The 576,716-nt window shown below is 39.5% G+C and overlaps 2 protein-coding genes across 15 annotated transcripts in view; both read right to left on the reverse strand.

Moving 5' to 3' along the window:
- The window catches only part of NAALADL2 (N-acetylated alpha-linked acidic dipeptidase like 2), a 421,951-nt gene extending 410,899 nt beyond the window's left edge, over positions 1-11,052 (reverse strand). For all 4 annotated transcript variants that reach the window (XM_042041852.1, XM_042041853.1, XM_042041850.1 and 1 more), the window contains exon 1: positions 10,962-11,052. The gene's annotated coding sequence lies outside the window, so the exon portion shown is untranslated. The remainder of the gene's footprint in view (positions 1-10,961) is intronic.
- Positions 11,053-44,678: 33,626 nt separating this feature from the next.
- NLGN1 (neuroligin 1) lies at positions 44,679-475,468 on the reverse strand. Of its 11 annotated transcripts, none has more exons than XM_042042158.1 (8): positions 475,286-475,468; positions 345,992-346,797; positions 345,482-345,541; positions 248,223-248,282; positions 238,491-238,643; positions 55,498-55,710; positions 49,895-50,684; positions 44,679-48,921 (listed from the first exon to the last, which is right to left on the reverse strand). In XM_042042158.1, the coding sequence occupies exons 2-8, from the start codon at positions 346,482-346,484 to the stop codon at positions 48,099-48,101; spliced, it is 2,592 nt and encodes an 863-aa protein (XP_041898092.1). In that variant the 5' UTR covers positions 346,485-346,797; positions 475,286-475,468; the 3' UTR covers positions 44,679-48,098. The 11 variants fall into 11 exon arrangements, with proteins under 11 accessions (XP_041898092.1, XP_041898090.1, XP_041898095.1 ...); XM_042042156.1 differs by lacking the exon at positions 475,286-475,468 and adding an exon at positions 425,893-426,278; XM_042042161.1 differs by lacking the exon at positions 475,286-475,468 and adding an exon at positions 358,224-358,768 and having other exon boundaries at positions 55,525-55,710.
- Positions 475,469-576,716: the final 101,248 nt, after the last annotated feature.

Genomic DNA, 576,716 nt, shown 5'->3' on the forward strand with positions numbered 1-576,716 from the left:
TACCCAAGTTCCCACTCCAATTCAGAAAAAAGGTCAGTGTGCATTTTAAGGCAGTTTGTGAGGCACATCTAATATCACTGCAAGGCAATTTCCTCTATACAGTTTCAAAGACAATTCTGTTCTTTTTCCACTTTTCCTCACAAACCACTATAACTTTGTGTCAATCAGCCGTCAATCATTCAAACAGAGGTACATTCACGTAACAGGTAAGAATACTTCACATTGCACAAGGTAATTGAATAAAAGTTTCTAGATGGAATTCCTCCAGGGCAAGAGATAAACAATAAATGGATTAATATTCCCTACAGAGCATTGTAATAATAATCCTTGAAGTTTTTCAACAGCTTTTAGTTAATTTATTCTAGAACTAACAGTGTAAACACAAGCCTCTAACAGAATAAAAATCAAATTCCCACTAAAGTAGTTTTAAAGATCTAAGTATCTTGACAGTTTCCCTTTAAATCACATTTATTTCAATTCTGAAAAACCAAATTACTTTGATGTATGTCTTACACTGACACTTTTATGCCTTCTCAGGACAGCAGTGATATTCAGACTTTTGAACCTGTACTTAAAAATAATATGCACTAAAGGGCAAGAAAATCTTTCCCTCTCTTTTTTTTTTTTAGTAACAGTTCTATCTCATCTTTCCAGGAAGTGTCATTACTTAACTCCTTTCAACCAAAACAAAGAAAAAGAAATGTCTCCATTAAACACAGAAGGAATTTGACTTCAAAACTGAATCACACAAAGTATCTGCTAGAAAAAGGAAAAAATTACTTGGGCTTCGCCACTTAAAAGAGATTATAGATCTAGAAAGATATTTTATTCTACAAAGGAAAAAAACAAATAAGAAAAACAAAGAGCAGAAAGTAGTCCTTATACATCAGTACTGTTTTTCAAAAACATACTCTTCTGTTTCTCACAAGATTAAGTTTTTTCAAGTCTCTCATCTACACTTGGATGAACAAAAAACAGTGAACAAAAAATTCTGCATTAGGAAGTAGCATCAAGAGCAAGTATTTTACTTACAACAATTCAACTAAAATTTGAGGTTTACTAATGCTTTTTCCATTCCTTTCAAGTATTGGAACACAAGTCTTTTACTGGAAGAAAGGCTGGACAACACCAGAGAATTTCACCCCACCCTTCCAAAGCCTGTCAATCCCTGTGCTCTGACACACAACACAGACAACTCCACCAAGCCCTGATCTATCAGCAGCTAGAAAACAAGCACATTTCAATCACAGAGTGTGTAAGAGAAAAATAAACCTATTTCAAAAGGGAGACCATCTCAGGTTACTTGCACATAACTTGAAACAAGTCCATAATTCTTCAAACTTGCTATTTCCAAAGAAATGCACACTTCCTGTAATACACCTCAGATCCTTCTTAGGACAGGCACTCAGAAAAATTCCTATAAATATTCTCTACAAACTTTCTGGAAACTATTTACAAACTCAGAGGCCACAAGCCTATCTGATCAAGACTGTACTTACATAAAAAAACCTCTTTATTGTCTACATAGATCAGTATATAACTGCTACATATATGAAATCGTGTATTTCATTTCAGTTCCCTGCACTCAGAAGTACAATGATAATTCTTATGTGCAAGCACCATCTGTACATTATCAAAAGAATATAACAGCAGAATGCTCCATTTTACAATCAAAAAGGAACAACAAAACAATAACTTTACCAAAAAAACCCCAACAAACAACACTCCACACTTGTGCCACAGACGTATCCCACCTTGGAACACACATTCCATTTTTTGCTCCTGGGAATTTCTGGTTCTGATACTGAACTGGTTAGATACTGAAACTCATGTAAAACACACACGCAAGTCAGTGAATTTACACCTTCAAAGTTAATCACCCACTCAACTTCACAATCTACACTTAACTGCTGGCATAAAAAACACACCAAGAATGAAGTGTGTATGCAGAATCACTTTTTGCTATGGTGCAGTATTAACAGTGCAGAAAAGTCAGCTAGACCACAGGGGAAATGAGTATATATCCACACTTTATAAAAAACAGCTGTTAGAAAGCATGAGGAAAAAAAAACCCTTTTTGACTAAGGATGAAAGCAAGAGAACATGTCCCAAAATAGTCCTTTTCAAAGCATTACAAGTAGGTGGATGAAGCAAGTGAAAAGAAGCCACAACTTGGCAATCAAGAAAAGCTCTTTATTAAAACTGCATAGTCTAGTAATTGATCAGGATAGAAAAGTAATTTTTATTTTTCCCTGGAAGCACCACGTTCTCCACAGCCTCTCTGCTCACTAGATGTATTTTTTCTACTCTTTCAACGAACACAACAATCAAACCATCTGGCTTGTGCCAGACATATTTGCCCATGTTGTATCTGTTTTTCAGACAGAAGACATTCAGCAAGCATCTAATACATGTGATTAGCTGGTAGGAAAACAAGAATTCAATTAGACTTAAAAATATCTTTGCATTTGTTCTCATTCCGTCCCGGGAGAACACTGGATACTTCTGCATACTTGTCTGCAACTGAGAGAGACTGAATAACCACTGGTGGAGCATGTTGAGCATATGCTCACACATCAGCCCTGGGCCAACACTTTGTCCTGAAAACAAAACCAGGCTTCTTAGAGTACTCCAGCATCTGCCTCTCTTGTGGAAGCACTTATATAAATAATACTGGATAGGCTTTATTCTCATTTGATACAGTAAAAATATGCAGTAATGCAACATCTCGCTACTGAAATAAAAATTCCAGAGGCATATTTCTGTCATCATGTAACTATCTTCTCTGTTTTTCCCCTTTAATGCATGGCTCCAGAATGGAGATGAGGGCACAACTGCCTCCTTTAACAGTTAAAGGAAGTACCAGCCTGATCAAGCCATTATTTTCTTCCACAGGTACTGTCAGAGACCTCTAAATGAGTAAATCCACCAATATTTTATTAGGCTTCCATAGTCCAGCCTCAGACAGAGGCTAGAGCCAGAGGCACAGGACATTCCATTTTTATACACAGGTGACCTCCAAGGTTCCAGTTTCCTCCTCAGGGGGAGTTCCTTCAGACAGCAAATATTTTGCAGTGGTTCCCACAACAACTGCAGTATCAACAGGAAGATTATAAAATTCTGTAAGTCCCCAACATAATACTTTATTTGTTGTAGATACCAGGTGTGTATCTACAGCACTTCAGTATTTTTTGCTGCTCTCTAATTATATTTCAAATATTCATGCAAGGAATTATTTCTGTGCCAGAGTTCATACGGATTTGTTCCTACCAAAACAGTACTAAAGCAAAGTTATTTGCAGCAAATCACCACGAGGAAAATACACTTTTTAACATGCCCAAATATTGTCATAAAAACCCCCAACAAACTAAGCAAGGGAATAGTGAAAAACAATTAACTAATGTGGACAGCAAAACAATGTAAATCCCTGCCTTTAGTCTCACCCAGCGTAATGTCTGTGATTCACAGATGTAAATGTCTTGGAACACACTTGTAAAAAGCCAGTTTTAATAACTTAATGTGTCAATGTAGCCTGCAGCACCCACCTAAAAGTTCCTCTGAGACTTAACTAACAAATCCATTTTCTCTCACGATTGGCATGACCAGTGAATTTCAAATTTCATATTAAAAGACAAATAGAAAAATTAATCATCTGCCTACTGTTTTTCCCAGGGGATTTTGTATGAAATTTAGTGCCCATGAACCATGTCAAATTGACTGCAGAGAACCAACTGTGATGTTGGTGAGCTGTCCAAAGGTGCTGAAGGAGCTGACTGGTGTCACCAGGAGACTGTTCCCCATCTGCTTCCCAAAGCTGTGGTGACCCATGGAAGTCTGAAGAGCGGAAGAGTCAAGTCTTAAAACAAGGCACGAATAAAGACGCAGAAACTTGAGATCATTCAGCATCACCTCGGGCCTGTCTTGCCGAAGTACTGCACAAAATAAACTTTAAGCAAGTAACTCTTGCCTGCACTTGGGAACCATCCCCATTATACAAAAGTGTAACTCCCCATCTCTGCTAGCCTTAGAACACAACGACATCAGGAGTGACACAACCTGGGATGCTCCACAAGAACTAAAACCACTAATTTCTCTCAGACAAAATGGAATAAAGCAGTAGTTTCAAAGTGTAAAACTTCCTCGAAGCCCCACATACAAACACCATCTGCTCTTTTGCAAAAGGTATAACATTTGAAACAACACTCTTTTCTCTTCCTCTTAGTGCATTCCATCATGGAGAGATAACTTTATTTATATAAAGAGCCCGCAAAATGAAGTTCCATAAAAACAGGAACATATGGCCAAATAATTCTGAATAGCACTTTGCATATTCATCCGTAAAATAAGAACTGTAATGGGTAGATAAATACACCCAAGTCTACTTGGAAATTGTCAGTATACACATGGTTTTTTGCAACTAATTAGTTTTTTTAAAAAATTTCTCACCCATCACTTTACACAGATACTTCTCATTACAGTTTTACCAAAGTTAACCTTTTTAAACCACAAACTTGGCCCATGACACCTTATATGCCATTTAATAACAGCTTAAGTCAGTGCATAAAGAAAGAAGAAAAAAAAAATCTTATGTTTTATGAAAGTTAAATTTTTACCACCATTGCAAAGACAAAGCTTGAAACAAATTTAGGCAATCTCTAACATGAATGGAAATAAAAACTAGAAAAGGTATAACCTTTATAGAACTACTTAGAACATAAAAATAAATGCCTAAATATAAAAACTTAAGAAAAAATAGTAACTTAAAAAATAAAAACAGTCCTGAAGGAAAGCATGAATTCACCTATGAATTACTTTCTGCTATTAGTAAGGAGAAAAACAATGCATGGTCAAACATCTCTATCCGGCACACTCCCTGCTGCAGGTTTTTCTGTAATTGCAGCATTTGGAATCACCCATCATCCAGCAGTTTCTAAGCCATTAAATATTCATAAGGAAGTGTGCAATCAAAGTAAGTTGCTTAGAATTTGTGGACTGAGCCCCAAAACCTCCACTTTTTCCGCCATCTCCAACACTTACATTGATCAATACAACAAATATCCAGCTTTCTCTTCAGCATGTATCACGAAACTTTCTGGATACTTGCACATTATCCCTTGAGACAAGCAGCACAATCACCTTCAGACTCTCAAAAATCCTTCCAGCTGCAGACTTTTCCTGCTCTAATTTGTAGCAGTTTTACAACCAGCTGGTCCTCATCATATACATGATTTGGTTCACCAAACCATGCTCCCTAATCAATCCCCTGGTCATTGCTTCAGTGTCCTCAGGGATTTAAGCAAAAAGACTGGTTTCACTGAGTGATGTGCACTTAGCTTGGTCTTTTCAATTTATTTTGATGATCTCTCATCATATTGAAGGCTGATTCCTGACATGTTCTCCAAAAAGCTGAAGAGTTTATACAAGACAGGCATATCTTATTTGACTTGTGCTTCAGCTTGACTTCTGCTCATCCTGTCAAACTGTTTCAAAGGGAGGGTTTGCTATTTTGATGTACCATTCTTTTATTTCTCCTCATGCTGCTGTCATGGTTTAACTCCCCAACAAGGGGGTTCAATCCAGCAACCTGGCCCCACACAGCCCTGCCCCCACAGTGAGAAGGGGAAGAGAATCAGAAAAGTGAGAAAACCCGTGGGCTGAGATAAAGCCAGTTTAACAGGTGAAGTAAAAGTTGTGCATGCAAACAAAACCAAACACACAATTCATTCCCCACTTCCCATGGGCAGGCAGGTGTTCAGCCAACCTCAGGCAAGCCTGGATCCATCACACCTAACAATGACTTGGGAAAAATAAGTGCCATTACTCCCAATGTCCCTCCTTTCCTTCTGCTTCCTCAGCTTTATGCTGAGCACACCACCATTTAGTCTGGAATATTCCCTGGGTCATTGGGATCAGCTATCCCAGCTCTGTCCCTTCCAACTCCCTGTGCGCCCCCAGCTCCCTCCCTGGAGGGCTGAGGAGCAGAAAAGGCCTTGGCTCTGTGCAAGCACTATTTAGTGATAAGCAAAACATCCCTTTATTATCAACACCATTTCCAGCACAAATCCAAAACACAGCCCCATGCCAGCTACTAGGAAGAAAATTAACTGTATCCCCAGCAAAACCAGCACAGCTGCCTACAATTCCACCAAGCCTAAGACCTAAAAGAATTGACTACTAAAGGCATGTAAAACTGAGCACACGAAAAACCTCAGAACATTCCTGCTGGCTCTTCACCACAGGAGATAATGCATTATAACACAGATTTCCCCCAAATCTCTGCAGGATCTACAAATCCCTCCTTGCAAACCCTCCAATAATTCCCACACACACAGAGTATGTTCTGTTACCACCCTGTTGTACTCAGCAGTTTTCTGCAGCAGCCCAAGTGCTCTCTTCTATGAAAGTAACTTAATGACAGTGAGAATTATTTAGTTTTTTTTTTAATTTCACCTTTCTTTCAGATTCTGGACTTCAACCACCTTAATTTCCACAGTACTTTCATGAAAACTTGTAAGGAATCTTAGCAACTGGCATATTAATTCAGTATTTAAAATGGCCAAGATCTCCAAATGCAGAAATTGAGTGTAATAACATCTTTGCATTGCTAAAGAATTACTCATCAACCCAACTTTTCAATCTTCAGTACGATTAAAACAAATTCTTGTTTTAGAGTTCTTTGTTTTGGGGGTTAGACCATACAATTTCCAGACATCCCTTCCAACCCTAACTATTCTGTGATTCATTGTTTCCAGGCATTTTAGACATTTAAAAGTCTTGAGTTATCTATCAGTTATGTTCTAATTTCAACAGTCTCCTGGACTAACTATATTTTATTATTATCTTTTTATGTAGATGCATGTATTTAGATACAGAAAAAATACTTTGATCATCTGCTATGACTTGTATAGCACACGGACACATGCCCTCAATTAAGTTTTACTTAGGTACATGTTAAAGGAAAAATACCGTATTTGAATTGAAGTTTTCCTTTGATGAATATCCTACCATAATGTGCAATAAATTACCCTCACTGCTGAAGATGCATTTCTTATTTCTACTGCAAATGTGTCTGGCTCATATTTTAGCCACAGGATCTTGATATCCCATCATTTTCTGCTTCATCACAGAATTTCTGTTCACAATGCACACACTTAAATGCTGCAATCAAGTCCCTCCCCTCCTTTTTCTTTGATAATATTTAACATATTGAGCTCTTGGAATTTCTCCCTCAGGAGCTATTTTCAACTCTTATTCATTCTTACAGTTCTTCTCTGAAGTTTCTTTGACTTTAACATTCTCCTTGAAGTACAAACACCCAAACTTGACAGAGGGTTCTTGGAGTGATCTCAGTGCCAAACGCAGTGATGTGGTACGTTTCCTGCCCAGTCATATATAGACTGGGTCATACTGCAGCTTTCCCTCAAGTTCTCTGAAATTAATCTGTATTTACATGGAAAACAGTTAACTGAGAAGCTACAACAAGCAATGTAGAGAAAACTAAAGGACAGACCCAACATTTCTACCAATTCAACTTCCCAGATGACCATTGCATATACCCCCCTCCCTATATATGTTTGGGAGACACATCCCTTTGATTTTCAAGCAGAAAGCCCAGAACAATTGTGCGATTGCTGAATCCTTTGGCTCTGTACAAAGGTGGAATGCTGTACTTAGTAGTGTAGAGAGTTTAGAGTTAACCAGTCTGAATTCCAAGTCAAGGCCTACTGAGGTCAATAATCAATGTCAATAGTGTCGTATCATCAATTTTCAACACAAATAACAGATCAAAAATATATAATTGCATATTCTCACTTTTATTCAGTTCCCGTACCTATTCTGTGCTTCAGGTATCCACAAGAAACTGCAAGAAACCAGAAAAAACAGCACTCCTAAACCTTCATTTCATTACTTCTTGACTATGTTTTCAGATACACAGGTCTCAATATTTTTTTTTTCCCCGCTAGATCCCAACTGACCAACAGATCCCATGGCAAGAAAATGGGTGAAAGAAAAACAACTGCTCTTCTGCACTTGGCCTGGGCTGTGACAGGTGTACTTGATTATAGCTTTTTTGGGACTATACAGGTACTGGAGGATGAACAGTGACCTTTCCTGTTTCCCTGCACAGCAGCTTTAACCAGGCACACTCAACTGACAGACCCAACAGATGCACACCTGAGGAGGAACAAAGTGCTTTAATGCACATGTTGCTAAGTCTTTGAGAACAGACTGCATTGTTTTCAGCTGATGACAGAATCACAGAACCTCCTAGGTTGAAAAAGGCTTCTAAGAGCATTGAGTCCAACCATTAACCCAGCACTGTCAAGCCCAGCACTCAGCTGTGTCTGCAAATGTCACATTTACACACCTTTAAAATCCCTCCAGGGATGGGAACTCCACCACTCTCCAGGGCAGACTGTTCCAGTGCTTAACAGCCTTTCTCTGAGAAGAACTTTATTCCAATATCCAATCTAAACCCCTCTAGGTGCAAGCAGTTTCCTCTTGTCCTTTTGCTCGTTACTCAGGAGAAGAGACTGACCACACCTGGCTACAAAATCCTTTCTCAGTCAGAACACTGAGTTACTTAATGGAGGCAATTTCCACATCAGCATCTGCTCTGTATCACACAGCTGGAGATAATGCCTATTTCATAGTTGGATTAATTGCAAACCAAAGCATGATCTGCACAAAAATGCAAAACAGGATCCCAGTTCTACTGAGTTTTAATTTAGAGCCATCTATCAACGACTTCCTCATATTACATTGCATGAACATCCTAATGAACTAATTTATAAATATATTCATAATACATGTGCTTGAACACCAAAGCAAACGTCACAGGGGAGGAGAGGGCTGGAAAAGAAGAAAAATAAAAGAAAAAGCATCACACTGCCCAAACAGTGTTTAAGTGATTCTACACTGCAGGAATGCTGGCCTGGCCACCAGAAATATGTTTAGAGCAGAAGCTCCAGAGCCACTGAAAAAGTCTGAGGATTTAGAAATGTCGATTTGACAATTACCATAATGAAGATCTACAGCACACGTTCCCTGGAGGATTACACGCGAATCACAAAAAAACTACACTTCTGAAATCAATCTGTTTATTAAGAGGGAGATAAAGCACTTTGAAGGTCTATTTTTGTCTAGTTTGTATTCATACCCTGAGGTTATTTAAAAAGGGGAAAAATTTAATGCAGGTATGTACCACAGCAGTGACAAGCAAAGACTTCAGCTATGAAGATTAACAGAGCGGGAAGTCATATGATGCAGCATGACTATGGGAGCTGCTACCAAAAAAATCTGCAGCTTGTGACATGCACGTGAACCACAAGCATCTTTCTACTAACTTAAACAATTCTGACTTTTTTCCCATTTAAGCCTTTTTTCTGCTTCAGATAAACGACCTGGACCCAACTCTTCAACGCCAACAAAGCAGCTTTGCATTAGCACAAATGAAAGAATTGCTTCATTAACAAGCAATGCTACCTGTTAGCCTCGTTTCAGCCAACATCTTTAGCAATGTCAAACTCTTATAATTTTAAGGACGTGAAAAAAAGCCCTGCTAAGTTTAAATAGACACTAAAACCAAGAAAAATCTGATGAAACTTGGAAAAAAGTGTTTCTGTGGGATTTTTTTTTTTTTTAATAAAACGTTGGATGTATAGCTCTAGAGTTTTTAATTAAAAAACTCGAGCTGAAAAAAAACCCAACTGCCAAAGGTAAGCTACAAAAGATCATTCTTTGGCTTGTTTCAGGTGATTAACTTTATAGTAGATTATCATACAGTTAAAACTTCTACTAGAGATGTGATCCATGACCAAAATTCAGAAGACACTCTTCAGTATTTTGATGATAACAGAGATAAATGCTGCATTATGGATGTACTGGGACTCATATAAGACCTCTTTAGATTAAAATTCTAAAAATACATACAGTATTGCTTGATATACAGGACTGGCATCGTTACAGTTTCAGTCATCTAATGCTTTCCATATGCTAACCACTGAACAAATAAATTTGCCTGTAAATGCCAGAAATATGTACCAAGTAATAAATAAACCAACATGAAACAGGCTGTTCATATCAGGGTTAAAAATCTAAATTCTTTATTTCTTCCCCGAATATTTCTGTCCTGATGACTCAGCAACAATGCTGCAGGCTTCAGCTGAACTCAGCGAGATGCTTCAGTGCTGTTTTGCAAGTGTCAACTCCACACTCGTTACGGAGTTTGTTCTAATTACAATTTTGAGGCTATCTCAGTTACAGGAGATGAATACCTGCTGAAGTCAAGAAGTATGGATGGAGAAACCAAGACACTGGGGATCACACAGGAGGACGACAATGACAATGTTGTCCTAGACGGAAACTTGCGAAATTACCCGGGTGCTTTTCTGGTACCCTGAGCACACCCCAAATCGCGGAGGGGAGCGCGTCCTGTCACCCTGCTCCCTGCGCTCATGGCTCGCAGCATGCTTTCAACACGTCACACAGATCCCTGCGTTTTGGAGGTTCTGTTTCAGTATTTAAAAGCTTTAAGGCGCTAACACACGGTTCAGTTTCTAAACGCAAGCGAGACCACGCTCGCGTCCCGTTTCTCAGCGAACAGAAAGCGAAGAGCAGAACACGGAGCTGCTCAACGCGGCCAGTGGGAACCAGGGATGGAAGGACAGCGGGAGCTCACCGTGCGGGACGATCCGTACGGCAGATTTACCTGTCCTTCCCCAAACCCAGCTCCAGCCCGGAGCCCCCAGAGGAGCCACCGCGGTCCCGGGAGCGACCAGCGGGGAGCAGCTGCGGATCCCTCTATTTCACTGAGTTCTGAGTTACTTTTAGGAAAAAAAAAAAAAAAACACGCACGGAGCTGACTGAGTTCGCCCCCGCGCTGCCAGCAGGGCTCCGCAGCGCCGCGGTGACGAGCCCGGGGGTCCCGCCCGCCCCTCGCCCGCCCGAGCCGGCGTTACCTGCGCTGCCCTGCGCGGTGCCCGGCGCCGCACGGCCCGGCCCGGCCCGCCCAGGGCGGTTTTCAGCAGCCGTAAAGCGGAGCGCGCCCGGCCCCGGCCGTGAGGGGCCACCCCGGGGAGCGGCCGCGCCCGAGCCGCAGAGCCCCGCGCAGGGAGCGCCGCCGGGACGGGAGCGGGTTCCGGGAACCGCGGGATGCTTGGGTTGTAAAGAGCATCTTGTTCCAACTCCTGTGCCACGGGCAGGGACGCATTTCACTAGACCAGGGTGCTCAAAGCTCTGTCCAGCCCAGCCTTGGGCACGGCCAGGGATGGGGCAGCCACGGCTTCCCTGGGCAACCTGTGCCAGGGTCTCGCTGACCTCACGGGGAAGAATTTCTGGCATAGATCTAATCTAAATCTACCCTCTCTGCACCGAAAGCCATTCGCCTTCATGCTATCCCTCCGTCCCTTACCCAAAGCCCCTCTCCAGCTCTCTTGTAGCCCCTTTAACTAGAGGGAGCTCTGAGGTCTCCTTGGAGCTTCCTCATCCCCAGGCTGAACAGCCCCAACGCTCCCAGCCTTTTGTACTTTTTGACAGATAACGGTGGTGTTCAAGCCTTGTTTTTCGTCTCTCTTGGGGGGATGATTTCTGATCTGCGGCGTTTTGTGCCTGTACAAGTTAACATCCGCACAGCCCCGGAGCTGGGAAGGGGAGATGAGGAGCTGGTTGCACCCAGGACCCACACCGAGGTTATCCCTGCAGATCTCTGAACATCCGAGCGCTGCGGGCACACCTGAAACTAAAACCAGAAGGGTCAAACCACACGAGAGCACAGTTTTGTAGGTGCGTGAACTGCTGCAACTACACTGCTTTCACAAAGCCTCTTAACAGCTAAACGTGGGTGTTGAAGGCACTGCCAATACAATACCATCTCTCCTTATTAAAACAAATTTCCTCGACCCAGATTCATGACTTAGTTCTGCTTGGAAGCGTTGTGCTGTTAATTCTGTCCTAAATCTACAATGTATCCTGTAATCCTGGATGCTACCACACAAGGTACAGGGCTCAGCTTTTCAACAAAGGCAGGAGAAGCATCAGCCTGATAAATTTCACTGTCTGAAGTCAGGGTTAGTATTGTTTACCCAAAGGGAATTACTGATAGAAATGTTCATTTTAAGAAGGAGAATTATGTCAAGCAGCATTTCCCAGAAAGACGTTTATGAAAGAAAGCAAAGGGGGGGGAAAAAAAAAAACATTTAAAATGTTTTCCCTAGTGAATTAAAAACTACAACTGAAATAAAGGCATCTTAACCCAGCAGCTGCTACAGAAAACAAAGTCTTTCAGAAGTCTTCTAGGCATATGGTGCACATATAAGCAGAGAGAAAAGCAAATTTCAAGCATTTATAACAGAACTTGCTTCTGCTAATAAAGTATTAATGGAAAAGTCTGGCTGGACTGCTGTAGCTCTGAAAGCAATTTTAAGAAAAAGACCAGAGCAATGTAGTCACTGAAGAGCAGGTGAACTAATTTACAATCCTCATTACTAAAGCATTTTTTCCAACATTACGCAGAAGTAAAACAGCTGAAAATGAAGGTGTACTTTTCTTGCCCAAAGAAAAGTATCAGGCTTGTAGGTATACAAATGCATTTACTCAAAGCATGATTCATCAGTTTTTATTCATAATTTTTTTGTGTCCTGCAATAACATAACTCTGCTCCTTCCTACATTCTTCTCTTGTCTAGGCCACCCCCAATTACAAGCCTTGGCTGTAGACTGGTTTTGTTAGTCACTCCAGACCTTAGGGTTTTCTGCTGTGTAGGTTAAGCCAGTCATGCCAATTCCATGAGAAAGGCTGAGGCTGAAGTTTAAAACAGATTTACCCTCACCAGAGTTTTGCATTTCCTTGCTTCAGCTGTGAACTACTTCCAGGTAGTCCCGAGCTTGGCACAAGTGTGAGCTGACACTGAAGGAGAGAAATCATCTCCAAAAGCAAAGTGCACCAGCCATGACTCCACATGCTTTCACTCACAGCTCCAAACTTCTTAGGGAACCAGAAAGCTGTTTGGAGTCTTGTGCCTCTGCTGCATCTTAGTCAAAATTCCTGGATAGCTCTCTTAATTACTAGGCAATAAGCAAAAGTTAGTCAAATACAAAATTCCAATAATTTTTTGGTAAAACCAGGCTAGCTTAGCTGCTTTAACCCATGTCTTCCTGCTGCTGTTTTGAGAGCTCCTCCCTTCCCCCAACATTTTTGCCAAAGATTGACCTCATCACCCATCACAGGCAGAGGGAAAAGCACTTGCTTACCACAGTACAGAGGTGGCAGCTAAAGGGGAAAGTTTGAGACAACTGGCAAGGTTGTTTTTTTTTATACTGAATCACGACCACATGCTCCAGAAGTAAGTCACCAACAAAAAAAAAAAAAAAAAAAAAAATCAAGTGACACCCCAACATTCAGGGAAACTGAGGTAGATTTACACTATGAAGAAAAAAAACCCACAAGCAATTACATTTTGCAAAAACTTAATGTGACATGACTAGAAAAGAACATGCAAGATATTCAAAAATAAACTTAAAACCTTCCCTACAACTTTTCTGAAAGGAAGTAGTGCATGAAAAGTGTATATCCATGGAACACTTCAGTATTGGGGCACCTCTTTCCTTATCAAAAAATATATCAGGTGATCTGGAAATGGGCACGGAAACATGGAAAAATTTGATATTAAGTTTAAAGATACTTTATTGACTTGAGATACTGGATAAGGCAGTTTCTAAGTTTCTGCTTTACAGAAAGTCTGGCACAGAATCATAGAATACCCTGAATTGGAAGAGACCCACAAGGATCATCGAGTCCAGCTCCTGGTTAGGTTAAAAGGAATCCGTGTGATGGTTTTAACTACTGACTTTATATGGCTGTTTACAAGAATAAGTTTACTTTCCTTCTGTAGGTGAAAGTTGGGTTGGTGTGTTTGTTTCTTTCATGTATTTTTACCAGCCTGCAAAGTGATTGAGCTTTAGCCATTCTGTGCAGCAGAAGTGCCACCTCGTGGCTCCGTTAATCCTTGCTGGGTTTGATGCTGCTTTTTTTGGGTCATATCAGCGTTACGAATATAAAAATCTGATTTTTAAGAGAGTTCAGTCTATGATCCACATAGAAAAGATCCTTCCTGGTTGCCACGCTGGTGGACTGACACTATGAAGGGTGATGTCCTCTCCCTTGCTGAAGGACGCTGATCTGATCGCTGTAGTTGGCAGGACTATTTATTCCAGTGCAGGAGAAGGAGAGCATTAAAGCTGTCATTTTAAAGGTCTGAAAGGGACCTACAGTCTTGCCCCGTATCGCCCATTCCCGCAGCATTTAATCAAGGAAGGTACAGAGACCAAGAGGACTGGTAGGCATGCCTGGAATGTCAAGTCCTGCTTCTTTACACAGGCTAAAGGCACCACACATTTAAATAACAGAAGCCCCACTTGAGGAAACAAGAAATTAAATACCTTTAAAACCATCTGCTAAATGTAGTTTGAAAGTCTAAAATTCCTTTTTATGAGCAGTCTCTGCCTTTTATACTGAAAAATTAATTGAATATATGTATTTTACAGAACAAATCCACGATTCAGCAAGAAAATTAATGAAATGAAGAGACAGTTGGAGCTGCTGCCAAGAACGGTCATTTCAGACCTAGCAACCTTGGAAAATGACCTTTTAAATAATGAATTTGGAAAAATAACACTACAAAGCCACAAAAATGAGTGCTACCTACCTATAAAGTCTCCTAATAGCAATAGCTTCCAAAGAATGAAGACATTAAATGGATCATGGAAACTCACTAGAGCTGATGTTCCTGTACCAGGCATCCTAAGGGTTGAACTGCCTCCATGCATCTCCTAAGGTAACTCCAGGTTAGCTCAGGGTGTTTCTACCCCCTGTACAAACAAGTACTCTTATCCAGACGACAGGAGTGCACAGTTGTACAGTGTTAAGAAAGTGAAAAGGTAACAAAATTAGGCCTAGAAGGGCTACCATGGTTTCCCCAAGTACTTAGGATAACTAAACAAGGAGGAATGTGACATACTTAGACAAGCCATTATTTATTCATCATCCCATAAGCAGTGAAATACCTGCCTAAAAAAGGCTTTTAAGCACACATGCTTTACACAATTGGAGGAATGTCTGATTCATGTTGAAGTACTGTTTAACTAGTGCATAGTGATGCAAAAGAACTTCTGTGGTTCTGCAGTGCATCTGCAGTTTTTCTATTCCTTGGTCCATGCCTCACAAAGTAGAATAACTAGCAAGAGCAGGAAATTCTAAGTTTTCTCCAAGCTTAAACTAGAACATGGGGTTTTTTTGTCTGTGAAGGAAATTACTCCCTACTTAATCACATTTTGTTTTTAACTTTGAAATCTATCACATTGAAATGAGATGGAAGTCCTGTTTCTTATCAAAGCATTCCTGCAGTGGATTCTCACCATCCTTCCCCTCCCACTCAGTAAAGCTGTATCCTTAAGCTGCAAAACATAGTTCCCCAAAGTCTGTGCAGCTCTCTTGGTACTGGAAGGGGCTATAATGTCTCCTAGAACTTTTTCAGGCTGAACAACCCCAACTCAGCCTGACTCCATAGGAGAGACGCTCCAATCCTCTGATGATCTTTGTGGGACTCACTCCAGCACATCCAAATCCTTCTTATATTGAGGACCCCAGAGCTGGATACAGCACTCAGAATTCCAGAGCAACTCATTCAAGAGATGTGAGTGGATGTAATCAACATACCTTATAAACAGGACTCCACAACACCCTAAGTTATTTCACAAGAGAAACAGTTTCTACGATAAAGATTATAGCCACAGACTATGGAGAACATGACATGCTTCTTGCTTTTTTCATTATTTAAAGAATAATCACTGGTGGATTTTAGGAGGTTTTTGTGAATCGAAACAGAAAATGAGAACAGGTACGGAAGCTGAGCCTTAATCTTCCAATTTAATTTCCTTTAATCTTGCTTATAGCATATATCCTCTTTTTAACTACCTTTTTTTTTTTTTTTTCACCAAAGCCTGGCACTTTCAGATCCTCTTACACTTTTTTACCATGAAATACATGCATTGCTATTCTCCAGCCAGACTTCCCTCCTCTCTCTCCAGGTTCCTCCACCTCGTGCCCGATGCCTTTTTAGGCTTCTAATCTAGGATGGCTAACACAGCAAAACTGGAACAAGAACAGAAGACAGAGCATTGCAAGTAGCCCTTTAGCAACCTGCAGGGCTCACACTTACAGCAAATACTCTGAGCACAGGTAGGGTGGTGAACACAACATTAAGACTAAATAAAAACCAATTTATATTCTCCCCCATTGAGGTCTGAAGCTGGAATAGGTAATTTGTTCCAAATGGAGGAGGAACAGTACAGACTACAGTGCTCCAGGCTTTTCTGGGTCTTGATCGTTTAACTCGTCGTGGGGTTTCTTCACATAACCTGACCTCCAGTTGTTTTTGAACAAAAGAGGTAACTGCTGAAGATTGTGGAAAAGATAGGAAGGACACAACCCCTAACTGGTTGATTTTCATTGTAGCCAGTACTTAGCAAGAAAAGAGACTTAAACAGAACAGCAATTCTTAATCTTACGCAACCATCAGCATTTTTCTTATTTATTAAATCAAAACGTTTTATTTAAAAGCAGCAGGCCTAGCAAAATAAGGAACAATCTAAAAAGAACCCCTGGTGACATAGACACATTTGATTTGCTGTGATAAAAGACAAAGACCCACAAATCTTGCAATGTATCATTTGCTTCCAAGGAAAGTAACTTATAGCCTATGATTTTAATGATTGTCCTGCAACTGATCATTTCTAGAAGCACAGGATAAAGTGCAGTTAAGCTAAATATTACCCTCTTACCCTTCCAGAGCACAGTATTTCATTTAAGGCATTCAGGTAGGTAGTTTTGAGGGTTAGTAGCAGATTTGAAAGCTTGTTTGTAGTTACTTGAGCTCCAAGACCCCACCGTAATTTAGACTAATTCACATTTCAAAAACTTCTCCGAAACTTTAAAATACCATATGTATTTTAAATGTTCAGCTTAAAATAAAGCTGCTACAGGGTCCAGTTCTGACTTTGCATATATCAGTACTTTTGAATCAACACAAATTTCTCCCAAGAGAGAATCTTCTTTCACCACTCAAAATAATTACATTGCCACCATTCATATTAAGAGAAAAAGATAGATGGCCTTTACCTAAAGATGCTCTGGTGTGCCCTTACAGAGTTAATTGGAGGACTGACATCTGAGAGAGCTCTCTGTCTCCCAGGACTCATTTTCTCTTTACTCATACTATACCAACCTAAAAGACAGAAACATTTAACAGACTGCTCCCCAGATATGCATTGTTTTTCCTAATATTTTCACGCTGTGGTATAGCAATCCTGCCCAAAACCTCGCCACAAGCAGCATCCTGAACATAAAATATCTGCTGCCAGCAGAGGAAGTTTTCTGTTTCCCTCTTACCTCAGAGAATTATCGGTGGATACCAGGAAACAGTGTCAGATATGCTCATCAGTCACAAGTAATTACAGATCCCTATCATCATTGTTTTTCCACACAATCACCTTATCTCTGACAAGACACAAAAAAAGCCTCCATGTTGTGGGAAGGATTCATCCCAAGTTTGTTGTCACAAAAGTAAGAAAATAATGTGTAAGAGCCCAAATGTTTTTACTCTTGTTTATCAACAGCAAGAAATTGTTTGGGTTTTTTTTAAAATTTCAATACATCAAATGTAAACCACACTAGTTTGTAGACACCTCTTTCCACTTGTTTTTTTAAGAAATATCTAACATTGCTTTCTCAGTGTAGCTTTTAACTACTTTTTGTAAATATCTAAATAATTAAAACCACATTCCAATGTAAGTCCTCATGAGTGAAGGCTTCACCCAGTGATCCATCAGGAGAGACACTAGAGCTTATGCCCAGTGCAGTGCTTCACTATAGAGGAATCTAATTAAAGTAACTGTGTGCATTGAGTGACCATATGGAACCATCAGTGATGGAGAGATACAATAACTTGGAAGCAAAATTATTGCAAGAGAGTCTAAAACAAGGAAAGAAGGTGCAAGTTATAAGAAGAAATCTGCTGAATAGTCAAAGTATTGGAGCAGAAGCTCGGTTTAGAAGGGGAGGATGTCAAGAGATAGTCCATAAAAAGAAACAATAACAAGTTATAATAATTCTAAGGCACTTAACAGAAAAACATCACAGAAACAGAAGAATTTAATTTCTTTCCATTTAATACCAACTGCAATGGCCACATGCTGTTCTGTGTTTGTATTTATTGTGTATTTTTGTTTGTGCCACCAGAATATAAGCTTTTCCAGGCAGAGCCCAGCTGTTTGTTTGGCACAAACTCCCCTATCATACAATGCTGGGTACACTTAAATAGGGGCTATACATGCTATGTTAATCCTCTCCCTGAAGCAGGCTAATTAAATCAAAACCCAATAAAAAGGTATTAAAATTTTCACAGAAATCAACAGAATCAAGGACACTTCAGTTTTAACTCTCCAGGGGGCCAGTGTGTAAAAGACTGAAATTTTCAAAACTATAATTAGAGCAAAACCATACTCTAGGAGTAGTGACAGAGTTAGACTCAAGCCTTGGTCTATCTGGTGGGAAGCTGCCACTCCTGTTGTGTCCTGTTGTTAGTGCAGTGCTGAGCACAGGCAGTGAAATCTGGCTTGTGGCTCACACTGCAAGTCCGTGATAGAGCCTGCTTTCAGCATAGATTCAAGTGAAGATTAATGGGCCATCACCTATTTCCATTCCAGGACATCACAGTTTTTACTGTTTCCCAGAGCAGCACTACCCACAGCAGGGATAGTCCATCCCACTGCACTGGGGTTGTTTCCTTACCCCTGCTTAACCTGCAGGAGTTTGCACATTGATGATTCCGTTGCTGTCAGGTGGCCTATGCCTGCCATAATTCAGACTAAAATATCCAAAAATCCTGGAGAGCACCCAAGGGCTGTACCCACTTTGCTGTTTCCATGGTATTTTTTGCCCTGTCATGTAGCTGTAGCCACAGCAGAGCAGGTTCTGCTCCACACAACTCCTCTATGGAAGAGCATTCATGGAACTTCCATTTAAATCTGCACCTGGTCTCATGATTCAACCTAACCTTCTTAAATAGTTGAAACCCAGTGTTAGAATGTATTTTATGTACTATGCATTGACATAAGAGACTACACAAGGTACAAGAATAGACGGCAGCTCGCTGCTGATTCAAAGGTAGCTTCAGAGGATGTGTGTTAATCCCTTGTCACACTACAGCTCTCCAGGAAAAGCGTTTACATGGGCTGCTATGAAATCCATACAGTAAAGTTTGTTCCCTGATTTGCTGGCTGTAATTCTTCACTGTTTTCCAGACACATACCCAAACAAACTCTAATAAAGGGAGTCAAATAGTGCAAACACTAAAAGATAATTGAAAACCTAAGAGGGCACCAGAATTTCATCAAAATCTTGCCTGCTCCTATCAGTGCTGCCCATTTGTTGCATACAGCAAAAGCAAACTCCAGCCAGTAAAACACCCAATATAGATTAAAGTAGATAAATTAGGGGGGGGTGTTTGTCCAGGGTTTACATTTTGTTTATGGCGCAGCTTGTACCTGATTTACTTGTCCTAATGCAGGCCACTGTAAAGAGTATGTTATTAAACCTGTTAATTTCAAACACACTTCTGCAATTGCAATTTAAATGAAAACACATGACTGAATCCTACTTGATCTCTTCACACTACTTCTGTCAGTACATGGGCTTTAATTCCAATCAGAATAAATAAATCCATAGCAGACTGGTACAGAGAAATACATGCCAATTTGATAGGAAAATCTTTCCTTTTTGTTTAAATTCTGGGCAGAAGGGGTCCAAAAAAGACCATGTGAGAGGCAGCACTGTATTTTCCTTTATTCTCATTTCAGCTGGTATCTTGAGATTGTTAAGAGTTTTAATTCCCATGGCCAGCAGTTTTAAAACTAAGGGTGATTAAATTACTTTTTAAGCAAAACGTAATTTGCAGACCGCTAGGGTACTAACTTAAGTAGAATGAAAGAACTTTTTCAGACTAACATAGGCCTGAAGATGCCATCATGTAATAAATAGCTTTTCACTGCTCTGGTTCACTTTCATACCATCAGTGCATGGAGCAAGACAACAGTTTGGCTCTGAACAGTTGGGGGTTTTTTTAAGTGTGATGGTGTAGCTGGATACTTCCAAGAGAAAAAATGCTGTCAAAGCAGCTTACAATTTAAAGTTCATAAGTGAAAGAAAATGGATGGCTCATCAACCAAAATGTCATTTCCAAGAATAAAGACAGATTTTTTTTTTTTTTCCTTAAACACTAGTCATGACTCCAAGGGAAAAATTAAGAGTCTTGCAGAGCTAGTAGGAGAAAGCAGCAAGGACAACAAATGTCAAGTTAAAGTAGATGTATTTGCTGGGGCATCATTTAAACAGTGCCTGAAGGATAATCCCAGCGAGATAGGTATTTCAACTTGGTTTAGCAGCATCCCTAGCTGGGATAAGAAAGTCTAATCACTTTATTAGAACAACAGTGTCATTAGAGGAGAATTTGGGAAGAAGTAGCTATCATTTGTGTTGGTTTTTTACTCTTTAAATTTTTGTATAAAGACTTAGCAGGATAACTTCAGCAACCAGCTTGAAGCTACGGATATTTATGATTTTAGCAATTAGTATGCCAAAAGGCTGACTGTGCAACAGACTAAGAAATGTACTGTTCTTGCCCATAAAAATACCACCTATATTTATGCATTTTACCTCTTCTGTTTTAAGGATGGCAGAGTACAGGCCATTTTCTTTTGCACTTTAAATGTTTTAGAGCAATACACTCTTTACCCCCAGACATCTTCATTCCTTTCCAAATAGTACCTGGAATTCAGATGACACATTAAGATTCATGCAGTTTGACCTTCCTTGCCTTTCATGCAGAGCTCCAGACCAGCAAAGTTTGGGACACAAATTGCAATTTTCATCACAACTTAGTTGCTTGCAGGGATAGCTCTAATGCTCAGTTAGAGGGTAAGTGTTGAAAACAGATAGTTATACTCATTAACTCACATTAAATTTATACTGGCTTTAGAATCTTCTCCTACCTAACCAGTAGAACACACAGCATCACCAGCTTCCTCTGTAGTGGCACATCTGATTTCCTTCTGTACAGTGAGGAAAAATTACTGATAAAGTGAATCCAGCACTGTTCTTTGGCATTACACTGATAAGTGGAGACTCTCCCTCAATTAAAAGCTGCTGAGTGATCAGAGCACCCTGAACCTGGAAGTGGAATGTCAAAAATCTGCCTTCATTTTCAGTTGTAAGCCACATGCCAATTTTCTTACTGAAGGCTCCATGTCATCATCTTGGAGCACACAGTGCTCAGAGCCCCACCCAGCCAAGGAACAAAATCCTTAGAAAATAAAGCTTAAAGAAAGTACAAAAACATGTATAAATTGGGAAAAGATAGCCGAGGGTATTCTGGCCTTTGCCTCTTCCTTGACAGTCTCATCCCATGTGTTCTTGGGGATTTCTTGACATCTTTTGCAAAAATCAGGACTCTATAAAGAATATACCCACAGAAGTGTTTTCCATAGCATGCAAAGAAAACAATTCAGCACCAGAGTGTTTGATATCTGTGGTAAAAGAAACTTCCCTGTCCAACCATCCAGGAGTCACTCTCACCACCTGAGCTGGAACTGAGGCCCTTCCTCAGCTACACTCACAGTCAGACCAAGTTTCCTCATCAGCTCAATTCCAGGTTTCCCATAGCAGAGTCTCAGACATGCAGATCCTTAAAATACTTTAGTCATGGTGCAATAACCAAATAACACTATAACAGCTTGGGCTGATTCCTCCAAGGAGGGATACCAAACAAAGGACTCCCTGGGCTTTTTTCCTCTTACAATCTCTGGGTGGGAAAATCCAGGGGTCCTCAGCTCCTGTGTCCCTGTCCCTCACCTGGCTGTACCACAGGTCCGCATGCCCTTAGTTCACAGCCTCTTGCCTCAGGGCCCTGCCCCTCAGCTCAAACTGCAGCTTGTACCCCAAGCTATCTGCACTAAATGCATTCCCCAACATCTACGGTATCCAGTTTTAAGCTGCTAGTACAATACTCTTTAGCAGCCAGGATGCTTAAAGTGAAGATGGCACATGGCCAGAGCTATTCTAAAGACTCTCTGGCTGCTCAAAACAAGATATTCTGCACTGAAAGCATCGTCATTGTTCTCCATGGTCTATCACTTCAAATAGAGTCACACCAGTAGACCACCATTAACAGCCAGCAGCTTCTCCTTTAGGCCCTCCTCCTCTTTTTATTCATAGACTTGAAAGAGAAATGGCCTTGGACAAACATTTTCATCTTGAAACACTTCCTACTCCAAAGTCATCTCCAGCATCAAAATGAACAACTGCAGCATGAATTAAACCTTGTAAGGATACGACTTTTGCCAAGTACCACCATCTGGATATTTAAATCCACGAAATCTCTGCTACAGGGGCAAGTGCAGCATTTACATTTCTAAGAGTGGGAAATCACCCACTCCTCAGATGTATCTACTTCTTGGTGCAGGCAAGGTGCAAATTACACCTAGATTCCAACTGAGGTAAATCCAGATCAAGGAGCCTGTTTACCTGGTCTCAGTACCCACCTAAGATGAGACTGACCACTTAAAGCTCTTGAGTACACTCTATTTGCAATGATGTGCACACACATCTGAAAAGGAAAGAAACAGGTCTTCATAACCCGCTGATTTTTGCCTCTTCACACTTCTCTGCCTGAAGCTAAAGGGTTAGAGGCAAACACGTACAGTAAGCAGCTGTTTTATAATTGCAGCATAACACGGGATGTGTATGTGTGGAGGGAGGAAGAGTCCAAGCCAGAGGCAATTGCCCTTTTTCCATTAACACTTTCCCTTATATTTACAACTTACCTTACAAGCTTTGAATTCACCCTCTAAACACCATCACTCACTGCTGATAGCAGGTACTACCTCTATAGTACATTACAAAATGTGCCATATTGGGACAGGGAAAAAAGGTGGTTTATTTGCCTTATTTCCAGCCTTTATTGCCAAGTTACCTGACTTACCATTCAACAGTCTAGTGACAACAGTATTTTGGAAATTCTCAAGTAATCTGGGTCTATTATTTAAGGAGTCAGGAAGTCACCCTGTTGCACTGTACCTACTACATTCTTACCACATATCTAATGTTAAGAACACTGTCTCTGCTGGAAAGTCAAGAGAAGAAATCCCCCAGGCTCATGGGGTATAATTTGCTTTGCCCTCTACTATCGGTGTAGGTCAAAAGGAAGTTTATACAGGTGCATCAGATTTTGACATAAAACCCCAACGAGATTATGATCCAAAACTGCTGTCTGCTGTAGCAGTCCAGAGGTTTATCCAACCAGGTTTTGAAAAATCTCCACAGTTGGAGGCTACACAACTTCTCTGGGCAAAGTCTGCTTGACTAGCCTAACGATGAGAAAGTTTTTCCCGTAAATTCAACATAAACCTCTGTGACTTCAGTTTATGTCCTTTGCCTCTCAGCTTCCTGCCATACGGTGCTGTAAAGAGCCTAGCTTGTTCAAACTCATAGAGAGGCTGCTGACAGGTCCCCCATAGAGCTACAGTTTCCCTGTACTCAGTCAACACAGGATACCATGGGACTATGGTTTATTTTATGAGATGCAGCTCTACATGTCCAAATTATGATTTCCAAGAGAAACTGCAGCAGTTTTATTGAGAAACCAAAGAGCTCACATTTTTGCCAGCAGCAAAATTAAAAAAAAAAAAAAAAAAACCAAAAAAACAAAACTGGTTAAAAAAAAATCGTTTTGCTTGCCAAAATACGTATTTAAAAAAAAAAGAAAAAAAAAAAAAAAAAGCTAGAAAACACAGTAACACAGAGCTAGAAGTAGGACACCCACCTCCTGGTTATCCCAGTATCTCAGGCATAAGACTGCTCTGCAAGAACAGCCACATTCACAAATAGAACAGTAAATCCCTAGCAGCATTTATCCAAATACAGAAAAGCATATTCCATACAGAAGTTTAGCAACAAAAACAGAGAAGGTCTGATTTAGTAAATCCATTTGCCTTACTTGTTATTTAGCAAACACCTTCTACTAAAATCCTACAGTTTGTTGACAGTAATCTGAAATGTGTTGAAGTAGGATACACATACAGAATGTCTTATTTACTAAAGCAGAATTATTTTTAGAAAAGCTGAATGTAGAACAAGCTACATCTTGCTCTAACTTACAGCTGAGCATCCTGTTTACATGCTGATGTCCGTGTTTACTTTTTTGGTTACAGGAAGCAATGTCAAAAGACTTGAAATAATTTTGCCTCCTGCTGCCTATCAAGTTATTCCACTCCTGTAGGAAACAATGGCTGGGGGTCAAGTTAACTCATGCAGAGAAACACAGAGTGCAGAGTTTCACTGCTCTAAGACAATGCCATTTTAACAACTTTGCTACAAGGATTTGCTTTGCCAGCCTTCTTTGCCCAATCTGTCTCTCTGAAATATGTACGATTTCCTTCTGGCACTTTTGCTCAGAATATTCTTCAAATTATTTTTCCTTCTCTCCAAACCTTGTTCTCTCTTTTACACTACTAACATTTTCACGTGGTTTGCCCTCTATCTTCAAGCTACAGTCTTAACACATCAGTCACATGCAACAGCAGCACAGCAGTTTCTACATTATATTCCTGCATTTTCATTTTATTTTATTAATTCATATCGTGAAAAATAGAGTGACTGGCCTTATAGAGGGTTAAGAGGAGGAAGCCAGGACAGTTCTCCATATGAATCTCTGTGCAAGTGCCAGCTGGATTTTGCAGCCCCACGCTCGGCAAAGCACAGAACAAGAACGCTGTTAGTATTCTTGGAGTGCTCTGAAGAGGAACAGGAAAAGGCAAGAAAATAATCTTACTCTGTACCAGAAAGAAGTGCTGGAAAGTCAAAGAGGAGAATTCAAACTCCATCCTCCCCACAGCACATCATCAACATCACTCACAGTCACTCTCATGCATCACAGTGACACTAAAGGTAATAAGCTGTGCGTGTAAGAAGGGAAATACTGAAGAGGTGTTGTTGCAGCACATCCCCCTTTCCTCCTGCTCTCCATGCCCTCCAAAGCTGAGCATCACTTCCAGGATACTGAAAATACTGCTTGCTGAAGCTCTGCCCAGGAGGGGACCCACCACTCACCCATTCCTGCCTCTTGGGGTATATTTATTAATGGCTTATAGCAATACACCCTTTCAGATAACCAGAGGTCACTTAATCTCTCAATTTTTGATGGCTTATTTACCCTACACTGGAATCACTCTTAAGGAGCATGAGGCAGCCCCAACCACAGACACAGCCCTAAAGCCCAGGCAATGTTGGGGTGATATGGAGGTGTTGATTACTCCCTAATACCTTAAACAGGTCATGCACAAAGCTCAGGGCCTCTGTGTTGCTCCTGTGCCTACAGACAGGTTAATTCAAACACCACTGAGTTTTATTAATTCTCTATCAAGAGCCATTAATATTCAAACAGGTCCAGATCAAAACCAAACAATAAAATCTCCATTCTGCCATTGTGAAGAGCAGTGGGGGGAAGCTGAACCAGGAACAGTCCTGTCTCTGTCCTCTCTACGTGCCTTACTCTGCAAGTAGACACATATTTGCCCCTGCCATTCCTAGCATATCCCAAATGTAAGTGTCAGAGGCACTACCAAGTGGTACAGTAATGCAAGGAAAATCCTCCAAATTCCAAGGTTGTATAGAAGGGGAAAAAAGCACCTGTTTCTTCACCTCAGGGGCAAAATTGTACTTCACATGTGTGATGGACTGAATAACACTTCATCACAAGAGCCAATTTTCCTCCAACTCCCCCGCAGCTCCTAAAACATAGATCTTAGTTTTGTACCTGATTTGCTAAATGGCTTTCCTTTCTATTATACCTTTAAAAAATAAAAAGGAATGATGAATACATAATTTCATGATTTACTGTGCTCACCAGAAAGTAGACATTAGGACTGTTCTCACTTAATAAATATATACTGGAATAAAAGTAATCAAAAAAAACCCCAAACAAACATGTCACTCTCCCTCTTCCACAAGGGAAGGGTGGATATTCCTCATGGAAAACAAAAGCCAGAAGAAAAAGCTAAGTAGCTATTAATATGGAAATAGTCTAAAAAAAAAAAAAAACAAAAACCCTATGACTTATAGCAACAAAAAGCCCTAGGACAGTTCCATCTCACATAGATTGAATTTTAGTGCTATGTATAGTTAAAACATGAGTGATAAAAATAGTTAGAACAAAACCTATATATAATGCAGGCATTGAATCAATAAAGTAATTAGGATCATAAGCATTCCAAGAAAATCAACATTTTGGCATTTTTCTACTGTGCAGGACCTTGTAAGAAAGATGTAGGACTTTTTTTTATAAGAAACCCCAAACATTCTTCCCAATTCTGAATTCCCACTTTGCACTTTTCATTGCTTTGCTGCATGAAGGGCATGGTGAGTGGGTACAGCTCCCTGACTGTACTCCCTCTAACTTACCTGGTTTGCCCTAATCTTAAAACACATCCATTCAGGAGCATCTGCTGATATATTATTATATTATATTCCCTTTAAGATACTCAAACACCCACCTCCACTCTGAGAAAGGCTCTTCTCTGGGGACTGAAGATATCCCGGATGTTCCACTCTTTTAATCCTTCCCTCCAAACCGAATTTGCAGCTGTAGGTCAGGGTCCCAGAGCTGCAGCCCTACCACCTCTTCCCTTCTCTGCTCTGCTTTTGCCTCTCTTTCTGGAAGCTTCTTTCCAGCGGAGACTTGTGGGAGTGCTGATATGTCCCAGCTGCAAACACTGATGCTCATGGGACTAAACCAAACCATTTCCCCTTTGACAACTGTCTGTAGTTCATGAACTCCCAAATGCAAAACTCCTGGCTGCTGTTACCTGAAGGAACCTGCACCACCTGGGCTCAGCCCGGATTTGGGATTCCAAATGAAAAACACCTGTCCAGGAGAGGATCCCCATCACTGGGACTGACCCAGGACTTGAACACACAAGGTGTCTTGGGGCGACCTTATGATGTGTATCCCATATTGCTGCCTATGCCCAGAAATTAATTCCTGTGCCTTTCTATGCCTCTAAACTGAGCCTGAGAGGGGGAAGGAAAAAACTGAGCAAAAGTTTTTCAAAGCAGTTTGCAGCTTGTTCAAGGTCACACACAGATGGCAATTTGTTTCCAGCTGCGGCAGGGAAGGGGGGAGCACCCGGCTTGCTGCTGCCAGGACAGGTTTTTTTTGGCCAGTGGTTCAGCTGCTTTGTTCTCCGGAGAGAGACTGAGAGTTGCATTTTTCCTTCCCTGGAATTTCGGATTTTCTCCCTTTTCTACTGGACTGCCTGATTGCTGTAACATCAGAGCACATCGGGAGGACTTTCCACCGGGCACAGAGGGCCTGGCCCTTGCCCAAGCCCCAGCTCCGAGGAGACCAAAGGGAGGACTCGAACACTTTCCCAGGTTTTTTTTCCACAGTGAGAGATTTTATTGTTTAGCATTATTTTCCTTTCCCGTGTGTTTGTTAAATAAATAGTTTTATCTTCTTCACTTTCCTTCGAGGAAAATCTATCTTTTCCCGAACCTGGTGGGGGAGGGATGGTTGTGCCTTCTCTCAGAGGATATATTTCCAAATTTGGCCAAACTGGAACAGGTGACTAAAGCATCAGCTGATGCTTGTTTGATGCTCGTCTTTAGCATCCTGATGGGCCTCAAGACTGAAAAAGAAACCTGAAACAGAGTTTAAGCAGCTGTTTTATTAATTCTTGTCACCATGTTCACCACCCCCTTTCATCAAACATGTAGGATTGCCTCTTTTGCAGAAAAAGGCTGTGTTTGATGGTACAGTAAAAGATGTGCAGTTACATCCAGTCCTCTCCAAAGCCACATCCAGAGTTCCTAATGCCACTTTCTCATTGCCTATGAAATGCAGGGTTAGAGTTTATGTTAGAAATTCCAAGAATCTTAGGTGCATCTCAACAAGGCTATGGAGAAAAGAAATTGCCCCACTGGTAAAGGGTAAAGCTCCTCCACTGGTTTCAATGTCACAAAATATATTATGCCTTTTATTATAAAGCAGCAAGAATAAATCAGCCTTTCATGATCAAGAAGAGACAGTATTACTTGTTCTGGTGCTCTCTGCCTTTCAGAGGGGAGTGTGCTCTGAAATATTGTCACTTTTGTTGCTTCCACTATGTCAGCTTGAAAGGAGATCACAGAAAGGAGACCAGGCCAAGACAAACATTTTACTGCCCTTTTTTCCCCCCGATTACGATTGCTTTTGGGTTGCTATCACTAAATTTTAGGATCTCATACCAGCCAGGTGAACTTTTTTACTGGGCTCAGTGTCTTTACAAGGTTCAGACTTTGATGAGATCATATTTCGTGTTCAGCTACTGCCCAACTGCAGTGTGTTTTAATTGAAAATTAGCTATTATTTACATATATCTTGTGTCACACTCTGTGTTTCACATCCTGGAAGAAGTTTTCAGGAGATCACTGCATCCCTAGCCACCTTCATAGACCCAAATCATAAGGTTTTTATTTATGTTCTCAGTGTGATGGGAAGAAACACATAAATCAGGCGTGGCTGTGCAGAGCTGGGGTTCAGCACCAGGGCTGGAAGCAGCCCTGTGTCCCTGTGTCCTCCTTGTGTCCCTGTGTCCTCCTTGTGTCCCTGTGTCCTCCCTGTGTCCCAGGCTCCAAGCCCCAGCCAGGCAGCCCTGGGTATGCCTAGTGCACCACGTTTTAAGTGCACCTCCCCCATGGAGAAACTGATTTACTTTTTACTTAGTGCTTGCCTACAAAGAGCCTCTCAATTTTTAGTCCATTAACAAATCTTTCCTGGGATCTATTAACATGTCACTACGGAATGCCTTTTCCTTCAAAGTTTAATACATCTTAACTCTCTCTTAATCACGTTGCTCTACTCCACTTCATAGCCTGTGGCTTCAGGGAACCTTTGCCTTTTATTAGTACCCATATACAATCATGTTGTCATTCCAAAATCCAGTGCTGCTTTGGGTTTCATAAATTCTTATCCCTTTGATTTACTTGGTGTGTCCGCAGCTCCCTGAGAAGGGAGATGTGCAGGCAGGGCAAGGAATGAAATGTTACATACCGACCTGTGCCAGTGCATTCTTTTGCAGGGAGGAGCTGTGCCTGACAGGAGACACAGTCCCTTCTTGCCTGCGGTGGTGGCAGGCAGTGTTAACACTAATATTGGTTTGGTCCAATCCTTGGTGCAAGCCCTGGAGGTATTGACATGGAAATGTGGCACTTGGTAACATGGTTTAGTGGTGGACTTGGCAGTGCTGGGGCAATGTTTGGACTTGATCATAAAGGTCTCTTCCCACCCGAGTGATTCTATGATGACTGTTCTGACAGTCGGTGAGAGCTGACAGACTTCCATGCTCACAGCTGTGAGCTTCCAAATGAAGAACTGACTGTTCCTACCTTGGTAGCGCCCCATAAAAGAAGATCTCTCATGCCACAGCCTTGTGAGGGTGACAGCGTTTCTGCCTTGGCCCATCTAGAAGCTCTGCTGACTGCCTGATGAGGGAGGGAAGGGACTGCCTGTCTGCCACCCATTTGGGGTCATTTGCACCTCCAGGTGAGGAAAAAGAATACTGAAAATCCTTCTTAGGAAAGCACATCCAGATACATGTTTTACCTGTTGTTTGAGGAGATGTTTTGCACTTTATAATGGTGTTTTTGAGTGGCATAAGAAAGTTTCAGTGTGGTAAAGCTGTGGTCTCTATTTGGTAAATCCCTTATTTATGTCACTGAATTCATTACTGGAAATGACAAAACTAAGATTATGAAATTGTATAAAAGCAACTCCTGACAATTCTGTTGGGTTTTTTTTTTTTTTAATTCAATTTCTACTGAGAAGCATATTATAATGCAGTTTAAGGTGCTATAGTACTAGGAGCATGAACAAGATGGATTCACTAATTAAATGGAAACAAGGTCCAGCCTGACATCTCTAAAATACAGCAGATCCCATCATAGCCACATGCTTGTCTTCCTGCTGTTAGAGATTTGTCATTTGCAAGGTACCTGGGTTTCGTCCCAGCATCATGTCAAAAAATTTGAAAAATATCTCATCTGTCTTCTAATAAGACACCATCTGCCTTTTTTTTAGAATAGCCTCCAAGTAGGCATTGTCTGGGTCTGTTTAAGCACTTTTTGTCTGTTCCCAGTTTCTTTACAAGAGTTTTTTGATTTTTTTTTAAATTTTTTTTCACAAGTCAGAGTTGCTGCAGTGTGCTCTGTGTGGTGAAAGTATTCAAAAGCATTGGGAGTGTGCAGCTTGTACAGAATGCAGCTGCCCACCTGTGAAATGGTATTAGACACAGAGAATACAGTGTATCGATTCTTTGGCATCTATATCAGCTTCCTGTTTATTTCTGAATATAATTTAAGTCCTAGTTTTTTACCTGGTTGGATCCTGACAGTCTATATGAATTGCCACAGCAACTGTGGTGCTGGAGCAAACAGTCATGAGCTTTAATAGCCTGGGGGTCTGCAGCAGAGCACTCTTAATTTAGAGACCTTCATCTTTCCAATCTGGGTTGTTTCACCAGCTTGATTGGGCCTATTTTCTGTACTTTAGCATGACTCACTTTGTGATCATTGGGCTACAGGGAGGGGAGAGATGTGAGTTTATGTTTGTTTACTTAGGAAGAATTACACTCTTTGAATAAACACCATCCTAGAATGAAACCCAAAATGTAGATTGGCTCACATGTATATTTTCATGCAAAGGTTATGTTCTGCTTTATTGCGAGACTAGGGTTCACATCTGAAGCCAAGATGAGACACTGAGAACTACAACATCTCATTTGCTTGTGCTGAAGCTGAATTTGTCCTGGATTGTGCTGTGCCTCAGGTGCCCCAGTGCCTCAGCTTTAGCAGTGCTGAGGGGCTGCTCTTTGCAGCTCTGGACTCTTTCACAGCAGCTGCCGAGGCAGCGTTACCACTGTTGTTCTCACAGCTTTGTTTATTGTTCCCATGGCCATGCACCTGCAAACCCCAATAATTTTATATGGCAGGTTCTCATGGGAAGCCATTACTGCTGGTGTGAAAATGAGCCCTTTCCCCCAACCTTTTCATACCTCGTTTTGTAGGTGCTAGGTTGTGTTGGAGACAACTGAAACAACAAAGCAGTGTTTGTATACTCTACGTTGTTAGTATTTTAAATACTGAAATATTAGCCAATAACACATGCACAGGAGGTGAATGGCCAATGTGCAGCAACTTCTCTAATTCCCATACTCAGCTGTAATCATGCCACGAAGAGGAGCATCCAAGAGGGAGTTCGGGTTGATCCCATCACAGAAAAAAGCATATAATAAATAGTGGGAAAGCATGCAAAAAAAATTGTCATCTTTCTCTTCATCCTCACCACTGCTGCACAGGAGAGACAGCACAGAGGTCACCTGGCTGGGGACCCCAGCCCTGCTCTTCCCAGCTGCCCACAGAGGAGTTCTCCCCTCTCCTTCTGTGCGTCCTCAGCTGCAGACCCTGCTCACACTGCTCTGTGCATGAGAGTGTGGCTCAACACCCTGCATGCAACAGCCCCAACAGCACGAATCTAACAATTATGTGAATTGTTGAAACCATGAGGGTAGGGGAAGTCACAAATGGTGCTATGGCAGATAAATCACATGGCATTTTTTTGTTTTTCACTGGGTCTGCCTCGCTCTTTTGGTGGAGCAGAGCAGTGGCTACTTGTACTTTATGCTATGCATATCTTGCCTTAAATAACACACAGTTTCAATGTAGATTTCAATATAGATAATAACAGGTATACAGTTGGTCATTTGATCAGTACTTACACCTATCTACCAGCCATACTGCACCTTTTTTAATCAAAATTGGTGCAGCTGGGGATTTTCTCAATTGGAACAGCTGAATGTCGAAAGTCAAACTGCCCAACCAGTCCATGTGAGCACCAGAACTAGACACCTGCCCGCTCACTTTTTGACAGGCATGGCTTTAGTGACAGTTTCTGTGAAACTAAATATTATTGGGGGGGGGGGGGGGGGTTTGGGGGTTTTTTTGTTGGGTTTTTTTTACCACTGAGACTGTTTTTAACAGTTGTGGACATTCCCATGTTCCTCAGATGAATGAGGGCTACCTATCTTCCTCCTAGAACAGCAAACATACCAAAGGGAGCTGAAATTACTCTGAAAAAGCAACTTTATGTGAATCTGAAATATCCAGAGGTGCACTGACCTGTTCATTCACATTACATCTCCTTGACTGCCACTGCTTGTAGAGAGATGAGTAAAGCCAAAAGAAGTCACTCAACTCTTGCCTTTTGAGCAATCCTATCCTGCACTTCTCCTTCCTCAGAAAGCTTAAAAAGCAGCTCTTTTCACAACAGATTTGGCTGCTGTGATGCAGTTACCAGGTGACTCTGTCAGACCCAAATCTTGGTCTCCTGTGCAAGCATGGAATGGGGGAAGAAAAAGAAGAAAAAGTGTAAGACAACTGTAGTTTTACAGTCTCCTTTCTCAGCTTGAAAACTGGAGATAGGAGCAGACAGGCTTTAGGATGGTGTAGAGAAATCAATACATTTTTATTGATTCTTGTAGCTTCAGAACTCTCTCCTAGTACAAGTATAGGGGTCAGAGGATGAATACATGACTGTCCTACCACACTACCTATGTGGTCCTCAGAAATCCTGCTCTTGGCTTCACCAGTGGTGGAGCCTGCTCCGTCACAGGACTACAACAACAGCAGCTGACCCAAGATCCCTCTCAGCAGGGGAAAGTAGGTCCTGCAGATTATCCACTGCACAGGCCAGAAACTCCAACAAAGCCAGCGGCAGCTGCAGCTGAAGGCACAGCTTCACTTAAGGAAAATACTTCCTTTACAAAAGACTATTTTCAAACAATTACACAAAGTCTATCGAAACAATGCATTGTATTCCAAAAGAAAGAGGTCCACAAAGTTACATATGAAGAATGACACAGAAATAGAAACATCAGAACAAAACAGCTTGGAAAACCAGCTAAGAAGTTGTACAGTCAGGACAGAATGTGATTAAAAACTTCGAACAAGCATATAGTTTTGAAACAAAAGAAATTGGAAATGAATTATAAAAACTTGAGTATAAAAAATAATTGAAGCAGACTTGTAAGGGTTACATTTAGTTTATATTTTTGCAAAACCTCCAAAAACATCAGTGAGAGTCTTTTAGAGTTGTTTTGATTTTGCAGAAACATTAATTTCCTTAATTGGCATTTTCAGCTTCTGTTAGAAAATTTCTGGCCTGGTCAACTCTACCGAGAATCTGTTCATTAGCAAAGTGTGAGGATCTGTCACCATTTTCAGTTGCTGCAAAGCTATCAAATGGTGTAAAACTTACTGGAAGCTCCTTTTACTGTTATGGCCCACCTTTGCAGGTGACATTTTGTAACAGATTTGATTGTGCCACGATGGACCTGACCTTTGTGTTGTGTCCTTTCTTCCCATTTCTTCAGCAGAGTCCATTATCTCTTGTTCCAAATTCCTTCAACTCTTCCCTTTGACTTTGTGTTACTTTCCACTTCATTCCCAGGCTGCACCGCCTAACACCCTACACCTGCTTTTGATGTCACCAAATAGGGACAATGACTATAAAGTTATTTCCCTTTACAAGTCAAACCTGGAAGGTCTCTCTGTTGTTGTTCATTCTATTTCCATTGCTGGTGTAAGTGTCCTTGTTGTTTTTCCCACTAGTGAAGAAAGGGCAAATGTCATATTCACTGAAGCAAAGACTTTGCTTTGAAGCTGTATTGATTTTTCCTTTTCCCTTCTGAAGCTTTGCCAGGCTCCATAAAAGGCTGTCTCTTGTTCAGAAACTCTTTGGACTGAGAGACAACAGGGGCAGCAGAGCCAGCGGGGCGCAGTGGGAAGTTAGGGCATCTGCTGGGGAATGACAATCATGACAGCAGCAAGGAAAAGAAAGAGGTCGTTTTATTTTTAACTGTTCTCTGAGAATGGTTGTGGATCAGAACAAAGCCAAATGGGACACGCAGCTTTAATTCCAACTTGTGATTCCTCCTTGTCCAAACCTGAATATGAACATTTTTCTAGGGTTCAGCTGCTGACAGCAAGACACTGAGACCACTTAAGTGACAGCTTGGCTAGAGGCTTAACACGAAGGTGGCAACAGCAGGACATTGTGGCACAATGCTGTTAAGGACATGAGCCTTACCCTGCACTAGACTGGAGCAGCAGCATCATATGGACTTGCAGAGAACTCCTGAATGAAGGTCCAGGGCTACCACAGGACTCCTGTTCAAGGGATCTGAAATATTCTGTTTAGACCTAGCTTATGCAAAGCAGAAATATCCTATAGCATTTATTCAGCTCACACGTACTGCAAAGACCCAAAATTATTCTTTCCTTCCACAAAATGCCTCTGTCTTTTGTAGATTCCTTGCAGTCTGTGGCCACATACACTTATTTATCATATGTGCACCAGAGAGTCTCTCGCTCTTGGCACAAAGATAGGTGCTGGCTTTAAGCCTTATTTAAAGGTGGTGTCTCCCAGTGCCTCCACCACTCTTCCAACACATTTCATTCATGCTGACTCATAGGAAAGAATGTCATTAATTGAAACATCAATGCCACTTCTTGCCATGCTTCTGAATTTCTTGGAGCTGTCAGGCTGGGAGAGCTGGTCTTCCAAAGCTCATTAGATAAACAGCTGCTGCTAGAGCTGCATGTAAAATTACAGCAGCTGTCTTTTGCAGAGTAGTTCAAGTAATAATTATAGTAGTTTTCTACTGTTCTTGGGGGTTTTTTTTGTAAAATTAGTACCTATGACCAGAAATTAAATAACAGCAATAAGAATTATTCCTACTGCTCAAGAGTGTGGTCTCACACTCCCCGTCAGAAAGTTCTTTAAAACCTAAAAACCCATAAAATAGCTTCCAAATGCTCAGCTATTTTGGGAATTGTGCATATGAGACAGCTGGAAATTAGACTTTTTGTAAAAAAAAACCTGCAAAAAAACCTGTTATCAACAGCAATGAGAGGGTTTTGTTGATTAAAGGATGTTTTCCACTATTCATTTGTAAGGGAAGTGAATCATTAAGTGCTGTCTGACAACCTTCTTCATATTAAATAATATTAAATAAAAAGAAAATTTTTGGTGATCATTAGGGCTTACAGGAATAGCCTGAACACCTCCCACCATCTATCTGTGCTGCAGATCAGCTCTGCTCCAGCTGCTGATGCCACTTGTCATAGACTGCAGGCTCCCCCCCTGCAAGAGCACCAATGCTGCTTTTCCTTCCCCCTCCAATCGACTCTACCTGCCAGGGCAATTCTGCAGCCTCTTCCTCCAAGGAGAGGAAGCATCTTAAAGCTGTGCCACCCTGCACAGGGCAAGAAAAGCATAACCGATGCTGTTTGCCCTGACAGGACCTAAGCACAGCAAGTAATTATAGAAGGAAGCTGTTTGGGTGTCCTGGGTCAGCTCTGACTTTGCAGTTTCCTGCGATACCTTTTGGGGCACATCACTCTGTTGACTTCTGCTCCGGTGTTACCCGTCCAGTTCTCAGTATACATTTGTTTTCATTATTCCTGCACCCTCCTGCTGTTTTTTCTCACAAGCTCAGGATCTGAAAGCTGCTTTCCCAGACCTTTAAGTAGCAACTCATCATCAGCTGTGCTGTGTACGGAAGGCTGCAGCTTGAATTTGTTTTCACAAAAGGCACATTACAAGACCTGCCTAATCAGCACTTACCTCAGTTTGCTCACGCCAGACAGAGTCAATTTACAGACCCTGCCTGCTGTTGACCCTGCTGTCTGCTCTGGGTTATTCTGGCCTGCCTCCACTTTCTGAAATTAAATGCTAGTATTTTTAATTGCGGGTTTTAACTCTTGCCTAATGGGGCACAAGCTCATGCTGTTACAGATCTGTCCAAGGTAAGTGAGAGGGACTGCATGGAAAGGAGCTGGAGTGGGGTTGCTGCTAGTAACAAAATGGGTCTGTGCCTTTCTGTCCCTCATCTTCCATTGAAGGGAGATGAAACACATCCAGTGCCACTGTCTTCTTGCCACTGCTGCCCAGTTCACAGGCACCACAGGGCAGAGAATCCAGCTCTTGGGATGTGATGCCTCACTTCCAGTTTAACCCAGAGCAGCTCTGAGGCTGCTACTTGCTCATGTTGCAGCTGAACAAGCTCGTAGAGGTTGGAGGATTTATCCTGTGGGTAGGCATCTCAGGCTTACATGTGGTAAACACTCAGTGCAGGTTAGAAATCATGATGGTTTCTTGCTATTCTTTCCTTTTTGTTGGTGAAAACATATGAAATAAAACTAGTTCATTCAGAATAATGATTTCAATGTAATTTTGCAAAAATTTTGAAAAATACGGGCTATTTTTCTGTATATTACTAAAAGGTGTTACTAATTTTGATCAAAGAAAATATGAACAATGATTTATTTTATTTTTGTTTCTAAACAAATAAATAAATGACTGGTAAAATTATTATAGCACTTCTTTCTCTTTGATTTTTACTAAGACTTTTCTTTCTTCTATGCAACTATCCACTGTTGATCCCATCTTAAAAATAGTTTCATATTATGTGAAAAATGCATTCTATCCTACATAGCTTGCTAGATGGGGTGTCAAAGATTTGCAGTCTGCAAATTCCATGTTCAGCCCCTTACAGTATGATCAGTTTCCACCACCCACAACCAGGTTCTGACCATAACAACACAGACCCAGGATGAACATCCATGGAAAAATAAACTCAGCACCTACCTGAGAGATTGTGGACAGATCACAGAAATTATGGAGCTGAAAAAGTAGCTGCAGATCTGCTCTAATTTGGAAAAAAGCAGCTGAAAAGTTTAGCCACTGTCACCTAGTATGCAGCAAAACCACAGAAAGTCTGCTGTGAGGTAACAGCTGTGAGAGTTAAGGTCACCAGCAAGCCGACAGTTCAAATTCAAATTTTAAGCTCGGAAAATGCTTGTTTTATTCTTAAGATTTTTTCCAAGATTTAATTTGCTGGTTTTGATTTCCTTCACACACCAGACCACAGATCTAGCTCAGTTACCATTATGACAGTGATAAAAACCTGAAATAAGCTCTCTGGTTGCTTCCTCCTGCTGCATTTCAGTCCAATGCCTGTAAATTCCCTGTGGAAGACTGCAACCCCCTATCCTTACCAGCCTGCACAGGAGTGCTTTCCAGTGCCAGTGCTGACTTTTGATAACCTTTCTTGGTTTTCCAGTGAGACTTTGGCACTGCCTAGACAGCTGGAGGAGCTATGGAAGCTGCAGTGTTTGTGATCTAAAGCTGGATTTTTTTTTACACTGTCACCATGCTTGTACAGAGCTGTTGCATTCCAATCACCAAGTTGGAGTGTACCTGTGCAACAGCCTCACAACACCCCAGGGCTGTGTGTTACTAACACCAGCCAGGCAAAGACATTTTTACACTCAAAAGTTGAACAAGAACGTTCAAGATCTCTTGTTTCATTAGCATGTACCTATAAGAATGAAGATGGAAAAGAGAGTAGATATTAATGCAAATCTAATTGCAGAAGCTGTCTGAATGCCAGTAGGGAAATTCCTGTTGTCAAGGATGAAAGACAAGACATCTCCCATTTCCCAGAAGTGCTCTTCATTAACTTTGTGAAAGTCAAACAGCTAATATCCAGGTAAGTATTCTGCACAAGCTCTTTGCTCTCCTCCTCAGAAAATGCCACACAGAATGCAGGACTGAAGGTAAGGACACATAGGTAATGGTCACAATATTTGCAAAGGTTATTTTTCTACTGGTCAGATGTGAACCACATGCAATCACACCAACCCAAACACCTCTACTGTAAACCAAAGCCTGCTATGCCCAGTATCTGTGTTAATGAGACAGCAACTTCTTGGCAAATTATTCCAATAAATGAAAGAGTTCCTTGAAGATCTTGGAATCAGTGAGTCCAAAGAATGCTCGCAGCTGTTACTGAAATTCATAATTTCTTAGCCTTGACTTCTAACCTGAGAAAGCAGCTTTACAGAAGCCTTACAGATCAACAGGATGGACATGCACTTGGTGCTGATTGTACCACAGGTAGTCCCCTTCAGCTGGTGCTTTTCCTATTGATCTCTCCTCCAAATGGATAATGTTTAGTAGCTTCATAAGCAATGAAGCCATCAATATGTCAGGATTTACACCTCTTTGACCTCAGCATGTGGCAAGTATTGCTATCAGCTTTATGTGTTTTGTTCTGTTTGTTTTTAGCTTTTCACTTAATCTGATTGCAATACACAGCATGAGGTTCAGAGGTTTGAACAAATGCAGGCAAGGCATTAATGTAGCTCCTCTCCAAGACATAAGTGATCATGTTCTGCATAGTTCTCTTAATAACACTAATGATTTACAGGACAATCAGTTCTATCTCCAGTAAAATAAGTTTTCAATGATTTATATGTAGTATTGCTCTGAAGTATGTTTTTTATAAATCTTGTGGTCTTAAGTGCTTGTCAAATAGGTGTCAGAGACCACACAGAAGCCTAAAAATACTCACATAAACCCTTCTGCAAAGTGCTTGACATCAATGCAGCTATTGTATACCTTCATGCTCAACACAGGTTAAAATAGTGCCACTCACTGTGACAGTGTAACTAGAGGCTGCTAAGCTGACAGAAATAATTTATTATGCTGCTTACAGCTAATAAAACCCCGTGTGCTTTGGGGCAGTTTTTGAAAATACAACTCTCATCCTTTTCACATGTGAACTCTTGCTGTTCCTATCATCTCTGGTAGTCCTTAGACAAAGGTTTGAAGCCTGCAAACATACTGAAAACTAGGAGAAAGTGGAATGTCTGACTGCATAAAATAAGGACTCCCTTGCACCAGAACAGGCAGCCAATCTTTTTTGTTAAGTACAGCTATTGTGTGTTAAATGTGTCTAAACCCACGCTAACTTCTGAGGAGAATCAGCCCATTTGATCAAAGAAGCTCAAACTGGCAAAACACAGCAGTCTCACCAAGTGCTACAAGAAGCTCCATTTGTGCTGGCATGCCAGACTTCTCAGTAGCGGTTTGATCTCCAAAATTCACTCCTCTGGGCTGCTGGTTTTCCTCCAGCTCCTCTTCCCTGCTTTCTCTCCCCTACAGCATTTCTCTGTTCTGCATTTCCACTTTGCTAACTCACTCCTAGTGGTACTTACCCCTCACAAAGCAGTATCACAGGGAATGAAGCATTGTGGAACTAGCAATTGCTGTAAATCTCATCACTGTGCCTTATCACGGATGTGTCTATCTAATTTTGGAGCTATTTATAAATATAGGAGAAATAAGAACGACTCCAGCCCATCTCATCATCCCAAAGTAGAATCCATTCCAAAATGCATTCTGTGCTATAGAAGCCATGTGCAGCCTCCTTCAATCTTAGCCATGCTTACTATCATTAAGTTTCTACACGATCAAGTTTTTAAAGTGAGAATATTTCATTACTTCATGCTGCCTATTCAGTTCTGATCACTGCTGGTCTTACTTCCTCAGCCTGAGGCACATTGTAACAAAATAAAAACTGGCTGTAAAAGTTGTCATTCTGATCTATGCAACTGAAAAAAAAAATTATCATCAATAACATATATATATACATATAAATAACTGCTTGTGTCAGGCTTTCCTAATTAAGTGTACCTGAAAGACAGAAAGGATAGTAAATTTGTTCACCCTCTTTTGGTTCACTCTTAGGCAACAAGGAAAAACAGATAACCAGGAGACTGTGATTTATCCAATACTAAAATTCCTACAGCAGGCAGCTAACAATTGCAGTTAAATTTAGGAAGGAAAAATTTCATGCTGATAACCTTCAACATTTAGTACAGACCTACAGCAGAAACACCTCCTACAATCATACCCAAACCTTCAACCCTCCTGCTCCCTTAAGAAGGGAAGCAAAGGGCTTTTTCAAGTTATAAACGAGTAGAAAATTGGGTTTGATGCTGCCCATCTGTATTTCATTCCTTCTGCAAGGGGAGGGGCTTGTCTTTCTCAGGTGCAGTCAGCAGAAGTTTGGCTGATTCCTGCAGGGGGTCAGCAGGAGCTCAGCTCCATGGGACAGCTGTAGCACAGAGACAGGCACTGAAACAAAACCCACTTCAGAACAAATGTCCGAGTGTCTGCACAGCCACAAAAATACAGCAACACTTGTCTGAAGCATGGCCATGACTTAATTTTTAAGCTTCTTAATCTAGCAAGCAGCAGAGTTTACGAGACTGCTCGTGTCTGGAGGCACGCACTTGCCTCGAAGTTCCCTGTGAATTGCACCTGTGGCATCTTTCAAAGGGAAAAATTCTGTGTGTGGTGGATAATTCAATGATGGCTGTGGACTCCCTGGCACATGGCTGTCATTATTGACTGAAGGGATTCTTGTACCTACCCACAAGAGTCCTTGCCTATGCTGGAGACACTAGAGCAGCCTGAATTTCCATTCCCACCCTGAATAGCAATTCTTGTAGCTGGGACTTCATAAATTAATATCCCTGGATAGATATCCAGCCACAAGAAAAATAATTTAAAGCAAAATTCCCACCCGAAGGAACAAGAACACTGATAAAATTAAGTGAAGAAAGCAGAGATTTAAATTATTTCAAATATTTGCATTTGTGTGAGACAGTAGCAATGATGTGAGGGCACGAAGAACAAAATTGCACATATCCCACAAGAAACAATTTTAAAAAAACCTAACGAAACCTGTAAGGAAGCAAGAAAAAATAAATTCATAAATGCAAGGATTATGACATTTGAGTAAATGATGAATGAATTAGAGATGACAAACTGCACCTAGCAATAGTCTATACTGAAACAACTCCATAAAAAAACAGAGAGTTTCTAGTTTTAAAATATAATCCCTAAATTGAATTGTAAAATGGAGCCAGGACAGCTATGAGACAAAGAGGAATTCACATGCAGCATTACAATACAGTCTAAATTCTAGTAACCAACTAGCCCTTTTAGATTTAAGATAAACTGTATTGTTGAAAAACGATTTTTTGTTTTAAAAAAAAATAATCTCAGATAGATAAGTATTACCAGTATTTTATTAAATTTTACAAGTGTTCCTTCTTCTGTCAAACACAGCAAAATTTATGAGTGTTTTCACACTTCTGTGGTGTATCTTAGAACTACAGTTGGGATTGTTTTTCCAGAGAAGTCTCTTTTTGTGAATTTAACCCTGCCCTTTCCTTCTGGACAGGGCAAAAGGAAAATGCCCCAAAAGTTTCCTGGCTGCAACAATTAAGCTTGCATCCTTTGCTTGCTTCTCGTCAGCCTTCAGAGAACCAAGATACTAAAAAAAGCCTATAGGAAAAAAAACCAAACCAAAACAAACCCAAAAACCAAATCCCAAACCTCAAACCCTGGCTTGTTATTTTTCTTCTATTACATTTCCTGATTTTGGACAGCGAAGTCACGATTTGTGGGAGGAAACCAATGGTTCCTGTTATCTTCATCTTCTGTGGAGAGCAGGGCACACTTATTCCAGTTAATAACTGGGGAGAGAAAAATATATTTATGACAAATGGATGGATGTTAAAGAGAAAATCAGCACATGATTGAACAAGGGAATCTCTACTAGCTGACCAAGAGTAATTGGTTTTGGCTGTTATTTACCGTAGTGTAGATCTAACTTTCCACTTCATAAAATTGCTCTAGACTTACCTCTATGCAAATAAGAGCATAATTTATTCATTAGTTCAGCCAAATATCACCACTACATAGGAGTAACCTGTTGAAAAGTAGAAAAACCAACAGTGTACCAACATATGTTTGTCATCAATCAGTGAAATATTGCATGGCTTTTTCTGAAAATGCATTTGGTGTCAGATGAACTATATATTACTTCTAGAACCTTTTGTATAGTCTTAATTGCTTAAAATTACTGCTGAAGTTGTTTCTACAAACCATTGGAGGAAATAGGTACACTGTACACCTCACCCTCCCAAACTGCCTCCTGCCACAAGGTTCTTCCCCACTCCTCATTTTATTCCAGGGAAAATTTATCAAGTGTATAAATCAAGTGGAGTGCACCGGGTCCAGCCACAACTGCTTTGCATTCCCAGGATTTCCTTTTCTATCCTTCACACCCAGGAGATCCAGTCAGGCTCCCTGACTTCCTCAGTAACTGAACAAAAGCACTAGATGAAAAATGTGTTCTTTTCTTTTTGTATTTTTAATAATGCAATTGAAGTGTCATCAGCTCATAGAGTCTTTCACTAACCTCTTGTTAACTGAGCTCTGGTATTATCACGCCTGAGTGCCAGTGGTATCAACTTCCATTTGAAAAAAGTTACTGGCTCTTGAAGCTGTAGAGCAATAAAACTGAGTAGCCCTATTGACTTAAAAACGCCACTTTTTTTTTTAATGGCGTCATTATAAAGCTCAGCTCACAGATGCTGTTGCCTGGCCTTGCTGACATCGAGAGGGGAAAATTCAGATGACAGAGAAAATCTGGCTATTTCTGTCCTGAATTTATAGCAACATGTGGCCCAGTTGTCTGTCTCTTCCCTTCCAGAATGGAGCAGAACAGAGCAGACTTCCAACTGCTGTAAAGTGTCATTGTGTCTTTGACATACAGGTCAACATATAGATTTGAAGATCAGGAAGAACTAAATGTTCCTTTCTATATAGATTTTAACATAAAAATTACTGCAGCATGCTAAGGCTGCAAACTCTGGTACAAATCTTTTCTTTGCATCCATGTAATTTCAGGGATTTTTCTTTTTAATATAGAAGACTTTCCCTGAATTTTGGCCTTACATGCAAATATCCATAAGCATATTGTAAAGCACGTTTTAAAGTCTGGTAGTGCTCATAAATCAGGATAGTTATACTTGTACTAATTTCTGTGAGTGGGTGTTCATGTGCATGAGAAGATATGCAAAATTGGACAGTGAGATGAGCCATGATGAACATTAAAGGTCCAGAAGCAGATCGATAGCTGGTGTAAATTGTCAGGGCTTCATTGATTCCAATGGTCCCACGATAAATGCTAATTCAGCTGGAGCTAAAAAAACTGTCATCATCTTATCAGCTGCTCAATGACAGTGGAGAATGCAGAATGAGGAGCAGGTCTTACCTCCACACCTCTGAATGGTGCAAAAAGGTAAAATTCCCTGGTTAGTCACATTTTTTGAAATCTCCTTTATTGGCCACAGTAGTGCACGTGGGTATGCATGTGGAGACAGAGATGCATATATAAACAAAAAGGCATTTTCTGAGACAAATACACGGCTTCTACTGCTGTGATGGTACTTTTATCTTCAAATGAGAAAAAAATAAATTTCAAGAGACTGTATAAAATTTTCTTGTACAAATTTGTTGCACTACTATGAGGTTTTTCATTCATCCCAGTAGCAAGGGACACGAAACCCAGGTTTTAATCCACAATTTGCATACAATACTTAAATTCTTTTCCGAAACTAAAGCTTCTTACAGAAACAATGGTTTCCCAGGTGTACAAATTACTGAGAATTATAGTATCAACAAAAAGGAACAAAACAAGGTTGCATATAAAAATCTGCACCTCCTAGGTGACTCTCAACAGTTTTTTTCCCAAACATTTTCCACCAGATAAAGTTTGTTACCTTGTTCTAACAATTTCCCATTTCACAAAGTTAAGATTTTACTGAACCTTGTATATAAGAAATTAATTATACAGTGTCATGAACAGAACCCAAGAGAAAAGGGACTTTGTGCATGGCTGGTGATGAGCTCATCAATTCTGCTGCAAAGTTCTCTTGAACACCTTATCAAATGCTGCCGATTTCTGGTCTGCATACAAATATATTGATATGCCAGAGTGCAATCAAATTAGAATGTTTAGAGTAAGAGCCCATTCGCCATGTTTCAAATTGTTCATATTTACTTGGAGGCCTCAGGAGGGCATCTTAATCCTATAGTGTTATTATTTCAAATAGAAAAAGAGATTTTTAATATCATTTGGAGAATGTCCCTTAGCTTGCAGACTGAAAAAAAAAAAAAGCAGAACTGCTGCAACAGATATTTTGACAAGAGCTTTGAATGAAAAATAACGAAACCTCTGAAGGGAATTTCCCATTAATCTAATTTATTTGGAAGCACATTTTCACAATAATAATTAAATTATCTAATGTTTGCTTACACTAAAAAGCGACCGTGTGTAACTGTTCATTACTAGAAAAAAAGGTGGGGGGAAAGGCCAATATTTTAAACTAACATCACAGGCAAAAAGCAACAACTTCCAAACATCAAAGGAATGCCATGATGTTTGACAGCTTCCTATGAAGTCAGCTGTTTCATCTCCTAGTGAAGTTGGCAACAGAAATTCCAGCATCCTCTGTGCAGTGGTGTCTTTAAAACTGTAACATGTTTATTTGTTAGACCTCTATTCATCTGGTTTTCAGGGTGTTTGAATAACAAAAACATCCGATAATTAAAGACTTGTGACACAGGAATCCATGTTTAGTACAGACAACAAATATAAAGACTACATTTTCCTATGGAAGGTTATATCCAGGAAGTTCATCCATGCCTCGCAAGTCTTCTGTGGGTGGAGAATACCAGGTATAACCAACTGAGATACCATTGAGCAAAATGCGTTTTTTATCGGTTTTATTTCTCCTAGAAATGTCAGCACAGCACATTATATTGCCTGTAATTTTCATAGATAAACGAGACAATGATTCCATTGTTATTTTTTTTTTCTCAAAATGGTAGAATACATTTTTTTAAAAAGGTCTGCAAACATATTTACAAAAGTGTGACGTCAATAAATGCAGGCTCTTTATATTTTTACTGAACTTCCAAAGACTGACTCATATCCTAATTTTATTGGAAATCTGGTTCAGGGATGATACAAGAAATTAAATATCACACTCAGTTTTGCTTTTGTGTAGGCTACCATGAAAAACAAATCAAACAGATAAAATATTTTGAAAAGAACAAACTTATATTCCATGAAGCACATGAAGATATTCCAAAACCACTTCTTATATTCTCATTTCAGCTTTAAAACATCTCTTGCTCTTTCTTAATGTTGTGTTAAAACGTGGGACACCATCTTACTTTTGGAAAGCCAGCTGCTGTAACGTCAGTATAAAGTAGCCACTTAAAATATCATTCACAGTATCTGCATCACAGGAATGGACTTTTTTTTTTTTTTTCCCAACAGAAGTGACAAAATTTGTGTTGTTGCCTTCATCTTTCACATTTTAAATACTATTGGCTGACAGAAATAAAGTGTAGTGTCATGCTCAGTTTACCTAAATCATTTATTTTGTAACTAATAAAAGTAAACAATTACCAGATACTGTATATATAGAGATATATAGATATATGGCCACAAATAAACTATAGTAGAAAGTTATTTTGGTTTTGATAAAGTTAAGAAAAGCACATAAAATCATATTTCATTAATATCTTGTTTTATGGCCATCAATATTTTTGTATTTTTTTTTGTTTTGTTTCATCAACATAGCAAAATACAATCTTCTTATTAAACAATAATTATCAGATGGCAGACAATTCTTTTTATTGGTTTACATTGGCAGGTCACAGTCTAAAAGCACAACCACATCAGGCAGAAATTGCACACAGACCGCCCTGGATTTTGAAGACTATTTTTTATGCTTCTACAAAAAGACCTTAATTTAAAACTGGGGACTGCAACAAGCACTAATTAAGTACACAATATTATTATTTTTTTAATAGGTAAATAAAATAACTGAAATTACAGTACTTTATTTTGGTTTCAGCTTAATTTTTAATGTCTGTGCTCGATGTTAGCAAACATGCTTTAAACTTCCGAGCAATTTTTATAATAAAAGTTCAATCACCCAATAAAACCCAAGTGATTTCTTTTCCCATCATGGAATACTGCAGATTTATTTCATTTAGGCCTGTTCCTCATCCTTTCTTTGGCGTCGATATTGCATTTTTAACTCATTCCTGAAATCTAGGGGAGATTTACGTGTGATGACAGTCACAATATCAATATTTCTGTAAGAAGTGGCTGCGGTGGGGCTGGCCCATAAATATGCAGTTTTATTAATTGTAGAAGGCATGCTCATGTCTTCAAAAACCAGAATGGTCTTAAGATATTACTCTTTATTTGAGACAGTTACCATTACTTCATTAAAAAATGACAAAACAGCAATAAACATTTTAGCTCTTTAATGAGCAAAGATCAGGTCTCTTAACATTGGAATAATATTCGTTATCCAGATTATCTTTATTTCACTCAGTGACCAGTAATATGGCCAAGAAATACAAAGTAATTTTCCATCAAGTAGTATACAATTTTTGTGTGTAATAAGCTTTCATTCTTGAAAAAGAGTAACTGAAAAGAAATGTTTCTGTTACTGCAGTTAGTTTGTCAGAGAAAGTTCTTCGCATTATCTTACAAACTATCAAAATTGCTAGTAATTTGAAAAAATGTAAAAAAAAATCACATAACTTTAGTCTAATAGAAATATAGTACAGGTAAGAGAGAAAGTATTTATCAGGGATGTGCTCTTAAGTCCATCTCAATTATTTCTTTTATATAAATGTACATCTGATTACATATACAAACGTTCTTGAAAGGACCGTGGTATAGAATTACTGGAAAGCAACAGGGGAATGAAAAACTTCTCGTGATTTTAGAACATTCACTTCAAATCACACAAACATACGTAGTATCCAGATTTTTAAATTTCCAGTTGTTGGCTCTCTCCCCATTCTTATATACCCTCTTTTTCTACACTCTTGCCATCTGGTCTAGAGAATTCATTGGAATGACAAAGATAATGTATAGCAAAAAGGGAATTAACATTATATTAAAGTATTATAAGTAAACTTTGTAACATGCAACATGAGTTGAAACAATAAACTGAAAGGTGTAATCAGAGCAGTAATATTGGGGCATTTTTAAATGGCAAAATGTCATTGCAATTAAATTTTTGGACACACCTTACCTTATCAATTTGAACTAAATATTTGGTAACTAAATCACAGCAAATTATAAATCCTTCAACAAAGGAGATTCCATTAAAGTTATAGTTATTTCAAAATTAGAAATTATTTAGGTGGAAAGGAAAAAGAACATTATTAATATACATTTTTTGTTGGGGATTCATATCAGTGAGGGTCCACCACCTAGAATGCCATATATACCTTTAAGAACTGTTGCAATCCCTTCTCTTTCAGAAGCTACCATGAAATATTTTACTGTAATTACTTTTGCCCCTTTAGAAAACTTCTTTAGGTTGTGCCAATTGATGGAAAAAGCTTCTATTAAAAACTCCAATGGGATGAGAAGAATTTTAATTACGGCTTAATCAGCAGCACAGCCACCAAGCATATAAATTATCATGCACATCGTGCTAAAAATATCCAGTTTCCTTTATTCCCGCAACTTTTATACTGACAGCACTTATGTGATAATGTTGTACCTGCCAGACTGTAAAACTTCTCTGACTGGCAGATTTCAGCATGAGCCCCTTTCTAAGGCCTTAACAGCATTGGTGCTTTGTGTACTTATTCAAATATGTAAATATGGTCTACACAAGAAAACAGGTCCAAATAAAAATTGGTGAAAATTATCTGACATTCCATTAGTGTGTCCCTTGTGCATATTTATAGGTTTTCAAAATTTTCAGTCATAGTTCTTTCCTGTTTGTGTTGCACATGCCTAATTCCATTATGTAACTTAAATCTTCAAAAAATTAATACTTGAATGTGAATGAAAAAGTATCATTCAGGACAACTGCTTCAAGCAATTGCAAACAGTTGGGTTTTTTGTTATTTTGTTTGTTTGTTTTTGTTTTTTTTTCTTTTGTTTTGTTGTTTCTTAAGTTCATTTGATATATGTACAATTCATTTTTTTCAAAACCCCAAATGTTCTTGATATGTATATTCACATAATATTCCTCCATATTTAAATAGTAAGAGTCTTGTAGGTTGAAAGCCAAGTAATCTTCAGTAATATCACCTACTGTAATCCATCAAAAAATAAAGTTTGTTTCATCTTGTCTGGCTATACCCTGGTTGTTGAGTGTGAATGGGGGTGGGGATGAGGATGGGGCAGAGTATTGTTCTGTCCTCCGGTAAATGTGTTGAATGTGTGTAGGGGCTGAATCCCTGGTATAGTGTTGGGGATCATTGTGATGGTGTTGGGCGTCATTAAGGGGATATCATCAGGAGACCTTCTCATAGCTAGCGTGTAGTCTGGGGGACAGGCGGTCCTAAGAACCACCTCATGTGGATGGATGGACTCACATTCATGATCCAAGTCAGTGTGCTTCATTTGGAGGGACATTATCTCCTCTTCTTGTGCATGGGTGAGATCATTGGTAGTGGTACGTTGTGGGCTACATCTCCTGTGAACATCGTGTCTCCGCTTGTCTTTTTTGTAGTACAACGCTGCAAAGGCCAAAATGTTCAGGAACAGCAAAGATGCGCCAACCGCAATAGTAACACTCAATTCTGTTGAGTAGTCCCTTTGATCCACTGAAAACGGGCTTGGTTGTTGTTTGGGGTCATCTTGTTTGGCTGTAGGAAAGGCTGAAGTAACTGAAACAGAATTTTTCCTTGTGGGTCTGAAAGTATTATCAGTCGATGGCACTTTAGTTGTGGTAGAGGTATACTGTGAAATGTCGTTAAGATTGTGCAGATGAGGTACCAGTTCCAACCAAAGGTTCACCTTATTGGCCCTATAGTGTTCTTTAACTCGTGGTTTTAATCCAATGTGAAGATACAGTTGGTCTTTCTGAGAATATCTGGTCCATGCTACTTCTTCAAAACGATTTGGTTTTGTGTGGATGAATTTTGTGTCTTGTGGCACTGGTTGATTTGGGTCACTAAAAGAAAAAGATATCTCCAATGTTACAAAGCATTTCAAACAGCATTATAAAATTAACATAATTAAGATTTTATACTAAATGTTTAAGTCTGCCTTTGGATGGAGCAGAGTGCTATTCCCTAAAATTAGAGGCCTTAATAATCTTGATTAGAAACAGCATTATGCAAATGAACCCTTCTTTTACACAGACTTCAGCAGCTTCCCTGGTTCTCCAAAATGTTGGTGTCGCTCTCACAGTGAAATCTTGCACTGCTGAGGGAAGATTGCCTGGGGTGTAGTGATGTGGACAAATGTCTATGAGAGACAAGTGTGAGAGAACATTAAGATTTTCTTGTCTTTTTTAGCAGCATAAAGTTCATACAGCTCTGCATTTCTGTTCCTGTGAATCATCTGTGGCCTTCCAGAGGGGAAGGATCATGGCAGAGCACAACTCAGTGCAATGCATAGTCAAAAATAACAGTGGTCAAAGGTAGCAAAGGTTTTTGAACTCCAGTGAAAAAAAATAATTAAAACTTTCCAAGTTTAAAGTCACATATTTTGTGGTCAAAAGGGTCAATTAAAGACCAAATGTACTACTAAAAGAAGCTGTATTATATTTGATGCAGTATTTATATAATTTTCTGTCTCATAGGATGAAAGCATTGGTGGGGTAAAAGCAGGTAATACTGTAGCTGGTTTTAACTATACACATACGTTAAATGCTTAGCTTTACACTTTTCTAGAGTTTCCTTAATTAGTTTTGTGTATATTTTAAAATTTCTTTGCAGAAAGTCTGCAAAGATATTTTCCCCTCTTTTTCCTAAAATATGTTAGTGAGCCAAGGGACATTACAGTAAACATAAATATCCAACTCAATTCTTAATCTCTTATTCATCCCACAAGTACACAGGCATTCCCAAGGGAGATAACCAATGGAAAGCACCATTCCATCCAAAGTTTGCATACAAGACCACTCATTATCTGGTACTCACCCAGTTTTTGCAAAGTTTGTCCAGTACGTCATCACCACTGCACTTAGCATGACATCATTTTTGGAGAAATTACAAGGAAATAACTCAGTAGGACCAATCATGGGAATTCCTAGTACGTAAGGAACCTCATCTCCATGGGCTGCATCTGCCCATGCAGGTACCTGATCTGTCTGGCAATGATGGTAGAAGGCATAGAAATATGTAGGCGATCCAAAATTCGAGTGAAGATCTGCTGTGGCCACTGCTGGTGCAACCCACTGGTGATCAGTAAACAAAGCCAGCAGTGTTTTCCTTCTGGTCTCGGGATTGTGTCGGTCTGCCCAGTCCGTGTACATAAATTTAATAGTTTCCCTCAATATATCTTTGCCTTCGGGATATCCGTATAAGTTATCGACGAAATTAGAAACTGCAAAGTCAAAATCACTGGCTGATATGCCATCTTCACTATCCACAATGTTTTCAACAAACTTCAACCCTTCTCCTTGGTTAACTCCCAGCATAATGTCATAGTTGAGGAATTCTCCTTGTTCCATCAAGATCTGAGGGTCATCTGGTATCACATCGCCGTCAATTACTGGTCCAAAGGCTATATGGTATCTTGCTGGTTGAATGTCCTGGTCGACAAGTTCTCTATAAGGCTTCTTCTGTAGACATTCCACCAGTTCTACAGTGTCTGACATGTTGCAACCAACTTTTGTAGCCAACATCCTGGCATATTTTGCAGGCTGAAAACTAACTGCCCAGCTGGAGAGAGCTGTTCCGCTTTGAGCTATTGCTCTTTGAAAAAGTCCTGTGGGGAGAAATATTTGAAAACTACTGAAGTGACCTTGAAACAGCCACAGACTTTGAAAGATTCAAAGGAGTTCTTTGAAACAATAGAAAACTTTAACAGAAGAGATACCTGAATCTTAATAGTACTTAAATACACGGGATGGTGAGATCTGACTGCTGTTGTACCTACAGGTAGCGTGCACAAAATAAATGCAGTACGTGCTGAAGCAAATGATTCTCCCTCAATATAGTCCAGCTGAGCAACAGATTTTCAAAAAAAGCTCAGGAAGAAAAAGGAGTACCATTACCTTATGTAGGATAACACTATGAGGTTAAAAAAAATTCTTAAAGCACCTTATAGGTTGGTGGAAAAGCCATCAGGTCTCTGAAATGGGTTGAAGTTTTAGGTATTGTTCAAGCCATCAGCAGCATGCATGCATACAACTGTGTCTTAAATAAATCTATTACACTTTTTAATGTTTTCTTTGGGATTAAACTCGGTTTGAAAAATGCAGTGCTTTTAAATTGTATATCACTGCAAAAGTTTATATTCTGGAGTAATAGATGAGAAGGTACCAGGCAGCTATTAAATTTGTAAGTGCCTAAGTCAAAATCCTTTCTTGTAAGGAGCTTTTTTAAGGTTTATATTGATCACACTTACATAAAAAGGGAAATGATATATTTTACACTGTTTAGCTTTGTAATTCAGAGTTTTAAACATATGTTCAGGTATTTAGTTAAGGGAGACAGAATGATCTGGCAGTGCATATAAACTTGCAGTAAATCCCAAAGACTTCAGTGCAATTAACCTAAATTTATGCTGATTTAATTAGCACTCTGGACCAGGAATTCTACCCAAAGAAATAACAAAATATGTCAAAATTGAAGTTTTCCTCTCTCTTCTGTAAGAATTTTTAAAACATGTCGTGAATGATAGCCTCACCCCCCTGTAGGCAGTGAATTAATGCAAATATTTTCCTATTGGCTTTAATGCAATCAAAACTCATCCTTGTTCTGATACTCCCTTTGCATTTTTCCACTCCATTTGAGGAGGGTACTTTGGGTTCTAAAAGAGATTATAGGTTTGAACCTTGTGTAAAATAATGCTCAGAAACTGTATTTAGGTAATTTAGACTGTATTTAATAGGTATTTAGACTATATTTAGGTAACTGTGGCCTTTCTGCTGTTTTGTGAGGGGTTTTTTTAAATTTTCATAGAAGTTCATTTCAGTGTCACACCTTTTGCACAGACTACTGGAAAATATTTTATACTGCACCCTACCTCCTATAAGTCACTCTGTGTAACACAAAATGGTCGCTAGTGTTCAAAAATTACGCTGGTTTAAGATATATGGGTAAAAATTTTGTTTTACTTGTGCTGGAGTCATTCCACTCACTCTGGTGGACTCACTTAGGGACGGAAAGTGACACCTGGCCTCACTCAATTCCACCAAGAATCTTTGGTCCAATGCTTGATGAATAGTTCAATACTCCCACTTGAGGAACTGGAATCAAGGCGATCAGCTTAGCTCAGAAATTTATTCCAATAATGCACAAGATGGCTTTTACTTTGCTAAGTAACATATTTCTATTGATAAAAAACCTCCCCAGCCTCTAAATCAAATCAGAGAAATGCTTTTACAGCCTGTACTGCAGCACCAGACCCTGTACACTCAAAAATAAGTTGGAATCTGTTGCTGGCAGGAAACGTTTTACAAGCTTCTCAGGAATTTTAAAATCATTCTAGATTGTATTAGGTCCTAATCCAAAAGTCTTCAAATTAGATAGGTGTAGAGACTGAAATGTGTAAACTCAAGCTTCCTCTTAAATTTATGAGAAGTCATATCCAAGATATTATTTCCTTGCAAGATATGAGTAAAAATAAGAATGAACTTGAGCTATAAACAGCTAAAAATATATTTGCATGTTTATAAGGTCAGATATTGAGCTAGCATAAATCAGCTCAAAGTCAGTGGAATTACCACACAGGATCCAGGCGTTGTAATAAATGTAACTAAATGACAAAGCTGAATTTTCACAAAGATGTATTTTATGATAATTCATGATGTGTGTGGGTTTTTGCATATTGTGTAAATCTATTTTTATTGCTTTATTAAATATGTCTGAACAAGGACAGGAAGTGTAAGCTATGTACAAGAAAATGCTGATACAAACACTGTGGCTTGCTAAGTGCTACATAAACATCAGATGCTGGATTAAGTAAAAGTGGTCAAGTCCTTTGGCCATAAAGTCATCTGAGGAAGTGAAACTAAACATCCCTCCTTGTGCTAAAGAATGCTGACAGAGCTATTCCTCCACTCAAATCGTTTGGTGAAAAATGAATGGTATGAAAAATTATTTTCATTCTGTCACATAATTCGTGGCAGAAATTTGTACGTCACAGGATGGAGAACTACATGTTTATCTGATAATGTGTATGATTATTATTGCTTGTGGGCTTCAAACTGATGGAAAGAAGATTTAAATGTTCAGTGGGCCATAGTGCTTTGTGACTCTTATTCAAAGTCTCACCACAGTAAATAATAATAATTTGCATATATTCATCTATATTTTCAGAGCGCTTTCTGAAGATGGGTGCTGCTTTGCCCACTCACAGGTGGGTGGCTGTGAACAGCTCCATCTTGAAATAGGCTGAATTCCTCCTCTCAAGTGCCAAGGGAATCTTTCAGAGGGAAACGACAGAATGGAAGAGAGCTTCTGAATTTAGAGCTTATGAAAGACACTGGTTGACAATCATAGAATCACAGAATCCTAGAATAGTTTGGGTTGGAAGGGACCTTGAAGCTCGTCCAGTTCCAACCCGCTGCCATGGACAGGGACACCTTCCACTGTCCCAGGTTGCTCCAAGCCCCATCCAACCTGGCCTTGGACACTTCCAGGGATGGGGCAGCCACAGCTTCTCTGGGCACCCTGTGCCAGGGCCTCACCACCCTCACAGGGAAGAATTTCTTCATAATATCTGAGCTATCCCTGCCCTCTGTCAACTTTAAGCCCTTCCCCCTTGTCCTATCACTACATGCTCTTGTAAAAAGTCCTCCTTCCAGCTTTCAGATGTGAATGTGAAGCAAAATAACATGAAACGAAAGGGGGTTTGGAAATGTTAGGAAATAACTTTCCTTATTTGAACCTGACCAATTTATATCATACATGGGAGTGTGGTGAGTTGTTCTTTTAAATCCAAATTTCATCAAAGCATGGGTTTGCTTTTTTCTAAAAGAAATCCTTAAAAACTTACTTTTACTGAATCTTCTTCACACCCCTCCAAAAGGCCTTGATCTGCTGTGTTGGAAACTTAGTGCCTCAGTTTCCCTGAACAAATTCTGCTCTTGGCAGAATTCTGGCCTTGTGTTGGGATATGACAGGGTATCATTTGCTGATAGGAGGCAACACATGACTGTCCAAATATTGTAAAGACGGCATTTTGCATTGATGTCACGTTATACCAAGAAGATTGATATTAACACCAAGTAAAGAGTTAGGGGAAGATATTGTCCTCATTGAAGTGGAGTTAATCCTTGATGATAAAGTTTGAGAGTTCTGCTAAAAAGAAGATGGTGCATTGTGACCTTCAGGTCACAGTGCAGTGAGGTAATGCTTACATCTTGTTCTTATAGGCTTGTTCTTTTAAATATCTCCTATTTAAGTGCAGGTAATTATGGAAGAAAAAAAGAGATTACATTAAAAATCAAATTGTGGAACTAGACTAAAATTGAGACCACGGTCTTATTTTCCACTTGACTTTTCTCATAGAAGTTATATTTTTCTCTCATTTAAAAACGCATAATGGCATGGTCTAAAGAATCTCTCACTTCTACTGACCTCAGTGGTCTTTGTAACATGACTTTGGGGAAATGCAGCTCTTTTAATGTCAGCAGAATTATGTTTTTATGACCAGCCAATTAGTCCCCCATGGAGATAACAGCAATAGAAATTAGTGGAGGATTATATGCACCGGGCACAGTGTGGTGTCTCTGGTAAAACTAATACAGATAAAAATATGTGAAAACAGTAACACAAAGGTAACATGATCAATAAGCAATAGCCATGCAAATGAGAGACACTGTGTGAAACTGTGGTGCAAAAATCATGGAAAAAATAAGCTGGGTGCCTCAAACAGCATGATTTTAATTTCCTGTTGTCTGCCTCAACTAAAGAGAAAAGGTGTTAGTTATGGAATAGGAAAAAAACATATAGAAGGAAATCCATTTGCAACTTGGATGCTTTGACAATTTTGGATCATGCATGCAAAACATTCAACCATTCTTTTATTAGATGACAGCAAGTGAAGTTCATGCAGTTTCAGACAAAAGATTTCTGAACTAGTTACTCATTTCCTTCACACAAAATAATAGTTTTAAGCAATTCAGCTGTTAGCCTGAAAAGAGAAACTGTGTCATTTTAGTTTTCCTTAAATTCTGCTCCTCGGGAGAAACTAAACACGCCTTTCACAACTGTCTGAATATAGATGACCTCATCTACTGTGAGCATGACTGACTGATTTTCCAAAAAGGACACCCTTAGGTAAGAAAGAAAAGAGACAAAAATGATGCACCAAGAAAATGCTGTTCAGAAGTCGGCTATAAAGTGTTTCTACAAAGCTCCATAGGAAAAAGAAGAAAGTGACCCAAAATTTAAACATGCAGAGAAGAGCTGAGGGAGAAGGAAGCTTGTACTGACTTTAAAAAGTTTCTTAATATTGAGCTGAACTCAACAGTTCATAGAAACAAAGAGAATATACAGAACATCACATAGTACTAATGGTGGTGGCATGCAGACACCAAAATTGTCAAAATTTGCAACCTGCATAATACCTTTGGTTGAATTGCTCCAACGGTTACCTTCAGAATAATGGGATAAAGTCAACAGATTGACGCATGAACCGCCTGCACCAGATCCAAAAACAGTTATTCTTAATGGGTCACCACCAAAGAACCCAATATTTTCACTAGTCCATCGCAAAGCTTGAATTAGATCAAGGAGGCCATAGTTTCCTTTTGCTGCTTGGTCCCCGGTGCTCAGAAATCCTGTTAAAGTAAATGAAAAGAGAAGGGGTTAGCAAGGGCTCTTCTGAGTGATCCTGTTAAAATCTTCCAAGTAAGATTTCAGAAGTATATGCCATTAAATATCGTGCAACTACATAATTTTCCATAGTTCCTGGGAACAATTTGCAATTTTGCACTCCTCCTGAAATAAAAATATTCGGTATCCTCTCTTTTGGCCATGATAAATATATGTAGCAAAGATACATCCGAGACAAAATACTCATCTAAATCTTAGGTCACAGTTTATTACTGCCAAGGACTTTGTGTTGATTGTACTGAGTTTAAGAGTAACGGTTTAGCAGACAGATAAGCTGCAGTTGTTTTGTACATGATTTGATCAACTCTGTGTTGTATTTCTGTACTTGGATGCAGCCATGGGCTTTGCATGTGCCCGAGAGGTGATGGTTACACTTCCTTGTAGATTCTGTTTGATCCTGTCCTGGCAGGACTCATTGTCTTTTCCTTTTTTCTCCACCCAAAAATGCAGCTTATGCCACAGGACAAGCCAGGCTGAACCATGAGAGCAGCTCTCAACTCCCTGAGCTCCATCCCATAGTCATTAACCTGAGTTAATTGAATCTACATTAAATAGATAAAGACAATTTAGGTTGTTTCCACAGCCCCTTAAAAGCAAAAAGGTAAGAGCTCAGGGGTAGTCTGGAGAGCACTACAATTGCTCCCTTTTATTCCTGCTGGAGGAAAAGCATCGGAATGTGTCAGGTGCAGGAATGACGGTTCCACACTTTACTCCCAGCAGTACCCTCACATCTGGCATTGCTGTTACTCTTGTCATTACAACCTACTGACTCTAAAAGGTGTACAGCAAAAACTCTGAAGAAAGTCTCTGCTGATAAAAGACATCGCTTTTGGACCCCATTTGTTAACATTTCCAATTTTCTCAACTTTATAAACAAATGTTTAAATTCTACCAGAATTATGAAGTAGTCCATACCTCCATTTGCATATCAAACTGATTTGATGCTCACTAAATCATGTAACTGCTTTTCAGTACATGCTTTGTAGAGAAATGCAATGATTACAACAATTATTTCCACATTAATTAGATATCAGTAGGTCTTCTAGTCTCGTCAAAGTTCTACTGATTTAACTCTCTTGAGTGCAGACAGCCTACTCAAAGGAAGTTTACAGTAGTTTTGCAGACAAATGGCTCTCAAAGGAGTCCTACTCTTTCATTATGACAATAAAAGCAGCTTTTAAGACATTTCTAAGAAGACACATGCATATGCATCTATATAGCACGGATTTAACAAGAATACAGATGGGGGGGTGTGTACCTATACTCATGGGTATAATGAACGTGTCATTTGTTACTTTATTATTACTCTGAATTGGCTTCAAATGGCAAGCTTGCACTTGATGTTCTGCCCTATGTACAGCCCTTCTTTGCTGTAAATGGCACTGAAAGCTCTTTGGCCTCACTGCCTCAGCAGCTGAGCTCTGCTCCGTTTAGGGCGAGCATCTTTCTTTGTGTAGGTCAATCCTGAATTTTGTAACCACAGAGAGGGAACAGGAAAGTGGCATAAGGTGCCAGGCCAGCAATGCTCCCACTTCCAGACCTAATGTGCCAAGCCTAATAGACCTACTTCATTCATTGCATCTGTAGTAAATTGTTACTCTACGCTAGACTTTAAAATAGCCACTCTTCTGCAACTGAAACCCGTCATATTTATTATTGAACTGCATAAAAAACAAAGTAGCATCACTACCATATAAAAAAATACCCCCTTGGTATTCAGGGGAAGCCCCGAAAGGAAGTCATAGTTATAATTAATTCATTCATTCTCACTTTACTATTACAGCTCAGCAATGAGTTGAGATTATTATGAGGTTATTTTACGCTGCTTCACACTCCTTCACTTTCCTCTGTGTGGCCAGAGGGTTGGTGTGCATGGCTACGTGAAAGCATGGCTCCAGCACAACCCTGCCTGCACAGGAGCCTTCATTCTTGCCTTCACGCTCCAGTAAAATGTTGTTCCCCATAAATAATTTTTAAGGGCACAGAGAGATGATGTCTTTGAATACAATGGCAAATCTAATGAAAGCTCCCTAACCAGTGTCACTGCCTTTGTCAGCCTGTTTGGAATTGAGGGATGGTAACAGGGACTGTAACAAAATTAAAACGTAGGTATTTATGGGAACTACAGGATCCTGTGGCTGTACATGCTGGGAAAGTCTTCCCCTTTCTTTGCATAAGTGTATGGCTGTAGAAATTCAGTGACAAATCAGTTCATCATATTAAGCACATAAGTGACGGCACTGATTCAGGGGATTAGAGGGACTGGCAGTCCTCGAAACACAGGCTGCAATGAGATGAGAGCAGTTACAGCAGTTACTAAAATTGTGACTTAAACATGTCCCTCTCTGCTTTTTTGTTTTCCCTGGCTTGCAGATTCCCTGAGTCTGGTCAGGGTCTGCTCTCAGCAGAGCTGCAGCATTGCTTCAGAGAGATCCGTTAGATTTCTCAAAATTATTCCAAGGCATTTATTAGGAAATTAGATGGTGGAGTTATAGCTGAGCTACACCGATCACTCTGAAGGAACACAAAGGTGAACACTCAAACTTTCTGAAAAAGTTGTTTTCTTTACTCTGCATAATATGCAGCAGAGTGGAAACCATAAGTCTTTGCCTGGAAAAACAACAAGATTAAAATTATAGAAAAAGCCCTAGGACAAAGCCCTGGTGTTAAATCAGTTCATATCAAGTCCCATAGATGGATGAGGAAATGAGAAATCCTTGGGAAACTATAATATACTACTTTTAAAGAATCTTTCTGAATGTCCTTGTTACTAAAAGTAGACGTCAGGAACCTGCATTCAGTTCAGGGAATGTGCCAGGAGGGGGAGCTTTCAGTTTAATGAAAATAAAAAAGAAAAGACGGCAGTGTTAGTAATATTCTCCTCATTCATCTATATTAAACAAATTATGACTTGTGTCCAGAGCAACAGCTCTGATGCAAAAGAATATCTCACGCCTCCTCAGCAAGAACCACACTGGCTGATTTCCATATCTGCACAAGATGGATGATGATTGATGTTGACTTTCATGACATGAAACATTTCTATCTCATTTTTTAGAACCATAAGAAGCCTGTTAATATCACCACCTGTTCATGCCTTTTTTTCTTGTACGCAGTGGTATCAGCACGGCTTAGGAGCATTCAGAATGTCATGAAATCAGAGATAGGACTGATAAAACAGATGAGTTTTTTCTTTCCAGTTTGTGTCAGGCTTTTTTTCCCTTTTCCTAGTGAGGAGTGCCTCAATACAGATAAACTCATGGAACTAAACACCTGGAGGGAAGTGCTTTAACACCAGCATCATCCCCAGCCTGTTGGTCTGTGGGTGCAGGTACTTATTCCTATTTATCACAGAGATAAAACAGAGACTGGAACAATAGGGTTTGTCTTTATCCCAAGAGCAGCTTTCAGTATGTAATGGATATGGATACCATACATTTTGGTGCCTTCCTATGACACAACCATTACACCACCTAGTTATTAAGCTCACAATTTCGTTTCACTGAGGGAAACCTGCTCTTGCTGAAAAGGTCTTGCATGTCTGAAAGCTTCTCTGTTTTTAAACTCTATCAGCTAGTCTATTAAAATACATTATCTCTTTCTGCACATACTGTCTTATCATCCTTGGATTGTCATCTCCCCAAGAACACTGCTATCATATTCTGCCACCTTTTGCTCTCGTAAAAAGAGGGAAGTAAATTATTCCTTATTTCAGTTATTCCAGGAAGACATTTGCAAAAAACTTAGTTTTGCATTATTCTCTAAAAAGGTCAGATTGAGCTAATTTTGTTCCATAATTAAGTCCTTCTGCTGGAAATATTCCAATCATCAGCTGAACAATTGCTATTTTATATTCTGAATGGAGAGGTTATCTCTTCTTTTATCTCCTCCAGAGGAGCAGACTCTAATAGAATTATGGAAGTGAGGATGTGGTCTTTTGTGAGTTTAAGAAAGAGATTTATTAAGCTCATTTGGACCATTTCTCTGTAACATGTCTGTTAGACAAATATGCAGAGAGTGCCACGACCAGGCCCTCTATTTTGTATTAAGATAAATTTTAATGCTTTATAGGCTTATCTGCCTGGGTAATGATTTCTGCTTGCCATTCAGATAAATCTTTTTCTAATATGAATCCAGCACTTTTGAAGAGTAAATAAAATAATGGACTTGGGAAACTTAAAATATTTAGTTGAAAAACCATAGGTAGTTTGAATTATTTTAAGCTCTAGCCTAATTCGAAGATTTAAATTAATGCAGAGAGGGAGGCCAAGACAGAATTTTTCCTAATGTATGGGACTGCTACAACCCAGTGGTGCAGTAAGAGACCAGGTGCTGGCTGGTGGGTATAAAAGTGCCATTTCACATCACAAGAGACCCAAACCATCCCTCTAACGAGTTCTGTCCATATGAGTGTTTCATAACCCAGTGACCTTTGTGGCTGGATGACAGTAAGGGGCAGAACCTCTTGTTGGACAAACAAAAAGAATATCTTCCTGTGAGAAAATACACAGCAACAAATGCTACTCTAAAAATAAAGCACAAGAGCATATAAAAACTGGTCTGACATGCTTAAAGGGTTTTTTCCAAGAGTTGTCTCTCTGAAAGCAGTAACACTTAAGACTTTAATATTACCCACCTGTTTAGGCATGTGTTATCATCATTTAGCTAGGTTCACAGTTACAATTCCCTGTGCAGCCAAGTGCCAGCTTTAATTTTGTTAAAAGCAAATTTTAGATTGTACAAGTATAAACGCACCAATGCATAGTGGGAGAATACAGAGTATTTTTTGAGGGAAGAATTTGCATTCCCTCTGGATTCCTTGCTTAGGACTTCAGTTCAACACCTTCTATTAATAATGAATGGTAATTGCCATGTACAGAAATTTTCCACTGCCCTTTAAACTATACCTATTCAGGCAGGAATGTGAGCAAGATAAGCAAATTTTAAGAGAGATGGTTAAATTTAAAGAGCACATTTGTTTTCATCTTAGCCATCTCTTTCGAATTCGCATCAGCTAACTAATCTGAATGATTTAGGTGGGCAGCAGCACCGTGAACATTAATGTACATGGGATATTCATGAAGCAGAGGATACTGCTCCTCGCTTTGCTGACCAGCACTTCCTAATTTTAACAGCATATTCTAGTCATGGTTAAGGGGTAAGGTGACTGAAAGGACTAGGAACTCCCATAAGAAAAATGTAGGAGAATATGAACTATTCAGTGCATGAAAAATATTCCTCTACAGACATCTGCAGTGTACCTCTGCTTGAGACAAGCAAGTCTTCTGAAAATGCTGCTCAAGCAGGAGTTTTGTATGACATTCACTTAATATACAGAAAAGTGATTGCAACATTAGCAAAATTCTCATCTGTTTCTGTAGCTTTCTGCCACATACGTATTACTGATGAGATTAATGATTTCAGAAGTGCAAGATTTTAGCTTAACTCCATGAAATGTGCATAGTACCATGCTGCATCAAGATGCACTCTTTCCTGGTTGTTTCAGATCAGAGAATCACAGAATCATGGAACCATTTAGGTTGGAAAAGATCTGTAAAACCATTAACCCAGCACTGCCAAGCCCACCACTTGTCCCCAGGTGCCACACCTACACATCTTTTAAATCCCTCCAGGGATGGTGACTTCCTTGGTCAGTGCTGCTGCCCCAGCCTTTGGAAATTCCCAATCATTTCACCAAAGTAAACAATTTACAGACTTGAATCAGTAAATACATGAGCTTGTCAATATATCATTTGGCATTTTGTGAGTATGCATGGAAAAAAGTGTGTAATGATGCATAAACTCTGATGCCGTATTTCAGCATCGGTCTTCTGCTGTTGCAGTTTTTAACACTCCTCCCAGGGTACTAAATCCTTTGAATTATTATTAGTGGAATGGCTGGAGCCTACAAAACGGGGTGGATATCTGAAGAAATTCTTGCCTGTGAGGGTGGTGAGGCCCTGGCACAGGGTGCCCAGAGAAGCTGTGGCTGCCCCATCCCAGGGAGTGTCCAAGGTCAGGTTGGACAGGGCTTGGAGCAGCCTGGGACAGTGGAAGGTGTCCCTGCCCATGGTAGGGAGTTGGACTAGATAATCTTTGAGATCCCTTCTAACACAATCCATTCTATGATTCTACAATTCTAAGCATCCTGTAGATGTTGAAACAGATTATAAATCCATCCTTCTTTGAAGGCTGTGAGAAGACAGTGACTCTCTTTGCCTTTAAAGTTTCAGTAAAGAGATGATAAAAGTCTGAGAGCGCTTTGAAAATCTGTTCACATTGTCAATACTTTAATCCCACTCTGCCTTTTCTGTCATGTCGGGATAGTTGGGAGGGTCTCAGATTCTGGATATTCTCTATGTCCATGATATTGATATTTCAGCCTTGTCCCTGTGACAATCCCATGGCTGCACAGAGGGTTGTGGTACAGGGCAGGCTTCAACAGGGGGAACAGGGATCAAAGGGGCTCTCTGCTTGCCAGCCCCTGCATGAAGCACAACACAGACCAAATGATCACACGAGAGATCAGCTCTATAGTAACATATTATAGATGATCTTCACTGAAGTCAAAGGAAAGTCTGATAACAATCTCAGAGACACTTTGAGAGCTCTGTAAGTAATGGGGCCAGTCCACTAGATGAGATCTTTAATACCGATTTCTGGATAGACAGTAAAAGGAAAAAAGAAGAGGAGGAGGAGAGTCCAGTTTCAGAAATACAGCTGGAGATACTCATTTTACAAGGTTTTAAGTGATATGTGCTGACATGTATTAGAAAGGAGAAGTGAGCCTTAAGAACTGATGAATGACATTATGGGTGGACACAAGAGGCAGCTGGAGTACCTTTGATTTGAATGTCTCCTCTTCTTCTTTGAAAAATATGAGAAAAAAAGATGGGGGTTGCTACAGAAAATAGCAGATACCTATGAACATCCTAATTTTTGAAAAAACAAGAAATTCTACTGCTATCAGAGAACATCTGCTGAAATGCCTTCCACAAGGTAACATTTGTAGTTATCAGTACATGGCTGAGTCATGCTCTAGGGCAACTCAAGTTTTAGTTTAAAGCATTTATAAGTTGAATACAAAGTTTTCACAGGAAAACATTCTGTTACTAAGTAATCCACTAGCAGTGCTCTTACGAAACACGTCTGAGGACTTTAATAAAAATACCAATAAAATCATCCCAAAAAGACAGTGTGGGCAAAACAAAATCTTACAGGATAATGTGTGGAATAACAAAAATCAAACACAGACTGATCCTTTCAAAAAACTCAGCCAAAGCCCAAAAGATAAGGAAAGGCTATATGAGAGAACAGAAAAGTCCACAGCCAAATCCAGCACCTGACTGTCCTACTTGGCAGAAGAGAGCACTGCCCTGAGGGAGAGATTCTTATCTTCACCAGGATTGAGTGCACAGCTGTTCCAGTCCTACTTACTTCAAGTAGAGCAATATGCAAAATTAAGCTGCCCACAGCACAATGCACCAAATATCTGCTCTTTACTAGGGTGTCTCAGCATCCCCATTTTCAGTAGCAAGCTCAGGAACCAGGCATTAAGATATGCTGGCCTTTCATGTGGTATTCCATAGCTTTTAATTTTAGGTGATACAACTCAAGGCAGCAGCTACAAACCCAGAAGAGATTTTATAGAGGAGAGTTAACAAATATCAATGTTCTTAATGTGCAAGTCTTTAAAGATCAAAACTGACCCCATAAAACTCTGCTTTCCATTTTCATTCAAGATTTGGGCAAAATGAGTTCATCATCTGAAGGTAGCCCAGATGGGACTTGAAGATCTTTTTACACAATATATCTGAGAAATTTTTGCTGTATAATAAGCTGTATAATATGTGCAGATACTCAGAACTACATGCAGTTCACATCTCTTAGGTAATATATTTTAATTGATTATTACATGCCAGAGAACATTTTTTCTGATTTTAGCCTGGAAATCATCTTTATAATGGTCACTCTGGCTCCATATTAATGCTTTTTTTTTTCCCAATAATCCTATGCAGTTTTTCAGAATTTTGACTATATAGTAAATGAGAGAAAGGATGGGTTTAATTTCACTAGAAGGGAAAATTCATACTTTAGAAATAAAAAAAAATCCTAATTAAGAGTTCCATTGAGAGGGACAGCGCCATAATTTTTAATTCTTCTTCCCAGTACTGAGATTTGCAATGAGGGTCCAATCAATGCTAATATATATTCTCTGAGCTGATGAAAAGGAAGTTGGAAGTCTTCATGTAAAACTGCATATGCAAATCACTAGTTAGAAGCCTAGCTTCTATTTGGAAGTGCAATCTTTCAGACAGAACACAGAAATTATGGTGCTAATTTACTGTGAACTCGAATCTCCTTATTTGAAAATAAATAGAAAATATTAACCATTGGACCAATTTACGAAGAACTCCATTCAGTATGTCATTGCTTGCATTCTTAAATCACAACTGGAGGCCTTCTGAATATGGCCCTGTTGAGATAAGATTCAATTTAGGAAACTTTTATAAACAGTAGAATACAGGTAGAGGTCACAAAAATCCTGCCTTACTTTTGGATGTGTGAGTTAAAGAACACATCAGATTTAAATAATCCAGATCTGACTTGTGTAGCTCGCTCAGTGAAGACAGTACTGGGAATTTAAGTAAGTTTTGAGAAAGCCTGGAAATAAAACTTATCTATCTTCCTTCTTTCTCTCTTCCTCTGCCTTTCCTCTTCCCTTTTCTTTTTGCAAAGCTTAATCCTATTTAATCAGCATCAGCATCATTCTTGTTCTGTTATTCGTGTGGATTTCTATCTATGTCCACTGTGCTCTTTGAAATACACTTAGGGCACAACCTCCATTTATTACTTAACAAATCCTCGGGAACATGTGGCAATATTTCTACTCCAGTGATAACAACCTGCCTCGCTCTCTCCAGACACTCTGCAGGTGACAAACTCCTTGTCCTACCTGTGGCATCACAGCCACACCTGCTGCCCTGCTGCAACACCACGTGCAGTGGTACCACAGTGAGCAGGAGGCTGGAAATACTCAGAGAAAAGGACTTGGCCGACAGTGAGAAAGCTAAGAAATACAGCAGGTTTTCCACTTTATACCTGTTGACCTCTCAAAGTCTGTGGGCTTTTTATCAGTGGCAAAAGATCACTCAGAAGAGCAACCCAGTTAAAAGCAAACACAAACATGCTTTCTGACCATCTGAGCCACGAGGGAAAACTTGAGGAGGTCTGTAACGAAAACATGTTGTAAACAACTATTTTAATCCACAGGCTTGTGCTAGTGGGATTCTTATGCTGTTTTCATTGCTATTAACTGAACACCAGAATCATTTGTAAGAGCATATATGCCCAGATAGAGGCATCAAATCTAATTTTCTGGTAAATATATATCAGTTCTGGTAAAATGTGAAGTAACTAAGAATTAGCTGCATCACCATATGCCTGTTCTCTTCCTACTCAGCATCCTGCCTCTCCTAGCACAATTTTTGCTTTCTGCTGTATCTGAATTTCCTGTTCCAGACAGCAAGGTGCTTTATTTCTTCACTGTGATTTTACTCTGCTGCAACATACATTTTGTGTCTTAAAGGCAGGGAGCTGAAGAAAAGTCAAGGATGAGATGAGGGTAGCTGTTACAGAGATAGTAACTGCCATCTACCCAAAAAATGATTGCTATTAAACTATTCCTCCCCAGGAGAATCCTGAGGGGTTTGGCTACTGCTGATGGTACAGCTGTTAAACAAAACAGTAGGACATAAAAGATATGTACTAATTTATAAATCATACACACAACTCCTGCCTATCTCTTCAGAGTGGTCTTACAGAATACCTCATCACATGCATATCCCTCTAACTTTTCTAGCAATAATTTAAATAAATACAAGATGTCAAAGAATTGTTCTTAGTCCAAGGGAAAGGAAGGAAAAAGGACTCAAATCCACACAAAGTTAATTGAGGCTAGAATTACTGAAGCTCCATCTATTGCAGTTTCACATTGGTGCACTTCAATTAAGGCATAATAGGAGTGAAAAGTAATTTATACTTATAGATTAGATGTCGTCTGTGAAAAATCGCCGATTAACTCACAGTTGGTTTCTGGAGTACCAGAAGAACAAGCCTCGTAGTACTCTGAGTTGCACTTTCCAGTTGGCACCTTGGTACCACAAAAGCAAAACTGGAATACCTTTATTTAGAGGCATTAGTAAAAAATGCTTTAACATGGGCACACACAGGCTCATACTATCAGCATGTTGATATCCAGGCTTAAAGTTCCATTTCCCAAAATAGTACCAGCACAAAAGCACCTGTACTGTTTGCAACAACAATCTAAAAATCTTTATTTGCTCATGTTTTTACTCTGTTTAATTATAATTAGAGAATTCTTTGAAAGGTTACATATTGCAACTTCAAGTAAATGCAGAGCTCCAGTTTTCTGTTCGATGTTGCATCCTTTCATTCTACTCTGCAATGAGTATCATGTGCATTACCCCTCCTTCATCTGAAAATTATGGACCAGGCTCATTGCTCTGCTAAATCTAATTCTATTCAAGTCAAGAAAACTTGCCAGTTCAAACCAAGGGTGTAATTCCAGGCCTTTCATCTTTTGAGATATGTAAAAGCATCACATTAGTAACTACATTCATAGATACAGCATCAAACATCAACAAAGTGTCTCAACTAAGTAATATTTAATGGGTAACATAAAATAATTGATGTTTTGTAGAATTAAGTATGTGAGATGACTGGAAGCTGAAGTAAGAGGCTGGAAATCTCTGAAAAGAAAACTGTGTGTACATATGCCATCCAGCTCCCAATAACTGAGACTGTCCTACATTTAAAGACTTCTGCAACAAATAGAGTGAAAGAAAAACTGAGTCCAGCTGAGGTAAATACACTGTCAAAGGTGCTAACTTTGCATTTACTGCCCCTATATTTGGTCCACAGCAGGAAGCCTGGTGTTCAATATTGCCTACTTGGAGAGTATCACAACAGTCTCATTCAGCAGGGCTAGTTCCACCTTTTGGCCATCAGAACACAGAAACCTGGTAAGTGGCAACAGTGGGGAAAACTAAAACCGGAAAACCTAAATTATTTCATGCTTCTGTCATGTATTTTAAAGCATAATTTTTTTTTCTTTTTTTGAAAGCTATCCTGTAATTATAATGTAATACTTTGATACAATACAATTACCCAGTCTTTTGAGTGTGAGTGTTATATTCTTCTGTTACTTTTGCATTAAATTAGATGTCTTTAAGCTTACAAAACCCCCTTGCAGCCAAACTGAGAGCAGGAACACCAGTCAGAGGTCACAGGGAGCAGATTCTCAGCCCCAAGCAATAACTGAATTTATACAAAATGGTCACATCTAACAAAACAGTGCTCAGAAGAGCACAGGAATGTCAAGCATTACCATAAAGCAGCTAAGAAACACGATGGCAAGGAGTGGCTGGCTGAGAGGCATCACTTTGCTATTCTGCTGTTACAATTCTTGTAGCTTACTCCAAAGGGAGCTGATATGCACAGGATTCACACAGTAAGTAAAATGGTGCTAATTTGTTTTTAATACTTAAGCAAATACTACAGGTTCTAAAGGCAGTTTCTTAGCCTCAGATGAGTCGGAAAATCTAATCTGTGCTAATTTTCCCAAAAACAGATGGTACATGAATTAAACTGTGTAGACCCTTTTAAGCTTCAATTCTCACTAGGTCCCTTTTGGGATAACTAATGTTCATTTCTTAGGGCTCTATTCTCCTCCACTTATTTCCCTTAAGTAACTGAAAACAGCCTCCTTAATTGCACAGGAAGAGACACTCAAGGGGAGAAAAGTCACAGAATTTGGGCCTTCAAGGGATTTTGTTACATATGCAAAGCTTGTCACTAAACCCAGTATTTTTTTGCACGGACAGCACAATGCTATCTGTTATTTACAATGGGAAAATATTTCATTCCCATCCAAGAATGTCAATTAGCTATGAAAAGCAGGACTATGACAGGAAACCTCATTCATGTGTATCAGTGAACTCATAGGACTAAAGAACATGTCATCTGAAAATAAAGATTGCAGACAGTAAGTATTAACAGGTGATTTTAGGTGTTTATTATTGTAAAAGGCTTAAAACCTCACCACAGCCCTGGACTAAACTGTGTTAGAGAGGTAACAAAGAGTGTTCTTAGGGCTTGTGCAAAGGAAATGAATCAACATGTGGAAAGGAAAAGTTGGGAAGAGGAAATAACATTAAAAGAGGGCTTATTAAACCAATTCAATTCACAGCTTTTCAGAAGACTAAGAGGAGCAGATTTCTGCTGATGCTGTCACAGCATCATAATCCTAGGGAAAAAAAAAAAAAGATTCAAAAATCCTGCAGTAGCCAGATAGAGGACACTGTGTTCTCCTGGAGCTGCTCCTTGCACACCACCTGCCACCTCTCCCTCCTCTAAGTCAGACATTTCCATATGGCACATAAGCAAGCCCAAGTCCCAAGGTCTTCTTTGATTTCTGTCATAATCTGGTCCTTAAGGGAGGGAACAAAATATAAATGGTCTATTACTGTTCTTTTTTTTATGACATTTAAACGCTGCCCTGAATTACTCTGAAAATTGGGATGGTTTACAGAATATTATGTTTTTATCCTTACCTCGAACAATAAGTTAATAGCAACACTCAAGTCATAGGAGCAAGGAGACAGCACAAAGAGGGGAGTGACAGGCCAAGATTATAGAGGAAAGCTGTGGTGGAAGCAGGAGTTGAACCTGGCTCTGAATTTTGAGGCCAGAAACAGGATCTGGTAGAACTCGGCCATGAAGAACAGAATTACTGTGCCATTGCATTTTGAAGGTTTTTTTCCAGCCTCATGGCCACCTTTAGAATTCCAGTGTGGATGCTCTTCGAACATACTGCATAATGTAAGCTGGGTGCTAACTGATGAAACAAATTGATTTTTAATGGACTTTGCTCAACAACACACCCCCAATGACACATCAGTAATTATCATCAATCTAAAGCAACATCCTGATGAAGTTACTGAATGTAAAGCGCATCTGCAAGGGATTGCGTTCTTGGACTGCTTGAGATTTGTCAGAAAATGTATTTATACTCAACAGTATTTCTGCTGACTCTGAGGATTGCTGCAGTTAACAAAGGCATCTCTGACGCTGCAATATTGAATCACGTCCCATTTCTGGCAGAGTACTTCTAGCAAAATACCAGCTGCTTTCAGTGGAGGATCAGTGGGATACAATGAGTTGATGTGCTGGCTTGATTAATCTTTATATGATTTCCCAGCTTCTAACATAACATGTGCCTTTGTAGTTGTAGTCACCAGTGTAGAACATCACTTGACCGTTAAAGTACTTGGGTTCTTGTGCTTTACTCAGGAGAGAGTTACTGAACAAGGCAAGTTCACCTCTTTTCATTTGTTAACTTCTGGAAACAGCAGTGATGGGTTGGCTGCAGACTGTAGAAAGGGAGTGGCTCAATCACTGGCAGTTTCATTTAGTGTTATTTTGTGTATCATTGTTGTTTTCCTCCATCAGAACAAAAGGTACTACATGTTTTTTGCTTTTCAATGATCCATCAGTCAAATGCAAAGAAAATACGAATAATTTTGCTAATTCTAATGGAAAAATCACGTGATTTAAGAAAAGAAATAGAAAAATTCTCTAAATATTTATCACTAGTCTCCGTAGTTATAAGACAATGTGTTTCTTTCTAGGATGGAAATTACAATGTGTTTCTTTCTAGGATGGAAATTAGAACTTCTGCTGTACCCTTCCTTCTTCCCCTCCTGAAAATTGCAATTATTTTCTGTAAGTTTGGAAGACTAACAGCATTATGGAAGACACGTAAAAGCATTTCAGTGGCTGGAATATTGTGCTCCAGTCACCCCAAGACACCTCTGAGAAGTCAATGCCCAGCTATGACAGTCTACATGAAGGTGGATCTAATCTAACCTTGAACTGATTTTTTTCCCAATCCTCTCCCTACTTTTTCAATTCTGTATTTGCTGCTTCATCCTAAACCCTTTCTAAATACTTCTGTGCACTGCCCCAGCTATTGTTTCCCAGTGTGTATTCATCACAGTCAACAATGTGTTATATCTCACACTAAAAGTGGCTAAACACAAACACTGCTGTGCAAGCTATGAAAAATATTTACTTTAATACTGTAAATCACTGCTTGATAGCTGCTGGGAACAGGCCATGTAGGAGAGTTTATGCTTCCTTCTACCTTTGTCCCTCTTCCCAGAGCTATGCCAAAATAGATACGGAAAATGGGGAAAAGGCTCTATGTACTAAAAACCTGTTGACTGAAAAAATGCTACGTCTGGACAGGCAAAAACTTGCTATTGCTTGGAACCTCCAGGCTTCTTAAATTTTAAATATGTGTAATTTGGATCCCTTCTCCTGTTCAAAGCATAGGAGTTGTGGAACTGGGAAGGTGTTCTCTGCTTTCAAAATGAAGTGGTGAGTTTAATTTATTTTTCTTTCTGTAACATATATATACTTATACATGGGGATTAATGAGTTTCATTGTTGACAAATAAAGATCAGAGAGCCTTCTGCACACCACAGTATCCATACAGACACTCTCTCCCCACACAGAGCAGGTACTGACCAGTGTACAAACCAGAGAGAATAAGGAGGCACAGTTATTGCATAAATGATGAGAGATCAGATAACAAAGTAACCGAGCTGGGGTGTAAGAATGAACACATCCAACACATCCAGGGAAAAGCCCTGCAAAATGGAAATCCTTACCTATGAATTTGCTCATGAGGATTTTGCAATGCTTTCCAGAACAAATGATTGTTGTTTTCTGAAGCAGCGAAGCCCGTGAATTTAATGAAGATATTTCCATTAATTCCATAGACTCTGCATTCCTCATTTAAAACAGGGACTGCACATTGGGACACTCCCTATTGTTTGTTGCTGTTTCAACAAAATCTCACATACAGGTTCTGAAATCAAAACCTGAAGCTCTTTATTCCAAAGTGACTAATTGATTGGGGAAGATGCTTATTATAAAATAATGAAAAATTTGCTTCACAGCTCAATTATTGCATCTATTTACTGTTTCCAATAACACAAGGGGCAGAAATGGAAGTAGCAGTTATTTCATCACTATATTGGTTCCTTTCATCTGTTTTCAAATTAGTAATCAGATTCCTTTTGTCTGTACTCTCCCTATGGAGGGGTGAACTGAATGAACTTTTCACCCCTAGAATCTTTTATATTCAAAGCATTTGGTTTCCCACAAGCTAAAGAAAAAATAATTACGCAATCTTTGTTCCCACTGCAGGTACCTAGCAGGTTTTAAATATAATAAATGCATTCTGGCAAAGTTAATGTACCATAAAATCAAGCAGACTGTATCACTCTTTGATACATATACCTGGTAAGCCACCACTGAAAATAACAGTAATTTATGCTAACGGATTATTCATCCGTAGCAAACCCACCCTCTCTGTCAGGAAAGGTATTTTAAGATACAAAAACATAATCCCCTCCTCCTATATGTTTTCCCTGAGTCTATTTTTTACCCAGGATGCAGTGCCTGGTTTAAGTCCTGCTTTTAGTCAATTTTATAGCACAACTGAAACACTGGAAGTCAAGTGACTCAATGCAAGGTCACACAATGAATCTGCACCTCCGTGCAAGCCAGGGCTCGAATGCAGCCAGCACCTGCTCCCTCATCCTAGATCATCCTGCCTCTCCTTTGGAAAACATCAGCCTCAAAAAGAGGTTGGTCTTACAAATTCTGTCATTTGTGAGAGCAGGTGAGGCTCTCAAGACTGGGGGGCAGAGCAAACTGCAGTGGTGGAACCAGCTTTAATCCTTGCCGGGCTCCTCTGTGTTGTCACAGTTGTACTTATCTTTCATGAGACAAAACAGTGCAGATGCCAAGGTCATAAAAAGTTTTAGATGGCTGTGCCTGCCATCTCTTCAAGGTGGGCTGGCGGGGAGAAGGGCTACAGACAGAAAAATGGAGTAATAAAGTTTAAGTAGTGGGCAATAATATCCATCTGCAGTGCTGCAATGCCGATTAAGAGATTGAAAAACTCCCCGTGGCTCTAATTGGATTTTCCTGTGTTGTGCACAACCCTTGGGGGCTGAATGCTGATAAAGGCTCCTTGTGCTGCCTGTTCATCCCACATATGTGATTCCATGTAATGGACTTATCCATAAAACACAGATTCTTGTGGTGCTGTGGAGCTGGGCTGTTGCAGTGACCTTTAGACACCACTGTAGATTAGAAAATCACAATCTCATCACTTATTATGATAAAATACAACACTAATGGCCACCTAATACTGTCACATTAGCACTATATTAAAGAATAACAAAAGAGCCAGAATGCAGAAATCTATGCGTGGTTAAATAACTTAAATAAAACCCTCTGAGATCTTATCAATTGCTAAACATAAATGTAGGTACATTTGAGGAAAAGTGTAAGTAAATTTGAGGAACAAATTTAAAAAAACACCTGATAAAAACTAAGTTTTGAAAAATAATAGTCTGGGAAAAAAAGCTTTTAGCATTTGAACAGCATTGCCTTCTGCTGAAGTGAATCTGTTTTCATTTACTAAGCTCTTTACATGTACTCTAAATAAAATTAAAAAAGCAAAATGAAGACCATTCCTGAGTCTGCAGACAACCTTTGCAAGTGTTTCCTTTCCTTCTCACAGATTTCCTGAACTACAGACCAAAGCCATGGACTATTCTCATTCAATGCTAATTTTCCAACTCATTAAACAGGAGAGAAAGCTGAAACCATTTCATTAAATGGAAAGAATAGTGCAACTATTTAGTGAAAAGAATAAACCAAAACAAGAAATATGAGAAAATTGGGAATGTATTCATATTTTTGTTAGGGACAGAAGGAAGCTGGAAGGATAAAGTAACAACCTTCTCACTCTCCCAAATAATTAGAGTGCTGAGAGTCAGGAAGGGGAAATCAAGAAGCTGGGAAAATGTCTGTGATTCATCAACACAGAGCTGACAGTTGTATTTGTCTGAGATTACTGGATGCTGTTTATCGAATTTTGTTCCTTGCTTATGATTGTCTGCTTCTCTCGTCAGATAATTCCTTCATGACCTGAAGATTCCATAAGTTCACAACAAATGAGCTCTTGATTTCAGGGACCACGTTGCTCGTACAGGGTATTGAAGTGAATGTCACAAAAAATGGTGTCAGCACCTCATTTAAAACCCTGACAAATAATGGGGAAGATGATCAGTTAAATTAACCAATAAGACTACAAAAGGACAGGGGCTTGTGACCACAGCAGCAATAAAATAGAGGCAGAGAGTATAAAAACATGATGAGAAAGATTAGCTTCAGAAGGAAATGAAGACTGCTAAACCTGGGGAGAAATGGGAGAAGATGGGATAACAACATCAAAGATTTCTCCCCTTCCACCCCAGTTAAGTCCATCACAGGTTTGCATTGCCATAGAGCAGCCAAAAGTGATCCTTCTGCAAATGAGCTCAGCACTTGCTTAGCATCTGAAAGGTGCTAAACAACACAGGTGTCACAGTGTGTCTTTCTTATCTGGAATACAAAGGAAAAACAAATGGGAATAAGCTCACAAAAGAGAAGTAAAAATGATAAGATGCTCAAAGGGAGAGTGTTCGGAAAAGATTAAAAAGTGGGTAAACAACACAAGGTAAAATGAATATAGTTTGGTCAAAGCCACCCAGGGACAGCAGGTACGTTTCAGTATAAATTATTCAGGTTACCACATAAGGTTTATCACTGGACATGATAGCACCAAAATAAGGACAAGAAACAAATACACTTCTTGGTCATGACAACTGCTGAAAATGAGGGGACATGGTGGCATACTTCATTGATTTGAAATGTGGAAAGTAAGAGACACAAAACACTAGAAATCTTTTGTGTTGGTGAAAATGGAGAGATGAAAGAGAGCTTTTCCCTAATTTCTCCAGTTCTGTGTTTCTGCAGCTTTGTTGATAGCATGATTGATAAATGATCCCTACAGTACTTTACCATCACTGTGCTCCTGCTTTCCAGTAATGAGAAGACTTTCCTTAAAAGGGCAGCATATGGGAGACTTTCTCTGCTTTATAAATTTTATCTTGAAGCAGGCTAGCTGCCAATTACTGCAGAAGGTTAGAGAACCTGGAACGTGAGTGCACAATATGCTTCAGATCCTCTGAATGGCTCTCTAGAAAAAGGCATTTTTTATAAAGGATGTCGATGTGATTTCAGTAAAGCTTTAGAAGCAAGGGTCAGGCTTTTCTGAAGAACTTTGTATTTTCTGTCATGAACTGCTCTCTAGGAAAACTCCCTTTCATGCCTACCTTTTTTCCCAGGGACAGCAAAACTGACTTAACCCATTACACAACCAGACCAGGTTATCAGATTTAACTCTGATTAGTAGCTCTTGTCCATTCCTACTGACATTTATGTATCTACTGTTCTTCATTCACTGAAAGAAAAATAACAGATGTCCTCCAGGGGTCACATAACCATTAGAGCAGGGATCAGTCCTGCAAGTTTTCCCAAACCAGGAGAGGAAATGGCTCCCAACCTTTTCAGAAAGCAAGCAAACATCCAAACAAGCTTCAGGCTGAAACAGTATCTGACCTGATTGATTTTCCTTTTTCAGTGCAAACTTTGATGCATTATGTACTTTGGCACAATCTTTTGAAAGTGGCTACAGAAGCATATGAAGCATTCGTGCTGTTTACCAGTCAGAATTTGGCAAAGAACTCCTATTTGCAGGCATTTAGGATTAAAAGTACATTCTTGAAAATACCTCTAATGAAACTTTTTTTTTTTTTTTTTTTGGATGGTGAGGTAAAATCCATGACAGATTAAAACTCCAATCATGATAGTTATGCTTATAATGCTCCAAAAATAATAAAAGAGCTGTATTTGTAATACAATTGAATAGTTCTGCAGTCATTTAAAGAGCTCTAGAAAATTAAGAGCTGAAGGAAAAAGGGTAGTTTTTCAGCACCTGCTGTTCAACCCCCAGTTGCCATGTTCATCAATCCTGTGCAGCCATGAATGCCTGCAAGTATACTTCAACACAACTGACACCTGCACACACACATCAGCAACGCCGTTAGAGCCTGAAAAGAGCATTTATGAAAGCTCAAGGGGATAAACTCTAAAACCCACATGCACTTTACTATTGTGGTTGTTAACCTGCACTAGTGTAGCTGCAAAAACATCTGTTTGCAGCAGTGAAGGAGCACATTTTAGAGGGAAACATGGTAGGAAATTTGGTTTCGAGCACACAGAGACTGAAAACAAAACTGCTGAAGCAGGTGTGAGGGTCAGCACTAGTCAGAAGAACAAGCTGCTGTCACTCTTTAACACACTAAATTTTCATCACTGAAGACCAGGGTTCAATATCTGAACCGTATCTGTTAGACTACAGCCAGCTCATGCACAAGTCAGTCCAAGGGGCTGAACACTTCTCAGTGCTTGGCAGCTTTTTCTGGCAAATCCTTGTCAATGGAGCACATTGCTTCAGCTTGGAAATAGATGGAATTTTCAAACTGTTTTCTGTACCTGCTGAAGTCAAAGTGAATTGGATCAGGATGCTATGAGGAGTATTTGGACTGTGTGCTTGACACTATCAAAACACTCTTAAGTTTTTCATTTGCAATAATGAATAAGACATTTAGAGATCTGAAGTGGAAAGTGGTTTCAAACAACTTAGGAGAACTATATTTAGCCTGTGTAAGTACAGAATAAAATCTAGAGGCAAGACTGCCATTTGAGTGGCACAAGCAGGGAGGTACATGAGATCAAGAGAGACCCTGGCTTCTGCTGCTCCAGTGGTACTGCCAGACACATCCAGGGCCCCAATTTAGTGCAAAATACTTTCAAAATTATGCCTGCTCACAGGGCTGCACTTCCACTTTCTTTAAAAACCTGAGGCAACCAAGAATTCAGCATTTAGTCCTCAGCCCCATTTCAGTGAGGAGCTGGAGAACCCAAGTGCTTAGATTCAAGTGCTTTGCCCAATCAGGGGCTAAATGTTGAAAGTGATTAAAAACCCCTCATAGTCTGAAGGAGAAGTCATTACAGTGCTCCTGCATAAATTTAGATTAACTACCTCTCTGGAAAAAAAAACAAACCACCAAACAGCTTCAGAGCTTTGGAGCCAATTTGTAAGAACCAAATGGCAGCACAATTAGCGAATCATGTAAGTCTAAACGTTGCTTTTTTTTTTTTTTTTTTTTAATAACCCCCAGGCTAATTTTATTTTGAAATGGGTTAGATGACAGAAACAAAGTGAAATGCTTCATGGCTATGTTTGGAATCTGAAGGCTCTGCTCAGAGGGAAATTGAGTTGCTGCAGCTGAGAACTGCGAGTGACATGCACTGCGGCTGTTGTCTTTGCTCTTTGCACTCTCAGCACGGGTGACTTTCTTTGCCACAAATAACTCAGAGGTTATGAAATGCACTCCTAAACAATGCCATGATCCACGAGGCATGCTTGCATGTCTTCTTCATTACAGCAAATGAGAAACTGAAAACATTCCTAAAAGGTAAACCTATATCGCTAGATCAAGCATAATAATATGAATAATTTTCAACATACTCTTCCTGCTGGCCTTTTCCCAGCTAACTCATTTAAATCTGTCCTTAATGAACCCCTACAGACTAGGAAATGATGTCCGGAGGCAGGTAATCTGAAAGGATTTTGCAGGAGCCATCTGCAATAAATCTGTTTGAAGTTTAGTTAATCTGCATTTTAATAGTTCACCAGCCAGGAAATTCAAGATCTGGAAAGTTGGAGGCTGGTAATGCACTGAGCTCTATCATCTGAAGTCTGTAAACATGAACAACTTGGAAGTCTTATTCACTGTAAATAATCTTTCTATGGACTTACAGCTGAGGAGATGGTGCTGAGCATGGATAACTCTGCATCCACAGACCCTGATTAGAGTGACTGAATTATTCCCGTGCTGCAAGTGCAGTTTATCACTTTGGGCCTTCTGCCTTCATCTGCTGGACCATCAGGTCCCATTTACTGTCCCTGTGCATTAATCTACAGCAGCAGTTGGTAGAACTTTGCTGGCTCTGTAGGAGAATCATTTGTTGCTGAAGGTGGAGAGGCACTTTCTGTGTCTGGCTGGCACTGAGCCATCTGCAGCAGCTGTGGTGCTCCAAACAGGCACTGGCCCTGGAGGTTATAGACTGCTAATCCAGTTTCTGGACATTTTAGCTACAAGCTACCTTCTTGTCTTAAAAAAAACAAAACAAAAACAAAACCAAAAACCAACAACCTATTTTGTTGTTAAGTAAGCTGATATTTGCTAGTTTTCATATGTGAAGTATCTGAAGAGTCATTTTGTCTAAGCCTGCCTTCATATTGGCAGGGTAAAGCACCAAGGACAGCACATTAATTGTATGTACATGTAATGATGCCAAAGCACAATGAAACCAAGGGTTTGGTGTGTTCTTTTATCCCCTTATTTTCCTGGCTTGGTAAACCTTAAGAGAAGGACTGTTAAAAACTCTTCTGAAGAATCCAGCACAGACTTCAGTGTTTGGATCCAGTTAGATGAAGGACAAAAATGTTACCAGAGGCACCTCCAGGCTGTGTTTTAGTTGTGTTCTAACCAGTGACTTCTTCACTGTATTATAACTTGGTTGCTCCTGCTTGGTCTTCGGTCCTTTGTGCCTTGTTTTGCAACAGACACAACACATGGACTGTATTTTTGTGCAGACCAATTCAGACTTTGTGTGACTAAACAATTATCCCTGGAGTTAAAGGCAGCTTTAACTGCTTTAACATAACGTGACCACACAAGCAACTTCAACAACACAGTGCAAAGAACCCCCCAAAAATCTGGCATATATATTAATCCCCTTACTAGAAGGTAAGAAAAATCATCCAAAAGAGGAAGCAAATAAGTATTTCTGAGTTTGAGCTATGTTTTTATCAATAGTCAAACCAGAGCTAAATTCCTCCCTAGTGCAAGCTGTCTGCATACCTGTACATGGATTGAATTTGGATTTTCCTCTTGTCTGCTGTTTCAATTAGTCCATGACTGAGAAATAACTAACTGTTCCAGAGCCCTGCCTGAGCATGTTTGGATACTCAGCATCTCTCCAGCAGCAGGTGGAAAACCTCTCCTGGTTTGTCAGCTGCATCCTCTCCCCTGAGCCTCAGACAGATCATAGCTCCAAGTCTCATCTTTCCCACATAAGAGATGAGGATTACAATTCTCTCTTCTGAGTATTATTTTGTTGTCTACTGGTATAAAATGATGTACATATCATTAACAATATGTGTTTGTAAAAATCTTTGAGGTTGCTGTAAGACACTTACATCGAGGTCCTTTGAAAGGAAGAAAAAACAACCTTACACCTCCAGAAGTTCCAAAATGACAGTAACAAGAGATAATGCAGACTCCAAAATTGCCTTTAAGAAACATTACAGGTTATAATAACTAAAAACCCTGTCATTAGCATGGCTGTCCTAGGGCTTCTGTAAATCCGCACCTGATAGCTGCTGTCACTCATTAGCAGATTGCTGATGAATGACTCATTACCTCTCAAACAGGTATTTATGAGGCTAGATTTTAATATTTCAGTACTGTATTAACCCAGAGATAAATACTGCTTCAGTCTCATCACTGCATGATCTGTGCCTGCTCATCAGCTGCACTTGTAACACTTCTTGTTTGCTCACCAAAGCAGCACAGCAGCCTGTCAGCAGAGATGATGCTTTGAAAAGAGTGTCACTAGATTGCATCTGTTCTCAACTGCCTGGGTTTTAAACTACCTTAGAAATGGCAGGTTATTTCTCATGTATCAGGTATTTTCATGTCACATTCTCACAATATTGGAAACTTCCTACTCTGTCAATTACTATACCATTAAAATGGGCTGCATCAAATTACAATTTTTCCCTGGGTTTAGAGATTGGCTGGGCAGGCACATCTCTCCCATCATGAGAGTAGAGGTTGGAAAAACAGACTTGAGCTGGAGGATTCCCTTCCTCATGCACAGACAGGTAATATTCCCCTCTTATAAGAAAGAATGATAGCCTCATTTAAATTCATTCTGTAGGTGTTCCATAAGGAAAGGAAATTATTGTTGCTAGAGAGAAAATGAAAGGGCCATATTTTGGCTACCATCTGCCAGCCAATGAAATACTGTTGATTCACATTGGGGGGTTACTTCCGTGGTTGTGTAAAATAATAATAGTTTAAAAAAATCTAATCCTGGGTCATTTTGTGCTGTGAAAACACAATGAAGAGAGCTGATCTATCCTAAAGGGGTGGCTGCATAACCAGGCACATCCTGCGCTGCCAGCTGCCCTGTGCCCTCCTCTTGGTAATGTGCAAGGGGCAGAGTGGGTGTCACTCCGTGGCTCCTGCTATCCACATGTTCCACGGAAGGGGCTGGTTTGCACCACAGCTCCTTCATGGGAACAAGTGTCAGACCCCAGGGTCACAGGTGCACATGTATTGGCTACTTTCCACAACGAGCCCAGTGTTTACATCTCTTATCACAGCTGCACTTTGAGGTGGTGAAGGTAATTTGTGGTGTGGTCAGAATAAGTGTCTCAAATACCACTGTGGAACTATTACCTTCTGAATGTTACAAAATGACCAGTGACATGTCAATTAATTGTCATCCACATCATGCTCTGAAAGAACAATCTCTTTTTTTCCTTTTCTTCAAAAACTAGCTTCAGTTTTAAGCTCATCTTTACTTCACAATAGTATTATGCTTATCACATTCAGGTTTTTGTCTTTAAAAAATCTTTTCTATACAAAGCCAACGTAGTGTTTCATTAAAGAAATGTAAATAGGCTCTGTAGATAATTTTTTTCATCTGAGTTGGTTCAGACCTTGCTGTAATCTAAATAACCCGATTTAGCTGTGAAAGATGGAAATGAGGATGCTGAATATAAAACAGAAAGCATTATAAGAAGGTTTTATTCTAATTCTCATTCAAAAGCAACTGTGTAGCTCTTGGTATTTTTGGAAAAGCCATAGATGGTTAATCTTAGACTTGATGAATGGAGGTTACAGTGCTTTTGGGATGAAAAATAACAGGGGAACAGAATATTGAATTAAATGAACAGATACATCCTCATGAATAAGCCTGGCAATAGAGGCCTGGATCAAGCATACAGCAAATCCACTTCTCAGTACCTAGGAAACTACCTATCTGGCTCACTTACTTTCAGGTCAAAAACCAAATTAAAAGTAACATGCACAAATCCCATCTCAAAACCAATGGATTGTTTTAGAATATACCCATTTCTTTTCAATACAATGATGGGAGCCAGAACAACTAAAGAGTAGAAGAGCACTCACTCCACCAGTGCTGTTCTCTGACCTGAGATGAACATTATGGAGAAATACAGACAGAGTCACAAAATCTGCTGCTGGCATTGTCAGAGAGGAAAGTGCAGCTCTGCCTAGTACGGTATTTAAAGGCCACACAGCATCCTTCAAACTCTTTACGTAAAAGAGATTCATATTCAAGCAACCCTTATGGTGGTGATGAGAGACAAGGTGCTTCCAGATAATTTGAAGTCCCTTGTAAATACCTTTTATAACTGGGCCAGCAAAAGTTCTGTACCTCTACAAACAGGTAATGCAAACCAGTGTTAACAGAGACCCACACATGTGAGAACGAAAGAAATTACTAATTTGAGAAGAAGCAGAACACCATGCAAGAAGCTGAGAATTACACATGCCTGATGCCTGTGCAGGAAAGCTAACATCAAATTGTGGAGCTGGTATTTTATCCAGCTTGCCCACAAGTTGACAAACCACACCTGGATGTATCTATGCAGTGATGGAATTTTAAAGTGAATGGAAGAAGTACCATAATTTAGGTCATATATGCATGTTCTTCTTTCTTGTCTCAAAAGGTAAGAGATTTCAAGAGCAAATCTTCCAATATTTAAACATGTTGAAAGTTAAGGTTTATATCATTCAATAATTTAATTGCAAAACTGAGTTACAATGCCACAGTTGGCAGTGTGACACCTTTTCACCCTGACTCTGTCCCAAGTGTTGTTATGTTCCCATTTATTGAACCCCCTGGATATTGATGTCACAGTTGCAAATTGGCTTCCCTCCCAACCTAATAACTTGGAGACTCTCTCTAAAACAGATGTAATATTAAAATGCAGACAAGTGACCTAAAATTGGCCCTTGAGGGCAGGCCTGCAATTTCCTGAATCACACTTTCCTTATTCCCTCATTTGTTAAGTTTCGCAACATCAATTTTTATACTGTTGCTGTTTTATTCTGTCCAAATGATTGCTGAATACTAATGAACTGTCTCTCTTTGACAAATGAGTTATTGTTTGATATATTACATTAGGGACATTGAGACTAAACTACTTACAGATACTAGACATTTATAGAAAATACATTTACATAATAGTATACTATTAGCGTAATGAGGTCCCATATATGGAAATAAATAGGGGTTTCAATAAACACAAATGTTGACAGTTATATCGTAGTAGTATTTCGTAAAATAAATGTAGGGAAACCACAGAAAATTACTTTCTTTCCAAATACTTTTTCATTTTGATTTTTTTATCCTACACAAGTCAGCTGTGCAAAGCCGGTGGCCATGGCAAGTACAGTACTACATTTTATCATGGTTCACCACTACAGCTTTCATTTATAATGTAAAGATATAACTTTAGGGCCTGAAAACAAATGTATCCAAATTATTCACCAGAGGCATATTTAGTTTGGACACTCTTAACCACCCTCTATAGGAAAACAGAGGGAACCTGTACAAAAGCATCTCGAGTGGACAAGCCTCATCTATATAATGCTGTACAGAGCACCTGCTCAATACTAGAACTTCTGCATTGCTCATGATTAATTGCATTTTCACAGAAAATAACAAAATTCTGCAGAGAAATCCTGTCTTCCTCATTAATTGTCAGAGGCTGAATACTCTCAGACCTCACAGAGGGAGCCACTGACCCCCCTTGAAGACTAACTTCAGTTGTAACTACATTTTCTTTTGGCAAATAAAGTATTTTCTCCTTTTTTCCAAAGTTTGGGGGCTTTTTTCCAGATGGAACACCTAGAATATTTTACATTTCCACTGATTAAAGAATTTTATCTGCGAAGCCTTTCTGTAATCAAAGTGTCTTTTTCCTACAGTTTGCTCTGACCACATATAAAAAACCCCATTGTAAAATATTGCAGTCCATCCTGGCTTCAGTGTTTTGTGGCAGGATTTCCCAGTTCTAGTTGCTGTGGAAGAGCACGCAGTCCTGAGCTGTCAGGGGCTGCTGTAACAGAGCTGGTCACAAAGCTTCCTCTTCAACGTAAGTAGAAGATTGAGATCATATAAACACATTAGGCTGTCTTTTCTTTGATTTTTGAGCTTCTTGCTCTTACACTGAGGCATCAATATTTTTCTTTTATTCAGTATGGCTTGCTGTAGGTGGTTTGGTTTTCCTTTCATAATCCACTTCTGCACAAAACCTATCTTTCCTTAGATTTACTTCACTAATATTGGCTGGCATTTCCATTTGAACCTCTCAGCTAAATAAATGTATTTCTATTTTGTGGTCTGTGGAGAACAAGGCACCTCCTGAAAGCATGAATGGAGCTGTGTGCAGCAGTATTTACTTTTCCCTGGCTGGGATCACAGACTATAATGCAAAAAAAGTGGAAAGAGGTCTTTCATTTTTTAAATCTTTCAGATTAAAAAGAGGGGAAGGAGATAGATGTGATTCTTCCCTGCTTGCCTCACTATTTGTAGTCATCAGTACTTGTTTACAAGATTAAATTTTCAGAATTTGTTTCTACTCAGTGACTACACATACAACATGAGAACTAACATCATAAATGAATTTATACACTTGATTCCTGTTTAATTACATATTCTTTGTTATTTTTGCATTTTATCTATGGTCATTAAGCTGGAGGAACACTTCAATTCAGTAATGTAAATATTTTTCTTCATTTGACACTTCCCTTTGACAAAATGCTGAGCTCAAGCTTTTTTTCTTTATGTTTCTTCCACCCAGTTGAGTCAAGCAGCACTGCAGATCCTGAATTAAGCCATCAGCAGAATGTTATGGCGCTCACTGGGACCTAAACATTTGGCCTAGAAATTTTGCAAAGTGGTAAAGACCAGGATGGCTCAGGAAATATTCTAATCATTATCAAAGTCAGAGACTCTTCTAAGAACATGATACTGTTTTTCAAGTTCTGGGCTACCTCAGCAGTGAATGGAGGCATTTAAATGTAAAATAATTTATAATTTATAAGAAATTTATAAAGAAATCTCCCAAAGAACCAATTAAAACCAACACCTTGTAGAAATTATCCTTCACTTTAAAGCCACAGAAGTTGCTTAGGATAGTGTGTTTACTTTGAAGTGATTGCTGTCTTTTATGTCAGTTTTATTTCATTTGTTACAATTAAGTACTATCCCCCCACAGAGTTCACTGAAGCAATTTACAGAGATTATCTACCATTTATTATGAGCAAGCAGGTTTATCTGATTGAATGGATAAATCCACATACAGAGAAATAAAGAGGGGAAAAAATTGATCCATAAATAAACATTTAGTATAGTGCACCTCAGCAACTGAACAAGAACTCTGTAAAACTACATTTTGATTCCTTCCCAATTCTCTTGTCAGATGTGCTGATCTCAAGCTCTCATTTATCAAATCCCTCAGTCGTCAGCATTTCTCTTCCTTTCGCTATTTCATCTTTGTCACTGCTCTGCTCCCAAATGTTAAATGCTCTTCTCTTCCTCATTCAATGTCTTCATTAAATCTCATTAAGAAGTACTCACCTAGGAAGCCCATTTGTGAAAGTAATATGTACTTTATGCCCAAATCACTATGAGATATGAATATTATCTGGCAAATAAACCAGGCTTCTGCACTGGTTTCTCAAAAAAAAGAGTAAAAATCCCCAGATAATGGTGTTTCTAAGGAAATTTCCTGTTCATAAAGGATGGCCATGATATTGGCAAAGTACCATAAGGCTTATAAACTACATCTCTGCCTGCCCTAGTAAATACAGTACCAACAATAAACCACTGCATTTGATATTTTCAACACATTCACCAATTCCTGCATTTGTAAGTTAGGAAAGTGCAAACATTACTGCAAAAGATGCAGCATGTCTGGGTAGCTATAGCAAGAATTATTAGCATTACTGTGAGCATTCAAGATGTTGCTACCAGCAAGGAAACATTATCTGTCTCCTTCATTTCTATTCTTATTTTGACCACACAATATTTCTAATTAAGCATCCTGTTACAATGGTACTTTATGAACAACATTTATTAAAGGCATTGCTGCTTTCTCATTTATTTTTTAAAGGTTATTAAGTTAATGCAAATGTCACTTTTAAGTTGTGAGGAAATAAGCCCAAGGAGTATTATAATTAAAATCAAACAGAAATTACAGGTTGATATACTATGTATGAATTAATACTGAATGAATGAGGCATTTATTGAGTGCAATTAAGAGGCTTGTGGATTTTTTTTTGAAGTTCCTTCTAAAGCCTTAACTAAAATAAACAACTAAAATAAATTCCTTTTTTAAAAAAAGAACATGAAACCAATACACACAACTTTGAGCTTGCAGATATGATGCAATTTGCTGCTGCTACTCTAAAAATGCTGAGTATCATTCTGAAAGACTCTGCTACATCCCACAGATATTAAACCAGCCAGGTCATTGCATGCCCAGTATAGAGATGGTACTTTGATTTCCATCTGCTTTCTTTTAGATCTAGAATATTGTCTTCCATTTTTCTACACTTTTAAGACAACTGAGAACAACTATGTGAAAAATATAACGGGGAAAAAAATGCACATTTATACCCTGCTTCAGTTTTTAATTTGGAAGTGTATAATAATAATTATAAACACTTGGATTATGAAACCTTGATCCAAGATCTGAATGAAATCTATGTCCAAATTTATTGTCAGAAAAGAAAAATACCATTCCAGCTAAAAGATCAAAACCACCCGAACTGATGTTGTACATGATGAAAAACATTATCTTTAAAACCTCTGATCCAGGTCAAAGTATTGAAAGGAGACAACATGTGAAGAGATGGCAACTACATGTGAACTTCTTCATTAAAAGCATTTTCAAGAGGGTCACTTAGTGATTTGTTGTGACAGACAGAATGTTCCATGAGCTCCATGCACTGGTGTTTTGGGCATCAATAATGGAATTGGGTTTCAAAGCAAGTGCTTTGAATGAACCTTTGGCAGGCAGCTATAAAATTAATAGCTGTTTAGTGGACAGTACAATCAGGAAATGTCAATTGAGGAACTCTTCTTTTATGTTTATACTTCAAAAGAGTAGCAGGTATTATGGAACCTGCTCTTCTATGAACCCTGGTAACAGGTTTAAATTCACATGGCAATTTTCCCCTCAGTTGGGGCGTTAAACTTTATCTTCCTGTTCTATCTGGCTTCTCACTTTCATAAGGGACATGCAGATACTCAACACATTTTTAGAGCTTTACCTCCAGTCATATTTATTTGAAACTGCCCATCAGAGTAACAAGCTACTGGCATGGGAAACCAGACAGGAGGCAGCACAATAAAAGCAGCAGACAGCATAATCACTTAAGCCCTGTTTCTTTAGCAACCCAAACTAAAAGTTTTCTTTGGTACAATTTTCAACTCAAGTTTGACAGAAAAAACACTCTAATACTGTAGCTGCAAATATAAAAAGCACTCTGTCTTTTTTTTTTTCCTCTCTGTCGCTTGTAAGACTCGGCTGAAAAAATAAAATAGAATAGTAGGACTAAATAAATAAAAGCAACAAAATTATATGGGTAAAATGGAATAGCTTTCAACAACTTGGGCTGGAACCTGAATTATTGTGTCTTAGATTACAATAAATGACATCACCCTGTATTAATAATGATTTCAATGATATACAGAGAACTCACCATGAATATTTTCCATTGCATCACTGCAATCTCCTTTTAACAGTGTGTATGATAGAAAGCTGCTTAAAGAACATTGTTTCTTACCTGGCACTGTTGTGATTATGCATTACATCAACTAAGCAATGAGGCTGCAGTGATATAATACTGCAGGACGTTGTGAGAGTGGTCCTTTATGACAGATGATTATTTGATACCTCAGGAGAGCACTTTTGGAAGCACAGTCTGGGATACAGATCTGCTTTAGTAAGGTTTGAACTTTGTGAAAATTTGCCAAGAAGTAATTTGAGGCACAGATCTGGAAAAAAGCCTATTGTGAGCCCACATTTCCTGTTCCTAGGGTGCAGTGGGCGCAAGAGAAAGCTTGCCATTCTAAAGGAAGCGTGGACAGAAGACCCTCATGTTATGGGGCTGTGCCGAAATGTCTCCTCAGAGTAGGAAGGAAAGTGTTTGAGAAGCAACTCAGGCTTATGAGGGACTTGAGAAGAAAAAAGATGGCAGAAACAGGGAACTGGTGTGGTGACTGTTGGATTAATGGGAATGAGGTGTAACAGAGATGACGGGAAGATGATAAAAAGGTGATCCTATAGTCTTAAATACTTGATGATACACCTGCAACCGATATAACCAGGCATATAAAAAGGAAATCAAGCAAAATAATACAGTTTGTAGAGATACTAAAAACACAGAAAAACATTGAAGTGTTCAGGAACACACATGAGAAAAATAACGTGTGGGTTTTGCTGTTAGAGACTGATTTCACATGGTGGAAAAGCTGCACAAGCAGATGAACTCTAACAAAATGAAAGGCCCCATCCTTACAAAAAACATCTTGAGTAATTAGACACCAGGGATTGATATGGCACAAAACACAATGTGGGTGGGATATTTTCTAACTCACTTTTCCTAAATGTAAAGAAAGCTCATATTTGAGTCTAAATAAGCAAATTCCAAGTTTCTGAAAGTCTCCTATTAGTCTCAGCAGTCTGTCTGAAACAAACGGGAGCAGGGAAGTTCAGCAGGAACACATCAAACAAAATTCAAGAGCAGCTGACGAGTTTTGATTTCAGTTTTATCAACAAAGCTGTGGGAGAAACATTCAGTCCCTTCCTCTTCCACACGAACATAGTAAAAGGACCTCAAGGAGCCTCAGTTGTTCTCACTTCCACATCATGAGCAGATTGCAGGGCACACTGAAAATTTATCCATCAGAATGTACAAAGGGTGCAGGTCTTTATAAACACTGGCCCTCACTTTTCACAGATTACTAGGTCATTTCTCTCCAGCTGCTATTGCTTTTTGGTGAAAACAAAAACACACACACTGAGCTTTCATATGACTCGAGCAGGGTCAGCAAGCATACCTGGCAGATTTTTAGGATTTCAGCAGCAAAATAATAACAGAAAGCTGAAAACTTATTTCAAAAATGAAACCGGACAGACTATTTAATTTATTTTTATATGTCTAATTTTAAAAAGTTGTACTTGCCTTGAATCTTTTGATTTCCATTTGTCCATCATAAAGAGTTCTGTTAGATCTGGTCTAGTGGAAGGTGAATATACTGGAATTAAAATAGCCCAAGACAGTCTAAACACTGCAGTGATGTGTATATAGAGCCCTTACAACAGGATGTTCTGCAACACAAGAATAAGCTGGGCTGCCTGGACAGCTTTAAGATCCAAAAACATACTTGTGCATTTCCTCTACTTCCAGAGTAAGCTGGAGGAATCCTATCACTGCTCTTGCAACAGCTTACTTTTAAAAATACTTATCTGTAAGCAAAGTGAATTCCCTTCTCCAGTAATTTCTTTTTCAGAACTTCACCTCAGCCTTAAGAAATTTCTTAGTCCACATCTTTGAAGTGAGCAGCTGGTAATGACAGAGAGCACTGGGGAAAGACTGGGGCAGATGGATGCTGAAACTTTCAGTCCCCAGCACCAGGCACTGTCACTGTGTCATTTGGGTCTGAGCAAAGACACAAAGTAGATAAAGAAATTGTGGATCCTGGTACCTGAAATTCCCCTGCAGCTGTGGCAGCAAGGGGGAGAACAGTTGCTTTGGTGCAGAGATGAATGAGGAAGCCATTATTATGAGGTGCATTAACCTGGTGGTTTTGCCTTTATTGGCACTATATTTACCACTACAGATCTTCCCTGAAGAAGGGAAAGACACTGCTGCTAACTTTATTTTCCACTCTTTCATCTGCAGTCTGTGCTGATGCTGCACCATACAGTGTTTTACTTCAGCAGTGAACCAAATGAGAACACAAAGCAATTTAAACTTCTTTTTTTCCCACGAATCCAAATATCATCATTTGCAGAATTTTAGAACAGAATAAAATGGAATAGAATAGAATAGATCTGGATGTCATTTACATCATCAAAACACTCATTATAGCTTAGACATTGAAAATCATGGTGAACAAATGTGTGTCACTGGAATATAAATTAAGCATTGTGATTGTTATGAAGCATCTGCATAGTATATGTCAATCAGTAAACCACCAAAAAAATCTCAAATTTTAGAAGAATCTATTGGGCTCTTTTGCACTGAAGCTCTCCCAACCTGGATGTTTTTTTCTACTGTGTACTTATGTTCACATATAAATCCCTATTTAGTAAAAGATGTTTTGGTCAGTCTGATAAATTCCAGCAGGTTTCCCTGCAGTACAGGCAGTTTACAATAAATTTAGCTTGGATTATTTCTTCCCTCCAGTTTTTGTTCTTTTTCATACAGACTTTACACTGAAAATTTACCTTAAAAAGTGATCTTAGCAACAGACTCTGACCTTATGGAAAACACTGAAAAGACACTAAATGCCAGTGTTTGTATACCAGGTGGGTTAGAACAAATTCCTCTAAGCAGTCCAGAATTGAGCCTGGCTTTCAGCTACACACGAGCTTACAAAGTCAGAGAAAAAAAAATTGTGAGTGATATTTCTAAATGGCTTTATTTTCTTTTTCTAGCTTGACCTGAAATTGACATTTATATTTGAAAAATTGACTTTATAGCCTTGGAGGTTGCCTGAGCTATTTTAAGTACCATGTAAACCACATAGACATAACAGTGTTTCTTCCAAAGTTGCTGTATGAAAGAAATTGAAGCTTATTCCTGCCATATATTGCTCACCAATGCCTCATTGTCTCTTTGAAAAATGGTCTGTGGCAGATTGCTGAAATAATCTCTTGCACCACTGCAGCTTAAAAGATTCATGCTATTGAATACTCTTCCTCAAAGGCTAAAATCCAGCCTCAAAATTCTAAATATTGCAGCTTAATAAAACGGTAAAGATTGAGAGACCCTCTCTCAGGATCAGCTGTCAAACAACTTTCGAAAAAAAGAGATGTGAACAGCCTCTACCCTAGAGTCTGAATGCCTTAGTCTTTTGGAAAAGAAAAAAAAAAGGAAAAAAACTGCACACAGCAAGGGGTGTTTTTCACTGAAAAGAAAAAGAAAAAAAAAAAAGGAAAAAGCCGAATGTGCCTTTTGATGTTAAAATGATGGTGGTTTTGATCTTCTGCTGAGAACTATGGCAGGGATAGTTATTTTAAATGTTAGAATCCTGTTTATAATGGAAATGCACAAGTGCACCTCTCTCTCTTCTGACATTTTAAAATATCCATTGCTTTTGGGGACCTTGCTTGGGAATTGCTTCTATGTTCTCATCACACAGAGAGCCTTCCCCTGATGGATGCACTCGGCCTTGTCAGCCCAGCCACCAACCCGGCTCCATCCGGGCTGTCCTCCCTGCCCCTGAGAAACAGCAAAGTTCAGGGGGTCCATGACACTTTGGATTTTGTTTATTTCCTTCCAGTCGAGCCTTATCACAGATTTTTTTAGGAAGTTTCGGTAAGGCTCTTTGTCACTGTATGCTTGTAAAACTAATCCCCCTGTAGCCTCTTCCAGGAGGGAAAACTGCCTCACGTCTGGTGAAGGGAACGCATGGCAGCGCTTGCAGGGACGGCAGCTGGCTGAGGCACAGCCTCTGCCCCAGTACAGCTCACTGGTGGGTTAAGGTCACCCACGAGCTTGGGAAGTGGAGCAACACATGGGGACAAACATCTTGTTCTGCTGCTTCAGTGAAGGAAAGGAGCAGTGGACTTACCTTTCAAGAGCAACGTCGATAATTGTCACCACTGGAGCTCATCAGTCAGAGAACAAATGGGATCATTTAGTCCCAACCCACAAAGGATATTCTCTTTCATCCCCCAAATCCACATCTTTCATTATGGATCTCATTTATATTCACGTCTAACTTACTCTAGATAAAGATACCTCTTTTATCATGCCTATCAAACTTATTTTTGAATGTGAAATCTGGGAAATCTGTTGCAATCACTTTAGATCCCAGAAGAGAAGAAGGTGGGGAGCTATTTAATGAGAATTAATGGGAGGTGCACTGTAACCTGAGATCTGAGCATTTTCACATGCCCAGACTTGCACTGGGTGGATATTCAGAGACAGTTTTAAAACTTTCAAATTCCAGCCTATTAATCAATACCAAAACACTTAATAGTGAAACTCTTGTGTGATTAATGCTTAGCTGAAGTTCTAAAGCAAAGGGTTGTTTATGCTGTTTTAAGCACACCAGCAAGAGTCCATGTTCGAACTACAAAGTGGTACTTAGGGAATAATCAATAATTTCTACCAAGTTAGTAAAGATTATTTATTTTGAGTACTAACTGCAGAAAATAGTTCAAACTACTCCAGTTTCAAATACTTTTTCTGTGCATTTTGACAGGAAGTAGAGAACTCACACCCACATCCTACTAAGATGAGAAGACTCAAAACTCCACTAACACACCTATGGCCTCATTATGTATTTTATAACACAAGGTTTCTCTGTGGCAGTTTTGCAATCATTGCATTCAAGCCTTTTGGTTCACTGCCCACAAAAATTAAGGAAGGTGCTCTTACAGCTTCCAGAATCCATCGAGCGAGAACCCTGCTCTTGTCCTTCATCTCACAGAACTGCCATGCGCATATCCTGTAGGAAATGTAAATGCAAACGGAGAAGCCTCCTCTGCCTGAACAAAATTAGGGCTGCAGAACTAAATGAACTGCTGCTTAACCCCAGTTGCACTGCACTGGTGATTTGGGCTTTGAACGACACCATTGCTCAGTGACATTTCAGCCACATTGGCACAAGCACGATTTTTTTTGTTTTCATTTTTAGCTGAATTGTAGCATATTAGTTTATATTACAAGAGATTATATAATAATCTGATGCATCTATGAGAAATGTAGAAAAAATTATAAATCCATTTGCTTTAAGTATTAAACTACATTTTCTGCAGTACAGACTTTTTTCTGTAGCTAGCACACCTGCCTCTAACACGCTTCTAAAAAGTAGAGCTAAGATAATAGAAATGACCCTTCACAATTCCTGAAAAGTCCAGCTTTTTGAGACCATCAGAAGAAATCAATTCCCAAATCTGTGATTGCAGCTAGAACGCAGCTTTATGAAATTTATAGCTACATTATCTCAGGCCAGTCGCCACATACGAGGTCAGCATTGAAGAGAGGAGGTCTCTAAACCAGAAGCCTTCTACAATGTTATTACATAAAAATAACTGCAGATACAGGTCAGGGGGTGACAGGAGAACTCAGCCATGCATTCCAGATGGATGGCAGCAACGGGTCAGGAAAGCTCCTGTGGCACCCAGTGAAAGCAGCTGCAGTGCAGCTTTTCCATCTGCATGCAGGGCACACACAGCTGGCTCAGCTGGAGGAGCACATCCTTTGCTGGTCCCAGCGTGGAAGTGGCTTCCCATCCCAGGCACACAGCACTGAAGCACCACAGCAAACTGCTGCTGAGGAGTCACTAGGAAGGCTTCCAGAGCCCTCTACTCCCATTCATTACACTGAGAAATCTGACCTAAGGCTGTCATGGAATTATAGGATTAGAGAACCACAGAATGGTTTGGATTGGAAGGGACCTCACAGCTCATCCAGTCCCAGCCCCTGCCATGGGCTCCACATCTTCCACCCGACCAGGCTGCTCCAAGCCCCATCCAGCCTGGCCTTGAACACTTCCAGGGCTGGTGGATGGTGTCAGTGGCACTGCAGCAGGGCAGTGTTTCTTCAGCTCTTGCCTGAATTACAGGTGACACAAACCTTTCTTCTTTTAAACTACAGCTCAGAGCAGTCTTTATTTCCACGTTCAGGTACCCTGGCATATACAATAATGGTTTAAATATGGATCAGACAGAGTGACAGAAGTAAAAAGAACTAACTTTAAAAATGGAATAATTTTGTAATAAATTGGTTGAAGAGTTTAAGGGACACATTGAAGTTCTGAACGTGACAAGTCCATGAATGGTATTGCCTTTTAAAGAAACATTTAAAGCCTAAATGATCACTGCCAAATACTCTCTGTAAGTAATGGAGGAATGCTACCATTTATGGGTAATTACTCATTTCCACCTGTTTCTAAAAGCACTGGCAGGAGGTGAGACATGAATTGTGCAGTGTTTCATTACATAAGGACGCACTGGGTCTTTTTTTGGAATGTAACCTGCCAAAATCTAAAAGAATATATCTTATTAATAAATTATGCTTTCTCAAAGGCACTTTGCATTTCATAGAGGACAACAGCTCAAAAGGGTAAGAAGAGCTCTAAAGCTGGAATGATGAATGTGATGGTTCCCTTCCTGCCAGATCTGCATTACTCCACAGCCCCGTGGTGCAAATACCTGAACTTCAGAGCTGTGTACGATGTCATCTGAAACTTGAAAGGGATACAGACTTCACTGCTAGCACCTGCTGAGGACCAAGAAGAGGTTTCTGACTCCTGGAGTGCCAAGAGACTTGCTGAATCCTAGACTGATGTCCCAAAGAAACACTACCACTTCTTAGTGGGCAATCAGAGTGAGACAGCAGAGATTTGAAAGATGTTTAGTCTGTTTTTGTTAGGCTGCCTTTCATGCTTTGAAGTTATGGGTGAATAAAATATTAATATTGATGCTTCATAATGAACAGACAAGTTAATTGTGGCTACTAAGGCTTGTGACAGCTTTTCTTGCTCTCACACTCTGTAATTCATCGGTAAAACTTTCTGCTTTGTTTAAAACTTGAATACCAGAGGCAGAGCTCTGCTCTTCTCGACTACCAGCTCAAAGATCCAGAGGAGAAACCTCCACACTTTGCCACTTGGCCGTAACAATAGGTGGGACGAGGAATCTGAGCAGAAGTGGGATCCAATCACTGCAGCAGGAATGCAATGAAGCAGGACATTTGTGATGGAGTTATTGTGCTGCTGAAAGGGCCAGGGATACACAGGAAACTCTGAGCAGTGTCACAAGAAGGACTCCACACAAAACGTAGCAATTAATTAAATGTTGGAATAAACAGCAGGAAAACTGCATATTTTAAATACTGCTAATGTGCAAGGAGCTGCATGGGATGGACACAAATGTAGCAGTCCCAAAACCAGAGAAGCTGTAGGGCTTTAATGACCTGCCCACCCTGACAGGGCCTAGACCCAGCACAGCCAGGGAATGGGCAATTCCCAGCAGCGCCACAGCCAGGGATGCCTGAGTGACTAACAGTGCCTCTGGCAAAGGGAGAGGAAGGGAAAAAGCTCTGGATCACCTCGGTGGGTAAAGGCTGAGCTGGGATCCCCACTGCAGTTTTCTCCATCCCCAGAGCTGAGCTCTGCAGAGATCGGCCTACGAACGAGTCATGGGAGCAGCTGTGACAAGAACTCCGGTGCTGGGGGACTTGTCACGAGACACAAAGATGGGGTGGGCACGGAGAACAGCTTTGACAGGGCTCTCTGCTGAGGGTCTGCCTACATAATGCCAGAATAACTGCCTTTCTCTTGAATACAGATCTCTGCTGTTAACCCTGGCCTCCCTGGTTGCAAGCAGGCATCCCCTGACCCCAGCTAGGGGTCAGGGAGTGCCAAAACAGTGCCAAAACAGCATTGTCCAGGGGCTGTTTACTTACATGGGAAGCTTTAGGAGCTGAACCTGCTCCTTCCCTCCCAAGCTTTTTTATCAGCTAGAGGGTTTTTAATTGGAAGGATGGTAATTTTTAAAGTACCCAAAGTGAATGATGGCTGTTGCCCGAGTTTTCACAGATCCCTCTGAGATTCGTGCCTCACATGGATATTTCAGTTTATTCTACAACTCTGTCAGGTAGGGAAAGACAGGACCAGAGATAACTCCAACAGTATAATGTGTGCCACTATTGGAAGTATACTTGGTATACCAAGTATATCTTGGTATCCTGATAAACAAAATGAGGGTGGTTATTTTTTGGAACTGCAGCATGTAGGGCAAAGGCAACATAGAGGCTTTGATGCCTCAGTAATATTCACTATATAATTTAAGTTTTATTTGTGTACTGGAGAGCCTTGCTTTAGAAAACCACACAAAAGCATCCTTAATTTTAACCCTTTATTAAAGTATTGCACTATTCTGTGGCATAAATATTTAAGGATATTAAGTAATTAGTAATGTAACCGTTTTTGAAAAAGGAATGCTGCAAGTTAAAACTGTAATAGAATAAGAATGTTATTTTTAACCTGCCAAGTCTCTCAATACTGACTGTCACAACATGAACTGAAAATATGCATAGCAGCCTTCTCTCTTCTTCATATTTTATACCCCTCCTCATTTTATATCTTATGTTGCTGCAAGCAAGTCCTGCCTATTCTCACATTAGCAGCCACATCTTTCCAGGTCAAACGCCAAAGCCTCTATGGTTTTTAGTTAATTAGTGCCCCCCCCCTTTTAAATCCACTTTTTTTTTTTTTTTTTTTTTTTTTTAATAGGTCATAGGCTTTGGTAGGGGTTTTTCAGTCCCTGTGTTTAGGCAGATGTTTTTGTCCCAATGAATCCCCTCAGCAAGCTCCCTGTAGTCCAGGGGACTGGGAAAGAGTCAATTGTCAGGATTTTCACCGAATTCTAACTCATGATTCTGAAGCCTTGGTGAAATCATTGGTTTGTTCTGTCCTGCACAAGTGGTTGGGAATGCAACTGTGCTTCAATTGAAACTTTTAAAAAGTAAATAGCACCCCCTATTAACCTCCTGAAAAATAATTTCATGCCAAGGGACTTTTTTACCCATGCTTTTTCCTTTCTTATTAGAGAAGTTTACTGTATCGCTACATCAACAGAGGAGAAAAACAAATCAATCCCCCCAACCCTGGAGTATTTTTAGGAGATCTAGAAAGCAATGTCACAGATGGAAAAATAATTTTGCAGTAATAGTTACTTGCCTACATTCTGTCTTTCTGCTGTCATGAGTTGGGCTGCACCAGTACAATTCAGGGTAGAATTTGGCCTGTTTTATTTAACTTGTTTACAGCCTTTTTTTTTGCAAAATTCTCACATGTCCCTGGTACTTAGTTCTCAAATCTAAATACTGAATAACAGCACGTTGCAGAAATTAGAAGGAAAAAAAAAATAAACTAGTTGTCAACATCATACTGAGTAATTCAATAGTACTAGAATATCCCGAGGGTGGATATGAATAAACAATTCATGAAGAGCTGGTAAATTACATTTCAGCTTCTGTTTATTGCAAAACTAGTCAAATACTTAGCTCTATTGAATAAAGATAGCCCATTGGGCTTAGAACAGAGAACATTTCTTAAGAGTTTTCCTCCTATATTTATTTTGTGCAGGATAGGTTTAGGCTTTTAAGCAGCCAAACACAACAGATGAGATGATATCAGACAAGGTCAAAGAGGAAATCTGATAACCTGCAGCAAGCTGGGTTAGCTCTTAATTCTTTTACAGTGTACACATAATAATAATGAACCAAAAAGAATATGTCTTTACAATTTTCGACCAGATTTTAAGATAACATGAAAAATTAATATGATTCTGAATATCTTGATGGTACATTTAGGAGTGTTCATAACAGTAGATATGTAGTGGGTGAGCCAATAGCACGTGATTCTTCTGTGTCTGCAGCTCACATTCATCCACTATCCCTAAATAAAATGCATTTAACCCTTTGAAGTCAGTCTTTGTAGCAAATCAGAGAGGAAGAGAAGGTCACCAAATGCTACTCAGTGTGAAACTGCTGGCTGAGAATCACAGAAAAATTTAGGGTAGAAGGGTCTTTTGCAGACTATCAGGGAAAGATGACCTTGCACAGCAGAGAGCACTTGGAAGCTGAATCCAACTCAAGTTGGGTCACTTTGCTCAGGGCTTTATCTGGTCATGTTTTTTATATCTCTAAGGATGAAAACTAAAAAACATCTCTGGGCAACTTGTTCCAATGTTTGATCATCCTCATTTTGAATATTTTCCCTAATATCTGCTCGGAACTTCCCTTGCTGCAGCTTGTGCTCCATTGTATGTGCTTTTGAACAACACAAAAGTCTCCACTAACCCGTCTCAGGTCACATCACTGGTTTATTAGGACAGCATCCCTTAGAAAGCTGAGAGCTGTGCGAATTTTCTCTGCCTATTTGTGCTTTTGAAAAATTCCTTAAATTGGGAAAAACCCCAAATCCCCTGTCACTGTATCAGGTTTCAAGGTTCACCTGTTTGTTGCTGAATATTCTCCACTGAAATCATCTTTTTTTTCAGTGGGGAGATTATTAGAAGAAATTCAACAGAAAGGTCACACGAAAGAGAAATCCCTAATATGCTGCAGCTTTTACCAGTGTCAGTGGAAAAATCGCTTTTATTATGCTAGTGCTTATTCATATACGTTAAGAACAGTGTGATCAAGAGCTACTTGCTGCATAACATACACCAAAGAACCTCATTGTAACACTGGAATTTTTATTTCCATGCATGAATTCAAAAAACCTCCTTTGTTCTGTAAAATTGCAGTTTGATAAAGTTGTCAGGACAAGCCTGAAATCCATAGTTAATTGCCTTAAACATTATTTATGTCCAAACCGCCAGATTCGATGAATCTGCTACTTGATTCCTCAGCAGTAATGCTGGTGAATCAGTCTCTACCCTCTTAAATTGGTTGTCCAGTTTAATTCCACAGTGTCCTATAAAGTTCATGAGAAGTGCACTGCTTTTGCTTTTTGGATATAATTTGGCATCTAGTGCAAGATCCGTTTGCAGGAGAGGCCCTAGGACTGCCGAAATGTCAGGGCCATAAAAGCTGGATGCTGTTAGTCTTCAGGGAAGTGTAGTAAAGGAGAGCTAGGAAAAGCCTTGCTAGCCTTCTCATCCCAACAGGAATGTGTTTTGGGGCACTTTAGGAGGAGGAAAACTTGAGAGTAGGGGGAGCAAAAGTACCGCAAGGTGAGCTGGCGAACGAGCTTCTGGAATGCTTAATCAGCCCACTGATACTCACTCCTTTTGACCTGGGAAGGGAGGTGAGCTGGGCCTGTGGGGTTGTTACTCAAGAAAATTACCAAGACAAAACTCATCTTGTTTACTTAACCATGATGCTGTGTGAGGTGCTGATAAATTACACTGAAGTGACAATCTCTGTAATGAGATTCACAATCACTCTCGTCACAAATCCGCATGATTTCTTGGTGTGAATTGATACCTCAGCCAGAGATGTCCTGACAGTCAGATATTAACTGAAGGCTGTAGGTAATTTTAACAATATTTTCCCGTTCAGATGTTATGTTTGATTTGTTTCTACCTGCTCCCATGGTTTATACTGACAGCATTAAAAATGGGTTACTGCACTGTGGCATTTTACAAAGGTTCATGTCACTTCTCGTTACTTCATCTCACGTTGCAACATGACAGAGCACGGTCTGATATAATGTGGTGTGGCCTCCTGTATTAGAAAGGGTCAAACATTTTCTAAACAGTAATATTTACATTGCAATGGATATTGATGCAGAGGCATTAAATGTTATATCAAGCCCTGGCAGCACATTATTTTCCTTTTCTGTTAATTTGTATGGCTCACACACACTGGGTTACATCGGTCACAGCTCTGCACCAGAAAATTAGTTCTGTAGTAAAGAGAGAGTCTGAGGAGAAAAAAATGAATAAAAATAAAATAAACTGTCTTTCCTCCTCAAAAAATGCACCAAAAAAAAAAAATTTACACTGGAAATTGCTAAGTTTATAGATGTGCACACCACTTTATGGTCTTAGTAAAGCACCCAGATGAGCTGGCCCTGCACCGTCCTGTCAAACACCTGCCTGGTTGTGTACAGGGTAAGAACTATGTTTTCTCACCTCTGCAGCTATTTTACACCTCAGTTTTAGCCCTACTCCTCTCTGTAGGTAATAAGCAGAAGGGGAGACCAGCTTTTTCTCTTCTAGAAACAAACCCATCACAGCTACAACATGGATATGGGAAAACCCCAAGTTAATCTTTCTATTTCACTTGATCTCTTCCAATTTATAGTGATGGGAGCAGAGAATTAGCTCCAATATTTCCCTACACACTTAGTGAACTTACAATCAAATTAGCAAAACTCTCCTCCTGGTCCCAAATACAGCTTTACTTGCCTTTCTCCTAATAACATTTTTAAGGGCCACAAGGGAAAGTTCAGATGAAGCCTAGTGGCAGTTTCTCCTTGTGTTTGAAAGCTCTGGAATTAGGGACAAAATTTCAGCAAATGGAGGATAATACCTTTACTGCTGCCTTTCCTCACCACACAGAATCCTCCTCCTTTTCTGCTTTGAGTTTAGCCTATTTTGCATTAATTTGGTATTTCTCATTAAAATTATGTAAAGAAAGGAAATCATGTCAGAATACTAAAGCAGATGAGTGTGAGCTCTAGTACAAATCACAATAAAAGCTGGTGTATAGAAAGCACATAATATATAAATTACCATTTATTTGACTGGATAAAATATAGGAAAATTAGTGCTGAAGGATGGAAGCTCCAAGACGTGGTACTGATAAGTTTCTCAGAAGCTTATACTAATTGTTTTTTACTCTACAAATGATACCATTGAGAGATGAGTGCACGTAAGTAATCTCGGATTATTTCTCTACTTGCTACTGCATAGCAGCCCAGAAGTGGGAGCTTTCTGTGTGCTGGCTGCCACTGATGGGTGGCAGCAGTAGAGCTGTTGGTATAAAATTAAACCAATTTAACTTAAAACAGGTGCAAAAGATTCTGTTACTTGGGCTCAAGCCAAACTCATTTAAGGTAATTTCAATCAATATGAATTGACTTATGTTAAATTTAATTAAACCAGTCCTTAAAAAAAAAAAAAAATTAAATGGAAAGTGTCTTGATGAGAAGCCATACAGAATTAACTTAAATTAGGTTTAAAAATTACATATGGTAAATTGTGCAACCATCTTTCACAGAAAAGTGTCTGAAGTTAAAGATGTAAGTCAGTGATGTGAGAGAGTTTGTGTTCCTAAATGCTCCCTGAATCAGTGGTGGAGTGGTGGAGCCTGAGCCAGAGCTCCTGCAGACCAGGATAGGAGCAGAAGTCTTCTCCAGCCAGCCTCTTCTCCCAGGAGTAGTCTCACTACAGAGCACAGTAAACAATGGCAAGACATTTCTTGGAAATTATCCACCAACTTTTTTTCAAAATGAAAAATGGCAATTTCTCATAATCTTAATGTTTTCAAAAAAAAAAGCTTTACAAAAATTCCAGGTCTAAACGTGCTTTGACTAAACAATTCTTTGTTTTTTTTGAAAATTTTAGAATTCAAAGTAATTTCCTTTAAAAATGTATTTTGACGTTGTCTTTTCTTTCTTTGTGTTATTGCGCTCTATACCAGCAGTAGTGAACCACAACGAGAGATAAAGTCATCTATAGCGTAAGAGTTGTGGATGCCCCATCCCTGAAAGTCTTCAAAGCCATGTTGGATGGGGCTTGGAGCAACCTGGTCTAGTGGAACGTGTCCTTGCCCATGGCAGAGAGTTGGAACTTGATGATTTTTAAGGCTTGTTCCAACCCAAACCATTCCATAATTCTGTGATGTTTTACTTTTGAGCCATCAAGGACATATCTGCCACCCAGCATTGGTTAAAACACATCATTTTTTCTGGACTGAAACACATCCTGCTTTAGTTTTCAATGGAACTAAATGGAAACAATTTGTTATAAATAACAGCTGTCTTTAAAATTGCTCTAGAAGGAGACCCAAGTATTTCAGTTATACTCTTGGATATTATGCCATATCAAGAGCAGCACAGAGAAGTGTGGCCTACTGCCTCCTCCAACATCACAGCCATTTGGCTAAAGTTTATAATGAAACCTCAAAGAATTTCCATGAAACATCTAAGTTTCCTTGAAACACCATTTTCCAGGAAAAAGCTTTCTGCTGAAAAATTCCTGACTAGCTCTTCTCTCTCATTTCTTTCCATTATATGTACTTAGCAACTCAAAATGTCCCTACAACTGGTAAGTGCATTACAAACCAGACACCTAGCTTAGCCTCTAACAATAAGAAAAAGTTCCACTGAACTTGGAAATATAAAATCTCTGCAACTATATCTTCCATTAAAATACATGGGAAAAAGAAAACTAATTTTGCCTTCAGAAAGTTGATAAAATTTCTGGATAATCTGATATATCACACTTTGGATTATTTATCATATCCTCAGAATACCCAGTGTCGTGCAAACTTTGATGGGTTGTTATGTAAAAAACTGTTAGATGTGGGAGGTTTTTGTAATCAGTGATTTCACAGAGTCCTCTTGGGCTTGGTGTTGAGTGGGAACCTTCCACCTCGTGGTTCCCACCTGTGGGTGAAAGATCCCAGCTCCAGAGGGCCCAGGGAGACCACAGAAGAACCAACCCCACTGTTGTTACTCACTTTGACAACTGCCTTTGGGGATAAAACTACCAACAGAAGCAAAATAAGAATATTCTGTGGCAGAGAAAGGGAGGTAAACAAACTAAAATCACCTATCCAAATGCCCAGAGCCAGAGACCAGGGAAGCAGAGGGACACCAGGATGCAGCCAGATAACTGATCTGGGTCATCAGGCAGAAATGACTGAACTCCACCTTCATCAGAGGAAGAGGTGATAGGGAAAGGTGGGAGAAAACGGCAGCAGATGGGAGGAGGAAGAGGAGGAGGAGGCGTGGAAGAGCCAAAATGCAATTAACAGTTTTCCGAGTGGTTTAAATGGTCATGAATTGAGAACTGCTAAAATTCACAGATAACAACAATGAACATTTTCCACCTGGAGGTGCCAAGTGCTCCGAGATGCCATTAACTCCATCTGCAGAGAACAAAGCTGAGGCAAACAAAGGGAAAATAAAAGGTGTCCCACAAGTTGGCTCCAGAGACAGCAACAGTGTCAGGAGGGCAGCTCAGGCTTCATCCCTCACCCAGCTACACATCCCTGGGTCTATTTTTCCTCAGCTTGTAACTGATTCTGTAATTATAAATATTCTGGGGAAAGCAATGCAGGAATGGGGGGAATCAGTCAATATGAGAAGCAAGCAGAGCAACATGCATCAGGGTTGTGCAGGGCCTGAGAGTGCCAGATTAAGGAACTAAGTTTTCAGAAACATTTATTCTTAAATGGTCTTCCAGAAAAACTTACTGACCTTATCCATTTGAATTAATAGAAATTTATTAACATGGGAGAAAGACATTTTTCAAAGATCTCAAACTCATATTTTGCATACGTTACAGGGAACGGAAGGTTCTCAAAACTTCAAGACAGCCATTAGAATTTCACAATATTTTAGCATTTAGTATGTAGCCAGGTCATTTTTAATTACAAAAGGAAGAACTCTTCAGACAGAATGTAGTCGAAAGATGTGTGCTAGAAGTGCTACAAAATCTTGCCATAATTGGTGATAAAAATGTTAGCCAATGTAATGACATTTGGGAAGAAAATGTGGACAACATTCAAATTCCAGCAGAAAAGTAGACTGACCTTTCATAATGAAAACGACTAACCACACATTGAAAAAAAAGAAGAAAAAGACAAAAGATCAGACCCAGTAAAGTGCCTAAAAGGGAGGGGAGAGGCAGCAGCATGTCCAGCACTGACTCCTCCAGCAGTAACAAAGAGTCAAAGGACTGTTGTGGGTTGAAGCTCTCTCTCTTTTTTCCTCCGTTCCTCAGTTACTCATTTTCTTGCCTTATTAAAGAATCCTAATGGTGAAAGCTTTAGGGTCAGGCCTTGATGTGCCAGTGTTCTACTCTGGGATGGAAGAAAAATTCTTTCATTCTCCACTTTTGTTTCCAGTTTTAATTTGACTTGATAGCTTGTTGCACTTTGACTTGCAGCAAGTGCTTCCTGCGTGAAGAAGTCACATCCAAAAGTTAAAACACTGTAAAAATCAAAGTTTCTATACTGAGCTGCACAGCCTGCCTGACCATGCAGGGAGCATCTTGCCCTGGATGTAAAGAACAGACGCCCACAGAAAACCCTCTCTGGAAGAGCTCTTCTAGGAATGCTTTATTCTAAAATTAATCAACCAGAGGCATCAGTGAGTCCAGAGAGAAGAAAGAAAAAGGTACTCATTGAACTACCAAACCTGTTGTATGGAATGGCTAAATGGAAAAATCTGTGCCATCCACTAAAGCTAGGATGCTGCAAAGATATGAAGGAAGAAAAGCTTTTTTAAAGTGCTTCATAGTTTCATATTATGGATCAAAAAAGACAAAAAACCCAAAGAGTAACCTTTATGTGTACAAGATTTTCAAATCCCACAATGAAAACATTCCCTTCCTCCCACTAAGACCTATTCCACACACATTAATTTTAGCAAAAAGAAAAAAAAAAAAAAAAAGTCATTACTCTATGCATCAACCTCTAAAATAATGAAGTCTCCAGTGGTGTCCTGTGACTCAGAGCTTTACACAGCACAACAAAGGCCAAGAATTGATAGGTAACACTGATGCCTGCAAACGTTATTAAGTACAATAAGCTTTCTTTCATCTCTTCACTGGTTGAAGGTGATACCTGAACTATAGAAATTCCATTTAGCAACTCATGTCAGGGATCACATGGTATGCTGGTGGCATCTCTTACCTGATACCTGTGTGCAACATTTCATTTGTGCTAAAGCATGTGTAAGCTTGGCCCTTACTTTCCTGAGAAAGCCTTTTAATCCTTTATTCTCCATTGTGCCAGACATCTCTGCCTGCATTTATCTTGAAAACAAAGGTCTTGCACTTACTGAGCTGCTGAAAAATTACTGGAGAAAGGAATCAATGACCTTTTCAGGGGAAAATACTTCATTGTTCTGTATACTAGGGAAGTTTCCAAATGCTAGTATTGTTTAATTTAATCTCATAGTATCATGAAACAACAGAATTATTACTGTATATGCCCCAATGAATTTAGCTTCCTTTCTATGCAAAAATTCTGCAGGTCATTTCTGTTTGAATGGCCAGTTCTTCATGTGGAAAGAAAGCTCAGACAATGTCTTACTGAATAAAACAGGCTTGTTTCATGATTCATTACACCTCTTTTTGTCCTTATGTGTAAGCCAGCTCCTCTCAGGTCTACACCAAGAGTGTACAATGGAGGTTGTGCAGAGCCATAAAAATAATGCTGGGAATTCTCATGCATACAGTGAAATGCTCAATAAAAATAAGTACATTTTGCAAAAGGTACTGATAGTCTCCATTTTAGGACTGATTTTTCATTCCATATAAGCTCATTTTTCTTTATACTTAAACAAATGACAGATGTTCATAAAAATGATATTAAGGATTCCTTTTGGCACTTCTGTTCAGTGTTCTCATTTATTACTCTTCTGGTAATAGAGTATGCAATGTTATTCTATTGAAAACAGGATCATCAAAATTGCCAGGTGTCTGATGTGTGATCATTCCCTCTATATGCAAAGCAAAGTGTTTCCAAATGCATTAGGCTGGTGAATTCTGTGCTTACGGCTCAATTCTTCAGAGTGTTGTGTACTTTGATTATACAAACCCCTAACTCCATGAGTTTAATGTCAATAATGTTCAGCCTCCTGTAAGATTGAGCCCTTGCAGAAAAAGAAACTCTAATTGTGATTCTTATAGCGGAGAGATTAGTGTTCTTGAGCAAATCTATAAACTCAGGTTCCAAACTGTAAACTACATCCCCACTTTCAAGCTCTAAGGAACAGTCTTTTCTTCACAGAAATTCTGGTCTTCAGATCAACTTTGCAGTAAAGTCAGTGGGAATAATAGCTGTCTAAATATGAGGCCAGGCACTTAAATTAATATGCCTGGAATTGGTGCTGTTTGTGTAATATTTTGCCTAAACGATTTATACAGTTCCTCTTCCTCCCACTCTACCCCTCCTCCCTCCAGAAAAAAAAAAGTTTAAAAAAAAAAAAGAAAGCTCAGTGCCATTCATTTCCCAATCTGTATGGATCTTTCAGGTACTGGTGTGCAAGACAGCAGCAGCAAAGCAGGATAAAAAAGTTGATAAACATGTTCAAGGAGGCATCTGATAGCTGAAACACACTCTGTGTATACACCACATTTGCACTGTACATACCCATGAAATACCTACTTTATGGAGCCAGCAAGGAAATTTTCAGGGTTGGTAGAGGAACAGGACAATCTGACAGAAGCTTTGCAGATATTCAGTGGCAGTGAAAGAAAGGGGGCTCTCCAGAGGCTCCTTCCAGCCTTCAAAACACCATTTACTATACTAGGGAAACTCTTTCTGCCTCCCTGCATTTTCTGCCTTCCCCTGCAGTCAATCAAACTAGTTCCTCTCCTCTTTCTCTCATCCCTTTGTCACCTACACAGTCCACCTTCTTACTCACTTCCCTATTTCCCTTTCCCTCATTTGTACCTTCAAATGTACCCTCATTTTTGTCATCTTGTGGAAGCATCTCCAAATTCCCCTCAGCTCCTGACCTTCAGGGTCTTTAAATCACCATTTAAATTCCCCCTTCTCATCATAGCTTCAGATCATCTCTGTTCCCAGCTCTCTGTTCTCTGGGCATCTCATATTCCCCATTTCTACTGTCTCCAACTCAACAAAAACCACCAGCAATAAAATACTGTATAAACTAATGCATCTTTTAAGTGTTTATGTGTACAAGGGAATGTTATTTTACTTGAACTGAGCCTGTATCTTTCCAAATAATCCAAGTGCTATTGTATATTAATAGGATTTTTAGCTCAGCTACATTCTCCCATCTTATAGAAAAAAAATCCTAATGACTTCAGTGTCACTATGAGGATCATGTTTATTGGCATATTTCTGGTTTGGGATAAGCTGTAATTTTATTACCTTAGCCAGAGGGTAGTTAAATGGTGAGGGATTTACTAATCGCTACTTTAAGAGGGATAAATCTGTTTACCACCCAAATAATAGAGAGATCTTGACTCTGGATACTTCCTTCTGCTTCTTCTAAAAGTTTTTACCCCTTCAGTAAGAACTGTGCAAGAATTAGTTAAAGGGTTTGTGAGATGTAGCCTAGCAATAAGGAGTAGTGAGAAGTCTGGGAGCTCAGAGAGAAATCTCCTAATGTGCATCAGAAAAACCTCCATTTATGGCAAAAAAATTAGAAAATCGTAACCTTCCTACATTTGTTCCTGCCATCTTCATGAAGGTTTACATCCCTTCCTTTAAGCCGCTCACTCTAGAAATCAATTAATTATGTGACCACATTCTGAGCTAGAAAGCATGAAATGAGGCAGAGGAGCAAAAACGGCCAAAAAAATAGATTAAAAAAATTTATATTTGATTTTTAGAAGATGATTACTGTTGTAATATAAGTCAAAATTTAGAAAACTACTTTAATAGACTAGCATGGCTTCTCCATCCTCCCCAGTGATCACATACAAAACTAGAAGACACAAAACTAAATTTCTCACAGGTATCTATCAGACTTGTTTGAAAAGTGAAGTAAGAGGGATTCATACAAGAAACAGATGCTACTGAAGCAAACCTCTCTATAGTTCAGTATTTCAAATCCATGTGCCAAAATATGTGGGTGACATTGTGTTTTTACAGACAGAATTTTTAAGACAATATAAGCAAAACCTCTTTTCTCCTCTGGATTAATATTTTGATTAAAAGTCAGTCCAATTTCCCACTTAATTTGGCCCGAGAAAGATCTGATGGGGGTTCTGTCACATACAAAGCATAAAAATTTTATAAAAGCAACTCCAAAATGCATTTTTCCATCAGAAGTATCAAAAAAAGGGAATTATGATTTCTCTGTCTATACTTTACATAGAAACAGCAATCTTACAGGAATCTGTGAGTACTCTCCCAAATCAATACCTCATATAATATTAAAACTAAAGAAACCAATCTAGTTAAATGCTGCCAACTTTCACACTGTAGTTGCTTAAAAGCAGAAATGAAAAACCATTACTACAGTACTTTGAAAACTTCACCTGAAGAGAAACCAGATGGGAAAAGGGTGTTGTGTACCAGAATGCCCTGCATTAATCCTACAAATTTACTTGTGATTCATATGACCAAGATTCTGCAATTATGCTATAGCACATCCAAGGTTACATTATTACTTTTTCAGTATGAACCTTGAAAAGTCAGAGTCCCTGTAAATGAGCAGAATATTTGGATGGTTATAGAAGACCTGAGCAGGACGTGCAAAGCAAAATCAGTCATCCAAAGGTGCATGACTCATCTTTGCACTGATAAAAATGCCTCCAAGACCTACAGATGGGAAATACTTCTTTCTCTTGATATTATTAGTACATCTTAGGGCAAAATTGACACCCAAATTTGTGTATACCTAAGGATTTAAGCTCAGGCCAAATCTCTATTTTATAGGTAGTCTATATTTTGCCACCACTGAAGGCATGGAAGATATGTTTCCTCATTCAAAAGAGATAAAATTGTACAATTAAAAATGACTCCAACATTTCCTGCACTTTAATCTCTACATCATCCATCATCTGTCTCGTTCATTTATTATCAAAGTATGTTCTTCCTTCGTTGTTTATACATAATCTTGTTGTTCCCACTTTTAGCCCAGCAGAGCCATACAGCTTTTCGTCACTCCATGGCAGATAACACTGTGTAATCAAGCCTTGGGTTTGACAAGCAATGAGTGTTTTCTTATAAGGTTACAAGTCAAGGGTAGCTGTTGCAGTGTTGCCCTTGCCTCTGGTTTATGAGCATCAATTATCATCAGTATGGGTGAGGGAAGGGTTCCCTTGCTTTGAGAGATCTATCCCCCTTTAATGACTTAAAACTAAACTCACTTCAAGCTTGAAGGGCAAATTGATCACATAACAGTCATGGAGAAATATTACAAATTGTTCCCCACTTTACAGCCTGTCTCCCTGATGAGGCTATTGCAGTGTAACACTGAAAAATCAGAGGTTAAAATAAAACCTAAAACCTTTCCGTCTTTGGACCAAAACCAACTTAGGACAAATATAATTTTTTTTTCTTTTTTTTTTTTTTCTCATTCCATATGAAAGAGCTTCCTTTCTTTCCAGTTTTATCCTCCTCTAGTTCATTACTAGGCATAATGCAGGTTTCAGTGTCAATCTCCCAGTTTCACAAGCTGACAGATGCCAAACCTTGTGCCAACTGCTACCCAGGGAGTCACAGTTTACTCCTTCTCAGTAGCAATGTGTGAACTGAAGGGCTGTGGCACCATGTCAGCAGTGGGGCAGGAGCCTTCCAAGCTTCCCAAAGCACACACAGTGGGAAAAATACAAGATGACATCGAGGGTGAAGAGCAAGAAAGGTGTGTAAATCTCTTGGGTATATGCTGTGTAGGATGGAGGTTAAACTGGAGGGCTCTAGATCTTTTTGTGGCTGGATTTCCACAACAAAACTGATTATTTTGTGAGGATTAGATACACTTAGGTCAGTCATTTCTCAGGTTTAACATCTGTTTCTAGATTTTGCACCAACACATAAGCTTCACCTCCCAGCAAGTATCATCATTCAGATGCTTTTGGGAGTGGTTGGGTCCTTCCTCCCTGTTTCTGAGGGAGAAAGGAGGATATAGCAATTAATTACCCTGCAAACACAACATCACCCCTGGTCATCTATCACCCGTGCAGTGTCTCTGCTGTACCGTGGTTTGTGCAAGGCAGCAGGCACACAGGCCTGACATCCATCTCTGTAACACATCTCCAGAGCAAGAGCCCTGGGGGAGAAGATGCACACAGAGCAGAGTTTTTGTCTGGTGTTCAAATCAGTCATAAAGCCTGGCTTTTTTACTCATGAGCTGTGCTGATTCCTGCCCACTCCAGCCCTCCCAGTGAACAAAACCGTAAGGGTGAGGGCGGAGTTCAGCACGAAGTTCATAGCCCACAGCGTCTGCACATAAATAACAGGCCATAGTGGTTGAAGGCAAACTGCGTCCATTTGGGAATTTCAGAGCAAATTGCATCCTGGGACAGGCACTCGTTGCACTCAGGATTTGAGGACAAAAATCTCAGGACCTTGGGCACAGGAGAAGGTCACCCAGCCTGCAGCTTGAACTCTGAAGCGTTTTCATTCTCCTGCACATTAAAAGCAGCCCTTGCTGTACCAGGGGTACATTCTGGCATGTTGACCTTCATTCTTTTATTTTCCAAGCTCTACAACACATCAGTAGAGGAAAGCTAATGCAATTGGCATCAAAGAATTTACATGCTGTCTGATGGGCTGGCGAGCTGCCAAGCCTCTAATCCACCATGTGACGGACAGGACCACAGTCCCCAAGAGAAAGTGATTTTTAACACAGTTTTCTATTTCTCTGAAGTTATCAGCAGTTGCATTCAGATCATACAGATCAAATGCCTTCAAGGTAAGTGATTATTTAAGGAATTATTTTCAGTAAGAGCCTTTGCTCCTAGTGTTCATTCCGATAGTAGTTGGAAGAAAAAAAAAATACACTTTGGTTCCCTGATGTTGAGCTTTTTTGTACCAACTAGTGCCAGATGAGGCTTATGCTACCACAAAAAAAAAAAAAAAAAAAAAATCAGAATAGTTGGACTTCTTTATATTAAAAAAAGAAGCAAAAGGCAAAGTTCACAGCTAAATATGATATTCATGCCAGGGGTCACCTAAGCAGATGAATCCAAATCAATATTTTAGAATCTTATATCCTTATACTGCAGTTTAAAATACCAGTTTAAAATACACATTAGAGCTGCATCCATGGTGTTTGCCTACCAAGGGCTCAGATAGGGCTGAAGAAGAAGGATGCCCAGACTCAGCAAAGCACTGCAGCATGTACTAACTTTCCTCAGAAAAAGTGTCCTCAGGTAATAAAATTAAATCACTTCAATGGCTTGTAATAGGACTTTAACTCAGCTAAGGCTTTGAGGTAAATCTGCCTAGATCTTTGCCTTACAGTGGGTTCACAGAGAAGACAGGCAGTCTCTTAAAATTAAAAAGGCAAAATATCATTAAAATAAGAACCAGAATAATTGACTCCTTAGGACAGAGAAAATTCAAAGGGATTAGAAGAAAACACATGGAAAGTGGCTTTAGGAAATAATTCCCCCCTCCTTCTCTGCCCTTCCAGGCTGTTCCTCTCTCCAAACTTGGTGTAGCTTTTTGGACTGTAGCAAACACTGCTTGCCCCCTGAGCTGCTGAAAATATCTCCCTTCTGATTTCCAGAGCTCTGGAGGTGTTTATTGCAGGGCAGCTGCCATAGTTTACCCCCTCTGTTTTTCCTGTGCTGTAGGTACTCTCCTTGCTCATGGTCTTCACCCACAGCCACCTTGGGCACTGCTGGGACATCCCTGCCTTGTCTTGTCTGCAGATGAGTGGATTGCATAAACTGGAGAGATAAGATGGAGAAGCTGCCATGGGGCCTTAATCCAGGGATCCCCATGTGATTTGGTGGCCCAGGTTTCCCAGGGAAGTACATGCTGTGCATCCATAAATCTCTCTTGAGGGCCTGTGAGGAGCAAGGCTCCCGGTGAAATCTATGCCCCTCAGAAGTGCCATTGATTTCAGGAGGATGACTTAGGCATAGGAAGTAAAGCCCATACATTCTGAGGGCTGGAGCTTTAGCTTTCATAGGAAGTGATAAAGGAGATTTACAGCATTGCTTTTTCACCTGGGTTTTTACCCCATTTTTCCACTGGGTAGAAAAATGACCAAAGCTGGACAGTAACTCCGGTGAGTGAGAGAGCAGACTTTCACTGTGCAGGAATGTGAGCAAGAGAGAAATTATTTGAAATTCTCACATTTATAGAAGTTATATGCTCCTTTCTTTTCCTTTAAAGTCCCAACAGAGAGGACTGGCTTCCCAATCAAGACAATGCTCCCCATAGACCAAGCACTGAAGAAATGCCTAATAAATGATGAACCCTGCCAAAAATACCTTGAAACTTATACATGAGATGCAAATTAATGCACATATGCACCCTCTGCTCCCACTTATATAAAAACAATCATTCAAAATCCTATATTTTCATGGAGTCAGTTTTGCTCATTTTTACTACACAGTAGAGAATAAATAATTAGGCAAAATCTGGTTAAAATTCTCTACGCAATGTTCATTTATCTACACTGCAGTTATCTTGTCTTCTAATTTACTAGTTAAGCTCTTTAATATATACTTTACAAAGTCTAAAATCCAGTGCAAGAGAATCAATTTTGGTATGAGAGATTCAGCCAAGGTATTTGCTAGGATTGGGGTTTTCTGCAGTGATTAAATACTTAGCGTAATCTGCCATCAAATTATTTTTGGAGTTTAACACAATTTCTAATTTCAAAGTGCTATGCACTGTGAAGCATAGAAAGATGTTGTACAAATCAATATATGATCATATCGATTTTATTCGTGCTTTAAATATTTAGGGCAAGGGGGAGGGACAGACAAAAAGGTGGACTGATATCTACTTCTTCATGCCAGAAAATAGCACAGGTTCAAAAATGATTGGAAATAAATAAAAGCTAGCCTCAGGTGCACATTTTGTATTCCCTGAGATGGTTTTGAAACATAATAAATTATTGGAAACAGAGGCTTTGCATCCAGCAAATTAAGTCAAAAAGCCCTCCAAGGCCAATACCACTTATGCTCTGCACATCACTGACAAAGATAAAGCATTTATTAAGGCTACACTCTAAAGATAACATGAGCATGTGCAATATCAAAAGAAGCTTGGCCTTTGGGAAAGCAATGAAATCAACTATTTCCATTTCTTTAGCATATCTGGCAAAATGCTTTCAGATATTGCTTTCACAACCTATACAAATCTATATTCTATGTTTAAAAGGTACAGACAGCACAAACACATTTAAAAGACTGGGGAGAATGGACTGTCTGAACCCAAATCCAAGGTCAGTCAATCTCAACTGAATGCAGCTGGAAAAATTCCAGCCCCTATGATTGCAGTGCTAATAAATTGCAATGCAGAACGTCCTGTGTAAAGGGAATGTTAAACTTCTTTCTTCCTTAAAGACAAATTGGATCCATTTTACACAGAGTATGTTCACTGAAGGTTTAGCTCCATTATGCTGCAACATGTCTAATATTCCATAAAGTATATTCAGAAAAGAACAATTTGTTTTCTAATATGCCTAATGGAATGTGATTTATGATCCTAAACACAAACTGGTCAGCATGCTCAGGATGTCTCTCTCTGCAGACAGTGGGAACTTGTATTATAAAGACTGTTTTGGTTGAATTGAACCAAAAATTTAGCTGAGTAAGTCCTTCCCATGAAGTGCATAAAACCATGTATCCAGATGGCAATGGACTCAACATTAAATGAATTTAAAATTTAAGGGGAAAATAACACATTTTATATGTCTAATAATTTATAAAGAAAAGGACATGGGTTTAAATTTTCCTTTTTGTGACAAACTGTAATCGTTCCTTTGACACAGTCTAGTTTAAATTTATAGTTGCAATGAATGTAGCATCAGAAAAATAGGCCTGAACAGCTCAGTCAAGTATTTATAGAGCTACTGGAATTATCTATATCCTGTTTTAAAATTTTGGAGTATATACACATTAAATTGTAACTTTATAACCTTTTCAGTCTAGTGAGTAAGGTTTTAAGTTTTCACTCACAGCCTGATCTTCTTTATTACTTCAATTCTTCCAAGTACTGGCAGTGGAATTTCTTGGCATTATTTACAACCACAACTGACTTGCAGTCATCAGTACTCCTGAGGTCTAAATCTAAAACGGGGACTTTAAAAATGTCAATAGATACTAATGATCTAGGAGTTTGGGGAAAAAAGAAATACAAGCACATAACAAAACACATTCCTGGGCATCAGAAGAACAGATATAGAAACGAAAAGCTGTGGACATTGTCTGAAATGCAGTTAAGAAACAGACTTTCGTTCTTGCCTGCTTAAACAGCCTCTGCTTTGGACTGTGCTTCAAGTGGTGCTGCTCAGCCTTAGTGATGGTTTAGCAAGGACTGAGGTAAAAAACAATTCTAAAGGGACCAGCATTTGAAATGAAAATCTTTTAGTTTATATTTGTTCTCTTTTGTAAAATTGTGGAATGATCACATAGAGCTGCATTGTGTTTACAATATAATTTGAACAAAAATGTCACCATTTTTGAATGGTGAATGTCAGAATTTAAAAACCATGTGCCTTCTTAAATTTGTTCACATTTATCACTTTTATGAAGTTAGTTGCAAGTGAAGACAAAATCAAAACCACCTTACGAAGATTGCCAAGGACTTTCTGGTTAATAAAATCAAACTAGTTTTAACATTCTTTTAAAAGCCAAAGCTAGAAGTTCTGCAATATTATCTTAATTCTTACTAATTTTAAAGGTGTATCCTAAATAAATAGTAAGTATTAGCTACTTTATCAGTGCAATGGAAGAGCTGCTTTCCTGAATTCCTCTTAAGCACTAACACAGCTCCTCCTCCTCAGCAGTATTTAATTCTGAACAGCACAGACTGAAAATTGGAATGTTAAGAAGTATCACTGACACACCAGTAAGTCAAAAGAATGATTTGCAAGGCCACATTTGCACTAGCCCACTATCATATGTGTATTGCAATGGATCAGATTTCAGCCAGACTGCCAAAAACCTCAGTATTCCATTTGGAATGGATGTGTTCGACAAGAGCGCATTTTGCCAACATCAATACAAATGCATCAGGGAGCTTCTCTCTCCTCCAAAGTTCTAAAGCGCCAAACTGAGATAAGCAGAAAGACCAAGGCTGCAGTATAAATAAGGGGCAGCTGCTGCCAGGCTCTCAGTTTTGCTGTCCATGAGGGTCTCTGGCTTCTGTATTAACTCTACCCTTTAAAAAGAGATCCTGAGTCTTGCTGCCTCCAGGGAAAGCTCGTCTGTTTGGGTCTTACAGTGTGTGTTTATTTATTTCGTATAAATACACTGTAGTAGCTTCAATGTGATAATTTCAGGGAACTGTTGGACTTTACTGGTAAAGTCCTTTCTTCATTTTCACTTTCTGCCTATTTGAGACTGAAGAATATGTAACTGTGTGGTAGCCCTATGCCTTCTAAGGGAAGTCATCTTTGCTGTTGTACTGTGCACCGTTTTGATTGAAAGTTGTTAATTTTTTGCACAGTCAGAGACCACAGAGTCTCTTATCAAGATGTGTTGATGCCACTGCGGGCTCAAAAATCTTTCTCTTTAGAGGAGGCATCAGACTCAGACTGATGATGAACCTTGACTTTGTAACAATAAAATCTAATCCCACGCTACACCAAATTCTTATTTTATATTCCAAATGACGTGGCAACAACACATTGATCAGCTTCTGCAAAGAGAGGAGATGAGTCAGCAGTATCCAAAATACATTACAGCTCCCTGCAGTAGGACCTGAACTTAAATCTGTGCTCCTTTAAACCTTGGCTTAATGAAATGCTGACCAGTGCCAAAAAGCGTCTCAGAGCACTGGATTCCCAGCAGATCCAGCCCCCTCAGTGAGACATTCTCAACACACCAGGAAATATCAAACACTTTCAGACTCGGGCCCTTGTGCTTTATCCTCCTATGAGTCGATTGGCTCCTCTTCATGACAAGTCGTGAACTTCTAATGCTCTACAAACATTCTCCAAGTATTAAATCAAAGGTCATTGTACTGACACCTGTTTCTATTCTACTCTGGTTTTATTCACAGCAGATGTGAAGGAAGGCTGTACAAGGGATTCATTTTAAACCACTCTGTCACCTGTCATTTATTTAACCTACTAATAGAAACAAACTGATGGAATAGTGCAAGAAACCTCCTCAATATACATTTCAAAATCAGATGGTTTTCTTCCTATATAATACGGACCTATGTAATACATTTTAAAGCAAAATCACCACGATCTATAATAAAATCCTGATGAAAAGGAGATCAAATGACAAGGCATTTTCTTGTGAAGAAAATGTGAATATCTTTCAGCTAACCCCTCTTTGAACCTGTGCTGAGTCCACACTGAAGGGAGCTATGTCTTAATTTCTCAATATTAAGCCTAATATAACCAATGGAGTAGTAGAAGTAAATTAAAAAATAATTATCAAAGCAAAATGCATTTTGAGATGAAGAGCAACCAGTTGATCTTAAATGGATGTAAAGTAAAATAAGGTATGGTAAATAGCAGAAATTAATTTGATAAATCTGAATTCAGCTGAATCCAAAGGGAAGGGAATCCAATCAAATGAGCATTCAGCTACAAAGAACACATATATGTGTGAAAGAAACTAATGGCTCATGTGTATAGCTCTATACCTGCCAAAAAGCTTCCTGTACCTCTTTAGATACACAGATTTATCTAAATTAATATTCTAATAAATATTACACTATAGACATAATAACAAACATAGAACAAGGTAAAAAAAATTACCTTTCATTTTGAAAGGCTTACAAATACAACAACAATAAAAAAGGCTGTAATGACCTTCTTTCTAGATAGCTTTCGTAGTTCTGTTTGAAATATCTACTCACAGAAACACAACAGAGTGCAATAAACAGCATGGTCCTGCCCCTGAGCCTACTTGGGAATTTAGTGGATCTTACCACTTAGAAGAGTTTTGACAAAGCAATCACTCAGTGTAAAACCTTGATTGAAGAAGTTTTGTAAAGTGTTGGAAAATCCTTTCACAAGTGACTGCAAAAGTCTGAGGTAAATCCCTGGTTCCAGAGGTGTGCCCATAGAACCCTTGATTGGACATTTGGAGCCCTCAGCAACTGATAGCACTTAATCAAAATGGCAGGCCAAAAGTATTAAGAACCCAAATTATATATTTTCAATTTCCAGTTGCAATTAACTATGTATAATACCCACTGAGTTCTTACTTATAAAGCAGCAGTTTGACTTTAATTTGCTACAGCGAATAGCAGCTACCGAGCAAGGAGGAGGGGCAAGGTAAAGGAGTTTGCTTCTCTATAACCCTGCCTGCAAAAAAGCAATGCAAAGCAAGGCCCATCAGTCTCTGAGCACTCACATGATCCTCCAGCAGTGGCCAGTTTAAATGCTGCAAGAAGAACAGCAAACACGGGCAGAAAAAAGGCTGCCATTACTTACTGTAAAATAAAATGTTCTCCCACAAGAAATATTGAGACTAAAACCCTTCATCTGCTCAACCTCACTGATTAGGAAAGAGATAACAGAAATAATAACACTATACATTTGCACGTGTGTGAATCATCTGAAGCCTTGGAGAAATTCAGGTTTAATCGAAATCAGCAATTTCCTGGAGCACTGAATTCTGGTGAATGTGAGCACATTCCTAACACTCCCAATGTCAGAAGCATTATGTTTGCTCTCAGGTTTGAAGGAGATATGCACATGCCAATTGAAAGAGCCAGATTAGTTCCCTCCTGGATGGCAAGAAGGAAAAAGGGAAGGGAACTGAGAGTTGCCCTGTGCCACTGAACTGGCTGGCATGTCCCCAGATACGCCGTGCTATCAGCAAGCCAGCAGTGTCAGGGTGGGTATCAGCTGTAATAGTGGAAGAGTGCAGGTCTGATGCAGAGTCATTCTAAGGAAGATACACACTCACAGGAGCAGAAACTTTAATTTAGAAAGCTCATCACTGGCCAATGCATCTACAATTTTTGTGACACCAACACCAAACCAACATGAACGATAGGGCACACAACCATGAGCTGATGCAAGATTTATGATCATACCAGGCTCAGCCTTACATTATAGCTGCCATATGAGATTTTATTTCTGGAAAGAAGCAGCATTGATAAAGAGATTTAATTGTCTGTCACCATGCCTTACATTGCAGTTACTTCATTTACTTCAAGCCTGAATCTCATTACTACTTCAATTCCACAGGTTCCCCTCTGTCTCAAGGTGGGTGCTTAATTAGAGCAGCCCCCATAATGCAAGCAAATACAGCAGACTTTCACTCTTTTCTCTCCCTGTCAGCCTGACAAATCTAATAGACTATTGATTTTCCATCCTCAAAGAGATCAGGCTCCACTTTTGCCATTCAATCATGATATTAGCTGTCCATTAACTCCAATTCCCTGGCCTGACAGCTTGTGAACACCTCCAAGGCTGTTCAATCAGCCAGTCAACACCCAGACAACAACGCAATTACAAACCTCTTCTAGACCGTAGCCCAGGTCTTAACCTTCAGCTTCCTCTCACTTCCTCAGAAGTTTATGTTCCTTTTTTCCTATTTCTTTTTTGTCAACTTAATAATACTATTGCTTATTTATTTACTGTGCTTGAAAGAAAATATATTTCTGATTGACAGTATGATTGTGTTATTCCCTGGAAAAATCATAATTTTTAAGTGAAGTTATTCCTACATCTCTGCTGCACCTGTAATTGCTCAAAACCAAACCAAGCACTACAAACATTTGCTATTTGTCAGAGGAAATAAATTTGTCAAATCTCACAGTTCTTCATTAACTTCAGCAGTGCAATCTGTTCTGCCATTTCAAAAATCTCAGGCATGATTAGCCCACTGAAGAGACCACTCAGGATTTGGTGAAAAGAGAAAAGGCGTGATGATTTTATAGTTTCCACTTGCTTATTAGCTGGTCTGTTTTGTGAAGCTACAAGGAATGGCCGAGAATTGTCTGACAACTGTTCTTCCCTCCAATATTTTGGCATTAAAATGTACACTTAGCCAAATTAACTCCACATTATTGGTACACCTGTTCTTTATTTTTTTAAGTGCTGACAATCACCAGTACTTATCAGCCCACGGCATTCCTTCCAATTGCAAAATGAACGCTCTAAGTATTTCATTCTGAGTTTTAATAGCTTGTAATAACAATGGCATGAATGACCTCAGTTTGTTAAGCACAGCCATGCAATTTGGCATGGACACAAAGAAAACACTTGTAGCTCATAGAAATTCCTTATATAAATAAATTATATATGGAAAAGTAAGTGCTTGTGATAATCTGATCTATTGGAAGCAGCTTAAATGCTGGTTTATTTTTCTCTTAGAGACTGATTTTGACTTGAAATTGATATTCTTTAAAGCTTTTTGTTTGCAGGGTTTCATGAGAAATGGGGCATTTGGTGTTCACTGAAGTTCTGTCTTCCACACTACATTTGACTCAAATATTTCACAGCTGAAATTTCAACAGATACCTAATTCTGTATAATGCCACCTTTAATTACTTTCTGATTCCATTGCCTGGCATCCTCCCTGCAGATACCACCTACATTGAGCACCTTGGATAACGTACATAACACACATGGAAATATTTTAGTTCTTTGTTGAGAGGATGTGCAGCTGTTTCAGCATTAAATATAATTTATCTTTAATGAACAAATGACTGGTTTTACATACCCCATGCTGAATGCAGACTAATTTTTTTAAAAAATAGATATGTTTTCTTTTCTTATTGGTAATATTGTTAATGAGAAATCTGTAAAGGTTTTAGAGTGCATATTCAATTAACTAGTTCTGTAAACAGATTTTCTGTTCCATTCCAGAGATCAAGGATGCAACAAATTCTGTACTACACTTTATGCATTCTACAATCAAATACTTACGAGTTTTCTAGTTTGGCCAAATGAATGCACCTCAATGAACAGAGTTCATGTCCTCTATTAATTTCTCCCTAGGATTCTTCAAAAAGGAACTCTTAACCTAGTGAAGCACATTTCTCTGCTGTGATGCAGAAAAAGATGAACTGGGAAGAATGAGACTGTCACAATCAGCCCATTTGTATTCTACTAAGTCTATTTTATGAAGGCATAGAATACTATTTACACAATACCTGTCCCCTATGGTAAATATTTGACCAACTGCAAAATTACTCTCATCCCTAAATTGCACATCAAATCCAGTAAGATATCAACAGTAGTTTAGCAGCTCCCTTAAACAGCCCTCAGAGTAGCCTGAATTTAAGATAATCATGTGGTTGTACTTCATATAGTTGGCAAAATTCAAAGACTGTATGCAGGATGATAGAAATAAGACCTATTTACCCTCAAATTTCGACACATTGTTCACACCTCACAGCCTAACTGAGAGTAAACAGAGGCTTTTAATTTTTGTAACAACTTCATCCGCTTCCATTCCTCAAAGGATCCACTATAAGTAGGTCTGCAGAAAATATATTCTTAAATTAAAAGCCAGTGTTTACAGATATTATCCAGCATTCTTTCTTCATTTGTGGACTTCATTATAGAAGGGTAGGTTTTGTGTGAAATGAAATTTTCCTCTCATAAAGCAAACAGGCAAGAAACAGTCATGAATTCTAACTGGATTGCTGAATGTAAAGAGCCCAAGCTCACATGGTTTTTCTTAGAGGACTTATCTTGAGACCAGAGATGGGCTGTCTTGGCCAACCAAAGAAAATCTGTTGATCAGATCTTTGATTAATCCCTCTTTAGTAACCCTGCAGCCTTTAGATCACTGACATTATCTTTGCCCAGTCTACAATGGGGACAGAGCATGGTGCCACCAAAGAACTACTTCACCTGAGCCAAAATAAACAGGACCATACAAAACTAATTTCATTGAATTTGCTATGATGACCTACATAGATGAGAACAGGTTTTGTAATGGAGGTGTAATTTAAAGCAGTAATGATATAGCTTGCCAGCAAATCTACTCAATATGCAAATAATTCAAATAATTTTAAAATCCACTGTTCTTTGATTTATGTAAAAATACCCGTTATGTCACAATAGTTTTTATATCTATTTATTTAAGTTTTAATACACACTTATAGTCTGCTTTCATCCAGATTCAGTCATCTTTATGAAGATTCAATAGCATGTACTTAAGTAGGCACAAAGTCAACCTGGCTACGGGGGTGCTTAAAGACTACCAAAATGAGCTAAGGTAAAAAAAAAAAAAGAGCCCAGAGAGAAGTCTTCCCCGAAAGAAGCAAATGTGTAATTACAGTTCCAATCTCATTCAGAGACTGAAAAATTAAAGGGAGGGACTGATCTAAATAATACATTCTATTTCTAAAAACTTTGAACATAGTCCTTTTTCATCTCCTGACCTTACCATAGGGAAAATTGCTGTGTTTCTTTTAATAAAAATTACGTCTCTCATTTGCAGCCTCCCAATCTGTTTCATGTGGAAGCTGTTTCATCTATTCCCTATAGGTGGAACTCTGTCTTTAGACCTTTAATTAGGTGGTGTTGCCTTGACCACTGTAGCTTAAATTCCGTTTAGTATTCTGATTCTAAAATGGCCACTTGTGTATTTGTGCTCCTGTACTGACCCTACAAATTTGTGTCAGAATTTGTAAGAGTTTTAAAGTGCTGGGGTTTTTTTATTCACCTTGCTCCTTTTCACTGTGTTTTCTCCTAAGAAGACCAATATCATTCTTTGATGAACTTTGATTTTATTGTTTCAGAACTCACCGCTGTCTCTTTTGAAGAACACTGAAAAAACTGGCTTATGGGAAGCACAGAGATTTCACTTCCATCTTCTGCAAAGTGCTGTTTCCCACACCTCAGTAAACATTTCTGATTAGCATTGCTACAGGTTACAACCATGACTTGTTGATGTGATTTATCTACTGAATATTTCATGTATTTTTGATACTATCAATGATAAGATTTTAATGAATTGTTTACAAGTGTTATGTCAAAGACCAGTGAATAATTTCATCTTTCTGTGAATGTGTTCAGAGCTAAAACAACAAACAAACCAAAACCCCAACAACAAGTGCACAGAAGATATTTCCCAATAGAAGATCCTGTCTGATTTCTGCTTTACTTCAGGGTGGAAACTTGGGTTCATATTTTAATGTTGATCCCTAACTGTTAGGGCACTGTTACTTCTTACTGCACTTTGGTTTGAATTTTCATTTGTATGCAAATAAGTCTCTGATTTATGGCACCAGTAAAGATATTACTCAATGACTCCTATTTTTCAAACTTGCTTTTAGGGTATGTAGAATTAGATAAGCAACAATTTTCTCTGAGCCTGCATGCTGACAAAATCCAGTAGAGTATTAAAGCATCACCTTGCTTTTTGCTAAAAATCACATTTTCAAAAGAGCTTATTTCTTTAAAATATGAAGAAATAGATCTATACTTCAAAAAGCTCAATATCTTTGATTATCTGGTTCTCTGGTATAGCAGAAGCTAGCCAGGCTCTTCATTTACACTTTGCTTCCAAGAGACTATGGGATTTGTCATAATACTTGAAAGTCACACCTGAGTTTTATTGAAGTTCAGTCACTGGTGACAAAACTGCACCTACAAACTAAAGGAATTAAATGAAAACAATAAGTAGAAATAATGATATATCCTTCAAAAAATTCACATTTCCAAATTCTTCTTTCAATATAATCAACCAAATTTGGATTGATACAGTTTTATTTTAAAACAACCATGACATAGTTGTCACGGTACGTCTGCTGAAGAAACTGGAGAGCAAATTTTTATCCATGTAAATCACCACTTTCTAACACCTTCTGCACCTTTACAGAGTGTTTGAAAAATGTGCTAACAATCAATGTCTCAACGCTCTTTTGCAATATTTAACTTCTTACTGCACCCATTCTATCACAATTAAGCTTCTGGCTGCTTACTTATTAAGTCCAGAGGAAATGGGAAGAAAAAAGGGACAGTGGGAAGGGCAGCACACGAGGATTTGCTAAGGAATTCTCTTCTATTGTCCTTCTGTACTGGATGTAGCTGGAAGCAGTCTCAGGTCTGATGGTCTGACGTACTTGCTAAATTAGAAATTAAATGAATCTCTTCGTGCGCGTCCCCGGTGAGATTCACAGAGCCCCATTTCCTCCGTCACGTTACCTCCAGCTGAAGGAACCCTGGCATTAGTTAGATAACTGAGCTGCTGCTGGAATGAATGGGCAATGGATAATTGCAGCTCAAGGCTGACTGTTCTCACGGCCACCCTGCCATGGGAGGGAGAAGTCACCACTGCCCCAGTTCTGGTGATTTGTCTGCCCATGGAAGTGCCACAGAGAGGAGAGGTGGGAAGGGGCAGCAGGAAAACAGAACCTCTGTCCATCAGGAAATGGGAAATGCAGAGTGATGCTCTGTAAGTGGGCATCGCTTTTGTTCATTGTTCCTACTACCCACAGATTTTACCACATCACTTCACAGACTGATAGGCCAGATGCTCAAACTATGTGATCTAATTATGCAGAACATTATGTTTTGAAATGAGCAATTTATATTGGAAATGCAGACTGAAAATCCTTTGATTTCACCACTCTTCTAAACGCAAGCCTGTCATTTATTGTGTACATGGCATTCCTTTTTATGAAAAAGCATTCTTGTAGTTAATTTTTTTTGGGTGTTTTTGTTTAGATTTCCCCAGGGCAATAACCAAATTAATATGTTCCTCATGGGAAAACACATGTTGGTAATAACACTGTAGACAAATTAGGTAGATAACCTGGAATCACAGTCAAAAGTAATCAGATCAGTGCTGAGCTCTAAAAGAGAAAATGGGAAGTTTTGCCTTCTGTAATAATTCTAAATTAGGTTTCCTTGTATGACCTAAAGAAAGTATTGTAGAAGATTTTATACAGGGCATCTGTACTAGTGAAAAGAGATATTCTTTGCTAAATAAAGAATAAACTTTTAGGTTTAACTTCAAAATCCACCATTTGAAGTGTGAAGTCTCAGGAGGAGGAGATTTTTCTGAGCTACAAACTGAGTCTAGCACTAGAAGAGCACAGAACTAGGAATGCATAAATGGTACATCTTCACCTCCACCTGTTTCTTTTAACTACAGTCACCAATGTGTCTCTGTTAACCAGAACTTTCACCTTGAGACACAGATGGCTGAGCCACAGAACAGTAAACCCTGTTCTTCCCTAAATTTCCTGTGCTCTGTTATAGCCTATTATGCTGCCTACAATCCCTGAGCCACTCCAGATAAATCTTCCTCTACTTTGTACTTAGAGTCTCTGGACATCCAGGACAGTTATCCTTTCCCTCCCTTCTATGCTTCAGCTTGATTCTCCTTTCTTTACAACAGTGTAAATCAGGGGCCACACCAATGAAATCAACACATTTGTGCTGATGTAAAATAGGCACTAGAAATATATCAGACCCATTGTTCAGATTATGCTAAAAAAAAAAAAAAAAAAGAAAAATCAGTTATGGTCAGACATCAGATGAGTCCAAAACACGTCCTTCAATGTTAGATATGACAAGTAATTCAAATTTTCCTGATTATTCCTCATTTACATGTTCTTCTGAGCTACCTATGTAATATATACTTCATTTCCTATCCCTCTGAAGAGACTGGAAAAGATTTGTTCACATGAATGTATGTGCCAAGACAGACATAGAGGAGTGACTGCACAAAACATGAATTAACTCACTGTCTTATTTTATACTTAAGCACCATTTAATACGATCCATTTCCAAAGAGAAAATAGTTTCTTAGTATGAGTGGGTGCTATGAAGATTATGAGGCTTTGAATATGTATATTTATAGAGAGAAGACAATTTCTTCTATTGTTTCAAGTCCAAAAAAACATGGTGGAAGAAAAAGATAAGTTTCAAATTTCAAGAGAGGCAATTCTCTAAATGACGGAAAATTTTCTGGCCTCTACTTGGCAGCTCTTCATGATCACCAAGAACCCCTGAGAAACGGAGGAGCCTCAAGCCACGTTTTACAACTCACCACACCATCCCACCATCATACTGCCATTATACTACTTCTAAAATCAGCAAAAAGTGCCCCATGATCAATTTTATTATGTGTGAAATAAAGAAAATGTATTTTATAAAATCTTTATAACATGCCTGTCTTGGTATATGACACCTTCCAGAGCACCTCTAAATAAGCATTTGGGAAAAGCAATCTGAGTAAATGGTTTTAAAGACAGGTTATTTATTTATTACACAAGACACAACTTCTCACATTATTGCCTCAAGTAAAATGAATGCTGATAATGCTCCCACCTCTGAAACTGAACACATTTATATTAAAAATGTAGAAAGTACAGTATACACTGAGGTGCAATCTATTGACTGTGTCAGTAATAGCAGCTTTTTCATTTTCCCCCTTGTAATAGAAGTCATTGCTTGCATTCAGAATGTATTGTCAAGCTTTATTAATCTCAGCACAGAGGCCATCCTGGGCCTTGAAAGCTATTGGTTTTTTTTAAAGAGATGGTATTCTTTTTCTATGGCCTACTCGAGATCTTTTTCAGATCTGTCACAACAAGAAACCTCAAATTACAGGACAACTTAAACAACACTTAATGATCACTGATTTGTTTAAAGTCTTCCTTGAAAAGCTTGAAAGTGAATTATAATATTTTCAATTTTAAATAAGGAGTTTTTCTGCAGGTTGGCAATCAACATTGTAAGGTGCTTCTTTGCCTCATTATTCTCAAAAGAAACTCGATTATTAGACACTGAAGGTGATATTCTGAGCAGAACTGAATGCATGATCTCGAGGAAGGGTTGAGGAACATTCCCCTTCAAGCAGAACAGTCACTTTGGTGTCTTAATTCCAGAGCTGGAACTCTGACCCTAGCGAGGTCATTGGCATTTTTCTATTTACAGGGTTGTTTGGTTAGGTTTTTATTTCTAAATCTATGAGTGCACAGATGAAGTATTTACACCACAAGCAGCTCTAGCATTATTTGGACTGCTCCAGTGTGAAGCTGAAATGCCAGGTAAGCCTGTAGGACTGAGGAAGGGGGAGATTTTATAAGGTATAATATCTGCATTGTATTTGCACTCGGGTTTTCTCTAAAGAGGAAGAATGCAATGGTATAGAATCCACCAGTAACCCTTCAACAGTCATCATTTATACTCAGACTTGTTACAAACATAAATCCTCTCCCTATTTTGTAGCCCTAACAGTGTAATATTCTTACAGTGGATATCTGTGTCCAATAACCACAGAGGGACCAGAGACAAAGGATCTCACAACCATTTCAAACGCTGCTGCTCTTCTGACATGCCCCTGACCTACCCACATCCTTTTTCCTGCATCTGTTCCAAAAATTACTTTGTCAAATGATTTGCATGAAAGATCCTACACAATTCTTATGGCCCTGAACAAGGACCAAATTTCAAACTATATTACTAAAATACAGGATTTTCTACTACGTGTGATAGTTGAATTCAAACCCATTAATAGCAATATAGAGTGGTAAAGACCCTGAAATATGAAAACACCAGTTTAATTGTTTTATCAATAGTCTGAATTACTTGTCTTTGGCATGACTCTGTGCTTCCAGCTCCTGCTGTCTCTGGAGAAATGGTATAAGTATTTTCTAGCTTTTAGTAAGACTGAAAAAATTTATGTCAGGGCTTGCAGTTTTCTGGCTTTACATGCAGGTGGCATAGGCAGGGTTATCAACTTGTTCTTGCTACTTGAACATAAAATAAAATCACTCCACACAACCTGGTACCTGCTCCTGAAACCCAGTCCCTGTAAAAGCATAATGGTTTGTGTGTAGCAAGTTAATAGCAGCACCAAGCAAGATGTCATTCGGCATCTTTCAGTTATTAGGTCATCTTGGAAATTAAAAAAAAAGCAACTCCAATAGCAAAGTACAGAGATTTAAACTTGCAAGGGATGTGCACAAAATGAAATGGAAAATCAGATGCAACCAATGAAATAAAAGCCAACTCTAACGCCCTGAGATTTACAATTGAAGTTTGATAAGTCAACAAGCACTTATACAACAACTGTTGTGATTTTTTTTTAAGCTTGATTTTAAAATTTTCTTTTAAAAAGTTGAAGGTAGTTTCAAAAGCTTAATACAAGGACTCAAGATTCAAAGCAATATGATAAAAAGCTACTGTTGTGTCTTGGTGTAAAACTGGCTAATTGGAAGTGCTCTTCACCAGGGAAAATAACTTTGCCATTACACTAGAAGACCAATAACTCATTACTAAGTTGGCACCTTCCCATTTAATAAATTTATTTGCTATTACTTTGGGGGTGAATGTTACTGACATTCAATCAAGACACTTTCCAGGAATGGGCTGCAACTTCCTTGCACCATTCCTTGCATATAGGTGGCACTAAAGGTATGCAATGAGTTATTACAGCCTATTTATTATATTCCAATTTTTAACCTATTTTATTTAAGATACACACTAACCATAGCTCAAATATTGCCACCATTTACTATATTTTATTTTACACATTTTGCAAACATGAGAGATTATAAATTCCAGAAATCAGTTCTCCTTCAAGCAGGAATTCTCAAGAAGTACATAGGAGTTTGGTATACTGTTTTCTTCTTGAAAATAAAAGATAACCCTTACTAAACCTTTGGTCTATGAAAATCAGAGTAATTTTCTTCTGTATGAATTGCAAAATCACACCTTAAATAAATGTGTTGAGCAGCCTTTAAGAATAATTTATACTTTTTTCAAAATGGACTCACATACAAAAAAAGAACCTTTGCTGCAGTTACAGAGTAAGGACACTTTGTTTAATACAGGGAATTGCTGTTGAAATCAGCAAGAAATTTTTATGCCAAAGAACTGTAGAACCGAATAAATTTTGGGTAATTTGACAATTCAAGTAATCAAAGCACTACCATCTACTCGGTTCCTTCCGGACTGAGTACATGATGACAATATCCTGTTTTTACTGCATTATGAGATGCTGAGAAAAATTAAGATTCTAGGAAGAACTTGTAGCATTAAATACCACTAACAGCATTTAACACTATGTATTGATGGAATGACATTTTGATGTCTTAACTTTGGCTACAGCAACTCTTTTTATATTTTAAAATGTCTCTTAATTAATAATTTATTTTACCTTTCAATTTTCAGTCTCAGTATTAGTAAATATGGCAGATGTTGGTTACATGTACTCTGAAAGTATCTTTAATTGAAAAAATACTCCTATATATATTCTATATTTTATGTACAAATGAGTGTATCTATATATGCAAGAATATGTCTTTTAAACTGAAAAGACAACTTCCTCAAGAAATAGGTGGCTAAGACAAGTGAACAGATAATAATTGAACCACTTATTTGCCACTTGAGCTTTGCAACAGGTTTAATCAACTCAAAGAGGGCTCTTCAAAAGCACTCGACACTACAGGGGTATCTATAAACGTCATTCCATGGGCTAAAGGTAGAGCTGATGATAAAGGCATTGTCTTCTGCTGGATGCTGTACGGATTAAACTGCACCTATTCACTAGGAGAAGCAGTGAGACTTCACCATCTGTGAATCCTGCTGAGAATAAAAGTAATTTGCAAAGAGAATAGGGTCAGAAACTGCTATCAGACAGTGCTGTGGAGAGCAATTGTGCCACACAAACTATTTCCTGTATACAAAGCGAAAGAAGGGAATTAAAAACTCCAGATCACTTTCCAAATTACTGGAACATTTGCTGAGGGTGGTGGGGAAGGTGCTTAGCTGATGTTAGGTTTTATTAGGTGCAGAAGTAGGATGTAGAATAGGAAAGAATGTGTTAATTTTAACACAAAGATCCTTACAATAACATATGAATTAATTGATCCAAAAGAAACAAAAGAAGGATCAATAGCAGTTAAAAATTTTAAATGTTTTTCTATTGTTTGAAAAGCAGCTTAGTCCACTGTGTTTGTCATAGGATCAGGTATTCTGATCATAATTACTGTCCTCCATAGGTAGCAACAACTGCTATCACAGAATTTTTTGACAGTCAAGCAGTCCCTGCCCAGTGTGGAGGGTCCTGTGTCTGAGGGCTTGTGCCAGCAGATGTCCAAACCCAATCTTTGGCTGGCAACCTCTGTTCTGGCACTATATTATCATGGTGGCAGAAATAAAATGAAAATAAGAAAGGAGAAATAGTTACCACCCAATAGTGGGGCATAAACTATTCATCCTGTGATATTTATTAAATGCAAACTGCATTTTTTTTCATATAGCTAAGGTTTTAGTAAGGCCTATGAGTTAAATATTCCCTTTCTTAAAAAAAAAAAAAAAAAAAAGCAACAAACCCAAGAGCTAGGAATACAGTTCTTCCTCCTTTTCCTCCAGCAAGGTAAAAGATGCTAATGTAAAAAGGCAGAACAAATGGGCTCTTTATTTTTGCAGGACAAAGAGCATTTGAACTCCATCAGTGGCTCTTTGACTGCCTTCAAAGCTTGTCTCTGACTAAATTAAAGCCTCTGCTCGGTTCTGATTTGTAGCACACTGTAGGCTTTCCATTGCACTAGCAGCTAGATGCATGTAATAGCTATCTTACAATAATACAGCTAATGAAAAAACTCAGAATTGAGATTTAGGAAGGGCTATGTCCTCACTCGATGCAAAGTAGCGTAAGCTCCCCTCAGATCAATTTTTATGATGCCACTTTACAGTGGCTCAGAATCTGCCCCCTAATTCAATGAGCTAGCACAGAGAGAAAAGTCTTAACCTTACCCTGTATAACCAGGGTAGCACATTTTGAGGTCACTAATAACATGAAATAGTTTAACTGGAATTAAAGTGATTTTGTGAAGTTAGGAAAGCACAATTTAGCAGATGAACCAGCAAAATTGGCCCCAAAGTAGGAGACCACTGATCCTCATCTCACTTAATTTAAAAGGCACTCCTGTGAAATGTGTGAGGTTATCTGGGTACAAAAAAACCTCAATCACAACAATAAAGAGGAGAGCAGAAAAGCACACAGAAACCATTTACAGGGCCATGCTCCTGATGCATTGGCATTTCTACATCATAACACGACAGTAACTGGGTAACACCTAAAAATTTACGCATGGGGGGTTAAGGTGTTAACCTGTGCCATCAAAGTAAAAATTTACATTTCCCCTTTTCTCACTACAAGGCTGCCACTGCACTCCTGAATGAGGAAGAGTTGTAGCTGTTGGAAGATTTTGCTGCAGGAAGATAAAAAAGTGACCTCTGATCTTCTTTTAGATTTGAGGAGGGCATAAACAGCACTAGTTTGCCTCATATTCTTCCTGCCCATGAGCATAAACTGACAGGAATAGATTGGCATTGTTGAATTAAAGCAAATAAATTTGCAATTTACACCTGAATTGCATTTAGTCGACTCATACCAGCATCATCCCAGTTTTCAACCAGGTTACACTACAGCTAATAAGTTTTGAAAATGCTTTAAAATCACTCATTGATTTTCATTAAAGAAATCCAAATACCAACTCGCGAGAAACTCCCTAATGATAACTAGAACAATAACCTTGAAATGCTGTAGTGTTTTCTTTCAGGCAGTGTAGTTTACCTTGCCTTCAGTATTCAGAAAATGAGAAAATATTTCAAGGAGATGAGCCTCAATGGGGATAATATCTCTATAGTAATACCAAGTGCTCTTATGGTGAGAATATCCATGAAAAGAATTCACTCACAAATGCAAGGCTGGTCCCAAAAATTTGAAGTTTCAAGATAGTGAAGAGAGAAAGCAGAGGTGAACTTTCTTTTGGACTCATTGGAAATAAAGCTAAATTGCTGGAATTGGAACAATAAAAATCATAAAAGATCTACACAGGAGTCATGTGCAAGGTTATTTACCATAGGTACTTGTTGAAATCATGAACACAGGACCAAAGTAAGCAAAGATGCACTGAAGGCTGTAAATCAGGAATGGAAAACCTCTACATTCACTTTATAGAGAGGAAGAACAATATGTAGTCAGACCCATTTAAAGCTATATTTTATCATGTGTTTTATTCATTCATTATATTATCATTCAAATGATGAGTTCTTAAGCAACTGATTATTTCCTTCCTATCATTTAGAACTGTGCAGTTTGAAAGAGACCTTAGGACAGCAGTAAGCTGGGAGACAGACGAATGTATGAATCATAAATAAAAGAGAAAACATACATGCTTAGTGTGTGTCACAAATTTGAAATAAGTTGCTTTGGCACAGCCATGAGACAAATCCTTCCTGGAGGAAGCAGAAGGGATTAGTAATTACGTCAAAATATTAATGTCCCAGCTGACCTCAGTGCCCAGCAGGCAGATGCTTTTCCAAAAGTTTCGAGAACTCACGTGCTACCATGTAAAATCCATGAGCTGAGTATTAAGGGGTAGGAGGAACTGGACTGCTTTTCTCCACTTCCTACTCAATTACTTTGCACACAGTAGAGGACCTGTATAGACTTCATGGCTCAGTTAGGGCATGAAATTAGCAGAAACACCGGCAGGATAAGGTCCTTCTACATTTACCATACACCTGGATACTGGGCTAGTTATTTAATGAAAAGGAAATTCGATACCTTCAGCTGCCCAAATCCATGGTTTGGCTAGCAAATAAGGTTTATCGTAATTTTACCCTTTTCAGAAATCAGGACATTGACTTATTAAAGCATAAATCTTAATTTAAAACATAAATCCCATTAATCCTGTGGGATTGGGATTTCATCTGAGGGGCACAGTTTGGATGTTCAGCATTTTCTCAGGCTGTGCACTGCTGTGCCTGCAGCTGGAACCTGTTGCAGAGCTCTGCACATTGGGGTCTGGACACATTGCAGACAGGGAACAAACTGGGAGGAGGCATTTCTGCAGGCTGCCTGCCCCCAGAGCTTGATAGAACACAGACAAGCTATTGCCTCCAGCCACGTGTCCCTACAGCACAGCAGACAAATCCTCCCAGACCTCTCTGCCATGCTCCTCATCTGCCCCATTCGTTTAATAGTACTTTCAAAACGTTCCACGTTTCGTGCCTTGCTACTCATAAAGCACAATAAAAGAAGTAGTGTCTATTACCCAGCAAACACAGCAGAATCCTGTTTGTTCCTGCAAAGTACCTATCAATTTGCTTTTTAAAGGGAATGTTTTGCTCCTAATGATACCAGGCTAATAATCCTGAAGGTTATTTTTCAGGTAAAGCACTAGAAGTGTAACCGAAATGTTTTTATGAAGGCCTTTATGTTGTGATCTTAAAAAGAAAAACCCGAGTATTTCTATTCTGGAAAGACCAATACACCCACAAGCCTTAAGCAGTCTGCAGTTCTCTGAACTAGTAATAAGCAAATAAATAGGTTGGGGTTTTTTCAGCATTCACTTCAATATATGCAAATCCATGAAAAGCCATCAAACAGAAGTTTCTTTGGCTTCTACAAACTCTGTACTCAAAACATTTCAAATTAACAGGCTCTACCTCAGCTCACATCACCCTATGAATGCAAGTAAATAAAATCTGTATTTTGATTGAGATGCCAGTCTTTGCTCTAATCACTCACATTTCCTGCTGTCTAATTTGATTAATAGTTTATTTACTGGGAAATTTGCTGCCTAAAAGTTGCAACTGATAGCATAGAGTTTTCTGAAGGCTGCTGGTTGCTAGTTCTAGAACTTCTGACTGTTACAGGTCATTGCACCAACATGTTGGTACATTCTTATGACATTTTGCTGCACAGCACTAAAAAAAGCAGTGGTATGTATGTGAACAGGCATATAATCTTGTGTTTCTAAGACTTTAAAACACAGTTTTATCTTCTTGAGCTCTGTCAGTCACAGAAGAGAACACAATTTATACCCGAGTGCCTCAAGCATTGCAAATTACTTCCCCCCCTCCCATTTTCTCAGCAGATTCTGTGAAATATTGAAGTTTGGCCGTAACCACGACTCTGTGTGTGATTGCTGCAGGCTCCTGAGTGCTGTGCATTGAGGGTGCACACGAACAATGTAAACCCAGTCAAAAAATGCATCATCTGTCAGGATGGGAACTTATGTCTGTAGACTCCCTGGCTCTTTGCCTTGAACGCTCCACAAGCAATTTTGTGAAATATTTTCTCTGAAACCACCGAGGCCACAATTTCTCAGCGATCTTACTCAAACCTAGAAAAGAACGTGCCAAAACCAAGCTCTCCAAGGATGCAATCCCTGTTAGTTCAAGTTCAGCCCACACTGAAGAGCATTACCAGGTCTGGGAGCAAGCTTCACGCCACCCTGCAGGATCCAGCTGAAGGTTTTTCCATGCAATAAGGAGGAATTATGTGGTGTCTCTCTGTCTTACAGCAAGCACACACACACTCTCAGATAAAATCTGTGGACAACTGAAAATTAAAGGAACATATTTCACTTGCAGCTTCAGTTTGTCACTGAAATCCTATGCAATAAGGCTTTAGTTTCAATAGCCCTCCAATGATTAATCATTTTCTATAGTTTCATGTTGTCTGTCATTAGTATATTCTGACTTTCTCTACATTGTTTAGAAGTCCCAGACAGATTAGCTCAAAAGCTGGTGCTGTGCAGCCAGATTTTCCCCAAAGAATTTGAAATCTTGACTATAATCAACATGGGAATAAAACCAAGGAGAACAAGAGAGACACCAAAAAATTACTCTAGAAACCTTTCCATAGAGTTAAATGCTGATCTCATACCTGTAGGATTACTATTTACAAGTACTATAAGTAATTTTAAATGAGCTTTTAGAGGCAGAATACAGTGCTATTCATCTTCACCAGAAAAGAACAGAAACGGGTGAGGGGATTCTCTTTTAGATATGATGAATTTAGCTTAAAACTGAACAGTCATGTAAGATCTCTGGCATTGCTTGGGTGTTAGCTTGGACAGATGACAGGATGATGGACAAGGTTTTGATTCAGCAGCACAGAACAGTTTTTTTTAAGCTTGTTGCAAATAAAACCAACCAAAGATGACTCATGGTGGGAAAAGAGAAAGCAAACAGGACATATCACAGTAAAAAACCCTCACAGAAAGCAGGATAGCTTCAAAGACTGGTTTCCTGAAAAGGAGTCTAAAAGAAGAGGAGGAAGATGAAGAGAAGGAAAGAATCAGCTGTCTCGACAACTGTCGAGTGGTCCAGGCTAAGAACTCATCCTGAGGTTTGCCTAGGAAATGAACATGTTTTCATTAACATAAAGGAAATACAGAATGGACATTTCGTTCAGAGCTCCAGAAGAGAAGTCCAAGACAACTTTTGGATATACACTGTTCATGAGCTGAAGATGAAAAGAAGAGGGAGGTGGAGAAGCTGTGAGAAGTAACTTAGCACACAACCATGGAGCCCTGCAAATTCCACTTGGTCTGTCTTTTCTTGGTGTTCACGTGCCTTCTCCAATCAGCAAGACTGTCAGAAGTACACAACTCTGAGAAAAGCACCCTCTTACTTAACTATTTTTACTGTAAATTCAGCAAGAAAATAAGTGCCAAATGATTCCCCCATAACAGCTTCAAGGAAAAGAATGCAATTTATCAGATGTCACTGTGGGGTTTTGCAAATATTGCTATTTACAGACTGGGCTGCACTTGAAACTCTAAGAGAAATCACAATTTGGGTCTAGGATTCTTGAAATGATATTTTAGAAATGTCCTTCCCACCTCTCAGAATGCTCTTCTCAGAGACAGCATTAACTGCATGCACATAATGTGGCATGTAGGTGCCTTGTCTGTTAGCAACAAAGTAACCACGTAAAAAATATTCTAGCCGGGTTTGATAAATTAGAAAACAAAGTAAACTAGACAGGTAATTAAAAGTAATAAACCACGTTTAATTGGTTGAGTAACCACGTAGAAATTCAGGGCCAACAGTAAAGGTATAAAACACAGCAACTTGGGTTTTGATGTCATAAGTATCCCTGATGCTGTGGAGCCACAGTAATTTCAGATACTGTGGGGAAGCTACTACTTCATTACTATGAATGTAGAAATCATTATCACACCTCATTCTGTACACTTCGATAAAATATGCAGTGCAGATAACTGACATCCCAGACATATCAGGAAGGTGATTAAATAGCAGGTACTCAAAAATATTGCCAATGGGGCCCAAAAGGCATTTTTATTTTCCTGCTGGGCAAGTTAATAAGTGGCCTGATGACCCCATCTCACAGCAATACACCATTAAATTTCAATAGGAGTGATGACAAGCTGCCATAAATAAAAACATCCATCTGCAATAGCCCCCCACTAAACAGGGGTTAGGTGAGGCACTTGGCTGGCGTGAGTACTTGCAGCTAAGAGTTTTATCCTTCAATGCCATGACAAAGCTCCGGGACACTTGCACAGGCACAGACAGTCAGGACTGCCCAGAAGAAGTGGATGATCTTAAAGCTCAGTGATCTCCTGAAGGCCACAGCTAGAGATAGCAAAGTTAAAGCTGTCAAATTACATTAAATGTAACACCATTCCCTTTTGACTCTCTCAGCAGAAACGCGGTCGGAACAGCGGCATGGATGGGCCGGGCACGGAAGGTGGGTAACCTAAGGAGCACCAGTGTGATGGGAAAGATAATGAGTAACTCCAGAAGTTATTGGCTCATTAACAATGCCCTACAGGACGGAATTTTCTGTCTAATAATAGAAGGAGAACAAGCACAGATTCTCAGTATGATCTGAAGCCTGTTTAATTCCACTGCTTTGGGACTAGGGCTCTTGATTTCTCCCTTTCTCTGTCACTTACATAATTTGGGCACTGAAGTGCTAACTCTATTATATGGTTCAACATGAAAACGGAGACTTTTCTTCAAGCTTCATTAACACACCATCGCAAAAATTGGCCTCAACTGAAGCTCAGTCATTTTCCAAGACTCACAATCCCTAGCACATTTTGTTGCTGAAAATAATGATGCATTTTTGAAAAGTAAAAACAGGATTGCAAAATATCGTGTGTGATTCAAAATTGAGAACTCAGAAGAGATAAAAACTCTACAATGTAATTCATCTGAATAGTATTCCTTTTGGGCCACTCTGCTAAATTTAATCCTAGCCATAGCACTACTATGCCAAAAATGGCCTGAGAAAACAGTCCATATTTTGGCCAGTCAGGTCAGTAACACCTTCCACAGATTCAAATTGTCTATCCCAAAATATTTACCTAAATTTAAAAGTATAAAGTTACTGTTTCACAGGGAACAAAGAAGACTACATTTTCTAAACCAAAGGTATTGCAAATCTCAATCTAATAAAAAAATGTAGGAAAATAAATCAACTGCAGTTTCAAACTCAATGTCTACTGATTACTGAACTCAAGCAAATATTTCTGTCTTAGAAACAAACTTATACTTCAGGTTTCCCTGAATATACATGCCAAGTAGTTTTATTTGGGTACAAGTCACATTTTTAATAAGAGAAAAAAAAGGAATCAAAGAGCAGTTTTTATTTGTCAGTGATTGTAGGAAAACAGATTATATGTATTCTACACAATTCAAGGCACATGTATTCATTATTCATTTTTATTCTGAAGGTGCTATTTTTGATAACTTATCTTGTTTTTTATACATGTTTGCACTCTCCAGCAGTGAAATAATTGCACTGTCAATAGCAGAGATAACTCACTGAAAGAATGATGCTGTAATAGGAATAATGACATAATGTCTCATGTATCTTAACTGATTGTAATTAGCAAAACATTCACAACAGACTAGCAAAAGAGAATTGATACATAGAACTGAAAGCCTTATTACCTGATGCAATGTACATCTTGAGAAGTGAATATAAATAGAAAACATTACCACAGTGCCATATACATTCCTCAACACAAGTGAGTTTTCAAAACAACCTGCCTTAACTATGCATAATTCTGGTTTAGAAAGAAAATGAGACAAGAAGGTGCTACTTACTCGACAGAACTTTGTCTTATGTGAACGCACAGAGAGGCAGACGATTCGTAACTCCTTCGTTTTTACTTCTTCACAGCCTTGTGCTCCTTTCGTGCTTTACAGATCCTAAACAGTGAAGTCAGAGCAAGCGGGGTAGAACTAATGAAGCCCCTACCTGGATATGCTGGTTTTGTTGGCATAGTCCAGATTCTTAACCCTTGGCAGCCCAACTGGATGCTAAAATGCCATACTGGGAGTTTCGAAGAAAGACTTTGTAGATAATTAAGACTCTTTGCACCAGATTTGGGTTAAAATGCAAAAAAAGAATCAATGCATTTTAACTGCGAGACAGAGTTTGAGCCTGCAGCTTTTGAACCAAACAGATTTGGAGTGGCAATGACAGGGGAACAGCGGGCAAAAGGTGACAGTGACATCAGTGCCCTCCCTGCCCTGAATGAATCTGCAGCTTGGTCTTTATCCAACACTCACGTGGTTCCACAGAAGCCTTTTCAGAAAGCAAGATGCACAAACAGAAGTAGCACCTCTAGGACAATCAGAATGATCCTTTGTGCTCCAATAAGCATTGGAAAGGCTTCGTCTAGAGGGCTGCTTCTGCTTTTGAGCACAACCTTCCCAGACAGGAACTAAAAGGACAGTGAATTGTTCAGGGAACAGCAGCAGCGACAAGAAACAAAGAATGTGAAATGTTTAAGCTTTAATGTCAAGGAAGATGATGTAAAAAGAGACTTGATAGTATGTGAATTACTCCTTCATTTAATCTCTCCTTCATGGACAGCAGTATCAGGAATAAGTGAAGCAAGAGAGATTATAGCTAATAAATAGGAAAAAAGAAATCTAAAGATAGGGATAGTTATATACAGTCATCTCCTCTCTAGAAGTGCCCAAAGATGGATGTTGACACCTATCAGGAATGACAGCAGTATGGTTGATCCTGTTTGGTACAACTGAGTGAATTAGACAACCTCAGGGAGCCTGACTCTTGAGACTGCACTTGAAATACCTACAAACTGTGTGTCTTTGAAATAGCATCCACATGCATACATATCTCAATAGCACTGCAACAGACTTCAGGGATTTGATTTTGTAATATAGTTAAGGAAGAGGGGCCATGTAGATACAAAAATGCTGCTAGCAGGGATTTTATTGCTATTTTCTAAGTCCATGAGAGACTTTTCTCTCTCACAGAAGAGGTAGCAGAGTATGTAAACAACCAAGCCACCTGCAACCTTGAGAAGTCTTGTTTATGGTACAGTAGAAAAATATTTTGACAATGGATGTTTTAGGATTTTAGCCAATCACCCCAAGGGGTGGCTGGCCCTTTGTCCAATTAGACTATGAAGAAAAAGTCTATAAAAGAGTTTGTAAAATAATTAAATAAATCAATCTTGCTGCACAATTCCTGCCTGCTGGATCTTCTCTCCTCCTCCTCCCTACGGCTGTGGGACACAATGATATACCCTAGGGCCCAGGCCTGCAGTAATAGGGCCATACCAAGATATGAGCTTTTTCCATTTTTGAGAGAAACAATGGATAAATCTGGGGGTTGAAATTCTCAGTTGTAGAAATCTCTACTTATGATGGAGCTTGAGACCAAACACATAAAAACTGTCCAAAAAAACTCTCCAAAAGGGACAGTTTTGGATTAGCAGGACTGTTTCAAGTTCATAGGATTGGTGGGCAAGCGTTAAAAGAAATCTTCGAGCTGGTGTCAAAAAAGAATTCTGTAATTTTCCATTATCGCTTCTTCAGTAATGTTTTCTCTATTAGAATAACATCTGTTGATTAATTAAACACCTTAGCATAATAATCAATGCACAAAAGAATAAGCCTCCAATATTGATTAAAGCCTCCTTTGAAAACCCCTCTGAGCTCTTTAATCACAGTTTGTAGAGAGATGGCATTTTCTAGAACAAAACAGAGCTGCATAGCAAGTGTGAAAGTGTGACAGAAGAAAGGTACAAGATATGTAACTGTTTAACTGAGGATGTTGAAACAAAGCATGTTCAGCAATGGAATAATGTGACAGGTAATTTACAGTGATCTGATGGAAGCTGACTGAATGCCAAATAACCTGGTTTAGTCACTTTTTTTTTTTTCTTCCAGATACTTTGGGTATCTTTTCTCAAAGCTGGCTGTAATTGATACATTAGATTAGTTACAAGATCACCTGCCAGGAACAGAAAATGATGAACTTTGATGTTTATGTTCTTAGGGCTATTCAGGAGTTCTCTACCTTCCTCTACCTTCCTCTACCATCCAAGTACAGTGGATGTACAGAAGTACAAGAAGATTATGAGCCTCCATGTGGATAACAGTGAGGATTATATCAGCTTTTGCACACGTTTCCTCTTTTGGGAACTATTCCCTAAATAACATATATGCATTAATAAACATTCAGATGACATGCAAAGACTTTGGAGGACAAGTTGGGAATATTGCAGGCTCTGGTCACCAAAAGCCACAGAAAGACTCTTGATGACTTCCATAGATATTAGATTAGAATTAGAGATATTTGGTTTTTTAATTCCCCCGAGAACCTCTAAGTAATTAACACAAAATTTCTTACATTGGTCACGCCAGGTTGGTGCCTCATGTTAAGGAAACCACTTCCCAGAAAAATCAAACTGGTAACATGGCAAACTATTAAAAGTTACCATTTTTTTCCATATGTATCAAAAAATATCTAATTTTATAGAGCAATTGAAGAAAGTCCTGTATGCAAGACTATAAAAGTACAACAAACCCACGTCTTTTCATATATGTTTTTGTCTATGGCCAGATTGTGACAAATTATGCCAGAACATAATTCAGCATATCCAGAGAACTGGAAAGCAAAGTTGTTCCATACATTTTAGTTACTCCCAATTTTTGTAAAAGCATGGCAATTACAGTTTCGATTTATTCTTCCACATTATTAATTTCAAGTAAATTATAATGCAAGGAAGTTACATGGTCTGTTTAATGTTGCTCTGACAAGCACCTCTACTCAGGGCTGTTTTTCTGAGAAACAGGGAATGATGAAGTCTATGGGACTGAAGGATATCTCCCCATGTAAATACGACTGTGAAGGGCCCCTGCCCCTTTCATGCTACAAACTAGAAAGGCAACATTTATAGTTATTACCACAGCATTCTACATAGATATGACACAACTGCCAAGCAAAACCTGCAAACCTACAATTACCGGGTGCAGCAACTCCAATTATTTGCATAAACATTTCTGTTTGGTACAATCCTTCTCTTTCTGTCACCAATACCCTGTTTGTACAGATGAGCCACATCCAGTTCTGTTTAGCTTCTGTCTTTTTACCTACAATGCATTAACTAGTTCCAGTGGCTTTCCTGAAAGCATAATGACTTTTCCTGTACTCTAGTAAAAATATATCCCCACAAATCAAGAAGAAGCAGGCTCAGACTAAGTGGTTGAGAAGATTTACATTCTATTGCTAACTCAGTTATTACTCTGCTGAAAACCCCATAGCATCAATATAATGAATCCCTCAACCTCTGCTGCTAGCACAATTTTTCTTCCCAACCTCATTGGCTCCCAACTTTCTGCTTGACCTTTTACAATCTGTGTGTGGCAGAGCTTCATTACAACCTTTTAATGATGCACAAATGGCACACAACACCAAGGTCACAGCATGTCCCCAGTGAGAACTTCTCCAACACCTCCTGAGCAGGCAAAGAGTTTTCATTTAAAGAGACAGTTCAGTGGGGAAACAAAACCTTAGGATTTCGCATGAGTCTCAACAGCTACTAATATGCACGAGAAATGGCCGTGTCATAAAATGAGTATCTGGTGCCCCAAAAAGATTTTTTTTTATAAAGCCACCAGTGACCAAATGCATAAAATGTCTCATTAAGGAAACTCACAAAAATTACAGTGCTTTTCTTTATAAAATGATTATTCAAATCTTAAAAATATTAAAAAATATACTAAGGGATTAACAACGTTCATCCATCTAGAATATCGGATTTTTTTCTAATGTCCCAGCAGTCAAATGACTATCAGATGATGGATTCTATCCCAAATAATCACCAGCTTTTTGTTAACACAGTTCAATCTCTGTTCTGCAATTGTCCAACCGAGATGTAGGGATACCAGTGCTTAAGCCTGTTTCAAAAGTATGTCAGGTTTTTTGTATTGAGAGTCCTATATAAATGCAAAGCATCTTGCTATTGAAGCATGTAGACTGTAAAGCACATTATTCAGTATTGGTTAATGCAAAATCACTGCATACATGCATATATTGCACCTCAGTTACTGCTGAAGCAGAGTACAATGTTTCAAATGAATATTTAATATTACCTTATATGCTTTTCGTATATGAGGCAATTAATGCTCAAACCCATAGAATTACATCTAAAGTTAGATGTAGGCAACGGTGTGCTCCTTTACTGATGGCATTTTGAGCTTCACTTTGTAACACACATATATGTATATATAATAAATATTTCCATTCACTGTGTGCAGGTACCTGCATACGAAGATACACTCAATGCACTTTCCTTGCTCAGTTCTTTCCTCTTACAATGGGGGAAATTAGAAATAACAAGAAATTCAGTGCAGGCAGACATTCCACTGTGCAGCTAATCCATGAGGAGATTTAGGACCAAACCTGTATCTCATGACATGCCGCTGAAATTACAGCGTTCATAGAACCATAGAACACTTCCAATGATGAGGACCCACAGCTTCTCTGGGCAACTTGTTCCACCACCATCATTGTAAAAAAGGTCTTCCTAATGCCCAATACAAATCTTGCCTCATTCAGTTTGAAACCATTGCCCCTTGTCCCGTCTGTACTTGGCAAAGTGCTCTCTCCATGCTTCTTACAAGCTCCTGTTATATATCAAAAGGCCACAATAAGGTCTCCCTCTTGTCCAAGCAGAACAATCCCAATTCTCTCAGCCTCTGTCCACAGCAGAGTTGCTCCAGCCCTCAGAGCATTTTTGTATCCCTCATCTTACCCCACTTTAATGAGTCCACACCTTTCTTGCACTGGGGGCCCCAGAACTGGATGCAGCACTGCAGATGGGGTCTCACCAGAGCAGAGGGGCAGGATCACCTCACTCAACCTTATGATCAATTAATTTAATTAAATAGATGGCATTCTACTCCCTGAATTGTCACTGACACTTTCTACTCTCTCACTGTACTTCCATTTGCCTATTTGGAAACATTGCATTAAATTTACTTCTCACCCATGGAAGAGCATAATGATTGCTGAAGTCATGAAGATCTCTGAAATCCTTCGACACTCAGCAATCTAAAAATGCAAGGCCATGTTTATGATTTTAGATATTTGGCTATTATTGAAAAGGAAATGTCAGGAATCAAACACAATCCCTGATACTAGAGCAGTTTTACTACTGGCACATTGCCCTGGATCTGAAACAGTGTGGAAAAAAACCCAAACCAACAGAAAACATTCACCATGGACACTTGAACTCTGCTTCCTTTGGACAAAGGCTGCCAGGGTCAACCTCTCCTTTCATGACTTTCAAAGAAGTAACTAATAAATTGTTCTGGATTTGCAACAACATAAATAAAAGCAGATACTGGCAGTGATCCTTTAAACAGTTTGTACAAATACATAGATGTGGTGCAAGAATACAATGAAAGTTTTATTACCCATGAAATAGTCTGGAAAAGCAACCCATCTTAAATGTTCACTCTTATACCCTTAAAAAACCCCAAAACAAACAAAACCAAAGACACAGAAACAACCAAACCACTCTGTGGGTCAAACCAAAAATCTGGTCTCCAAGTCAGGCCAGAGACAAACCCCCAAAGGCCCATTTGTCACATTGCCCAAAAATCCTCACCCAGCCTCTAGCAAGTCAAAGCTCACCAACATCGTGAGCCAGACTGATGTTTACAAGTCATTAATGGATCGCTAATCATTAATTTATCTGCTCACCTCCCTCTTTGGTCCTATGTTCCACAGACTTGGCTCGTTTGGTATTTACACCAGAGAATTAATTTGAAGTAGTAGGACTGGAATATGTATGTGAAATATTTTAAAAAGAAGTCAAGCTCAATATAATGCCTGACATAGCCACTAATAAAATTTCAAGTTCAAGGCTTGGTTTTGATCTTGCATTTCTATTACTGGAGTTACATCTGCACAAGATAATACACGACATGGAGACAGAAAAACAGTAGAGGACATCATTCCTTCCAAAACTAGAAAAAACCCACAACCTACCAAAAAAACCTCCAACAGACTAAGAAAGTTCACTGTGAGTTACCACTCCTTTGCAAAATGTTCTACAAGTTTCTTGCTAGAATGACTACTATGGCTATGGCTTCTAAGGGAGAAATCCAGGATTTTATTTTAGGGACTACAGCTAGACTTTCCATATGCCACTTAGACAGTAGGAGGTTCATACACACTGTACAAAGCAGCCATAGGCAGATGCCTCTATTCACTTTTTGAAACTTTTTGTCATATTTTTCATATTTAGAAAATTGCATTTCACTTTCCTCACATTTTAAAAATATGCTTAGTAGCCCCCAGCTGTGCATCCCTATCCAAGGTGGGGACTGGAGACATTTTACAGCATACTGCCTGGTCTGCATCTGCAGATCTCAAAACCAAAGAGCTCAAAGAGCTTCTCAGTTTTCTCATAATGGAAGAACCAGGACTTCTCTTTTAATTAATTAAATATAAATTAGTCTTAAATTGCAAGTTCTTGAAGGTTTTTTTTTTTCCCCCCTCATTGTTAACAGCCCCTAAATGACAAAAAGATAAGACTCCATGGAAATCAATCCATAGTCCCAATACTTTCATTAGCATGGTCATGAAATTATAGCAGAATAACAAAGAGACTGCATGTAATTAAGCAGGAGGAGAATAAAAACAACTCAAACTGTCAATCAGCAAATAATGAAGCATAATGTATGAAAACAGAAAGCAGTAAGTGGGGTTTAATGCAATTGTTATTAAAAAACCTAACACCATCAAAACACTCCCTTAAGGACCTGGAATTTCTGAAGTATGTTGGAAGCTCATTTCTTATTAATTTTATCAGATTCACATACAGAAGGACAATTAAAAAGATTCTCATTTCAGGAAGCTGAGACTTCCCTATGTGTGCAGCATATTGCTGTTCACAATGGTAAGATTTTAATGCATTAACATGCTGGGAGAGGCTTTTTATAAAGAAAAAAATATATCTTTAAGTGATATGTATTAATATATACACCCACAGAGAATATAAGGACTTAAGTTCAGTTTGTGGCTTGATTACAGAAAATTCGGGGCTAAATATTGTTACTTATTTTTTAAGAGTGGAGGAGGATGTGCTCTGAGGGAACAGAAAGGCTGGAGGAAAGGGCTCTGGAGAGAATAGAGAATGGAGATTTATTCATGTGTGTGGAGAAGTAAGGTCCAAACCTTCATGGAGAACAAAGCTCAAATTCAGTCTAAAGCACTGAGAACAAATTGGAAACCTGCATCTGCTGCATATGCTATCAAGTAATGTGACTTATTTTATCTTTTCTTCTTTGTACATTAATTAGCAATGAAAATCACTAACATTAAAAACTGTATAAAATTATACTATGGAAAGACGTGGTTAATTGACCTAATTGTTCAATTTACTGAGAACTGTGTATGCATCACATAACATAACTTCTGTAAAGTTTGATGTCAAAGGTACCCCAAGGGATCTTGAAGAAAACCCACTCTTGGATGTTTTCACAAACACCCAGACAAGAACCTGAGTAGTCCCAAACTTCGATGGTAGCCCCCTATTTTGGCATGACACTGCAAAAAAAGACCTTTGCAGGTCCCTTCTGTCTTAAATAATTCTATGGCTAGTGGCTTCCTCCTAACAATACACTCAGATCAAAGCAGTGATAATATTTTTAAATTATTTTTAACCAGAATCTGACTTAATTAGTGTGGAGCAATTATTAAATTTTGGTTTAAGCTGGTGGGTTTGTTTCTTGGTTTGTTTTTCTTTAGGCTGGTGGTTTTAGCCATGTCTTTTGAAGAAGTGAAAATAATACTCTTCAGTCTTGTAAAGACATGGTTGGTATTGAATACCAGTAAACATGAGGAAATGCCTTTTCCTGCAAGTCTTGCTCTTGCAAATTCACTCTGCCATCTCACAGGAGCAAACCTTAACAAAAAATTACTTCAGAAGATCTTGCACAAGCAGCAAACATTTACTGGCATGGCCATGTTCTCAAATTCAGTACCTTCTGTCTCTTTGCTCCCATCCAGAGAGTAACTGTGCATTGCCAGAAGCATCTGTATTCCTCTACCTCTTGCACTAAAATTGCTTTTCATCTGTTCAAGAGGCTTCTACAGGATTAAAACCTTTTGAAAAAGTACAGCTAATATACACATGGATGCAGTCAAACCAATTTACTGAATTAGAAAATAGTTTAGTCTGAATTTCACTATTAGTATATATAGTAATGGAGAAAAAACCACAATAATTAGTACATTGATTTTTACATTACCTTAATTACCAGGATGTGCTTACTGTTTTTCAGATACAGAAATAGGAAGGCCTTTCCTAAATAAAAGACAAAGATTTTTCCAGAAAAGGGAGTCACTCACATGCAGGATGATGCCTAATCTTTACCTGGGATATTTTATTTTATTATGCTGTTGGTCCTCCTGAATGTGAAAGAGACTTTTGTAACAAGTATAATATATACTTGACTCCATACTTGCCATAACAGTCAGTTTAAGGTCATCAAGACAATGTATGAGTACCTATGCAAATATATAAGACGAAACTTATTATTTTATATCCACACCAGATCCGTAACACCCTAATAAATCAGATTTTTTTATTAATACAAATACTGCAATAACCACTCAGCCATATCTTGCACGAGGCAGTGCACCACGTTGAAAAGCTATGCTGTCACATGGCTCTCCAATTTTTTGTTATTCAAACTTATCCCTTACTTTTTCATATTAAAAATTGGTAATGAGTTTCCCGTTCTTGCTGAAGAACTGGCGGAAAGAATCCTGTTACTCCCCTAATGAAGTCCCCAGACAGAACCGACAATTTTCTAAGGAACAAAAGAAAAAATGTTGCTCTAAGCTTCAGAACTGACCCTATTGACTGAAAGCTGTGTCTTACCTTGTTGCAAATTAGTGCACTGAGCAAATTATCTCATGCCAAAAAGACAAGAGAAAAGGCTTGACAGCATTCATGCCCCACTTTTCCCAGCTGGTATTGTCAGCAGTTGTTTTGTGGCAAAACCAAGTAACATCTTAATAAGAGCATACAGCTGGAAATAAGAGACAAAATTGCCATCTTATGGCAGGGCTGCCTGGGATCATTTTGAAGAACTGTCTAGCACAGGTGGTGCTCTCCAGAAAGGGAAGGAAACCATTTTGTAGAGATGTGGGGAAATTAAAATTGTAAATCTGGGCTTTCTTAGTGTCTGTTCCTTTTAAATTGTCTCTGTTCCAGCCCCATACCAAGAGGGTTAAATTTTCTTACTCAAAGGCAGAACTGATTTCAATAATAGAAACTCCTCTCATGAATTAATGGTGAGGTCTGTTTTCACATTTTATTCTTCTAATTCACGTTACCTTTTCATTCCTCGGCTCCTTAGCATCAATAGTGCAGTGCTCTCTCTGCTACCTTGCCCATCGGCAGTTCTGCTATTCCTCCTTTCTCTGAGGAGTGCAATATAATCTGGCCTCCCAGCTTTTGAATCCTACTCCATTTAATAACTTCATTTTTTCAGTTGTTGCTTTGTTGCAACTCTACCTCTTAACTGTGTCCTGTTTCCACCTTGAACTCTCACTAAGAGAATCCACTAACATGATGTCTCAATGTTATGGTCATCTATTTTTATATTGCAATTGTTTCAGACTTTTAGCACAATAAACACTTCAAAAACTGAAGCACAGAAAAAATTATTGAGTATGTTGGCCAAAAAGAATTCTTCAAATGCAACTGGTTGGCATGGATTAAACAGAAGTGGTCTTGGTTACAGAAGACATCCAAACTATACTAGTACCTTTAATTTCATGAGTTAAATTTGTTTAATTATGAGTCTCAGATTCACCTTGTAATCATCCCTCTATGTCACATTTACTTGGGGGTTGGTTTTTGCACACATTGTGGAAGCAGAATCAGCTGGGATTTAGGAGCACAACCTGAGCTCAACCTTACTTAGAATCACAGCCTACTTGTGTCATAAAAATTATTCAGCATTTTTCTTATATTTATTATTAAAGAGCCAGAAGTTTATCTAGGTATTGAATTTCGAGAGTCAAAACAGGATTTCTGCTTGTTTCATTTGTTAAAATCGATTTGAAATCAGCATTTTATATTGCAGGACCAAGCCAATCTCATAGTATTGCCACAGTATAATAACAAACTGTTGAAAATTTCTATTGCAGTTCCTTCCTTGTAGTAATTAGTAACTAGTGTTTTGCAATATAGCATTACTTAAATTCAATTGCTTGACACACTTGCTGCATTATTAAACTTTTTGCTCTTGGGGCTTCTATTTCAATTTCTGATTGTGGGGGTAGAATGTCAAGTGGCAATTTTCTGAAGTTCATTCTTTCTTTTAAGGTCCAGAACACCCTCACTGACAACAAGTTCATTTACTTCCAGGAAAGAAGCAAATGATTATGGTTAATTCCCGCTGGCCTTCATTAGGGAACAGATAGGAGGTATCAAGTTGATAACTTCCATTATTTAAACATATTTAACTTCAGCAATAGAAGGCAAACAGCTTAAAAAGCACAATGATCATTTGTGTCCCTGTTGCATGTGTTGTCTAGAACTGGGCTTTCAAAGGGGAGTGGAAGAGTACTTTAAAGAACTGCTCTTTATTCATCTGCAGTGAGGCAGCTGGAAATGAAAGTCTGAGTCAATCAGTGGTGAGATCCCCAATGTGGTGCTAATAAAGGACTTCCAGGCCTACTGACAACAAACAGGACACAAATCCAGCCTTCATATATAGAAAACCCAGTGTGTGCTGAGCACAGAGACACCACCAGGCTTCTGCTAAGAAAAATAACACCTTACTGCTAGCATTTATAGTATGAAATAAAAAATTATAAATATAATAACATGTAGTATAAAAATTAAGTTGTAATATATAATACACTAACTATTTGCCCATACATTATACTAATTTTATACAAAACACATATGCATTCTCACACCAACACACTGCTGAAAGACACACTAATTATTCCTAGGGAATAGTCACAGCAACGGCACAGGCCAGGATATGTCTGGGATGACATGGCAGCTGGGAATGCCAACGAGCCTCCAGTGTGATATGAGCCATCTCATCGTTTTAGGGATAGGAAGGGACAAAGAGAAGATGCAGTTTCATTAAATACAGTAAATCATTTAAGGGGAATAAAATTGTTCATCCCAGAATAGTTTCCTTTAAAATATCTGTATGGCTGTGAAGCAAACTGCAAATCCTAGCTCGTCTTATAAGAAGGAGGCCAACAAGACTAAAAACTGATTTCCAGAAGATCTTTATCATGTAATGATTCATTATTCTCTATTCCTTTCATTAGGGAAAAAAGGAAAAAGCTCAAACTGTACTTTGACATTTTATCTTTTTGTCTGTTGTTTTGTCTGTTCCTGGAGTAATCCAGGTACAAGAAGAGTACTGACTCCACCACAAAACCAGAGACAAATTCCAAAAAATGTGGTTTAAAGAGCATCTCTCAAGTTGTGACTGTGCAGGGACACATGTACAGGAGAACAAAACCAGCAGATATTCTGGGTAAAAGAAAAGCAAAGAGAATGCTTTGATCCTTCAACCATAAGCTTCTAAGATGAAGCTTTTTGTTAAAATAAGCAAGTAATTTTCAGCTTTTATGGTAAATATCTATGATAAACTTTGAGATATCCCCAGGTATCTTCTCTCAACACCCTGCAGTTACGTGGTGCTGCAGAGGATGAGACACATGCAGCTTTCCCCTGTTCAGTTCCCCTTGTTACTATTTAAGGATATTTCTACTCTTCACAAACTTGCCTGCATTTTTTTTTTTTTCCAAATGCTTGAAGGGGTTTGGTTTTTTTTCCCAAAGGTGATATATTACAGATAATTTTATTATGTAAAATCTTCCTTTTACTTATCCCTGACTACTTATACTACTCCCTGCTTTCTCCCAGGGAATCCCCTGGATATTTGAGACTTTGCTACACCAGGAAACCAGGAACAGAAACACTGAAAGCAGGAGATTCAGAGGGGATAATCCTTAACCCAGCCTCTTCACAGGTTCATTGGGAAATAAGCACCATCTCCAAAATAAATAATTCTATTGTTACACTGTTACAGAGAAGAAAGACACCTTTGAACGTGAAGCATAGAATACCACTAATTTTATGGTCAATGAAGAAGAATTGCCCATTCAGGTGCAGCAGATATTGTCACCAAATATCACCAAAATTCCAGATGAAACTGATACAGACATCCAGACCCCTTCACCAGCAAGGATTGATGCTTCTTGAAACACCTGTCAGAACAGTTTACAAATCAACTTCAAAAAGATGTAAATAGAGTCATAATAAAAGGAGAACAACCAACATAAGTAGTGTTCATATTTAACATAAGCCAAAATGAAGATATTTTTATTAACATTTTGGTTTTGAGGAATATAATTTTTCTTGAATATAGGGATGGCCAGATGTGAAATGCTGAGATTTTGCTCCTAATCACATTTTTACCCTGTGTGTTTTAATTTGAAAGAAACCCATGATGATATTTCCTATCTCTCTGCTCTTAAACTGATCATATCCTCCCACATGCCACTTTCAGGAGAGCCAGTTTCAATTACACTGATTGGACATAGGCAGGATGAGAAAATACATACAGAAAAAGGTAGTTCAAGCAATTTTAATAACTATTGAGCAATACAAGTGATGACATTATTAGCTATGTCTTCCAAACTTCAAACTTCGAAGCCCCAAGGTTACCCCCAGCACTGGTGCCTTTTCCTGGTCTTAAAATCAAGAGTCAGACACAGTTAGAAGGGAAAAAGGGATTTTACTTTGGTATTTATTTTAAGGATCCTTAGGTGCACCACGTCCAGGTGAAATGCACCTCAGTGCCCACTGCAATGCCCCCAGCCAAAAGATCTGGTGTAACATTATAGGTGTTACTAATTAGCAGATCTATCAAAGATTCCCCAGTGAGAGGCTTGAATGAGCCCCCTCCCCAAGGAACCTTCCCCTGGCTGGCTCTATCTTAGTTTACAGAATGTGTTCTGGAGAGGACCTTGGGCTCTGGGGCACACTGATCCCTGGCTACGAAGCTTCTAAAATGTTGAGTCTCCCAGCTGAACAAACAAGTCCAAGAATGCAGGCAAAAAGCACTAAGAATACAGAAGTTGTAAAAAGGTATAAAAGGGGTATAAAAGAAAAGGCAAAAAATCATCATGGCATCAGCCTGGGCAAAGGTGTGACACTCACGCAGTTTAGGAAGAGGAAGGTTTTAGAGTTGGGAAACACACAAATTACTGAGAGAACTTGAGAGTTCACAGATACAAGACTGCTCTCTGTGGGTTATGCCAGGGAAACTTGTTATTCAAAAGCCATAAAGGAAACTATTCCCTCATCTGAGACCTTCTGCAGAATTTAAAAGAAAATTGTTTTTCTTGAACAAATCAAAGAAAATATAAAACCAAGAAGCTTTTCTGCAAGAAAACAAAGAAATGAGGAAAAAGCTTCAGCATTGACACGGTTCCCTGTCAAGCTATAGATCTGAAGCAGGAGGGTTCTTGCTAGGATATGTGCCACAGAGGAATTAGAGCATATCTAGACCTTGCAGTGTGGTGCATCACTGTTTCCTGCATAATGTCATGGTAAATTTGTAGTTAGAAGCTTCACTAAGACTTTATAATATTAATTGTGTTGCTGGTTCTGTTTTCCAGAGTGAAATAACCAAATATTCAATTACTGCAAGGGAAACTTTCCCTGTTTGGAAAGTGTGCTGTTATTGCAATTTGCAGTTTATCAATCTGTTCCATAATCTATACAGGACATTTTCTTAAAAATTGCCAGTGACCTATTTTATAAATATAACACACTGTGGGTTGAAGACAGGAAGAAAGGAATAAATACGAGCAGAGGAAGTGAAAAACTAAAGCACAAGAATAAGTAGTCTTTAATAAACACCAGCTGGCAATAAAATCAGGGGTCTGAGTGAGGTTCTAAGAGCTTTTCTGTAAGTGATGGAGTTAAGAAAGGTAAGTCATTTTAAAACTTGGTTGGCTGCACCACTGCAGACCATAAACCTCATGAGTCATGGTGCCACCTTCTCAGCATTTATCCTAAAATCAAGTATTTCACTGGAAAAATAACCTTTACACTTGATGTAACATGAAGTGTGTTTCTTATTGGTTTGAGTGTTGCTAGAAATTTATACACGTTGGTACCTGCTAAATAATGGAATAATTTGTCCTAGGCTTCAGTTCTTAAAAAAATAAGAAGACAAAAAAAAAAAAAAAAAAGAAAAAAAAAAGGACAGAAAAATAAAAACAAAGCAAAACAAAAGGAAAGAAACTCAACCCCAAACCTCTCCAACTCTTGCAACGTTATCTTGCTGAGAGCTTACAGCAAAATTTAAAAACACAGCAGCTGTCATTTACCAGATTCTCCAGCACTCTTCTAAAGCCAGATAAGATGAATACCAAAATCTCTAAGGACAGTATATAAACTGCAGTATAAATGGGAAAATGTGAAACAGAATTCATTAAAATACATCAGTAGCTCTACTACCAGCTTAGAATGGATTGATTCAGGAGAAAATCCTGTGCAGAACTTACTGAAGTGCTGCTGGCAGGCAGCAGAGGCTGAACATGTGCAGAAGTGATAACTGGGGAGACTGCAGAAGGCCTCGTGGCAATTTAAATGCAAAGGCTGCAGACAGCCCAGGCAGATTCTCCACAACCATTTTTACTGTTTTATTTCATTGCTTTCCAGAGCAAATGGCTGGGAACAGAAGGGTAGCTACATTTTTTAAAAAAGTATCAGTGCCATTGCTGCCTGCTCAAAAATTTGACTATGTCAACTCATCACTCAAGTTGTGTCCTTGCAAGAGGGAAAACCTCTGTGATCGTGATGTGCTCTGCCAAGGTTGCTGGTGGCAAGAGAGACCCTCAGGTGAGGGACACAAATACAAAAATGCTGAGGATCTATTTACCTTTGCATACAAGGAACTTTTCAGTCTTTAAATTCTCAGGCATAATGAGGCAAAATTAAACTATGAGTTATTCAACCAAATACCATTCAGGGAACTAATGGTAAAACCAGATTTAATGCCCTGAAACATTATCCCATGCCCTTGAAACCTGTGCCTTCACAACAATATTGGACTCTGGTACTTTTCCTTGACATATTAATACCAAGACACTGAGTTAAATATAGAGGTACTTGCAAAACACATTCAACGTTGTATTTTATCCCGGTCATCTAAACATATTAAGCTACCCTGGAAAATTTACTTGGAGGAGGGGAGGGGAGTTGGGCTCTGGGCTGTGTAAATTGTATCCAATCTATCTGGATTTGCTCATTTTAAGGTCTTGCCAATAAGCAAACAGATAAATAAATCATATCCACAGCTGATCCAAATGGCCACATCATCAAAAGTCCTTAGGGAAGAGCAGAAGAACAACAGATGTTTTGTAAATAAAGCTATGTTAGCATAGATGTATCAACAGAACTTTCAAATGAAGGCTATGAGCTTAAATTACACACCATCATACAGGAGAAGATTCTGAATAAGGCAAAAATAGATTCAGATATCATCCAACCTTACTCCAAGGTAGTTTGTTCAGGTATCCAGACAAGAACATACAACTCACAATTGCCACTGGCAGCAACGTTCCTGAAACTTTTTAACTAAGGAACATTAACTCTGACAAAATCCAGGCTACCTTCTGGATTTTCTTTTCCAACCAACTAGGAATTATACTGTATTTTGGAACATAATTCATTACTGTTGCTTCCCTTAGCCATGCTGGTTTTGCTTGCCTGATCTTTTGATATTTATTCTTTACGTTTTATTTGCTTAGATTCTTCCACTAGTTATCTTAAGATATTTTCATCCATCATGGACTCATTAGAATTGTCACAAGACCAGTCCTCCCATGTAAAAGTAGATATTTTTGTTAATTAGACATGAAAATGTCCTATTTAATAGTTCCTAGTTCTTCATGCACAGAAGTAATGCAGAGACAGCCAACTAAAGCCATCAGCGCTTTGCTTCATGGTGTTTTTCCTGTAACAAAAGCACAAAATATGAGCAAGGGCTGAAATGAAGGGAACAGAGCTATGCTTTAGCTAATTATGGTTAGGAAAAAAATATAAATTCATGGCTGCCATTTGTCACAGCCTTAACTTTGAATTATGGGAGGGGTAGCAAAACATCAGCATGACTTAGCCATATACCAACACACACCAGGTTGTCAGTCCCTTCTCGGAAATTCTTCCAGAGATAATACTTCTGGGAATGACACTAATTAGTCACCAATCAACATCACCAGCTCTGTAACCCTGTTCCCAGAAACAGCATCTTTATATAGTGGTTTTTCCAGGAACAGTCCATGGTATGTCTATACTGGCAGGCAAAAGAGGCAACAGATACTTAAATATACACACAGCCAACAAGACCCAGGCTCTTAAAAGCTAGAAACTTTGCTAAGGCCTGTTCTTTCAAAACAACACTTATGAGCATGTTTTAGTCAGAGAAAACATTACTATTGATTAAACTGATACAATTTTTATCGAACTGGGCTCCTTTGCAGCATGAAGTGCACACCATCCTTTGTGTTGTGTAGCATATAAAAATCAGGAAACTGTGACTGATCTCTTTGCTTTGGCACAGTGGAGGCTTTTGCAGCTGATCTGGAAAAACAATCCAAGTCCTTTACCAACATGAACAGACACCTTCCACAGTCTCCTTAACTGCATTACAGGATTTGGACCCCAACAGCAGCTTCAAAGGTAAACAGGAAGGAATTGGGATGCTTAAAAGGCAGCTGAACAGGTTACAGACATTGATTTTATAGGAATTAGGTCCCTAACTTGGTTATGTGCCTTATGAAAACCCAAGCTCCTGCACTGTTAGATGCTCAGGCAGCAGTGAATCTGGCTCTTGTTTTCAATAATTAAAGCTATTGCATAAATTACCAATCCTTTTATCATTTCAATGGAACTCCAACTCCCTGCACAAACTAAGATGCTACTTCCAAGTCACCACATCTGAATCCATTTTCCTACCCAGATTTCTGCAGCTGGTTTTTTTGCCCCATGGAATCAGGCTCAAGCAGTGATTGGATGGGGGAGCAGAGTTTAAATAGCAATGAATTTAATTTGACCACTAAAATTAAGGTGAAAGTCACTCTACTGTGTAGCATATTCATGGCCACTTAAAATCAGCTCAAGCATTCCAATTAGCATTTATGTCAGAATATGGCATGGATGCTAATGAAAAATAAATCCTTTAAAAGTTTGTATGGATTTCCTCAGATAGATACTGTAATAGATTTCCTTGTTAAAGCAGATCTAATTGCAACGTTGGGAAGTAGAACATACTATGAAATAAATATCTACATTGAAAGAATTAATCAGAATTATAGTACTACCTCATCAGACAGACTGAAGGGGAGGAGCTGTTTTTAAGCAGTCAGCAAAGGTAAAAATTGATTTATACAATCTATCATCCTTTAAAAGAGATACAAAAAAATCTGTTTGGTCTACTTTTCTTTTATAGCAGATACTAGAAGTGCTTTCAACAAAATGGAGCCAACCTTCTTTTTTTTTTGTTTCCTCACTAAAATCCTTAAAGTTTGGTACAAATATAAAAATACGTACATTTTTCTTCATCCACGATTTTTTTTACAGAGAGAATCAGAAATAAAGACAATTTTGAATGATAAAATTGACAATTTACTTGATCAGTAAAAAAAGGGTACCTTAAAACCTTTACTTGGTTCCAAGCGTAGATTGTACCAGGGATAACTTCAGGAGCTCTGTGCCAGAAGAATGCCGAGGAAATCGCTTGGAATGAAACCTGCAGAATGCATGTGCTAATTTTCCTGAAGGCAATGCGAATTTACTCATTTGAATCTTGGCTTTAGTTTAAGGCTTATTGGAAGATCAAAATATTTTGGGTAATGTGCCTGGCTGAGGTTCAGAAGGCATCCTTTCCCCATCATCACTTCCCTTACTGACCAGACTCCAACAGAAACCACAGCAACAAAAAGAAAGTGGAAGCAATCAAAGCTATGAGGATTTTATTTCTTAGCCCAATTAAAGAACGTGAAGAATATTTGATTGAACTTCTGTTGTTTTTATTGGCAGTGACCATGAAGAGGCCAAAACAGTTTGGCAGCCATGAGACAATAAAATATTGCCAAAATATTACATCTAGAAGACCCATCAAATGGTGGAGTTAATATAATATGTGCTCAATGCTCTTTTTTTTCCTGCCATTTGGAATTTCTGCTGTCTTTTCCCTTTGTGCTCGTTAGGGGAAAAAGGAAGGACCAAATTGCTCTAAAGACTACTGGCTCAGACAACTATAAAAGAGGGTTTTTTTCATACAGGTAGACAGCAATGACTGCTCATGTTTCAAAATTTTATTCCTGCCTCATCATGGAGACCTTTAAATAGGAACACAGACCTATGGAAAGTCCCTTGGCTCATTTGCTGAGAGCAAACTGACCACACTTAGCAAAATAACCCCACAAACAAAGGAACAAAACCCCACAAACTGTAAATCTTTGGTCAAAGATATTACGGCCCTTGTGCATCAAGAAACCTCACCACAGTTTTACCTTTACAAATGCTCTCAAGTGTCCTCCAATCAGTGAAAATAAACATGGCTTAAAGTCAACCTGGTGGCTATTTTGTGACAGAGGATAGGAAATACTGAAAATGATAAATGCATTGAGGATTGTGAGTGTCTGTTCTTCTGGTTATTTTAGTTTTCTTCCTAGTGATGATCTTTGTTTTCCTAGTACCATTCCTCCCATGCTCTACAAGGAAATATAATGTGAGGAAAAGCACATATGCCAATTTTCTGATCCTTCAAAAGGGCTTATTCATTGAAATAGTCTTTAAAATGTAAAGTAATATATGTATCAACTACTAGTAGAATTTTTTAAAAAACTGTAAATGTAAAAAGAAATCTATTCATATCAAATTCTATTATCTATGCAAGATGGCTCAAGAACATATATATTCAGATGTGGCATATACAGCATCAGAAACTAGTAAAATACCAGATAATTATGAAGAAACAGCCTGCAGATTTGATTATAGATATGAAGCCTCTCAAGATTTTTACACTTATTTTAAGCAATGTTGGATTATGTGTCTACACTGTTATTTCCAGAGCTGAAGGAGAATGAACACGATTTTTTTTTTTTTAGTACTGCTCTCTGTGAGAATGCTACTTCACATTTCCAGCCTGAGCTCTGCTAAAATGCTAATGAGGAATTGTTACTAGATGTCGAGAAGGGGGGGATACATCTGCCAGGCAACCCTCACGTCTGCTAGACCTGGACCAGCATCAGGATCTGGTGTGAGGCCAGGAACTGCAATTCAGCCAAGGCCAGAGGAGAGGTTTCTGCCTGAAACTTCCCACACAAAACCAGCAAAACCCGGAGAAGGAGCATGAGCAGTAAGGGGAGGATGCTTGAGCAAAGCTGCGTGGTGATGACCTGTGCCAGCTCTCTGTGCCTCCACTGGTTAGTGCCAATTCTTACCCACAGTACACCTACAGTCTCGAGAACACAGCATTGCTGGTTTTGAAAACCAGTATTTTGTTTGATTATTCTAACCTTCTGCTAGGAATTTGAACGTATTTTCAAGTGGGCAAGACCATTCCGAAAACTGCATTCATTACAATATATTCCCATGCTTTTCTTCAAGCGAACGAAAACACAGTAATTTATGTCAGGAGCCTGAGATGACAATGACAACAAAACAAGATTAATAACTGCTGCAAACACCTTGCCAAAGAAAGTCATTCAGTTAATGCTACAGAGAATTCTCCTGCCAACCCACTGAAGAAAAAAAGCACAATTCAGAGATTGTTTCATTTACTCAGTGTAAGTATATTTAGCAAAGGCCCTGGATCAGAAACAGAGATGACAAATGTTGATGTAAATTATAGAGTATGAAATGGGACAAAGGCAGAGTAAATGGGAATAAACTGAAAAAATGCAATTTAGAACTTTTACTTCTAAAATGGGGTGCAACATGGAATTGTGAGACCAGTGATGACCCTCTGGCATTTTGTTGAGAAAATTTTAAACTGGTGCTACAATTCTTATTCATACATCCCTCTCTACTTGGAAACGGACACATTTCCACAATTTCTAAGTGCACATTTAGAGAGTTGTGAAAATACTTACCAGAGACTCGTATGCCTCAACCGCCACACAATTCATTAGCTCAAAATTGCAAACACACAAACTGCTCAGCAGAATGCAAACATACAGAGTATGTGCAAGAGGAAAAAGAAATTAAATGGCTAAAATTGAACTAATAGCACTACGAACTTCACAGCACATTTTTATCATTATAGATTCAACTTTTAAGGAAACAGACATGTCACATTGACAACATAACTAGGCCCATTTTAACCTAAACTTAATAAAAAAATAAAAGCTATTCAGTGAATAATAATGGGAAAGTAATACATTTATTTGATCCCTCACACAATGGAGCCAACGTGCCTACCAATTGGGCTATTCACACATAAATTGTATTTAATGGCTTCCTGTTAATATGCTGTAGTTATATAATGAAACCCCAGCAATTTTGCAGCTCAGGTATCTGCGTTCCTCTACTGCCATCAAACTGAGCAGTAACTGAGTCACTCAGGAAAGGACATTTGACCTTCGAGTTTTAAATTTTGATTATTCCCCAATGTCACAAAAAGAGATGTAAAGTCACCTGTAATTTTCTTTTTCTTAAAAAGGGGGGAGGCAGTAATCGACCTCACATTTTAGTAGTTTAGAACTGATGCAATTTCACAGGAGTCAAATAGAAAATTGAGGTTTCATTTCAATACAAACTGGATCTGGTGATTTCTGCAACAGTCTTCTGGGACAAAATTGATTAGGTGAAGGGAAAAGAAAATAAATCATCAATAAGTTCATAAATTTTCATTCAGAAAACTAGAAAAATTGATGAAGCAAAGCTTTATCTCACACAGATTCAATTTTTTAATTGTGTGTTTCACTAACCATAAGCCATTTAACTAATAAGCAATTCAGAAATATGTCAGAGGAGAATTTGTAACTGTATTGTATTACAGGAAAAATATTGGTTCAGAAACACATGCAGCATACAACAGGCAGGTTTACTGATACACACCTTACTCCTACAGTATTTAAAGAAAACAAGTCTGGGCCACATGACACTTTCAGGGGATCTGCAAAGCTTTGTGCTTTACATTGACTACATGGAATATGCAGCACGTGGCACAATGAATTCTTGGCTTGATTGTATCAACTGGTATTTTAGATGTTACACAGAAACAATTATTTTTCTTGGCCTAAAGGTCTGTCATGCAAATTGGTCTAGCAAAAAAAAGCTTCATCTGAGCCAAAACTATTACAAAAAATAATGTCCCCTGCCAAAGTCGTGTTTCCATCTCCCTGTCTACCTCTCTGCAGAGAGAAAACAAATGCCTCCACATCCTACAGTGGTGTCTACAGCTGAAGCTGTTCTGGTGTCACATCACAGCCTGTGACAGCTCAAAGAAAATTTTAACTCTGCTGACTACCTCACACATCTTACAGGCAGCACTGCTCCCCTGCACTCGAGGAGATGAAAAGCTGGCTCAGTACAGATGTGGCTGATGGAGAACAAAGCTTTAATTAACGAGGCAGAGACACTGAACTTCAGCAGATTCTAAATGATGTGTTTGATTCTTAAATAGCAAACTGACTTGCAAGTTCTTGAGTTCATGCTTGAGTACACCATAAGGGCCTTTTTATGTAATTTAAGATTCAATCAAGCAGCAGCATCTCACTACAGTGCTCTTGAACACAGAAGCATAGGATGGCTTGGGTTGATCTTATCTAACACATTAACTAACTTCCTTTTCTTTCAAGGCTCACTATGTGACTGACAGTGCTGTGCATAGGAGGAAATAAACTGGAGTCATTTTGGTACCGCTCCCTGCAGAGCTTGATACAATTCATGCCAGTAGCAATGGTTTCTAATCCAAGTTTCTTTTAGAAGAATGGCTCTCCAGAGAAACTCAACAAATCCATTGTCTGTATATCAATAAAGTTTTATCTAGCCACTTTATTGAACATTCTCATTCACTTTATCCATGTTTTCTTATGATACTGTGTATTTGCTAAGTTGTATCCAATGCCACTCTTGGACATTATTTATGAAATTTAGAAATACATCATCATACTTAAAGCCTAATGAGTTTTATCTGAATTTACTAATATAAATTAAACATGTCCTAACAATAACTTTACATTATTGACCCAAGTACTGGTCAAAATTATGTCATATAGGAAAATCAACATGTTTGTAACCTGCTGCACCATCTACTGACCAAAAGATACTACAACAGACATCAGAAAAATACACACGAGTCAAAAAACATACTTAAAAGAAAAATAGGTGTATATATGATAGACTGGCTTCTTTAAGGGGCAGTGCTGGTGACCCTGATACTCTGGACTTTGTTGCAGTGGTACTATAGACAGTACATATATGTAGGGCATAATTACTTGAAGTTCTATATGGCAATAAGTATAGTTTTGGGGGCCTTTTTGTTGTTCTAATATTTGACTGAGTTTCACAATGGCTAACTACCCATAAACACTTTTTATGGGAATTATTCATTGGATCTTTAAGGTATAGCTGTCACACAACTCAAACTTTCCAGGCAGAAGAGCTGAAATGTCACCTTTTCACTGTATATAGGTCACATATTATAAAAATGTTATATTTCCTTGGTGACACCAAAAGCTATGAAAAACAGCTGCAGGATGTCTCCTACGTGTTCACATATTAAAAAAACCAAAAACGAAACTCAAGAAACAAGAAAAGGTCTATTTGCCCATTGAGCCTGGAGATCCTCTTACTCTCTTAAGCTTTACAATTATTCATTGTAATTGCCTCACTTTTTTTAAACAAGCATAGAAAAATAAGTAAAGATACTTTTCCCACTCGGGAGGAAGATACATACTGCAAGTCCAAACTGTCCATAATGATCTTCTGTAACTACAGATGAGCATCTTTCCTTTCCAAATGATTGCTGCAAAGATGCAGCAGCGCATGACACATTAAAAGTACTATTCCCTCTTTACAGAGCAGCAGCATAATTGCAGCACAAAGAATACACTTATTTCTAGCCATGTATATACAAGGAAGAGACTAGAAAACTGTAAGGCAAAAGGAGAACTGCAAAAGAAGTAATTATGAAAATGGAAGAAACAGTTTATGAAGTAAGAGTAGAAGAAATAATGTGCATAGCTGGGCTATTCAATTACTAAAGGGACTCATTGTACTGTGTACAAGTTTTTCAAGGATGGAAACATGAATGAATTTCAAGGGGACTTTGCTAACATTAATGTGTTGAAGGAAAGAAGAAAAAAGTTTAACTGTAACACTTCATATTCTTCATTTGTAAGCAATCCTAGGCCCTTTAATTCCATTCTACATTCACCAGTCTTGCTGGTGACTTTTCATAGAGATTATCAAATACCAGAACTAAGCACACTTTTTCTTTTAAAACACCTCCTTGCAATACTACAGGTGGAATGTTATGACTATAGGTTTGTTAGGTATTTCAATTAAAATTCAGGGGGTAAAATCCCACTTAACTTTATTCAGTTTCCAATCTTTTAAATAGGAAAATGACAGCCAAAGAGGAGAGCAATGCTATAAATTACTGAAAAAGCTATAATGTGAAGGATCTTGACTTGTAACTTTTCCATCCAATCCCAAATTCATAACACTTCCATCAGTAAAGTGAAAAGGAAAAGCTTTTTAAGCACTTGACAAGGGCATGCACCCTTCCTAGAGCTGATGGAAGCCCCTGTGTGTACAGCTGCACAAGAGCTACAGGAGAGGTTAACCAAACTGAGCAAAACAAATCCTGCACCAACAAACCATCAGCTAATGCTTAAATGTGTTGGTTAATAATTAGATGAGAACAATTCATTTGTTCCACAACACAGAGACACTACCAAAAACTGGACAGATGTCACCAAATACATTTTCCCTCTCTACACGGTAGGGATAAAATCCTGCTCTTTACAGCTGGAATAAGTGACAAGAGACCAACATTTAAGTCACACAAGCCACAAACAAATTGGGGACTTACAGACAGGCTGCTCTGGATAGCAAAATTATTACACCAAAAAAATTACTGAAAAATTCTACAAGAGTGCCACGAGGAACTGTTATGAATCAACACAAGATATCCTTGGAGCATAAAGTAAGTCACGAAAGTCATGAAGTCAAATTCAAATCTTGTTCAGATTTGAATTTGTGCCAGACTGCAAACCCAAATCAATAAACATAGCTAGCTGGGTAGGGATTTGCCTTATGCTACTCAGAGGTACAGGATGTACAGTCCATATGGTGACCTAACTTGACAGCTCATGGTGCCCAACAACATCTCAAAAAGCCTAAATGATGCTCCAATTTATGCATATTACTCCTCCTTTCTGCTTACTTCCCTCTTTTTGGGGCTATATAGCCTAATTATTCAAGCTGAAGTTCCTTTTCTTCTATACCCACTGAAAATTTACAGGATTTTATAGACTTCAGTGAAGCCCGACCTCCATCTTCAGCATGAAATGCAAAATTCCTCTATCAAATTATTGTGATTTAAAAAAAAAAAAAAAATCAATCTGATTTCTTCCAGGACAGGATCCCTAGTTCTGCTAGTTAAATGAGCATTAAGCAGAAGCATCTTAAGGAAAAGCTTTATTCCTTCTAAATTTCATTGGAGTTGTCCTAAATGTAATTAGTACCAAAACTAGTATTAAAGAAGCCCTCATTATAACAGCTTCTGCTTATTGACCACCTCACAAAATCTAGTTATACCTACATTAAATTTGTTTGTAAAATGGTCCTGTTCCCTTCAAGGCCGATACAGCGCTGAAAAAAATCTTAAAGGTGCTGGTGTTCACATCCAGCTCCCTTGGAAAAATAAAATAAAACCTATGGTCTCAGCTGTATAACTTTATACCAGATCAACAATTCATTTAAATCAAGGGTTCTAAATGTTTTTCAGCTGCCACTTGAGAGACAACACACTGTGAGAACCTAATTGGATCCACATCCTCTGGGAGCTTGGGGAAGAAAGGCAAAGTTACTAAACACTAAGTGTTCAGTAAACCTAAACTTTCTCAAGAAAGGGCAGAACCGTGAACCACTGACTTTAGGCTGCTTCAGTTTATTGATTTTCAATGAATCAAAATTATAAAACTACCTACAAGCACTTGAAAGATGACATTGAGCAAGGCTATTTCAATTCAAAATCAATCATATCTTGCAGGTGAGAAGGGAAGTTTTAATTTCATATTCAGACTCCAGAAATTATTTCCACACAATCACACTTTCCACTTTCAGAACCAAGACAAAGAAATGCAGTTGAAGTCTCAGAAGGAAGCAACAGAACATAATTCCAGGACAAGCCATAAATTTGTACACTTTCAGCAAAAAAAACCACCTGCACATATAAAAGATGCCAAAGGCTTGGTTGGGCCTCCATTGCTTCAAGAAAGTCCCCAAATGTCAGAACTACAACGAATCATGAGTGCAATATACCTCAGGTGTATCAGACAAAACAGACATCATAATGGGTTATGTTGCTAAGGCTGTAGGAAAAACAAGCCAAGCTTTCCATCCCATTAATTCCACTGCTGTGATACAGCCCACACAACCCAATCCGAGTACTCCACAAAAGGCACAATTGAACCACAGCTCTGGAAAACATCCTCTAAACCAACAGACTCCAAGAAGATATTTATAATTAAAATGGGATCAGACCAAGAGGAACCAGAGCAGCAACATTTAAATATGCAAGAAGTGGCTAAAAAGATGAAAGGGGGAAAAAAATATTTTCCATATCTTACACGTACATGAGGCAAATAACAGACAGCTTAAATAGCAGAGATGAAATTCTGGTACAAAAGAATGATTTAGATTTGCATGTCCTGGAATCATCCTCCTCAAAAGAGGACAGATCAGGTTATATCTGTAAATTTATACATTAGGAAGGAAAATCTGTTTCATGGCACCGCTCTAAGAATAGACTGCTTCCAACTACTGGTATCTGCACTGTCTGAAACCAAGAACAGATCCCATGGGAAGAATCAAGGAACTTTTGCTATGTTTGGGAAGAGAAATGAACCCCTTGGGGTCCTATTCTACAGTTTGTGGCCTTGGTTCTTTAGCCCCTTCAGACCAAGCACACACATGAAAAAACATTTGCCTCAATGATATTTAAAAATTCTGCAAAGCAGCTTTTTGTGATGTTTAGTGACAAAGTACATGAAGGGCAATTCATACATCACTGACACCAGCCATGAAAAACAAACTGCATTATTTGCCAAACATCAAGTTATAAAGTATCATTTAGTTGTTTCTCTGCAAAAATCAGATTAATAAGCATTATTGTATGAAATATTCATGAATATGCATTACTATACAAACATTTTGTACAACAGCTGTGAGTTGTTTACTAATTCCTGGTTTAAATCATAATGACATTATTTTGAAGAGGTGAATATCGCTGATATGATTAAAATGAGGATTAATCAAGTAGCCAATGGAGTAAACAACCACATTATAACCACCAGTATCACATGATCTGGAAAGCCACAAAAATCGCCATTAAAGGATTAATTCAAATTTCTATAGAAGCAAAAATTTTCCTTTTTTTTTTTTGGTGTGGATATTACAACAGGTAGAAACAAAAAAGGGTTGTCAAATATCTCAAGAAATATATTTTTCCAGACACGTTTCAGTGCAGACTCAGAGAACAGAAGAATGAAATTTACAGCAGGAAGATATGATGGGAGCATGAAAAATGAAGGACTTGTGTTTTTCACCTTGTTGAGATCTTTCACTTAAAAATAAAAGATACTATGCTTTTAACGCAAGGCAGTGGACAGTTCTAAATAGCACATTTGTTTAGTAAAATCTATTATTATTTAATTTTTTTGATCCCTGTACTAGAACACAATTGCCTCTGCCAAATGAGATCCACTACCAGCATTTGTGCATACCCTTACATGAAAACAAGGCTGTTCCTGTGTTGAATTACAGGAAGAGCATGAGTTCAGTGTGATTTTTAAATTCTAAGTTTCCCCTTCTCTTCTTCTTCTTTTTCCCCATGAATTTTCACTTGTGCTTGAACATTTAGGAGATTTCATAAAGGAACTATTCCTGTACCATTGATTCTGTTTAGAGATCCTTGAATTCTGCATCTTTCTACTCAATCACTTCAGGACAAATAAAACCTCAGTAACTGCTACAGGATAGTCCTGTGATGGGACAGTGACATTGCCATGCCACAGAACATCCAGAGCCTGGTACAGGAAGATTCAAGCTTTAGGACATGGTCCTGATAAAGAGTCCTAAGAAGAAGTTACAAACCAATGAGATACCAGTCTTGCAGAACTGAATTCTGGGTCTTACATTCCCAGAATTTTTGCATATAATTAAAGGCTAAGACATATTTGGAAGCTAAAGACTCATATTCCTTAAGACTGTGGGAATCTAAATGATGCTGAAGGTAGGCTTAGGATCATTTGCATCTCTTTCTGAAAGCTGCAGGAGTCCAGTTCCAGTCCCAGCTGCATTACAGTAATGACATTAAAGCCTTTATTATTCACTTCAGCAAAAGAATTTATCAGGAGTTTAGCTACAGTATTTTGCTCAACACCTGAGTCTACATACACGGCAAACTACTGGTAAACTCAAACAAGACCCCAGTCCTAGACTTTCTTATGGATCAGCCCTGCACAAACCCTCAACACCATGTCTTTGCACAAGGATACACAAGACAAGTTCTTTTTTTGTTTTCCAGGAACAGAAACTTCAAAAGAAGACAAATAACCTATCCTTTTTCTAAATAAATTTGGAGAATAACTAACAGCAATTCATCTGCTGTTAAAATGGGTACTCTCTAGTCATTGCCATTTCCTCCCTTTTCCCTACATTTTCTCTCTCACCATTCCATGGAAAAGCTGGCTGTACATGCAGATATATATAAATATATAGATATATATACACACACAAATCTGTATATATTCCACTCTACTCCTGAATGGGTTGTGAGCCTCTACTTTAACCTGGAGGAATGGGTATATCAGAGGCAGAAAGAACTGAATTTCCCAAAACATTGGCTCTTCAGAACCACTTGTCCTCAGGAACTGCCTTTTTAATTTTATGTGGTAGGTATTTCCTATTTTGTCACATGCAGCTTTTTTTAATCTGTTACAAAATGCAGAAGTTTTCATAGCTATAAAGGTTTTTTTTCTTCTTCTATTATTAACATACATCTTTTTGCCAGCTGTTTCAGGAATATTCATTAGTAACTCACATATTAGGGAAACCGATTAATACAACACAATAAAGGGCATGAAATTAATCTTTTATGGAATATTAATGACAAGCATACATAAACTTTGATCTTCTGCCACGAAGCATTCTGCAGGAATTGATTTGATTTTTTGTTATCACAAACAATGTGTTTACATGTCACGCATATTTTAGGCAGGAAACTTCCAATAAATCTTTCATTTAACACACATCTGTAACTATGCACAGCAATCCTATACATACCAGATGATTTTTATCAACTCTAATTATTCATTGATAACACATCCGATTATGTGCCCCAAGGCAACATTATAAATTCTAAGTTGTTTTTTCACAGTTGTAATTACCATATGTTCCCATTAATCCAATTCTATTAGCTCAATCTTTGCCTACTGATCTTGGTGTCAATCAATTCTCTTCCGGCTCGTGCATCAAACCAATTAGAATGGCTTTTGGAAACTGGAAATGTAATTTTTTGGTTCAAAGGAATTGTTCCAACAATGTGAGTCACAAAACCTGATTTTTAAACAAAAGTGACAATACAACCCCTGTGTTTCCAAAGGGGCTGTAATTTATTCATCTGTACAACATCCAGCATTTCTGCATCCATTCCTTTAAAAAAACCCAATAAGGACACAGACACCTATTAAAAATCTTGGTAAAACCCAGAATCTTCTTTTATATTTTGAAGATGTCAGGAAGGGTAAAGGAGGAGCTGCTCAAGAGCAGCTGCACACTTCATGGTGTTACTTAGCAACAACTTCTCAGGCAAAGTTTGCAAGGAGCTGGAAATAGGATTCTGGCAGTACTTTTTATTTCAGAAACTCAGTTCCTTATTCCTAACTCAAATGACCCTCAGTCTCCCCTGTTTATGAATAGCATATTTAATATAGAATCTAGGCACCAAAGATAAATTTATAGTTAATAAATGTGTGCTAAATAATTCCTGTAACTTTGGTTGTGTAAGAGGATCCCAGCAAAACTGAACAAGTTCTGCACTTGGTATCTGAAGCAATTTAAATAACACGGACTGTCATTGAAAAGCAATTTTTAATTCACTTTAAAGAATGCCTGTGCATCATTTTTGCTAAAATGTGTTAGAATAAATTGGACATGACCTTTGTTTACTGTAATTAGTTAAAAATAAAATTTTAAAAGAGCCCTTTTAGTTTTTGGCTTTTATTATAAAAACTTACCCATGGAGCCAACTTTAGTCTACAGAGTCTAAAGTACTGGCTATAAAATAGATCCTACATGCAACTCACTTAAACTATTTCATTTCTGTTAATCTACTGCATCTAAGAAATCAAACGTTTTAAAAAGGAGCCTCCTAAAGGCATCTGCTGTGATCCAGAGACGACAAACTCACATACTGCCAAAGCAGAGTTGATACAGAACAAGATAGTAGGCATCAATGCTAAAAATAAAAATCAATAGACAAATAGTGTCACTATTTGCTCATTTCATCAAATTTAACTCAAGGGAAACATTTTTCATTGGAAAATTGTCTTATCTTGACAGTATTAATTAGAAATGATACGGAATGATCTGTCTTCAGTGAAAGGACATTAATGAGATGATTATGAGGGAAGACAAAGAACTTGGATTGCAAAAGTTTTGGTGAATATCTTAGTTCTTGGTATCCTTCTGGATCATGACCAGAACCATCCGCACTCTTACTTCTCCAGTAACTAAAAGATGCACTTTTCAAATCTATACAGCCTTGGGGTATTTCTGAAGCCTCTGGAGTAGCTAAAGGGCTGCTCCAGTCTAGTAAATCCCTTGAATAATGCCAGCAAAACAAGTGGCTGATGCACCTGCACACCTTCCTTTGGGGCAGCATCACAGTACAGCTGCTCCTTTGGGCAGGTGGCAGATGAGACAACTTAGAGCATCTCACCATCTCCTACAGCCACCCAAGTGCCTCTGTATTTTGGTGGGTGAGAAGCATTTAAGTATTTCTTTTCCAAGTGAACATAAACTGAACAGAAATCCAGTGCCTTCCTGCCAGCAAACAGCAACTTTTGATCAGCTCAAAAACTGCTTCATGTTTTGAGAGCAACAGAATCTTTCCTAAACTATGAGTTCATCCAAAGATGATAAATAAAAAGAAAAATTGAGGATACAGCTCTAAGGAGGTGCAGACACCTCTCAAATTGTCTTCATTAACCTTAAATCTTAAATTAACTGGTTAATTCTGACACTTTTTTGTCATTTCATAAATGGATACACAAATCTTGCCAAACTTTATATGATCACCAACTGCAAAATACTAAATATTAGAAATCCAGCCTCCTCATTTTTTAAAAATCCAAAATGTATCTCAAATGATCTGAAATATAATTTCTATGCTAAACAGTGAACATTAGTAACCATTATTTATATTTCTACATTAGCAAACGCTCTTCTTTGCATTCCTGACTTCAGCACAGACCATAAGTACATTTATAATTACAGCTTCTGCTCATGCAAATGACAGTTATGCCTCAGCATTTATCAGTGGAAACACTGGAGAATTCTAAGTGGAGCATGACACATCCAAAATCATTAAAAAAACTCTCTATCAACAATTGACATATAGTAACACATTGAACAGAGTTAAATGCTTGTCTTTGGAGATTCTGGCATTAGCTGAAGAGTGATTGATAATGCCAGAATTCATGATAGATTTGTCTGTGGCTTGCTGTCACCTGCTTATCTGAGGTGCATTACTGGAAATAATCTCTCAATATAAAACCAAGCTTAATTAGAAACGAAATGCAAGCAAGCCACTTATGAAATCCAAAACAAAAATGGGAAATTTTTGGGTTTTGTAAAAAAAAAAAAAAAAAAAAAAAATCCTGCCAGTGTCTTGTACAGAGATAAACACTTGTGTGTCAGACCATGCAGGCTGTTACCCCAACAGGTATTTTTCCACACAAACATTAACACAGAAAAGACACATAGTCACTGCCCTTAAAAAAACAGTTTAAGCCAGGAAAAAACATGTCCAAAGCCTGAGATAAAAAACCTAAAATCAAAGTTCACATGGGGTATCACTTTGTTTTAGACAGCAAGAGCCTTCTTGCATGCCACGTGTGCATGCCTCTGAGATGTTCAATGCAATAAATTCTTTAAACTATTCTTATAAAATAATTCATGCCAAGTGTTCAAAGGTTTAAAGCTACAGCACAGCCTGTTTGGGACAGCGTGCCAGAGGTTGAAAACCTCTGTCAGAGCTCTCTCTGAACCCCTCAGGGGGTGGATATCTTCAGCTACAGCCCATGTGTGGGAAGGGCAAGTGGCTCAGGCATCCTCAGAGGAGCAGAGATGGACCTGCCACCCCCAGGCAGAAGTGCTGGGGTGTAATTGGTGTTTTTACAGCAGCTGCTACTGTAAATTAAACAGCAAAGTGATTAAACAACAATAAATATTAAAATACAACAATGACTTAGTCCATTGCTTGTCCTAGCTCTGGTTGCCCTCCTGCCAGGCTGATCCCCCTTCAGTGGCTCTTTGGAGGTGTCTCTGCCCGGCTCCTCAGGGTTGTCTCCTCAGCCACTTCTATGGTTATATTCAGATAATCTCATACACAAATGAAATTTTATCTTACCAAGATTTTGAATTCTCCTCAAAACCTCTTTCTGTGAAGGACACATGGGCTAAGGCAGACATACCTGAACCCTTAATATAGCTCCCTTAGGTGGCAATTCAGGGATGATGATGTAGCACAGATTGGCCAAATAACTCACAAATTGCAAAATTTTTTCCCACAACCTTACACGAAACTTCAGTTGTTCCATCATTAGTCCCATCACTCACACATAATGCAGAATTATGTCTAAATATGCTACAGTCACATCTCCCGTGATATTCAAGTATGTCCTGGCACACCTGCTTGTCTTAGACCTTAGGTTCTTTCTGATAGTGGGGTTTTGATGCATATTTAGGTCTCAATGTTTTGATGAGTGAAATCATGGGGCATTACACAAAATATGTAGAAATTTCAATTTAACCTAGTCCTCTTTGCTCCATTTCTACATTTAAATTCTTTTAAGCAATGCTGTGCCCTGCAAAATTTTAAGATTTATGTAAAAGGAGAAGTATTTTTCTTTTTTTAACAACATTTTGGGAAATTTCAGTGTTTAAGTAGCTTCCTAAGTGGGGTGGGGGAGAGATTATGGCTTTTTTTTCCACCCCAGAAACTACAGAAGAGATGACTGAGAATTCCAAAATCCTCTAACAAATATACATAAGCACAGCATTACACAAAAGGCGTAACAGCATCTCTGTGGAGCAAACAAAGTTAACCTGGGTCTTCCACACAATACTGCAGAAAAAAGCAAGGTATTTAAATATTTCAGAGGCAAAGAGACCCATGGTAGTTTCAAATATGCAGACAGAGACTAGCTCAGCTGAGCAGATCACCTGCACTGAAACAGAAAAAATGTGAAATTAATTTGGTTTGCACCTATCACACTAAAAGACCTAATTTCAATACTAAAAAGACTCAATAGTTTTTCTAAAAATTTTAAAGTTCATAACATTCAAATTTTGTACCATATTTATAAATTACTATCTTTTACTTGTACAGTAGTGGAATAAATACATAGAAACTAAACCCTGAAATGTATGTATTAGACTTCATTTCCATATCTTTTGAGAAAGATATTTAGAAAAACACGTTATCCTCTCTTTATTAGCATCATCATCATCTAGAGTCACATCTACAGGCTAGCAATAGCTTTTTATGATGCTCTCATTTTAGAGTTGCTCTCAATTGTTCCTCCCATTAAAATGAGAGTTAAAAATATTAATTTACGCAGTCTGAGCCATGGAATGACTTCAACCAGACTAATTAGCATAACCTTCTCAGATGTCATCCATATTCATTTTGCAGACTGGGGCAATGCTTAATGGCAGAACTAGAACTGATGGAGCCTTAAGCTGTTTCAGCGCTACACTCCAAAAACCTGTGAGTTCAGCAAATCCTACAGTTGCCACCTACAGCAAGCCCTGTGTATAATGTTAAGTAACTGCCATAACTTCATTAAAGCCATCACAGGATTTCTGCAATTAGTCACAGCAAAGAGCAGGAATAACACCAGGGTGTCCATGCACCACCTCTCCTCAGCGTGGGAGCCCCTGGGCTGGTGGAAGTGGGGTGGTTGTGTCCTCGAGGAGCTGATGGATCATGGCCAGCAAGGACAGCTCTGCATCTTTGGTCACACAGAACATGCTATAGCAATCACCAAGAAGCAGCAGGTCCAGACCCCCATGACCTGTTCCAAATTTAAGTGCCACCACCTGAAGCAGCTTCCTGGGCTCGCACTCCTAATGATGTGACTCCCAAGCCATGCTGGGCTTTGGGAGGTTTGGTAGTTGCCAAAGTTGCAAAATTAGCTTTTATTAACATTTCCATCCAGTCTTGCGACCAGCAAATAAGGGGTCAATCAGAACTGCTACAAGCAAGTAGATTTGTGGGAAAACAGATCATATAATCACAGAATGGCCTGGGTTGGAAGGGACATTAAAGATTGTCTAGCTCCCAGTCCCCACCATGGGCAGGGACACGTTTTACTAGACCAGGTTGCTCCAACTTGTCATTACACACTTCCAGGGATGGGGCATCCACATCTTCTCTGGGCAACCTGTGTCACTGCCTCGCCACCCTCACAGGGAAGAAATTTTTCCTAATATCTGATCTCAGCTTGCCCCCTTTCAGTTTGAACCCACTCCCCCTTGTCCTGTCAATCAATTCTCCTGTAAAGAGCCCCTCTGCAATGGGGAAGAAGATATTTTATTCTTGTCATAAGGTGCATCTTCCTGAGTGGTGCTACACAACAATTTGAGTTTCCATGTGAAATGCTGTATCCTCATTAAATATAAACCAGGAGTACGAGTTTAATATTCCTTATCATTAATACCATACAAACATTCTGATGAGCAAATTCCACAGGGCTGCAAGCCTATTCCTCATCCCTTTGACTTTGAGGACACTTGACTGGAAACAAATGCCTGATATTACCACCTAGGATCAGAGTTTTTCTCTGAGCAGCCTCTCCTACACTTCTCTCCAGCCAGCCTTGGACAGACCTTTATCAGCCAGATCCACTGGCTAAAAACCTTATACGATATTTACACCTTTAAAAATTACAGCCGCACTGCTTCTCCATGACAGTACTTCACACTCAGCTTCCTCAAATATTAACTTTGCATGAATCTCAAGAAAATACAGCCTGGCTTCATTAATGTTTATAGGGTCATTCAAAGTGAGAATATATTTTACAAAGAATTCAAATACACGCAAAGTGGTCACCAATGTACAATGTTTACTCCTATTTTAATCCTTTCTCATACCAAAGGGCAAAAATTCCTATTAAATATGTTAACCTACCCTTGTATACACATAGTGCAAACACCATTATAGAAACCAACAATTTATCCAGAAGCCCCCAAGCCCTAATCCTGCTTCTATACCTTTCTATACATTACAAAATGTGAATACAATTAACAAGCAAAAAAACATTTCTACTAGACAGAGATGCCTGTGGCTCCCAGGACAAGTGGCACAAACAGCAGCCTTCCTCTTGGTGAATTTTAATTGGAATTTTAATAAAGGCTTTACCACACTGGAGAAAACTGCCTTTAGCACAGCTCTGACTCTTTTAATCAAATTCTTTGGTGATGGTTCCTGGTACTGAATGGAATTCGGGAAGTTATTTTAGCAATATTTGTATTTTTCTCTGATTTATAATTAAAATTTTTACTCAAGTAAAAAGATCAAGAAATTGTAACATTCTTGCATATATTATATTGAATGGCTCAAGCTAGGGGGTCAGGTAAAGTTTTTGTAATATTTCCATTCCAGCACCCAGATACACTAACAACTGGATTTCCCAGACAAGTGCAAAGAGGCTCATTCTGAGCCATTCTTCAACATGCATTTTACTCTTCTTATGGAGCTACAAATCCCTACAGAACTTCTGCGCATTAATATCTTTCCATAAAAATGTGTCCCTTATCATAGAAATGATTCTATGATAACAATATGTTACAGCAAATTCAACTAACTAAACTCCACTCTTCTTTGAAAGTCTCCTCCCCAATTTACCAATTCCATTTTATTTTTAAAAAGACATGCACTGGCCACCACACTCATATTTTAAAGGGCAAACTTTGTATTTCCTGTCTCAAAATAAATCCAAGAGGCAGAGAAAAGAAAGTCTTAGCTGCTTAGTTGAAGATTTTAGAATGTGAATATAGATTTCTTACATACTGTGAATCAAACTAGAGACATCAAATGATTTCACTGAATGTTTTTTCTGAAAATATTTTTGTAAATTGCAGTTAGATTACACATATATATTTGTCATTGGTTTGTATTCAACAACACTTGGGTCAAACAGCATTTCATCTCTCTGCAAATTAAAACCCCTCAGCAAATGGATAGCTAATATGCTTCAACAGGAAGAGATGGAAGTTATTAGATCCCGTTCTTCACTGGCACAGTGAATCAGGTAATTGATGCAGTAATGCAAAACATTATTAATGCCATCACCTCTCCTATTTGTAAACCTCTCATACAGTCTTTGACATCCACTGTGGCAATTTCTGTCACTTCCACCACCCACTCTTGTTGCTCTGCTTCAGATTTCTCCATCAGAAACTTCCTTACAGAATTTTCTGACTGTTATTTCAATGAAGACAAAATTCTGAAATACACCAGTCAAAGGTTTTCAAAACTAAGGAATGAGATGGAAACTTAACTCCAAGTTATATATCCTTAGTCCATTATCTACTTAAAATTATAACTTAGTGAAAATTCTTATTTTTGCATCTAACATTTCTATAATATAATTCAGATATATAGCTTACAAGTCCAGGCTAACTGCCCAAGGACAGTTCTTCAAAACAATTTTCTTAAAAAAGGTAAGCATCTTAAAGGCTTTGTATCAGGCAAATATTGCTTAACCAGTATCACTTTGCTAGCAAAATATTTTGACACAGTTGTTCTTTTAAAAAAAAAAGTTTAATATCCATTTTCTGTTTCTGATTATCTGAATCCAAGAATTATCTGAATTCAAAGGTGCCACCAAATGGACACAGTTCAGCAGAGTGATGCTTGGCAGCAGGAAGGTGGGCACGGCTGGGGGACAGCAGTGCCCCTTCTGCAGCAGCAGCAGCCTCTGGCTGGGCACACGTTGATTCTGCAGCAATTTTCCTTTCCTGTTTTGTAAGGAGAGATGAAGCAGGAGATGTGCTGCATGGTTTAAAGGAGGCACTGAGCAGCTCATTGGAGGGGAAGCAGGTTCAGAAGAACATTGTGTGTTTGGTTTTCAGGATGGCAATTGTGAAACTGGTCTCAGCTTTGCTTCCCACGGAGCACTCAAACACGTCCCAGCTTCATCACTCCGACATCATTGCAGCAAGGGAGGTTAAAAATAACACACCACACCAAAATAACATGCACAGAAAGACTTGATTTATAAAACCTGTGTTCAGAGCTGATGAGAAAGAACTTCAGGACATTGTGACTTGGATAGGTGCTTGAACTGTCTCAAACTCCAGAATAATAAATTAATAAATAACTGCCTTCAGTTCCCCTGTATTTTCTCTTTGTACAAGACAAATGGCCACTTAAACCAGCAACATCTCTGGCAGATTGTGCTGACTTTGGGATCGCAAGTGCCACAGTTTCAAGATTTAGCCACTTTAGGCTTGATAATCTGAGCATCTGCTGGTCTTATTCTTTTACTGATTTCCAGTCCTCTCTCAGAGGTCTGCATCTGTTCTCCCTCTGAGGTGCAAATAATACAAATAAGAAGTGTGTGACTTGCCCAGCACTTTGGTAGATGCTCAATCAGAAGTGATTTAGTTCTTCACCACACTCTGAAAATGAAATAACCTTCCCTAAGAACTAACTGGCACATTGAGAGCAATGTAAGAGTGAAGGTTAGAAACAAAAATCCCCAGAATCAACATCTGATTAACTACTTTAAATAATACTTTATTCGTGGTTTCAATCTTTGAATATTTCTTACCCTTAACAATTCACAAAGCTGTCCTTTCATTTTTTCAAGATCCATTATTTATGGATAAAAGGACAAGGAGGAATCGCATTGCTTCAATTGAGCTTTGCTCTGGAGTAAATGGCTTTTATTTTTAAGAAAAGACTGTTTGATTTTGTAATATTAATATTTTAACACCTGAACAGTTGTTATCACATATACTCAGTTCTATATATGAAAATTCTGTGAGAACTGGTGTTGAAAATGAAGAACAAGCAACGAAAACAGTTTTCACGATCATTAAAGATGCATGCGCCGTTATTATGGGAAACATTTTAATTAAATGCTGTTAAATAACTTCATTTTTTCCCCTTAGCTTGCTACAGTGCATCACATCCTTCAGACCTTGTTTAACTGGCCCTGGTAGTAGCAGGGGGTTTGCTCCTGATGGGACTTCTCAGGGGCTGATGTAACATTAACTCTGAGGTTCCCATTCTCATCTTCATGCCTGACATTCACTTAACCAGCCTGGGTGGTGAAAAGTAACCCAGAGAATCCATTTCAGAGAGGCCACAGGCTAAACCATGAGCATGTTAAACATCTTCCTGATGATCTTTATGACCTTTTCCAGTCATGTAAGCAGAAGAGAGGAGCTGTCTTGCAGTCACAAACAGATCCTACAGCCCTGCCCCTGCAACATACACAACCTGGGGTTGTGCATTTACATGTCCCTGTCACACACTTGCATCAAAACAATAACCAGAATCTGCTGGTTACATAAAGAACCCACCTAACCTGAGGGGCAGCAGATAATTTGTAAGTGTGTTTACCATACTCCATCAATAACAACTAGAAATGATAATTTACTTTCATCTCTTTAATTACATTTAAAAAACCCCAAAGTTATTAAAACACCGACTACATGTCACAAGGAAGTCTCAAAGCCAATACTGCAGGAATAACACCTCTAAGCAACTCTGAGCTAAGAAACAAGGCACTTTTCTCATCACTGACAACAACAGCTGAATTAAAGATGCATTGATGCAGCTCACTAATGCCTGTATTACACACACGAACCACATCTCTAACACACAAGAAAGCATGGCTTCAAACAGAACCAGAATCTCCATTGCAGAGAAATTCTGGCTAAGGGATGATGGGAAAGCAAAACAAAATAAACCCCAAGCTACTGTACCCCATTCTGTTTCATCTCTATCCATGAAACTCTACCAAATCATTTGGAAGATGTTCAAATGTGGTTTGGAATAGCAAAAAGCACAGCTTCATTTCAAAGCCAGTGTTGACCATTATTTTCCACAGGTCAGCACATCCTCTCAAAGCTTGAAAAAGCTTGAGCAGAATGTAACTTCCTTCCTTTTGTTTTTTCTTTTTTTTTTTTTTTTTTTGACAAAATTAAGAAGTATCCATCCCACAATACTGCCACCTCCATTTACTTTCTCACGTGGGATTCTGGATCAGCCTGTGAAGTCAGAAAGGGAGAAAATGCTCTTTGTGGAGAAAAGAACAGAAGGCAGGCAGGATGGGGACTGCAGAGCAAGTTCCTCTGCTGGCAAAAATGCTCCCTCTTCCAGATGGTGGAAGAAGGGAGCTGATTACATTCCTGTGGGAAGAACTGCACAGCCAAATATTTCCCAGGTGCTTCAAGTCTCCTGCTCTGTACAATTGTCCTGCCCTCTACTACTCCCTGTTGTTTAGCACAGAAGCTCCACTTCCAGGACAAATTGACAATTTAGAGATTGGAAGAAAACGTTCCCCCTGAGGCCAAGACTGGCAGACATTTTTAGGAGTGTGACTTTAGTACACTTAGGTGTGTACAACTCAGAAACCTGAGTAAATAGTCTGAGGGAAGGTTTAGATTAGCACACCTGTCTGACATCCAAGAGTGTTAAAAGGCAAAAAGGAAACTCAAGGCAACACAGGAGATGCCAGTTTTCATAGCTGGACATGAAGTTGTCATTAAATTCTTTATTTTCCCTTAAAAAGTTGAACTGCATATAGCACTAGGTAGAAGGAAAAGGGCTCTTCATTAGAGGTTTGCTTTACTGGGGGCATAAAGAACCACTCCACGACTCCTCCACTAGTACCACTTGAAAAATGACAAGTGCATTAACAGAGCCGCAGTGTGAAATTCGAAATCATCCCTTTAATCACATGCCACTCAAGATGATATAAAAATCCTAATAAACATCAGGCTGACCACTTCGGAGTGCCCACCACTGCTCTGAAGCATGTCATTTACACTGCTGACATGCAGCAAAAACAAACCACTTTAACAGAGTATTTCTAGTGAATAAAGGAAAGCTACAAATACAGTCAAATCCAATCTTTTCCTGCCTAAAAAAAGAAACATCTCCACCAAGTTCAGAGAGTGGAGCTTGTGTAAGCACGTATGAAATTTTCCATGATGCAAGAAGTATTCCATAATGATATTGGTGCAAATTTCAACTTCTTTGTTCCATAGGCCTGAGAGAAATAAAAAAGTTAGTGCTAACATATGATCCTAGCAGTTTTTCATGTACAAAGGCAAAAAAAAAAAAAAACCAAAGCCCCAAAACTTGCAGAGCAGCAAATTTTCAAGGATTCAGGGTATGAGAACACACTCATGACCCATCCCTGCACTGCTGCTGGAAATCAAAGGCACAGGATGAGGACAACTCTTCACCAGTGAGCAGCACATGGACTGAACTAGCACTTAACTACTGATTTGCCAAGTTGTGCCTCATTAGCTGCATTTCTGGTAATTTCATCTCAAAAAAGATTTTTAAAAAGCAGTATTGTCATTACCAACAATATATGTACGAAAGGCTCCATGTGCTGGTAGCTGCATAATGAGTAAATGCTTTTAGTAGCTATTAAATTTGAAATGTAAGTAAAAAAACATTTTTCTCCTGACACAAACAGGTCTCTTAGCATACCAAGGCTCTCTAAGCTATATGATATAAAAAGAAAAGGCTTTGTCTTAATCTGCAATGATATTTCAGAAATTACTTTTACAGTACAGTAATTCTGGAAATGATGAGAAATGAAGACTAGCAGTGACAACTGAGTTTAGAGTTAAGCCAACGTTCCTCTGGGGAGAGCACAGCTAGCAGCATAAAAATATTATCAGCCTGAAAGAAGGCAGCCTTCTTGAAATAGGTTGTTTTCCTCAGTTCACAACATTTTCACTGTAAGAGGGAAACTAGATTCGGCCCAGAATGGTCAAAACATATGAAGGAAGATGGAAGTTCAACCTGGAATGCAGAAAAGGTGCTTATTTGACATGTATTAAAGCCCTGGCAGGGTGGTAAAGACCACAGGAGGAGCAACAGGAATAGCCAAAGTTCACACAAAAGAAACACATTATGAAAGTCATAGAAAGGTTTATGGAAAGCTCAGGATTGTAGAACAAATTTTGAGAGATCTCCTTAACATAATCCTAAGCATGATCACACTGTTTGTTCAAAGTCCAGGCTCCTGCAGGTGTATAAACCATATCCATTTCTACCAGTGCAATATGAACTTAAGGCAGCCAGACTCTGAGAGGCAGAAGACTCTTGGAGGAATAAAATGAAATGGGAAAAAAAAAAAAAATCATTTTGCAGAGCAGAGGAGAAAAAAAAAGATTACCTTATTTCTTCTTTGAGATACTTGAGGGCAATTTCATTCTTTCTCCCTCTCTTTGCACATAAAAAAGAAATACATGACATAGGTCTAAACTTGTCCTCCTTCCTCAGGAAATTATCCCAGTAACTCCAATGGGAATTAGATGCCAGTAGGAGAAAAGAACATGAAGCATAGCTGAGCCTGACTGAAAGTCCAGAAAATATCAACAAAGAATTGAAAAGTCTTTATTGAAAGATTCAAAATGTATCACAGAGCAAGGGTTCACCACTGTGATTATCTGATCAATATCCAAAAATCAAGTATAGTTTGACTGCCACATAGTTAGACTTAAGATTTTACAGTCCAAATTCAACTCAGCTTTAATAGCTCTTCCATGAGCACAACTTTATGCAATATTTTCTGGACACCCAACTTTTTCTCTAGATGTTAAAAATATGCAGGGATAGGAGAAATTGAAAGATTCCAAACTTATTCTACCATTCTATAGGTCTAGCAATACTCCTGTTACATCACCACAGTCCAGGAATTACCTTGAGGAAATTGGTGTAATTAATTACAAGGCTTCACTTCAGTGAGAGAACAGGAGAACCTAGACAATTATTTTTATCATCCCTAATTATTATTATTCTACTCTTTCTCCCCTTTCTCTAGGAGACAAATTATATCTGTTCATATCTCTTAGATAAATATTTGGGACTCAAATCCTTATTTTCACACTAGGGACACCCCTACCTCAGCATAATCCAGGAAGATAATTATTTGAAGAATACCTGGATAAGGTACATACTGCTTTCAAATCTCACTGACAGGAGGCAGAATTTTTTAATAAAACACTCCAATTTTTATCATCTCCAAAGTCCTTATTGGAGATATCCAGCAACCTATTTGATTTCTTGTGTCAGATGGGTTACTTTTTCCAAGTGCTAACCAAAAACATTACATTCACATTAAAAACAAAGTATATTGCCATTACAAGACATTAATCTCAAATCTAAAGAGACTCCACAGCAGGAAATGTCTTTATTTAATTTTGATTTGGTGGGTTGTGCCAGTCTTTGGGATTGCTGTTGCAGATGAAGCATTGTCATGTGTTTAATTTGATGTAAAGGTGTGAAAGTTATGTTAGCCAGCTTCCCTAAAGAAAACTGTTACATTTCAAACTGCAATTCATAGGGAGGTTGGGGGAGGACACAAAATGATCTAACCTGCCAGTCACAGACATTTTGAGATGCTTGATACTAATTAAGCGTATCAGCCCTGATGCCAGACTTCTCTAAAGACAAAAGGTTCCATCAAATTGATAAGACTGTGCTAAGCAGGGTTTAAAATTAATTCATAATTTCTTTTATGTTTGTCATGTTTTGTGAAAATGAACTGCCACTCAATTTTTCATAAGCTCTGCACAAGCAGAAGCTTAATTTCAGGCACTGTGCTGACAGGCCTGGGTAGTTTTATGAACAGATTATGATTACACACAGTGATCAAGCTTCAGATAATTGAAGCAGCAAACCAAACTATCCAGCATGCAAATATTAATGGCTGTCCCCAAAGTCTCACTGAATTTGCATAATATAAGAACTTTTAGCTTCCTGTTGCACTTGCAATATTTTCAGCGTAAATAATTAAAAAGAAGTAACTAAAGGGTCTTCCGATGAAGATCATTCCATCTTAGATTTCTTACTGTTTGGAGGTGGAACAGAGCAAGCTGCAGCCTGACATTCAGAGCACATGCCTGGGGAAGGCTATTTCTGCATCCCATTTCTGATTGCAAAAATGAATGTTCTCTGAAGCCAAAACTTCACCCATCTATTTTTAGGGGTGCTGAATGCACTGTTCTCTAATAAATCAGCAGATCTTTGAGAACACAGCACCTCCAAAAATACCAGAATGAGTGTTTCTGAAGCTTTAAGGCACAGCCATGGCATGATTAAACTAGAAAAAAAATGTAGGCCAATGACATTAACTTTGCCTAAATGCCTAATATCTGACATGTGTTTATATTAAGGTACATTGCAGTTCTAGAGTTAAGGTATGTCTCAGTGCAAAACATTGGTGTTGTCAAGAATAATCCAAAGGCTATTGTGAAGATTTAGTTTACTTCTACATCTCATCTACTTCTACATCTCATATCAAGCTTGTGAATTAACCAATCACTGTGAAAACCAGTAAAGAAACCTGTCTTTAATATTAAAGTCTAAAGCCACAATCTGTTTCAGCCTGGCAAAGAAAATGGTGAGACTCCTTGCTTTAGGCATTGGGAAAAAAAATAGCGTTAATATTGTCAAGGCAACAATGAAAATACTTTACTATTATTAGGTGGAAAATTGAAGGTGCAGAAATCCTTCACTTGCTTTGTAATAGCTTGTTTAATAAAGGGGGACCGGAATAATCGTTTTTCAACTTTAATATTATTAGAGAGAAACAGAAAAATGGTGCCTGAGATCTAATGCTGCAAACCAGTTTCCTGCTGGATGCAAAGAGCTCTGTCTGGTTTGAAAAAGCTATTGCTGTGGTAAACAAAAAAAGCCCCTTTCACTATCACCTCATTAAGAGAGTCACAAGTGGTTTTCATTGATTAGCTCCCATTATAGCAATAATCCTCAATATGCTGCATGCTGCATACAAGCACTGTTTTGTGTAAACAACTGCCAGTGATTAGTGATCAATGAATAATTTTAGCCAAATGTAATTGGATGAGAACACATTAAGAACTACTTCATTTCATTCTCTTGATACTAAAAGGAGGAGGAGAGGTGCAGAGAGTTATCCCACCTTGCTAATTAGTATTTCCTTTTGAGCACAAACATTAGATTTAGATTTATATTAGGCATCACATCTGAGCTGCATCCCCACAAATAAATTTAACATAATCAAAACTAAGTCCTGCATTGCTCGTTTTTTGCCCAGATTTCTAAAAGATTTCTAGTTATTAGTGCTGTATATTTTTCTACTTTTCAGACTAATTTCACAGAGAATGGCTGTAAGAGGTGCAGTCAATAGTTGCAACAGCTCCAGCTTTCACATTTGGTGAATGGCAACATTAGAAATGAAAGGGGGCTGCAAATACAGCATCTCCTGGTCAGGCTGTTCCCCCAGAGCCCTCCCACACCAGCATCAGACAGTCCCACATGGGGACTGACTTCAGGTAAACATCATTTTTGATCCAGGGTTTGATAGCTTTGGCAGGCACCTTCCTAAAGACGCACAAACACTTCTAGAATCAGTGAGAGGCACAAGGTCTTTTCTTCCCACATCTGGTTTCCAAACAAAATGCAAGTGGAACAATATTGAGCAAAACACAAATATTTTACACTTTTGTGAGAAACCACAGAGAACTAAGTTCAGCCTTCTTTTAGCCAAAAGAGTTTCCAATCCCTTGTAAGAGCTGGTCCAACTTTTGAATGGTGTTCTTATTCTCTTGTGGAAATAAAAGTATAATATTACCGTCAGTGGCCCCCCTAAACTTTGTCTATTGCTAGAGATACTTGTCCACATTTTTCCACTCTCACTCTCCTGTCTTTAAGGTGACTCACTCTTTCTTTGTTCATTTTTCCTTTTGCTTGAAAGCAAATCACAATGCTGCTGATGCCCACACAGTCACACACAGTGTGTTCTCAAACTAAGGAATAGCTACATTTCAGATTCAAGTAAACACACCAGGAACGTCACCAGCAGTATAACTGTCCTCAAATTAGCTTTAAATGTAAATAAGACTGTTCTTTGATGTTTGACTGCTTTTGACTGCTCAGTCTCTATGATGAATCCATAGGTGTACTTTATTCTTAGTCTCTCTCTTCCTTCAGGCTCAAAGATTACATAAATTTTTGAGGGGGGAAAAAAAAATCGCTGCAAAGTAAAGCAACTTTTCCCTTTCAGAAACACAAGAGCTCAAATCCTGTGATATACAAGTAGTGAGCTACGAAATTTGATGGAAACTCACTGAAATGCCTCACAAGTTTTGATTAGAGACTCCAGAAAGTCAGCTGTGGGGATGGTCATGGAGGCGACTGGTACAACAGGGATCGCTAAGAGGAAGTGAGTTTTGGAAACCTACTTAACTGGAGCTATAACAACTCCTGCAGCACACCCAAGAGTGCAGAAGCACAGTTATTACAAAGATAAAGATTATACTCAAGAATATGTATAAACTGGGCTGTGCAACTGCAGTGGGAAAACAACAGAGGGCAAGGGAATGGTTGGCCTAGCCACGCGTGGCTTTCTCCCTGAAGACAATGAGATGGGCACCCTGCAGGTACTGACAGAGCAGCTCTCCTTATTTTCTGGGACATTTTTACCACTCCTCTTCACAAAGCCCAGCAACAGCCTCTGTCTTCAAAAGTGTGATCTCACCCTTTTGTGCTGCCCTTAGTGACAGAGGATGTGCTGTCACCATCTGAACTAACTCCCAGAATGGATCAGGTCCTTCAAATTTGTAACAGCTGGTCATTTATGACAAACAGCAATGCAGTATTTCTGGTTTCTCTTCCCGATGGCCAGACCTTGTAGTATTCTCTTGCTTCCTCTCAAAATTACTCCCAATTTTAATGGTGCTTCCCCAGGTGAGGCCTAAGTGAGAACTTCTGCCAACACCCATTTCAGTCTTCCTTGCCAGGATCACACCTCTACTAAGGAACAACTGACAATCATAAGGCTTGCCAATATCATCCCGGGGCTGTGTACCTCAATTAATTTACAAGATTAATCTACACAAACAAACATTTTCATTTGTGAATGCTAAATCCTCTTGACTTGAAAGTTAGAAGCCTAAATCAGACACTTTAAAGTTTTCATTGTGAATCATCATTTTCTGTTACTGTACATGTTGTAAATTGTCTTTCATTTACAAGTACTTAGTAAACTAAGTTCCATTTTATTAGCTACAGCATGTAAAGTTTTGCGAGTGCATTATTAAAAACACCTAATTGTTCTTTGAAGCAATGAGTACATATTTCTCTTTCCAATTGAGAGTTAAGTTTCTAGAGCACCAAAATATCCTGTTGTGTACAACAGGTTATAGAGTGTTTCAATTATTTGTGCAAAGCCTCAGAGTAAGTTTTCTCTCTCTCAAGGCTTTAGCTATCTTGCTTAATCTAAGCAAAAGATTATTCACAGGATAACGACCAGGGTAAGAATGAACTTTGGTGAAAAAAACCAGTAAAAAATAGGTCAATAATAGTTCAAAAATACATTTTGTTATTTTATCACCTCCATAACACATGGTGGTAATAGTAATGCTGAAACAAGAGTACCAATTCCAGTGGTAGCTACACTGAAGGGAGAAGTGTCTGTCTCCAGGCTGTGACATTATTACAGGAATGGCACTGCAGAACCAGGCACACACCTCAAGGCCTGCAGGAGTGATAGATGCAACACACTAATTCCACAGCTAAAGGATGTTATTACACTGTAAAGGTCATTTGTTCAATTTTGTGATACATCTTCAGCTGAGAATAGCAATTTAGAAAGTTTAGTTAGGATGCTACAGTCAAGTTGAAATGGCAGCTCTGCAGGTAAACAGATCACTGAAGGGGACTTCAAAATTCAGTAATAGTCTCAAATGAAGACTTCAAAAATCAATAATAGTCTCATTTTGATGGACAGGTAAAAGATGAAGACTACTACCTGCATTAATTTATTCTCATAATTACAACATCTGTGATTGTTTCAAAATGATGGCATCAAAATTCTAAAGGGATGTAGAAACTGTCTGACAGAGCACAGACTAATAATGAAGGATTCAAAATAACTGCATCTGTTATTCTTCGTGTCTCAAGAGTATATATCCTCATGAGCTCCCCCTGCCCCCCTTTGTATTTGTTGCAGGAGGCATATACAGAGAGAAAAAGAGGATTTGGCACAGCCTGTGTAACATTCAAAGGAAAAGGAATTTTTTCTGACTATTTAGCAATGTTAGATTTCACAGAATACTGAGAGACTGAAACAGAACAAAAAACTTTGAGAAACTTTACAAACATTAAAGTTCAGTTCTATTATGGTGTGGAATAAGAGGGCCAACACATCAATGCACAGTGTCTCTGTGTGACACTGCCAAGCCAGCTGCCATCAGGTCTCAAGAAAGATATTTTGTTAATCCGTACCAGGAGCAACCTCACCACCACCTCAGGTCTTCTCCTACCCTTTCCATACTGCTTGTGAGAGCTACTGCAGACAGGAGGTCTCTGCCTGGGCTGAGCAATAGCAAAGCCATCAAGAGCTGCCATCAGGGATGTGCTGTGTCTGCCCCCAATTTGCAGCCCTCCCCTAGCTGTGCCTGGGCAGCAAAAAATCAATGAGATTTAAAGAGGGGGTGTATCTCCTTTTTTTAAAAAAAAAAATCGTCTTCTCTGGCAATTATTTTAAAAATAACAGAGCAAATTCAGTAAGAAAACTTTTACTGAAATATAGTCTATAATAATTGTTTTTATTGAATTATTTTTTCTTTTAAATGAAGAATACAAATCACTTTGCCTTGCAACATTTAATTAGATTTACCAACAGTTTTTAGCCAAGGCAGCATCTTAAATAATTAAATAGTTACATGGTATGCAAATATATATTATTTGCTTGTAGTTTGTGTCAAAGATGAGCAGCAATGGTTTAATATATACAAAATCCTGTATGTTTCACTACATGGAAGATAAGCACTTCCTTTCCTATTTCCAGACAGCATGACACAATATGTGCATCGTTTATGTGAACACAGACTAAACGAGCCATGAAGGCATCAGGAAAGGATTAAATGCAACACTACAGCAATGCCAACTCTATGGGATGTTGAGGGAAAAACTGACTCCACCTGTTCTTTCAACAAACAGCTTTTCATTTGAGACAAGCAGGGGAAAATTTCTCAGTTAACCATGGAGACACCACGCATCTGCCCAAAAATACTTCCTTCAGGATTCAGCTCCCTCACACTATCCTTTCGCAGGCAGGGTGAGAGTATCCATGAAGTTGATTTGGCAGCAGAAGACCCTCTGAATCCCAATCAGCCCTGGCTTTTCCAAGTGTCCATGTTTATTTGAGGAGCTGCTCTGACACCTATTCTGTCTGCTTCTCAAGAGGCACTGGCTGCAATTTAGAGGAGTCACATCTGAGAAAGTTCAATGTCAAATTGTGTTAAAAACCTGCCCTTTCCATCTTCTTTCAGGTTATTGCACTCAAATGAATAGGGGATTTCTCAGCTTGGAGACCTTCTGGAGCACAAAATGCAGGAAAAGCACAGGAGGCACCAATAGCCTGAGGCACCAGTAACTCAAGGCACTGGGATTCCCAAGACAAGCAGGGAGCAGAACCAGTGTCAGCTCTTGGGGGACAAAGAGGAGTAAATTCACCTGGGAACCCAAACTTTGCACAGGTTCTCCAACACATGGAGCCACTGAAAACTGCTGGATGTGAGAAAGACAAACTGGAAGGAAAAATCTCCTCATTCTAGGGCACAAGGAAAAAACTTGCTTTTCTCATCTTTTATTTGAATTTCTCTCAACCTGCAAAGTTCTCCCTATTCCAAAAGCCACCCCTTTCTGAGAAAGCCCGTCTCTAGAGATCAGCAGCCCAGCAGTACCTGACAGCCTATTTATTTTGAGAAAACAGAGCTGGCACTTACAATTCAAAGTCATGGCTATCTCAGGATCCTGTCAAAACTTCCAGAAATGCCATCTGGTTAAATATGCAGCACACCCTGAGGCACAAAAACAAAAATTATACTCTTTCTGGGGGTCTTAATAAAAAAAAAAAAAAAAAAAAAAGAGAAAAAAGAAAAGTAAACAAAACCTTGCTGGTTTTAGTGTGGACAACCTTGCTGATGACCTTCACAATGATCATGTATTGCACACAATCACATGTATTGTATTCTAGATGTAAAGAAGCAAAAATCCTGACACAATAATGCCACGGAAGGATATAACTGAACACAGGTCCAAGGAGGCAGAAATTTTACAGTATTTCCATCAAAAGCTAATGGAGCTTCACTAACAGCAGGACAAGGCATTTCACTGCCATTAACCATATAGTGCTTTTAACATCTTTCAACACCAAAAAGCAAGTCAGACTTCATGCTACTTAACTTTTCTCTTTCCTATCCTGTTTTTGAACATGCCTAAAAGAGCTTCTCAACTACTTTCATTCCATTACCTTAAGTACTTAAGTTTCATTTTCAGCAAGGCCCTGTTTAATGAATATTTATGAGCAAATCCTGCAGTGTTCATTGAAATTGTAGAACTTCCCTTCACAGCAGGCTACAGATTTACATTTTGGGTTTTATTACTAAAATGCTAGCCACACAAATCGATGTCACTCAGAAAATGCGATGACAGCTCTTCCTCCAACCCCTGCCCCTTCATCCAAATAATGTTATGTATCATATTATTCTTTGGCTCTAGAGAAATATAGTTTATATTTTTGATATGCAATATTTAATTAAAAATGCATAATTAGAAAACATCCAGCAGCCATAATTTACACACGGCAGCCTCAAGCCGGCAAACCACTGAGAGCAGTCTCCCTGAAGTCACGGAGGAGTGACTGGTGTGAATGAAATTACTCACTTGCATAAGTGATCACAAGACAAGATCTTCATTACAGCTGTACACAACCTGATAAACAGCATTAACTCAGGTTTTTCCTTCTCTAGGCACTGGTTAGAGGCTGTGGAGCTGAACAATGGTGATGCAGGGCAGCGGCACAGCAAGGCCATCTCGCCAAGTGTTTGCGAGGTCCAGAAATGCCAAACCTTTCTCCCAGCTGGCAATGGCCACTTAAAGAAGTTGCTCCATTGCAACAAACAGGGACAACTAAAATTGGCTAAATCACTCTTTATTAACTTCACCTTTGCACTTCTAAAAGCAGGGGTAAGCTGATCTAATTTTATTTAAAAGTATACCCACATTCAGAGAACAGAGTCCATTTATTCTAAGACAGATAAGTGACCCAAACATTTCACACAAACCTAGGCAGGTAACAGCAAATAAGCAACAAGTTCTTCTCTGTAATCAGCTGCAATCCAAGATGAACTTAAAACAAGATCAATTGAAATAAAGCAGCTCAGGAAGTGGGGAGAAGAAAAAAAGACAAAACATCATAAAACCAGACTCTGTAGCATTCCCCAATTTCTTTATTATTGTTAAATTGAGTTTATTTCTTTAGAGTAGTAAAAGGTGTGAATAACATAACCAAACTTCTGTGGTGTCAAACATATACATACTTCATAGCGTTTGCTTAGGAGTGCTTGTTTCCTCTGACTAAAGCCATCCCTATGGGCTATAAACAGGTTGCAGCTGCCTGTAATGCAGAATTTCGATGGAAGATGTTAAAAACATGCTTTTGTTTATTTATTTAGACAAGCTTAGCTGTCTTAAGCTATATACATATATACGAACATCATTTCTGAAGGGCGAACTACACGTGGGGTTTCAGTAGGGAAGAGGCAGCATTTCCATTGCATAACCTCCTGGGTAGAAATTTCACAGAAATGAGAGTAAAAAACATTCACATGAAATAAAAAACAACTGGGCATTGTCATTTGCCAGTTCTAGAAATACTGCAGATGCAAATGACACAACGTAATCTGGCTTTCAAATTGCAATCAGTGTTTGATTTGTAAGCTCACCACAGTAGTTTAACTCTTGCTACCCCAGTATTTTCTATCATATGGGGAAGGCTTTCTTTTTTTCTTAAAGCTGAGACTGAGAAGAAATCTTTTATCCAAGTTCAGCAATTGAAGCCTGTAGACAAAATTTTTCCCTTGACAGTGTGTGTTACAATAGGGCTTCAAAATAACCTGTGCATTGCAGTTATTCGTGGAAGAATTATAAATGTTTATCATACAACTGGAACTGTACAGTCAAAGCCAACTACCCATAATTGCTCTTGGAATTGCTATTAAAATGCATCCTTCCTTTCTAACGTGGGATAATGTTTTTGAACATGAACATGGCTTTGGATGACAAACATCAGACAGGAGTTCCAGATGCCACTTGAGCCAGAGAGTAACTGGCTATGGGCCCACTCTTAGCCTATTGCTACTGCAGAGTAAAATGAACAAAAATGAGAACCAGGAGATGAAATTCATTGAAGTCATTAAAAAATTAGTCAACATGAGACCCCAGATAAGCTCGACACTTGTGTAATAGACAAGGGAATTGCAGGTCATTGAAACTGATAAAACTGGGAGTACATTTTGATCTTAAGGTCTACATTAAAAAAGACCAAACAAACAAACAAACAACAAACACACAAAAAAAACCCCAAACAAACCAACCAACCACAAAAAACTCCCTAAAACAACAAAAAAACCCACCCCCCAAAAAACCAAAAACCCCCCAAACAAACAAAACCAAAAAAAACCCCAAAAGATAAATTCAACAAAGACAACCAACTCCTGTATTTCTATTTAAATCATCCTCATGGCCTCATGTGCTTTCCTGTTACTGGGTTACCTCTACAAAAGTGGGTCTCAAAACTGTGAGCACAGTGCAGTGGGAATGCCATGGCTACCAATCTAGTTATAAAATGTTGGTTCTTAATATACAAACTCTTTAAGATACAGTCTAGTTTCCAAGTAACCAAGGAGGGATTTTCTCCAGAATAAAACATCCTTTCTATACATAACAATAATATCTAAGCAGCCAATGTGCTTTCCCCATGTGCACTCTAATTTGTTACAGAGCTAGGAGACATCTAGTTCCCAAACTCAGTGGTATTTCCCTAACCCTTAACACAAGGTACAGCTATAATATCTTGCTGATCAAGGCTGTGGGATGCTGCAGACCGAACAAGACTCTAAAATTACTTACAGGTATAACCAGATCCTAAGGCAGATTCCCTTTTCATAATCAGAAAGATAGAAATAATGCAAATGCCAAACAAAACACACCAGAGGTTTATATTAACACACAATTTTACAGCATTGATCTTCTGCCATCAACAGATGGAGAGATTAAACTGGTACTGTTACACCTCAGATTTGAAAGAAGCACAGTATGAGATACCAAAGGATTTTCCAGGGAACATTGTAACAGGAGAGTCTCAATGGGAATTCTGCAGATAAACACAGAGGAAAAAGCTAAACATAAAGCATGGTACACGTAAGGTTTCTCCTTGTTGAAATTCAAACAGCTGAATTGCCTACATAGAACAAAACCAGATTTTCAAACAGAATCAACCTCACCTGGAGATACACAGCTGTCATCTGCACTTGCATTTTAGCAGCCTGCCTGGAAGAGCCTGGTAAAATGTTTGAACAATTACTACAGTCACGTTTCACTTTGTCCTTCTGCCAGGTTTGCACTTTTTTCATATATGAGCCTTCTACAAGAACAACTAATTTCTTGCCAAATTGCTTACTTCCATTCAAAGGTCCATGAAAACCAGGCACCCTAACAAAGACTGAAAGCTCTCAAAACATCCAGGGCATTTATCTGCATCAGATAAAATCAGACAGCACATGCCCAAGATTCTTGCTTGGTTGTAAGTCACTTTTTCTGCATTATATTAAAATTAGCATGGGATAGAAAGTCAATAAAAAGTCTATCCAGCATTAATTTCTATAAAACCTATGTATCACAAGTATATAAGTAATACTTTGGGCATTATGCTGTTTCATTAACATCCATCTTCACCAAAATCTGCTTTGAGGTAACCAAAATATAAATCAGAATTGCCTACAGAGTACAACAGTATGGAAATGACTACACGTTACACTTGCTAAGGACCCAAAAATTTCAAGTAAATTTCTCCAGGTAAACTTTCATGGATCCTTCTGTTATGAAGGTGAATGTCACCTTTACTGATTTTTTTGTATCTTTTATACAGAGAAGCAAAACCAGGGCTGATGGAAGAGTACGATCACATAAAACTCTCCCACAACACAAACCAAACAAAAATCAGGCCAGGGAATCAGCTGAAAACAAACAAGATTTTGCATTAAATCCAAAGAAGCACTTGTTGATATTGCAATTATTAGATATGAGACTTGGATGTGGCACTGTAGGTATTGATGTCAAAAACCATGACTGAGAGCAAATAGTTTTCAAACAACCATGATAGCCCCTGGGCTGTCAGGGACAATAATTACTTTTCCCCCCTTCCAGATCAACGATGTAAGGACCAGATTTTCCCTCCTTACTCGCGTTCAGCAATGTATTAACTCAGAGCAAACCTCATTGCAGTAAACAGATGCAAGTAATAAGGGTATCAGACTTCATCTGACAGAGATAAATTCGAGTTATTATGTTTGTTAACAGAATTGGTTTGGTCCTATAAATAAATAATTTCCCCCCAAATACACAATATGAAAGCAAAAAGTAGCCAAAGATATGATAATGTTTTCATTCCTTAATCAGGATCACTTCAACATCGTAAAGATAACCAGAGAGAGGGGAAAAAAAGAGAGAAGCCAGTTTGAAGCACTTACTGTCAGCAAGCCTGTGTTAAGCACCTTGTTGTATAAGGCATAAAGAATTTTTTAAAAGTTTTTAAAAAAAACTTTTTTCACCACTCTCTAGACACTTGATTTAGTGGATTCCACCGTTAAGTGTTGTTACTAAAGAGGGACCTTCCAGCCTGCTGCTGCTTCTCCCACTACAAACACAGAGTGTGATTGCACAGAGGTGTGCTTCCTCTTGTGACAACTCCTCATGAAATATCTTGAAGTCCTCTTCTGCCTTTCACTGTACCTTTTACACCAAAACATGTCCGAGGAGCTTGAATACGGCTCTAACAACTCTGCTGGGGCTCCTGGTGCCTTGTTAAAACTGGAACAGAATCATGTTTCTCCCTCAGGCACTGCCTTAAAAAAACTTTAGGCCATACGTTCTTGAATTATTTATCAGAAGTTATTATGCAAACAAGGATTAAATAATTCTCTTTGAGCTGCTGGTGGTAAGCACAGCAGCTAGAGGCACAGTGGCTGTGTGATATCTACATTTTATCCAGCCTTCCTGGCAAACAAACTGCATTTTGCTAGGTAGATCCAAGACCTGCTTTTCCTTTTTACTCACACTGGTGTAAATGAGAGAACCTCCTCAAAATTTGATGCAATTATATCATCATAATACTGCGTAAGTAAATCAGGCCACTATTTATTTCCAAATGCATTTGATTAATGACTGTTGGCAAAAATAGTAAAGACTTCAACTTTACTCTGCCCTCTTGCTCAGCTCATCTGGCCTTGCTTTATAAAACCAGCTACTCTATTAATGAACATAGGAAATAAACAATTACCACAGAAAAACTTCAACTTTTAAAAAAAAGCTAGCTGTGACATCCACCCTATGCAGTAGATAAAGTGCTCAGTGTTCTCCAAAATAGGCATCACTTTCTAAACACAGTCATAAAAAATATTTGCAATCTATATACACGTAAGCAACTCCTGTTACTGCTGTATGATCTCAATTCAAGAAAGTTACACGCCTGTTTATAAATGTGGATTTGCCCAGTTATGCAATAAAAGTAATTAAAAAATAATAGAAACTATGAACTTTATTCAAGTGTGTTACGTGGCAGAAAAGAGCTAAGCAAAGAGATAAAACAATCGTTGCTGCTGCCTAGGATAAATACTAGTTTATTAGGGGTTTTTTTCCCCCTACAGGCAAAATTCAGAGCGTATTTGAAATGCCCATTCCCTTTATTAAACTCCCTAAGAGGGCAGATTTCTTGGCTCATTTCTCAAAATTGACTCATTTACACACACACACAAATACGCACATCAGGTTTTCTGCTTCTTAGCACGGCAAGGCAAACATTCCCTCTGCCCCTATTAACAGGAGGGATACTCAAAAACTAACCACAGACCTCCAAGGAAACGCTGTGCCCATGCCAGTAGTCTCTGAAGGCTGCACCTTTCTAAATGCTGAAGCAAGAAAGAACACCGAAAATGCAGCACACATTAATGTGGAGTCAGAGCTACGAAAGGCTTAGCTGAACTTCCACCACCTCCACAAAAAAAAAAAAAAAAAAAAAAAAAAAAAAATCAATGATGAAAAAACCCTGGTTACTTACCCTGGAGGCAGAAACTCCAGTTCTTCTGTACCAAACTGCTCCATCTCCACCAGTGATTCACTAGCTCTGCTCTCCATTGCCAGGTTTACCTGTTTTATTTAGTCCAAAGGCTTTTTAGCCCACAATAACAACAATAAGCTCAGAGTGAAACTTAGTCTGATCTTCCTAAGGCCTTAACTGTTAAACCAGGCTCCTCTTCCACACCTTCTGCCTGGCTCACATGAGACATTTCCTACCTGTTAACAGGCCCTGAGTGCCCCACCCCTGCAGCCAGGAGAGCTCAGGAGAGCATAACACATCCCTGCAATGTCAGAGGGTAACTGAGAGAAGAGAAGCAGCTGGGGTACAGCCAGCAAATATTTATGGTGCAGCTCCCAAAGTGAACCCCTCAGACTGAAAGGGCTGAGCAGCTATAGCCCTAAACCTCCTAAGCAGCCTCTGCTTGCCACCACCTTTTAAAAGGTGTTTCTCATCAGATCAGGCTCAGGTGCTGCAGAGGAAGAGCCCTCCTGGCAGCCCTGCATCAAACAGCTGCGTTTGCAAGGCAGGTGGACATTCAGACTCTCCTTCCTGGCTTCAGCTATTTCAGTGGGTAATTCTGAACACTTCCCCTGGGTGAATCTGGCCCCAAGCAAATGCAGTGACTGATAGCTAAAAGCCAATGGAACTTCTTAATTAATGTCAGTGGGTACAGAATGAAGTCCTTAAAGAAGTTAATTAAAATTGAGGGTTTGGTACAATGTAAGGATGAATAATGTGCTTCATGTATTAATACACAGCTAAAAAGAAACACCAAAACAGTAGCTTTGGTTCAGGAGTATTACAAAGCTCCAGAGCTGAAAAAATAAAAATCCAGAATGCTCTTTACTGCATTTTAACAATAAATAATGAAAAATAGTATCTCTGAAAAGAGAGTTTTTCACCATTTGGAGAGGAACACTAAGAAAATTCAAAGACCTTTTACAGTTCAGACCAACATATACAGCTGTTTGCTGATTCAGGTTTAACCCTTAATCTGTAGCAGCAAATCAAACCAGATTCAACTGAAACACAAACCAGAGCAAACAGCTCCAATGTCAGGCTCCCCACATGCTGCCAGCACTTGAATCTCAGGCCATGGAACCTGTCCCTGGTTGCCACCCTACTCCACTGCATCTGCCTTCTGCTGCAACTTTCAAAGAAACATTAGTAGCAACATTTCTTTTTGATTTTGTCCTTGAAAATTAATGCTCTGTGAGCTGCTGCGACACACGGGCTGGTCTTGCCAGGTATTAAGTGCTCTCTTTTTCCATGCACTAAGTGCCTCTCAGAACCAAGATAGGAATCAAAATAAAGCACACAATCAGATGCTATTCAAGTAGATTATTTTCTTTTCCCATGTTTAAGTTGTTGATAGACAGACGCAAAAGACTGTATCTCTTCACACCTCATTAATTTTTATCTTTGGCACCTTAAATTTAAAAAGTCCCCAGAAGATTAACACTGTTGTTACACTTTCTGTCTTAGAAGGGGAAAAAAAAAAAGTGTCATGTGCTTTGGAGTTTTTTAAGTCCTGGATGAATAATGATTCAAAAAAAAAAAAAAAAAAAAAAAAGATGTGGTACAAGTACCAAATACACCAGATATGCGACTAAGTAAGTGATCTCAGTGCTCTCTGGGCATTACTGCTTCCCCACAACCTGTTGTTACCGAGCACTGAGGGGAGATAAATTCCTCCAGCTGCTGAATTACAGGTGATCAAAGTATGGGGAGGGCTGTTTGCCTTGTAAGCAGGTTTTGGTGTGGTCTGAGGAGCTGCGGGTCCGTGTTGGAAGGCGCATTACAGGAGAGGTTAATGGGGATTTGGTTTAGGTCTAGTCAATTCTCTGTTGGCTGATAATTAAGATAAACTGCTCGATTTAAAGCTGGGCAGGGGCAGGAGGGAGTTTGGTGGTTATAATGGCCCAAACAATTATGTCTTGTAGACTAATGCCTTCCTGCTGTGTTATCTAAGATAACTTTCATATGAGTCACAGAATTTGATCTTAATTTGGGCTTGTTTTTGTAAGTGAAGCCTTTTCCATTTTTCTATCTGAAGCTTTTTTTTAGGTAAACACCTCTACATTAATCCAGAGATAGCATGAGATAACCTTGCTGTTGCAGTTACAAGTTTCCCAGAAGACAAATGTTTCCACCATAAAAGAAACTAATCTAATTATTCCACTCACATTGCTTCTTGCATGTTAACTAATGCTCGTTCCATTTGATCCTGCAGTGTACCCAGTAATTTATACACCCACCACCTCATTAGACCTTTGGAGCATCCCATACAGTCTACCTTCAAGACCTGCAGTGCACCTAGGAATTGTTACTGCTTTCATGGACCAAATTTGTCAGACCAGCTATCCCCTTGCAGGGGATAAATTCTGGGATAAAAAACAAGTTCTCCTTATCAGGTAAGTTATGCAAGCTCTGAGGAAGATAGCAGGTTCTCTGGACCCAGTGGTTTAATCTTCTCCAAAGTAAATGGTTCATCAGTTTTAAGTCCAAATCCAGTACACACTTGTGGGAGCAATTTCCAAAGGTAGGGAAGCCTCCCTGTATGGATGCTTTTCCCCTCATTCATAAATAGGTATGTGGTCATTTGGTTTGGTGAGTTGGATGCAGGAGAATGCAATATTAGCCATAAAATCAAAGGAATTCTACTCTAAATTGGTTTGAATTGAATTGAAAAGAATTGGTTTTTCCCTCATGTGGAGTTAAACTTGTCACTACTGCTGTTTCATCCAGGAGAAAATACAGGTAGATGCTATCTCTCTTCAAGACAGACCATTTTAAAAAGAGATCTTAATTAATACTTATGAGATTTGTTTGGAAATCCTAAGGCTTGCAACACTTCCTCATGTGAGTCTCACTACATTTTAAGTAGCACACATTTTAAACAAAAAATTGTCCTAGCAGGTAACATGGGCACCATTTAGTTTCTCAGTACCCACCATAAAATATCAAAGATTAAATACTAAAAGGTAGTTATTAAATAGCTACACAGCTTTAAAGACTCATGTTCTGAACTTGTACTGCACTTATCACTTTTTAAAGTAGAGTTGAAACTTGTAAGTGAAAGCTTATTTCCTTCCATACACAGTATATGGTACACAGAATTAAGAAGCTTTGGCTTACATGAATCCACAGGGACTCATTACTTCTCCAGTCAGTCCATGTTTCTATTACAAAGCCATTTGCCACAGCTTGCAAAATATTCAGATCTGGATTGTGTTTGATTATGTGGCGTAATTCTAATTTTATTCAACCCTTTCTTTAAAATCACATTCATGTAAAATCCATGTTCATATTTTACATAAACCACTTGCACCACAAACTCAAATTATTTTCCAGACTAGTTGTGTTCGCATTCTTTAGAAAAGCTCCTCTGATATTAAAGCAGTTCTGACTCTCTAATTAAAATTTGGGAATTTAGGAATGCACATGATCATGTTAGCATCCAATCTGAGCCACTCTTTTGATAATAATATAATCTCATCTCCTCATGTCCTAAGGGGATCCCATTCTTTCTCTTTCCTATCCCTTCCACATAATCTCTCATTTCATCTTCTTGTCTCTTTAGAGAAAAAAATTTTCAAAGTATAAAAGCCCATCACTTTGGAACAAATGTGATATTGAATCTTTTTCAAGTTTTGTGTCTTAAAAACAAGACACCCTCTTTGAGAAGAACCTCTTTAGTACTATGTCCACACAACAAAGGCTCCATAAGATAAGTACAAAATCTTTATAGCAGTTAATGTCTTAATAAACATTTTTCTAACTGTTCTGTAATAACTTGAAGGAATCAAGTTGTCTGATAGCACTTTGCTTTCATTTAACGGACTGGTGAGTACATAACTTTGTAGAAAAGCAAACCCAAAATATTATCTAAGTTATATATGTATCTGCTTTTGAAAAGGAAGTACTGTTGAAGATTCAAAATGAAGAATTCATTTGTCTCAGAGCAGGCTCCTGAACACATCTCAGCCAATATGAGAGAAGCAGGCTGGTCAGAGAAGGGGAAGCTTAACCCAAAAAATTGGAATCTGTTGGAATCTCCAGCACACTGGACACAATGGACATTGTGCAGGGATGAGAGAGGCACATCCTCCTAAACTACTGGATAGACAACCCCAGAGCCAACATCTGCACAGGAGCTGAGGGCTGGTTTCCTTCTGCCTGAGAAGGAAACTGCTGAAATCTGCTCCTGAAAACACTGCCCCAGCTCTGGCAGATGCAGCTCAGGCCAACGACACACAACACAACCCGTGCAGGCAACAGATGTAAAGACCATTTTGAATCCTGGGAGAGCGAGACAAGATTTTTTTCACAGTTTCCTTTTTGTGTCAGGAACCGTGTTGCGTTCAACTCCACTCAGTTTGTTGTGTTGTTGAACTTGATATAATTGACAAACTGTCCTATAAATCTTCTTGCCAACATCTCAGTGCTTTATAGGTCATCAATCTCAGCCTCCTTGGATGTTTCTATTCCATAAATGCAAGCCAGTACAACAAAAAAGGACCAAGGGAGTGGAAATTCAAGTCTCATCTACTCCATTTTAGCTTTGCCAGGGCTGGTAACTACAGGATCTGGCTGCCCCAGAAAGAAGCCCCAAATCTCAGCATGACAGGGTAGTTTAATTCATGGTGAGACAGGTGTGGTTGTAGACAGTTGTGAAGATCTTTGCCAGACATCATTATGCTCTCTAGGTAAATTGGGAGCTTTCTAGCACAGATGAAAAATGAGCAACAAAGCAATGCATACTCCTGAAAAATCAGCTGTGCCTGTGCCAAACCAGGGTTGAGGTGAACAGGGCAAAGGTATCTGTGAGATTGCAGGAATGCCTTTGGAAAAGTAGCTTCCCTGGACTCTCCAGAGCAGCAAGCTCAGCTCACCAGCCTTTGCTATGAGAGAAGATGGTGATGGTGTGGGGATTCTCACCCTCAGACAAGCAAAAATAACCCCCACCTATTCTGCAGTGAGTGAATTCACCCAGAGATTACAGATCAAATCCTGCTCTGCTTCACTGCACGTGTATAAAGCCCTCACCTTCCATTTCTTTATGGAACTGGATATTCCAAGGAGTGAGGCTACAGCTGTGGACTACTGTGGACATTTAATGGCATAATTGAGAGTTATAAGACCAGTTCTCAAAAATGACTTGCTCCTTGAGCAATCTATTTAGTGGGAATATGACTCACACCTTGCTCTGTCTGACAGAATCCAGCCCTTGGCTCCCTGGTAATGGAGATGGATATGCAAATCCACCAGTGGCTCCTGTACTGCTCAGTGCCTTGGGGCTCTCAAGTTTCCAATTTGTGCACTTAGAATAAGAGCTCTTGCTGCAAACATCGCGTGTAGTCGGCTGGAACGTGAGCGATCACTCCATTGCAGAGAAATGTGCAGTCCCCTGTATTTTTCACTACACCACAGAACAAGAACTTTTATGAACATAAATCTGGTAACCTGGGATGGCTCAGACCAGTACATGCCAGAGTGCCACACTGCCCCGCTTGTATTGATTCTGAGTTTGAGTGGTACATGCACCACAAAACAAATCTATTGCCACACTTGGAGAATGAAATCCCTGAAACTTATACAGGTCAGTAAACACAACTTCCCTGCTGTAAAATTTTTATCACATATCCTGCCTTCCTCATCCTTTATAGGGCTGAGATACACCTGATACATTTACCAGTGTATTATAGTGTGGTAACATATTTACTCTATTAAGCAGTGTTGTCTGATTCCCTTCCTGAGCAAAGGAAACATAAATAATGTAAACACCAGTGAGAACAACAGAGAATGGGGATTAAAAAGCTCAAGTCAACAGAGGAAAATTTCTGGATAGCCCAAAGATATGTAGAATCATAGAATTATTTGGGTGTGAAAGATGTTTAGGATCACTGAGTCCCACAACTAAACTATGTCCCCAAGTGCCACCTTTACACACCTATTCAATACCTCCAAGGCTGGTGATGTCACCACTTCCCTGGGAAGCCTGTTCCTCTGCTTAACATTTTTGGTGAAGAAATTTTTCCTAATACCCCATCTAAACCTCCCCTGGTGCAACTGGAGGCCGTTTCCTCTTATCCTGTCACTTGTTACTTGGGAGCAGAGCCTGACCCCCACCTGGTGACAACCTCCTGTCAGGGAGTTACAGAGAGCAGTAAGGTCCCTCCTGAGCCTCCTTTCCTCCAGGCTGAGCCCCCCAAGTCCCTCAGCTGCTCCTGATTAGACTTGTGCTCCACACCCTTCACCAGCTTCATTGCTCTTGTAAGTAGAAGCAGATTGAAGTAGAAAACAGGTGCTGAAGTTAAAAAAAACAAAACAAAACAAAAAAACCCCAGTAAAAACATACTGTAAAAACAATTTATCTAACTGACAGCCAGCATGATTGTCCTGGAAAAGCTCTGTCTATATGTTATTCTTCTTCCTTTGCTCTTTCTTACCCCAAACTTAGTGCAAGGGTTTCATATCTACGTGCTGCCACTGCAAACCCCCAATTACAGCTTTTTTTCTATAGAATATTTTCAGTGATAACTCCTATGTTGAAAGAGATTTTCTCTCCCTCCTCAAATAACTTTATAGAGGAGCACTTCTGGGGGAGAAAGAGGCACATCCATAGCTTGGTAGTGGAAATCCTATATCATCACAGCAATTAGCAGAGGGAGCTCTGTGCCAGACCCTGTTGTGCTGAAGAAGTAATTTTAACCAGTGAGGCATATGGACAGCATTTCTGCATGGCTATCAATATTAGCATTTTGATATCATTTTTATCATCATCATCAATATTTCCATTAAAACTCCATCCACAAATGCTTTAAAATAGAAAAGTCCCTTTAAGTGTAGGCATTCATAAAAGGTCAGCCTTTGAGCACTTCTTTAAAGCACAGAAGTTTTTGAAAAGCACACTCTCTTAAGTCAATGCAGCTAATTTCAGAATTAGAAAGGAATTGACCAGTGTTTGTTTCTCTCGTGTACCATCCTGATTTTTTAAACACTGAAATACAGAAGTGAAAAACATTTTCTAGTGCCACAGAGCACAAAAAGAATCCAAACAAAAAGCTGAAACATTATGAAGTCTCTTTTAAATTTTTACATTTTATGCCAGGCAGAACAGCAAACTTGCAATTAATAGCAGAAATTCAGAAAATAGAAGAATAACCCTTCCCAGACCACAACCCAACATCAGAGCACCTGTGATTCAACTCATGGGAAGGGTGAGAATCGGGATTTCTCCTGTGCTGAGCCCACTTCAAAACAGCTGGGGCTGTAAATTTCCTCAAGCATAAGCATTTATATCAGCATTTCATGTTGGTAAACTGGATTGCCTGCATGCAGTTTGATGGAGGTTTTTCCCATTTTCAGAAGTTATCCCATAAATTGTGTGACCTTCCCCAGTTTACCCACCAATTACTGCCTATAAGATATTTTATTACAATCCAAACTATAAAACACTCAAGCAGAAAGGATCTACCATTTTATATTGGAGCACAAGGGCAAGAAGTGCTACTAATTTGCAGCTAAAGATGAAACTACTGCAGGTCCCAATTGAAGCTGAATTAAACGTAATCCTTTAACCGTTTAACACATGTAGCCCAAGCTTACATAAAAATCAGCAAAGAGGCCTTGTCTCACACAACATTCCCACACCAGCTTTACATTTCCTTGGGAGATGCATTTTACAGATAATGCTCAGGTAGCTTGCAGCACCAGCGAGTGCCCTTGTAAGGACTGAGCTAGAGGTGCTCTCCTTAACAGACCCCAGTCCTCCCCTTTCTCTCTCTGTGCTAATCCCATACCTGCTGTAGCTGTAGTGATAAATCACCCCTTTTCCAGGATCTTTTCCACCCCTTTTTCTGGGATGCTTTTTGGCCTTTAACTCTGCCACCTGAGTCTATGTCAAAGAACTGTACAGAGTTCAATTAAATCTTTCTGAGGTCCTCGTAACTGCAGTTTGTGAACAGAAGTTTTTAATCATTTAGCTTTGACCCGTGGTGTTTCACTGTAAGCATATGCACATTATATCAATACCTTGCACAAGGGTGCTCAGTTAAAATGGAATTATGTCTTTAGCTGTTTAGATGGACTGTGGTGAAAAAGAAAGCACCATTTTTTCATGTCACCAGCAACTGCACTCCTGAAACCAGCATTATACTGAGAAAATAAAAATGTGTTTTCCCACACTAAGAGATCATTTCAGTAATCACCATGCTGCTACTACAAATTTCTTTCTGCTTTTCCTGTTTGTGCTGCTGGTTTGCCCTAGAATTCCTCAGCTCTCTCTAAAGAAGGCTGAAGCCAGAATATCTATAGAAATTGAAATGTAAATTGTGGAATATGCTCTATACAAACAGCTGAGGTCAGAAAGGAAAGAAGGCTGCTAAGGTACGTTGGCACATCTTGTCATATTGCACCAACACAGATCTCCTGGCTGCTGTTCTGGCCTCTAAATTATGCCAAATGTAAATTAACTCTTATTACTGCCACATTCCATGATCTCCCCAGTGCCACCCATTAGAAAGGAACTATTTTATAGAGAATATCTTTAATGCCTTTTCTTGATCTATTGTTGCCATGCATCTGTTATTCAGCTGTGTAAAGTAATTAAGGAATAATCTCATGGAAAGAAGAGCAGAGTTATCTCTTAGGGACGTGTGTGAGCATACAAAAAATCACTATCAAAAAGTACTTTAGTAAAAAAAGTTAGACCTGCTACCACCTTATGTCAATTCTGCAGTTAATTGCAAATGCAGATTTTGAGAGGGGAACTACTGTGCACAGTAGACTTGTCTATTCAGAAGAATAAGTAGGTCTCAGTTGTGAGATGATAGCAAGAATTCTAATTTCAGAATAAACCTCTGCTTGATTTTTCACCGAAAGCTTTTACTTTCAGCTTGCTTGCCACTACCCTCTGCCATGTAAAAAAATCTCACCACATCTGAAGAGTTCTGCAACACAGCACAGGACAGTGAGCTATAAATAAAAACTATTTTATTGTTATTGTTGTTTTTTCAAGTATGTTTTTTAAAAACAAGCAAGGCACGTGAATGAGACGAGCGTGCACATACCAGTGCTGGTTCATGTACGTGTGTGTGCAACACCACAGACTCAGGAGAGACTCTGCAATTACTAAAACCTTCCTTTTGAAGCCAACAATTCTCCACTTTAACCATCTGTAACAAAGTAACTATAGTTCTGTTTAGCTTTTTCCTCCTTTCAAGCTTTACTTCACATTTATTAAAAGATCCTTTGAAGCAAAGGCTTGCTTGGGTGAAGCCTGTTATTAAACAAGCCGAAATTGCTGCTTTCATTGTGGCACTTAATTGGGATGTTGTGCGTCAGGAGCCATTAGAGCTCTCCCGTGGTGCACTTGGTAATGCCCTGTGGTGCCATATGGGAAGGCTAAAGCTTGGAAACGATTTTTGGGATGTTTGATTTTTGTGTCAATGGAAACTGAGAAGAAAAATAAGGTGAATCTGAGCTCCAGGGACTGAATGCACAGGTTGAGAAACTCTTCGATGTCCCCTGGTGGCTGACAGAATCTGTGGGGTTTAAAAAGTGTCTCCTGTTAGTCACAGACTTAATTGTGTGATGGGCAGGTGCAACCAGGTAATTAATATTGCTTCTCCCTAGGTGATTATCTTAGATTATTGTTTTAGCCACAAGAACTTTCCTGTGGCAGAAAGTGATAGAAAAACTGGAAGGGACCTGCAAAAATTGCTGGAAGGAAGATTTAAATTTAACATTTCCATGATGCAACAGCAATGGGAGTAGTTTTGCAACTGCTGTAGATATTAGGAGGATGTTTAAAAGCCAGGGATATATGATTTATGTATGTTTTTATCATTAATGTTACTATAAATATTCAGCATAGTCTTTTAAAAAAGTAATGCCATCCTTGCTTTCTGAATAGAGCCCCAAATTTATGGGGGGGTTGACAATGGAAGATTTTTAATACTTTTTATGACTAATTAAAATGAATTCTGTTTCCAGGCATACTGGGCTATAAGGATCATGGATTGGAAGCTCATTCTATCTTTCAAATTAAATTTCATTAATTGGAAATAAATAGAGTGTTCAGAACTTGTTTATATTGCTACTTTAATTTCCTGCAGAAAATATCTTCATTTTTTCCCCCTCAGTTATTTCTGACTTAATTAATAAACTGCCTCAAAAATAAACTAGTTTTGCTAGGTGTAATAGTCTGGATGTCAGGGCTGGGTTACGTCTCCCTCTTTAAGAATAATAGCTGCAGGCTGGATTGCATTTTTAGTGCAGCTCTTCGATGGATCCCTCCATCTCTGCCTCTGACTCCTGCAGCAGATTTTTACAACTGAAGCTCCATTACATTCATAAAGCATTGCCTGACCTTCTAGTTGATAGATTTTAGGCCAGAGCTTGCTCGAACTCACAGCAGAGCATCTAAAAATAATTTTACCTTCAACATTGTTGCGCTATTTGTAAATCCCCTTATGCAGCGAGAAACAACAATTACTGGAATGTTGACTATATTTTTCTCCTTCTGCATGAAGATTTACCAGTTCTAAAAAGTGATTGCTATGAAATAGTGAGCAGCCAGACTGGCATGGAACGAGGTGCAGAACTTTATTGTAAAATACGCTGTCAGTGTCAGTGCAGAGACTCATGAAACATTCAGTCTACTTTATTGAACTGATACAGCAAGTTGCGCTCAAAATTAAAACTAATTGTTGCAGTAAAAAGGCTAGAAAAAGCACCTAGGGTAAACACTGCCTCTGCCCAAGGAAAATCCTTGGGATTCAGCTCTAGTAAAAGCAATTCAAAGTACATTCATGGGGTCATGGTGTTGCTGCCTCTTCTGGATACCTCTCTCATCATGGCTGTACAGATTTGTAGGCAGACCACAAGAAAGTATAGCAGGGCAGGTATGCAAAAATAACAATGCTGAGGCTTCTTAGAGATCCCAGAAATGCATAAAGTCAGGCTGGAACTCAAACTTCAGTGCTGGCAAGATTATAATATTTACAATATGAGTAATTTATAGCATGGTCAGTTTAGGGTCACATACTACAAGGTCAGAGTTTGCAGTAGAGAAAACCCCTATAATTAATTATTTTTTTCTTCCAACTTTATGATCATGCTCATGCTTTTTTTTTCTTTTTGTTTTTTTTTTTTGAGACTGAATTGTGAAATCAAATGTTTTTGATTGAGGTTATTTTTAATTGGCAACTTTTTAAACCACCCCACAGAAAAAAGCAGGCATCACTTCAGAGTCTCTGGAACTTCCCATCTGCAATGGCAATGCACAAATCATCAAAGGCCCAACCAGAACAGCAGAAAAAAGTGAAGCTGTGGGAGGTGTTCAAAAAGTAAAAAAACCAAAAACCTAGAGGTTGCCCAAGGCTTTAGCACGAGCCACCAGTAAATACAGGGAAAACACAGCAGAAGAAGATTATTTTTGCAAGGTAGATGCTTTTGCTAGGGGCATCTTGGAAAAACTAAAGACAAGTCTTTCCTCAGCTGGAAATTTACTCTAGGCTCCTGTCTGCTACATGAAGCCAAACTCCAGGAGCAGCAAGCAGAAAAGGCAATCCTCCTAACTAAAGGCGTTTATTTGTCTGTTTGCTTATTTAATGGACATTCTTTTGAAGGAATTAAGGGCTTCTGCAATTCTCATGTTGAGTGGGGTACGTCCTGAAATTTTTCTGACACCACTGCCTCCATCAGTTAGGGGAAGTAGAAGGCATAGTTATGCAAATGAACCATCAGCTTCCCAGGTGAAATCACTCGAGTGGGAGGAGGGGAAACATCTCTTTCTTCTTTTCTGAAAGAGCTATAAAGGTACTGCCATTTCTTTTAATAGGTTTGCCCTTTGAATCTTGTATTTGTAGCCAAGAGCTCAAAAGGTAGAGTAAGTGGGGGGGAGAGAATGGAGGAAAAAAGTAGAGTTGACTAAATAATAGGGAGAAAAAGATGAAAGAATAAAAGTAAGAAGGGAAAGAATGAAGGGAATCTAGACAGCTAATAACAAAAGCAGTTCAAAACATCCAGGAAATACTGTTACAAGAAAAAAACCAGATACATTTACCAACCTTATGGATAAAATTGAGATAAAAAGAAGAGATGTAGGAGGAAATGGTATTGCTTTAGTTCTCTGACTGTTAGCAGATTGTTTGGTGTGTTTTTTATTTATATGCGTGTACATGTATGAGTAAATACATTTAAGAATAGAGGCTTCACTCGGTTTTAATTCAAACTCGAGCACCTTCCTAAGGGAAGTGCATCCCTGCACCATCCCCAAGGAATGCATTGAGCAGATCTTCACAAAGTAATCATTCAATATTTTCCTGCCTTTAACGCTCTCAAAGCATTATCCTGTGTATTCGTCATTAAATCTGTCTCCATGTCTGCAGAATTGTTCCAGTATAATTTATTTTTTTTAAACTTAATCTTCCAAATGTACCTTCAAGAATTACTCCTGCAGCAGCACTGCTCAGTAATAGCTGCTGTGCCCTTAGCAAACCACCCCCAGAATAATTTTCAAAGTTACATCTGTGCTGCTGAAGCTGGGGGAAACAAAAGCAGGCAAGTATTCTGTGGTTTGTGCAAGCTTGGCAGTGACATGCTATAAAGTAAGTAAATAGTTTAGAAGACTTGTTTTGTTTTATTATCTCGATCATTAAAAAATCCCACAAGCTCTGGCACTGCAGGAATAAGAGTGGCAGGACTGCAAGACACACAACTGTTATCATCATCTGCTTCAGTGAAACCACTATCAATTAATTTAGTTAATTAGTTCTTAAAGGCCCTCCAAATTGAATTTTGTTAAAGAAAGTAAGTTTCCTCTGTTTGACTCTATTCACATCAAATCACAAGTTTTTGAAAGCTTTCTAAGCTGTTAAGAATTTGGAATATTTTGCTTTCCACAGTGAACATCCTACTTAATTAAGCAATCAAGAAAAATAAATTCCTTTGCTTATGTGGGATTCAGAAAGTGAAAATTGAAAGCAATCTGATTTTCATCCGTTAAAACATTAAAAACACACATGCAGAGAACCAAACACAAATCCAGGCCATGATCACCTGCATTTGGGATTTGAACAGACGCTGCAGTAAGAACCATTCCTCCCTCAAAATGAACACTGTTCATTGGAAGATCTCTCATACTGAGGGTGAAACATAAAGGCTTCAACACTTTCCCAAGTGTACAAAAAAGGACTGTACAGGAGAAAATATAGAAAAAGAAAATAATTGAGAAACATTTTGAATAGCTTTCATAACCACAGATTATCTAGATCCATGGAGCTATCTGTGCCCTCCTGCCACGTGAGCAGTTGTTCTGGAATATGGAGGAGAAAATAGTCCAGGCAAAAATAAAAGCCACCATTCTGCTCTGAAATGTATGCACACAACTCTCAAAAAATTGTAACAGACTGCAAATGAGCACAAATGAAAGGATGCTTAAAAGCATAGGATAAAGATATGTTCTTTTTGGATTCAGAAAATGAAGTCAGGCTCCTATTCATGTATTTCTGGGCTAAGAAAAATGTAGATTAGAAGCCTCTAAAAGCCTGTCATTGCATTATACATACCTTCACACATATACATACATAATAGACATCAGCTAAAAGTGGTGCCCTTGGGCCTGGGTTCATCACTTTGTATTTTATTCTGTACAATGCTATCTGGATGCTTTAGCTGGGGAAAAAAAATGTGGTTTCATCCATGAATGGGTCACTGACCTTAGAATTGAACGATTTATCAGGGTATGTTTGCATGACAAAATACAGCACTACACAGAAATATACGAGCTCTAAATGTGACATTTCCAAAATGGAAAAGGATTTAACTGAATTAGCACAGTCCTCTGATCAGCCTCCTCTGCCCTGCTGTTCCGCAAAGCTACTTAACCCAGACAGAGCTGTAGTAACACAGTTATACTTGTCCTGGTTTCTGTGCCAGCCCAGCATGACTCTCACTGAATTTAACTCTAAAGGAATTTACATGATGCCTTCCCAAAAGGACCCCTAAAGCTCCCAAAACCTCCTAATTTCAACTTAAATAAGACCTGTAGCAGGTCTTATTTAAAAAAGTAAAAAAAAACACAAACAAAAAAAAACCAAAACCAAAGCAAAACAGCAAAGTCAAAATATTTTACTTATTACCATGACTTCTGAGAAGGAGTTGGGGCCAATAAGGTTTTCAGAGCCTTTCTGTGGAAGCAGTGGAAATGTGTAGAACACATGCACAGCACCAGCACATCCTAAAAACACCTGGACTCCCAGATGGCAGCAACAGAGCAGTTAGTGGGACACACAAGGACAACTACTCAGGGGAAAGTTAGGGGGTTCACTGCAGCCAGAAGCTTCTCTGAAAACAAATGGGAAAACGAAAAATAATCTTAAAAAAAGAGCAAGAGGAGCATTAATTTTGGTCTAAATGAGATCTTGAGAACAGAATATGTCCAGGACGCTGGAATGTGGAAAGCCAATCTCCCCATGAGATGCCTGAGAAATGACGGAGCACCACTGGAAGTGCCTCTTTGTGAACACAACTGAAACCTGGCTGACAGCACTGAAACTCAGTGGGAAGAACATAATTGCAAACGTGGTGTTAAAATAAGTCTTCAGAGAGGTCTGTGGGACAACAGGGAGGCATAATAATATTCTGTGTCAAGTAACTCTGTGATTATAATAACTAATGAAGCTTGAGCTCTTAGAGATCTTCGTGTAAATGACTGATGTCACCTAAGATAACGTCAGCTAGGCTGAAAGGTTTTTCACAGATCACCATTTATAAAAACTCCTCCATGAGGATTCTTTGGCATCCCATAAAATAGGCACTCCTAGACTCCTTTTTGGCCAACTGTTTTCCTAGCTAATATGAGCCCCAATTAGAGAACACCAATTGTTTTGAGGCTGCCACTTCAGTGCCAAATCTGTTTGGAAAGAGTTCAGAGAAGGAGACAGTAAGAAGCTCCCAGTGTATGATTACACTGTATTTTTCCATGGGAGAACTGTCTTTAAAAAAGGTTCTATTTGACTAATGGACCCTGAATAATAGAGACAGGAGATCTGGAATGCTCATGGATACATACTGCAGCTGACCAAAAGATAAGGTCCCTGTTATCATCTGCTACACAGCATCAAAACCCCCAGGAGAGGATGAAGGGACACATCAACACCTGACTATGACATGCAGAGGGGCAATTGTGTAATCATGGGAGAGTTACATCTGAGAGGTCAAGGTCTGGAAATCCCCCACTGCTGGAAATAACGTGGAACTATGGAAATTACAGGAGAAGGACTCCTACCTCAAAAATATGTATTAGGGCTAGAGTAGAGTCCTGAGGAAGGCACATCTGATTGGAAAGGTTACCATCTCCTTCCTTCATTTGCTTTCTCTTTCTCAACCTGAACTACATTCAGACCTTTGTGGAAAAGGTTACTGCTCCTGAGTAAGGGCAATTCATCTGGTCTTTTTCATTAAAATGACTAATTCCTTAAAGATGAAAAATATTATGAATCAAATCACTAAGAGGAAGAACTAAGCAGGGAAAAAATAAAGATAATATCTTAGTAGATGCTCAATTCAAATGGAAAATTATGAATTTTAATTGGGAACTGCTTAAGAGCATTTTCCTTGATGCTCAAAATAAGACATCAAGAATGGCAAAACTCAACTTTCTAAAAACTGATGACAAAACCAAAACAATGTGTTTCAAAGCAAAAGTGAATGCAGCTATTTAGGCAATGTAAAAGGATATTATTACAGCAAATATGGGGAAAAGGGATAAATAGCAATAGATATAAAATATAAGTAGGGCCTCAAAGAAACTAGCAATAGAAACTAAAGAATATAAAATCAAGGGCTGGCAGATTTGATTAAGATGGGAGAAAATTATGAAGCATATAAAGGAGGAAGAGATTCTTAAAATTGATCTAAATATTTAGAGCAGTTACCATAATAAAGATGAAAATGCAGAACTCAAGGATTTTTTTTTCCCACATTTTGAACCTACTCATCATTGCCATATAGGAGCATGATAGAAAAATATCTATTCCAGCATGAACAAGCAGAAATTCAGTGGGACAGCTTTCATACAGTAGGTCTGAAACCATTGCCCCAGAACCTCATTGGGCCATTTATATCAAATATATTATCTAAACGTATTAAATGTATTTTGGATACTGAGAAAATTCAAGAAAACTAGTAAAAAGTTTAAATTGTTCTAATGCTACTGTAGAGAGAGATACAGAGAAGCATTTGTACTTAACTTCTCTTGACAACTTTTAGAGAAATTAAGTGTGGCTTCTGAAGTACTGACATATTATACAGCTAGAGTACCACATGAGATTTTTATTAATAAAGTGGAATGATTCAAAACTCAATGTAATAAATATTTTACATTAGTTGCAAGCTGATTGCCTTCATGAAACTGTAATTAAAAAAGGAACACCAAGCATCATTAACCCTGCAATTGCACTGGGTTATGGCAATCCATTGACATCAGCAATAAAAATGCTGACACCCCAATAGCCAGCGTGAGCACCCACACTGGGACATTTGCACAGAGTCCTCAGTTGTGAAGTGGAAGGTCTTAAAAACCCAGTCAGGGCTTCCTTCAGGTTTGCTTCTGGTTTTCCATTCAAACCATAATCTGCTGGCAGGAGAGTAGATCATTTTTCATGAACTATTATTAGTAGTGTCATTTCCTGAAAGCTCTTTGCTATATTTCAATTCAGTCAAGAAAGTATAAAAAAATCTCTGTGAAACAGCAGGATGAACCTGCAACCAGAGACCAGAATTTACTTTAATACTATGCTGTAGAGTACCATAATGTAATAAAGGTTACAAAGGAAGCCCAGGTGTCACAAAGCAGTTCCACTGACTTGGGCAAAATATTACACCTGCTGATTTTTCTATTTTCTCCACATTTAGACTACATCTATATTTATGAGGGGGGGAAATGATGAACTATTTAAACAGTAAGCAGCTTGAAGACCTTCTATTTGTTTGCTAAAATTTAACACATGCTGCAGTAAAAGACCAAAGTCCTGGAAGCAAGCTGCAGGGCTGTCAGGTGGATGAGGAGCTGTCTTGGTACATGCCCTGCAGCCACATCAGCTCACCCCGAGCGTTTGGGAGCTCTGCACCAAGGGCCACCACCACTGAGCCTCAGGGAACTCATGGGCTCTGGGTACATTTTAGAGAAGGACAAAAATAGGATGTAATACCAAAGCAACATTCCTGAATTATCTGTAATAGGATGTAAAGATGAACAGTTGTGTTTCTGTTTGGAAGAGTGGTTCTCCACTTTGTGTGAACAGAACTAGGAATGACCCACGCTTTTTCTTTTTTTCTTTTGCTCTTGCTTTAGATTTCATCTTGACAATTACCGTAAGTATTTTATACTGGCATCCAAGCCTACCTTAGGAGAAAAAACCCCAAAGGTCAGAAATTCTAAAAAGTTTTAAAACTCTTGCTTCTGGGTAAGGCCATTACATGAGATATATTTGTGGCAAGAGCAAAGTAAATGAGACAGAAATGAACTCCAATCTTCTGTAGTTACTCTGTGGCCTCAGTCACTATCTAACTGTGGGTAAATGGACTGTACCAGTGAATCTTCCCTTCAAAATATGAATGTCTCAGGTACCAGGGATTTTAAAACTGAAATACTCTTAACCCTCCAAAAATTGCTAGATCTTTTCCACCAAATCTTCCAGGCTGTAAACGAGGAGTAATAATCAGTTCCAAATATAACCAATCAATTAATCTGGATATTAAATATAATATTAATCTGGATATAGTTAAATTAATTAACTACAATTTACCTAAGCGTTTCTAGGCAGGGAGATGCAGGCAGGAACCTGTTCTCCTTCAACAGAGAAAGCACACAAAGCCTTTGAAGCTATATTCTCAAATTGCTCCTACAATCCATCATTGCAAGAGATTTCTTTGACTGGGGGATACTAATTTACACTGAAAAGTGCAAATAGGCACATAAACACTGGAAATATCAAGTAGTGATTTACAAAGTTTTGTAGAAATAAAAACCTCAGCAAAAGAGATGATAAGACTGGATTTAAAGGCTTACTCTGGACCTCTGTCTGTGAAATGACCCCAAGAAGATACCTGGGCCTTCCTCTGCAAATAAATTTGGGCTTTGTGAACTATTAATAAAATCAGAAAGATCATGTTAGGATACTGGCAAAGTGAGACAAATATCTTAGTTTGAAAAAGGTGAACAAGTTAGAGTTTATCCTTACCCAGTGCTGTAAGATATGGGCAGTTTCTTCACTAACTTAATAAAAGGATGAACTATTTAAAGGAAATATCCAAGCAAAGGGAGAGCAAACCCATCAGGAAATATTAGAACAACAAACCACCTAATAAAGAACATATAGAAATAGAAACAAATCCAACAGTTAATTTCTCAATTGATTTGCTTTGGATTTTCTAGAATGAATTTTTATTTACACATTTAAAGGCATGCATACAGAGATGACATAGTGAAAGGAGGAAGTAATTAAAATAGAACTTTGTGTTATGAATATTAATATCAAGAAATAGTAGCATAAAAGGTTAAAAAATGGAAAACTTAAAAAGACTAAGAAAGCACTAATTCTCAATCTTAATTAAAATGCATGTCTTAATTCAGAAACTCACGAAAAGAATCCCTTTTTTCATAAAAAAATCTGATAAAAATTGTGAAATACAACAAATTTCCTATTCTGGTGGATTGTTTGAGGAGATGGAAACAACCATTTAGGACAGAATGGAGCAGGGAAATTTGTAAGAAAGATTACAATTTCTGTTTCAAATGGCCACATGCTCCATAGTAGAATTTGGGGACCCAAATGATTTTTAACTTCTTTGAAAGGCATGGTGCCAAATACCCAACAAGAACAAACTCTCACAATTAAATTGTCAGAAATGTGAAGCCTTTCTCTAGGGAATATTCTTAATTTGGCAATGTCACCTTGTTCACACCAAGTCCCAGCTCACCTCTACCCTGTGTTCAAACCTCACTGGAGCAGTCGGTGGCTTGATGCAGGAACAAAGTTGAATATTCCCACGTACACAGTGACAACACTAAGCAGAAGAGGGGGAGTAAAATAATTAAAACATTAACTAGATTGAAAATTAAATGGCATGGATCGTTGGGTAGCTCTGCATTGCCTTATTGGGTGTTGATAGGTTACCTCAATTATTTGCAATTTCTCCTGCAGAGGCATTAAGGGCCCCGATGAGCCCGTACTGTGTGTACAGACCTGCTCTTAATGACTCAAGACTAAAAGGACAACACATGGGAAATGACGCAGAGCCATAAAGAGGTTAATGGACTTAACCAAGGTTACAAGACGAGATAATAGGAGAAATGAGAATAAAATAAAACAAGCAAAGACTACAAGCCGTTCCTCCTCTCCCGCTGTCATGCTTAGAGAAACTCCTTCATTTAGATAAATGAGCTTCACAGCAGTGGGCTTGCAGAGCCTCAATGCACTGCATCCCAAAGTCACCTGAGGACTTTCTGGTGGTGTTAGTGGCAAGATGTGTCTGTTGGAAGAGTTGTGAGGTGCAATTTTGGTTGAACTCTGCCAAATTTTTGTGTAGTCACGGGCAATCTGCGTAAAGCTTTTATAGAATGTCCTGCCTCTCCAAGTGCTGTGAAGATATGTTAATGTGACAGCAGTAAGGCCAAGGAAAGGTATTTAGACCCAAAAAGCTCTTTGATTCTGAGAATTTTCTATATAAAAGCAGACCTCAATCATAGTGGACTAAAAGTCAGAATTTAAACTGTTGTCCCCAGTTTGGACTTCCCAGTTTCTTCTGTCTTAAGTCCTAGCAGCAGTAACAGCTGATTTCCAACACTGATTCAGTTACAATGGCTACATGATTTCATAATGTTAGTATAATTAAATTAGGCACATTTATGAAAATATAATAATGCTTATCAAAACAAGGCTTTGGCATGTTTAAACATGCTGATAAACCTCAGCTCATGTTCTTAGAAGAAGCCAAAACATCAGTTTGTGTCCACTTCTTATGAGTTCCCCTTGGCTATTAATGAGTCTAGTTCCTATAGATTTTGAAACACTGAATATAGTGCTACTAATAAAAAAATAACTTTTAGACTAAGCCTCAACAGATGCACCAACATGTTGAATTAAGTGGTATTGTTGAAATTTATCATTATGTGTGTTAAAATCTGAAAGTTCTATTATTAATACGTATATGAATGTGAAAAATGAGTACAGAAGAAATAGTTTTTTGTTCCTGTTCTCTGATTCTGCAATATGTCCACAGTTACTAGAAACAAATTCTCTGAGACAGCACATATCCCTGTTATGGGACAAGGAGTTCCTTAAGCTTATATATTTCATACTTTCCACTTTTAGAATGATTTTACTGTGTTCTATAACGTTGCATTAGGTATGATTTTGCCAAAATATTTAGCATTTGCAGGACTTTGTTGTTAAAGAAGAGGCAAATATTTCGTATCAAATAAAAAACCTTTTTGAGATGCTATTTGGTACTCAGAGTTCGTTCACATAAAAGCAGGAAGAAATCAGGCCAGTGGAGGAAAATTTAAGAAAAGAACTGCCCTTTTCATTAAGAAAATATTTTCTTTTGCTTTCTGTGACCTTTGGGTACAGCTCTGCTTCCCCTTTCACATCATAGAAAACATCTCTAGGAAGGAAACAGAAGCTTGTGGCATAGCTTTTTCTTCTACATTGAAGTCGCAGATGACATTTCTTCAAATGATTTTATCTTCTCTAATACACTGTCTTCACAAAGCACATCCCTTCCAGCCTATTCAAACTAGAGTCCAAGTCAAACACAAAGTGAGAATATTATTTCTTTTCCATTTGTTTTCTAAATGCTTTCTTTGTGAAGAAGCTATTTCTTTCCATAGCTTAGAGCATCCTGTTGGAAGTAAAACATACTCTGGTTCATGCCATTATAAAGCTGGTGGTGTCATCTGAGCTAATAAGGGCAAACTGACCATTCATCTTGTGAGAGCCAGGTACTTTATGGTAAAACACTGACATGAAATCAGTTTTTGTTTACTTCCCAGTGGGCACCTGCTATGCCAGCAGGTCCAGATAAGGTGTGTTGCCTGTGTACCATGCTGTGCAGACAAGCAGAAGATGCTGTTTTCCCATACAAACTACTTCCCTATTGCTCTCATTGCTGCACTTGTAAGTGCTTGCAGAACTTAGATTTTTAGTTTTCAGCTAGGAAGACTCTATTTTCTATTTTTAACTTATTTTTTGCAGCAGCAAAGCTCCCAGCCTGAAATATCCATGTGTTGCAAGAAGAAGTTATCTGAAGCAAGAAAAGTGAGATTTAGCCACTTCCCCCTCTGTTGACTTCAGCTGAAAGAATGGTAAGGTAACATCTCCAAGAACCTCCACTGTTTTTTCAAGCTGAACATGCAAAATCAGCAGTCACTCTTGTGTGATGTGAATGTTGTAAACTCTTCCCTGCCAGGGCAATTCCTGACGCTTCAAAAAACAAGCTGCACTGTATTTCCGAGCAATATTATTTTGACAAGTAAAAGAAATAATTTCCCATGTTATAAATCATGTTAGGAGAGCTCTGAAGAGTCAAAGCAGTTAGGGAGTCCATTCTGCATTTGGAGTGAAATATGATGAGTTAAAAAAGTATATTTTTCTAAGAATGACAATAAATAAATAGTCAAATTTCAGAATTTTAAATTCTTACAGTTTTGGGTGTTCTCTTCATGTCAGAGTTCAGGTAAAAGTATTTTATGGTAATAAGGAATTGCCCTTAAGCGAAGAAATCTGTCATCCATGATGCAAATAGATTAAATACAATGGAAGACCACATCCTAAATTTAAAAAGTGATAGTAAATGCTAATCTGCTAAGCAGATTTCCAACGTGTGCATCTATTAGCTGTCAGACCAATGAACTGCAACAAATTTCACAGAATCAATTAAGTTGGAAAAAACCTCAAAGACCATTAAATCTGACTGTTGACCAAACAGCTCCATGTCAACTAAACCCCAGCACTGAGTGCCACATCCAGTCATTAATTTAGTAACTAATGCTTGTATTTCCACAACTGAGAGACAAAGATGTTTTTCTTCATGTAGATTCACAGCTAAAAGCAGGGGTTTATGGGAATTCTTGACCAACACTCAATGCTCTTTTTCCATTTAAAAATGAAATTTGGCAGTCTACTCTTCCTACTAACAAAGAATCTTATAGATTAACCTATATTTTATGTTCTCACTTCTTTTGTTTTAAATACTATGTATTAGTAATTTAGTATAATTGTACTGTGTTAAAGATGATACCAGCTATTATAATACTCACCTTCTGTTATTTTCTCCATCTATTCTTCCTTTTGGCTCTTCTCCACGAGAGCTTCTCTTTGATTTAGGCTGAGATATGGAGTCCACAGACAAAGGCAGAGCTAAGGTGATTGTTTAAAACACCACAATAGCCCCAGTCATGCCGGTATCAAACATAAAAATCCCAGGAAAAAACCTCCCACAAGTGACCACAGCAACAAATAAAATTGCTATTGGTGCAAGTTGTTCCCTTTCAATACCAGCTGCATAGAACAGAACTTGGGAGGGTTCAAAACTTTTTTTTTTGATAGATAGATTAGTGCATTAAATTATAAAAAAATGATTAAAACTACTCTGATCCAGACACAAGAGCCAACTGGCTCCACAGTACCAGTCCTTTCATCTCCAAATTCCAGCCCACAGCACAGCTAAATACTGCACTTGTGTTAGCATCTTCTAATCTCTGACAAGAAAACTTCAGATTATCTTATTTCTAAATGCAACAACTGGGGATTTATTTCCCTGTTATGCACTTCTAGTAGTGTATTGACAACAGATCTCCAATGATTGAAGAATAATTTGAATTTTCAGGGACATTATTAAAATAAAATCTGTACTAAACCTTAGCTTGTGGGAAGCACAGAAAGGTGTTTCCTCAGGACACTGAGGAAACCTTTGTTTTCTCTAGAAAGCAAGCTTTAAAGCCAATAAATATTTGTGCCTTACTAGAGTCAATCTTCCTTAATTTTCAAGTTTAATTGTGAAGTGTTGATATCAATACTAATCAGAACAAAACCTTCCACATCTCTTAATTATGCTGCACAAGTCCTGGCTGGGTGTGTGAATGCATGACCCACTGCCTGTGGCATTCACCTAGTTGTGTAAACTGCTTTCATGATCTTTTCTATTTCCAACTGCCCAAGTGTCCCTACTAAAACAGAATGGATGGACAAACATTTGGCTGTTGATTTCTTTTTTTTTGGTCATAATTACATTTTCCCTTTAAACACAGTCACTCAAAATCAGTTTACTTCCATGAGAGAAAATGCTTCATGAGAAATTTTACTGTGATTTCTTGATCAGGAACCAGACTTAGTACAAATAACCCTTAACCAGGGTTCATAACTCAAGACCTTTCATCAGCAATGTATTCAAACCGATAGAGAAAAAGCATGAAGTCAATGTAATCTCTAATAATTATTATTTCACAGACCATGCGTGTCTGTCCCCAAAGTGCCAGCCAAAGTTTTGTCAGAGGGCCTTCCTTTATCTTACCTTAACCATTTCTAAGTTACTATTACAGCAGCAGCAAGCAAGATGGGAGAAGTTTCTTTCAGAGCTATTGTTGTAGAGAAATGTCCAGCACTTCATAAATGACCTGTTACTCCATGCAATGAATAAGGATCCCATATAAAATATTAATTTGGACTCAATACTTAAGGGTTTAAAATTGACATTTAAAAGGAAATGAAAACCAGTAGTGTGTGGGTTGAGGATTACCATAGGAATCAGGAAGGAAGATGCCCTTGGAAATTAAAGTTGTGTGTTTACAGTAGGATAACCCATGATAAAAATCATAGCCTATTTTAAAAAACAGCAAGAAGGAAAAAGGAAAGTGGAATATGCTGAACACTTGTCTAAATGGCAGTATTTGATAAAACAAATCTGTGTATAACAGAGGCTAAGTTTTTGTACTAGCTAGAGTAGTTAAATCCAAGAGTATTCTTACTTGGTATAATAGAGATCCCAGAAGGAGAAATAATTTTTTTTTGACTTTCTGAATTTGTGGATATACCCTGGAATGAGAAATTGCAAGCACTGTTGCTTTAGACAGCTTTTAGAATCCAAAGATGAAACCTAGGGTTCTTTAAAATGAAAAATAGTATATACTATTCCAATTTAAGTGATCAAGCAAACTTTAAAATAGTAATAATTATTAATATTATTTTGGTTGTAGCGGGAGTGAAAATTCACTTACAGGATATAGCTCTCTGGGGATCTCAAACCACTTTATAAATATTAATGAATTATGAAAGCTTTATAAAAAATATTATAAGTAGCAATTTTCTATTCTGCAGAAGAAGAAACTATGTCACAATCTTTTTTAAACAAGAAGTGGATAGGAAACAAAAGAAACCAGCTCTTATTCCCTTCTCCTGCATTACAAAGAAAGTTCTTCCTTTTGTGTTTGATGTGGAACAGTTTATTGCCTCCACAGTGAGGGTCTTGTGCCTGTGTCATTCCTAGAAATCATTCTGAAGGAAGTGAAGAAAAAAATTTCAGAGTTTTTTTTTTTTTTTAACTATATTCTATGTCTTGTATTCAAGACCCCTTGTTGGAGATGTTTCGTGATGCATAGATGGAAAAAAAGGAAAGCGGCCTTGGCTGCTCAAAAGTTCCTCAAACTTTAGTGTGTTCCTGTAACCTATATTTTTGTAATAAAGACATATGCATAGAAAATAATGAAATCACCTTGTTGACAAGTCATCTTCATGCCAATTTATATTTCACGTTTACCCATTCTCGAGTGCTACTTACATCACATTTCATTCAGAAATTATGAGTTTTAGATGTAATTTTGGGACAGTATATTCATTTGACCAAAAAAAAAAGCAGCTTAGATTGAGCTATTCACAAACCATGATTGAGCATCTAAGGTTTGATTTTGGGAGTTCATGAGGGAGCAGTACTGATCTGTAAGGGGAAAAATAGGTGTCCATGATCTTAATGTGCTTTAAGGAAGTGAATAATACCTTTTTGATTTTTAGCACAATTTCTGTGATCTTTCCTAGCTATATATATCTAACTAGGAAAGTCCATTTTTGCTTTAGGCCTTTCATAACCCATAGTAATTTGAGACAGTAAGTGCAGCAAAACTTTCTGATCAGGAAAAGGGTGAAGAGCTGTGCAACATCTTGAAAAAGCCCAGTCTGCTATGAGAAAATTTTTGTACCCCCTTCAGTTAAAACAGAGATAGATCTCTCAAAATAATGAAAACTGGATGTGGGAACACATTATCAGGCTGGGAGAGGGGGATGAATGTACAATTAGATAGTCCTACAGGTGAAGAAAGTGAGGCTTACGACCAGGTCGTTTAGTTTGACAGGTCTGAATATGAAAGATTTGACTTTTTTTGGAGGAAAGATGGGGAGAGAATGTATAAGCAGTTGGGGTGTGAAGCATTTGTACCAGCTCACTCTTGGTAAGACAAAGTTCCAAGTCAGGTGCCTGCAACTGCTTATGAAGGATCATCTTTTCAAGACCAGAAGGGACTGTTAAAAAAGTTTTCTTTTTCTCTTGGGATACTGCAAACCAGAGAATTAAGCACTGTTATTACAGTGATTTTTAGAGAAATAACAATGGAGTAAGGTAATAAATTTCCTTGTCATTGTGATGGAAAGTAGGAGCCCAACTCATTCACTCAACAGTTACCTAAGGATTGCCTGTTCTCTGTGAAGCCAGAGAAATCCCACACAGAACCAGGGCAGGGAGCAGCCGTAAGTGAAGTGGGCTGGAAGAGTTTTCAGGTCTAAGCAGATACCTGCAAACACAAACGTGCCAAAAGCAGGCTGTGGGGGAGTGGGAACGTGAGGGTTGCCATGGCTCCTGAGCAATCAGCCAGGCACATCCAGCAGCAGGGAGAGGTCTGGGGACAGTCCTGGGATGCTGTGCAGGGAAGTGCTGGGACAGGAGCTGGGCTGGCACAGGCTCTGCCCCTCTGACAGGAACTGTCCAGACAACTGCACCTACATTTCCTCCCAGAAAAATGAGCTTCCTCACTCAGAAAGCAAATCTGGGAGGGAAATAAAAAGCACAAGATGTGGCTACTTCAGCATAAAATAGGAGATACAATTCTTAAATGTATGCTAAGGGGGCTGGAGAACAACAGCTTTCCCAAACACAACACTCTTCTTTGCAGCTCAGCCTCTCTTGAAGACTCTGCTGTACAAAAAGGGGAATCCTTCTCATCAAGGTCATGACTCAAGCAGACTTGTCTCTTTTTGAACTCTTAATAATGTCAAGGAGCCTGAGATCTGCCCTCCAATCATCTGCCAGTCACTTTTTCAGGTGACTCCAGTGACCAGCACTCACAATGTCATGATACAAATTGGCAGATGCCTGTTGCCAGAAAACTTTATTCTTGTCAGCTCAGCCATGTGAGTAGCAGTAGGTGGTAGTAACTCACTGTCATGCACAATTATATTTCAGTGGTAATAACACTGCAGTGAAGGTTTCGCTGCTGGAGACCCTTAATATGGCTCAAGAGAGAGGGTAAGTGGCGAGACAGAGTCAAAAACTCAAAAAAGAAGTTTGGAGTCTGACTAGGGCATGTACAGAGTTCATATCCCCAAAGGTAATCAGTCAGCAGTGCACCAGAAAATTGCCCAAGCTGTTGTGAATGACATACACAAGGAAATCTATTCCTACTTTTTTCTTAATTATAAGCAAGGAATGGCATTAAAATTCTTTCTACCATTCTTCATATGCTATTCTTTTACAAATTACTAAAAACTAACATCAAAGAGAAACAAATGAAGAAGGGAAGTGAGAAAAAAGAAGTCTATTAGGAATTTCCCCTCAGGAAAAAAACAACCAACAACCACAAAGAAAAACTACAAACAAACCCCCCTCCAAAACACTGCAAAAAAACAAATAAACAAAATGCCCAACAAATCCCAACGAAAAAAATATTGCCACTTGGTATATTCTGTACCATCCTAAAACCTAAAAGAGTAATTTACTCAAGGATTTTTATGAGTCAGAGGAAAGTTATCCTTTTAGCCTGCATAGCTGAGCACTGTCATGGGACACAAGAAAAGCCAGAGGCAAAACCAACACAAAACAAACACAAACCCAAAACCAACACTCTTTCGCCCCAAATCCTCCTAGTTTGTAAAAACAAATTACAAACAAGAATTGTTTTTTGTCTCACAATAAAGAGGGTCAGTACAATTTCTTTTCCTGTCAAATCTGTCTTTAATGGAATCCCTAATTTACTCCTTTTTGCTTCAGGAAGGTGAATAAAAGTAATAGGAGAAGAAATCAAAAAGTATCTGCAAAAGTTGATAGGACCAAAGATAAGATCTTAAAATGGCCAACTGTGTACCAGCTTTGCTTTCTTAAAAGGCTGTTGCTCACACTTATTTTTAAAGTCTGACTCATCCTGGTTTGAATTTGATTTCTGCATCACCTGGATTACAGAGCACCCTGCTTTGCAGCTGACTCCATTCAATATTTTATTTTGTATTTTTTAATTTCCTTTCTATTTAAAAGCAAAATCTTGCCCAGAATTGGAAGTTTTCCACTCAGGTAAGCAAGAAACATCTATAGAAAGGATTTTCTAGCTGATTCACCAAGACTTTTTCATGGTGATTCATAGGCCAAGTGATATTATTAGATTTGGTGTTGCCAGGACATTCCTACAGTACAATTTAATATTAATTGGAAGTCTGGTTTCTCCCTTAAGTTCCTGGGGAAAGCAGCCAGACCTGATAATGGAAAATGAGAAGGTACCAGAGAATTATCTGTCTAAACTGAAATCACAGGACAAGTGCTTAACTCATAAAGTAGTACAATGAAGAGGAGAAAGAAAGAAGAAAAATGTTACTAAGTCTCTAACTTGTATCCTCACAAGCTCACTATCTCTGGTGCTCCTTCCCAAAAAATGTGTTATATCTGCAGTGTTCCACTGCCTTTGTACTGGTCCCTGTGGTAATTACTTCAAGAGCTCTCCTTAGCAGGTTCCCTTGATTTATCCAAATATCCCAGTTAATACACTTTAAAGGCAGAAGGAACCACTATTAGCATGTAGGCAGAAAGGCAAAGAATACTCTCTGTGGTGATGTCTGCAGAGACTTATGATTTTTCATAGGATGGCCAGGGTTGACAGGGACCTAAACATCAACTAGTTACAGCTGCCCTATTGTGGATATAAATTTATGTGACTTACACGTGGTTTACAACAGGTAGAAGGTGAAAACATAGTATTTTACATTTCAGATCTATATATTCTATTTATGACCTAGAGATGAAGAGAAGTCTGATCTGGACATTACTAAGCTAAGAATTCTAGGCAAAAATCAAAAACCTCAGACTGCTGGGAATTTCTTGCCTATTGACACTTGTCCATTGGCAATGACATGTAAATAAGTGGTATTTCAAAGACTGGTCGCTGGCTACTGTAGGATATATTTTTTACATTTCAAGTAATCATTTAAAGGCACAAAACAGAACTTGGTTTCAGCTGTGAATCCAGTTCAGTCATTTTTACCAATCCCTTAAAACCCTTTTCACTTTTATGCATTCCTAGTCCATGTATGCTTCAGAAATAGGACACTATTATAAGAAATCCTTTCCTGGTCAGAATCAAGATGTGTGAGAAACTGCTCTGAAGCAGATGGCTACTTGTGAAGGGGTTAGAAAAAAAGTCATATAAAACATTTTGATCCTCTAAGTATAGATTATTTCACTTAAAGCACCTTATTTATATTATGGATGAACCTATACTTATTTTAAAAATGATAAGTTTAATTATAAATTAAATACAATTCTAAAAGACATCGCTCTCCGACTGACTGACAGACTAAAAATATTTTTTCTTAAATAGTCCCCATTTCCTGAAAATTATGTTTTATCTTCTCATCGGCTGAGGGATTTGCAAAGCAGCCCATGAGATATCTGGACTAGTGGAACGCTGATCAGCCTGGCAGATGGCTCTTTTGGGCCGATGTTTTCAGAGGGTTTGATCATTAACTGGGATTGACCTGTTGGAATGAATCCAGAGGAAAGCCACTCAGCTGATCACAGAGCTGGAACACCTCGCCTGTAAAGACAAATTGAGTTGGGGTTATTCAGCCTGGAGAAGGCTCCAGGGAGACCTTGGAGCCCCTTCCAGTGCCTAAAGTGGCTACAAGAGAGGTGGAGAGGGGCTTTGGGCAAGGGTATGGAGTGACACGACAAGGGGCAATGGCCTCAAGCTGGAGAAGAGCTGGTTTACATTGGATGTTAGGAAGAAATTCATTCCTGTGAGGGTGGGGAGGCAGCGGCACAGGTTGCCCAGGAAAGCTGTGGATTCCCATCCCTGGAAGTGTTCAAAATCAGGCTGGATGGGGGTCTGAGTAACCTGGGATAGTGGAAGGTGTCCCTGCCCATGGCAGGGGAGTAGGAACCAGATAATATTTAAGATTCTTTTTAACCCAAACCTTCTGTCATTCCATGATTGCTGTTTTTGCTTCTCGTGGACTCAGGGCTGGACATTTGGACATTTTCTTGTATCTCACCTGGGATGGAAGTGTCATATCTATTTTATAAGGAAATCGTGCAGATTAAATGTGTTTCATAAAATGGTGTGACACATCAAGTACATCCCAAGTGTTGCTACATAGTAACTGTAACAGATACGTGTGCCTGAATGTACATATGCACATATAAAACATATAAAACCCTATATTCAAGTACAGAGACATTTTCTGTGGTCAGCACAGAGGAGTCACACTGTCTTCCTTACAGGACTGTTTCTCTGACTGATCTAATTAAGTATAACATTGCATGTACAGTGATTATTCTATAGAAAATAATTCTCCATATTCAGAGAACTTTCTGTCTTAGCATTTAGAGAAGTTTCCGATTTCTTCTTTTACATACTACCTAAACAAACAAAAAAAAGTTTATGAGATCAGCCATCATTTTTCCCATTACAGGGACAATAGGCTGGCATTCCTTGAAAAAGTCTCCAGCTACACAAGTTTCATGAAAGATATTTTCCAAAGCCAGTGCAGTCTGTTGCTGTGCTCAGGGTGTATTTAGCTGACTGTATTTAGTACCACATCACAGCGATGCTGCTGTTTAGGAGAGTATGACATTTGGGCTCACTTTTCTTGCTGATCAGTAAAGCAACAATGGTTTATAGTTCCTTATATTTCCTTTTGTTTCTTTGTTGTTTGATAAATATTGATACTCTTAGGCTCTCAGGCCCTGACATGGCAAACGTATCCACATGACTGCAACTAACTGAGGTGAAGCAAACTGGACCACTTACTGAGAAAAATATGCATGCACTTAAAAACTTTATGAGTACTTCAGCTAAAGAACATTGCATCAATTTTAGGCAACAGCCTTATTTCAGTAACATCTCTGATGCCCAAAATCTGCTTGAAGATACACTTGATAACACATCCCATTGTTTCCTACAGTTTCTCTCACTGTTTATCATGGGACTGAAACCTGGGTACTTGATTTTTTTTTTTATAGTCTCATATATAAATTTTCACACATAAAGATTACAATAGAATGGATCAAAATATAGCTGAATTTTTACAGAGGTTTAAAAGACCATTTTACAAGAAAATAGTGCTACTGTTACTATTTCCTGCACAGAGAATCAGCCAGTATCTAGGGAAGCACAATGATAGCTGTAACAGTTAAATTTTCTGGGTAAATGTAGAAATATTTTCCTGTGATGCATCAGCAAAATCAAGCAAAAAAAAAAAAAAAAACCAACCAAAAAGCCAACAACAACAAAAAAAATCATACAAAATGTCAGAATATTCCCAGAGGCCTAAAATATGAGAATTGCAATATCAACAAACTTTTGTGTGAGATAAATCAAGTAAATTAATTTGGGACATCTGTAGCTGCAAACACTAGTGGGAATGGCATACAGTCTACCTGATTGCTGTTACTCCCTATGTGCTGTAGACATAAAGTCAACAGATAATATTTTGGGTCACATCTTACCTTAAATACCCCAGCTGCTCTCACAAAATTTGGTCCTACCTTTACCAGAAACCAACTGGGTGTCCTGGCCTGTGCCCAGTGTGAGATCTGCACTGTGGTTTTGCCCTGATGAAAAGAACTTGTCCTTCAGCTTTGGTTAGAAACTGAAGCACCTGTTTTGTTTCAAAATCCTCTGAGAAATCTAACTCTATCATGAATATAATGTCAAAAAATGTCAACAAAAGCTGTCTCCCTCTAGAAATGTTTTTTTGGAACAACCTGTGGTTGCACTGCAGTTCAGTAGTTCACAGCTATCTGCAGGAGCACTTTGTACCTCCACTTTGAGGAGGCTGGAGTCCCACAGGGAACTATTATTTTTTTCCTGTATATTTGACATGTTCAGCTGTTAGTGCTCATTATGGTCATTATGAGTTATTACTCTTCATTATGCTGTTAGGCAGATGACACCTAGATTTACTGAACTGATGCTGATGGGGGTGGAAGAACCTTTCTTCTCAGATACAGATCTTCTTCTATGATCAAAAATGAGAACTAAAAATGGTTGAGATGAGAGGAAGAAAAAGAGGTATTGGAAGAAACACCACACTTTGAAACCAAAACCAGTGACATCAAACCACATCTGCCATTCAGTGTCGTGTGTACACAGCCCTGTTACATTCACCTCCCTCTGTTTGTTTCTCTAACAGGCTCTAGGAACCATATAGCTCAGCAACAGCAATGACTCTAAGCTAATTTAAAGAATAATTCCAATATTACTGTTCTATTTCCTCTGCTCCATCACGCATGCAATGACACCTGTCACTTTGGCCACTTACTTTACTGATAAAATTCCAGATAGCCTTATGCACTACAATTTAATTGTTCTCTAAAACAAAAATAGAAATATTGGCATAGACAGTTTCTGAAAATTTTACCAAAAGCTGTACAGCAACAGGACTCCTTGGAAAAACTACTGAACTGCAGATTTACTTTTTCCATTTTCTGTTAATACAAATCAGATGCAAATCTAGAGTCTGAAAAGTAGCAAAAATAGTCAGTCCCATAAAAACTTAAAACAGGTTAAATTCCTTAAATTAGTTATCAAGTTACTTTTTTCAGCCACCATTATTTACTTTTTTAAAGACTTTGATGAGCTATTCAGCAAAGGGGGGAGAATACACGACCAGCTGTGATACTTGATTTAGTTTTTTATGTGAAGAACAAGAGATTAAGCTTCCTAAAAACCAAATGGATCACGATGCCAGATTTTTGGTCTCTCTTCTGTTACTACTCAAGATGTAAGGATACAGTAAACTCTGGCTTTCAGATCGACACAGGTCCTTTATTAACTTCCCTGCATGTCACACAATTCAACAGAGCACTTGAGCTCCTTGACAAGAAGCCCTGGAATGGAGTCTCTGAGGGTGTGTGGTACTACAACAGCTTTAAGTGTTATGCACTCATGGGTGTAAAGTGCCTTGTACTGGATGGAGGATCAAGGGAAGGGAAATGCCACCACTACCTGCTCTTTGTTGTAAAACAAGAGAGAAGTGAATAATAATCGTTCCCCTCCTGGGTTCCACTCAGCTGTGCACAGGCAGCAGCCAGGCCAATGTTCCCTGGCTGAGAGACAAAGCAAATGCCATCGAGATGAAAGTCTGGGATAAGTTATCTTAATCTCCCTGTTACATCTCAGAAACCAAATATTTGCACTGTACATAGCTACAGTATTGGAAGTCTTGGAGTTGTAAGCCCCATCAATCTCTCTGTAATGAATCAAAGAGAAAGCCATTAATTAATTAGTCAGGTATAATTAACAAACAGATAAATAGCATGCAGTGGCATTTGTGTAATCCAGAGAAGTTTTAGCACTCTGGGTATTTCCAGTATTGTCTCTTCTGCTGGGAAATAATTGTAAAGGACACTAAAAATCTTTTTTTTTAACCAGACAAATCAAGCCAGAAAGGCATATCCCAGCACTGTGATACAAAATGCCAGCTCAAACTTATGGCATGTCAATTCTTTCCTGCTAGCCAAATTTTCAGTGGTGGAAATCTCTGGAGAGGAAAAAAAAAAAGAATAAATATGTATATCCTTCAACCTCTAACAGACTGAAATGGAATTTTTCTGTCAGAGACAACAGCTTGAATCTACTTTATGTTGATATCATTGTGACAGGAGCAATATCACTTTTAAATAAATATAAATAAATATATATTCTGACTTGATTTCCTAATCATTGATGAAAGAATTCTCTGAATAGCTTTTTGTTCCTGACTAACCATTGCCTGATGGCTAATCCTGCTCCAATAAATATAATCTAGTGCTTTCTTTATGATCCAGACTTTTATTGCCAGATGTCAGGAATGCAGTGGACAATTACATCACATTATAAATACAGGGCTTGATCCAACACAGTTAAAATTAATGAGTTTTTTATTGCCTGAAATTTGCTAGAATCAAGGACATAATTAAAAGATATGGTCTCACTTTTAAGCACAATCTATACATTTGTGATAACCCTATTCACAGTATGTAATAATAGTGTGACTATCTTGTACATTAAAAGGTCAGTATGGGTGTAGTTTTCACTGGGAAAAAAAGTTGTTTTCAATAGTTGGGTTATGTTTATTTAAAACCAGACAATTTTTATTATTGTGATCCAGTAAAATGCTAAAATGGCTTTATTAGGATAATCAAGAGCAATAAGTGTCTTTAGAATTACTAATATTTATTTTAAAATTGATACGTAAACCAAATATTGGTCAAGTGGAAATCACACTTTTTCCTGCACTGAGACTCCAAGGGGAAAATATTTATTTTTCCAGTTTCCTTAAGAGTAAACCTTCACTATTTTCTTTACTGTGTTCTCCAAGACTCAGACTCAATAAAAATCTATTCCACGTTAATTTTATCCATGTAAGCAACCTAACTGCAATCAGCAGAACTACTCATACTTATAGTTAATCAGGACCAACAGAAATCATAATGGTTATAAACCCACAAAAACTATTTTAGCAACAAAGAGCAGGCACACCAAAAGGAAGGAAATATCAAACCCATGTTTTTTTAAAGGGTCTAGACTTCCTCCTGTACTCTTTCTGTCTGTCATGCTCCTGAGATAGCCTTTCTTTTATCTCAGACTGCCCTCTTCTTCAGGCTGATGTGAAACAATGTGCAAATCACAGAATCATTAAGGTTGGAAAAAACCTCCAGGGTCATAAGGTCCAACCATAAACCCAGCCCTGCCATGTTCACCACTCAACCACATCCCCAAGTGCCACAGTTCCACCTCTTTTTGAACAATTCCAGGGACAGGAATGGCACAGCTTCAGATCTGAGAGCACAGTAAATTATGCTTGAAAAATACCAGTGAAACCAAGAAGCTTAAAAAGAAGTAGACGTCTTTCTCAGGGAATGAGTGAGTAGAAAAAAATGGAAAATAGGACTGTCCTCAGCAGGACCAGGAGTTGGAGCTTGATGATCCTTGTGGGTCCCTTCCAACTCAGGATATTCTATGTTTCTGTGGAATCATAAGGCAGAACAGTTTGGTGCAGTAGGAAATACAATCTTGTCTAACTGAAATAAAAGCAGCAGTTCTTTTTTAAGATATCACACAACCTACAATTTCATTCCTGGTTTTAAGCAATTTCATATATTATTAGTATTTTCAAGATCTTTAAAGTTGCTCAGTATTTGCTGCAAATCCATTCCTATAGTGTTATTTGTTAAAGATCAGAGAACTTTAAGGAAAACTTTAGCACATGTTTAAAGTTGCTTTAAATTACACAAATTGCTAAAACTTCTACACTCTCCCTTTCCTGCCTTTAGTGACACAGAATGTTTGCTAGCATGGCACAGAAAAAGGAATTGTGAACTTTATAGCGCAGCGAACAAGTGATTGTTTGTCCTGCTGAGTGTTAGTTCTGACCCAGGTAGCAGTGTTTTATAGTCTGAAGATCAAAGTGCAGCTTACCCATCAACATCACATTCCAGCTTTGTTTATTACTCTCTTAACCTTTCATCTGTGCTTTACACAGTGCTGAGAAATATATATATATATATATATATAATGTTCAGAAAGCCCTGTTTTGGTGAGTCATCTTTACTTCTTTACTTATCAGAGTATAACAAGCTCTTTACTCTTCTTGAAACTCTTCCATCTTTAAAACTACTATAATATTCCTTCTGAAAAATGAGTGACTTAATATACAAAATACATTTTCAGCTTTCAGAAAAAGTACTTCAACTTGTTTGATTCACCTTAGAAATATTGATGTTAAAGGGTTGCTAATATTGAAAACACTTAATGAAATAATATTTATCACTAGCATTGAGTTATATTTTTTTGTTGTCTTTTTAAACTAAAATTTTTGGGTTGTAAATTTCTTTTTTAAGGAGATGCAGCAAATAATATAAGATATATGTAAACACTCTCAAGGGAAAACACACCCATTTATCAGTTGTATTCTTACAGAGAAATCCCCAAAGATGTCTCTAAAACAGATCTCTAGGTTCTGCAAGTTGTTAAGCACAGGATATTTAACCTCCTTTTTGCAACTGCTTCATTTCAAAACATTTCACTACTTGGATTTACTGAGAAGCTGCTTTTAAAAGTACTTTCAATCTGCTTTATTCATGTCAATTGCAGAAAGCTATTAGCTGTAATTGGCAATTTAATTTTTTTTTCCTTTTTGCTGCTTTTAGTGTATGATCAGCTTCCAAAAAGTAAGGTTTTAGAATTTCACTAATGTACCCTAAGTGATGTATTCATCTGTAGCACAGGCAGATTTTAGTTAAGAAATTGGTCTTTATCAACTTGTGATTTTTCAATACGTGTCAAGAGATGTGAAAAAATATGTCCTCAGAAATTGCCAAATTGTCTGGAAAAGGAACAGTGAGATGAGTGACAGCACAGAGGAAACACTCTGGCATGACAAAAACAAAGAAAAAAACCCCCAGGATGCCAGTGTTGGAGGCTGAACCTAAGTAAATGTCACCAAATTAGAACAATTCAACACCCAGCTTACACTGGATCCTTTCCTAAGACGAAAAACAGGCAAAGAAGGGAGAGAAATAGTAGTCTTCCACTATCTTAAAACTTGCAGGCAGTCTTTAGGATTCCTTAAAATCAGGAGCTCCATTCCCAAAAACCCAAATTCCAGCTGAGAAAGCTACAGCATAAGACTTCACTTGATCTAACCTGTGACCATTTGATTCTCACCCACCTCCACCCCCCTGTTCAATTCTTGGGCAGTGCTACAGTAAATGCAGGGTTTACCAAAAGACCTGGAAAGGCTTAGGTGTGAAAATGGTTCTGCATCTCTGCTCTGGACATAAGCCTGGTTAAATTTTCAGGAGACAGATCATTATCTCTCACTGCCAGGCTGTCAAAACAGAGCCAGTTTACTCCACTGGAATGGCAGAACGAGCAATCCCTTCTGTGCCCATGAGCCACAGGCTGAAACCATAGCACATGTGAGTAGCTGATACATCTACTGGTGTCAAAAAAAGGTAGTAGTGCTTTGCAGAAAAGCGTATTTGTTGCCTAAGACAACTATAATGGGCTAATTCGTTTTCAGGAGAGCCCAGACTATGCAGAGAGAAGGTTTACAAAGAAAAGCAGGAGTTAAAAGAACAGGTAGATGTCTAGAGAATAATTAATCTGCCCTCTCACAGTACTCAGGACCCACTGCTCTGCCTTAAGATCACAGAATCACAGCCTTGAGGTAACTGGGACCTCTGGAGATTTCAGGTCACCATCTCCCCTGCTGGACCAGGGTCAACTACAACAGGTTACTCAGGCCTGTGTCCAGGTGGGGTTTGGATAACTCTGTGCCCTGGAGACTCCCCAGCCTCTCTGGGCAACCTGATCCAGCATCTGACCACCCTCAGAATAAACAAGGATTTTATTTCTGGACTTTCCTCTATACTTGGTGCCCACTGCCACTTGTCCTTTTGCTAGATGCCACCAAGAGTCTGATTTTGTTTTGTTAAATCTTCTTCATTCTCTATAAACTCACATTGAAGCTAGTGAAAGCCAGACTCGTCACAAGTTTGTTTTAATTTTCTTTGGCTTTTTGCATATTGTTCGCTTGGCAGAGAGAAGAACCACGTTCTGAATATGTTTCTGCTGTGTTCTGCAACTTTGCAGGATGACTTTAACAACAAGTAACTGTTAGCACACATTGATCGTCACAAGTAATTTTGTTTCTTTCAGTGAGATCGATTATCTTTACCTAAATCATACAGATCTCCTGGGAGGAAACACTGAGAAGATACAGAGAATGTGATGGGAAAAGCTTTTAAAGGACTAAAAAAGTTTTAGCAGCAGAGGAATAAGAGCTCGTGTAAATGAAAAGCACAATCTCATGACAAAAGCTCTCAGCTGTACAGTCACACAAAGGAACTTACCTATTTCCATCATCCAAATGCCAGCATTCAGTTGTTAATGGGAAATAAACCCTCTTGGGCTCATTTTTCAAAATTATTTTGTTGGAGTATTGTAAGGGAACAATATAAAAGCAGAGCAAGACTCACATACTCTGAATGCAATATCCAGAATTCGTTCAGAGTCATTCTGGAACACTGCAGACTGCAGGAGTGAGCCACAGAGGTGCTTAGAAGAATGGGAGTAAGAGAGAGAGAAACAAACACATGGACCCGGTTTTCTTTGGTGCTCAAGGCAGCAGAAACTAAACCTGCACCTCTTTCAGAGACACTGCACCAGGCTGTTCTACAGATGCAAAACCTTGTTGATACAAACACCTAATATTTCCTGTTTGTGCTTAGTCCTGGTAAAAATAGATCCGGTTCTAGCAAAGTTGATGATTCCTAATGACAGCTGCTCGCCACCACCTTGCAAGAAGAGCTGCTCTGTGATAGCCTGGAACTGGATCTGGTTGCAAGACAACATTGTTTGCAAGAGAAGGGCTTTTTTCAACATTTTTAAGATGATCCAGACTTTTTTCTAACTCTCAGCTGCATCTCTGATACACTATAGCCAAGCAATGATAGTTTTTGTTCATATTTTTTATGTCTCAGGGAAACAAAAGAAGCTTAAAACTGTGAATTTATTCTTCATAATACTTTTTCAATATTATCAGTTCCACTACACCTACTGAATATACTCCTGTTTGTAAATTTGTTTGTACACGGTACTTGCAAAAGAAACCTATCAAGAACATCTGCTGCCATGACTGAATTTGAACCAGAGATCAAAACACTACTTATGAAATATTTATAAAAAGAAACCAGCCAACAACTATATAGAACTTTCAAAGGATAAAAAAGCAACATTATGTGCTTATGAGGGGTAGAGGAAAAGAAATGTGTGCATTGTTTTAAATCCATTTAAAAATAGAACCTTAAATTTGAAATTGTGATCATTACTTCTATAGCATCTACCTTAGAAAAAACTGCAAAGATGAAATTCAGGCACTACCATAGGTGTTGAATTTTGTGATTGCTGGAAAATGCAGGTAATATCTTGTATTTATCAATAACATTTTTAAAGCACATATTCAGCTGGAGGGAACCCACATTAGAAAAGCTCTATGCTAGCAAGGTAGTTATCAAGTGATTTCTTTGTTATCAGAAAGAAAATAAATGAAATAGTGAGTACATTTCCACTTTAGGTTATCTTTAATAGTAATTCAAGAACCTAATGATAACCAAAATCCAAGCAAATGAGCTATCAGTTACAACAACAGGAGAAACCCAGTGATGAAAAGGACTTTAAGCTTTGAACACACAGGATGGGCAAGCCCATGAAGTATCAAAAGAGAAAATTTTAAGTAATAGAACCATAGAATGGTTTGGGTTGGAAGGAACCATAAAGATCACCCAGTTCCATCCCCTGCCATGGGCAGGGACACCTTCTACTATCCCAGGTTGCTCCAAGCCCTTTCCAGTCTGGCCTTGGACTCTTCCAGGCATGAGGCAACCACAGCTCCTCTGGGCACCCTGTGCCAGGGCCTCCCCACCCTCACAGGGGAGAATTATTTTCTGATATCTAATATAAACCTACTCTCTGTTTGAAGCCATTGCCCCTTGTTCTCTCATTCCAGGCCCTTGTAAAAAGTCTCTCTCCAGTTTTGTAGCTCCTTCAGGTGCTGGGAGGCCACAATTAGGTCACTCTGAAGCCTTTTCTTTTCTAGGCTGAACAAACCCAATTGTCCCAGTCTTTCCCCATAGGAGACGTAAATGATCAGAAAAAAATGGTGGAAAGAAAGTTAATATTCCTTTTAATGTGAACATTTCCCTTTCACTCCACCATAATTTAGCCATCCTAGTTAAGGACTGTATAATGGCAAAAGGAAAATATTTAGAGAACGTTTTTCAAGAGGCACGTAATAATAAAGTGAGTGATTCTATCACCAGGGTGCTCAGGAGTGCATTTTACAGGGTCATTAATATGGCTCATGGGTAGCTGAAAGCTCATGGCCTTTGGCCCCTCAGCACACAGGGCTCGGTGAAGGACACCCCCCTGTGTGACTGCTTCAGTAAAGCCTCACAGATGAAATGCAAACCCACCTCCAGTGGAGACACAGCATTTACCTGGAGCTGAAAGGAAAATTCCAGTCATTGAAGCAAATCAATTAATGTGCAATAAATTATACCGAAGAGTAGGGATGGAAACAAACATTTTGGGAAGAAATTCAGTACCCTGTGTGTTTCCTGTTGGAATGAGTAATAGGATACAAATAACTGCTTAGCAAACTCATGGGATATTAGAACCTAAGTAAGCAAAACAGCTTGGGGGTATGTTTGCCTTATCTTTTTGAAATTATATGGAGTTATATGGTTCTCTGCCTCCTTTCTTTTAATATTTTGTGCTTCTGTACTGAACACTTCATTCTTCAATAATAAAATAAATAGTAAAGAAATTTGTCAGCATACCTATGGAAATTTAAGACCCCTCAACCAAAATCCTGGTGGAAAGCCTTGAGAAAATGAACAAATTATAATGAATAAGGGAGATTTCATAAAAACAAACATCCAAGAACCGACAAAAAAAACCACAGCAAAAATGATTTTTAAAATGAGTAGAATTCTTGGATCTGTACAGAGTCACCCAGACAAAGACTTCTCAACTCTCTTTCATTCTATTTCATAAGGATCTTGAAAAAATAGTGAAAAATTACTGCAGAACAAAGAAAAATGCCAGTAAGATTTATTTCTGAAGTAATAACCACCCTAAAACATGGAGGATAGATTTCAAATTCTTAATTAAAGTGCGTAAGTCATCTTTCTTTTCTCAAAAATATTTTTAGCTTGCAACATGTAAAACACAAGATATATTCAAAATACTTTTGCAAATACATAAGTATCTAGTATTTATATTTGCTGGAAGGCAGTTTTCATACTTTGCTCAACAAAGGATATTAACCAATATACATAATTTCCTCTGGCCTTTCATAGACCTTCATGTAGCAGTTTTTCATGTAATAATGTATTCAAATGCAGTTTTTGCCAAAATAATATTTATTTGCCAGTACATCTTGGGATATAAGAAATCGGTGTATCAATCAATGCAGTCTTCTATATATTCTCCATTAGAAGGTAATGCAAATTGCAACATTTTTACTGTAGCATTTTCTAGGTTGGCTGAGGCAGCCATTTACACATGGATCACACATTAAATAGAAGAAAAAATTTAGGACTCTCTCTTGCAGTACTGCTGCCAAGAGAGTTTTTTTCCTCTAGATCTATTGTTCACATTACTCTTTTTGACCATTAAAAAGTGCTTTTACAACCTTAAAATACAGATCTTGTTCATCTGACTCAAAAATATCGTGGGGTACTACATCAAGGAAGGATCAGAATAATATTTGAGCTAGTACCCATATATGTAAACTAATATGCACACGAAAAACCCATAAAATGAGGAATTTTATGCAATTGAAATGTGTGAAAAATGAGAGCAATATTTGCAATGGAAATCCCTGTCAAAATATCTATTGCTTCCAAAGCCCCACAGTACACAGAAGTGCTTAATTTAAGCTTCAGAAAACTATTTCAATATATGTAATTAAATGCCGTGAACTGGGAATTTAGAAATATTCTACCTACTTGTCCTGCTACTTCTATCATAAATGTTGAAAGAATTTTCATTCACCTTTTTTTCTGGGCTTGAATTACAGCTGCATAAAACTCAGGAATGCAGAGTTCCCGACCCACCAAGGCTGGGCACAGACCTGACTTAGATGCTGAGCTGCAGCGTATTTCTTGATGTCTTTCTGCTTGGGTTGAAAAACAGAATGTTGGGAACTCAGAGGATTATTTCTGTGTGAGAATGATCTGCAGTGAGATACAAATTGCATAAAAATCCCAATTTATCCCCAGCTCTTGGCTTACAGTCAGACAGATCCTTTCCTGGGAAGTTTGGCATTCTGGCAAAGACAGAGCAGCCTAAATTCTCTTTGCTTCTAAGGATGGGGCCAAATGTGGCTCCCAACAAAGTCTCCCATCACAAGACAACCAAAGGCTTAGGATAGTGTATAGTGTAAAATACAGGTACTATTGTACAGCTGAAACATTAAAAATACAGCAGATTAAAGGTTTTGAAAGGAGATCAGTGATGGTGCAAAAATAATTCAGTCAGATATTACTTACAGCAAAGTGAAGGTAGCTACACATAGCTAGATGATAAAAATTACAAATAACATCACGTAGGACAATAAGGTCAAAGATTTTGGGGGGTTTTTTTGAGGCAGGAAGGTATTTATAACTTGTCCTCAGTGAGCGCTTTTTCTTTCCTATTTTGCAAATATTATCATGCTGAAGTTTATTATGCACTCAAAGATAAATCTGCTATTTAGAAAAACTGGGATACTTTTATTATATGATTAAATATTGATGAAGGAAATTTATCCTACCAAAAAGTAATATGTCTTGACAGAAGTGACACAAACTGCTCTTGTGCCAAAATGAATAAAGTGTGTTACTTGTTATTTTTCTGTTTACCAGAAAAGAAGTCTAGTGAAAAACATCAGAATAAACATGTTATTTAAAAGGTACCTGTACCAAGATAGAAACCTATTCAATGGCAAATAAAATGATGCCTTTGTGCCCTAAAAAATAGAGAAGCGGGTGTGTGTATGCATCTATCCAAGCAGGTGGATAATGTCAATTGGCTGTGCTAGAAAAAGCACAAATAGAAAAGAAATGGTTCATTTTAAGAGTGCACTGTTTATTCAGGGTTCCCATTTCATAAATATCTTGCCTGCTGTGCTCTGCAGTTGACCCTTGAAACATCTCTAGTCAATAACCCATTGTTTACCACACACCCATTTTGTCATTGTGGTGGTACAGACTCAAGTGTGGCAATCTTCCTTTCTCTGCATACCCCACCTCCCTCTGGCTGGCACCAACTCAAAAAAAAAACCAAACAAACCACTAAAATATCATTAATTACAGCAGGTCTGAGATTTGAATGCTAATTCTATTAATGGACCTATGAAATTAGGACACTGCAAATCTAGATGAGCCATGCTTGGGCCTCCTGCAAACTGGGCTGCCCCGAGGTTACCTGCTGTATTAAATAAGAATTGTCTAATACATTTTTAGAATTCTGTGTAAATCAGCCCTTGTTAAGTACAGCACCAGGGGGAATAGATAACTGCAGCACTCCTTCTATCTTAACTCCTTCTATTTATCTAGAATCAAATTCATTTGGAGGCCTTCAAACCAAGACTCTGTGATGCCCTAGGCTAAGGGGGGATCAGATCAGGCCTTCTGGACACCCTCTCTACCGCGTAATCCTAAAATATTAAAATTTCATTTATATCTAAAGGAAAACTGTTATGAAGCTGCCAGGGGTCCCTAAAAGTATTTATAGATTAACATTCCCTGCATGTTCTTCCATTTCAGAAACTTTGAATGATTTTTGACTGCACATTTTGATGTGTTTTGCTATTAATTTTCCATCTTTACTTTCAATGTAATGTACTTTTAATTAGGCAATAATATATAATCTTCTGCTCATCTATCACTTTTACTCAAACACGTTAGGAAATGGAAAATAGAAGTAAGGCTCATCAGAGACCCTTTAGAGGTGCAGCAAAGCTGGAATAAAATTCCATCTCCTGACAGTACCTTTAAGGTTTCATAAAAAGATAATGGATGTGCTTGTCACCAAAGCTAATGATCAAACATTTTCCCACTTTTACTGGATATTAAATTGTGAACTATAAAAGAAAACCCCACAGTCTAAGCAATGTAGGAAAAAGAGTCTTTTGTACATTTTTTATCTCCTTTGATATCTAACTAACATAAACCTTCTTATTGCACTGTTACTTTCACTGAATGGCCACTATGCCATGAGATGCTTACTTTTACTGAAGTGAAAAGGCTTCTTTTCAGGAGAGACAACTCTCCAGGTTGCAGAATAAGAACATAATAGGTTGTATTTGCAAAAATACTTAAGTGGAACAGAACACTAGTTCATCACAATATCTTTATGAAGTTGACCAAAGCTTTTTCATCTGATATGAAGCAATTTTTGAAAGGGTTATATCTAAATTTTATACATTATTTTGAATCATATTTTACAGACATTCTTCTTTTTAATATTTTCAGTAGTGTTACCATGCTGTCAAAATAGAGAGATGAGCAAGGCAGTATAAAAACCCATCCAAACTATGGAAACAATACAAAGTAAATAATTACCAAAATTAGGGTAAATCGGTTTGAGAAATCAGATTAACAGTGAAAGAAGTAGATCTAATTTGAAAGCAATGGGAAAAATTATGGTATGTTCTTCTATTTGAAAAGAGAAAAGTATTAAAACAAAACAAGAAAGTACCTTCTAGTCAATCCCAATGGAATTAGACTCCAGAAATAGGCAGGTACTTCCATGTTGCTCTGAAGCAGCTTTCATTACAATATTTTCTCATCTCTGTGACCTGCAAATGGTCAGCTGATAATTCTTCATCCCGTGAAAAGTTTCACCTGGCTGCATTCTGGAATTACCACGGCACTGATGCACATAAACTTGATCATAAAGGAAAGGCTGTGCTTTGTTTTTTTTGGCCTGTTGGGAATGTGCAGCTCCTTGCTGAGAGCAGGATGGATGAGGGCAGAAATTCTGGGCATGGCACAGGTGGCCCAACACTTACTACAGGGCTGGGTCCTTATATTCCATGTACCTCTTTGGCCAATAAGAGGTTGCAGGTTGGCATCATTCTGCACAGCAGCAAATGCATGTTCGAACCAGAGGTATTTTTCTCATGTACCCAGACACACAGCAACAAAACATTTTATGGCCTAATAAGACTCATCCTCTGTCACTACATTACCCATGAAGTTCCAACAGGAACTAAAAAAGTTAAGAAAAGGCTTTTGTGAAGGTATTTTTCACTTTTTCTGTTTTCTGTCACTAATCTGGGTTATATTTGGCATGAATGCTGCAGCCCAGCACAGCTGGCTCACACAACACACTGCTGAAAAAGGGACTTTTGGGCTGCAAAACACAACAAACTTCTAAGAACAGCTCTTCTCAGAAGCAGTTCTGTGCAAGAGGAGCAAATGCCTTTCCACTACCCTCGTTCCTCGTCACATCACTTCAAATTACAGGCAACCAGGCTCTGTCACAAGGGGATGCCCTGCACTGAAGAGCCCCATTGATTTCAGCGCAGTTATTTGGGAAATAGTGTACTGAATAATGTTAGCAGAGCTTTCAGTCTGCTGCAGTGACTTTACTTGTAACATTAAAAGTACTAACTGGCAAAAAAAAACCCCAAAATTCGAAGTGGTGGAACACCTGGATAAGTGTTTTCTATTCGGTAATCCCAGTCAACATTCTCAAACTAGAGCGTGACAGTGTAAATGCAAGACTTAATGACAGTAATAGTTCCTATACCTCCCTCTAAAGGGAAAATTTCATATAATTAAAGAAGGCATAAAGAAGACAATCTCACTCATGGGTGTGCTTCCATTGTAACATGAATTTTGATCTAAAAGTTTAGAATGTTTGCCTTCCTAATGCAGACATTATTCAGAATGCCTAACAGAAAATACAAAATACAGACCATTTTTTCTTTTTATTTATTAACACCTTTTAACCCAGATCCCTTGGAATAACAATTTACTGTTTCTGTAGGGACAACCACTGCCTCTTCAAGAGGTAAAAATTGGAAATTTAAAGCAGTGCTCAACACAGAGTTTCCTCTGAGTCATTATTCCTTCTCCCAATTCAGTTTGTGACCTTCAATAAAAATAGAGTTATTTTCTATTAAAGTTTTATTAAAGTCCTGTGTATTAAAGATAATCAAGAGCAAAGAGTATAAATTAATAAAATGAAGAAACAAATTCCCAGTTAGCATAAACCAGCTCTCTTCTTTCTCTCTGCTACTGAAATCAAAAGCAGTAGTAGCCAATGGTGACCAAAAGCAATCTCCTTCTCTAAATAAACCTTTCATAAGAAAGATCACAGAAAACAGCACTGGCAAATCTGTCGATCATGATCTTTTCTGGACATTGAATAGACTCCTTTTATAAATCTTTTTCATTTTCTTAATGAAAATTAAATAAAATGCTCCTGCTTTTTACCAAGTGAATATATTTTGAGTAAACATTTGACATCACAAATCAGCTGAGTTTAAAATCCAAACTTCATATTTGTCCTTTCCCAAAGAGAAGCCATAAAAATATATCTGCACTGTCCTTCAAGGCTATTAGACTGCTTCTGCAGTATTTCTTCTTGGTGAAATTGCTTGCACAAGACTTGCATTGAAAAAGAATCTAAAGAAGACATAAATAGTCTGTTTCAAATGGCTTCTTATTCAGTAGTCCCCAGTTTCCCAGGGCAAACAGTTCTCTTTTCCATCATCTTTATCTAAGGACAGTTTCTAACAGACTTTCGTTCTCAGACTTGTTTCAAAGACAAAATTGGCCCAGGGAACTCACCAGGGCTTTGGGGTTTTTCTGGATTGTGTGTTTGGTTTATTCTGTTGGTGCTTTTTTTGGTTTTGGTTTGGTTTTGGTTTTTTTGTAATTTAAATGCACTTGCTCCGTCCTTCTTTAGTTTTTGTTGTTGTTTTCTCTTTACCGAATGGATTTCACTATTAAGCATTTTCTAATGATTTATTTAGAAGTAAATCTTGCATCTCCACAAAATGCAACTCCTCGAGCAGATTAGTCCATAAAACGAAGGATCTTTCAACTCGGAATAAACAGAAAAATAATCTGAACTGCATCAAAATCTGTCTACTGTGTACTTAACAGCAGTACTGTGAGGAACCTAATGTCAAAATCCCCAGTCCCATCACGACTGATCTGGAAAAAAATGTTGCTATTGCAGCTCTAAACATTTATTGAATGATAGTGATTTATCAGGTTATTCATTTAAGAAAAGTCAACATCTTGGTGAAACAATGGCAGATAATTCACGGAGATCACCTAAATAAAGACATATATCCACAAAAGACTGATACAAGAAACCAGACCAATAAAGGTCACATGAAAGGGAGAAGACAGACCTTATTTTATCCCTACATCTTCTCCTATGATAAATAATTCTTTAAATATTCCTTCTGCCTGCAAAGCCAGGCATTTTACACAGTGGCAAAGTGAGATCCAAGCATCCCACAGACGCCAGTCAGTGGAGCTGGACCTCTCACCTCGTGGGATATGATCAGGTAAGGGAAGTTGAGAATTTTCCACCTACGTTTTCATAAAACCATATCTCAATGTGACTGCAAAGGGTAACATCCTCCTGGAACAAGGAGGAACAAGGGTTTCAAAACATCAAACTTAAAAGCTGATATCTACTACAATTGTGCAAAGTCCTACCCTGATGGTATCTGTAGATCAGAAAAGAAAGAAAGGCAGGAAAAACTTAAACTTTTCGAACTTTCTTTTCTGATTTTCTTTTTTTTTTTGCTGCTGTGTTTCTCCACTACCTATTTAATGATACATCATCATTATTTGTTTAATGCACAACCGATAGGCGTTGCACCAAATACAACAGATGTGTATGAGTTCTACATAAACAGCATTGGTTTTACTAAGAAAACCCTGCAAACCTGACATAGGGTTATTTTAGTTGGTTTGAAAGTAATATCAAGCATTCATACCAATCACTGGATTCTGCTGTGAATTTTAGAGGTTTTACTGTAATAGGTCCCACTTAAAACAAAATTAGCTCTTTGACCCTTGAGGCTCAGTAAAGACCACAAAGCCCAAAGAATCACAAAAGCATGAACAAAAATTAAATCCTCCTAAGCTCAGTGAGATGTTAGCTGTGGGTTACCTCAGGGATCAGTGTTAATTTAGAAGTGGAAAAACCATTATCATCAACAAAAGTGTATTAATTTTCGTCTTTCAAGCAACTAGCCCTTTTAAACACTGCAATTACTAATGACTGAGGAATAAAACTAAATAATATACAAAAATAAACAGCCCTTTCAGATAATAGATACTTTCTTTTATACTGGCATATAATACAGAGAAATGTTGTTTGAGACATCAAAGACAGGCACTGGTGTCAAATTGAAATGTTGATTAGAGGCACAGGTAACAGATTATTTATTAACTGCTGTACTAATATGTGTCCAGGACTTGAAGTCATCATGTAATTGGAAAACAGGAGGAAGAAAACCATACAAAATACCAGAGCTTCCATACTTAAAGTGGTACATCATGACTGAAGTTTCCTGTACCAAGGAAATAAGCCCAGACAATAATAGTTATGATCTTTCTGGAAGTCATTCAATTCCTTGTAAAACAGTTGTGGTAGAATAAGTTTCAAAATCTAAAGTCAAAATCCATTCCGTCCCCCTGAAATTAGTATGTCAAATTTTTAACAAAAATGAAAATGTTGGAAGAAAATTACCCAGATGAGCAAAGCAGAACCAAGGCTTTTGGGGACTGTGCTAACTGAATTCAAAACACCAAGAACAGAGCAACAACAAACAAAGAACGACAACCCAAAAGTAAACCAGAGCAGGTGATATTTGAAAATAAAGTTGACTGGTCTTCAGAACAAACTCTCTGCTGTGAATGACACTTGGTCTGTCACACCCCTTCAGATGTTACAGGGAACACTCTTACACCTATTCTTATACCTATATAAGTCTTCTGAAGTTACTGTACTGATGTCCATAATATCCCAGGATCCAACTCCTGCTCTCAGGAGTCTTAGCATGCAATATTTTGGTAAAATATGCAGAAACACCCACCCTACAGTCAATGCAGAAAAACCCCCCAAAAATCACATTGTCTCAAGAGCTGGTGGACTTTATCATGCATGTGACTACACTGAGCAAATAAGGGAGGAATTTTTTTTCCATAAATAAAAGGTCCCAGAGGGAGACCATACACCTCTACCAACAGCACGAGCACATCCTATTGAATGTATTTGAAACAATCAAAGGTTACTCTTTCATTCTGTAATTCATTATCTAGAAAAGAAATACTAGAGGTATTTGAATGACACCCATGACACTTCTCAAAACCACAATGAAGCTCAAAACAAACAGGTAAAAAGATGTTTTCAAAACATCCTTTTTCAAAGCATGAAAAAAGCATGGTACCCTAAAGTTAGTCTTTTTCATTCCAATACGAAACCCTACCCTCTATGACTTAACATTTTAAAAAAATTCATTTAGCTGTCCATGAATTAAAGCATTAGTGTTATTCATAGAAATAAAACAAAAAAAAAAAAAAAGAAAAGAGAAACTCTTCTGTCTGGACAGCTCAGCAATGGGAATAGCTGTTTCATGTAGCATGACTGCAGGCTCTTCCAGAAAATACCTGCCATGTCTTTATATCTCATCCCCAGAATACAAACCTTATATTTGACAAAGAAAATTTAAAAATACTTGTTTGCTCTTCTGCCTTTTTTTTTTTTTTTTTAAAGTACATTCTCACATGTAATATGAATTGCATTGCAGATAGCAGGGATTAGTGGAAAGCTGAAAGCTTCTTACCAAGTACCCCAAGGCGATAGTTGACTGTGATGACTATCACATTCCCATAACTTGCTAGGACACTGCCATCATATAAATTTCCAGTGCCTTCCATGTAGGACCCTCCATGAATATACACCATCACAGGCTTAGGTCCCCCACTGTCCCGAATGTCTGGAAAAAATATTAAGACACATTTTATCTCAAGAAAGCACCAAAGAAGATACATGCAATATGCAATATTTTATATATATATATTTTTTTTTAATTTAGTGAGGTTATTTTTTTCTCGAAGTGTTTCTCAAGCAACATCTTTTACATAAGGAAATGGGCAGGTGGGCATAAGTGTTTCTTTGTGGCTTGCTCATAACTAAAACTATTTTTGAAACACTATGCAAAGCAAGAAGGAATTGAAAATGGTAACACATTTGCTCAAATGCAGTGAGACATTGCTCTGATTCTGATCCTGCTGAATTGGGTGTCTTCTACATAATGTCTACTAACATAAGTGTGAACTCGTTTTGGCAGAACACTTCTGAAAGCTCAGAGCAGCTTTCTGTTCACTTAGCTAAGGGAAATCCAACATATTAAGATAAACAAGATTTCTGCTCATACATAAAAGTGTTGATTTCTTCCAGTCCACTGATTTGTAAAAATGGTGTACAAACAGCTGTCTTTGGATGGGTCTGAAATTTGAGTTCTCAAAAAGTACTTGAAAGTTGTTTAACACTTAGACCTTGAATAAAGACTATTGATAACTTGGGTAGCCTGAAGGTTAAGATGCATGGGTACTTCTTAGTTTCCTAAATCATGGAAAGGGCTGAATATTTGAAAAAATAACTACCTGGAAAAATACTGATAAATGCCCTCCCTGTATTCAAAAAAATTGTAAGATTCTCAAAAGTGACATCAAAGGCAGGGAACAGTTTTAAAATGTTAGATGCTCTGCCATTCTCTCCGACAACAAAATTAGATATTGTCACACTGTTTTGAGTTTTGATTTAGGTATCCCTCCACCCCCAAACAGTCCTATTTGCAAATGAATGCATCTACTCAGAACAAAATTTTGAATACATGAACAGTGCTGCTCCTCATGAGGAGAATTGTTCCTGAGTACCAATTCAAAACAGTTAGTGATTTGTTTTTAAAAGTTGGGGGTTTTCTGTTGGACGGGAAATAAATCAGCTTAGTTGTAAATTTAAACTGTAACATCTGACTGAATTGCATTTTGATCTCATTTACTGGGTTCCTGCATCTCTTCCACCACCCAAATCATAACATGCCATAATAGTCCCTCAAAATCAAGAAAGACAATAGCAAGAGAGCATAGGAAAATTTCCCAGTGAGCAACTGTTCTGAATATTCCGATTCAAAGGCACTTTTTTTGTCATCATAACAGTATTCAAGTGACTTCCCTGATTGCTCCCTTCAGCGTTTGAAGAAACCTCAGATGTATTGTTTATTCCTTTGATTTGGAAGGATCTTAGTTATGAAACTTTCAAGCAAGCTCTCTGTGAGAATTGTTTCTGAAGCACTGCAAGGAGTAGTGAGGGCAGTTACAGTAAGAGCCCTGCTTTTGGGATTCGCTGAAAAACATCCGCACAAATGTGTCTGTTTGTAGAAAGCCAACTGCTGCTATTATTTTGATATTGATTCTAATTTGAAGAAAATGCCAGAACAGTCAAGATCAGAAATTGGATCTTCAATATTGGAAGTACTAGAACAATCACTTATTGAGGACCAAAAAGACAATGAAAGGTTGTGCATGAAATTGCTTGTATTGCTCTCCTTGATTGAGCTTTTAGTGAGGGCTTTCCAACATGCGACTTTCAGAGTGTAAAGCTACAGATATTATTTATCTTCATTGTCCATAGGATGGAGTTATGTCCTTCTCAGGTTTAAAATCCACACTGAGGAAAAAGTCTTTCCAAATTCATGTACTGTTTTCAGTAGATGCTTTGTTTTTAATCTATGCTGCCTTTTTTTTTTTTTTGGATACAAATATGGAAGCAATAATAAATTATTAATCTGAAATCACTGTGTGACTGTACCCGGCAGAAATTGTACACAGTTAATTGTATGCTTGATGGTAACACAGGGGGAGACTGTCTCAGAATTCTTCTTTAATTAAAATTACATAGAATTACAGAGCACCAACCGTGAACAGCAATGAAATGTTGGTAGCACTGGCCTGTATATCTGGAAAATAATGCTGGGATATTTAGAAAAGAACGGGTGTCCTTTATCTGAGAAAGGAAGCACATATTCATGAATAAAATCTCATATATAAAGAAGTTATTCTTTGAGTAATTTCTGTCTCTACAGTACTGTTATTTTCTACTACTAATATCCTTATAAAGATTACAGATAATATAGATAAAGGAAGGCCAGTTTTCAGCTCTGCCTCTGTGCCATGTCAAAGCAAATGATGTGCAGAATGAATTTTCCTCATGCTACTTTGCCAAAGTCATCAGTCTTAAGAGGAATCCCTCCTACAAAAGAAAAATTATGTCTCTGTGTGTCTTGGGCAGTAATCTAGTGCTGGAGACATCAGTCAGGGTATGCAGCATTCAGCTGAGGCTGGTGGGACTTTGGGCTATGGATTGTACAAAAGCTATGGAACTCTTCATGGGAAGAAGAAAGATCACTGCATTTTGGTCAGTGGTTTCATATCAGTTGCAGCCTACAGCCAGGAATATTTGAAAGGTGCAAATATTTAGCTGGGAGAGTGTTGTTTAAGTGCATATGTTATTAGCAATGGAGCTTATGAAATTATAAGACCAAAGGCAGAGAGCAAAAATATCAGACTGTAATCAAGAATTGATTCCTACCTTAAAACGTTCCTCCATGAAAACTCTCATCCTTTAAAACTAAACTGGAGGAAGAATTAAGGTGATACTCTGTGAGGATAAAAATCTGTATTGGTATAAAAGTGGCAGGAAGATGCACTTTTCAAAAGTGACTATCAAAGTTAAGTGTCCAACTCAATGAAGTAAATAATTGCCATTTTTGGTACTCAGATACTTTTCAAAACCTGACCATAAATGATACATCTTTCATTTTTTCCTACAGGCTGATGTCAATCCTTTTTGTGCATGTGCTGGAGGGGTCTCAGGACACTGTAGTTACACTTTCATATGAAGATTAATAGTTATTGGTGTTTGTAGCTCATTCTGAACCTGAAGATTTTAGGTATAAATATGGCATTTCTGCCAAGTGTGGATTTATAGGCTGATTTAAATTAGTTGTGTTCTGCACTTTCTTTTTGCTTTTTATTAAGTGTTGCTTTAATTAAAAATGGACACATCTTTTCAAAGACATATGCAAGGATAGCACTGTTAAAACTCCTTCTCAATTTCAACTCAGTTCTGGTTTCAGCCACACAGAAAATCATTTTTGATCTTGTGCTGTGATTTGTTTGGCTTTAAATTGCTAGTTCATAAAACATCTAAGTAGACCTTACTGTACAGCAGAGAATAACCCTATTTATATTACATATACATTAACTTTCATGTAATTATTTCTATTATCTCCTCTGTACCTTTCTAACATTTGTTGCATCTACTTTTTATGTCTCATCTTAATTGCGTTACAGACAATTTAGGAATAGGGCTTTTATTCTAGGTTTGTGACATCACACAACAGGGAACTGGCTCTGGCTGTGAATATCAGTCACAATTGTCATATATAACAAAACATAATTATAGCTTCAGTCATTGGAAGCTGATGTTAATTGGCCACGTGACTTAACAAGCATAATTTGCAGGGAACAACCAAAATGGGAAAGGAAGAAAGCCTACCTGAAGACAACGTCACACAAAAAGATAATTAGTTTAGCACCCATGTCACAAGCATTGCTTTTCTAGATGTGGCATAAAAAATTGTGGCAGCCTGATGCAGATTGTTAAGTAAATCTTGGGTTTTGAACATGAAACAGCACTTCCACTAAAACAGTGGAAAACTTTTAGGCTGGTTAGTGCAAAATCTGTGTGTGCCCTCCATAGAATGTTACGTGGGTGTGTGCGTAACTCTTCCTTAAGCTTTTGTTGAAAAGATTTAAGTAGAGCATGGTACCAATCATTGCTACTCTTAATCATTTTAAAGCCTTTTAACATCATTTGACCTTTCAGTTCAAATCCATCAGGTGCCTTGTAAAGTAGTGCACTTACTCCTAATATGCAAACATCCATTATGGGCACGTTTTTAAAATGAGATATAAAACTAGATGTACTGAGACTATTTAAGGAACTATTGAGCTTGTGTTAGGAGTTTCAGATATTTTCTGTTTTAAAATACAGCCTGCATCCATCAGGCTTCAAACAAATAGAATTCTCTCTGTTTGTTTTCCTATCTGTCAAACCAGGGGATCATTCTGTGCACTCTCAAACCCTTAACTACTTTTACCTGAATATTATTTGAGATCCTGATGGAAGGCTATATGAATGTATATCCTAGCATGGAAAATGCCAAAGCTTTTACAGGTAAATATCTGGAGCAGATTCCCATTAGAGTAGGTCCTCAATAGCCAGGTAGGCAGTCATTTTAAATTATTAAAGGATGATGGTTAGAAATGCAAGAGCTGACAGACTCTTCACTGTAATGCTTGGCAGTGCTGAAAGTAAAATGAAGCCCTAAAGAGGTACTTAAATTCAAGGTCTGTCAGAATTTTATTATGCATGTTTTCAAGTATTAATAACATCACCACAAAAATTTGACACAATTTGAACTGAGGGTCTGTGTGTAAAGGGAAAATATAATCAGCACAATTTAATGTGCAAGTGGGATTGGAAGCTGTACTTTGGAGTGAAAATCATGGAACTAACATGAATGGGTGACAGCAGGAGCAGGAATCATGAATTTGGGTACACGCATCAGTCAACAAGCTCACCCAAAGTGGACAGATCTGTGCTACCCCAGCCTGGCTGGCACCCATTAAAGGCTATAATTAAGGCTGGAGCATGTGGTTGCATTTCAGGGTAGACAAATGTGTTCTGCTGTTTGCTGATCTCCGAAGTCCGAAAACATGCAACCAGTGCCAGATGGAAAGAGCCTTGCTCCCCCTCTTTCTTCCCATGACAGCTGAAGGCAGATGAAATGCTAAACTTGGCAACCCAGGGTGTTTTATTACCAATGGAGGGACAGAGGGGTTTGGAGAGCCTCAATTCTGTGATGTGCTTCTTTGCGCCAATGGTGCTACAGTCTGTTTAGCATAGGAAGGGATTTGCAGATGAATCCTGCATCACTAGCAACTTCAAATTTGAGTGGATTTTTGGCTTTTTTGAAATAAAACATGCTCTGGACCAAGAACTTCCTTCAGTCAATGAAGTCCAATAGCCCACACAAGACAGAGCACCAGACTAAATTATCAGAATCATCACAGTCACAGCCTGTGAGCAAACAGCAACATCTGCTCCTAATCTGTCTCCTTTTCCACAGGAGAAATTGGAAGGGAGGAGGAAAGAGCAGAAGCATCTATCAACTACAGTGCAGACCCCATTTCTGAGGCATGTACTCTCAGCACCAGACATGGTGTCTGCATTCCTCAGATTTAGCATCTGTATTCTTCCTTTCTAAAAATGGAATAGCAGCATTCCTGTATTGCAGAGGGATGCTGTGAGGCTGAATACATTAAAAACTGAGAGATGCTCAAATGGCACTGGGGACTAAAGGAGGATTTAAGATTGGCAGATTGATGTGCCAGGCAAGGTGTGTATGATAGAGCAGTGGACGGGAATTCATTTGTGAGCAATCCTTCACGGATATTTCATGCAACACTAACTACTTAGAAGTCCAGTTCTGATCCCAGAGTACATTGGCTGGTTAATGATTTGTGTTGCCATATTTTAAGTCATGCTTAGGATTTTAGTGGATAGGAACTAAGGATGCATAAGAGTCACTGATTTTTGTTATGGCCAAATTAAATTATTACCTGACCAAAATTAAGACTAAGGATACTAAGATTAAAATATTTTACTTTTTAAAACTAAGCCTTGTTTCCAGACTGGGGAAGGTGCACTTTGTGTAACTGCTGAGCAATATGAAGCTAAATCTTGCATCTCTACTGGATATTGCATACCTGCAGGTCAGCAAATAGGCAAATCCACCACTGCTATAAAAAGAAAAAGCCCCAGTGCTCAGTGGTTGCAAGTGCTTTTGCCACTCTTGTTTTTGGTGTCTGCTCAAGTTGTTCAATACTTACTGAAAACAGGTAAGCAATAGAAGTGTAGGCATGAAAGGGTTAAACAGAAACAAGAATGCATTCAGACTGGGGAAAAAAGGCATTTATATTGTTTCTGACTTTTCACACATTTCACACTCATAGAATTTGAAAACACCTTCATTTTTTAAACAGCAAATTTGGAGATCATTAGCTGGTAATGTGCACTACTGCCTTTGGGTCTTTTGAAAACAAAAATGAAAAATGATCTAATTAAGCCTGGTCTATTGGTTGCAGCACACACCATAGATCCAAGTTTGATTACTGATTCCAGTGCTTGTGCTGGCAAGGTTTGGACCACAATACTGTGGCAGCGGCATGCAGCAGCTGATGGGAGTAGGATTATTGAAAAGTGTTTTAAAATGAAATCTTCTAATCAAACTCAGATATTTGAATGGCACAACAAAAAATGCTCTCCAGACATTTGCTACAAGAAGCTGTTATGGAAGATCTTTCTTCAGAAAGATACAATACAATGGACATGAGATCTCTGAATTTTTAATATAGAGACTGTCCTGGGCATTTTAGAAATCACTGGACAATATTTAGATATCATGGATTCTATGGTTATATGATACAGTTGTTTTGCACTATGTATAGCCCAGTCTCCCTAATATTCCAATTTCATCATTCATTCAGTTTAGCACTTATTTTATTTTTTCCACAGCTATACATTTGTAGGATTTTACAGTGCCTAAACTCTACCACACTACAAAAAGTGAAGGCTTTGATGGACAGGTTAGCAGAAAACTAGACAGCTAAGGTGACCCTTTGCTTGACCTCTTTCCTGGTACTCATACCCAAATATATAAGGCTAAGTTTGTGAATTCCAGTTCTTCATATGCAACAAGTGCTAGAGTTTCAATACAGAAGAGCAGGTTCACAAAAATGCAGGACATCTGATCCTGCTCCTCCACTGGGAAATGCAGGGTCTCAGCAGAGAGGGCTTCTATCAACCCAGCAGACATCCCAGCAGTATTGAGTGTCTAGTGATCATAAAAATTTAAATTTTCCCTGTCTCTCTGTGCCTCTCGGAAGCAGTAAAACTCTAATTACTGCCTGCACTCTCCTATTGGCATGGAAAGGAGAACAAAACTGTCACTTGTATGCCAGAGAAAATTAATCCCAGTCCTATAAATTACAGAGATTTATTAGTGCAGTAAATGTGCTTCTTCCCCTCTAGTTTGACTGCTGTGTTCTTACAGTCCTTCTTCTCTCTCCTGCAATTGTCAGAGAGGGAGACAGGTTTTTCCTGACATGGACACTTGTTCTCAGCAGACTGAGATCCCTCTTCTCATCTGATCCTACCTACTAAAGCATTTTGTGACAGCAACCACTCTCTGCTGAATTTCAGCAAACTGAGGAGTCTCTTTTAAGTCTGTCTAAGCAGAGAAGGATTCAACAAACCTAATGTCATTAGCATCTGTCTTGGCAATTATACAGCAATTTAGGAGAGGTATTAAGGCCCACTGGGTGAATAGCCCAAATTTCAGATGGTTTCTTAAAACATATTGTTAACACAAGACAGAGTAGCTTTTGCAATGGCTAATTCACTATCACAGATCTTTGACAATTCACAGGAATGTCCCTTGCAATATTCTGTCACGGACTCATGTAAAAATGCCCTGCCTTCATAAAGCTAGGAGGATCTGAATTGTCAAAATTAGCTCTGAATAATTTGTGCCCTGATTTCAGCTGGGATAGAGTTAATTTTTGCACTTAAGGTGAGAATAATGTTGATAACACACTGATATTTTTTAGTTGTTGCTGAGCAATGCTCACACAAAGGCAAGGACTTTTCAGCTCCTCACTCCACCAGCAGGTAGGCTGGGGGGGGCATAAGAGGTTAGGAGGGGACAGAGCCAGGACATCTGAGCCCAACAAGCCAAAGGGATATTCCAGATATTCCAAACCCTATGGCATCATGCTCAGCATGTAACCTGGGAGGAAGCTGGACGGGGGTCACTGCTCAGGAACTGCTGGGCATTGACCAGGGGGCATGAGTAGATGCTCTGTGCACCACATGTTTGGCATATTCTCATTTTTTTATCACTATTATTGCTATTATTTCATTTCTGTCATATTAAAATGTCTTAATCTCAATTAATAATTTTACTTTTTTATTTCTTTCCCCATTTCTCTCCCTCAGCCAGCCGGGGAGGAGTGAGTGACTGGCTCTGTGCTGTTTAGCTGCCTGCTGGGTTAAACCACTACATGAGAGCTTTCAAAGGAGATTTTCAATTTATCAAAATCATCAAATCTTGCAAATTTTGGGCCAGCTGGTGGACTTTCATTTGTATGCTTAACATCCAGATCCAGTAGAGGATCATAAATCAGACATAAGATTATGACAAAAACTGTGTTCAATTATTGGGTAAGAAGTTAAATGCCCGTGTTTGCCTTCCTTAATCTTTCCTGAAAAGACTATGTGCTTCTGTTTAAGTTAAATAGTTGACGTTCTGTGTGATGAAAAACTTCTTAATTAAGAGCTTTTCAGTCTACAAGTTAAGTTGCATCTTAGTATCCGGCCAACTTCCCCCTGCCACCCCAAATATTAACAGAGAAGCAAGCAGGAACTCTACCAGTCCTATATGGTAATTCGTTTTACCCATTGACCATAAAACATACAAAGTATGTGTTTAAGATTCTGAATTCGGAGGCACATCTACTTGAAGGGATGAGACTGCTCAGGAAAAGAGCCCCTTGTTACCATTTTCTTAGCCCTGAAAAAATATCAAATCTGCATAGCTTCATGATCAACAAACATAATTTATGAACAGAGTAATATGCTTGACATTTCAAACTTTTGATTTTACTTGGTAATATGGCTTTCTAAGGGTCAGCTCAAGCAGATCAGCATCTTTGTATGCTTGCAGAAAACAGAGGAGATCAGGTTCTTTTAGCTTTAGTTTAGCTCCACAGAAGCTCACCAGGCAATGCTGCCTCCCTTCTGGAGGGAGGTGGCATAGTCTTTAATTTATTTATATTTTTTCATGGCAGTGTAAATGCAGAAGGGTTGGCATTTGGGGAAATTCAGTTGCTTAAGAGACACTTTTAAAGAATTTTCTGTATTTTTCCTTTAATAAACACAACATTTTCTATGTTTATCAAACTGAGATCAGTCAGTGAAAAAAAAAAAGAAACATCTTTGTACTTGGTGAAATACATAGGGTTAGAAAACATGCAAAAAGGTGTACAGAGAAACTTTAAAAGAGTGTTAGTTTAAATAGTATGGACAAAATTCAGTCAAAAGGTGGGATGCAACATATCAAAAGTCCATTTCAAGAAAACAAAACCCCTCCTTTTTAAATATTGTTACTGTTTTGTATCAAAACGTAGAACTTAACAACATTCTTTCTTTTAAAAAATTAAAAAAATATATGTATAACAACAAGCAAGAAGACAAAACACATCAAAAATGGGAATTAAAAAAACAAAAAAACTCTTCAAAAGAAGACAAGAAGTCAAAAAAAGAGGGGAGAAAAAAGATTTTCAGGGATCCTTGTCATGCAAATCAGTTTGGCGGCAAAAAATACCTTCATCTTCAGCACCGTCATTATCACCTAAATCATCTGTCTGTTTCTTTGTAAGGGGACCTAGGATTAAGAACGGAGAAAATGGAGGAAAAAAGACAATTCAAGAATATACAAGACTGAGGAAAAAAACAGTGAATATTAAATTCCCACGGACGTTTCAAGAAAAACATTTGCAGGGAGGGAAATCTTACTTTATAACAACCCATTTTTCATTAAGTTTTTCAAACATTACAGCAAAACCTTCCCTAGGGGGTATGGCTATTAGAAACATCTAGCACAAGAATCGGAGAATGCCCAGTGCCTTATTGTTTTTAAATGAAGAATCAAAGCTTGTTTACTAAAAGCATACCCCACCATACACTGTATTTATCCACTTCATTTATTTGTTTTTTCCTGTTGCTGTTATTAGGAATAATGGAGACAAGAACTGCCAAATTACCCCTTGCATTTGATGCAATAAGGTGGTTAATAAAAGTCTCGACAGTTGGTTAAAACAATATATTCTGTGAAATGCTAATTCACATTTCTATATTCAACCATTTAAGCTCATGCTTTAGATAAAGATAAGCACGGGTTTGATTTTTTGGGTTTTTTGGCACATTTATCACATTCTCTTTTAAATAGAACTGTGGATACCCTTGAAACCTTTGACTACCTGCTGAGATACTTGTAAAGAAACATGAAAATCCATATGTAAGCCAGAAACAAGAGTGAAATCCCAGACAATTGAAGACAATGACTATTGCCATTGATTTCAATGGGGCCAGGGTATCATTGAATTGAAATTTTAGCTTGGGCAAGGCATCCAGGTTCATAAATCCTTATCTCCATAAAAGGATGATGAGACAAAATTCCTTTATGCCCAATACCTAATCATTATTAACAGGTATTTATAAATTTATCATATTTTCAAGTGGGAAAAATTCCCACTCCTTTACTGAGTAATAAAAATATACACCAGAAGGAAAGTCAAAGGCCGTTCTGAAAATATTTCCATGTCATATATTTTACACACTTACGCACAAACAAAAGACAGTTGGAACTCAGCATTATCTTTCCTTTTTTTTCAGAGCTCTCTCATTTCCATGACATTCTGTAATTTGCATGCGAAAAAGCAATCAGTACGAACACAGGGCTAAGTAACAAAAAAGAGAAAAAGCCAGCCAAGCACAGAGTAAAAACAAGAACTTCCTCATGCATAAAATAGCAATAGACAAAAACAACAACAAAAAAAGAGATGAACACTATGTGTTGATATTTGCAGTAGATGTAGGCAAGAGACATGCATTAAATCTAAGCATTGTGGAGTATTAAAACATTTGTATTTAAAAAGCTCTCTCTCTCTCTGTTATTTTACAGGGTATTAGTCATTCACCATTAAACTTGTCATTTATAGGCAAAATACCATGTATTTGAGTGATGCATTTTTTAAATAAAATCATAAAATGTTTTTACCAGGTGCATGGATTTAAGAAACAGAAAAAAACCATGAAGTACCATGAGATTTTAACTGTGAATGTAGGAACTGGACCATATTATTGAAAACTGAAGCTCAATACCTTAATTCCTGCATCAGTCAGGAGTATAGTTTTTAACTCATTCTAAATACAGAACGCTAGAATTATACCCCATAAATAAAACACAAGCATTTGTATAGTCACACCTGTAACAATCAGTCTGTTTAGTAGAAAGCCTTGGTGATGCAAGTTTTTCCTACTACACATCCTGGATCATGGATATAATCTTTGCAATATTTGGTATCTGGATAATATGCCCTGATCCAAACACACACACTCAAATATCTCTCTGCCCAGCATTTTCATACCATAATAACTTTACTTCTAAAAGAATAAAATTAGAAAAATAAAAACTCTATGCAAAGAATGACAATAATTTCATGATGGGTTATCAGCATAGAGAAAAGGAAGAGAGAATTTAAGAATAGTAAGAACTGTGTACCTCAGAATGGATATCCAGGCACAAGCAAGAATATATATATATTTATACACACACATACACATTCTTATTGGCTTCTTTTACTTTAGATTTTAAAAGTCACCAGAAAGAAACAAAGTAGCATCTGGAAAGGCAAACAATGCACATTTCTCCAAATAACTTCCATAGAGATTGGCAATTTATTTTCCAGATGAAACCAAGACAATGCATGTTACATTTTTTTAATAGCTGGCCTTTCAGAGGTATTTTGTGTAGGTCATGCTTCCAGATCTCAACTTCATTTACAAAGTGCATCAACTATCTCAGTGTAAATGTCTGATCTCATACCATTTCTGATTTTACAATATGGTGAAGCACGACTGGCGCTAGCTTTAAAACCATCCTGGATAATTTCCATGTTTATACTGTTCTGAGGTTCTCTGAAAAACATTTAAAAAAAAAAAAATTAGACCATCTTCCTTAAAATCATAGAATTGTTTAGGTTGGAAAAGACAGTTAAGATCTAGTCCAGCCATTAACCCAGCACTGCCAAGTTGACCAACTAAGCCATGTCCCCAGGAGCCACAGTCACACATCTTCTAAATACCTCCAGGGATGGTGACTCAACCACTTCCCTTGGCAGCCTGTTCCAGTGCTTGACAATTCCTTTTTGCAAAGGGGCTGACCTATTTTTAAGTTTCCTAAATTAAACATACTTTTTAATATAGCTGTAGATCTGTTTCACAATACAAGGGCTCTGCTCGCCACATCCCCCAAGCAGGAGGACCCGTCCCTGTGAAGACACGTGGCACATCCACCAGGCACCACTCACAGTGGCTAAGAAAGAGATGAGACATTATTTCTCCCACAAGTTCACTCCAGTCTGCAAATATAACAGACAGCATTTAATACATCTTCAACAGATTTTCTGCTTCCTGGAAGTACAATGCTCTAAGAAACCAAGAAGAGTTTGGTCCTGATGTAGCAGTAATGAACCTCCTCATACTTCATCTAAACATACAGGGGTGCTGTGAAGCTTAATTTATATTTTTTAATTGCTGGGCAGTCCCTAAAAGAAGCATCAGCTCAAGACCCATTGTGCACAGGGCTGTCTAAAGGGGCAACATCAAGGGGTTCAGCCTGGAGTAGTCAGAGAGGAAGCAGAGCTCTGTTATGATCTGTGTTGCCTGTTTCACGCACAGATGCTGAAGACACTTTCTGGAGTCATGAAAGTGGTATTAAGAGAAGCTGTGGATTAGAATTCCACCCCTTTCAGCAATAACTCTCATTCTAAAATCAGTAAGAAATGGCTTTTGCTTCTGATTCTCCAGATAACTGATTACTCTGACTAACAGCCTCGCTGTGTCTGTATGATCATAAAGAAAGATTGATGTTTTGAGTCCGCACACAGGAAAACACGTTGAAATCACAAGCAGATAAACAGAATAAAATCTTATGGCAAGAACCTACAAAATATAGCAGCAATAACCTTTTTAAGTAAAAATAAATCAGAACTAAAATTACTTAGTAGGTGTATAATTTTTAGACATTTTCTGCAGCTTTCAATTAATATTCTACAGATAGTTTATGATTTTGTAAATTAAATGTATCCCTCAACTAGGTTTATTTCTTTAGCACTTGACTGTTTATTCAATATATGATTCTTTAGGGTTCTTCCATCATTTTTAATATTCTTTTCAGGTAACAGAAACTAACTTTATGAATATTGATACTAAGACATAATGGACTATGAGCTAATGAAACAAAAAAGAATATTTTACAGAATTATGATTGCCAGAAGTCTTTTGTCCCCAGTTACTTTTCACTGTTGTTCTACTGTAACCTTCTCTTCACCTTTCATGAAGGCCCAATTAATCTCACTTTTTGAGCATTTCACTTTTAAAAATGGGCATCCATTACGAAAAGAGGATTTGACTATGTTTAAGACAAAAAACCTTCAAACAAATAATGCTGCCTTACTGTGCCAGCCTAAATTTTAGCTAAAGTTTATGTAATAAATATTAAATATCAACAAAGTAATCAGGTACCATAACTAATGGGGGGAAAAGAGGATACTAAAGTCTCTAGAATGCTCATGCAAAGATGATTTACTTATCAAAAGGCTCTCTAAGGTTTAGTCTCATTTAGTCTCATGTTGGTGCATACCCATAACTCTCATTAATGCTAATGGGAAATTAGACCCCTAAGTCACTTTAAAAAAGGGGAAAAGTGATTACTGCATTTTATGTTTCCTAAAGGCAAGGAACAGTCTCGCTACAAAGCTGAAGAAACTCTGTGTGCAGGAGGCGCTCCTAACGAAGCCCAAACCCATTTCATTTAAAAATAGTTCTTACATTATTTAAATTATTATTCAAATATTTATTCTATTTGTATTGCAATCAATGCTAAGGCACTAGCATGACGCATACTTAGACCTTGATAGTGACTACTGTGTGCTTGCAGATGCCTTTCCTTTGCTCAAAATAAGAGAAATAACACACCTCCTGTCCAGTTACCTAAAGAGTAATTACACACTCAGAAATAAGTAAATCCAGTCATATTAATTCTGGTTTTTATCATTCCCTTTGATGAAGGACTAAGGTACTTTAGCTCCCAAATACATTAAAGCTGATTATAAATTCTCTCTTTATGGGCTGGATTCGGCAGAAATTATCCGTGGCCTTTTGGACCGCAGGCGTGTGGGAGGCTCGGAAGCTCTGGATGTCGTTAGCTCTTTGGCCTGGGAAAGCTATTCATCATCAAATAGAGTCACACTGCAGGTTGACACCCTTTGTAAAACAACAGTGCAAATCCTCTAAACTTGATAAATCAGTGCTCATGTATACAGCCATTGTTCTGGCCAAAATGTTCTCCTTCAGTAATGAGGAAAGTGGGGAAGAAAAAAAGGACCTTTTACATTAGGTTAAGTCGGTTCCATGGATCCAGTAATTTAGAAATCACCACAGTAATAATTATTCTTTGAGGTGAGGTGAGGTGTCTGCTCGATGGAAAGGGGGAGAGATGAGGCTGAGGCTGACTGCTGAAATGATACATGTAGAAAAATTCACCAAGTGGGTTGCAACACTGTGGAATATAATAATACATATTTATCTTTAAACTTATCTAAGTGCCCCCAACCAGCTACTTCTATTCCTTCTTCATTAGACCATTTCTTAATTAAGCATTGAAAATCTGTGAAGTGAAATTGCCTCATCTTTTTAGACCCTACCTTCAGTTCCAAATATAAAATAATCAATTCTTTGTTATTTCTACCATAATTTTTGTGCAACAGATTCTCCAGCTAAAAAAAAAAACAATTTGTGTTGAATTATCACTGTCTAGCAGATGTTAGCTGAGACACAGTAACATGTTGTACCTATCTCCAGTTTTTAATTTAAAAGAAATTAATGAGGGGTTATAATTAACAATCTTCACACCTCAACATTTTCTGTGAAGAAAAATCAAATTCTTATATGTTGAGACTAAAATATAACTCTCTCTATATATGCATATATACAACCGTAATGACAAAAGAGAAAGTTACAACAAAATAGTTATCTGATGAATAATTTTACAAAATCCTCTTCTTTCATTTGAAAATTAGAAAGCTCTCAGCAAAAATAAAATAATTAGGATTCCTTAGAGAAGACAAATTTGGAAGGTACAAAAGGCAGCTGGGTCTAAGAAACACTTAAATGAAAAAAAATCTCTTTCTATTGTCATACTTTGCTGCAACAGACAAAACAATCTTTTTATTACTTTTTTATTTCCCTTTTTACTATCCTGATTCCACCACACACTCATTCCTTTCCTTGTTATTCACACACACTCCCACTCATTAATTTCCTTTTATTTCCATATTGCACTTATTTGTAATATTCATACTTATCAGCAGGGCAAAGCCCTGGCCAACTTTGCTTTTTGATGGCAACATTTGCATTCATGTTTTAACAACAAATGATGGCACAAACCTCAGTAGTTTCACATCTCACTACCTGATTTGTGATGACAATCAAGCTCTGTAATTAGAGCTGCAAGTAACTCAAATTTGCATCTGCAAGTGAGTGACAGGTACAAATTGAACCCACAAAAGGGTTGCCAACTTTCTTTGAAAATTTACATGTATAAATGCTTTGTCACTAAAGAAGCTATTCTGACACTTCTAGACTAACTCCTGCTGTGCCTTTTATAACAGCATATTGCTGAAGTGTCACACAGAAAGAATATCTAATCCCAAACCTTTTTATTCACAAGATTAATCACACTGGCTGGATCTTGATTTCACTTAAATCTGAAGGAGTTTCATTACTGCATGCTAGATATGTGTGAATTTAAATAAGATTAGAATCTGGGAATGTCAGGAGAGCTTCACTCTTCTGCTCCCCATTTCGGATACAGCCTGAAATTCTCTGTATTCTCGGAGGTGCAGGCACGTTATGTTCACATATCCTGAGAATAGGCCCTTGTTAAATCCCATTCCCTTTCAAATTGGTCACTCTGTAAATCCAATTCCAGTTCTAGGGGCTTTTGGTTCCATGATATGCCTTGCATGGAGTCATGCAGCATTCCAGGGAGGGCAGGGTAAGTGCAGATGGGCGGGTGAGAGAGACCCATCCCCACAAGAGACAAGTTCAGCCCTGGAGACATCCAGGGTGAGCTGCCTGCTAATCCTGGCAGGCTTGGGATGAACACACAGCTCATGGATAGGGTGGATGCAGGATAAGGGAGAAGCTATTCAGTGGAAGAGCCAACAACCTGGGAATTATTCTACACATCCTAACTTCTGAGACACTCCAAGTTTGGCTCTAGCCAGTGGAAAAAAATATGCAAGAGAGGGAAAAGAGGAGTGTCATTTATTCACTCTTTTTTCCCCAGTGGAAGTAAGGGATGGAACAGACACTCAGGACAAAGGAATGGGTGTCCCACCCATCAGACTAGACATGAGAAAAAGAATGTTTCAAATGGCCAAGCCTCTGCTGACCGAGGTTGGCACAGAGAAACAAAGCCCATGCCTTTAGCCAGGCACATGACAGCTGGAGTACTCCTGAGGTGAGGGATGGGCAGGTAAAAGGCATGAAAAATGAACATTTTAAGCTGTTATATTGGCATTAACATCAGCATTTACAACTCCAGTGCCACCTCATGTGCTTATGTCACAAGTTCATGCAGCTTTTACCATTTTATTTGCATTAATAATTCATGTTGTTTTACAGACACTCGTACTCCAGGGTGACACACTGCTATAAGGGATTGAATGCAGCATTACATGGCTGGGCCACCACCTGAGGTTGAGATCATGAATCAATGCTCCCTCTCTACAGGTAATGACTACAACCCAGACCCTAATGAAGACTTATGGACATGCCTAACTTTAAGCCTCTGAGTAAGTTCTCTGAAGTCAACAGGCTAAATCCAATAATATTAAGATAGATTCACTACCATTAACAGAACTGCTCTATTTGCATCTGGGCCAGGAGGTCAACTCAGGGCTAAAAGATAAACAGACATGAGCACCCCAAATTTCTAACTTCCCTCAATTGTTCTGTGGATAAATCTAATCAACAAATAGAATTTGAATCTCTTGAACATACTACCAAAGCTCTGCAATGAAATTAAATTCTCTTTTTATAAATTCATTGCTTCTTAGTCTGTGTACATACAAATAAAATTCTGGATTCATTTTCCACAGCCCTCATAATCAAATTGCTTCTTAATTTTAAAGAAGATATGAACTTGTTTTAGACCACAAGCTTATAAAATTTGATCATATTTAGCTCCTGTGATAGAACTAAAGATTTGTAATTTTAAGATCCAAATTTTCGGTTCCCAGAGGAAGATTTACAACTGCCATTAACATATCAACATTAATCTTCACTTTCCCTTGAAGATCTCTCTAGCATTGTCATAATAATTGAAAGTCAGGATGCAGTGAGTGCATTCTTTGTATAAGGACATACAAAGACAGCTGAAAAAACCACCACCAATTTGGGTGAGCTGGTAAGGTTTGTTCTACTTTTTGCTGCTTTTTGGGGGGAATTTGTGTTATTTTGTTTCAGACAGGTAGGGTGGGTCAGCTACAGCAATAAGATACTTTATGAAAAAGCATTCTCTGCTATCTCTTAACTTATATTTTTTAAAAAATTATAAATAAATATTATTTCACTCTTTATTTCATTGTCATTCTGTTCTCAGCCCCAAACAACAACTGGATAAATAAACTTTTTAATCTTTCCCCCATATCTGTCTCTCTGGAAAGAAAAGATCCCAGAACAGCAGTCTCAACAGGTGAGATCACTTTGGGAATCCCGCACAAGTAATTTCCTTTGCTAGGGACAACCCTGGCTGCTGGAAAAACCTTCTTCCTGACTAATTCTGCTAACTGCAGGGGCTGCTGTTACATCAGCTGTATGGGTTTGTTTATGGCACAGCTGAGCATACAGTCCAGCTCTCTCAAGGCCCGGTTTCACAGCCCAAACAGCAGAGCAAAATTGGTCTTCATGTAACCATGTAATTGAACATTGCAGAGAAAATGAAGTTAATTGTGCGTAATATTTTCATATAACATTTGGAATGGAATAAGTTCTCCCACCCCTCTTCCCAATGTACTTCATGTCATCTGGTTTCAAGGCACATGCTTGGAGCTGTATGTACTTCAACCTGTGCAGTATTTTACCATCTAGAAACCCACACTCCTGCAACCACAGGCATCATGAATGATATGCAAGTCTCATTTTCTCAATTTTCTGAATGAGCCACCATCAGTAAAACTTGACTCCAGCTACCTCACAGAGCTGAATTTCTTCAGAAAAGTGGCAAAGGGGAGGAGAAAATAAAGACTGTAATCCAACCGTGTCCTCACAAACACTCAGCAGATGGAGGGGCAGGGAGTTTAGAGATAAAGCTCTTGATGATCACCTTTTCAATGCCCTTGTGCTAACTCTGAGTCATTTCTTGCCACATTTGGAGTAGCATAAAGAAAATCTGATTCTACAGTGAGAAAGCAAGGCGAAGGTTGTGTATTCTGAGTCATTCCCAGCAGGTTAAACTAGGCAGAACTGCACCCTCCCATCACTGAATGCCAAGACTTGTCTCCAGCATGAACCAGAACTTCCCAGTGTAATGCTGACGCTGGTACCTAAGTCACAGGGTTGTTCCTTGTTGGTCTCCTGTGATCTCAAGGGCAGAAATAGCACTACTAATATATTCCATATATTTGCACGTACAGTCATGTTCAAATGCTTTGAAAAACATTCACCCAACACAGTTTTTTCCTGAAAGGTGGAGGTGGCTGATTTTCCTTTAGTTAGATATGGCTACATAAATACATGTGTACACACAGAGACACACAGGCTCTCCTATGTGCCTTTTTAACACAGATTTCTACCAACACTTTGGAAGCCCTGATCAATACTGAAATAGAAACACATTATAGAAATTAATACTGATACTAATAAACTGGTGTTCAGAACTACAGTCTTTCCATTAACTTGGATCTCAGAAAGAATAGAGATACTTCAAGTCAAATGCTCCTCCACTATTTGAAGCTTTCAAAACATCCTTTAAGACCATTTAATTTGGACTGTGGTCACCAGCTTTTAGAAACATAATTATATCTGCTCTCATTACCACACCTTTTGACAGAATCAAAGTGCATAGCTCTGAGAAATGGCGATGGCAGAGTTGAGGGGACAGCATTTATGTAAAAGGCTGTCAGAAGGAAAGTGCCTGGCCTCACTTATCTTCTCATATTTACATTCTGTATTTTTAGAAGAGCATAATTTTAGGCAGGAAATCTCAAAACATCTCAGCAATGGAGCAGTCACAAAACCAGAACAGCACAGCCAGCACTTGAAGATTAGTAGGATCAAATACTTGTCATAAGAAAAATCATTTTCATTTTGACATGTTTTCAGTGTTAGCGCAGTACCTGTTTTGAAATTTCAGTTGACTTGCTCTGCATGTTATATTAAGGATTCCCAAAAGAATAGAAAAAAATCCTTATACTGAATGGAGCATGAAAGGAAATCAGCACATCACTTCTAATCTAGCAGAACTCCCAGACAGGCAGTGATAGTTGGGACCACATATTTACACAGTTACTGTCGACTCCTATATGGACAGAAGGCTCAAAACCCTTCTGGTAGAAACTTTGCCTTCATGTTTTCTGCTTAATAATTGAGTATCTTAACACAGAAGCTGGTGAATAGAAAATGATCATCAAAATAAAACAGATCTAAAAATGTCAAGTCCAGAACTACAATATATTATTTACAAAAAGCATAGCAAATTTAAGAGCAAAATGTCAGAGTAGCCCTTGCTTCTATTTTCACAACAGCCACTTAGGTGAGAGTTGACAGGTTTGGGACAATATGACATTTCTAATTCTTTATCTGCTGACAATAACCCTGCTCTCTGGAGAAAGGCAACAAAAATGCAGAGCAGATAAAGGCATAACATTTCTCAGCATTGGACAAAAGGTACTCTCACTTCTATTTTTATTTATTTTCCTTCTCAGGAGCCAGCTTTCTTAGGATCACAGTATGGGCACAGTTACCAGGGGTTTAATGCAGACTAGTGGGATAAAATGTACTTTCTTTTCCCTAAAAAATACTAATAAATTAAATAAACAGTATGCACTACTAAATTATAATGATCATCCCAGGTTTCATGCATGGGTCCTTCTGGTAACAAAATCAATAACTAAATGAAACATGGCCTTTTGCAAGGACTACACACACAGCAGCTACCTTATAACCACTTTAACTCTTTAGTGATAATTGTTAAGGTTGGTTTGTTTAGAGTGGCCCACGGCATCTTCTGTTTAGAATGTTAAAAAAAAAAGTAAAAATAATCTGTGAGGAATAATTTTGAGACTGTTTGATCAAACAGCCCCCCTTAAGATCCTTTCCCAAGTCAACCAAAGTTAGTGAATAAAATATCACAGTATCCTAGCTCCATCCTGCTGAGCACAATGAATGCCTAGAGCAAGCACAGCAAACCACTGGCACCAGAACTGTACTTCAGACTATCAAACTACCAAAACCACTGAGGGCAGTGAAGATTATTCCCGTAACAGACAGTGAATGGCCTGTTCCTATGGGGCAGCAAAGATTGTCTGTGCTGTTGGGTCCATAAGCAAAAGCAGTCTGGTTCTCATTTTCACTTCCCCAGCAGTAATGAATAATTTCCATACTAGGAGGCAGAATTTAAAATTTAGTTTTCCTGTACAATTAGTGAGTTTGTTAGCATCGTGGATTCAATAACGTTTGGCAGTGTTAGATTCATTCCAGCTCTTTAGCTAAGGGATTAGTAACTGAACTGTAAATGCAGGGTATTTAATGTAGACAAATGGGAACAATCCAATTAACTTCAATTGTTTCTGAGAGCTTTTAACTCATGCCTTCAGAGATATACATGCACTGAGTGTATATTAACATTGTGATTTAAGTGTAGGAGAAAGTTTTAGAAATGTATGTAGGCACAGATGACTTCTACATTTTTTTGCTAAAGTGAGAGTTAAAAAATAATTCTCTTTCTCCTGGGATTTTCTGTGCACAATTTGTATGTATCTACTGGAGAAAGACTAGATGCAGACAGAATATTTGAAAACAAAAGGACCTTTTTACTGATATCAGCTCCCAAAAATAAACAATAAACTGTGTTTACTTGTCTTTTATTGGTGAAACCTGGTTTCCTGGAAAACACACCAGCCAGCATTACAGATCAATGATATTCACTGAGTCTTTTTGTGGTAAAAGATTTGTAGAATAGACAGAGAGTTTTGTCTACTTCTGTATGGTTTGGAGAAATGGACAAAACATGAATGAAACTGTCCATTTAACAGAAGAAATTTAATAGTTTCATATTTTCAGAAAGTGCTAAAAAGTAGAGTTGATTTATATTTCAATGTAAAGCAATAAATCAGCTTTGTAATTAGTATTGTCTGTAAATTAAAAGCATTGTTATATAAAGTCATGGTTCACTGTGTGTTTGGATGAGGTTCCAGTGCTTGCAGGCTGAGCTAGGCCATGTCCTCAGCTTGGAACTGCTCTCATGGAAGTTTCAGGGCTCTTCCTCAGCCACTCTCCTTCCCCTTTCACTTCACCCTCTGATTCCACCCCAACCCATTACATGACATCGGTATAAGAGCAGCTCTGGCAGATTTCCAGCTGGCTGTGGATTTCAGCCAGCTGTAACCCTTCCTTGCAAGAGACTGCTTCCCAAAAGCAGATGTGTGACTGACATTGGTGCAAATCCCACCTGAGCTGGCCCTCCTCTACTCTGAATAGCATACACCGAAGCTTAAATTCCAGTGATGGTTGTAACTCTGTTAAGAGCTGGAAAAAACGCCATGAGAACTGGTTTACAACTACTCAAAGAACCTGATGCATGCTGCAATGAAATCCATCGTTCTCAGCAGTGTCAGTGCATTCTTTGTTTTCTAAGGTGCCCTACCCTGGAGCTTCCACTGTAACCGCAGATGAACAATGAAATTTATGTCACAATGTGAGCAGAATGCATTGGCACTTCATTAGTTCTTGCTGTGACACACCCAAACTATAAGCACTAAATGCAGCTCCCCACACGTGAGCTAAATAAGCAAGGACCACGTTGATAACAGACTTTAACAAACATAAACCATGTAGACAATACAGCCCACATCACAAATACCTTCCTGCAGATCCCTCCAGCTGCTGGCACCATGCACACTGGTGCACACCTACACCACCACTCCTCCAGCTGCTAGGAGTGGTTATAGCTGGCTCACACAGCCAGCCACGTGACAATCTCTTAATCCGGAGCTAAATCCCACCACCAATTTCCAGAAATGAGAACCAGACAGACATGGGTGGTGAGGAGTGCACATCCCTCACATGAAACACTATTTTACTTCATGTCTTGCCACAATCAATTCTCCACTTTTATAAAATTAGTTAGTTCATTGTTAATTTTTCTGTGGAGTCCATTTCATGAAGACAAGAAGAACTGAATATAAACTCTCATTAAAATGAGTGCACTGTGTAGCATCACACCTGTATAGCAGTCTGATATTCTATTGTCTTGAGCAATTAGTGCATGTCACTGAAAGCACAGATGGGTGATTCAAATCAGTGTGTGTCATATGCAAAATTCACAGAACATTTAAAGTCTTCCAACTAGTTGCATCTGTCATATCTATTATGTCAAATATTAAACTGCAGAGTCTATTTTTGGTTTCAAGCTTGAAATAAAGATCCTCCCCTCCCATCATCCTTCAAAGTAAAAATAACACTACCTGTAAAGGGAAAACAAAATATCTAGAACCCTATACCGCTTTGGCAGCAAGAGGTTACATTTACATCTGTCTTGTTACACCCACTTGCTCAGGCCAAAATAACCTCTCATTTTATATCCCCCTAGTAAAATTTCTCACTTGAAAAAATGTTCCAATTTCATTTTGCTAAAAATTTTCCCCAAAGTTTCATTTCAACTTTGAATTTTAATTTTCTTAAGAAGAAAATGATATATTTAATGGACCACAGCTGCCTAGAAAGTATGTATTTGATAGGCATACAGTACTAATTTGGAAAATGAGTGTGATTTACTTGATGAGTCACAATGAATGTCTGTAAATATGTATCCAAGTTTTTTACTAGACTAGTGAGCTGTATGACATAGAAATCGTTCTTAAAACACGAATATCTTCCCAGAAGAAGAATGGATACCAACGTTAGCAGCTCCATCTTCCTTACCACTTTCATGATTTCTGTTGATGAGGCACAGAAATAAGATATTGTCTGAGAGGGCAAATATCGATTGCAACAGATATTCCCAATTTAACATTTTGTAGAACAGAAAAAGCATGGCATTCTCCTGCTGCAGATGAAATAGCAGCTCCATTAAAGCCAGGCCCCTCAGGCACTTGCCTGGCTTTGAGCAGTGGGAATGGCTCTGGCATCCTGCAGCACAGGTCTGCTCTCTCTCCTTTGGGTCCTGTAAACCTGTGTGTTCACCTGGCTGTGTGCCAGGAGGAAACATGGGGAGCAGGCAGGGTGGGAGAATAAGGAGGAAAAAAGAACATGGACATGACTGCATCTGAGCATGGCAGTCACAGAAAGAGTCAGGGTGGAAAAGGCCTCTGAGATGGCCGAGTCCAGCCTTTGACCAAACACCGCCCTGTTAGACCCTGGCACTGAATCCATGTCCAGCCTTTCCTTCAACACATCCAGAGATGGTGGCTCTACCACCTCCCTGGGCAGCCCATTCCTTTCTCTGAAGGAATTCCTCCTAATGTCCAACCTGATTAGGCAGTGAACAACACAGATTGCTAAATCACTACCTGGCAGGACAAATCAATCAGGTTTCCCTCTCAAACTATTTTGAGGAAAATTGTGCAGAACACTTCTGGTAGAACCAAAACCCTTTGGATTTCCTCGCTTTCAGTGTGAGGAAGGAAAGGAGGGCACTTTGCATCAAGTCATCCTCCATCTAACAAAGACATTTGAATAATTATCGTAGCGCGTCGCCAGAAATACAACGTTTCAAACTCAAATCTGAAAACATATCTATTGATAGCATTAATTTAAGATAATCAGTGACTAATTGGGTGACTAATAGCGCTAATGAACAGAAAAAGAAGTTGAGATTGTAATCAGAGGCAAATCTCAGCTCCTAAAAAGGCACTAGGCAGAACACTGAACATTATGCCATAATGATCACATACTTGCTTATTTGCTAATATAAAAGTCTGAAGTGTTGAAAATTAAGAGAAAGTATGTTTTAGTACTATCATAACCCATCAAGCCATTTTAAATCTGTTGATATTTTTTTGTCTTCGATTTATAAAGAAAACAAACTTTCCCAAACATTACAACTCAGGCTCAAAGGAGGCATTTCTTTGAGCAGTTTCTCATAGAAAGAAGAATAAGGAAATGAAAATCACCTCATGTACCTAAGGCAGGTTGTACAGATGGGAAATCAAGGCTGCAGTAATAGTGTGGCAAAACATTTAAGACACAAGCATTTGAGCAGCTTTAAATACACAAGTAACTCCTGTGAGCACCATTGGCTTCATCCTGCTTACATGAACAGGATCTTCTGAAAACACTTCAGAGAAGACAATTCAGAGAAGTCTCAAAATGTGCTTTGCAGAAAAGGATAGAAAGGAAAGGAGATCTGTAGAAAGTTGCCAGCTGATTTCTTTTAATTATTTTACCAATTCTGGTGCTTTTCAGTCAGGTTAATAGTTATACATTATGGTGCCTAAAGCTCTGTGTAGAACTCTCTAAAAAATAAATGCAAAGTTGTAAAATTATACCTTAATCACATTTTTTTTCTTAAATACTTTGCAGAAGCAGAGACTAAGTCACTGCATAGCAGCAGAATGCTAGGCAACCTAGAAAAAACATTCCAAAAGAGCTAATTAAACTTTAGGGCTTGCTATCAAATGCAAGTTAATATTTTAAACTATATAAAATAATTTCCCCTTTTTTCTTTCTGTGGTCTGATAGCATAGTAATCTCTTCCAGTGTGCAAACTCATGGGAATAAAATCGCCATCACTTTTAACATATTAAAAATCCCCACACCTACTGATATGCAAGTTAGTCAAAGGTTAATTAGCATCTGTGAAAGGGAAACTGCAGATTCTCCAGCAACTTTTGAAATAAGTTTGGTTTTTAAAAAAAAAAAAAAAAAGCATGAAAAACCACGATTGGATGAGTATTAGAAATGTGCTACAAGATTATTTACTTGTATGTCAACAATGATTGACATAGTCAAGAAGCATCACAGGAACTTTGGGTCTAGTGTTAAATCTGACAGTCAGTGAGATGACAAGCCCTTGCACTGAAACCCTGGAGTTGCATTTACAACTCCAGATCTGTTTTAGTAATCCGTGACTCCCTGGTTATGTAAAATGCCCCCAAACAAATATAAATACAGTCTTTTCTAAAAATGAAAAAGGCAGAAAGCCAGGACAGGGCCACATTACAAAAGCAAGTTGCAGTTATGCCCTACTTTACAAGGCTAAGTGGAGATCACGTGGCTCATAAGCCTTTGGTAGCCTTTTGTAAAAGGATGAATTTCTGTTTTGCCGTGTTTTCTGAAACATACCCCACAATCCTAGGTCAATATTTTGCTATTAAAAATAAGTAGTTCATGCAGCACTCAGATATCTGAGATCATTGCAGAAATATCACAGACACTTAAGCATATATTAAAAGCATTTTTCAGAAGCTGTTGCAGCATTTTATTTTTGGAAGAGTTAAAGGATAAGAGCAACCTTAGATATAGGTTTCCTTTGGCTTTGGAGGATGAAAGGGATTAACGGAGGTCACAAGAGATGGATGGAAGAAGAAATGGATATAAGAGTACTACTGGATGTAGCTTATCCTTACCCTAGGCAGTGGTTAGAGGTGTCTACAAGAGGAAAGCAGATTGAGTACTTGCTGCCTGTTCCCAACAGTTATTCCAACAGCAGGATGAGTACGGTCAAAATGGGATTTTCCTATTCTCTTTGTTAAGAGTAAGACTAAGGCTGGATGTGCTTTATACAGAATTTGGTTTAGTGTAAAACTCTTAGCTCCTTGAGGCTAAGAGTTACTGGAGCAGCTGAGTAGGACTCATGTTCCTTGTTTTATTAGGAGATTTGGAATAAAGCTGAGAAATGTTCATCATGCAGCTATGTGCTGTTTCTTTGGAGAGAGCATATATTAAAAAGTTGATTGCCAGTATTCCTTGAGATTTCTGCACCGAAAATTAATTGGATTTACAACAATTCAAATTATTATAGACAAAGAGATTCTGTGATTCTACAACAAGTAAAGCAAAAGCAAAGCAAAACAAGGAATTCACTGCTCACTTCCCCTGGGCAGGCAGGCGTTCAGCCATCTTCAAGAAATCCCAGCTCTGCCAGGGGTAACGGTGACTTGGAAAGACAAATAAGAATGAATCATGTTCCAATGTTCCTATCACCCACATAAGCCCCATTGGATTGGAAAACCCTCCCCTGCTACCACAGATCTTTGTACAAATAATGGCAGGAAGTCAGGCAAGTTGCACTGCTCTTCTGCAGCAAAGGCAAAAGAGAAAATTCCATATTTGCAAGAAGAGAAGCCATTACCTCATGAACATTTGATAGAATTTGTGAATGCAGAGTATTGCAATAAACAAGTTGTTTTTTTAATTCTGCACTTAACTCCATTTGTAATTGAAAGCCCTTTCCTAAAAATATTGAACTATGCCCTTTGCAGGCTAGTATTTTGAATTTTGAATTGAATTACAATGTCATCAAAAATGATGCTGTAATTAATGCCTGGCTATTAAGTCTATGCATAGTATCAAAGTTAGAGGAAAAAAGCCTCTATATCCATTTCAAAAAAGAGTCTAGTACCATGCATTTTGTAGGAGATGTTAGTTAGGAAATGTTAGGAAATCTAACATTACCTGGCAGGCCCCTGGGGCTGATAAGTACACATGAAGCAGTACTGGGAGTAATGTGGGTGTTCCTGACTATCAGATTATAGGCAGCAAAATGCAAAGATTCAAAGTGTGTAACAGATGGCACCAGAAATGAGCCAGGTTCTGTGAATGCAAGACATGATACAACTATGCTAAAATTAATTTCTAGAGTTCAGAAAACAGGAAGCTGAACAGATATGTAACAGAAATGAGAAAATAAACATGTATGCCAGTGAACTGCTTGAGATTACACAGAACATACTGGCACCACATGATATTAGGGGAATAGCTGGAGGGAAATATATCTAAATACTGAACCTATGCTTAACACAAGGTGACTTAGGCATAATTCTCCCTTTGTGGTCAGAAACAGAAACCTTGGGCAGCATTTAAAGGCTGAGCAGGGGGAAATAAAGTCAAAGATTCAACTACTGTGCAAATTTAACACTGAATGCAATGTATAGGGTTATATAGGCTCAGGGAGTTCTGAGATCTGAGTGAGAACCATTGGAGGAATTTTCAGAGGCACAGAAGTGAGTTGAGCACTCTTGTTTTCCCTGCCTTTTAAGCCTCAATTCTTTTCTGGCTTCAACATTTCTTGTATTTATTACTGTTCTTACAGCACTCCTGTGTGTGTGAGTATATCTTATAAACGAATGACTTTACAACACAACTCACCTGTGAGGTACAAATGTTTTTGCATTTCCATCTGGAGAATGGAAAACAGGTGAGTGATGAAATGGTTTGCTCGAGGCCACATAAAAGTGTGGCAGAAGTGGTTTAAAAATTTCTCACGTCACTGTGCATTCCCCTTCACCAAGCCTGCACACACTTTGAGCACTGAAAAGTGAGATCATTATATCCACCATCTGTCTGACTTGCAAAAAAACCCCCCAAACCTTAAGAAGATTAATGATATGCTGTTTATTTAAAAAAAAAAAAAAAGTGCTCAGGTCATCAGTGATCAGTTTTTAATTGTATTGTTTCTGGGAAAATTGTTCAACATCCTTTTCTCTACCTTCCTGCACCAAAATATTAAGGCAGTGTTATTATACAGTATAGTTTTTCTTATTCTTGTCTCTGCTAAGCCCTTTCTTCCAAGAAACACCAATGAATACCTTTCTTTTCAGTCATTTGCACTAAGCTTTGACATTTTCTGCATTTTTTGTTGACCTTGGGAAAAGTAACTTCATGATTAACCAAAAAATACAAGACAGACCTCAGGAAGAAACAATAGTCTAAATGCTTTCTTACAAAGCCTCATAATTAAGCCTCTTTATTATAAAAATTGTCAGAGCAAACTAAGTTTTTTCACATTCACTGACAGGGGATGCCCTTTATCTTTTTTCTCTGCTGTTAATTGTTTTCTTCATCTGTGTAGCTTAAATTCTATGATTCTTTTGACAAGAGAAATATTCTAAGTTACTTTTTCTACTTCCCAAATGGAAAATTATGAACACTTTGGAAAGGTAAACATCCAAATGCTACTTGCTTCATCTCCCTTCAGACAACCTAACAGTGCTTTCCCACTTGGTTTTAGTCACAGATACTCAGCACAAACTCATTGTACTCTGTATTAATAGATGCAGTCATTGTACAACCCTCCACAGGTAACATCTGCTGCTGTGCATTGGGCAAATACGAGAGCGCTGCTGCTCTCTGAGCAACCTGGTCTGGGGGAAGGTGACCTTCAAGGTCCCTTCCAACCCAAAACATTTTAGAATTCTGACCAAATACCACCATACCCTGCTTGGAACTGCAGGTTCTTTGGCCAAGAGAAACCACAGAGTGGCTTTGTCATGGATGTGCCTTCCCCTGGGGACAGTATCATGCACATGTGTTGCTCTTGCACATGTGGTCTCACAGGTCAGTTCTAGAATTTAATTTTGAGAAACCTGTGGAGGATCTGTTCTGCTAGAAAGCGTGTCTTAAGCTTAATATGTCTGCTAAAGTGACAAAAAAAATTCTCTGTAGGAAACAGAACTACCTGAGCAAAGCTAGACCTGTACCTGTATCTAAATGCAACTGTGGTCCAGGTGATACTGCAAAAGAGGAGCCTTCACTCTCATTCAGACTTTTCCTCAGTCTCCCACACTCTGGTCCTGGAAAACTCCCTCTGTTAGCACTTATATGCTTTTGGTAATGCCTAAGATAAGAGAGCTTTTGGGTTTTTTTTTTTTCCTGCTAACTGGCTGAAATGTATTTTACAAGGCTTGCTGAGAAAAAGCTACTGCAATGTTTTTGATTCTCTACACGCCACCACAGTGGGAAGAAAAATAAAGCAAAACCTCCAGCTTTTCTGACAACTATGTGTTAAAAGGGATACATCAAAAAAAAATCAATGAATATATCTCCTTTATTTCCCATATCCTATAAAGGCAAGACAAACCTCTGCTACAGGGTCTAATAATGAACTGAGATAGTAATTTCAAATACAACATTCTTCCTACTCCTTTCTTCTCTTTCCACTTGAACATTTCCAAATATCTGTCAGTGTCTTTACAACCATTTAGAATTTTCAAGCATTTTAACGTTTCTCTATTTGCTTTCAATTACCTTTTACTATGTCAGTAGAATACTCTTTTACCTATATTTCCATGCCATGGTCCCACATCAATCCAAATCTCACCACACTTAGGATTCTGGTTGTGTATTTTGTAATTTCCTGCTCCCTTTGGGAAATCTCAGTGGCTAATCTTTGTGTGCTGCATTCTCTTTTGAAGTCCCATCCTAAGCAGTGTTTCACTACCCTTGTCAGAGTACATGAGAGCATTGTTTGCTCAGTTCCCTGAAAGGGCAAGCACAGACAGATAAGAAAAGGAATCAAGATATTGGGAATTAAATCCAGGTCTTTATCATTACAGTTCAGAACACTTTATCCTGGCAATTGACGATTAACTTTCAATTCATCATTATAGTTGGTAAATCATCTTCAAACAAAAGTTCCCTGTGGGGATCCCAAAGTTGTATGGTCATTTCTTTTTTTTAATCTTATCCTTTAAGCTGATTTTCAAAGTCCTTTCCAAGGTTTTAGAAAAGTTATATCTATGCTTTGCATCTTTTGAGTGCTTTCGTATGTCACTGGAAACTATATCTATTTTGCAAAATAAATGTTTATTCTTTTAACTCCATCAAATCTACTTCTGTCTTCCTGTAACTCCTAGTGATTCCATAGCATGGTTATAATGGATTTTTATATCTTTGGCAGAAAGGAAAAGCTGAAGCTTTCATAGAATCCAAAATGTTAATGGGTTACTAATACAGGTCACCTAAAGAAAGAAAAGTGTAACTTCAAATTCCTACTCCTCTTATTTATTCCCCTGTCACTCTATTGAGCTTATAAAAGTCATTTACAATGCTGCTGTTCCTAAAGCAGCAAAAATCAAACCTGGCTCTATATTTATCCAGTCCATCATGATTAAGGGATTTTTTCTTCACTGCTGTGTTAAAGGAAGATCTTGCCTGGTTGTTCTCTGTAACCAATTTCCCATCCAGACAGCAAAACTCCTCACTCAGGTGTGGGGCAATGACAGCATTGCTGGTGATCCTTTTAGGTACAGTCTAACACCACACTGCTGTTTATTGTAAAACAGTAATCTGTATGATTTGCACTGAGACATGCTAAACCTCTCAGGTAAAAAATAATCCTCTCACAGCTATTCAGCATTTCTCCATGGTCCCCAAAAGACAGATTTCCCTGTGCTTCTCTGACAAAGCAGAGTGGACCACCTCAGCCCAGAGGGTCGCTATGGACTGTGGAGGTGACACCTGACATCCTGTGGACTCAAACAAGTGCTGGCAGCACCTGCACCGGGACAGAAAAGCAGAACATGTCCAAGGGTGGCTTCTCAATGCAGCTGCCAGAGCAGAAATTTGTTTAAAGCTCAATCACTGAAACGATCTCTTGTTCAAAAGCGTCTTCTTCCAAGGTAGATCAGATTTCCAGGGGAAACAAATGGATGCCGTTTTCCTGCCGAAACAACAGTGTCCAAATGCCAGCTGGCTTGGGAGATTAGGGACCCCATAAGCTCCCTTTCAATCGCTAAAATCACAATGTGATGCCATGGAACACTTTGCAACTGCACAGAGATGTGTCCAAGGCAGATATTTGAGACTAGCAGGGAAACAAAGCAACTTTTGTACCTATTCCATCAGCTGGTTGTCCAGAAGAGAAATACTTCACTTGCAATTACTGTGGCTGGAGATACAGATTCATGACACAGATTTTACTAGAGAAATGTTTTGTCTTTCCTGCTTGTATTAAATTACCTGTCACACTTATTTTTATTCAATTTGCTCTTTATTTCAAGGACCTTACTGTTAGTTCAATAGCATGGGTTTTCTACAAAATATTTGAGAAATATATAACTCTATCTACAAAGTCACATTTCCTTCTAGCATACTTTTCACATAAAGATCAGAGGCAGTGAGTGTTCACCCCACAATAAACTAAATAGAAATTACAATTAATTGTAATGGGGGAATGAATAATCTAAACCAATACTGAATGAGGAGCTCTAATAACACCAAAAAGCTAAAAAACTGTCCAGATGACAGGAAGTAAAAGCCCAGCATCTTATATACTAAAAGGCTGCCATACCACAGAGCTCCCTGAGAGCACCCACCAACAAAAGCTCACTGTAAGTTCCATTCCAAAATTATTACCTTTGCAGTATATAAATATACAAGAGGCGGGCATGGTCCTGCACTAAAAAAATCATCAATACCTTGATGCCTGTGATCCCTTGGCTAAGCCATTACTTTTTTTTTTAATATATTTTTATACATATATATGAATGAACAGTTTCAATGAATTTAAAATGCAGCCATTTAATTCCTTAATCATATCAACAGCTAACACCATACCATCCCTCTTTCTTTCTCTGCACTGATTCCCCACAGAATATTCAGTCAAATTCAAGGCCTTGCTGTTATACTTCAAAAGTCTCTAAGGAAATGATGTTAAACACCTCTGGGAGTTCCCCCCTTCACCACACCAACATCTCACAAGAACAATGCTCCCCAGAAACTCTGAAGCTGCCATCCTCAAAGATGACACTGATGATTATAGGAGATGGTTATTTCCACAGAGGACTTCAGCTTGGGTTCACACCAGGGAAGTTTATGGTGCTAATAAATATAACAATAAAGTGAAATTCACTTCTGTAGCTTGGTGTTCTTAAAGGCAGAAAAAAAGAAGTAAAGACAAAGGAGGGGCAGTATTAGAAAACAGAGGAACACTATTAGCAGAAGGAAAGCACAGAAAATGAAATTTAAAAGCTGTATAGCCCCAGATATTATGTGGGATATAACATAGGTGAGTATTGCAGTCTATGTTATTCCTTGGAAAACTGTTTCTGCAGTTAAGATACATGAAAATCCACAAATACAGATAGTAAGAGACTAAAAATAATGTGTTTTTATAAGTGAAACTTATGCCTCTGCTAAACAGAAACTTTTAGGAAACACTTACTGATTTTTTTTTAACATAATCATTAAGACACATCCCATTTACACTATATGGGTCACACTTTGGCCCATATTTTCCCCCTTCGTACTGGGACCAGAAAGGTTCTAAAGCTGCTTGTCAGCTTAAAGGTTGCCTTCTTTACAAATGAAATGGCCAAATAAGCAAAGGTTTATATAGCAGTGATATAACACACACAGGAACTGCATGATGTGAGGGGGTTGAAATAAAGCCATGAAACCAGGCCATTTCAGAGTTAAGCCTATCAGTCTATCTTTACCTTATCTCCCTGTGTCTGGCTACTGCAGTAATCTTGTACAAAATCATTCAAGGGTATTTTGTCCCATGTGTGCTGTAACACTGACCTGGAGAAGGCAGAGTGCTGAATTAATAGATAAGCAAGAGCTTTAGCTTCCATTTTCATTGATTTTATGGACTTAAGTTAAAACCATTTAGTTATTTGAAGTCTTCTTTCTTCTTAATGTTATTTATTTAATTATGTCTCAAGGATACAACCTTCTACATGATACAGGAGCATGGCTCATTAAAATGCAATATTTCATTAATCAGTAGCATCGATTCTTGTGGCTTGTTATAATGATAATGTGCACTAAGAATTTTACAATGGATGTTACTCAACATGAGACCTTTATTTGAAGAAAGTGCCAAAGACTTTTCCTGTGGCCCTTATATTCATGTGAACAGCACTACTAAAACCCACAAAAGGAGCAGACACATGGTTGAGCTATTCAGGGTACAAAATTGTACCCACGTTTGTTCAGAGTAAAGTGAAAAATCATCTTCACTCTTTTACACTGAAAACACACAAAGACACAAATAAATTGGGGTTTTTTTAGAAAAAAAATTGTTTCCTATTTCAAATTAATACCCACCAAAATGTTCTGCCTAAAACCAGTTGTCTATTTTGCCTCAGAGTGCTTGCTGATACAATCACACAAAGCCACGCTCCAGACGAAGCTGCAAAGTCAAGAATTCCAGGTGTTAGGATTGCGGCATGCAATTCCAGGGCTGTATTATCTTGGGAATGTTGCTATCCCAAAAGCAGGTGGAGACTTCACAATGGTGAAGTTGTATCTATGTGCTCTCTTCCACTTCCTCCCTGCAGTACCACTGCAGAGCTGCACGTTGGATTTACCAGAGTGAGGCAGGAGCTTTGCAGCCCCTCCTCAGGCCTGTTCAGTGGATCCACTCCATTATCTGACATGGCTGCAACTGTGCAGTATCCACCCAGGAAAATACCAACCAGGACCACAGGTACAGCCAGAATTGTTACCTGATGCTACAAACTCCTGCACTAAAACCAGGCAAAATGACAAATCAGTTGTGACACCCATCCCTTTATTCATATAGGATAAATATATAAGCTCATTACTGCCCTATTCTATCCTATTTCTATAAAGCCATGTGGAAATGTTTCATATCATGAGCATACTCAGATTACTTTCAGCTGTAAGAGAAATGAGCCAAACTTCTTAACAAGTAGCACTGTGTGTGTACATGTGAGCCTCTATGTGTCATATATATATATATATATACACACACACATGTATATATATATGCACAAGCCACTTCTTCCCAGTGTCTGTGCCTCTCTGTGCCAGCCACTTGTTTTACCTCTGCCACCTTACTGACAGAACATCTAACCCGAGGCTGTGCCTCAGCCAAAGCCTGCACAGTGACATGTGTGATGTGTTCCTGCCAGAAATTCAGCTCTTCCTATAAAATGATCAGGTAATGTGATCATGACATACCATCTGGAATCACCAGGCTATTTTGTCTTTTTTTAAGAGGTATTCACTCAGCTTCTAAAAGGTTAGATTTGAACCATCTGTGATGTAACTGGTTACAGTATTTGTGATAAAAAGATAAACTTCAGCTCAGACAGCTCAAGACCTGAAAATAATTAGGGAAGGAAACAAATTGTTCTAAATAATCCCTTTTTTTTCCTTTTTTGATACAAAATACCTGACATGGATTTATTTGGCAATATTGTTTGAGCTAATTTATTGCCATTTTACCTTAAAATATCGTGATTCTTCTTTTAAGTTTTTACTTTCAGCTTTGATCATGGATGAATAATCTCACATTAAATTTAGCTGCATTTTGGATCTTTTTTTTGCTCCAGACAGTGCTGTGCAGCATTAGAACCAAACCTGAGATGAGTCAGGATCCAAAAAACTGTTGGAAGTGTTATCACTATCACCAAGGTTGATGTGAGCTGTTGTTTAATCCCTGGAACCGCAGATGACATCTACATATGGGAGAATTGGAATTTCATCAATATTTCAGATAGATATTTGGATACTCACCTAAGACAAACACTGTTATCATTCTAACAATCAGATATTAGAAAAGCAAGGTTTATAAAGATGGTAAAGATGGTAGTATCTCCTAACAAGCCTAGCAGGCTTGTTGGAAAAAGAAGGTGTGTTCTAAATATACAAAAATTGCAATTTGGTACAACTGTTCATTATCACAGAGTTAAACCAGAAGTTGTTCTTTCCAGCTTTAACTTAGCATGGAGTTAGATGTTACTTTGACCAGGGGAAAGGACTTTTGCATAAAACCCTATCTTCTTTTCCCTACTACCCCAGCAGAAGGCAAAAATCGTGGGCTATCATTGCCAAAGTCACCTTGTAATTTAGTAACTATATATCACTTCATGAACTTACAAGGTAAAGCAGAAAAGAGTACAGAAATAAAACAATGAACTAAAAGTAGAAGCTTTCATTTCCTAAAATATTCTACCAGTCATGCATTTCACCTTTTATTTTTTTTCCTTAAGACTATACCTGGAGAAGTTATGGTAAATTGATAGCAGTCACAAATCCTAAATAGAGAGTGAAGCTTTGAAAAGCTCTGCAGAAGTAAATGAGCCCTCATTTCATTTTACCACATCACTAAAATTTCTCAATGGCCTTTTCCCTGCATATTTTATATGCTCTTGGCTTCTTTTCTTCTTAAACAAGGCAATGCTTCCACTGCCATAGGAAAAAAAATAAACAAACCTTGAATGCTATTTATTTACTGCAGTGAGCAAAAAGCTGATTCAATGTAATAAGGTTATAATTGTAATAATTGAATGCCAGTGAAGCAATTTTCTTATATATTATGTTTGTGCTGATAGAAGTTCAATGAACTAAAGTGCTGTATATACATAGTCTAAAGCCATTTGAAAATAATCAGTAAGTGAACTGATGCTTCCAGTGTTTTCCATATAAATCTAAGCCAACCAACTGCATGCCAGGTTGTATTTGAATCCAAGACAAAATGTCCCCCTCATCATTTGAATTAATATGAGAAAAAACATCATTTTGATCAAAAATAGCTCATGCCATAGCAAAGCCATAGAGTCTGCTCCTGCTTTTAACTCTTTTGGGTTTTGGTCTTTTAATTAAACTTTTTTTGGTGTTCTCCCTTAAATCTGTTGGTGTTTGCCCACCACAGAATGACAGAAGCAGCTGGGCTGGATTGCTTTGATATTCCATAAAAATACCTTCCATATATACAATTCTTTTCCATTGGCAGCACATTGTGAAACACAGTTAATATGGTAGGAAATAATCCAATATTCTTCAATTGAATTCTGAGTAGCACATCCTAATTAATGATTATTATTATGACCTTTGCACTGTGAGTGTTAAGTTTATCCATGCTATTTATTAGTAGCCCTAACAATATCCCAGACTCACTTTAAAAACCAAAATACATTGGATTTACCTGTTTACCAATTCTTACATTTATCCAATACAAAAATTTGTTTGAAAACCTGTCATAGAATCGGAATATAACTGCCTTTTTATCTTCAAAAGGTCAATTTTTTCAGTAGTTAAATAAAATCAGTAGAAACAAGTGATTTTCAACCCTCTATTTTAAAAGCTTTTTCCACTGCCACATACTCATCTCTGGTTGTGGCAGTGCATATAATTATAACCTTTTAGACCTCACAAAAACACAATACATAAAAATTACAAAATATATAGAAACAAGGCACTCTGCTGTTATCTATACTTTCATACGTAGGTAGATGTCAGTCCAAATGCCCTTTTTTACCTAGAGAAAAAAAATCTAATTCCTGTTTTTTTGCATTATACCTCACTAATGCTAATCTAGTTCCTTCAATGCCAACCAATGTTCCCAACACCCACCTCCTTCACTGCACGTCAGCTGGAGTCCACTACCAGATTTTACTGCTAAGGTATAAAATTAAAAGGCAATTGTGTATTTCTGATTTAATGAGTCATTTACAATTGGTAAGTTTAGAAGACATCCTCGATGAAAAACACCTGTGTTACTTCAGGTACCTCCCCTCCATAAAGGCCACACAGCAAAAATAAAGCACTTAAATTTATTACTGGTACAAATTTCATTTGTGACACCAGTGAAAGTTACACAGAAACTTGGAGATCATCTAATGACCATCATAGGATTCAAAAACCTCAACCCCTAAAACCCTAGATCTCTGATACAAAAAAAGATCAAAACTATGTATTAAAACCCAAAATAAACAGCCCCTCTAAAAGCTGACAAATTCTGCTTTGTCAGATAAGCAACAGGAGAATATTGGCCAGATGTAAGGGATGTTATTCATATCACTAAATGCTCTTTTAGAAGGAAATATTTTTAGTTGGTAGAGTAATCCCTAAAACAGCACAGCCTGTAACACAAAATACGAGCTTTCAGCAAGCCTTTAGTGGCTGCAAGTGAGAACTGATACAAAAACTGTTATCATTTTTTACCATTATTATTACTAAGACTGTGGCAAAGCTCATGACTTCAATTTGGCCCGGCCCAAAAACCTCAGGGAGCATCTGAATCTCACGGCTGTGCTACACAGCCCAGAATCCACAGAGGCAATTTCTGAACACATGGTTGGGTATTCTTGAACAGAGGCAGCTCAGTTAAAGGCTGATGGATCCCCAAGATAAAAGAAAACAGCAAGGGGGAACAAATTCATCCCCTACACAGTGGTGAGGAGCCGCTGTTTGGGGAGTTCATTAAACTGCAGGATGAAGCTGTGGTGTCCCTCTGGTGCTCACATGAATTCTGACCCATTGGTGCTTTCACAGCCAGGCAAGAAAAGCATCAGAGCTGAGCTTTGTCTCTCCAGTGTTAGCTTAGTGGATTATCAGAGCATTACAGCCTCAATGAACAAACAGCACATCTCCAAACAGGAAGTTTTCTTGGATACCACAAATGCTGCAGCAGCAACCCAACAGCCTCCACTCATCTTGCTGCAGGCTTATTTTAACAAGTCTCTCAGCCCACCCAGCAACGAGCTCTAAAAAGGAATTAGCAAAGTCCCTGAAATATCTGGTAAATATTTATGTAAACTTAATTTGCTTTAGAGAAAGTATCGTGTGATTAACCCTGAGAGTTCCAAAAAACTCAGCATTGGAAAAATTTCTTCACCAAAAGAGTTGTCAAGCAGTGGGACAGGAAAGCTGTGAAGTCACCGTCGCTGCAGGTACTTAGATGTAAATGTGGCACCTGGGGACATGGTTTACTGGTGGCCTTGGCAGTGCTGAGTTAATGGTTTTTCCACCCTAAGTGATTCTATACTGTCATGATTCCATGTATGATTCTACGTATGATCCTACGACTGTCATACCCACAGTGTTTTATTTTTATGCTGGGGTGAATGTTTATTCTATGAAAAAGTGGTAGTGGAAACAATTTTCCCCAAAAGTTCAGTGCTCACAGAAAGTGTCTCTGAAGCTACACTTGAACAGAAGAATTTTTAGAATGTGAGAGGCTTGAAAGATGAACTAAAAGCACTTAAAATGGAAAGGTACTTAGAATCTGCTGGTAACCTCCACTTTTTGAGAAGTATGTACAATATAGAGTCTTGCAAATGCAAGGACTATTTCTCACCAAGACAAAAAAAAAAATAATTAAAGAAAATGAAGAGACAGACCAAAAAGTCAGTACTAGTAAATACAGCTTATGGTACAAAAAAAGATAAAATAAAGAAGTACCAAGAATAAGGGAAAACACAGCTGTCTCCTTCAATTGGAACTCTGGCCCATAACTGTTAGCTGGGGGTTTAGATTCCAGGATGCAATAATTGAAGGTCATGAGTGGAAATCCCCCATTGCTTTTAGTTCACAGCTAAACCAAAATGAAGGTAGGTGACAAACACTTCTTGATTGTTTCTGTCAATCATTTTCCAGCCAAAATGAGAAAAACTATACAGGGTTAACTGAGAAAGCAGAGTTGGAGCTCCTTTGATATAAATGGGAATTGAACTCATGGGACTGGGCTGCTGAGAAAGACTTTGTAACGTATTTTCATCTTTCCCAGGATTTGTTGGTTTGTTTTTCTTTTTTTTAATTCTCTAGACATTTTGCAAAGTCCACATTTATTCACTGGCATTTAGGGAGTGAACCAAACCTGCTGAAGTCAACAGGAGTCTTTTCATTGACTTCAGTGACCTTTACATCAGTTTTTTTAGAAAGACGGAAGGAAGATCTGATAAAACTTCCCAATTTGGCCATTGTATTTTTACTTATGAAAGCATCTGTAATATTAACATTTTTCCAGCTATATGTGACAAAAATAAGTAAATTTGACTGACTTCTTTTACTGTGGTGGATGTTATGAGCACTGGATAGTTATCTGAGGAAATATAATACACTAATCTTAGACAATCCATGGAAGAAGAAAAATATGACCCCACATACAATAAATACATTTCTCACTATTCTTGAACATACATTGAATTAGCTATTGAAGAAATTGAATACAGTGAAATGTTAAATAAATTTAATTTTAACTGAAAACTGCATGCCAAAAACTACACTGAATTCGATATTAAAATGACTAAGTAAAAAATATGATAAAATAATATGCTTTATCAGAAAAGGCTTAAAATGAGAAAAATTAAAGCATTTGTCTTCCATGGTTAGACAAGACTTTCTATTCTGTTCATTCAAACCCTTCTTGCTAGCTGCTACAGTTTAAATATTAATATCAACATAAAATTTAAATGAGAAAAATAAATTTTAGACACCCAAAAGCAATTTTCAACATTCTAGTACTAAAGTAGAGCTTATTACTTGCTAACACATCCCTTCCCAAAGCTGTGCATAAAACACACACTCACAAAAGGCACAAAACCAGAATTATTGTATCCAGCCCTGCCTATTCCTATGGAATACCTGTAGTGCCAAAGGGCATATCCAAGTTCTGTAATCAGCCCTGAACTGTGCCTTCCTGACAAGAACAAGTAAACATTTTGGTAACAACTTCTCTAAATCTGGCCTAAATATTTTAATATGTCACACATCCTGAATCATTTTCTTGCATTTTAAGGAAAGGTTTCTTCAGTTCTTGCACCCCATCAAAACCAGGCAAGCTTTCTCAAGCTAAATATTCTATACTGCACCACATTTATCCTGCACAGGTTTTATTACACATTTTAAGGGAAAATGCAAGTTTCAGGCCATTCAGCTGGTCTCAGCAACAGAAGCTGAAATGCTGAAGCTAAAGAGAAAACACAGCTATTTAGTCTCCTCTGAATAATAAGCTATCCAGAGCCCAATACAGTGGGTTTAGTTTTCAACCTACTGAAGGATATATGGCTAAATTAATATTTCATGTTCTTTTCTAACAAAACTTATTGCAAGAAGCTACTCTGTACTGGCACAGAAGAGAAGGATCCTGTAATTTCATAGACTTCCAATGCCTCTCAGACCCTCCAGCCACTGGTTACAGATGCCAACATTAACTGCATATTGCAAATCTTCAGGGCCTAAGACACGGGGCCATAAAGTCATTGCAGCTAACCCAGGGCCAAGTCACCTCCACACAGGCTGAGGCAGAACACATCCCCTTGAACAAGAAATGGCCATCACAAAATTTATCAGCTTTTGCTAAGACATATTAACTCTTAAAGACAATTATAAGCAGATGAAATCAAGAGCTTTCCCAATAACTTGTGACAGATGTTGGACTCTGGAGGGATTCTATACATTCTATACTTCATAATTCCTCTTTAATGTTCCTTTTTTTTTCCAGCTTTTTAAAAATTAAATTAAATTCCTTCTTTTATGTGTTATAGACTTCCTTTTCTATTGTCCTTACGCCTCCTGCTGTCTCCCCAGTACCTTTCTGCATTCTTTCATATTTTCCAGCCCCACTCTATTCATCCTTTTCCATCCTTTACCTCTGCATTTCTTGCAGTTCTCACCTACCCATTTGCTCCCTCCTTTAGCTCCTTTCCTTTCTCCTTCAGCTTTCTCATTTTCCAGAATAATTAATTTCCTCCATCCTTGCCCTCCCATCCTTGCCCTCCCATCCTGTTATTTGCTCAGTTTTAAGACATGCCTCAGTGTTCTCACTGGTGACAGAGCGCTGCACTGAACAGGCAACAAACTCCAGGCATGCTCAACATCTACAGTCAGAGACAAGGACTGGCCTTATAAGTCTGATTGCACAAGACTTCAGACTTGTTTGTACTATCTGAAGGGTCTGACATGTTCTTTGCTTTTGGTTTTAGTGTGGTGAGGGGTTTTTTCCTAACAGTAGAGGCACACATAGTTTAGCAAGCACTGCTTTTGTTCAAGCATAGCGTGAAGGAAAACAGAGATAACCCCCAAAGTCCCCTGTGTCACATTATTTTCCACATATTTCACCCAGTATTTGAGAGCATAAAATCCAATCAATCTCATCCTGAATTGCAGGGAGCTCTTCCCAGTTCTTTAAAGATCAAGCAGGCCAGTGATTTGTCTTATTTATCCCACACTTCCATTAGGTTTTTAAGAGACAGCAGCTTTATTTTGCAATAGCAACATGGCTTAGTACTGCAGAACGGAACACCTCCTCACAGCAAACCTCTGAGAAGTTTCAAAGGCTGCAATATTGAAATGGGAGAAACCAAGTAATTCTCATTGTTTGCCACGGTCCTGAAAGATTTTTAACACTTCACAACTTGAGGATGAGCAAAAAATACATCTCTGCATATGAGAAACCTGAATTAATTAAAAAAGCAGTGGTTAGTGAGATTGCTGTATACAAAGTATTATAACATCATTTAACAGGATGAATGTTTGCAAAATGACAGGGTTGTGCTCATATTTTGTCAACAAGTGGCTGCTTCAGTGATTTATAAAAATCCTCTCATAGTTCCTTTTGTACAAAGAGCTTCCATTTTTATTTTGTATAGCTCTGCCCACTCCAGTCTGGCATTTAATTATGAATTCTCAAGAAACCTCTCATTCAATGCAAGAAGTTCCTTTTGTACGAGGCCTTTGACAAGAGGACAGAAGGTCCCTATGATTTTTCCTATCTTTTGTTAAATCATGAGCTAATATAAGCAAATCTCATCATCTGTCAGGATAAACTGCTCTGTTACACTGCCACTGCTGGAAACCCTGCCAAGCAGGCAGCACCCAGGCCTCTCAGCCTTCTGTCACTGACCTGGACAGACAGCTTTTGTGTCCTTTAGGAATCCTAAAAAGCAATTTTGCTACTGATGTTCCTGTCTGTAGATATTTTTAAATCTTAAAAGTCACATGAAAGATTTTATATTACAATGATTACCTAGAAGTCTCTAATCATGCAAGACAATCTCACACTTACATCTGCTCATCATTCATAAAAGGAATGGCAGGCTAATGAGGGAAATAACTTGGAAAATTAACTCTTTCAATTTTAAGATTGAAAATTTTCTTCAATATCACAATGTTTGTGATCTAGAAGCCTTACAAAAACACAAAGACCTCTGCCCAAACAAAGTGCACAATGTCTTTAAAGATGCTGCTTGAATGATCTAAGAAGTGTTCTCATTGTTGATTCACTTTTGTGATATTTTTGCTCTTTGTTTGCTGAATCCTCCCAGTGAAAATGTCACCACAATTATTGCCTTTGCGCTTGGGAGAATGTCAGGGACCAAAAGGTAGCATTATAATACTGCATGTATAAAGCTCAGTTCTGAAAAATTTAAGGCCTATAGAAAGACTCCAGATCCTGTTTGGTCATGAAAAAAACCAGATACTTGCACCACAATCAGTTTTCATTTACAGTCCTGCGTTCACTGCAGATTAGACCCTATAAGGTTTAGGATCTATTTATATGGACTGCATTTTGGCTGGTTCAGAAGTATTTGCCTCTCTTTACTATCCTTATCGATTAATAAATGAAAGCTGACTATGTCAGAAATCCTTTACCTTGTAACTATCTTGCTGCTTTCTTGGATATTCCATCTTCTCTGCAAAGCCAAAGACTGTTACAGAACAAGTTAAATGCAAGAATTTAATAATCCTAATTATCTTCCAAGTTTAGGATATCCTGCACATAGAATTTTCTTTTGTTTATATGTACCTGTAAGTGTGAATTTCGGAAGACTGGTGGCTTCTTTATGGCAATTCTACTCTAACAAACTACAGGAAGCATATGTAAATAGTGTAGCAAATTAAATGCAGATGACTAAAAATTATCAATAAAGCAGGTTGTGGCACTTCAGTTTCATGTGCTCAAATTTTATTGAGCACTCCAATTTATGTGTTGTCATCATTAGAGTTAATATTTACATGCTCCAATCACACTAAACGAGCAGGTCCTTAATTTCAGTGATTTTTCAGCAGTTGCTCTAATTTCTGCCTCTTCACTTGTAGCTGGCAGTTGTTCTCTTTTTGCTACTGAGATATCATCACCCAGCTAGGGAGGTGCGTGTACACTCTTTCTGTATCACTGTTAGGCACTAAATGTTCTTACTTTGCTAGACTTTCTTGTTCTGTTTTACTCAGGGAAGTAAAAATACAAGGAACCAATAACATGAGCATGTTCATTATCAGTAGCAAAACTACCCAGACTGAGATGTGAGAGCAATACATGGAAAAAAGTGGATGTTTCATTAAAAAAAAGAGATTGAGATTACTAGCTATTGAGATTGCAATCACATAAAAGACACACACAACACGATGCTAATATCTTGATATTAAATGCATACCCATTTATTTCCATTTGTGCCTCATCTACACTAAACCCTCCAGCTATTGAAAATAGCAATCTTGTGGCTGAGCAGCATCACAGATGACAACAGCAGTACCAGCATTACTTTGTTATATACTTCCCTACACAGTCTTCATCTTCGATTTGTGCACTTGGTCCTCATTCAGAGAGTTTGTTGCACCCCCTTTCTGTGACTGGATTCACCAGGGCAAGCCCTTGCACACATTACAAGCTCCCCTCAGGAATGCTCAGTGTTAAAAACCCCTAACACTGGATGTTATACAGCACATTCCAGGAGCAAGAAGAACAATTGATGGCGATTACAGCAAATTTTATAAGACAGTAAAATAGACAACCAGAAAATGTAAAGACAGCAATTTATGGGGCACACAAGAGTGCAAAGCTCTCATTCTGCCACTGCATCTGTATTGCAATTGATCTCCAGGACAGAAACTCCAGTGTCAACCAGCTTAACTCAGCATTTTGTTGACAGCCAGCCCATGAAGAAAAGCTTTGGTGCCTGCTTTAGGACAAATCCATCCAGTCATTTTCCCAGTATGGGAGCTGGGCTTTTTGACAGGCAATGCTGAAGCAAGAACAGAGAAACCCAAACATAAATGCAGTTGTGCAATACCACCTTCTGGTTGCTGGAGGTCACCAGCATAACCTGCAGTTGAAAGGTCCTGGATAATATTCCAAGAGAGATCTGCTCCAAAGCCTCATGTACCAGCTCAGATCTGCTTCCAGAGCTGGCCTGCACCTTTCATAATCATACCTTCATAGAGTGTGTAGGTTGAAGGAGTCAGGATTTGTTTTTACACGATATTCTCCAAAGCCAGTTTTTCAACTTACTGCACAGCAAATCTGCTTCAGCACTCACTGAGAATAGTGCTGTCAGAAAAGGGAAATCTCTTCACTGACATTCACAGAAATAAATAAGTAGTGCCATCCCTCCTTTTTATGGAAAATAGTCTTTAATTCCATGTCTTTATTATATAGCTATGTGCAACACTGGTGGCACTCAAAGACCAGCTGACAAAGGCTGGCACCAAATGCAACAATGGATTTTGACTGCATGGTGTTGGGGTCCCTCCCCTGCCGTGTTGCCCTGGGAGAGGGGCCCTGAGGGCACAGGCACGGGGTTTTCCTGCCCCTGCTCAGCCTCGTTCCCATGGGTTGGTTTGTGTTCCCTGCGCGGGCAGAAGGACCCTTGGTCCCGTGACTGGAACAGTTCCTCGGCAGAGCCCCGGCCTTGCGGCTGGAGAAATAAACATCTCTGAAACATCTAGCAAGAATCTGTCTGTCCATATATATTTCCTTTCCACAGGACTCCTGGTTTGATATATGCGTGTTGCAGGATCCCCACTGCAACAAATGGTGGAGAATTGTGAGCAGAACGATCCCCAATCCCTAAGCGACTGATTTGTGTGAGTAAACCCTGGAAACTTTGGATTCCTCTTCTTGGTTTTGCTTTGCTATTCCGTATCTAAACTATGGAGGAACAGTGGGAAGACTCTTGGCTCTCAGAGCCGCATATGGACATTTATCTTAAACTTAAAATGATTCTTGAACAACGATTTGTAAATTTTAGCTTGATTCAAGCTCAAAAGAACTGAAACACTTCCTGGCATGGTTGTTTAAGAACTTTTTCTATGTTTCTTGGGATTTAATTCTTACCAAGGGCTTTTGGAAAACCGTTTGGACACAGTTAATATTTGAGTCAAAATATATGCCGATGGAAGAATATTTTCGTGAATATTATTTAGTTACCGAGACTGTTGAGCAATGTCAGCTGTGTCCTGGCGAAGGGAAGCCTGGCGCAGGGACCGTGCGGCCCAGGCCACGTGCACCGAGCGCTCTGCGAGCAGCAGCGAGGCAGTTCCCGCGTGCGGGCGGAGCTACGCGAGCCGCAGTGTCGGCGGCGGAGCGAGGCGCAGCGGGACCCGGCGGTGCCCACACGGCCCCGCACAGCGCGTGGTGGAGCGAGCCCCGTGAACGCCCGACCGAGAGGGGCGGCGCGCGGGCGGCGGCTGGCGGCGGTGGAGCAGAGCCGCGCCCAGCCGAAACGCGCGCTGGAGCAGGGCGCGGGGGGATCGTCGCTCGGGGGCCCGGCCGAGACGTGGGTACAGCGCCTGGCATCGGCAGTGAAGCTGCGACCAGAGGAGGCGACGCACGGAGAACTGAGCGGCGCGGCCCGGCCCGGCCCGCACAGCCCCGAACGGGACCCCGGGAAGAGCGCGCAGGCACCAGCAGCCCCGACAATTCCAACACGGGAGCGACCGAAGGAGAGAGCAAAGACGCAGCAAGACAGAAAACAGCAGCCACTCGGAAAAAGGAAAAGACCATAGTAACTAAGACCTTAGGGATAGTAAAATGGTATAATGTTAAGCAAAATTATGGTTTTATAACAAGGTGTGACAACCAGCAAGACATATTCGTGCATAGAACTGCTATTAAAAAGAATAACCCTGAAAAATGGATCCCAAGCTTGGGAGATGGAGAGGTGGTGGAATTTAATATTGTACTAGGGAGAAAAGGGTTACAAGCATCGCAGGTCACTGGGCCTGATGGTGTTTCTGTGAAAGGCAGTATATATGCAAAAAATCGTAGTCATGTTAGACAATATCTCCATTGTAAGCCCCCCCTACAGTTTCCCTTTCCTAATCCCACCTTTCCCTTTTACCCTATGTCCTATTACCCCCAGTGTATTCCCAATCCGTTTTTTCATCCATGGTTTCCCTCACAAAACCATGCTTTTGCCAATTGTTTCCCCAAAAATCCCTTTCCAATGCCGAGTGGGGGATGAAAAGGGGGAGGGAAGAAGTTAAACCCTCTCCTGCCTCAGTTTCCCCACAAAGCATGCTCAGAGAGTTCTGTCTCCCTTCTGTCAGCCCTAAGATGTTCCACAGAATCTGATTGGACATTTAAAGACTCAGGAGGGTGGCTTGTTTTGTCTTGAAACTGTTCTTGTTATGTTTATCCAGTTGTTTTCATTCTCCTTTTATTAAAATAAAACGGGTGAGGTGTTGGGGTCCCTCCCCCGCCGTGTAGCCCTGGGAGAGGGGCCCTGAGGGCACAGACACGGGGCTTCCCTGTCCCTGCTCAGCCTCGTTCCCATGGGTTGGTTTGTGTTCCCTGCGCGGGCAGAAGGACCCTTGGTCCCGTGATTGAGCAGTTCCTGGGCAGAGCTCCGGCCATGCGGCTGGAGGAATAAACATCTCTCTGAAACAGCTATCAAGAATCTGTCTGTCCATATATGTTTCCTTTCCACAGGACTCCTGGTTTGGTATATGCGTGTTGCAGTATCCCCACTGCAACAGCATGGTATTTTACATTCCTGTAAAGCAGCACTGCAGGCACCGTGCATTACTTTCAGGCTGACCCCAGCACTGAGAAGATGCCGAGCCCACACCACAGGATGCTGCCAGGGCAGAAACAGAAATAGTCTCCAACAAAGCTGTCAAGCAGGGACAGGGAAGTTCTCCACAGCAAAAACCTCAGTCAGTGGGAGGTGAGGCAAGGAGGGGGTCAAACACAGCCAAGGGCCTGTTGGGAGCTCAGCATGTCTCTGTAGCTGTAATGCTCAGGTAAAATGTTTCCTTCCAAGGGCTCCCAGGTGTACAGGTGCTAGAGTTCAGGTAAACTAATAGGAATCTAACATTCAGCATTTAAAAATCTTTACCACTGCCAGTGGTAAAGAGATCTTCCTTGTCGCCAGACAGGTTGCAATTTAGCAACTGAAGGGAAAACACATTTGTTTGAGCAGTTAATTTGTTCTCCTGGGGGCTGAAAGCCATCTCAGAAGTTGTTCTTTGTCTGTAAACAAAGGTGGGGGGCAAAGAGTGCCCACAGGATCTGCTGATCCTGGAACAGCATTGACCTGGATACTTTGTGAGACGGTGCTAACAATTCAGTAAAACCACATTCCTCCGTTCCTGATTATCCCCAGATTCACAGGTGTTATCCCAGAGTTTAGAGTTCCGCTGAACTAGACACACCGATGCACCAGGGTTCACACCCCACTTGAAGCAATGATTTACTTCCCCCCATTTCCATTGTACAAGAGGAAAGACATAAACACAGAAAGGTGTAGAGTCACACAGGCCCTCCTGTCCCCTCAGCTCAGACTCTCCTGCACACCTGGGGCAGCACTCCCAGAAGGGCACTGCAGCACCAGAAACAACATTTGGGGTTTTTATGTACAGGTGCCTCATATTATTACTGCTAGTAGTAAAAGCCTGCTCTCTGGGGCACTTTGCATAGCCTGTAAGCACAAGCATGAGCACTGCTTGTGGCTGATGGGGCCAACATCACCCTGGCAACTGCACAGGGTCCAGCACCTACGCCCAGACATGATGTGGGCAGGGATGAGCGTCTGGCTGGGGAGCCCCTGGGCCCCTCTGGTACCAACTCCTGTTTCCAGAGGTTTGCAGCCAGGCTGGAAAAACTCACCCCTGACAAAAGCACAACACAAAGGGCCAGCTTCTCTTGGTTTTCCCTCCATTGCTCTTGTTTACCAGCCAGAATTAACTTCTTGCTAGGAGTATGAAAGGCAGAGCACAAGTCAGCTTGCCCTGGAAATTATTGGCCTGTGAAACTTAAATTTGACAAACTGCTAATTCATGCTATTTAACTGCTCTTTTTAATCCAAGTAGCAGTGTAAATAAAGCTAATAAAATCTGATGAGAGATTCATGTCTGACTGAAGCAGTCATTCCTTTCCAAAGAAATATAATGAACAGATTTATGGCATAGACTGGAGGAGCCATTGCAACCTCGTGGGTAATGGATCTTGGGCCAAATCCTGCACCCAGTTGGGCTAAACACATTTTTGTTCTAGATACAGAGTAGAAGTTTCACATAATTTTAACACATTCATTTTCCCACTGGTATTCCTCAGCCTGCAGAGGAGACATGCGCAGCTCTGCAGTTACAAAACCACTTCACTGAAATAAGCTCTATCAGGAACAGCAATTCAAGTAGGAGAAACTGGAATAGTTATTTGCATCACTTAACTGTAGTCATCCATGAAGCAATCAAAAGCCACTGTGGAAAGAGGTGCAGGAGCGCTGCCATGAGGAGAGAGAGGGGCTGAGACAGCTGAGCCTCCACTTCAGCCCATCCTCAGGTGAGGCTGCAGAAATTTTGTGCTGTTTTGGGTTCCGTGGAGGGAGAAGAGCTCCAGCCTCCCCAGGTCCCCTGTGAGGGCTGGTTTGGATTTAGAGAAATTTCACATCACCTTGGAGCAACTGGAAATGCTTTATCTGCTGATAATCCACCTCCCAGCAGGAGGACACATAATCCCCCACATGCCTGACTAGCTGCACGAATTGGGAGGGAATTAGTTTTTCCCCAAAACACAAGGACATTGAGAGGTTAAATGAAGAGCTGATAGTCACTGAACAATGTATCAAATTACTGAGGGATGTAAAAGTAAAGTCACCAGCTGTCCTTAGCCTAATGCCAGACATCGATCCAAAAACAAGAGAGAAAACTTCCATTTGAGGAGAAATTAGACAAAAATCAGAATTATCAAAATCTGGTGGGAGGATTCATGACTGCAGTGTCAAAGTCCCTAAATATGCCCAGTCAGGGAGAGCAGCAAGCCCAGCTAGGGCTGAGGAGAGTAAGTCTTACTGCTCCAAATTATTCGCCCATCAGACATCCTGGAATGGATTAAAGTCCTATCTGACAGCAGCAATCATTAATGTGCATTACAGAGCCCAGCATTAGATCAAAGAGCAGCATTTAACATGTATGATAAAGAGAAGGAGAAATGCATTATCCAAGATGCCATCAGTCTGGAGGACATATATGAGTTATCTTGTGGTGCCATTACTCAAATATCCCTAAAGAAGGTGTAAACAATCACAGCCTGGTTATATTTGCTGTGTGCAGACACAGCTCATGTCCAACAAGGCCTATCCATAAACATAAACAATAACTGAACTTCTTAATTCTTACAGGAGGAAAAAACCCAACAAACTATAATTCCATTATTACAAGAGAAGATTGACTTACTTTAAAAGCAATCCTGAATAAAAGGAAAAGGGAAAGCTGCACTGCCAAAAGTCTGCCTCGAAAACAACAAAAAAAATCCTGATTGCATTGCATTAAAACTTAAATTTAAAAGATAGCTGGCAAGCTCTAATAAAAAAAAAACCAAACCCTGTAACAAATAGTGAGGCATAATAAGGAAATGGAATCTATAAGTGAGGCATACATCCATTATTATTATTAGGATTTTCAAAATATCAATAAAGATGCATAAAAATGATTATTCACTAAGCACTCCTGCTTATGTCTAGAAAAACAGATGATACGTGGTTATGCTACACAGTTCATTTAGAGGGGGTTTTATCCCTACAGTAATTAAAGAAAACCAGTCATCTAATAATGGCAGATTTTAAAAATGAGCAAAATGTTCCACGTCTTCTATGAGAATTATCTGCCTTCTAATACATCTTGGTATATTGCAGAAATTCCAGGAGACTAAGAAATTAAACTGTTTGGGCAAAAATTGTGAAGTGCAAAGCAAATGAAATCTGTATCTGCAACTCACTGGGTTGACTTTGATCGTGAGCAAAACAGGTACCAGCTGCCAAGTGAGTAAAGAAATTGGAAGGGAAAAAAAATTGTGCCATTCACCTTGGTTTTATAAACATGTTTTTAAGTCTTCTCCAAAAAAAAAAAAAAAATTGCTCTCAGCTTTAGTTGACAACAAAAATCTCTCTGTGAGACATTTAATGTTGAAGCACACAATGTTCTAATAAAAAAATAGCATTACACAGAATTAAAGTGGCACATTTAAATGTGCTAAATGTGCACATTACTATGCTAGGCTGACAACTCTGAAAGTTATTGTGAGATATTCATTGCTCACTAGAGGTGCTGCTATTTAGGGGTCTTTGAACATCTGTTCTTGGCCCTATACAATTTCATGGTACTTTTACCAGTAATTCAAGAAAAACATAAGGTCATATAGCCTAATATACTACATTTTGTAGAGCCATGAATACAAAAATCCTTCACACAGGGGAATCCTGATTGGAGTCTTCTGTGCTGGAAAGCTCTGAAAAGGCCATCAAAAGGGATAATCAATTCAACATTTTCTATGAGAGCTTACATAGATCCTGGTTGTGTAAACAAACATCAAGAAGGCGTAGCTAAAAGGTATTATGTTTGTATGAAATTTTAATGATCCTATTCTTCAAGCACCCTCCAGTTCTTGAATAGGTACTTTAAAGGAGTTTTTAAAAAATATGGAGTGGGTTCAGAAAATGAGCTACAAAATATCCAACTCCTGGTTAGGTGCCTTCCCCGAATGAAGAATTTCTTTCTAGAAATTGCCAAACCATCTTTTCCGAAGAAGAAAATAATATTCTTAACTCTGAGACACTTCCAAAGAGCAAATATTTTGCCTTTGAAATACACCTCATTGCACCAGATGGTGTGTATACATATATTTTTAAATGTTCCTGTGGATGACTACTCCCACATATTCCTTACAATAGCACCTTCATCACCGTTCAAATCATCCAGACACCCTCAAAGGCACACAATTGCAAACTGAGTCATGCAAAAGAGTAGCAAAGTGGAGTAATCAGGAACAAAGGATGCCATTCAGCTGCACAAAACTCTTCTGCTTGTTAACATCCCTCAGAGCAGTGCTACTATTTAGTACTTAATGCTTTCACCAAGAGCTAGAAATCATACAAAAACCTAGCAGACCAACTATAGGGAAGTTTTAAAGTTACACATATTTATCCAGCAGACTGGAAAGACTCCTTCTAGTTAGTTAATGTTTGATTAACTTAGTGCACCCAGTTCTTTAAGGAATAAAGCACAAGATTCTCACTCTTGTGCTCTGGGCCACCCACAGCTTCCCTATGACTTTGGTATCTTCTGTAGATGGTGATTGATTTATCACCTGTGCAGGTGTAACACCCATGGCCTTAGTGCCTAGTTTACAACACAGAGTAGAAAAACAAGCTTTATGACCAGATTTTCAGCTGATCTCAAGCAGCTCAGTTATTCTGCATGAAGCTCTACCTATTTCTCAGCAAAGAAACCTTGACCCACCTCCTTCACTCAGCAACTATACCATGTTTAATCTTTTTCTTCTAATCTGCCTCTGCATTCCCCCCTCAAGTTTCTGCAAATGCAATATTTTGCTGGTACAGTTTCTCCATCATGCCGACTCTACCTTAGGTTTTTTTCTTTCCCTTTTGTAAGTCTTAGTGTAAAAGCTATCATAGAATGAACATGCCTTGCTGTAAATTAAACTTCAAAATTAAAACCCAGACAGCAGCTCCCATAGAGACCTAAAATACTGACCTAAACTAGAGTCAATACCATCTCCTTTCATAGCCAGCCAAATTGTCAGCACAAAGTAATCATTCAATTCCCTACAAAAGTGTTGTCACATCATACCTGACAAACTCACCCTACAAAACCAGAAGAAATTTCCTCTGAGCCTGAAATGCCAGGCTGCCAGTTCTTAGCAATATTATTCAGGCCACATAGGAAATGGCCATCAAAGAAAGACATTCACTGCTTTCAATGCCGCTTACCGGTGCTTTATTATTTAAGCAGATTATTCATCTCACAGCATAATACCTCCAGCCTGTCTCAAATACAGATAAATGCATCAAATCCACACAGAGAACTGAGCACATAAGCTCGAGCACACACAACTCTGCACACTTCTGCCATGTCCACTAAAAGTGGATCAAAAATGACAGTAAAGAAGAAAAGTCCAGTATTTTTTGTTCCCTGAATACTCTGTTGCACACAGTAGAGAAAAGTTCATCAGGTACCTGGTAATAGCTTTTCAGATTCTCAGGGAGGATTTCTACAGCCTTGAGTGCTGCCATAAGGTTAATTTACTAAGGATCAACTGAAAAATAGGAATGATTAACAGAAATCTGCCATGGTTAAGTTCTTACCTATCATGTTTGATTTACAGAAATACATCACCACAAACCTGCACTGAATAATAAAGGAATATCATCAGGAAAAAATAATTTCTGATATCACTATGCATTTTTCTCTTCAGTAACTTCTTGAATTGAAGGCCCAGATAGAAGTCTGCTTTCATCTCTCCTTGTCTAGTTTGTGCTGCAACAGTAGTGCTGGTTCAAGACTCTTAAGGTTTTTCATTTAACTAGCAAAGGATGTAGTAAAGCACCACATCACAGAATGCAGAACAAGCAAAAGAGCTTTGAAATTGTTATTCCTTTAAGGCAGCTGCTGAGTAATAATGCTGGTTAAATTTTGCAAGGAACACTGCATTCTCCCACAGACACACATTTAATATCTCCTGAGGTTTAGTGTATTACATAGTCGAATGAAAAATGTGAAGATTCTCTTATAAGATTTCTTTGTAAAAATGCTCCTAGAGATAGCAGCAGTTCCATAGAGAAGAATTTAGTAACAGACTTTTTTTTTTCATATCTATAGCATCAGTATTAAAAGGGAAATTAAGTTCATAAAAGTTTTTTTAAAAAAACCCAGAAAACAACAGTGACGTAGACTCTATATTCCTTTCAAAGTCCCAACTCTCAGCCCCAAAAGGAGCAGTCCCTGTTTGTGCAGCACTTTCCAGATGAGGGGCTGCATGTCTTCATTCTGCACTGACTCAACTTTCTGCTTTTTCATCCATGGTAGAAATGCCATGATGTGAAGCATTTTTGCTGAAGCCTTTCAAAGAGTTGTTCAGGATGCAAAACTCCCTCTCATCCAAACAGAAATCTGAGCTGCAATGGTAGCTTGAAGCAGAGTTTCTATTTAGTTGTTTAGTTTTCCCCAGTGACAGATATATTTTGGTTTGGTGTGTCTTCCTCTGTCTCCCCAATGTGAGCAATACATCTTGCTCTTAGCAGGAGAATATTCACTGAGCAGTGATGCAGACAGAAGTCTGAAGAAAAAAACTGTACATCTGAACTGAGAGACTACAAAACTTTACTGTGAGTGCAGATAAGTACCTTGTCTCTGCATGTGAAGCCTTAATCTCTTCAGAGGACCCTGCACAAAACTAAGCAACATTCCACAGTGATCCAAGTGACTTTCAGAGATACTTAGTTGTGGATATTTGTCTTTAAGAGAAGTATTTCTTAAACACTCTACCTGTTCACAGAGACATACAATGTAAAGCACCATCCTGATGGAAGGATACTCAAGTCTTGCTAAATTTAATGACAAAATGGAGAAAAGTCATGGGGTACTCAGATATGAGCAGTAACACAGAGCAGGAAAGCTCACAACAGCTTTTGGAGAAGAAGAGAACAGCAAAATGTAAGTAAAGAGGAGAAAGAGGAAAACGAGGGTTTCCAAGGAGCATGCTGGGGTGAATCACACTGATAATTTATTTGAGAAGAAAGGGGGTGGTGGAGGGAAGAGCAAAGGAAATCACAGTTCTGCAGAAGAAAATGGCAAACTTCCATTGAGTTTAACAGGCAAGCATTCAATCCCAGCAAGCTGAACAAACCCTTTAAACTGAATTTACATCCCTGCTGCAGCAGTTAGAAAAAAAAAAAAAGACCTTGTATAATTCTATTTTGCTCATATTTATTGAACACTAACAGCATGATTCGTGATAGAGATAAAAAGTCATTAATGAGAGTTAGAAAACTCCCACACAGACCAGGACTCAGGTAATCATCATTAGCAGCAAATATTGAGGAAAAGTACAAAGTATAATGCTGGGAGTAGAGTAGCACTGATGAAAGCTGTGAAGTGATAGTTGGGTGATATTGATGCAAGTGAATACCCTGTACAAGTGGAAAAGATGGGCAGGGAGAGTGTGTAAGAAAAAACAGATGCTAGCACAATATAAATGAGTATCTGATACAGTATTCCTTGAAATCAATAGATGTTTGAGTATTCTCTTAATCCACTACTAAAAGCAGCAAGACAAAACAATTAAAAAAAAGTGCAATTAAGGAGTGAATCTGTTTCATTTAACATGCAGCTGGAGAAAGCAAAGTTGGAATTTTCCAAGACTAAAGGCCTCGATCCCAAGGAAGAACACAAAGCAAGCCAAATGTCTCCAACCTGCACAAAACTCTGAAATGTATTGATAAGGAATTGTCCCTTATTAAAGCCCAATTATTCATTACTAAACACACAAATTAAATCACTGTGTGTGCCAAGGTTGCCATTAACCTAAATAATGTCCATGCCATGTGCACATTAAAGACTGAAGTTGTATGTAGAAAGAGACAGGGGGAAATGTTTAGGGTTAGACTATTTTGATTGAAGAGGACATTTTAAACTAAAAAATATTAAAGAGCTAGGAAAATTTTAGCTCTTTACATGTAATACAGTCAGTTCTTTTGCTTTCTTTCCAGTGTCTCAAAACAAGCAAGGCATACAGTTGATACAGGTAGAAAATATGTTGTTGTATTTAAAGGAAATTAAAACATTCACTCAATTTTAATTAGCCCAATTATTTCTGTAAAAAATCTGGCTCATCCAAGTGTGCATGAAGAAAAGGGTTTTATATTAATGTACATCTGCCATAAACAGTTCAAGTCTAAATTGCAGAATATATTTGCATCTTTTTCAGGACTGCTGCAAAAAGAGAAGAAAAAGGGAATTATTGATGCATTCAAACAGTGTGCATCTTGCTTTGTAATGTAATCTGTTTTTCTTTTCCTTAACACCTACACAGCTTCTGTTGCTAGCTACTGCAGTTTAAAGAATAAATACGGACCCAGGGTATCAACTTCCAAAGAAAAACTTGTGAGAAGCTGTTTGCAGACTTGCATTTTTGTATTTCAGAACACAAAAGTCAAGTTCAAGTCTTGGCTTCTTGAGACATTTAAACCACCTAAAAGGATTTTTGTTGCTCTTGCTAGAGTTCATATCTAAAAGTCCAAAAGAGTTACTGTGTGTGTTAAGGCAAATTCGTCCTCTGCAGACTTTCAGAAAGGACTCAGGAGCTACTAAAACGTGCAGAATAGAAAATAACACTTTCTTCTGGAAATGAAAATTCCTGTTGCACCGTCTATATCCATGATAATCCTACAAATATGGAAACCAAGAAGAACCAGAGAGAATGGCAGCATGCAAGCTAAAGAACTGGGGTTTGCCATGTGGGAAACTTGGAAAAAAGTGAGTTTTTCAACCCATTCTTGAGTTTACTCTTAAAACTGCACCTAATCAGAAAACACTGAGAGGCAAAGGGAGACCATGGTCAGCAAAGAAAGGGAATCACACCTGTGATTTCATGTTCCAAACGGCACCACACAGCTGAGCATGGGCAGGATGACCAACTCACTGCCTCGGCAGCAGGAAGTGTTAAGCCATAACTTCAATGCTGTTGAACAGAACTGGGCTTTGGGGGACACAGGTCAGGGAAGAGGACAAAATCTCACAGAAGGAAAGGAAGAGAAAAGAAATGGCCAGGTGGTCAACTTCAATTGAATATTTGCTAAATGAAGAAGGGCACTGGCTGCTCTGCTATTCCAAGAGAATTAGAGGGCTGAATTGCCCAAATTCAACTCCTACAACTATATGCTCTCTCATAAATAAGATGCATTTCTGCCAAGTAAATGGAGCATAGTGAGTTCTTATGGAGCTCCTCATTTAACTTTGCTTTGCGACAACTTCAGCAGTGTGCTTATGAATTAGGCACCACTCTTTCCCCAAGTGGGAAAAGTGATTTTTAAATGAAGTGACTTGCTAGAGGTGGCTCACACAGACGAGTCACACACTGAGATAACAGCACAGCCAGACAGGGAAGTGTGTGGGTCTGCTGGGACCAGGCTGCTGGGGATGAGTTTGTGCAGGAACAGGAGCTGACAAAAACTGATCCCAAGGGGGACAGGCACCATCCTGAGCAGCGAAGCACCAGCCTACAGTCATCGTTACCTATTTAAGTATGAAACTTAAAGACACTTCCAAGTGCTTCAGGATTCCTCCCTGGTGCTCTGTTTGGCAGAATTTCTCAGTTTGCAGGAAGCAAAAACCTGCTCAGGTGTGCTTTTATTGCATCCCAATTGTTAACAGACCGGAGTATCTAAATCATTACTGATGAGGCCAATCCAGAACACACGAGTACAGGGCACAGACTGTTCCTCGTGGCTGGCAGGAGCGTTCAGGACCTGGGCAACACTTCAGATCTTGCTACTGCATTTCCTGAATAATGTTGAACCCCTCTAGTTTTCTCTTCTCACATTTACAACTCACATTTTTGCCTTCTAGCTTTGCACAATTGTTCCTTGTAAGTGCATATTCCTAATAATTACATATAAAATACCTATTTTTTAAAATGCCTATATTTTTTCACATGCAACTACTGCAGTACGTATAGCTCTTTTGAAAAAAAAGTATGAGGGAAGGGGGAAGTGTTGGGGTTTTTGAATTATTTTTAAAAACCTTTCAAGCTTCACTTGCACATGTAGAAAATTTCTGGTTTTCTCTGGAAAGAAACAAAGTAGAAAAAGTCTGCAATAAATTTAATTTCCTGCCTTCTGCTACTGTACATTAGATACTATTCCTTTAAAACTTCCTTGCATCTTACTCTTTTAAACCTCCCTTGCATCTTGTAGACAGTACAAGGCAAATAAAACTGCTTTCATGCAATATGTGTACTTCTAAAATTATTCTTCTCATCAATAAAAAAAATTCTTATTTCAAGCTCCCTCTCAATTTTCCAGTAAATGCAAGTTAGACTCATTTTTAGAGTGATGGTAGTGCTTTGACTGTATGAGGTTTCTTTTTCTAAATTGGCTAGAAAGCAAGGATTAAAGGGATGGGAAAAGTCTGTGCAAACTCTAAAAATCATGCTTTAAAAATATTTATGCAAATGGTACTCAAGCAGAAAACAACCCCTTGATGATAAATTTTTCTACCAACGTACTATTACTAACACGTACATTTGACTAAAGTCAAGTTTTACAATGCATGGACTATTAGAAGGTATGTTGTTTGATTTGCTAGCAAAGCTAGGATTTTAAATTGTTCAGGTTCACTGCTTTTCTTTTCTGGGGCTGCCCTACAGGTGAAAAGTGTGTTCAGAAAGAACATTTCTCCCAGGTGGAATTGGATTGTATGCCCAAGAAAGCAAAAATGAATGAGCAACATATGTCATAATTAGTCCTAAAACTTATACAACACAAGTAGAGCTGTACAACAGGGAACCAGTCCTGTCTGTGGCAGCACACAGAGCTTAAAGTACACTCTTGTAGTTCAATACTTTTATCTCTTCCTCACTGTTTGATGCTTCTCGGCAACTCCACAGTTCAGTGCATTTCACACACAGCAGAACATGAGAATAGAGGAAAAAAAAGATACATCACATAAAGAAAAGTCAGATGGCAGCTGTGCCAACTTAGGGCAAGAAAAGAAAATGATACAAAAAACTGTGAAAAATAAATTCACGGGTAAGAAAGAAACACAGAGAGTAAGAGTAGAATATGAACTAAATGCCAAGAGGCAATGGAAGAAATAAATTCATCTCTGTCAATGGGTGCAAGAAACAAAGAAGAATTTGTGATGGGAGAGCAAGGGGTGGAAGATAATAAAGTGCAGCTGTAGAAATGAAGGAGCAGGTAGGAATGGTTGGGAGCAACAAATGCAACACAGGAGGATTCCACTCCATTTCTTTGCTGGAAGTTCGTGGCAATGCAAAGCAGAAGAAGGAACACTACACATCTGTTCTCACACCAGCCACAGCAGGAACCTCTGCACTTCCCTAGCCCAGCTCTGCTTTCCTTGTGCAGACCATGGTGACAGGCAGATTTCCTGGAACTGCAAAGCTTCAAGGATCCGGAGCTGGGCTCCCACTGGTGGAGAACAACAACATTCCTCGAGGACAACCAGTCACAGCAGAGATTTAACTGGTTGTTCCAACAAACTTGCTACTGCTTGTGTTTCTTAACTTGGTGTAAGTGTCCTACACCTTCTCTCTGACTGCCCAGGGGTGATTCTGGATCCCATACACTTCCTACTCCTGGCCCACAGATTATCTTGTCTCAATTGATCTCTTTCCCCAGTATTACTTCACACAAGTGATAATCCTTCCTCTTGGAAAGGCTATATATTTCGTTTGGGAGATTATTTATTTCTTATCAGTCCCATGTAGAGAATGCTTTTATCATCATCATCATCTTGTACAGGGATAAAAAAATATCTTGTTGGCAGTTGATCCAGTGAAAAATTAGAAGAGCCACCTCAGAGGGGCAGGTTACTCTGAAGTTTGACCAGTGAACACAAAAAAATACAGACCCAGCTGACTCTTTCTTCAAGCTTGTACATCCATGAAACATATGAAGGAAAAGACAGAAATCCTTTGAGAAGGAAGGCAGGGAAAAGAATACTGGATATTATAAAATTGTGTGCCTCAGTCCTGGAAAAGGCTCTCATTACATTTTTTGTGCCAATGATATTTTTCATTCTTCTGTAAATCTTTTATAGGTCCATACAAAGATAAAATAAACACTTCAGAGCAGATTACATCAAGTTCAGCTAATGAAGAAAAGTACTTGGTAACGAAGAGTTACTCTGGCATCACAAAATGAAACTACATTGCCTAAATTTACTTCTGTCAGGGTAGGTTTTGTTTAATCTACAGTTCACAATAATGCACTGAATGGACAGGACTGAAAAGAGGTTAAAGTCATCTTCTCATCAGAAGTCATTTAATATAAAGTAAATTGTAATGGTAGCTGGAAGGAAAATCAAATACAAGAAAGGAATTCAGGCTCTGCGATCGAAGCTGCAGTTCCATTGATTAACCTCTGCTAAAACAAACTGCTGGACTGTACTTTCTCCTTTATTGTCTTCCCCATGCCTTGGTTGCTATGATATCCTTCTGAAGATATGTGGCAATTGCTCATCAGAGAGTTCCAGACAGAAAAAGGACAAAAGCAAATTTAAAAAAATCCTAATTAAAAAGATTGACTAACAAATATTGACTAACAAATAACCAAAATTAAATTATTCTTGCGCCTATAGTGAAAAGTTCTCACAAAACCTTTGACAGCAAAATTCTTATTCTGCCCCACCAACATACCAAGGTGTTTTTACATGTAAACAGAGCCCTGGAAATAACTGAAATATGAAACCTTATAGAGCTGTTATTTCAGCAACACACCTCCAATAAAACACTCTTTTAAACTAAAGCCAGAGAATGATTTCTGAGAGAACCTTAAGTAATTTAGGAAGTTTCCCACTTGTATGAACCATTTCCCCCCAAACAATCCTATGATTAAGAAAAAAAAAAAAAAGAATGTTTTGGAGGCTAAATTCCAGCTCTAATTTAATAAACATCTAGTTTTCTTTAAGTAATATTTATTTCCATGGGTTTGAAAAGTCCTATGATCTCCAGTGAGCCATATTGCCACTGTCTTTTGTATAAAGGTACCAGGCTTTGCTCTTAAAAAATAACAGGTAGTTTTGATTTCTAATAAATATATATATATAAAATTTGCCGTGTTCAGAGTTCTGAATATACCAAGGGAATTTTTACCCTATTACATCTAAAAAAATTTTGGGAGAAATTTCCTGAAATAAGCTCATTATTTAACACTATGCATTATTGAAAAACATTTCTCTTACATTTTAAAAATTAACATTTAGCCATTGTCTTTGAAAATGCACTAGATTGTTGTGTAACCGTCCCTTTTTTGAAAGAGTTATCAACATAATTTTGGAAATTAAAACCCCTAAAACAGAGATGCTGAGTCACAGCACAGACGCCCCAAGGTTTTCAGTGAGCAGCTGCAGCATTTGGAGAAGAGCAAAGCCTTCAGTACCCAAACCCACACAGTGTCAGCCATTTCTGGGCACTCTTTTCCTGTATTTTAACAAAAAAGTGCTTTCACTAACGCAGCTGAAAGTGACTGGTGTTTGTCCACAGGCCATAGCAATGGACTCACAAAAGCAAAACTGGAGCTTTTCAGACACGAGTGCCGGACTTAAACACCTGCATTTCCATTTGGCCGCTGGGAATACACATATATATCCATATAGGCACGTGTGTTTGTGCAGCACAGTGCTGTAAGGAGGGAAAAGGGCTCGCTGTTCTCTTCCCCAGCATGTGATATTATTGTTTCTTTAATCAACACCATTTAAGGATGTCAGTGAAATAAGGTCTGCAAGGAAAGTTTTATTAGAACAGGTAATGTGGTTGTGAGGAAAAAAATTAGACTTGTACAGAAGCTTTCCTTCAGTTTTGGTGCGGGAGCAGCAACCTTCAAGCAAAACAGGGATAAGACAGATTGCTCACATTCACCTAAGCTGTTTAAGGAATTCAGAAAAAGAGGGATGTTCAGTATTCGCAGAAGGGACTAAAACAAGATGGTCAGGACAACAGGACAGGGCAATAATAATTGTTGCCTCTGGAATATAAGAAGCTAATGGAAATCAAAATTATAATGTGCAATAAAACCTCTGTGGAGTCTCCAGGTTTGGTGTCCAATAGATGAGACTTATTCTCCCAACACAGCCTCTTGAAGGTATTTTGTAGACATTCCCTAAGGATTTGTAAGAGAGGCTGGAAATGGAGTTCTTGTCTTGGGGAAAATATAATTTTCATATTTTTTCACCAATTGTCTGTGTGAATTCATTTTAGTGCAGGAGAATTCTTTTCACTCACACTTTCTCTGGGGACATTTGGTGCATGGGATGAAATATGTTGGAGTCTGAGACAGACAAAGAGAGAGAGAGAGAGAGAGAGAGAGAGAGAGAGAATCCATGAATTGTGATAGTTGTGTGGTGAGAAACTCTTTCTTACAGGAAATGCATTTGCAAATGCTCCTCCACTTGTTGCTCCACACCAGCTGCCTTCCTCTGGTGGCTGGTGGTCTGCAAGTGTGCTCCTAATGATGGCTTTAGCAAGTCAATGATGCATTCGAAAGCTATGAAGAGAAATTCTGGGAAAATATCATTCAATGGATAATGCTTCTTGCATAGGCTGTTCTGGAATTCTCAGGTAAATGTCTGGTTTTGTCTGTGAAGCTGATGACATGAATTTCCTCTCAGTAAATGTGGTGGTGTCCAGCAGGGAGGCTGCACATCACTGCATCCACATCCTCAAAACAGCAACCACCCCCAAACTGCAGCAGCAGACTGAGCTTTTGGTTCAATGGCACATTGTCATTTTCTCCCTACCTGCTCCACAGTCATTTTTCCACAGGCAACTTGAATTCTGTATCACACTTTTTGTTGTCCTAATCACCTTGTTTTAGTCTTTTCCGTAAATATTGACCATCTGTTTCTCTGAACTCCCTGAATGTGCCTGCCAATAACCTGTGGGACCCACGAAAAGTTCAAATATATTAATCTATACAACTTTGTACAACTATTTGAACTGCAATATTTTCATGTTCTCTGAGTCATAGGTTAATTCAGTACCCTTGACAACTGAAGATTCACGTGAAAATAATCCAAAACAGCACTGACTTCTGGATTCTCAGTGTGTTCAGACAGATTTTAACCACAGTAATGAGACTTTCCAAACCAAGATCTCAATCCTGCTGCCATCCCTGGGTCATAAGGATGTGAATATTTCCTCAGTGGGAGACTGCAAAAGACAGGACAGTGCACAAATCTGCAGGATTAGACCCCTTTAGAGAGAACAGAAGTGAAGCTGGGTGACTGTGAGTCAAAGGATGGAGACTGACAATAGCAGAAAATATTGTCTAACATCCTCCCCCACTGATGGAGGAGCAAGAAGAGAGCCTGAAATGACTTCGGAGACTCACAAAATGATGCTTCACAAGAAAAAAGGAGGAAGATTTGAATGAGTACAACCAAAACTGGAACTTCAATTGAAAACTTAAGTTCTTCCTTCAAAAAAGTGGCTTGGGAGTAGCAATGAAGAAGTAACTTTAATATACATTAACCACAACATTATTATTCTATCTATAAACCTTTTTTTAGAGTGACATCAAGACACTCGTGCCGATTTACAGCACTGAAATTTGAATTGTACTCCTGAACATAGTAATGCCAGTGGAAATTTCACCACTGATTTTAATGGAGTTGGCATTTCACAAATAGGATATGGTTTTATTCCTCATTAGGAAAAAAAACCTACTTTATTCAGTGTCACAGTGATGTGAGAAATTATATAAGACAGTGACACTGAATAACAGTGAAATGATATATATTGCTTCAGTTCTATCTACACATTATAATGTGTTCTATAACAATTTGTTAGAGCAGCATCTGTTATGGGTTTACTAAAACAATTTGAATATGGTTTTCAATGAGCTGAAGAACCGAGTTCCGCCTATTAATCATGGAATATATATCAATGAATAATGTATAAATGGTACCTTTAGTCAAAGTGCTGCCAATTAGCTAAACAGTGACTGCATTCATAATTGTATCAGTCACCTCTAAACTTTCAACCTTTATCAAGTTTTCAAATGCAGAGGCAGAGAAATTGAATGAAAAGCGAGTTTTTAGCATAAGAGCTTCACATTGACTTTGATATTCTCCAGCATTACTGACAGTTTCCTCAGGAAAGGCAATTCTGAACCCTTTAATGTAAAAAATACATATATTCCTATTTCACACTCACAGATTTTAAAGACAATCATAACTGCGCACTATAAATATAGTAAAATAAAAATAGGTACTATGTACCACTACAAAAGAAGTAAAGCAAGGCTAACTAAATAATTCTGCTCAAACAATGACTTTATCCTGTAGTATGGTATTTCCACAGATTATTTCTTCTACTGCAACACAGGTAGAAACCTGTAATTTTTTTCCAGGGCTGTGCCCTCACTGAGATTTCAAACTCTATAACGAACTGTGCAGTTACATGGGACTGTTCTGTCCTCCAGTCCCACTCACCATAGAGAGATGTTTGCTACAAAACCAGTGTGGAAATATTTGTACAAGTAACAAATTCAGGAAACCTCTCTTTCCTACTTTATTTCAATTAAAAAGACAAATAATTACAATCAGCCACATTAATGCAAGATTAAAACTGCAACGGTAAATCACAGAGAGTCACATTTAATGGTGACATAAACAGAAGTAAAAATTATCTGCATACATTTTTAATGTAAATTGGTGTTATTTGCATGCCCAGAAAGATGGAGGAATGGTAGCAAACAGAAAAGGCAATCAACTGTCTCGCCTTAAAGGCTCATATTGGTTTCCTTTCCCTTCTGCAGCAAAGCCCTCTGGCCTCTCAGCATGGAAGCAGAGCTAACTCTGACTTCCTGAGGTGCAAGATGCAGCTGTGATATTTAGGTAATTGAAAAACATGCTTGAAAGTGCATTAGTAAATTTTGAAAAGATTGGGCTATAACAGGGTGCTGTTCACACAATCCCTGAATTTAGCCCCCAACATTTTTGGCTTTTTTTATCGGCACCATCAGTTTGTCAACACTGCAAATTTAACGTTTATTTTAGCCTCCAGTTTTCGTAATCGGTTCATTTGGCTTAATGTGGAACTCCTCTTATTATGGAATATTCACCAAATATATGCAGCTTGATAACATTAATTTTGAAAGAGTATCTGTGGCAATTACTTCAGCTTCTTCAGCTCCCATTAACCTACTGTGGAGGGGGTTGTCGTTTATTTCTACTCCTGTAAAATGTGCAAGGCTATAGATTTGTGTATACATGAAAACATAATGTATATGTACAATTCTGAGTATGTGTTTGTGAATACAGACACAAATAAAAATGCATATCCTTATCCAAAATGGAAAGAAACATCCACATCACACAGATACAGTGAAAGACAGTGGTTAGGGTTGGATAAGGAGAATGCAGTCATGGTGTGTTTGTTCTCACAGTATGGAACACTTAGGGAAAAAAAAAAAAGCAGAGAGCCAACAGAAAAGCACCCAAAGGAAAAACAAATTCTCGAGAACATGAAGAGAAGCCAAAACAGAAGATGCGTCTACTTCATCTTGTAAAACAACTTCGTTTTAAGAGAAGGATATAAATGAAAAGTCAGTGAACGTGCAGTTTGGTAATTGAAAATCTCTGTAATTACCCTAGTTACCAAGGGAATTTTCATCTATTTGTACTCAAAGACGTTGTTTTTTTAAAACCAAGGCAAAATAATAAGAAACTATTAGGGAACACTCTACGATAATATTTTTAAGTATGTAATAAGACTAAGGAACATCTCTGATTTTATGTCCTATAACACCACCCAAACTGCTTCAATTAAATTTCCTGTAGTGCCTACAAACTCCAGAAGTAGAGCATTTTCGGGGAGACTTTAACTGCCTGTGTAGCATCCCTGACGTACAACAATTTTAAGCAGCCATCGGGGTTTTTGTCTGAGAGGAAGAATGACACCTTACAGGCATTTGCAGTCTCACCACTGCACCTTCCCACCAGTGGAGCACATTACTGTATTATGGGAGGTATGAAAATTGTTGACTCAAAATCATTTTTCTAATGGCTGCTTTGTAACTTGGAATTTTAAAATAGTTTCTATGATTTTCAAAAGAGACACAGACAGCGAGTGGAGCAAACCCTCTAAGAAACTGGTTTAAAAAATCCCTTCCTCTGATTCATTTGTACTTTAAATAGTTTAAATTAACAGATGCTGGGACTCTAAGCATTTTTGCCTTAGATCTTTAGTCATGCAACAGAGGCAAGCTAAATAAGTGAACTAGATTGAACCTCTACCAAACTAAAGTTAGTAACAGGCTGGAGGCTAAAATCATGTTCACTGTCCCTATCAGCACACATTTGATGTATGTGCTAAACTGATGGCATATGAAAACAAAACAAAACAAAAATCACATTTTCATTCTTAAAATCCATTTACCAAACAAACTAGGTATTCAGGTCCCATCAGTAAAATCCTCACGAGCAGCAGGAAGGCTTCACAGAGCTCAGCCAGGAGGGGGTGGGAGATCCTGGTGGAGATACCCTTAGGCAAAGGGCAGAGCTTCCTGTGTTGATGCAGGGTGCACTGGGCAAACAGCAGCACTGTGTTAAAGAAAAGCCTGATGCACACCACCAGAAAATAAAATACAAAATAACCTTGATGGAAGGAATCTGCAAAGACACAAACAGGAATGGAAATTCAAGCTGACTTTACAAAGCTTTTCTAATTTCTAAGAGGTCTGAGTATGCCGCCAAGGGGTTAAGTACCTGCCAACACTTCCAACTACCAACACCATCAGGACTGTGGTCCTTTTTGCCTGTGCCATGCTTTTTACCTTGTCCACTCCTCTCTCTGTCCTTTCATACCCCAATTTTTTAATCTCCTCATTGTAATTCCTCTATTTTTCTCCCTACTTGTCCATTCAGCTCTACCATACAAAGTGCAGCAACACAAAGCAGTGAGCCACTCCCTTTCAGCAATATCATTCCTCTCAGTTTATCTGTATTCCTCTGGACATCTTTGCTACCTCGAATTGCAGAAATGGGTAAAATTAAGGGAAAGTAGGGAATTGACAAAAGAGAGAAACACCAACATTTTTAAACCGTTAAAATACTTCAGTGACTATTTTCCCTGAGATCCAAAAGTGCCTCTGTGCAAATTCCTGTGCTGAAGGATTAAGACACTGTGATCCAGATGATGCTGAATATGATGGTGAAAACAAAATGTGCAGAGTAAAACAACATTTCTAGTTCTGACAGATGGCACATTTTTTTCCTTTTGAGGATTATTTTTTCTAAAAATAAGTGGGTTTGGGCTTCCGAAAATTAATAAACTAAAGAAGGAGATATTTTTAAAGTTATGTTCTTATGTAAAGGAATAAAAATAGAAAGCAATTAGCTGTTGTTTTTGTGATTGATATATTTTGTACCCAGATGTCTCTTGGTCTGTTTGCTCTTAGTCAGTAAGGACAATGACATCCTGAATTTACCATTTCTCATTCATTTCACTAAATGTCACTCCTAGGTAGATGGGAAATGAAGGGATTAACCAGGAAGGAGACTGAGCTGTCACTGGAAAATTAATATTTTCAAATTAACTGTAGACAAAGGATGCATAGGATCTAAGTTACATTGATGAAAATGAGTTTTTCCATAATAAATATGTAAATCAAGCCATTGATCTATCAGTTATTATGACAGTCTGATGTCTCAGAAAAACTTGCTGTGATTCCAAGCAACATCCATGCAATGATGAATACATATGGTAGCAGATCAAGATGGTAATGCTTAACTGAGTATTTAGAATGCTTAAACCCCCCTTTTTATCAGGTAATTTCTAATATAAACAGCTTCTAAATGCAATAGCTTTATCTGTCACTGTTAATTAAACCTCTACTTTGTCAACATACAATAATCCATTTATTATAGTAAAAGCCACTACATTTCAAACCACTCACAAATTGCAAACCATAATTGCTAGGATTATTTTATTTCCAAGTGCAGGCAGTAAAGCTACCTTAAGATTTAACAATGGGAAGATAATTTTGGAGTGTAACCATAGCTCTATCTCACAGTCCATTTGCTTTAGTATTGGCAGCAGACAAGCAGTAATTTTTCATTTCCTAATTAGATTTAGCCATTAATTTAACTGTTCCATCATACTGGTGGGACAGAACAGCCCTGTTTGTTTGGCCCTTTTCTTTTCCTCATTGTTTTTACTAAATACTATATGGTAATTGCAGCAAATGAGGGGGAAACCACGAGGATCCGAATACACAAAAAGACCTGGGCTTTTCCACACTGGTCATGTAACAACCTCAGTTTTAAGCACCTGACTTCCAAACTGCAACTTGTGACATTTTAAGAGGCGTTTTCTGGTAGCACGCATAGGGAAACTGGGCACTCTGTGAGGGATTCACAGTACCTCACACACACAAGTAGCTAAGGAGGGATGCTGAAGCAATGAGAGTGCCATAAATCCCAGCTCCCCGTGGGCTCAGGTGCCTCTCTCTGGGCTGCAGGAGTCAGACAGGAACTCAGAGTTCCAACAGGCTCTGTGATTTAGGGAACCAGCAGAAAAGCTGAAACCCTGGGAGAACTTACTGCTCCACGCTGCCTCTGCTTCTCTGTGAGGCACTGCCTTTCACAGAGCAGAGCCCTCTTGTCAGGTTGGGTGAATGTTACAAGGCCAGTTTAACAACAAGTCAAACAGACTAGTTTAAATCACTTTTAATGCTGATTCAGGCTAACCTGGCTGACTCTGGATTGACAGGGAGTAAGGATGTCAGCTTTGGAGGCAGTAATCTCTTACAGAGAAAAGGTAACAATGCAAAAAGGTAGTGTGGTGGTTACTTCTTCTCTTGCTACAGCCAGTCCCAAAATAATCATCTGCTGCTACATTTATGCACTGAAATCATTCCTTTCAAAAAAGTGAGCTAGGGTCATTCCTATAAAAAACCCCAGCATAATGGAAGGAAGCAATATGAGTCACTTCTCTTTCATGCACAATGGAGAAAAAGAGAACACTTCCACAGTGTTCTCAGCACAAAAGGGTTCAAGCACTCATCTTCTCCCCATTTTTGCAATGCTCCAGCCACCTGCCCTCAGCCAGAGGCACTCTCTACACTCCACAGCCCAGTGGAAAACCTCTCTGACTGGAACCAAAGCAGGGCAGCACAATCTGTAGTCCGGGGGTGAGAACACCTATTTAGGACAAGCAGGAAGAGGGGGCTGGGGGCTGATCCCTCTTCTGGTGACTGCTCATAATTTTTACACAGAATGCTTTGCCCAAAGGCACTTTGAACTTGGATTAGTAACTGGGCCAAGATCTCTGCTGACCCAGGCTGCCTCAGTGACTGAACCACAGACATACTGTGTCTGTTCAGCCCAAGGAGCTGCAGGGGTTTTTAGCAGAATGACAGAGATGTAACTGGAGTGGACAATGCCCTCTGTGCTGCATACCTAGGGCACTTTAATGAGAAATGAAAGGTATGAATTTGATCTCTCTGAGGCTACAAAGAGCCCAAAGTTTCAGTCTTGCAAGCCTGGATGAGTGCTCTATCTGCTGAAATATTGTATAAATTTCAGAAGTCCCAATTTGGCCACTATACACTGTGCAGGCATCACATCAACCACACTTTAGCTGAGGAGGTGTAGACAAAACATCACTTCTCTCGAGGACCCCAAAGAGCCTTGGGTTTGAGATGGAGCTGTGTCACAGATAAAGCACTTCAGGAGCACAGGGACTGTACTGCAAAAATAGATTACAATCTGTTCGTGCTGGGCAAGGGATTTTAAAGTCCAATCGTATGCACTGAGAGTCCTGCATGTCACACAGTCAATACCCAATATTTCACAAAAAACAGCTCTCATTGTGATGTTTTAATGTTCCCCATCTTCCCAGGGAAGTTGTAACTTAAGAAAAGTATTTGTAAGTAGATGTCAGTATCTGCTTACACTACAGGCATTAAAGTAGGGAAAACCTTCCCACAAGTCTAGTGACTGAGCAACCCCCTCTGGAGCTGCTTCTTGAATAACTCCCACAAGTGTTTGCAGTGTTCTGGCTTTAGGATGGAAGTACATCTGAATTAAATTTTACCCGAGAACTGGTCAACAGATTTCGGGTATGGTTAGACCAGTGTCAGGACATACTAATACAGGGTGAACAATTAAAAATTCTCAAAGAATTTGCCTTGGTACGAGAAAGGAAAAAAAAAAAAATTAGGTATTTTCCTGGGGCTTTAGAACTCTCTTAGCCAGAGGGCATTGACAGTGCACACACTGCAGTGCCAATGGACAATATTGGCAATCTGTGAGGAATGTGCTTGGAAATGTGAAATGAAGACCTGGACAAAAGATGTATAGTCTTTTACCCTGTGGACAGGCAAATGCATCTCATAGTGACTTCTCAGTCAGATTGCTATTTTTTCCTACTGTGCATTCGGGACAAGAATCTCATTCTAAAAATCATTTTGAAATGCATTAGTCAACAAGAGACTTGGTACTTATGCCAAAAGAGCCAAGATCCCTCGTCTGGAGCTACAAGCAACAAATCTGCTAAATGTCCCTGACACGCAGTCCCTTGGTTTCATATAAAACCTCAGCTTATATTAATTCTGGGACTTCCTAAAACTGAAAAACATGAGAGGGGTTTCTCCAGAGACTTTGAGACACAACAAATGACCCTTACTGCAGATAAGCAATTCTTTCTTCTACGTGAACAAGTACCAGAAGGCTAATTAATCCTTAAGCATAATCATAACTCACCCAACCAAAAAAAGCAAGGTCAAACAATGAGTCTGTAAATCACTGAGAACTGTATATGATTATGTAATAGGTTGTCATTGCCTTGAGGCTTTACATTTCTGATTTCAGAGGCCTAGGTGAGGTGTCCTACAAAACATTACAGCATGTGCCAACCAAAGGAGATATATTCTCAAATCTGCATATTGCAAATCCAAATGGTTTTAATTTGTTAATTAATGACTTTCTCCCATTGAAAGTTAGTGATATTACATCTATTACTGTCACAAGAAAGGAAAGAAAATATGAAGGATAAAGGAGGAAAAATAACAATACTTTGTGATTTAAAATGAAACATCATCACCACCACCAACTGCTCTCTGAATCTGAATTGCTAAAACCAAAAGATTACCAACAAGACTTGATGCAGGTAGAACAATGAAACCTAATTATTTCTCACAAAGCAGGCTATTCCATTTCAAATAGAGGAAATCTAAGAGCAATAAAGCCCATGCCATTAACAATTTGTCTGCACACATGGTTAGACTCACAGAGATAAAGAAGCCTCTGAATTTAATGATGAATCCCATATTTCTGGCTGGGCTCAATACTCTCTACTAATTATATTGAAAGACCTTGTGGTAGTTAAAGGTATTTAGATGACAAAATATGGCACTGTCTCCATAGATTTACTATTAACACTTGGCATTTATTATTGGGTGTTAAACTACACTGTGAATTAATACTGGCATTTAGGGTTATTTCTTTTGTTTAAATGTTAAAAAAGTAATTCTGGAGAGCCAGAGGACAGTGCTTTATGACTGTTTGCTATTTAGTAACCCCAAAATATGAGCTGCATATACAGTTTATATGAATATGTTTAGCTCATATACGTACCTAAGGCATCACATGTTGCCCTAAATTAAAATTCAACCAAGTTACCAAAGAAACTTGGGGAAAGAAAATTAAGTGCTTCAGGACAATGAACTGAGAACCTGACATATGCTCTTAGCAATACCAGGAACAAGCATCATTATACTAGATATAAAAGATGATCACAAAACAGAAAAAAAACCCCATGACACATTTAAATAAGTAATATTCCAACGGCAGCTAAAATGTTAAATATTTCCTTTATATAGAGTGCTTGAAACTGGCCACAGAAACATTATTTACTGAACCTGCTATGAATAAATATCTTGTGTTCTACCATTTGACTTGCAGTAGTTATTTCTTCCTTTCAGTTCTGGAAAAGATACAAAACAAGGTCTTTCTCTTAAAACAAAACAAAAAACTCCATAGCTTAATTACAAATCTAATGACTACAGGAGCAAAAAACCAAAGTTTTAGTCTGTGGAAAAAATATTTTCAATATCTAATTTACATTGATGAAAGTGCCTCTCAGATACACTCTGCCTTAAGAGTTTTTTATCAAACCAATCATATACATTCTACTGATTTTTCTGCAGTTGCTAATATAGATTTGTTTCCTGGCACACAGCGTATATCCTTGTGCTCAGTGTCTGGTATTTTAAACCTCTTGAGAAGTGCAAACACCCACTTGGAACAATGCTCTTCACTCGATGCCTGTATACACTACACACACATACACGCCCAAGCAGACACAGCCCAAAACTCCCTCTCTTTGTGTCTTCCCTGCTAAGGATGTTCAGAAATCTCTCTGTCATTTGTGGATGGCTGAAGCTGGTTTCTAATTTGCAAAAGCTGACAATTTTGCTCACAACCAACAGCTCGTTCCCAGAATGCCATGTGGGAGGGAAAACATGCCCAGCACTGTTAAAATGGCACCTGCAGGGGCACAAGTATTTTTACCAACTTCACAAAATTTGACACTCTTCAACTGCAAGTAAAACAAAAAACATGAACAATTTAACAGAAATGAATCACTGTGTTTTGGGACTACATCTATCTCTGTACTCCCCATGCAAAATTGTCACGGAGACAAAAGAAACAGATTTTGATAACTCTAATTAGGAAAAAAATAATTTCAATGGTGGAAAGATTACAGCAGCTCCTTCTAACCACAGAATAAGGAAAAAAGCTAGTCATGTGTGAATTATGAATTTGATTGACCATCAAATTGTACTATCAAGTGATAGTACAACCCTGCTACAAAAAGCTGTGCTGTTCTTGAAGCATCTGGTGCTGACCACAGCAAGAGGCTGTATCATCTCTTCTATAGCTCTTCTGGGCCTGCTCCTTGACCTCCACAGTTACACCTTTGAAAATCTATCTATAAATATAATAATTGGTGCTACCAGCATAATTTGCACATGTTGATATACTGATATGCATAAACAATAGTACCTCTGTATTTTCCAAGACCATCTTCTATTCAGCTGCTTTGCAGTTATTCAAGGTTGCAATCTACTTCATATTTTGTACTTTTTCTCAGAAATGAAATTAAAAATTAAATATTACAGCACCATATGCAATAGTGTATTTTAATCTGTTGGTTTTACTGAATTTCACATGAAAGAAACAGTATAAAAAATACTGTAATAAATACCAAAGCACTGAATTAATGGGTGTCAGTGGATAGCCTGGACTGCTGCTGAAAGTGCCTCCCAAACAGGATCCCTGTCATAAAACTCAGCAGTCCCACTAAGACTGGCAGGTCAAATCCCAGTGTAAACCCAGCCTTACTAGGAATGGTTTCCAGGCAATGCACAAGCAAATCAAGGCAGGAATGTTTACAATATTCCAATCTGACTCTCAAGGGAGGAATTCTACAGGTTCACTAATGGTCATTGCTGACTTCAACCAATTCAGGGCAGAAATCTCAAGTATTAATTAAACTCCAAATCACAAAACTTGATCTGCTGTTGCCTAAATGCTTTCCTGACATTTCCTTCTAAACAGGTGCCAGCATAAAGCTCAAATGACATTCCCTGGGTGTTACTTGAAACATCTGTATTATTCTAGGGATTCATTTCAGCATACCATAGGAAAAGGCCTCCAATAAAGTGTAAAATATCTTCATGCCCCTCTTTCCATCACCATTCCCAGCAGTACTGACCCATTGCCAGTGGGTGGAAGATCGCCTGGCTCCACAAAGGCTGCTCTGCTTCCACATCTGTCATCCAAAGGGTGTCAGGGAAAGCAGACTCTCCATGTGAACACCCTCCTCTGCTGCAGGAGCCTTTGACTCACAGAGCTCGGTGCAGACTGCTGCCAGATTGCTGTATTAGCTGCTCAGGGTTTTTTCAAACATTTACATGACAAGATGAGACAGACAAACGGATCCTCGTCCCGATGCTGCGAATCATCACTCATTGCCAGCAGCGCATCCACTCAGCTCACATTCTTAAAGGCACATTAAGCAAAATTTATGTTTTGTTACTGTACAGCCCAAATGGCAATCCTGGTTTATTGGCAATAACTCATCACCTGTGTCTCACTTACAAAGTACCTCACAAAAGGAGCTGACACACAATGATTTAAAATTGACAGAAGCCAAAGAGGAATCAAGTAAATTTTCCTCCTTGTTGAAGTTGGAAGACATAAATGACAAACAATCCTAATTCATTTACTAGATTTCTTCCTCTTCCCTATGGGGGTTTTTAAACACTTTCCCACATCAACTATGTCTTTCATTGTTGCATTTAATAGATAGAAATTCTTCATCATTATTTAAAGTAAATTCACTTTTAACAAAATCTTTCCACTGATCGCATCACATGTGTTGGACAGTTTGCTTTGCAATCCAACCATGGGATTGCTTGATTACACTGTGAATTAAAACCTGGGTACAAAAGTCACCCATTTCTCTTCATAGATGTTATTCAGCAAAGCACAAATTGAAGACGTGTATCTAAATCTTCCAATAAGAGTCTAAATCATAATGAGTTGTTATCAGCTACAATTAATTCATGGATTCAGCTCACTCACATCCATGTGTGCACCCTTCTGAGCAAGGAACCTGAAGGGCCACTACCCAAAGAACTCACAATCACTGATTTACACCAAGTTGTGCATGGAAATGCTTTAAATAAAATCCAAAAGAAAATGTCATTACTCTCAGCCTTCTCAGCACCTTCCATTGCCCCTGGTGTCCAAATTGTTTTCAGTCAGTTCAGCACATCTCTAGTGTATAATTTGTTTTATTCAGTGGAATTTCCTGTCATGTCTTGTCACATCAGTCCCACAATGGCTCACTGCCTTTAAGAGATACAGAACAGTCTACAGTAAGGGGAAAATGTCAGACAACACCACAGTCAGAGCTCACTCAATGCAAAGGGAAACATTTTTATGGAAAAACTATCCCTGAACTCCACAAAAATGCAAACTTCAAGAGATGGAGAGATTATTTTGTATTGCAAAGAAAAATGAAATGTGTAGCAAGAGTTCTTTACATCAAAATAGAAAGCAAAAGGTATTTTATATATAGCCCATTTGGGAGAAATGGAGAAAAATACAGTGTAGGCTTCTCAGACTTATATTTAATGCAGAAATCAAAGTGCATGCAGAGGTTTTAGCTTGCTTTTGGCTCAGTGTAAGTAAAAAAGGTAAATTCCTGGTCAAACAGTGCTACTGTCATCTGCATTCCACCTTCCCCGCTTCTTCTGGGGTATCTCACATTTCAAGCTGAAAACATGTTCAATTTGTTGAACAATTTAACAATCAACTAGTGAGATACTTTCCATTTCCTCAGAAATTATAGAATCATTTCCTAGGATAGGAAAAAAATTGGTCTTCGGTCTGCAACAGCAACACAGCCTAATAACTTGAGTTTATCTAGGCTAGAAACGGCAGCTTTATACCACAGGATTGATTGGGTGAAGGTCTGTGGACAGAAAATCAAATTGGATTATGATGTTTCCTTCTGATCTTTTACAGTATGAATTTGTGATTCAATCCTCAGCTTTGGTTTGCACACGATGTTAGGCTGAAAACCATTTATATTTTTATTAACACCACTGGTCTGTGTCTTTCCTCCTTATTGGTAAAGCTCCTCTAGCAGCACTGGAATTTCAGCAAGGAAATGTGATACACAGTTTTTCAGGGGTTACCTTGATCCTGAAGGAACACTTTGGAAGAGCCTTTGCCATGCTGAGTTAAATACATTTGTGCTGCTAATTCATGCTCAGCTCAGTAAGAGAGGATTCAGTCAATAATTTAGGAATATGAAACCTGATGAAAACCTGATCTCAGACACAGGCAGCCAGTTTGTGATAAAGCTTACAAGAAACTCCAGCAGTTATTTAAGGGACAGAAACAGGCATTAGTTCCATGATGCTCCGCATTCAAACAGCATGGGGGAATAGGATACAATACCAAAAAAATGACAAGCTTGGGAGTTTACACAGCAGGTAGAAAGAATTCAAACACTTGGATAAAGAAGGAGTCTGATGTGAGGTGTCCCTCTGTTCAGGGAAGAATGGAGGGCCATGAGACATAGAGGAACCAGAAATAAGCTTACAGAAGATAAGGTGAGGCTGGGCTCAAGCTAATGAATAAACAGGGAGTTATGTCACTGTGAGAGACATTAAGAGCCCAGCAGAGGACTGTGAAGCATGGTCAGATTCCAGAGAAGTTGTAAAGGAAAAAAACCAGATTTGATTTGGCAAGTCTGACCACGGGAAAGAAGAGGAAGATTTGAGCACAACCCAAGGTTGAAAACAATATGATAAACATGCTAGAAAGTGCTGACCTCAGTGCTGTGTCAGGTTCTTCCATTAGCTGAAATACAGCCCTGGCATTAAAGGAGTCCCAATTTTCCCAATTAGAAGTCCAAGGCTGTAAAAAATGCTTGCTAAGAAAATGTAGGGAAATTTCATGATGCGGTGAAGAATAACAATTTCAGTCTCATAAAATCCCAGAGTTATTTTAAAAAATATTCACCAATGTTCTGGCAAAGCAGGAGATACAACACCCTGGGATTCTCATCCAGAATTCAGTTTCAAACAGTGGCACAGCTGGGTTAGGTTTTTTCAGGATCCATCTTACAAGGCACCAGTTAACCTCCTGTGGGCATACACAGTTCCAAATGAAACACACACCGAATCACCCAGAACATGACAAGATCATTTGGCACTTTTCGTAAGCCATCAAAGGAGGAGGGAAAAAACCACAACAAAATAAATCTCCCTGCCTCCACCCCAGGCATCTGAACACGGCTGTTCTTGGACACTGTCCCAAAGAAGGGCATATGCCAAGGGAGCTCTGAGCTCTGGAGTGAGATCCAGCCGGGCAGAATTATCCCAGATTTACATTTCTTTAATTCCTGCTCTAAAGCAAGGTGATGTAGAATTCCCACTGGGCACCACGAGGAGGGAGGGAGTGGGACACAAGTCAGGATCCATTTGCTTTAAAGAACAGGCACATTTTCTTGGTGGCATCCCCAGGTTAAAAAGCATCTTGTTCGAGGTTGCTTTTAAACTGAGGCAGCACCACCAACAAGCGCAAACTTCCCCTGCTGGGACAGCTTGCTCGTTCCATTTTGCTGGGATAATTAGTTTTGAGCTACTCTAACTATTAAAAAAAAAAAAATCATATTCTCTGCTTTATTTTCATAAATTTCAGTAACTCATGCCTGTCAGGTTCACCAGACCTGGGAATATGCAGTGCTCGCATATCAAAAAATATTGAGTGATTGTGTCAACACAGTTTACTAATTTAGCCATTTCTGTCCCCATATCTCTACAGAGCTCTTTTGGCTGCCTGCTGTAATTAGTGGCTGTCAAATGCATCACACTTTGTCTATATCTAGTGTCACATTAACAGCAACTTATTTTAATTGATTCTTGATCAAAAAGATCACTGGAGATCCCACACATCATCTTTTGTTATGCGCATGCTGTAAGCTATTGGACAACCCTGCTGGGATAGAAAGATGACCTTTTGGATGCTTGAGTAATGATGGCTGACACGTTTGTTAAATCTGCTGGCACTGAACTGCATGATATACTATTCAAATGGCAACACAATTTGCTGTATGACATTAATTCTCCATCATTGCACATCATTCTATAGATCCTTGGCATTTCATCCCAAATTTACCTTCAGAATATTAAAAAAATATCTATCTATAAAAGAGTAGGGTGCTCAACCTAATGAGGAAATGCTGTCTTCATAACATTGTTTATATACTACTTCATTATTCATTTTTTATAGGCACCTTATTAAAATTGGAAAACAGAGGCAGAAAGACTATAAAAAAAAAGCTCCATAACGATAGTGCACATTTCATTTTTCTGTGCCAATTCCTTTAAAGCACTGAAACACTAGAGAATACTGTTTGTCAAAACTGACTACAACAAATCATTTTCACATTTAAAATTTCGTCTCCCCTCTTTGCTTAAGGAATGAAACACTCAAAATATTTAGTGCAAAATAAGAAGACCTATTACTCAGAGTTATGGCTGGCCGAGGTCTACTCTTCATTACATCCCATATGACCAACAGGACAGCTGCAGGAAATTGCATTAAGAAAATGAACGACTGCAGTATAAAATGCACATCTGAAGAGTATGTTCCTTGCACACAGGTCTTTAGAGTCTTGCATCTACAGAGAGCTAATGGTCTGTGAGTAAGTTAGTGCCATGAACATCTTCTACATCATATTACCCCAGGGAGACCTTAGACCTATAACTTCAGCACATGAAAGATGTATTAAATGTGTTCTGACCATTGACTGTCAGGTTTATACTTGTCAAAACCGCCTTATACACCAAGAAATTATAGATGATGTTTTGATCCTGATGATGCTCAAGCAGAAATTGCCTTTCCTTGGTCTTCTCTTCTTTGAGAAATGCGACTCATACCAAGAGCATCCACTGTCATCACTGAGGGAAGGAAAAGTATTTTTTGCCTTTTATGTGTTACTAATTATTCAACTTATTTTCATGTTGGGTAAAAACCCTTTTCTATCAGTGTATTGACTGCCACATGCCAAGTACCTTATCCCATTATTAATAAGACTGTGCACTATTTTTCCATGTGTGATAACTTGTGAAGAATTAACTGAGATTTTCCATTGAATTTTAACTGGTAAAATAATTTTGTAGTGTATGTATTGTAGCTCCTGTTACTCAGCTAATGGGAAGGTAAATGGCAATGCATGACTGGGAGAACAAAAGAAGAAAAAGCTACAAGGAGTGAAGAAAGTGAAAGAAACAGGTAGCACATTTTCAGGAGAGAGAATCGCGTCAGGTTTCTTTTATTTTGAGGTAGCAATGGGAAGAAATGCACATGCATGCAGGAAAAGCTAAACACATTTAAATGTACTTTTATAAGGCTGAGCACTAAACAAGCCTCTGCTGAAAGTGAAGTGTTCAGTAACGAAATGTGCGCCTTTATCTTCTCTGCATCTTGTTGAGGAAATGCAAGAAACAACCAACCAAAACCTCCATCTACAGTGGTACAAATACAACTAAATTCCTTATGGAAAGCATAAGTTCAGGTTTCATCTGACCCTGCAGGTCCCAGCAGGGAGGGTGACAGCACTGGTGCCTCGGCTGGGGGGTGGTGGCAGAAGCTGTGCAGAACAGGTGGGACAGGTCAAACCACACTGGAAAACCCCCTTGCACAAAGGCTCCTGCTCCCTCTGGTGCCGATAGCCAAGGGCATTGCCTGGTGAAGATATCTGAGTACTTCTTTGGGTTACCAGAGGTTTGGATCACCAGAACTTTTGCCCTAGTGAAAAAGTTCAGAAAGGAGCACTGCTGCCTTGATGTGTCCCAGCTCAATGCTCAAATTCAGGGACTGTATCCTGGGATTGTTCACTGTCTCTCCACTGACGCTGCCAATGAAGTCATTGACTAACAGCAATTTCAGCTGTAGAGCATAAAGCAAAGAACACAAGACAAAGATGACCTTCCATTTATCCACAGGCCATCAGAAAGTCCTGGATAAGTAAATCAGAGAGAATTCACCTTGTGAACTCAGATGCCAAATCTTCCTATCCCAAGAGCAATTTTTCTCTTTACAAAACTACCCATCCTGCTAGAAATATTGATGAAAGATTGGGAATCAAAAGTTCTTTACAACAATACCAGGATAACAGCCCTGAAGTTCATTACTGGTTTTAGGAAATAGCTTGTTTTATAGAAAAATTGTGGAAAGGTGCCAATTAATATTCATCAAGTCATCAATCTTCTTCCATTCTCTTTTTAAAGCTGGAACACCAACACAAAGTCTCTGTGTTACCTTGCCAAAAGCAAAAAATCTTGTCTTTTCATTTATTTCCTCACATATAAAGTGTTACTCAGTACACAAAACACTTTCTCTGAACTCTGTCATCTTTAAAAATGAAAAATTTATGTGACTTCGTACAACTTTATCTGGTGACAGCTTGGTTCATACCATTGATCAAATTTGGTAGGAAAAAAGCACAACTAACAACAAACTATAGTTGGTTTGACTAAAATAGTTAAACCAACAATAATTGTATTTATCCAAAATGCCTAAATACTTCCTGAATGGGATATCACAGTTTGTTATTTTATAACTATGGATCATTTTGTATCAGTGACATGTTTAGCAAATACCATCCTTCAGGTATCCCAGTGCAGCAAGTTGTCCAAGTGAACATCAAGGCAGAGAAATTCATATATAATTACTTAATTTTACCAAAGTGGGAAGAATTAACCAGTTTTAATTAAGAATTAATGAGAATTAAATGCTTAAATTCAACTAATGTAAAGCTTCGGCTACCTGAGCACATTTGTAGCCTTTTACCAAAAGGAAATAGGAAGAACTAAACACACAAAAAAAAATAGATGAATTTTCCTCTTTACCCTTTTTTAGACTCCTTCAGCTACTAAGACCACTCTCACTAAGTAGTTTAAAAGCACTGGCTGTGGGAGCAAAGCAATTCTGCAGCTTTGCTTACTTAGTATTCTCTCAGAAAGCATTAAGAGGTAGTTGAAATCCTTGCCAAGAAACATGCTATGAAAGAAAATTTTTCTTAATTTTTTCAGAGCCTCATCCAAAGCCAAAGCAAAGGAAGGCAGGTGAGGATGGAAGTGATAAATTCAGGTTCCCTTCCCCAGACGTGTTTCCCTGCCAATGCCATTGGCTGCAATGATCCCAGGTACTGCTAAGGAAGTAGAGGAGCTACAGAAAGAATGTAACAGGATGGTACCAAAAAAGCAAGGAACACTAAGCAATCCATTTCCCCACCACACACCTCCACACTCTGCTTTTGGGATGCTGCTTCAGCTATTACAGTGCCACTGAATTTAAATTTAATAAAAAAAAAAAGAGAGAGAAAGAAGGAACAGGTGCTGATCTTCCTTCTCTGTGAGGAAACATGACACAGCAGAGTCTCGTATTAAATCCTTTATCTTCATGCTAAGGTCTTCTGACATTTTAAATATCAGCCATAGTGATTAACATCTCTCCTTAAAGCCAGAAGCTAAAATCCGCCAGCCCGCCACACGCAGTGACACCTTTAAACACTCACACACTTCAGCAGTTACTAATTTTCCAATCCAGTACCTGGTTATGACATTTTGACAAGTTTGCAAAGGATTTGCTAAACTACTTATTACTCCTATGTATAAAAGGTATGCTTTTTTGCAATACCTTTCAAAACTAACTTCTGAGTACATTTTATATGTGATCTTCCGAAGTAGCTTTCCCATTGCTCTGCTTTCATGTGCCAAAGGAGCCTAATGGCTCTCACAGTATCCAGGTGACTTACAAAACCTAATTACTTCAGCATTCTTTTTTGTGAAAGCAAGCTATTTTCTGTCTGAGCTCTCTTAAGCAATACAGTTATTAGGCAAATGGATGCATCAAGGATTTGCAAAGACATTTGTGGTGACTTTAAGTAGATACCACCAGAGCTATCCAATGCTTCATGCAGAACAGCAATATGGCCTGGAGCTGCTTTGTACTTGATGGATGTCTCTGTCACACAAATACCACCATAAAAAAAGAGCACTGCTGGGGGTGTTTTAATGAAAAGGTAAAGACACAGTAATTGAAAAAATCCTTGGAGGTGAATTCAGGGAGGAGTAGAGTGAGAAGGCTGAGCGAGGAAGCTGTCAGAGGTTTTTTTGTGCGGGTTCATGGGGAACATGAGAACCTCAGTCCAATATTATTGGCAACTACTAAATTAGTTATAGAAAACAGACTGTAATCTGATTGACTCAGAGCTCCTATAGACTGCCTATATTATTCTTTCCTCCTGAAGTTCTCCTGGGTCAAATGATTGCTTTCCCATTATCAGGATAACGACAGGATGTTCTATGGATCTGATAATAATCTGAGAAGAATCTAAGAAGCTCTTTATTATCTTGAAGGTAAAGTAGGTCATGTGTTGGCTCTGGTACAAACTGCAGGCTGATTTTTAATAAAACAACAGTGAAAACTAGAATCACTCACAGTGGGGCAGCATCCAGCACGTAGGGCTAGCTAAAATGTTGGGAGTGTAATTATTATGCCATGCTAAGATAGATTCAACAGTGCACAAACATCACATTTCCCCAGCAGATTTTACAAACTATTTCAGCTTGCAATGAGGTAGGAGAAACAGATATTAAAAACGACCTTCCAAAAGGCACAGAGTGGATCAAAAGCACTGGGAAACGAGGATGGCACTCATTTAAGCTCAGCTCAGAGGGCCACTTACTGACTGGGCAATATTTGAGCCCCGAGTCAAGCCCAGGTATATGTAGGGTTAATACAATAGGTGAAATGTTGTCTGAGATGTATTCAAATGCAATCCATTGTGATCCCAGCCCTTAAATTTTCAGGAAGGGAGCATCATATGTATGTATTATTGCGAGTTTGATTTCTTCTCAAATGTATACCAAAACATGTTCAGCTATTCCAGTTCATAGCTGTGATGCAAGATCCTAAATTTCAAGAGTTTCCCATTCTCTCTTGCTGTCTGTCAAAGAAATGAGCTTGGTTATTCCAAAATAACCAGCACCAATAAGAATAAAATCTAATATAATATTGGTAAAATATACCAATACATTAAGCAAGACAAATGTAACAGTCATTGTACAAAGTGCAAGGCATATATAAATTGCATTATGATTGTGGAAATAATGCATTTATAAATTACAGAGTGGAAATTCTGGCTTTTGTTTACTTTTTACAAGGTATTTTAACTAAAAATCATTTTAAAAAAACACGCATCATATTTTTTAAGCTACATTTTTCATTTATAGAGTTTATCTTGTTCCTCTGCACAGCAGAGGAATGGCAGGCTTAGCCCATACAGTAGCTATGAAGCAGCTACAAGAGGAAGAGGTATTGGATTGTGAAAATACAAAGATATAATTATAGAATTATGATTCTGACATGACTGATGTATTAACCATGTCCCCACAGCTGGACAGGAATTTCCTGGTAGACAGAGACAATCCAAGAGTAATTGAATGGAAGTGTCCCAACCCAATCCTGACACAAGCTGTTCTCAAAAGCACTAATCCACGTAGTGCCAAGGAAGTCACTGGGCCTGTGCCCACAGGCTTTCACTTTGTACCTTGGCATTTTTAATAGCAGCTTATTGATTTTTGTATAGCTACGAGATCAGACATACAGGGCTTTTTATAACGCCGACTACAATCATTTTGAAAACTATCCAAGACTCTTCCAGGAGAAGGACTGTAAGAAACAAGTCAAATAAGAGACGGGCTTGGTCTAAACACGCTCACCACTGGCAAGAGGAGGAGATTGCTGTTTTATTTGTTCTAACCCAATTCCAACCCGCTTCCCCGGCAGGCTCCGGTTGTCACTCCCAGGAATACTCCCGGCTGCCATCTCGTGTTTTGTTTCCACACTGCAACCCTGGGTAGCGGAATAGTCTCTGCACGTCAAGCTTATCCTTGTGTTCGACTAAATGCGATTAAAAAAAAAAATAAATTAAAAAAAAAATCAGAGAACAACAGTGCTAAACTGTTGCTTTATTCTCACCAAAATGAAACTTGGAGCCTTTCCAGCACCAATTCTTGGCCATTGCCAATACATGTAACAGTATACACCATGCCTTCTGTAATATAAAATAATTACAGCTGACCTTATTCATTTTGGTCCAAGGTTTAACTCTCTCCCATCTGAATCTTTTTAAATCCGACTTAAAAGACACACACACAAAAAAAGAGTCTGATATCCTTAAACATAATTCCTGTCCATGACATTCTCCTGCTACACTTCAAACAAGGCTTTTGTAGTGTCTTTTATTCATTTAAGGCTCTGCTGTCTGGCTTGAAGGCCAAGCTACACATAGAGTTTGGCAGGCACATTGTCATGCTCCTGCATCCAGAAAAGAGTAGTGATTTCATTTTTTCCCTATATAAATAGAAAAATGCTCCTATATTTTTGCACTTCCCTTTAAAAGCAGAATTGTTCTAAAAATAAAGGTCAGAGGTGTCAGGTAGAATTACATTTAGAGAGACAGCATTAGGCCTGATATCCCTGTTTCCTTTTGCACTGGATTCAATGGAATTTTGTGCACTTAAAGAAGACAAAATTGAGCCTTTTATTATGGCCACATTATGAGCTTCTTTCTCACCTCACTGAATAAGCTACTCAATGGAATAGTTCCATTGACTGTAATGAAGCTATTCCAATACAGAGCTAAAAGAGCAGCTGAGTCAACCTGAAATGCCTCCAAAGGCTCCTGATTGCTGCACAGGAGGGGACCGAGACACAGAAGGAAAAATTCTCCCAGTTTCACATCGCTGCTTACTCTGTGTCACTGCTCTGAGGGCACAATGATTGAAAAGTTCAGTGCCAGGTCCCAGAGCTCAAGGAACAGGGATCCTGTGATGGATCAGGACCTGAAACAGGAACATCTCACAGCTTATTAGACACTGCAGGGTGTCCAGGATATCTGCAGAGACTGGTAGAGCACACAGGATGTGGGGGAGGTCTGTGTCCCTCTGGAGAGCATCCAGGAAGGCAGCACAGCCCAAATCTGCAGGGGGTGACAATAGGTACCCCAAGCATCCCTGCCCTTTCCCTAATGAACACCCATGAGCAGCTTCATATTGTGCAGCTCACCCAGCAACAGGCCAGTAAATGGCACAGATTTACACACCAGAGAAAGGAACACACCACAGTTTGGGTACCCAGGTACATTTTTCACAGCTAATACCACCTTGATCTCTGTTTTTGTTTGTGGATGCGTGTGTGATTTATCACAGTCTGGCCTCAGGATTGTAGAAAATTTGTGTCGTAAGTAGGAGGAGTAAAAGGGAAATGAAACTGTTCTGTGACAGACAACAAGCAAAGCACAGGCAAGAGAAATGATTGCTGGTTGCACTGTGTTTAAATCCCAAGGGCAGAAAGAAAGTGCAAGACCTCACTCAGCTACTGACATAGACAATAATTTCTAATTATCAGAAATTGCTCATATGTGATTAGCATAGACCTGACAAATGACCATATGCTTATACCATTAATTCTGATTTTTTTCTCCCAAAGCATCTGCATAGGAATGACATATTCTCATTGCTTCACAGGTAAATATTTTTTCATTAAAAAGGTTGTGGATAAATATAATTACCTTGATGTACAGTCTCCTGTTTTACAATTTATGCAGGTACATAAATATTGTGAATCACTGTACATAATCTCTCTTAACAGAAATTCCTTAGAATGAAAGTGAAGTTTAACAATGTAGATCATCAACACTAAGAAACTGATAATTCAGGAACTAAAGAAATGGGTGCAGCAATGGAAAATGATCATACTAAACCTTTTTTTTCCCCAAATCTAGCTGGAATATAGTCTATGGAATCCAGCTGGAATATAGAGTCTATGCCTGTACTTTTGAAACACATGAAATTTTCAAGGGAAAAAATGGGTAGGAATTGAAGGCAAGTATAACCTGTAAATAATATATTCCCATTGCTCTAATTAAGAGTGACTTGCTGCTCACAGACCATTTCAAGAGCTTGTACAGGGCAATATAAAATACAGCTTAAGTGACTGGCCATAGGAGCAGCAAAAAGCAGGGATAATAGCTACATTACAGTATTTTACCATACTACAGCAGTCACAACACCTAGAGCCCAGCCAGGAGATTATTTTAGGTCTGTAGCATTTAAACTTTCTGTTTTGCTTTGCAAAACACCCCAAATTCTTGCTTATATATCGAAATACTGCCACAGCTCCCTCTGTGGCAGAAGCTGAGCACCCAAGGAAAATTCCATTTCACCAGGTGTGTTACAACTGCAATAGATATCCTGGCTGAGGTGAGACAAATCTCCCATTTCCTGATAGATCTTTCCCTGGTTTTGCCAGGTTTCTGCATTGAATACCCGTCTCTCTCCCAAGGCTTGTGCAGTTGATACAAATGGCTAGCACACTGTTCTCAGAGTACATCCTGCCACGTTGGGTTCCAACGTAACGTCTTTCGAACACTGCAGTAATTCCATTTGCAGAGCTTTACGAGTTTAAATGCAACTCTATTCCTGCAGAGAGTTACCCTAACTATTTCCTACAGCACAGGAACTGTAAGGTCACAGAGTGACTGAGCCTACCCTTGTTTCATAAGCAGCTTCCTTCAACAGCTGTAATATCTGGGACGAGTGTTCGGAGAGTGTCATTTGGCCTCACTGAGTGATTCATTGTATACTGGAAAACTGCTCTGCGTTCTTCTGGATGCCTTTGCAGCATAGCCAGGACAAAGCCCCATTTAGCTGGAAGCCCAGCATAGTGGCTCATTATTCACCTGCCACAGCAGTCACAATATTGTGACGGCTTCCAGACAATGGTGGAAATTTCTACCTACTTATTTACAGGCACACACTCCATTTTCTACCTTTTTTTATCCTGAGAAACAGACGCTGCATACAGACAGAGCGTAGGGAAATGGGAGCCCTTAATTTTCGTGTAATGAAAGAATAACTAATTGCCATAGTGCTCTGTGAACTGCCACTGGATGCTCCAGGCTCTCTGGTCCTGCCTCTGCACCAATAAGAGGCTCTTCAGAAAGGGAACAGGGAGGGAGGAGGAGAAGGGAGGCAAGAGATGTAAACAAGCTACTCAGCCATCTCTAACCTGTCATTTGGCCTGAGCCCAGTGCCCCCGTGGTGCTCTGCCAGCCTTGGAGAGCTCTGCATCCTCCCTGAAACCCACTGTGGCTGTGCGGGGTGGGAACCACCACAGAGCCCCCCTGCTTCTCCCCCAGTCCAACCACTCGCAGGGTCAGCCACAGCTGCTTTCTCTGCACTGAAGAAAGTGCCCTCAAAGCCAGCTCGTGCAGGAGAACTAACCGACATCTGTTTCTTGCATCCAGTGCTGTAGCTTTTGCTGTTTGATTTTGGGATAAACTGAGTTTAAATGCCACGCTGAAGTAAACACACTCACTCCAAAAGCGCTGAGTTTAACAGCTGGGGTTTTCTTAAAGTGTATTTTTTCTCAGGGCAGCAATAATTCAATAAAACTAAGAGATGGCTTTAACAGTTTTCCTCTCAGATGTGTGTCCTGTAATACACTGCTGCACAGGCATATCCTCAGTGTTCTTATGAAGGCTTTTAGCGGAGAAAGATTTCTACCTCAGCAGGGAGGTAAACAGTATCAGCAGGCTCTACAGCAATACCCTAAATGGCACCTCCATTTAATTTCTACATAGTCTTCCAGCACTTTTTGTCTTTGTTTTGGTTGCCACCTCCTCTTTCGTCAAACTCATCACTGTCACATTTGCAGAAGGCGCCTATTACGCTGCAGCCTGTATTCTAGTTACACTCTCTTACTGCCTTCCTGTGCTGGAAAAATCATAAAAAGGTATTTGGGAAACAAATGCTTCAAAAAAACATGCTGCATCCCTGTGGAGATTGCCACCTACTTCCTATTAAGCCCAAGCTTGCCATATGTTTTAAGGGCTTTTAACCTCCTTTCTCTCTCGTGCAGTTCTGTGGTTGAAGTGGCGCTGCTGGCTCTGCTGCCGTGCTTTTTGCTGAGGGGAAGGGAAGAAGGGGAGTGAGAGGAGGAAGGGATGGAGATTTTACAGCCAAAGGCGGATTCCTGACTAATAGAACCTGCAATATGAGCAACTGCTTCTCTGGCTAAGTTGAGAGGGAAGTATTCCCTGCCATAAACCTGTCCACACATGGACTCACGCAGTCACACCTCCCTTTAACAGGGGTGTCCCTGCTCCAGGCCAGAGACTCCCGAAAATGTAATGATCCATTTAAAAATCTCTGGGAGAAAAGTGTATGCACTTTCCCTTCTGTGCCATCCCAAAAAGCTGGAAGAAACCCAAGGGCCATCATGGGCTGAGGAGAAGTGCAGGCTGTACCCTTGCAGTGACAGATTATCACTGTCACACTAATGCTCAAGACATATTTGTTTGTAAATCACAGCCCTCGCTATATTTCATGTCATTTTTCAAGCCTCACGAAGCCCAAGCTACATGAAAATTTCAGCTTTTATATTTCTAAGCTTTGTGATTGCTGAAAACACCTTGCAAAGGTGAAGCCAAAAATTTGGGAAAGAGGCAAATGAAAGTATCCGTGTTTTTTTCTCTAATCTCAAATACAGGGCAAGGTGAGAACACCAAGTAATTTCCAATTTCCTATTCTCATAAAGGAGGAAAAAGTCAATTTTTAGTGTATTTTCCTTTAATTACTATGAATAACATCTGCATAACTCTTGTCATCCTGATACATAATTACCATCACAATAAAATCCCACAAGCATTGAAATAATACAGGTATTATGGCCCTTGGCATGTTTATGTCATGTGAGCACCAATATATGCATTAGCTACAATGCTAATTAGAATTTGGGCTGCTGTACTGTCTGATACCTTAAAGCTTTGTACCAGACTAATGCTTAATTGTGGAAGATCAAGCAGATAATTATTATTGTGACTTTCTTAATCCAATGTTAATATAATCTGTAAAGGAAATTACAGAGCTCCCCCCAGTACACCACCCAGAATTTAAGTGAACATGCAGAACCATTCAGGCAACAACTAACACAGGAAAATTATGGATTTTTTTGAAAGAAGCAGCCTAGATTTTACCTTTGGAATATAAATAATGCAAATCAGCATATTTAAAAACTGAGTTTCTGCAGTGAGAAACATGATGGATCCTACCAAACTACTACTAAGAAATCTACAGAATTTAATAGTTTACTATGTCACTTTAAAGGCTTTTTAAAAATACCCTTCTGGTCCTACTACAGCAGATATCTTTTCTGTGTTAATCACATAAACTCTCAAGTAAATCCCTTTGATTTCAAAGGGATGAAGATTTCACTCTCTTTTTGCAGTGGTTTACAGGAGTTTTTCTGAAAGCCACCATTTCCATGTGAACAAGCATTTTCCTTTTCTCTCTCAGAAGTATCTCCTGTTAGATTTTCCATGTGCTTATCAGATTTATAGGACCTACGGGGACTCTTTGTCTGTATTAATCTCCAGAAACTGCATTAAAATAACATTAAGGTTGCTGAGTCAAAGACCGGGAGGTTAGGAAACACCAGAATTAAGTTAAACTAATCTAATTTAGCTCCTTATGCAAATGCCTTATGAAACAATCTGCAGTCATATAACCTGCCCCCATCTACCCCACGCCTACTTTGGAGCAAGGGGGAACCTGGATCCTCCAGAAAACAGCTGCCACAACTTTCTTTACAAGAAAAAATAGTGCAGATCTGCCTTCTCTTGGCCAACAGCTCCAAGGTCTCCACCGAGCTGTCCCACAAAATCCAGCCACCTTGGATGGTTTTAATCACTCAAAATGGAATCAAGAAATAAGGAAAAAAAGGAGATGAGTAAAGCAAGGCTGCTACAGGAATCCCTACTGTCAGCACCTGTAATAAACCTGGGGAGAAGCTGAGTGCCATCACAGGAGCCGTGGACACCACGTGGGACCAGCTGGCGCATGGAGGTGCAGTGGGATGAGATGTTCCTGACCTGCCATGAGTGAAAACTACCCCACAAAGCACCCTTGGATTTTAGGTGTTGTTTAAAATAAAATGGTTTTAAATAAAAATATAACTCTACAGTATCACCACAGTATGTTCCATGACTGTCGCGTATCACAAATTTTTAATTGTTTTGGAAGCACAAATATTTATGGTTATTGTTCAAAGAAAGAAGCTTCTTCCCACTCCAATCTTCAGCTTTACACCAGTTTTCTGCTCCCCATGCTCAAGGTACTCTTGGATTTTCCACTTGAAATGACAACTGGTTTTTTGCACTGTTTCTGCCCCAACATTAATTCTGATTTATAACCAAAATTTTCCATCTAAAAAGAAATATGAAGAGGCAGAATAATTTCAAATATGAACTGCAGAGGAGAAGAAAAGAGGCTATGCCCTTTTCCCTCTTTTTTGTATATGAAAAAAATTTGCATTTGTTTTCAGAATTGTTTCCAAGTTCACAAGCTCCTTTTGTTTTTCACATTAGAAATGTGGCCTACAGCAGGAAAAAGAGAAACTTTATCAACTCAGAGGCAGAGTCAAATTTAATTTCCAAAAGGAAGAATACTAAGTACAACAAAATGTTTTAGACAACTGAAGCCTTATTTTCTTACTTAAAGGTAGGACCCCAGGGTAGATAAGGGAGGTATTTTTTCCTGACCCCTAAAAGTTTGTGATTAGCTAAATCAAATATTCTCCTTTGTGCAAAATAAGCAAGACTAAAGATTAGATTTCCACACCTTCTAACAGTTTTTACACACAGAGAGAAAATTATGGTCCCTTTTTTCTCTCTCTTTCAAATCATATGTATAATTATTTTTAATATTTATATTAAGCACTTCAGCCACCATACCCCAAGTAATAAAACCACTAAAAGACACAAGTATAGTGATCTGTAAATCTAGTAAGTCAATACAGAATGCCTTTGTGTTGATACAAAAGACCTGTTTGCCCCACTGCTGGTGAAACACCACCAATTATGCCTTCTCCACAGCTGCTACACAGAGGTGAGGATTGTTTTCCCTGGAAAATCTGGAGTTCCATATACAGCAGTCCAGAACAGCACGGAGGATATGGACAAGAAGACTGACACAGCATGGCAGAAGCTCTTTGGAAGGCTGGATTGTAATCCTCAATGTTGCGTTGCTTTTAAATTTTAATAGCAATACAAGACTAAATAGGGGTTTTTGTCTTTCTTTTTTTTCTAAGAACTTTGCACATCTTTATTCCCAAAACGATCCATGATCTATAAAGTAGCAAGGGCTTTTCAAGTCTAATTATTATGTTTTTCTGGCTTTTCTGCTTTATGCAGTTCTGTCAGTCTGAGGAATGAAAATAAATCAGTTCACTTTGATTTCAGTCGGGTCCAAGTTAATTTTCATCTGAGACAAGCCTGTGTTATTTCATGACAGACTATCTGAGACACAGGAACCCAAAGAACTGGAGCTTAATAAATATTAATAGGATTGGAAATCCATAAAAATGTAGTCTTGTTTTTTATTTTTAGATTGTTTTGAATTACAAAGCCTAAAAATTCATCTTAATTTCATCTACCAATGGTTCTTTAATAAACAACATGTATTTTCTGTATCATCATTTCACCAATGACTTCAGCTACTACAAGGCTAACTCTCAGGCACAAAGTAATCAGGAGGTTACTACAAGGCTGTTTTATAATTATTTAATCTGAATACCATTTCATTAAAAATATATAACACAATTTCTTTCTCCCTGCTTAGGAAAAAAAAAAGAGAGAGAGAAAGAAAACCTACATCTGCCTCCTGAAGTGGTACCAGCATTTTCAGCTGCTGTCCTGCACTTGGAGCAGAATTTTCCCACTAACAAAGACACAGATATACCCAAGAATACAGAGTAATACATCAGTAGTATATCAGTAATATATTCAATTTAAAAATTTCAAGCAATTTTGATTGTGGAAACCAATAGAATGTATTTCCAATGGGAAAAATGCCTGAAAGACTTTTTTCTTTCTTTCTTTTTTTTTTCCCCAGTAAACTTCGGTTTTTAGTCAATGAGAGGGAGTGCTTTTTCACTATTCACATGAAAGGAGGGCAGGATCACATCAGGATCTGGATTACATCAGACAGGCAGCAAGATAAGGTCACTTAGGGATCAGATTTTTGCTAATTCAGGTCTCTGTTTTATTACTGTGAAGAATTACTCTGATTCACTAAAAGAGAGCAAAATGATAAAGCAGTTCAAGCCTGCCTACCACAGACCATAAAATGAGTACAGATATTGCAAAGCCATGCTCCTAGAAACACTGGTGTTAATGCAGTTGTCGTTGTGTGCCACACACTCTAAACCTCCTTTAAAAAATTTCTGGGCCATTAAGATAACATAGAAAACTTAAAGTAAGTGCAGTAATTTTGTCACATCTGCTGCCAGAACAAATGACATGATGACTCCGAGAAAGACATAAAAGCCATTTTAATTATCTCTTCTTTGAAGGAGGCACTGGCTCAAGCCAGTCAGTCTGGATCCAAATCCAAAGTGTTGCAAAGGTCAAGGTGAAGATTTAAGTCAGATTTAAGGAAGAAGTTTTTTTACAGTGAGGCCCTGGCACAGGTTGCCCAGAGAAGCTGTGGCTGCCCCATTCCTGGAAGTGTCCAAGGCCAGCTTGGACAGGGCTTGGAGCAACCTGGGATAGTGGAAGGTCTGGCCTGGGTGATCTCAAAGGTCCCTTCCCACCCAGACCATTCCATGATTCTGTGATCCCCGGATGTGTTTTTAAGACCCTCTCCACCTTCAGTAGTCAGTTGTCAGGGACATCAGGGTGGAGCAGCACTTCAGTGGAGCCATGTGCAAACCCAGACCAACAGGAGGTGCGGGCAGCCAGCAAAACATTGCATTTTTCCGACATTTCCATATGGGAAGTGTGATTGGCACACCACAGTTTGCTCTGTGCCTTCAGTGTACTTAATGCTACAAATTCAAACGTGAACCTCAGGTTTGTAGGATTGCTTCCTAATTTTTTCAGCTTTGCATGAGCGCCTTTCTAAGTAGATGCAAATATAAACCTGTACAGGTGACACACTAAAAATATAATTGAAGCTGGTGCTTTCATAAAAGCAATTAGCAATCGCTCAAGTTGCAATAGATGACAGCCTCGAGAGGATTGCTGCCCTGACAGGGAAGTAACTGCAACTTACATTACAGTCAGTGTTCTGTTCTTTAATGCTATTTTGTTATAACAGACAAGTACAAGTTGCCAATTATGTATTCATTCATGTAGAGCTTTTGGCTGATATTTTTGTCCACAGGCTTAAATGTATATATCTTGCTCTTCTTAAGTATTCCCTCTTAAAGTTAGTGAAAAAAAGTTACAGTAAATAGGCAAATAAATGCAAGTAGAGAAGGCCAACAGAAAAATCTTTTTTAGCTCAGGGTGAAAGTACATGACCATACATGTCTTTGTCTTGCTCAGAATTCATGCAGTGACTACAATTATGCCTATTTTATAGCCAGACTCACAGACATTTTACAACCACTTTAAACCACTTTTGTGGTCCCCAGGAGTCATCCTTCCAGTTTCAGCAAACTATGGGACAAATCCTGCTCCTATAACAGTGAATAGCAATGTTCCCACCAGGCAAGGCTTTAAATCAACATCTGCCTTCAGCTATCCCTGGATAAACCCCAGGTTCCACAACTGTTCTCCATAGGAACATGCTTAAGTGAGGGCTTTAAACACACATGGATAGAGTATCTGAATATACTCTGTAGCATTTCAGTGCAATAAACAGCATTTTGATCAGAAAAGGAGCAGTGCCCAAACATGTGGTCAGCCCTTTGCACTGAGCAGAACAAGGTGTGGCAGTATGGCACCCAGACACATTGTTTTTTTCTAGGAAAAAATTTGTAGTTGAACACGAGTTTTTTTAATGTGGTGCCTGATAGTTCCATCATAGATTACACCTTTTAATATTCCATTATTTCAAGGGATGTCCATAGCAGCAGTTGCACCACTTGGGGCAATGGCACACTGCCACACAATGAGCACTGCCACACAAGACATAGGAGCATAACAAAGTCCGCGGGAAATATCATCAGGATCTGTGGGTTTCTGTGAGCTGAGTCTTGCCTATTCACCTCCAGTTACCCTGTGTTGTTTAGACGCACTGGTACTCTTTGTGCTCATCCTTTCATGTATCTAAAAATAAAACCATGTTAGAAAAACAAGGAGAAAATTGTGCTGGTTCTACATGAGGATACTGACTGAGTTTAAAAACCAGCTTCAGTGGGCAGCTGATGCAGCTCTTTGCCTCTGGGAGGGACATAATTGCAGTGGCCCAAAGACAGCCCTGCGCTGGGGGCAGAATGTGTCACTAATCCCTCTGAAGGGGCCATTTCCCACTGTTCATGTGTCTTTTGGAGTCACTAAACAGCTCACACATGAAGTCCCCGTGGTGGGAGCAGAGATCCGCTCGACCACGTCGGTCTCCATTTGAAACATCCTCTGCCTCCCGTTGAGCCCAACGATTACATTGGGGAGCTGAAAGAGCACCACTAAGATGCTGAGTGGTAAACACACAAATCAGGTCAATCCTTTTTCTTTCCTTGTAATCCCTGTGCGTTATTTGTTACCGGCTTTTACTGCTGCTGCCTTCTCTTCGGGCACTCTGTGCACGCACCCAGCGCTCCTGCTCTCCCTCACGCCGTGGATTGTGGCAATCCCTTCTTATCAAAACTCCCGTGTTCTGCACTACTTCACTACATCCACTGGCATTATATCTTCACCTCTCTCTTGTCTTTCCTTCACTGTAAATTCTCCAGAGCAGGGAACTTGCTTTCTCCAAGTTTGTACTAAAGCCTGTAAATTTACAGCACTCTAGGAATGTTTGATAACAGCACTTCAATAATTAATGAAAGCTGCAGCAGCCCTTTCTTTTTCCCTATTTGGAAGCTGTAAGGCTGCAAGACAAGTGGGAGGCAGCAAATATTTCATGGGCTAAGATTAGACGTGATTTGCACCCCTGTGGGGGGGTAACTGACTGACAAATACTTGCACTCAGGAAAGATCGAGATTAAGTTGTGCAGGAATTAAAGGAAAGAAGCATTGCTTCAGCTACATGAAACACTAGAGTGTCCCAGAAGCATCATAAACACCTCAGCCCCAAAAAATAAACTGCAATAAAAAGAATGGGATGTTTTAATTTCAGCTCTACAACCATACTCAGTCTCTCTCCCTCTGTGCATATGACTTTGCAGAAGTCCACCCTTCTGTCCTGATTTTTCCATCTTCAGTGAAAGGGGAAAAAAATAAAGGGTATATAATAGTAAATATTAGCTCATGATTTTGCAGCCCTAAAGAGACAGTAAATGCTTCTAAAATAAAAAAAAAGTAGGTGGAAACATGAAATAAAGACAAGTAAGACACAGTAAGACTATGAAAGCAAGAAACAGAAAAGAAAAACAAACAGTACAGAAGAAAAGTTAAAAGAGATTTGTTATTATAGGAGAAGCTATGATATGAGACAGATGTGAAATTATTTCTAGAAAATTAGAATGGAGAAAAAAGTAGCAAAGTGAAAAGGTATTCATGTATCTCAGGCAAATTTCTCAGAATCTACCAAACATTCAAATTCCCTGCATATGTCTCTAAGCTTATGTCTGTTCATGTTTTAAAAATGGCAAATTGGGCCTGATCTTGTAACACTTGATTTGAATTTCATGGTTGACTTTTCTGTAGTCATTAATTTACCCACTGAGTGCGCATGGGTCCAGGTGCTTTCCACTGGAGCACAATGCAAAAGACTGTATGGATTTTTGTGTCTTCCAAATAATCAATAATGTAATCCTGATGCTTATGTCAGTTTTGCTGCTAAATTTCCTGGTTTATGAAGGCAGTCAAGTAGTTTGGCACCAAAGAATAGTAACTGCACTTAAGGAAATTTGAAGCTGAAAATGCAGGGACAAAACCAGAACCCACTTTGTCTAGTGCTGAATGTTTATCAGGCAGAGCACCACAAAAACATAGGAAAAAAAGGGCAGTAAATTGCTTGATTTTAGGGCAGTGAAGACTCCAAAATTATCTCTCTCCTAGAACAGAGACATAATGACCAGCCTCTGAATAGATATTGGCACAGCAGGCCACACAAAAGCCCTGATTAGCTGCTGTCTGAGGGAATATTCAATTCTATTTTGGCGTTGATTTCTGACCTTTCTTCTTTGACTTTAATTGGTCAGAATCCAAAACTTTTTGAATGTATTTAATGCCAGACAACAGCTTCTGAATTGCCAAATTCCCAGAAGAGATGGGAGAAAAGGCACTTCATAGTTTTTTTCTGACACTTCTTCGACTTCAGCTAATTCTGAAGTTGTAAACAACATTCGTAACAGCTGCAACATCACTTGCGATGCAACAGTTCTTCAACTGGTTTTAGGGAAGGAAAAAAACCAAATAATGAACTATATCATGTCAAGCCTGACTCGGATGTCCTTCACCTTCAGTGAGAAAAGAGCAGGTATTTTGAAATTCCAAACCTGTAATTCTATGGCAGCATTCAGCAAGAAAAGGATGTGATACAATCTCGCTCCAGATTTTAATATTAGACAGAACCATCAGAAGCTTCTTTGTTAACTCCTAAGCCAGTGATAATCCTGCAGTTTTTTCATCTCTATGCATTTACAGTTAATAATATGGGAAAATATTTCATGACATTTCAGAGCTGTAGCTGCTGTTTTACAAAAGCCTCCTCACCCATTGATTTACATCCACAGCTCCCCTTCCAAGAGCTTCCTTCCCAAATTAAACATGCTAATGATTTTCTATGCAAAATTTAACAACCTAATAGGCAGAAAAAGTCAAATGAAAATACACTAATTGTTGCCTTTGATGTATACTATTCTGCCAATTCTCTCATGAAAGCAGTATATTAGCATTAGCTAGAGTAGCTACTAAAACATAGATTAATAAAAAAAAGCTTACATATATACATGTTAAGAAGATGACACTGCAGACTGTTGAAAACACAACTTCAAGGCTTAGGAGTGACACAAATGGCTGTTACACACCAGAAAACCATTTTCAGAGGAGCCCAGAAAATGAGCTACTAAAGAATGAATCACAAACCTTTATCTGAATTAGCCGGCGTTGGTTCATAACACTGGGTTTACGCAATAAAAGCATTCAAAATAAGATTACACAGTCAAAATAATAAATACAGAATGGGATGGGGGAGATAAAAGGCTGGTGAGAGAGCAGAATGCTTTCTGCCTAACCCCAGGGATCTGAAACGAGCTCCCCCAAGAAACTGCCCAATGGCTTTATAAAGTAAGATTTTCACGTGCATGTATTTTTCCACCCAGAGCAAAAGAAATAATGTGTTTTAACCTATGACCAGCATCATAGAGAGAGCTTTATCATAGAATTGGTTCATTCTGTCCTCCTGCCCAGCTCTGAGCGTGAGGTTTGGTGCCACTGTGATGTTAACACACACAAAGAAAACAGATGCAAACAAACAATAAGGGAATATAAATATTCCCCAAAGAAATAGTGACACAAAATTACTTTCTATTGCTTTGTCTTTAAGAGTTTGCTTATAATGATTTGATAATTTAATCTAATTGATCTCTCCAACTGCTTCCATGGCTCTAATCACTGTAGTATCTGATTAGTGGAACAGATCCATACTTTATCTCCAGATTTAATAACTAAATCTATACTTGAATCAGAGTCACACAAGTTCAGCAGAGGGAGAGGGCCAGATGCTGCTTAGCCAGGAGAGGAGGGAGGGAAAGGGAAAAGGCTACTGAGGTCCAGAATCACTGGAAAGGTATATTTGGCTTGGTGTCAAATCATCCCCCTGCAACCAGGCTCTCTTTAAAGCGCCCATTTCTGGGGTTAGAGAAGAAAGCAGGAACGTGACTAATAACTAATAGGGGCAGAACCAAAAATGAGCCACTGTCGGTGGCCCGCTCTCCTTCAAACTGTCTTCTTCGCAAGCACAAAGTACATGTAATTATTATTATCGGTTCTTTGTTCTCTTCCAGGCTAGCCCTTCATCAGCCTAAAAATTATGACATTTCCTGAATACATTTCAATGGCTTCTTAACCTTTCTATTTCCCAAGAGCCGGGACAATGTCACACAGCACTCAGAGATTTTAGCAGTGAAAAGGTTAACACCCAAAACTGCTAATGATAACAACAGCATTCACTGAGCCAGATAATCACTCACAGAGAATTTCAATCCAAAGTCACTTAAAATTCAAGGAAACCTCTGTATTTCTTTAAGGAAGTGACAGCAGTTAGAAGAATATTCATAATTCAAACAACAGGCCAAATTCTGACTTACTGCTGAGTTTATCTATTTTTAATCGAGCAATATTAAGTGCTAGCTTTTGCTCTACCTTAGGTTAAACCTATTTTGTGGTATGTCCTCTAACACACGTCCCAGACAGAGAGGGGTGACAGCCAGGCCACTTGCACAGTGCAAATATCAAGCATGGAAGGTATATGGAGCATTTCTGAGAAGTTATTTGTTTCTTCCTCTCTTGTTTGACTGCTGCTTGTTTGTTGTGCTGATACTCAGCCAAACTAGCTTGTAGTTGAATATGTCAAAGCTCTGGGCAGAAAAAAAGCAACTAATATATGTTAGCAAACTCTGGAGAGAAAAATAGTTTCTGCCACTAAAAACTGCAGGGTGGAATTGTGTGCTGCCTTCTTCTTCACCTTATTCTGCCTAAAGGGAAAGAGCCTTTTAGTGCTATTTCTATGCTTGGTTTGCACAGTGCCTGGCAGTGTACACCTGCTTCAACGTGTGTGTCAGGAGCCTTCTTTGCTGTCAGATCCCTTTCCTTGCTGCTCTCAGCTCATCATCTGTCTCCCAGCTCACCTGTGCGACTGAACGTCCCTCTCATGCCTGAGTACATCTCAGCAGCCATCTTTCAAAGACGTCAGGAGGAGAAACAAAACCAGCCTGTCACAAGCACATGACTGTCTCAGTCTGAGGGGAGATGCTCTCTGTCACTTGTGAGCAGCACAGAATGAAGTGCAGAGGGAATGGGGTGGGAGGGGTTTGCACCAACAGGCCCCAATTCAGGCTGGAGCATGGACTTCCACTGGGACCTCTTCAGCAATCAAATTACAGTGTCTCTGTAAAACTCAAGCACCCATTTGGCATGATCCTGTATCATAATGTGCTTCTGGCCAGGTAACACCTTTAGTACTTGAACTGCAAATGCATCACGGCAAGAATTGCAGTTAATCAAGGGGTTTGTGGCTCTTTAAAGAAAAAAACAATCGATGCATCTTTTCTTTCTTCCTTTGTGTGAGGCCTCTTCTATGGAGACTCCATCTAAAAGAGACCACAGGTGCTTCGGCTCTTAAGTATAACAATTATATGTTGTTTCAGAAGTTACTGTTTCGAGCAAAAGCAATCCATTTTTCATTAACCTGTGTCTCAGCTAATGACTGAAAAGTGTAGAAATTTCACAAAATAAACTGCCTCTCCAACAGCCATATACAGCAGTATTTCATGGATCCAAAGTACTGTATAGAGCACAGAAAATCTTATTAATAAAAACAGCCTTGGAGTCGGTAAATGCGCAAAATCTTCTGTTTGTCTCGCATAAGTATCTTAGATATGGCCTTCAGCTACTAACTTCATATTTTTTTAAAAAAAGCCCAAGTTCTTTTTGGGACTTTAAAATAAGTATGAAAAAACGTGAGTCAATATCAATTTTGCAATCAAGTAAGAAAAATTGTACTAGCTTTCCTTTGAGCTTCCAAATCTGATTACGACTGTTGGATGTAGCTATATACGTAGATAAATGCATGTTTCATATTCCCTTACCACTGGGTCCATTTCATTAAGACTTTTGCTTTGGCAGTGAGGATTCTCAGAAACTGAGCTCTTACTGGGTCAGCCACATGCAGCTGGTTCTGTTCTGTTTGCTTCTTCATTACATTAAAAGTCAAATACCAAAGAAAATTAAATTAAAAGCAAAGAGTAATGTTGGCAGAAAATTTAAAAAATCCCTGCAAGGGCACTGTAGGTAGGTTGACAGCAACACTGGTGCAAAACTTGGGTTAAAGGGCAGCAAGTCCTCAGGAAAACACCCCAAAAATATGAGCAAATCATGGCAGCCTCAACATGGAAGTCTGACAAGGTGGGACAAACAGGGAGCTCTTCTCCAGGCCTTGGATGGATGGTCTTTCTTCAGCTTAGGACATGGCAAGACATTTTTGCTGATCCAGGGTCCCCTGTTTCTCAGAGCTTCACTCCCATCTTTTTCTGGGAGTTTAAAATTCTGCATTAGAGCAGACCCTGCAAACCCTCCTTAGGCAGGCTTGAGCAAAAACGAGCTGAGGTGAATTAAGCGAATTAAACAGAAGATTGTCTAACCTGCCTGACTGCATCTAAAGCAAGTGGAGAGAATGTGCATGAGTCACTCCCCTGACAAAATTGGGAGCAAGGAGTGGAAGAGGAGCCCAGCTGGAAGGTGGGAGGGAAGATGGGAATGGGAGCCCCCCCAGCTGGTTTGGGCACGGCTCCAGCTTGCCCCGAGCATCAGTGGGGGGCTGTCCTCAGCAGAGCCGAGGCGGGCGACAAGGTGAGGGCAGCTCAGCACTGCCACTCGTGCCACAGGGTCAGGGCTGTGCACGCACCAGTGAACAACACACTGCGTCAGATGTGAACCACAGAATGAAAAAACAAGCTTAAAAACTGTCTATCTCTTGCTGCCATTTTTAATGACTTCTAAAATTAGCTGAAGGAAGAGAAGAGAGATCATCTGTATGCTACAGAAGGTTGACACGAAAAAGGGTGAGAAATCTGTGATCCTGAGGTTTTGGTAGATTCTGGCATATGTCATCCTTGCCAGTTTTTCCCCACCCACTCTGTCGGAGAGAAATGGAGATGCTCCACAGGGTTCCTGTGTATCCACACCACTTAGTTCATCTCCTGTGCCTGGAGCATCCCAAGGATCTGCATTATAAGAGGATTTTTTTCCCTCTTTCCCCCAACACCTGAAGGTGCAAAATTTGGGCGCTCCAATATATAAGCAGATCACTGAATCTCAGCACGTAATAAAAACCTCCTTATATTTTAGTGAAGTTTTTCATCATCTTCAGCCAACTGTTGGATAAGTTTCTGCCTCTGTTTAGAAAAAGGATGTCTAAGTACAAACTGTGCTTGCTCTGGGCTGAGCCTTCTAGAAACATTCAGCAAGCTGTGCAATCTGCTTCCTACACAGTGCACCTTTCCATTACAAATCTGCAGACAGCTTTTAGGTGTAAGAATATGGAGAACAGAAAGTAAAGACAAATGCAATAGAGACAAATCGTTTTCCGTGAGCTTTGTGAAATATTTTCTCAAAATAACTTTGCAGGGGTTTTACTGCCAGTTCATAATGTGGATGAGTCACTTCTGATATTTCTGATAAAACAATATTCAAAACTTCAAAATCTCTTCCAATTCATTTATGCCACCGTTTAATTAGGGCTTCTGCAATATGTTACAAGGGCATCATTATCCTCTATAATTGTATAATAATTACAATTTTTAATGAAATAATTGCAAGTACACTAGATGTGTAGATATAATTATGGTAATTACATAAATACCTGATTTTCAGCTAATAATTAAAGAAGGCCTTTACAAAAAGGGGGAAACTTTACAAATGGAAGCTTTTCAGAAAACAAACACAAATAATAATTGGCTGCCTCTCTCTTGTTTTTTCTGCCTTACTAAATTATCTCTCTATGTATACTATATATATGATTTTCAACAGATTATAAAATAAGAATTAAAAAACTACTTAAATATTAAATCATAACAAGAGACCTCAATACTTTGCCTCTGCAGGGCCTAATCCACTGACATTAATGTAGCCCAAACCTACGGATTCTAGGGGAGCTCAGCATCTCACAAGACATTGAATTGGAAATGACTGAGTGCAGGAAGATGTGAATAGTGCCTATGACAACATACAAACTGTCCTGCTGGCTCTGGTTTCCTTCAAAATGTGTCTTTTGGGTCAAACCCGTTGGTTATACCCCCTTTAATGCAACCCCCAGCAGAAGATGCATTGTCTACAGGGCAATGATGTTTCAATAAAGGAACTACTGAGCCTCATCAGCTGAAAAAACCAGCTCAGCCAGGGAATTTTCTCTCTCTTCAAACATATTCCTATGACTAAACTTGCTGTGTGTTTACTGTTCTCTTAGTATGAACAGGAGAGTCAAAATCCACCCTCATAAAAAGCATGTACAAAACTCTGCCAGGGCAGATTGATTCCTGCTCTGATAGCACCAAGGGATATTAACAGAATTCCCGCAGCAGAGGAATTAGGAACATGATTTACTGCTGCTGCTGAAATGTTCCAAAACCCTTTGGCAAAACTCTGGAAGGGGAAATCAGCTGCAGCACCTGGACTATGCCATTTCCATGTGTCTTGCAATTTCTGCAAGAGCAGCCCTGAGGAAGATCCAGTTCCAGCCAGAGATCACTCTGGTCCCTGCACTGTGCTGGAATATAGGTGCAAACATGGCTGAAAGTCAGCTTTGTCCCACTTCCCTTAGCCTTGCATTGTTCAGTGCTGCTCCTTCTTTGGATAAATCTCGTTATTACAAGCATGAGAAAGTAAAATAAGAGATATTAATATTAAAACGGAAGGAAATGGTTTGATATTCTGAAAACAAATCTCATTTATGGTAAGCTCATTAAAGCAGTTGATTTCTGAATGCCTAGTGTAATTATTAATACCATACATATCAAAGTAGAGGAGACATGTAAATTTGACATCATAAAGTAAGTAAAAATGAACAAGGCTAAAGAATTATGAGTGAAAAGAATTGAGAAAAAAAAAGAAAAAGAAATTCTACTGGAGCAATATTCAAGTTATAAGCAGATTATTAACATTGTGAGATGATCCTTAAGAATGGTCTAACATATATAAGCATCATGTTTCAAGCTTAAAAAAATACCCCAAGAATACTAAAAATGTTTGTATCCATGTGTATTATATGGAAACAAAGAGATAAAGAACATTAATGCAGAGGAGAGCAAAGGAATAATACTACAATACAGGGGGGATAAACAAGTAGAAAATAATAGTTATCCAAAAGCCATATTAGTTACTCAAATGTTCCTCCTGAAAATGTACAAATACACTTATGTAGTTGTTTTTTATAAGATTTATCCATTCTGGCTTTAAATGATAAATTAGAAACTAACAGATTGAAAGGAAAACCATCTCACAGATGTTTACTGAGTAAAACCGGTCCAAGCCAACAAAGGCTGGGGGAAGAAGCACAAACCAGTTTTATCCGACTTAGCATTATCAGGGTAGCAGTACTATTTTAGAGCCTGTGTGGGGGAGGATGTAGAAAATGAAAAGCAAGCAGTAAAATAATGGACAAGGAATGGAATTAGATCAGAATTTAAGACCTGTTAGAGCTATAAGCCCTGTCAAGGTATATGAACAAAGCACTGAGAGCGCGATGACTGTGTGGTCAGCAAGAGCCCAGAGCCTGAACAACCAGACATTTCCAGGGGACTGTGACCAGTGCTGATGGCATTTAAGATGACTGGAGTCTTAAAATATGGTCTGCAAAGTCTGCTATTGTCAAGCAGTGTCTCACCCAGAAAGAGGGCTGGAGAAAGTACATCAGAGTTTTAAGCATTTTATTTCAAATATGACATAAACCTACTGCACATCTTTGAAAAATGCTGCTAACTGACACTAACAGCTTTAGATTGTGAAAGGATGAAAAGGTCTGTACAAGACAATGTTTGCTTCATTATCTCCTTCCATGTATTACCAGTATAATAGGAAATGCTGCAGCGGTAGCTGAGGAACGAAAAACAGGGCTTCAAAAAGGAACAGAAAAATAGAGCAATCGTGGTGTCTTGGTGAGTAGCAGTGGAGTTTGGGATTATGGGCTACATTTGGGGCTGCTGATACCAGAGGGGAGGAGGGTGAGGGCTCTCCAGCCAGGAGCCAGCAAGGCTGGATAAGGGTGAAACTTCAAATGTGTGCAGGCAGCTACTGACCCAAATATACTACAGGCAAATAATTAGTTCTGAATTTTCAGAGTGGCCTAATGAAGATATAAACCCTTTTACAGGGCTGCTGTATACCAAAATATGCACAAAGGCAGCTCTGTGGGTTTGGCACTCACTCCCAAGGGACCCAGAGCCCTGGCAATGGTCTTCAAAGGCATGTTCTTTGCCTACTGACAACATAACTTATTTTGACATCACTCTGTCCATAGTGATGCAGGCTCACGCCTTAGATTCCATATTTTTCACTCATATGGCCATGGAGAAAGGAATATTTCAATAATTGTTTGACAATTTACCATCTACGCTTCCATTACTTTGATATTATTTCCTAAATTATATATTTAGAAAAAAAGGAATTCTGATAATAAATTGGCAACTTTTGCCAGTGGAAATACACATTTTAAAGGTCTCAGCTTGTCCTTTTCTAGTTGATTTCAGAGCTGAAATAGGTTTACAGAAAGAACTTCATTTAAGGAAGTCCACAAGAGCTGCACAAGTTATATTAATTCTTCTTTTCCAAGATTTTGATGACAAGTAAACAGTTCTAGGGTAGTTAAATGGAGTATTGGAACAAACACTCAACAGAAACACAAGGTAACAGGTAAAATTTCTGCTCAGTCTTCCAAAGAATATTTCATATTGCTGAGCTTAAAGCCCTGAGGTTATCAGAACCTCTTACAAAACAGAACTGATGTAACATATTCTCTATTGAAAACAAAGGGAGATCAAAGCAGGATGAGATTACAGCAGTGTGATTTGTGTTTCAGTTCCATGAATATATTTGTGTGTATGTATATTTGCTTCTGTGCGTCCATAGTAACCACAGCCATAACCCAAGAGTGTATGGTGTGGGGAGCTTTGCTCTGAAAATCAAGTAGCCCATTAGGAGGCATAAATATTAATAGAGCTGTCTAATCCTACACTCTCAAATGAGGTAGTTCAGATCATGAGTCTTCGCATTTAAAATTTATTCACTGCCCTGACTAGAATAAGAAACAGAATCCACATGTGGGGAAGTCACTGATATCGGGCGGTCTCTGAGCCACCGATAATTCCTCAACATAGAAGTAAGGATCAAGTGATTTCTTTCCTTATTCTACACCTAAATCTCCTACAAATACTAATTTATCCAAAACTGCACATGCCTGGCTCCATGACACTGAGGATATACCACCTACACCTCCACATTTTCCCATTTGAGGCACCTTCAGGCAACATAAAGGCTTTAGTACAGGTTCCTAAGAAAGAGCATACTGTCATCCCAAGTGCAGAGCACACAACACCTGGGGGTTCTTTTAGTGGTCATATTAGTGATCCTTTCCAAATTTTATTTACATAGTTGTCATTAAATTAGGAAATTCCTAGTGCAAACCATTGCAATACAAAGAAATTAATATAGAGTATTAAAACACCACAGGTATGCAGCTAAAGCAGGATGCACTTGCCCTCCTAAGAGATAAGGAGTTAGCCTGTCATTCTGGACCACAAGTAAAATATTTGTGTTTTGACTACAAGGTAAATTTGGGATCTGAAATGCCAAGCCGTAGAAAACTATTCAGGTAATCCCTGGAAATCATGCAAAAGTTTGTCAGGAAATACCACAAGATCAACAATATAATTAGTATCAAACAGTAAAATGGTATTACCTACACTATAATCCAGGGCCTATTAAAATTTCGAGTTACAAAAACTATACTCAAAAATGTAACACAAAATTAATCAGATGCCTTTGCACTGATTTTCCAAAACGAGTCCTTGCAAACACGGGTTTGTGCATATCCAAAACAGAATTGGCAGCCTCTGACCTTCATATACCTGAAGGAAAAGACACAAAACCAGATGCTCTTTCTTTACTTTTGAATCAGTAAATTGAAGGTCAAGTAACTGAAATACAGGCTTCCACGTTTAGCAAAAAAACATGCTGAATTGTCTCATTTCTTTTCACCCAGCTTCAGCCTATCATTCTCTAGTCTCTGCTGTGGGCACATCCAAATCCCAGCAGAAGTCATGGATATAATGCCCATTACCATCTCTAGCACGACTCATGGATAGAACTCCTTTCCTTACATCTATCTTAATCAGATTGCTCCCTGTTCTTCAAAATTTTGAATTTTCCCATGTCTCTCAGCTGACGATTAAGTATAAATACCAATTTATTTATCTAGTTCAATCTATTTCATGAAGTAAGAAAGAATCAAACCATACATAATGATAGCATATGGGTGCTGGTTCAGTCACTTTGATCTTACATGTCCTTTATGAATTAAAAGATGGTGTAAAAGTCTACCTCTGATTTCCAGATTTTCTCTTTCCAATAATTTTCATCACTAACTTGGATGCAATAACTGCAACCTAAAAATCCAGCAAAAGAGAAAATGCTGGGCCTTTCTTCTTTTTGATACAAAACTGATGCCATTTCTAAGCTGTGGCTGCTGCTCACCTGCTGTGACTCCACTGCAACTTTGTCCTGCAACACAACTCCTTTTGCCACTTGCTGTGGGGGCAATCCCAGCCTAGGATAAATCCCAGGTTATGCATGGGTGAGTTGAGTGCAAGTTACTCAGAAAGCAGAGATACTACAGATAATCTCAGCTGCCCAGCTGAAGGTATTCAGGAGTTCTCTGCACTTGTCAACAGCAAAAGGTAGGCTTTTTATTGTGCTGTGTGTGCAATGAATCTAAGTGGAAAGGTACCTACTGAATTTCAAATAACTCTTTTTATTCTCCTTCAGGCCCACAGGACAATAAGCATGACTTCCACAACTACTGGGTTCTCCTTCCCTTTACTTTTGCTACTTTTCTGATTTTTTTTTTTTTAATACTCTCTCATATGAAAGATGCTCTCTGAGAACAATGATGGGGATCTGCATCTTTATTTATGACTTTGTGAATCAGCGTCTGGGTGATAGGAAGTGAAAGTTGCTCAGCTAATTACACACGCTTGATGAACTGCGTAATAACTGCTGCAGCACTGCACATTAATTGAATGCATATAAATGACAGCAGTTATTCTAATTTGAATGATGTGTGAAGAAGTGACGTGTACCCTGATTATCTTCATTTCCAGCTTTGGGAATCCAGCTTAAACAATTGTACTTTTACAGCACCTAGCAAAAATTCCCTAACAGAAAACAGAAGATGCCTCAAAGCCTGACACTTTAAACACACATTGCTTAAAGTCACTGAAAGTGGATTTAGAAATCTAAAAAAGCATACATTGAGCAACTACAATTAACAATTAATAATTAACAACTAGCTGCAACCAGCAGTTAGCTGTAAGAGCTAAAGCCTTAGAAACGAGACCACCTTCATTTAGAGCCTGGATACTGCCTTAAAAACCTAATACAGTGTTTATAGAGATGAATTTTGCCTAGCTCTAAACATTTATGCTATACACTTTCCTAAAATGTATTTGTTCTGAAATAATTGGATTAAAAAAATATGGATTACAGCTAATAGGGAACTGTGCATGTCCACAGTACTCTTTGTTTACCCCAAAAAGCATTCTAATTCATGTGTAGTCCAGCTCTAAGGTAACACATTCTTTTAAAGAAAACAATAAAGAAAAGTGATTTGATGCAAAACAAACATGTAAAGTAATATAAAATTAGTACTTCAAAACTAGCATCAAATGCCTCCTTTAAATCAGTACCAAAATAGACCTTCTCTATTGCATGTCAACTGCTTCAGGAATTTGCAAATATTCACACAGAAATCTGCAAAGTCTTCCATACTATTTAACACAGAAAGGGGAGAAGCCAAGTTTCCAAAGCTTCCAAAAGCAGCCTAGTTCCCAACGTACCATGTCACAATATTTTAACAGCTCCCTGCAACCCTATTAAGAGTTTTTGGGCTTGACAAAGAGAGCTGTAATCACAGAATAAAGGAAATCAACACTCACTTTTAGAAGCGCGGTAAAAAAAAACGAAAAAAGAGCCAAACGTTTCACATCTACGTTTCAGGGAAGTTAACACTGTTCCAAGAAAACAAGGAGTATCCTGGAGAAAGCCAGTGCAGGGCTCAGCCCTGCATTGCTGTAATACTTCCCAGCCATTATGCCATAGTAGTGGAAAGGAGAGCTGTGGGCTGTGCCAGCCCCACCAGTGGTAGCAGTGCCTGTCCCCAGGCACAGAGCTCCCTCCTCTGCACCCGCACACAACATCCTGTCCCTCATGCCACTACAGACACTGCCCAGAACCTCGAGGGCAAGAGAGAAGCTGCCAACACCGTCACTGGAGAGAGCGCGAGAGAGAGATGATCAGGTGCAACTGAGTCCCGGCTTTACAGCAGTTATCTTCTCATCTGCTGTACGTGGTCCTCTCTTTAAACACCTCTCCACCAGGACAAGACAGCCCCTAATAGTTCACAGCACCAGCAATCAGCCTCTTTCACCTGTATTACTCGTTCTCCTTTTGCAAGGTTTTGATCTCTCCCCCGTATTTTTTTTTTTTTTTTTTTTTTTTTTGGTCCACTTTATACATACCTCCTTTTCTACAAATTTTCTTGCCGGGTTTTCTGGCACATTCCTTGGATATTCTTTTGACTGAAAAATGAATAGAAGACTAGAAAATAACATGGAGCTCCGTCACAGACAGTAGGAGCATGCAACACCACTATCTAACTTAAATATGACCTGCTTTATTAGGTGCGGAAGACTCTCAACTTGTTGTGCCTGCACATGCAATGGAAAAGATGTTGATGCATCTTCCCAGAAGTCGGTGGGTGGCAATGAGAATTAGGCACCGACTTTGACCTAAAAAATACACGTGCTGTGGGAGAAAAAAAATGAGTGTAGACAGAAAGAAAAGAAATTTAAAAATCAATCAAAAAGCAAGGACAAATGCACACAGAGAAAAGCAGCATGCACACATGTAATAAGCTGGCATGCAAACAGGGAAAGCCATGCGTGCTACCAGTACACGTGAATTAATATTGTTAGAAAGTAGAACAGGAAAATAAAAAGATCTCCCTGTTTTGCCTGCTATTAACTCACCATCCTCGGTTGGGACATAGATATTTAAATAGAGGCAGTCTTCGTTCTGATCTTGTACATAGGTTGAAACTACATCCAAGTTATTAGTAAACCACACGGGAAGCATGACTTCAGGCAACCTGCCTTCTATAATGTTCTGGGGACACACTGGAGCAAACTGGGTGGTATTTTTGATATCTGCCCAGGGAGATGGAGGCTCAGGAGGTTGAAAGCGGCGCTCCCCTGTTGGAGGGGCAGCGTATGGAACCCCAAGAAACTGAATAACAGGCCCCAAGATTTCATTATTAAGTTCCTTCTTAATCCCTCTTATCTTGCCAAAGTTGGTGGTCACCACTGGGTTGGTATCATCCAATTTTTGGGAGGACACAGCTGCAGCGTGAAGCAAAAATCCAAGTATAGAAAAAGCAAAAGTGGCATTCAATCCCATGTGTAGCAGGTGGACCACCGTCGCTCTCCATACACAGTTCAGCCACACGGATCTTGGAAAGGCCATGGTCCCACATTAGTTGTGTAACCACAGTGAAGCAATCTGATTTGTATCCACTGGTGTAAAAACAGGCCGACCGGAGGAAACAGATCAAGTTTCCTAAATAGGTGCCTGTCAGAAAAATCTCAAAAGGCTTTTCATGCCGTAAGTATCTTCCATTGATTTCACACTTATTGAAGCTGCATCTTCACTCAGCACTATTTATCAGACTACATCCTATTGACAATTCTGTTTTCCATAGCAGCAATATGAAGAGAGCAGCCATTTACTGCAGAATCCCCTCTTATAAATCAAATCCAGTTAGCCGCAGGTCTATATCCTGGAGAAAATGAAAATAAATCATTAGTATGAAAGAGCTAATATGAGCAGAGTGATAACTAGGTGTTTAACACGTTATTTACATACATTAATATTTGCTAGAGTCATGTACGTTAAACTGCAGGAGTTTATGGGTCCATGAAATGGCAGGTGAAACACTGATTACTGGATTATCTGTAATGTCACCTGTTGAATTTATAGAGACTTCTCAGGAGAAACAGGACTCACAGAAAACACATCTTTAAAATTCGCCTTTTCAAGAATAAGCAATTTGCTGCCAGGCTACATTACGTAAGTGTTTATGTTAATATTTTATTTAACTTAATCAACTCATAATCAATTTTCACCTTGTTTGCAGAAGTTGATTTATCAAAATGGAAGTAAATATTTCTTAAAGCAGAAGGTGGGGAAATTAAGATAGGCATACTGAAGACCCAAATGCATTTTATTTCATTAAAAGCAGTTTATAATACATAAAAATATTTTTGTTAATTTTAAAATATAACATGAATTACTGTGCTCATTCACAATAACCTGAATTACCATGTTTTATGTGGTTTTCTGATAGCTGATGAAAAACACAGAGTGAAGCGTTCACATCAATGAAGGACCAAAATCTGCTTCTGCTGAAGTGAATGGCAAACTCTGAATTTGCACAGAAGTACAAGTGGACCTCTGTAGGTTGCTGGGGTTTTTTTCAGAACTGGTTTGGAAGAGGATATGAACAGGCAGCTTAGGGATGGAGCTGTATATCACAATTTTTACGTCAGATCAATCTTGCATTCCTTATAAAAGACTGACTTCAGCGAAAAATGAAAACGTGTGTTGAGAGCACTCAATTCCTACCACCCTTAACTTATAAACAATAAGCATTCCCACAGGACAGTAGAAATCTTATCTTTCATATATCCACATGCTGACTGAACAATATTCTAGAAAAAATAATCAGTTAGGATCAGAGACTGTATAATCTGAAATTCCAGATGCTATTTTCAACTACTTTAGCTCAGAGGTTGTCACACAAGACTGTGTTCCAGCACTTCTGAAAATTGCTCAGTGCATATCATTATATCTTCCACATTCATGTGAAACGTATTTCCAACACAACTTACAATATCCTATTATTTAAGATGCAGTGTTATACACAACATAGCAGTGTAATCTTACACTCCCTATTAAGCAGTGTGTAAGGCACAAGAAATGTGTTTTGCTTTGTATAGGAAACATTTTAAACCACCTGCTTTTGAAACAGCATTGGCAGCTTTAATGAGAATTGTTTTTTTTATCATGCCTATACACATTGTAGAGAGAATTCAAAAGAACGGCTTGTCTAATAGTCAGACTACCCTGCAGTTTGGGTTATTAAAAAGGAGATTGTAAAAGCTATATAGGACAGCAGGAGATTTGGTTCATGTCTAGTGTTCCTTTAGCTCTGAACAATCTATCTCAGGAGGCAATAAGGAGATAGATGAAGCTTTCCTGCAATTTTCTCTTTCCCTTTCTTTCTCTGCTAATTCTAATACCTTCACTGTGAAACTGCATTAACAAACAGGCTTATATCCTTCATTCTCCAGCTGCATATTCTCAGTATTTGCTGGAAATGCACCAATTTAGCTGCAGAAAATAATTCCCCAAACTTGATGCATGTGTTTACATTTACTTTAATACACTTACATGGAATGGCAGACATTCCCCTCACGGAGGATTGCTGCTTTGTAGCATTTCAGATTTTGGAGGGAGTAGGGTATTACTTGAGAAATAGTAAAGACAAAGCCAGCAGACAGGTTTCTGAGTAATGCACATGGGGAGATGGAAGCCTATTCCTTAGTGGTATTAAAAAACCTCCAAAGATTTAAGCCTTTTCCACTGGGTCTTAAAACCCACAAGGGTTTGTTTTCCTGTCAGGAATGGAAAGATGCACTTTCTCTTTTTTTCAAACTCAAACTTATAAATAGCAGGAACTTAACCTCAGTAGCCTTCCTGCTAATTCACATGGTCTGGGGAAGGTCTGAGGACAATAAATCCAGCATAGCTGTGCCAAGGATAAAACACCCTTCTTCATTTCAAGGTGCTGGGTTGGTTCAATGCACAAAATTACCAAGATGCTACTAATAATTCCTTTAGCACCTGTTTTCAATTCTAAGACAACTTTTTAATAGACTTTTGAAAACTTAAATGGTAAACTCAATGTAAACTCAAAGCCAATTCTAGAGCTGGGCTATAATTTTAAGCTTGTCTATCTGTTGGTTTGTCTTTGCAGCTGAACAGCTCTGCTGTGATCTACAGTTCTGGTTTGCCTCCCATGGATAAGGTTTGACTCTATGGCAAAGACAGGATGGTAAAAAGGTGAGACTATAACTCAGTTCTGTGTTTGCTATTCCTAATTAATTAATTGTTGGGCAGTAGCCTCAATGAATAGATGGATAGGTTGTACAGGGCAGCAAATTGTTGAGCACTTGCAGAATTTGAATCAACATATTTTCATTTTATTTGTAATTTGAATGTTGGATTTGCTCTTTTCAAGCCTTTCTTTTTAAATGTCTAAGGAACAGTTTATTTTTGAGACTGAGAGGTCAGACATTCAATCCTGTCATTGGCTGCCCTGAAGCTATCACATCAAAACCACAAACTCAACGCAAATAAAAAGACTGATTTATCAAATCTTTTGAGACTTTCATGACAAAATTTCATTGTGAGCACTAGGTGCAAGGGCAAGCAGGGAAGCTGGCCAGGAGCATGCTGAGAGTCAATGCTGGACAAAATTCTCCTCAGTCTTCCTGTAGGTGATCTACATAGGACTTTCCCTTGGGATCTGGACTCAGCTGAAGAGGAATCAGTGGAAAAAAAAGAGAAGGAATAAACTGGAATGATCAGGGAGACAGGCAGGAGAATAAACCAAAGAGTAGCAATGATAAATCTGGGGCAAGATTTAGCATCAAAATAATGTGGATCTGAGGAGGAGGAGGAGAAACATTTTCAGATTTTACTGCTGTCTTGATTTGAGAATCACAATTGCTCCCTGTGGTAACGCAAATGAATTCTACCGTAAAAGGTATTTGATAAAGTCTTTCATGCTCTTTCGAACAGTCTATACTATACAGAGGTTTTTTCTATCATCTATTATTTTATTATCTTCCTTTCTGAATTCAAATCACTTTATAGCTCAGATTCTGAAATACTTTAGAGAGGCATTTAGTATGCTGAGGAGTGAACAATCCGAGAGAGCTTCAGTGCATCTTTGCATTTCCAATGACACAGGGCATCCCACAACAGGTCACATCTCCTGCAAACTGCAGCAGCTAAACTCCTCTGTTACTCATGCCCAGACCTCCAAATCTTAAGGTTTGATCTGTACCACCTGTCAATAGTTTCAAAAGATTAATAAAACCTTTGGTGGTACCCAAAGCTTCTGGCCATATGCCAGCTTTAGTACATGTAAAGGCTATTATTGCTAGGATAAAGAACTCCCAACTGCCCTAAAAAGCTGTTTTCTTTTCAGCTGAAGGTGTATTCTGTGGCTTGATATTCATGCTTAAAAATTCCTTTCCACCTCAACTTTGCTAGTAAATCCCAGTTGCACAAACATTCAAAGTGATTGCAGAGTTTGGAACACCACACAACGCCACTTCATTTCAGAACACAAGTGCAAATAGCTTTTTTTGTATGTAGCAGAACCAGCTACATTTGCATCCATTTTTACTTACAACAGTCTCTCCTTAGACCTGAGAACCCAGAGATGTTTCATGTCTCGAAGAAGAAATCCGTGTTCTAAAACACGCTACGAAGCCAAGCAGGAACACGGCCAGCGGAACAGAAACCATTAGAGGAAAGATAAGGGTGAACACTGGGTTGGTGTGACACACCAATTGCAAACATGATCAGACAAATCCTCAAGAGATGCAGAACAAAATTCCTCATCTCTTCTTTCATGTTTCAAGTTAGAAAGGGAAGCACTATTCCAAATACAGTGTATTTTCTCTCAGTAGTAAAAAGGGCCAGGTTGATGGGACTTTGAGCAGCCTGGAGGGGAAGGTGTCCCTACCAAAACCTAGATGACCTTTAGAAGTCCCTTCTAACCCAAAACATTCTGTGAAATATTTTAGAACAGACACTGCTCTTGCATACTTCCCTAAATACTTTCCCAAAGGGATGGGATTTGCATGGGTTTGGTTCAAGAAATTAACCATATTTGTTTAAAAAAATCAGGTGTATGAAATGATAATAGAGGAGGCTGAAATCCTGAATACATGATATACATAAGAAAGGTACAGTTCTGGTGGAGTTTGGTCAGATCCCATATGCCAGCACCCCCTCCACCTCAGAGCAGCCACAGGTCTGGTAGCTCCAGAAAGCTGCTACAAATCCAGCCCTACTGAGATGCAGAACCCTTGCCAAGATGGCCAACAAAGGTATAAATAAGACATCATCTTTATGGGCTCGCAGTCCCACCCCACATTAAGATGAAATTACAAGCATTCTTACATGAATCTGCAAACAACCCAGTGGAAAAGATTTCCAGATGCTACAAGCTGTGTAAATATATCACTCCCAGATCAGAGAAACTGATACCTAAGTGCCCTTACCTCAATTTGATATGATGTTTTGACCACTAAACCTCGTAACCAGTTAGTGAAAAATACAATATTTAAATATAGTAGTATAAAGTATTCAATGGAGTGCTTCAAAATTAGTGAAAAGTTGAATTAAATTGAGTAGATGTCTTTAAAGACTCTTTTAAACTGTGATGTATTTTTCAACTGCACCAAATTTTTATTCTTTGCCATTAGTGGGAATATTCACTAATGCTCATTAACTAGTATTTTCATGATCAAAAATCCCTTTAAATAATTCCTGCATCTTAGTTTGCCAAAATAGGAAGAATTCTGATCAAAATTTCTATTAAACGGTTTTTGAATTAGACAAATTAAGCCCATGAGAAGAGGGTCAGTTAAGTCTTATTATCTTCCATTTACTCATATTAATAAATCATTTTCTTAAAATAGTTCTACTTCTTATCTAAAATAATTGTTTATATTACCAGAAGTTGGCTACAATTTTCTAATGTAGACTAGAGCTGTCTGACATTTTGCACAGTAAGTAGGTAACGAAATGGTGATTTTACCCATAACAGAAAGAATGGGTAACTCTGTCACTTATGTGTAAAGTTTTAGACAGCTAAGTAATACAGATTTAAATCAAAAATGACAGATGCACTGGCTTGGAATATAATGGGCACTGAAGTGAACCTTTATTCCTTTTAGCAGCTTATGGTTAACTCTTAAATGGACCACACATTATCCTCACTTTTGAGTACTGTAACTATTCAGCTAAATGATCAAATGGCCATTCTGTTGGTGGCTGCTCTGTGCTCCAGGACACAAAGATTCCCTGACCTACTGTAGAAATTCCACTGAACTCATGTTAATCAGAGGTCATCCTGGAAAAAAAACCCCAGATGTTTCTCATTTGGGAACTTCAGTATCAAAATCTGTGCATTGCATATCATTAGGTCAAGTGGGAGTTACTTTGATTCATATTTCATAAAATAGACACATGCTTCTCATCTGATCACTGTAGCAGAGTGTCTAGAACCCACACAGAGGCTCCTGAAACTCATTGTCCTTTTGTTGTCTCTTGCAGGTGAAAAATTTAGTTATAGAATTGTTAACAAAGTTTTTCACCTGCTAAACCCTTGATTCACTGGGGTTAATGATATGAGGAAAATTAATTGAATTTTCTTCACCACCCTTAATACAACTATAATATCAAGCATAATACTACCTTTAATGCTAGTTCATCCCCCAAGGCAAACTTTCATATCAGATTCATAAGAAAGATATCACTTTTGTATTTTCCTGGTCAGTAGGGTGTTAGGAATTCAAGATAAAAAAAGCTAGAATACAGATAATACCACTTCTTGAGGGAGAACTCTGCAAATAAAGATGCTTGAATGAACTCAGATTTGTCCATGAATTGTTGTTCTATTCGGATAAAATGCAGTAACAGTTCCAAGCATACAAAACCCTTGTTGTAGAGCTAGATCAATAACTAGCTCTTCAACAAGATGATTTTTTTTTTTTTTTAAAGAAAAAGACCAGCAAACTTCCTTGTGGCAGAAAAAAGAACCCATGCTTTCTGTTCTTGATCAGATGGTCGAGATGGTCCCGACTTCGTTAGGGTAATTGAGATCAAGTTCCAACTCATCACAAAATTCACAGACGTATAAACATAATTTGTTAATCACAAACCCAACATCTCTAACTCAGCTCTGAAAGTGCTCTTGACTGGTATTACCAGGCTTTCCAGAACTGCAGAGTGCACACTACAACTTGAGTGCAATACTGGCATTAGAGGGATCTATCAAGTTGAAGAGGTTGTTTCCTGTGATCTAGCATTCTGTACATCTGTGACTTTACTTGCATTTGTTCCAAAATGAATTTCATGCTTAACTTGTTTTTCTTAATTAAACTTCCTTTAGCAGTTTCTAATACGTGCATTATTAAAACTCATTAGTCCCATTCATGCCTGCCTGTCATTTTTGGCTTCATATTCATGTACCAAAGAGCTCTGCTGCTTTATATAGGAGGCAAATTAAATAATAAATATGAGAACTTGAACGTTTTATGAGTGTCAGTATGAGAAAGTGACTGCAAGGCCCATAAGGTTTCACAAAAAAAAAGCATTACAGCTAAAGCTAACATGCTGACACATCTCTGATCTATAAAGTCTGCAGTAATGGTAGCAGTAAAGTGTTGTGCCATAGATGGGGAATTTTTCTCTCACATGAAATAGAAATACGATATAGCACAGACTATATTTACTGTTGTAAAAAAAATTTCAAATAAAATTTCCCAAAAGCTTAGAATATAACACCATTAAACGTCTACAAAGATTTAGTCTTTCCATCTGACTTCACGTGTAGCTCCTATTATTCAGCTCCTTGTCCTCTTTTCATTTTCTACCCCTGTCTGTGAGAGACTTATTTCAGCTATAGCAACCAGGCTCAGTCCCCCTGTAGTCATGTCCTGGCCACGCTGACCACGACTCCAGTGACCAGAGGGTCTCCTGACCCAGCAGCAACGTCTCGTGGTGACTGTTCCAGGGCCCAGATTCTCCACAGAAATAAACCATCATTGTGAAACCAGTTGAAGAACAAAAGCCCCATCCCACAGTGCCTGTTTTGCGCAGGTTTGAGAATGTCAAAATATTCAGTCTATCTGTAAGGTTTCTCCTGACTAAATTGTCGTTTTCTCCTCATGAATATTTCTAACACTGTGTGCCTACATAACACTTTACTGCTTTCAAGTACTGTTTTGGAAACTGGGGGACGGGGTTGGGAAGGCAAAAGTTAAGGAACAACTTTAAGTTCAGATATTGAACTCGAAAGCTTCAGACAAGATGTAATTAAATAAAAGTATAAAACACAACATAAGTGTATTCCCCTCATTAAATTCCCAGAACCAGTTCAACAAGTGAGCTAATGGATTCTCTAGGCAGGATGTGATTGAGGAGATTTAGAAAACATCTTTTTAAATTGCCATTTAAGTTCTCTGCTTCGTTGAAGGAATTTGAGTTACTTGAAATACTATAGTTGTAAAGTGTCCTTGACCACTTTTGTGATTTTACAGTCACGTGGTGCTAATTTCCAAGCATTACATTCATGGTGCAAAAGACCTAACCAAGCATCAGCAGAAGGTAAAAAGCTACCCAAAGGCAACACTAAAACTGATTATGCAGAAAATATTATGAGGACAAAACAGAAGAATTCAACAAATGGGGTAAAGAGAACTCAAATTGCCTTTCTTTTAATGGCCTCATGTTTTATTTGACCACAGCAGTGGAAAAACCATGTTACCCTGCTACGCACAGCCCAGATCTTTACGTGGCTTGGTAACCATGAGGATATTTACAGTACAGACACTGTGCCCCCTGGTTTCACACAGCTGGTGCTCCCTCACACCACCTTTTGTTTTCTAGTGAGAAGTGCCATGGTGGAGTGAGTGCACAGTAAAATTTAACAGGGCACTAAGCAGCCAACCAGTCCCTTTTTATCTCTGGAGAATACACAAAACATCATTAATATGCAATTAATAGTTATAGAAACAAAGTCTGTTGGAAAAAACATGGGGTCTTCACAGGCAGGTGGAAACGTGCAGCTGAGTCACCAAGAAGCCAAAATTATTTCCCCCTGTAATCCTGCTAATTCAGTAGTAATCCTGGGGAATGTAATGTCATCATTTGTTATTAAAATTACAGGACATGCTCTCAGTATGCAAGACATGATGAAGTTTTGCCATCAGGTTCTTTTGGTTTTGTGGTTTTTTCTCCCTCCCTTCCATACAAACTCTTGTGCAACAACTAGGGATCAGGGCAGGCATCCCCATGTGAGTGCTTATGTTCCCCTCATAATGCAGAGCTCAGAACCAGGGCTACAGTAATGGAAACAAGCCTCTAGAACAGCCTTTATTCATCAGTCAGGACCTATTTTTTATCATTATCTATTATACTTACCATGGAGGGATATCTGGGACTAATCAGAAACTATATCATTTACTGGATCAGACTGATAACTGCCCATCCTTTATTAAAAGAAACCCCCAGAGGTTTCTACTGGATCTCTAGCAAAATGTTATATTTTCATTATTTGCTTCCAAAGAACGTCTGTCTCCTTTTGCCCTTCTTTTTTCACTATTTAATTTTTAAATAGTTCCTTTTTCATGTGATTAAAAAACCATAATAAATATGACATCAAACAAATAATTCAGAGCTAGACAAGGATGTGTAATACAGCTCTACATCTCTATTAGAAGGGAATATATATTTGCTTTTAATAAAGAAAGGCAAGCCAATCCATTACGAACTGAGACCACATCTAAGTCTCTGCTTTCTTCCCTTTTCCCCAGACTCCATTTGAACAATTAGAGTGGTTTATGCTTGTGTGGATGCCAGTGGATATTAAATATGTAAACTGATAAAAAATACAACTACCACCATTACCATGTTCAAATTCCTCCATTCACTTGCAAATCAATTTATCTGCCTACAGCTCTGTCCCAGTCTTTAAACAACCCTCCTCAGCAGACTGCTCCACCTCCAGCCAAATAATCCAGAGAAAACCCACTTTGGTAAAGACATTTAAGTATCAACAGCTAGGATATTATCTTCTTACCCTACTCTAGGAGAAGGGGTAAGATAACCAAAGCAGCATCAGGACAGCAGCTCTCCTCCTCGCTCCTACACTCACTGCCTTAAACAGCCTGAACCACTCTCATGGCTTTCGTTGCTACTTCAGTTAATCACAAAACAGAGGTGTTCAGCCAAACCCTGCTTCCCAGCACACTTAGCATGATTATCCTCAGCCTCATTTTTCTCCCCACAGCCTGCATATGATTCGCATGAAACGTACAGGATAAATGGGATCTCTTCGTAGGTATCTAAGGATCTCCTAATCGTTTGCTGCAAAACTGCTTTTGCAACATCATTGCAATCTGTAGCTACAGTCGAAGAAAAACAGTGTCATTTATCAAAAAGTAACTAAGAAGCAGTCTTCTTTAACCTTGCATCCTGCACCAGTAATAGAGTGGGGGAAAAAAAAAAAGAAAAAATAAGTAATCCTTCCCAACCACTATTCCCCAACATGGCTACTTAGCTTTTGGCTCCCAATCTGCAAATCTAATTTCAAAGATGCAGAAGTGGTCTGCGTGTTACAGCTGTTGAGCCCACACAAGTCTCAGTGCAGTAAATGGGAATCAGTATCTTTGAAAATCAGGGCCCTGAATAATGGGCTCTATTTTTAAATGCTCATTTATACCATGCATGGGTCTTTCTCTTGTAAGGTGCTTGTAATAAAGTACGTGCAATTTCATAAGTATCCTTTGCTTCAACTAAGCCAGCCCAGAAAAAAAGTAGGGGGAAATGTCCCAAAGCTCACAGTACAGCTCTTTCAGCAATAACAATAGTCTGTAGATGCACCAAAAATGCTGCTACTGTAAAAAATACAAACAAACAAAAAAACCAACCTAGGTCTTAAGGGAGCATGAAAAGGTTATTGTGAGCATTGCCAAAAATACATGGTTTCAGATGTGAATTATCTCTGTGAATTTACCAGTACGGTCTGGTCCCACTAAGGCTCTGGATAAATGCAAATATTGCCACAGTGGATGGCAGTGCTTGCAAAAAATAATTCCTAAAACAATTTCTTGCACTTATACTGAGGAAAAGAAAAATCTGCTTCATTTCAAATTCACAGAACATCTAAACGTGCTAAAAACATTCACTTTGATATTTATAGCTTCTACAAGACATATTTCCATTTTATACTAGTGGATTTTAATGCCATAGTTGTTAGAGCTAAAACAAACTGGCCTTCCAGAAAGCAAACCCGGTGTCAAACTAAAATGATATTCCTTCAAAAGGTCAGCAAATTTACAGAACGAAATGGCCAGTCCAGATTGTGTCACCTGCACCAGCAAGAACACAACACTATAATCAAGCCCTGGTTTGTTTTATTTAAACAGTTATTTGAATGTAATTGCTCTTAAACCATGTGCATCCTTAAAATTATTCCAGACAACATCCTTTCTTCTGATTCCAAGGTAACATTCTGGCTTTAATTATAAGTCAATTAATATTAAGTAATTTAACTGATTAATTTTAATTAAACCTGTTGAAAATTGATTTTCCTGTAGCAAGATGATGCTCTAGTGCGATCATCAGGAAAGGAGGATGGGGGGGCGGACGGGGGGGGGGGGGGGGGGCTGAGGGGGGAGCAGAAGAACCAGCACTCAGCACCCAGGCGAGAAAGAAGATGTCTGAAGAAATAGAAGAAGCCATCCCCCGCCAGGCCCGGCAGCCGGGCCGGGAGCCGGCGCTGCGGGAGGCACCGGGAGCTGCGGAGCGCCCGCGGAGCTGCGCGCCCGGCCCGAGGCGGGCGGCGGCCCCGGGGCGGCGGGGGAGGAAAAGTTCGCTGGGGCGGCGGCGGCGGCGGGTGCGGAGGGTGTGTGCGTGAGTGTGTGTGCGGAAATCCCCCCGCAAACACCCCCGCACCCCGCAGCCGCTCCCGCCGCCGCGCATCCCCCCGGGCAGGCACCGCTCGGGCTCGCCGCCGCAGCCGGGCAGCCCCCGCGCAGCCCCGCACCCGCAGCCCCGAATGCAGCCCCGCACGCATCCCCCTGCCCGCGGACACGCACACACGGGCACACACGGCTCGGAAACCGGCCCTGCCGAGCGCTCCCGGGCTCAGCCCCGCAGCCGCCCTGCCCTGCCCTCCCCGGGGCCCCGCGCCCGGCCCGGCCGCCCCGCTCCATCCCGGCTGTCCCTCTCTCCTCCATCCCGGCCGCCCTGCTGCATCCCGGCCCGGCCGCCCCCTCCCTCCTCTCCATCCCGGCGCGGGCTCGCCCCGCACGCCGGGAGCATCAAAGTATTTACCAGTTCACGGCCGCTTTCCCGCAATCGCAGCTGAAGCTGTAATCCGCTGGATTCGCCTCCTCCGGCTCTCCCAGCCGCTGGGAGCGGGAGGGCTCCCAATAGTGCTCCGGACACTTCCCAATTATACCGATTTTTATATATTTTTCTCCCCTTTCCTGGGATCGGGGCGCGGGGAGGGGGGGCTGGAAATCCCCATCCGGAATCCAGCCTCATCCGTGCGGAGCCACCTCCATGTAAATCCGACCATCAGGCAGGCAATGGAAATGATCAAACGCTACTTCTCTCCGTCTGCAGGCAGATAATCCCACTAATCCAATAGATCTCCCCCGATCCGAAATTGCCCTCCAGACGAATCCCTTTCGCTCGGTGTCCGGCGGGCGACCGCGGAGCCGCGACGGTGCCCCGAGGGGCACGGGAGGGGCGCGGAGGGGTGCGGAGGGGTGTTAATCTTTTTTGGCTCCTGGATGCACGGCTCGCTCAAACCGCCGAGATCCCTGCTTTTTCCCCTATTACACGTTTCCACTCCAAATTGCTGCTGGATGAAAAATGGTACAAAGATACCCCCAGCGGCGGAGCGGCGAACAGCGCGGGCAGCCCCGGCCCCGCACCGCCCCGCACCGCCCCGGGCGGACCGGCCTCCGGGGGACCCTCCCGCAGCTCCACGGCCCCGCAGCGGGGCTCGGGGGTCCCTCCGGCGGCCGCGGGCAGCGGCACGGAACGCACGCACCGCTGTGAGCGCCGGGGTACGAGGGGATGCCAGCGCAGGATGGAGGTGCTTCACGCACCTGCGTGCGTGCGGGTGGGCTGCAGCCTCTTAGTTAATTATGCCCAAATTGCGTAACTTATATATAGTTTGTATAGAGAGATGTGGATTATACTCAAATATTTCACTCGGGTGTAATTTAGGATGAGGCCGTGGTCTCACTTACTTGGATTGGCACTGTCTGCACACAAGGTATAAGTGACTCCTTTTGTTTCCCCTTGCTGTTTCTTGAAATCTTTTACTTATTTTTCATTGCTTTCTTTCATTATTCTTTCTTTCATTATTTCTAATTGAGGAAAAAAAAATATTCTCCGACCCCAGCACTCACGCTTTCTAGGATCACAGCAGAGAATGAAAGTTGAAAACTCAGGGGACGTGGGGAGAAAGGAAGGCCGGATCAGAAGGACAAGGAGAATAGTCCTTTGAATGCTAAAAGGTCTATTCATTTTTTAAGAACGGCCACATCCACACATTAAAACATCCTGATTTTAGCCTCTTGTAGAGAGCTCATTAGCTTCTGTTATTTTAGGAGGGACTTCCCTTCACTCTGTGTTTAAAATCTGTATTTTGCTTCGTTAATATCCACCTTGGTTTAAAATATTGACACTAATCAAGCGCAGCAAACCCACTCATGTTTCCAAGCCTACAGCCCCAGGCAAGGTCTGGAGGTGCCTGATAATTTGATAAGCTTTTACACCCTCACCTGAGAGCACATCCCAATGGAGGCAAGGTCAGTCCCAGCCTCGCTGGGCTGTTTATGTCTCTGAGTCCCACTGAGGATCTGGATCTAAATGTCCATAGCAGGAGTGACAGGACACAGCAGCAGTTTATCCTGTGACATTCCCATGTACTGGAATAATCGTGGCCCGGCCACATTTTTCACCTGTCTCAATAACTATTATAGTCCATGGTTAATTATGAAAGTCCAGAATCCTTCAGTACTCTGAAATTTAACTCTTTGGCTGTCACCAAAAGCGTGCAGCTCTCAGGTATGGGAGGGAAAAGCAGAACATACTCTGCTGACAGAGCAATCCTGTGCACGTTGTTAGTCTCAAGGGAATACTACATGAAAAAAAAAAAAAAGGGTTTCAAAACTAGAAAGAAAATTTGTATATGAAAATCAATCACTTGCCACCAGCCACAGATCAACCAACAGCCTAAAAACTATCACCAAAGAGGCAATACCAGGTGAGATATTCTGCCATTCTTCATCCACACAAAACCCTGGAGGAGCTTTATCTTTGGGTTGTTTTTTGTACTGAAAAGTAAGAAATAAAGGTGGAATAAAATAACTGCACTCTCCTTGTCACTCTATGAGCCACTGGAATCCAAGTGGGCAAAGTTTTATTCTCCCTCCTTCAAGGAGGATGTATCTATCTTCCTCAGGCTCCCTGAGCCACCATGTGAACATCTTGGAGTGCTCTGAGTACCATTTCAGCAGATTGCCCCCTACTAACTGTGGGGGGAAATCTACCCAATTTCTCTCTTTACCGTGTCTTTTGTAGGTGGCAGGAGCTGATAATTTACACCCAACTTGTAACAATCCCACCTCTGGCCACCAAGTCTCCATCTGGTCCTAGCCCATCTTCACTTGTGCAGAAATGGTACCAAATTGTTGAGCACGTTAAGTTTTTCTTTGACTCCCTCTCACAGCAGAGATGTGTGATATCAGTTCATTCACAGATCACTTCTGCTCTGGCCTGTCCCCAAGGTTGGAGTTCCTTTCCAGAGCTTTTCCACTGTCTTTCACTCTACTTCCATCCTCTGTGCTTCAAACATTTCCCTCCTTCTTCCCTCCAGGGGCCTCAATAGCATAACAGCTCTCAGCCAAAATGCTGCTGAGGAAAGAGAAATACTGGCTTGTGGAGGGCAACAAGATTTGTCTCCAGTTCCAGAAAATTGTGCAGGTTCAGGAAGGGATATTTGGCTTAAAAAACAAAGTGTGGGGCTAATACCTCTCTACTGAGATGGGGTAGCAACAGCTGAGCCTACATATGTGGTAATAATATATTATATTCTGATATATTATAATACATGACATGCTGGTATTACCAGCACAGTGTCTGGTGCTGATTCAGTCTACAACCAGGATGTCCTTGCCTTTAAGAACTAAGTGGCCTGCATGCACATATTTATATATATATTTATATGTATTTTTTTATATATATATAGGGTTGGAACTACATGATCTGTAAGGTACTTTCCAACCCAAACCATTCTACAATATACACACATACATGCCTATATACGTGTAGAGAATGCTCGAATTTGTTTGAAACAAGGGGAGAAGAACCTGTAATTGATCAGAACTTTGTTAAATATGTTTTAATGCCCTGCATGTCAAAAAAAAATACACTTTCATTGCAACCTAGGGAATGCAAAACTAGTTTAAAGACTGGCATTGTTTAATATTTAGTTTGGCTGAGTCTTGATAGGGTTGTGTTATCTGCATTTATTAAAAGAATGAAAAGAGAGATAAATTTCCATGGACTGAAAATCCGTGGAAATTTCAAAGGCCAGCATCCTGCAATATTCTAAAATTCTCCTCTGCTCCATTTTCTCTGTTTTAAGAACATGAATCCCTTCATACAACCCTCATGTAAGCACCTAACTTCTAAAAAGAGCAAAACACACAATCAAAAGCTAAAAAGAAGAAAGAAGATCCCAACTAGCAATCCAAGCTAAAGTGCACATTGAGATACATTAAGTATGCACCCAAAGCTTTGATGGTAGGCAAGCTTTTTGATGCAACACAAGTTTCATGAGCGACTGAAATATATAGCTTAAGACATTCAAGTTCTTTTTTCAAGTATAAATTTTATCAGACTGTGTTTCTCAAAAAAAATTAACTTTTCTAATAGGTAGAACAGGTGGAATTGTTTACATATACAAGATACTAAAGATTCATTAATTTGTCTCAAGATAGCTCATTAAATTTTGTCTTGCAATAACTTTGTTAAATATTTTCTTTGCTTTTACAAAACTTAAGATTACTCATCTCTGTGCATTTATATTCTTTAGATTGCCCCAATTGCCAGATATTTAATGAAATTATAATGCCTGTCTATGAGCTGCTGTAGTTAGCTGCAACTGCTGAGTTATTGCCATTCATTTGGTTTAACCTCGCCAAGAAGAGCCACTTAAAGAGGCCATCCCTCTTCACAGAGCATCTTCACAAAGACACAGGGCCCTGACAGTCCTTCAGTTGCTCCAAACACAGTTATCATTTGCTTTCTTTGGTATTTTCTTTTACACTAAAACAAATACATTTTAAAAAATACAATGCTTTGCTTGTGTGGCAAAGAACTCCTTTGGAACTGGTCAGAGTTTCACATATCAGAAGTCAAGAAAATTAACAGCACTAGTCTGAGGGTTCCGACTTTAACTCCTTCTTGCCCACAGAAGTGCCCAATACTGCCATCCCTTACAGCCTCACCTCCACCTCTGCTGCACTTAAAGTACTCAGGAGCACTGGTTTCCTTCCTCCCAGCCCATGATGGGGCTCATGCAGTTTTTCATCTGATGGGATTTGGATTCTGACATCATACAGGTTGTCCTCGGTGACATTCACTTTTTATCATTAGCACCTTGTGCTGGGATGTTTAATTGGCTATGTTGTATCTCTGCACTGTAGATTTATTTTGCATTTTCATTTAATTAACAGCCATGACCAGTGGCCTGATGGATGGCAAAGCATTCTGTGAAGAAGAATCCTACTGGATTAAAAGCTTTGCTGGAAGGTTTCAAACACCCACTCAGTCTGAACTTCTCAAAAGCAATTTTCTGCAAAGTGCCGTGTTCCCAAAACACAGTGCTCGACAACAGGGGAAGAGGAAGGAAACAGGACCCAAGATGAAACAAACCCTGTTCCTACAGACTCACCCCTCTCCAAGTGTTGACTGGATGCTCAGATGAGCACAATCCACCCGTGGCTAGTCTGAGATTCAGAATTTCAGGTTCTTTTGGGTGCTGTTAAAGACGGATATTGATAAAAAAAGCCACTGCCAGTGTTCTTACTGGAACTTAATCAGTAGATTACAACACATTACAACGCTGTGCTTGCCAGGGAACTCTGAATTAATTATAAAATCCATTTCCTTGTTTATGTGGCTGGGAATACATTTAGTCCAGAGGAGTTTTATGACTTTGTTCCTTCCCAAAATTTCGGTTATTATTTGAAGCCATAATCCAGCAGTACCTTGGTTTGCAGTGACCCAGTAGAGGAAACTACTGGGCTAGACTTTGTTTTCTAAATTATGGAAAGCATTTATACAAAGATTTTTCTGCTCATACTGTGTGAAAGCTGACCAATTTCTAATTTTTCTAATTAAATTGGTTTAAACCTAACACTGAGCACATACTGTATTCTACTTCCAACGTGCTGAGTTTGAAAGCACACAGGGACATTCCCTGAAGGAGCTGCTGTTCTGAATCTCTATTACATGCAGTTTGTATTCATTTAGACCCAGCAAGCAAATGACAGAAAACTATGGGCCAACTTCATCTCTGATGTGATGAAATGGAAGTTGGAGGAACCTCATCAGAGGGTTTTTGTTTCCTAATACTTAAACTCAGCAGAGAAAAAGGAACACATAGCCTAGATGGTTAGCATTTTCAAGTATAAACAGTAAATTGTTTTCCACGTGCTTTTACTGTGGCATACCTTTTCCTTTTTCACCAGTCACTTTCCATAAGCGAGGAAAGCTTGAACTTCTGTGAATTAAGACGTGCTGGAACCTTGACACTCTCTGTACTGACAGAGCATTTTAGGCCCTTATTTAAATCAGTCAGTAATAAGATGACCGAAACACATCATGATTTTACTACCAGCTTCTCTTGGCATCTGTTTGCCTCCAGTTACGATTGCGCCGATAACTTGGTGACCGATATAATTGGCCTGGCTGTCATTATGGCTACTGGCCAAAAGAGGCAAAGATGTTTCATAAATTTTCTTTTCAGATGCACCAAATAACATGATCCATTAATTAAAACTCAGGCAGTCGCAGTTAATTCCTGACAACTGAAAAAGATGCAATTTGAAAACACTCCTAAAGAGCAGTAAATCACTTCCAATCTGCTTTGTATGAGCTGCATTTGAAAGAGGCTGGGGCGTGCTGGGGTTTGGGTAGGGCTGGGAGTCAGAGCAGAACCCTGGTCTGGGTCTGCCAGTGACTGGGTGGAGACCTTGAGCAAACTCTTTTATCTTTCCTGCCTTTAACTCTGTCTAATCCATTCTGATTTTTTTATAACCAGGGCAGAGACAATCTTCCCATACCAAGGAGAAGGGGGAAGGCATGTAGGGATTCCCAGGCTGGGGAGGAGAGGGAGGTCAAGAGGCAGCCTCTGCCAGCCCCAGCTGTTTGGCACTGACCTATGCAGCTGCCTGCAGGTGCAGCAGCAAGTCTGTGCTCCTGCAGGGAACTAAGAGGCCTCTGAAAGAGGCCAGCCACCCCAGAGGGTTGTGTGGGACTGACTGATTTTGTGGAGGAGTCAATATGAGGAGTGCTTATGAAATTCTGCCAAAATAAGCAATGGGAAATAATGAACCAACAGAAAAACCCTTCATAAAGGACACATTCCTGTACTTTGGAGGCATTAATCAGCATCAGTGGTGATGGGAAATCCAGGAGATAACATAGATATGAAAATACTGTTGTACAGACTTTGTAACACATTCACCTGCTTATCTTAGTAAGTCTTAAAGCTTGTCGTGGCTGGGAATCCGATTCACTGCACAATGACAAACGACACAAAATTGACACGTACAGGCAAGAACACACAGGCAAAGCAGAGAGAACAGAAACTGCCAAGGATCTCCAAAGCAAAGACACCTGAAGAGCTCCTGAACTGAAGGACCCAGAGAAGCATCATCTCTAACTGGCAATGAGAGGGGTAATAATCCTTCTGAAAACACAATTACTTTTAAGAAAGTAAACTGAAGGCATATCAAATCACTTGTGGTTTCTGAAAATCTCACTGTAGCATAAGTGAGCTGTTCTTTACAGCCCAATAATACTATTCCTGTAAAATCTAGCAGCCCAAATGATTTAATAGCAGAGTAGCAACAACAAAATTCCTCATTGTAGCTGTGTAATGGGTGCATGTTTGGTTATGAGCCTTTGTGTCTCTTGCTGCACATAGACACCAGATCTACACGGTGAGGCACCCTGGAAAACTGGACACACCAACAGCACCCCTGCTCTATGCAAAATACCTGCAGATACCTCTGTCTGCCATGACAGCAACAATGCGACCTCAGGAAGCCTCAGCTGCCATCCACGTAGGCAGACTAGAAGAAAAAGTTAAAAAAGAGAAAGAAGCATCATTAGAGAAACCGCAGCAGCCTATAAGGCTATTATTTAATTGATGTCATAACCCAGGAGAGTGTATGATCCTCTCTACACTGTGGTCATGTCACAGAGTGCTCTCTACATGGACTTTGAAACTGCAGCTGTTTTTTATAACAAGATCAGCTAAAACCATCTGAAAGTTAAATCTATACAAATACTTTGTAATACTTATCTGTGGCTGAAGTGAATCCCGCACCCAGAAAGACATGACTTTGAATTTTAATTTTCAAATTTCTAGGTCTTGATTGCAGAATACTGCTTTTTCTCCCCCCACATCTGGCATTTGCAGAACTTAATGAACAATGTCTCTAGCATTCAGAATTAGCAAAATACAGCTTAATCTCCTTCTGTGTGCCAAACTTTGCCATTCCCTTGCTGTAGAAAGTGAGCACACTGGTTCTCAACAAATAGTTTCTTAGGCAAGATGAAAGAATTCGTTAGTTTTCTATTTCTCAGACCTTTCACTTCCTTTCCTATTCCAGACAAACTGAGCACCCAAATTTCCTATTTCTACTAATAACGATGCTATAAAATTTCTGCTGGCAAATGTTATTATTCCAGCTGAGAAATTTACTCTAATAGCTGGGAAAAAAATCCTGCAGCTAACTCCGTGGTCTGTGCATCAGCCAGTAGAGGGTGCAGGCATTGTGGCTGCATTCCCCACACGCCTGAGCCAGCCACTGCTACTGCTTCAGCTTCTTTCTAAGGTGGGCAAATATAATAAAGCACCTAACGTTGTGTTATGGGTCAGTTCAATGTTAAATAATGTGTACAAATTGAAAGGCACCTGTTTTTCTCAGCTTTTCGTTTTCTCTGTTCACAGCTGTTCTCAGTGTTTACAGTGATGGTGGCCTTGTGCTGCACACATGAAATTCAGACTGCAAGAGAGGTTTGCAAGCTCACATTGCAAACCTAAGAGACGTTTCTGTGTGATATTTTCATAGTCACAGGATTAAAAAAGGGGGATTTCCTATCAATAAAAAGGTTTATTTCTATTATTCAGCCTTCAATCAAACAAACTTCCACTGAAATAAACCAAAAGTGTTTCTCTGACTCTGGGAATATTAGCTTGGAAAGGTGATGTCAGGTAGAGAGGGGTTAAGAGGCATTTGTGTGCAGAGGGATGTTGCAGCAGCCCTTGTTAAAGGGGGAATTATCCCAAGGCACCGTTTTCCGCCTTCCACAGCCACAGTCCTGGATGATGGGGCCCTTGATGGGCAGCCACAGTTCCACAGCACTTTTCAGCCCAGGTTTGTCCATATTTTGCAGCTAGGCTGGCACAGATTGAGTCAGACCATACCTGTAGGAGCCCATGAACACATCTGCTACAGTCCAGCGTTTCACAGCTGCAATTCCACTGGCAGTGCCTGCTCTACCCAACTGTCTTGGAGTCTGCTAAGGCCAAAATAAAACACTGGGATTTAGGGGGGATTTAGGCCACGGGAACCTAAGCCCAGTGCTTCAGTCAGCCTAAAACTCTATTAGAGTCAGCTCAGCACCAGCAGAATAAATGAAAACACAATGTAGAACTTGGCAATACTGAATCATAGAGGTGAACAACTATCACAGAGCAATAATCACAAGATACAGACCATGAAAGGGTTTGTGGCAGGTGAAAACAAACACATTTACACCACATCGAGCTAAAATTTGAGTCTAAAATGAAGAATATACTTTTATTTTGGGCAAGAATTTGTTGATCTAAAGGCCAAAACAAACATTCTTGTCTCTTCAGCGCATGCTAAATAACTGACAACATCTTTCAGCATTGTCTGAGGTTTGATTGCAGGTTACCTTTCAAAGATTAGACAAGATAAAGCACCTTGCATTTGCACACCTATCTGACAAAATGACATCTCAGAGTGGCTTGATAAAATATGATGGTAAATTTTACAGGTCAATAATCTCTGCCTGGTAGGAGCAAAATCAGCGTTGTCCACTCCTTTCCTACAGAGCTATCAGGGGTGGAAACAACCAGCAACATCCCAAATGAAATGTCTCAAATCTCAGTACAGTCCCTGCAGCCATCCAGTTCATCAAAGTAAGAAACAAGCTGAGGAGAGCTCATGTTCAATGATGCTCTGAGGGAAAATGACTGCCTGGCATCAGCACTGGAAGTAGGATGTGGCTGACTGATGATTTTGGATTGGTTTTTTGGAAAATACTGGGTAAATTGAGTAATTTGAACCAATCATGGACTATATGGTGCAACACAACATTCTTCTGCCCTGCAGTCTCCCTTCTGGGAAATCTGGAGTGGTGGGGAGTACATTTATCAAGAAAATAATGACCCCAAAGAGACTCCTTGAAGCCTAAGGTGGTTTTTTTATAAGAGGGCTCTAGGGAACTAATTAGGAGGAAATAGCTCCTCAATGTCCTGAGTGCACTCCCACTGAGAAAATAAACAATTTACTGATTCATGCAACTCCAGACATCCAAAGATAGTCATCTTTATGACAGGTTTTTTGCAAATATGGAACATAGAATGGCATGCAGAGGCAGTGTTTGATAATGAAAGAAAGGTGTATATTCAGGGACACACCCTTGTCATCATTATTTGAATTTTTATCTTTCAATTTGCAATTAAGGTATTCCAAAGAGGTGTGTAGTATACAATAAAAATTAAGTTAAAAAGATGAGGTTACTTTCTACCTGTTTTTATATCCTTTAACCAATTTCCTTGCCCTGCTATGTTCCATTCATTCTTTGGAAAACAGGAGGTGCAGGAGTTTTGGGTGTAGACAAACGTTCGGGCAGCAAAAGCTCTAGAATCAGCTTTGAAAACACTCAGTTTTGCAAATATTGAATCTTTTGGGCTTGTCCCTAGAAGAGAAGGCCAAGCATTCTGATCAAGAAAGGAAAAAAGTCCTGAGAATGGAAAACAGCAGCAGTCCATGTATTCCAAAGATACAGACACCCAGGAGTAATGTGGAGTATCAGAGGGAGGGCTGGCAAGAACGAAGGGCAGCACATTAATATTTAGACTGAGCATCAGCAGAAACGTCCTGTCAGCGTGATGTGTGAAATTATCCTAAGGGAAGCAGCTGAAGCTTGTTGCTGACAACAATCACTTTTCAGCATTTCAGGCTGGCAGCTCTGTTTCTACACCAAACATTCTCATCAGTCCTTTCATTTTCTGGTAAACAAAAGATAAATGTATATAGTTGATATCATCAGCAGTGGACCCATACGAATAGGTTGGTGTTGTGAGAAGCTGAAATAGAAATCTTGAGCCTGGTGGAAGAAGTGAGCAGGGGCCCCCAACATAAAAAGGACATGGACCTGTTGGAGTGAGGCCAGAGGAAGACACAAAGATACACCAAGGGCTGGAAACCCTCGCTCTGGAGCCAAGCTGGGACAGCTGGGAGTGTTCACCTGGAGAAGAGAAGGCTGCAGGGAGACATTAAAGCTCTTTCCAGCGCCTAAAGGAGCTACAAAAGAGCTGGAGATGGACTATGACCAAGGGCATGGAGTAATAGGACAAGAGGGAATGGCCTTAAACTGATGAAGAGCAGGTTTATATTAGAGATAAGGAAGAAATTATTTACTGAGAGGGTGGTGAGGTGCTGGAACATGTTGCTTAAAAAAACCCAAGGTCAGGTTGGATGGGTCTTCGAGCAACATCTTTGTGCTTGGGACCCGTGAATAAAACTGTGGGTCAAAATTATTTGAGAGCTACAAAACGTTGCTCGTCAAATCAATGTTAGAATAAATTGTATCTGGCTTATAAAAGAATTTTGCTAGAAGGAAAATTTAGAGAGTTCATTCTGCCTAGATATCACCTAAAAGATTTATGTATGATAAGGTTTATGTCATTGTATATCGGTGAAACGTGATTGCATACAACTTCCAATTTCACCCTCCTTTCTGGGCAGTTCTCAGAAAAAGGCATCCAAACCAGCAGTCATTTATCCTTGATTTAAGCACAATTTGATGCCTGCTTAATATACACACAAGTAATAATTCAAGACAGCACAAAGTGTGCATTTGACAGGCTTCCAAAAGACATCAATGCATTTTAACATTTTTGCATTTACAGGCATAAATTCACGGGTCTCTCTCACAGGAGACGACTTGAAAAATTCTGTGCACTAATATGTTCTCTACAGAGTACTCATTTGTTCACTGTTTTAGCTGCATGTTCTTCATGCTTTATTTCCTGTAACGCTTATAGGATTGTGATATTCAGAGACCCCATTGCTATTTACCCATACAACACCATCACCACTCAAAACACCCAAAAAATGGGGATTTGCAGGATTTTTCCACTGCACAGATTGTAATGATTATAACAGTCAACAGAAACTCTCTGTAAAATATGACTGACAAAACTATGCCCTAGAGAGCAATGGTTAAATAATAATATACATACATAATGTCATTGTTATATTGATTTATACAGATGTGACATTACCTACACTTTATATGAAAGAAAAAAGACAGTTAATAAAAGGAAAAACAAGTCATATAACTTATTCAATCAAGAAAAAAAACTTAAACCAATATTGAACAACATATGTACATTATTCTCCATCTCACACCTGCCTTCTGAAACATCCCCAAAGCAAGCGTTTTACAAATAAAAGAGCAAACCAGCTCCTAGATCAAACTTCTTGCTATTCACAGCATGTTTGATCAGACTTGGCCAGAAAAAAGATTTCTCTAAACAAATCCCTCTAAATGAAACATCTTTTCCCCCCAAACCCATCAGCTCATTCTTGGTTCTTTGGGAAACTGTGCACCATTAAGAGTGAAGGTTCAGCTCAAGTTATTCATGAACTTGTTACTGAAGGAAGATTAAAACATATCTTAGCCTACACTGGAAGTTTTTGAAGGTACATAGATTTACTATCTGCAGAAAAAAAAAGGTAGCAACACACTCCTGTACACAGACCTTGCTAAATTCATAATAAAATTCTTGAGTGCAAAAAAACCCACAAAACCAAGTAAAAGGCATTCTGACCAATCATTACTGCAGTCAACATATGTTTCTGAAATTGTTTTTTGACTCAAATAAAGCTGAGGCCAGAGGACACCTGGAGGCCTCTGGCTCCTAATGAAAGAAACACGTCCACTGAGACAAGATCAGATTTTTGTGTCATCTTTTTTTCTGTTAAAATACAGATGGTGTTTCCAATGATTCACAGCCCAAACTTCTCCCCTTCAGCTCTGTTGTGAAGAAGTGACCAGACTGAAAAAAGGCTCTTGCTCAGATTAAACCCCAAAGTCTTCAGGGATTCCTTAACCCATCTAAAACACAGGTCTCTACAGAGGATACTTGGTTCAAAAGGACAGAAAATTAAAATATTAAGGGAAATATAATGGAAGATATAAATCCTTACCCTCATCCAGACTTAATATTTGACTGTTCCAATGACATAACTGTGTAAGGCAAGCAAAATGGGATGAAGACAGAATGGTAAACTCAGAGGAAAAAGTTACGGCAGGGTTTTCTCTGCACTCCTTTTTATGTAAAATGTAAATAATTTAGAACCTGTGTACCAAATTTGCACCTCATTTTCTACTGTAAGTTATTACGTGCACAAGATAATTTTTTATGCTCTATCAATTTTTAAATAGACTAAATTCCTCAGATTACGCAACATACCAAAAATAAAACACCAGCTTCATGAAAGCCAGTGGCCTTAATGCAATAAAAACAGGCAGATGAAGTGAAACTTGGCAGCTAAATAATACATTAAGATCAAACATACCAAAAGAAGCAAAGTATTTTCAATGTTAGGATGCTATATCTTAATACATATTTATTCAGTAGATCTAAAATATCAAATGGAGCATAGAAGCCAACAAGAAAAAGTCCAAGTCAGTGAGGAGAGGCAATAAATGCCTTCTCCTGGCAGCTGGATGCTTGGAATGATCTAAACTAACTGCTAAAAACACTGAGTGAATCAAGAAACAGAGAACTTCGCATGTGAGCGGGAAGACAGACACCAAATGACTGTCAGACATTATGACAGAAATCTGAAACACTTTGCACAGTGTCTGAATCCCAGCCTGACTTCAGGATTCAGGCACAGTCACCCCCTTCTGTAGTGTTTCCCACGGACAAGGTCACAAGCATTTGGCAAATGAAGGTGGCCTCGGACTGCACCGAGTGTGCTGGAGGGGCCAAGCCCTCCTGTCCCTGACAAACCCGACAGCCAAACCAAGAGAGAAAAAATACTCCCTTTCTTCTAGCTTTAAATCCACCTAGGGAGGCAGCATGGATGGTGATAGAGCCATGAAAGGGCATATAAATACTTCAGGACAGCTTCCACTCAGAGCCCGCAGGACTTTATTTTAATAGTTCCACAAGTACAAAAACCAGCTGATACTCTCCTTTGAAAGCTGCTGTGTGCCACTGACAGCTGAGATGATTTACAGGAGCCATCAGAAACTTCAGCCTGCTCCTCTCAACAGTTCATTTTAATTCAAGAAAACAAAGTAAAATGGGCTGCACATTAGGCTCTCCTGCGGTCTTAAATCATGAAATAATTGTGTTGAAATTCATCATGACCTTGTGTTGTGCTTCTCTAAATATCTTAGAATTATTCTTCCAAAGTAAACCAAATCAAAGAAACCTATGCTGCCAAATAAAAAGAGCCTAATATTGATAACAAGCTTTCTTTTTCACCAACAGCCAGACCATTACCACTCCCAGGCTGACAATGCCTGTAAATTAAAATATCCAGTGACATTTAAGCAAGTGGAGATTTGACAGAAATTCCCATCAAGCCCTCCTTGCAAGGTTAAGAGAAGACCTTAAAAAGAAAAGGAATTTGATTGGTGATACATTTCCCAGGTCGAGAGGGGCTTCATATTGTGCCCTAATGTATTGCTTCATTATATCATTTATATGCTTCAGCTCTAGCATCAGTCATCACTAACGACCCAGGCCACCCTCATCCCTCACACAGCACTCATCAGAACTGGCTGCTCTCAACATCTTTGTCCCTTTTTGACCAAGGTACTGGTTGCCATCTAAATTCATTATCATCAACACATGACAGCTACAGAATTAGCTGCAGAAAAGGAAGATTAGATTCCCAAAAGCAGAATTCTGGTCCTGTCAGCGGGGAGCTGAGCAGCGCCACTACCAGATTGCAGAGGTCCTCACCTCTCAGGCTGTGCTGCTGGTTATGAGCAGCTGCTCTGAAGCTCCACCAGTGGAATTGGCTTGCAGCTACCTTTCCCTTTCAATCCAAAATGCAAGAAAACTTCTTTTTAGTGTTCTCCATCTGCAAGCGTGTCACTACTTTACTCTGCAGAAGAATAAACGCCTTGTGCTGCTACTAACACAGGTCTTTGTGGGGATAGAGGGGCTTAGAGAGGCCTCTGCTTCCTCCTTTCAGCACAGTGTGCCCTTTCAGGAGTGCTTTTGACTCCTCCGTGGGACCTCCACCTCAAACAAACCCTCTTCTGCCTCTTCCAAGCCTTTTCCTTCTAGCTACAGTTTTATCACAAAATGGTCCAAATAATGAAATAATCCAAAACTGAAAGGACATCTTAAATCCTCCCTTCAGTCTTGCTGCTCCATCCCAAAGGAGGACACAGCTATTCCTCAGCAATGTTTGCCAAGCCGAATGTGCTTTGTATTGCCAGTACCTGTCCTGTGCTTCAATCCAAAGAGTAATGCCACCATTCTGGAGCAATTGACACAGTCCGGAACAGCCGGTCATTATAAATCACAATGTCCTAATGAAGGATAAAAAGAAAAGGAACATTTATGTGGCAGACATATTTCACAGCACATTTACACTGGCATTTTTCAAGAGCTGAAAAGGTATATGGACAGGGGGTGAGAAAGGAGAAGTGGAATAAAGAACTATGATATACTCACAGGATGTCTGTTCTGAGCACAGACAATTTTCTGAAAACTTTTTAAAGGTCATGGTTGCTAGAATTTACACTGAAAACTTGAAGTTTTTTTCCCCTTCACTTTGCTGATCTTAATATGTCCTTCTCCTTTGTGATTTCATGCCATGCCAAAGCTAGTTACTAACTTTCTTAGGCTTCTTGTTACTATTCAAGGAGTATTATATTTATGATGCACTATATTACTGTAATAATTAATAACAATTTACTTCAGAGTTTTCATTAGTGTGATCACTGACTTGAAATGCAGTGCAGAACACAACAAAATAATAATATTAATAATAGAAATACAAACAAGAGACGCAGTTGTCTGTATACTTCAAGGAAGTGGCACCTCTTTTAAGGAGAACTTGCTGGGTTTTAGCAGTATTTAACTAGCATGAAAGGAAACCTCCTATGAGCATGTGAGCTTTGATGTCTGAAGAATTTTTATTGCCATGTAATTGTTTTAGTTCATTTCTCCTGTGCCATTCTGAAGGCTTCGTTGTCACTAGTCTTCCAGATAAAATTCAATAATTGAGATCCTTAATTTTTAATCTGCCTGCTTGACCTTCACACCTTTAACTGGCAGCGAACCTCCACGTCAGACATCACGGCGACAGAAAAATGCCATACAGCACTTAATGCTCCTTGTTAGGCTTCAAACATCTTACTTTTCTTTTCCTCTTTTTTTTTTCTTCCTTTTTTTGTCTCCACTAGGGATTGCTCACGCTTACAGCTGGTGAGGGATGAGCAGGTTAATGACAGGACCATAAAATAAAACTCCACTTAAAGTCAGAGTGAGCGTAGCAGCAAGTACCAGGATCTCCTGAAAACCTAAATGAGTCTGCCAAAACGGTTACATATGTAGCAGGAACCGCAAGTAAATGCAAGTCTATGGTCCTAAAGAGTAAGTGTAATCACTATTTTATCTCCATTTAAATGATACATTAGGACAGAAGGAACACCACTGCATTCCTTGCTGCACAAACAGGTATTTAACAGTGGTAGCATTTTATGCAAACTACCTATTAAGCTACTAAGAAAGCTCCAAAAAACGTAGCAAAGTAATTAAATAATGGACAAGGCCTGAGGTTTATTATAAGCCTTCCAAACCATAAAAGCAATGCCAAAAGATAGTATAAATTTTGTATTGTTTGAATGGACTCTTGGAGTCCTGTACTCTAATCTACTCTTTATTACTCATCCACAAAACATCTAGCAATTTTTATTACAAGTCCCATCCATTACAGTATTAAACTTAAATTCAATATACACTGCAAGGTCGTGATCTTGTTGGTGATGAAAAGCTGTGCCTTGTAGAGCCTGCTTCATTTAAGGCTTAGATCTCTTGACCTACTAAAAAAAATGAGCCTCACAAAAGGCAGACTCAGATGTCAGAAGGAGTCGGCTCTGCATCCAAGTGAAAAGTTTACTTAGTATCTCCAAAAGATTTAATGGCATGCCAGGCCCGATTTATAAAGCCCTTCTGATGTTCATGTTCTGGAAGAAAACCCCTCTGGTCATCTGATGTCGAAGTTGAAATTAGTCCTTTGGATCAAATAACCACAACAAATAACAATTTAAGCCAACTGAATGTGCGTTTTACCTGCCCCTGGCCACACTGAGTCCATAATCTTTGGAATCACTTCCATTTTACTCAATATTTGCTAAGTTGTACGTTAGACTTTGCAGTACTGCACCAGCAAATGTAATATCATGAGTAATGCTGGTTTGCAAAAGGTAAATAGCACATTCTGGTCTGAATATATACTAAGGATGAAGTCAGAGTGACATAGTCCAACCTGTGACATTTCTAAATTACAGAGGATCTTATATTCTTAATATTTGGAAACAGGTGCTTACACTGGAAAAAGAAAACCCAATTGTTAAAACATTTTCACATCTTTATCACCTTTTCCTTGCTTCATTATTTTCCTTGCTCCAATCTTATTACCTCTTTAGCATCTGAAATTGAGTGATTGCTTCATCTTGGGAGCAGTGTGATACCTTATATTGTTTACGTTTTGATTCTGGAGCAAGCAGCCAGGATTTGTCAAACAAACAACATAAAGCATGCGTTCTTGATGTGGTAGGTCAGTTAATACTAATTGTAGCACTCCTATTATCTCACTGCCCTTGTCTCTTGCCACAAACTGTCCAGATAAGGACTTCTGTGAGATAACAAACCCAGACCAGATACATCACCCATCCAAAGGTAGAAAACTGCACAAAACCTGTCTACTTATTGCTTAGCAACAGCTTAGTATTGCCTTAGTATCCTGATTTGCCAAGGCAGTTATTTTGCAGAATCATAAAATTGTTTAGGTTGGAAAAGACCTCCAAGACTGCCGACTCCAACTTCCAACCCAGCACTGCCACACCCACCACGAAACCATGCCCCCAGGGGCCACATCTACTTTTAAATACCACCAGGGATGGACTCCATCATTCCACCAGCCTGTTCCAAAGCTTGCAAGCCCATTCAATGAAGTTTTTCATGGTATCCCATCTAAACACACACTCACCCACCAGAGCTACTTGAGGCCATCTCCTCTTACTCTGTAACTTGTTACCTGGGAGAAGAGACCAACCCCCACCTGCCTACACCTCCTTTCAGGTAGTTGCAGAGAGCAATAAACTCTCTCCCACAAGCTTCCTTTTGTCCAAGCTCAGGAATGCATGAGGATAAATAAAAAAACATCTCTATGATAGTTTTATTTTCTGTCTGCACAAGAAGATGATCTTTTCCTTTTCCACCCAGAACTCTCCTCATGGAGGTACTGAATTGGTCTAATAAAAATCTTTCTTCCATCTCCAAAACTCGTGAGATGGAATCAGTTGTACCTTCATATTTAGGGACATATTTACTGTTAGCCACACAATTTTGACCTCTGTGGTATGAAGAATTACTTTCAAGTCAGTTTTCTGTAGCAAAATACCTGCTTGTGAATGGTTGTCAGGAATAAGGCTTCCTAGTCTGGCCTAATGAACTGACCTAGAATAGAGGAAAAAAGAACTGGGTTTCTAGCAAGGGTGCTGGGATTTGTAAACCATGCTGGGAATGCAAGGACACTGTGGCAAAAACACAGCCACTGCTGACTACCTTGTTCCCACTGTGAAAACAATGGTAGAGGCCATCCCAGAAATTTAAACAGTGAGTGCAGGATGAAGAGTGGAAGACATATTTTATAAATGGAGACTAAAAGAAAAAAAAAAATTTCAAACACTTAGGGACTTCTTGTGACACTCCCATTGTTAGGGATGGGAGCTGAGCCAAAGTGGTTATACTTAAAGGGAAGAGACAGTTTGGAACTGTTAAATGGAAATATTTTGTACAAAACGTGTAATTAAACTGTGGAACACTCTTTCATTGTAAAATACTTTGCCTAACAGCTTCGGAGGATGTAAAAAATACATAGATTTTGTAGACATAGGGACACATGCAATATATCATATCCAATTACTCTAAAATAGGGTATTACTCCCTATTTGTAGCACAGAAAAAATACATCTTCCTATTCAAGATCCAGTGCTATCAACCACTGGGGTAAATATTAAAAGTGCTCCCTAGAAGTACATGTCTATAACTGGCAAAGCAAACAAGAAACTATGAAAAAAACCCATTTTTCACACTTCAAGGAATGGTGTAACACTGATCCTTATATGCAGAGCTGAGCCTCATGTCCTCATTAAAAAGATGTGTTTTCTACAGACAGACAAGAAAATTGAGTAAAGCACATACAAGTTAATTCACAGTTCATTGATGGAACTCTTGATCTACTGAGGGTCAAGTGATTAAATCATTGACCACCTCAGCCATTAGTGAGCAAAGCCATGTCACTTGCAGATGGTTTACAGCTGAGGTGACATCACAGGAATGAGCAGGTGGACAGGTGATGAGTACTGATTATGCTTTCTATCCACAGAAATAGGTGAGGGGGATAAAAATAACAAAAATCCCCAGGCAATAACTTAGAACAATTATTTGGCAGCGCAGAATGTTTTGAAGAGACCAGAAAAATACAAAGCGTAGGAAGGCAAGAAAAGGTTGATTCCTCATTACAGAAAGAAGGTAAAGCTTGCCCTTCTCTCATACCAGCAGGAGCTTAGTGACACCTCATTATTTTGGAAGTTGCTACTACAAACAGCTCTACCAAACATCGAGTGACTGAAGCACCTGCTTCCTCTTTTACCTTTGTCTCTGAAAAGCATCGAGCTTAACATTATTCTCTTTAGAGTCAGGTGGGCCTTTTTTGTCTTGTCTCATACCAAAATATTCATTTTTGATGGGAAAATCCCTCAAAATATCATATCTGAAAGAATAATAGCACCAGCAACCATCAAACTGCAGTAATACAAACATTCACTGAGCAAAACGGTAGGTCTGTCTCAGGAATTAGAGCTGTTAACATTGCTCTGCAAAGACATCAAAGCTTCTAATTTAATGGTTACTGAGGGGTCTTGTTCTCAAACTTTCATTACATTTCACAAAGGAAGTTAAAATTATTCTTCCTTTCACTCAGCACATGATACTTTACAAGAATAAACAGTAAAATTCAAGTAATCTCTGAAGAGATTTTGGATACAAATCTCTGAACACACTCAGTGGCCTGTCAGGAGTGTGCAGCAGACCACAGGAAAACACAGATCATCGGTGACAACAGTGTAAATTTTACCTCTCTCTGCTGAAAGACATAACACTGGCTGTAAAAATGAATCATTAAGATCCCCCAGAACCTCAAGAGCAAGAAGGAGGTTTGAAATGTGGGAAAGAAATGACAGTGTTATTACTTGAGTTGTACTTCCTACTTGCTAGAACTTTTTTTTTTTTTTAATTATCTAAAGCTAAACTATCTTTACAACTAAACTTGATATGATTCTGAGAGTTAGGAGAAGCTCAGCACTGTTCTATTTTCTGTGGAAAAATATTCCTAGATGAGAGTAGGCTGCTTGCACATCAAGTTGGGAATAATCCATACTCACTCTGCACTAACAAAATACTCCTACATTAGTGGCTAATCTAATCCCAACAGATGTATGAAAACTCTCCTACTATGATGAGTGAACTCTGATTTCAATTTTTACAAAAAAATCTACTTACTGTTGTACCGTGCCTTTTATTTATAGGTACCAGGATTTAAAATCACCTGGAATTACCTTAGGTGGCTATGGCACTTTCAGCTGTAGTTCACATGCAACAAATATTATTTCCTGATTTAAGACACAGGGAAAGCCTAATATGCAGCCACTTTACTTTGGTTTTTGAATAAAAATAGTTGAGAAGAGACAGCATTTCCTTGAAGGCTCTTGTGGATTCATAAAGCAACCCATGTCTGCCTACCCAAAATATTCATTAGATTGTGCTAAGAAAAAGGGGGGGAAATAATGGGCTTTACAAAGGGTATATTTTGTAGAAGTAAGTATGAGAAAATTGATGTGAATTAAATAGAGTCCAGAAAATCAAGTGTAGCAAAGGAAGGACTAGCTATGCTTGTTCCAATAAAACATTTACAGAATGTGTCACAAATGGGAACTGGAGCTGGTGTGCAGAAGCAAAGGATGGGGAAAACAGCATCAAGGATAAAATAATGGTGTTAAAAGTTAGAAGGCATCTGGAATACAGAAGGATTACATAAATTATAACAAGAGCCTGAGGCAATCAAAAATACTTGAGAAAGCCAAATTGAAAAATGAGCATCAAATAGTGCAAAGCATCTCAACTAATACCAAAAGATATTTTAAGCATAATTATACACCCAGCAACTGACAGGCAAGGAAAGTGATGGAGTGTAAAGGAGCAGGAATGCTATACAGCAATTATTCCTGTACCTATCTCTAAAACTGAAGAGGGCAGACAGTTGCCTAAGACTCAACACACAGAAGTGGTGGTGAGGAATTAAAAGAAAAGGTGATGATACCCAAACTGTCAATTAACTGGATTGTTGTTCTTAAAAGCCATAAGAGACCAGAGCCGAACAATGCTCATCTAAAAGTACTACATGAAGTAAGCACAGAAATTGAAGAAGGTGTAATGAAAATTTATATTTAGTACCATCATTTCAGGAGACTGGCATGGGGCCAAGCAGACACACAGCAAGAAATTACCAGTCAGTTCATTTCCCATTAGTTGTTGAGCAAGTCTTAGACAGCCATTAAAAGGATCACACTGGGGCCGGGGAGGAAGGGAACATGAAAATTCAGAGCATAATCAAGGACAGCTAATATTGTTTCAGGTCATGCCTCAGTAACTCAGGTTTCATTGAGCCTGTTACTGCCTAGCCTGGCAAAGGGGTGCAGTAAATGTCAAAGATGTTACTTATTTAGATTGTCAGAAAACACTTGAAAAAGCTCCACCTCAAGGAGGAACTTACCAGAGTTATAAACCAACAGACAATAAGCTCTAATGTGTCAGCAAGTTCTAAAATGTTGTTATTAAGCATGCAGTGCCACTGTAGAGTTCAAGATGTTAGGACCCAATGTAAAAGCAGGCAAAGAAAAATCAACACTATCCCAGGTGTGACTAAAGGAAAGGTTACGGATCAGATAGGGTTCACAGGAGTGAAGAGTTCTTCTGAAGTCACCCTCCAGGGGAATTTAGATCCAGGGTAATTAGAGCTGCATCATCTTGACAAGCGGATCCAATTAGTCACAACCAGGATGCAGAGGTGAAAAAAGGATACTGGGGTCCTGGAAGGAAGTAATTTGGGTTGCTTTCCACTGGTCTTGAATTACCTGCAAGAATCCAGACCTGCCCTTTACACATGAATAGAGACGCATCTGGACATTCTTCCAGCACAACCATTGGCACACAAGCTCCTGTCTTGCAGGAAAGTTTGGACAGGTGCCCTTCTTGATGATGGAATAATGGCTTTTGCCTGTTCTGCAGGACAAACCCTTTTTAGGCTGTAGTAAATGAGGACTGTTTGTACCTTTGAGTGCTGCTGACACCTGTTGGCTCCCTACCCCTTCGTGCTGCATTGTTGCAGGCATCCAGAAATGGATTTCAAACACTTACCTAGGAAAACCTATTTTTCTCCATCACAAAAGGCTTTTATACATGACTATCTGCACGATCACAATGATTAAATACGTTGAAATCCCTTTCCTGAGTTTATCAAAGCCTTGGAAGGCAAATCTTGCAGGAGCACATTGACGTGCCTCCTGCCTTGCTCAGAAGCCTCTCCTGGGGCTGTGCGCGGTGGCATTTTAGCTGTGCTCTCGCTTGTCTCATCAGGGGCAGCTTAAAAGGCAGCATGTTTTATTCCTTATTCCCACACACAGTCTCTGTGGCTGCAGTTGGGAAGCTGTGGGGTGAGGGACCAGGAGCGCCGGCGCGTGAGTCACTGTGCTCTGCAGAAGGGATGGCAGCACAGCAGCAAAGCAAACACAAACACAGGAGAGAGAGAAAACCACGTCTCCCTCCCCGAGCCCTCCCTGCGGTGAGAGCTGGCTCTGTGTGACAGGCCTCCTGGCACTCCTGTCCTCCCTGCCCTCTTGCTCAAACCCTGCACAGGGCCACTGTGCCCAGCTGAGCTGTGTGACAGGGCTACAGGGAGGAGAGGGAGGGAGGGATTGGCAGCGGGCATCAGCCAGCCCGTGGGAAGAAGAGGGGAAGAAGGGAGACACACTGAGCTGGAGACAGCTGGGAGATCCCATGCCTTCAGGGGATGGGGATCAAAGGAGACGGGGGCTAAGCAAGGGAGCTAACAAATAAAACTCCCTCCAGAAAATATTAACAGAAAATGAGAGGGGAAAAGAAGAAAAATAAAGCCTTGGCTTCAGCATCCCTATGGATTTGCTTAAAACTTGTGCTGGATCCTTAATTCATGCCAGTGAAATTGCAGTGTTCCTTTCTCATCATGCAGGAAGGTGAGAGATCATTTCAGGTAGTCCTTTGGTCTGTGGTCACCTCCACACAGCAATTTCTGACACTCTTGGGCAAGGACTCTGAGTAAAACAGGAGACTTCCATAAGTGTAGACTACAGCTGCTATCTAGGAGTAAATATTCTATTAACTGTGCTGTGTACATGATCCATACATGTATGGAAAATGACTAGATATGGTCACAGTCACACTGGAATATTGGGACAACGGACAGCTATCACCAAAACTGTCCCCAGGATTACTGTATTATTATGGAGAAACTGTCTTTGTGGAAAGATTTGCAAAATACATGCCAAAAAAACTGAGGAACACAAAGTTAACTTCGAAGGAAATTTCAAATATTTCCCCGTTGACAAAGGTGGGAGACAAAAATAAGACACAAAATGTTTAATGCAACTAGGATGGCCATATCAACTGGGCTTAGTTTATCTAATTCTTTTGATTTCCACTAAGTAAAGCCATTTACAGAACCCCAGCCCCTTGCTTCATAACTTTAGGTTATACCCTGATTTGATGAGAGGTTTTCCTAAACTTGGCTCGGTTGCTAAAAAACTGGGACGTGGAATTTGTAATGAATCAGGTCTGCATTCTGTGCTAAGGTCTTCTGATTTTTTTTTTTATTATTATTATTTTATTTTTCCTGAAAGGGCAAGTGAATAACTCAAATCCCATGACAGGTTTATTGCAGAAAGAAATAGTAGTATTTGCATCATAAAATTCTTTTCTTGGAATGCGGTAAAGTACTATAGAAGACTATTTAAGTCATTTCTTTGGCTGAATTAAGTAGAGAAAAAGAGCATGTTGATTTATACATAGGCAGGTCTTTTTCCACTACATTTTATTTAGAATAAAGACAAGTGGAAAGGGAGGCCAATAAAACAGTTTTAAAACAAAACAGCCCCCCCTCCCACAACACTTCACAAATTCCAAGATTTGCTTTTCCAAGATATACTCTTTTATCACCAAAGTGCTGTGAAATGGATTGCAGTAATAAAATTACTGCACTGGAATCATCTGGTTTACATAAGAATTCTTAAGCTTTTCTTTGCCTTTACAAAGAATATATGAAAGCAAATTAGGAATTAGCTGCTAGGCTTAAAACATTTGAGTGTGTTAAGAAAAATGCAGATGTGCAATCCTGCAAATGTATGATAATTTAACATAAATAATTCTTGAATTAATCAAAGGATTTACAGGTTTGTCTTATGTTCTTTTTGCTGGCTTTTCTTTTTGAAAGCATGACTCAGAACAATCATCCTACACATCCTGGCACATGGAGCCTTAGGGGTGGGTTTGAGTGCACACAGCTATTTATAGGCAAAATTTCATATGTCTTGGACCTCCTCAAGTCCCCAAATCTAACACATTTTTTACTTAAGTAGCACTCATGGCTCTACAGTCTGGTCGTCATTCTTAGAGCCAAGTGTTGGATAAATCAGAAAAAATCTATTCATTTACACAGGTCTTTAATTGGCCTGAGATGATCTTAAGAAACGAGGGGCATGTCTCTTCTCACTTTGAGCAGAACGTATGGATTCTGAAGTACTGTTAGTCCTTGCCAAATTTTGTGTGTGTGTGTCTGTGTCTCAGAGGGAAAGGCAGAAGAGAAGATAGATATTTTTTAATGTTCATAAGATCTGGATGTAATTTTTGACTGTAGGACAAAAGTAGTGCCTCATTCAGCAGGATGACAAAAGGTCATTTGGCACCTGGCATAAAATACACTTCTTGCAAGAACCTGGCATGAACACCAAAGTGATAATGAGTAAAATGTCAACGTCTGTGCAATAAAACCATTGATGCTGAATGTTAAACAATCATAAACAGAATACTAAACCTTCTAAGAACATTATGCCTTTACTGTGAACAGCCAAGAATTAGTCAAACCTAAGGTGACATCTTCTCTGATATTAAGAAAATAAACAAACCTAATGTCCCAAGACCTTTACCATTACCTTTCGTGTCCTAGGACATCAGGTAAACTGTAGGAAACACACAATGCCACTTGTTAATGAACCACATGAGATAAAATGACATCAGTCCAGTCAATGGATACTGTTCCTTGTCAAATCTATGGCTTTAAATTTAATTATAGTTGAGCTTCATCAATCATACAGCCAAAGAACACGGTGATGAAGACTTGAACTCCAAGATCAGCCCTTAATCAACAGGCATTTGCCTCATCCCCATCTAATACACTTGCCTGCAGAAACCACTTGGTAGAGAAAAGGGAGCTGTGATCTGTGAAGCTCTTTTGATTAATAGCTACATTAAGAGAATTCAGCCCTTGCCCTATATCTATAGCTTCTCACCACAAATACTGATTAAAACACAGTGTTTGGGCTCCAACCCAGGAGTTCTCTGATTTTACAATCACTTTACTCTATTGCTGCTAAACCACGTCTCTGTGGGACAATCACTTTTGCATAGGTTTCCCCATCCTTAGAAAAAGGGACTGGTATGGTTCAAGATCTTTCACTGGATTGCAACAATTAACCTTTACATGTTTGGTAGATTAAGGGCTCCTGAGATGAATGGAAAAAGTTCCCCTCGTTAGTCTGGATTAGCACTCCATAAGGAAAAATCTCCTGATTGTGAAACATTCTTATTTCTATGTAAAATTCACTGCAAGAAATGTTGGGGTTTTGCCTCCTCCCTTCCTTTATGTAATTGTATGAAAGGGAAAGAAAGAGAAATTTAAAAAGTGAAGTTTAATAATTGTTGCATGTTATAATATAAACACACAAAATATCTCCCAGCAATTTATTGAGTCCAAAATCAGATCATGGGGAGGACAGGTTGTCCTTAGACTAAGGAATTAGACACTACTATTTTTCTAGAAATCTCCTCTCTGATTCAAAAGTGGTCCTGACAACCATGGTCCTCAAACCTCTCTGAGCATCTTGAGGTGGAAAATGTTCTTCATGCAACCCCAAGCCTCCCTCCTCCCCACTCAACACTCACTGAGGTTCCTACTCCTGCTTCTATCCCCAAATGCATGGAGAGGAAAGAAACTGCAACTTCTGTTTTCAGTAACTACATGTATCCACAGAAATCTACATCTTGCTTACATGCAGGCAAAGCAAAAACACAATCCTGTTAAATACTCAGCCAACATTTCTACTGACCACAGGTACTTGCTCATCAAGTATGGGGTTCACAGCAGGAACACTCCAACAGGCAGCCACTCTGAGAAAAATATTTATCTTCTTAGCAGTAGGTTTTTTGATATTACTCCTCTTCTTGTGTGTAATTAAAAGCACATTCTCTTGATTTTTAATAATTACAGGCTAAATTGTGAAGTGTCCACTTCCCCACACTTCGACCACAGGGAAAAAATTAGCGAGAAGAGTGTTTTTGTTTTCAAAAGATATTTGTATTAAACCAGCATGTAACAACAACAAAAATGTGCTCTTTCAAAAAGGCACTTGCTAGGTCATTATGCATTTCTGAAGAAACAGCCATCAACTGGGAGCTAAAAAAGTTTAAACAAGCAGCACTTGTGGATGTCACTTTTTCAGAACTTCATACCAAAGCGAGCGTGTTGTATCTACAACGCTAATTAGTACCTAGCATGAATACCATAAATTCAAAAGCGTTAATTAATCCTCACTATTTTTCCTGAAAAATAATGGGCATTAGTCCCTTTAGAGTGAGAGAAACTAAGATTTAACAGCTGTGCTAAGACTAACTCAGACAGGTCTGAGGAGTTCAAAGCAGGCTGGATTCCCAGAGCAGCTCTTCTTACTCCCAGTCTCTGGAAAATGGATGACCATGGGTCAGCTGCCTCCCAGTCTCACACTCTAAACAAGAGATCAACATTGGTCACCTGGGCTTTGCTGCCTGACCCCATTTTGCAGGAATATTACCAAAATCTCCATCCTTCCCCTCTGCCAAGACATGGGGTTACCCAGAGCCCAACCCTCAACATATGCTTGCATCCAAATAATCTGAACTAAAGGCAAATTTGTGTTGAGTACAGCCATAGTCAGGGATAAATAACCAGGTATCCAAAAATCACAGGTTCAAAAAACCCCAAAAGAGTATCACAGAAAACTCAATGTTAGGACTCTGACTGCACTGCCTAACACTGTGCTGAATGCACAGTGATGAGCAAGGATGGATCAAACCTCAGATAACTCTTTTATGCAGCCTTATTATGTTTAGAGCAGACAGAGCACACTGAAATTTATTCCAAAAAATATTGTTTTAATCACTAAACCATGTCTTTCTCTGGAATACTGACATATTCAAGAGAGGGGGAAGAAAACCAACAAGCATAATGTAAGCTGCACAAGATCAAAAGAAAGCAAGAGTGCAATTAATTTCATCCATTTTTAGAAGTAATTGTCTTTGCACCTTACCCAAAATTTAACGAGCATTACTTCTCTAGCATGGAAAAAAGCTTTGTTCTTTTGACTTAATTGATTTGTAAACGCAGTAGGAGAAGCGTATCTGAAGTTCAGTAACCCTGATAGTTGAAAGAAATGGAGCATTCAATGGGTGTAGTGCAAAAGACTGCTGCAAACCCTGCAAATGTAACTATGGAATTGATTTCCTGCTCACTGAAACTCATAGGCAGTATGTGTATGTTTCACAATCTCAGTTATGTTCCTTAAACAACCCCTTTTTATAATTACTATTTAAAATATTTTCTATTCCCTCCTTGTGTTGCAGAGCTTTTCATTTTCCAGAACTTCATAGCATGTAGTGGTTTCCAGTGACAGAAAATCAGTAAGGACTGAATGGCTGGCAAAAAACATTTCCCACAGAAAGGGAAACTAGCACTTTTTGGGTGACAGAAAATGAAGACTGGCCAGGATTGTATACATTGCATCACAGAGGACTGGTGTAAATGTGGTCAGAGGACTGTGGGTTCAACACACCAGAAACACAGAGGCAAGGCAGCAAAGGAAGGAAAGGAAAGGCTGTGTCTGCTGTCTAAGATGAAGAAAATTATTTCCATTTAATATCTTAAGGCTGGAAGAATCCAGGTTTACATTTCATTTTTGCCCCTTAAGGGAAGATTTAGCACAGTATTGTTCAGTATGAAAATTCTAGTTACAGCCTAACGAGATTCCTACAAAATATTCTATTAATGCTAAAGGCTCTGTTCTAAGATTGTACTTACATATGTTGCTTATCTTTTTCTCATCAGGGCTCTTTTATGCTCCTGGATGAGTTTCTCAGCTGGATCATTGTAAAGTACACAAATTATGGGATTGCTTACCTCCACTTCTAGGAGATTAACTCACATATTCTACCACCACCCACCTGGAACACGAAACACCTCTGTGAGCCAATGTACAAATCCACTTAATCAGTGACCCAAATGTGAAATTCAGACATGGTGTCACGTATAATACTGGTATAAATATCATCTCCTTGCCTCTCCACTAAATTCTGCAACATCAAAGCCAGCTGATCTCTTGGAACAGTTTATAGGAGGCCAGGGAATAGCATAACCACCTCATCTTTGCAGAGCTTTCAGCCTGGAGAGGCGGTGTGATACGAGACTTCAATACGAGCCTCCCATCCCTGGAGGGAAGTTTGCATTACAACATGCAATGCTTCATTACCACGTGTATCACTGTAATGAGGAGGTACTTATATGACTGAACTTGCATTATACTGAATTATATATGCACCACGCAGATGTGGAGTGGAGGGCTGCACTGCAGAGTTTAGGTATTATTTCCTTTCCCAATTCACTTTTACCTGTATTTGTACCTCGAGCAGAAGTGAAAATCAATTTTGAATCAATGCTACTTAATTTAGGCGACAAGCAGTTCTGTTTCAAAAATTATCACATCTAAATTTCTATGTGATACTATGATTAGCTAAAATATAATGCTAAAATACAGCGTTAAAATATAAATGTCTGATAACCTATTAAAATCCTTTAAATGTTCATTTAAAACTAGACTGAATCGGTAGTGCCTCACAAATCTTAATGATCTGAAGAATATCTTCTCATTCAGATTAATTCCTTGAATGTTGGAGAAATGGCTATGAGCTGAAAAGCCAGCAGGCTTCCTCTTTCAGTTCATGACAAGAAACCAGGAGGAAAAATATGTCATCTATTAATTCAAAAATTTGGAAGAAGTGGTTCCAGAATATCAAGCAGTTAGGTAGAGTTCCCGCTGTACTCGTGAGGTGTTCAGCCTTTGCACAATTCATTTCCTACCTTTTTAATCTAATTTGGCTCTTCTGACAACTGTGCTATGCATGCATGGCCATTTTCTGATATCAGAATATCATTGAAATTTTTTCAAATGATGACCAAAAAAACCCTAATTACCAGCAAAACTGATGGAAATTTCCTTTTTTTTTTTACTAATAGGTATTCAACCCAAAATAAATTTTGGAAAGTCTTACTTTTATTGATTCTTAATGCCTCTCAGCACTCTTAGGACAGTTTTATGCAACTAATTAAAATTATATTTTATATGTTATCATCAAAACTAAATTTCTACTCACACATGGCATGACAGAATTAGAGCAAGAAGTTAATCTACTGAATTAAGTTACATTATTCATCATTTTTAACACCCTAAAATAACATAAATTGTGTAAGACTGTAAAATTAATATTGTGAGTAACTGTATGTTAAGTTACATACAGATACAAGAGTATGAGCATGTGGTATGTATTTCTGCTTAAGCAAAACCAACTCCATATTTTATAAAAGATATGGGTTTTGAAAATCACTTTTGTTGTTGTTCTAATTATTAGCAAGTCTTTCTGTAAAAAAAGAACTAGATATTACTAGATATAAAAGAATATTTTTTGCTTATTTTCAACTTGATATTTTCAACTTAAACCCAGGGGTTTAAATCATGTTCATCTGCCAGCCAGTGGAAAAGCTACCTATAGTTTCATCACTGGGACATGGCACAGACCATAATTTTTCTGTCAGGAAGGTAAATCTGAAGGTGCCTCTTTGAAAATGGGTATTTGGAACACGATTAAAGTACATAAATACTGGCTAATCCTGTCGTTTTCACAAGATGTACTTCTTGTTCCCAAAAGAGGTGCTCCTGGCTCTTTCCAAGTTCTGTGACCTGTGTCAAAGGGACCTCCAGCTCTGCCAGTTCATTACGGGATTCACGGCGTGGGTGTGGGATCTCACTTTGCTGCTCCTGAACTGTGATGTCTTTTGGACGCCCCTTCTTCCTGAGCCATTGGCCGAAAGGACTCCTTTGACATTGGTCTCTTCCAAAATGGAAACTGCAGGATAGATGTGCAGGAATTTGGCACCAAGACGTTGCTTGGAGCCCTGGCTAAGGCTGGGGGTGAAGCCTCCCTGTGCCACCCTAAAGCTGCTCACGTTCACCTCTGCAGGTCTGTGAGAGGAAAGCACCAGCCACACATTCCTACTTGGAAGGGGGGGAAAAAACCCCATCCCTAACACCAAGCCACATAAATCCTTCATGCAATCATTTTATCTGTGCATCTGCAATCTCAACTCACAGCCAGCCTACTTAATCAACATATTTTTGTTCTGTCCTCCCCGTTCATCAGAGGAGCATTGGCGTGTTGGCTCAGCACTTGCACATCCTGGGTGGTTAAAGGGAAGCAGTTCTGGCAGGTTAGCCCCAAATCTGTTGCATTTTTACTGCCCCTGTGCACAGAGATATGCAGCTAAAAATATTTTAAAATTAATAAATTAGCAAATTTTCCAAAAGAAGGAAAGTGGCCCTCAGTTTGCCTAACACAGTACAGGATGCAAACTGACAAGAGAAATTGGTAGAAATAAAGAAAAAGTAAGTTTTAGAACACAAATATTTCCCCAAATATTCAGTACTCATTTACCCTAAAATGAAAGCCAATTAATATATACTCTCTAAATATACACATTTTTCAGTTATGTTTGATTTTTTGGTGGAATTGTGCCTCACTACAACTTTTACTGTGCTCCATGTGCTCAAAACAGATTAAAAAATTGCTGCCTGCCTTCTGTATTTTAAAGATATAAGAAAACTGTATACCAGGAAAAAAAAAAATCCACCTAACAGTGAGGTCTAATATACTGTGAAATAATCTTCCAAGGAAATGGCAGAGTTAAAATGAAACTGGAAAAAGCATAAGTAGCATAAAACAGAGGAATGGTCCTGAAAGAGATATACAAGATGAATTAGGTCATCTTTTTTATCTCTATACTCAAGTAAAATATCAGTGAGAATATAAAATCCAATAATTCTGCACACAAATGTCATGTCATATGCAATATAATGCTTTAATCCTATTATGTCTAAAATTTAATTGCAGTTTTTCAGAGAAATTGAGGGAGGAAGAGCCCTTGGTGTACATACAGATTAGATCCAGTCTCCACTCAAACAAAGCAAATAAATAGGCCATTCAGGTCTCAGTTTAACAACCCACATTAAAAGATAGGCATGTTTTCATTTGGAAACTCCAAAGAGTCATTCCGGCTTTTTAAATGCAAAAAAGACATCCCCTATCACTGCAGATGAAATAAAATAACAGATGAAATTAATACTTGGGAAATAGTAGGTTTGATTTCTGTTTCTCTGCAAGGCAATTTTCATTTCATACATATCCAATTAATATGCTCCATTTCCAACATGTGGATAAGTTGTTCTTCTGTAGCTGAAATTTTCTTTCAGCTGTACTTTACCAAAGAAAAGAAAATTCCAGTAAACATGGGGGCACATTGGCACTGATAAAAATTGCCATCATTTCATTCACATCATCGCAGTAATAACAGAATAGAGCAGCTGAGGATGAGCTCCATAAACTTGTGTTCAAACCTCAGCAGAAGGAAAAGGAGCAGTTCCCACATTTGTCTGCTTTTTCTACGTTAATGTGAAACCTCAGCTCAGGAACTGTCAGCCGCTTTGAGTTCACAGTGTTTCCAGTCTGAAGGATCCAAGCTGATTTTTAAGGACTACTGAAATAAGCAAGGTGTGCAATAAAACTAGACAATTTTGCTTCCTCATGCCTATAATTGTGATTTTTTTTTCTGTGTAGGGAATGTAGCAGGATGCTCCACAGCACCAGCACAAGCTGGAGCAGCCACACATAGATATCTGTGTGCACCTCAGGGCTTTGCCAGTGTTAAGCATCCTTACTTCAGAAATTTTAAATATTTCCATGAGAAATCTTTGTTTATTTGGGCAGTCCAGGAAGACACGAGGGTGAAGGGAAGCCAGTTCTCAAGTGCTGTAAGGCAACTCAAGTTTTCCATTAAGATTTTTGTGACATGTATGGTTCACTGACATAACAAATGCTAAGGCACCATATAGAGCATATCTGGCCTTACAAGGGAAAAAAACAGGCAGGTTCATATCACCTTTCTGTTCAGGGACCTCTTTCAGTTTTCTTATTTCTTGTGCTCCTCTGAGACCAATCCATCTCCCTTTTTGGCAAGCTGTGTCAATATTTAAATAGTTTCCTTTACTCTTCCACACCCACAGTCTGCCCATCTACAGAAAACAAGAAATTTTCCTTATGGTACATCCAGCTCCAGGGATATAAATGCTCACAATATAAAGATACAGTTATATGAATAGCAAATCTGACTTCTACCACATCTTTCTCTTTACCTTCCTACAGACAGATAATAGATTTATGCCATGGAACACACAACAGAGATCTCAGAATTTTAAAAATAACTTTGGTTAATATTTAATAAGAATAATTTGGTATAAGAACAGCTTAATAAATGCTCACTCTGCAAGCACTGCTATGGGATACGTTTTTCTTAAAGTAGAGAATGTGCCAAATTCCTTTGCTTCAGGTGATAACAGAAGATAACCATGGAACTGGAATCAGATGATGATCTGAACACTTCCATAAAAAGGTTTGTGGCCAAAACCTCTATTTCGTTGGTTATTTCAGCCAGAAAACAGCATTTGCCAGAAATCTCAGAGCAGTCATTCAAATATAACAGCACTGCCTTTCAAGAAGATTGCAACAGGTAAAAACAGTATCTATTGGAATAGTGAAAACTATTTAATTCCAATATTATAGAAATATCCCTCTAAAGGACTAGCAAGATTATAAAAATCATGTTAAATCAGCTATGATACTTCAAATTTACATGCTCAGAAATCACAAGTTAATAGAGATGGTTATTCAAATAAGACATGTATGGCTAAGGCCATTTCTTAATAATCACAGTTGCCTAAAACTTCTGTTTAAAGAGAGAAACCAAGGCCTGTTGATGCTCCCTTTTGGAAGGCAGCCACAATTTGAAATTCAATTTGAGACTCAATTGTGAACAGACCTGGAATGTCTATCTTTATTTCAAAGTGTGGCACAGAGAACCCAGTGCATGCTGAAGTTGGATGATCTGTTTCAAGCTTCACTTTATCTTCTATTTAGAGCACAGAAAAGCTGGAATGATCTGTAGGTATAGCAGACAACAATTTGCAACCCATCAGCAGGGTGGAGTCCTGGTTTAAAACAAATTAAAAGCTCCCTCTTGAAAGGTGAATGCCACAAAATATAATTTTCATGGTATGTGCATGCATTAGATTGCTCCAATTAAATTTGTAAAACAGAAAAAGAAAAGGCTGTTTAAAAAACTATTTCAGGTACTCCAGCTATTATTCATGAAAATGCAGCGCTTCCCAGCATTGTGGCTTATCAAGTATAAACTAGAATCCTACATTTAAATGAAATGATCTGTAAAAGTTGCTATCTTTGTGAACATGAGATATTAAATAATTTCAGAGAGGAATGTGTGAATCAATTAGATTCAGCAAAATAGGTTCTGGGTATGTGAATATTGCGGATGCACTGAGACACCGTGTCAGAGAACAGTGCTGACTCCAACATTTTTCTAAACAAAGCACTCAACATCCCTGCTAGGAGATATATAACTTCATTTATACCTAAATGCCACAAACCCAAGGATATTTAGATTAATTAGATATGCTGCCCACAAACATACCTCTTAAGAAAAAATTATTTGTCCAAACCAGTATTTTTGAAAGTGAGTTTAAGATAAAATTGTTTCCTACATATTTTCCCAAAGGAAAGCCTAGCTATCATAAATTATTATATTGTTAAAAGGGTCTCAAATAAAACCAAATTATAATATCTCACACTGCTCATCCTTGGCTTCTATCCCAGTACAGGGTCACGGCTCTGTACGGAAAACACAGTGAGGTAATAAAACTGCCTGGAGATAGTAAAATGCTTATTGTACAGCAAGCAACTATGTAGGACTTCTCCTTAAATAAAAAATAAAATAATCACTTGAATTTACTGGTGGAAGATTCCAGGGATTAAGTGTTCATCTATGATGAATAGCACAAAGGTATCAAAGGCAACACTATTAAAACTATTATCACAGTTCATACTAAGTGATGTGGTTATAATTATAAGGTTGCTCTGGCTCTCAGAAGAAAAACACCTCAAAGTCATGTCATGGCTGTGTATAAGGCATATATGTTAGTTTAGATGAGGAAAAAAAAGAGACCTAATAGTTTTAATTGAGTATATGAAATAGACTTACGTGTGGTGCAGTCTTGAGCTGGGCCCAGGTATTTATAATTCTCATTCTGTTTTAATACTCATTATAGTATGCTCATGTATATTAGATGTTGGAACACTATAATTAGCAGACAAAAAAATACTCAAATACAAAGCATAGACAGTGTAGTGAAGTTCTGATGATGAAGCAGTATTATGAGTGGGTAAAAACTGATGTATTCTACTCTACCATCAAAAAAATAGGCCAAAAATCTCACTCCTCCAGAAGCAGGGCCATGACCTTCGCCCTGCTGCCTGTGAAGAGCTGTAACACGTGGGGAAATGACCTCCCACGGCCAGAAACCTGCCCCACTCTTCCTGTGGCTCTCAAGGCCACTTATAGTGCACTGGGATTTGATGGAAAGATCCACTCACAGGGCCTGGCCAGGGGCTCAGAGGGTCAGGACTTCAGTGTAAGGGGAAACATGGTTCACAGAGAAAAGCAAAGGGCTGCTCCATAATTAGGGCAGCCACCCCAGTGCAGACTGCTCATCCTCCCCAACTCGAGGGTATTATCCTTTTCCAAATGAGATCCACGCTCTATTGAGCACTTGTAAAAGAAGGAGATATGTACAAGTATTATCTGTGGTGACACAAAGTTATTATGAACAAGGTACATTCACTCACAATCTGTTTATGTTGTTAGGGAAGAGAAAGTGTGGAAGCAGCAGCCCACCCTTCCTTAGGGAAATCTCCTAGACAGTAAACCTATTACTAATATTTTTTTAATTTGGTGGGGGCTCTGTGAGCTGATATGTATCCTTAAGTCCTGCTTGTACTGAAGTTTCACTGACACAGTAATGGCATTTTGGTGGTAAGCAGCATAATTAACTGCTCTAAAAGCAATTAACTAAAGTGCACGCCAGTACCACGCTGCTAGACATGGACACAAGGTCAGCCTTCCGGAGATTTTTATTCCATATTCCATGGTGAAATAGCACACAGCACCACAGCTCCTACAGTCCATTCCCCTGATCTTTTCCATCTGCCCCTGAGCTGCCTGAGGTTTGTCCGTGGGCCCCTGCCTGTGTTTCAGCTCAGGCAAGGGGAGTGAGGGCTCCCCAATGTCTTAAAACTGGGAACTTGCAGTTCCTTCCACTTCCGCCATGCCAGTGCTTGTTAGTTAACGATACACCACAGCAGAAACAGTTCAGATCCAGGACAGCCAATCCTCCCAGGAGCAGAGGCTGCTTCAGGACTGCACTAACAGGGAGAGGAGGAGGAAAAGAAGAGCAGAAACAAGGCTTGCACAGGTTCAGAACAAATGAGGGAAGATCTCTCCCCACTTTAGCAAGGGAAAGGAAGCTGCACTCCCTTACACACTCCCTTTAATTAAACCACGAAACCTGCTTATTATCCTAAGCACATACTCTCATAAGTAATCAGCTCTGTATACAAGGTATCCTATTGCCATGGAACCCATCAGACTGGACTCTGGGCTAGATTTGATGTGGGAAAAGTTACAGGGGAGGGAAATGATTCAAATTGTTTTAACTGCCTGGTGTAATCCGCAAGATGGATTTTCAGATACTATAGATTCATCAATACAGCTTTCACACAGAAAAAGGTTGGCATGTAAAAAGCACTTGCTTCACGTGACATTTTGGGGGGCTGTTATCCACTGACATTTAATATTTGCTTCCTAATGGCTGCTGTGATAATCAAACAAAACTGACAGGCCAAGTAACTTGTCCAAGTAATACTAGAACAGATCCTCTGCCTTCTACACTCATAAGAGCAGCTCTGCTGGAGGCAATCATTTGTCATGATGGAAAGAATTAACTGTGACCAATTAACATGTCATCATTAAAATTATGCAAAACCAATATCAAAATAACAGCTTATCTGATGATCCTGAACGCTACAGCTCCAAACTCGAGAACAAGAGTAATCCTTGAGATTGGCAAGAGATGCTCTCAGCCCCTGAGGAATTTAGTGAGGGTTAGTGTACATGATGCTGACAAGTTAGAAAGAGAGAGCAGCAAGAGAGGAAAGCTTGGATTTCAGCAAGTGTTGCCCATGATCAAAAATTAAAATAAGCATCCCATGACCTTGCTACAGCCACCTCAGGGAAGTGATAAAATCCTGCTGTCATAATATATATATTATTTTACTGTACAGAAAATACTTTTTATAGCTTCAAAGCACTTTAAAATCATTAAGGCTCACCAACAAATATTTGATGGATGAAAGTGCCTTTAAAAAAAACCAACAAAAAACAAAAAAGAAAAATCTACTGTTTTTTGCTACTGAAGGACCATAGACAAGAACATGGAAACACAGCCATGGAGAAGTCAGGAGCAATGGGAACAAACATAGAACCAAATGAGGTTTCTACATTACTATATCCCAAGTGGAACGGCACCACAACAAATTCGAACAAGGACACTGCAGTGTGTTGGTAGAGAATTCCCAAACAGTGTGACTGTGTGTTTGGTAGTCACCCTAAATGAGAAAATGCCAGGCAATGCTATTCAACACTAAGTTTGCATTTCTTTGGGCTATTTCACGTAAGTGTTGACTTGTCTCGTTCTGTTTGTAAGGTAGAACAAAAGGAGAATGAATGAGCTTAACTTGTAGGAGACCAAGAAGGTGCCAAGTTTCTAAAAGGTAATAATTCAAGGGTAATACAGGAAACTTACTTTTTTAAAATTAAATAAAAATACAGGCATGTTCTTAGAGTAATTTATCACAGCTGTTTAATAAAATGAAGAAAAAATAGGTTCTGTCATAAAATATAAACTGAAGAATCAAGAGGAAATTCATTATTTACTCATTTCTGTTGCAACCTTCTCTGGTTGTCTCTAGAAGTGTAGCTTCTGTTGGCAGCCAACTTAATGTAAGCTCAGCTATTTTATCCCTCACATAAACAATAAATTATAATGATGGCTACATGACATTAAAGACAGATTTTCTACACTGGCAAAATGAGTGAGCTTTTTTTAAAAATTATTAGCAGTTTTTATATGAATGAAGGGAAAAAATAAGAGTCTTGAGTTCTCTTGTTAAACTTGCATATGAAAAAGGACAAATATTGACTTGTATAACATGTAGGGTCACAAGTTACCATGACTGAGAACTACCATATGTTCATCTTTTCCAGAGGCTGTTTTAACCAGCTAATCTACTGTCATGCTTGCATCCAGCTACAATTTTCAATTGGATCATGTTTAGGTAATCTTTAATACTGTAAAATTCATGCTGACACTGCAAGTGTACACAAGTCACGGCGTAGCTACAAGTGCCTTGTGCTTTATTAGCCCCATTTATCTTATGGAAATCCTGCTCCACTGACCAATAATCTAAAGAGCTCCATCTGGCAGGGATGTGCCACTTGAGCTACCTGGGTCCCATTCATTAGTATATTGTGCATCACTTACAACCGTGCACACATAAAAATTTCAGAACCCACCCAAAGCGTCTTTGTGCTCTGGCTTTACAATACCCAAAAGGCTTTTTGCTTTGCTTGGTAAAAAATAACTCACTGTTTAACTGGAGGGCAGGTAAGCCAAATAAGAAGGGAAGTTTCCACCTGAAGTGTGGGTACATCCAATTTCAAAAGAATTTAAAGCTTATTAAAAGCAAATTTTATTCAGCTGAGCATGCTCATGCCTCTGGCACACCTTCCTGCCAAGTAAAGACTCTAATAACAAGATAACCCAACATTTAATATATAATGTGTTCAGTGACACTGTATATCCTACAGTTATTGTGTCAACATCTGCTACTTCTGCTTTTAAATCAAAGGGTGACAAGACCCACTACCTTCCTGGACCACAACATTTCTGCTGATTTTGTTGTAAAAGCACGTGTTCAGAAGCGTGGCTACAGAAACTCACCCAAACTTGTTAAGGTTTCTGATTTTTAGTGCAATTCCTATTAATTAGGGGAGATATCTTTATTTTTTGCACTACAGTATACATCTCTATGCCTTTTAAAAAGTTGAGGATGAATACCAATGCACATCAAACCACCAAAATGATAATTTTGGCTACACTCTGGTATCATAAGCCAACAGCTGCCTACATTTGCAGCCAAAAAAGGCCTGTGCAGTGGAACTGCACTGAGAAGTTGAATGGCATTCCAGGGATAGAAAGAACGATAATTTGATACTGTTTTGGGAGACGATTTTTCGGGCTTCCTGTTATTCCATGTCCTGATTAGATGAAGGCCTGAAATGGAACATCCAGTACAAGTTGGGCCTGTGTTTGGGAAGAGTTGTGAACTGTTTGCTTTTTCTGTGGTAAAGAAGGAAAAAAAAATCTTCCAGGAAAGGAAGGCACCGTATGGGGGTTTCTATTTTAATAATACAATAACATACCTAACAGGCTTTCTTTTTCTCTCCCTAATTCCATTTCCTTCTTCCGACTCAAAAAAAAAACCCAAACAAAAAAGGCTCTAAAACCCAAGAAAACAAAGCAGCAGAAATACAAGAGTGAAGAATTTTTTCCTAGAATTAAGCAGCAGTAACACAACAGCCTGGACAGGGTCTGTGTGGGTAAAGAATAAAGATAACCTTTTTTTAAAATGTTATAACACAGTGAGCTTCTTTTATCTTCAGTGCTTCACATCTCCCCAGCAATGCCCCAGTCCTGGGGGACTGGATTCTCTCACCCTTCACCACCAAAAGCACCTGCTTTGCATCAAACCCCAGATACTTCATCCACAGGGGAACAACCTTTCAATGGTGACAGGATCAGGATCAAAGTAAAAGTGCTCACTAAACCAGCAAGTGCTTCTAGTAAATAAGAACTCATCAATAACTGAGAGTCTATATCTAAGTAACAGCTATGCAAAAATGCATCCTGACCAAAAGCAAGACCATCATGATCACCTTAGAGCTTCTTTGGCAGATATATACACTCACAACCTTAAATGCAAAGTAAGGAAGAGCCTTGTGTTGGTATCAAAGGGTGAGCTGGAATGTCTGTTCAGCTTTGAAATACTACACAAGGTATGAAGGATCTTCAGCATGGTGTGCCTCACACCACGAAGGAGATCAGGGGTGGCTGCAGGGAGGGGCAAGGTATGAGTGACACACATGAATTTCAAAATCATGTCCTCTTAGGTGCTTCAGGGTGGATTAGTTGCAATACCTTCACTTCACCTGTTTCCCAGATTACTTTCTTTCTCAAAGGTTGAATTCCCCTGACCTAAAATTGTCCTCACTCCTTTGTCACAAGGCAGTCAAAGACTCATAAGATTTGTGGGGTAAAATAAGGAACACCAAGACTGAGAGCAGAAATATTCCCAGAGATAGCAGCACATCTTTCTGCAAGGAGTTGTGGCACAATCAGGCACAGCGATTGTGGAAACCAAAACATTGCAGACGTCCAAATCTGACAGTAAGAGACATGAAACTCTTACTCTTTTGAGGAGCTACTACCTGGAGTGTGTTGACCTCATAATTCCCACCAGTGACATGATGCAAAGCTCCCCACAGACTGGCCCTGGGCTCTCCCTCCCCCAAATTTATAGGTGGGTATAGCTCCCTAAGGAGTGCTGTTCTTTGACTACAAGGTTTCATTTCTTCAGCCTAAATTTATGCTGCATGGTCTTATTTTCATAGTGCTACACTGCATAACTTATGTGTTGCAGATTTGGGTAAGAAAGATGAGATTTTATTTAAGAGAAAGAAAATTTGTGAAAAAATCAGCTGATATATAATGGGTGTTTAGTCATTGTGTGAGAATTAAGCGTGTGTATCTCTGTGTGTGCCTGCTATAAAAACATTTTCAGGTTTTTATATGCTATAATTTTTATGCTATGAGCACTAATCATCTTTTAATATGGAAAACTGGAACGACTAATAAGTTTAACACATAAGACAAAATCTTGGTTTTGCAAGACAGCTTGCTTTCTGTTTATCCTCATCTAGATGTTTAATGAAGTGGCATATCACACAAGTAGATGGGTTAAATCAATCAAACACAATGTTTTGCCTAATGAGAAGAATTTACAGAAGACTTATGCAAAAGGTTAGATTTTTAACAGCAAGAATTCACAAAGGCCTCTGCTCCTGAGAAAGGTAGAAATCCTTATGAAAACAAAAGGATCACAGAACTCTTAGTAATTATCAAAAACTTCAATATTGTCTGTAAGCTGTCTCAGTGAAAAGCCTAAATCCTGCATCTCTATTTTCTCACTTCTCCAAACATGTACAACTAAAGGAAAACTGAAACTGTTCCAGGAGTTTTTAAAGTGATTCAATGAAATTATTCACATGAAAGTGTTGAGATTTTTCAATGCACCAGTACAGCATGCTTAAGATTTTCTTGATCTCATTTCAGTCTTAGCATGACCATCAATGACACTATTGGTGTTACATTACTGTAAGTGTTATCACTCTGTGTGGTTCAGGACGGAGCTTGGGTGCTTTCCCGGGGGCTCTGGTCATGAGGGGCCACAGGCTCACATGTCTACCTGGGACCTTTGCAAGGATGCAAGAAAAAACTGTTGCTGTTGCATTAAACCCTGGTGTGTTCCTAGCAAAGCAAGCAAACAAATCCGTGAGCAATTGAGACCATCAGCAATGCAATTAAGTTTTGCTGTTGGTTTTTCTGAACACCAGGAAGGAGGAAGTGAGAAAGCTTTCTTAAGGCTGGGGGAATTCAGTCATGTCTCCACACTCTAAGGCTACCTGAAAACCAGTTTAAACTGATTCAGCCTTCTGCCAAGAATGAAAGAAACTTAATTTTACAGCTTGGTAATATTTGAACTCAATTAATTACCTTTGGTAAAAGAGCATCTTAAAGATCCACTGACAAATCTGATGCTTATACACAGAAACAAAAGGACTGATCCCATAGCATGCTCTCTGCAGCCTGAAATCTGAAATCTGGCACGTGCCATGTCCTTTGCCTCTCCTCCAAGGACCTGTCCTGTCAGGAGAGCAGTGGTTTCCACATGCTCACCAGAGTGAAGCCACCAGCCACAGCGGGTGCAAGAGCCTCTGCTGCGCATTCCAGCACCTGCACTGCCTGGAAATCCCTGTGAAAGGTGGCCTGGTGATTCCAGCCCTGTGGCAGTGCTTCTCAAGAATTCTTTCAGAAATTTCCAGGTGGAACGTGCTAACAGGATTTTCTGTGCCTATCATGCCTACATTAAGAAACCCTGTTAATCTTCCCAGATCACAAGCTGATACGCACAACCTCTGTGAGGCTACCGAGCAGTGGAGAGCAGAAAAAAAACTGAAAAAGCCACTTTCTTCTTTCATCCAGAAACACCTTCATCTGCCTATAACTTTTCACAGAAGCAACTTTACCTCATGAAGAAAATATAGCTGATTAATTGCAACAAAAGCAGAACTAACTCAGCACAATGCTGAGCGTTAGGTGAGTACGCACTGTAAACAGTAACAGACTGAACAACCAGCCGAGTGGAAGTGATTGCCTGTAATTGTAGGTTGACACCAAAATTACTGGCTTCAAGATTGAATTTGGTGATAATGTAAATCACTCCCTGTTATTCTTCCCTTAGCAGCCTCTCTTATGAACTGCCTGAAGGAAGATCACTACATTCCTCTCTAAAGAACTAAATTCAAAGCATTTCCCAATGCCATTTAGATTTCTGTTGTTACTCTGTTAAGGAGATGCAGGGTTTGGAGCTTGGTTTTTGACCTCCCTTTTACAATCTCTGTTGCTAATATAGATCACAGAATCATAGGATCATTTAGATTGGAAAAGGCTTTTAAGATCATCAAATCCACCTGTTAACATAGCACTGCCAAGCTCATCACTAAACCATGTCCCCAGGTGCCACATTCACACATCTTTTAAATCCCCCCAGGGACGGTGACTCCACCACTTCCCTGGGCACCCTGTTCCAGTTCTCAACATCCCTTTCAGTGAAAATGTTTCTCCTAATATCCATTCTAAGCCTGCCCTGGCTAGAGGCCATTTCCTCTTGTCCTGTTGTTTTCTGAGAGGAAAGACCAACGTCCACCTCACCACAACTTCATTTCAGGGAGTTGTAGAGAGGTAAATTCTCCCCTGAGCCTCATCTTCTTCAGACTAAATATCCCCAGTTCCCTCAGCTGCTTCTCATCAGTCACATTCTCTGGACTCTTCACCACCTCTGTTGCTCTTCTCTGGACACTCCATCTATCTCCATAGAAGCTGCAGGCACGTTTGCTGTCACTAAAAGCATGCCCTGGTCACCTTCCAGATTGTCTCCACAGGTAACTTGCTTTTATTACTGCTTCTTCTTTGCACAACAAATATTTCTACAAAAGTTTGTGGTTACAGGTGCCTCCTGCAATGATGGAGGATTGGGTATAATTGAATAGGCTTTTTCTTCCAGCTTTTTCACAACAGCCAGGAAACCAGTAAACACTTTAGAGGACAAAATCTAAAACTCCCTCAGAGTCACTTCTCTCATGGAAGCTCCTCCTAACCAACCAACAAGCAAGCCACAGTTAACAAGCTTGTGATCACAAAACCACCTCTCTGTCAGGTCTATCCTTCCTACAAGTAACACAAAGAGAAAGGGAAGAAAAGACAGCAGACACAGATACAAAGGCTTTTTTTATATTTGCATTTGGGCCCAGAGCAGCAGAGCAATTTTGAAGCAAATGCCCTGATCTTCCCCACTTACTGCAGGCTAGTGTGGTTCACAGAGCTTGATTTCAGGAGGGTGAATTCTGCTCCATGCAGAGCAAAGGAAACCAGTTGCTCCTGTGCAGGTGCAGAGTAAGTGCTCTCCACCCCTAATGAGTGCTTGGCCATTTCTATGGCCTCTAACAACAGGCCTAGTGGAGATGTTTGGCCTAGGGCACCAAACTAAGTATTTTAAACAGGATTATGCCATATTCAGCACAAGAAAAAACAAAATCATTTTCAAGATCTGCAGAGAAATTTCACATGCATGGTTCAGCATTGCTGGCAATCTGCACAACTTGGGTCCTGTGGACCAAGACATTTATTTGTTACTGCTCTCCATTAATTAGTTACAACACACCTCAACACAACTGAGTGCCAGGATACAGCATCTTTCTAATGGAGGGTACTGCAGAGGCAAAGAGCCTTTGGAGATAGCCCAAAATAGTAATTACTTAATACTCAATTGATCAGAACATGAATGAAATAAACAGCATGGGTGCTGGCAGCATGAATGGCATTATGAAAAGCACCTTAGTTATTAAACAATCAAGTAGCTGTTAGCTAAGGAGCTCACAGCACCAGATAAGAAACTGAATAACTAAAGAGGAAAAGGCACAGGAAACAGGTAAAAGCTATTATCTTGTCAGATCTCAGAGATTTTCTGCAGATAAGTTAGAAAATGTCCTGTATTGCCCTGTCAAAAAAAAAGTAGATACTCTGGCTGTACACTGTGCTGTGTGAGACTGCACATCAGGAAACAAAACCTGTCAGGAAATGCATGCATGATGGAAAGTTGTTTTAGTCATAAATCAGACAATGACACAACACATAAATATAACACTACAATTTACACACAGAAAATATAACTTGATTATCAACTGCCTTATTTATGAAAGTTACCTGAAAATTAGCACTTCAATAATCTACTATCAAGAAAAAATTGGAGCAGAATTCGAGACATTCAGCTCAGACTTAAGGTACTTTAATGTGACTAATAAGCAATTTCTACTTGATTTTTATTCTCAGAGGACTACATTCAGAAGCAACTGGGACTGTGTTTCAACTAATTCAAGGTAAAATGATGAAAACTCGAGGCATTAAAAACCAAACCAGTTGGCTGAATTTATCTGGTGAAAGCTGTTCCAAAGGTATGATCTTGAGAAAGGATAAGCACCTCAGGAACAGCTGATATCCTCACTTCTGTACATTTCAAGACTATATCTAAGAATTTTGTAGGCCTGCACTTCTCACACCTTAACACGGTGCATTAACTTTTGTGAAGGTTCAGCCTGGCAGAGTTTGCCTGGTTCTGCTCTTGTAGCTACATCCAAAAAGAAGGAAATGGTACTACTGAGTGATTATAAGACTGGGTAATCCATGGATTTAACCATGCATATGCATGTTGATCTCCTAAAGACAGTGCTGGGGTAAAAACCCCCATAATAGGATAGTAATGGTCATGGATATCCTTCAGAGCAGAGAAGAGATTTGCCAACCCCTTTTTTTTCTGTAGCAATAGTATTTTCACCAGTCATGCCCAGCTTCCAAAACAGAACCATTATTATCTGTGAAATTGGGGCACAAGCATGGAAGGTAACAAAAACCTATTGACACAAAGTCCCGTCAGCAAAGCAGGTGGGAAAATGCATGATAAATAGACAAAGGATTAGTCATAAAAAGACTTGAAAGCTTTCCTTGAAATCTTCTGTGAGGAAAAAAGTACAAAGAAATTGTACAGAAATATGACAATGTCCACTTAACTTCAGCACACTTGGTAGCTTAAAAGTTATCCACCATGAAAAGGAAAATATTGTAATATCAGTAAGGTAAAAAAGATACAGACAAAGCACCTCTGAAATCAATATCAAAGATATGCTTAACAGCAAAAGCAGACAAAGTAAATTGTTCATGTAGAGCCATAACCTCACAAATAAACCAAAATCAACTGGCATAATATCATTTTCTTGAGTCATTTATACAGCTGATTATTTTCACACCTCTCTGTCCCAAAACTCCTCAGCTTCACTTTGCCTTGTACTGCTCCTTGTTGGATATTCACCATCTGAACAACCCAAGTATCAACCAACTTAAAAAAAAAAAAAACCTTTGCAATTTCAGCACAAGTCAACACATGCCAAACTGAAATCAATCCCAAAGAATTTTAAAATATCACTTCATCTCTGCATGATTCTTGAAAATCGTGTATATAAGTTTATATATTCACATAGTGTTTTACCAATATGGAATAATATAACCTGCTGTCACAAAATGTCTGAATGCAGAAGGAGACAAGAAGAAACAACATGAGAGAAAACACAGAATGACAGTCAGAACATGTTGAACGAGGAGTGATTACTGGCACACTCAGCTGAGAAGGAAAGATTTCTGGCATTACTACATTTTGAGTAAAAACATGGAAATGGCAGGAGAGGCATGAGCATAGAACTATGTACAACAAGCAGAGCACAGGAATGACAAAAGCCACCCACATTTGAACCAGAGAAAAATAACAGTAAGGGGAGATAGCCTGGAAAAGTTTTCTCCATGGGGGTGGAGTTTAGGGTAAGGTCCATCTTGCATTTAAGCAATTAAATATACATTTGAAAACTGTTTCTTCTCAGCAAGGAGTAGGGTAGGCAGGCAGGAAAACAGAGTGCAGTTCACACAGCTGAACTGTAAACACAAAGCTAGTGAAAACACAATCCAAGATAAACTGAAAATAAAAACAGAGAATTACTATTTCAGTCAGAATTTCATCTTCATATTGAATTCATCCAAAACTGCCATTTTAAATGTAACTGAAATTATCACAAAATTTCCCATCTGCCTCATAGGAGGGCTGCAAATTCTTGGAGACTTGCTGCATCAATGTAGAAAAAGTTTGCTGCAAAGAGCATAGCTTTTTTTTTTCCGAGAGCAGAAGGTATTTGGTAGAACAAGAGAGAGTGGGAATCATTTGAGATTATACAAGAAAATCAGCTGGGACCTCAAGTGATTTTGTTTGATGAGTCATAGGGTTGAGTAGGACAGACTTTTGTACCAGTTGTTTGGATGGGATAGAAGGAGGGAATACACATGGCAGAGAAATAGAAAGGAAAAATTGCAGTGAATAAGCCAACACATAACCAACACAGTCAAAATGGCCTGTGGTAAATATATTTTCAATTCCTGGCAGAGATTTAAATGCATATTGTCTCAAATACATTCTGAATTATTAATATCAGATTGAAGAATGAAAACATTCAGAATGATATATTCAGTGTGTTTTCCCATCCATTTTACACTAATGGCACAATTGATACAAGTCAATATGAAAATCAATGCTGAATATTTGGCACAGTATAGAGCTGCATGGCAGAATCCACTGAGAACTATTACATTCCAAAAATTAAGAACCTGCGAGGAAATAAATACGAATTACATGTAAGTAAATTACATAAAGGTTTATGATTTCAATGATGAAAAACAGTGCCATCTGTTAAAATTAAAGACACCCTTAGCAGGACAGGACAGTTAAGCATTATCAGTGGAGAAAACTGTAATGCACATTTTTAATGACATTAAAAAATGCACATTTTTTAATCACACAGTGACGCTGCCTAGTGTCCTCAGAAATAGTCATACGTCCTTAAAACTTGTTGTCCACTTTAAAAAGCCAGGAAAAGAAAAAAAGAGGCGTAAGCTTGGGAAGAGGAAAGAAAAGACAAATACACAAGGAAAAAGATAGATATAGTTACTGAATGGGAAGTTTCTCTGCCTTTCTATTAATACCTAAGTACAATTTGTACGTCATGGTAGGTTAGAAGGGAACTGGTTACAGACGTCTTCATGTCTTCTTTGTGCTGAGCTGGTCTACCCACGGACCAAAGAGCATCTGATTTGTAGATGAACAAAAAGGGCTTCAAGGACAAGGACCAAAAGAAATTTCTGTTAAAATGCAATTATATGATGAAAAAATGAGTCTGTAAGTGGTGTCAGTGAGTTCAATGCTCATCGCTGTGACTCCTGATGAGATTTAGTTGACTTACAAAGTTTTCTCGTTTCTACCACTGAAAGTCTGCCCGAGATCTGAACAACAAGTTGAGCTGTTTATGGTCCATGCGTCATCATCTACAATAAAGCATCTACATTTGGGACTTAATTAATACAGCCAGGTCAGAAATCAGCTCATCCCTTCCCAGAGATGTGATGGCTCTGCAATGCTAACTGGTGTGAAGAATAGCACATAGTTATTTTTCCACAAGAGTCAGCAGAAAGACTGAAAATACACAGGACATAGATCTGCTGTCATTTCTTGCAGTCGCTTCTCTGACCACATGCATTTTTTAAAATAACAAGTATTTTCTTTTCACTTGCCACAGCATTTGCTGTCCTTACCCAAGGGGTGTTTTGTCAGAGAGAGCACGCCTGATCCACATAAAATTATTGGCACTGTTACACTGCATCTTGCAGCATACTGCTATTTCTGAGCCTTGTTAGTTTAGAAGTGCAAGTAATTCTTCTAAGTAAAGGTTTTTTTAATTTTTCAGCATTCATAAGATGATCTCTTTCCTCTTGCTTACACAATAATATGCATATTATTCAAATATCTACAAGCTGCAGCGGTGAGGTGATTAACTTTTTTTTTTTCTTGTCTAGTCCTTCCCATTCCTGTCTGCCAGTTGTGTGATATTGGGCAGAAATACTTATGGGAAGGCCTCTCTCACCTCTCTAGGTTAACTGCTGATTAGGGGATGAGCTAGAGATATATTACATATAGAACTTAGAGTTTGATCCGGGCTTATGGATAATAACCACACTTTGTTCTTGCTGCTACTGGAAGAGAGTGATATGAGCTGAGCTACCTCATGCCAAATTGCTGCAGACTGACATTCTTAATTTTCAGAGGTAGGAAAACTGCCACCTCATTAAGAACACTGTGTTATTAGTTTATTGGCATGCTACCAGCACTGGAAAATGCAGCATGCCTGTCCTTGTGGCTAAAGGCAAAAACCTGGAGAAGCTTATAGAAAATTATTTCTTTGGACAAGAAGCAGAGAATAGTGGCTTTAAAGAGACTTGACACAGCAGCTAAAAGTAAAGAACTTTCTACTTGTGAATATATCCTTCCATTCCAGAACATCGTCCTAATTGGTGCATTTTCATCCACTTCAATTATTTTAAAGACCCGTGAATTTGAGACAGCTGATTGACATTCCAGCATGAAAAACTCCACAGTCCAACAAAGGAGATGATATCACAAGCAGGTCAAAGTGCACTCCCATCATAATGCAGATTCCTCCCCATTTTCCCCACCTTCTACATTCTAGTGACACATGGGAATAAGATTAATAGAAAGGAAAAGCAGCTTTCATTCTGAACAGTCTTTCTGAAAATCAGCATTTCCAGCATTTCAATACTTATTTGCCACAGCAGGGAGCTAATCCTTTAAAAAACCCCAACCCAATCAGCCAATCCGCCAACTGAACTGAAAGAATAATGACTTCTTTGAAGTTTTCTTTCACTGCACTGGGAAAGTTCAGATGCTCTTGCTGGGACAGTTCAGATGTCCCAACCCACACTAATTACAAGACAAGTCCTTCCCGTTCATTTTCATTGTTAAATGCCAGAATCCAAGGAAGGTAGGCTCATAATGAGGCCACTGCTGATTTTTGCACAGGTATTAGTCTCTAGCCAAGAGCTAATTCTCCATCTGAAAAACTTTGTTTTCCGGCTTCTGAAACTGCTCTTTCATTCCTAGCATGGTTTAATTGACATGTAAACTATCATACATCTTGTTTTCCTTTCACATGAACGATTACTTGCAAATGGAATGTATCTAAAATGAATGGCTCTGCTCCATCATTGTGCACTGCCCTTTGCAGGAGAAACAACTAATGGGAGAGATGCATTGTTCTGGTTGGGATTTACAGCCTCACATTGTCTAATTATTCACAACGCATTATCCATCATACCACAAACCTCTTCACAGGACTACCAAAAAACATTTGTTCCAGTTAAAGAACAAAACCTAAAACAGAGCTATCAAAAGTATGTGCAGCCTGCACTCCTTTATTGAGTATCATTTGGAGTATCAAACCTGCTAAAGTTCACTTTTTTCTTTTAGGGTTTTTTTTGAGCAATGGAATTCCTCAAAATTAATATGATCAGGTAGTGAGGCAAATTAAGTGTTGACTGAAATGATAAAATGTTTCTAATCTTCCTACTAAGGAATTCTTTTAATATCTTTCAAATTGAAAAATCCTAATCTGCTTTAATTGGCCATTAGCAATTATAATACAGGTGTAGAATTACCCTGCTAGCGAGTAAAAAATATTACCTAAATATTATAAACTGAGTATAAGTAGATTCTGAAATACCAGCTGGGATTAGATGGGTAAAAACTGCTTCCTGATTATAAAGCACTTTAGGCCAGAGATTAAATACAGAAAAGGTAAATAATGAATGATAGCATTAACATTAATAAGTGCTTGGGGTTATGAGGAAATGATCTGGTTCGTGCCTGACCATTTTCCTCTACAGTGATATCCGTGTTCCAACCACTACTGGTAAGTGGTTGGCTTCTCTGTTTGCAGTCTTGACATTGCACAGAGATGATGGGGTTTTGAACTGATATTAAGTTCCACTGTCCTACTCTTGATTATAAACAGCAATGGGATGACATCTGTGTTTATCTGCACACGAGACATAACCCTCACACTGGGCTCTTTGTCACACCAACCAGCGTGGTGAGGATGTCTTGGACATCACTGTGAGGGCAACGGGATCACCTGCAACTCCCTGGTAACACAATGACTAAAAGAGCAAGTTTTCTTGGGGTTTTCAATTCCTGGGTGACAAAATATGAAAATCAGAATGCTCCTATAGAACAAAACCTTCCAAGGAAGAATACAGTAGATAAATCAACCTTAATTTATCCTCATATGGTGGACCCCTGCAGTAGGTCTCCAACAAACACTGCACCAGAAGCTATGAAAAGCTCTTTTTATTGCATGGGTAAGAAAAATAAAACCTGCAGTGCCAGAAGATACACATGGTGCCTCTACAGCCAGCCCAGAGTGCAAGTTTCCCACCAATTCTACCTGAAATATCAAGCACTTTTACCACCCAGACTCAGAAGAATACGTTAAATAACTGAATTTCTTATGTTTAATGGATTTCTGATCCCACATGCAAACTAAGAAGTTTATTGGGAAGTTTAGTTTTCCAAGCCAGGCACACAGGATGGCTTTTCTCAGTCAGCTTGAGAAATTAATGCTGTTTAAACCGAACCACAATTTACATCCCTGCTCAACGCTACTGATAAGGCAGAGTACAAAGTGATTAGACCATCACCAACAGAGTATCTTTCAGCAATTTCCATGTGATGAAAAGAACCATCTTCACTCATTTTCACGCTTTTCATTTTTGCACCAGAAATTATGATATGTAACATATTCCCATGCATGTTGCGACACGATGAGACCACACACACAAAGATAATCAAGAAGAGCAGAAAGTCACTTCAACTTTCCTTTAATCTGTTTACTAAAATCTGTCATACTCTGCCCAAAGTACTGTCATTTGAACAGAGCAGGCTGTGTTAAAGCTTCAATCACACTACCCAAATATGAGGAATCTGGAAGCAACCATAATGTAACTGATGTCAGACCACCACAGCTTACATTTCCAGGAGCCTGACATCTCCAAATAAAAAGGACAGCTCTTTATTGCAGTTTTGGAAGTGTGTCCATGTTTCAGACTGAATCGTATACTTGTCTCAGTATCTGTGATCTATTTTTCTCTGAAACATTTGCAAAATATATGAAAACACAACCCACTGTGCAGTTTATTTGCCATCTCCGAGAAGTCTGAGCCAGTCCATTGCAATTCTGTAGAGTTTGCCTGACTTACTTGACATCCCAAGCATAAAGGAAGAGGCACCATCAATAATCTACTGCACAAAAAGCTGGCTACAAATACCTTCTCAATGACAGATTAAAATCACATCTCTGTAGGGACAATGTTCATATCTGTACAGGTTACTAGCACAGATGTATCAGCCTGGTAATTCCCTTTGAAGCAGAGGAACAGTTGGTGGGTCAACTGAGTTGGCTTGTAGGATCACACCAAGAGGGTGAGCTCCACATGATGAGAGAGACAGATTTTTGTGGGTTTATCTTTGGAAGAGTGTTTCCTAGGCCCAACCACATTTTTAATAGCTATTACCAATTATCTAGGATAAGAAACTCCATTGCAACCTGCATTCAAGTTAATAGGCTGCTTTGGGAACCATTGTACACTGAATAAAACCCTGTTAGTTAGTTCCATATTGGAGTGTGGAAAGAGTTAGAGGCCTAATTCCCCTCAGAAATCAACAAAGAACATATGTAGTGTGTGTATGGGGGATAGAAGCTTGGATATTTATAAGTCTCCATTTTTATTCCAGTTTCTAATTATTTATTTAAATAGCAGCACGGAGGTGCACCTACAACAACAGATTCTCTGCAGTTTCTGCAATAAAGCCAGTCAGAAATAATGGAGGAGCTGGATATTTGCAATACAAGCCTGTTATAAGTGTAAAATATCTCTGTGCATCAAAATAAATGTGAGGTCAAATAAAAGGGGTAGATTAAAACTCATTCCAGAGCCCAACTCCTACTTACACCTTCTGAGTGTAATCCAAAGCTTTGATTCTGCATACATGCATACATTTAACTTCGAGCTAGGAGGAGTGAAATTTCATGTAAAAATTAAATTATACATGTGCACTTGGAGAATCAGATTCTCGTATACTCTGTTTACTCAAAAGGATAAAAGAGCCAGAAAAACATGCAAGACTGTAGAGAAACAAAGAGCAGATTCCTCCTGGAAGAGCTACAGCAGCTGCTTACATTAGAACCAGATTGGCTTTGGCTGTTCAATATTTAAACTCTTCTGTAGCACTTATCCAACCTGGACTACAACTTGACTAATTATGTGTGAAAGGATTTGTGCTTCCACTGAATCACGTGCCTATATTGGCAGTCCTTATATATTTATAAGTAGTGAATCCCATAGACACCAGCAATAGTTCCCTAAAAACAAAACAGTCTTCCATAAAATAGTAAAAATCTTTATATTTACTGAAAATACAAGGATTGAGGATACTTGACATCTTGCAGAATCAGGCCGTATTGCAATTTCATTGGAAGGCTTGACACCTTTTCCATAGCTGGTAAAAAAAAAAAAAAAGCTTTCTTCCATATTTGATCAACGGAAGATTTTTCATAAATGTTTGAAATACTTAAATTATTAGTAATATAGTCACAGAAACCTTACACAAATCATTATCTCTTGGGAGAACCCTAAAGAAAAATCTTCAAGGAGCAAAGAATATTTCTATTTCTCTTTCTATCAAGTTTCAGCTGCTCATACTTTACAGAGGAACTCTGTACAAATGCAAGGCTTTCCTGCCAAAGTCAAAACCTTCAGCATGTATTTTTCCCAGCTTCACTTTTAATTTATTGAAAAGGCAAAGTTTGGACTGAAGCTGACTCGCAGTGAAGTCAGTGTAGGTTGAGGAGTTAATGCCAGATTTAATGCATCCCTGTAGGTAGATATGTTCTTTGGGACACTAGGTAATATCCTCTCTGGGACTTTCAGCAGCTTCCATGTCTCTCTGCATCTTAGTTTTTACACCTCAAAAATGTGAATGTGAGAATATCTGTGCTCTGCTGCAGAGCGCTTTCAGATTTTCAGGGTGAAAGGAGGAAATTAATGTGAGCTTCAGTCCTCAAACCATGACAATAAAGATACACAATCATGTCTGATAGTCTGAAAAGTATCAAAGCAGTGCTAAAATAAGCACGACAGCTTTTGGCCTTTGTGCGTGTTTGTGCAGTGCCATTAGAATCACTGAAGCTGCACAGATAGAGAATGTGGAAGGGTTTTATTCACAAATTACAAGGCTGGTTTGCTTTTTGTTTTTTTTTTCCTTAAAAGCAGTTCTAGTGGAAACAAACTAAATTAAGGAAAATGACAAATTATTTCCCTCATCATGGCAGTATCAAATAGAGATTTATGTCTTTATTCTTTAGGGATTTCTATGACTGCATGAAACTATGAAAACTTTATATCCAAGGTAACAAAATACAGAAAAATACAAAATAACTTCTACGACCCAATCAAAGCAAACATAACCTGGGGGAAAAGAATATGAAAAATCTGTAGACCAGAAATCTCCATCATTTCACCTTTGGATCACAATAAATACTTAATTCCTTAATTTCTTCAAAGTATACAATAAATGCTTCCATTTATCTAAAAAGTAGCCTGTCAAAACCAGCCTGGCTGGAGCCATTTGTGGTGGGACCTGAGTGTTATTTTACTGACTGAGCAGAATCCCTGGGCAGTTCTGTTGGGTTTATTTCATGCACACAATATAGAAGAGTATCTCTAAGGCAACAGAGAGCTCCTGAGCAGAGACTAAAAGGCTTTAGAAAAAGATGTTCTGAGAACAGCCAGCTCAAGAAAACGCTTTATTCTGTGGTTTATTGGAAAGAAACTCTACTATTACAATCATTAACAGCCTGCTGCAGACTCAAGTAGCAGCTTATTTTTATAATTTAGGCTTTACTTTTAAAGTGTTTGACTTCTGAAGATGTACACAATGAATTCATTTCAGCACAAGACAGGCCTGAATATATCAATGGTTACCAGTGGGAATGGTGTTTATCACTTCCACACATTTCAGATACCTTTTTTTGTGACTGCTGCACCTTTAGAGGGTAAAAACCAAACCTCAGTATTGAAACTGAAGGTCCCGATTGATTGACTTAAAAAGACAAAATTTGGATAAGAACCAGAGGCAAGCATGCCTACAGATAAACGCATTTCTGGCTGGATTGGCTTCCCTTTCAAGAGTTATTTATGTGCAACAACTTCTCATATTGAAATTCTGAGCAAAATCTTGCCTGTGCAGTTTGGTCTGGCTCTGCATGGCTGATTATTTCATCCAGTGCTGTTCTCAGTAACCCTACAGGCCAATATTTTGCTACTACAGTGATGGGCCAGCTAATTGTAAAATCTTAATTATGGACTGATAACTTTGAAAACCCTAATTTCTTTCAGAAAAGAAACATGAATCACCAGGAAATGAAATAACTGCTTTCAGATCAAAATACTAAACATAAAAATGTCTATTAGGAGCCATAATAAATAGTTCCAGTGTACTTTGAAGTGGAAATTCAGAGAATTTTATGAAATTCTGCAAATCTTGAGTTACACTTGGAATGCATTTCCACTGAGTTATCAGAACTGAGCAGCTACTCTATGACAGTAATAGGTACAGATAAAGAAAAGCAATAAAATTATTACCACTGTGTGAAAATTATGAAAATGTTACATTAAAAGTGCTCATCTGGAAAAAAAAATCCTGCTGCATACATTTCAGCAGTGCTACAGGTTTTCTTGCAGGCCTGCAAATGAGGACTTCACACAGATCATGAACTTGCTTGTGCTTTTGTTGTTTCTTTCTTAAGAGAATAATATTTCCTTTCTTATTCCTGTATCAGCCAACATCTTGACTGGTATGCAAAAGGAATAAAAACTGCAACATGAGTTTTACCCTTACTCCTGTGTTTTTTGAGCTCAAACCTCCCTCCAGTGACAGGTATCGATTTACTGCAGGTCCAGCTGAGGTACTAAAGGGGTTCCAGATTTACCATTAGCCCCTGACCCTACAGCCCTGCAAGGACAGTGGGAAATGCCAACACAATATTGTGTCTTTCTGTTCCCCAGCTTAGAAAAATCCTCTTCTGTAAATGCACATATGTATATATACAGGGCTGCCTGAGGCTTTCAAGGAAGATGTCCTGCATCAGGCTTTCAGAAGGCTCAGAACTCCTGTATTGTTTGTTGCCTCTCTCGATCTCTAGGATAAACTATAGAGCTACATTAAATTTTAGTCACTTACACTTAATCCTGAAAGCCAGGAGGAAAAGCAGCACCCTATTTTTAGTTGAAACTCATTTGTAGTGATAAAAACTTGGGTGGTGCTTATAAATTCCTGAAAGTCCAGCTAAAGTGAAGTGTTAGCAGCAGCCAAGGCTGCTGCCTATCTAAGTGTTAGAGCATAAAGCAACCCAGTAAAACTTTGTCATCCAATGTACTGGTGGAGCTGCAGGGCAAACAGCCTTCAAAGAACATATTGCACTGCCTGGGAAACCCCAAATCTAATTTAACAATAAAAAACAAATAGAGTTCAACAGAAATTACTCAAAAATCAATAGAATTGAATCTTATCAGTTAGGGTTTTTTTGAGCATATTAGAGAACTCTGGTTAGGGTATCTCGTTGCCTGTTGTTTTATATTTGATTTTGCTAAAGGGCATGAGACTCTATTTTATTCTTTAACAAGACACCAGTCTTAACTTGGTCTTTGTTCACTAGAGTGCACAGGCTGCAGACATGGTTTGCTTCCATTGAAGGGATTGGAAGGGGAAAGTGTTTACGCTTCCCTGCTCCATACCCACATGCCAGAAAAACAAAGCACATTCCCTAACATCAGCAGAGATTCAATTACGGAATTAATCCTTTCAAGCAGGTGGTTTCTGGTGAATCCAGTGCCAGAAACAGGGTCCATGTCAGGTAAATCCAACTTCTACTGCCAAGGAGTTAATCAAATAGTTATTATAACTTATTACTTGTCTAATTTAAGGCCTGCAAAGCATTGTAAACATTTCCGAGTTATTCATAAGTAACACAACAATTATCTATGTCCAGATACCTCTGAGCAGATAGATAAATTGATTATTTTGCAATTTAACACATGAATTAATGCATGTGTGTCTGTGTCTGCACACACTACTCAGAAATTTATCAGCAAGTCTGTTTATTACATCATTTGGCATCTTTTCCACCAGCAAAAAATATCTAGGAACCCTTAAATACATATGTAGACTGTCACATAGACTGCAATAACTCTTACTAACAGCTTTAAATCATGACGTAAAAAATAAGGTTGTAATATTAATGTTCACTGGCACTGGTTACACATCACTGTACAGACAAAAGAGCTGTCAAAGGGGATCAGGAAACTCTGGCCTTTTAAATGCTTTCACTGAGAGTGGCTAAGTTTCAGAGAAAGGGAACCTCCCTTCCAAGTATAATGCACTAAACCAATTATGCTGAACTCAGCAGGTGATTAGCTTATGCCCTGAAGCATGAGATGTGATTATTCTTATCTTGGTTTGCGTACTGGAACTACAAATATTGTTAACGGTCATAAAATCATCCAGCCTTAAAAAAAAAAAAAAAAAAAAAAAATCTAGCCTGAAATTTTGATTTGATGACCTCTGTACGTGGCAAATTCCAAATGTTCCTTTTGTTTAAGCTGAATGCCTTAGCTGTCACGTGGTCACCTGTACTCATTGATATCACAGGACACGAGTACAAAACCTGACCATTTTGTGTGCACCTTGCCCTTGGAGAGCAGGAGCTGTGAGCTCCACAGCTGTGCTCTGGGTAAGAAGACTCCATACAGATGTAGATGAATAACAGAGTATATAATTGTCCTTGAGACCTTTTTGAAGAGAAGCAATGAAAAAGTTTCTTCACAGAAATGCTACAATCAGGGATGCAGAGTTTTTCATTATTAGGTCATTATTTAATGGGAATGGAACACTGCCAGAACTACTGAAAAGTGATCCAAAGACCACTGGCACCAACGGGAAATTTTCTGTGGATTTCAGTGGACTTTGGGCTAAGCCTCAGACAAGCTAAATCACTGCCTAGTGTGGGCTGTAGCTGTAACAGATGATTCCCAGTCCTGTTTAAATTAGGGTGAACCACCAAGGAACAAGCCATAACCTCTCTAAAGATCTTTCCCCAGACAACCCACAAACCAGGCTCTGTCTCAGTATCGAGCACTTCCACCAAGGTGTGTCAATTTACAATTACACTGATTGGATTTCAAGTACCATTCTGCTGCCCTGTTATTCCACCGTGATTTTTTCAAAATCCTCCAGATTTTAATACATCACCCTGCACTGGGAAGCACGTTAGTGCAGAGTCATTTTGTGTTAGTAATAAATAATTTCCTCCGAGACGCAAACAACAGCTCCTGCTTTTTTGAAAGCTTGGCTGGGAGAAGGTTCTTGGATAAATAGCCTCACTTAGAAAACATATTTGCAAGAGCCTTTCAGAAAGTGCCATGTGTATGACAGTTTCAAATGGTGCTTTAGGAACACTGTACTCGACCTGACACAAAACTGAAGGCTTTTTATTGGAACTTCCAATCCAAATATCCTTTAGGCAACCAGCTAAATCATAATGAATTGTTTATTTGTGTTTGGCCTTTGAAACAAAAAAGAAAGCAAAGACTGAATCAAAGACCAGAAACATGAAATCAATCACATTAAGAACACACTAAGGAGTGTCTGTCAACAGTTTTGGGTTTTTTAGTCCATTTCCAACAAGCTTTTAGGATCTGATCTTGCGAACAGCGAAAGAGTACGTTTGAAAGACTCAACAGCAAAATTTGCAACTTTAAGGTTATGTTGGCTTTTTTTTTTTTTAAGACGGTCAAAGAGTGCATCTTTCTTTTGTTTCAAAGTGGGAAAAATTTAGCTCTTGAAATTCAGTAAGATTGAAAAGGTAATGAAATCTGCAGTTCCTCCGTTACTGATCCTAAGGCTGCTACACCATCCAGGAGCATGGCTCAAGTCATACTAACACACAAACAAATTTCCAGGAGACCTTGGAAAGAAAAGGAACCAGTTGGGTGAATTAACTGGTGCCTAAGGTCAGTTTGTTGCTCTGCCCAAGTTTTTTATGTGAGTTCACTTAAGGACTTCATTCCCCGAGTTCAAGATGTCGACGTCACCGAGACCCAAATACCTCTTGTCGCCTGCATTCCCTGACCCTGTTTCAGCCAGAAAGGGATCTCACACTGAGCATTATTATAAGACCATTATGCTGCCCTATTCCTGATTTGCAAGTCAAACTAATTGAATTATCATTTACGCATATTTTCCAACGGTGTAATAAGGGAGAAATCTCAGGATGTAAAAAAGGGAAAATGCATTGTTGAAACAAACTTTTGTTCTGTATCTTCTCAAAGAAGGAACTTGAAAACTAATTTAATTTGCCATTTATATATGGCAGCATATCTTCTAAAATATTGAACTGCAGAAGAATTTTATTAATTTAGTCCAAATGTGAAATTGGGAAGCACGTCCACTCACTCAGGCCCTAGCAGCTCATAAATTGGGCTTTCCTTGTTTCTCTTATCAGGTAAAAGAAAGCCAGACCACTCTATGAGTACTGAAATTTCTCAGCTGCTCCACTTCCAACAACATCTCAGCTAAACTCACCTCCTAATTTAGAATTTGATATAACTATTTGTATATATGTGTTTATAGATACATCCTAAAAATTCATGCATGTATGTGTATACATACACCTACTCACTACATACATACTCTGTGAGTAGGCACCTGCCTTGGCAATCTCTTAAGCAGACAGATTGAATACACTTAAATTGCTACATCTTAATAACTTTGAAGCTCCACATGAATTGATTTTAGTGCTGTTATACTGCCTTATCAGCAAATCCCCTGTCAAAGGAAAGGATTTGCGTGCGTGTGTCTGCCTGTGTGTGCACGCCTGTAAATAAGGGAGCTTTAACTACAGTGGTAGTAGAACCTACAAATCCAGCTTTAAAAGTATCATCTTCAGTGCACAGAGGTCATGTTTTATGGTGGTAAGGAAAAGAGAAGGAACATCTTATGAACAAGGCGCTGGACTCAGACTTCAGAGGCTCAGGTTCAGTTTGTTTCTCTCTCTGCCAGAGGCTGCTTCCATGACCCTGGACAACTCACAGTTAAGCAAATGTTCAAGTCATCTTTTGTCTGAAGGCCAATATTGCCTTTCCCTCCTCCTTTGTACTTGCACATAGATTACAAACACTTTGCACCAGCTCGAGGGCTGTGGTTTGGGGGGAGGGTACTCTCTGAGGTTTTTTACTCTGGGTAAATACAGCATCTTGCACAGCTCAGCCCTGCACTTTGCCATGTATGAATTTCTGTGGCACACAAATACTTAAATAATTATACTTTACAAATGAGGACCAGAGTCATTGTATCAAATTTCAGTTCTCAGAATTCTAAGAGAATACACATTAATGCCATATAAAGTAGGCAATTACTAAGACGAAAAAAGGGGGGGATGGTAGTTGAGCAAAGGATAATTAGCATGATCTGTATTCCTGCCAGGTATCACACTGCACCAGCTAAGAATACAAATGGAAGAGTCACACATGCAAACACTGTATTTACATTATTATAGCAAAGAGAGATCCAAACTTACACTTGTCATTGACAATCATAACTCGTTTCTATAATATCCTATCCATGAGCCACAGATTATTTTTCTGACAACAATCTAGGGAAAAATAGCTACACAAGAATTTGACTGTAATAAATTAAGACTATTTCATTTAAAAACAATGTACGACTTGGCAGAAAGATCAGCCCACCAAACACGGCTTCGACTTTCAAATGCTATTTTTCAAGCATGGGCAGAGTTAACTTTTATCTTTTCTTTTTTCTCAATTCTTTCCTTTGAGCTTGACATGGCCAAGAGCTGGGCAAGCGGCTCCCTCTGGTGCTGAATCAACGAGGCTCTCCAAGTTTTACAGACCTTGTTCTCTGTATTTTGGTTTAGGACCTGATTACTGAAACTCAGCATTATGCAAGACTGGCTTTGATAATCTGCAAAATTTTTTTTTTCATACCTAGGTTTAGGTAAGCAGTGAAATTGTCTTCAGAGAGACAGCTCTGAAAGCACCACACTATGGTGTCATCATGTGACATCTTAAAACCAAAAATAAGACAGGACTTGGTAGCATTTAAACATAACCCACTGCTCTGATTAAGAACCAGCTTGAATATTTGAAACATCAAGTATCTTCTGAATTAGCGTGAGACAGCAGCTCAAGTATATTATCATCCAAACGTCAAGCAGCTTGCTGCACTAAGACCAAGCACAACTTTTTGGGCTTAAAATTACACATTTTAGTATTTACATTTTTTAGTTCTACTAGAACTTTCACTCTCTGTGAAACTAAGCCACTGTAGTACTGCAGTTAGTACTTCTCTGAATTTCTGACCCCGCATAAAATATGGACAAGAGGTGTAATAGTTGGCCACAGATGTTGTCATCACAGTTCTATGGTGGTTAAAGCTGTGTCACAATTGTCATTACATTTTCCTAATTAGTCAGAGCTATTTTTAAAATGTGAAAAAATCGTGCATATAAATTTGTACTTAGGAGGAGGTTATAATTCTCAGGGTAATATGTTTATATCCAGGGAGAAAATGAAATTTTAAATACTTATTAACAGAGAATTTTAAAAATCTAACTGGATTCTAATTCATCACAAATGCTGATTTCTTTCACAAATATAATCTGGGTTTAGAATTTTTTTTTTTTTTTTTTTTTAAGAAACAATCATTTTATGAATGGCCAGAACCATATACATAGGGGTGCTTTGCTATTTTGGAAGAAGCATGCTTGAGAAGAATTAAATACTGCTGCTTCACAAGAGCTGAAGAGCATCCATCAGGGTCCTACACGATTTCCCCATGTCAAACTCTCCTCATTTTCAAAGATCATTACAAAGGGGCAAGCTCACAAGAGGGGATCATTCTTTGCACTGCTGGTGTCTGAACCATGAAGAGATGCCAAATGAAGACAGACCTGTTGCTCCCCCATTAATAAGAGGTTTAATATTTTCTTGCTTTATCTGCCAGAGCCTTTATACAAAATCTCCAAACTTTTTAACTGTGCAGTGTTATACATAATGATTTGAAGAGGCAGCACTGTATTTTTTCCATCTGCAGTGAGCTTTCCAAGCATTCATTAATGCTCACAGCATCTCAGGGTAGTAGTTCAATTTATGGATGGGAAAACAAAATAGATTGAGTGCCGGAATTAATTTTAATGTAAGTGCCAAGAAAAGGAACGAAAGTGCTCCAGTGTTTCTTCCTTGTGGACATGCAGCAGCTGAAGCCTCAGACATGGGGTGCTTCAGAAATCTGACACAGCACAGTTGCTGCATCTCAGCCCCAGCAACTGGGTGGAAAGTAGGGAAAGCAAAGCCACTGCATCCTTCTGGTGAACTGGGTATGATAAAAGGGGAAAAAGAGGAAAAATAGGGAAAAAAAAGGACAAAAAAAAAAAAAAGGAGCCAAGAATGATGGAGATGCAAAATGTTGCTAAACAGTCCAAAAGGAAAGCTGTGGCACCCTTTAAAGTCGTCTCCACCATTAAGCCTCCAAATGCTACAAAATTTATGTTCGGATAGTGATCTTGCTCCTCATTATCGCAGCAAACTTATTAAAATACAGAAACTTAAGAGTCAAGTTGGCCTCAGCAACAAGATTCAAAACCATCAAGAGCTGCAAGAGTGCAAAATGATGGATGTGAACAAAGAGCAATGAAATCAGTAAGGTTTGCATGCTCAAAAAATTGTTCTGCTCTTAAATGTTAGTTGCAGCATATGTTCCAAAACAACAGAAAAATCTTTTTCTTTAATGGCCTCTTTAAAGGGTATTTGTAGCTCAGTATTGGTCAATCTGTGCTAAGACCTTCACTTGCCAAAAGGTATTTGTCTCTGCGTAGGCTAAAATGTGCCAAACATAGGCTAAAAGTCAATCTACATTTTTATATTTGGAATTGTTTGAGAACAAGCAAATTAAATAGCAGAGAAAAGTGGTGTTAACCATGCATTTCCCATTAATTCATTAAGGACAAAAAGATTGACAAAGTCAGTGTGATTAAATGAAATGCTATTTCTTCATGCTGCATCTTTTGTTGTACATATTAATGCCAATATTAGTGCTGCAATCTCTATGTATTCACACTGAAATTTGAATCAGACCACACATCATTTCTGTTGTGTTTTTGCATTACCATAAAGCATAGTGCCTGTATATATCTATATATAGTTACTTATGCTTTAACTGAGCCTACCAAAGATGAGAAAAGTTCTCAAATGTTTGATGATTCTCTTTTTAGAAGTGTCTCCAGATGTTTATTTCCCTGAGCATGCTGAATTTATCTTTCTGACCACTCTACTTTCACACAATCTTCCAGTTCTCCCACAATTTACGGCGCTTTCCCATGTTGTGAACACTCAGACTCAGTGCAACTGTGGTAAATCATGTGAAAAGAACTCAGAGTGAAGCCTGAATTCCTTGGAACACAAGAAGTATTTATATTTTCATCACCTTCTTGTGCATTGTCTTGTGCAAGGAATACAAACAACAATTAATAAAACCTCTGAACTCAGCTCATCTATAACTTAGTAACATCTAAATTTCATTTTACTGCAATATAAATTGCTACCTGCGTCTTTCAGTAAAACTTCATCTGCTTTTAATTGTCCAATAAATATGTTCAATTGGCACCAGTCCAATTTTTTTCTGCATTTATGTGTTTGGGTTGAGGTTTTTTTTTAATAACTTCAAATATGTCTCATCCAGAGGTGATGTTTTATCAAAAATAACAGATAAGCCAATCCTGAACAACTGTTTAGTAAAATAAAAGGCAGGAGTCAAAAATAAGTACCTGTAAATAAATCCCTACTTCCTCCAGATGGACTTCCACCATAGGGAGTGCTGGAAAATAACTCCACAAACCATTAACAAAATTTCTACGTCAAATTTATATTTCAAAATTCAGAAAACCCCTGTGCTGTTTTCTGGCAACTGGGATGGAAAGTCTCCCATCCTCTTCAGAGGATCAATTCACTCTCCCTCTTTTCCTTCCTGTGAATAATAAAGTTCCTCTTGGTAGGAAATGGATCAAATCCTAAATAAATAAATAAGAGCATCTGCTATTTATTTATCCCAGTCCTTGGAAATTTTATGCTAATTGCAGTTCTGTTACTAAGGCTCTGGAAAATGTAGTTGGGGTTATATTATTTTACTGGAATTCACAGATAGAAATGCTTTCTTTCCCAGTGTTCCTCCCCCCTGTTTAGTATCTGAAGTTGGTACTCTCACAGTATATGAAGTTAGTAAACTGAATAACAATATAGCTGACCCGTTCCTACTATTATGCTCAATTATTTGCAATTTATCATTACAAAATTCAATATATCATCTTCTCTGGCACCTCTTCTTTCTAGCTTCATTCTCCCTACTTTCAGTCCCCTCATCTTTCCCATCCTCCTCTTCCTACTGTGCAGGTGACCTGAACAGCCCCTTCCTCCACAGAGAAAATATATCTGAAAACTTCCCCCAAACCACAGTCAAGGGACTTGTTCACATTGATAAAACTACAACATTTCATTTTGGAAATATACTTTGAGGTAAACACATACTTAAAAACCTAGAAAGGCTTCAAATAATTTCTTTCTTCTTCCTGACTTTGCAAAAAGTTCTGCAGCCCACAAGACTCAGGCACAAGTATTGCTATTTCCTAGAAAGTTGCAGAAATCAACCTCACATCTGGTATCACAACAACCTGGTCTTTTCCATAACTAAAATTGGTCTCTTGTGAAACTTTAATCCTATTTATGCAAAGCTATAGTCTTAACTGGATATACAGCAGATTTCTGGCAATTACACCTCCCCCCCACGTGGACCTCCACAGACAGATGTTGAACTTAAAGCTTGGACCAACAATACATGGAGCCCAGGAGAAATCTCTCCAGCTGTCAGCAGTAGCAAACTCTTACCCTTGTGCACTGAGAAGCTTTGATATGAGTGAGACAGTCTTCCAACTTGTTACATGAGAAAATGCATGCCCTACGCAAGCCTGCAGTTTTAATCTGGTTTTCTATCTCAGCAAGATGTACACAACCAGGCTTTGTGAGCACTTCTACACATTTCTTAATCAGTTGGTAATTCACTCCAAATTCTCTGAGGAACATGCAAATTTGCAGACAGCAATTGAGAGAACAGGTATGAGGAGCTCTTCAAGACTGAATGCTTCAGTCAACTTCTCTTAAATGAAAAAAAAAAAAAAAAAGAACAACTGCAACACGTTACTGGGCATGCGAAAGAGAGAAAGCACTCATCAGTGTTTTAACTGGGAAAGGGTTTGACTCTAGTAGACATGAATCTCTGGGAAAGCAGCTTTCATCAGTTCTGGCATTTCTAAACCAACATGAACACCACGTGGAATGGTCACGACTTCAGTGTACTTTACTGAGCTCATCCTGCTGACTGTGATGGGACTGTGGGAGCACAGAAGTAACAGAATCTGGCCACATATCCCACGTGGTTTCTCTGCACCTCCTGCCCTTGCAGGTGGAACACTCACCACAGCGTGGATCACACAGCCAGCAGGATACCCAGACTGAAGGGGTCTGACTGGGCAGGTGCCCCAGGGTGTCCCACTGCTCCGTAGAGTGGAGGGCTCATCACATGGAAGTCTTTGGCTGAGGCCAGGCTGGTGGTCCAGCATCTCCACAACCATTAAATGAACATTTGACATCCCATACCACTCATGGAACTCGTAAAACCACTACCAAAAGTAGGTAAACACTGTTATGCACACTTCTGTTTCTTTCAGTGAAACTTATTTCTGCCAGGTTTCAAACGCTTTTTTTCTTTACGCATTCATTCTTTTTTCTCAAGAACATCTGCAACTTTTTTAGAAGTTTTATACCCATCTGGAGGCTACAGCCTGGAACAGAGCAACAAAGGCCACAAGTCCACTACTTACACTGACTACTGTACCACTGCCAATCTCAGATTACTCCCATTTCTGGTGCTCTCCATCAGAAATAATCAGGATATTGGTAGCTCCTCACAACTGAAAAGCACTATGAGATTTCAAGTAAAAATTGAAGTGGGATCAAACTGTGCCATTAGTAACTGCATGGACTTGGGTACAATAAATGGATTTCTTCGGAAGACCCCAGTTTTTCATCGCAAAATTACAGCCTCTCATCCTATGGATTAAAGTACAAGAGTTCTGTAAATACTGTTTATCATCTAAAAAAAAAAACCCAAGGCTAATTTAACAGCAAGAACTAAATAGGAAGTGTATGGCACCTCTACCAGAAATTATGGTTGTAGATTTAATTTGCCATACGCCTTGATCAGCAACAGGCTCCAACCAGTCACGAATCACTGTTGACCCATGAACTCGAGCATTTGCTTACAACTCACTGTTGCTTAAGGAATTATCATTATTACAGTGTATGGGGACAAGCATGCTCAAATAGAAAAGCAAACAGGAAGATAAACAAAGAACTTATTCAAGCAATGACCTGTCATTTCAAGAACTAGATTATGCTCAAATGCACACACGATACAAACAATAATGAACACTAACAAGGGATGCAGACAACCCGTCTAGTGAGTCACCAATTCAGTTCTCTAAATGTTCCTGATGCTCAGAGGAAAGACATTTTAAAAGCTCAAATGCAAGTCTGCTCTCATTGAGTGGCTGTTCCTTGGCAATGAGGGAATGACAGGGGCTGTACCAATGACACAACAGGAAACACTCCTTGACCCTTTCCAGCTTATGGAGATAAACAGCAAACTTTCTAACCCTGACAAATTAACTTTAAATAAGAAACACTGGTATCAAAGTTACCATCTAAATTGACCAATTGCACGGTCAGAAACTCTTATTGAAAACATCTTTATGTATAGATTCATGAAGGCTATGAAAATTTTTGCTTGAATAAGGAGAGTAAGATTGAACTCAGCAGCTCTGAACTATTTCATGGTAATAAAACACTCAATTCAGAGGGGCTCAGAGAAAGCACTAAAATCTACATACATTTCATGAAATAACTTCTCAGATTTGGTTCCATTAACTTTACTCAAATGCCTACTCAGCAGCCTCAAGAAGTTCAATCTTACCAGACTGAACAAAATAAAACCATGGCAACAATTTCTGACAGACTCAGCATGTCTATATAATGGTATTATGTTCAGCAACTATTGACCCAAACATGTGGTGAACTGAACCAGCACCTGTTCAACCTCTGATTAATGCTTTTGCACAGTGAAGGATTTATGGGCAGCGTTAAATGGGTCTCTAACAGAACACACAGTGAGCTATGCATGTGATATACGTAATTACAGATGTTTTTGCATCACCAGTTGCAGACCATGTTAAAGACAGTGGAAAGAGAACTCAGGCAAATAAAAACCCTGTGGCTTAAAAATTCTGTTAAAACAGCCAAACTTGAGTCCTTTCCTCATAGCACATTTCCCTTCATAAGTAGATCACCCTTATTTCATTCCAGCTTTTTCAGTACAGCTTGACTGTAAATAATGGCTGAAAAAAGATGTGTGCATGAAAGCAGAAGAAAGTGGAAATAAAGCAACAGGAAAGGATGACACGAAAGAGGAGCTGTCCTCACAGCACTGTAGGAACACTGTTCTACTCTGCTGAAGGATTGAACTCCTCAGCTCCTGCCTGAGAAGGTTTAAAAAGCTGATGATAGAATCATCAAGATTACAAAAAATAAAACCAAACTAACTTCATTTGCTTGTCTTTTAATCAAAACATGTAATCAGAAGGCCTAAGTGATGATTACCTCCTGCTTTCAGCCTAAGTGACTGAAGCAGCCTGTTCAGTGGGGTTTCACTCTTTCCAGTGCTAGGGAAGGTGTCCCTTCCCCACACAGGTATGCTCTCACACCACGCTCACTTCCCAGTCACCTGATCTGATTCCAAAGGAGAGGACAGCACTCATCCACAGCTGAGGCACTCCGTGGGAGTTCAGTAAACATGGGACCCATATCAAGAACGCCACTTTTCAGTAATGGCACCTTTATTAGCACGAATATGTTCACAACTGTTAATGCAATTAATTATCGGGACCAGGAGATACCCAGCAAAAGACTAAAAATTGCCTTTGCTGGAACACAATTCATTGAGATGATTTATGGACTTCTTTATTGTTAGCGTCACAAGAGCTTTTTCAAAACAAGAGAAATCATTAAATCCCATAAAACACGGGCTATCGCTGCTGTTAGCTGGTAATTGATATCCTTGCTCGTGCCATTTATATCCCTAAATGGAGCTGATAAAACAAAAATTAGTAAAGCGTGCTGACGGAGAGCAGCCTGCAGCATCCCGGAGGGAAGCAGGGGATCCTTCCCTCCTTCCCAGCAGGAATCACTCCCCCACTGCATCCCACAACCCTGGGGAGCCCCGATATGGCCAAAAACCAGGCTCAGCCCTGGGGAACTGCTGGTGAGGGGGAGGGAACAGGGAGGGGAGTTCATTTGCTTTTAGAGGGAGAACCTGATTATTATATACCACCCCCCGCCCGCCCCGGTTCTCCCTCGGGGAATTTTAACTACTTCTCTCTCCTTTTTAAAGGCAAATCTTTAAAAAAAAAAAGCTTTTGTATTGCAATTTTCTATGGCTTTGGTGGGTTTTTTTTCAGGAATCCTGCTGGGTAGAGAAAGTGCAAGGTAAGAAATAATTTTAAACAGAGGATTGTTGGTTTTAAGCAGTCACCGAATAACAGCCAAAACATGTGCACAGTCAAGAAACTCTCAAATCCTGAGCAGCCAGGGAGAAGAAATGTATATTTTAGTGATGGAAAACAGGCAGACGTATTAGAAATGACTCAGAAGGACGGGAGAACAGCACTGAAAATGCAAATAAATCAGCTCAGATTCTATGGAATGAAAAAAATAGAGAAAAGCTGCTGATAACCCTGAGCAAATGCTGCTGCCTCAAAGACAGAAATAGCTCCCTTACCTTATTCCTAATCCTTGTTTGCACCTGCTCTGCAATCATAAATACTTCGAGGTGCTTAACATGGAGCTAAATTGATGGCTGAATTTAAGAATTTCTTCGTTCACCTCATTTACAGTTAAAAGGAGATTTTTTAGGATCGTCCTCCTCAGCATCCATTAGCTTCCCAAAAAATTCGCATTTTCTTGTTAAAAAAAAAAAAAAAGGCAAAAAAATACAGTATATCTATGTACAATTGGGCACTGTAATAGATCCAAAAAACCGGGAGCGGGGGAATCTGAGAGGTGTCACTACAAACTTGGCAAGCAAAACGTATCCTCAGCAGGAAGGAGAGAGAGAGAGAGAGAGAGAGGAGAAAAAACCCTGCAAATCAAAATTCCCAGGGAGATTTTGAAGGAAAAAAAAAAAAAAAAAAAAACCACAACCACACAACAAAAAACCAAAACACAACAACAAAAACCAAAACGCAGGGAGGAAAGACGCGTGAGGAGAGCACAAATGGGATGGCGGGATGTCTCCCAGCCAGCCAGCCAGCCATCCATCCATCCGTCAGCCGAGCAGCAGCCGCCCCCCGCGCCGCCGCTGCGGTGGAGCCGCGCTCCGCTCCCCGCGGCACCTGCGCGCTCACACCGCGCCCGTGCGCGCCCCCGCGGGGTCCGGGGGATGCGCGGAGATGCTCGACCCCGCCGTGGCGGCCGCGCAAAGTTTGCCCCGCTCTGCCCGCGTTAAGGTGCGGGGGTTCGCGGTCAGTGCCCCGCGCTGCGGGGCGGGTCCGCTTCTGCTCCCACCTCTCCTCCCTCCCCGGGCCCCCGCGGTTCCCAAGGCAGGCCAGGCGCAGGCTGGGTTAGGAAAGGTCAGGGAGACGCTGCTGTCTCTGGGCTTTCACCCCTGAGGGCAAGCATTCCCCAGGAACCTGTTCCCAACAGGGCTGCACCTCCCATGCCCACACCCCTCACCCCAACCTGTCCCAAGGGCACCCAAAAGGCTATAGGTGCGGGCACATCATCTCCCAGCTCTCACTTCCCCCCTCTCTCTTTTTTGCCTCCTGACCTGGTACAGATTTCATCTGAAACTTTCCAAGAGCTTTAATTATTCTATTAATGTGCACCCATAAATACTCCAGAGCAGCATTTCATTAGGCAAACAGCAATATACAGTCCAGGGATGTAAACAGAGGCACCGGGGCTAGAGAGGGAGCAAGTTACACACTGAAGGGATAGCAAGAGCTAAACCCGAATTGGTCAGTCTTGTTTTTCAGGGCTTTTCTAGGGAAGTTATTCTATGATTTTTTAATTTTTTTTTTTAATTTTATTTAAAAACAAGTTCCCTGGGAACAACTTGTGTCAGTAGATCACTGGGTTACTAGAGCAAGTGCCAATTTACAGCACCATTACAAGTCTCTCCTGTGAGTCCTTTACAAGCCTGCAGTCAGGCTAGGGAGGGAAAACAACATTAAAAGTTCACAAGCATCTTAACTACTAGTGGTTTATAGCCATATCATTTGCATTTTTCAGCAAATGAAAAGCAAGTGTTTGGAGGTTTTTTCTCCTTGACAAGTTGGCAATCACAAAATGGTGCCCTGAGTGGTGGAGACAAAATATCGGTCCATCCAACTAGGGCAGGAAAAGACCAAGGGAAACAGACCTCCTGGCTCACTTGGGTGATCACAAAAGGGATTTATAACTTGCTTTATCCCTCACAGGGTGCGTGGAAGAGGTTATCAGGGATGTGCAAGAAGACAGATGTGGAAGAACTTCAAGGGGAAGCATGAGATTCAAGATAAGTCTTAAGTGAGGAGGCAGAGGTGAGGAGAGGGGCGGCAAGAGGTGCAGTGAGGTCTTCCTAGGCAAAGTGGAAGGGTAGGAAGAAACAAAGGCAAAGGGTAAACTCTTTAGGGCTTCCTCAACTGGAAAATATGTCCTTGTGAAGGACTATATCACACACTATTTTCCAGTGAGGCAATCAAAATCACCGCCCAGCAACTGCATATGGTTGAATTTTGAGGGCTGAAGGTGAAGGGCATTAAGCTCTCTTAACACCTTTTCCTCCAACAAAAGAAGAAAAAAGCCTCTAAAAATCAAGGATTAATTTAAGGCTGAATCCAGGAAAGATTCTTCCCAATTCTTGTATGAGACACACATGTTTACAAGTAAAAGCCAAATACCACTCCTGAGAAATTGGTGCAAGTGGAAGCACAGTTTTATTCCTTAATGGCCATGTTGGATGCAGAGCCATCTGGAAAGCGTGTAGAGATTCCAAAGGCAGCACCTGTTTGTCAAACATGATGCAGTTTTGAAGTCCTCAGGTAGTGTGACTAACAGGGTTCCAACCCAGAATGCTCTTCCCAAAGTCCAGTGCATGAAAATATTTGGTTTGTTTCTGGTTTTGAATTAAACAAGACCTTGATTTATCCTCTGGAGCAACATTTGTGACTTTGGAATATGCATTCTCATCTTGAGCTGCTGCTGAATGGCTATGACAGCAAGGGCAGATGCTCCCATCTGCTGTGTGGGCACTGGGTGGAGCAGAACAAGCCCCAAAAATGGATTGGCAGATGCAGCACCTCTATTGCACCTCTGAGGGTCTCTTGGAAAGGCAGCCCCCTCCCCACATGTGCACCACAAACATAGGTGGGCACTTTTCTCCACACGCTCAGGTGGAGCCACGGATGTTGTGAGGAGAGAGGAGCTACAGAGAGAAAGGCCGGAGCTGGGAGCAGCTGTTCCATACAGCATGGTACCTTCTGCAGCATGGGATTTTCAGCTGGGAATCTGTGCAGTTGTTTTAGCTTGGGAAAATGGGCCATCAGCCCTTCAGTCCCAACACTGGCAGCAGGAGAGGGCCTGCACTGGGGCAGACACAAAGGGAACAGGAAGGCAGGTGCAGGGGAGAGCTCTGTGTGTCGGGAAGGTAAGTCAGACATTTCTGAAGCGATCGTTAATTTGGCATTCCCATCTTGAGAAGCAGATTTAACCTTCTGGCCAATAAATTATCCACATAATCCCCACCATCGCAATGCCTGAATTCCTTTAGAGCTTTAAACTGGGCATCCAGATGGATCAGGTTCACAAAGTCTCTGTGTAAGGCTGGCGGCTTCAGGCTCTCTCAGGTTCTGCTACGGGTGGAAATTCGAATGTAACACGGCCTCACATATCAGTTCTACCTTTCAGAATGAGGGTGATTTGTCAGGATTAGCCTCAGGGGTATTTCTAATACCTTCCCTTTACTTGCAGTGATTAAACAGGATTGAAAACATATTCCAGTCTCTTCTAACTCCTACATCTTTTGCTGGGGATTTATATGGAAGGGAAGATGCTGTAAGGCAGCAAGTACCTAATATATCTCCCAAGGACAACATAAAGTCACTTTATTAATACAAGTTTACCCTTCCCCAGCTTGTAATAGTAGTTCTTTGTTACCACGTGGATCTTGCCACATTAACACTCAACCAGAACCAGCCACCAAAATTTATGAAGAATAATGGAAAATAATTCTATGGTTTACTGACCAAAAGTAAAAAGAGAAGACTTCCATGCTTAATGCAATCATCTCTGCTTCTGTGAGACAGAAGAAATGAAGGTGCCCTAAACATGACAAACAGAAAATGATATGTACAAAAATAGGGGAAGAGAACTGCATAATAAAGCTGTCTTTTGTGACTGTCCAAGGGAGACTGAAAAGGCTGAAAATGAATTGCAGAAAGGATGACTTTGAAAAGAAATTGTCAGCTTGCTTAGCTCCCAAATTCACATCCTCATCCACAACCTTTAGACAGAAAGCAAAATGCAGATGGCCCAGGAGTTTTGAGGCAGAGGATAAGACCTTTATGCTTTCTTTTTGGATTAATTTCTTACTCACTACATTACTGTAGCTTGAAGTTTCATCACAGCAGGAGTTACATCAATAAGAGATATATAACTATGCATATCAAATATCAATAAGCTATTGGCAAATACATTAAAGGGAGTGCAACTTCATACTTTGTGAAAATGGTTTGATTTTCAAGGGTGCTGGGCAGCTGAAGGCCTCCTGACAGTAAATTATGGAAAAGTGAGGGACAACTTATCTCAGAAACAATGCCCAACTGTTTCTTGAAGTGCTTAAACTTCAGCTTTCATTTTCCCTTTTCTTCTTTTGACTATAAACATTTATTTCCCCTTCTTTGAATAATGCATACTAATCTCTAAAACAAATCTTATCATGATTCTGGTAGAAGCAGATGTGATTCCCAAGACATTCTACGTTTTTTTCCCTTGAATGGAATCAAAAATCCATCTAGAGTATTAGAATGGATGAAATATTGAGGTGTTAAAATTTCAAGAAATTTATATATTACTAGTGCAGAAAATTTAAAATATTATTTGAATCATTTTAATCAATTCTGAGATTATTTTTAATATCAAAGCAGATATTGTCAAGAGTTAAATTAACCTCTTGAGCAACCCTACAGAGAACTTCAAATAGCCATTGAAATATTGTTCTACAAATATAATGGAATAATTTGGACATACTATAAAAAGTATGTATACTATAAAAAATATTCCTATATTTAGTGACCACAGTTTTAACGGTGTGAGAACATTTTCTTCCTTCTGTAGGTATGAAGAGGCCTACAGAATACTAGGAAAATAATAAATGGAAGCATTAAAATAAAGAAATTGCAAATAGTCTAGTGCTGAGATCCTGGTGCTTCCTGAGCTGATTTGTCTTTTTCACCTTAATTCACTGATCTAGCAACTGGTCTTATTTCCCATAGAAGTATTAGGGTTCAAAGTGGACACATTCACATATGAGATATAACACTTTAGACTCATGCAACCCATAATCTTATTAAACAACACTGTTGTCCTTAGGTCAACTGTGTCACAAAGTTAAATTTCCTTATGATATTTTAGGTACAGTAAGAAAAAAAAAGTAAAAGGCTTCTTGTGGGCCTGATTTGCCTCCTATGTAATCAGGACTCTGCAGTCTCACTCTACAGGTTTCAGGCATCGAATCCCGATATCCAGAAACAAACCTCACAGATTTAATATTTTGCCAGCAAGGCAAATAGACACTCCAGGGGATTTTTAAAAGCTGATAGTTTTGACCCAGTTTCCATCATGATTGCAGGCACCTCTGTACCCAGACACAGTTTCCTGAGTAGTCCCAGTCAGCACTAATCATTAACAATCAAAACATCAAAACAAGACCTTAGGGTTTTACTGTTATATTTTAATACATCTAGATTCAGTGAAACAGTTAAATATGTTCTCATCTGACAAATCTCTATGAGCACAGCTTGACACCATGGATGTTCAAGCAGGGGGCGTGGGCCTGTGAGGTGTTGGTGATTTCCCCATCTGGTTCTCATAAAGGACTCGAGTTTGTTAATAAACAAACTTAAATCAAGGCCAAATTTGATCTCACTCAGAATAGATCTTCTTTTGTATCATGATTTTTAAATCACATATCTTAAAACTCAAATTGGCCAGTAATTAAACTTTTTCCCCATCTTCATTAATGATGAAAGAGTTCAGCTGCCCATCAGTGACTATAACGTGAAATAAAGGTGTTCCAAAACCATATGAGAACTCATGGATAGAAGACTTTGGTTTCCGTCTGCACTTCTTGTCACACATCCAAACTCTATGTAGAATTAAACACATGGGTAAATCACGGACATGTAAGTAAATCTCAATCAGTTATTACCCCAAATACAGTTTTGGTGTAACTTCTAGGAAGGTTGTTTTTGAGGACTCTAAGTTATATCTAATTGTGATTACTGAAATATCTTAATACTCTCCTGGAACAAAGCAGTGCTATTACTTAAAATAGAAAAAAAAAACCAATGAAGGTGACCCTAAAAATTCAATCACCATGATAGGAAAGGGATGAAGCCACAGTAATTATGCAACCAGTTTCAAAGACCACCAGTAGGGCCTGTGTGTAGCACAGAACAGAGCACTCCAAACCAAAGCATGAAATAGCTACCAGAGTTGAAAATTTTATACAACATTCTTTGGTCTTTTCCCACTTTCTCAAACATTTTTGGTTGTCAAAAGTCTGATTTCCATATCTGAGACTACGAGGTCTACCGGATGTAAAGGAGTCGTGATTATCCTTAAAGTGCATCTGACATCACTATTAATGCTTTAAACTTGCTACCAGTGCATTTTTGCAGTTTCATCCTTTTAGCAGAACTGACACATATAAAAGCTTTGAAAACTCCAAGTATTAATCTCCAAAAGCATATGTGTAGTGATTACTTAACCAATAGGATGTTTTTTTCAGTTCCTCTACAAGTTGGCTCAGCAACAGTACAATATTAATAATGCTTGAGCTTATACTTTTACAACCTGTTCTCCATTTCTCCCATCTGTCGATAGACTAAAATTACGTTTACAGAATCACTCATTTTCTAACCTTTTCTTAATTCGTCCAAGACAGCTCATAGCCATTTTTTTTCCCCCTACAGTGACTACAAAACCCCAAAGCTTGAGGCTCAGCTCAGTTTTCAGAGCTATTGATATGATTGTGAAGTAGCTCCATCGATTTGAAAAGCGTTATTTTGGTTTCATCCTGTAATGAATGAGAGAAATATTTTCCTCTCATTCTATTCCAATTAAATAAATATTCCAATTAAATAAATACCTTTAGTTTAGTCCCTTATCTTTCTCACCAAACTACAGCTTGAGGCAACCCTGGGGTCTGTTAGAACATTAATAGGTATACGTACATAACAACTGGCAGTATTTGATGGGGAAAAGCACAACCAGTGGAGACCTGCATTGCAAGCCTGAATCCTCTGGGTTTCCCAAATGGGAGAACAAGAAATAATTACAGTGCTGGGTACTATCCACTAATTTTGCATAATCAGCCATTTTCAATCAGTTTCAGTGCCATATTGCCCTCCCAGACACAAGAGTCTCCGAGGCCCCAGACACAAAGCTTTGCACAGAAATCAGTCTAAGGTTACTGTTTTACACCTTGATATATTTGGGTAGTCAGAATCAGAGGACTGGAGAAGTCCATCCTCCTCGAGACCCTGGACCCTGCATGCAGCAGGGGGACATTTTCGTATAAGAATTAAATCTTCACAAACAGCTCTTGGAGTTACAACTTAGGCCACTGCTTTCACTCCCATTCAATAGACTTTCCAGCATAAACAGTGGTTTAAAATCTGTTCAAGGACCTCAAGATTTGGCCCCAAATCAATGTGTACACAGCTGACTTAATTTATGACTATGGTTTTATGCCAGATTTAGTGTCAACAGCCTAACGGTGCAGTGGATTTCGTTTCTAGGATTTATTAATTTTTATCTAATGAACAATTTCACAAGGCAATTTAGATGATTGCAAGTGTGAAATGTTTGCAATGAGGACCAGATCTTGCCAGCCTTGCTTGCCTGTAGTGCCACTTACATCTAAAGTAATTGAAAACAATTGTACATGGAAAACACCACAACAAACAAGTTCAAAAACAGTCTCCATGAGCAATAGAAGCAGAGTGGGTATTTCAGTCAGTCCTGAGCCATGTGTTGCCTCCATACAGGCAAGTGGAGCTGAACTGACTGGATAGATGGATTTACAGGAACAAGAATGGCACATTGATGTGAGGATCACACCTTTGGGTAAGAGCTGCCAACGTGTTAATTTGGCCTTGACGGATTGTCCCTGTGACAAACTCCTCACTGATCACAGTAGGAACAAAATGAGGTCAAAGTTAGACATCCTAAAATCTCACCTTGTCCCTTCAAAAAATTTGAAAATTAAAGCAAGAGAACATCTCTTTAGTTATGTACCATAATGAACCAAACAGTGGATCATTTACCAAAAAGATCATCTGCTGAGTAATTTTTTTGGGTTTTTTTTTTAATATTTGATAATAGGATGCTGCTTTCTCCTTCTGATCTTGGAATTATACTACAAAGCTGCCCATTTATAATTAATTACATTTTTGAGATATTTTTTGCTTAGGTGGCTGGAATCTTCCCAGCACCAGTGCCCAAAAACAATTACCAGCATCCTGTTCAGTTTTCTTCCAACTCTCCTTCACCCTCCACCCAGCAGTAATTGTATTTCTTCTCTGTGTTTCAGAAAACAGAGATTGTTTGCCATAAAATTAACTTGATGTGATTCAAAAGGAAATGCAAAGCATTTTATAAGGAGTCAGAGGGAGCAAGCTGCAACTGTGAGCAGAAGACAGGGAAGACTTGTGTTTTCAGCCAGGGGAAGCTTCATCACAAATTAAGTTTTGTTTTCTTTACTTGCTGCAGCACAATGACAGCTTTGACAGACATATGGGTTGTTTAGAATCATAAAGGCTTTTTAATTTAAAGTGCTTCAGGAATATATCTAGCTGCAGTATATGACGTAGGCAATTTTTATTTAGCTGTATTCTGCTAAATGTAGTTTTTAATTGAAACACCTTTCAGCCCAGACATAGGAAAATCTGTTTCACTCTCCTGCACTGCTGAGCTGCTCTTGCAGCAGGGTCCTACCTAGGCCATGCATTCAAACACCACACGTATTATTCTCATTTCTTTTTATGGGAACTGGAAGGTACTTGAAGCTGTCACATCCCTGAGCAGACAACCAAAACCACAAGGTCTTTATGTCACTCAAGCTTTCTTTCAAAAAGAAAGAATGGATAAGGCCACTGTTGGTTTTCAGGTTTTGTCTTGTTGCAAGGGTGTGGTTTCAGGTCAGTTATGATGCTGTAAGGTTGTCCTTTAAAATGTCATATTTTTTCACCATGGAGCTGGTGATTGCACTTGTTACCCACATTACATCTTTCGCTTAGTTTAAAAATGTATTGTTTTGGCTCTTTGCTTTTTTTAAATGTCAGCTCTGTATGCTTTGAGACAGGACCTGATTTCAATTACATGGTATAAGACCCAGAATAAAGCCATTTGCTTAAGTAGAATCCTACTGCATGACACAAACGTGGCTGAGATGAGGCTGTGCCTGATTGTGGGGTTCTTCAAACCAAATGGTGCTTTCTGGCTCCTGCATTAGTCCCTGCCAGTTAAGATGTTGCAGCTCCAAACTATTAGTTCAGGATGCCGAAACCACCTCATGCTGCAAATAAGAGATGGAAAACACGAGGCCTGTAAAGAGCTAAGAGCTGCTAACTAAACCAGAACAGAGCTTGGGTTTTCTTTGCCCAAGCCTTACTGCTTCTACCAGTAGGATACAACACACTCAAATGAAGCAATTCCCAAAGACAACCAAATGTCCAGAGAAAATCTCAAGGTAGAAAGGAGTCTGTGTTTCCCACAGACTTGGGCACAGGTTTCTCCTGTTCTGAGATGTTCAGTCTTACAGACTAAGCACTGGCCCACCTTCTACCAATCCTTCATATCCACCTCTCATCATCAACCCTGTGACTGCACCCTTGCAGCCACAGTTTAATTACAGCTGTAGTAAATAATGAGCCCAACCTTCCCAACTAACAATTCTTTATTACCATGTTGAGTGGCAGGTCTTGTAAGATATCCTGGCACTGTTAGTGCTCAAAGAGTTTTTACACCCTCACCATTAACAGCTTTGATTTAAGAGCCCACACAGTACATCCTCTAAAGGGTCAACCAGAAGTTTCTCCTCAAGCTATTGTGTTCTCTGGAAAAAATCCCTTTGAGAGCTGATGCTACCTGGTATAGGGTGAAGGAACACCTGCCTTATACAGACGTCAGCATCAAAGACCTACTTTATTGTCAGTGAATGAACACTACATTAGGAAGGAGGGACAAAAATACTGAAAAGGCTCATCTAGAAGAACACTGGATCCAGCAGAGACAGGACAGATTAAAAAGGAACTGTGAGAATGAAACAAAAGTTACATTCTGACTTTTTTCTGAAATTTTAAAAATATCTTCTGCATGAACAAGTCTCCTAGGTATCAGCTTCAGATGTAACTTAAAGAAAATTCTCATGTCATTTGTGGTTGATGTAATGTAAGAATCCTTTCTTACAGTCTTTCAGTGAGATACAGGGGAGAAAACTGGACTCCCACTCACAGGCAGATTTTTTTTTTTCCCTCTTTGCACACTTGTCAAAGACTGTGTCTTTTCCTCTTCAAATAGCAGGAGCCTATTCACAGAAATTCTGTGAGCAGAGCCTCCATTTCCCCTTCAGTGGAACACAGGCAATGTCAGGAGTGTTTCAAAAGATTTATTAATAAAAGTAGTTATAAACAGTAAGTTTGGATAAACACAGTAAAATCACGGATATTAATTCTGTAAGATTGGCGGGGGGGAGGGGGGTCACACATCAGTAGATATTTTCTCAGCACTTGATTATTTTATTTTCTCCCCTATTAACAAAACTACATAGGTTGGCCTTGTAATTCTGGGTTTTAATTGAGCCTGCATTCAAAGGCAAAAGACCAGATGATCCTGGCAAGCTTCTGCAGTGCCTCTGAGCTCATTTGTTCCCAGAATTGTGCTGCAGATTATTTTATTTTTCTTAAATTTATAATAAAATACCCAACAAGTACTTCTGCCAGGACATGGTTCACATTTTTCTCCTTAAGAAACCTTTATATACATCTGAGCTCTGCTAACTCAGAAAGATAGCCTGCTGTTTTCACTCAGCCAAAAATTGCCGAACGTCAGAGATACAGCAGGAAGAACATTTTGCTGCTTCTGTCACTCCCAACAAAATCGCTAACATTTTGTTTTATTTAATGGCTTCACTTTTCATAAGATGATTCAAACCCCTATAGGGGACCTACATTAGTCTGCTGACATTTTTCTGCTGGTGTAATTATTATGTCCTTCTACAGTCTGCTTTTCATCTGCGCAGAATTTCTCCCTGGCACAGAAGAGTTTAGTTAAAGACCTCAAAGTAGAGATCTAGAGAAGCCAGAATAGCTCCTCACCATAAGGCAAGGTGGAGGGCAACTTATTTGGTATAACAGTGCATGTGCTGGGATGCCTGGCAGCAAATAGCAGATGGACACAATGCAACTGAGAAGAAAGAATATTCCTACACTAAAAAAAAATATTGGGGGTGGCAAAAGAGGCATGTTTATCTCTCCTTTACACTCCACCAGGCAAAACATGTTGCGTGTTTCAGACACTTAGACTATAGCAGGAATGGGGATTTCTGACACAGTACATACTGCAATATAAATCTGTATAAATACAGATATAGATCTCTCAATTAATCATAAATCATAACAGTTTGGTTACTCCGTGCAAAGGCCAAATGGTTTTGTAAGCAAAACAAAGAAGTCTTTTTAAGAAAGAAATAGACTCCACTGGGGTCTAGGAGTTTAATATAATTCTAATATATAGATATACTGCTAAATGCTTAGAGTCTGAGCTTTGATGTTTTTAAGGACAATCACATCTCGACTCAGCTGTATGTCTAAGCCGAGGTTACAGCTGGCCCCTCAAACATGTCTTGTTGCTAAGCAGGTGCAGATTTGAAATCAGAATAGAGCACTTGGGATATAAAGAAAGCAAATCCACCTCCTCAGATTTAAAGACAATATTGCCTTGGTAACAGGTAACACATGTGAAGTACGTGGTTAATTACAGCTTCCAGTTATAACAGCGACAAAACAGAAATGAAAATGAGAAGCACTGTAGCAAAATATAGACAGCCCTTAATAGTCAGGTAGCTTAAAACACTCTCATATACACCATGAAGCAATTGAAGAGAAAACTGTGCAGGTCAGGTGGAAACAATGAACAGAAGTCTGGAAAACTTAGTTGACTAGAGTGATCTCAATAGGACAAGAAAGGATTCAGAGAGCTCGTGCCCTGCTCACTGGTGAGTGAGGAGTAAGGGGATGAGAAGATGAAGTTATCTGAAGGTATTTTAAAGGAAGAGTGCAACTGCATCCACGGTTTTGAAATTCTCCACTGCCATTATGTACAAAGCTTACACAAAGCTGAAGTGGACACAGATACTGGTGCTGAACACCTTTCGTCCTTCTTTCCTCACCAAGTGACTCTGACCTCGCTTGCCCCTCTTAGAAAAAGCATGAGATGTGAGCACATTATGGAGCTGGGAGAACTGAAACAGAGTCCTTTTAGCACAATAAGCAACCACTTTGACAGCAAGAAATGGAATACAAAAACAGTCACATAAATAGCAGTAAATGAAACAGACCCAGTTTACACAGTGGAAAAACGCAGCTCACTAAAACTAGAGGTTGAAGAGAGGCCAGTGGGCAATCCATAGGTGTTAAAATCTGAATAATACTGCAATAAAAGCACTTCAAAATCTAAAAGCATATATAACCTAAAGAAAGGAGGAATATCTGTCTCTACTGGTCGCATTGATGGGTATTAGGTTCCCATTGTATTCGTAGCAGACAGATATCTGACTCTCAATTAATTAACAAATAAGTAACTTTTTTAAGCTTCATCTGATTAAACGGAAAGCTTTGAAATTATAGAAATATTTCCATTTATGACACACAATGTCTACCCCAAACCAGATGAGGTGGATTTATCTTTTTAAGAAGATTTTCATTACAGAAAATGGTGCACTTCCCTACATAGGGATATTTGTGTTTGGATATTGTGTTGACACCTGGGACCACTGGCACAAAGCTATAGACTGAAAGGATTTGCTTGTATGTAAAGGACACACAACACCAGGAGCAGCACAGTCACTTAACACATGTCCACAACTGTTTTGTCACCCAGCTTGGGGGAAGACTACTAAAAAAGTCAAAGCAAAGCAGGCTCACAGCATCTAAAGCCAAGCTGCTTTTGTGCTGAAATATTCATTACATGCCTTAATTCCTGCAGATTTTCACTCAGTGCTTTTGTTACTCTCTAAAAGGGATGATGAATACTTGCCAGAGCCTCAGAAATCTGCCCAGGATTCATCGGTTTTTGCAGAGGTCTCTGGTAGCCTGTGGTAGAAGGCATGGCCCATAATTCTGGGGTTAAGCTAAAGTTGACCCAGTAGCCTACAGTTGAAAGAGAGGATCAATCTATCCAGTGACACATCTTTTTAAGACAGCCAGCAGGTTTTGGATGTTTTCAGAGACACAGGGATAAAATATCAGCCATATTCCTCTGAACTATTTATATAACTCTACACCAGAGCTTTTCAGTAGATGCAGAAATCTAGTTATTGATCACTTGTAATGCTTAATTCAATTCTGGGAGGAAATAGCCTACATTTCATGGATACATTTCATTAAAAGACTATTTACTCATTTTGCATTTTGTAAATGCTTTAGCAGAGAGATATCACTGCCAGCTCCCAGAACAGTATGATGAATTGGAAGATTTGCCACCAGTCTCCAATGAAATGTGAGGAAAATTATGTTAGTACACTGTGATCTCCTAAAGTAATTAATAGAATCACAGAAAAATAGGGAAAGAATAGACCGGGAAAGGTCATCATGGCTATCTCCTTGCCTTAAGAAAGGCTCAAATAAAATTACATCGCATCAAATAAATATTTGTCTAAATAAAGCCCTCTAATGACACTTTATAGACCACCACAGAAAAACCAGCATCATTAGATAGTTTGCAGAAAATGTTTTTATTGTCTAGTCTGAATCTTTTTTGCTGCAGTTGATGCTCCTTGCAATCTGCCCTATTGCAGATTACAGAAAACATCTTAGACCCTTCTTTCCTACAAGATCCTTAAAGTTTTCGGAAACTATGTATTCCTCCATCAACTTTCCCTTCCTCCATCCTCTAAGCTCTGGTTTCTGTCACTCAGTCAGTCATTCTATATTTTGTTCATGAGGCTCTGATCACTCCTGCTGCTGGTGTGTATCCTGCTTTAAGTGCAGTACCCAAAACTCAACAGGAGGTATCGAGCCAAACTTTTACCAGGGCAATTCCTTGTACCTGTAAGAGTTAACTGTAAATCTTGCATATCAAAGCCTTGGCTTGCTCAGTTTGTGACCCAACATAACCCCTACCTCTGTCTTTGGAGACAAGCTGTCCCCATTTTGAAGGGAGTTTTTGCTAAGATCTGAGCGCATTAATAGAGCCCGTCTCGCACCCCATCAAGCACACCTCCAGCATTTCCCTGCCTGGCTCATGAGAATGCCATGAAAACAGGCTGGCCTCAGCAAAGCTCTGTCAATCTCTAACACCTACAGCTTCTTACCTGTCCACAAAAGAAACTGCTTGGTTATAAAAGAAAATCAGACTTATTCGATGTGATGTGCTCTCAGTAAACCCACACCAGCAGTTATGTATGTCTCTGCAATGTTAAGAGTTACTTCAGAGTATTTCAATTATTTCTTTCCCTTTTATTTTTGACAGTTGAGGCTGAGCTGCATCATTTCTGAAGACAGACACTGTGTTTGGTTTTTTGTCTGTTTTCTAGTCTAGTCATCCACCTTCTCCTAGCTTGTTAGACCTGAGGACTAATGGCTCCACATCTCTACGGACCATTTTTATGCTGTCCTTGATAGAAGTTAATCAGCCCCATCCAATCCAAGAAGTTCTAATCTCTTTAATCTATTGAATTCTTTTTGCCTGTCCCCCTCCTTCCTTTTCCAAAGATTGCATCTGCCAAATGATGGAGTTCAAAGTAACACACTCTCTTTTTTCCTGACCTTTCCAAATAAGATTTATTTCTTTTCTATCAATATTGCAGCATATTTCATCAAGGATCTACTACAGCAAGTCAAATACCTGGTACATATTAAAAATTCTGTGGATAGATCTTGTGCAGGCAACTAAATCAGATATTCAGGCACTAACACAGGACGTGCTTGAGCAGGTGTGGAACGGAAAGAGAGAAGCTGAAAAGGTTTGGAAATTAAAGAAAAAAAATGCATCCTTAACTACAGCCAAGAGGAAAACCTGCATGAAGTTACAGACACAACTGGGCACAGCAGAACTGGAGCCTTCATGGACACTGTAACATCCAGGTAAGGCCACACAGTTATTCGAACTTCTGATCTTGCTTCAATTTTCTGGGCAAGCCCTCTTCCAAATTGTGCACTGGATATTTTGGAAATAATTTATGATGAATCACTGCCTATTTAATAGTTTTAGTACAGAGATTGTTAGCAAAAATAAATTTGCTTTTAAGTTCTAGCCTTCATTCACAAAAGCAACAATAAATATTTTATTCATACACCTATGTTTATAAGCTCAGCCTGAAGATGATAATGCATAAGATCCTGACCTACACTTCATAGATTCCCACAGGATTAAGGCCCTGTTGTCACCACACACACCTTCTATATTTTATGACTTTTCCTATTTTAATAGTGTAGCTGTATAAAGTGCCTCAAGACTTTGTAGAAAAACACTATCAATATTCATGCTATTAAAAGCATTATGAGTTACTGTAAAATTTATTTACATTGCTATTATCTCTCTTTAAAAGTTTAAATGAATCACATTCCCAGGTTCAGAGTGAGTGGGGCATCAAATCTAGCAAGGTGTGATAGATCAGCCAAGACTGAGGAATTAATAAAATAGAACAGTGTGAGTTGGAAGGGACATTTAAAAGTCATCTAGTCCCATCCCCTGCAATGAGCAGGGACACCTTCCACTAGACCTGTTTGCTCCTAGCTCCATCCAGCCTGGCCCTGGACACTTCAAGGGATGCAGCACCCACAGCAGCTCTGCAAAACCTGTACCAGTGTTTCACCATTGCAAAAAATTCTGCCTTTTACCTAATCTGAAATGACCCTCCTGCAGTTTAAAGCCATTACTGTTGTCCTGTAGCAACACCCTCTTTTTCCCTCCTCTTTCCTTAAAGGGAGAGAATAGCAAGTGGCAGCTATTCAGAGAGAAATGCTCCTGGGTCTGTGCAGGGGTGCATTCATTACCTTTGTCTCTCTTGTAACCTCTATTCCAAAATATTATGGCATGTAAAGTATCATAAAAATCTACTACCATCTACATGTTCTAGTTTTGCTACAGTTGGGCTTCTGGGGAAAAAAAAAAAAAATCAAGAGATTTTATGCTGAATATATTACTGTCATCAAGCTTGTGTATAATGGAAAACATCCCCCTCCACAAAACTCACCAGCATTACAGGAACCACCACTAACTTCCCCAGCAAATGACTCTGCACATTATAAGGTCCAAAAATCTTTGCTTTTTTTTCCTTTGGCCTTACAGAGAGGGAAACCTAGGTGAAAACTTTTTTCAGACTTTATATGGGTGGTGTCATAGGAGCTATGAGGAAGGAAGATTTTGTGAAGAAAATAAACTTGCAAGATTGGAGGTCGTGTCCTGACAAATGTGTGGGGAGGGGAACTGCCTACAGTTCATGAAACATTGGCACACGTATATCAAAGAGGAAGTTAATTCCATAAATACATTCTAAAGTCACTGCATCTGAACACTTAATTTACCTCTATGCTCAGCCACAATTTATTTATAATCTTTATAAATATGAGGCATTGGGGAAAACAGGTCAACATAAATTATTATTCAATCTATAACCACATCAAAAAGTAGATTAACATAGATTCTTAGCTTTAGATGTCTTTTACATTAGTTACCTCAGCAATTCGATGGCCATGTATTTGTGGGCTATCAACTCTTTTCCCTGAATTTTTTATTTTTAAAAAGAAATGGTAATTGACAAGAGCTTAACAGAGGAAAGCATCTCCTTTATAATTGAAGTACAAGCAAGGGGGATGAAGTCATTAAAGCCAGCTTCAATTTATTTGATATCTGGAATCAAAGAAATAAATCATAGCCTACAATACATGGCTCTTTCTGTTACAGTAGCAAAGCTGTACTTTTCCATTTGGAAAGGTAATTGTGATATGGTTGCTTGCAAGATTTAAAGTCTGTTCTCTGCCAAAAGGCCCAATGTTCCTTCCACTGAAGTCAAAGGCAAAACTAAAAAAAAGCTGCCATTTTTCTATATAGTCTCATTATCCATGGCACCAGAGATGAAAGAAACAAGAAAAACACCCCACCTTTTCAATATTTGGTGTTATGACATATTTTAAAACACTAAACATTATCCAACCATTTTCAGTTGCTGAATTTGTAAGGCTCAATCTTTATTCTGTACATGAAATAATCTCACCTTAAAACCTGCATCAGAAGCCACCTCTACTGACACACTGTTCCCAAGGGCTTTTGTTCCAGAGGGAAAGCATATGCTGCTAACCACGAACCCAAACTGATTAATACACAGCCTCCCCTGATCTGAGCATACAACTATCGTTCCATGTTTCACAGCAACAGACAAAGTTGAAACCATGTCAGGAAGATGTTTTCATTATGTCAGTTCTTGCAGTAACATGTTTTTCTGGCCAGCAGAAGCCAAGGGAGATAACTTCTTTTCAGGGATACCAGACAAGCATGTGGAATTACCTCTTCATTGCTGAAGCCTTCTCTTTGAATGTGTTTGGCCAATTTTCCTGCCTTTTAAATAATCTGCAATTGGAGATAAAGGTCAACAAATTTCCAAGTCCTATGCCCATTTCTGTCCAGCACATTCAATTCATAACTGTGCAAGGTGTTTCATATGGCAAAAACCCTTGCCTGCTGTTTTCAACCATTTCACTTAGGATAATAAAAGTTTTTACTTCTTCCTGTAAACGTTGTCTGGGAAGAAATCTTAGAAGATAAGAGTCAGAACTTTGACTTGCCGTCCGTCCTTCAGCAGATTATTTATATTCAGGAAGTTCATGCATATTTAATAATACAGTTCAAATGTTAGCCTGAAAGCAGAATAGGATTTTCCCTTTCTCTTAAGTTTTTCCCCTGTATATTTTGTCTAGCTTTCAGGGAACAGGAGTTTGCACAGAAATTTGAAATCTCCTTACATTGAATCGTCTGTGAAGAAATCATTCCTGGAGTCCATTCCACAAACCCCTTAAACACAGGATCCTTCCCAAATTGAGAAAGATGAAGTTTATTTTCATACTAATGAATGGCTAATTCTCAAAGAAGGAAGATATGGTTCGGATCAATTTCCTGAAGTCATGAATTATATTTCAGCAGCTTGATGTGGAAATACAGACTAGAAAGTCCCACTGAAACACAACTTTCTTGACCTTGTGTTCTTAGTTTTAAACTTCTGTATGCAAAAAGTAAAAAAGTACGAAGAGGAGAACTGTGAGCGTCTCACAAAGGCGTGGACAATGGGGAAAAAATCTAGTACTGAAGCAGAAATCAGTCTCTACAGCCACTGCAATGTTCAGAGGGATTGTGCTTGAGAAAGCCATTTCGCAAGGAAATATGAAATGGTTTAAGACACAAAAGAATGTAAGATGCCCATCTTTTGTTGCTGCTTGCACAGCCCTTTCACTTCCCCAACATCAAAGGATTGTTTCAGGATCAATTCCCATTTCTCCACATTTTCCTCCTTTTTTTTGCCAGCAAAGCCCTGCTATCATATTTTCAGAGTCTGCTTTGAGAATGCATGTTCCTTATTGGCCAGACTTTTTAAACAAGAAGGAAGATGGAAGAGAAAAGCAGCACTGCTTAAACCATGGGAAGCTACAGGAAGAAAAGTACAAGAGCCCTTCTTGAGGGAATGGAGAAGAAGCATTCCCTTTGTTACTAAAAAATTCGTGGATGATAAGCATGCAATAATCTCTATACCTAAAACAGAATTGGTAGCTCAACAAATATTTTTGAGTGACAAAACTGCTAATTCTGTTCTTCATGGCTTCTGGCCAACTATTCCATTCTTTCCTGCTGGCCCACCCAGAGTGAGAGGGAATGCCTCCACAAGATTTTTCACCTGCTGGAGAGCTTTTTATGAGGATTCCTCAGAATAATGGAATCCATTTTCAGAATAGATTTTGAACAAGAACCTAGACTGTTCTTGGCGCTTGAGCTCATCTGCATCCATGACTGAAGTACGCCACCATCAATTACAAACCCAACGCTTCCATAAGAACACTTAGCTAGTAATTAATTACTGATATATAAATACTATCATTTCAGCACTGGAGAGAGAATACAAGTACAGAAGCACAAAGATAAATCACACAGCTGACTTGGTAACTTAGGTAAGAATAGAGGATATTCGTGTTTAGCTGATAAACTCCCTGAAATGAACTTTTAAGGTGTTTAAGCTTATGAAATTTATTACATCAAAGGCAAAATATAACAGCTCCAAGGAAAGTAAATAAGAGGAACTGACAAAGCTATTTTACAATTCATAATAATTTTAGATAGTACAAAACCAGATTCATTATGGAGGCTCAGAGAACAAACAGATATAGATGTCTGTAAGAAATCTTTCCCAGGATGCCTAAACAGACAGGCCACTGAATATAACTACAAAGCAAGAGGTGTGCTACACATTCTGTACTGAAATCCATTACAGCTGCATATATATTTCAGTGACAGACACAAAAAAAACCAGAATGGAGAAAAGCACAAACCTACAAATCATGTAGGTATTACTGAATTAGTCTGAGAATTCAAAGCGGGGAAAATGAAGTAAAAAAAATCCTGAAACCCTCTTGTTTTGTCTTCTCAGTATCATCACAGTCCATAAGGGACAACAAACAGACCAACAGACATCTCCATTTTTATTTTGAACTCTAACACACCAGGTACTACTGCTTTCCACCAGCAAAAGAAAGATATGAATTTACAAGCCCCCTGTCCTTACTGTTCAAATCTGACCCTTTCACTTCTTCAGGTACGTACACGCATGGACTCCTATCCAAACTCAAGTCACAGATAAATTAAAAGCAATTATATGTCTGTTCTTTGGGGGAGAAAAATAAAAGCAACAACAAGAACCCCACACCCCTCCCTAAAAATAAAAACAGAACAAAACTAAACGGAAGGAATTCAGATTATTTAAGCACAGAGACCTGGTCTTGGATGTTTTTTTTGGGTAAAGCTTCTGCTGTGACATGTGGCTCTTATGCAGCAGCTTGATCTCTTTATGGCCCAGTTGCAACCCCATACACCAGCCCTAGAGAGGGAGGACTCACTGTTTCACTAGCAAGAACAGCCCCAAAAAACACGATACAATCACAATCCCAAGAAACATTGTTCTTCAGAGACACACTTTTCCCTTCAATTCTACCTCCTGTGACTGGAAACCATAATTTGTTGTTGCCTTGTATTAGAAGAATTAATTTCCTTCTTGGCACAGAATCAGTTGTTCTGTCCAAAAGAGGGGAGATGGATTCCTCCCATGCCCTTTACTGAGTACAGCCACCATCTAACCCTGTGTCTGGACCTAAGGAAGTCAGAGGATGTACAAACACAAGTTAAAAGAAACCTGCAAGGACATTTTTTTTCCTCCCCCAAGTTTTCTGCACTGCAATCAAGGCCATAATTTTTTTGTTATTTAAGAGTTAGAAATCAAATGCCAGTGCACCAGCACTGTTCTCACCATCTCATTTGACAGATGTGTCTGAAGGAAGGGGAGAAGAAAGAAATGCAACATGCATATTTTAAAAGTCAGTATTTTTAAACTTTTGATCAGAATTCCTAATCCTTAAAATTAATCCTATATGTACATATATCTAAATAGCAACTAAGAGCTGTGACTTTGCAGTGTCCATTCTTCATCTCAGAAATCATGGATAAATGCACATAGCCGAAATTGCAGCTTTTTTTTCCACCCTTACTGCCACCCATTCACTGGGTTCCCACAACAGCATTCAGCCAGACAATGGGAAATAGTAGTGTAATAAAGTTTCATAAACCTGTAATCCTCATTAAAAAAAAAAAAGAAAGAAAGAAAACAGGGGGAAGTAGGGGGAAAAAGAAAGAGAAGAAAACAGCTTCTCAGGGTTTTGGTGAAACCAGGAATACCACCTGAATCTTCAGCCCTCCAGTCTGTACTTCTGAACTGTAGTTCAGTTTTGCCACACAGCCCACATGAGTGTCCTGGGTTGCAGTGTATTCTATTACCATCCCCATCAGCTGTTAAAATCAGGTGGGGCAGTGTTTCCTTGCCTCCTTCCCCCCAGACTATCTTGCTGTTAATTGCCCATCATTGTCCTGCCGCCTGACTCAGAGATAACTCCCTCCGGACTATCTTCTGTTAATGAGCCTAATCAACACTCTGCCTCATGACTCGTTACCCCATTGTGAGATGCTCCACCCAGAGGGAGGAACCAAGCATCCCATCGTGGATATAAGCTGAGGCTGAACACCAGAGACACCGGGGCTTCCCACTGGATTTCCAGAGGACAGGAGCTACACAGCCACCACTGGACTTCCAGAGGAAGAGCAGACTGTTTCACTACAGGATCACTGCTTCAGAGGACTGCAGCCACCATTCTACCAGACTGCTACCACCACCCTGCCTAACAGGGTGTCAGGTTGTACCTTGACTCTGTCAGTTTGACAGTGTTTTCTTTTACCTTTTTTTCCTCCTTTTCTTTAATTTCCATTAAATTGTTATTCTGACTTGGTGCCTCCCACTGGTTTGTTTTCAAACTAGCACAATGAGCCATACTAAACCCAGAATCTTTTCAAATTAAGACTACGCCTAAGATGCTGTGATGAAGTCTTATTGAATATGATTCAACTTCAATAAGCTTCTTGAAAATGGCTCAACAATTAGCAGCACAGGTCAAGCCTCTGCTTTATGCTATGAGTTATATACTCCTGATCATATAAAGATAATCTACACATTTTTCTTGTGACAAAACCGTTTGGTATATTTGGTGTTTTGATATCCTGGTGAGAACAAGAAATTCTACAGGTATACTAGAGCACCTCATCCTCACTCAAATCTCTCCTTCCTCCTAGATTTTTTGCTTTCTACAGCATAACTCCACAGATGCTATTCCTGGATATCTGTGTGTATCTATATCTAGAAACATATGAGGAAAAAAAAGATGAGATGCTGTTTGTAAGAGATAAGGCTCTCATTTCAGACTTGCTTTCAATTTTAATAGAAATTTGGCTCCACTCCATGTGTTTTAACCACAAAGAACTGTGGCTTCCCATTAACATGCACAACAGCTTTTAATGAACATGTAATGGCCAATATGGTACCCAGCTACAAGACTTCTCAGTATTATATTGCATACGTGACTGTTCTTTGCTAATGCAATCCATTTGGGTCCAGGAAGGCAAATGTGACTGAAAACAAACGTCTACTACTTTTACTTGAACTGATTTCAAATGAACTTGTGCATGTGAAAATGGCAGGTCATGTCAAAAGGGACTTTGACAGAGGAATAAATGCTGCACCTATAAACAGACTTTGAACCATGGCAGAGAAAAAGTCTCCAACAATTTCTTAGTGCAATGACAGTGAAATAATGAGAATGAAATCCAGACTGAGCATCAGTCAGTATGTTGTTTAACTCCAAGTACTTAAACAGTTGCTTGTGAACCAATTTATTCATTATCTATTATGGATAGAGTTGGAAGCAGTGAGATAGGTCTGTAAATAATAAGCTGAGTGGGTTTGCTTTCTCTCTCTCTTATATAGCAGGGTAACATTTGCTTTCTACTACTCTGATGGAGAAGTTCCAAGACGCAGTGATAAATTGAGCATATAGGTGATAGGGCCCTGGTATTACATGAACAGCCAGTTTTAAAATTTTTGGAGATACCCCAGCAACACATCCCATCAGAACCTGCTGCTGCCATTTCTACATTTGCATAAGCCAGGCTGTCTCACAAACTGCTGCTCCTGTTCCTACAGTTTTCCCAAGCCAAACTCCTTCAATCTGTTGCAGTTTTGAAGGCCAAACCCCTTCAATCTGTTGATGCTGTTTCCAAGTGTGGCTGATGCTCCAGCAGTTGTCCAAGCCAAGCTCTGGAGTAGTCTTTTGCTGTTTATTCTTAGCTTGCTCTGATCCTGGCTAGCTTTAGGCACCTAACAAGGACCCTAAACTGTGAGCCTACTCACCTCACAGCCCTCTCTACTCAAACAGAAAGCAAGAGCCAGCCCTAAAGTTTTATTCAAATCTCAGGTAAATGGAACTAGTGAGGTATCCAAAGGAGCATGGATGAATCAGATCCCAGGCCCTCCACAAGGCTCCACAAAGGATTGTGTCTTTCCTACTGAATCACATAATCCAAACAGAGATAAAATTCTAATAAGATGCACTTATAATAATTCATTTATATAATTCTTTTATTATTTTTGACATTTCAGGTGCATCTCTACTGCAGGAGGATGAGAGGTCTCTCAGTGTGTACATAATCCCATGGGACAAGTAGGGATACCATACATCCCTTGTGTTTTCCGCAGTCACACCTGCTCCCTAGCAATATTTTTAAAAGTCTCATTAACCTCATTCAATGGTTTTGTTTCCCTTCTGACTTGCCCCTACAGAAACAGCAAAGGCAGTGCCCTAAAAGAAGCACTCCAGCAGCCCTTTTTCCTTCGTAGTTAAGCAAGACATGGGACAAAGAAGGGAAATATGTATTGTACCTGAGCTGCGATGATTTTTCAGTGATTACTCTGTTTCCCTTGCCAGTTCTAGATTTAAACCTTCTACAGGCCTAGTGCCTGTGACAACAATGCCTCCTGCCTTGAACTACGAAAGCCTACCTGGCCTAGTCTGCAGTAATTTACATCTGTTAACATAGGCCATGCAGAAAGAGGCAAATGTCCCTCAGCCAAGATTATATTTTACAATTGCAGAGGTGCTCAGGTGAACAAACCACAGTGATTAAACTGACTGCCCCTGTCCTCTTCTGCTGCACCTCAGCATCTGTGGGTGAGGGGCACACGGGTCGGCCAGGGAGCAGCTGCCCCAAAGATGAGACACTTTCCCCATCCTTTTTTACTTGCTGGATTCTGTGTGCAAAATTATTTCATTCTGTGTCTTGATAAGCACATGTCACAGTCAAACAAACAGTTATAGTAGGTCATATATGTCCCACCAGCATGTTCCCATTTCTGTCTGCAGAGTGTGTTTCTTACAGCTGCTGCTTGTTACCCTCAGAGATGATGAGCTCTGGTGCCGCTGTTGATTTCACAAGGCTACACAATCAATGTAAACACCTCAAAACTTAAAAGAGGTTATAATTAAAAAGGAATATGTCGATTCACGATGCCCTGCTGAAACATTGGTTACACAGCTTGAAAATAATACAAGTAAATTGGTGTAGAATCAAACTAAAAATATTCCACCCGAAGTATTGTTGAGGCTAACAGCAGGTATGGCTTTAATAGAGTCAGTCTCTGTGCTTGTCTTGAAGTACATCCCCTATTGCCATCCTTTGTTTTAGTGTCAAAAACATGCAGGAACTCAGCAAAGAAAGATTTGGGCCTTGAACTAATTTTTTTTTTCTTTTTTCATTTTCTTCACCCCCCTCCCCCCCCCCTTAAAACACAATGCAGTTATAAATACTGCTACAGATGTGAGAAAACGATAGCATTTTTTTTGTTGTAAATATTTAATTATTTTTTTATCAAACCACCAGACCTAGTATTTTTTATTTTCCCAAAGCTTTAGAAACAATACTCAGTAATGATCAATCGTTATTGTACAGTCCATGAATACTAAAGACAGAAAATAGCATTTACTTTGTTTTCATGTTTGAGATTTTTTTTTTCCTGAAAAGTTGTTCCTTGCAATGTTGCAATCATCTAGCAGGCTGTAACAATTGCCTGGTTCTGTATCTTTATCTGTCACATGCTCCAAGGTACATTTGGGAACCCAGCCTGCAACTCTATCTTCTAAATCTGTCACCAGTTGAAAAGGATGACGACTCAGAAATCTATTTTTCTTAAATCTGGTTTGCTCTGTTGTACCCATTTTCAAAGTTCCCACCCAAATCTTAAAACAGTAAAAGAATATATAAATACACAAACGTTCTACTGGAATAAAAAGCTTCCCTGAGTTTTTTTTTTTCAGATTCCTGTACATCATTCGAGTAATATATTGAATTTTCTGTATGAATAAGTATATCCTGATACAACATTTAATAAATATTCATTTTCATTCATGAAGAACATGTTTAATCCCCTGAAGACTAAATGCATCGTGTAACAGAGAAACCAGAGCTGATCCTAAGGCATACAGCACATTAACCTGTACCCACATTCTGAACAGTTAATACTCAGAAAAGCAGCAAGTGCTCCCGAGGACTGGAAGCAGTTTGATGCAAATGCAAAATACATGTGTAAAAACACTGCTAGTATAACTGCAAATTAATTTATGTTGGGAGGATCAGAATGCTAAACACCTTTATTGGTGACAAATGATGTTTTTTCTATTCTCTGAGAATGTATTATACGTCTCTTGTCAAGTTGTTGCTGAGATACCACGTTATCCAAGCACTTATATTGTGATTTATAAAAGAAAGACTACTGCATGTATTATCAGGGATTGTCTACTCACTGCTTTGCTACTTGCACCTATTGTTTATCAGCACAAGCAGGTACTGGGGTTGCCAACATTTCAGGGGCTGTATTTACCCCTAGAGTTGGTAACTCAAATAATAACAACTGCCTGGTTTGATTCTGCATAAGAGTTGAGTAACTTCAGTACGTGCAGTTTCACTTATTCAATTAATGGGATTTTTTTAGAAGAAAAACCCAAATGACATCCCTGCAAAATGCTCAAAACACTTGGAAAGCTAATTAGTACAACAACAATAGGATAGGGATCACACAGCCTCATTAAAACAAAATACTTTGATCAAAAAAACAACCTCCACAAGCCAACAACCATGAAGTTCTAAGCAGCAAACTGCCAGCAAAGATACCAAAATCAGAAACTTAAAGAAAACCAACCAAAACTAAAAAAAAAAAAAAACAAAAAAAAAAAACAAAAAAAACCCACCAAAAATAAAACCAAACCCAAAACAGAAAAACATCACCAAAGCTTTCTGAGACCCTACTTTGTTCTTCTTTTTAAATTTACACAAACATTATAGACGGAAAATACCCCTAAAACCAACCAAATATATGATCCATTTTGCATCAGCCTCAGGAGCTGCAGTCACAACAATTGTGCTAAAGGGGAAATTTGCCATATTTATCACACAGGCCTGTGTCCACTATGTTTCCTATCAATTGACTAGCAAAGCACATGAAATTTAGCCTACACAGGTAATGAACACCAGATATGTCTGAAAAAAAAGACAAAGGCATGTCCTCACAAGTATCAGTAACACATTTGCAGACAATCATTGGTTAAAATTAAACAGAAAGGTGGTTCATAATTATTACAAATAAAAATACCTTAAAAAAGAAAATAAACCTGGCAGAGAAAGTACCTGAGCAATATAATCTGCTAACAAGTGATCTTAGTGCCTTAGACAGTCTTGAACAACAAAAGCTGAACTGCTGACTAACCACAATCAATAATACATCAACAAAGACATGGTAGATCTTTAAAATCCATAGTGCTTATTTGAATGGGGTTTTGGGGTCATGAAAAGCAACATGACCCAAATTGTATTTACTTCTCTCTGAATTAATCTGAAAATTACTTCAATACATACTGACTTCATTTTTATCGTTTTGGGCCATTAAGTGGGATACTATAAAAATCACATTAGATAATTGTGTCTTTTGTTGCTATTGTACACACACTATGTTTTTAGGGCTCTTTGCAGGTGTTTTTCACTTTATACTACTGGAGAATCATAGAATGGTTTGTATTGGAAGGAGCCTGTATAGGTCATGCAATGAGCAGGGTCATCTTCCACTAGAACAGGTTGCTCAGAGACCCGTCCAACCTGGCCTTGAATGTTTCCAGGGATGGGGCAGCCATAGCTTCTCTGGGCAACCTGTCAGAGCCTCAACACCCTCATTCTGAAGAATTCCTTTATGTCTGGGCTAAAAGTGCACACTGACAGCTCATGTGCAGCTTTCCATCCCACAGTACCCCCAAGTCCTTCTCTGTAGGGCTTCTCTCAATCCCTTCATCCCCCAGCTTGTATTGAGACCAGGGATTGCCCCAACCCAAGTGCAGCACCTTGCCTTTGGCCTCGATAAACTGCATGAGGTTTACACAGGCCCACCTCCCAGAGCTTGCCCAGGTCCCTCTGGATGGCATCCTGTCCTTCAGGTGTTCCAACCACACCACTCAGCTTGGTGTCGTCTGCATTGTGCTGAGGGTGCACTCAATCCCACTGTCAGTGTCACTGGTGAGGATATTAAACAGTGCTGGTCCCAGCACAGATCTGAGGCACATAACTGATCCCCATCCAGACACTGAGCCATTGAACCCTCTGGGTTCAACCATCCAATCCAACAGTCCCCCCATCAAATTCATCTCTGTCCAGTTTAGGATGTTGTGGGTACCATGTCAAAGGCCTTACCAGACAGATGGCACCTGTAGCTCTTCCCTTGTCCAGTGGTGAGTTACTCCATCAGAGAAATCCATGAGATCAGGCAGACAAGGCTTGCCCTTTGTGGAGCCATGCTGGCTGTGTCTAATCCTGCTCCCTGTGCCTTAGCATAGCTCCCAGGAATACATCCATCAAAAATCACTCCGTTTTGCTGAAATTTTTTGTCACCATAAAATGACATGGCTTGAATGTTTTCAAACTCATATCACTAAAATAAGGAGTGTCATGAGAGTCTAAAGGCCTGGTAGCAACTCCTGTTCATCCCCTTGCTCAGGGGCTATTACACTCTAGTCCTTCACAAAGACAGCAGAGAAGTCTAAAATGACTGTGTTTAAATAAAAGAGGAGTTTTGACAGAGTTAAACTCCTTTTAATACACCTGAAAAGTCATACATCTCTCAAGTTCTAAGTATTCTCTGCTATCATTCACTCCAACAGGAGGCATTAGGACTTAGCAGGATCCAGCTTATAGTTCTAACAGCAAGTGGCTTATCAAGAGCATATCACTCTTCATCACCAGGATTTTGAAATGCTGAGCATTTTTTAATACAGCACCCCAGGTGTTTGCTGCTTAAAACATACTCTACATGAGCTTCTGCAGATGGCATGTCAACGGGGAGCCATCGAGATTCAAAAGCACTAACAATTCTCTTTGGGACCCCATGCTGGGGCCCTGAACAAAAAAAAAATAAAAAAGCACCCATCACAACAAACACAAAAACAGGAGGGGGGAGAAAAAAATCTAACAGAGAGGAAAATCCCAGTATGAAATGTTCTCATGCCCAGCAAATGCACGACCTGGTCCTGTGGTCCTTCTTCAAGTAAATCACCGTAATGAAAATAAACAAGAGAGGCAATTCAGGCAGTGTGCTGCACAGGTAACGTTTGCCCTGGATAACTGAACCATGATTAATTCAGTCTAAGTTAAGCTCAAGTAAGACCATTACTAACTGTTTTCATGTATGAAGGATTGATTTTCTTTCACAGTGAAAGGAGGCTTGGGTTGCAATGCTCCTAAAATGAAGATACAGCACATGCTGTTTTTTTGATAAAAGTATGGTGCAGGTGATGTACCTGTTTTGCCTCATACCACACTGGAAGGTGGGGATGTGAATCTTCTCCATTGCAGGTTTGCACACTTATGTAATACATAACAAAATCAGCTAATCATGGTCCAAGAAGGAACATAAGTTGCAAGGAAATATTAAACATTTATTCCTGCTCCTGTAAACTAATTGGAGCATTTAGAGGCTCTAATTCCAGACAGAGATTGTCTAGCCTACAAACAACACTGATATGACCAAAAGTATGAAATAGTCAATACCTGTTAGAAATTTTTACACAGGTTGCACAGGCAGGAGGCACATGATGAATAAATGGCACAAAAATCGAGATCTGTGTGTGAGTAGAACATGAATTCTATTTGACAGACATATGTAAAGCACTGCCTACAGAAAGGCTTATATACAGAGATTTACAAGAACAAATACAGAACTACAGTGTATAGATTATGTTGTCTTTCTGAGATAAAGAAATGCAACTACTTTAAGGAAAGCTGGGTTTTGTCAGCTCTAGATAAGGGTCTTCTCTATATAGCTGCGAAGTAAGCATCAACAGCAGATTTTGATTCTCATTTGTCACTCAAACACACTTAGGCAGAAAAACAGCTCAAAGAATATGAAAGATTAAAATAAATTAGGTGTTCATTTTCCATGATAACTTAACACAGCCATTTAATAGGATGAAAACATTTCAAATCTAGGACTATTACGCTCTACCGTGACACTCTAGACAGTAAAAGACATCCTACCCACAGTCATCATCACCACTTAATTTAATAACAATCTAAAATTAAGAGCAATTGACTCTCTAAATACTTGAGGAAGATTATGAGGATGAACCATGATGGAAGAAATCACTTGCTTGAAAGCTGTTTTAAAATTATTTACATTATTACAGTTCACTTTCAAGAATTACTTTGTGAAAGATTATCCATGAAGTAATTTTTTATATTTGCAGCTGTCCTGTGACCACATATTCCTTTTAAAAAATAATGAAAGGAAGTTATAAGTACTTTTTGCCACTGCTCAGAAAATTTGGAATTCTTGCATTTTAAAATGCATAGCATTTAAAAATGGATCAAGACAAACCTGAAATAATTAGACAGCGAGCAACAGTTGTTGTGAATTAAATTAGTTATGCCCTTTAGCCAGCTGTTTTACACAGGATAGTCACTGAGAGCCACCAGCCTATGAGAACAGTCTTCTCTAATTTCAGCATTATGATTGAGATATGCCAAAAAGGCTAGACTTGGTTTATCTTTGCATGTAAACACCTAATTGCATGAGAAGTTAGGTTTTTAAGAGGAAAAATGACACTGTCTCACCAGCTTGTTTCACACCTTGTTAATGATCCTGAAAACCCAATTTTGCTAAACATGAGGAAAGCAGGTTTGATTCAGTCCTAGTAACAGATAACTTGAAGGAGTAAAGAAACCAGCTGGGAGATCCCTGTAAGCTTCAATAGGTTTTGGATCAAGCACATGGCAATTTTGCTTTGGTTTTTCTAATTAAACTTGATTATACTAACCCTCCTACAACGAGCAAACTCTTGGAATGTAGCTATGACCTGCAGCATTATTTAACCTGCTGGGATGGTGTCATTTCTTGATATAAAATTGCACAGTTTGGTTAAAACAGAGGTGGGCTATCTACGTGAGTGCACATTGAAAAGGTACTTTTTACGTTGCATATCATTCAAGCTGAATATGCACAGCAATATTTCAGTCAACTCTGACAGTTCAAATTCTTCTTAATAGTTGTAAAGAAAAAAGAATGGGTAACATGCCATTTCTCAGTCTCTTTCTCCTATTTTTCCTGCCATTTCACCATGGGAAACAAACAAATAATAAATCATAGCCAGAAAGAACAAATTTTTGACATTTCATACCTTACACATAGTTGCAGCTTTGTCATGTGTTGAGGGTTTTTATGAATGGAAATATATTTAATACAAAGTACTGGCAAATTCACATCTCATTTTTATTCCATTGCAGGCATAACTGTGATGGTGTGAAACAGGCATGAATTAGGTAATAGATACTAGGCAACACACTAAAATACACTTAATAGCAATCAGTCAGTACCTGTCTTCTCTTTGGTTGCTAAAACAGCAGATACACTGTCCTGTCTGTACTCTGGGCAAAAAATTTTACATCAAAAGCTCCTTAACAAAACTAAATATTACAACTTCACTTATTTGACATGAATATAATATGTATATTTGCATGTAAATTCAGTGACAAGTTTCTTGTCTCTGAATTGAATAGGACCTATGAGCAGGTTTCTATGTACTTACTGTAACATTTCTTTATTTCCATATAAACCATTTCTTGATTAAAAAATTAATAATATAAGAATTTTGGTTTTGCTATTTAGTTATTCCTTAAGGTCTATCCCTCCAGTTTCAACTGTGTAATTCAGCTTCTCTGCTGCTGAAAGGGGCAGGTCTTGTTGCCCACCTTGCCTCCAGCCTCACCATACTCAGCCCACACCTTGCCCAGCAGTGGCATCATTTGGTCTTCTCAATTCCATTCACAAATCCAGAATAAAATTATCCATCTTTTTGTAGGGATTTTTTATTTTTTTGGCCTAGTAAGTGGAGCCAGCTCAAGGATAGGTAGAGATAAAAGCTACAGCTGACACCAGCTAAGCCCAGAGAGCAAGGGTGGAAGAATGAGGACAGAGGAGAAAATGGAATCTTCCCTTAGCTTGAGCTCATGCAAAAACATCAAAATGTCAGTGATGGAAAACCAAGAAAAAGAGCATTAAGAAGAATTCCAGCTCAAACCAGACCAAAAGCCAAAGTCAAACACAGGGAGCTTGGAGAAACCGTCCTGCCCTGGATCTTTTGAGGGTGGAAAGTGTCGGCTGACACTGGGGGTAGAGCCAACCACATTCACCCACCATGGAAGGTAAAGGCAGCCCCTGAGCTGCTCTGGTTACTGCTACTCCATGGCCACAGAAATGGCAGCAGCCTTAGACAGGTGACAAATCTAGGATGGGCAGGGGAGTTTGAAACGTCATTTCGAATTGTGAAATCGCATTTCATGCTCTTGATCAGTGCTTTTAATTTTAAGCCTTAGGTACATTTTGAAGTTTGCCAAACACTACCGTGAAATATTTTCAAGGCACAGACTGTCTTTTGCTTTGAAAACAAGTTACAGTGGATGATGAAAAGCACTGTGGCCCTTTTTCAGTAAGGTGTCTCAAGAAAATAGATATTTGTAAGCAACAAGAAAGCTTCAATATGACTAATACAAGTGCATTTGCAAATCCTTCCCTGGAGGACTGAATAGTTTAAAGAAATATCTTAAATTTTATTTTGCCTTTAACTTAATCGTTCAAATCTAGCTTAAGACAAGGGTAGAAGCAAACAGCTGTTACTACCTGATGGCTGCTGGGCAGCCTATGCAAAATGAATCATTACTTTTAGACCTATTCCTGTTAGATAAATTCTCACTTTGTAAAATCACTTCTGCACCCAAACACATTCGTCAGCAACCACAGTGTCTTCGGCACACGGAAGCAGTGAAACACAAAAGTTATTACTGATAAATTAGCTGCTTCTTCCCTGTTAGTGCAGGAAGGGGGCTGCTGATGATGAACGATATTGCAGCTATGCATAACCTATTCCTAAAGCACTGGTGTTTTGTCTAGGGGCTTCTACTGCCAAGAAACACTCTTTTCCATTATTTCCCAGGGGGCCCAGATCTAAGTGTAGTAGAGAATTTCACAATTAGTCTATTTTCTCATGAGATGCAGCCTAAATTTTTCTTCCTCTTAACTCAATCACATTTTTCCAACTTAAAATCTTTTCTGCTCTACATAATTCTTGCCACTTCTGTTGCCTGAGTCATAGTAGTTACATTTATAAAACCATACTCTCCCCCTGTACATCACCAACCAAAATGTTTCTGGAGTTTTCTTCCAGCCTTTTTGTTTGTTTGGGATTTCTTTTTAGTGGACTGGGGGCTTGGGGGGGAGGGGGTTGTTTTGTCATCTTGTACAAACCTCACATCTCTCTGAGAACTTCATGACTCCTTTCCTATTTACATTTCTTGTCTTCCCAGACTCCACCAGATCACAAGACAGAGTGACTGGAGAGGGATGCTGGGGTTGGGGCTCCCTGCAGGAGCCATAACCCCACTGCAGGATGGATTATGGCTTCCACTAAAGGACACCAAACACCAAACCCAGAGCCAAGGCAAGCTCCAAGGTTTGCACAACATGCCAACCTTCTCCCAGTGCTGCACTGAGACATAAGTGCAGCGCTGGGAGAAGGAAAGAAGGGAAGAAGCAAATTGTTATCACTGCAGCCATGAAACTAGACTAGTCCAAGAGTTTTCCTAGCTTGAGAGGAAAACCAGGTCCGTGGCATGGCCCACTGTTCCTTATTTTTCTTACAATACTGCTTCATTACAACTGTGCTTTGGTAGTTTCTGAACTCACTACAAGAACAGAGCTGCACTTTCCACCACGTTCTGTGCTGCGCACAATCCTCAAGCACCCAAGACATGAGGAGCCCTCCTGAAACCTCCAAGACCATAACCCCTCCCAATCCTTCTCCCTCAGGCACGACACAAAAAAATTAGCTCCGACCCTGATCTTGGAGGTGATCCGCAAAGGTTTTGCTGAAAATTAAAAGCTTGTTTGAGATCCCTCAGGAAGATAAAAGTACACAGCTTGGCTCAAATGGAATTACTGCAGTATTAAAAAGAGATGTGAGGGACAGACTGCCAATTACTTTCACCTTCATTCAGGACACAGAGCTGTGGAAAAAGCAAGAGGTGAGCCCTCAGCTCCCTTCATTTCAGGAGCAGCCTGGAACTTGCCCAGTCCTCACGTACCAACCTCATGGCAGAGGTGCTGGCTCACACCCTATCAGTGGGGAGGGAAGGGAAGTCATTCCTGCCCTGCCACTCATGGCCCTACACAGCCCAGCATGGTGTGCAGGCCCTGGCAGCACTCCTCCATAGCTTCCTGCTTCGGAGTCTGGGCACAAGCCAGCATCCAGGCACCACCTCAGCACCGCGCAGGTGTGAAGGAGGTTTGGTGGGATGGGCCTCCAGCTTCCCCTGACAGATGGATCTCATGGGCAGGATGTGCCTCCAAAACACACTGTCCCTAATTCATCCCCTCTGGAGCTCTCAAAAAACATTGCCTGAAGACTTGACTTTTCCCTGCTTGCCTTGAAGAAACTTTGGAACACAGTCAGATCCCATCCGACCCACATCTGGAGCCTCTTCCTTCATTTCCCTCAGTTTTGCTTTCTTCCTCCCCTTTTCACTTTTTAAATTTAACCTGACTCGACAATTTACAACATTCTTCACAGCTTTGCACCTTGTGGAGCCCCATCTGTGCATGCAAAATGCTTCCAAATCCAAATGTTAGTGATCTGGATTGCGGTTTAACTGCTGGAGTTTGAGGATTTGTGTTTCAGGGGAAAGGGAAGGGTGCTCTGCCTCCCACAGCGGGGAAAACAAACCTTCTCAGTGCACTCTGGTTTCTTGTTCTTAACTATGAGATCTGATGGAAGAAAGGACATCTGCAAAAGGGTAATATAGACAGTGCAGTGGTAAAGGAATGGGAAAATGCTGCTGAAGGAGGAATTAGAACAGCAACACTCGCGTTCAGCTGTTCACCGCCATTAACACAGCATGGGGCCTCAAAAAGAACCATTCAGACCCTGTCTTGCAACAAATGGGGACCCAACATCCTTGTTACCACAGGCTGACATGGCCACACCTCCCAGCTCTGTGCCTTTTGTCCCCTACCCAAACTCAAGTGCCCAAGAGTGAGGCATTATCGATAATGGGCTAATCACAGGTGTGGCAGCAACCTGAAATCTGCCTTCTGGTGTCTTTCCAAATGCAAAGTCACCTATAACTGTGAGTCACCTTGTACCACCAGGTTCTCCATCTTTGGTTTTTCCACCTGTGAAATACCTCTAATTGAAAGGGAAGGTAAATTCCCTTTGAATTGAAGAAAATATCCATATTTCTAAGCAAGGGATTAAAAAGGGAGAGAAAAATGTAGAAAATTCAAGCCAATATCATCAATCATAAATGCTGATGTGGAGTGGAAGCTCACTGCACGTGGTACAGTGGAGATTACAACAGCCTTAGTCTGGAGCTGTCCTTCAGTGCTGTGAAAGGAGCAGCCTGAGCGAACCCCAATCCTCCATCTCCTAGATTCTCCCCCACTTCCAGCACTGCTGCTCCAAGAGGCAAGTGTCAAACTCTCCCTCAGGCATAGAGGCTCATGCCCTGGGAGAGTAAATGGCTTTTAAAGTGCTGTGCACCCCTTCAGCACAGCGTGAAGCAGCACACACGGGACATAATCCATCATGCGCCAAAATAATATATTGGAGAAGGGAATTAAGAGAGACACAAATTGTCAGCATTTTTTTTTATCTCACTTAGGATGAAAGAATGAAAACCTGGATTAGTTGCATGATCAGCTGTTGGGTTTTCCTTTAAAAGTTCCCTATAAACTGTGTGGAAGGGAACCAGGCACCAGCTTCAGCAATTCAAACTTGATATACTTAGGGAAATTGTATGTGCTTTCCCTAATGAATATTTCCCCTGAGTCAGGGGAGCATAAGGAAATCTGAGAATTGCAGAGAATGAGGAGAAATGGATTTATACAGTAAGCTGTAATTGTTTCAAGCTTCATGTGCTAGAGAAAGGGGTCTGTACCACTGTTTCCCTTACAAAATTAAAGGTTCTTTACTTATGGCCAGTGGAAACTTTGGGAGTGAACTCTACTTGAACTGCAGTAATTGTTTGTATGATGGCTCAAATGATGCGGTGTGACATTCCAAAATGCGCACGTAATTTAGATTAATTGCACAGCACACAGACCTTTTACAGCCTGCAGTGAGACTGGAGCTCTGTGGCAGCACGTGAGACAGTGAGGAAGGAGAACCCAGCTCAGGGTTCACCTAGCACTGACTTATGTTCTCCTGCACGTGTGGTACCACTCCCGACAGCAAATCCCTCCCGTCCTCCCTGCTCAGCTGCAGGATCTGTCACTGCTCCTCACTCTCCTGGGTGAGTCACTGCAGCAGAAGGCTCTGACAGGAGCCGTTTGGTCCATTCACACTGAGGGAACAGTAATAATTAGTCATACTGAACAGAATAAAAATGAAAATAATTGACACAAAATGGGTTCTACGGAATTTGTTCCCAAACCCAGCGAGGCTGAACCCTTATATTGTGCAAACAGGCTCCACTGAATCAATAAACTCACTGATTTATATCAGCTGACAACTGCCCCGTTGAATTTAATGGGAAATTATCTCTTTTGTATAGATTTTCCCTACTGCTTATAATTACAGTTCTCTCAAATTTTACAGGATGATTCAATGATCAACATTCTTTGTCAGGTCTTTTAGAAATGGTCTCAGTTTTTGAAAGCGAGTGCATGGGAGAAATTCAGAGCAGCTTTTGGACTAATCACAAACCTGAAGTTACTATTTATTACTGTGCAGTGCTGTAAGGAGCACACACCTTCCCACATCCCACAGCTCCCCACAACTCCCCAGCCCTTCCTACCCCTATTTCCTCACCCCAAGGCTGTGGTAGGTACATCACGCTTTTTCCAGATGGTGGGGATGAGAAGGACCAGATCCCTTGGCAAACAGACAGAGCTTCCAGACAATGGGAGACCTCATCCCACAGAAGTTTCATGAGTCTCAGTAGTGTTATAAATGGTGTAAATTCATCCAGCTTTGGGTCATCACTCCTGTCCACGTGTACCCCAGCACAAACCCATAGCCTGTTAAATGCCAGTGGAGCATTGTCATGGTCACCCCCTGGTTTCTTAGCTTCAGCCATTGATTTTGGTTGCAAGTTAAAGTTTCTCTTGAGTTGGTTTGGGGTTTTTTTTGTTGTTGGTGGTTTTTTTTTTTTGTTTTTTGGTTTTTTTTTTCTTTTTTTTGTTGTTTTTTTTTTAATCTGGGTCAAGTTGTTTTCATGTACCTCTATGGAAAATGTCCCACATTTACAGAATAAAGTTGCTTCCAGTAAATGCACAGCAAACATGAACCCAGGGACAATGGCACCACCTATTAGGAAGAGCCACCTGGGTGCAGCAGTCTCCTTGTGAACCACAGATCATCCTATCTGAGCCACACACCAAACCCTTTTCAACACCAGACAAGTTTGTACAACATCATGGAACTCAAGCGGTTTGGTTGAAAGGGATGTCAAAGATCATCCAGGTCCAATCCTTCCACCATGGGCAGGGACACCCTCTGCTAGAGCAGGTTGCTCAGAGCCCCATTCAGCCCGGCCTTGAACATTTTTATGTATTTAAAAGCTAGGAAGAAATATATCAACTACATTCAGAGCTGAAGAAAAGCAAAAATTCTTGCTGCCAATATTGCTTTAACTGCTACAGAAAATGCTTTCCCCATTTACTTATACTGGAAAAGTAATTTCTTTGCAGAAGGAGAGAAATTAATTTTGGGACAGAACCTTAGGTTATACCAGCTGAATTACACTGATCTACTGATCAAAGACAAGACTTCATTAACTTAAAACAAAATGGTGGAATTCATTTTTAAGTGATAATGCAAAACCTACACAGAGTAGACCCCTCCAGTATGGTGAGAAGAAAGAACTGTCTCTTCCAGTGAAGTTGCAGATTCATTTTCATAAATTTATGAAATACTTCTCAAGCTAGTGGGAGTTGCTGTGCAAAGAACTTCAGTGCATTTAAAACACTCTTAAAGGCATTAACCTCCCACATTTTATGTTACAGTGTTCCCTAGGTAACCTTGGGGCAGGAACACCTCACTCCACAGTGCTCATTCCCCCAAGAGGCTGTTAGAAGGAAAATCACCCCAAGACAGCAACAGCATTCAGACATCTTCCCTTTGAGTTACACCCTCATAACACCAGTATCAATATCAATTTATCTTTCCTCCATTTAAATCAGAATCTTCCTGTTACAAGTGGTTAGACACACACACACACAAATAACCTTAACAGAGCACATATAACTCATATAACTTAAAAAATAAACAAACCCTTCAGCAAGCCAGGGATAATTGTGTAGGCAGATGAAGATCGATGGTGAATCCCAGGGTACTGAAATAGTAATTAAAAATAAACAAACAGGAGATAAAAATAGAACTTAAGCAAAATATTTTCCCATAAGGGTTATACAGTAGTCAAGCACCCTATCAAAAACAGCAGGAGAAGCAGACGTTTCTTTCTATTTTAAGTAAAATGAGATTCATTTTCCAGTAGAAAATGGGCTGCAACCCCCAATTAAGTCAATTATCAAAGCCAGAATAAATTCCAGTTTTTTGAAATTGGTAAATACTCATCATTTTTGAAAAATTCAGAGAGAGCCTGTCCTTGACTATGCAAAACCTGTGAGTGTGACTTCTGCAATGCACACCAGTCACACCCTCCTCTGCCACCTAAAAGGCCATGAGGAACATGGTGTTAAATGCCTCAGCCCAGCTCCTCTGCCTGACTTATTTAACACAAGATCAGAATGCAAGTTCAAATAAGTGTCTACTTAAATGACACTTCCCTGAAAATGAGAGTGGGTATATTGTGGCATCACTTCAAACAAAACACAGACACACTGGAAATCTTGCTTTAGCTTTCTCTTCTTCTGTACTTTGAGAAATGTGATGATCATTAATAGGTGATACAAGAATTCAGTGTGATACACAGACCCACAAAAGGACACTCCATCACAGTCCAATAATGTTCCTTGTGCATACAATCTTTGTGTTTTGCCTTTTGGGAGTAGACTCAGTTTAATTTCAAGTGCAAAATTTAGAAATAAAAAGGAAGGGCTAAAACAATAAGGAACATCAGCTTGCTGGGTTTTTTTGCTTTTATGTATAATTTCTAATTCTTCATTATAGTGAAAATGCTTTGCGCAGTTTCAGTTAAACAGCTTTCATCAACACTGTACAGAGTAATTTTGAGTCTTAGAAGATTCTAACTCAGTTAGGTATACAAAAACAGGGTATTTTCTTACTTTAGAAACTATGCATCATGTCCAAAAATCACACTTAAATACAGAGGGGGACAGATGAGTTCAGCATCTATGGTAGCAACTGCTTTGGACTATCTACATTTATATGAATATTGTTCCAGTTTGGCTGATGCTTGTTCTGTTGTGTTTGTATCTTATGGATAAATCATGTTCCTCGAGAAATATCCCAGTTCAACAGCTGTGCTAAAACACTGCATCCCAGCCACTGTAGGTGCACCATAATTCAATTTTGCATATTGGTACCATCTTTTCTTTCTATACACTCTCCACATTATCCATAAAATCCACTATAGAACTGAGACGAAAACCAACACGAGACTTGGACCAAAAAAAAAAAGGAAAAAGGAAATAATTTAGGACAGCAGCAGCAGAGCCAAGCGTAATTCACAACTGAGCACCTTAAAATCCAGAGTTTTCACACTCTGGTTTGAAAAATCTGCTCAATATATACAGCTTCTCTCTAATAAGATCAGGGCTCTGAGATGAGCCAAACCTACCCACTGCTTAGCTGGCACTGAATTTGCTAACGCATTTCTCAGACTCATACTTACTAACAGAGTCTTGAAAAGCTCTGCTGAGGTCAATGAGGGCAGGAATTCTGAAGTCTTACTCCCTAGTTCCACAGACTGTGGGTTTTTTCTATCCAATCAGCACTTTTCTGTAACAAAAACAGGAGCAGTCCTTGGCCACTGCTTTCACAATAAAGTTCATTCTAATACTGATGAAAGAAAAGCACAAGTGTCTTCAAATTCCTCTAAAAGTCACTTTTTTGACTGCAAAATGGGGCAATGAGAACTTCTTTATCATAAACATGAAAAATTAGCAGTGACCAAGCACAAACTGTTTCAGAATTGATGGAGGTTGGCTGAGCAAAAGTGCTGCTGAAAAGCCCAGTCACAAAGAGCCAGCTGGTGAGCTCTGGGGTGGAATTTCTCAGGAGAGCTCAGTGCTCTGAGCTCATGGCAGTTCTGTCCTTGGTGAAGCTCTTGGATTTTAGCTCTGGCCTTGGACCACAACACCAGAACCGATGGAGAGGTAAAATGGTATGGAAAGAAGTTAGAGGTGTTCAAGTCAGCAGGAACTAATTTAATTTAGAATCATAGAATAATTTAGGTTGGAAAAGACCTCCAAGATGATCAAGTCCAACCTTTGACTGATCACCACTTTATCAACTAAGCTATGGCTCTAAGTGCCACACCCAGTCATTTCTTGAACACCTCCAGGAATGGTGACTCCACCTCCCTGGACAGCCTGTTCCAATGTTCAGCAATCCTTTCCATGAAGGAATCTTTCCTGATGCCCAGCCTGAATCTCTCCTGGCACAGCCTGAGGCTATGTCCTCTTGTCCTGTCACTAGATTTAGCTTATTTTTAGTCAACAGGAACTACCTGACATCCCATTCCCAGCTTCTAACATTTGTCTTTGAGAACTTCCGGAAGAGCAGAAATTCTGGTATGCCAGAGGAAGGGCATGCAGCAACCCAAACAACTCATGATTAGAGGTTAGACTTGGGGTACTCAATGTTTTCTTTAAAAACAGGCACCAAGCTTCAGCTGCTGTAAATTTTTATTATTCAGAGTGCTAATATAGCATAACTATGCTATGAACAATGTGGAGTTAATGGAAATACCCAAGCATGTCCCAGAATGGGAAACAAAGGTGCAAGTAATCTCAGGCTTCAAAAGTTAAACCAAGTTATGGCAGCAGGAGAAACTAATACTGGCTAATCACACCTCACTGCTGGACTTGTTCTATCTCCTTACTGTGCATATTGGCTTCTTCAAGAGCCAGGCATAGACAGTGTGATCAAATACAGCCATTTCAGTGCCCTGTCACTGCTAATGCTCCACAGAAACACTCCAGCAAGCCAGGAAGTTAGAGGTTAATTCACCTGAACACACGAATTGAATTGTCTCGCCTGGGGAGAACTGGAAAATGAGCGAGTGAGGGATATAACTGTATTTCTTATCATACAATTCTGTCATTTTACCTTTGGTTATTTAAGTTACTGAGAAGATTCAAAACAAGTATGGAAAAACACTGCACCGATCCACATTGTGCGACTGCAAGTGTCAGATACCTTGTCTGAATTAACATCCTCCAGCCCAAAAGCACCACTTAAACCTCAGTGTAATATTTCCTGTAATCTTCATACCACACTCATATCCTTGTCAAAGTATGTAGGTATGCATGAACCCAGCAACATAAAAAATTGGAGTAATGTAGGACTATATTAAATTATGCGTAATAGAAGAGCGAGTGGCAGATGGTATTGTAGAGTATGCTGAGATACAGGTATTTATACAATAAGCATTAAAATAAATGTGTCTGGATAAAGGAGGTTTTTTGCAGGTATGACGCACCTGACACTGAAATAAATGTTTATTTTCAGGTTACATGCATCATGCACAAGTTATTTTAGACAGATTTGCATCTGTCACATGGCAGGATTGATGTGACACAAATGCAGACAGTAGTAAAGGGAGCTCACAGTAGCAGGTATTGGAGACAGACAACTATTAGGAGACAAAGGCTTCATAAAACAACAGCACAGAACAAAAAGAAAAACCTAGCAACATAAGGAAAAACAGGAGGGACAATAGGAGGTGGCAAAATGCTTCAAAACGCTTGAAAAATGAGATCAGGAAGTTAAAAGGGACCTGTCCTGGAAAAAAATTACTGCAAGATATAACAGCAGTTGCTATGGAATGTGGCAGCCACTTAAGAGAGATGGAAAAACCCTCCTGCCCTTCACTCTACTCATCCCAATGAATGGCAAGACTCAAAGGCAGGAAATGCTGTCACAAATCACACCAGTGACCCCGCTCCAGTCCTCTCCCTCTGGGCTTGCACTGATACCCTGATACAGAAGTGGTCAAATGAGGTGTGGGTCCCTTCCCCTGTTCTCATTAAAACAATATATAACAAAAATCCACTGCAAACAGCAGGTATAGCATTGCCTTAAACTACCCTGGCAATATTTCCCCACAGCTGTAAACAAATTTTTAGCCTTCAAATCTGTTGCCCTAAATAGATGCCCATGTTCCTCAGCTTATAAAAGCATACAAAGATGGGCTTACAAAGGACCTCCCGTATTTTTGTCTCAAAAAAAGAGCTCTAGGAGGAGATGGGTCACATTATATTCTGCCAGGTCTTACTTGGAAAAAATTCAAATAATCCCATGGGAACCAAAGCAAGAGTTTGAGTGACAGGTGGTAAGAACTTGGTGGGGATAACAGTGATATTTTGCTCATAAGGAATATTAATGATGGAGGAAGAATGCAAATAGCCCAGCTTCTGAATGGGAAGGGAGCATTCCATTCTGCAGTGCTCCAGACACACCAACGACCCTGCATGTTTGAGCAGTTGTCCAGCCTTTCATCACTTTGTGATAACATCACTGCTTAGTTTACCAGGCGTGTAGCTCAGACACTTTGGGGTACTGGGGGAGGTGAAGTGTCCATGCACAAATTAAGCATGTTTTTTTCCTTTACAAAACATCAGAAATAAAATGAATTTAAAGTCTTGTTCCACTGGTGCATTTAGAAGCTCCTCAAATAGTCTATTCCAATTGCACAGCAATTCTATAAAACAAAATGAATAGCACAAATCCAGCAAATATATCTCCTGCCAAGATGAGCTCTCCTGTTTTAAAATCTTTTATAGCATCTAATGTATTTATTTGCATCAGGAGGGCATTATGCCAGTTAACATCTGTGTTCTCTAGAGTTGGTAATTCGGCCTCCCATAACTAGTCATCAATTCTGCATGAAAATACACAACTGTCTTTCCACTATAGGTTCTATCTGCTGCCCAAATTTTCCATGCACATTTAGAGAAATAGTTAGTGAAATACTTCTGCATAAAGAGATACAGACAGGAAAGGACAATTCAAACATCTTCAGACGCCCCACTCCCACCTACTGATGTCATTTATGGACCTTTGTATTCAGAGCTGATATTTCATTATGAAAAAATTAAAGACCAAATCTTCTCCTAGTATAAATTGACATGGCGTCTTTGAAAGGTACAGGATATTTCCCAGATGTCCATCAGCTAAAGGTTCGGTCCTGAAACCCTAGGCCAGTTCACAGCACACAAAATCAGCAAATGCATGTATATTTTAATGTGGTTTAAATTACCTTAACTAACAACAAAATCAATGCAGGTGTCTCCTCCTGAAAGGCAGACGTAATTTCAGCAAAAGTAAGGAAATTCTCCTGGTTTATAACAGAAAAACTAGGTGCCAGAATTGTAATCATACTCAATCTCTCTTCAAATTTAGGTGCCTGAATACCTTTCTGTATCTAGCATTAAATGAGCAGGAAAGAAACCCAGCCTTTGCCAGTGAGAAATGATAAAGGAGAATCAAAGTCATAAGAGACAAAGAAAGGAACTGAGATTTGGCCAAGATCGTGAGCAACCGGGTGGATCCAAGGTAAGCCATGTGCCAAGCAAAATTATGTAGGTCATTATAATGCAATGAAAGAACCAATTTTGTTTCCAGCATCACCACAAACTTTCCTTCCTCGGATGACCTTCCTGCCAGCCTGGCCAACCCCAGGGTGCATCTGCACCACTCTGCTCACTGGCAACGTCCTTAAAGGTTGTGAGCTAAAACTCTGCCTAGAACACCTAAACTTCCAACTCTCAGCCCTAAAATTCAATTATTGGGATGATTGGCTTGTCAATGTCTGTCCCCTCTGTACCTGATTTTAGGAGAAAAACTTCTAGCACTGTACTTTCTGTAAAGAATTACGTTGCAATTGGAAACCCAAGAACTCTGTATTCTTTGCACACAACCATCAGAGAAAATGCCTGCCCAACAGCATGGTCTGGTGACTGTCCTACTAATTAGTGAACCAACCACTGCCTAAATGACAGGTGGTTCGTAAAGGCCACTTACAGATGGCCTGGGGAGTATTAGCAGAAGGACAACAGGCCACTTTTCACTGCCTCACTCAGTGTTTGCAGTGCACATTTTATTGTCTGACTGTTTCCCCAAGACCCTTTATGACTTCATGCTTGGGATCTGTGCTTTGGTTTCTGCATAGCTTCAATTGTACAAGAAAATAGCTGTGTAGCACTCCAGCAATCAGAACAAGGGATTTCAGCTGAAGTGCCATGTGCTCTGAATATCCACAGAAGAAATATCCTAGAATGATGAGGTCAACGACATACCCAGCATCTCCTAGAGAAAACACATACCAGTTTTTACTGCTTCTTGAGAGGTTTGTGAGCCAAATTATAGTTCCTATATTATTGTCAAAACAGTACTTAGGTTCCCAGTTTATTAGTTAGAGGCAGGCATTTTATTCATCTGTTGCAGTTACTGTTTTTTCTTTTTTTCCTTCAGGTTTGTCTTCAGCTCAGTGTTTTCTCTTGAAATTGCTCATATTTTGAACAAGAAAGCAGATTTATTTTCTGTGATACGTGTTCAGTTGGTGATATCAAAAAATAAGTAGAAGAATGTTATATGGTTTCAGGTTACATGTGGGAGCCAATTTTCTAGGATTAATGGCTCAATTAAATGGAAGTATAACTTCAATATTCTTTTTTAAAATGTGTATCAAATCACACCATCTTTCTCATTCCTGGAAAATGTTTTAGTTATTTTACGGACCAGTGAAGTTCTGAAAGTCAGGTCTTTTTTTGTCTCAATCACAACAGACTAAACTTTCAAGCTTGTGTACATAAAGATTTCTTGCAGGACAATTTATAGCAGTGCAATGTCAGTCAATACCACAGTTAAAGAAACAACTGGGCTTCCACACTAGCTACGACTGTAAATTACTCTTTACCTCACTGCTCAGACTATTAACTCAATTAATCCTTTTGTCCAGAAATCACCACCTTTACAGAGTCTTTACAGATAACTCTCCAACACAGAAGGTTAGAGTGGAGCCATTCAGCCAAGACACCTTTTGCCTTCCCATTCTCAATATAAATACTGAAAGTGGTTCAAATTTGGCTTCATGCATTTAAAACAGGAAATTATGTACTTCTACATTAGCAAAAAAAAGGCTTATGTTGAGGCTTTTTTGTTCTCACTGCACAGTGCAAGAATCAAAGGCTAATGAGCAAAATTTCTCTGTGAGTAGGTGAGAAATCCTTTGAGTTTTTTCCCCCACTCTTTTCTAAAACTGAACTATGACAGTCAGACTTTTTTTAAATGAAAAGCATTGTAGTGCTGCAGTGTATTCCAGCATGAATACAGCACCAGCCAGAATGAAGGAACCACTAATCTTATGTGATTTTACACAATTCTCCCACACACTTGAGTCATGGTCAAGCTGTTTAGCCTCCATATATTGTGATTAATGTAAGTAGCAAGTGAAATTGCTCTTCTCTGACAGGATATTTTGACTCCACCTTTATATTTTGCAGTTAGCCCAGACCTGAATGCAATGAGAAATGTGATCAGAATCATCTGAGTAGTTCTGATACTTCTGTATAAAAAAGTGCTCTAATATTATTTGGCAGGGACTGCTGCCTCCTAATCATCAGACTCACATCTTCACAACACAGACAGCAACAATAGGCACTGTCATTTCCCCTAGAATTGGAGCACAAAAGCCTTCAATATGTTTGATTTTTCTGTCTCAGAACTCTTGATTTTCCAGGTTATCCCTAAACACAAAACATAGGATTTTTATTGTTCATTTTATAATGAAACATATCAGCATTGTAGCTTATTGTTTGAATGGTAATTAGGTATTTTTGATCTTCTTTTGAATGCTACTTTTTTATTTAAACCCTTTTTGTTGTTGAACAATCTGAAGTATATTCCTGGCCACCACACTACAAACAATTCAATTTGTCAGATGCTGCACCTGTCACTGTTTTGTGCCTCCTCATAAGAACATTGAATTGCATTGCTGCAAATGTCCCTGTTGATCTGCCTCTACCACCTATGTCTGCTTTACAGTTTATGCTGGCATCCATCAATTCTCTCTGTGTTCACCACAGACAATACAGAAACACCTGGCATTGCAAATTCTGGCCACAGTCTGAGCAATACAGACTTAAGGCATTTATTTCTCAAACTTCCCACTCCAACATCTGGAAAAAAGTAGTAACTGCAATGCAAGTTCTTGAATTATACTGCTCTATGAGGAAATCAAGGACTTTTTTGTGCATCTGTATGCATGAAGATCACATATTCTACCAAGAGCAACAGAGCAGGATAGAAGTTCATTGTGCTTTAGTGAAAAGGTCATTAGACATTTGAAACAGTAATTACCTGTATCTATTCACTATCCCCTATGACATCCCTAATAAGAGAGTTCTCTTTTATCATGCCTTTTAGACAGTACATTTCACAGACATTGTAACAAAGAATGCAGGAATATTTTTTATTACTTTTCTCTTTTGAAATAAATTATTACATAATACTTTGGGGGGGTATCATCTTTCTTTTATGAACTTGGAATGAGAAGGTGAAATGCCTAGCAGCAAAAATATTGACAAATATTGTTAGACCTCTCTAAAAAAAAGTATTAATTAAACCACAGCGCTCTGGAGGGTTAAAATACCTATTGCTAAATTCTGTATTTGAGAGATAGGAGGAGGCAGCAAGGGGCCACCAGAGTTATCTAAGGCAGAGATATTGCATGATGCTCAGGCTATGATCAGTTGTTTCATAAAAACAAGATCAGACTATGACCAGAAGCAGCTCCAGCCTAGCTGCACTTATCTTTTTTTCCCTTGTCCCCAAGAAGACACTTAATATAAAATTTAATCATCCAAAATTGTCAAACCCAGGGCTCCCTTATAAAAGGTCCCCTCACTGAAGGGATACAGAATGTTGTTTTGTTGGTTTGTTTTTTTTTTTTTAATTAAAGTCTTTGTACTTCACATTCCAAATGCTTTTGGATTTTTTCTCTCTTTTTTTTTTTGTACCTTAAATATAAGTTAAAAATAATTTTAATGGTGATTGCCATGGCAATGAGTAAGCTAAGCTCTCAATATTTGAACTTCCAGCTGACACTCGGGCATTCAGTGTCTTGCTTTGAGTGATTTATCACACCCAGTTTAACAGAACAAACCCCACACAACTCTGAGGTTCCTCATGGCTCTACACAGGGCAGCACATGGAGGGATTTGGATCCAGCTGGGAGAGGAACAGGGACACATGAGGTGTAAGTAATTCCTTGAAAGCAGGAGTGCTATGCTTTAAGACATGGGAATGCAGCTGTAATGGCTGCTGCTTTCAGCCAGGGGACCAAGGGCTGGGTATGGAGGAGCTGCTCTGCATTTTCCATGGGCACCTCTACCCAACTCCTCCTGCTTTGCCTTTTTCTTCTGAATAAAGCATGTTTCACCTGCGTTTTTGCAGAGGCCATAAATCCAGTCCTAAGTGAAGAGGTACAAGTCTCTGGAAATAAACTTGGATGTACTGAATGTGCCTCCATGACTTTGGTGAGATATCAAGAAAATGAACTGACTGATACCAAAAGAAAACTGTTATTGATAAGGCATTAGGAGGAATTTTATATCTCTGCCTTGGTTTTATTAAAGAAATATTATATTTCTCTTCAAATCACTCTGGAATTTGGTATATGCTTGATTACAGGGGCCATAAAAGATGGGTGATCAAGAAAACTTCCAATGTTTTTTCCTGCTTGACTTGCTATATAAAGGGCAAGAAGCCTGATTTTTATAGACCCTAAAATATAAAAAGGACTCAAAATCCAATACACAGCTTTTTGTTGTTGTTTGCTTCAATAAATCTACATTTTATCTTCTCTGCAGTGCACAAGTTTATCTTCCAAACAGCATCCATTTTGAAGATGCACTCATCAGCACTGCAGGATAACTTTTTGAGAAGTGCTGCAGGATTTCTGACTCCTATGGAGCAGGAATATCAGAATAATATCAAGATTAGAGCTTAAAACATAAGTACAGGAGAGTATATCTGCCCTCACTTTCTGTGACAGACAGTGCTTTGGTGCACAGATGCACTGTTAGAATGCACAGCCTCACTCCAATCTGTAAGAAAAGCAGCAATATCATGCAGGTGTGTGTTCATAAGGCCAGGTGCAGGCAGACAAGCCTGATTCTGACACCACACATAGCCAGTCACCCATAACTTGCAATTTTTCACTACTTCTGCATCTATATTGCTTCCCTCAAATCAAAACCCCAGTTCATCATACTGCACGTTACCACCAGGACCCATTACCACAGCTTGAGCCTTTATTAAGGTATCAGTATTCTTCCCAGCACTCTTTGCTCCACAATCCCCAATTAAATTACTGCTTTAATTGTCTGCTGTCACTGACAGATAGGTAAGTTCATGTGCTAGCCCACAGCAGCAACTGAAGGTACTTGCCTTAGTGTGGAATTACAGTACAGATTTAAGTGCTCTTTCTTTATGCATAAGGAATGGTCATAAATCATTGCTTCAGTACAATCTGCTTCAAATGTTGTGTTTTGGGGACTTTTTTTTTCCCCTTTTTCCAGGCTGTGATTCACACTTGCACTTGCCACTGGCCTGATTTAAAAGTTACTTTCTGCTTTCCCATTTAAAAGGTCCTTTCTGCTTTCCAATCTTTATCAATATTTTGGGAGTGCTAATATTCACAATGAGCATTTCTCTTAAAATAGAGAGACTTTTTAAAGTAGTTGTTCATATTTTGTGTGCCTGGGAAGCCTTCTTATATTTTAGTGAGCATCCAAGAATGAGGAAAAGAGATTAGCACACTGGAGTTAAGTTAGAAAGCCAAGTTCTTTTAGTTTTCTGGTAAATAATACAATTGTTTTACCTGGACTAAGCCTCACCCTGTTCCATGCAGAACAGGAGAAACCAAAAATGATCAGGAGCAACAGCATCCACCTGCACATGGCTAAAAGTGGCAGTGCCTCCAGTCACACAATATTCCTTTTATTCTGTTTTGATTGTTTTATGCAAGATCAGAGATTTAAACTGTGCTGAAGTGCTTTATAGTTCCAGCTAAGTTAAGAACTGACATTTTAATGGCGCATTTGAGGAATTTATATAGACGAGTCATCTGACCCTAACGTGATAGCTCCAGTGTAGCCCGGAGTAATTCAGCCCAGACCCCATGGGGTCAGACGAAATCGTAACTCTCTTTTGGTCTCTGAGCCATTAAAATTCAGCTAGACTGCGAAGTTGACAGCTGTTTACTGTAAGGTTACCTCCTGCCTGCCAAATAACGGGGCTGCTCCTGGCACCTTTCCACCCTGTGAGTTGAGAAAAGGCTTCCTTGTCATCAGAACGGAGCTGAAAACGTCGCCTTCCTCCAGCTGGGAATGCAGGTTCCTTGGAACAGGCTTCAGCAAGACTGAACTAGTCCATTCCCTTACTTCACTTCTTCTCAAAGTAAATGTTATCACAACATTTGAGGGGAATATAACCTCCAAACTGGAATTCTGCCTAGTAATACTAGCAGACCCACAGAAAGATTAAGAGTAATGGCACCTGCTCTTCCAGAGCCTCGTAGCTGTCTCAGGATACCCATGTTGCTGTGAGAGAGAAGACCAGGCTTGCTCCCTTAGCTATAAGTGAAAAAAAACACTTTTTCCTTTGTTACATGGAAAAAAAAGAAGCCATAATTTTGTATCATCAGCTGCCAAGAAGATGCATATTAATGATAAAAAAAGACAAATGTCATGTCGAGGTCAAGAAACAGCACAGAAAAGTCAGCATAATCTTCTCATTAGAGCCCCAATCCCCATTTCTCATCATTTTGTAATTCTGTGTTTTACTGTTTCTAAAGACACTCTCAAGACTGTAGGAAACATTTTGCATTATAACAGTATTAGCTAAAAATAGGGTAGGGAATACAACAACAACTCTCCTTTTTTTTGCTTTCCAGCTCTCCTGTGTGCTCTCCGCATAAGCTCATGAGTTTCACTCCCTGCCACAAAGCTTGGGTGTCTCACCAAAGAGGACAGACCCTCCTCATTTTCCTTTGTAGTCAAAACCACATGCTCAAAGGTACAATTCAGAACCACTCACAACATGTGCAAACAAACGAAATCTTCCATTTTTCAGCCACTCTACCTGGGGAAGGTTGCATAAAAGGGAATAAAACTACAAATTCTTCCTCTTGCTATTTTTTAAAAGAAAATAGAGAGATAACTAGTAATTTTTACCCCAAAAAAATGCAGTGTAGCTACCTACCTGCAACAGCAGTGCTGGGCTTCCGATCCGCACAAGGGGAGCTGCCAGTCTACCACCCCAGCTGGCTCAGGTGCCCAACCTAAAAGGTGGAGCCCCCTAAACACCTGTCTTTTTACCATTTGCTGTTAATTAGCTCTAAATTTCTTGCACCTGCCTTGTTTGGGTCTTAGGCTCTGTAAAAGCGACCCCAAGTCCCAAACTCAGTGTGGGAGTTGACTGTGGTGAGCAGCAACTGCTGTGTGGGTGTTTCAGGAGCTGGCTGGGAGGCAACTTACTGATACTTGTAGGTTTTAAGTCACTTGATACTTCTGAAAATCTTATCTAAGTGTTTTGAACACCACCAAATGTCAGCAAAACCAGGATGCAGTGGAGATACTCCTTGTGAACACAAAAAGTGTTTTCACCCTAAAATTTTTCAGTCATATGGAGGCACTGAGCCCAGGTCTAACACCCAAGGCTGAGGGTAGCAGCTATCTGCTGCATGTCATCCCATCCCATCCCTCTCCATATTATCCAGTCTGGGCTGGTACTCTCTTCATCATCCATCAATGGTCAGCTGTTGTGTTCCCCAAAAAAGCAATCTGCACCTTTGCTGGCTGTTAGGTTCACCTGTAATTCCCATTTATTTCACTCGTCTCACTCGTTATTATTTACCAAGCCCTCCTTGGTTACTGTGTTGTTAGTTCCTCTGTTTTCCACGACTAAGATGGATGTTGAGTTCTTAGCAAACAGGACTGTTCAACAGATGGCAGTTCACTTCATGCTCTATTGGACTGATTGTTTGGTCTTTTTATAATTAGATTTTTTCTGGTGCTTTGTATTATTCTAATGAATCCTTATTAATGGATGGGGCTAAACAAAAAAGGCTCTCCTCAAGTGTAATGATTTTGAACAGTTAGGAGCAGGACTTCTTATAAAACAACATTCTGGCCTAAAAACCATCTTCAGATTCTACTTGTGCATGTGCAGGAAATTGTTTTAGATGCCATTATTTTTAAAAACTCAAGTAATTTTCTTCATACCAAGATTATTTTCTTCCTCTAATGAGTATTATAAAACCTGTCAGGTCTGAGGCTTCTATCTTTAGTCATTTGTTGGAATTATGCAAGTCCAGAATTTAAAATAGAACATATGGAGCCTCCTGACTCGGTTCAAAAATGGCAGAACTAATTCCATAGAAAGATTTCTCAGAAAAAAGCTGACTTTGAAGCCAAGTGGATCATGGAAAATTTTAGCAAAAAGTATATTTTGAGGAGGTATGAGTTGCTTAACATGCTGTGTTGCATCTTAATCTTAACTTTAGCATTTGCTATCAGGAATGCTGTAATAACATTATAATTATCTATAATATCTGAGAAATTTTTGTTCATCCTACTTAAAGGTAATGCAGTGTGAGTCACTAAAAATTATAAAACTGAATTGCCATTTTAATTTCAGGATATCATTGCCTCTGCTTTGCACGACCCAGATACACCTAGCTAGGAAGAAAAATTTTTTTATATATATATTTATACACAAGTACACATTTACACAGAGCATTGGAAAAACAGACTCGACAAAATTGAACATCCCTGATCTTTTGGGCAGCATAGTGCTGGACACTGAGAAAAAGTTACTCTGTGAGGCTTCTCCTCCCATCTGTTATTTCTCTCTCTGCTTCTTGGCAATTTTTCCCAGTGACAAGGCGGCGGTGAAGGTCTGAATCCAGCGATCTGAGTGGGTGATATCTATCAATCTTTTGCCACACGTATGCAGCATTGCTAGGCAACAGGTAGCAGCATGACACCCACATCCTGCAATTTCCTTTTGGTGACTGAGACTTTTACTATATTAATTATACTGAACTTTATTTCATGCATTTCAGGCATTAACTTATATTTTTAAAAACTCTTTGGGCTAAGATTACTTTCTGCTTTGTGTTGAATGAACAAATATTGGCAACTGATAAAATCATCATTCTAACAATTGCTAAATATGAATGTGGTACATGAAGTCTTCTAAAATTGCAGATAAGTGTGATATCAGATTATTTTGTGTAGAAGATAGCTATGCCACAAGGAAAAATTTTTTCTAGGCCTTCAAAACATAAAAGACATAAAAAGTGACAGGATTATTAGGGAGGAAGTTCCTTTATTCTCTACTTGCCTTCTCTACTCTGTGTTTTTTGCTGGCTCCTCTTTTTCAGTGGTTAGGATGCTACAGAGGGACTAAGCTGCAGATTTACTTTCGTGCCCCATCACAGACTTTTTGTGTGACCACAGGCACATGAGGCTGTGTTTTACCACAGAGAGAAGGCAAGTGAGCTGCACTCACTTTACTCCTCTTGAATTAGCCCAGCTTAGGAAAAATTGCCAGCCCTTCAGCATTATTGCACCCTTGCAGGCAATGTATTTTTCTATGGATCTGGGATTTCTCAAGGATGTCTTCCACAGTTATTTAAGCTGCAATAAACTGGGTCATTCTACACATTTAATTTTGAAATAATTTGCCTGTCCATTCTGAATACACAAAGGAAATCCCTGAAATGTGCTCAAATGGAGCCAGTCTATTTGTTGTAAAGCGCTTGTGTTAGCCACTGATGAGTAATAGTAAGTTCAGCTTTAGTTCACACCCTCTGAGAAACCAGGCAAATCAAATCAAAAGTAGCATCATACTCATATTCAAAGTTTTGCCAGCAGACAAATCATTGTTCAGGGCAACCCCTGAGTTACAACCCAAACTACATCTGCAGCAAAAGGCTCTTTGAAGGTGTGTTCAAATGATCAATTAAATTACCATTAGTTGCAGAACTACCGTTGGTTTCTATATCTCAGCTAAACATGAGTAATTCAGGAGTCCAGTATCATTTGTGAGAAATTGAACACAGCCTTAATCAACTTGGGCTCCAAGTTCTCACCTGTATCACTTTATATGCCACAGTGTTTGTGAGCTGACTGTGGTCTGTGTGTGCACATATAAAGTTCCTTGACACATCAAATTCCATATCAGTGCAGATAGTCCCTTAAGAGCAGCTTAACTTTTGCTATATTAAGATAAATGGAAAGAGGGAAGGACTCTCCAAACCTTTATGCAATTATTTTCAACAAGACAAGTACATTTATATGATATATTTTGTAACGCAATTATTTTTATAAATGAAGCATCTTTTAAGTGTGTCCATGGCACCTGAGTCAGCATCATTTATGGTGCAGGCATGGCCTGCACTTGCGTATTTGTCTGAGGATTATTTGCTGCTGTTACTCACCAGGTTTTATGTTCAGGTTATGACTGGAATGTGGTTTCCATTCAGAAATTTTATTTAAATACAAAGGGAATGACTTCAAGAATTTGAAATTAATGAAGAATTTTTTCTTTTCTTCTGCAGCTGGACCTCTCCTGACATTGGCTCAACATAGCAAAGGGAAGCAAATTCCAAAGCTGAACATAGACCTAAAGATAGGCTGTTGTACTTAGCTCTGAGGTTTAGCCAGGAGGAAAACAAGAGAGCAGTTACTTCAGAAGATGTTTTACCTCTTCATTTAGACTTTAAAAAATCAGTGCTGGGATAGTTTCAGATGGGTAGCTTTGTTTGAATGCACTGAGATCTCCTGGATGCCGGGTGGACTCCAGAAGGAAGGTCCAAGTGCTCAGAGCAGCAGGTCAGGACACAGCCGGGGAGTAGCATGGATGAGGAGTTGTGTGAGAGACTGCTGCACATCCAGCCATGAAGAGCTTGGAGAACAAGCTCGTCAGCTACCAAACACACCTTCTTAACACCAAATCCCTCTGGCCTAGGTGAAAAAATGCAGGCTGACAAGCACACATAAAAACTTGGATGGCTTTTTGATTAGTTTGTTCCCTGTTGCTGTGCAGTTTTGTGCCAGACACGAGCCCAGTGAGAGCAGAAAACCCTGCCATGTTTGCAAATACTTGATAGTCAAACAGGAGCATGACTTCAAGAGTCAGAATTTATCGCTTAAAAATACAGTTGTTTAACCAACAGAGTGGTTTCAGTTGCCCTGTTAGTATTTGGATTGTTGTAATTTCCACTAAGAATTTAGCAAGCAACATCAAAAGCTTTAGCTTGGGGAATTCCTAAGCAGGGATATGTTTAACACAATTACAGATGTATTTGTAGAAGATGCAGAACTAGCTGTAGGAACTGATAATTTAATTAGATTCTGGTTTTTGTGATTCATATGCCTAATATTCTGGGTACTATATTAAAAAAAATACAACTTAATTTTTCATAGGGCCTTGCTTTGTTCTGCTATACAAGCAAAGAGCTGATTACATGGAAGGCACAGCTTTGATTGGCTATAAAAATTAGGACCTCATTGTTCTGTGAAATAGATTTCAAATGTAGCTAAAGAAAACAGGCTTCATATACATAAATACATAAAATCCCCAGGGAAATATTAACACCATATTTGGGAATTTCATGTTGAAACTCAAACTATATGAAGCCTTGAATACCGGTAGCTGAAACAAGGGAAAAAAATGTTCTTCATAAACTATTTATAATACACATTTCTTAAAATGTTAACTCTCAGTTTTGCACCAGGATTTAATGCAACTGCTATGAGACTTTTAAGTAAAGTCTCCCTTGTATCTCTAGGCTACATACTGTGATCAGCAGAAGTGCTGGCTTTATCATTTTCATAGACCTGATGCAGCAGTAGTTCAGTGACAGTCAGTGAAATTACACCAGTGAAACTGAGAGAATCAGGCCCATGTTTATTAAGTAGAACAGAAATGTTTCTTTTCAGGTTCAGGAGATGCTTAATACATGTCTGAATGTATATGATAGGCTGGGAAAACCAGTCTTCTCCTGGACTCACTGTGTAGTTTAAAATGCATATGCCCTGGGTATCTCAAAACCTTGTGTAAAACAAGTTTACTCTATTTGTGGATACCGTGAAGGTCAAAGGGATTTCATAGACTTTTTTACCATATTTAAACAGTGCATCAGTGATCAAATTCTACTCATTGTTAAAACCCTGTAGTTACCTGCAACTGAGCAAAACCCTTAAAATTTACAATAAATACAGCGTGTCATAAATCGGGGTAGGCAGAAATTTAAGACCTGAAGATCTAAGAAGAAAAGAATTCTTTGGCAGATGAGGCAATATTTGTATAGATTTTCTGTACAAAGTCACAATCACTCCCCTTCCAACTGCCTCTAGAAAGCACAAAGAACGTTACACGTGATACCTACTGCAGACAGGTTGTAATATTTGTTACAGTCTTTTAGAATCTCTTCCACCCAAATTGGTGCCCCTGCAGAACCCCAGCTGCTGGCTTTTGTGCTAGGGAAGAAAGGGAAGAGCAGCAGGTGAGCAGTAAAGCCACACACGGAGCGAATCGATTCGGCACTGGGAGGAAGCCGTCGCAGGGATCCCGGAGCTGGGCTCCTCCTGCCACGGAATAATGCACTGTGCTGCAAACCTGCTACTCATGAGGAAGCAGAGAGGCCAGAGACACATCCCAAATGGACCCATTTCACAGGATTTCTCCTTTGAAAAGCGGCCATCAATGCTGCAGCTGGAGCCTGCCCAAGTCAAGATGGTTTCATGCTTCAGAAGAAGTGGACACAAAAGTGCAGTTTCAGAAGACAAAAACAGTGTGATGAAGCTGCTCCTTACTGTCTGAGTGGCAGTATCAACTGAAAATAATTCTTCCAGAAAATGTCAGGATTTTTTGTTTTGTTAGAAAGTTCAGTGGGACTTAGTAGCTTTATGTGCATGATTAACCTGTCTTTGTTTTCAGTTTTCAGATTGTCTAAGTCTGAGAACTACAAGTTTATAAAATTTAAAACAGCAGAAGTACTTTGGCACTCAGAAAACATCAGCATCTAAAGCAGTTTGGCTTCTGTTTGTGTATGTTCTCATGCTTTGCTCCTCATCGTGGTGGACAGACAACACTACCGGATTGCAGAAGTGACATTTTTCTGATGCACAGGGCAGCCAATAATAAAAGAGGCAATATAGGTATTGGGCATATATGGATTTTTCCCAGTGCTCTTTGGCTGGTTCAGCTTCACAGAATGATGATTTTCTACTTGCTTTTAAAAAGCCAGAATTATCATGAAGCTATTTAGCCATTAAATTTCCTCAGTACATATATGCATACACGGATAATGTAACAAGAAGACGATGAAAAGAAGAGTGCAGCTTGATTCCTCATTTCTTTTGAACTGTTTCAAGTTCTCTTCTTGGAGGAAGACGTGTTTCTAATAGTTTCAGCTGGAATATAGAAAGCTAATGATGTACAGTTCTAATGTGCAAAACAGAGTCCTTATTACAAGGAGCCTTAGACAATAAACATGTAATGAGTTCAGAAGTAATTTCTCACTGAAAGCTGATGGTTCCAGAGTCCTTGACCCAAGTGTGAGATTTGTTTTGTCAAGATGGCCAAAGCCATCACAAGTACATAAATTGAAAAAGGGCAAAATGGTTATATCAAAACATTGAGAAAGCTATTCAGACTAATTAATGCAATCTACAGGAAGATCAGCCAAGGTTAGCACCAGATGTTTCTTGTCCCACATGCCACAGTTTGATTGTATTGCAATTAATTCAGCTGAAAAGTCTCTGTGAGAACTGTTTTCAGCACTATTTCAAGCTTGGTTTCAAACACCAGAAATCATTTCTGATTTCTTAAAACATCCTGGAAAAATGTGAGCCTCTGCAGTTAGAGCATGCTAAAAAGTACTTCTAAAAATTGCATTTAAAGAGCATTAAAGGAGTATTCTCAAAGTAGTTATGATTACCTTTGGGGCTCGGAGCCCAAAGGTACAGCACAAAAGCTTAGGGCCTTATTCAGTAAATGCTTGCCCTGAATCATACTCCAAGTTCAGAGGTACCACAGAATTTTGAACCAAGCCATTGTAGTATTTATCCAGTTCACCACCCAGAACATGAACAAACAAAAAAAAAATAAAATCAATATTTCCCAAAGTATTTTACAGCTCATCCTCTATTATTTTATAGCATATCAGACCAAAGACCTACTGTATTCTTACTGGGAAGAAAGGTGCTTGTAGTTATTTAAGGTTTGGGGTCTGCTTAAAAATGACTTTAATGAAAGTCAGATACTCACAGGCATGAAGTTAAGAAATAAATAATACAGAACATACCTTATCATAATATACCACTTTATGTTGTTGCAACATTTACAGAAAGAAGACATTAAAATTGCACTTCCAAACCACTTTAAACCTAATTCTGGACAATACAGGCCTGAGACAAAATGAGATGTGTTAAAAATTATGGCTCTGGTTTTCCCAAAATATTGACCACCCAAGTCTATATTTAACTTCAGGTAGAATTGTGTTCAGCATGCCTGAAAATTGGGCTCTAAATTAAAGTGTTTTTACCTGGGTAACATCCCTGTAAGTACCACCCACAAATTGTATAGTTTCTTCCCACAGGAAAATTTTCTTCTGGATTATTTTAAGATGAAAGCACAGACCTGTGTCAGCCCTCTTACAGGCTGCATACTAATGCAAGGAGGAGAAGGAAGGATTTATTTGGAATCTTCTAATTGACCTCAGTGGGATTGGGCCTGGACGCATTAAAACATTTATGAAAAGCAGTTTTGGAGCATGAAGAGTACCCAATCTAAAACATGAATGTCTGGGTAATATTAAAAGTAATTTGTTTCAAAATTGCAGGCAGCAGAGGAGCAAGATCCTGGTTGCATTAAGGACTAAATTCCTTCAACTTTCTGTTGTCTTTTTTATCTTTTTTTTTTTTAAATGTTGCAGAGAACAAAGCTGTTGTTTTCCCTCAGGCTCTTCCTTCCTCAGCACTGACCCAAGTGTTAGTGGCACTCCTTGCTTTCAACTAGGTCCTGCATTATCCTGATTTTTACACTAATGTGCCAGCATAGCGCAGCTCAATCCTTTCCCAGGAATGACGTAGGCAGTTGAAGGCATTAAAACAAATAGACCTCCAAAATTAATGTGTTTTCCAGGAAGTAAGCATGAGGGTATCCAAAGCCAGGGGGGTATGTTCAGAACAGGGGAATTCAATTCCAGGGTGTCACGAAATGTTCTCCATCACTACAGCATGGCAGAAACCTGTGCTTAATGCTATGATAGATGCTCTAAATATGCCACTTACTCAGAGTTATTGGATATGGGAACATGCAAATCTACCAATAATGCTTTTGCTTTATGAAGGACACAGCTACCAGAGGAAACTGGCTCCTTAAGGGTTTAACAGGAGCTTTTCAGATGGTTCCTAGCCCAAACACAAGCTGCTGTTTGTGTATGATCTGTAACAAGTGCCTGCATGAAGTCACCTAGGGAAAGTGAAGCCAGTCAGCGATGGGAAACTCTGTGTTATGAGAGCAAACAGATTGGTAGGAAACATTTGTGCCCTTCCCTGTCCAGTCCATCTTTTCTCCAGTTCCCAAATCACTGCCTTTTCCTGTTGTCCTTTACTATTTATTCCCAGAGCCTCCCCAGGTGAACACTGACCATACACACACTGGCCTTTGAACACACGGATGTTGTGCTGCGTCTCTTCCAAGGAGGAGGAGCCTTGTAGTCATCCCAGAGCTATAAAAGACATAATTTCAGTAAATAATGTGGCAGCCCAGCTTTTGACTAGAAAAGATCTGCAAGATCATGTGATGCCAATGCTTATTTTCTCTCCTGCTCTCAGAGGGACGTGAAGGAGTCACCTCACCAAGGGCTGTGAGTGTTCCCATCCAAAGGCTGTCCATGCTGGAAGTCAACGCCTCGCTGTTTCTCCCAGCCTCTCTCCAAAGCTCTCCCCTGCATACCTTTGGCCACCTGGAATTTTTTAGAAATTGAGGTATCTAAGATGTGGCATTTTGGAGTTGAAAAGCAAAACATTTTGATTTGAGAATTTCCTTTCGATGTCTCTTGAGAGGTGTGGTTTCGACGCTTGGTGCCCTTTTATTTAATTTGTGCTTCCTGCTTGGGCTGTGTCTTAGACAACTACAGCCTGTTTCTCAGACAACTCAAATTTTAATCAAACACAACTACTTTCTTTTCCTGCTTGTTTTTCAGAAAAAAAAAATAGATTTGTTGCAGGGCCACAAATTTTTAGGGACGAAGCAAAATCTCTGCTAAAATTACCTGGAGAACATTTTTCAAGTAGGCCTACTTTTTATTTTTTAAGGTCTATTCCTAGTGAGGAATCTTTGATGTAGTCAGCAAGACTTTTCTTCTGCCTAGAAGACCTATTGATATACAGCCAAATAGAGAGCAGAGAAAAAACCCACTCTTGTATGTCACCAGATTCTTAATCTATTTTATGAGCCTTAAACACTACAACTCTTTGCGCAGTGGAAATTTCAAAAGATCCAGAAACTCCATTTTTTTTCTCTTTCTGTGGCTTTTCTAAACCTGAAGTTTTACATTTCATGAGTATTTTTAAACAGCACAAACCTTTTTAGGCTTGTTCTTACCTTCCTAATCAAGGAAGAAAGAAGAAATCCTGTGAATCAGATCCCACGTGCATAATCACACAACTCTACGAACTAAGCGCATCCATAAAAAGCATTCAGCTCTAACATTGCTGTATAGGGAATGCTTAGACTTAAAAATTATGCTGTTTGGACTAGCAACTTTGAATACATGTTATGAGCAATCCATCTGCACTAGTACTTTCTATTTTCTTTTTTTAACTTAAAGCAGGGGACATGAGAAACCTGACAGTGCCTACAATAAACCTGCTGATGACTTCACCTTTTGTAATTCTCCTTCCTCTTTTTGTTTCACATTTCCATTATACTGATAAGCATACAGTTAAAATGTTTTTTTAAAAACTGGTGAATTGCCAGCCAGCAGGTTTACAGTAGTAACCTCAACCAAGTTTATAATGATTTCACATTTGTTACCCTTTGTAGAGCCAATGCCCACTATAAATGTTGGGAGTTGGGTAGGGTGAATTTTCTACTTACCTTGGGAAGACTCATTTACAGGGGATTTGCCATCTTTATTTTGGGGCACAGAGTCCCATCCCACACTGGGGGCTGACCACAGAGGTGAGGGCATGGTGTCCAGGGATGAGGGGTGTGGACATGGGGGAGCAAAGGGCTCCTGGCCATCCCAGAGGAAACCTTCATCTCCTCCCTATTGCCTTTATGGTTAAGAGAGTGGGGACTAACAAGGGAGGAGCTTCTCATTTGTTTCACCTCAGCCCAATTTACAGCCCAGCCTCAGCAGTTTCCAGAGACAGCAGTGGGTTTCCTCGATTCATCTATCTTCCTGCCCAAAATCCCTTGTTTCTTTCCATCACACGAAAGCAATCTCTTTACATGTCAACCATCTCCAGTCAGGAATCTCATCTGGCAACAGGGATTAGCTTCAGCCCTTTTCTCAACCACTCTCCAATGTCTCCACCCTGAGGTTTTTTCCCTCTCCCATTAGTCATCTAGGTTTCAAAGCACAGCCTTGAAGATCTAGGTGAATGCCCTTCTCCTTTTTTATACCAATTTTGTTTCTATTTTGCATCTTCCTTCCAGTCCCATTTCACTGTGACAACAACATTTTCTTCTTTTTTTTTTTTTTTTTTTAAGGCTTAATTATTCTTTTTCTGCATGTCCCTGGATCCTATCTCCAAATTATAGCTCCATGAACAACCCTCTAAATAGACACTGGGAAATCACACAAGAGAGAGACACTTGGAATACTCCAACTCCAGGGAAAGGTTTGATCAGAGCTCACACTATTAGACACCAGAGAGCCCAGCTACACAGGCCCAGGAAACTCAGTTTCGTTAGCTCTACTCATCATCCAACTACACATTTCACACTCTATCATCTCCTCTTATTTATCTATTTCCTCCTCAGATCTCGAGTGTTTCTCCCCTCTTTACTGGGTCCTGAGGCATTTCCATTATACTTCTTTCCCCCTTCTATTATTTTAGCCCTGCTGTCTTTTTCCCCACAGTGTTTTGCTCCGCATTTAGAGCCAGAAGATCAGCAAGCGTGGACAGGATGCAATGATTCATCCCTCCAGCTCTCACCTCAGCTGTATAGCTACAGCAGGGAAATGAGATGCCATATCTAAGCTGTACCTGGGGAAGCAAATGTGCAGTGGAAGCAATAGGGCTAAAGCTACTGGGGGAAAAAAAAAAAGAAAGCTTGCCTTGGAAGTAAATTTATTCACTTATCTGCAAAACAACATTTTTAGCAATATGGCTCATTTGTTCTGTTTCAAGGTTTTGTGTCTTAGTTGCTTGATTAATTGTGCCGATTTCGTTTTGTGTTTCTTATTCATTTGTCTCCTTCTGGTTGTGGGATTCTTTAGTCCTCAGTGCCTAAGAGGAATGTTTGGCACCAGGATGGGAGTGCTGTCTGGGAGGTTGATGCCATTTCCCACTCTATTCTGAAATGCTTGTTGAGCCCTTGCAGTGTTCCAAGTTGCGAACATAACTCCAGCACGTTTTCCTCCATCGGCTCTGTTTTGTGGCCTGCAGTTACAAGGTTTATTTGTCTGGGTTAGAAGCAACAGGGACTTCATAATATACTGCATTTTTTAAATTCATTTGCAGAATTTCTTTATAAATTAAGGTTATTAAGTTGCTCTGATTTACGTGTGTTCAGCAATTTAGTCTCCTGGCAAATGAATAAGGACTTTACTTAAAACACTTTTCTAAAGATATTTTAGAATTTATTTTCTTTTAGCCACATCCATGAGGGGAGATCAGGTCCTCATGAGCATGGATATACCTTCTCCAGTGCTCCAGAGTGGGAAGTGCTTACACTGAGTGGTTTGAAACACAAGTGGTACAAGAAGGGTTGTCCGGATATTCCCTTCTGCTATTATATAAAATAAGACACCTTCCAGCAGGTTCTTTTTTACCTCTTTTCCAAATATTGGGCTGAAAGTATTCCCAAGGAGGTGAGGAACAACCCAGCTGGAATGCTTGGGCTGGAGCAGGCTGTAATGCATTTAGGACTGGCTGCCCCAGGGACAGCCATGCAATCTCAGTGTGCTCCTTCTTGCGTCTTTCCAGGATGCCCAAGGGCTTGGACTGAGCCAGAGTTTCACTTCCCAAATGCTTCCCCAGTGGGGACATCCCTGGAGACCCCCTGAGGTGACTACAACTGTGCTGAGCTGGCTTGGGATTGTTTCTAGACAGGATTTAGGGAAGGCAACTGCAGGAACCCTGGAAGGGAGAAGCTGCTGTGCCATGGCTCTGCTGTCTGGCCCTGAAGAGGTTCATTTCTCTGTGCCTGATTTCTGTATCCCCATTTCACCTCAAAGGAGACTTCTTTCCTCTGCTTGGTCCACTTAAAAACGTCTGGTACAATGAATATGGAGAACTATAGTAGGAACTTGATCTCAGATGGCACTATTTAATTTCATCGTAATAATGGTAATAAATGTACGAAGCACAAACAATGTGCTCCATGTAGAAATAGATTTAATACATTTAAGTGGATTTTGAAATTGGTTCTTGTGAATGGACACCCATTCTTGTTCAGATCACAAGAGGCATCTCAGATGGTACTTTGAAAGATGATAGAATACCTGTCATCTTGATACCAGGATAAAGTAGAAAAGGAACATTAGATTTCTACTCCAGGCCTGTGAAAAGAAATTTTTTTTTCAGATACTTGGATTTTATTTCATTATGTTTCCTCTTCTTCATTTAATTTAATAATATGTTTCAAATCTATTTATCCAAATGCATCTGTTTTATACTTGGGGAAATACAATCTGAAAAGAAAATGTAACTTTTTTCCAGTAAAGTTAAAAGAATGAAAGGCAACTAATTTTAACATATTGCCACTTAATGTCATCTTGTTTGCTGATAAAATACATGGTAAAGCATTTTCAGAAATCAATTCTTGAAACAAAACAGAGCTTTCCTGGCTAATGAATGGAGATGCATTTTTTTATTTATAGGGCGTTCATCATTCTAATTCCTTTGTGTTTCACAAATATTAGTAAGTTGATCCATGCAGCACTGAAAAGAAGGGAAGTCTGATTAGCTCCATGAGGCACAGAAATCACATGGTCTGCCCACACTTACCAGAAAGGTGCATGTAAACTATAATTAGAATGAAAATAAAAAAGGAAGTTACTCTTACTAGAGTACTCAACCAGTAAAAAGCTCCCTCTGTCATTCAGTAGTTCTAACCTGAAACATTAAACATCCTCAGTCAACCAGGAACATCTAACTAGATAAAAATGGTGCATTGGTTTGTTTCTTTTTATATATATAAATACATTCCTTTGACTTCTTTCCTTTTATTTCCTGAGCCTTTACTTGATCCATAAGTTATATTTCCGAGCTTTTTCCTGCAGACATGAGGACTAGAGAAATTATTTTAAAATATCGTTGAGATTGTCATCAAATTGCATCAAATTGGAAGATGAGTTGCAAGCAGCCTGCTAAAGGAGAGGAGGCCTGTTTGTGCTTCAGGGTGACCATACCTTGGTACTTGTACTGTTTTCAGGAGTTATTATATTGTCATGTGTTACATTCCAATCAACAAATTAAGTTTTTTATTAGTCCCTTTATGTTGCCTAGGACTTAAAAGGTTGCTAATTTTGTCTGTGCAAAGTGGCAGTACTGCCAGAATATCCATACCTAAGCTTGCAGAATTATTTTGGAAATAGAGAAATCCTGTGGTAATAGTATTCAAATGTGACCACTGACAAAATGTAATGGGCAATCTCTGGACACATGTAAAAGTGCATCCTTTGAAGAGTTTTGTATTAGTTTATCTTTGCTCTAACAGAGTCATTAGGGCTCTTAACAACCATTTGAAGGGTGAGGCCAAAAATGAGAAAATTCTGCATATCATTGCTGTTTTGAAAGAATACAGGGAAAATTCAGTGCAAAATGTTTTGCTGAATTCCACATTTCTTCCTCACAAATACAAGCACTCTCTCTCTCTGTAGCTCCTTGTTTGCATGTTTAATGTTATGCAACTCCATGAGTCTCCTCACTCCTATGGAATTCAGATGCTGCATTTGTGCATTTGTAGGGCTGTGACCTCGAGCAACGCTTGCTCAATGGAGTAACTACCAGTTGAGGAACAAAACAAAAATCAACTCTAATTGTGCCCATTTAAATTCAAACATTGAAAAATAGCTTAAATATGGTATTTCTGAATGTAAATTTTATAAAAAGTCTGAAGACTTTAGGATTCTGTTAGCTCCGTAACGAGGCTATTACATGGCATTGCTCAGATTGATGTTGAAAATAATGCAGCTGCTCTTGCAGCTGCAGCAAGAACTCACAGAAGCCAGGATGCAAAGCAGGCTCTGATCAAAGTCCCTGCCTTTAAATTTCTGCTGTGGGTTTGTTTTTCTCTTACTTATTTATTAGCTTTATTCCAGCATCCTCTGAAATGGTGGAATGGCCTTGCTGGGAACAGCTGAGGGTTAAAGCCTTAATGGCTTTACTTTGCCTCACAAATGAAAACCCTGGAATTTACTGTCTTCTGCAAACCAGACTTACTCTGACAGCAGAAAATGCTGGTTATTTTTGGTTTGTGTTTTGAACACTTCAGGGTTGGTCAGCATTAAGACAGTAACTGTCAAGAAAACAAGAGCATCAAAAAGGAGGAAAGATACTTCACAGGTCTGCTGATGTATAAGAGCATCTTCCTGCTTCTGGTATTTAAAAAGGCATTTATGCCTTTGGGTAGGAGCTGATGAACCAACAGGCTGGCACCTCAAAATGTTTGTCTTTGTGTGGCCAGCAGGCAAGTTTGGAGCAGGGTGCATATCCAGCATCCCCCCTTCTGCTTGTTTATTCATGCAGACAGAGGGTGACAGGAATGCATTGCAGCAGCAAAAACACTGGGTCCTGGGGGAAAACACACATTTTGGCAATCCCAAAGGGATTTGACACCATCCTCACCCCATTTCCTTACTCTCAGGTTTGTGGAGGATAACTGACGCTTTGGTTCTTGTTGGTTCTTTCATGGACAGGTTGATATTAGCTAAAAACAATATTGAATAATTTTGAAACCAAGCTTACACATAACTTAAACCCAACAGGAAGAAATCACATCACTCAGTTTATCATAGCCTCCTTGTAAGGCCTTCAGAAAAGTTCCCAGGGAGATTTGCAGTAGCAGATGACCCAAAGAAGCAAAGAACCGTCATTCACCTCCCAAATATTAATGTACTAATGCCTGATAATTCAGTAGATTCAGTTACTGGCCAAAAGTGACCTGTACTCAGGACACAACAACAATTGTAAACTCCTGCTCCCATTTAATTCTAAATTTCAGAGCTAAGAGAACACCTTGGAAAATCTCTACTCATGGCAAAGTTCATAAGACAGAGTTTGCACCCCGGGTGTAGCCACAGCAAACACTGCAAGTTTCTCCTGGCAAAATCAGCTGGATCAAAGGAACAGATGCATTTCTCTTTCAACTGATGGAAGATGTTCGGTCACCTTAGTACAAGTTAGTATTCAGGTTGCAGTACCTTGCATCCATTGGAGCTTTGCAGAATTTTCTCAGGAAGGCCATAAAATAAAACATTAGAGTAGTGTAACTTAAAGGTTACAAAAGCATGGGCTACACAATCAGCATTAGTCTGTGACAGCACTGGCTCCAGTCCCGGTGTAATTTTTAGGAAATAAAAGCAAGAACCAACCACACATTTAATAAAATGAACAAAAACATGTTAGAATCAACTTTTGGATCTGATTTTCTTTTGGTTTTGTTTTTTTTTTTCTGTCAGTGTCTCACAACCATCACTGGATTCCCCTCGGCTGTCACTGCTCTTACAGATTTGTGTCATTGCATAAAGCCATGGCAAAGACCAGATCGTACATCCTGAATGAGAAATTTGTACCCATAGAACTTGTGCCATGTGTCTTTGTGCTTATCAAGGGAAGAAAAACTTCCCTACTGTTCCTGCAGCACTTCAAGGTTATAATCCATATTGACAAAAAATATACAGCAGAGGTAATGAACATTCACAGGGATTACACTGGGAAATGAAGACACCAAGCTAAAAGAAGAAATTAAAAGCAAAAGCCATACTAAGAAACTAAAAGCTGTCAAAGTAAAAGAACTGCCTTGAATATTAATCTGAGCTATTTTAGCCAGGCCTTTTTCAGCACCTTTTCTTTCCTCCTAACTTTTATGTTACAGCTCTATTGCCTGTACAGAGTTGCTGAATTGAAGCTCTGCCTGTCAGGAGCTCTTTTCTGTGCTTTAGCTCCCAGTGGTTACTGGATTTGCCTCAGCTGCCACATTAAACCCTTGCATGTCAAATTACAAAGCAATTAGGGTGAAATGCATAGTCGTAATATACAGGTTAAAAAAACCTCCAGAAACCCTAACTCTACATTTTCTAGGTTTGTAATGATGACTTTGGAAAGTATTAAAATATATCTTTAATTAATATAATCCCCAAATTACTGGCATGTGCTTCACCTGGTGTCATGTAAGTCTTTTATCTTTCCACCTTTCTCTTTTTCCTTCCTCATAGGCTTTTTCTGTCTAAGAATGTTTAAAGTTCATTATTTCACACTGTGAGAAATGGAATAAGCACAACTTGACTATCTGCTAAAGCTGCTAGTGAAGTAAAGAGATACACAGATGAACTGTCCAAATGCTTTATCCTACATTCTGACCCCTGAATTTTCCTGATTCTCTTCAACATTACTGCAGAAATGCTGACTCTTAGCTGCAAGCCCCGTTAGCTGTGCTGTTAATAGAAGGCAGATGTGGTGGAATGAAGAAGAAGAGTCTAGAGGATGGGTCAGTGGTAGCTGCCACCACTGTGCTCTGAGTCAGGAGCCAAAGAGGGATGGATGCACAGCCCTGGCTAACTCATTTAATATCTCTGCTTACCATCTCTGCACCCCGGTGGGACTCATCAGATTTAATTACATATCTAATGCGAAATTCAGCCTTACCCTGTGAGTTATTGCACTTCCTCAATTTCTCTTACATTGTGGAAGCACAGCACTTCACAGGACTGGTCCTGCCATGAAAATTAATTAGTTTATGCCTGAACAGGGCTTTCAACATACAGATCATTCTGTATAACAAAGTAGTATTAGATAACAAACCAAGTTATTCAATTGAATTATGGAACCATAAGAAAATTATTGTCTCTCATTTTTAATCAAGCAGGCTCCAAGCCAGATTAGCCCCTGATGATGATGCTTTGGCTATTCCAACAGATTTTATTGCCACCAGAAAAGTTTCTCCCTCCTTTGGACCCTACAGATTTCATTGGTCTATATGTAACGCACTCAATAAAGCCAGCTCTGAGTTTCAGGTGAGCCTCTACCTTCCGGGAGCAGTAATTGTTAAGACAACGTGTTGAAGGTAACTAAAAAGCCTTGTTTTGTTTGGAAACAAACATCTCCACTTTGTTTTGTTTGGGGTTTTTAATAAACATCCTGTTTAACCGTTGCTCACTGCAGAGATACAGGAGATGAGAAAAAGGATTCAAGAGAATAAAGTACCAGTAGTTCTGCATTTCTTTCCATGGCACCAGAGATTTCCCAGGTTATAGATGTGCATGGGATTTCGTATGCATGAACGCTTCAGTGCCCTCCCACCAGTTCTCAGACTCTTTATTAGCCTCCATAACCCAAGCAGAAGAATTTCACTACTGCTTTTAAGGGTCATCTGAGTAGAAGCTTCAAGACAAATTGCGCTGCTGAGCTGTAGAAATTCAGTAGCTAACTTGGTAAAGAAGAACTTATTTTTGTTTGCTGAGGGATAAAAGTGTATTTTTTGCGTGGTCCTCTTGGCAAAGATAAATTTCTGATCATAGCAACTTGTTTGTAGACAAAAAGTTCATCAGTTGCCATCTTTTTTGGACTTGCTAAAATCTTTGGGACAATCAGTGATAATTTGTACCACGGGAGGATCTGGACTAGCTCCATGAGATTTCTCATTTCTCATTCTCTGGCTGCATTCTCCATGCTGCATGAGCACACTTATTAAGACAAGAACAGTAGGGACCTGCCAGCACCCGCTCTCTGCTCCCTTTTTCCCTCTCCCTGCTTTGCACTCTGCTGGTTCTCACACCTTTTCTTCTGTTTATTGCTCTTACATTGGAAATGAGATAGAACAGTCGTAAAGAATAACAGCACCAAAGAAAAAAGAGCCACAACAATAAAAGATGAGACAAAGAAATGCTGGTTAATGACATCTATCCAGGGAGATTCCTCCTTCAGAGAAGTGGAGCAATATGAAAGGCATTCAGAAGGAAGACAGACCCTCCTCCCACTAAAATTCACTTTGCATCTTGATAGGATGGCCTTCTTAAACCTTCCTTTAGTTTCTACTTGCTGGCTTGCTCTTCTTCTTCCCACTCTCATGCCTCCCTTTTCTCCCTGTCACTTCTTTTGATTGGCTTTGATCTGGGGAGTTGTTGTGGGTTTTGTTATTACCAGAGAAAAGAATTAGGCACACAAAGGAAGAGACTAGATTCTAGATTTCTTACTTTCCAGTAAAGTTATTGACTGAAGCTCTAGCACTGATTCATCACAGAATCGTGGAATGGCCTGGGTTGGAAGGGACCTTAAAGCTCATCTGAGATGAGCAGGGACAACTTCCACTAGACCTGGTTGCTCAGAGCTCCATCCAGCCTGGCCATGAACACTTCCAGGGATGGGACAGCCACAACTTCTCTGAGAAACCTGTTCCAGTGCCTCACAACCCTCACTGCACAGACTTTTTTTCCTGATATCTAATCTAAACCTACTCTCTTTCAGTCTGAAGTCATTCCCCCTTATCTTGTCTCTACATGCCCTTGTAAATATTTTGATTTTATTTGTATTTTTATTTATTCGCCAAGTTTCTGTACACCCTAGTATCATCCAAAGTGTAATCAGAAGGAAGTACCTCCTCCAAAGTTGCCTTTGTTCTGATGGGGTGGGTGTTGCAGCTAACTTTTTACCGTACAAAACCTCCCAAAATTTAGTGGTGGAGGTTTGCATTTGGTGAACAGAAACAGCTAAAATGGTAGCTCTAACCTCACACATCTCCTCTCAATTAATGAGAGTTAGTGAGCAAAGCTAAGGGGACAGTAAGGGGACACCCATCCTGGGGTGCTGAGCAGCCACTGGGGCTGGGATGGATCAGGGTGACCTGTTTGCCAGGGAGAGCTGGAGCAGGAAAAGGATCTGTATCCAGCCAATCTTTTTGGCTGTGTCTGAGCCAAGTGCAGGCCTTGCAAGGTGTAAGGCTCCTTCTTTGCCACGGATCTGGCAGCTGATGTGTTTTGTGCACTGCACAAGGGGTTGGAAGCCACTACAGGTCGGAGAACATCTCCTTTAGGTTTGGGCTTCCCTAGGGCTGGCTCCCATAAGGATGCGATTATTTTGTGAAGTGAAACAGAGCCCTCTCTGCACCATGAGCTTACATTGAATTCCTGCCTCATCCCGGAGGCAGGGCTGCCCAGAACAGTTCTGAGACTCAGACTTCTTAATAGCATGTGGGCAGACCTAATCAAGCCCACAGCATAGTCTGCAGCAACCCTCCTAAACCAAACTTTGCCCCTCTGCACTCGTTCTTTACAAGTACTCAGCTCCCACCATTTCAAAGCAATCTTTCAGAAAATCAATAGTTCTTCATCTCCTTCAGAACGAGAGCAAGTAGGACACTTGGACGTTTGCTTTGTAATCTCTTCAAAAATTGCTTTCTTGTCTTCCCAACAGAATTAGGAAATATTGCAGTACCAAAAAAAATAATATAGAAAAAATCTCGAGCTTTTTCAGCACACTGTCTCACTGGTAGGACCAATCTTTGAATTCCTTTTCATTTAGGGATTACCCTAAGACCACTGCTCTGTTTATACCTTAGGCACACACACACATCCTTATTCCTCACACAGAGGAATTCCTTGTTCTCACAACTCCACATTTCAGGAGCCTGAAATGGTAAAAACCTTTACCATTTTAAAATTTCCGTCTTTCTCTCCCTCTTTCCTCTCCTTTAGCCATGAAACTGAACTGCTCTGCTCCCTCTGAATCCAGTCGAGGAGGGTTGGCCGGGCTTCACATCCCGTCAGACACAGCGCTGACCTTTTTTCCCTAACTGACAATGCGGGGTTTGTGTTAATGGGATGACATCACTACACAGAGCTGGAATGCTCTCCCTGCTGTCTCTCTTGTCTCTCGGTATTTTTCTCCCACACTTTTAGAGGAAGTGTATCCCTAGGAGGAATTGTAAGGAAGACAATTACACAGTGCCTAAAAATCTTACGCAGAAAACATCTTCAATTTCTCTCTCTTTATTTTTCCCTAGTCACACTTGTTACCAGATATGTATCCTGAGCCCTCGCTACACACTGAATCTTCCTTTTCCTTCTTCCAGCTTGTGATCGCTAATGTTATTTTTTGTGTTTGCTTTGCCTCACTGTCCTGAGACGTGCTCCTGGGGAGATTGGCTCCTCTTGGGTTTGAATTATAATTGTAGTTGTAAGCCTACTGTCCTTTTACAGCTCTAATTTTATCCAAACAACTGGTTAATAAGATCTTTGTGCATCTCTACAGCAGTAAATAGTTAATTGAGGTGCCTAATTTTGTGTTAAATTGTTGGCAGTTTATATTACTGAGCATCACATCAGAAGTTAAGTTTTAAAGTAATACTTTAAAGAATACATGGCAGGGAAGAGGCCCCAAGGAAAGTGACAATATTAAGAGCTTTATTTAGCCATTTTGTGAGATTGGCTCACCCATTTGAGTGAGTACTATAACTTTTAAAGATGCTGCCTGTCCTGGTTTCAACTTCCTTAAAGCTTAAAAAAAAAAGTCTTAATGCTGGTTATAGATTGGGCAGCCATGTGCCCAAACAGGCAGCCTTGTCTAAGCCAGCAAACCAAAGAAATACAGGGGATAGTTTTTTGTTGCAGGAGACAGAAGGAGCAGAGCTTTCCTGGTTTTCCCTTTCTCCCCTCTCCCATGGCTGACATCCTGGGTGCTGCTAGCTCATGGTCTCTATTTCCAGCCTTCTTCAAATGAAGTGGGCTAACTCAGATCCCAGGTACTTTAGTGAATCTCTTTACCCTGAGCTGTTTAATTAGCACAGAAATGCACCAGGAGCTGCAGCAGTAGAAGAGAAGGGAAATATTGACCAGCTGGAAGAAGCACTCTTTAATCACTTGGGGCAGCCCTGCAGGACCATGGCTGGCTGTATCCTTCCTTCAAGGAATGATAAGCCAGATAAAACATAGACAGGGAAAAGGGGAAAGATTCAGGGAGAGAAATCCTGTTACTATTCAAGATGATCTGAAATTGGCAGGAAGAGGGATTTATCCATTTTCCTTCTTTGCCCAAACAATGCCCAAGTATTTCGTGGGAGTACCCCTTATTTCTGGTCACACTCCATGCTGCCCTTTCCCTTCTGCAAGAAGGCACATTGATAACACACCTGGTATGATCAGAAAGCCTCTTTCCATTATTTTAGTCGTATTTCCCACTTAATTTTGACGTTATCCTTAAAGACCAGGATTTGTTTCTTGCATTCTGGTTCTATCACACTTAACTTCAACTTTAGTTACCATGCTATTGTGAGCAACAGAAGGATTTGGAATTGTCTTAATCTGAATATTAAGCCTAAGATTAACCCTGACCCTAAGCTCATTGTCTTTGCATGGGTGCCTAGTGAACTGATAGCTGTGAACAGTAATTATTAATACAGTTTAATATTTCTCTTATGTTTATAGCCTAATGAGTTTAGTGTTTTTCCTACTCAGCACCACATAAACAATTAATACAGGACTTTCAGCCTCAAATAGCAATTAGGATAATATGGTTAAATCCCTGCAAACTACTATGAAAAGACCACGATTAACCTTGCCAAATTTCAGCCTGGAGTCAAATTTATTGGGGATTTTTTTATAAACAGGTTAAATACATTGAGTAAAAACAGTGTTTAGAGTGGAAGTGCTGACAAAACCTTTACTGCAGCAATGTGGACAATGCAGCTGTAATAATGGCAAGTGTGCCCTTATCACAGCAAGAAAAATGTAAGGAGTCCTGAATTTGCACTGAATGAGCCATTACTTATGTCTATCACAAAGAAACAAGAGTACCGAACAAAAAAAAAGATACATTAAGGGTTGGATTTCTTTTTTGCCCCAAAAAGAAAACTAAAAATAAAAAAGATCAGATGTGACTCAGGCTTTCAAACAATAAAAATAGCAAGATAAAAGAACTAGGTTGCTTCATTGCCTAAAGAAATGGCTAGAATCTTAAAGAGTCTGAAACCTGATTGTGAGAGACTCACTTTATGGGCTGCTAAGGAGGTGCTGACCTTCATCATCAATAGATTGCCTGAGCCTTTGTGGTATTCAGCAGTAAAGGAAGTGCTTAAAAAGTCATCCTGCTGAAAGATGGACTGGCAAAATCTCCAGTTCAGATCTCAGCATAGCTGTTGTCGGAGCACACGCTCATTCAGAAAGTCTGTCTGTAAATCTCGTACAGATAAATCTTCCTTCATTTTTAAGTGATAAAACTGGACCATCCTCACCTTTAGAGATGGATCAGGATATCTGGAATTCAATATAAGTGAAATTATTACAGAGGAGGGCAGCTAATGACCTGTCTGTTGTGGGGCTTTGGATGTGTTTTGTTAGAGCACTATATTTCTCTGTACTAGAGGACATTGAAGGAGTGGGATAACACGAGCACCAGTGGTGTAATTTCCCTGCACTTGCTCCACAGTTTCAGACGCAGTTTTGCCCATTCCAACAGTTGCTCTGAAATGGGCTGTAGCAGATGACTGCCCTCTGATTTCAAACAGACTTCTGGGAGAAAGAGACTGTTATAGATGAAAGACTTCAGCTCTATAACTTTCTGGAAAAGTCCCATCCTTGGCTAAGCAGTACAACAACGTGGAAGCTGTCACATGTCTTCCAGCAGGGTGAATTAGCCATGCTGGGGTATCAGGCTAACACAGCTGTAGGGTGAGACAGACGGATGGGGTGTCTTTGCACAAAATGCATGTGCGTTGCAGACACAATCAAGCTCTGGATGAAAAATGCTGTGATGTTATCCTCAAGAAGCCATGCAGCATTGAACATTCACAGCAGAGAGCACAAAATACAGATGGGCCCCTAGAGATTGGAACTTCTGGGGCAGCAGAGGAGGTCCAGCCAGGCCACCCCGAACAAGGCAGCTTCCTCTTGTGCTGCAGGGGAAGGGAAAACAAACCAAAACAGCAGCAACAGCAATCTCTGCCAGTTCTGATCAGGGTGAGGGCAGGGAGAACTAATGCTCTCTCCAGATCTAGTGCCTGATTTGTCTCTGAGTTCTAGCAGGGCATTTTATGGGGTGCATTCCAACTCGGATCATGGGGCTGCTTGGACTGCTGCCACATGGTTGGGGTAAGGAACATGTTTCACAGTATGGAATGTGTTTCAGAGTAAGAAACTTACTCAAGTCCCCTTTTGGCTTCCCAGCTATCATTCAGTCTCCTCAGACCTCCAATCATGCCAGGGTATGATCCAGCAGCCCAGCACTGGGGAATCCCTCCTTCAATTTTCTTCTTCCTGCACAGACTCTGCCATGACAGGCAAGTGTGACCCTCACAAACAGCAACTTGTGTTGTCTACTGACAGCTTTCACCGAGATTGGTAAAACAGACCTTTTTCCTCAGCACAGTCCCACAGAATTCACATCCCAAAGAGCTGGAAACAGCAATGTAATGGTCCAGTTTCAAAGCAGCTTAATCCCCTCTGGGAACTACTGAAAGAAATTCCTCTCTCCTGTCACTCCACTCCAATCAATGCTGAAAGGTTCTGCCTTGCTGTATGTAGATTCAGGAAGAAAGCACTGCAGCCTTTGGTATTTAGAAAGGTTTTTACTTCACATCAGCAAGGCCAGAAGCTTTTTTGGTTAAAATCAAAGTTTAAATTCTGAAGAAAAAAGGGCTCATCAAAGAACTGGCAAAGAATTTAACAACTAGGTGCCAGCTAAAATGCCAGTGTGATTTATCAGCAGGTTCTTCTCTAATCTGATGTGAGATAATAGGAGAAGGTGTTGAAAGCAGAATCAAACTTGATACAGAACAAAAAGCATAAGTAATAGGGTTCATAAAATTATGCACATAAGTAAGTTTACATTATCTAGAAGGCAGGCCACTCTCCCCAAGAAGGTTTTCTTAGATAGATTGGGAAATCAACAGACAAAACCAGAAGATTTTAGAAGACAAATTATGTTATTTTCAGTTTTCATGCATATTTTCTTTCCATGTAAGCCTCTCCATTTGGAGAGACATGATTTCCTTAGTGATAGACCCAACAAAACACTTGGCTGTAGTAGCTGGTGGTGCCAGGTTCATACATCTCGTAGCAAAGATTAACCCTCAGATTTGCAGAAAGCTGAATTTACTTATCACTGACCAGGAAAATCATTCCTGAGAGCTCACACATTTAGAGTAGTTTCCTTCTGACTATAGCACGAAATTGTCTATATATATTCCCCTGCCTAGTGATTCATTAGAAGCATTTTACAGTAAACACTTCCAAAAGAAAAACCAGACATTTTAACAAAAGTCTTGGGGAAATAGTTAACTGACAAAGATAATGATTTTCTAAAAGCTTTTCCCTGGACACGGGTTTGGGTTTTTTTCATTGAGATAATGGTTAAAGTGAGGCTGCCTGATATAATGTGCTTCCACAACCCAAAGTCATGAAATCAGCTTGAATAACTATGAATACAATAGGAACAGTGTAAATCCTCTTGAAACAGCAAAGTTCATGTCTCTGGTCCATCAGAGAAATATCTGCAAGTGACCAAAGAATTCTTGGTCAGCAGCTTTGCCTTTCTGGCAAGGAGAAGAGACCACTAATTCTCCTCAAAGGCTCCTCAGTACTACGTGGCTGCTCAGAGGAAAATTCCTGCAAACTTCTATCTGATGCAGACTCATTTTCTAGGCTTCTATCGGACCCTCAGTGAGCAGCCCACCCAGGAGGCTGTGAAAGCCCAGTGCCTCCCCTCCAGAACAGGCTGGAGCCTCATCCTGCAGGTCCACCTGGAGCTCCAGCACAGGGCCCACGTGTGGCAGTTCTGTTGGCATGACATGGCACTGAGATCATCAGGGCTCATCCCCTCAGCTGGGGCTGGGGCTGGCTGGAGTCTCTCTGCTCCGCTGCAGAGTGAAGATAAATCATCATTTCCTAAATTGCCCAGTGCTGAAGCCAGAACTGGAAAATGCGGCTTCCAATCTTTAGGCTGTGCTATGGTTTGTTTTAAAAAGGGGATTGAATGTCTTACAAACAGGTAAAATTGCTGCCAGATGCAAGTACATTAGCCTTCTCCAGCTGCTTTACTGCTGCCATTCAAAATAGCTTGCTATAAATATGATTCCTTTGAGCTCTATTCTGACAAGCACAGAGCACTATCTGGGAAGGGCCAGTGGTTTTCCATCCCCACTGAACTCAGTAGGAGTTGTGATTGCTCAGCACACTGCTGAAAAAAGTCTGCTGAAATTACCTTAAATCATACAATTATCCCCTCACCTCTCGCTATTTTTCTTTCAGTCATGGAAGGAGGCAGCGGAACAGAAAGAAAGACAACAAAAGAAATGGTGCAGACAGAGCAAACCCCGAACAGAAATCAGAAAGCAATGAAAACAAGCTAGAACAAAGAGGAAACACCATTAGACTGGCAAGTGGATATTCCCAAGACCTCCGCTTCATATTTCTGTGTCAAAACTAATGGAAATAGAAACAGAGTTGGTCTACACTGATGAGGTGGACATTTCCCTTGGGTTTGCCGAGTTTGTGAGGGTTGGTATCACACCAACAGCATGTCAACATTCCAAAAAAACTCCTAAGGACAGCACTTTGCACCACATTGACGAGCAGCTCCACAGGACCCTTCGGGAAGGCAGCACTTGCTCCAGGCAGCAGCAGCAGCAGCAGCAGCAGCAGTGGCCGGGTTCCCCCCAGCACTGGAGGCACAGGGGTAAAGCAGCACAATCACCACAGCAGAGGAGATGCAAAGCACTCCCTGTGCTCACTGGGTGCAACAAAATCAATGTCGACAAGGAGCACAGTCCTGGGATGAGTAGGGTTGAATGAAAATCCTGAGATGCAATTTTATGTGAAATCCGAAAATTAAGAGCTATTCATAAATAGTAGAAGGAGGGGGGCACTGGACTGAACTGAAAAATCTCGGGTGATTTTTTTATTTTCTCTAAGGCTTCTACTGTATTTATGTATAGGGGAAATCAAAAAGACACAAAGTGAAAAAAAAAAAATGCTCCATTTTTTAATCCCAGCTCTATCAGGGCCAAATGATAGCTCAATAATCAGGGGAGTTCCCACTCTGCCCCAGCTATCCACACACTAGAGCATCAAGTGTTTAATCTTTTGGTTAAACAAAAGTCCAGTTTAGCCTCTTTTTTTCTCTACAGTATTTCCATCATTCCCTCTGTTTCCCTTTTTCCTCTAGAGCCAGAAAACGGCCAATGGATCTAAATCCTTTTCCTTCCTACAGTGAGCAGCCCCCTTTGGATTCAGATGCCTTTGTCTCCAGCAGCCAGGAATCCAAAAGCCGGGTTTTGTGGGAAAAGGTTTCTTGGTTGCCTGAGATACTAAAGAAATAATTTGACTTTGGCTATGATCTTTGAAACTAATCTGTGGTTTTCATGACTTTCTGCCTTTCAGTACTCAAACCTGAGCTGTCTCAAGCAGTCCTGTTCTTTGACAAGTCATTACTTCTGAGCTTTCAAAAGCAGAGCCCTTTCCAGTTTCAGGCTGAGCCCCCTAAAGGAGGGATCTACAGACCTTTGGCTTTATTCAAAATCTCTTATCCAGCCTTGAGTTTTATCAGTACAATATAAGAAAAGAGTTAAAGAGTGAGTACCTAACACTCTGGCAAGGCTGCAATTAATTTCTCAGAGGGGAGGGAAGAGAAAGGAGGTGTAGGAAAGCCCAGCAGGTGGGTCACTGCTCTAGCCACCAGCCTCCTGTTTCCTGGAAGCCAGAGCCAGCAGCATTTACAGTAAAACTGATTGTTCAAAGTTGTATCATTATTCCCAGATTTCTCCAGTGCTGCTAATCTCAGTTAATTATATTGGAAATCCCTTGTATTATGACCATGTAATTCATAATGTGCCAGTAGAAGTCATGGTTCTTAATAATCACATAATGGGCAAGGACTTAGACATAATCAGATTTTAGTTACCCTGTCGTGTTTCCATAATGCTGCTGTAAAACCAGCATAATCACAAAAAAGTACCAGTTATTTAAACATTTTTATCAGACTGATGTACAGTATCTTTCTCTCCCTCTGCCTCTTTTTTAAACAATGTAAGATAACAAAAATTGGATTACAATTGCTGGGAACAGACTATGATAAACTGTTTGCTTGTGTGCAGAATGAAATTTAATAATGGCATCAGTGTCTCGATTTTAGCAATGTTAGACCTGTTAAATAGTAGCACTCTGCAGCCAAAGGCTGCTTTCAAAGAGGCAGCATTAGAGCATTGTGCAAACAATGTCTCCAAGAGCTCAGCTGTCTTATAAACCTTGAAAGATGCCCTATATCCTCACAATTAACCTGGCTGCTAACATTTACTGTGCAGATGAGGGCTTGACTTTTTCCACAATACATGATGCAAAACCCCCTTTGTAGCTGTAAGGATCTTTAAAGGCCAGTGTCTGCCTCTCAAATAAAATAAAACAGAAGAAAAAGAGCCACTTTCTATTTTACAGGAATATGGTTGGTGATGAGAATAGAGAACTTGCAAGCTGGACTCTCTGGGCTCTCTCTAATGTTTTATCTCCACTCTCACCCCAATCACTTCAGCTGTGCACTTGACATCCTGGAAAAGGGTCCAACCACACTTGTTTCAGCACTGTACTGCCAAACTTAATTCAAAATAACTTGTGAAATGTTAGAGGTTTTCAGCTGGCAAGCAAATATCCTATTTCTATTTTTTTCTACCATACTGAAGGCACTTCATTTTGAAGCAATAAATATTATAGCAGTGAGTGAGTAAGGTCAGAAAGTGTCACCCTTTCCTAGTGCTTTTTTTCCCCCTTGCATTAAGAAATGAGCTGTGATGGGGACAAAAACACTTGTCACTTGAGAAGAAAGAAGGACTTGTCTCTTCCTAAGAGGAAATGAAAAGGTGGTGAGAGAACAGCTGGAGATTGTAGAATTTCTTCCTGGAATTGTGGACAGAGTGATTGGGAAATCACAGAATTGTAGGGCTGGGGTTTCTCAGCACTCTCTTAATCCAGCTCTCATCTGAAGCAAAACACACAACATCCCTGAAAGACACTTCTGTACTGTTTCTAAAAATCTCCAGTGAGACAGACTTCTCTATATCAGCAAGCTGATAGAGAGTTTCTCCACATCTTTCATGCTGCAAAATAGCCCATGATGGTTTTGCATCCTCATTTGACATGAAGGGCAATTAGCCACCCTATTCTCTCTGCAACCTCTTAGCAGATCTCTTTTCAGTCTTCTCTGAATTAAGTTAATTCAGTGCTCTTAGTATTTCCTCCTAGGCCATGTTTTCTAAACCTCTGTATTTTTGTTGGTTTACTTTGTATTGTCTCAAATTTGCCTCTTTGTTGGGATAGAGACAAACTGGAGATGGTGCAGAGAAAAGTAGCAAACTTGAGCTGCTGGATTGGAACTATGGATGTTTTGCTCAACATTTTTTGAAGAAATAAAGAAAAACTCCTCTGCATTTTGTGGGGGTGAAGAGACACATGAGATGTAATAAGCTCAAAGGTCAGGAAATTCAAAGTTATAGTTTCTGGTGCAGAATGTTTCCAGACATTTTTCAGATTTAAGGAAATTAAGGCTTTAGTCTGACATTGCAACATTTTGAGTTAGACATCCTGATCCAGAAAAGTGTGTGCATAGCATTAAATTTGAATAATATCCCTAAAGCAAGTGCTAACTCACATATTGCAAATATCACGCATTTCTTGGCTGTTCTTTAAGCCAAAATGTCTTTCCTAGATCAATCTATATACTCATGTCATATTATCATTCTTTAGATCATGTTGTTTTGCAAACATGCAAATAACAGGCAGTTCTGAACAACTGGCACTAAAACTATTGGATTGGAAAAAAAAAACAAAGCAAATTTATTAGAAAGGAAAATAGAAATGGTTGTTTAATTTAGAGATTTTATCTGTTGGACTGCATGATGCTGATTACCACTGACATCAGGAAGGCAGAGTTATCAGAAGAAGAATTGGTGGTTTCTCACTATTTCTGCACTATTTAGCTACCATTAAATTAATCAGGAGGGACTTAGTCAGCTTCATTAAAGTTGGCCTGGGAGAGGAAAAAATAATGCTCCCTTGGAGAACTCTCACTGTCAGGGCTTAAGAATTAAGTGCTTTCTGTTTCTGGTGAGGAAAATAACTGCAGAAATTGGGGCATAGTCTTCACTCTTCTGTAATAGAGAATATCATAAACACACTACATTGAGAAACACTGCAAATTTTCCTAAATTTTTGGCATCCATCTGTTGGAATGTAGGGAAATAGGGCTTGAACATCTGGACTGGGATATGAAGGGTATGAGAAATCACTCTTTAGTTCAAAATCTCAGTGGAAACCATATCATATACATATCTCTATAAGACCTCTAGACAATTATTAACAGCTTAGATACAAAATAACGTAAAACCTTTCTGAGGATCAAAAGATCTTGTCTCACACTAATCTCCTAATATCAGACAGCACAAAAAACTTCAGAAACATCAGCTTGTTTAAAACCTGCCCAGATTTATATTTCAGACCCTGTTGTTCCACAAATAATCCTCCCCTGTGACTTAAAAATACATGAGAAAGGTTCCTGGCTGCTGTGCACAGGAAGAAGTCCACAGTATGTCTGCACACAGTTTTTGGTGTGGAGTACCTGAGGCACGAAGCACCTCCCACGTGTGAGGCAAAGGTAGTGCGTGATTAATTCACCAGGGTGCTGTGGTGGTGCCTTCCACAGGCTGGAACATCTCATTTTCCCACAGATGACTGTGGCAGGCACTGTTCCTGTGGCAGGCACTGTTCCTGTGGCAGGAGGGAAGCATTAGTGCCATCTCCTTTGCACACCTTGAGCATCCAGATCAACCTCGCTGCGGCTCATTGCCCTGTGATTCACTGCTCGCAGACAAGGCTTGGTCTCGGCCACACGCCCTCTTCCAGGCAAAAATATCTGCAGGAAGCTAAAATCTGGGAAGTGGCTGTGGCACCAGCGCCTTGGGGACATCTTTTCACACCCATACAGAGCGAGGCAGCCTGGTCCTACCAAGCTTTTCATCAGCCTCCTACTGTGAGAAGCAAAAAATGAGTGTTTCTGTATAAGTACCTACATGAATAGAAGTTCATCTCAAGGAGTCTATCCACTGCTAGGGCACATCAGAAAGGCACAGGCAGCTTTCCTGGCATCAGTGCTCAGGGGCAGCCCTGGGAGCACTGTAGGATTGAGGATCTTTGGGTGTGCTGCCTGCTGTGCCCATTGGGTCAGTGTCACCAGCATGAAGGTCAGGGCACAGCCACATTTCTGCCCACCCTCCGTGCCCTGGTGCTGCCTCTTTCTGCAGGGGTGGCCTGAGGTCCAAGGAGCCATCAGTGTAACCAAAGACACTGTGTAATCCCTTCCTTTCTCAGCACACAGACTGGAATTCCTGGCTGGAAAGAAAAGGTTAGAAAGTGGCCTTTATAGAGTTTTCCCTGCCCTCTCTCACTGAAAGAGCTGTGCAAAGATCAGACACTGTTTAACACCATGAAAGTCCTCAAGGGAGAGCATGTTAAAGGCTGTATGTTTAGAGAATCAACTTTCTGCAGCTAAAACTCAGATTCAGAAGTTAACTTGTCATCAGCACAGGTCCTCTAGAAACTTCCTGGGGGTACACTTGGTCTTAGACACAGAACATCAAAAATGACAGTCAATCACCCTCCTCCCCAAAGCCTGAGTGTGAGATGCTGACTTTACTCTCTATAAATATTCTTTAAACTTCTAATTAAAAAGTTGTTTCCTAAATACAGCCTACTCATTTAACTTGCTTAAAAAAGAAAAATAGTAGAAAAAAACTCAGCAGTTTTTCTCTCCCTACAGTCCCATCTCTATATTTTAGGCTGCAAACCCAAGAAATTGACTTTTTTCCCCCTACTGATACTTATTGTCTTTTATGGCTGCAGAAGATTTTAGACCAGGAATGTGAAGCTTATAGATGGCTCAAACCTGGCTTGTGCCATAGATAAAGTGGGAATCTGTTATAATGATCCATTTGGACATGCTCCCATTTTCTGATCACTGAATTTGAATCTATTAATCTTGTAGACATTTCCAGCATGCCCATCACCATGAAATAAAGCTGAGAAACTGCACAGCTATATGTCTGTAAGGATTCATGCTCCTGTTCTTGCCTGAACTGCTGTTACATGTATGCCTTATAAAGTGCTTTTTTTCTCAAAGGAATACTACAAGCTGACCATAAAAAAACATACTTCCTCACTCATGTGTGTGTACAAGAGCAAAATCTGTATTCCAGAAAGGACAAGCCATATTTCCCAATAATTTTGATGCCAAAGCAGATCAGTCAGCTTCTAATTAACTCTAATTGGCTTCCTCACATGCTTTTAAGTTATTTACCTGGAGGTGACAGGTGCTCAAAAGCACCATGTATTTTCTCCACACTTTGTAAATGTTAAGCAGTATACTTGATGAAAAATAATCACCCACCACTTGTCCCTTACAACCAAAAGCCTCACTGACCTAAACAGATGCAAACCACATGTTTTACAATCACCAAGAAATGCAGCCAAGGACCATGTGGTAGATTGCTCAGCAGGTAACATATGGGGAAAAAAAGAGAGAAAGGGAAAAAAAAAAGGAAAATACTTGGGACAGCCTTGGAGGAGGAATTAACCCATCTTGACAGCCACCATCGTGTGTGGCTCAGGGCATGTCATATCTCTCCTGGCTGGACCGACAAAGGGCTTCTCTCCAAGCCAAAAATCCTTTAGGCACCTGAACCCCACAGCTCCCTGCATCTCTCGTAGGCACTGTGATACCCGAGGACAGATAAACACAAAGGTGCAGTGCTGCTTCACCTCTCCCCATGGAAAGCAGTACCTTAGAGCTCACCTTGAAATGGAGTTTCTTTTCTATTCAGGGCCCTAAGAAACTGGAGGTATTTATCCTCCCAGCTGCCATCTACTCCTGGAAGGAACGGTGCAGGAACAGGGAGGGCAGAGCAGTTCCTGTTTAATTTGTGGCTCTGGACACTTCCTGGGTTGAGCCAAGGGAGCAAAAATATGCAATAGTCAGGGAGCTTAATTTATAGCCACAAAATTAAGCATGTTGGGAGAAGGCTCAAACACCACAAGCAGCTAATGCAGGCGAGCAGCAGCCAGAGAAGGTGTGCTGTTAAAGTACTTTTCATCTGAAATGTCTTTAAATCACAGTGCTGCATACCTACCCAGGCTGCAGAGGAGAGACAGAGATGCAGCCTGAAGTGGGCACCGAATTGGAAAGTGTTCATGGACTGATTTGAGAGTAACTTTATCCATGAGGACAGTTTAGAGAAAAAGTGTTATTAAAGTACTTTATTTCCATTTAGAGACTCACACAGGCATACACAGACAGTAGGTGGTGACAGCTGCTACCAGAACCATTTGTTATCTTACTTCTGTTCAGCTTTTGACAGTGTGAAATGAATATAAATGCTGAAAAGCTTTACAGAGGTGAACCAAACAATAAAAAGTAGGGGGGAATGAATTCTGGTTAGGTTACTTTAGGGAAGAGCTTTATTTCTGTTTAGTCCTGAGGCACGGATGTGTGCTGTGTTTTTAATACTGACAATGCTGCTGAGAGGATTCTTGGTGGAGTTTACCAAACCCACACCATCCTGAGATGGTGAGAGCTGGCCTTGAAGCCAACTTTAATATCATTCCCAGAAACTGCATGAAAATAAGGCTTCAGCAAATTATTGCTTTTGCCTAATAATCTGTCCATCAAAACGGAGTGAACCTTTCACATGGTTTGCCTTAATAAAAGTGCTGGTGAGATAGCTCTGTGTTTGGACTTAGTAGGAGCAAATCTCTTGGCATCAAAAGGATTAAATTAGTTGGCCTGAAATTATATTGCTTTTTCCAAGCAATCATGACAGCTCTCAGAATCTTGCTACAATATACTCACATCACACCAGCTGACAGTTGCTTCCAAAAAAACCCGCTCATTTTGGCCAGCTCCTCCTGTGAACACCATCAACAGACTGATGCTCCTGTTTCAGAGTCCAAGAGGCATTTTTGATCTACACCCCTATCAAGAGGAAGCCCTGGTCTCAGTTTTGACTTTTGCCTGATTGTTTGGTTCTCTCTTTGGTTACATCTTGAATGCACTGACAAATTTTGTCTTAAAAGGACAATCTATAAAGGAGATTTTGGTCTGTTGTACAGAATATAAAGTTCCTCAGAAATTATTGTAGTATATTGATTGCACAATATATATTTCATTAGAGCTTGGGGTGGGTTTTTTTTTGTTTGTCTTCCTTTTTTTGCTTCTGTGACTACTCCTCTTACCCTGACATTATTGCTATAACAGGAATTTTCCATAAAATAGGGATAGGTAACAAGAGGCACAGATTTATAGCACAGCACACAGATTAAGCTGAAGTCAGGCAGAGATTTTCCTAATATCTTTGTTCCTGATTTAATGCTTCTAAAGAAAATTATTTACTATGTGAGGAAGACCTCTAAGTTTGCACAAGGGGGGAGGTGAAACCTTTGTCTGAAGTTGGGCCAATAAAACAGGAATGGCTTGGGCTTAGGAGTGCTGCAGGGAACATCGTTAGCTTCTGTGGGAGGGAGAGATTCACGTCAAGTTTATTTTTATAAAGCAGCATCCACCTAGAAAGGAGCACAAACTGTAATGCTGTTCCTCTGAATTTGGTGGGCACTTGAAATCTCATTTTTGCAGCGAGCTCTTGGTTCCAAAAAAGGCCAGGACAGTGACAGATAGGCAAAACCTGTCAGCCTTTGGGGAGCATAAAATTTGGTTTTCAACTTCTTTAACATTCTGCCCCACCAAGGGTCACCAAATCCCTTCCGTGTGCCTCTGGTTCCTGCTGGTTGTAACTGGAGAAGGAATTTAGGCTGGACAGGACTAAAGATAAACCCCATGGCCATGTGGAGGGCAGACTAAACCCTACTCCAGCAGAGGTGAGGGCAAGCAGCCTGTTAAACTCATCTGGTCAAGTCAATGCCCTCCAGACCCATGCTTTTCTGGAAAGCAGTGGCTTTCTGAATAGAAATAAGGATCATTTCTCATAACTTAGCATATCTGAGGTACGGCTGGCTCCCAGCCCGTACTGTGTAACCAATAATGTGCCCAAGATAGCAAATGTGTCCTGCACACACATCATTATTACAAAATCCAGTGCAAGCTCTGCATAGAGCAGCTCATATGCCAAAAATATCATACGTATATATTATTTGAATTATCCATTGCAAAGCACGCTGCAGGAAAGCTGGTAAATTCAGTTCCTCTTACCTGCCATCTGCATTCATATTTAAGAGTGAATTATATGTTTTCAATATGTTTTCTAGCAAGTTATTTACACAAATCTCATTATGAATAAAGACAGGGGGTTTATATACAGTTCCTGATCTACTGACTGAAATTGCATACCAAGATGTCAGTGTGACTTTGAACAGAAGCTGGAAAGCTGTGCTGCATGAAATCGTATCACGCTTTTTATTCTCCATACTGACGTTTTTTTTCCTCTCTCCACTGAGACAAGACCACCATTAACTGGTTCCTCATTATGCTGGTTTCCTGCAGGATTTTTGATAGTGCCTAGTAGTGGTAAAGGCTGGATTACAGTTCACTATACAAAAAGCAGTTTGTTTTCAGCCCTGTGTGAAGCTCGCTCTCAGGTTTTGAAAGTAATTTTCAGGAGTAGCCTTCCTTAGCAGACATTTTCTGGGATGCAGTCAGTGTTGAACTTGCCAGGTGCCTGATGTGCGATGCAGTGACGTTACCAGGCTGATTACTTGGATGGGTCTGAAGTGAAGGCATCTGGTTAGGACTGCTGGCTAGTAGAAGAAGAGGCACTAATTAAATATTTCTTGCCTTTTTGGGTTTGTCCCTCTGATTAACCACTTTAAAAATCACTCCAGGGAAAGCCACACAGTTATCTTTAAAACAGAGAGCCATGATTAAACATTCCTTTGCTAACAGAAAAATAGCGAAGTAAAGCAGTCAGCTCCAGCAAGGCTGGCAGGTTATTGCTGGACTCAAACTAGCTCTTAAGCCTTCAAGCTCAGCAGGGGAAAGCCTGAGTGATCTTATGGAACTTGCCAAAGAATCCCATGGCCACACACCATTTGACCAAATTTACTCGTTTTCCCAGATAATTTTGCTACCAAGATGTGTCTATAGCCACACATATGGATGGAAATCTTCTTTAAGGCAACCTCTACTCCTGAACTGAATACACACCAAACCTATGGCAGTGATCAGTAAACTGTTACCATTGCCAGTTTCTGACATTTGAACCTTTCACCTTGTTTTCAGTGAAAAAATCTCCAGTGTGTCAATATACAGATCACCAGAGCTCTAATTTAATCTTCCAAATTACACACGTGGTAACTACATTAACGATCAGCATCTCCACTGGTCTTTTACCAAAGCCATGGTGGGTTTGAGAGACCTTTTCCTCTCTTTCTTATTAGCTAATGGCTGTGGGATCCTTACTCATGAAATCTCCTTGCCTGCTGCTGCCAAAATTAAAGCCATAACACCACCCAAGATCTATGCTGAGGTCACAGGGTTACAGACTTGTTCTGCAACCTTTGACAAAGTACTTTATCAGGTGTTTACACAACTGTGGTTTCATCAGTATATTTTTAGGGTCCTAACTTTGTAAGAGAAACCTCCTTTATCAGTGAAAGTTTAACATAATTAGAGTCTGTTCACCACTAATGCAAAAAATCCATGTAGTGCTTTCATTCCTTACATTTCATTTATACACTGGCTAACTCTTTGAATGTTCCTCTAAATGGTCTGCAGCAATCTTCTAAAGGACGTGTGTACACAAAGCTTGCACAGCGACCTCCAGCTGTAACAAACTCCCTTTTATAAAATCAGATTATTTCTGGAAAAATATTCCTAGATACCTCATGGGCTACTCTCAGGTAGACTAAGTCTGAAAGTAAAAAATGCTGTTAGGTTTGCTAGCTATGGTAAAAAAAGTCTGTAAAGTGTTAGATTTCAAGTTATTAAGCTCATATTGGCTGTAAAGCTCCAAATGTTTAAGTTGTTTGCTTCAATTTCATAGCCTCTATAAGCTTCAAGGTTTTGGCAAGATTTCTGCAGACCAAAAGTCCTAAGTTAGATGTACCAGCAAATTTCCCAGTTTGGAATTAAAATAAATTCTGTAACATAACTGGGGAAAAGAAGCCCTCAATGGCACAAAATGGAGCTGCTTCTCCAAGCCCACACCTAAATTGTGACAAGACCTTCTGGTACTCAGAGGAGTGTGATAGAGATGTTTTTACCTTTTTCTTAAAGAACTCCAAAACACCAACAGCACTTTCAAACTTCAAAGTTAGTGCTATTGGGCAGCAGACTACAGCAAGATAAAGAAAGGTTGGTTCTGCCAGATGAAACGTGGAAAATGCAAGCAAATCTCCTCCCTGCTCATTCTGTCTGTGCATGGCACAGCCTTTCTTCCTCCCTTGCTCTCAGTCCAGCGGGGTTTCCCAGGGTAACAATCTGTAGCTACAGAAGCTCCTTTGGATCCCTAGGAAATTTCCCTTTTAGTCTTCCCCTTTGAAACTCAGATTTGAGTCTTTCCACAGCTCTTCTCCACAGCCCCACCCGTGCTGCCAAACCCAGCTTGCTGTCCCTTTCCTGCCTAATTCTTCCCCAGGAACTTCCCCAGATGAGCTTCCTCAGGTGCCTTCTGGCACAGTCTTTGCCTCATCCATCAAAATCATTCAGTCAGACTCAATATTCAGTGTCAGACTGGACAACGCCAGGGAGCAGCCCTTCCCCTGCTGCACAGCCAAGTCCTTTTATCAGAAAGGCCAGGAAAATGCAGTAATAGGTGGTGAAACACACACACACAAAAAGCATCGCCTCCCTCAGACCTTGGGAAATGGTGCTGTGCAGAGATGGCTCACCCAACAGAAGCCTTTTCCAGTGGTGTCTATATTCCTATCAAAACCATCCTTGTAGCAATGAGCAGATGGAATTGTGCATCTCACTTATACCAGACACTAGGGCTACTTTGTATGCTCGTGACTTTTCTGGTTTAGTACAGAAAGAGCCATTTCTACAAAATTAAGCTGAATCTTACTTTTGGTGTCTGTTGCTGTTGTCTGCATGAAAAAATGTGGAGTTATATCTCTCAAATCCATTAAATTACTGTGGAAATGATACACAGAAATCAGGAGAGGGTTTGGGATGTAAAAAGTATAGAGCTTAGATGGTCCCAAATACAGGAGCATCCCTTTAAAACTAATACTCTGATTTTGTGAGATTAAAGATTGAGTTATTATTAGTTTCTTTGAACTCTTACTCTGAGATGTCTTAGAGAAGACCTGACAGAACCCAATCTTCACTGTATTTATACATATTTTCTGAATCCTTATCTGTTCAGATACGGTTCAGAGAGACTCATGTCTTGGTTTTTGTCAGAGATAACTGAAGGGTTACACAGGTCTAAACATAACTCTTCATATCAGCACTAGGGCTTGAGGAAACTCTGAATTGCAGCACTTTATACTGAAGGGATCCCTAAATGATTCTTTTCTTCTCACAATCGCTCAAGAACTTGAAAGTTCAGGGAGTAGCCTGAAATCTCTCATTCCCATAAATTTAACAGAAGTCACAGCATGGCCAATTCAGCTGAAAAGTGTTATTACAGAAAAACTTGATGATACTTTTATGTTCACTGATGTGAACATAATTCTCTGGGTCTTTTAGCTACATATAGCCTGCCTTATCCACAAAGACACTTCAGCAGATATATATGGTACCATGAGCAAAGTTAAAAGTGATGAATATTGTGATTTATAACTTCTACTGATAACAAGATGATAGAAAATCTTAAAAATATGGGTGTTATTATATGCATTGTGTAACTTCACTCAGCAGATAAGGGACGGGAAAGAAAAAGTATTTATCACACCTGGACTGGGGGAACACTTCCTTGAATGACCCTTGTTGCCTGTAAAGAGTTGAGATGATGTCTCTAACCAAAGGACAAAAATCTTAAATATAGGGTTAGCTCTGTTGGTGCCAAGTGTGGATATGAATCTATAATCCTTCTTGGTTTTAAGGACCCCACACAGGGAGAAAAATGCATATATTGAAGAGCTTCTTCTTCCTGACAGATTTAATCATCTAAAGAGGTCTCAACCTGCTGAGTTGACATTGCACCTCTTAAAGATCAACCACTGGGTTGTAACTACAGAGGCACGAGAAAGTCATTATTATAAATAAATTCATTAGGGATGAGGAGCTGGACAAACAGGCCAGATGCTCCTCCTTCCACTTTAAAGCTGGGGTGAGAGGCAAAGCAGACCCAAGAGAGACTCCCTCGGTAATTATCCCAAAGGAGAGGCTGCCTTCATCCACCTCAGGCTCCAGATCCTCAGCTTTGGCCTCAGCATGATCCAAGAGTTTAAGCACACAGCCCAGATAAATATTAATTTGTTAATCTTCATTAGAAATCTACTTTTAAAGCTGGTTGATGGTGAAGTCACTTAGTCAGATGAAATCATTGCACACTAAACAATCCTGTTAGGGAAGCTTATCCAAGCAAAGGGCATTCAATTGCATTTCCATTAGCAGCACTATATGGTTATTGTCCTTAAAGACAGGGTTCTTAGACTTAATCCATTTTCTTAGAGCTGAATTTTCTCGAGAACTAAAAGTTAATTTTTACTACTTTCTGGCAATACGAAATCAGGTTGCCTGTGGATCAATAAAAGAGATTTGAGGACTGAAAGTGGCCCTGCCCAGTACCGCAGCTCCGCCAGTGCTGAGAGCTCCCTGAAATTTTAAGAAGTTCTGGATTATCTAAGCCTAATCATGCACATTATTAAATAGAATATTATTTAATGAGAAAGTCACCAGCTGTGGTGTATTTTTTTCAACAGAAAAGATGATGTTTCTCTCTGTCGAATTCTGCACAGCTCAAGGAGATAGGAAAGATGCTTGATCTCATCCTTTTTACTTTCTGTAGCAGTTTTCTGGAAGGACAAGTCCTCCCATTAAATGAGGGGGAGATTTTCTGCTTTCCTTGCCTTGTTTCACTCTCTGCCTTCCCACCTGTGGGACTAAGGCAGAGTTCACCAGTGCTTCACTGAAGTAAGGAAATAGCTCTGACTCCTCCTTCAACCTTGACCTGAAGACAGACTCAGATCTGAGGAGCCTGAAGCTGAGCCTGAATTTTTGAAAACAGGAAATAAAGTATATCCTTCCCCAACAGTGTTTTTAGTTTTTAGTGTATTCTCTGCTTTCTCGTTGATCTCTCCTGGGAAGATCACACCACATCTTGTGTTATGTCCCATATATTTGCAATGATTTTCGTAGTTAACTTTAATTAAAGCCAGGGTCTGTTTTACTTTGGTTTTCTCCATTTATCAGTCACAAAAAGTGCTTCTAGCTAAGAAATGGTGTATTATAACATTAGTGGATAGTGGCTTTGTTTCTTGTATGGCTTTGCACTAAAGGCATTGCTGTAGATGATCCCTTGAAGACATCTCCGGATGATGTTTCCGCTACTGCTCCTGATGCTGAGGCAGAGCTTCTAAACTGCCACTTGAAAACTGGGAAAGCCTGGTACTGCTGTAGAATCATTCACACAAGTGAAAATAAATATTGATTTGATACACTGCTAAGGTTGAAAGCAAAAATTAAGCAAAGACTATGAATAAATCTTGTGCAGGAGGAATCACTCTAATAAGGAGAAAAGAGGAATCACTAAAACCCAACTTTCACATGGCACAGGTGCTTAGATCAGACTGATTCTCAGAATATCAGACATTCAGCCACTACAGCCATGTATACATTACTGCTCTGATAATGCAGAAGGGAAGGATAATGCAAGGAAGACACATCCATAGTTCATGGCACACTTAAGACTGAAGTTAGACAAATACAAACATGATCAGCCTCATATGACAGTAACAACATGATGAGCATTTGATCTCCTCCAAGCCAGATTAGGTCAGGGATGGCTTCAAATTATTTGCATTGCATAATCCCTCATGGGCTCACATGTGATCCACATCAAAGACCAGCACTACCAGCAGTGCATAAAGAAGCCAGAAACAAAACTTGCACATGGTGCAGATAAAATTCCCATTAGTTTCAGATGAGTTAGGATTTTGTTGGGTTTGTGCTGCCTTTAATTAGCAATCAAGCACAACAATAATTTCTGCGTGCACCTTGTGCCAGCAAACACTTCATTATGGAGGTCTCCGCTCATTTTTTCCCTTGTTTGAGATGTATTAAGATGGACACTGCAATTAGTGCAGGGTGAGGGTTCCTTCATTCAGCCATCTCAAATGGATGTAACCACAGAAGCGTGGTTACAGCAGAAGTGGACGCACATGCTCCTGTCAGAGCAGAGGGATAACGCGTGGTGTGGAAACGCCCTGGTGGCATCAGGTTCATTTAGCCACACACAGCCATGGGATGTGTGAGCATCCTGACTTAATGCCAAGGTCCTCAGCTCCCATCCCCACCCCTTTCCCAAGCAGTTTTGGCTTGGACAGCCATGCCTGACTGCACAGGTTGTGGGTGTGCATCCTTCAGTCTGCTCCTGAGTACCATTCTGGGCTGGCAGCCTCAATGCTCAGGAGTAGCTAGAAAACAAAAAAGACTTCAAAAAAAAAAGCACGCCACATGCAAATTAAAAACCAACCACACTTTTTCATGGCTTCTCAGAGAAAAGGAAAAAACAATATAAAGTTTGAGTGGACTCCCAACTTTGGAGAAAATTATAAGTATTTCTCTCTTATTCTGACTGTGACTTCCAAGAGCACGAAAGTGCAAAAGTCGTTTGGACAGATAAAATAGAACAGGAAATACATTTCTTTACCTCACTTAATTTATCATGATTTCAAAATAGTAAGATGAGATGACCCCAGTGCTACAGAAATCAAAGCCTGTTCAGACCTGCTTTGGTTTCTATTGTCTTAAAACAGAAACTCCTGATGCAGAGTGAAAATAAATGCAGTCAGATTGAGATCACTGGAAAACTGAAGGAAGGAAACATTTTTCACTTTTTTCCTTATATATAATTCTTATATATAATCATAACAATTTGTTCTTAACTCCTTTAGTTACACAGCACAAAGAAAAGTGGCTATCAGTAATGCCTATTTTCAATAAAATTCATTTAATAATTTGAAGAATGGGAATAAATGTATTGAACGTAGTAGGCACATTTTACAATGAAGGAACTGATATAATACTGTACCAGTAAAAAATATTCTCAGACATTGTTAACATAGACAAAACCTGAAATACAATCAATGGCTATGTTTTTTTTTAAAAAGAAAAAAATAAATTACTCTGAGCTGTCCTGCTAAAAATAGCTTCCTGCCATCAGTTAACAAGTACGTACAGAATTTTTATTCCCATCGAGTTTTTAGGTCATCACCACATTGTAATGGTTTGCTGGTAATCCTTTGGCTTTAATCATGAATCCAAATTAAAATATTCTTTCCTGCATTTATTTGCATTTACTGAACTATTCTTTCTTTAATTTCATGTAAATTTCACAGCTCCTGAATTCATTTCTGAAGCCCTATTAGCAAAAAATCAGCTTTAATACTCTCACCCATGGTTGTATCAAATACACACTAGTGGGTTTGCTAGAGATAAATCTTATATTTTATCACAACCAGAGAAAGAGAAAATAGAACAAAAAATTAAGTAGCTCAGTTTTAAAGTGTTCAAAAACAGGCATCTGCAGGGGAATAACTTTCACATTCTTAAGAAAGGGAGTCCAATTTATACCATCAGCTTTAGGTCCTGTATGAGGAGCCAAGTCTGGGTCCTCCTAAAAAGTAGAAATTGTATTCTCTGATTTCTCAATATACGAGGCTGCCTTCAGCATCACTGATACAATTGAGGACACTGGCTGGGTTCTGATCATTTGTCAGACTGATACAAAAGATTTACCCTTTGTGATCAAAAACTATTAAAACCACTTCTCATCCATCACAGCCCTGAGCAAACATGCCATGGATTGACCTCACCAAGCAACATTTGCTGTAACCTACCTGACCAGCACTTTTCATCATAAAATAGCCATCAAAATAATTCCTAACTTGCAGTCTGAAGCTATAAAATGAATCACACGATATTTACATGCCCTGTGGTCCTTTTGGCCCAGGCATTATGGCATACCAGGGTTTAATGATCTTAATAACCCCATATGGCTTGCTGAGAAATTAGATTTTCCCTTTGGTTGCAGAAGGCAATTTTCAATTATAGCAGATGGCAGAACAGTGAAGGTCTGAGAAGTCAAGAACTGACTAAGAAACCTCAGATTAGTACTTAGGCCTTATGTTGCTCAGCCTAATAATGTCAGTGGTTGAATTTTTGCCCCAAATGAAAACAGCCTTGAAGCAGAGCACGGCGTTTCAGCAGAGCAGTCCCCCAATCACACCTGCTCTTCAGAGGCCAGGCACAACAGACACCCAGAAAGCCACAGTTGCATATGGAAAAACAACCCTTGGTGTATCACATGCACAGCTCAGGAACCATTAAGACTCAATTTTATTGGAAATTGGAGAGAACTGTGCTGAACTCCAGGACAAATGAAGATGGAGAGCCTTCAAAACATAAGTAAATTTTTCTATGAGATTTTATATCGCCTTACAGGTTGGGGTTTTGTTGGTTTTTTTGTTTGTTTGTTTATTTTGCTTTTTCACCCTTCAAGCAGATAAAATACATCTGCTTTGAGAGCCTGTGACTTGCTGTCTGCACCTGGGAAAATCAAACAGAACCTTTGTTTTGGAAAGATGCTTTTTGCCACTGCACCTGGTCCCCATGGCACATATGGGACCCCTCTGGAAATCAGCTGGTCAGCAGGAGAAAGAGGCTCCTCACCACAGGAGGAAAGTGGTGAAAGGAAAGTCAGCTTGGAAAGTGACACCTCTTCCCAAGGATTGCTCTCATGCCATAAGAAGCCCACGACTGGCAGCAGGAGGTGCACTGGGCAGTGCCATCTGGAAGGATGTTTGTGACCTGCCTCCTACCAGAGCATCCCTGGACTTCATTCCCTGTCCTGCTTCCCTTGATCTGGAAATTGTGGATGTAAGGGTTGAGGAGAGGAAGAGGAACCAGATTTCATAGCACGTTTCTTCAGTATTACCTCTAGGTAATGCCTGAAAAATATGTTTATGGTAATGAGGAGTGTTTTAAGGAGCTGTTCAAGATCTTTGGTGGTTAGCAAAGACTTTCCTGTGTCCTTGCAGAGTCTGCTCCACAGCACGACCCGCTGCCAATTCTCTCCCTCCCAGAAAGGCTAGGCACAGAGAATGCAATAAATCTGCAAAGCTTTTTTCTGCTCTGCCTTTTTTATGTGTTCAGTGGAAGGCAGGGCTCTCTAATGCCTCTTGCACAATTCATAGGGAGACACATGAAGTAGAAAATAGCACCTCTGCTAACTAGTACACGATTGCTTTAGTGACGAGTTAACAGAGGGAATCTCTTATGGAGGCACGGCAGGGGGCAAATACTAAAACAGCTGAAGGCTGACAGATTTACTTCTAAATCCTCTGCACTTTTCTCAGTGACTTTTCAAACACTTACAAAAGGTTTGAAATAATTAATAGTGATCAGGCTTTATGCAGTATCTGTCAGAAGAAAAGACATCTCAAAAGACGTCTGATGTTGGTCAGTGTATTATAGCCTGGATCAGCCAGGACTCTTTAACCCAGATTATTCAAAATTTCAGACTAAAACTTCAGTATTCAGCTACTTCTGCATTCCCTAGCTTCCTTATTTTGCACCTTTGAAATAGGACTATATTAAAGTAACTTGAGAATGGAATTCTAGTGAAATATTAAATAATCAAAAATAAATAATCAAAAGTAAATAATGCAATAATGTGATGATATAGTGCAGTCACTGGGCATTAAAATGGAGGCAGAATAGAAGAGTACTAGAAAAACATAGATTTTTAGAATTAGAAAAACAAGAAATGTAATGACTGATACGCCTAATCTGTGGGAAGTCTGTAGAGCAATGTATGCTTTGATCTAGACTTCTCTCCTTCAGAAAAGGGAATAAAAACAAAGAGAAGAACTAGCAACCCCAAAGTACTTCAGCAGTTGTGTTAGGCATATTGCAAAATACATAATAGATGAGATATTATTAATACAGAGCTATTCCATTGAGATGCTCTGGATAATATAAACTAGAGGTACTCTTAAAAAATAACTCCTTCTAGTGCAGCATTTCAAATATTTCTATGTACTTCAATTTTTTATTACTTTTTAAATGAGCATCATTGTCTCTGGATTCTGATTCTCAACTCTGACTCATGTTTTTTTTTCCTGGCTGACATATCACTGACATGGTTCTTATTTTATGGGCTGAGACTTCCTCCATTGAGGTCACAGGCTACATTCCCCTTGACTTTGATGATGCTACTTAGCAAAAAGTTTTATCTGCACAAGGTGTGGTGGGATCCTGTTAAGAAAAGGCACATTTGGGGGAAAATAAAAAACCTGGAAGTTCAGTTCCTTGTAGAAAGAAAAGTCTAACAACGTTGAACATGACAGCAGTGCTAATGGCATTGGGAAATTTGGTGGTAGAGCTGGAAAACAAGAGGGCAACACATTATGAGAACAAGACAGGGAATGCAGAGCATCTCCACTTGTGCTAGGATGTTTTGGGAGCTTTGAAACAAGATATTTCTAAATATCTTTTTGTTCTGGACCAAAGAACTTTCTACTTTTTACCACCTTCACAGCTCAGGAATCGAGACCTGTATGGCACATTTATCTTATGCTTGCAATTCAAAGCAAATTGCTGCTGCAAAACCTTTTAGCATGGTAGTTATATTTCACTTTGCTGACAGAGAAAAGGCGTTGTGTGAAACCTTTTTTGGGAACCCACACTTCCTCCCTTCCTGTCTGTTTAAATGCAAAAACATCATGAGATGGTTTATTCTGTGCACTGACAGTCCTTGCCCATAGATGCCATAACTGCATTTATTTCTGATGGGTTGTGCAAAAAAAAAACAAAAACCCAACTGCACAAAGGCAATTCAAACTTCCTCGTTCAGTGTAAGAGGATTTGATCCTCTTCCTTCATCCAGCCAGCTTTGGTAGAAGCTTTTCTGTCTGTTTAGTTCAGTGATGATGATTATATCAAAAGGGATTCCTAGTGATTTATCAGATTACTAGACACACATTCAGGACTCTGCCAAATTTGCCTGGATAAGCACTACTGCATGCAGCTCCTCTTGTAGATACATCTACCAGCCAATGCTGGCCCCTTTGTCCTCCAGCTCTTCTCTCTAAAATCCAGATGTTATCTAATTTTGCATATCACTTCTTCAAAAGGAGTGGCCAGGGCAGGGAGGGAAGGGCACTCCGTCCTTCAGGGACTCCTTCAGGGACAGGGGAGAAGGGTCCCCAAGTGTAGAGCAGGATGGGCACCGTCACAGCCAGGCATTTGGTGGCAACAGAAAGAAAACTCCCCATGGACCGATGGTTCTGAATGTGTCCAGGCATCAAGATGCTGAAATCAAGCTTTGGAGAAAGGACCTGCCTTCCTCACGTGTCTCCTCATGTGGTTCTCCTCACACACCTCTCCCTTTAGTTTCTAATCCCCACCAGCACCAAAAGCACCTCACTCTTGTCCTCTGGCAGAGAGAGTTTCTGTGTGGCTGCTCTCACAAGCCAACCAAATATTTCCAGCTTTGTTCCAACAGGGAGGGTTTTGCCCTCTTCAAGGCATCATCTGTGGTAAACTCTGACACAGAGGAAGGAGGCTCACAAGCTTTTGTGTCTCCAAGGCACATCCCTCTTAATTCCCTACACGAGCACTGGGAAGAGAAGTGGTTTAAGAGCACAAAGTTGGCTGTAAGCAAGTGTACAACCACGAGGTCCTCAAATAAAACTTAATTAAAACTTTAACATTGCTGCAAATGCAAATTTCAGGAAAATATGATGAGGCTGATTCCTGACTACTGAGGGGTTCAGGAATTTGGCTGTCTCTGGTAGAGCTGAACTCTCAACCTAGCCCTTGGGAATCACAGAACAGAGCACAGCAGACTCAAACAGATGTAAGACTAGAACTATGCAGCACACAATAATCTGCCTGCCATAGAGATGAAACAAGGAAAAAGAAGAAAGTTGAAGTTCAGTGTAATTATACAGGATTTGTCAGGTTCATCCACGAGTATATTGGGGATGGATCACCAGCTGTACTGATTGACAGTGCTCACTGAAGATAAAAGCATTGTGTTAGTCTACAGCAACTGCATACACAGCTCTGCTGAATGCTGCTTGACACATTTCTTGCACTGACATTGTCTTTAATGTGGTGAAGAAGAGCTCAGTGACCGCATTTGTGCAGTCCCTCAGTGCCAGCGACACGTGGATGTGCACCCTGAAACACCCACCTACCCCTGCAGCCTCACATCTCCCTGCAGAGGCACAGACTGCATTAGCACTGCAGTTTTACTTCTGATAAATCCCCTAATTCCTCTCTAACAGTCAATTATAGTTGACTATTAAACCCCACATCATCTCAGGAAAGCATGGATAACCAGGAAAAAGAAAAGGCTGCTACTCTAATTAAAGAAATAACTGCATACACATCCACAAACCAACCAGCTTTTACTCACAGAACTAATAAGAAAAATCAATTTATCTGCTCGAGTAGTGAAGTGCATTTTTTCACTTGTTTCATCTATAGAATCATTACTGACTTTTTCTTGGCCTGTAAATGCCAAACACAAATGATGTGGTGGATGGTAGCAGAGGCTCTTCTTCCGGTCAGTCAGATTAGAGTTAAACCCCAGCTGCACTTGGGAAGGAATTAGCCAGGGACTGTGCACCTTAGAGAAAAGGCAGTGTGATTTCCAGCGTCCAGTTTTGATGTAGCAATCCAGGTTTCTTGCCACACCTGTTCTCTTAACAGTGAGCAGTGAAAGGAAACAGTGAGATTGAAAGGAAAACTTGGAAAGAAAACTGCAGAGTGGCGTGTGTCTTTGATTTGCATACTGCAATTGATGTGGTGGGGAGAGAGATGAAGCCTTCTTCCCTTCTCCTCACAGTTTGAAAACAGATAATAGGACAAACGCTGTATTATTTTTAAGAGAGGATGTCAAGCTGAAAAAATGAAAACGTCAAAAAAGAGGCTGATATACAGCACTACTTAAAGACTGTTTTGTTGAGAAAAACTGACCAAATGATTTACGAAAGGCTTTTAACAGGGCAGTCTTTGGATTACAGAGAAGATGAAAAATAAATGAAAATCTATTTCAAGTTTACTTTAGCCTAGTCATTTGACAGATGAGGGCAAAACCTGGCAAGAGCACAAGTTTTAATCTTCAGATGTAGTGACTTTATTTGCAGTTTTGCCGATTACAGTTTTCTCTGTGCAAAATAAGAGCTTTTCAGAGCATTTTCAGATGTTTTCATTGAAACTACTTTTTTTTTTTTTTTACATGAAGCTCCCAAGAAAGGCACATGAGTAAAAAGACCAAAGATGCTTCTGCTCATGGCACAAAGCTCATCCAGACATTGTCCTGACTGTGCTGCAACCAGTGTGCCTACCATCCTCTTCCCTTCCCAATTCTCCTTTCAAGCCTCACTCTTGAAGCTCAGCCCTCCTAATTAATTACTGGATTAACCAGCCTAGTATCAAGATGCTCATGGCTGGAGGTGGATCTTGGAGCATGGGCCCATTCTCAGTATGCCCAGCTTGGCATATTTCTGCCTGGCCAGATGGGTCCACCATCTGCTCCTATTTGAAGGAAAACTTCCTGGAATTAGGGTTTTCCTCTTAACCTTTGTTTGTACAATGCTTTACTTTGCCTTTTCACCAAAATCACCTGAAGCACGTCAGATCAGATTTAAAAGATAAATGGGCAGCTCCTCACAGTTCTGGTGCACCCCTGGAATGAAATGAGCCCTGTTCTGCACAAAGGCCACTGGACTGGAGCTGCCTCAGCACAGCAAAGGGCTACTTTGTGGGAAAGTAGAACACAGCAGAAATTATTTCTAGTGTATAGGCTTCAGAGAGTGTAGCAAAATCAATCCAAGCACCTGGAGTCAAAGGTAGCCTTCTGCTGTTTGCTCAAGCTAGTAGGGCATGCTATATTATTCTTGAGTATAGAATTCATATACTGAGAGAAGCAGTTGATCTCTTTGAGACAAGTAAAGAAAATAAAGGTGGAGAAATGGAGAGCTGATATCTAATTCCATGAAAATCTGCAACAGTTCTATATTTATGATGAGCCTATCCCAGCACATCCTGCTCAAAGTCTTACAGAAAATGTGTTGCTAACTACCAGGGAATCATTGATTTTTTAAATTTTTTCCCCTCGTAGTGTTATTGCTTAGCTGTGGTAGAAGCCATGCCTTGGAGAGGAGGAGTAAAATTTAAAAATAATAATAATAAAAAAATCAATATTATCATTATCAACTGGTGACTACAGTTTACAGCAGCAATAATCTCCTTTGAAACAGCTTGCAGAAGTACCAGATGTCATCTAAATAAAGTATTACTAGTTCAGTCAAGTCATTAAACACGGACATTATTTGATGTTTTGGTCATTTTGATTCAGTTAAATTAAGTTTTGGTGACCATCAGTATTGCCCAAACCTCACACCTAAACCACATTTGGCCAAGAGCTGCAGTATTTGCGGTCGGCAGTATCTTTTCATTACTGCTAAGAGTGATTCATTCCCTCATTAAGAGCAACTAATTTTTAACATCCTGTGCTGTTTCTTGCATTGTATATTAGTGGAGTATTTAGATGTGCCCCCAGTCACCGAGTGCTGTGCTTCCTCCAGTAATGCCTGAAGTTATGAGATCATTTGTCACTGGTTTTCCACACACACGCCTTCTTCCCAGGGAGGCAGCTCCTGCAGGGTGATGCTTCCTCTCAGTACAGTTTTCTGAGCATCTTTTCTGTGTGTTGCACTGTGAAAGCACAATTCTGAGATGCTTTACCAGATTAGGGTGGTCTTCAGCAGGACTGAATCTCCAGGGCATGGAGCAGCTCTGCTCAGACTGAAGTTTACTGCGCCAGAGCAGAAATATCCTTATTTATCTAATTACTGGCAAATGCAAATGTAACCGTTCAGAGCTTCAGGCCTTCTCCTGTGTGCCTTGGAGAACACCTGCAGAGCTAATTTCATTCACAAGTCTGTGGCATCTTGGAGATACTTTCAGGTTTTAACTTATTTTAAAAGCTCTGTCTGAAGGCTGCAGGCATGCAGGTCACAAGTGCTGAATATATAGAGAGGAGACAGGTGTTGGTCTTCTAAAATGCACTGTGTGTTTCATAAATAGGAATTTATAGCTGAATGTGTTTGCATCTATATTCATATCATAATTTCAAGAAGATGAATGATGATTTGGTTAGGAAAAGGATTAGGTCTGTGATTATTAATACACTGAAATCATAAAGGCAGTAGTTTTTTATGTTACCATGATATTCAAAACTCTCAATGAGGAAACAAGAGCTGGTTTGCAAGCTTTCATTGTAACAGAATGAGGCATTAATCTCTTTGTTGGAGTCGTAATCTATCAATAAATACTTTATAAAGCATGTATGTAATAACAAACACTAAAATTGCAGGTTAGAACATGGTCTGTGTAGCTTTTTCCCAAGGGCTCGGAGAAATGCTGCTGACCAGAGAATCCTGTCCCTTGCTGGAGGCCTCACAGGTGGCACTAATTGGATGTAGAAGGAGCTGTTACTCCTGCCCTCCCCTTGCTCCCATCAGAAGGCCACCCTGCCTGCCAATCTTACTGCTGAGCTTCTGCTATTTTTATCCTTTCATCTTTTCCTGATATTGACTTAAAGCCTGTAATTTGTTACACCTGGAACTGCATCTATTAAAGTTAAGGTCTAAGAAACATGCCAAGGTCCACCCACGTAGAACCTATCACTTGTGCAGAAAGTGTTTCAGAGTCTTCCAAGTTAGCATTAATCACATTCCACATTCCACACAGTGGATGGGTCAGGCACCTGCCACTCATGTTTGCAGAGGCAGGCCTTAACATCAAGCAGTGCTGTAGCAGTTTTGATTACCTTATCTACGAGCTAAAAGCAATATTGAATATTACCACAGGGGTTTTTTTCCCCTAGAGCAATACACAAAACTCTAATGAAATTGCATTTATAATATAACATCAAGGAAATTTTAATAATGCTTGTTCCTATATCACAGCTGTCAAGAGAAAGAGTCCATATTGCATTTGAGACAGTGTTGTGTTGTATAGAATAACTACATACAGTATGTGTCTTAAACTGTGACTCTTAGGAGCTTTTAATGATTTAAGAAATAAATATTTAAACTTATTTGTCTCTTGTCTTTTAAAGGAGCATTGTTCTGAACCCAGCCTCTCTCCAGAATCACCTACACCAAGCTGCTTGCTTTTGGTGCTTACAGAGAGCTTCTGAAGCTGCAAATCACACTGCTTGTGGCTCTTGACTGGATTCTCTACATCCCTTTCATTCCAGCTCTCAGTAGTAAGGATATCACATTAGATCCAGGCATTTCCAAAATCAGTGGGGGTTTTGGGCTGGCTTTGTGCATATGATCCAATCCTCCTGGCTGTTATAACATGAAAAATCCCAATTACATCCCTAGTTGTGATTAGGCAAATGCTTGGAGGAGCATTCACTCCTTCTTGGGCACAGGTGTGAGCCCTGATCAGGTCCCAGAGCTGTGCTGGATGAAAGCTACATCCACACAAATATCTTCCACTCCCTGGTTTCCCTGAAACCCTGGGCAGATGCTCAGCTGTGCTCCAAACGGAGGGGGGGGGGGGGGTTGGAAAGAAAGAAAGAAAAAAAATAATCAAGATCTCAGGGTACGTTGTGGTATGCTGCAAAATTTAGCCTGTGTGCAGCTGAAGAGATTGCTGGTGTGAACGGCAACTGCTGGCAGGAGGAAAGCCTGCAAGAGGAAGATCTGCTTGTGTGCTACCACTGATGCTGCCAAAAAAACTAGAAGTTTCACCATGCAACAGAAGTTTTTAACCACCTAAGATGTTTAAATGAAAGAGAAATGCACGAGGAAAAGCAGTGGTGACTGGCTATGTATCACCATTACTGCTAACGTTAGACACAAGGGACTGTTCAGCTGAAGACCACAAGGTATATCACAAAATATTTCACAAATCATTAGGTAACTAATGGCAGAGCTGCCTGTGTGAATTAGACAAGAGACTGAAAGGGTCACTTTGCTCATCCTTTAAGATGGATGCTGGTGGTACAGCTCTAAAGCCACTAAAACAGCAGCAAAACAGTGCAGGGAGTGGAAGGAGACTTTACCCAGGCAGACAAGCAGACTTGCAGAGAGGATTTGGGAAGATGAACTCCAATTTTCTGTGTGGGACTTCTGCCAAAGACTCCGGGACAAGCACTTTTCCTTCAGCAGGACACACAGTGAGATTATGTCAAAGTAATCTCCCCTGGCTTTCACTCAACTGTACAGGCAGAAGAAATCAGCTCCCCAGGAAGAAACACAAAACACTTTTTCTAAATTTCTTAAGAAATGAGATTTCAGATATATCTGGAATATTTCCCTTGACCATAAACCCACCCAACCTTTGTTTTTTAATCTCAAAACACAGCTCACTTTTCAGAAAAAGCTGTTTCAAATTAAGAAAGATAAGCATTTTCTTGAAAAACGAAGTGTTGTGTTTGTTATCAGTGAGATGTAAAAGGAGATCTGGGAACTGTCTCTTCTTCCTGAAATCTTGTTGATGTGCTGATTCAGAGAGAAATTTTCACCCACTGAATTACCAACAGGTGAGGTTCACTGCTCAGCCAGATGTTTTAGAGCTCTGTTAGAAGCATATGTTGCTTTGTGACAGGTGGGGAATCCTGCCCAGGATACTTTCAAACACACAAATTCACCAGAATCTCAACAGAAGAAGTGAAAAAGGGGATTTGTTTGGGGTCCTGGGAAGGAAAGAAGGGTTTTCCCTTTAAGTCAGGTTGAAGATTTTTAAAAATAGTAACAATAATAAATGGGGTTTTTTCAAAATAGGCTTTCAAAAACTGAGCTTTCTTGAGAAGCAATACAAATGAATGACCGAGAAGATGATATGAACAGAGAAGCTGTTCATAAATATGATTTCAAAAATGAATAGAAATTTGTGGCTGGTGTCACTGCAGATAAGGAATCAGTAAATTTACTACATCAGCAGGCAGGAGGGAACACTGTCAGCCTTTTTTCCCCACATTGAGTAGCTTTCAGGAAACTAGATGATTTTAAATGAGATTATGTATTTTGTAAAGGAGAGGAACATTCCGACAGACTGACTCCAGTGTGGTTCCAAAAGCAGTGACTGTAGCAGTACTCAGAGTTTAGCCTAGTTTAACATAGTGTTATAGCAACTGTGCAGAGCTGCTTCTGCAGATTGTGTTAAACTAAGCTTAGCACCACTTCTGTCATCTCTCTGGAGTCACTGGTCTCAGTCAAACCCCTCTCACGGTGCAGCGTGTACCCTGCTCATCACAGACAGCCCATGCCACAGGGATACTCAGTTACACTTGCTGGAAATACAAACTTGGGGTTTGTTAGCATAAGCCATCGTTTATTTCTGCTTGCCTTTTTTTTTAATTTAATGAGAAAGTGGTCATTCTATTCCTTTTTCTGCTTTCAAGCATCCCTTGCCTTCTCACCCCTCATGTGGATTTTAAGTTACTGCACAGTGTGTGAAGCACCCCCAGAGCAGTGTATGGGTGTGTGAGCAGCAGTGGCTGGTTGGGAGCAGTTCAGCTTGGCACAAACACCACAGATAATCACATTTGACTCAGCCTACCCATCAAGCTGAGATCCCCTGAGATTTTGTCTCTGAAGACATGCCAGACTGAATTCTCTGGTTCAGAGAAAGCCAGAGGTTATAGAGGGGTCAAATGTAATTTAAGCTTCTCTCAAAGTCCTCAGTGTGCAGTTCTCACTCACACAGCCCAGTACCAGGAGAATAAGCCTAGGAAGGAGCCTAAATGCAAGAAAGTTTGAATTAATGTAAGGACTCTGATATCTGCATATCTTCTGAATTTTGTCATTCTGCATTTGTTCCCTCTGGGATAGCACAGGGATGGGATGCCACCATGTAGAGTGCAGCCTAAGGCCATTTGGCACTGCAAAGCAATCCCAGAAACACCCTGTGGGGTCACAGCATCCACAAGCAATGAATTCCAAAGTGCTGCAACCACTTTCCCTAAGGTGTCACTTAGTAAATATATTTCTTCTCTTTTGGTATCTCTCATGTTGGAAGACTGCTCTGGACAAACACAGTAAAGATTTAAACCTCAGCAGGGAGAAAATCCATTTCAGTGGAAAGACCATCTTTGTCCTTGAACAAGTGGGCAGAAATGTGTTGTGTATAAATTTAGTCTGGAAGTTACCAGGAAATTTGAGGCATTAGAAGGCATTTAGCCACAGGATCAGCCTCCAGAAGCATCCTGCCAAAGGACACATTGTCACAGCTGATCCAAAAATCACTCAATAACCAGAATGGAAGGTTCAGGAAAGGGTCCTGGGCTCACTTCTGTCCAAAAACCAAGAAAATGCTCTCGGAGAAGGCCAAGGAGAGCCTGACCTTCCTGGCAATGTAAGGACACCACTCCTGGAGGCATTCAAGGAATGACTGGATGTGGCACTCGGTGCCATGGTCTAGATGACAAGGTGGTGATCAGTCAAAGGCTGGTCTCAATGATCCCAGAGGTCCTTTCCAACCTAAATGTGGCTGCTGCCCTAGGGGAAGATGAGGTAAGGGACATGTCTTTGAAAGGAGATGTGCCACAGAGGAACCTCAGAGATCCATGCTGTCTCCAAGGACAGAGCAGACACCACTCACCCCTACTTTCAAGGATAAGAGTCCTAGAAAAGGGACATGCACCAAAAGGTGAGCCTCAAAGCTCCTGCAGGAAGAGTTAGCAGAGCCTGTGTGTCCTTTGAGTCCCCAAGTCCACGGGCTGTACTCTCACAGCTGCCTGTTACACATCCACAGGGAAAGGTCTAACCAGATGAGCAATAATCACAAGAGAAATTATTCTTCCTTACTCAAATAGTGCAGGCTATTACTGACACTGAACAGCCTTGGATCAGCAGTAAGATGAAAATATGCAACTTACAGAAACACACAGCCACCTCTTTCTTTAAAAGTGGAGGTTTAAACCTCCAAGTACAAAAGGTATTTTGCCCCTCTTTCTCATTAAGCTGTATAGTTCTCTTCTTTCTGCTAATCAAAATGCTGTGCTGATTTAACAGTGTCACTGTGTTCTGTGAAAAGCTTAAGATAGCTCTATCACCAGTTAGAACACCAGTGACTTGAAATTAGTTGTATACATGTAGGGGAAAACAGACTGTCTGTCCCTCTGCCAGAACAAACAACTCATCTTCATCTGACTGCATAGAGTAGGGGTAAGCAATCCGTAAGGAGGAAGAAGTTTTAGGATCTTAATAGCTGTGGGATGGCTGACTCAGCTTTTTGACATTCTGATTAGAAAAAAACTTAAAAATCACATAATCTAGACAATCCTATCAGCTGAAAAGCAAACTAGGCCTGCAAGCAGCAAACCTCAGCTCTCTGTAAGAGTTCAGGTCTGTGTCCCTTTTTAGTCAGGCTTGAAAAGGTAGGGTGAGAAAGCAAGGTGAATTATTTGGGTTAGTTTTTATGCCTGGGTTTGTTTTATGAGGCACACAGTTGTGCTAAGGTAAGATGTGTAAATCCTTGGGGTTGGGGATACCAGCTGCCTGCCTCCTGCCCACACCTGCCTCCGTGCTACCTGCCTGTGCATCCTGCCTAAGCTTCCTCCTGGGAAAACAGGAAAGTTTATCTTCTGTCTATCTTAATTGTTTCAGTTTTTCTAAACTGGAAACAAAAAAACCAAAACAATGCTATTTAAAAGAAAAACAAATCTGTTGTCACAGCAATAGAACCCCCCACCCACCTGTGATCACAGAGAATCCCTCAGGGCTCAGGGACATGGGCAGGGATGGACAGGGAGTGCTCCCACAGCTGGAGAAGGTTCATTTTACACCCTTATTTCAGGAGCTGCTGGCCCAGAGCCCACTGACCACCCAGGGGTGGGGGCTGCAGAGCACTGATCCCAACACCCAGTGCCAGGTGGACACATGGCCCAGGACTAGGAATGAAATGGGAAAATGAATGAAATTGGATCTGGTTTTCCCCATGTGGAAAGAGTTCAGGAGCTTCTGATGGTTTGCGACTTCCATCCTTAGAAGTCCAGCACTTCTGGGAGCACTTCATAACCTGGGCCTAGGAAAGGAGCTCAGGCAAGTGCTGGGATCAGTGAAAGCCCACATGGCCTATTATTTATTATGACACCAACATACAATATTAATCCGTGTCTAAAATTTGCCAAACATTATCTCTGTGCCATGCACATTCTTCTTTACCACCTGAAACTGTCCAGGTGTCAGACAGCAGCTTGCTCAGACAGGTCCCATCAGAGGCAAGAGGAAGCCTTCAATTCTGGTGTTTCCACAGCCCCTGACAGAAGTAAACCCAAACTTCGACAGCACAAGGTCTGTCCCTAACTCAGGGAGCATAAGGAGAAACAAGAGAGAAGAGCAAGTCTGGAACAAGCATGGACAGTGTCCCTCTGGATATTTCATTGCACCTCTGTTACCAGCAGCTCATCCCACCCATCCCATCCCCAAAGGGCTCCACTGTGAAGCCAACACTGACACAGGTTCCTCCCACACCTCCTGGCATCTGTTCATCACACCTATCCTCAGTGCTTGTTTCCTGCCAGGTCATGGAGAGCCCGAGGTCTCACTGGGCTTAGGGAGCCGTTTTCCTGATCACCCCCTGTCATTTTAAAAGGATCCTGATTTCCCCATGCATCTCTCACCTCAGGTTTGGAAAGCAGTTTCTGCGTCCTTACCTGGCACTTGCCATTACACGAGAAACATTTGTTACCATTGCAGAGCAATCTCAATACCGTGCAGAAGGCTGGTGCTTGCATGCCATGGGACAGATAATAATAAATACAATAAATGTATTCTAAATACAGGGGGCATTTTCCTCATAGGAAACTTATTTCTGCTTTCTAGCAATGGGCTAACAACCCAGAAACCTCAGCAAAGACATCAGGTGTACCCCATCACCAGCCTGGGAGGGTGAGGCAGGACAGAAGTGTTTTATAGCAGCTTCCCAGTGCATTTAAGGCTCACTAGTGAAATGTTCAAAAGGAACTTTTAGTCAGTTCTCTGCAGGAATTAGAAACATCAAAATATTGCACACATACAGCAACATTTTGCCCCATCTTGGGGCTAGTCTACACATAAGTCAAACCAGACAGTAGCAATTTCATACCTGCTCAGTATTCTGAAGTGTTGTTTATCTCTCCTCATGTAATGGTTTCCAAATGTCTCCATGCCATCAAAGTAATGAGGTTACATTTAATTAGAATATATGAAGGTATTTAAAAATTAAGTGTTATTATTTTGTACACTTTTCAAATAGCATAATTGCATTAAAATTACTACCTTCTGCTTGTTTCAGTTATAAACATCACTTTCCTTTTCTAATCTCAGAAGGAAATAAGAAAGGTCATCCAGAAGAGAGCTACAGCTTATTTTGCATGTTGTATCTGAGGCTCAGTGCTATTGTATTAGAGATCTCAAATGCCTGGGTGTCTGCATTAGAGCTGACCTGAATGGGAATATTAAAGTTCCTGTTAAACTGAAAAAACAGAGCTATACTTACCCTTTCCAAACAGGAGGTCTGCACAGGACTAACACCACAGTGCAGTGGCTGTGGCCCTCTGTTAATACCACTTACTGCAGATCCAGGTGAGCTCACTTGAAGTAGGTGCACAGGTAATTTTCAGCCATTTATCAGCCTCTCGATCTTAGCAGCAATTAGGGCTGAACAGCACAGGAGAGGGAAAGTTACTCTAATGTGCATAGGCTGTGATTATTCCTGAGGCTCTGCCATCTGCAGAGAAATTCTCCTCTCCCCTTCTGGGCTTCTCTCCTTTCTCTGCAGCTCAAGGGGAGCAGCCAAGGATTAAGGAGCTGACCTTGAGTCCTGCCCTCGTGAATTTCCCTGTATTTACAATGGTAAATGAGCACACAGACATTTAGCAACAATGCTAATTTCTTGACTTCTTTGGAAGTGGAACACTTTGGTGCATTCCAGAAAATTCTGCCTATTTCTATACCCTCACCATCCATTCTCCTGTCACAGGCCTGTGTGGCTGCTGCAAAGGATTTGGCTGGGCACAGGCTGTTGGTGTCAGCAGCCGTCACGCACCAAAAGCTGCCTTTGACTCTGCTATTGCAAGTCCTGGGCATGTCTGGAGATGGGCTGAGGGAGACGGTTCAGCATCTCTGGTCCGCTCCTCACCGGCACGCAGAGAAATATATCTTATTATTCTGCACCACCAAGTGGCCAGATGGAGCAGAGATTGCAGAACACCTTTGGATCCGGGCTTGCCACATCACCCAGATGGGTTTGGTTATGGTGTGGAAGTTCATATTGGCCTGAATTAGCAAATGGGGAAAAAAACCACATAATATAAAGCCTTATTTCTTGAAAGAAGAAAGTTACCCTTTTTTTCTGACATCCCCTAAGGTGTTCCTGAAGGTGTGTTGTCAAAACTGCTTCAGTTCTTATTCAGGCATATTTTACATATTTCAAATTTAGTGGTGGATGGCTCTGTAAATACAACGCCAATATTTCTGAATATCAGTGTAGTGCTTATGTCAAAAGTAGGGAGAAAGCTCATACCTTTGTTCTTTAGAGATTAATCCCTCTACCTTTAAAAGCTGTAAAAAAAAAGAGAAAGATGGCATTTCATGCAGAAAGATGCATTACATGGTCTAAATAGGAGCTATTTTCCCATTCTTTTGTACCTTACTTTCTTTGTGCTCAGTTGAACTCTTATTTAGTCACTCTCAAGGTACAAAGAGTGAGGTCTGCTGCTGATCAACATTACTTGTCCAAAATCCCCACATGACATAGCAGCCAATTGCATAACATTACACATCACATTTAATATATGATATTGATTAGTAACAGGGCCAGAAGTGGTCCCTCATTCTGGTTTGGGAATATCAGTCCGTGCATTGGGAGATCTTTTTTTCAAGATGTTAATTAGTTGGGTCACTGTCTGAGGATCTTAAATAATAATTTCATACATAGTATTTCCTTAAATAATATTTTACTTAAATCTTATTTCAGAGTATCTCATGGGCTCGTCAGTTTCTTATTGGAATCTTTGTTGCCTTGATTTCCATGGGCCGTATGGAGAGCTACTCCCTGGGAATCAGGACCCCAGCTCAGTGCTTTAAGCCTTCATGTACTTCAATGGGAGATGGGCTTTTAACCTGCCTAAACATCTCATTTGGTCCTTTGGGTTTTGACTGTTTAGGTCCCTAGGTATTTTTCAGTGCCCAGCCCTGTAATCATATTTCATCTGTGTCCCTGCCTCTGGAAATTCACAGGTCCCTATTGCACAGGTCACTTTGGTTCTGTGCATTGAGCCTTGGAGACCTTCAACAAGAAGTCTCTGAGTTGGGCACACTTGGGATTGGACAAAGGCCATACACACAGAGCCTTAATCCTTCTGTTTCTTTTGAAAGTGGAATTTTCTAAGGAGTGGAATTTTCCTTCGTAAGCCCTGAGGTCACAGTAGCAAGCATTGATCCTGACCTGTGTGTGTTCCCTATGACCAATGAACTGAGAAGTGAGATTGGGATGGAGGCACTGAGAAGGCTCAGCGAGGTTTTGTGTATGTGCCTCACCATTCCTGATGCAACACATGGCAGTACAGGGAAAATCTATGAGGAATAACAGCAGATGTTGAAAAACTAAACACGAATGCTGGAAATGTAAGTGTGCTTCTGATTATTTAAATAAGAACAAATTAAGAAGGAAGAATAAAGAGAAAAGGCATTTGTCTGGAGTGCAGCAATGCCTGGAGACTTCTGCCATGATCAGAGTGACATTGTGCTGTGCAGGCTGTGAAGGATTAGCAAAAGATTGAGCCAGGGGGACTCACACAACAAATCAGTAAATCAGTCAAATATGAGTGTCTGCATTTCACAGCTGATGCTGAGAAACAGCGAAAGATGAAGCAACCTGTCCGAAGATTGATGCCAGGTTTGTCCAGGACTCTGTACACCTCTGAAAGCAGTGCCAGGCTGGGAGGAGAAAGCCTTGGCTCGGGGTTAAGGACCTGGCAGTTTTAACCTTTGTAATGAGGGCAGTCAAAGGGGGCAATATAACTAAGGGGCCCCAGATTGTACATGACCACTTGCAAACGTCCTCTGACTGCAAAAAAAACACAAGGTTTCAGTGCTTCAGAGTGGGTTATATTCAGATTGGAAGTCCCTTTTTTCTGTCAAGGTGGCTGCAGGAGCAACCAGCACTCATGTACACAGCTGTGGACCAGGCAGTGCCACTACCATGGATGCTGGAAGCTTTGCAGTGGATAAAAGGCACAGAATAACAGGACACATTCATTCAGTCTTCCCCCATATTGTGCTACATGGTTATTTCTTGTTTGCAGCTCAGGACACACTGAAGGTCTTTCCTCAAAACCATCACCAGCTCAAGCAGGCAAAGCTGGGTGCTTTGCTCACCTCCTCTGCTTCATCCACAGGGTCCATATGTCATTTCTGAGATTAAACCCTGTCTCCACTTGGAGCCCATGAGCAGTTTGCCAATTATTTTCAAAGCAATGAGGATTTTACCCTTTGTTCATCCTGTGCCGGCTGGGCTAACGATGTTCAATTAGAAACTGCTCTTTGTTCTAGCGCAGTCAAGAGGATTCTTGCCAATGATTTGAACGAGCATTGGATAAAGCTTATGGCTAAATCCAGTCCTTATGCAAAAATCCATGGATCCTACTGAATTGCTTTTCTCCCAGTGAAATTAATGTATGAGAACATCTAAGGGAAGATTTAGTTCCTGTTTGTAACAATATGTTACCCCCTGATACTGGGCCTTTTTTGAAATGTTTATTGTTAAATCCATGTATTTTTGGTTATATCTCATTAAGAACATAATACTGCCTTGGAAAGTACATTCTGAAAGGGTATTACAACCGGATTGGGATTACTGTTTGTGAGAGACTTCTAACTAGGGGGAAATTTCAAATTCAATTTACAGTAATGTCAAACCACAATTAATATATAGGCAATGATAAGGGGAACATGCAGAAGTACACATTGATAGCACTACATCAACAAATAAACTTTTGGAGCTAGTAATTAGGTACACAAGATTATTATATGTTTAATTGACTAAAGTGACAATTTGGAATTACATCTAGTCACATTTAATTGGATTTGGCATCTCTAGAGGAAAGGAAACAGAGAGCAGCATAGAGAGGCAGCCATAAAAGCAAACTGATTTTCTGAAGTCTGTTAAGACTCAGCATTAATATCCTTTGCACAATAGTTTTTTTAATATCCCTCAGCCTAGAAAGAGCAATGCAGTGATTGTCACAGACAGTGGGAGTACTAAAGCATACTCAATTAGGTGACAAGAAAGCTGATTACTTTTAGTTTGGGGTGGGTTTTAAGCTATAGTTTAATCAAAGGTGAGCTGTGTCTGAGTTTGCCACAGACAAGTGATATTCCAAGGCTGCCAAGATACAGGGTATTGTACATGTTGATGCTGCCCTAGAAAGAATGTACTTATATATAGGATATTTCATCCCCAAATACTTTAAAGGAAAAAAAAGAAAAACCAGGCTAAAATATTGTACAGCATCCATTAAATATTTGCTTAGAGCAAAATACTGAAAAGTTATTATAATAAAATATTGCTTTTTGGCAGATAGTTTAAAAAATTTACCAACGCTTGTCTTAAGGCTGGACAAAGACTGAGAGTTATGTGTAATCTTTTGGTAAAAAACTCATGTTGCACTCTTCTAATATCACCTGCATTAAATATTGCCTTATGCATCCTTCCCTCCCTGTACACTCATTTATTCTGCTTTTGTCATGAGGAGGGCCATGACTGCTGACTATACATTCATCATGACAGGAGGCACCGTGTGTGCAACAAGCGACCCCATCCATCTGTATTGGCAGCTAAGAATTGATAGCCCAATGAGGAAGGAGGTGCTTATATCACTATTAAGATCAAAATGAAGGATTGCTGCTTAAAAGACTGCCACAAAGGTAGCTGTTGGGCATATCAATCAACAGGACACGATACAGTACCACCGTATCTATAATGAAGTCGATTTCTTGGACTAATTTTAAGGGCAAAATTCAAGGTTGTTAACCCTTGACTCATACTTCAATTTTATGGAGTGCTATAAAATTTAATTCTGGATACTCTATAGCCCCCTAAGCTATTTTTTGTGAAGTCTTCCTACCTTAGTGACACTTTCCTCTTGCAATTTGCATGGTACTAATCCTCTGACACCTTTCCAAACTCTTCAACTGGAAGGGGAGTAAAAAATGGCTGTAACAAATGGTCTCAGAGGAACCTGCAGTGCTCTGTGAAGGATGAGTAGGCAAGACCCCACTCTACCAAGACTACTGATGTGAGGAGTAGACCATTGACTTTAATGAGACTCATCTCTTGAGTCATACTTATTTAAGATGGCTGTTCAGCCCCATCAGCACAAATTCAAGTTGAAGAGTACTTCCTTCCACTCTGAGGAGCAAAGTTGGTGGTGAATGGATCCTTTACTGGGAAAAGCTCATTTCTGAAGGAGCTTGCCACTGCCAGTGAAGACCCAGCTCCATCCACAGAGTTAGGGAAGCATTTGGGCCTCAGATGGTGGAAAAGCCTCCTGCCTCCCAGAGTGGACCTGGTCCTCGGGTTCTCTTTGTCCATACAAAGAATTTAAGGATTCCAGGAACAGTGTATGTCCCATGCAACAAAATTTCAGGGTTTGATTCTGATCCCATTTTAGCTAATTCTATGAGCACACCTCTTACACCTGTACTTCATGTGAAGTGGTGCAAAATATGTCTGACATAAGCCAGAGTAATAAAGATCAGAATGTGGTTTTTATATCTTCCCCCACATGGTATATTCTTCCTTTTATAAACTATTATTAGTTGCATTCTTATTGGTAAAAATGGAATAAATCCGAGTCCCGGGAGCTGCTGAATTTCAGTACTGCTGTGAGTGCAAAGTGCATCTCATTCAGAGAATTACCCACTGGGCTAGTGTTTGCAGTGCCTGTGAACTTTCATATGTGCTTTCCAGCAGAGAATTTCTTCTGTACAGAGCAGTTTGATTTTTTTTCCCCACTGGGTCAGACTCATTTAAAATCTGGAGTTCACAAACACATTTTATGAAGGGGTCATTTCTTCAAAGAGAATGACTTTTTTTTGTCTCTTTACACTGGTATCCATTGACTTTCCTTCTTGATGTCATGGACACGAAGCTTCAAAGAGTAACCCTTTAAAGGAGGAGCTTTCATAGCTCTCCTCTCCCCCAGGGGTTCAGGCCATCCTGCTATACAACAGGGCTGAAAAAGTGGTGTGAAGGACAAGATGCATCCCGGTGCCTCCGTGCAGAGTCTAAACCAGAAGTTGTGGTTGGGCTAAGGTGGGAACGAACCAGAAGCGAAGGGGGTTCTGAACTGCTTCCAGCTGTTACCATCATCTGCAAAATAGCAAGGGCCAAAGGATGCTGGCAGTGGTGGGACTCTGGCTCATCAATACTTCACTCCAGAGCTCACAGCTCATTTCTCTTCCTGACAGAAAGTTCCTGCATGGGCCTGGCTGGACCCCTGTGGTACCAAGAGGTACCACCTTGGTGTGGGTGCCCCACTCCCACTCCTTGCCTTTCTCCCAAGTCGCTGTCATCTTTGACTGCAGAGGCTTTGAAACATCGGTAGAGATCAAACCATTTGTTTGATCCGCCACTGCACTTGATTTTCACCAGGAAATGGAGATTGCTCTGCGATTTTGTGCCTCTTGTGCATGTGCCTGAGCGTGGGCTGCACGAGGGATTCAGCGGCACCGAGATGCTGACACACACACACACACGCAGGAGAGGCAGCTGGGTGCCCAGTGCTGCTCCCACTCAAGAGCCTGCACTTGAGAAACAGTTCCTGAAGATAGATCCCCAGCACCAGTAACAACCTTTCTCTCCCAGAGCTGATGAGTTCTGTGCACTGAGCACCAGGGCTGACTTCAACGTCATCAGAGCACACAGCAACAATCATCACGATGATGCAGCATGTGACACTGCACTGGGACTTTTCACCGCAGAGAGACTGAGCAGAGGTAGCATAATCTTTTTTTATTAATATTCTCTCTATTTTGTGGTATAAAAGCTGAAAATAACTTGTCACAACTATACATGCTCATGTGCCTTTGTAACCAAAGCAACAGCTATTGATGCACGCGCTTCGTGCTAACTACTCCTCTGCCCCAGCGCTGGCTCAAAACCATGAGTGACATTTTCCAAGGAGAATGGAGTAGATGGGGAACAGAAAGGGGTTTTTTTCCTTCTGTGAAGAAAGATTTTTAGATTAAACATGTCATTCTTTGCTTTGATCAGTGGGTCGTGTATATAACCTCCTGGCATGGCATTGACTACTTTTGTTTCTTCGTGTCATGATTCTTTTAACTGCTGGAAAAGGCTTTCCTGTCTTCTACTTCTGTCATGGCTTCAAAATACTGTACAGACCATTCAAATCATTCAGTTGACATCTTTACTGCAAAAATTTCATGCCTTTAATTCACATCTGCAAAGCTCTTTTTTATCCTACTTCCAAATCACTGTGTTTTCTCTCCTGATCTTTTCCTCATGCTCAGAGCAGTCTTTATCTTGTGCCTCCTTTGGTTTTCTTCTCCTGATATGGGGTTTAAACTTTCCTTTGAACTTTTCCTATCCCTGACATCAACTGCCAGGAGTCCTCTTTCTTTAAAACCGTTCTTAAGACATCCTCAAATTGCTCCCCTCTCCATTATCAACTTTTACACATTTCTTCTTCTTTGGCAGTAACCTGTTCCATGTGACTGTGTACCCCCTCTTAGGCACACTGCAAGGTTTGTACTGCTATATTTTTAAGGCTACGTGGACTCCTACTAATGAATTATCTGACTTTCTGCATAAAAACACCAAAGAATTGCACCCCTGCCTTCCTGCCTTGGTGCCACAAGAGGAAAGCAGAGACTGGTTTTAAGAAAGTTACCCAATGCCCATTTAAACATTTTAGGAATTGAATATTTACCATTGACCATCTAATAGGCGACTTGTTGCAGGTTTTTCCCCCTGTTTTGCTCCAATTTACAAATTGGGACCTTACTCATTAAATCCAAACTTCCATCAATCTATATTATGCATTAATTTCTGAAAGCTTAAAGATCCTTTAGCACATTTTACCTTCTCCCTGTGTATGTACCTATGGATCATGATTAAGGCAACTTTAAATATTCTTTTTGATTAGCTTTTTGATTAGCTTTCTTCGATTGTCACCTTTAAAGTAAATCATCTACTTCTGGATCTTCTGTACAGAGATATGTAATACCTAATGTCCTGTGTTGGGTCTGAATATTAATACCCAACCTCCATTCTACTCTGAGACAAAGGTATAATGCTGATGAGTGCTGGAAAAGTAATTTGCAATGGATAATATTATTCAGTAAGTTGTGCCTTTTTCTCTGTTCAAATATTTTACTCTGTGGATTGAAAATATGCATTCAAAGTTAACATATCATCAAATGAATGGGCTTCTTTTTATAACCCACTGGAGATATGCACTGGATGATTTGTGTATTGGCTGTTAGATTAAAAATAGATGAATTAAATAGAGTTCATCACAATAAATAATAATGGAAAAATTAAATGTATTATAGTAAATATCTCCAGAGTGGTAGCAGCAAGAGAAAGTTTAAACTTACTTATTACTACAGTCATGTAAGCTCCCCAGCATTTCTTGTCTGCAATGCAATTTCTCAGCTGGTAATAACAAAACAAAGAGTAGACTTGTGATATTTCATCCCACAGGAAGAGTCCCTCTCCAAACTGTCCAGTTTTACTCACACCTTGGAAAACAATTTCCACTGGCTAAAAACTGTGCAATATAAGCTGGATGTTTCCTCCTGTGAATGAAAATATACCACACCCATACACTCTGACAGTGCCAAAAATGCCCAGTGTTGTCAAACAGGAACTTTGAAAATATCTTGAAGGTCACAGCCTGACTTCACCGATATCTGACACTCCCATCTTAGTATAAATTATTACCTCATTTATTATTATCTCAGTCTTAACTCATTAACACATTACAAATTTTAATTGCTTTTATTATTGCATTGTGAAAACCATGTGGCCTATTTTATGGTAAAAGCTGAGCTCTAGCATCCACTGTGCACTGAGATCCAAAGTCAATCCCACCTAGCCAAAGTCTTACACTAAATGTCTTTGCACCAGCCATGCATATGTTGCAGAAACTAACAGAACCACAGGAAAGCATTTCAAAGCTTGTGTGTTCATATCTGCACACTTCCATAGCCATCTGTACTAAAAACCTTAATTCCAGAATGTAGCCAACATGTATTTGCTACAGCTCAAATGGAGGCCTTTAATTTGCATTGGAGTAAACTGGGCTTTTAGCTTTAATTCCTGTTCAGCCCCAGTGTTCTGGGCAAGATTGCAGCCACCACAGAGCTGCTCTTACCACGCTGAAATGGCAACTTGTGTTTCTGAGAATATTTCTGTCGGCTAAACTCAGCGCCACAGAGAAACCTTCCAGCAGCACATGGAGGTCAGGGTATTCAGACCTTTGTTTGGCACTCTGATCACTGTTGTGAACACCAGGTGCTTCCACCCCAAAAGCCTGGGCTGCTGCAAGCACAGGGCAGCCCACACCTCACCCAAAAAAGCAAACAATAACCCAGCCCTGCGAGGCGGCCAAGCAGCTCCAGCGCAGCAACGAGCACCATCAGCTCCTGTACAGCTCAGCTTCATCTCACACCTTGCAGGGTGAAAATCCAAGGCAAGAAAGTTAAGAAGGAAAAGCCCTTGGTAGCCAAACCCTCCTGTGCAGTCCCAGCTGGTGCCCAGGTCTGTCAGCAGTGCTGTGTGCTCACGCTTGACCCGTGCCCTGCTATGAAGCGTGAGGTTTCCAAGCTGGCAACAGCAGGGATGTTTTGCAATCCTCCTAATGGAATGACTGATCGGAGCTGACAGGCAGCCTCTCTGGGCAGCCTGGCCATCATATCACTGAGAAAACATGTTTCTCATTAATTGTTGAACCTATTTTAGCAGCTCATGCTGTGCCACACTTCACTGCAGGAAAGTCCCTTCTTTAATCAAATCTGGGGGAAAATCCATGTGAGGTCAATGGCTCTTGGGTGCACTGGCAGAAGCAGGTGTCTGGTGTGCCTGAGACCCTATTGTCCCAGAGGTCTGTGGAGCCTGTTGCTGCTTTAAGGATTCATTTTAAATTTTCTCATGCCAGAAAAGAGGTAACGTTTCTCTTATAGCTCTTCATACTCACCAACAGGTAATCCTCCCTCTTCCATATCTATGGTCATATTGAAGGCCAACTCTTGCCTTGAAGCACTAAGCTTTTAATTTCCTGGTGGAAAATTTGGACATAATTATATTCCTTATCCTGGTCATTAGAACAAAAATATTTTGGTCCCTAAGCAGGAAGATCAGTTTGTTCTTAAGACATCTCACTGGTGTCCAGATGATCTCAGTGCAGCTTCTCACCAGTTTGTGGGTTTCCTATGTCCTCATTGCATCATGACAGAAGCAACTTGTCAAAATTAAAATTAATAACATTTTGTCAGGGCAGAATGGGCCTCTTCCTATGTATACCATTTCAGGGATTCAGACCAGTCTGCCTTTGTAAGGCATAACTCTCAGCTGCAGAAAATCAGCATCATTCTCCTCTCAGGTACAGTAGTAAAAATATGGAGTAATTGAAAATTGGATTGAGAAGACAAATAAAATAACATAACAGAGAGTTTCTATCACATTGATGCTGATTTGGGAGCTTTTCGCTGCTGTTGTTATTGCTGATGTTTCCATTTCAGAAACAATTTACATGTACAAAACCAAGGAATTTAACAGTTTTCTTGCATTCTTTCTTCTTTAATAATTCCTATTTCCACATATTTTCTACCTGCTTCTATTTTTCTGGTACCAAATCATTCATGGTAGAATAAATACTGCTTGAATCTTAACGCTTAGAGAAGGTATTAGTTTAAATGTCACAATTATTAAAGCAGATGGATTAATTGTCCCTGATTTGAGGAAAGATGGATTTATTTAATACTAGCTGAATGTAATAGACAACACATACATTGCTGTAGTTGCTAGCTGTTGAAATCCCAATATTAAACAAATTATCAACCCAATTAGGGTTGTAACTGTTAACAGGGGCCCATAAATCATGCCTCAAGGATGCTCAGCAGGAACAACCCGGTCAGCAAAGCTCTAGACCATTTAAAAAACCCACAGGGCAGCTCAAAAGTAATGTTCATATTTCAAAAGCAGAATTTTCTGTTCATTCTGGATTTTACAGGTTGCAAAGCAGAGCTTTAAGATTTACAAAGGAAACCTGAGAAACCAGTGCAGAAACCCATCCATTTTGTGCTGTTCTCAGGCCCTCATCGTTCCCTTGAATTGCAAAGGTCCTTAAGAAGTTACACATCCATTATCCTCTTCCTTTTCCTTGAATACCTTCTCCTTTTTTTGGGGAGGTGAAGCTGCAGGCAGGAATGTGTGCTGTTCCCAGGATCATTACTGGTGATGTGGCTCTGCCTGCACACCTGCTCTTGAGGAACTGCAGAGCACACCATGCAAAAACAGATAGAATGACTTTTCAGAAACATCTCTATATACGGTCAACTCGGCTTCTACTAAATTAGCAGCCATTCAGGCACATAAAGTAGTTTGCTATTGCAATGACTCAGGCATGATTTTCTACTGACCCTCTGAGCAACGCTGTCCATTTGACAGGCTAACCACATCAGTCACCATCTCAGGCTGTCTGATTCATCTCTTCACATTTAAGTTCCCAAAAGACATTGAGCTCTGTGCTGGGAAGGACTGACATCTCCTTCAGTTAGTTTCTGCATTTTTGTTTCCTTCTTTTCTCTCCTATTTTCTCCTCTTCAGGCTAAAAGCCCTGAAAACCCCTTACAGCAAATATCCCATCTTTCTCCCAGGAGTATTTCCTAGCCAGGCTCACTCCCTGTCTCTCAAGCACGTCCCCTGATGATTGCAGCATCCAGATGTTGGCCAGTGGGCTCTGACTACATCCCCCTAAATCACTCAGTGATGCTCAAACTTTGGCTCTGCCTGTCTGAGTTCAGATGTCTGAGCCCAGGCTGCCAAAGCTGTTCAGCTGAGCACATTTTTTTTTCACAAAAACAACATGCTGTTTGAGCTGCGACCCATTCCTGACCTAGCAGGAGCCCTTCAGAGCTGTCCCAACACCTGCTGAGGACATGGGATGGTGAAAAGCTTCTCCCAGCGCTGGAAGGGTGCCCAGAGCAGCCATAGACAATTGCCTCACTGCAATTAGTCTATTCCTCATTACAAAAACATCTTTTAAAAGGGGACAATGTTAACAAAACTGGTTAGAAACTCTGGTTTTGGACACTGGCTTCATGTAGAGGATAATTGGCTTTTTCACAGACACCACAGGCAAGGAGTTTCCAGAGCAGCCTCCAGCCTTTCCATACACTGTGCATCCATGATTATTCTTTAATGACAAGTGATCTCTTTGAAAGGATATAAAACACGGATTTCCTTTCTTCCCAAACATAAAGAGATATTTTATTAGAGTACCAAGCAGGCCTTGAAGCCTAAGGTAAGCCTTCTGCAGCACCTCTGGCTTTGGGAAGACACGGATCTGTCGCTGCAGCGCTCCACAAATCCCCTTTCAAAACACACTGCATCCAAACCAACTTGCAGAGACTTAAATACCTTAATAACTTAAGACCCCAAATAAGCTGATATTTGATGTGACCTACATTAATGGGGAGGCATTACATGGCAGATAAGCAAAAAGTTCTCATCTATTGTATAATACATGATTTACTCATACCATAAACACACTGAGAAAGGGATGTGCTCCAGCATTCTGTCTACTTATTTTTTCCCCACAGAAAAAATATAAAATAAAAATTATGTAAGAGGATCATGCTGGTGAAAAGATATTCGTATAACAACAGCCACAGACTTAGTGGCAGGGCTGCCAGAGACTTTTTTTATGGTTGGAAAGATAAAGGAAAAAGCACATAGGTTGCACTGCAGTGCACCCATAATTCTAACTACCAGCCTAGGAATGGAAGCAGTTCATAGAAGAGGCTAATGGCTTTACCCTGTCTGATACCATTGCATTAATAAAAATCATCAATAAAAGCATCAGTTCCTGCTGTACTGTAAATGAGACAGGGGCTGAGTGTGCACTGCAGCTGCAAGATAAGGCACTAGAAAGATATCTAAATTTTTGGCTAATTCTAGATGCCAAGATAATTGGATTTTCCAAATTAAACCTTTCTGTAGTTAAAGAGGATTAAGGTCAGGAACTGTGGCAGGGAAAGGTACTGTCACTGTTATGAAGGCTTTTTCACTACAGTGCCATTTTTCTTCTTCTATGTCTGCTCTAATGCAAAATGGCAAGAGCTTCATAAAAATATTGAAGCAGTTACATCATTTGCCATCAGAAGCTGGCATGGGAAAGGTTCCTTTCTTGTGCATCTACCTATTCATTTCATGAGTTCTTAACAGAATTTTAATGAGTGTTGAATCAGAGAATTATAGACTGGTTTGGGTTGGAAAGGACCTTAAATCTCATCTCATTCCACCCTATGCCATGGGCAGAGACACCTTCCACTAGAGCAGGTTGCTCCAAACCTTGAACTCCTCCAGGGATGGGGCATTCACAACTTCTCTGGGAAACCTTTGCCAGGGCCTCTCCCACCTCACAGGGATGAAAATCTTGGATATTGCATAGCCCAAGTGGTCAGAGAAGAGTATGAGGTGGTGCTGGGTCAAATACAGGTTTAAAACCTTGATCAAAACAAAATGTGTTGTTTAAGAATGTCTTTTGGCTTTTTATTTTTCATGATTGCAATGTACATCCCTCAAACCTGTAACTGAGGCATCCCTCAAGCTTGTGCTTCGTGATGGAATTAATTGGTATTTTAATAGAAGTGCTGACAATATAAATACCCCCTGAGATACTTTGTCTCCATATGGTTTCTCTGCAGACTTTCTCTGGTTCCCCACACTTCCAAAACAGGGATATAAACCTCCTGACATAGCAGAGCATGAGTCAGTCCCATAATTACAAAAAGAAATCTTCCCTATCACCAGGTTACTCTGCAGACTCTTTTTTAAGCAAGTTTTTGCATCTTTGCTGGAGCAATAGATTCTGTCCACTGCTGAAGTAAACCACACTCAGTGGCCTCATGCCAGTCATAGCCCTTACACTCATTATTGTACCTTGCTAGAGGAGCTCTTTCTTATATTTTAAGATCACCTCAAGGACTTCATGTTTTCTAATTCTTCTGGAATTAAGGGCTGGAGTGTAACTCCACGTGATGAGACTTGCTGCAGAGCGCAGTTGCAAGATATGTAAAAAAAAAATAAAATACAAAAAAAAATCATCTTTCTTTATCATTTTGTCAGTTTAGGAGCTGCCCCCACACTCACGAGAGCCTCACACTCCTTCCACTCCGAGGCCAGAACAGCAACATCCTCCTTCCTGCGCCTGCCAGGACATTGTAGAAAGGCCTGTTTGATGCAAGGACAACAAAACACACACTGAAGGGGAAAAACCCGTTGTCCTGCCCTCTCTGCAAGGAATTCCTGGAAGTCCATTGAGCCCTTCCAATCCCCTCCTCAGTGTGTCTATATTTTGAGTGACATGGTGCACAGCACAACAAATGTTCTGGAGGCATCCCTGCTTCCTGGACATGCTGCCAGAAATTCATCCACAGTGACAGACTTCAGTACATAAAGGCATGAGCAGAAAAATCCTCTGGGATTTCCTCGTATAAAGTTTTCTCCTCCAAAGTTTTTATGGGCTGAAGTTTTATATCTTTAAAGACCTTATCCCATAAAAGTCCAAGAAGATCATAAAACAAATAGTGTCTATGTCCAGGGTCAGTAGCCTGGGGGGAAAATGCTCTTGGGTAATAATAAGAATGCCTTCAGTAACAGTATTGACCAGAAACTGTGAATCTGTTCTTTTCCCCACTGGCTGACATTTCACCATTATTGCCCTCAGACCTATTCACTGCTGTGCAGAGTAGCCACAGGTACATGGCAATGCAGACATCCCAAAGTGTGACTTTGAATTGTTCTTGAGGATGATAAACCCAAAAGTGAACTTTGCAGGCTTTCCTGGTCCAGCCACTCACTTTTTCATCTCGCTGCCTCACTCCACCTATTTTAAACCTGAAGTGTGTGGATACAGCCAAACCCACACTCACATGCTCGTATCAATCCAGATTAGGAAAGGGCTGCCAACCTATAGAAAATAAGCAGAATACACAACAACTCACACAAAATTAGGCTGGCCTAATTCTGTGCCTATATTTACACACAAAATACAGAAAAAATTGGAGAAGTTTTTTTAAAAATGTATCTTACGAAATTTGTTTGGTAGCATTGTTTGTTACTGATCCTCTAAATGCCCTGAACAACAAAAAATTGAAGTCCACAGAAACAGGAAAACCTAAAACCACTTTCCTATAAATCAGTGCAGACCAGTAAGTTTTACCACAGGAAGGAATGGGCACAGATCCCCTCGTGTGTCCCCCATGCTCTTGGCAGGAGGACACACTTCTTATTTTCTGGTCTGATACCTCCAGATCTGTGGCATTAACCATGGATAACACGGTTCTGCCCATGGAAAGCTGGAACTTCTCCTCACCTGGGTGGAATGTTATTATTGCCCCGGGTGGTCATGATACTATTACACACATTCGAGGCTTGTTAATTCTCCAGGGCTAAACTGGCCACTCCAGACTGCTTCCATTGCAATAAACACAGGATAATGTGCTGGCTAAATATAGAAATCTAAAATGTAAACAAATCCCCAGTGATACCCTTGAGATCCAGGCAGAGTAATCAGTGTGAGAGCACTCAGGGTGCACATGTGGCAGCCTATCCTAAAATCAGTAGTATAACACATCATAATCAGTAGTGTAACAGTACTTCTGCACACCCCATATCAATAAACAGGATGGAAATAAACTGGCATCAGAGCTTATCAGAAGTCCTGTTGTCCAAAGCCATTAGAGAGAAGGACATGGATACTTAACTAATTGGCACTCTCAGGCTCCCACCCTGGGTTGGTGGGAGCAGTCATCAGCTGAAGGAATGACTCACAGAGGCACACTGTGTCTTAGATAATTTTACACAGGTGGGGGATAGACTGGAGAGCAAAAATGAGGGCTTCTCAATAAAACACGAAGCTGGTCCCACAGTGATACCTTCTGTGAATCCCCTCAGTGCATCAGGGGACCTGGGAGATTCATACCCCCTGTTGAAATGCAGATTTTCCTTTCCTCTCATGCAATTCTGACCACCCCTGTTAATTCCATGTTAGTCCTGGCACTATTAATCTTGTTTATGCCTTTGCCAAGACACACGAATGAAGCCCTGCACTCCCCCCAGTTTCCAGAAAGCAATGCCTACCTCAAGAAGACAAAGTTGTCATTGGCAGGAGGTGCAGCCAAGGCAGAGATGAGCATGGTCTGACTCAAACCCCAGCCCAGGAGGAGCTGCAGCTCAGCATCCCTTGCTCTGATGGACAAAAACGCCAAGCAAGGCTGTTCCCAGGCTGGCAGCTCCTCCTGGCAGCTCCAGCACCAGCTCATTGGGGTCCACCGAGTGGGAAATCCACCTCTCTGCATCAGACCAGCACAATGCATCATTTGAGTCATTTCTGAGGGATGAAAAGGTTCATAAGCTTCATGTTGCCCTCTGCACAGGAGTGAATTTTACTCTTAATGCAAACGGTGCTTAAATGCAATATTTTAAGACTAATATTCCGTATAGGCACAGTGTCTGATTCCTACCAACCCAAGGGGTAATATGAATGCTCAGTGTTTTTTAACCAGCTCCCAAGGACTGAATAAAACCCTCAGATGAAAGCTGTGACCTTCAAAGAGCATGGAATCACTCTTTCTTTTCATCTAGGAGATAATTTAGCTAATACTTTTCTCCTCATTGAAGACATAGGCTCGCTGCACTGAAAACTGTTTACAAATGTTCTTTCCCCATTAAATTGATTTTCTGAGTATAGATAGGCAGTGTTTTCTGGAACTAATTTAAATTCCCCTCTAATTAATATTCAGGACCAAAATATGTTAACATTGCATGACTGTGCAATTATTAAAGGGAAAGTATCATCAGAGAAAGTGGCGGGGGGAGGGGGGTGTGGGAGAGGAAGGTTGGTTTTTTTTAAACTAGCCATTACCCAACAAGAAATTTATCATTTCTTTGCCGTTTTTAGGCTGTAACTCAAGAAGCCTTCAAGAGAGAGGTATCTCTTTTGGTTATGTACACACCATTTGTGAAAGGAGACAAGGCTGACAAAATAAAGGAGGCAAATAAAAACTTTGTTAAAGAGCACCCTGATTGCATGCAGCACATATTCACAGGTAACAGCAGGTGTCACATGCTCTTAAGCACTGTGTACTCTGTGTGTGTGTGTCTTAAGAGGCTGAGAGAGTCTGAAGCTTGAGCTCCAGACATTTCTACACTTCTGAGTGGAAAACTGGCTTCTGAAAGTTGCTCTGTGATTGTTCATGATTTAGGTAATCAAATGAATTCTCAGGCAAAGTACAGACTTCACATTGCTTATCCCCATAAATACGATTTTTACCCATGAAGTGCCATATTTGTGTTGTTGAATTTCATTATTGTAATCAATCTTTTGTTCAAAGGTCGCTTTGCCATCTGCTCTGGTGACAGGGAGACTCGAGTTCATTCCCAGCTCCATGGATTTCTGTGACCACTGATGGTCATCCCTGCAGCAGGGCCTTCACCGTTCCCCTCTCTGAGCACTACTGGACTGACCACCACCTTTGAGAGCATCTCAGCTGCAAGGACAGGAACAGAGAGCCAGGTTTCCTTTGGCCTGTTGAAGACAAGTAGGATCCAGAATGAACAAGGGCTGTATCAGAGCCTGTTGTCACCTCCTGGCACAGTGAACTCCAACAGCCTCTCCTGGGGTAAACAGATGTTTAAATTCTGGTGACTGTGGCCTTGTTTCAAAAGGAGTGGGCATGACATTTTGGCAGGGGGACAAAAGATATTTCTTCCTGTCATCAACCTGGTGACCTGGAACATAGTTGTCCCTGATAAGGCTTGGCTCTGAGTTGGTGACTGAGAAACATGAAGAGAAAAGTACATTTCCCACGTCAAATCCTGGAAAGCCTCTGCCTTTGTCACACCAACTGGGTGTAGCTCACCTCTCACTGCCACCTCCAACACAACCATCCAAAAACGCTGAGGGGGTGCCACGTCCTGCAAGTTATGCCCAGGTCAGACGGCTCTAACCCTGCTGAGCTTCCAAAAGGCTTCCAAAAGGAGACAGGCTGCATCTTTGGAGAAAAGAAGAAAATAAAATCTACTTCTAAAACACAAATGGGAATTAGGAAACTGAGTGTTTACCATAAAACTGTGCAAATAGGTAACATGAGCACACTTGTTTTGTTCATTCTTGTTTTGCTTTAGAAAACCAGTACAAATCTGGATCATGTTTTGCAAGTTGCAGACCAGCCATGTATTGGATTTCTGGCAGGAGCTTTGGGCTTGTTCAAAGAGAGAAAATGAGGACTTATCTATCATGAAACTTGTAAAATCCCTGTCTTCCATTTACTTGCTGATGGGACTGTGGAGAATTTCCTGGGACAAAAGTACTGGCATTAAAAGGAGCATAAAATAAAACTCCCTCAATTTACAGCAAGGGTGAGACTTTCAGGAGCACATAAGCAGAAAAGTGTGCAAGTGTTGCACTGAAACTCAGTTTGTGTCCATAAATGACTGAATGACTCTGAAAGTATCACCAGTCACTTTCTTACTCCCCTTTTTCCAATAAGGAAAAGGAAGGTAAAAAAAGAAGGGGGGTAAAAGATACCAGTCCTATAGAACTTTAGTCAATTCTAAACCAGACAGACTAGAGCAAATTCTGCTTTCAGATATGTTTGTTTACAAAAATCTATCAGTTAAAAGAATTGCTTCAATTTTATTTTTTCTGAGTGCAGGTTCTGGGATCACTGAAGTATCTGGGATTTAAATGGTATCAAAGGCAAAGAAAAAAAACATGTGTTTATCAGGGCTGTCCTGGGAACCCTCTCAGGCACAGCAGATATGGCTCCTTTTCCTACACGTGATGCTGAGATAACTCAAAACAGTATCAGGTGAAGTCAGCCAAGTCTGTAGTGTTTACTCAACTTATCTATTCAGATCTGACCTAAAATCATAGTGCCACCAAAAAAAAAAAGACATCACAAGCAACAAGTTTAGTTCTTTGTCAGTTTGGCACCACCGAGCATTCAAACTGCAGATCTGAATCTCACATAGGTGAAATTAAAAACAGGAGTTAAATCCTATTCTCTCAGTGGGTGTGAAATACCAGCCATCTCACGAACATGTTATTTTAAGTACCCTTCCTATTCTGCAACAAATATCTGTCCAATCTTAGTCCAAGTTCTGCTGGAGTGTAAGGTCTGAATTGGTTTTAACGTTTTCCTATTGCCAAGGAAAAAGAGCAGACACACATCGAAGTCCAAATGTACAATGCAGTTTGTCACGAAATTGGGAATCCATCAGCAGCAGAATATGCTGCAAGGGAAATATCAGGTCCACTTGCTTTGATTTATATCGGGGTAAGTCTGGAGAGCACTGAGTGGGGTTCTCCATTTGTCACTGTGACCACACAGCCTGGCATCTTAAAAGCAGAGCTCCCTGCAAACAGAGAACTCCTTTGTGAGAACTGACACTGACATTCAATCTGGGTTTATTTTCTGCAGGGCAAGGGAAGGGAGGATAGAGCTGGTCCAGCTCCCTACACAAAGGTGGTTTGTACAAGTGCTCCGAGCATCTGTCCTTGCCAGGGTCAGGGCAGACCCATCCAGTGACACGCAGGGGTTTGACAGCAGCAGTCACACACTCTGGACATGCCACAGCACAGCTGACACCTGCCAGATGGGGAGATAAGACAGGACATGCAGGAAATCTGGGACTGTGGTGGTGGTGGTGATGGCAAAAACACAAATCTGTAGGAAATTAAACCTCACAAATTCAGGGAACAACAGAACAGCTTCTTTTGCAGTTAAAAGATCCGGATGTTGTGTTCTGATGGGTTGAGTTCTTAATGCTTTGGATGATCAGCACAGAAAAGTGCAGAGATGGGAAGAACAAGTTTTATCTTATGCATCAGCAAAACTTAAGCTGTTGATGCAAAAGGTTGCAAAGTCTGGAATTTCAAAACTCTGTTAGAGCTGAGCGGGTTGGTTTGGTCACCTTTGTTCTGGTAAGACTTCTGGAATCCATTTCAGTCCCTTTTAGATTTCCTTTTTTTTTTTCCTCCAAAACCAAGAAGTAGCTTCTCTTACAAGTGAAAAGTGACAGTGGAAATTATCTTCATTTTCCATGAATATTCCAGATCCTCATGGAATTTACACATGGCCAAACACACATGAACGTCTGCCTGCCCAGCACTGCTTATTGACTGTGGGTTTCAGAAACAAATACAAACTTGAAAAGGTCTTTAGCTAGAAACTGCCAGTTTTTTCAGGTGCACCAACTTGCTTAGTGGCTGGGACAGCTCAAGGGGGATCTCTGCAATCCTTGCTGGATGAGGAGGGCTGGGGAGTTTCTCAGGGCCCTCTTCTCTTTGCCCAGAGAACTCTCCCCATCCTCCTCACTCCTCTGGTTTATCCTCACTCTGATAGATCCTCTACAGAAAATGAATATGAATAAACACAGTCTATGGTTTTTTGATTTCATTTCCTAAACCAGAAGGCACCTTTCTGTCCTATCAAGGAAATAAAAACAAAAAGACTGGGGGAAAGAAATGGGGAAAAACATTGTAATGGGTTTTATAAGAAGCACCAGAATAAATGTGAGTCTAAAACCCTCTTTTTGGTGTGTGATGTGTGGTGGCAGAATCCTCTGTGTGTGTGAACCATGTTGTGGTTTTCAGTGGGTACTTCCTGCTGCATGTGCTCCTCCCCTGTCCAAAAACATCCCATGAACTGCACTAAGAGCTGAGATCAAATGGGGTTTAAATACTTCTAAAAAGTTGTCTTAATTATTTAACAGTATCCAATTTATTTAAAATCATTTAACATGCAATTTTCTCAAATCTTTATGGCCTAATATATCATATCCCTTGTCCGCATAACCACCAAAACCTGTAGTATGCTACACATTCCACCAGGATCTCCAGCAAGAGTTAATAATTGCTCCTTGAAGCATTTCTAATGATCCAGATCCTGATCCCTGTGTAGGGAAGTATGTGAAATAACCTTCAAATCCACTACAGCCATATTAAAGGTACATTAGTTAATTCTACTCCATACTTTCTGCAATAATGTACACAGCTTTTTAGCAGCATGGCTGTTGATTAGCACAAAAGGTCAAAAATCAAATTTGCATGTAGACTAGACTGTTTTAATGCAATTCTTAAATTATTCTCCTGAAAATATGAGGAAGAAGCCTCTCCTCCTCCCCAGATTGTGAATGCTAATGTTAATGCTTTCTCCCTAGCAATAACCGGGTTGGAGTTTTCTGTGCGTTGAGGGAATCAGAGCCATTTTCTCGTCAGGAGCGTCTTAGCAAATCACAGGATTTATATTCTTAGATAGGAGGTTGACAAAAACTGCTACTTAGCAACCCCTAGCAAGGAAGAAACATTAGCTAGATATTTGAGGAAGCTCTATCTCCTTTAGTTGCAGAGAGCAGCTGCTGAAACAACAGCAAGTGCCTGAACTCCCAGGGTTGGTGGGAGGTAAAGGTGCTCAGTGCTTTTCCAAAATGGGCGCTCACAAAGTGTCTGCATCGCTGGGAGGCAGGAGGAGGGTCAGACATCCCCAAGGAAACACAGCTGCTTCTCTCCAGTTCTCTCCTGAAGCCTTCTGCTGTTGCCTTTGGATGACCAAAAGCCCAAGTTATTGATGTGGGCTGATAGAAGTGGCATCTTTGGGAAAGTGAAATATCTGCTGCTGCTGTGGGCACTGCACTTCAGAGCACTTCAGTTTGCAAGTGCAAACAGACAGTGGGGTGGGTACAGAATAAAGCCCTGGCCTTTCTAAAAGCCCCAGTAAAACTGCAATTTAAAAAGAATAATTGAGTCCACAATTCTCTCTTTGGGTCTGACACAGAGCACTTAGGGGTAAGATTCCTCTGTCACAGTTGTACAGAAGAGTATCTAAAGAGTATCTAAATAGCAACTAAAGAGTATCATGAAGAGAAAAAGCTTTGAAATCAGGCACCTTTTGGATTTTCAAAAATTACCCTATTCTGTAAATGAATTTGGAGGAACAGGACCACATGGCTCAAGCAGAGCCAAAGAGCAAAAGACAATGGCAATTACACAGACACGGAGCCAGAGCTGCTCTGCTACTGAGGATAACATCTGGCCAATTTTGCCTCTTTAAAAGTATTCCAAAATTTTCTTTAAGCTACAAATATGACTCCATCTTACCTCTGTCACATGGAAACTAAATTAAAAGCTTCTACAAGACAAACTTCAGCTACAGACTTAAGCTTTACAAGTTCCTTTAGCAAGATAAAAAATATCTTTGTTTTTTGATAGAATCAACATTCCTTTCTGTCTTCTATTTCATTTGAAAATGCAAATGTACAATCCAAATTCTTGTCCTGATCAGATTTTTTTTGACAAAAACAACTCATTGCTAAAGTAGACCTTATTAAGCCATGGCAGCACTTAATATTCAATTCTGGCACCTCAGCTGTGCAGCCACACAACCTAGCATTAGTTATGTGCTTTATATACACACACCTGTGTTGGTATGTGAAGTTAGAGGTTTAAAAAGCAGAGAATTTTCTCTTGCTCCTCTTCCCTTCCTCATAAAGAACAGCCAGTCCCATTTAAATCAAGGGAGTATTTGGGTATTGTAAAGCAAGCATTTGAGAAAGAATGTCACAGTCTGCCCCTTATCTGCAGCTGGTAGGGAAATGCCATAAACCTCATCTACCCAGAAATACCGTGGCACACGGGTTATTCAATTTGCCTTCAAAGATATCTGCTGGTCAGACCTTCAGCTACTCATATCCCAGCCAAGACTGCCAGCATTGACAAGCAGTTATTCTATTAAGTTATTTCACTGGGGTAATTTCTGCTCCTTTGTACACACCAAGCCTGCCTTTCTCTTGCTGTAGTCCCATGCTGATGGCACACGATGCTACTTAAGGGGAGAAAGAGCAGCAGAGGGTCTTATTAGACTGCTCATATTATAAAGGTGAGCAAAACCCACCCTATGATACATAGCACGATGCTTACATTTACAGATCTCACTCCTTTGTTGTCTATTTTTTAAGTGGAGGGAAAGTTTTTACTACACGCGGATTTCATCACGCACACTTCCTGAAGGATACCAGGGGCATTAAAGAAACATTATAATGGACTTTTTCTGCTTGTTATTGCAATGCACTACAGAGCTGCTTGCAAGGCATGACTTCATTCACATTTTTGAGCTGAAAAACAGTTGAAAGGACTCCACAATGGAAAAGAACTACTGGGAGGCATCCCAGACTTTTGCAAAGTGGTACTCTTTGAGCTGATATTTAAACATGCCCTGAGTGTTAGATATGACACATCCTGCTTAAAATCCAGGTTGACCAAACACTTTGCTTTTCTTTTTTTTTTTTTTTTCGCACTCAGCAATTTAACTTTATTTATAAATAGAACTGGCAGAAGGGATGACTCCGTTCTTGCATACAGAGAAAAGGAAAAGGTGGGGGTATCACGCCGAAGTTCTCAACGCACAAAAGGACACATGATTCACTCCTCTCACATGCTCTGCAGCTCCTTTTTGCAATGAAAGCTTTGTTCTGGCTGTTCGTGCTGAGCGTTTAGCAGGAGCTAAGGTAAGCTCCATCCAGAAGAGGCTGATCTGCTTTGTGTGGGTGCTTTTTCATCCCAAGGTCAGAGGAAGGAGGATGTCATAGGGCTGATCCTCGGGCAGCAGGGCCTTACTTCTCTCCCAGCAGGAAGGTCTTCAAAGATGCCTCCTGGAATGAACACCCTTTTCGGTTTTAGTTTAAAGGGAATTTGTGCAGCAAAAGGTTTTCTAGGGAATGCTCCCTCATGGAAGGATCCCTGCCTCAGGCGAGGCTGCCCGTTGTGAATTAAGTCCTCAACAAAAAGTCCATCAATTGCTTATTTTTACTTTCTCCTTTAAATTCTGCTTGGAATACTAGTCAATAGGGGTGACATACATCCAGAAAGTAACAGCATCATCATTTACCTGTTTATGGTCTGAATATGTTACTGCATTTTTAACCAGGATACAACTCTAACTCCATTCCCTGCATTTTTGCTTCCTTCGCTACCTCATTCCTCTTTCCCACTGGAGTTTCCATTTAAGTTTGCTACTTGCCTAACCTTCACTGTGGCTACGTGGGCTGGTTTCACTTTCATCTGATTGCCAGATCACTTCATTATGTTTTTTACTGCAGCTTAGTAGCCCCTGGAATTCTGCTACAGTTCATGTAATTCTCATCATGCGGATCAGCTCCCCATGGAAATTTTCTTCCTGCCAGCAGCAGTTATGTACTTTCTCTTTCTGCATTTCTCATTGTCACTGAAACACCACCTCTGACAATGTTCAACCTCCTCTAATCCCTTAAAAAAAAAAATCAAAACCTTGACAGTTATTTATTTATTTACTTCCAACCTACTCTAAATTTAAATAGCATTGCTGTGTCCACAGAGTGTTGGCTCAGCGGCCAAATTTCTTTCCTGGAGCTACGTGGCCTGCCCTTATATTTTTCTGAAGAGTCAAGCAGAGAAAAAATTGTTTTCTTTTAGTCTTTACTTTCTTAATCACCAGAGAAGCCCCCAACAGACACAGCATGATGAGAGAGGATTGTTACCTGCTTTCTGAACTGATGACTCAACGCACTCATTTCTTAGTGCTTGCACAAAAAGGGTTTGGGTGGATTTCAAGAATAGCAGGGAAAAACCATTTGCTGCATCTCAAATGTTGTGAGACTATTTGGTGTTGATAAGAGCTCTCTTTCTTTCTCATTAACTGATTGCTTCTCCATCTTTTAATGCATACAGCTCTACCTGGGGTTTTCAGAGACCAACAATCAGGTGGAGACTGAGCTCCATTTTCTTCTTTGCTTTAGCACCACGTTAACTGGACTGGGTCAGACCTATAATTTCACATATCAGAGAGCACAGAAATCTTTTTCCTTGCTGGTATCTCCTAGTAATACTAGGTCAGGTCCTCAGAAAATGACTCTTCAAGTGATAAATGTAGCCTGTAAGGATGTTGTCCTGGTCTGCCCTCTTAGAGATGGGTTAACAGTTCACAAGAAGATGGTTTTGAAAGGACTCTCGTGGGTCCTCCAGTCAAATCATGTGCTGTTGTACACCTTTGTTTCACCAGATATCTCACTCATACGTTAAGTAAAATCCATCTGAGAACTAGTTAGGCTTTCTGCTCTGAGTGAAACACACTGCAGACCTTCCACCTGAATTATCAGAAGCTTAATTGCCACCCCAGTCTTGTTTGTACCTATTTTTACACAATGGTCCTTCTGCTATCATTGTCTTTTATCTCTCCTTTCCTTTTCAGTTGTTTGCTCTCTTTGGAACTCAGCCCTGTGTTATGTTTATTGAGAAGAATAATAAACCCTTGGCATTTTCATTAATAGACTAATCAAAGCACACTTCTCTCAAAAGAGGTATCTCCTACATGCTGGCTTCTCTGCTCTGTGGTGCTTGGGTTTAAATTAACCTCTCCAAACACAGCTGATGGGAGCTATCTGCAATCCTCCAGAGAACTGCTGACCAGAGCTCCTTTTCCCTGTGCACTGCCTGATTCTCTCCTTCAGCTAATAGAAGTACCAGTCCACTGCCTCAGCTCTTTCTTTCCCAGTTGCTCTCACATCTGGAGCTCCCAGATTACAGCTGCATTCCTGACACTGGTCTCCAGCACACAGTCTTTTATTTCATACTGTTCCACAATTATCTTAGGTATTAGATTAAAAGGTGTAAAATTAACTGTACCAGGATTATTTGTATTTTTTTAGAGTTAAAGAAAATGGAGGTTTTTTCCATTATTGTTCCTGTAAGAGGTACAGAAAGCAAGATCAGAGTTGTTATTAAATTCTTAGCCTTGATAAAAGAACCACGTTCACAGTTGATTGCAACACTTGATGGTTTCCCAGTGCAAGTTTCTGCAAAACCAAGATCAAGATCAAGACCAAACCAAATGACGAAGATTCCTTGTGCAGAGAAGTTCAATTTAAAAACAGGACAGAATTTATTGAAAAAACAAATGTCATTCCAAACTTTCCTTTCACTCTGTTCAGCTCATGATTGGACCTAGAATCACCTACCTGAAGTGCATGGAAATGGCAGCATCAGGGTGCCACCATATGGAGCTGCCAGAACAAAGGTCTGCTAAAAATACTGGAAGTGGCTTTGAAAATTGATGCCAATTCTTGGAATTTCAGGCACTTAAGTGCATTCAAAACCCTGATTAGATGAATGGAAATTTCACTCTGAAGGGCTGAGCATTCAGATATGCAATGGCTCCAACTCGTCGGGAATCTAGGCCAAATTGCTTTTGAAAATCTCGGTAGGGTGCTTATTTGCATTTTTGGCATCAGAATACTTCTGAAAATATGGTGGCAAGGCTGCCATCCATCAAACACTTCAGCAGGTGCTGAGATTTTATGCAAGCACTTGGCTGAGTTTCTGTATTCATACACATTTAAAATTTACCATGTGCCTGGCTGCCTGGAGGATCAGAGACCACCTCTGCAGGTTTTAGGCCCTCAAGGTTATATATTTGAAAACTCTGGATTTGCCTAGTCTGCAAACAAACCATAAGCTGACACACTGCATGCTTTCCTCAACCTCTTCACTGAAACTTTAAAAGCAATCCAGGTAATATTTAGGTAATATTAATAGAGAGGATTATGGAAAAGCCATTTCCAAAAGAGAAAATTACATTCAAGTTTGTTATCTGCTCTCCCCCCTTCACATATGTTATGACTGCATATTTAATTTTCTACTACTACTACTAGAGAGAGCGTGGCAAGAAAATCTTTCTTTTTCCCTCTTCAGAGATTGGCAGCAGCATTATTTTTAAGGTGATGGATATCATATTGCTTACAGCATTACCTGCACAAACACATGTGTTGATAAGCCTTAAGGTGCAGGATGTAAAGGACTAGATTTTTTTTTCCTGTGACTCTCACTAACCTTCCTGCTTTTGCTGGGAAAACGGGGCGAGCACAGCTCGTGTCCAGTGTGATGGAGAGGTTCCATTACACCAACCTCCTTGGCCGCTGGCAGAGAGAGGAGGAACAGTCCCAAGTGATGAATCGAGTGATGGCTGAGCTGGCGACCATCCCCTGCCCACAGGAAGTCACTTGGGAGGGTGCAGAACTGGTCAGGTTTTATTTCTAACACTGATTTTGGCCTTTAAAAGAAGGGAGCCAGGGAGGGAAGGGCTGGGCCAGAGCTCTGCACTGCAATTTGTTCCATAACTCATTTTTCCAATGTGCAGCCCTGAAGTAGTTTTTAAATCGTCCTTCAGTGCTTTATCAGAGGAGGTGCTGATCACCTGCAAGGATGACTTTTATAGAACCAGCATGACTCATCTGTGGGCATATTTTTAAAACCTCTTCTTTTCCCCCAAACCTCCCCAAATCAGTCTGGGAAAATGATTGCAATTATTCAGATCGTGCTACTTTAAGTTATCTAACCTCAGAAGCCACCTGCGGCAAAACAGGCCCAATCCAGCTACAGCTGAGCAGAGGGGGAAGGAGAGGAAAGGTTTCCTTTCCTGCTTCCATTCACAACTTGCTCCCTGCCTCTGAATAATCCCGTGTGCCTGCCATGCTTTGTTGTCCTTTTGTGAGAGGAGGGCAGTGATGCTGGCAGGACTGGGACTTGAGTCATTAAGGGCCTGATAGTACATCAAGAAGCTGTGATCAGAAAGCACCATGTGATTATTCTTCCTCGAGGCTGTCGGGTTTTATGAAGGGGGAAGGAAGGAACTCAGGTACATGTAAATTTTAAGCATTTCATTCTAAGGGGAAAAAAAAAAGCATTGAAGTTCCTCCACAGCCCTTGCATCTAAATGCAGTCCAATTTTGATGATCCAACTAAAAACTCTTGGTTTTCCCAAAGCTGGTCCCTTGCCATTTGTTTGCAGTCCTGCAAAGCTCCTAAGCTCTGCAGAATTAAAGCTTCACAGCAGCTTGCTTTAGGGAAGAGAAGCAGCAGCCTGCAACTGCAGGAGGTGGTTGCCAGACTTTGAAGTCTGGGCTTGAGATAAGGGGAAACGACATTGCAAAGAAACTGTGTTATTAAAAGACATTCTCCTTTTGATTCAAGTTCTCTGGTATTAAACTTCAGCAGGCCCACATTTCAAGGCTGGCTAAAGGGTCTTGAGTTATTGGTACATATTTCAGTGATAGGTTTTTCTCCAGGGCACAATATTTTCAGTACATCGCACGTTCAGCACAGACTCTCACTCCCTTGTCTGTATCTTGTCATGTAGTAATCATAAACCTGACCTCCCTGGAAAGCTTTTCAGAGAGGCTTTAGGCCACCCAAGACATAGGTCTTCAGTCTCATAAGGGCAGGACTGGGCAGAACAAAGGTCCATGCTGGGACACTTAAGTGACAGGCTTTAAATCTTTCAACAGAACACGCATTTTTGTTTACTGAGCACAAGGTAAAAATGCTTTTTTAAAATAATAAAGATAGAAAATCTCTACAGCTACACTGAATTGATCCAGAATTCATTTATTTTTCTTTGTTCTGCCACCCAGCTGTAAAAGAGATCTTTATTCTCTGTGTGCAAATGGAGGCTCGGTTTCTTTGTATCTGGAATTTTTTAGTAAAGTTAAGGCACCACAGTGTGAAGGCACAAGACTGCAGGCAAGATCTTGCAGAATAACTTCACCAGGGGGTGATTAATGGACTTTATCTTCCCTGGTGACACCAGCCCACATGGCACAGGCTTCTCCTATGCCAGTAGGGACCGGTTCCCTACCACATCCCAGCTGCACCAAGCACAGAACATCACTGCCCATCGCTGGGTCTGCACTCCTGAGTCATCCAGGGAAAGAGGCAGAGAGAGATCCCCACTTTCTCATCCTCCTGTCACCCTCTTCATCTCACTGGGGTGCAGGCAGGGTGAACCATTTGCAGCTCTGGGCTGTCCTGGTGTAATTCAGCATCTCTCAGTGACCACTCCAGAGGCAGCCCCCATGTCCCTGGGGTCAGAGTCACAGCACCCACGCTGACCCCATGTGCTTCTCACTCTTCACCAACATTTCTAAGAGAGATCTAATTTTTTTTCCTTGGAGAAAACTGAGCTGGCCAAGTTCCAATCGCGCTTGGACTAATAAAAATTTAAAATAATTCCTCTGAGGTCATTCTGACTTTACACTGGTAAAACTGAGATAAGACTTTATGACCAAGGAAGGCAGTAAAATTGTGTGAGTTAGAAAAGGCTAAAGATGCCAAATGTTTATTATCACATACTGAATAAGTTCTATAAAGTTTAAAAGACACTGAATTTATAATAGTACAACTCACAATGATCCCAAAGGCATTTCAGTTATAAACTCCTTTGTGTACATATCTTCCTGTAACTAAATAAATAAAGTCCTAAGATATGGCACAGAGAACCTCAACTGAGGCCTTTTAAAGTCAGTATTTATTCACAGACCCTGGGAAAACAAAGATTCTGTGTTTTCAATTAGCTTGAACAATTGAATATAATTGAATATAAGTGGAGAAAAAACCCTGAAGAAAATCTTTCCAAGGTTTATGATTTCAATGTCACCATATTTGCACATCATAAATCAAGATGAAAGGTTGTTAAAAAAGGAAAAATCTATTTTCATTTAAAATCAAATTAGGACTTTTTTTTTAAAGCAGCATTTCTCTTTGGGGGGGCATTTTCCAAGAAAGATCATCCTTGGGAGAATTACTGTGGTTTGCCAACTGCCCACTCTTGTAGCTGCACCTTTTGTCTGCCAGTAGAGCTGGTGAAACACTTTGGGTGATAAAAATTAAAACCAGAGCACACACTGGGCACTTTTCACTGGCATGTACCAGTATCAGTGATTTCTTGTTTTCACTTGTTGCCCAAAGCAGTGAAATCTGCAGCCTGTTTGGGCTGTCAGAGCAGCCCCTTAGGGGTGACAGACCAATATCCTGGTCCCTGTCCCAGTGGGTGCTGCCCAGCCAGTTCTTCAGGAGAATTACTCCAAGGAAAGCACTGGAAACATCCTCCCCTTTCCCAGCCCTGCTGCCTGGTTTGATGCAGGACCTGTGCTTTGCCCATTCTGCCCTTAATACCCTTAATCTCTAGGCTGTGTCTACTCTGGATTCATAGAAGGAGATTATATGTCATAAAAGTATGGTGATAGAAAATTTCTGACAGGTTAACTCTTGAAGTCAAGAGGCAGAACTTTGCAACTTTTTCATCAATGCAGAGGCACAACTTAAAAGCACCAAAGTTTTCATAAAATGTTTGGACCAAAAAGATCCTACTTAATGGGTGCACAAGCACAGGAAAAGCAGGCTGGGACTGAGCATAGCAAATTTCTGAGAGATTCAAAGGAAGATTTCTGCATCCTTTATCCGGTGTTGGGACACAGATAAATAATTTTAACTTCAAATACTCAAATGTGTAAGGTAACTTGAGGAAATGCAGATCTGCTTCTTGAATCTCAGGGTAGCATTTTTTCATCTTGTGCAGATGAGCCTAAATGCTGATGTTTTAAGTTTTACCACCTATTCACTTATATTAGAGTGCTGCCTGTCTAGGTACAGATGGAAGAGAATTTCTTGAGGGAAAAGACAATTTTTCCATGAATTCTAATGCTTACATTGTCCAATTCCTTGTAATGAGTAACGGATTCGGGAAGAGATTCCAAAAACTATTGTTTGCATTCTCTTCGGAATGCACATTTTGGAAAAGACCTACCAGAACACAGCAATGTCACAGGTATCAAACACCAGTTTCTCCCAGTCTGTCCCTAAATACTGATGCTAATGGCTGCTCACAGGAGTCTGCTGAAGGATCTGAGCCTTGTGGCTCTCTTACTGAACTAAGAGCCACTGAAACATTTCCAGGTGTTTGGGAAAGGTGCAGGGTGAGGCAATGCTGTGACTGACCTGGAAGGGTGCCAGGGTGAGGCAGTGCTGCAGCTAACTGGAATTTTAGCCTCCCTCTAATGCTAAGGACTGATTACCAAGTATTTTCCCTCAGCTTCTTTTTATAGTTTACACTAGAAATTGTCAGCCTTGGTTTTATGCTCTGTTATGCTGAATGATGGGGAGAGGGAAGGGTTTGTCAAAGGAAAAGAATAGTTAAAGCAGGGAAAATGAGCTAGATACTTCCAGCTACAGTAAAAGCATCTCAGCTTTATTGTTGTCCTCTTGTAAGGTTTTACATGCTGCTTTAAATGATGATACATTAGCCTTGGGAGAAAATACTAAAAAGCATTCATGTATGACGCAGAGTATCTCAGACAGCTAAAGAATAAAATATGGAGCCTTTATTCTTTACAACCCAATCTTTTCTTTACTAAATATAAACATTTACTGCATTAAAATGTATAGGCTTAAGTACAAATTTTCCAGAGGATTTTTTCCCATTGTGAAGTATTTTATATCCACAATAATACAGTGTAATGGCTGAAGCAAAGATGAGGTGGCAGTGCTCATTGTGTGAAAGATGAGTAATAAAATCATCAGCGTACAAATGATTTTTTAATTAGGTTTTAATCTGTGTATTTAGAGAAGTTATTTCTGTGTGAATTCTGCACTGATAATTTTTATCTCAGTACCACAGCTGCAGTCACTAACGGCTGATGCCATGGACATCCTTGAAGGAAGAAGTGAAGAAGATCGTGTGTGGACTAAAATCCAGAAAGTAAAAAGCAGCAGCAAAGGGCAGGAGAGTATATTGCTCCTTGGGGAGTAAAATTCCACCTGAGTCATATCTGTTTGAAAGGTAGAAAGAAGGTAGGTGCCATTTGAAGCCTGACTGCACCCCTTGAACTCTGTTAGTGCTCAGGCTCTAACCACAAATACAGGTTTATTATTTGATTTAGCCCCTATGGTTGAACTTTGTCTGTGCTAACAGTCTCACGGGGTTGTCTAACACATTAAAAAAAAGAGAGAAAACCAACCTGAATAGCTTCTTTTTGGCTGATAATTAGAATTCTCTTCTATCTTTGTTGTGTGTGGTACTGTGCTAATTGGATGTGGGGGGGAAGTTGTTAGGGAATGAAATTCAGCCCGACAATTTAGGTCTCTCTTAGCGGAGCTCAAATGAGGCTTTGTTGATGTGAAAGGTGAAAGACACGTAAATGCCTTTCTGGAGCCCCTGCACAGCAACTGGTCAATTTAATTCTGAAAGGATTTGTGAAATGCAGGCAGCCTTGTGTTGGTTCTCTGTGCAGATGAGTCTGGCCCAGCAGAATGAATAATAGGTCAGGCTGGGATGTAAGAGGAGTATCTTATATTTTTTACAAAGTCTTTCAAACCAGAGCAAATCACAGCTCTGGGTATTCACCACCACAGACATTCAGCCCCTTGTGAGGAAAGGGACAGCAACACATCACTGGGGAAGGAAAATGTTATTAATGGCTCTTACAGCTCCCTCAGATCCCAGGGGAATGCACTCTCACTCTGGATTGTGGATGCAATGACAGGTTGGTGAATAGAGGATTCGAATTTCTGCACTGGCAGGACTTGAAATTGCCCTTCTTTGGGATTTGGGGTTTGCAGACAGATCTCAGGTAAGACACTGAAAACCCCAAACTCTTCTGCACTGAATCAGTGCACCCAGGACAAGCAAATGAGACAGAGATTTCTGAAAGACACCACAGGGGTGGAGGGTCAAGGTGTTTTCAAAGTGATGATATTCATTATATGTCTAAGCTATTTGAATTATAATTTCAGAAAGTATCTATCTCTTCTGAGAGAAAGTAGGTGTGTATTGCCTCAGTTTGCTGTCAGATCAGTGGCTTTTAACAAAATTTTCCAAGAACATAATGTTTTCGGAAACTAATCAAATCTTAAGTGCCCCAAATTACAGACAGACTAGGTTTCATCACTTTCAAATGCTTGTGAGGCAAAACAAAGGACAAAAATTCCTAATTTTTTGACTTTACACCAGGATAGTCTCTAAATCTCTCACACCTGCCTACAGATCATGAGAATACTTTGCAACACAAATGATATAAATTATACATACTTATACAAATACATTTATTTTTCCTGCCTTATATAATAAACATTGGTAGCTGGTTGAGTACAAATGATACAGCTGCAAATAGCCTATTCCCTGTACTCTCTAGTACTTAACCTTCCCATTTTAGACAGTAGACTTAAATGTGAAAGGCAGATTTCCAAGGTTTTTCCAAAAGTCAGTATTTTAACCCGCAGTCAGGTGCTTGAATAACCAGCCTGATTTTCACAACTCTGAATGACCACAGGCCAGAGGCTGTTGAGAATGGACTGAACATTTTTTTAAATATTTATTAAAAATAAATTAAATTAAATTAATAAAATTTTGTTTATTCCCACATTTTTAACAGAAAGTGACTAACACAAATTCAGTAAAACAAAGTATTTTATTTGGTATATTTGTCTATATGTATGTATACCCTTTATTTTTCTCTGGATACTTTTGTTTTCAGGATAATTTTAACAGAAATCAAGCTAATGTCTAAAAATGGACTGGTGTCCCATATTATACCACATGAATCTGTGCACAGCTCAATATTTGGGATTGAAATTTACTGAATGCATTAAAATCTCCTCCCTGCCATTACAAAATTTGGTGCTTCAAAATCCGTTTGCATTCTGAGCATATGTTTGCATTTAATTTCTGACAACTCACATAACTATTTGATTTGAGGCATCTTGTTCCAGGCAGAACTCACTGTTTGTTTCATAATACTAAAATATTTTTCTGTATTATGTCAGAACAAAGAAATGAAAAGCATCATCAACTTTACTTTCTCAAAAAGTGCATTTCAGCATATTCAGCATGTTCTTAGGAAAAAATTCTGTTTAAATAGAAGAGACAGGAGGACACTCAGGGAGCTTGGGGGAGAAGGGTTTGTTGGATTTTTTGGTGGTTTGTGGTTGTTGATTTTTAAATCAGCTCTAATTAAGAATGTTACACCAGGTTAAAGATCCCTAACACATTATCAAGAAGGAGGGATTAAATCTGATGATTAAAAATCGATGTGGTGTGGATTATCACATCACTTGTGCTAGAACCCTTTCCAAAAGTTCAGAAATTCTCTGCTCGCTCACCACATGACACAGATTGTAGGAGCCTACAAAGAACCTTCACATACATCTAGTTTCAAGGTAGTTATTTGTATTTCTGCTTTTGAATTAATTTACATATACTGGAAAGCAAAAAAAGAACATAAAGGGGTTTATACAATCAGCTATAAATGCAAAGCTCTGGGAAGCTGAGAGCTATGCTCCCACCAGTGAAGTTTGGCTTTTGCAATAGAAACAGCTGTTGCACCTAATGAAAGCACTCAACAGTTCTCTCTAATGCAGCAGAGTTATAGCAGTGCCTATTTTCCAAATGGTTAAAGGGTCTATCAGAATTGCCATTACAAACCACTGTTTTCAGGGTTTTATATTCTAGAGTCAGCCATAAAAAATTCATTCAGGCTGAAATCCGACATCAAAGGGCACAAAGCCTGACACCCAAACACTTCCCCTGTTGTCATAGTGGAGGGTATATCAAATTAGTTTGGAATTAATCTGGACAAATTTGAATTTACAGGACTGACAAAGTAGTAATAGATATGTAGCTTCAAGTGTTTTGGGTGCTGCTCTGCTCATCCAATTCACTTTTATTGTGAATTGTGATTTATGTTTTTAAGCTAACTAATTTATCAAACGGGCTAATTATTTTTGTAAGCTTAAACACAAGGAAATGAAAAATTACTTCATAATTAGCTGGAAAAAAGAGAACGTCAGTGCATGGAAGATGCTTTTCTCAGTATTACCAGGCTGACCCAGGAAAGCCCAGATTACCTTGGGAGATTAAAAATGTCCTCCCACAGAGCCTTTACCCACATCCTAGGCATCCCTGAGGAATGCCTCAGAGGCAGGGAAAATGGGTCCAGTCAGTCTCCCAACATCTTATTCTGCAGAATTTTACTGACACTTTTGCTCACAGTCCCCTGGATAAAATCTGATCAGCAATTGGGAGAAACAGACATCCTCAAACCTTTCCAGCATTTAATGGAAGGACTGAGTCACAGTCTACTTCAAGAATATGGGCATTCCTAAGAAAAATTTACCATCTTCCTTACAGAGGATTTGAGGCAACATACTAAAGCTTTGCAATTTTTTTTAGTTACTAGCTCTGTCCAAATTGTGTTATAAGTTGAGCCTTGAAGGTACTTAAATATCACAACTTCAGCATTCCATGAGAATTGACCTCTCTGAAGCCCCCCTTATGCATGGGAATCCCACCTAAAGTTGTCAATAGGAAACATTAAGGAAAAGAGAGTCAAACCCTCTTTCTAAAGGGGCTTAAATCTTCACAAGACAGGTAGAAATGTATTTTTGCTTACTGGATTTTAAAGTGTAAATTCTCTTCTTAATTCAAATTATATTTGAATTTATTATTTTAGCAAGACTTATTTAGCCCAGTGGTTTAAGCAACGATCTCTTCACGAGGCTCAGCAGCAATGAACAGGAAACTCCAAGAGATATTGAGGGAAATTAGGATGTAAACTCAGCTCTGTCCCACAAAACTCAGTCCAGGCACTGAGGCTTAAGCAGATGGGGACACTCCCCGAGTAGCCAGATCTGGCTGTTACTGATGAGCTTCTTTGGTGACACATGATATAAGTGGCATGTGACATGCACATCAGTGCTGGGTCTGGCAGTAAAGCTTGGCCCTGAGTAACTCAAGGAATCAGGCCTCTGTATGGTCAGTGCAGGACTTCAAAGCAGCCACAGACAGGCAGAGGGAGTTAGAGTATCTCAGATACCTAAAACAGCCCCCCCTTTCCTCTACAGAGTCTTTGTCCCCCTGCAGTATTGTGAGAAAAAAAAAAAGAAACAAAAAGAGATTACTTTCCTATCTCATAGCAATAAATTCATTAATAAAGCCTCACAATATTGTTACAGTGAGAGGCATTTCATTAAATAAACAGATACTTTAGAGCCTATCAACCAGAAACTTTTGACACCCAAAGAGAGAAGAGCTTTGTAAGTGCAAGTGCCAGGATGCCTCTGCTTTCTCTACCAAGATAATAATGCAGCTCTACTTCTCTCCTCCATTTAGCCCCTAGGCTTTCGTAGCAGTTTCACAGGATCCTCTTAACATCATTTGAACAGCCAAAGGAGAGACAGGAGTTGGCAAATAAACACTTTCCTCCACTTCCACATGTGAGACACTTCATAAAACCTTCACAACTGAGTTTACCTCAAGGGCATCACATACTTTGCAATTTAGATAAGTTATTATGCCCATCATTTGCTGAGCTCAGTGGAATGCCTGTTTCATAAATCTGAAAGCAGAGCAAACATGGATGAGTGAATAAAAGAACAGATGTAACTTACATAAGGATAAGAATATAACAAAAGCTGCACTAATATATGTGAATATGAAGTGAAGTAAAATTAGCCTAACTTATTATATAATCTTTTAGCCAGGCATGTAGATTTTCAGCAGTTGACCTCTGCTCACCACATCTCTGCCTTCTGCAACAGCAGGGGGACACTGTCTGATGAACTGCGCTCTTCCACTGACATTATCTCTTAATTGAAAATCAAGCCATGGAAAAGGGCCACAGACTCGCTGGGCTCTCAGACAGCCAGAGGAGCAAGGAGGGAGATTCATGGTATGTTGATGGAAAGTGGACATGCTGCTGAATAGTATTTGCTGGCTACTCCAGCAGCAATTTGATGGATATGACTTTGTAACACCTGATAAAGTCATCCAAGCCCACGCCACAGCCACTGGGAGCTGCACTTATTCCCAGAGCACACAGGCTTCAAAAGTCACTGAGTTCTGGTGCACTTCTTTGGCTCAAATTTCACTATTCCTAAGTTAATAGAAGGAGACCAATTCCTGGTTTATTCTCTTCTTGGGGCAGTGGTGCAGCCAAGTGTTTCATGAATGAGTGGACCCACTGTGAAGAGGGAAAGCAAAAGGTGGGAAAGGGCAGGAAAAGGACCCTTTTCTGAAACAGGAGTAGAAGTCTAACGTGCAGTGGAGTCAGAAAAGTGCAAATGCAAAAGAAGAATAATGTTAGTGGCACCGATTCAGGAAGACTGAGAGTGAAGGAAACCAAGAGCAGAACAACCAGGTAGAAACACAAAAATTTTTGTTGGAGCTGACCAAAGATTGGCTTCCTATCAAGATTACAGAAAACATTGAGACAATCTGGAAAGGATTAATTCTGATTCAGCAACAGCCTCGAGAAACAAGTAACTGCAGCAGAAGTTCTAACCTGGTGCCGAGTAAAGTGTTTAGATCAGACAGAGGGAGTGGGGAGAATACATGAGCAGAAAATGAGGTTTGCCCCACAGAATCTCAGGTGATACAAAAGAATTGTAGGCAACCAAAGAATCCCGTTAATAAATTCAGCCCCACCACAGGGACAATAAAAGCATGACAGCATTCACAGAACTCTTTGTGTAAGAAAGAGGTGACAGTGGGATTTCAGCAGCTATCAATACTCCTGTTCTCCAAAGTCAATTCCTGCCCCTGTGAGTCTCTGGTTCTTTATGCCTTGCATGCGAGAGAAGAAAAGAAGCCCCAGCAAGATGCCTGCATGGCCCTTGGCTGCTCTGGAAGAAGCAATTGCATCCTGGCCATCTCCCACCCTCCGGACACCAGCATCTAATATGAAGCTGAGCTGTTTGGTGGTCACACACCAAACAGCTCTGCCTCGTGACAGACCAGCACTGCAATGTAAAAACAGCAGCTGTGGCTACCAACAGTGAACTTCTGAGGTTTAATTCAAAGCTGAAGGAGACACGGGAAATTTTAACTTTGCTGCTCCACACCAGAAGGAAATTTCTGTATATAAAATAAATCAGTCTAATAACACATATCATCTATCCCCATAATGCTTAGGCCATGACAGCTCCAACAAAAAACTCCTAATCAGGAAGGACTTTTGTGCTGAGAAGGCCTTTGGTCTATTCCACCAAGCTATAAGGTGTGATAAGTCACCGGAATGATTTTAAATAGCAGCAAATCTGGCAACTAAGCACTAAGTGTCCTAAAATTGGAATAATGTAGGTGCTTGCAGCTGCCTGGCAGTTAAATCACAGGCAATTCTGGGCCCTGCCAGTCCCCACATAAGGATTTAGATAAACATTTCCCCAGCCCTTGCTAATGGTGCTGTCAGTTATAAATGGGCACTGTGCTCACCTGCTGCCCTCGACCACAGAAGGTCTCCAGCCCTGTAAACTCTTGCTACCACGCATTGCTACTGCTGTGAAAAACAGTGTGAGCCAACAAGGCTGCTGATAGTAAACACTGTGCTGGACAGGGATTTCAGAAGAGTTTATGAAGTACAAAAGGACTGTCCGAGCTGTGAGGTAGTTATTAAGCACAATTCATTACCAGCATCAATGTTATTTTTATTCCGTTCCTCACCCACAAAGACTCTTTCCACCATCTGCTTTTAGCACTGCGGCTTTGCTGCTGTGCTTAGAAGCTCCAGGCAAACACTGGTTTTCCATGTTTCACAGAGCTCATCCCTGAAGGTTGGGAAGGCACACCGGAGCTGTCTGTCAGAATTCCCTCTTTAAAGAAAGGCCGTGCATACAAACGAGGCATTGGAAGCACAGGCATGGAGCATGAGGGACAACAGATTGATCTTTGGCCAGCACCTGACTATGAACACTTCCAGCAGCAGGTCCAAGGGGAGAGCTGGGTGCTCAAACAAGCACAGGGAAGCGGCTTTGCCCTGCCCAGGGCAGCTCAGATCCTGGGCAAACCTTCTCCCTTGCAAAAGCAGCCACAACAGTCTAAATGTGCTTCACTTAACACACAAACAGTAAAATCAGGATTTTAGTTCCCCCCCAATACTTAGCAACCTCTGTTCTAATTGACTTTAATGGAAGGTATTGATTGGGATTTAATTTTTATTAAGATATCAGTAGCTTTTCTCAAGATTTGCCTCCCCACCCTATATAGCCATCCCTACTTACTCATAGACCCTTCAAGTACTGTTTCTTTGGTTATAGTCACTCCAAGGAGGGCTTTAGCAAGTACCTGTGGGAGACAAAGGAAAACACTGAGATGTGCTTCATGTTTAAAGGCAGCTCATTTGCCTTCCTTTACTTATATCTCCCAAGTAATAAAAATAGAGTCTGTATGCCAGAAGATCCTTTCTGCCATTACCTATTATTTATAGCTCCTGCAGATATTTTCAAAAACATCTGTTTCTTCCTTGAGCATGACTCCCCTGAGTTTTATTGGGATTGGGAAGTTTGGATGTTTAGGCACCACACTACAGAGGATACATGCACCCATGTGAGACGTACTTTAATGATGTAACAATTTACAGGGATTGCTTGCTGCTTACCCAACTAAATTCTTCTCTAAACAAAGTTATTTCCCTAGAGGATTTCCTTATTGGATTCTGCCTCTTTCTCATTTTATTCTAAACTCTTTAGCAGACTCTATAACTGATATTTTGCATTTGCACTCAAATTCACTTTGAATCTGTTAAGAGATGTGTGTGCTTTCAAGTTTAAGTCAGCTTGTGACGAGAAGAGCTCCCCCATTTTTGGATGAAAGCTTCTTTTGGACAGTCAGTAAGTCACCAAACACAGACATCTGTTCCTTGGAACGGCCCCTTGCAGCAAAGGTTGACAAGTTCCATGACATCTGTGGCCCATCAGGACTTGGAAAAAAGCAGTGGAATGATGGATGGTCTCACAGCATTCCCCCATTGCAGTCAGTGCCTGCCACTGGGTTAGGAACCATCTGTGGGATGTCTTATCCCGAGGAGTGCCTAGGAAGAGCGAAGGGTATACTGGCTCTGGGATTATTTCGGGGCACAACCACGTGCACCCTGGAAATTCCAGAAAGGACTGATAGGGCCATCACCAGAAACACAGTAAGTTTTTCAGAAATGGAGAATTAAGTCCCCACAAAGCCCTGCTTTGAAGAGGAGGTTCGTCCAGGTGACCTCCAGAGTCCCTTACAGTGAAATCTTGCCATGATTGTAATTCAGCTGCAGCCAGCAAGTGCTGCTTCCACCTCCCTGCACGGCACAAGCAAATCAATCAGGATGGCATCCAGAGAGCAGGGCTCAGCACTCACAGCAGCCAGGCACTCCCCTTTATCCATCACTGGACAGCAGGTACAAAAGGGCAGGATTAGAAATATTTTTATATGCTCCAAACAAGGCCTGTGTGATCCTTATCTGTGTGTGGATCTATAGAATGTCATTTTCAAGAATTCCTGTAGGTTCAAATCAAACCCTAAGGCAAAGGGACACCACATTTTTTCTCACCTGATAAGACACTCTGCAGTTCATGCCTGCAGCTAATCCTGTTGCAGTGCCTGTTACCCAAAGAGCTCTGTGTTTTCAATGCAGACAGAAACTGCATTAGACATCAGACATGTGTACCAAACCCAGAAGTATTTACAGATTCTGCCCAGACTTGGAGACCGATGTAAAACCATTTCAGTTAAGAACGAGCTGATCAGCTTGGTATTCACACAAACCACAGACCATTTTCTTCTCCCAGCAAACTGAGAACTGAGATTCAGAGCAGTCTAATTGACTTACAGTCCATCCAGCTACTTCTGGTGCACTAATTATGCTTTTCACCTTCTCACTCCATGGCAGAATAGAAACACATTGATGTGTGGCACTGAGGAAAGGCAGACACAACCTTGTTCATTCTGATTTTCCCCAAGAATAAAAGAGCAGAAATGCCTTTGAGACATGACTTATCAGTGCTGCAGGTCTGTGCTGATGCCTCAGCAACACAGAAAAGGCTGTGCCATCACCACAGCAGCTTCTGGGTCTGAGGGCACACACAGAGGCCTTGTCCTTCCCATGCTTTCCTCTGGCTTAAAAAATAACATCATTTCCTTCAGGTGGGCCAGAGAAGTTTGCTTTCCTTGTCCTGTTTCATGTTTTCAATCAGCCACCAGCCTAGAGATCTGTCTCTGTCCTAATTCCCCTAAGCCTTGGGCACACAGACCCAGAGCCTGGTTTACCCCCAAATAACTCGTGGGTGTAAGCTGAAGGCAGAGAGCTGGAAACAGTGACACTACATATCTGTGCTCTTGCAGAGGTCCAGGTGTTTTAATTCCCTTGCTTTCTGTTCTGCCTCTCCCCAAATTAACAATTTCCAATGCTGGTATGTTCCACGATCTATGACTGGTGCAAGAATTTGAAGCACAAATAATTTTGGGGCAATGTAAAATAAATACAATATTAACAAAAAGAGCACAAAATAAACTCTGAGGACCTGGTTCATTTTCAGATTTCTGTCCCCAAAACCCTACATTTCTCTCCTTAGCTTGATCCCAAAGCACCTACAGGCACCACAAGGATGTGCTGTGGACTAAGCATGTAATTAGCTTAAAAGGCATCTTTTATATTTACTTCTTCCCTCTTTCCATTTGATCTTCATTCTGTTCATTCCCCTTTCCGACTCCCTCCAGCTGATCGCAGGGGCCAGAATAAAGACAGAGAGAAAAACCCAGTGAGAGAAATAGGGTCAGGAGCAGCCTGAAATCAGGAGCTAATGAGGAACAAACAGGAGGAACTTGAGTAGATAGAGCAGTTGTGCACTGAGGAGCCTCCAGCTGGACCAGAGCTGCAGACATTGATCCAAAGAAGAAATGCTGCAAGTAACAGCATTTTGTGGGGTGGAGGGAATACTCAGAATCTCTTGAAAAAAAAGAATGCAGAGGATTAAAAGTAGGTGAAGCCCAGTTTGTCTTTGTAAGTTCTTAGGTCACCAGGCACTTAAGAAAAAGACCATAAAGCCACTGAATAGCAGATGGGAAAAGTGTGGTTTTGTACATTCAGGAGAGGATTGAAGGGACTTCACTCTAAGGATGTCAGCAGCAAGTTCAGCTGCAGAGAGCTGAGCACAGCCCCTGCAGATGGGGTGTGATGCCTCTGCCCACCTGCCAAGCACTGGCTGTGGCACATGTGGGCACCGTGAGGATCAAGGCACAACAGGTGAGGACCATAATCCAAACAAAAGAAGTGCAAAGGACAGACCTGGTGTTGCTGATCTCTGTGTGGGCTGGGATCAGGCCCAAAATGAGCCTCATGTGAACCACTGGCAACACCAGCAGTGAACGTTCTGCTGTGAGCCAAGCCCAGCAGAGCTCTTCACTTGGGATTCAGCGCTGCTTTGGCCCGAGAGTAGCTGCAGGATTCAGCCATATATCCCTGGGATTCAGTCTCAGCATCAGTCTGTAGCCAGTTATTGCTCTGCTTGGGGATAAATCTTTTCCAAAACCATTTTCCTTCAGCTGTTGTTCTAACACTAATCATGTTTGGGCTGGCTACAAACGGTGTCCTACCTACTCCCACCCACGTGTATTCTTATTTAAACTGTTACTGGGAGGGGGGAAAAAAAAGAAAAGAAAAAAGTGAAGCTATTGATTCAAGAAATTTGCATTTCCCAGTGAGAGCCCCAAAGGTGCCTCACCGCAGCCAGGCAGCAGAGGAGCGGGCACAGGCAGGTTTTAAATCAAGGCAAAAAGGCAGAACATAATGCTTCCAATTTACTTTCTTAAAATGAAATGTGCAAGGTAAAAAGCCATGAATTAGCGCTAGTGAACGCTGCAGCCACCAAAAAGAGATTTTTAAGCCATTCTCCAGCGCTCCCCCCCCCTTTATCTTGTCAAGAGACTGTATTTTCATTGTGTTCTCCTGGTAATTTAAATCCTGCTCGGGCTCAGCGCGCACCGTGTAATTGTGAGTCGGCAAGGGTTTGAATGTCATCACTGCTGTGCAAATAACATCATCAGCTCATCAGCTGCGTCAGTAACATTGCAATTATGTAAGCCACTATTATTTCCACCCCTGATATGCCATATTAGAACTTATTTTGGGGGCTGGAGCTGACAGGTATTCTATCAATATGAAAAGCACACAACAGTAGCCGAGCCACGGCTCCAGGCAGGAACATCATTCCACTGGGACTTTCTGGTGACATCACCAGCAGTGCCACAGCTCATGGGGGGTCCTAAAGGAGCTGCTGTAAAACCTGTTGTTGTTCCGGTGTCACCATTGTACTCACTCCACACCCTACCCATCACTAAGGACCTGGTTTTTTCCCTCCTCTCACTCTTTGTGCTCACCCAAATGCACAAGCCCCAAAATAGAACAGTGACTTTTAACTGCAGAAGAAAGTTAGGTAGATATTTTCATTTGGTCTGTTGGAGAAGAGTCTTGGGGGCTTAGTGGTTGTTTATAATATGGCTAAGCCCTTGGACTGGAGCTCAGCACTAAGTGATTAGTCTTTGTGAGGCTTCCTGTGTGCTTTTGGCCAGATCAATGATTTCCTAAGCTTTTATTTTCAGCTTCTTAAAAATGAGGCTGGCATAATGACTCCTTTCTCTAATCCTCCACGTGATTATATGGCGAGCCCATCCCAGCAGAGCCAGCCCATGAGGCTCCTCAGTGAGCCCCAACCTCTCTGTGTTCCTGTTCCAATGGATTTTTGGCCACAAGGGAGCAGAAGCCCAGGCACAAGTGCCCAGCAAGGTTCACCAGCACAGCAGAAGTTCTTCCTCTGCAGCATCATGCTCAGTGCTAAGCACAGCTGATCCCATGGAAATGCTCCACGGAGCAGGCAGAGCTCCTCCCTGGGAGCTCCTCTCCCAGAACCATTCCTTGTACCCTCAGCAGCCAGCAGGGCAGGTGGAATTGTCCATAAATGTTTCTGGTTGCCTCTCTCACACACTTACACCCCTCACCACCACTAACCACAGCCGCAGCACGCGGCACAGCTCCAATTTCAGGCTGAGAAGCACCTTGGTAGCAGCTCAATACATGAATAACTACAACAGGAAGCCACGCTCAGATTAATTCCCAGTCAGCTGCTCTGTGTTGTGCCTAAAGAAACAATGCTCCACTGCACGTGTGTCAGGATGATAGATTTGGACCTTTTTTTTTTTTTTTTTTAAGATTATTTCAGCTTAGAATGCGATTGGAAGATTGATTCTTTAGATCCTCACATTATATAGGGCCCGGGTCTAGAGTATAACTCAGTGTGAAGGGAGATGATTCTCATCTTCGCCTTCCAGAGACGCTGCGTATCACCAGAGCTGACAAAGGGAATGAATAAAGGTAAGGGATGGGGAGAGAGAGAGAGACATAAAATTATGAATGCTTGGTATTTACAGAATACCTGTACACAATACTATTGTTCTCTTTTTTTCTTTTTTTGTAAATCACCCCTGCAAGGAAGATTAATACCTGAATAAGCTCTTTATTAGGTTAATTACTGTTTTATTTGGGGGGGACACTGAGGTCATTATTCTTTTACTGTATTCTTTAGTGTGTTATATTCACAGGAAAACATATTTATTCAGAACTTCATTTTGATTTAATAGAAAAATGGTTCTTGCCACAGCAGTGTGGAATACTCATTTTTCTCCATGTGTTGATTTTTGGCATATAAATGCCAGAAGCCTCTGTTCTCTTTCCTTATCAAGAAAAACTTGCCTGAGATTAATTTCCTCATCATCCTTTCCTTTTAAAGTGGCTGTTTTTCAATGCCATTTAAAGGCAGAGTTGTGATAAATTCCTGGTTTCAATATACAGATTTCAATGAAAGAGTCTATTCCACAGCAGTAAAGCCGTTGAATCCAAATAGAAAGAGAGAAAAAAAAAAAAATTATGAAGTTGGGTACCGCTACTGCGGCCAATGGTATGAGAGGTGCCCTCGTGTTTTCCTTTCTAATGACAATTATCTTTGAAATGAACTGATTGCAAAAGTTTTTAAGATTTTTGTAGAGGGGAAGGGACATTCTTCTGACACAACTCCTTCATAATTGCATATCGGACAAATTGAAAACTGCTTAAACATAGCAGAAGAT

Source organism: Corvus kubaryi, unplaced genomic scaffold (genome assembly GCF_017639235.1).
Source record: "Corvus kubaryi isolate FWS band 111438036 unplaced genomic scaffold, C.kubaryi_AGA036_p1.0 37397, whole genome shotgun sequence".
In the NCBI taxonomy this organism is placed as follows: domain Eukaryota; kingdom Metazoa; phylum Chordata; class Aves; order Passeriformes; family Corvidae; genus Corvus; species Corvus kubaryi.

Excerpts from the sequence above, each read along its gene's own strand:
- NLGN1 (XM_042042158.1), bottom strand. The coding sequence starts at position 346,484 with ATGGCCTTTCCAAGATCCGTGTGGCTGAACTGTGTATGGAGAGCGACG. Across the intron at positions 248,283-345,481 it reads GAAAATTTGTAGAAAAGGAG|GTCCCCTTACAAAGAAACAG; the intron begins GTATGTATAAAG and ends TCTTAATCCTAG. Across the intron at positions 50,685-55,497 it reads TTGGAGCAATTCAACCAAAG|GACTTTTTCAAAGAGCAATA; the intron begins GTATTATGCAGG and ends TTCTCCCCACAG.